Source organism: Chelmon rostratus, chromosome 22 (assembly GCF_017976325.1).
Source record: "Chelmon rostratus isolate fCheRos1 chromosome 22, fCheRos1.pri, whole genome shotgun sequence".
NCBI lineage: Eukaryota > Metazoa > Chordata > Actinopteri > Chaetodontiformes > Chaetodontidae > Chelmon > Chelmon rostratus.
The window spans coordinates 8025302-8602017 of NC_055679.1; the positions used below are offsets into that span (position 1 = coordinate 8025302).

General features: G+C 43.1%; 17 protein-coding genes across 27 annotated transcripts; 10 read left to right on the top strand and 7 right to left on the bottom strand.

The window, feature by feature from the left end:
- Positions 1-70707: 70707 nt before the first annotated feature.
- Positions 70708-81533, bottom strand: LOC121625617 (DENN domain-containing protein 2A-like). The gene is made up of 20 exons (XM_041963770.1): positions 81340-81533; positions 80285-80356; positions 78036-79136; positions 77816-77904; positions 76699-76793; positions 76395-76604; positions 76089-76182; positions 75918-75968; positions 75621-75823; positions 74895-75004; positions 74612-74681; positions 74195-74272; positions 73919-74059; positions 73204-73352; positions 72308-72485; positions 72151-72192; positions 71913-72021; positions 71573-71842; positions 71407-71493; positions 70708-71308 (listed from the first exon to the last, which is right to left on the bottom strand). The coding sequence occupies exons 2-20, from the start codon at positions 80341-80343 to the stop codon at positions 71277-71279; spliced, it is 3168 nt and encodes a 1055-aa protein (XP_041819704.1). The 5' UTR covers positions 80344-80356; positions 81340-81533; the 3' UTR covers positions 70708-71276.
- Positions 81534-82891: 1358 nt separating this feature from the next.
- slc37a3 (solute carrier family 37 member 3) lies at positions 82892-92413 on the top strand. Of its 2 annotated transcripts, none has more exons than XM_041963749.1 (14): positions 82892-82985; positions 84997-85235; positions 86327-86432; positions 86702-86794; positions 87089-87172; positions 87330-87475; positions 88013-88109; positions 88227-88311; positions 88487-88695; positions 88830-88971; positions 89319-89420; positions 89627-89826; positions 90432-90497; positions 90690-92413. In XM_041963749.1, the coding sequence occupies exons 2-14, from the start codon at positions 85159-85161 to the stop codon at positions 90780-90782; spliced, it is 1500 nt and encodes a 499-aa protein (XP_041819683.1). In that variant the 5' UTR covers positions 82892-82985; positions 84997-85158; the 3' UTR covers positions 90783-92413. The 2 variants fall into 2 exon arrangements, with proteins under 2 accessions (XP_041819683.1, XP_041819684.1); XM_041963750.1 differs by lacking the exon at positions 82892-82985 and adding an exon at positions 82997-83094.
- Positions 92414-92728: 315 nt separating this feature from the next.
- On the bottom strand, positions 92729-99774 carry cdkn1d (cyclin-dependent kinase inhibitor 1D). 2 transcript variants are annotated; one of them, XM_041963944.1, is made up of 3 exons: positions 99651-99774; positions 96140-96621; positions 92729-95862 (listed from the first exon to the last, which is right to left on the bottom strand). In XM_041963944.1, exons 2-3 carry the CDS (start codon positions 96615-96617, stop codon positions 95804-95806), a joined length of 537 nt encoding a protein of 178 aa, XP_041819878.1. In that variant the 5' UTR covers positions 96618-96621; positions 99651-99774; the 3' UTR covers positions 92729-95803. The 2 variants fall into 2 exon arrangements, with proteins under 2 accessions (XP_041819878.1, XP_041819877.1); XM_041963943.1 differs by lacking the exon at positions 99651-99774 and adding an exon at positions 99160-99338.
- An 11364-nt stretch (positions 99775-111138) lies between these two features.
- On the top strand, positions 111139-116047 carry sapcd1 (suppressor APC domain containing 1). The gene is made up of 4 exons (XM_041964289.1): positions 111139-111640; positions 114982-115152; positions 115463-115618; positions 115850-116047. The coding sequence occupies exons 1-4, from the start codon at positions 111542-111544 to the stop codon at positions 115937-115939; spliced, it is 516 nt and encodes a 171-aa protein (XP_041820223.1). The 5' UTR covers positions 111139-111541; the 3' UTR covers positions 115940-116047.
- Positions 116048-119261: 3214 nt separating this feature from the next.
- Positions 119262-120144, bottom strand: LOC121625990 (achaete-scute homolog 4). The gene is made up of 2 exons (XM_041964328.1): positions 119957-120144; positions 119262-119863 (listed from the first exon to the last, which is right to left on the bottom strand). Exon 2 carries the CDS (start codon positions 119851-119853, stop codon positions 119332-119334), a length of 522 nt encoding a protein of 173 aa, XP_041820262.1. The 5' UTR covers positions 119854-119863; positions 119957-120144; the 3' UTR covers positions 119262-119331.
- Positions 120145-128441: 8297 nt separating this feature from the next.
- Positions 128442-134489, top strand: prdm4 (PR domain containing 4). The gene is made up of 12 exons (XM_041964108.1): positions 128442-128485; positions 128817-128879; positions 129130-129245; positions 129517-129705; positions 129915-130685; positions 130945-131094; positions 131426-131544; positions 131629-131714; positions 131812-131939; positions 132049-132621; positions 133169-133337; positions 133563-134489. Exons 3-12 carry the CDS (start codon positions 129131-129133, stop codon positions 133918-133920), a joined length of 2658 nt encoding a protein of 885 aa, XP_041820042.1. The 5' UTR covers positions 128442-128485; positions 128817-128879; position 129130; the 3' UTR covers positions 133921-134489.
- A 596-nt stretch (positions 134490-135085) lies between these two features.
- tmem209 (transmembrane protein 209) lies at positions 135086-141799 on the top strand. The gene is made up of 15 exons (XM_041964110.1): positions 135086-135127; positions 135485-135646; positions 135810-135868; positions 136152-136283; positions 136449-136678; positions 137192-137396; positions 137608-137783; positions 137885-137956; positions 138061-138157; positions 138720-138845; positions 138992-139089; positions 139508-139622; positions 139797-139894; positions 140634-140707; positions 140919-141799. The coding sequence occupies exons 2-15, from the start codon at positions 135507-135509 to the stop codon at positions 140971-140973; spliced, it is 1677 nt and encodes a 558-aa protein (XP_041820044.1). The 5' UTR covers positions 135086-135127; positions 135485-135506; the 3' UTR covers positions 140974-141799.
- A 795-nt stretch (positions 141800-142594) lies between these two features.
- Positions 142595-186029, top strand: ahcyl2b (adenosylhomocysteinase like 2b). Its single transcript, XM_041963589.1, has 17 exons — positions 142595-142961; positions 168388-168496; positions 174552-174695; positions 175556-175656; positions 175780-175882; positions 176052-176146; positions 176395-176501; positions 176767-176883; positions 177038-177101; positions 177922-178010; positions 178098-178168; positions 179204-179298; positions 179997-180095; positions 181300-181368; positions 181526-181604; positions 182320-182440; positions 183042-186029. Exons 1-17 carry the CDS (start codon positions 142626-142628, stop codon positions 183046-183048), a joined length of 1806 nt encoding a protein of 601 aa, XP_041819523.1. The 5' UTR covers positions 142595-142625; the 3' UTR covers positions 183049-186029.
- A 3247-nt stretch (positions 186030-189276) lies between these two features.
- Positions 189277-215145, top strand: strip2 (striatin interacting protein 2). 2 transcript variants are annotated; one of them, XM_041963850.1, is made up of 22 exons: positions 189277-189387; positions 194985-195054; positions 197328-197402; positions 200902-201036; positions 201419-201539; positions 202642-202710; positions 203522-203628; positions 203894-204021; positions 204155-204343; positions 205062-205112; positions 207880-208112; positions 209167-209232; positions 209315-209378; positions 209888-209959; positions 210194-210268; positions 210489-210586; positions 211245-211371; positions 212474-212574; positions 213028-213094; positions 213218-213322; positions 213770-213974; positions 214895-215145. In XM_041963850.1, the coding sequence occupies exons 1-22, from the start codon at positions 189277-189279 to the stop codon at positions 215143-215145; spliced, it is 2520 nt and encodes an 839-aa protein (XP_041819784.1). The 2 variants fall into 2 exon arrangements, with proteins under 2 accessions (XP_041819784.1, XP_041819785.1); XM_041963851.1 differs by lacking the exon at positions 205062-205112 and having other exon boundaries at positions 189333-189387.
- Positions 215146-218871: 3726 nt separating this feature from the next.
- morn2 (MORN repeat containing 2) lies at positions 218872-219994 on the bottom strand. The gene is made up of 6 exons (XM_041964436.1): positions 219988-219994; positions 219853-219885; positions 219719-219769; positions 219533-219639; positions 219301-219437; positions 218872-218968 (listed from the first exon to the last, which is right to left on the bottom strand). Exons 1-6 carry the CDS (start codon positions 219992-219994, stop codon positions 218872-218874), a joined length of 432 nt encoding a protein of 143 aa, XP_041820370.1.
- A 450-nt stretch (positions 219995-220444) lies between these two features.
- On the top strand, positions 220445-230373 carry dhx57 (DEAH (Asp-Glu-Ala-Asp/His) box polypeptide 57). Of its 2 annotated transcripts, none has more exons than XM_041963721.1 (25): positions 220445-220489; positions 221120-221153; positions 221265-221444; positions 221560-221847; positions 221932-222138; positions 222254-223155; positions 223268-223452; positions 223583-223704; positions 223969-224164; positions 224343-224467; positions 224629-224762; positions 224866-224920; positions 225394-225608; positions 225703-225819; positions 225913-226009; positions 226235-226408; positions 226633-226833; positions 227054-227330; positions 227503-227598; positions 227680-227763; positions 228036-228173; positions 228273-228347; positions 228470-228604; positions 228685-228885; positions 229341-230373. In XM_041963721.1, the coding sequence occupies exons 3-25, from the start codon at positions 221269-221271 to the stop codon at positions 229482-229484; spliced, it is 4344 nt and encodes a 1447-aa protein (XP_041819655.1). In that variant the 5' UTR covers positions 220445-220489; positions 221120-221153; positions 221265-221268; the 3' UTR covers positions 229485-230373. The 2 variants fall into 2 exon arrangements, with proteins under 2 accessions (XP_041819655.1, XP_041819656.1); XM_041963722.1 differs by lacking the exon at positions 220445-220489 and adding an exon at positions 220886-221018.
- A 420-nt stretch (positions 230374-230793) lies between these two features.
- LOC121626038 (small lysine-rich protein 1) lies at positions 230794-231197 on the top strand. Its single transcript, XM_041964392.1, has 2 exons — positions 230794-230835; positions 230937-231197. The coding sequence occupies exons 1-2, from the start codon at positions 230833-230835 to the stop codon at positions 231195-231197; spliced, it is 264 nt and encodes an 87-aa protein (XP_041820326.1). The 5' UTR covers positions 230794-230832.
- A 153-nt stretch (positions 231198-231350) lies between these two features.
- stmp1 (short transmembrane mitochondrial protein 1) lies at positions 231351-232840 on the bottom strand. The gene is made up of 3 exons (XM_041963761.1): positions 232681-232840; positions 232342-232395; positions 231351-231908 (listed from the first exon to the last, which is right to left on the bottom strand). Exons 1-3 carry the CDS (start codon positions 232693-232695, stop codon positions 231837-231839), a joined length of 141 nt encoding a protein of 46 aa, XP_041819695.1. The 5' UTR covers positions 232696-232840; the 3' UTR covers positions 231351-231836.
- A 67-nt stretch (positions 232841-232907) lies between these two features.
- On the top strand, positions 232908-243991 carry LOC121625610 (dynamin-1-like protein). 2 transcript variants are annotated; one of them, XM_041963760.1, is made up of 19 exons: positions 232908-233163; positions 233668-233809; positions 234420-234466; positions 234549-234620; positions 236265-236351; positions 236728-236890; positions 237050-237170; positions 237566-237697; positions 238255-238461; positions 238675-238795; positions 238984-239139; positions 239228-239317; positions 239412-239504; positions 239998-240051; positions 240388-240468; positions 241664-241795; positions 241893-242002; positions 242781-242940; positions 243034-243991. In XM_041963760.1, the coding sequence occupies exons 1-19, from the start codon at positions 233062-233064 to the stop codon at positions 243088-243090; spliced, it is 2127 nt and encodes a 708-aa protein (XP_041819694.1). In that variant the 5' UTR covers positions 232908-233061; the 3' UTR covers positions 243091-243991. The 2 variants fall into 2 exon arrangements, with proteins under 2 accessions (XP_041819694.1, XP_041819693.1); XM_041963759.1 differs by lacking the exon at positions 240388-240468 and having other exon boundaries at positions 232955-233163.
- Positions 243992-244231: 240 nt separating this feature from the next.
- Positions 244232-256611, bottom strand: tnnt2e (troponin T2e, cardiac). The gene is made up of 15 exons (XM_041964437.1): positions 256583-256611; positions 256471-256478; positions 254241-254264; positions 253057-253071; positions 252751-252765; positions 252225-252245; positions 251291-251312; positions 251149-251209; positions 250810-250926; positions 250623-250700; positions 249211-249324; positions 248726-248838; positions 248518-248608; positions 247711-247751; positions 244232-244271 (listed from the first exon to the last, which is right to left on the bottom strand). Exons 1-15 carry the CDS (start codon positions 256609-256611, stop codon positions 244232-244234), a joined length of 789 nt encoding a protein of 262 aa, XP_041820371.1.
- A 5141-nt stretch (positions 256612-261752) lies between these two features.
- On the bottom strand, positions 261753-317393 carry cald1a (caldesmon 1a). 6 transcript variants are annotated; one of them, XR_006007916.1, is made up of 17 exons: positions 317258-317393; positions 290104-290189; positions 281526-281663; positions 278193-278622; positions 278065-278097; positions 277864-277971; positions 276359-276465; positions 274836-275103; positions 273177-273314; positions 270223-270266; positions 269902-269977; positions 269291-269434; positions 269023-269118; positions 267257-267325; positions 266907-266958; positions 265494-265530; positions 261753-263456 (listed from the first exon to the last, which is right to left on the bottom strand). XR_006007916.1 is itself a non-coding variant. In XM_041963621.1 (16 exons), the coding sequence occupies exons 2-16, from the start codon at positions 290178-290180 to the stop codon at positions 263443-263445; spliced, it is 1779 nt and encodes a 592-aa protein (XP_041819555.1). In that variant the 5' UTR covers positions 290181-290189; positions 317258-317393; the 3' UTR covers positions 261753-263442. The 6 variants fall into 6 exon arrangements, 5 of the variants coding, with proteins under 5 accessions (XP_041819555.1, XP_041819557.1, XP_041819556.1 ...); XM_041963621.1 differs by lacking the exon at positions 266907-266958; XM_041963623.1 differs by lacking the exon at positions 266907-266958 and having other exon boundaries at positions 269291-269431; positions 317258-317392.
- Positions 317394-457433: 140040 nt separating this feature from the next.
- Positions 457434-459752, top strand: LOC121625866 (leucine-rich repeat neuronal protein 3). Its single transcript, XM_041964166.1, has one exon. The coding sequence runs from the start codon at positions 457626-457628 to the stop codon at positions 459750-459752; it is 2127 nt and encodes a 708-aa protein (XP_041820100.1). The 5' UTR covers positions 457434-457625.
- Positions 459753-576716: the final 116964 nt, after the last annotated feature.

Below are 576716 nucleotides of genomic sequence, written 5' to 3' on the forward strand. Positions count from 1 at the left end.
CTTTTTCTCAGGTTTCCAGCTACAGTGTAATGAAAGTAATTCATGGGGCAGAAGCAGTTTGACAAAGTCAAAACAGCTGAGCGCTCAGAATGATCTCCACTGTAGAGGAGCAGAAAACACTGAGTTAGTGAAATTATCTCAGAAGTCTGAAAAAAAGACATTATCGGTACACTGCATGCAACCAGAGCTCCAACCGGGTCTCTTCCGAAGTGTCGGGTTATGTAGCAGTGACCTCTGTAGCATTCATACACTCTGACGCCTCATGTAAAAATCCCGTTAGCAAGGTAAGCATGAGGCAAATGTCCTCGTAGCCAATGGTCCTGATTGTGCTGAATGGCAGAATCAGAGCTTATGAGGCATTTTTGAGTCTACAGTTTACACAACCTCTGTGCACTCACGTAGGCGTTTCACCTGATAAGACCTCCTCTCAGCACGGTGTGGTTATGTACACACACGACTGACATCTCCCTGATTTGTTTTATGTACCCGTTAGGGCGTGTGTGATGAGTTTTATCACTGAGGTCTGGTGTGAGCACCTGGCTGGCTCCAACCTGAGCACACGTCTAATTATCTCAAAGTCACGTCACCTGCGTGGACGTGCAGAGGCTTTAAAAAGTGACCTTGCTTGCTGTGCTCGTTGCTGTCAGCCCATTCTAGGCCGGCTGTCACACCCCTTAGAGCCCAGGATTTTTGCCATGATGCAGGACCTAAAACACTGACATCTGGGGTGAGAGATAAGGGTTTCACCAACAGAATTAGACTGCAGTGCTTGATTTAGAAGTTTTTTGAATCCAAGGAGAAAGAGGTGAACCTTTGACCTCAAGGTGGTGCAGGAAGAGAGGCAGCAGCTCTAACAGTATGCCATGATGCAGATATGACATCAGCACTGTAAAGGATTTTAGAGAGCCGTGCCAGGCATGACCTCAAAACCACGGCCGATACAGTGTGTGTGTGTCTGTCTGTGTGTGTGTGTGTGTTACCCCAGACTGACCCTGTTCATCACTGCACTATAGCTTGGTGAGAAAAAAAAGACACCCACACACTCCTGCACACAAAGCCGCAGCCTCACGCCGACTCTTACCCGTCTCCTCTACGAGGACAAGGAGTTTAATCAGTCCCTGCGCACGCCGCTACACCGTGAGCCGCGGCGAGTTCGCTTCCAAGTAAGGAAAACACTTCCATATTTCCAGCGTTAAATCCGCAGGCCTCTAATTGTTGCTGCAGATAAACGAGAGGAGAAATGGGTCATAAAAGTCTGACATCTTGGAGCTGACGCTATGAATGGATATTCAGCAGAGGGCCTACAAAGTATGAGTTCATAACTTGGCAAACTCTGCTGGGGGGGGTCTTGTTTTTTTTTTTTTTTTTTTTTTTTTTTACAAATGTCTTGTTTTATTCTGGAAATACAACTTCCCCATCTGTTTCGTGTTGTTATTAATTTGTCAGATTTTTTTTTTACTTCATTTAAATTTTTTACAAGGGCAGGGCTGCTTTAGTTTTCCGCTCCACTCTGCCTCATGGTCATGTGCTTTTGGCAGCGGCGAGAGTGGGAGCGCTGAAGTGGAGATGGTGAGGAGGGAAGAAAGAAAAGAAGGAAGCAAGAGAGGAAAAAGAAGGGAAAGAGGCCGAGAAGGATCGAGTCAAAGGGAGGAAAGAGAGGACAGGCTTTTTGGCCGTGCCTTGAGTCGGCCTGGCCAAATCACGTCCAGTGCAGGATGTAAACAAACTAATCTGCCAATGTGAAGTTTTTACACATTTTGGTTCGCCCCGGACTGTGTGACTCATGCAGCCTGGCTGTGTGGCCTCAGATGCTGGTTGGCCTGCTGCTACAGTGCTGGAGTGTTTAGTTTGCCTTGCAGCAGGGGTCACCAAGACGATGCAGGCTGCGGTGCTATGTCAGAGCTCTGCTCTCTACTAATGCATACAAATTGGTGAAGCGCATAGAAGCAATTAATAAGCAAAAAATTTAAAGCCCCCCACCACTCAAGCATATTTAATTTTTCTCCTTGTTCCCACAGTTGAATGTTGAGCTCCACTCTGCAGAATGATGCCTGCGCAGAGTTTGACACCGGCAGACTAGAAGGCAAACACTTAGTATTGACTTTTCAGCGAAGTTGGAGACATCTCCTGTGAAGTCGTTAAACTTCTGAAGTGACACTTATTTGCATAACTATAGATTCAGTTTCAGTGTTTCATACGCATCTTAAAATATGTCTGGAGGGGATCTTTGACCTAAATTTGACATCCTGTAGCTTGTAGTGCAGGTTGATTTGGCGACACCTGTGTGGTTATTGGTGGTAATGACATAATGGCATATTGACAGTTTGACAGGTTTGTAATTGTGCTTTCACTTGAGTACAGATTTCAGTGCTCGACCCACCACTGGCTGGATTTCATGCATGTATTGTTCCCCACATTTTGAATCCAGCCTGGTAATGGCAGACTCCGCCATCAACAGTAAACACTAGTGTCATTGCTGCCTCCGGCTTCTGGCTTTCTTTATCACATATCATAATAAATTGAATATCTTTGGGTTTTGGACTCTTGGTAAGACAAAACAAGGTATTTGAAGACATCACCTTGGGTTTTGGGAATTTGTGATGGCCATTTTCACCCTTTTCTGACATTCAAAAGAATTGATTAATCAAGGTGAATCATCAGATTAATAATTAAACTAATTGCAGCCCTACACTGAAAGGCTGTTGCTGAAGAAATGCCAAGATTTTAGAAATAGAAGATAAATATCAGGTATTTTACAGAATGAATCCACGTATAAATGTGATCTCTGACCTCAAGGCCAACTGAGTTTTCTCTTGAGTTTAAGACCTGCACACACACACAAGCACACCATCTTAGCCCCCTTTCCATCCCTTTGTGGGTCACATGTCTTTGATTTCTTTCATCTGGCCCTGAGGGTTCGATGACATGTGTGTCTAAGAGGAAGGAGCAACTTGAAATAAGGCAACAATCAACTGCTGAGGTGACTCGTGCTCTAGCTAATAACCCGGGGCCATGTCCTCTCCCTGCATACGTCAAGGTTCAAGCAGCTGGGAGCTAGCACGCGAGCCTAAGCAAGACAGCCAGCCGCCAGCCAAGTGTGTGTGTTTGGATGTGTGTGTGTGCTGAGGCAGTGATAGGAGTTTTAAAAAATACTCCCTCACCTATACCTTTGCAAAATCCATCCTTGAATGCAGCAAGGGTGAGTTTTTCTCTTATCTTTACCGAGTTAATGTAATTGTATGTGTGCTTATGTGAGTGTGTGTGTGTGTGTGCATGCTGGTGCAACGATGTGGATTAGTGTACATGAGCATGCATTCATAAGTAAAAAGTGTAATTCATACTATAAATAGCTAGTTACTGATATGGATCAGTATCTCGCAGCTGTGAAGTTGTATTAATGATGCTGCCAAGACACATTTATTGGTGGCTACTGTGCAATGCATGAGTCAGTGTGTCACCTCAACTACATATTAACCCGAGTGTGTGCAACTTGTGAAGAATAAAAGCTCTTTGAAATGAAAACTGGCCATGGATGATCTCTGAACACTTGACCCCTGCGCTGGGGTTCGCGGCGGTGAGTAATGTTCGACCCGAGGACAGACGTGTGGCTACAGGAAGCGTCAGCACTCGCAGGTCAGGGTGAGGGCAAAACAAACTCCTCTAATGTGTGTGATTGGAGCTGTGATTTGGTGAGTTCGGGTCACGACCCTCTGAGGGGGCAAATGTTAAAGGCTAAATCCCTGCGTGAAGGCTGCAGCGCGATAGTTTTCTTCTAGAAGAGGGTGAGGGAGGCTCACAAATCATGTGACCGGTGTGGAATGCTTTTTTAAGTCACACTGTATCAAGACATATGAACAGTCTCTCTTTTCACAAAAAAATTTGCCTTTAGTTTTTACCTTGCTGTCAGCCTGCAGTTCATTCATTTCTTATTTCATTTTCTAGCTTTGTCTCATCACTGCTTAGTAATGCAGCTGGAAGCAGGGCCGAGCTTGAATCCTCTACATGTTGGCGTGTTCAACCACTTTCCAGCCTCCCGGACTTGACAGTCGAGTGCTGAAAACCATCTTGGTCGTAAATTATGTTATCAGAAAATTAAACCCAGAGGAGAAACAATGAGCAAACGGTCTGCAGACATGCTGGCTGCTCTGTGAGGCTGTGATTAGGCCCAGTGGTGCTTTCATGCTAAACTCAGCATGCTAGCATGCTCACAATGACTATGCTAACATGCTGATTTTTAGGAGGTGTAATGTTAACCATGTTCACCATTTTACTTTAGAGTGGTAGCAAGCTAACATTTGTTTATTAGCACTACAAAGAGCACAACTACAGCAGGGTCCCGCCCTACACCCGCCCAACTCAATCGTGGGTTAAGGTTAAGAAAGGCAGGTAAGAACTACTTGAAAATGGCTACCTAAAATTACAAAAACCATCTTTAGGAAACCACCTTTTATAGTTTGACCCAGGTCCCATCCGCTAACATGGAGGGGGGCGGGGTTTCTGACCTATACTGCAGCCAGCCAACAGGGGGCGATCAAGATGTTTTGGCTCGACTTGTGAGGAGTTGTCGCGTCATCCACAGTGAACGGTCTGTACCAAATTTCATGACAATGCACCCAATAATTGTTGAGATACTTCACTCAAAACCACAAATGTCAGCTCCTCTGGGGACCATGACTGTCTGTACATGTCTCTGTAGAGCATCAGATTCTCCAGTCTAAGATCTTACAGTGCCATGAACACACCTGTAAAAAAATGCACTCAATCACAAGTGTGTAACCTCTCAGAGTCAGGGCTACTAAAGTGTCACTGTGACTGCATTTCTCCAAGAAGATGGAAGTCTGCATGATGATCATTCTTTGCTCAAATGAATGGAAACAAATAGCTGCCATGAAGGTAGAGAATTACTGTGCTATTGTAATACTATAGTGTGCTTTGGGGGTGTGCTCATCAGCAATGAAAAATATACTGTTCTTCATTTATACTGTAGTTCATAAGATAAAACTACTGCACTTTAAAAGTTGAGCATCTTGTCCAAGGTCATTGTCAGTGACCGTGGGGCATTTTAGCTCAGAGTTAAGCCTCCCATGAAGAACTTCCTCCAACTACATACAAATTCAGTCTCCTTTGCACAGCTCAGCAGACCATAACCACAACCACGGCCTCGCATGTAACCTTTACCCCATCCCTCTTCCCGGAACATACCGCTGTTAATGGGATGAAACCTGCAGATAGGACAGGTTTTATAATTAAAACTGAAAGCTGCGTCAAATGCAGCATGTGAAGAGTGACATTTAGCATGTGGCTGTCATCACAGCTTGTGCTGAGGTGGTATAAGGGTGGTGGCAGAGGCTGGATATTAGCGCGTCTATGCTGAATGTCAAGACTCGTGTGGCTGAGAAAGTGTGAATGATTCGTCTCTCTCAAGCACGAGCAGCTCACTAAGCTTTAAAGATTTTCACATTAATCTCCCTCTCTCTATAGGTCGGACAGCTGAAAGGCTGCAGTTTCACTGTGTGGGATGTTCTGAATCTGAACTACTCTCCTTAATCCAGAGAACTGACCTCTGTCAGGGAAACCCAAGTTGGCCTGCAGTTGACACCAGTGTGTGTGTTTTGACTGTGAGTAAAAATGCATGACCCTGGCTGACCGACAAATCTGCTGAAACCCTAGCGGGAGAAGGCCATGAACTCTTAGCTAGCAGCCAGATCTGTTTCTGTCTTCATTGTAGCACTCATATCCCCCATTATATCATTTGAACATTTTAAGGCGCAACAAATATTTAATTTAATACAAGTTTGTTTGATCTTCAAGCAAGACTAAGAGATTACAGCCATGCCAGCAGCAGCTGAGAGGCTGGATTTAGGCATAATGCTGCTTTGAGCTAAATGCTAATGTCAGCATCATGCTAATATGCTCAAGGCACAATTATTTTTAAAAACCAGACCATATCTCAAACAAAATGCTGATTATAAGCTATTTAACCACTTTTTTTTGCCCTTTTTGGTTACTCCCATGAACTTCCTTGAAATCGACCAAGAATACGGTCCAACTCTCAGTTTGGAGGAGTCGTTGCACATGCACAAACACAACCCACACTCAGTCCTGGGAGCTGCCCAGTTCGACCACAACCACAGATGGGAGTCCAGTTCAGCGAGAGGCAAGCGCATCCCGTTCACCTCCACTGCCCACATTTATCCTGACTGTCTCAGTTTACCCGGAGAGATGATTTACAGATGTTGAAACCCCACATCTGCAGCTTCAGCTCCATGCTGCTGTTGATTTGTATCAGCGTTTCGCTGCGAGAAAAGATGAGCATTAGTCATTGTGGCTGGTTTGCCAAGTTGAAAATAGTTATTGCACATTATTCTCTTGATGTATAATAAACTACAGGGGAAGGTGAGATGTGGAAGTCAGAGGTGGTTTTTTTCTTGTACTTTCGTCTGATGCTTTTATAATAAGTATCATGTGATGAGTGAGTAAGCCTGGCTGAAGGATGCTTTCGAAAACTCTTGCAACATTTTAGTTGGCAGCCCAGAAATATATGCACAGTATTAGCTTATTGTTCCCTGCTGTGTGCCATGGGCTGGAGAGGCATCGCTGCATGGTGAGAGATGGACAGACACACGTGAACATGCTTTTTTGCTAAGGTTGGAGTTTGTTTTCTGGAGGTGTGAGAGAAAAAACACGGAGAAAGAAAGACGACAGACGTCTGCAGGCTGTTTTTTTTTTTAATTTCTGTGGTATCAGGGTCACTGATGGCCCACACATTTACCATGCACTTTCACACTGCACACACACATGGCCTAAAGCTACCGCTTCCCACACACTTTCACTGTTGAAGCAGCTCTTTCATCTGGTTTGTAGTTAGGGACTAACATTTTGATCCGTGCAACACATGCAAAAGGGGCATCCGACATCGATCAGATCAGACAGGGGCAAAACCTGCACCCACGCTTTGCAATGGTGAACCTGGGTGTATGTGTGTGTGTATGTGTGTGTGTGTGTGAGAGAGAGAGAGAGAAAGAGAGAGAGACAGAGAGGAGGAAACGGTAAGAAACAGAAAACAACATGTCTGTCTCCTGTGAAACCACAAGCCAAATGTCACATCCAGCACATCACCGTTGAAAGGAAAACCGCTGTATCGAGTTCTTTTTCTCACAAATAAACAAATATAATCAACTCGTTTAAAATGTTTTAAAGCAGTTAGAGAGACACTTTGGATTTGGCTGATTCCTTGAAGAAAAGTTTGAAGTTTTTTTTGAAAAAAAAAAAAAAAACCTCATATTGTATATTATATCACTAGTCAGGGGAAGCAAATCAGCATGATCAGCAGCAGCAATCCTCTCTGGACATTAACCATCTGTCCACACAATCCACAACGCAATCAGCGAGACACACCTGGGCGTGTTTGGGCCTGATCTAAAAGCATGACCTCCCTTTTTTATGATTGATGATGGTGCATTTAGCCTGTGATAAGCTGTAATGCAGGTGTATTGGTTAATTATTAACTGTAATTAAGCTCTAGGATCACACGTGAACTCTGGGTTTGCTTCAAGTACAATGGCACAAAAGGCAGTCTACTGTACACAATCAACAGACAGATGGGAGAAGAATCAAGTTCAAAGTTCAGGTATAAATGGCAGCAAACTGTTTCTCTGATGAAGTTTTCCTTTTCATGACTTCTAAATCAATAAACCCTCAAGTTTGGCTTTGGAATCGCTTTTTGGTTTGTATATGATATATTCTCAGGATTTTATTCTATATCCTCATAATAATGACGCTCTCCATATGTTCTGTCTTAATATCCCTGTACTATTCACCCATTCTGCATCACAGTATCACATCTGTGTTGTGTTGACTTATGCTGCAATTTATAACACCTCTGCTCCTCTTTCGACTTTCAGCTGCCAAGGTTTAAACAGCGTCCTTCTGCAGAGGCGAACTTGTGTCCTCACCAGTAACAATGACAATTCTTAATAGAACTGAATGAGATTATTTCACTTACAGCCACAGTATGAGAAAACAGTGCGACATCTTCAATAAAAGACATGCTTGAACCAGATAGGTTGGCTTGCATCAGTTTTTGTACAGCTGTGATAGTCGGACAGTTTAAGCTAATTTTTCCATTAAAAATGACAAACTTTTGTAATTGTAGCCTGAGTTGTGATACACAGGCCATATTAGTTGAGATCCCTGAGTCAATAAAGCAACACTTTCCAGCTGACACTGAAGCTGTTACAGTCCTTTAAATTATATTTGCTCTTCTCACTGTTCAGGAGAACTGCCTTCTCTTACCTGTATTCAGCTTGTCCAAAGTTGGCACAGAGGGCCTGTTGTCTTTTGTCTACGGCTTACTTGGCTACCTTAAGTAGGCTTATAAAACAGGTTACAGCTGTCACTTATCTAATGTTGTAGGCACATTGATTAGAGACATGTTTTCCTTTACATAAAGGATAAGGCTAGCAGTATTCTTTATTCTCTTACTGTCAACAAATACCACCAACAGGCCAAAATCAACAACATGTTTTTTGTCTGTAAATCTTTAAAATGGGTCACAAATACATTATATATCTGCATTTTCAAAGAGGGTAATTTTTTTCCTAAAGTAACTGTGCACTGCAGTTTTTAGCAAACGTAACTCAAAATATCAAAAAAGTGAATTTGTTGGTGACTTTTTTCAGCTAGAGGGTTTTTCCAGCAGCAGGACGTCATGTGTGTGATGGTGTAAAACAAATTACAGTGCCTGAGTTCGCGGCAATGAAGGAACACATCAGCTAGTGCAACAGTGTGGCTCACTGATGTTTTTTTTTTATTATTGTTTTTGGACAATAATGGAAGTCTGTGGCAGAAAAAATAGAGCAGTGCATCATCTGCAAACATGACAACACCAGACAAACAAAATCTACCCAGAGCCACAGCCACAGACATCCAAAATTACAAACTCAGGAATTGCATTGACCAATGAAGCTCATTTCCGCTGCAGTGAAGTCTTGGAAAATGAATCTCTTGACATCAGGTAAGTTTTTCTGAGCAATTAGCTCGTTTAATTAGCTTAGCTATTGAACTGTTTGCAAGAAAATCCCATAGGGTAGATTGTGTTAACTACTTGTAGTTGCAGGCTTAGTTCATTAGCTTAGCTTTTAGTTCATCTGTGTACTATTACCAGAAAACAAGAGTTGTGTTTTTGTTAGCTTGAAATGAGCTCTTTACATCTACACAGGGAGCGGGTCCTCTTCCTCAGAATCCACCATGTTGCACTGCCATGTTTCTATAGTAGCCCAGAAGGAACAAACCAAACACAGGCTCTAGAGAGCGCCTTTCACATTTTTTGTAAGTTTCGTGGCCACTGTAGGTTCTCCTACATGCTTGGAAATTGGATGAGTTGAGGGATATTCAAGATACAGTCTGCAACCTCACCACTAGATGCCACTAAATCCAACACACTGGTCCTTTAAGCGATAAGCAAACACTTTCTGTCAAAGTTCGACCAGTTTTCTTATTTCATGTACAAGATCTCTGCATCTGTGTTTTTGTCTCCTCTTGTCACTGGTTAGAGAAACGTGGGACTCAGTTGGGAAAAGATGCTGTCATGTCCACCAATCAGAATTGAGCAATATCTATATGACAGTATTCAGTTACGTTGCCAGGTCACTGTTAGTCAGCTCTGCTCAAACCACACCCACTCAGTCATTAAGAAGCAGATTAGCTGAGTTTTTAACTGTTCTCTTACCAAATAATAACAAGGCTGATTTGTTTTTTCAAAACTTTTATTTCAGATTGTTGCTTATTTAGTTATGAACATTAAATGTTTTAAAAACTAGCTTTAACTATGAACTTGCATCATGCATCTAAAATTATTTCTGGAGCCGAGCAGGCAGTGGCTGTTAATGGAGACACACTGACTGTTGGAGGCATCAGACCTCTCATGTCTAGGTTATAGGACTATCTTCTGTAAGTCTATTTCATTGAACTCCATTTAGTCATTAGTCTTGGAGACTTTAGTGAGAAACTGTTTTGTCTACAGACCACAGTGGTTGGTGTATCTTAAAGTTGTACTGCCACTTCCACAATTTTACCAGCTAACCACACAGAATAGAATAGGACCACTGACTGGTCCATTTATCTATCTGCCAGAGAGATTGGTAGACAAACTTACAGGCCACAGCAAAAATTTAACCAGAGTATGACTGGTGGCTGTTGTTAATTCCCCAACCTGTCTGTCACCCAGGCCATTTTTGCAACTGAGTGAATTCTGAGCTTCCTCTATGGCTCCAAAGAGGCCTATAAAATAGCCATAATTGTTATGTAGATGAGCGATGAGGTTATGTCCTCGGGTGTATAAATATATCTTTATATGAGAGCATGGTAGGTAATGAGCAGTCATTATGATCGGGGCTGTCTTAGATTGTAAACTGAGTCACATCCCAAGGGCTGCGCACACACGCACACACACACACACACACACACACACACACACACACACACACACACACACACAGAAAGAGAGTGCTGGCAGTTTTCTCTCTGGCCCACAAATGGATAGAGGGAAGGAAAAGGAAAGAAGGAAGGAGAGCTAACAGGGAGCAGATAGCTGCTCTCTGTTAGCTCTCCACAGCTTTTCACTGGCCTGACAGAGGACGGGAGATAAATGGAGAGAAGGAGTTAGACACAGAGACCGAGAGAAAAGGCAGTGAAAGAAATAGAAGAATCCTACCACCCAACTGCAGGAATGTCTTGGCATTCTCAGACAGCTTCTGCCATTACTAGAGAACGAGAGGGAGGACTGGCGTGCTTGGCAGCAGCAGCCTCTAAATCAAACACATGAGCTACAGTGAGGGGAAACCGCGGCAAGGAAACCATGAATTTGATTCTGACGTTATCAGTGTCAGTTCTCCTATCTTCTGTTCCACTACTGGAGTTTGTGCGCCTCACGCAGCAATCTTGCATTTACACACTGTCTGATAAAACCATGAGGCCTTCATTATCATTTTCACCACCGCAGCACACGCACACAGATTTGCACAGCAGCCACGCCCCTCCCCCCACACAAACTTACACCAAGCTGACACGACAGCGCACTCTCTGAACCCTCAACCGCATTTCTACACGAAAAGCACTTTGAGGAACAAATAATCATCTTCGTCTTGTGGTGTTTGTGTGTAATTAACCTAAGTTAACTTCCGTAAATTATGCTTTCCTGCATTTTCACGTTAAAGAGGCTCAGCATTGTAAAGGTCACTACATAATCATTGGATAACCACTGCAAAAACACAGCAACACAAGAGGCCATCTGAAAGCCACACTACTCTATATTTTCATATTAGCAAAGACAACACTTTCTTTTGACAAACCCACAGAGAAATCACCCGTTTCAGCATCTTTCAGCATACTATTTCGGCTTTATGGTCTTAGTATTTTGGTTCAGTCTCTCTTTCTAACCACAGGTAGTTGGTACAAAAGCTCTGTTAATGACCAGCTAGTGAACACAGTCGAGCATTTGCCAGCTAAAGAGCCAGATATTTCCCCAAGGAGTAGGTGGAGACCAAAATGGAGATAAAAGCAGAGTGAATATTGGACTCGTGCTCATCAGATAAACAGAAACATGACTCCAAATGGAAGCTAATGTGGATCTGTGCCTGCTTGATGTGTAAATCGGTAACTGTTATTTGATATGTTAGAAATAGCAACTTTATAAGGTATGTGTATGTTGTATTTGTGCCAAGTGGCCAAAAAATCTATTAATACCATACTATACAATGTCACTTAAAGGTATGGCACATATGTTTGGTGAGCAACTCTCTGTTTTATTTGTATCTTGTCGTCTACAAAATATGCACAAAGCCGTGCAGACGTGCCGAAAAGACAGTACACATTACTGTAGAGGATGGGAATGCAAATGAGTTTGCATGTAAGCCCTAAAAACACGAGACAAACATTGACATAAGGGCGTCTTTCCTCTAATCAGTTGCAAGTAACGTCTGTGCACCCACTGCCCAATGTACTGGTTAATATTTAACAAGCAGAGACTCACCATGTGTATTAAATTAAAAGGCCGACTTTATGACATCCTTCAGTTTCATAATATTCCCCTGATTGACAGCTGGTGGCAGAGTCAAGAAGTGCAGCGATGTGCCAGCAAAAGGAGAAGAAGAAGAAGACCGCTAGCTAACAAACATGGATGTTAACGATGCAGGTCACCCGCTTCTAAAGCAGTTTTTCTTCAGGAATATAAAATGTGTATTTGAAATACAGTTACTGAAACATGCCACAAAAACATGCACGTTCCAAGATGTAGGATGCAGAACCACGCATGCCTTTAGGCTACAGATGGTCACTCATTAAACCACCTTTTCATCATGTTATTAGCCCAGAGGGAGGCCATTTTCTCATCGAGGTCAATCTATAAAAGGAGGGAGTGGGTTTATCATTGGTCTCTCTAATGTCCAGTGTTGTTAAAAAACCTATCCACCTCTGGGCACATTGCCAGTCCTCTTCAAAGGCAGCGCAAGGTCAGCGGTCAAACTGTTTGTCTTCCTCCCATCAGGAGTGTAGTCAGTGGGCCGTAGAGAAGGTAGCTGGAGGCGGAGATACTGTAGGTGGAGATCCTATCAGGGCTGTGCATGTTTTGTTCAAGGAGAAACTCAAAGTAATCCACATGACAGCAATGATCTCATCTCTGGAAAAGAAGGAGTTCGTGTGATCGATAAACCCTCTGTGTGTGTCATGTCTGCTCACCTGTCCAGTGGGTTTTGGGAGCTTTTTGAATGAAAACCGCCCCTTATGCCCGAAAATGATGCTTTAAGAGAGAGAACAGTAAAGTTGTAGGCCGGAAAACCAAAACAATGAGCTAAAGAACGCTATAAAGCTTCATAGAGCAGAGAGGAACTGCAGGATGGTTTTCCCTCTTTGGGTTTGTCACCACAAGCCCTTTCCATTTGATCCATTGTTAGTAATAAAAAAGGAAGTATAGCTGCTTTAAATAATAACAAAAATCTAGATGGTAGATAGTAGATGTTGTCATAAATCCATAAATTTAACCTTGACCTTACCCACTAAATCCACATGTATCTTCTAGTGTGTTATGTTCCATAAGTAGTGCATATTCACCACCTTTGCATTATACAAGATCACTTTGGGGACTCAAATGAGCGACGCTCAATGCAGAAAACAGGGATCAGAACACAAACAAGGCATCTACCCTAAGCTGACAATAATATTCATCCGGGGTCAAACAGGGAAAAATGAAAAACAACAGATGGAACCTGCAGCGCGCTACACGAACAAACACTGAATAAACATGAATTTTCTTTTCTTTCATCCATTTTTTTTTTGGCCTTACTACTCAAACAAAACTAGAAGTGGATTGTTTATCAGCCCGTGATGAGATTCCCTCCAAAATCATCATGTTAATCATCATTTGAAAAAATGGTCGATGAGACCAATTTAGCACATGTTGACGATTAACGAAATGACAGTTGGATGCTCTGTGTTTCAGAGAGGCTGGAGCTGACTGATGAGCTTCAGGTAATGTTTCAACCCCAAAAACTGACACCCTAACATTTTTTGGAAGTGAACCCCTCATATGCTCCAACCGCCGTGCCATAAGTCATCTGCTGGTAGGAAATCGTGGAGAGTATTGGGGCCCGAATTCATTCCTTGTCAAAACAGGACATTCTACAGCGGCCATTAAATTGGAAGGAATGTCGGGAGCACGTCTCGTAATTTCTCTCTCTGTCTCTCTTGGCCTCCACCTCTCTCGTTGGCTTTCGGAGAGGCCAAATGAAAGACAGGCGCTGGTTCGCGTGCTCAGGGTCTCACCGCACTGAACCCTGAGGGCAAAAGTGTGTGTGTGAGTAAATGTTGGGTGATGAAGGGCATTTGGAGGGGACGAGGAGCATATTTCACAGGCGAGACAGATCAAAGAGTGACGACGCGGTTTTATTATTTAAGGCTTTCTTTCTTTACCTCTTTTTTTCTCTTTATGTTTGTCTATCTACCTTTTCTCTCTGTTTTTTGGGGGGACTATAAAGTCCACTAATGTAATTAGAGCCTGCTTAAAGAGACCAAGTGGAGCCTCATGTGGAGAGAGAGCTATGTGTTTTTTTTCTTTAGGCCTGTGGTTTGGAAAATATCCAGCTTCATTGGTGAAGCGGGGATCTTTCTTCCTGCCATTGCTTCTGCTCTCACCTCTCATCTCTGCTGTTTGACAGCTGCTCAGGCACGATGTGGCTCTGAGGCTTGCTCCTCCGAGGACACGATCTTATCACTGACAGCTGTCTAAAGCGGGAGATCTCTCCAGGTCTCCCAAAGGTGCGTCACAAAAGTCATCTGAGGTGATCGCATAAGACACTCAGAGATAGGAGGCGAGGCAACAAGTGAAAGATAAGATGCAATTGTACACTACAACAGGAAATTAAAATTGAATGGATTAAGAACACAGGAGGTTTCAGGTTTCAGTAGGCAGTGTACAGTGGATTTTACACATGGGAGACATGCGAAGCATTTGATTTCCTGCCAAAAAAACATACATGCGGCAGAATATTTTCCACACTGAGCAGCCACATATGGCTGATTAATAATGGAGACAGTGCTGGCACTCACATACCACATGTATACAATATGTTCAACATTCAGCCATACTAAAACATGCCAAGTCATCATGTCAGCTATTGAATTACTATGTGACAGAGAGTGTACAAATGGCCCAAGCTGGCTCTCAGTGGTCAACTTGTTCTTGCGTGCAACAAGATGTTAAAAGCTGATAATGCAGCACACATTGCCGTCTTGCTACAGCCGTTTTTGCAGGAGCAGTTGGCTTTTGTTTGGGTTGCGGTACGATGATGTGTGTGATTCTACTACGACGAGGGTGCGGCCGAGCTTAACTTCGCCACACACACACGTGCATGCACACATGCAAGCACGCACGCAGAAGCACGGCGCTGTTCGGCCACTCAAGTCATGAAAATCTGGAACTCGATATAGCAGATCCTGTTTTGTCCCCTTCTTCCCTTTGTGTGGCAGCTGGTGACAGAGGAAATGAAGAGTAAAAAAAAAAACAATTTCGCAATTATTGCATAATGATTGATGGGATCAAAACTAAAACAAAGGTTGCTGGTTCAAACCATTTCTTGTAATATTCTAGTTTGCTGCACCTTTTCTTATTATAAGGTCATAGTTTGCAAAATTCAAGTATCCTGACAACTGCTTTCAAAAATATATCCATTTGTCTTCTTTTTTCTGCAAATCTTGTTAAAAAAACAGCTGTTTAAGTGTATCAGCAGGTCAATTCTTTCCATTATTAAACCTGCTAATGTTAATGCACATTAAGTGTTGCTAACTTTATTTTTAGCTTTGCTTGTTGCATAAGTGGAATCAAGAGCCTCGAATTATGTGACTTAAAATGAGAGAAAACATGCACAAAAACACACAAGAGGAACTGATTTTACTACTCGCACTAACAACCAAACTGGTCCAACCAGCAACTCAACTGGAGCCAAATTATTTCCCTCCAAAACTGCTGGGCGGAGACACAGGTGCAGAGGGTGTTGGCAAGCTGCCCTGTCTGCTCTGCAGGCAGGGGACATTTCAAAACAGATAGACGTACTTTTCCAACCCGACTGCAAAGCCTGTCCGGGAGGGTAAACCACTACTGGAATCTGTGCCAGTGTTTTTCCTTTGCATTCCTGCAGAAGATGTATATTAAGATGAATGTCAAGTTGTAGCGGAGAGGCAGTAATGAAAAACAGTGCTTCAGAGCTTTTATTATAGTCTGACGTGATACAAACGAGATTAAATGAATGAATAAAAATAAGAGACACCTGCATTCACCCAACGGCCAGGAGGCAAGAGTATGTGTGGACAAGTGTGTGCAGAGTGCAAGTGCATTTCATTGTAAGTGGGTGTGTCTGAGGCTGTACCTGAGCATACAGTGTTCGTAGCTGGATGAAATCATTTGTGTATATAGGTGTGTGCCTAAAGGCTGTGACAAAGCCGTGACCCCGAGGAGTAACAAGATAAACATAAGTATATCTGTGTGTGTGCAGGCAAAGGGTATAAAGTTTACAAGTTATTAATCAAGCCATGCAGGTGGTGATTAAATGTACATTACAGTCAATAAAAGTCTGGGATGTGTTCAGCCCTCTGTGGGAATGTTCGTCTGTCAGCAGACATATCACAGATTGCCCAGTTGTTTATTTCTATATTTTATGAATTTACTGCTTGTGCTACCCTGCTAACAAAGGAGACACCTGTTTTACAATACCCTACAACTGGGTGTCATTCATATATATGGCTTCCCTTTAGAGTTCATTTAAATGTGTGTTAACCTCCTGTTACTGGAGACATGTCTTTCTATTACTGTTATAACAGAGAGACATTTTTTGAAACAGTTGAAATTCTCAGAACACTGCGTACAGTCACTGCACCATTCCACACTGTGCAGCACAACACTTAAAGCAACATGCAAAGGGCTACAATTCACTGCAAATGCCAAACTAACCAACTGAACAGAATAACTGAAAGTGTCAATGTGACATTACAATGCTATTGTGTTTCTTTATTCTTGGTTTCCTCTCACTGCACACGCTAAAATCAGGCAGCCGTTTTCAGTGAAAAAGCTTGAATAAATGCCGGTAGCTACCTACCCAGCACCAAACGGCTGATGGAAAAAATTAACAACTCAGGAGTTGGTGGAGGCCAAACCAGAGCTAAAAGGAGAGTGAATAGCGGAGGTATTGCAAGGTGACCAGAAACATGGCAACAAATGAATGAAAATGTTGCAGGATGTGTAAATAGGAAGCTGAATGCTAGCATTTTCATTTTTAGGGATTGTTGACCCCCAAAAAATCAGCTGTTGCTGTATGTGCTCTGTTCACACAAAGCACCATCAATAACCAATGTAAGCAAATACATTAAAGCCTTTATAGTAACAAACCGTAAAGAGCAATTTTCAGTTTACAACAAATCTGTACAGAAACTGTTGTAGAATTATCTCCTCACCTACATGATATGAAACACAGCACAGGAGTCAGTGCAGTGAACTCCACCTCCCCCATGTGCATGTCAGCAGGCCACTGTGATACAAGGCCAAGATAAGATAACTGCCTCACACTCTGTCTGTGCTCCCTCTCTCCTCTGCACTTTACTCTTCCTTCCTCCCCCATTCTGTGTCTACACCTCACCCAACTGCCTCCATCTGTAACACCCACCCCCAGAAATGCATAGTGCTCCACAACTCCCCACCTGTCCCGCCCGGTCATCAGGAACACCATACGTCAGGATACTTCTTGTTATCTCTTCCTTTCTGCTCTTACTCTCTCGTCACACCTCCTTTATCTCTCTCAGTCTGGTTCATACAGGGTTACTGAGTCATCATGAACACTGTGGCTCCATTTTATGAACATGTGGAATATAATGGTGTGTTTTAACATCATGATCAACTAAGTAATTTTGCCAAAGTAGCCAAGATCATAATAGAAAAAGATTGTAAGCTTATCCTAAAAGGTGTGGCATCAATAAAAACTCAAGAAGCTTTAAACCTTTATTTCAATCTGTGGGTAATACAGTAAATCAAAAATTGTTGACTGATAATAAAACTAGTGCCTTATAAATTAGATGTATCTTCGCATCTGTGTGATCGAATATCTATGACATCTAAGAGAGTAGATGGGATCTGCAATAAATGGATATTATGTCAGGAATTAACAAGGTCACCTTGATTTTGGTCGATGGTTTGTACTCAAACACGTGCCTGGTCTTATGTGATTCTGTTGCATGACAGCATGAAGGATCACTGGGCTGGAAAACTTCTAAATTAAGAGAGGCAAAAAGGGAAGAGATAATTTTTTTTTCTTTGTGTTTGTTGGCCATCTGTCAGAGTGCCATGGAAACCATGAGTACATGCACAGAAATGCAACAGTGCAACCGCAACAGTGACAATCAGACAGCAGATCTAGTGCCATAAACACCCACTGCAACTGTCCAAACTGGAAGAGGTGACAGTGACATCACGAGTTTGCCTTTAATGTTCTTGATTTTACTCATCTTTTGAAACATGCATGTACGTATATATCCAGCCTGTGGAGTTCAAACGGTTATAGTAGTTACATGTAGGTAAGGGATGAATTTTGAAAATGGTCTTGAACCAGAGGCATGTTTATAGATGAGTCAATGAAACCAGAACACTAACAATAAAAGCAAATATTCTTTAATCACCAGAGTGAGTTAATGCTGGTGGAGAACAAGAAAAGTGGAACATTTTTGACAAATCTTTGCAGATAAATAAATGCGAGTGGTTGCTCCATCTCCAACTTAAAGAAGATCAACCAATGACCCAAAGAGTGGACTGGCAAACGGGATCAAAGGGTTTAAGAACAGAGTCAGCAGCATGTAAATGAGATAATCCAAAAGAAAACAGAACATTTTTATTGAATCTATACAAAAAGGCCACGCTTTTATTACGCCCACAAGGTGTTCTGTGATATGTAACTGTAAATTAATTATTGCAACAGATGCCAAGGTACTCAGGATCTATATCGCTGCTGACATTAAAACAGTCACGATGGAGATATGCAAATTACTATATCTCTAGATCTTGTGAGCAGCATCTACTTTATTTGCATTCCCTATCTGCATTACACACTGTAGTAGTATCTCACAATGGGTTGAAGCTGAGTTGTAATTTCTAAATCGCTAGTTAAACAGAAGCAGCACTAATATTTATTTAAACATTTATTTAAACAATGAAAGCCAGCTCTCTTTTGCATTGATGTCCTGATAACAACACATACAGAAATCTGTCTGAAAATTACTATACATCTAAAACATTAAAAGACAAAATTGCAATACATATGAAGCAACAAAGGTACACATCAGTTCAAATAAAACACCTACATTCTCACCACTCCATGTCTATCGAGAAAGATTTAAATTCATTAAAAGGGATCAGCTCGTCTAGATGGAAAAGTTTCTGCAGGTTGTTCCACTTGTGTGGTGCATGCTATTTTTTTTAGAGCCAGTTTCCCAATCTCAGAACTGATATGGTGATCATGGGATTCTGGATGGTGAACACCAAACAAGTCCAACACATGAGAGATATTTCAGTAGCTGGCCAAGAAGTGCTTTACAGATGAACAGAAGCCATCCCCTGTTATAAAGCTGAGCTATGATTTGACTGCAAAATATGAAATTTAGCTGTGTGTCCTTTACTTTCAGAAAGTGCAGAGACGTAAAATGATGATTGGTCATTCAAATAACAGTGAGACTTATTGTCTATTCATCCATTACACTGTTGATGAAAAGGCACATGATCTATCTGCATTGGAATTCAATGTTTTCATAAAAAAGTCCAATACCAAGTTTGGCTCAGGAATTCTCATGGTAAACCTAATATCACTGCACTACAAAGCCCACAAAAATGCTTGTTTGAAGTTCCTTTTGACAGTGATAAGTGGCTTGGATCTTTTTAATTTCCCATCACAGATGCATGCTATTTGGCAGTGGTCACTGAAGTCAAAAGGAAAAGCATCACTAGAATTACAATGTTGCGGTCTGTTGGTTAAGGTAATATCCAAGAGTGTGGCCTTTTGTGTGTTGTTTGAATCTGGTCGAGTAGGGGAGAAGATGACCTGTGTGAGATTGAATATTTTAGTATTTTGTTTATTATCAGAAGCGTTGGTTCACTACTTCACGTTTATATCACCCAGCACAAGAAGTTCTGAACCAACACATGTGGATATCAGCTCAAATGAAACCCAGTAATCAGTGTTTTCCCAGTATTATTTTTCCCTAAACAAACACAAAGCTAAGAACTCAAACTATTTCAGCTTGAATATAAGTAACGACAGAAACACATAAAAATGGCAACACCTTCGTTAGGAGGCCCATCACATTGAAAAACACTATAGTTAAGAATTAGAATTTTTAACTTTGTTGGACAAGCATGTCTTAGAAAATACAAAAATGTTGGGATTAGTTTGTTGCACCCAAACTTTAACCTTTTTGATGTAATACTATGCAGGTTCGTATGGACTAAATAACCAAGCCTTGCAACGCAAGAAACTGTGTGCGAAGACAACTTCTGGAGCCATAGGTAGAGTTCCCAACTCTAGCAGAGTCAGGCTTAGGATGGCTAGTTTTTGAGAAACTGTGTTTGACAGTCTGAGCACACAGTGGCAGGACACACACTGCAATAATGGATGATAGTCTTGTCCTGGTGCATATCAGGTAAAAGCTATAACCTGGAAATTGGTAGTCAGCTGTTTTGTTTCCTTTCTATTAGGGCGCACACCATGTGCTCTGTACAGGCTTGACGTAATCCAAAAGTAATCAAAGTCTGAGATGAAGTCATATCCTGCTGCCGAACAGAATTTTTTTTTTAACCAGTGGTGGAAACTGAAGAGTCGACTAAAAGCTTTTGAAGAGAGTTGGGATGGGATGCCAAACATCAGACAGCGTTTTTACCAGACTCACAATTGTGTAGCACAGGGACTCAAGGTCTGCGGGTAATTTGTTGGAATTTCTAGCCATGATGTCATTCATTATCTTGTGTGTTAGAACAATTTTGACAGTGGGATGCGGGTCAGTATAAGAGTTGGAATGAGCTCAATTAGGTTGACTACCCTGCCAATGACACCAGCGAGGGGGTAAGCATCCAGGAAAAGAGAGGTGTAAAAGAATGAAAATCGATAAAAGTGCCAAAAGCTTAAAAGCCTTAACAAAAGTGATCAGCTAGTCTAGCCACCTGCTAAAAACAAGCTTAGCTAAGCTAGCCAGTCCAGTAAGCTGACATCCACCTTAAAAATATAAATAACTTTTGTCTGATGACTGAAATTATTTACCATGTAAAAAAATTGTGCAAAATAACTGAAGAAAACAGTGTCATCTGCATAAAGATTAATATGACGTATCATTTTTTAATCTATGAACAACCCAGTGCCCTGGATAGATCCTGTGGTATGCCCTCACTTACGGACAGGAATTCAGATGGTCTGTCCAATGAAAATAAATTCAGATAAGCTGTCCCTACTCTCACGCAGTTTTTGTCTCACAAACACCTCCTGAACCAGTTAGGCCATCCTGTATGTAGCTTACGGCACATAATAATTTTAAGAGTAAAGAATGATCAGCAACGACTGTCTGTGAATGAAATATACAATGTTTGTTATTGTCTAAACCAGTAGTTGAATAATTAAAAATGGCTGATGTGGTGAAATGATTGCCTCCAAAATTATACTGATGTGGACTTTAAGTGCTGTGCTCTGACAGGAATTCATTCGGTTATAATGTGGAGATGACTTGGAAATCATTAAGGTCATTTCTACATCTACCCTTATTCAGAGAAACCAAATGAGCTAATTTCCACAAATTGTAATTGCTTTTTGCAGTAAGAACATGTGGTAACAGCAGTCTCTATCCCTCTGGCTTAATGCTAAACTGCAATTAGATTATTTGGAGGTAAAGGGATGGTGGATTTATTTTCACTGAATTTGACTGCCTTCCAGAATTTGGCCAGGTCTGAGAAGGAATGTGTGAGTAAGTTCAAGTTGTATCCTGACTTGGCAGCTTTGACAGCAGTTGTGCATTTGTTCCTCAAATGCTTAAATGCTAACCAGTGGATTGGATCCCCTGTGTGGTCACCACCCAGGCTGAATTCCTTTTCTTAAAGAAGAGTGCCAAGTCAGGAGAAAACCAGACTGTCAGTCTATCTTTTATTCTAAACTTTTAGCCGCATGGTCCTGTCTGAATTGTCTCCCAACTGTCAGGGATGGACAATAATGAAGTACATTTACTTGAGTTCTGTACTTAAGTAAATCTTTGTAGTATCTGTACTTTTCTTTTCTAAAATGCAATAGGCCATATACCGTGTTTGTCACAGGAGAAAATCCAATCAGTGGAAATCACTCATCCTACACCTGTCAGTCATTTCAATGTGCCTACTGTAAGTTTTCTTAGTTTGAACTTGCCAGTGGTAGTGATAGTAGTAGTTAGTAGTGGTAGATAGATAGTGGTAGTTGCAGATTTTTTTTTGCTGTGGTTGGTCAAATCAATTTATTGATTAGGGTTAGGTGAAATCAGCGACCAGTAAATTCTACAAGCTTTTTGTTCTACACTTTCCACAAGTGAGTCACTGCATTCAGTAGGTTGTTTGAGTAATTAAGTTTTGTTAATGCATTGTGGCAACAATACAACAATGCATTGGAGAGATGTACTTTTGGATAGCTAAGTATTTTTGAAAGCAAGTACTTCACTACTTTAACTCAAGTAAAAAATTTGACTGCTCAACTTTCACTTGTATTGGAGTGATGTTTGAGTATCTATACTGTGACTCATGCAATAGAGTTGTGTGCTTTGTCCACCACTGCATGAAAAAGACTATCCAGACATTTATGGTTTCCAGAAGATTAAAGCGACTGACTTTTCATCTAGTGCCATCTTTGGGTCAATTTTTTTATTTGCACAGAGCTTTGGTTGATGACCAAATGCCTGCAAAATGAATGACACTACCATCAGCCTCAGTTGTACTGGCCAGTTGCTGCTCTGTTGTTTAATGCTATAATAATAATAGTAACAATAATACTAATAATTATTATTAGCATTGTCTTTGGGAGCATGTTTGCATGATGACATTGGTGTTTTGCTCAAAGCACCGCTGTTCCTAAGAATAGCTTCACAGAGGAACTAGCATGACCGTCGAATGTTTGTCTTTTCAAAAGACACATGCTTGTTTAGGACAGAAGGACAGGCACATGCAACAAGATAGCACATATCTGATGTCACATTTCCCTTGAACAAACCAACAAAGAAGTGTTTTAGAAGTTTTTCCTGTGACATGTATATGCATATAGTGTTCTTCACAGTGTACTGGTGTAAACTGGAAACAAAGGCAGCCTGGAAGTCTGGAAACCAACCTGAAAACATAGTGTTTGCATTGGAAAAAGGTCAGCAGAAATGTAGAGTAACGTGATTTGAAGTTAATAGGCTAAAACATGCAAAACAGTCTGCATGGTCATTAAAGCAACACACTGAGCCTCTCATTCTGTGTCAGCTAAATCTAAAAGGAGCTGTAGTTGATCTTTACTCAGCAAGATCTTTTCTGCTCTACAGGGGAAGCTGACTTTATGAGCATAAATCAGCAGGAGACCATCCATTCCTCAGACTTGATAGCTCAGCTTTGCCAAAACGGCCAAAAAAAGGGCAAACTCCAGAATAATTTTAAGTGCTCATGACTCCGGGATAAGTCAGCCGACAAATTTATCCCTCATTAATGATAATAATACCCTTCTAGGGCTATTTTCAGCCAACAGTGGTTGCCATCAGATGCATTTTTAGCCTGCTTAAATGCTCCATGCTTTTTTCCAACTCTTAGTTTCTGAGGGAAAATAGATGCTGGTGGAGAGACCTCAGACCGCAGCATGGAACTACGTCAGGCCCATTAAAACGCCAGAAGTTCACTAAGTATAGGGAGCACTCCTCACGTCGCACGCCGTCCCCCCCTGCCCCGTTTTCTCTCTCTCTTACTGTGTGCGTATGTGTGCGTGGTGTTTATGACGTCCAGGTTAATTTGTCAAGGAGGCTGAGACTTTAGTGTGATGATGTAAATTGACTGTCATTCAGATCTACTTTGTGGTCGACATTTAGCCTCGCTAGCTGTCCTGTTTCTGATTCACTGCTGTGCTGAGTGCATTTTAGACATAGGATGCCTGGAATCCCTAATAGTCCACACACTACGTGTACAGAATTGATGCGCGCGCACACACACACACACACAAACACACATTTTAACGTGTGTGTGTGTGTGTGTGTGTTTGCAGTGACATGCAAACAGGTCAAACCGGCAAAATTCATCAGGTTAAATCTGAAACATCCTCTTCAACATTTGAAGCAACATTAGAAAATTGTTTTTCTTCTGTACAGTATTAGAGTGAAAAAGTAAAGGATCACCATACAAAAGTTTGGGCCTCATAACTTTTACCAAGGTCTCTGACCTTAATCAGCTTGTCAGGGCTGTGGCTTGTTCATAATCATCGTTAGGAGAGGCCAGGTGAGGCAAGTTTCAAAGCTTTATAAGTACTCTGACTCAAACCAACAGTCAGCAGCCAGGGGCTCCTCTACGCAGCTGTCTGCACTCAAAATTGAAATAAGCTTTTCATGTAGCCGTTTCCTCAGTTCATAAAATAATTAAAAAATGAAAGTTAACAGGAACAGTGGGGATCAAGACGCCTGAAAAACCAGGAAAGCTTTCAGAGAGAACTGCTCGCAGGATTGCCAGAAAGGCAAATCAAAACCCTGTTTGACTGCAAAAGAAATTCAAAATTTAACAGACTCTTGATGGGTGGTGCACTTTTTTACTGTGCAGCCACACCTGCGCAGGTATGACCTCAATGACAGAAAAGAAAATCTTTCCTGCTTCCTCACCACAAAGTTCAGCGTCAGAAGCTTGCGAAGGAACATCTAAACAAGCCTGGTGCATTTTGGCAACAATGATGACTCATTGAAGTTAAATAGAACTTGTTGGCCACAGTGAACAAAGGCATGTTTGGAGAAAAAAAAAAGATGCAGAGTTTGATGAAAAGACCACCTCTCCATCTGTTAAGCTTTAGGGCAATCAATCGTTTGCAACTGGACCTCGTCAGTTTGTCTTCACCTGCACACAAGTGAATTGATCATGTTTTAGATTTGTGTTGCAGCCAGTGGCACAAGGAACATTTCACTGGTAGAGGGAAGAATGGATTTAATTAAATAACAGCAGATTCTGGAAGCAAAAATCACACAGTCTGTAAAAACATCTCAAGATGAAAAGAGGATGGCTTCTCCAACAGGAAAATGATCTTAAACACACCTCAAAATCTACAATGGAGTATCTCAAGAGGCATAAGCTGAGGGTTCTGCAGTGGCCCTCACAGTCCCCTGACCTGAACATTATCCAAAATCTATGACTTCAGAAGAGCAGTGCATGCAAACAAGCCAAGAATCCCACAGAACTAGAAGCCTTTTGCAAGGAAGAAAGCGAAAATCCCCCAAACAACAACTAGAAGATTATTTGCTGACTACGAAAAGCCAAAAAGTAAGCTTGCTTAAAATATTAAAGACTGTCCTGTGTGGTGTGGGATGTTGAAGACAGAACTGCGTGACACATGGCTCTCTGCTCAGTTATTCATCAGTCCCTATTGTCTCTGGCTCAGTCAGCACTGACATTGGGATCATTACTGTGGTAATACTTGACCTTAATCAACCCTTTTCTGTTATGTGACACATCATTACAATTTCTTTGTTTTGAGGTGGGTGTGGCAAACTGGTTCAAGAAACTGGGTCCAAATTTTTCCATTTTCTCAAAGAAATCTGTTTTCTCCATCATTTTCCAACACATTAGTTGACTGGAGTTTGTCAACCTACAGTATCAGCTGCTCTTTAAGGCTTAAAACTGTAAATCTCCACCCATTTGCCCTCTATGTTCAAGAAATATAATTGAAATGATTTATGAGCTACATCAAAGATGGCAGAGCATCAGGAGTTGCATTTTTTGTGCTTTACTTCTGTTCTGGGATCTTACATATTTATGCCTTGACTAACAACAGTATCACAGCATCAAATCATCGAAGAAACATTTACATTCACACATGGCCTGCAAATTTATTGTAAAAGGGTTGATACCGAAGGAAATGAAAGGAAAACTAACATTGCAAACTGACAGGTGCAGTGTGACAGACAAGAAACTACTGCTTGGCAGATTTTCCGTGTCAAAGAGGCGTGACCGCCATTTTTGTTTCAGAAGTAGGTAAAGCCATCAGCTGATGGAGCACACCCTGTGACAATCCGCTGGGTGCGTCAACAGCTCTGAACAGGTTTAATTAATACAAGTATGACATGGCCATCTTACCATCTGTTTTCACTGATGGAATTGGTGTTGAGATTATTATATTTGAACCAAGCCATAGTTTAACAAAACCCCACTTTGTCATTGTCATTAGCTCCTTTTCCCCAGTACTGCATTGCTGTCATAACATTTTGAAGAGCACACTGAGTATTTATTTGCACAGGGTTTTTGAGCTATGACTGATTGCACTCTGACAGCACAAGAAGTTGAGCGGGTTACATACTACAGCGTGCTTGTACTGTACTTGTAAACACATTCATCTCAAGATAATGGTCAAAGATTACCTCAGAGCCTGAGGCATTTGCATACTACCACAACAAGCTGGAAACAAGAGCGGGGTAAACTTTGCTCCCATTACCCTTTGGATACAGTTCTTGGCCTGGTGCAGTGTGAACAGGAATAACATAGACCTGTTTTTACAGTGAATCTGCTTGTTTGTTGTAATGCTGATGCTGTAGCTAAGGAACTTTCCTTTCAAAATTACTGATGATACTGCTTGAACTTGAGGTGTGGACGAGTTTCAACTGTGTTGTGTGAAAATATCTCTGTCTACACACATGACTGTTCAGAAAACACTTTTGTGACATGATTTAGAGGGAATATGGGTGGGTCTGAGTGACCTTAAAGGTGCTTAATTCCTGTGCAGGCAAACAGTCATGCACATCGGGATGACACAGCTATTTTAGTATGATGATTAAGAGGAGAGAGTGGTTTTCTTTTAGGGCTGGGCCCAGGGACTTTTCTTGATGAAAGCCTCTGATATCTTGAGAGGGAGGGAAAGGGATGGGTATCAAAGGAAATGAAAGAAAATCACTTGCCAAGCGACAGAGCCAACGTGACAGACAAGAACAACTGCATGGCGAGTGCAACTCATGAAGCAGTTTCTTTCGGTAGAAAAGGTGTGACAGCTATTTTTCATTTTTCGGCCATGCCCTTAATCAGCTGATGTAACACACCCACTGTCATCCACACCTCTTGATTGCCAGTAGCTATGAACGAGTTTCATTTAGAAAGAATGACCATCTTACCAGGTGTCAGTGCATAAGGTTGATTTCTGTGCTGTTTTCACCACTAAAACTTGCATATGAAGCCAATGTTCAGAAGGTAGTGTGCCCTTTATGTACCAGAAAGTCATGGTTTGATGGTAATTTTGGGAGCAGTGGGAAAAAAGCTACAACTCAGCACTGACAGATCATCACTTTTTAAGCTGATGAGGTTTAAGGTTGAACAGTTGCTTATGTACATAGCCAACAGACAGAGAATTCACTGTTATTTGAAGTTGTGCTTCTGGTCATCTGATAAAATAAAGTCCAACATTCTTTCTCCTTTTAGCTCCATTTTTGGTCCCCCACCAACTCCTGAGGTAAATATCTGGCTCTATAGATGCTAAATGCTCAACTATGTTCACCAGCTAGCAGCTAAATTTGCAGGGCTTGAGACTAATGGCGTCCTGTCATCCCGGGTACAATAGAAAAAGTGTTGGGATGAACAGAGATCATTAAAATCTGAAAGAACACAGTAAACTTACTATTGACAGTGGAATCACCTGGTTTCTCCCAGATAACACTGCATTGTAATCAAATCTGTGGGAGAGCTAATTAGCTGTTAGCAGCCAGTGGGCAGCCAGTTTGGTTAATGGAGCCAAAGGAGCTAATAGCTTCCAGGTTATGGAGCTAATAAAGCTAACAGCTAATGGAGCTAAACACAGTAGGGCTGAGAGTTTCTGTTCAGAGGAACATGAGGAAGTGAATTTTCATTTTCATTAGCCATGTGAACAGCTTAGCAGGAATATTGTCATTTTCTGAATTAAGGCAGAGTGCGGGTGAGGCCACATTTTTCTGTCTGAACTTGACCCAAACCCAAGAGAGCAGTACTCAAGCCTGACCTGAATCCAACAGGCATTCTGTTTTTTATGTCCAAACCCGACCTGAGCCCGACGCTGTTAGTATAAGCTGAAGACTGAGTTTGTGTTAACCTGTCAGCCTGCATCCTGGACGTTCTGACAATGTCACTGCAAGGCTGAATTCCCAGTCTACGTGGTTCTTACTGTCATATCATACACTGGACCAACCTGTCGGCCTTGGATTGGGTATCCACACATTCATTTTTCATGTGAACATAGTCATTATGACAAAACTTAGGAAAAGACATGTAATATAATGATTGATCTGTATACCCTATCAGGCTATTGTGTTTGACTCCAAACATATATAAAGTGATGTGCACCAGAGGTATATCTCTTTTACAGGATGTTGACACTATCTGCATGCAGTCATGGTGATAACATCAGCTTCACCTGCCATGGTTGTAACATTACTCAGCACTGTACGGTGCAATGGGTTGCAGGTGGATCTCGTTTTGCCAGACAGGGCAGTGAGATTCTTTTGCAATGCAGTTTGGCAGCTTGTTAAGTTTCATTATCAAATCCATCCCGATGAACAATTACTTTACAACAAAGGAGACAAAATAAGGCGAGGTCCTACCTTCATACATTTTTCCCCCCTCATGGGGCTCATCGCCTTAAAACTCTGGAGAGCCTGTGTAACCAGGTTGTTTTGCTCTTGTTTCACTCCAGTAACTTCCTCTGATGTCATGTGATGAGAAGAGTGTCCACAGACTGTATGTCTTCAGACTATTACAGCACAGAAGCTTCAAACAAAACTACAATTAGCACATACTCTTGTCCTGCTAACCATCATCTCATTTTTCTCTTAATTTTTTAATGTGTAAGAACGTTCATGTCCATGAATCTGGGATACTGTGAGACTAAGGCGTTCATTCATCTCATCCCATTCGTCTCACTGGGCTCTGCTTCCATGGTAATATCCTCAATATTATGCTGTATTCTGTTTATTCAAGCAACAGGAACTCAAAACCCCGGCACTGAGACGCTTAGAGGACATTAACCTTTTTTCAGTTACTTCAATCCACTGAAATCGCATATATGATCAAAGGTCAAGTCTGCTGGCCTTTGACGGCCACTTTCCACAAGAAAACTCCGTAGTTACTCCAAACGACACTTTGGTTGCACATTGCTAAAAATAAAAATGGTCTGGGGAGAAAAACACCATATACATACCTTATACGGTCCAGGCTACTGGGGCCTTTATAGTTGCATATAAAAATAAACAAGCGTGCTGTCATCACAGAGGCTGTTATATTCTAAAGCCAGGCAATTAAAAATGTGCTGATAGTAGCAGGGCAGCAGCCGAGAGCTGAGACGGTGCCAGGGCTCCATATGTGCGAGGGGAAGAATGAACTCACAGCTGAGGTCACAGGAAAGAACAGCACACGTGGGCGTGCTCGCTGGATGGCATTGTGCAGTCTGTGCACGTTGGTGCTCGTGTGCAGAGGACGCGCATGTGCACTCGAGCGTGCGTGTGTTTACTTAATTTGTCAGTATGTAAATGCTTTATATTGTTTGCTTACTGTGTGTGCTACGCATGTGTGTGTGCGTCTGTGAGTGTTAGCAGCACACCAATTACTGTAAAAAAGACTCCCATTATGGTAAAGATTATAGGGTGAGTTCAATGGTCGCACCGTGACAGCTTAACGGGGTGTGAGCGGGGCTGCATTGTTTGGTTTCTACCAGAGTTACTCAGTATGAATGGCGTCTCGCACACGTACACACACATACATGCAGGCTTGTTTGAGATGTGGCGTGTGAGCAGGAATATGCTGATGACAGGTTGCACACACACACACACACACGCAGACTCAAACTCCACCCATATGCAGCAGGAGAGCGAGTTCACACTTCACACTCTGTATTCTGTGGCCAGGGTGGCCGCCACCGCTGCCCAACACCTGCCACACTTTGCATTTAGGTAAACAGAAAGAGGAAATTCTATAAAAACGTATGCAGGCTTTGCCCTTCAGCTGCTGTGCTTCCAACTGTTTTGAAACCAAAATTACTTTGGGAAATGCTGCACATGAATTTTGGCCCAGCAGATTTGCAGCACGGGGCTTTTGGAGGGGTGGTTCATGTTGCAAAATACACAAACGAGGAGTAATTCATGTTCACGCTGTAATCAAAGCTGAGCTGAGAAAGCTGAGAAAAGCACACCGCGCACATTTCCACCACAGGGCTTTTTTTCTACCGAGTGACCCCCAAGGAGGTCTGTAGATAAACATGTACGTTTTATCTGCACATTAATTCTAAAACAAATCATTTAGGCTTTATTTTCATGTAGGTGTAAAGTGCAACTTTTCTCTGCAGGTTTTCTTTCTTAACCTGTGCCTCTTTGCTAATGCAGTGAGTCAGCGTGCATGACAGGCTCAATGTGGCTGTTTGGATAAAATATGTACAATTAGCACAATTGGGATTATGGGAATTGTCAGTCAATACAGACATGTAGAGGCTTAAAGAGACCACTTTTAGCCATGCTCACCGGCTCTGGGGATGCCAATGTCAGTCAGTCGGTCGGTCCACCACTTCGGTTCAGAGTGAAAAATACTGGATGAATTGCTATAAAAGTCAGTCCAGACATTTACGTATGTGTTGATCTCCTGACCTGATCATTTAGCACCTTCATCAGGTTCACATTTGTGCTTATCCAGTATTTTGCTTTATGACTAAATAACTCCAAAACCAAGGACATCCCCATCAGCCTCAGCTGTACTTTGTGTTTACTGCTGATAACCAAATGTTAGCATGCTAACACGGTCAATGATGTTGGCAAACATTTTACCCGCTGAACATCAGCATGTCAGCAACACCTGAAAGCACCATGGTGTTTAATAGTTTTGTTTAATTTCAAGTTTCAAAGTATAGATATTAATGTTGAGATTTGTCTCAGTCATATGTAACTGAACTATTTTGACTTTTATTTTAGTGTAGTAATGTAGTACAATGTTGCTATTCACAACTGCTGGTAGATTTGCTGTATGGATCATCCAATTGCTGCATCATTGGTTATGAAAAACGTGATGCAATTTGAATATGCTCAGAAATGTGAATTGAAAAGAAAAATAATTTGACCTTGGCAGCATATTTGCTCTGCTGTACTGTACATCTGCATATGTCACTCACACAATAGCTGCTCCATTACCACACCTTTGAGGTGAACTCTTCTGTTAAAGGGAATGAGAGGAGCCGAAACAATTGGCCATGTCACCAACCCCTTAACACACCCGCTGATAATTCAGTATGACTGCTGATTACACCGTGTTTACAGCCCCCAGGTGTCCCCTCTGGCGGTGTCCTGAGAACGTTGTCCTTGACTGAACTTTGTATCCTGCGTCATTGAATTCAAATTAGCTTACTTACAGAGCTTCAGAACATCATTCCCTGTTGTGTATATGTAGCAATCCAGAAAGTCTTGATTATGCGAAAATGTACCAAAAGAAAATGTATAAAAGTGTGATTCTTCTGCTGCGATGGTCCCTAAACCTTCTTCGCTTGACTGAAATAAACTCACATGCACAGACACACTCAGAGACACACGAGAAAGTCATAAGTCTACCGTCTGTAGCCTGCAGCACTCAGCGCGAGATGGGGAGCGAGCTCATCGTCTCTCACAAACACAGAGCAGCCGGCGAAACGCAAACCAGGCAGAGGCTCGGTGTGTCTGAGGCCTGCAGACTGAGCGAGCAAGAGTCCTGTTTGATAAATGATGTCACCGAAACTCCGCTCGGAGAAAGAAGCGGGAGCAAACACTGCTGCCGTGCTGAGTAATAAGTACACACACGAAATCGCACACACATCTGCGGCGTCTTTGCCTTCCGTGCTGCGGTGAGGTCATCGGGTAAAGCAATTCTTCCTTATCTGTTCTCATTTATCTCACTTTTTCACCATCATTTATCGTAATTTGAGGCTCCAGTCATTTCAGCTTCACCCGTTTCATTAAGATTTGAGATTGAGCTCTTAGGTCGGTCATTCCAGGAACCCGATAGTCAGGTCGCACAAGCGGTTTGTTTGGCACAATATAAGGAAGATGTGGGCAGCTAAAGCCACAAAGCTTAAACAGACAAAGAAAAGAGCCACACCTAGAGAAACTTTGTACAGTCAATAAACAATAAAGAGGATTACAACTTTTACTTAAAAATAAATATGCCACATTTGAAGTTCTTCAAAAGTTTGCATTTCTGTCCAGATAATAACAAAGAGGAGGTGAGTTGAGGAAGGCCTGTCATTTATTATTGTGACCATCCGTGGCTCCTTGACCGTATAATCTACAGGGTGGAGTGCCAGATGGCTTCACCGAGAGCCTTTGAACCGTTTGGTTATTTGATCAAAAAGTAAATAAACAGGGATGAGAAAGCGTTTTGAAGAAGGGAGGAGTTCAATGTCAGTTGTTGCCGATGTAGAGGACAATAGAACCGCCTTAGAAGACGGGAGTGTATGAAATGTACTTGTATGTGTGCATCCACTGTACTTAAAGGATTAGTCTGGTGATATTCTATAATTTTCTTGTCAACACATCCTATGAAAGAAGCGAAACCAACAATGAATTGATCCAACCATAAGGCCAAAGCCTCTTATAGCTTATTCCTCTGTGCCATAGGGCTCCATTGTTGTCCAAAAGTAATTAAAAACACATCACTCAGCCACATAGTTGCACTGGGAGACATGCTCCTTCTTTACAGCAAGCATGGGCACTGTAGTTTATTTTGAGTCTGTCCCACAAGCATTATTCTGCTGTTGTAAATGCTCACTAAGGCCCCAAATGTGTACTCATCCGCAGCTGAAGATAGACCCCAGCAAATGCTCTATTTAATCTTGTAAATTTAAACTTTAAACTTGCTACAGAGCATGCCGCTCCATCAAAACTGCAGCATTTTTTCAGATCCACGACCTAAAGCTGAATAAGGACACGCTCACGACCAGCCTACATATTTCATCCTCAAAGCGGGACATTTGCAAAACTAATTACCTCTCGCTCAGAACACACAAAGGGGACAGAGAGACGCGGAGACCTGACCGCACTTAATGTGCTTCTTTGCAGAATACATTTACCTGAAGTCATCTCAAGCTTTCCAAACGAGCCGGGAAACCGATCCTGCCAGCCAGCTGGTGCTGGCAGCCAGTGCGTTCAGACGTGATGAGAGGAGGGAAGGGCGCAGGGGATGAGTGAACGAGGATGAGGAGCATGAGGAACATATTGAGGTGGTTACATTTAATGCTGCTTAATGCTTCTGAGCTTCTGTGTTGCTGTATTTGCATTTTTAGGCAATATGCTTATGCAGTTTTGACTCACACTGAGGAGGAAGGGATGACGGGAATATTAATTTAATTGTTTTTTTTTTTAAGCATTGATGTTAAAGTCATCTCCCAGACTGACAGACTTCGTAGTCTTGTATGGTAAACAGCTTTAATTGCCAGGCAACTGATGAAAAACCTTCCTCCCAGACTCCACCTTTCATCATCCATGCTCCTGTACGCCTGCTTTTACTTCACCTCTCTCACCAGCTCACACATCCTCCCCTCCTCTCCCTCTCTGTCGTGCCTAGACTCGTCTCTGTTTTATATGCCCGGGGAGAGGGGTGTACGTCTCCCTGTCTATGTCTTTACCATGTCTGAACCACAGGCAGCACACGCGACTTCCACTCATCCATTAATGCCTCCGGATCAGGAACAGGTGGTTAATATAATTCCATTTGAAGGCTTTTCCAACGCTGGCTGCACGCTCTGTACGCAGGCCTGAAGTGGAAAAAAATACATATTCTGGGACTTATAAAGATTGCGTGAGCAAACATTTTTAGTACCTATAAGAGGCCATTATGGAATTAAACATGCCAGAGGGAGTGCTGTTCTCTTAACTTTTCACAATTTATAAAAATACACATACATACACAAAGAGATGGGTGTGTTGCACACTGACAGAGTGAATGTCACGTCTGCATACCATGAATCCATCGTTGTGACACAAGTACAACATGAATCTTGTTTGACAAGACAACGACATGCTGTGGAATCGCTTTAATGTCTCGTTTTGCAAGACATAACTCAGATAAGGAGGGCTGGATCAGCTTCATCTGCACTGCGGTGGTGTCAACGTCTGTGTTAAATTTTAAACATGAATCGGTAAACAGAGTTCTGGCTTTTTATATCTTCCACGCCCGACGATGAAACGTGTCATACGCAGTGACTGTAAATAAACAGCAGCAGGTGAGCGTGAAAACTTCACATCAATCACTGCGGAAGAATGCCGGACTCATGTGAGCGTGTCTGCAGATGGCGTTTATTTGTTTATCGCATCGTTATGGTGATGGTAAAGCTGATGCTGAAGGCTAAATGGCAGAACACCTCAGGCTATCTTTTCACACCAGATTCCTATTGTTTGAAATGTTACTGTCATGATAAAATGAGATATTAGAAAAGAATCTGCTCTCCCAGTAGTTAAAGCCACTGGATGGTCCTGTAGGACAAAGTATTCAGATCCTGTACTTTGTGCAATTTAGTAATACCACAAGGTAAAACTACTCCATTACAAGGAAAAATCGTGCATTTAAAGAGAACAGAAGTATTATCTGCTAAATGTACCAACATCAAAAGTAACAGTAATCATTATGCAGATGAATGGCTGCTGTCAGTCTTATATTACTGTATATTATACAACTAGTTTACTGTTACTGATGCATTAAAGTGTAGCATTTAAATGTAGCTACTGTAGCCCTGAGATGTAAAGAATGATTTATGGATCTCTACAACAGTGATGGAGTGGTGATTAACTGACACCAAGACGTCACCTGTGGGAGCTACTGTAAATGAAAACAGCGTGACGTTAAAGAGAAACCACTTTGCGGTCGTTTTATGTCGAGACGGAGTTTCATTATTCTCTGCCTCTCACTGTAAATGCCCTTGCCTGACTGGTCGACTGGGTGTGTCCCAGTGGGTGGGGCTATTTAGTTCCACAACAGCGAGTACAAACTGTGCCCGTACATTTTTTAAAGCCGCACATAGCAGCACCTGGAAAAATAATGGCTGAGATCCTGGCGCTTATTAGCAAAGTTGTGAAACTCCTGCGTATATCATCGCCCTTAATATGCAGGAGTAAAAATGTAGTTAATGGCCCTTTAAGATCCTGAGGATACAGTGACTGATGCAATCTCTACTGTGTCTGTAGTTACAGTACTACAGTTTGCACAAAAAAGAGAATAGGGATGAAAGAGTACTAAATCAGTAATTAAGTCTTTAAGAGTCTACTAGGTCATTACAGCGGCAAGAGAGATCAGCAGTGATGGTTAACTGAATCAGTGGAAGTCAATGGAAATGACTGTGCCATGCCTTGAGGTCTGGGTTTCTACAGGAACAATAATGAGCTGTATGTGATCTGTCCATTAAAGGCTAAAGATGGAAAAGACATCAGAACTGGGTCACCTGTGGGTGAAGAAAATTAGAGGAAAATTTCTTTCTTTCCTGTGTGAGTCCATGTTGGCTTGGGGAAACCTTCAAAGCAAGTGAAGTAATGCCAATTACAGTACAATGAAGCTGATGTAATAACCAATAGAGTTTGATCGCTTTATTAAAAAGAGGACCAACATCTTTTCTTTGTTTTACAATTCCAGCTTAAAAAAATAAAGCTCAACTGGTCAATTTGTTATCAAAAGAGGCCGCATTTCCCCTTTGTTTCTGCAATATTCAGATGATCATCTCACATTTTTTCAATTATTACCGTATGACCATGCTCTGACCTCTCGGATGGGACAGAGAGAAATGAGACCCGCAGCACATCTGAATGGTGAAGTGATAGTGATGGAAATGTGCAAGGAGCCAGTAAAAAGGGGCCTGTGCTTTAGTTGGAGGCCGACCAAGACTCGGAGCAGAGAAAACAGGGGCAGGGGAGCCGCTGCAAAGACAGTTGGGATATTATCCACGCAGGACATGTATGCTGGGGCTGATTTATAACAGCAATGTGGAGCTTGGCAAGCTTTATTTTTTAGTGAAAATCTGTTTTCTGCCTCTTGGAGTTGTTTGCTGGATTGCGCTGGCTGTTTTGACATTTTCTGGCACGAGTTTTGCAAGAAAGTCATAAGAAGGAAATTAAAAGTCATTCACAAAGGCATTTTTTCGGCATTGATAATGCGACTGTCAAAGCACGAGTTCTTCAGAAAGTGTTCCTCCTCCTTTATGTGGTTTCAAGAGGTGTCGTCTGACAGAGGTAGCCACAAGTGGAAACAAAACAGGTGCTACTGGCGCAGCACGAAGCTGCACATTAACAACAGCCAACATAAATCACCCAAACATACAGTGAATACAAAAGCTGGTTACACACATAGGTCACATGTCATGCACGCTACAGAAAACATAATAAGTATCACCATGTATCAGTGTGTCATTCATGCATCATTAGCCAGCTTACAGGATTCAAGGAGTTTAAATCATCACATGCACACTATGAGATACAAAGTGAATTGTACAGCGATAGGCATCCCTGTGCAAAATGGTGCAAAAGAAAACAACAAACAACATCAGAACACTATAAAAATCACATTTTTCCAAGGTATAGAAGGGTTTGAACAATATGCAAAGAAGAATTGGCCATTCTGTTCTGCACTGCATGATGGGAACATTCATTTACTGTTTAGCTTCATGAAATTCACTGCACTGGCAAATGGTCTTAAAGCTACTCTAATAAGGATTTCTGAGTAAAGAAACAATCAAAGAAGTACAAAAGGTGTTGCACATTTTGACAAATGCATGCAGAATATCATACGACCCTGCAGTTCCCCTCAGCCCTGTGTCTTTCAGCCTGTTGTTTTAGCTTTACAGCCCACAACTGCAATGTTGTGGTTGAGTCTCACAGTTCTGAACAGCACTAGGATAGTGTGTACGCTGCCTGGTCAGCAGTCAACAACATCAACATTTAGCAGCTAAAGAGTCAGATATTCCTTTTTAAGAACTGGTGAAGACTAATCGTCCTGGATGTGAAATGGGATGAGACTATTGTTAGAGCGCCATAATCAACTTGAGTGTATTTGAGGGAGCAGGAGAAGTAGGGTGGAGTTTGGGTTCTCTAGCTTGGGCCACCAGCAAGTCAAATATAAAACATACTGCAAGCTTGAACTTCAGCATTTTATTATTTGAAATTTAGGGAAACAAATCAGTCAGGGCAAAAAAAATTGTAGGAGGCATTTTTCTTGTTTCAAAAGTTTGTTGTTTGTTGATTATGTAGACATGTTTTTCCAGGTCTTCCTCTGTGTGGCCTCTCATGTTGATTGCCCTAATTTGTAACACCTGTCACAGCTTGTTTAAAGTGCCAGTCTGGGAACTGTTCATTGACTGTATATCATCCTGAAGACAGCAGCTTGCCACAGTGTCAGTGTTTACAGGCAGAATCTAACCAAACTCCATTCCAGTTCCTGCAGCTTTTACTCGGCTTGACCGTCTTCTGTTTCTTTTCTGTTGTTAATACCAGGTCAAGAAAAAAATCCATCCAAAAATCAGTCAGAAAATCTGACTTTAATAATATATCCCCCATCTATAAGATGCTGCTGAATCTTTGGACTGTTTCATGCTACTTCTAAAAACACATTTTCATAGGAAAGCCATTTTATAGATCTCCACTCTGGCTTTTGTTTTTTGTTGTTTTTTGTTGTCTTGTCTGTCTTATTGCGCTGTGTTTTACATTGTATTGTATTTTTACCTTATTTGTTTATTCATTTTTATATTTTCATGTGTATGAAGCACTTTGTAACTGTGTTTTTTTAAAGTGCTATATAAATAAAGCTTTATCTACTTACTAACAACTGCCTACATATACAGACAATGCTTTGTATTTTATTGAACAGTACTTTGGTTTGTTTCAAGTTTTAGTCTTGAGTCCTCTGAAGAGCTCCTGATACAGACATCATAACAGCACTTTATGCTAAGATGTTGCTGTCCTTGATCTCGTTCTCCCTCCTCCAAAAGGTACAACAACTGCTTTACCTCGGAAAACGGAATAATGTAACTGAATCACCAGACTTTCCTTAAAAGTGAGAAGGCCAAACAGTATAATCACGTAAAGCTCCTGCTTGGGTAAAGTAATTGGTCACGTAGAGTAGTAATGTGCGCCGCTTATGAGCCAAAGCAATGACTAACAGCTGATGAGTGGAAACATCTATAGCATAAATGAGGAGTCCACTGCTGTGTGTTGCTTCCCTCCTCCACCCTTTCTGCTCTGCCCCCCTCCCTGCGTCCCTCCTCCCCTCCCTTCCTGCTTTTCCCGCCAAATGAAATTCTCTCAACTTCATTTCACAGGCATGCTCTCTCTCTCTCTCTCTCTCTTCCCCTCTCTCCTGTCTCATTTTCCTTTATCTTTCACTCTCTCTATCCCCCCCCCCCCCGACAAATAAACAGGTCTCACGTGAGCGCCGCTTCCACCGCGTCTGCACAGAGGACACCGCCCTGTCTGGCCTCTGTGGCGACCTGAGGTGCGACGTGATTGGCTGAGGCCGAGAGACTGCAGCGAGAGGAACCGCGAGTGGCAGACAGGCATAGCGAGAGAAAAACACGGGGCGGCCTGCCAGCTGCCGTCCCCGAGGGGCGAGGACTGGAGATGGAGAACACGAACTGAGTGCCTGGCTGGCTGCTGGACAAGTCAGTGTGAAGGGTTTCACTGCAGCACACGCTACATCTGTTTTGCATGCACATTGTCACCACATGTTGAACACTTACAGAGTCCTTGAAAATTAAAGTATTTTACTCTTGACAGCCATCCTAATCACCATATAGTAACATTATTTCCAGCAGTCACTTTGTAAGGGAAGATGCTGCAGTTTTTAAACAGATATCAGATTCAGGAATGAAACCCTTCCCTTGTGGACTGGCTGAGTGATGAAATGACTAGACGCTTCAACGGATGACAGATGCTTGAAACAGCTCGAGGAAAAACTAACTAAATCACAGTTTTTGTCAGTTATAAAAGAAGTCTGGCAATCAGTGCTCTAAATGTGAGTTTTCAAAGCAACATGAGACAGCAGAGCTCTATTTTTGCCTCATGTTGACATCTCAAGTAATCTGTTCCCGAAGCGCAGCTGCAACCGATCGAAAAAGCTGCAAAATTATTTAATATGGCAAACAGCATAAAGCCTTCCAAGTTGAGACAAAGAGGAACAGTGGTCACAAACTGAAACCTAACCAACAGGGACATTATAAACATTAAACATTGCCTGGAAAACTGAACAGCCCACTCACTGTTGACTGATTAAGTCTCTAATTAACTGCCTAATTGCCCTGCCGAATGACTAATTGTTATGTGACTGTGGTATGACTGGTTGATGCAGTAGCTGACTTACTGAGCAGTGGCATGCTCGGTCGTGCAGGTGCATTGGGAGGGACTTGACTAATATTGTACTGGGAATACATTAGCCTTAAAGGTGCAATTTGCAACTTTCTGCATAGTCAAACTACTGCAAAAATTACAGTATCTCTGCTGCTTTTATGACTTTGCACACCAAGCTACAACATAGTTTGTGCAAATCCAAATATTATATCAGGTGCATTGGCAAGACACATTTGCATTAACACAGTAGAGACGTTCTGTTATCCAAGATGTGTTCTGGCTGTAATCTTATGTCTTTTTCTGTTTCACGTCTTGCTGCAGAAGATATAGGTCCAGAGCAAAACGAATAAAACAAAAACAAAAGGAAACGGAGCTGGGCGGGGGGGGTAGATATTTGCTCCAAGGATTTTGCAGACATCCCTGTACTGCAGCCAGACTCAGTCTGCCGCACCCGGAATCTCCCACTTCTCCCCCCTTTGACTGACAATTAGCATGTTGCTTTACGTGTCTGAACCTGCCATGGTGGAGCTGCTTCGCCTGCAGATACTCTGCATTGACTGTATCACAGTCTCCACCAATAATAGTGTTTTATTCGGTCGCACGTTGGCCAAGTGGTTAGACAAACCTCAGACCAAATGATGTGGCTTTAAAGCCTGGCTTGACGAACATCCGCCCTGGTTAATGGCTTGAAGCAGGTCGAAAAAGATGCAAATCCTTTGGATAACAGAAAGTGGTGACGTTAATTGAAAATGAAAACAAGGAAAACTTGACAAAAATAATACAAGAACAGAAATTTGGAAGTTTTGTTCTTACTTTAAATGATACCTGCAATGTTTTCTTCTTTTAACACTCACAGTACACTTCCTCCCTGTCAACCTGCTCCTGCCAAGGTGCTGACGGAGCGTTTCACCATCTCACCACTTCATCAGCTAAGACCTAGAAAAACATGCACCTTCATCACTTAAAGCACTACAGTGTTTGAGCGTGTTTGGAGTGTGTAAACCATTGACTGAAGGAGGAATTAGGGGTGAGATTATACTTCTGTGTGTGTGAGAGGTTTCTGGTTACATCACTCCATTGAAGGAGAAAGAGGAGAAAGTCCACACTTGAAGAAACACAATGTGACAGTTTTGGCATTAAAAAAAAAAGTTATTTATCGCCGTCAATCATTGTTGCCATTTCTGCACTTTGTTCAAATGTGACGTCTCAATAGCCCATTTGCTAATCTTCACCCCGCTCAGTAACCGTTGATATATCGCTAACTAAGATGTAGCTCAGATGTAGCTAATTAAGCTAACATTCGCTTTGGGAGTTGCTTGGAAATGCCTTTACTGACTTTTTAATGTTTCCTGTTGACTTGTTGTAAAATGAGAATCATGTAAAAAGGTTCTTAAGTATGCCCAGTACGGCTTTGTACATTATATCACGCTAAAGGTCTGGGGCTAAAGCTACACGGCCCAGACCAAAAGCTAACACCCTCTAGCATGGGAGTACAGAAACAGCATTGCTCTGGAGGTGAAGAGCTCATTAATTAGTCTAGAAGCTAGTATTATAAGTATGATAAAGAGAAACGTGAGTTCAGACTGTTTTAACATAGCTTCTGTTACCTTTCATACTTCTTCTTTCATGTATGTTTTCACTTTTTAAGGGAAACTGGCAAGTTGTGCGTGGCTGTAGGTGTGTAAACTTCTCCAAATTTAGTAAAGAGCAAAGAGCTGCTAGCTGCTAGCACTAGCAAATTAAGGTTAAGGAAGGTTAATAAAAACCCTCTCAGCTCTTTAAACTGTGAGTATCTTGTTACACTGAACTACAGCATGCTGCTTCAGCATGTGGAGAAAGAAAGGCCTGTGGACCCTGGTAATGGTTGCCAAGTCCACCTTGGACAGTCAGTATTTTGCAAACGATCAATATACAACAGAAGTTTTTACTTCAAAGCCAAGGTAACCTGGTTTCAGATAAGGGACCACAGAAACCATGATAGCCTACGTACATCAACAAGTTAATTCAGTGTGTTCAGGCACGATGCATCATGACAGTGACCTTTGCTCAGACACTTCCTGCATTTTTTGGACTTCAAAAAACCCCCGTGGAGGAGTCTCCAGAGCTGTTTGTCTGCCACCAGGATATGATGCATGATGATGTCACCAGATCCCCAAAAAAACAAAGAGAGAAAACTGAACATTCCTCCTGCAGGAATGTGAAGAACGCTCGCCGTCGCTGTTGACCCTGTTGGGTTATCAGGCAGCTGTAGGAATTGACCAAAGTCTTAACAGCAAAACAGAAAAACATCCATCTATCCGACAGCAGCATGTCCCCTTCAAAAGACAGGGTCAAAGGGTGTCGGGGTCAGGTGTGATGTACATGACAAATGGCAGTTACAGACAATAGGAGGATCTGTAAAGCTCCTAAGTGTAGATGGGTGAAGGCAGATGAAAGTAAGAGTTCTTGACCCAGGCCAAATATCAAGCTGCTCAGTAATCTGGTCTCATATAGCACACGGTGTGTGTAGCTTTGTTTGATGGTGTAAAAAGTCAGAGCAGAAAAGATAAGTGCATAGAAATTTCCCCAAACCTTAAGCAGCTTTGACGGTTTTTGGGTGTTGTAGGAGGAAAACAGCGTCCGAAACCGTCACTGGGGATTGAACCTGTAAATTTTCATCTGGATTTCCACAAAACAATTTTGATGTCACCAATGTTACCGAGTGAATCGAAAACAGATTAAAACACAATTTATTTATGTGGTACTTCATGGAAATGTTGTGTCATGGCCAATGCTTCTGCTGTCAACAACAAGAAAAGGCGAAGGGACTAACATGCTGTTTCCACAACTCCTCGCATGACTCACAAGCAAATATGAGCCTCACTGATGTCCCCTTCCTCCTTCTTCTTCTCTTTGTTCTAATTTTAAAAGCCTGACACTGACAAATAAATAACCTCTCCTTGGGGTTTCAAATGAGTCAGCAAAGCCTTTCATCACACGCCGATGTGTCAGTGGGTTCAGACGTCTGTAATTCGATCGCAGCTCAGAGAGAGCGCAATTCTGGCCTTTGACCCCGTGGCCAGGCTCTGCATCCTCTCATCTCTCGTGAGACGTGATGCAAAGCTACAGAGTTTAAACGCTGCCAGGCCTCCTGGACATCTGAGCACTGTCCCGGTGCGCACCCGAGGGACAGTCAGGTCACAAAATATGTGACTTGACGAACGTTAGAGATTGTTTGGCTGATTTCTGTGACTTTATTTCTTTCCTTTCTGCCTATCTGTCGTTCTCTCTGTCCGTATGTCTCTCTGTCTTTCATGGCAGAAAGAACATGTTTATGATTAAGCTGTCAGCCACAAACCTTTCTTTTCCCGCTTTCATTCCCTTTCTTCATAACCCGTCTTAGTTAAAAAGTTTTTTATACAACAGGACAATGGTGGGGCTAATCTTCACAAACATTTCCATCACTACTGCACAGTTAGCGTCAGTCTAACTAAACCTGGCATGAGAACACACTGTGACACATACTGCATATTGGTTAAAAGGGGCTATAGTAGCATTGCACTTTCATAAAAATTGTGTGAGATGGAGAAAAATGCTCAAAATGAATGCAGGAGGGGATGAGATGTCCTGCTTTTTAGTCCCTAATATGGGTCAACATCCAAAAATGCATCCTACAATTGTCATAATGCAATTAAAGTGCATATTTCGTTAGTCACAACCTGTCAGGTTAACGCCCAGATCTTGCAGAATCCACACCCAGATTTCCTGTTAAAAAATGTGACAAACCCAATCTGACAAAATAAGAAAAAACATATAATCAGGGATATTTTTTCAGGCTTTAGAAAGCTCCTTCCAGAGCCACAGAAGATTATACAACTGTTTTTGAGTTGCGGTGAGTAAACTGATCTTAATGTGTAAAACCTGTGGCGCGCCTCGTCAAGTATGGTTAAAGGTACCCTGTAGTTTTTGCCCACTTGTAGCGCTACGAAGCAGTTTTTTATAAGTGGGTCCTGTTTCACTTGTGCACACGGGTGACGTGACATACTTCCCTGCTGTGGTTTCACACGATTCCACTGATCTGCAGTTGGCTGGCAGCGTAGCAATGTGGCAACAAAGGAAGAAGAAAATTGCTCTCATGCAAACATGGATGCAAACAGCGTAGGATTTAAAATTTCCAGAAAACTGTCTTTGCAGGTTGTTTTGTGAAGGAGTGAATGAAAATAACCTTTCACTCCACAGGGCGCCTTTAATAATGTAAAGTAAATTTGCTTCATTTGCAAAAGTTCTGTTGATGGACACTATTGTTCCAGAATGCAGTGCACAACAGAAATGAAAAAAAAAAAAAAAAAAAAAAAAACCACTCGCAGCTGGAAATAATTAAAACAAATTGTGGACAGTGCTGAGACAGCTCTGCGGAGAGATCTTGGAAAACAAAAAAAATATGGTATTGCATCTCTGGAAAAAATCTTTGGTTTTGGTGCATTGATCCAAATGTGAAGTTGGCAGTAGCTCTCCGAAGCTGCAGCTTGATTGATGTCTGTCAGCATGTCTTCTATCATTTCCTAATAGTACAAAACAGTGAAGTGCATTCATTTTACTTGTGTGACTGCAAAAACATTATACCACGAAGCTTAGCACATGGTCCTAGACTTGGGGCACACTGTTTGCACACGCGAGCAAGTACAACACACGCACACACACTCAGAGTCGTGATCAAAGACAGGAATTAATCAGCCACACGCAGGACAGGGACAACGAGGAGTGGCTAAACACAGCTGTGACAGATTTATGCAGCGCATTACCTACAACCAACCGTTTTTACTTAAACTGAAACCCTGAATTTTGTTGTTCCGTGGCCTGCGCACCCTGAAAAACCATTTTAATGAAAGTTAAACCACACAAGTGCACACTTCACAACGCTTGCATTTTGAGTGGGTTGCGTTTGAATGACAGCGGGGGGTTGGTGTATGATACAGAGAGAGATAGACTGTTGATAACTGCTGTCTGGTGTAGCAAACCGCACAGGGCTGTGAAACCACTGCTGAGGCCTGAATAATGAGGAACTTTAACTGTCAAGTTCAGACCCCCGACACACACAAACACACACACACACACACACACACACACAACATCTAGAACCCTAACCAGCCTGGAACATGTGACCGATTTCGTGTGCCAGTTTTAGGTAGAATCCCTGTTCCAAAATGTAGATGAGAATGATGTGAACTACCATACAGCTGCTTTGCAACATTAACAACTGACAGAAAAGTGTCTTGAAAGTTAGCAAAAAAGCGTGCGTGTGGAGCGATTGCATCATCCAACTTTTCTACACCGACCACAGACACCTGATCGATGCTAAACGCACACACATGTGCTGCATACACACGCATCCTGCATGCACGCCAGCACACTCTAAGACATGACTCACATGCTGTGGCCTATTATTAAAACTGGTGTACATGATAGACATGTGGCGAAAGGAATGGCAGGAGCATGAATAGAAGAAGAAGGAGGAGGATGGCGAGGTCAGCGGGTTCCTCCATGCTCCACTCACTGGTCATACCACAGAATCACTTCGAGCTTCTCCTCCTCTTTCTGCCTCTTCCCAACAAGCGTGCAGCCTTACCACACACTAACGGTCTAAGTCAGAGAGTGGGCTGCTTATGAAATCCAGGTTTGCCACATCGCCCCTCTCTCAGGCAGATAAAAAGAGACATAAGTCAGCTCTGTCTTTCAGCACTCATCCCAACTGCAGCGCCGAGCCCGTTCACGGGCATTATATCAGTGCCTGCGAGATGAAAACCAGACACAGGTGATGTGCGTGTATCTGTGCGTGGGTGCAGGCCTGCGTGCTTGTGGCCTGCTTGTTGGTACACGGACCATTTAATTTACATGGTCCAGCTTGGTCACAACAGGCCGGTGGAACAACTTGAGGCGTTTGGCAGATGTTCAAAAGCAATATGGACTGACCTTTATTATAAATGTAAATGTGGCAGCACATATTGCCACTCAGATCAAATGTTAAACCAGGATTTTATGGCAGGAGAGGGCATTTTTGGCTTTGCACGAAGTTGGGAAAAAAAATACTACTATATGATCCAAATGTTTTGCACAGAGACGTGCAAGTAGTCCGTGCACAAAGTGGCGCATTGGGATATATCAGAGAACATAAGCCAAAACTTCAAGGAACATAGCGCTGCTTTATACAAATAAAATAAACTAACCACACAATTAGAGTCAAGCTTTTAGGGTTTGCTTTCAGTTAAATAAACACAGAGGAGTAACAGAGCAATGTAGCGGCTATAATGACACACAATTAGTTTCTTCAAAGTTTACATGTTGGTGTAGTAAAAGTTTCCCATCATTGTGAGCATTCAAGTTTTCCACTAGAGAAGAAAATCGAAGCCCGAGATTTGCAGCTGTGGTGTAAAGACATTGTTTGCAAATGAGCTGAACAGAGCAGCAATAACGACAACAGAAATGCTAAAGTCGCCATTAAGTCCCTAACACAGCTAAACCATAACGCCTATAATTAACATACATAAGCTCCAGTTGAACATGTACACGGCTGACGGTTAACAGATGTGGTTACACTTTCGCACTAAACACAAAGTATTCTTTACGTCTTTAATGTTCTGAAAGAGAGGAAGAAAGAGAGGATCGTGTGCATCAGAAGCTCAGGCTCACATTACTGTGCACACATCTTGGATCAAGGCCATAACCAAAGGTGAACACATCAAATACAGTTTGAACAGCACTTTTATTGAATAATGAGATAATAATACAAACATATACATGTCTTAATATCTCTCTATAAAGCCTGCATCATCCAATAATCCAGTAGTAAAAGCAGTATTGACACATCACTGCCACTGGTGAAGCATCCAGTGTCCTGTGACTCACACTGCTCAAACATCCCTGTCAACGCTACTGCTCCACTGACCTCACAGTCCAGTTACAGCTAAGTTTGTGCAGGTGTTTACATCAAACGGTGCATTTTTGCCTCCATGCACGGTGTAGAATGCGCGCAGATGTGCATGCATCTCCAGTATGTTTATCCAATTGAGAAAACAAAATTCAGCTACAGTGTGTTATTTCTTTGCCAAAGTTCTTTGTTGAGATTGAGATGTTTCACTTGCATGAGATTGTTGTATAAAATGATGCCAATGTCTGCTGTCAGATTACAACCCCAGCTGAGAGGCCTGCTGAATCAAGTTTCAGGGGGAAATGAAGACAGATAATAGCAATAAAAGTGAGAGTTGCACCCCTTACTTTTGGTTTCTTGTATTGTTCTATGATGAAGAGAGCAAAGCTTTTACTCACTGTTGCAAAGACGGTTAGTTACAGTATGGTTTCACTCTGTACAAAAACAATGTTACAACTAACTGTGAAATTAAATGACCTTTTCCTTGTATGAACTCACTGTCCTGAGAAGAAGCGCCTCTATTTTCTCTTCCAGCTGACTGAAATGATGCAGAAGAACAGGACATGGAGAGTTATTGATGCGAGGTTGCCTCGGGCTGAATGACAGACAGATGGCACAGAGCGGAGAGCCCAGTCTCACGCCAAGGCGTGTAATAGACCCGCCGTTCCACAAGAGGATGGCGTGTCAGTGTCACGCTTTGCCTAGCGCAGGCATGAAATGAAGCTGCAGCACCAGCAGGGGGCGATCAAGACAGGGGCAAAGGATAAATTTATAAAAATCGGCAAAGGAGGACGGGATGGAACACAGGATTTTCACACAGGAGAGTTCCAAGAGGCCAGACCATGATTGTTTCCTGAACATAACCAAGTAGTTTTGGTGCCTCGGCCAGCTTTATTTTGAAAGTCTAATCTGACGTTGCATGTTTATTGTTGCTAACTTCACCTTTTTCTTTTTCTGTCTTTCACCAAATGTTAAAAAAACAAATAATAATAAAAAAAAGTACTGAAGACTTGTCATATTTTAAAGTAGCATGTTGCAGCTAACAGAGCTAAAAATTATGCCAGAACACAGGGTCATCAGTCAAAAACAAAAAACTGAATACGGAAGAGGATAAGCCCAACGACCCGCTTCAATAAAAAGACACCACAGTCACAGATTAGAAATAAACAAACAGGGCTATGACAAACTTACGCATGTCACATGTGTAAGTTTTGACAAGTGCCGCTAGTTGTCATGCGGCCACCGTGGCAGTGTTTACCAAGGGGATTTAGCTACTTAAAGTCCTCTTTCATGTAGCGCCTGCAGTATTTCCTCCACCCCATATCTGACGTACCCAACGAGCAAATTAATGGGCGTTTATTTCCAGAGAAGTTTTATACAGTAAATCACGTGCTAAAGAACTCGATTCTCAGGAATCAGTTTCAGGAAAAATAGCAAAATGTGAGCTCAGGTCCTGAGGAAATATTGAATAATGGAAGAATGAATAATGGTGTTTGTCTCTTCTAAGCCCTCTCTTTTCCCCAAGAAACCACTTCCCAATCTCCCATTTCCTTATAAAGATGTAGTCACGATTGGCAGGAACAGCCTGATGTGCTTCCCTCATTCTGACAGGTTTACCGACTGAAGGATACTGTGGATAACAAGGCCTGACTAGCACCACCCAGCCACATCAAAACTACATCCAGTCCCACTGAGTACATGCACATTCTTCTTCTTTTTTTTTTTTCTTTTTTTTTACCAGAGAGGAAAGCAAGAAAACAAGGATCTTCTATCGCTGTCTCGCGGCCAGTAATTTTCCTTCAGGGCACCCGTGGGAGCCATACATTTTCACATATGGCAAACTGAGTCTGGATTTTATGGGGTGAATTGTTTTGGGATTCTGTGAGAAGAGAAGGAGTAAAAATTTAACTGTCTGTGGCAAGAGAGAGTGGGAGAGCGAGAGGGAGATGTTTTGATCCGGCAGCTTTTCTGTTGTGACATGAAAAGCAGGTCCAAGCTCAAAGTTATGGACTCGTTTTAATACACATAGCGAGCTAAAACTGTTATAAAAGATACTTTGATGTGAGTTTCCTGGAGATTCTGAGCAACACATTTCCAAGGATTGTCCCGCCCAAACATAACTCCAGTCCTCCACACACACACTCAGAGGAGGGGTGGCCCATTTAAATTCAGTGTTGCACTATGACTAAGGTTAGGTTCAGTTCAGGGCTTCTGTTTGCAGAGACAACACGTGTTGACACACATGCCTCAATCTTCACAGTTTGACGCAATCTTTGCACACTGATTCCCACGAGATAAGTAGGCCTGATCTGACGGCAGAAATCTAGATAAACCTTCCATGAAATGCAATAAACAAGACCGAAATACAGACATCCAGTCCTCATTATGGGTACAAATACATAAAGGAGAGCCAAAATTAATTTGATGCTTTGAGTTTGCGTGAGTTTGGGAGTAGATGCTTTGTCACTTTTCTTCAAATAGTAAGTGGGGGCCTTTTCACTTGACCCCAGGAATAGTGCAACAGGGAGACAGACTTGAATACACTGCCCCCTAATGGACCACCAACTAGAGGTTTAAACACTTGAAGGAGATCTGGAGTAGATAAAAAAATGTACTTCAAAGATCATCATTGCTCTATATCTTAAGAGAAATGTATATTTATATCTGTCCAGTCCGGAAGCCAAATGTCCATTTGTCTCTTTGGTAATCAATAGCTGCAAAACAAACACCAGATACAGCCACATTTGCTTGCACAACATCCTTACACACATACACAAAATGACACACTGTCTACATTTGTTTGTCTTTACCTGATATGACCTTGCAATGATGAAATCATACCTGCATGTCAAAGATAGGCACATGCTCAGTTTGGATAATGTGCAAGAAAGACAAATGAGATTTTTTTTCTCCTTCTGATTACTACTTAAGATATAAAGAAATAAGTCAAATACACTCTGGGTTAAAGGCCCTGCACATCTGTGATACACCCACACTATTTTGGCTGATTAGACCTCTTGGGTGTCTGCAGATCCTTTTTATTTTGAGCATTGTTGGAGGGAGCATGAGAACAAGACACTCCACTGGCAATGATTGTTTCACTGCAGTCACTGGGCATATGACACATACAGAACTTAAACTCGACTGTTTGCATGGTCGTACCTGTTAGACTGGGACAGTTTACGCCTTAATCCGTTTTATAAATCCGAGGAATCCAGTGACACTTGTATGTCCCAGCCCACCTTTAACTTGAGCAGTCACAAGTTTCATCAGACAGCATACGTGAAAACACCTTTTGGGGTGTGCAGGGCCTTTAATTAGTCTCCTAATTCCTAACAGGTTGCCTACTGCAATGTGAAAGAGCGAGTCATTGTGCAGTTTCGTCTGACAAGTCCCAACACATCACTGTGAAGGAGACGGATGCAGTGATGTGTGTCCTTCTACAGCTTTTAGAAATGGACCTCAGAGTTCATGATTACCCCTGCCTATGAAGTGGACCACCACCAGAGGAGTGCATGCATCGAGATGCTATGAATCTTTTTCACTACTGATGAGCTGGCATGAAAATCTGCACTGGCGGACTGGTTCTCATATGCGAAATGAAGATAGAAACTCCATGCATTTCCACCTCTATATCTGAGGTATACATGTCTGCCCAATTGCACAAGGGAAGTGAAAGTGCACAAGCTGGCAATTCAGCCATCTGGACCAGAACCACCTGTTTGAGGCACAGTGAATAGCTGGTCTGGGACAGCCTCCCTTCGTCTCTCTTAAATCTCAGTTCTGGGGTATTTGGAAGTACAAAATGAGGACATCCAGTGGGGGTGATGAGGATCAGAGTGATGAAACACCAAGGGAACCAACCTTTTATATCAAGATGTCCTCATACCTGAAAAAACTGAACAGGTCAATTACATGTGACACCCAAAACGGCATACTGTATATGACCGTTGAAGTGTAGCCATGACCTTCGGTGTATACGATCTTTGTTGTACCAGACCTTCGCCCTACCAGACCTTCGCCGTCACATGGTTAACATTATGAAATGGTCGCACTTTACACAGGTTTAGATCAAACCAGACCGTCATCGTACCAGACCTACATCGCACTGGACCTTCATCATCAAGTGGTTAAGGTTGTTAAACGGTCACAGTTTACATAGGCTTAAGCACCAGGACTACTTGGCTAGGTTCAGGAAGAGATCATGGTTTGGAATAAAGTCCTGTGAAAGGCCTGTGTTTGACCCATCCATTCACCCCACCTCCTAAATATCTGGACTTTCTTGCTGTTTTTACTACGCCTTTGCCCCTGTCATAATTACGAAGGCCACTCAAGGTCATCGCCTAACAATAAACATACCTAGGTGTCTTAAAAACCTACTTGCACCTATTTATGGCCGTTTTTTTGGTGAGGACGGGCTGTTTTATATTGTTGAGTCACTGGTATCGATCATCAGCCCTTTCAGCACCATGCAGATTATATCATGGTCATTCTTTCCAATGGAGCTGTAAAAATTGGATTTTTCCTTTAACAACCCTTGAGGAAGTTTCTTCAGAATAACCTTCTATTAAGTGTGTCATTTTTTCTTCCAATAAAACCGCACCCTCGTCTGGGAGGATAATGTCTCCCACTTCCCGCTCACACTCCTACTTCCAGACTCTGCTACATTAAAATAAAAAAAGCTAGCTGTCCTTCCTTTAACTCTGTCGTTGCTTGTGTATTGCTATATAAGATTTATGATTATGTTTTAACTGTATTATTTACTCATTGTAGTTTATTGTTACACTCCTTTGGTCTCTTTAAAAGGAAACTGCTAATCTCAATGGGATCCAGCAAGGTTAAATGAAATAAAGCTCTACTCCCACGTTCCTTCCAGTCCTCCCTCCTTCCCCTCCACCCTAAACAACCTGTAAACCTCAGATTTATTGTTATTACAGCTGAGCTGAATCAAAGAGTGGCAGGGGCATAGACAGGAAAGGCAGTGAGGGAGGGGGCTGACGTGGCCCAGGGCTATGATCCGCAGACAGTACATGGACTTTTAAACAGAGTAGGCTGATATGGCATTTATACGTGTCTGTCGCAGCAACCTCCATTTCCTCATGTGGGCCAGTTGTCGTCTGGTAGGAAATCAAACTCATCTTGAAAGGTTCAAGGACAGAGTCGGTATGTGCTGTGATGGGGATCCCTGCATGGGTTTTATTATACGAGTGATAATACGGAAGATAATCAGTTATAAGAAGGGAAAACTGAGGTGTTTTGTAGAGGATTCACCAAACTTCTGCTACATTCTGTCCCATTTCTTGTTTGTTCCAAAACTCCTTTAATTTTTTTCATTTTCTGTCCACTTATTGCCTGTCTTCTGCTATTCTACGCAGCTTTCCAAACTGTCTTCTGTAATCATAATCCTACCTACAGATACCAGAAAGCTTGGACTATTTCTGATGGATTTTGCTAGAAAATCACAAGCACTGAAACCAAGATCAGGCAGTACTGTGCTAATTATATAGTCTCAAGCACTGTACGTAGCATAATCATGTTTTTCTGTAAGTTTTTCGTCCAGATGGAAGTATGACAAGTCAGATGTCACAGACCTCTCTGTGCCAAAGTCACAATTATTGTTCAAAAGCCTGGAGAGCAGTAATTGTCCAGATGTTTCATAATTCTGACCCTCTTTCAACATGATACAGCTGTATACGGCCTTGCTGATTGACTGACTAATTCACTCAACAAAAACCTGCTGGGAATATGTTTGCAATCACAATGTATAATCTTTTCAATATGGTGAAGTACAGTTCTCAGATCAGTGATGTCTTCTGGCAACATCCCATAAGTTTTTTTGTTCTCTGATGTGAAAGTTCACGAGTCAAGAGCCGTTTAGAATGTGCGTTTTCATGTTCAAAAGGCTTGAAAAGTTTTGATTTTAGTTCTGTATGAATGGACTAATTGCTCCAACACCAGTGGAGCGAGACCGGTATCAAGAACAACTACACCCAAGCACAAATTCCGTTATTTAAATTGTTGGTGACTCCATGTAAATTGATTCATTTGAGGTTTAAGTTTTCCTAGAGAGAGGCACCGTGTCACACAAATGGCTGAAACGTGCTTCAGCCTGCAGCTACAGGTGAACATGTACAGGTGTCGTTCATGTGGTTTCCTTTACACTTGTATAATGTAAATATGGAGCCCCACAGGGGTCACGTGGTAGAAAAAATAGTTATTAAACCGTGCACTCAAGTTGGCAAACCAAGTGCACTAAGGGCCTGATCTGACAGCAGCAGGAATTGCAAAGTAAGTAGCCAACATTACTGTACATTTTGCAAAAGGCACAGTATAAAAAGATATGTATTGCAAAGGTTTTGAAACTTTTGTTGAGCTTCGGAAGGTGTGTGCAAAGGCTCTTCTGCAAGCCTGTGTCACCAGGGGTTACCTACAGGTAATACCATTCTCTGCTGAGACATTTATGCGTCCCCTTTGCAATGCTCTAAAGGGCACAGTTTTAATACGTAATGTAAATGTAAATCAGCAAATGAATGATAACACCCTAAATTAAGATGGTGAACATTGTAAATATTTTACCTGCTAAACGTTAGCATGCTGCCATCATCATCATTCACCTCATAGCACTGTTGCTGCCTCACTGAGCTGCTAGCATGGCTGTATTGATTTAAAGTGCAGTGGAACGGGAACTGGCTGGGATTTGGCTGCGATGGTGTGAAGGCTGCATGTATCAGTAGTGTGTCACCACTGATAAATAACCCATATCTCAGAGTATAGTTTGACGGCCTAATAAAGTTGTCACTGCTCTTTTTATACTTGCATTCTTCAGCTACAGCCTGTGTGTTTAATGGGTTTCAATGAGGCACGAGCTGTAAATCTTACTGACCATATAGAGAGCCATATTATCTTTTGAGTCAGTGAGAAAATTAGCAGTACAGCACATGTGCGAGGGTTTTTTCACCAGAATACCAACACTTGCGTTTGCCCCCCTCGACCTGCTGTTTCCTGCTTCCTTATGCCCACAGTTTCACAGGCTAAGTTCCCATCATCCACCCCTCTGTCTCTCCCCCGCCACCACTTTTCCTTCCCTCCATGCAACTGCCTCTGCTGCCCTATATCCACTTACAGCCTCCTTACACCTAAATCCCTCGTCTCTTCCCTCACCACTTGAACCCCCTCCTCCGTCACCTCTTAGCTAATGCCCCCTTTCATTTCCTCAGCTCTCTGCTCTTTCTCATCACACCTCTGGCCTCCTTTCTCGTCTCTTCCCTTGTTTCTCCTCGTCTTTCTCCTCTCCTTCTGGCGTTTCCCACACTGTACGCTTCTCATCTCTCTGACACCATATCTACCTTCTGCCCTCCGCCTCAACCGTGAAATCCACGTCCAGCTGAGTTCTGCTGGGAGCCAGAGCTACCAGATGGCACCAGGCAGAACCCAAACATCTGCGGTACCCAACTCAGGCCGAACCGGACTCCGGAGGATACGCAGCTGAATAAACAGCTTGTGTGTAAAAATGCAAGCTATGCAGCCCAGCACAGGGGTCCTCACCAGGTCGCTATGAAAAGAAATATTATTAATAATGATAATAACGACAGAGGAAATACCTACTGTAAGCTTGAGACGTGACTGTGTGCTTGTGTGACAGTGGGGCATGGGAACGACGACGGAGGCCTCGGGCTACTATACACACACACACACACACACACACACACACAAACATATGACTATGATGGGTTCTGTATGTTGCATTAAAAAAGGACTCTACTAGTTTTTGTTGCATATTAATAATACTTAAAGGACTGATTTCTCAGTTTTTTTTTTATTTCTGATATCTTGTCAAGAGTTGATCAATAGCACTTTCATGTCTGTACATTCAATATGAAACTACGGCCACCTGATTAGCTTAGCTAAGCATAAATGCTGGAAACGGGAGCAAACAGCAAGCCTGGTTCTTTCAAATGGTTTGTACCATTTGGAGAGACGACAAGAAGTCACTGCACCAAGAGATAGCCCAGCACACCTCGTAATACCACAAACCCAGGCTAGTTGTTTCCCTCTGCTTTCAGTCTTTATGCTAAGATAAGCTCACTGATTGCTGGCTGCAGGTACATGTTTAGCGTACAAACACGAGAGTGGTGTCAATCCTCTCATCTAATCTTTGGTAAAAGCACAAGTAACTGTGCCTTTTTAATATAATCTAAGGTGCAGCTCCTTAATGCACTCTGATCCCTTTCAGATTTCTTTAGTATTGATGAAGAGCAAGAAAAACTTGTATAAATAATAATAAAGTTGTAGAATCTAAACGGTCATCTGAGAAGTCCCCAAAGTCCAATTATGTGTAATCAGAATACACTATGTTTAGATTATTTTGCATTTAAAGCATGCAAGAGCACACAAGTACACTTGCACAGAAAAAAAAGTCTGGTACTCCCCAAACTTTCTAAATGCAACCATGGCACTTTTTTGCATTTAAAGTATGCAAAAAGTTTGCATGCACTGATAAACGTCTGGTACTTCCCGTACTTTCTAAGTACAACTATGCATGGTATGAAAGCTACCACAAACTCACACACACATACACACACACGAACACACACACACAAAGTACCCTACAAGTCCCTTCTGGTGAAAGTTGAAGCATACACAAAGGCCAGGATATAGTGCAACAATAGGGCAGCACACTGTACATGAATGACTAAGCCAAGATAGATGAGTATGGACTAAACTAGGATTACCTGCATGTAGCCCCAAACACAAGTAACTAGTCATATGCAGCCTATCAAAATTCAACAAAAGCATTATCTGTCTTCTGTCTGTTCAGTGTACATTCTGAAGGAACACAGCTTTGGGCTGTGCTGTGTTTGTGTGTTGAGTGGATTATAATAGCTTATCTCACAGGGAGCCATCGGCCTATTCTCTTTTGCCTCAAACTCCAAAACAACACTCAGGCCCACTTGAGAGTACTCTGGGCTTTGGATGAGTTTTGCCTCTGGCACAGAGTCATCGGCACAAGAATCTGGCCGCCCTCCAAACACAATATTTGTCAGAGTAGCCTTGTTTCAAACCTTTTCTGTTTATTACATTCTGCAGCCTCCACTTTTTTTTTTTTTTTGCAGAGATGGGGTTTCAGATTCAACCTTAAGATTCCAGTGAAAAGCCCTTTCATGTTTTTAATCACTCTGAAAATGTTCAAAGGGTACAGTAAGTGTTTTTAATCAGCGTGCACAGCTGCACGGAGAGTGAAAAAGCATGTATTAATTTTTTATTCGCATCATATGGTTCAAATAATTTCTTTCAGTATTCTTTGAGACGTTGACTTGAAGAGCTTCCACTTCGCATGTCAGCCCAGTGGAGAGGGAAATGTAAGCAATCTGGATTTGAGAACAATTATGGGCCACACTGAAAAAAGTGTACATGTCGCCCTGCTTTAAATTCTTACTTATCTGAAAACATGCCAGTGTCATTGGAACTCCAGGTTTAGTCCATCTTACAGTTACAGGGAGTCTAGACACGAGTCAATTAGACATTTTGGATTTTTATAGAAGAAAGGTGCAATACATATTTTGCAGTGAATTCATAGAGAAAAGAATCTGAAACAACACAATCTAAACCCTGTGGCCCTCGCTGCTGTTTGGGTACACAGACATTTGGCAGGTGGAAAGAAATTGGCTCCTGTTCAATTGAATGCTTTACAGAATGCTTAAAAAACTTCACAAGCCTTTCAAGTCAACACTTTGGGTCGAGTATCAAACGGCGACGTGTGATAGACCCAAATGTGCCCGGTGTTTAGAGCTGTCAGCTTCCTGCACCTGCAGGCTCAGCATATGGCAGAAGTCTGGACCTCCCGTGATAAGACAGTCACAATATTGCAAAAAAACAAGCTTCCCCCAAGTGTGTGTGTGTGTGTGTGTGTGTGTGTGTGTGTGAGAGAGAGAGAGAGAGAGAGAGAGAGAGAGAGAGCCAGAACAAAGGAGAGAGACTTTTTCATTTCTTTGAGCTGCACTGAAACCACTTGACTGGGTTAAATACGTCATTTCGAGAGTCTCACCACAAATTTCAATGGAAATTTTAGCTGTTAGGTTTACTTACAGTGTTTTTGTGTTACTGAGATTTCATTTAAACTAAAATTAATGATTCATTGTATACTTGCAGTGAACATCCCTGTTTTTGCATTTATTTTTTTGCTTTTGCAGCCACCTTCACTGTTAAAGTCAGCTTCTTGGCCTTCGCCTCTAATGGATAAAACACACCACAGGACCAGATTATTCTGTCTTCTCAGTAAGAACGTCAAACTGCTTTGAAGATCAAAGTGACGTGAGCGCCTGAGCGCCTGAGCGTGCGCCCTCACATTGCTGCGTTCGGTGCCAGCTCCTTCCTCTTAACTGCGGCCCGTGCACGGTGCGTGGCACGCAGCCACGACTCAGGTTCTCCATCATAAAGCAACGGAAACCCCTTCTGTCCATTGTTTGAAAGCCCTCCCGATGGCACACCGACCACAGCTCTCAACAGCACAGATTTGAAAATGTTCTGTGTAACGTTAATAGAAAATGAGTGCTGAGGTCTCCCTTGAATGACTTTCCAGCACATTAGTGCCAGGAAGCCGTTCATTTTAATGTCAGGGGTGTATTAGCGCTGCTATATAGTGTTTTGACTGTAACTATCCCAGCATTTACTCTAAATATACACACAGCATTCTTCTTCTGTCGAGCATATCTTTAAGGCATAGTTAAGTAATTACTGGAGATTTTAAAATAAACACATCCGGTGCACAGACTCGGTTTTGTTAACAGGACGACGGTTACCACCCTTTCATGGTGTACATCCAGCACTGTATAACACTTGAGTCGAAGCCCGGAGAACATGACACATGAGCTCTCTCTGGAATGAGGTGGAGTACTGCTCTGGGCTTCTGTCCTGCATCTCAGCTCCGCAGTATCCTTCATATTTCACACCGTCTCAGTTAAAAGTACTTTTCATTTTTAAAGCCCCGGTGTCCTGGTTACTCAAGCAGGCTGGCATGTACGGTATGTGACCGCAGTGCTGTGCATTTAAATCTGGCCCATGTCAAGCGCCTCTATTTTTTCCTCTTCCTTTAGTGCTTTAGTGCAGAAATACGTGAATAAAAAAATACTCTGGAAAAGGATTAGCTGACCTGACTTACAGAATAACAAAGGGGAGGAAATGCTGCACTGGGTCTTATTCGAGATGTGCTGTCTGGGAGGAAACACCTGAATCAGAACATGCCAGGGACAAGTCTTTGTAAATAAGCTGTAAAATCGGCATGTAACTAAGTTGGGTTTCATTAAGCAAAAGTGTGGAGCAGAAGAAAAATTTGTATGTTTGCAGAACAGAGGTACTATGAGCTAAATGCTAACATCAGTATGCTAACATTGTCACAATGACAATGCTTATATGCTACGTTTAGCAAATACAGTGTTGACAGTGTTCACCATCTTAGCGTAGCGTGTTAGCTTGCTTGCATTTGCTAATTAGCATATTGTAATGCTAAGACTGATGGGAATGGTGAAGTTAAGGGATCACCAAAGTGATTGCGAGTCATCCTGAGGGGAACATAACTGTGTGCTACATTTCATGGAATTTCTTGAGACATTTCACCCAAAGCCACAAATGTCAGCCTCATGGTGGTGCTAGATGAAAAGTCAAAGGATCACCAAAGTCATTAGGATCCATCCTCAGGGCACCATGAATGGACGGATCAAATTTCATGTCATTTCATGTCATCCAATAGTTATTGAACCCGGGTGGTAAACTGGCTGACCCACAATACTCAGCTGGAGGTGCTGAAAATACAGAAAAGGGCAACAAAAACCTTGTTGATTCCACACAGTCTGCCATTATTTCGCACATGCATGCATGTTTATTAAATATGCCACATGTTAGCTTATTTTGACAAGGGCAAAAATGACTGGCTGCCAGCTACAGAGGGCGTAATTACGTCTATAATTTAGTGCAGCATCTCCTTTGAAAAGGGGGTTTTTAGGTTCTACTGGTATCTGTTAGAGCCATTGTTTCCTCAGTCTGCTTAGTCTGTAAATTCACCGTCTTGGTATTCAGCCTGGCATCCCCCTGCACTCAGCTATCATCGAGGCCAATCCCTGCAGTCTGGCACCAGTCAAAGGTATTACAGTAACATCCTGTCCTCTCTTCACAAAGAATGCTTGTTTTGGCATACATTTGGATGTGCTCTCCATTAGAGGCTTTAACACTCTCAGTCACTGCATTATCTGCAGTCATTAATGACTGTCAAAACACGGGGGAAAGGTTACAGTGCCAGACGTAGAGCAGGATACTTGACACCACTTCTAATCTTTGTATGCTTGAAATACCGAGCAGAAGTAGGTGAACTCATGGTACAGACAGACAGAGATTGTTGAAATGATGATGATTAATGGCAGCGAAGTGGTTTCTGTGCAACTTGTAGAGTAGTGAAATGGAGCCTGAGTAACGCATCATTGTGAGCGACTTCTATATAACTCTAACATCTTAGAAAATTTCTTTGCTTTTTAGGTTAGGTGAGAAGATTGGCATCACTTTATGAAGGTGAAACTAGCAGTTGAGCTCTTTTTAGCCATTTCACTATCAAGGACCATTTCAGTTTTTTTTATTTATTCTTCGAGAGCCATACTCAGTGGTGCCCCCAGAAATTCTTCATGGTGGTGGTACACACGGGCAGCGGGGAGGGTGTCAGCGGTGATTGGGCAGCACCTTAGTATGGCCAGGTGGCACCCCTGAACACATGAATCACACTAACATGTGCATCTGATGTCAGATGGTAGTGATGATGATGATGATGCTACTTGCAGCTGGTTTTCCAGGTCTGGGTCACTCAGTCTTGTGCAGAACTGAGTCTTTGCATCAGTTTTGAACAGAACTGCTCACTGTAGTAGGTATTTGCTTTGCAGCTCAATGATTTTGTGTTGGCGGTTGTCAGGCTCTCAGCTCGTTCCACTTTAAAGAGCTCAGCACATATGTTCAGTTCCCTTTGTTTACTGTTCATGTCGTGAAACCTCTCACCAAATGCCTGAGGGAGTTTTCACACTCAGCAGCATATTCAGATGACATGTAAGGCTTTTGTTCTAGCAGATCAGGAAAACAAATTATTCCAGTTTGGGACAATGTTACTAGTGCTAGCAGCTCCAAAGCAGCAACAGGACACTGCTTCACACATTCTCTTTCTGAGTGAGGTTTTATCTTCTTAGCTATTAGCTCGCTCAACACAAAACTTGCCTGCAGAACACATGTCTCTGTCAGAATGTGGTCTGCAAAAGCTGCTTGTTGGGCATCCAAACTCCACCAATGAGCGCTAACTTTGTCTAGGTGCATTTGTTGTTGCAGCTCATCCAGTGTAGAATGTTTTAAGGCAGGCATCTCAAACCGGTTCCATAAAGGGCCGTGTGGCTGCACGTTTTCATTCCAACCAAGGAGGAGCACACCAGGCTGGAATCAATTAATCAGCTGATCTCAGTCTTCAGCTGATAACTAAGTGATCCCTTGATGTTGATTGGTTGGCCTGATGTGCTCCTCCTGGGTTGGAATGAAAACCTGCAGCCACGCGGCCCTTTATGGAACCGGTTTGAGATGCCTGTTTTAAGCTGTAATGACTATTTTTTTCATCACTGTGAGTTTGTCCCCACAGACTAACTTAAATACACTGGCTTGCCTTTTACTTCAACAAAAAAAAAACAACAAAGCATTTGTCCATTTCTCTTGGAAAGCGCAACACATCTACTTATGTTGTGTTGACAGTCACCATGATGTGTTGACATGATATTAGCTGCTCCATGAGTGTTGGTTCAGGGACGGCTCAGAAGAATGTGTTAGTCTGCTATTTTATGTTATTTTCTTGTATTTATGAACTGCCTCATGGGCTGAATCAAACAGTCTCGCAGGCTGTTAAGTTAAGTTAACCAGCTGTGTCCGTGTGTTTACAAGAGTGGTATTAATCTTCTCATCTATCTCTCAGCAAGAAATCATTTTTCCTAAAATGTTTAAGTATCCCTTTAAAGAGCAACAAAATGCCAAAGAAAATAACACTGAACATAATGATAGACGATCAAATTCAGCTTGTTTGGGCAAAAAGGAAAGATATACAGGAATCAAAAACCAGCACTTTGTGGTGACAGTATTTGCATAAGGTCATTTGGAAGATGATTTAACTCCTGGTAGTGCTGTTCTTGAAATCCTTACACTAGCTATTACAATAACCCCAATTCGAATGTGATAAAATCAACTTAAGCATAACATTGACCAATATAAATTGATACCTGTTTTACTTATTATGAAATTACCTTAATGAACCTGAGCACCTTGGAGTGTAATTTTCGCCAATGCGGTGATGTATCCTGATTAAAAGACTCATGTGAGAACTGGACCTCCCTGGCATTTCCTCTCAAACACCTGTGTTTCAAATCTGTTCTTGATTGGGTCAGGTTAATTTGACCAGACTCCTGCCCCACATGTGCTGCAGGTCCTACCAGATCCCTTATAATTGCCTGCGATAGGTGAGGAGGTGGAGCACGCTATTAGCTGGGAAGCAGAGTGGTTGGGAGGCCATGTGGGGTCAGCCAACTGCTAATTCTGATGGTAATAGCCTGTAGCACCCTATGGCACATTCTAGTACGGGTTCCTTTTCTTAGCTGAAGCTTTGGTTTCCTGTTCTGTACACACTACAAAAGCTCACGAGTTTGTTAAAATTTAATCTGAAATCCTTTGTTTTGAGACAAACTAGCATAGCAGATGATAGTGATTGGAGGCACACTGCATTATTACAGTTCATTCTGCGAGCTCTGTTTTCTGTTGCCTTTATAATGAGCTGGTCCTGGACCCAAACCCTTGGGAGCAGTATAATCACAGTTTAATGAGCTGTGTCAGGACCAGGGCCGAGAGCTCAGGGATTTAGAGAGTTCCTGACGAGGCTACAGGCCCTACAGTACCTGTTACCCCAAATGCTCCCATAACCGAACATCTGGATTTAATGGCAATAAAACACAATTCGTGTGACCGTTATTTACGCCTGTATTAGGTTTGGCCAATCCACCTCATATTTATCAGCAAGCTGGTTCCAAAAAATTAAGGGCTAAAGAGTTCAGTTGCTTCATTTATCTTCTGTAGTGGTTCTCCAACTGTTATACATATAAAGAACCACAGGTGGTATGAGAAGTGACCCGGGCTGTACAGTAGTATATGTAAATTTACATATACTACAATAAAGAGGGTATTTTTTCCATTATTATTTTATTGTTTTTCATCTCCATTATTTCCTTTTCCTAATGCATACATCTGTTGCACACATTGCGGCATACAAATAAGGTTATTGTCATGGTTGAAAGTGGCAGACACCAACAGAACTGGCCGATCAGATACAACCATTGAGTCACGGTCAACAGCTTTTGCTCCAGAGTGGAGGCAGATACATTGTTTCGAGCAATGGAGAAAGATTTTTTCTAATACAAATTAGACCAAACAATCTCAGGCAGGACAAGTATACCTTGAGAACATCCAGGTCCAAAGCAACAAGTTGTCAAAGTTGGCGCTCTTGACGGGAGATTTCTTAGTCATCAGTGGTTGGCGACAGTCAAAGAACAAACACTTTTACTCGGAGGAAAACAGCTGACTTGGTGCCATTTTGTGACATGTAGGATTACTGCAGAGGACGATTACACTGAAATTCTACTAAATTCCTCGGTTCTAAGACAAAATGAATATCCAGCCCTCTCATTAAGGGCCAAGGTAGGTATTGATGTCTTTACTACCTGCGTCTGCTCTCATTGAAATCTGGATGAAGTACCAAGCTGGGGTCAGCTTAGATCAAATCATGCTAACCCTCTCAACAGTTACACATTTTACCATAATTTATACGTCTCTCTCTCTTGCATACATACTGTCTGAAATGCCATGGTCTCCATTGGCAGGTCAGGATGTATTTTGGTTCCTTCTGAGTGGAAACTGCCTGGAAGGAGACCCTTCAGCTCTCTGAGCCGACGACAGCCAAGACGTATAAAAGGACAGAGTCTGTGTTTGTACAAGTGTTTCACATAGCACCAGTCCCAGACATATTTCTGAATAGGACTAAGTGACGGACGATTTTCGGAATCACAACTTTTTTTCCTCTCCGAAGGGTCCAGTCACATTCCAGGGTCTTCAGACGCCTCACTCCTCAGGAATTCATATGCCGGCATTACCGTGCTTCACCTGTGCCCTTGCATTGTTTCCTACAAAGCTCCTACATATTTCTTGCCTGGATGTTATGCGTGTATGGTCATGCGTAGTCAGTAATGGACATCTATGATGGCACCAGTCATGGTTGCTGTGACATTTTTGATGCAACCAGTGAAGCTTCGACAACTAGACCACCCGTTCCCAGGTTTATTTGAACTTTCGACATCTGATTATAAAAGCTGCTGAAATGTAAACTGCATTTTTGCAGGTCGCGCCAGGTTCTGATGTTTACTACTGTTGCTCTCACTTCATATCTTCGGTTTTGGAAGAGAGAAGACCGAAAACTATGAGCGACCGGCTCCATCACGCTGAGGATCCATATCCTAATTAATAACATGTGTATAAGGAGGTAACTTGATACGAAGCTAGTGTACGACCCAAACACAGGCCACCTGCTGCGGTTTTGGAGAGAGCCGGGTTTATCTCCCGCCACAGCGGAGACCTTTCTGGTTCAGACAGTTCAGATGAGGACACACTGGCCAGAGTCCATAAGTCAGTCAATCAGCTTGCTCAGTCTGAAGTCCAGTGCTGAAAAGGTTTGGCCAGAGCGGGAATGTTGCCTTTGCAGCAGCAGAAAATGGAGAGTCCACTTCCAAGATGCAATACATTTATTTTAGAGGGGAAACAGACTTTTGGGGAAGCTCATTAATCACTGTTCCTAAAATAAAGAGAATCCAACATGTAAAAGTGTTTTGTCAATGGAAGTTTTTTCACTATTTCATTCTGTGCTGTTTGGCAAGACAAAGTTTCACCTTCTTCCAATAATGGATATCTCATTTTGGAACAAAATGTTCAAGGGTTATTGCAGCCAAATTGACCCATATGTCATTCAGAGGATTTCATTAAATGTCTCTGGCCTGTAGGTCATTAAATGTCTTCGGTTTGCTCTTCAGCCAAATACGCGCTTATGAGCTAAGTGCAATTACACTGTACTTTCCTTTACAACATTTTTTTCTCTCTCCGGACAGTTTTGTACATATCAAGTCATAGTGCAGTGGAACATCCTGGGGAGAATGAGCTAAAACCTCCGTCTCTCAGGCTCAGTCCGTTGTATAGAGAGACAGGCCCGAGGCGGCTGCCAGCTACCGCACACACAACTGTGCTTGTCACTCCCGGGACACGGCACAGTCAGTGGCTTGGACGGTACACAGATAAGATAACACACAGCCCAGCCACTTCCCCTTTTCCCACATTTATCAAAACGAGAGCCAGCTACCTCATGTGAACTGTACATACAGCACAGAACGTCTGCCGTGACGTCTGTCACCAGCCAAAAATGGTGTTACGTGTTGCAACCACTATAGAGTCAGAGCACAGAAATAAATTCTGACGTTCTTTCCAGGCTGCTAAAGGTGATTTAAGTCCAAGGTTTACACAAGCAACTTCACAAAATGCTGCTTATGTTTACAAGAAAATTGTCTTGAATTTAAGTCTTGAATTTTATCTAAATTTTCAGAGTGGGTTGGGAGTGAACTCTGCAGTTCACATTGTTTTCAATCTTCTCTTGAGGTCTGGCACAGTATAAGTAGCTGGACTGCATAGAGACACACTTTCAGGTGCATGCATCTATATTCTTATACATATATCTATATAAACAATGGATAGTCAACATTTTCAGAGCCTAACATTGTGTTCCAAAGATTGCTTGCATCTTTCCACCTCCAGAAAGGTCTGGTGTGGACTATGGGGTTCCGGTGATGCCAGAAAGAGAGGGCAAATAATGTTTCTTAAATTCAGAAAAACGTTGTTAAAGCCACTATTATGTGGAATTTGTATGTGGTCATAATGGTCTACATGCCAATCTAACGTTTTAAAGTTTGTCGCCTAACATGTTAACCTGTTCGCCCATGCAGTCCAACAGACAGTCACCCTAGTTATGCTCGTAAAATGTAAGAAAATATACTTGAAGCGTAAAAATGTGCTTCGGGCCACGTTTGGGCACAGAAGCGTAGAGTGAAGCATTAGCTGTTGTTCTGTGACGTCGACAGCTGCGGTGATTAAAACTGAAGTGCATCTGTTCCCTCAGATGTGCAGAAAAACGTAGCTGACATGTTGATCAGAGCTGGATCAGAGGTGGTGTCTTTTTTTATTCTACCACACTGGGGCGCCAAATCTGGGAATTTTCAAATTCTTTGCATTTTGGTCTAAACATAACCAACCTGGCAAAGGGAAAACAGGTTTCACGTTGTTTTTAACGGGTTTTATAAAGAAAAGATTACTGTATTTACAATTCTCTCAACATCGAATTAATTTGATGCAGAATTACACACATGCACATGTGGGTGCGTTAGGGTGATCGGTATTACATTTCTGTGTATGAATGCCCCAATCAGCAGTAGATGAGACCTGGAATTTTAACAAAACTACACTCGAAGGAGGCACGCATACACACTCACACCTCCTCCTTATTACTGTACACGTCAATGTGTTTGCCATGTGCTTGGGAGCTCCTCGCCAAACTTTTACTGTTCCTCGCTCTCTCTTTTCTGAACTTGTCAAATGAGCTTAAGTGAATACATGTTGCATATATTTCAGCCCTTCATTTTTACAGTAATGGATTTTCAGTATTTAGCATTGCTCTGAATAACATCACGGTGGGGCAGTAAAAACCTTGTCTTTGACCTACAATAACTAATTCAACACCATCCGCAATCTGCGCCGGTGGAAAAAGTTCCCCGTAACCTTTTCCAGAACTTTCCATACTTATGCCGGTTAAAAACGTACATGAACACAAATCACTGTGAAGACTGGCTGAAGTGGAAAATGAAGAGGACCAAGATAAAGCAAAACCATGCTTTTTTTCATCACAGCATGTTTTCTATTACTGTCATCTTAAGTGGAGAGCAACAGGAGCCAAAGTATTACAGTAAAGATACAACATTTGGAGCAAAGCAATATTGCATATCTTCAGAGACTTGATAGTATCTTGGCAGGATGTCCGAGAAACCTGTGGAAAGTTCCAAGGTTGGTGGAAGCAAAAAAACAAAGGCGCTATTTACTTGTCCAAAATGCGAGTCGAATACTGATGAATTGTGGTCTCTTCCAGGATATTATCATCCGAAATCAGAGAAAGAAAAAATAAAGCATACAGAAAGGCAAGACAGGCAAATAATGAAAATCCTACACCTGAGTGGAGATGTAGATCATCCTGGACACACACAGAGACAGCGGCTAAAAGCGCTCTTGTGACAGCTCTAGAGCAAAATAAACACGGCCACCAAGAGATAAGCATTTCTAATCCAAGGGAATAAATACACAGGGTGATGAATGGCTGAGTGACATCTTAAAGACAGAGCCTATTTGTATGGGCGTACTTCCTCATGGCAACATTACTCACAGGCAGCGCGTACAGTTGTCAGGCAATTTTCTCTCTCTGCAAATAGCACCACTCTCTCAACACGCTCGGTAAGCTGTGCATGCCTGCGCATTAGTCCTGTTTTTAAAAACACCCTCAATTACTGCTGTTGACATCAGCCCAAAAAAATGAAGTTATAGTCAACATATTACCACAAGTGGCAAAATAATCCCTGATTTGTTATGCACACACACAAAAAAACACACGAAACTCACACACACACTCAAACATAAGCCTTAATGTGAAAACCACGCGTTACTGTATTATTCTCCTCTTTATACGAGCAGTAATTGTCAGTCAGGTTGTTTTATATCACGCTGGCCACTGTAAAAGTGCAAGTGTGCCGGAGTAAGCGCCCGCGCAGGTATGAGTGGATCGCGTTTCATCGACAATATCTTTTTAGCAGATGGCAGACTCACAGGAAAAGATATTATGATAGTTGTGGACTCTGATTGGCAGTCGCACTGTTGATGTTGGCGAGCGAACTGAGAGGGAAGGTGAAAGGTGAAGAAAGAGAGTGCACGAAAAGAGGCGTGCCTGTGCGCACACGCACGTATCCATGCACGCGTGTGCAAACGGAACAAAGCACGCGTGTCGTTTCGGCCATGCTAGCATTGCGGCTGACGGACCAACCAAATAGGTTACCTTCAAAACTAATGGCATTCCCATCAGACCCAGTTGTACTTGTGTTTAGGGCTAATGTTAGCAAGTGTTAGCATGCAACCTGCTAAATATCTATACCTGCTTGTTAAGGTAATGCGCTAACGCTACTTTTTTCGTCCATTTTGGGGATTTTTGAGGGCACTATTGCTTCAGCTTGCCTCTCAGAATTTGGGCACGGCCTTCGTATTGTTTCACGATGCAACAATTTTCAAACGCTGCAAACTGTCTGCTTAAATCTTTGAAATCATTTTTTAATCGGCTTGTTTGCTACATTGTTCATGATCGAATGACACACTTGAGTTCCTGGACACACACAAAGATACTCAAGACCTCACATACAAACCGCATGAAAAGAGATAAGTCTATGTACTGACACTTGCAGACCAGACCACCCTGGAAACTATTCTGACAAAGACTCCCCTGCCGACTGGTCGACATGTGCATGAATGTGCGTGTGTCTGACTGCCTGTGTGTCCACTGCTCAGGCTCCAGACTGACTCCTCTCCGTGCTAAACACAGACACGAAGTCAGACGATGTAAGGTGAGATAAGAAAATGAAAAAAATGAGGGGCGTGACCTTTTGAAAAGGTCCTCGGAGCTGAATGAGTGAGCGAGAGACAAAGCCAGAGAGAAGGGGAGAAGGATTTTTAACCCTTGTCATCAGATGCCATGACTAATGGTGGTGTAATAGTGGTGTGGATAAACTTGGACACATACAGCAGACCACATGCAGACAGGCCTGACTGATGCACCCTCAAGCCTGGAAATCTATGTGTGTGGCCTGAGGCCCCCCCGAACACACACACACACACACACACACACACACACACACACACACACACACAAACACGCACACACACACACTCTCTTGCTCTTTAATACCCTTTTCTGAGCCTCGATCACCCCTTTTTCATTCTTTCAAATTTTGAGATTAAAGAGCGAGAAACAGAGGCCAAAAAAAAAAGGGTCAAACTTAGAACCCACAAAGGTTTTGCTCTCCTCAAGCTACCCATACTTTGCATGTCCAGCACCCTCCACTGCTCTCCCTCCCTCCTCCTTTTTCCCTCCACTTCCTCCACCCTCTTTGCTAGCTCCTGGTCTGTGTCCACAGTTTTAAGGCTTTGCTGTAACATGGCTTAGCAGCAGGGAAATGGAAATCCTCCACTACTAATCCTTTTTTCTCTCCTCTATACTTTGTACCACTTCACTTCTTCCCCTGTCAGATTCACCTCTCCTTCCCTCTGCTGCCCTTCTCCTCTCCCACCTCCTCCTGCTGTTATGTTCTCCATATGCTTTGACGACTCCTCCTCTGAAAGGGGGAAATGATTCAGGCCCCTGGCATGCATGGCAGGGCTGCAGCTGGACACTGCACCTGCAGCTCTGAAAAACAAGCTGACGGGAGCATGTTCGGGAATTCAGTGCATGTGTGCGCGCGTGTGTACTGTGCATGCATTTTTAGCGTGTGCACAAGTATTTTTCTTGCTCTTTTTCTGCACCCTTCCTCTCCGTTTCCTGCCCTTTTTGCTTTCCTGCTTTTTTCTCCTGTGTCATTCCCACACTTCAGCTCTCACACAGGCAGCGTCAGGCAAATTAAAATCAGTGTGAGATGTTCAGAGGAGCTGTGGACTCCGGGCCCCTAGAGTTCCCAAGGTCCAACCAGGCACGAAAGGACTCAATGGGAACCGGCAGGTACCATATCTGTGTTGTGATGACAAAAATACCAGAGGCACGCTAGCATAATTTGTACAAAATTGCACATGGCACCTGGGAGTTACAACCACCATGACCCCAAGCTTTTTAGCAAACTCAACCGTGCCAAAACAGCCTTTTTGGTTGAGGGCTGTGGGAGAAGAGGTATAAAAAAGACTATGAAACAGAATGACGGAAAATGACATTAGACTTTTCATTCTGATTGATGGCAAGTGCAGCTTACTTGCCGCACCCCCCTGCCTCCATAAATTACACCATAAATCATGTAATTAGCAGAGGCAACCCTCAGAGAGTTTCAAATGCAAGTTTGCAAGCCTCGAAATGAGGTCAGTAAATCTCTGGAGAGACTTTATAATTGAATCGGTGGTTGGTTTTAATGGAGCGTGATGTTTGTATGATTTTATTTCTGCTGAGAACAATAGGCATAACTGCATTGCACCGCTGAGTCTTGCAGCAGGTTCTCACTTGCAGGTAGATGTTTTCAATTACCAGCATATTGTGGTATCACTGTGCAGCATCTCTTAAAGGTGGAATCCAGTCAGGTAATGGGGACCTCTGAAAGGCACTTTGCAGAGAAGATTAGAGTTTCAACAAGCTATTGTTGTTTTGAAGTGGCAGATTAGAGTGCCTGCTCTCCCTCTCCCTGACTGAAAACACATGACATTTGTGTTTGCAGTGATGAAGAGATATTCCACAGGGAGGTTTGAGTGGAAATACACCAGTGCAGGATGTAAGGCTTCGGGGGTCGACCCCCGCTGACTGGAATTAATCGAAACCATAATTACCTCCGCACTAACGAGCCAGTTGTCTTGAGCAGCGGCCAGGTGTTTAGCAGGAAACAGTATGTGACAATGTGGATTTGGTGTTCGCCCATCTGCGCACAAACACAACCGCGCTCCCAAAAAAACCCCGAGTGAAGTGAGCGAAGATTTCGGCAGCCGTCAATGCTTTTCTCTCACCACATCCTGGGACGCCTCCTGTCCTGCAGCACCGCAGCTTCCCCACCTTGGGAGCCAGATCGCTGTGGTATGATTTTCACTATAGTTACTCTGTGACAGCTTCAACCTGTGTGTTTTACTGTGATGGTCCCCACCTTTTTTATCTGATGTTACCCCCCAGCACTGTCAGATAAGCTGCTGACCCCTTCATTGACACCAACCATCATCTTCCAAACGTGTTCATTCAGGGCTGATTTTTAGCACACAGTGGCATGAGGTGGACGTTCAGCTGTGTGTACTTTTAACTATTTAACCATTATCCAATGCTTTAGCTCACTAATGTTATTTTAACTGTTCATCCAATACTTTTAGGTCACTATTTCATGCATTGCTTTTAGCTATTTAACCATTTACCATATAGTTTAAAGTATTACAGCAATTTGTGCATTAGCCTATTAGCGTTAGCCTATAGCTAATTATTTTATCCATTACTCTGAGTGATATATTTAACCATTCAGCCTATGCTATTAGCTAATGTCTATTTTTGTTGTTATCCATGGCTAACTATAATCATTTATCAACTATTAGCTAACTATTTTAACCATGTATCCTTTACTTTTAGCTATCTATTTAGCAAATGTTTTTAGCCAACTATTTCAACTGTTTATCCATTAGTTAAATGACTGATAAAGATAACAAGTAAGTAGCAAAGATAACTTTGCTACTTTTAGCTTTAAAATTCTCTGCTTGCTTGATAATTAGTTTTCATGGACTCTCAGTATATGACATGTAGCCAACTGTTCAGGTGTTAGCTAACAATATGTAGTATAATATATCTTTGTGACTCAGCTACTGTTTCCATGTCGGCCCTGAAGCTGCAGAAACGCTCCTTGAGATGCAAGTCTGGGAATCGGTGTTTCAGAGTATGTACGATGTGTGTGCGTGTGTAAGCCTGTATCTGTTTTGCACTCTGTCCTCTGTACAGTGCATCTGTGTATATGCATCAACAGCTGTGTCAGCAGGTGTGTGTGAACTCGCCACTAGCAAGGTGACAGGTTAGGTGCCGTGCGATGCCCCGGGGCCGCTGGGCTTACTCAGCATGCGCGGACCGAAGCACACCAGTCCTCAGACAATACCCTACTATGCTCTGCTCTGCACCTGTGTTGTGTTTTCATGCTGACAAAGATGTGCTTTCCTCTTCACGGGCTAAAGATCTGCTTTGTTTCCATGACTCAGAGACTGAAATAGTAAAGCTGCCACCAACTCTGAACCGAGGCTCTTTGTAGTAAAAAAGGCCAAATAACTTCGAACACACAAACACAGCAGTGAATGGTTAGCAAACGGGTGGTATGCGGATTACTCACTGTGCAAAACTGGCACACAAATGCTGAGTGAACACAATTCACTTGGCTTTGATTTTTTCTCAGGATTTTTCCAGTGTGCAACAAAACTCGTATTGTAAAATGCGCGCAGTGTCACTACGTTCATTATGGTTTTTTACCATAGAGCAATCTCATCATTCATAATCTGCAAATTGGTGGATGGCGAGGAAAGAGACTTACAAAGTTTAACATCCAAACTCTGAACGTGTAACATAGTCATTTATGAGACCTGGGCTCTGGTTTCAATGGAAAGAGCCATGACATGAACTCACCGCTTCAAAACAGCAAACAGAGCATGTTTATTTACTTGTCAAAGAGTCAAGCACTTGTGATGTTGTCACTGTTTTGACTAACAGAAAACTGAAGCATTAAAGAGCGGTGAAGCAAATCTGTGTCGTTTCTGGTCAGTCACTATCAGTATCAAGATCATGTCATCAGAGAAAATATACTACTGCCCCCTAGTGGATCCAGAACACACTATGACTGTGAACCTTTCAGTCAACTCACAGTGCACACTAAGGGTGACCACCAAACTGCGTAGCTTCTAATTCAACTAATTTTCAAACCATTCGGTGACCCCTTGAGCCATGTATAGAAGCATTCACAGTAATTACTAATTTATTTAGGTATTCCCTTTAATTTGCTTGCCATATGTAGCAGAGACCAATTTTATTTTTACACATTGTGTTATTTGTGCTCATGAATGCTGAAGAATATAATTTAAAAACAAACTAACCAGGAACCTCTTAAAAGTTTCTGTGATTCTACAGTCCTATGTTTCTTTATTTATATGAAATACAGCAGGATTTTCCTTTGGTGATCCACCACAGCCATCCAGTTACAAGTCCTTGTGCAAAACCCTCAGTCTCAAACAGACACAGATGAGGAATCCATGAATGAGCGTTTCTCATAAAGCACGCAAATGATCATTTCTTTTTGTTGGATTTCTGCATTCTTCTTTCTGTTCTTCTTCTCTTTTTGTCTCTTTTTGTCCAATTACTGTGCCATTATTTCTTGGAGAGAAATTTCATTTTGTTTCCTGGAGCAAAGGAACAGAAAGGTGAAAGTGAGCCCACGTGCTTCAAAGAACAAAAAACAAAGAACGTCTGGCTAAGAATCACTCAGGAACAACCTTACCCAAGCCTTTGAGGAACCTGTTAACCCTCCGGTGTTCATTCTCATGGATGGAGTCTAGATACTCCTGCACCCTCACTTCAAACAGTCCTGAGGAAAGAGAGAGAATCGTGAATCACTGGGTCGCCTCCCGGCAGCTGAACCTCTTCTTTTCACCGCAGCTCGTTACCTCTCAGGGCCTGCCTGTGGAGCTCTCTCTCCTGGATGAACCAGCCAAACATCTGGGTCTCCATGAAGACCTCCAGGAAGCGGCGCACAGTCTTGGATGGGATCGCTTTACGAAAGCCCTCGCGCTGGAAGGAGCAGGGGACCGGGGAGGAGGAAGAGGAGGAGTAGCCGTCTTCCCGTTCTCCGGTGATGAAGAGTTGATAGTGGCCCACCAGCTCCACAAAGAAACGGACAAAGGCCTCGGACACAACGGTGCTAAGATGGCCAGAGTCTGAAGAGAAGAGGACGAACATTGTGACATACATACAAACATACAACCACAAGGTTGTTCCTGGCCTCACCACTGGGTGTGTCTCCTCCTCTCTCATTAGCAAGCTCTCGTCTCCTCTCCAGAACGTTCTCCAGGGCTGATTGGAGCTTAGACGGCAGGATGGAGTCTTCATCGTCCAACTAAATGTGGCAAACCAGGACAGAAAATCCACTTGTGGGTATGCTGAGAATGAAATAATTTGTTCCACATCCATACAATTCATACAGACCCATAAAAAACAGTCAAACCAGACTCAACGCATGACCCACCTGTCTGAGAAACCGACTGTTTCCAAGATCCACAACCAGAACCTGTGCATAAAAAGCCTGAATTACTGTCATGTCTAACATTTTACATTGAAGTGCTGGACTTCTTTAGATGGCTCAAGTTTCACCATTAATGGCTAACAATGAGCGCCTCTCTGACCTCCTCCAGGGGCAGCTCAGTGAGCTGAGGCAGGGAACTGGACAGCAGGCCGACGATGAACGGGGTCGGCGTGCAGACGATGTCGAGCATAGCCGAGGGCAGCACAGGGATGTAAGTGTGCTGCCATACAAAGGGGTAAAGTAGCGCCACAACAGCATGGCAGCACTGGGACAGAGTACTGCAAGAAGGGACACAGAGGAAAAGAGTGGAGATATTAGTAGGTGATTTTATTAAATCATTATGAGCACATCGGGAAATGCTTTTAATTCCATATTAAGCTTGTTTAATTGATTTTTGCTTTTCTTTTCCCCCCTGGATGAGAGTTAGAGAAGAGCAGAGAAAGATGCAGGAAGTGAGGGACTTACTCATTCTCACCACATGAGGGTGCTATAATCTCAAATACCTTCTAATCCCACTGTGAATATCCCCTAAAGTAACAATGCTTCCCAGAGAGGAAAGCAAAGCCACATACTTCTTTCATTTACGTCACTCAGCTTTGCATTCCAGTCATCTACTAGTGTGACCGCGCTTTCTGACTCCCACTGGCTTTCTCCTGCAGAACAAACAAACTGGCCCCGGCACACAACAATTTAACAGATTGGCCTCAAAATATCTCTCTGGTATGTTCCCTGAATAAAACTGGGCCTGCCTTAAATTTATTTAAAACTGTGGGTCTGGACCACCCGCATTTCCTATAACTTCATAATGAAAACATCCCTGATGCTTGTACCTAATATCTGCCAGCTCCATAATTACATAAACAGTGGAAGAAGGATGTTCAGTGCAACCTCATATTTCAAGAGCCACCAAATGAGCTGTCACACAGAGGGGAGCTACAGAGTCCTGTGTGTGGAGAAAGGCTGCCGGATATATATTGCTCCACTGAAGGGACCAACCTGAGCTTGTCAGCGGTGAAGATGACCCTTCGCTCCAACAGCAGAGAGCCAAACACCCGGAGGAGCAGCCGCAGACTCAGACAGGAGAACAGACACTCGAAGTCCACGTGCTCCAGGCGGGAGTCAGAGGGTCGGCAGAGCTCCATCACCTGGGAATAAGACGGATAAAAGATAAATAACACAGCTGTAGAACACCATGAATAGAAGAGAAGTGTATGGCCTTTAAGTGGACATTAATTAAACTATGACCTTAATTGACCTTTAATTAGTTTTACAGTCTAAAGAACTAGTAGAGCTGCTAGAACTCCATCCATTTACAGTGTTTTTGCTTTTTTTAAAGTTTTTTCAGATCATGTTTTAATATTGAAGAAAACTGAGTGGCTGAACCATTACATGGAGCATATGTATTCATATAACCTGCCAAAAATGTGTCACTCACTGCAGCTAAATGAGTGTTTAGTGCATCACTAAATCTCACCACTTCCTCCCTTTACAGATTATTGCTGCCACAAAGTTGATATAAAGAATAAAGTTGTATTATTACAGTAGAGATGATAGTAGGCTACTGTAACTTCATATTCTAATGGACATACGTATCAAACATCTTTTTTACAGGTTATGTGCTTTTCTGTTACTAACTCTATTATCTGAATTTGAATATTTGTGGAAGCTCCAGTTTCAGTGTTTGCTCCAGATGGCCTCCAGTGCCTCTTACCTCGGTGCCTGAGCCGGGGAGGAAAGTTTTAATGGTGATGGTCCTGCCCGGGGCTGGAAACTGAGCCTCCATGATGGCTCTCATAAAAGGCTGCACAAGGGCCGGAGACAAAGCCCTCCGCCGCTCCACCTCATCCAGCACCTACAGTCCAAGCAAATACACACGCACACGCACACACACACACACACACACACACACGCACCTTATACATCTGCTTAATGACTTTAATATCAGTAACGTAATCGTAATCGTAGGGGACCAGAAGGACTTGTTTACCTTAGAGAACAGGTTGAAACAGCCGAGGTGACTAACAATACAGTAGACCTCTGGTAGGCGTTTGCCTTTTCCACTGGGCTGAGAAAATAACGTCAAAGAAGAGTGAAAATCTCCAAAAAACCTTTTTGGAGCTTGAGAAATTTGAACTTTCAAAAATGAAACACACTAATGCACACGTCAACAGCGCTGAAACACACACATACTGTACTACAGAAATACATAGACAGAAACATGCAAAGTCACACACATACACACTTTCCCAGTCACACACACTTCCTCCCAGACTCTGAGATGGACTGTTTTCCCACAGGCACGCCGACTATTTCGGCACGCTTATTTACTCAGCCGTCACCGTGGTATTTAGCCACTTCCTGTTCAGTAGCAGTGCACTTATTTATTCCACTCGTTTGTATTTACCAGTAATCGCCGGCAGTATCCGAACCTCCTGCTCCCATCCTCTCCAGTCAAAACAAAAGCGAACATCTCGCTATGAGGGATTACCCACGACAAATACACAAACAAACATGTCATTAGCATATTTTGATTGTACATATGAAAAATACACATAGATAATACTACATTTATTATTTTTGTGGAAAGCCTAAATGGATGTACCCATACATCGTCAGTCCGCGTCAGTAGTCAAGTGTATCAATTATCTTCAGTTTGAGTGGCATTAAGCTCATTTTTACACTCTCACCTTGGGTAGCGCTCCACTGGCGCCCAGTCCTTTGCATCGGGGAAACAGAACTGAGGAATGATCCTCAGCTGGTCCTCAGTCTCCCTCATGAACTTGAAGCTCCGCTCCAGCTGCAACGCCACAAAAGCATCAATTTTTGCTACTTTCATGCTTTTTCATTCCATGCATATGTATTCACATTCAGCAGGTAAACGTTTGTTTTTATTGCTTAACAATTTTAAGATTATTTAAGTTTGACTTTTGTCTGTCTGGAGTAAAAGATTTGGTCCAAAGGATTAAAGGGGTAATTGAGGGATTTGGTCTTGCACTTCCATAAAGTCTGTGGACTCACCAGAAACAGATGGTCAAAATGGATGCAACAGAGACTGGAGTTTACGTTTCCCATAATACAACTTGATATCTTCTTTCATTAGACTTTTCCTGCCTCCTGAATCCCCACCTCTTTTAAATCCCGCTTGCCCAATTTGTAGTTCAGGCTTTCTGTTAAAAATTTAAAGCTTAAAGCCCAAGTTGGGATAATTAAGGATGACCTCATCAGGGTTTTTCCTGACTTTAGAAAACTCCCCCTGGAGCTACAGAGGATGTTATACAACTGTTTTCACATGCTGAGAAGCACTCCACACGAAGAGTTCACTGAACATAAGGTGTAAAATCCATCGGTTGCCCCTTTAAGGCAAAATGACAACAAACAAGAAGCAAGGATTCAAGCACTCCTCTGGTCCTGACCTTTGGGGGGAACTGCTGCGTGACCTCTGGCAGATAGTGGGCACCAGCCTTCGACTTCTGCAGTGACACAACTAGAAAATACTCAAAGAGCTGACGCTGGTGGAGCTCCTGTTCCAGAGAGCTTTTGTTGCCGTTGTAGTGGACTTGAGCCTGCCTTGGCTGGCTCAGTATGGACTGGACCGACACGAGACGCTGACGATGGGCTGGAAAAGAGGAAAGTCAGATGTGCTTGAAAATTGAAGATGTCAAAAGATCTAAATACTTAAATACAAAAGGAGGTGTTCTGTGGTCAGCTACCTTTTGCTCTTTCTTCAGCTTCACTCTCAGAATCACTGTTCTCATCTGTTACTGCAAAAAAAAGTCATGTGTGTTAAGCCAAAACTCCACATTTGCATTAAAGGCATCAGAAAAAAAAACGTGAAATAAAGTTGAATTTTGTCTCGATGACTATCATTTCAATATCATCACCTCTCCCCGAGCTTGTCTCAGCGTAATGATAGATCCTCCGTAGATGTTTCTTCCCGATCCGAGCCTCAAATATGCTGTTAATTCGCAGTACAACCTGTTGGAAAAAAGCTCTGACTCAGTGTGAAGAAATATCTTTCCTCAGTGATGAGAATAAAACACTGATTAATCATATTTTGTCATCGACAGTGTGACCTGCCAGCCACACTTGATTTCGGTTGAAGGGGCTGGTAAGCATTAGTGTTGTACGATAAAACCTGCCCTAGTTCAGGGATGTTGAAGTACATATACAGCTATAAAATAACACACTGTTGGTATCCTGCGACAGGTGCGGCTGTAGGGATCCCCGGGCAGCCAAGAAGAGTGTTCAGACCCAGTGGGAGTGGAGGGCGGGCTGAGCTGGGGTGGAGATGAAACCCCGCCGCTGCCGGTGCTGTGGGTTGGCTGGTTGGTTCTCCGCAGGTCCAGCAGCTTGAAGCTCCTGGCTGAATTCTGCCTGAAGAAGCCAGGCCTTGAAGTCTGTACACAGAAACATTATTTTTTTCCATTTTCATAATCATTCATCAAAGAGGTGCTGCCATTGTCAAGTATTATGCTTGGCTTGTGCAGGAACCTTGGTACTGTCAGCGCCAGGAGAGGAGGGCAAAGACTGCTGGGAGCACTGACTCTCCAACTCTATGTCCTCATATGGGTTCTCTTTGGACGAGTCTGCAGGGACACCAAAGATGGCAACGTTCAACACAAGTTCAAGTTCATGCACTTCATAGGCAAAATTAAGAAGTCTCAGAGTTCAGATGATACTGGTTTCTGAAGGCTATGCTGACATTTTGATGTTAAAGCTGCCAGTACTAATATTCAATATTTGTAGATAACATATTGACCATTTTCTGCAACATGCATGTTCATGAAGAAGTGGAGAAACATCAGAAACAACACTCAATTCATGTGGTAGCACACTCATTTTAGAAAATATCGGTCAAGTTTGCCAATTTATAAAACAATCCTTTTCCCATTTTTGGCAATAGTTAGATTCTCATATCTGTCTGATAAATAGTTATCAGGTAATCAGAAGGAACTCCAGACAGGCACTGCCCATAGCCAGGAAACAGTCACATAACCTGCCTTTAAACTACAAGTGATCATTCTTACACTTAATTGATTAAACAAACAATTCTGTTAATGAGTGAGCTTTAGGCCTTGACCACACATATACGGATATATTTTATAGTTGTTGGTTTTTTTTTTTTCAAATATTTCCGAACACACAGGAATGCAAAAACAATTCCAAGAAAGCATGCCGGGCCAGTAGGTGGCGATAAAGTCTACATAAATTATATGTCAAAAACCAGAGAAGAACATTCTGAGCATGCATAGTAAGCTAATTTTCCTTTGGTGGTAGTAACTTAAAAACACAAACAATAGCAGCTAATTCTTTATTCATTTGTTATCAGTTAACACCTTTCCAGCACATGGCCTAGCAGAGCTAGCCAAATGTAAGCTAACCAGCTGTCTGCCATCGCTGCTTCAGACACATGCGCCTTACACAAATATCCGTATACGTGTGGTCAAGGTTTCAGAGGTGCTTCATGGGACAAGCTAAGCTAACTGGCTGCTGGATGTAGCTTCATATTTACTTAACATGAGATTGGTCGCAATGTTCTCATCAGTTAGCAAAGTTTAAGGTATTTCTTTCAGACTAAAATCGGTGGTAGATAGCAGAGGTGACTGACCGAGGATGTCCTCGTAGTGATGTTCAGACAATGCAGGAGAGAGGAGCGGACTAGTTGACCCTGTGAAGTCTTCAAACTCAAAGGATTTCCTTTCATAGTAAACAGAAGAGGTGAAATTAGTATATATGTGCTTCTAAAGTATGAATGAATCCGTTCAATATGGTCGCTCGCTCGTCCAGATAGTGTGACATCAAGTCTTAAAATTTTCTTCTCCCCATACCTGTTGATGTTGTTTCGGACTCTCTCACCCCGGGGTCTCCCGTAGACACCAGAGGGAGGTTTTGAGGAAGTTTTTGTAGAGTCGGAGGGCAGCGGGGGGAGGTTCCTCTGCCCTCTCCCCTGCCTCCCACTCTTCCCGCTGGAGACGGTAGCTGGATGTTGGAAGGTGCGTTGGGGTTTGGGGACTGGGTTGATGGGGGGCGCCCCTGGCTCTGTGTACACATTCTCCTGGTGCCGCGTTCCGTCTTTGGTCCCTCTGGATGTCACTGCACTAGTTTGACCAATGACTTCAGACTCTTTCTTCTTCACCTCCGTCCATTTGTCCTTGCTCGGTGGGCTGAAGTAGTTTCCGAGCTCTGTAGGAGTTTTCCCGTGGTTGTCCCCCATAGCCTCCAGCTTTTTGAACAGAGTGAACACAGCTCTCTTCTCCGGGTTGGTTTGTTCGCCCGTTCTCCTGTCATTGCTTTTCCTCAACGTCCCCACCTGCTGCTGTCCCGCCACCGCAGGCGAACAAGGCCTCGAAGCCTGAAGTTTTTCCACATTCTCTTTCTCATGATCCTGCTTTTCCTTGTGGACAACTCTACTGCAATCCTCTCCCTTTCGGTTCTCACTGGATTTGCTACCCCTGAGCGTCCCTCTTTGCTGTTTCCCAGCTTCAGCAGGTGAACAAGGTCTTGAATCCCCATTTGCTTTCCCAAGATTTTCTTTTTCCATATAGGCTATGGTCCTGCAGCACTCTGCATTCTGCTCTTCAGTAGTCTTACTGTTGCTTTTTGTCAGGGATTCTGTCCTTTTTACGCTGGCGCACTGGCCCAAAGGACCTGAGGTAACGGGTGAATGAGTGGGTTCCTTCCCCTCCCACAGAGAAATCTTGTCCTTGATGTTGCCTCCATTGGATCTGGGTAGTTTGCTCTCATTGCTGTGAGAGTCAAAGGTCGGCCTTCTGTGAGCCATCACGGGTGATTCTTCCCTCTTGTTGCTCAGGTTGTCTAATGGGGCAAAGGGGAGTTTTGGTGCCCCCTCTCTTCTTTGCGTAGCTCCCTTGTTTTCCAATGAAGCAATAGGGAAACCACTTATCTCACCACGACAGCCCTTCTTCAGCCTAAATTAACAAAGAAAAAACACATTCTGAGTTTTACAAAGTTACAAATTAACATAAAATCATAATATCAAACATCTCAAAACATGACCAAAATGAAAAAAGGAAATTTTAAATGTGAACTTGCTAACACGGTGACCACGTTATATACCAACGATTTCCAACCAGGGGCATTTAGCATAATAAGTAACCAAATAAGATTACAAATTAGTGTGATGCTGATCCCACCAACCTGAGTCAGTTAGCATCTGAACAACACTTGCTGCCACTGAGAGATGTATACATTGACTATATTGATGTTGTCACTACACCAGACACAATTCTGATGGTGTCAGGGACAATTGTAACACAGCATTAGAATTGCCCCCAACAGCCCCACCCATGACAAGTATCCTGCTGACTAGAAACAACAAAGGTAACGTCTGAGAAGGATATCAACTCTTATACAACTAGAACCTTTAAATTCATAAACATTAAAGGTTAATACACTATATGGAAAATAGATGGAAAAAAAAATGTTGATACTTACAAACTAAGAAAATTTCTTTGACAAGTGTGAGACATCAGTATGTCCTTCAACAGACAGACTATGTGCATAATGAGTTTCAAGGTTCTGTCTCATTTCTGATAGGTGCATTTTGAGATGTTACGATTGTCCCCAGCCTCCCCCACATCTTTCTAAATGTAACTGCATCACTGATTCCCTGACTTCAATCTAAAAAATGCAATAACATGCCGACAACAGGCTCTGACTGCGACTGCGAGTTTCCTGAACTTTCCAGTACGGTCATAGTGACGGCCAGTTCAGGGACACTTGGTCTTTTTCTGGCGACAGTGGGAAAATTCAGCCTGAGAGTAAATGCCAGATGACAACCCTATGACCGAGCATCTTCTTCTCATTGGCCTCACTAAATAAACACATACTTGGCCCGGCGCCCATTTCATCAAACCGTTATGTTTTAATAAATAAACCAGAGGAAATGGGAAGGCCTGAGTTGAAAGACCTTTTCTGACTTTTCCTTAATGGATGTGATGAGCAAAGGACAACTTGCACTGTGTGGCTTCTTTCTCAAGCTCAGGAGGAATTTGTGAGGAAAATGTCTGTTTCCTATTGGGAAAATGTTCACTGATAAAACTCTTCTGATACAAACCTGTTGACAGTGGAGTAGATGCAGTCCGGCCTGGTTGTCATTATCTTAGTGGCCTCCATGATCACTGTACCCCTAAGACAGAGAGAGGAAATCATCTTTAGCCATCATTTGATTTGTCTGAGCATTCCTGAGCTCTGAGTTTGAATACGAACATTTTTATTGATAACTAGTAGCAGGCTTTTTCCATGAGACTGAATATCTCTGCACACACTTGAAGATTTTTTTTTTTTTCATGTCATGCAGCCCATCAGTATAAAGATCCTTGGTGACGTTGACATTGTATGCAGGGTGACCATTCATTTACAGCTGGAAATTTACAGTATTCAGAGGCCAGCTGGGCAAACTCAAGGAAAAGCACGACAGCCGGGGACTCAGTGCAACTCCCAGAGCAGTTCATCACACAAACCAACATTTCAGCAGTCATTAGGGAGCTCTTGCATGATTGAATCACTCTTCTCTGCCATTACTTTCCTGCAGTGCATTGTTGCGTGCTCCTTATTCTGCCGCTCTCTCCTCACAGGAGACCGACCTTTGACCCGCAAGGCGACTAAAATGCTCCGCTGTCCTCCTCTTGATCCTCATACTTTCATCTCTAAGGCCAATGTTTCAAAGTTCAGTGGCCTCTAAGATAGTGTTTGGTCATTTCCCAGCTCTGAGGTTGTTGTCATCATTTGTTTAGTTGATGTAGTCCAAATGACAGTGTGCGTGAGCAGAGGGACTGCATTCAGCCCTTAAAGACGTAGGCTATGGCTGATTAGCTGGGAAACAAGGCATTCAGATACATAGTTACTGTGTTGTAAAGATAGCACACCACCCAGAGCTGCATAGTTAATCAAAACAGGCAGTTTGAATTATGCAAGAGGTTTCTTTTTGGAAATACATATTTCCAGATGATTTCCCAAACAAGGCATTATTATTGTTTTTTAAACAAAATAAATAAACCACATCTTTTGTACCTCGAGTCACAGACAAGCCAATGAGACATAACAGCCTGTTTTTATATCCCACTGTATGCGTCACATTTTGTATAGTAGATATGCTAAATTAAATCTTACCTCCTTCTGTCGTACAGTTTCCATGCATTCGTTAGTAAAGTGGGAGCAAAGTGCAACCGATGCTGCTATAACAGTATCCATTTTTATAACCTCCAAACCACCGTGGTGTGGTGTATGTCCAGGTTGAATAGTCTGCAGTCGTTTTCTTCTATCTTGATTTAAGCCTTGATGTGAGTTGCCAGTTGTTTCATTGAATGAGAATAGAGAGACAAGGGTCTTACATCAAACTACTGTGCACTCCTTTCCCTGTCCCTCGTCCCTGACTCTCTAACTTTCATTCACTCTTTCTCTGCCCACACACACCCTGGATATGACTTCCTCTCTCTCTCTCTCCCTCTCGCTCTCTCCCTCTCTCTCTTCATGTGCATCTCTATCTGCTGGCTGTCTCCCGCACAGCTCACAGAATTAGGAAGGTGTTATGCAGAATGAATGAACGACTCTTGCTGACTGAAACTACTTAAATGATCTTGCCCACTGGCTGCAGGGGAATTACTAACACACGGGACAGGTGGCGTTGTACGACATTATTTCCCTCCAAATCTGAAGTTTGTTGGAATTCACCTCACAGCTGCTCCTGAGCTACAGTTGTTAATGCAGCTGTAGCACGTCATCCCGCCCTCCTTGCCCTATGGTGTACCTTTACTTCCATACAGTAATGAATAAGAGAGTCCCAGTGAGATTTACAAACTGCAAGTGAAAAAATAAATGACAAGGGGCTTCTAAAACTACATGCTTTTTCACTGTTATGATACAAATGAACTCCCATGGCCTAATATGCTAATATCCTAAAATTTCAGAAGCTCTGTTCCATAAATCAGTACAGAAAGGATGCAGTGTAATACTTTGTTTAACCTTGGTTATAATGTTCATAATGTATTCAATCCATTTCAAAGGTTGCAAAATAAAAATCTTTTTTGTGCGTATATAATCCTTTTATTTCTATTTCCTAATCATTATTTTCACGCCAAACATGCATTTTCAGTGCACTTCACTGCAAATAATACTCCAGACCTTTGAATCTTTGGATTCTTTAATATATAAACTACATGGTTGTGGAAATTCTGGTCTTATATGTCTTATAGAACCATGTAGCTTACAACACCCCTTAAATGTGGACTCACAGTTTAAACAAACAAACACACACACAAATATATATATATATATATATATATATATATATATAGAGAGAGAGAGAGAGAGAGAGAGAGAGAGAGAACCATATCCATATAAAAAAACAGAGTAACTGCATATCGTTATTAAGGGCTTACCAGAATAATTCGAGTGCTGAGCGAGATCGGTGCTGGATCCCTGTCGCACTGTCCGAGTGTGAACTGCAGTGTTGAAAAGTCTTTTTGGCGGTGCAGATTTGAACTATGTAGGAATCTGCCTGCAACCAATGATAATTCGGCTCTACCCCGCAAGTGGCACAGCGACAGGTGAAAGCTGAACAGCTGTTTACTCAGCAGTGTCCCCTGTCACCGTCCACTCTGGGCCTTTGCGCCTGTCATTCCACTCCTGTCCTGCTGGTGGCAGCAGCGCGCCGCTGCGCCCGGCGGGCAGCGACGTCCGAGTCACAGGAATCCACAGTAAACACCGATTGTCGCCACACCAAGAGCTAACGAGCCACCGGTTATTCGAGCGGACAGGTAAGAACACGCACTGAGTTCTTGTTTCTTCGGCGTTTCAAACTGCTGTTTGTTGGGAGACATTTCTTCTTACTTTAAAGGTGGAACGGACCCGGAACTGGCTGTGTAGGTAAAAGCTCTGTCACCAAGTGACTGTCATACAGTATGTGCGTTGTCACTCAGTGAGGCTGAGATGGGCAGAAACTGTTGTGTAGAAGTGGCAAATTCTTCCTCTGAGAACAACAAAACGATTGCTAAAATCGATTCAACTGACTATACGTTGTGTGTGGTTAATAATAGATGAGTGGTCCGCCAACGAACAAGCTGAATCACTGCTTTAAAGTCAAAAGTCACAAAGCAGCGAGAGGCTCAAACTGGAGCCCGTCTGTTCTGTAATCGACAGAAAATTGATAGTGTCATTCGAGCTCGTCCTGCTCGCATTTTCCCTTTCAGTGTGGTGTGCTGTATACAGCCTACAGTATGAGAGTCCCACCTGTCTGTTTCTGCATCTGCAGGGGTTTGAGAACCACACAAAGACATGCTGGCACGTCGTATTTGTCAGATCATGTTTGCAGGTAGCAGTCTGCCTTCATCAGTCTGTTTTAGCTGATAAGAGGCTGAGGACAAATACTGAAGGTGACAATCAGCTTGGAGTATGAGGGCAAACTTTGTTTTTGTGATTGCAAACACTTTTAAAACCTGGTCATTTTGTCCTTGTTGGAAGGATCTGGTCTCATGGCTAATTGTCTTTGCCCGAGGTATGAATCAATGTTTTATATTGCATTTAACTTGGACCCAACCAGGGCAGACAGTGTGCACAAGCAGATGCAGAAAATGTTGCGTGGCAGGTAGCCTGGACTTTCTGGGTGGAGTATCAATCATGTGAAAAACCATGAGCTGCTTAATAAGAGATTTATAGAGGAAATGAAAGTGAGGCGTTTCCTGAAAGAATTGTTGTCAGAATAAAGCCTCCTCAACGAGTGCAACACCTTTTTTTTTTCAAAGAATCCAACACCCTGTCTTTGCAAGAATACACATCAGGATTATACCATTGATTATTATTGTTATTTATTATTACCAGCACTGTAGAGATACAGGAACAGTGAAAAATATTTTTACCACATCATAAGAAAAAGAAGAAAGAGGAAGTGTTGGTACAGATACTGACCTTTTTAAGCAGACTGGGTATCTATCAGCCATGACGTTAGTGATTCGAATTAAATACAGTTTCTTTTTTAATGTCAAAAATGCTTATTAGTATGTATGTATTATTATCTATATAATCAGTTCATCCATTCAGCCACTGTGTCAGATTTCTGCACCACAGGAATTTCTTCTTTCATGTTTTCCTTTCAAAAGCATGAGAAGAATCAGCACTGGTTTCAGTTTGGTACTCAGTATCAGGACTGAAAGAGTTGGACTGGCTCATCCCTAGTTCTTAGATGGTAAAGTCCTATGTAAACAACATGAGGCGACGCATGGTTACAGCTGAAGGTGGGGGAGGTGTAATGGTTTCAGAGGCAGTCAGTACACACTGGGCCCATTGACACCTGCAGGTACCAGAGCACACCCCAGCATTCATCCCAGATGCATATATTCATACTCGTCTCTTACACAGAGGAGATGGATACTGTCAACAAGATAGTATTGCCTGTCACAGCACAGGAATCATCCAGGCCTGGTAAAATCAGGTAAAATGATATTCACCTGGTCATCACAATCTTGGGTGAACTCAAACAGTGTTTCCTTTGAAAGCAGCATTCACCCTTAAACCTTTGGACATCACACGGACACTGCTTGGTTGGCTGTAAAGCCGGGATGTGTGGTGGTAGCCGAGGCCACGTGGGTTTCTATTTATGTGATCTCTGCATGTTTGCACACTTTGTGGAAAACCTTTCAATTTTCTCTTGTTCATGAACAATACCATTTGTGTTCTCACTTAGTAAGTCAAGGACTGATATTCTATTTCTGCTGTTACTATGTCGTAAGCTGTTTTCCTCCAATCAATACTAAACATTAGTTTACTTTTCAGGCTTCTTTGTTGTTCCCCTTGTGATGTGCTTGCCCCGCCTGGCATAGTGGGAGACTATAGCTGAGCCCCCTCCCTGTCCTGTTGCTGTCCCCCCTGAAGACCTCCACCACCACATCCTTCCTCATTCTCCACCTCCTCTTCCTCCCTCCGGCTGCCCCTGTGATGCCTCCCTCGTGCTGTGGCTGCCTGTCACAGTACACGCATCATCATCTGGTTGCCTTCCTTCTCACCTTCTTTAGGTAATCTCGACCCATCCCACCTTAAAAGACCTCCTCAAACCTGATAGCATTGTAAATATACTGCTGGGTTAGTTTCTACATGAGCCTCAGAGTAACTGGAAACCAGTGAGGGTGAGACTGGTGTGTGAACTGTGTAGTATGACTTTTGTGTTGATTTTTAATGGCTTTTGTTTTCAACATTTGCTTTGAGAAAGAAGATCTATAAGAAAATAGTGGAGTGTAGCTACGGCAGAAACACATGTGAAGGGTTTATGGGGCAAGGTTAACCCAGGTCAGACGTGGTCAAGATAACATGGACAGTAAGTACTGATTTCCAATAGACAGGGTTGCTACACAGATTGAAAAAGTCTTGAAAGTAGTGAACATGAATTGTAATATTTTCTTGTTGTGATGGTTTAAAGAAAAAGGAAAATATTTCATTTCTACATGCATCAAACCCTGCAAATAAATTCAGGTAACTTGAACAGGAAATAGAGAATGTCCAGCAGTGTTTCACAACAGGATATAAATCATAGTTAAGGCCACCTGGAACATGTAATGCCGTATGTTTGCTCTAGGGCTCTTAATCCTGTAAATACGTGTGACGTGGTATCACACGTCTGCAGCCGTGTCACAACACTCCTATCAGGATCAAAACAAAGTGCCGCCTGCAGCAGGTAGTGGCACACAGTGAATACTGCTGCTCAACAGAAGATTTGGGCCTGTGCTTCCTGTTTCTTTGATAAAGGTGTTGCGTTCCAGTGTTTCCTGTAAATTCTTTCAGCAGAATTGAACTGCTGCTACTTTGGAATTTGACCTTCTGCATGTCGTATATGACGTTATGTCGCCCAGGATACCTAACAAGAACTTTTCAAGGACTATTGATAGCCCATATCTTCTGGTATTATTATGTAATTTGTTGCCATTTTTTAAACAATTAGCACCGAAACTGACATCGAACAACATAAGAATATTTTTTCCAGCACATTAAACAAGTGTTCAGCTAAAGTATGAACTTTGACCTTTTCTTTCTTCATTGATAGTTGAAATATATCTCTGTGAAGTTTCTGCTGCCTTTGCTTGCTGAGTAAACCCGTTTTCTGTCTCCTCAGCTATGTGTTGCTGCATGCGTCCAGGAAGACATTCAGTAATGTGAAAGTGAGCATCTCAGCCCAGTGGACACCATTGGTCCAGAATGACACTCTCTCCCCTCGCAAGGTACTGAACACCAGCGGGACAGAGCAGAATGTGATGGAGTACAGTGGAATCTGTCTGCCACACAGATGCTGACATGTTTCTGTAAAACCAGTGTCAGCTTTGCAAGTGGAGCAGGGTGATCCAGTGAAAGCTCCCATAATGATTTTTTCCAACAAAACTGTTCAGGACCCTGAGAAAGTCATATAAGTTGGCTGTTAGAAATCGAATGCGTCTGTGACATTTAAATCCCAGTTGCACATGATTAACTGCGTTCTCTCCGACTGTCCCAGACATGGGAGGACAATCATCTGTTCGCAGACGAAAAGCAGGCCACTCTGTTCCTGGGAGCCCTGGACTCCATCTTCCTCTTCTCGTACGCGGTGGTGAGTGGAGAACACGATTTTCTGTGTTTAACAAGCTTCCCAGAGAAGCGACGGCCGCCACAGAAATTGGCAGAACCGGCTGACGGTGGCATGCATTCACAGTGCGCCAAGTAGGACCGGGGAGAGAAGCTCACTGCCGTTGCTTCCGTTCATTCAGGGATGGCGGCCTCTGGCAGCAGCAACATTGAGAATATAGCGGTCTAAATTTCATGATAGAATGATGCAAATTAAACAGAAGTCATGTAACGGGCTGGCTGACTGGATGATTAATTAAGATTTGTTGTGTCCACACAGGGCCTGTATCTCAGCGGCGTCATTGGGGACAGAGTGAACCTCCGCTACGTGCTCTGCTTCGGCCTGTGTGGCTCTGCTGCAGTGGTGAGTGACTTGAGTTGTAATTACTGGAGTCATCGATGGCATTAATGTATTTTATTTCCACATCAAGCAATAGTAAATATCAGGTAACGTTTGTTTTCAATGCACTGTATTCATATGATGTGTTGGAATACAACTGCGGCTGTCTTTGTGTTGGCAGGAGTTTGTGTTTGGCACCGTCACCGAATGGCTCCACTTCTACAACATCTATCTGTACTGCGGCCTGTGGGTGCTGAACGGCCTCCTGCAGTCGGCCGTCTGGCCCTGCGTGGTGGCCGTCATGGGCAACTGGTTCGGCAAGACGGGGTGCGTGCGCCACTCCTCCGTTTACAAAACCCGCATTCGTCCAATTTGAACTTTATGTCCGGGACCACGGCTGCAACATCTTTTCAGCCTAGAAATATTTAGTCAAATTCGTGTCTGTCAGGCCGAGCTTTATGATACACGCCCACACACGGAAACACTCACACCGGCACAATGACGGCCATTCATTGGTGCTGCTGCCGAAACATAGACGCCATTTACAGTTTCTCTCACTGGCAGGTCTTGTAAACATAATGTGCTGAATGTAGAAATAGCAAGTCACTGGGCTGTCTGCGAGGTTGCGTTTAATGAAATGTAGTCGGTTTTGTTACATTAAGCAAAGCGTTATCTTAAAATCTTTATATTTTTAAAGGTTGGCAGAATTTTAGTTTGAAATGTTTAAAGCGAAGTGAGCAGCAGTTAGCGGTCACACGTTGTTCCTTTAGGAGACACATTATCTGGAAATGGAGCTGAAGGAATTTTTAAAAATACTGCTGTATTTCTATCTTTTAATAATTGAACTTCATGCTTGTTTTCCAGCCGGGGCTTTGTGTTTGGCCTGTGGAGTGCTTGTGCCTCTGTAGGCAACATCCTGGGCGCCTTCCTGGCTTCTAGTGTGCTCAAGTATGGATATGAGGTGAGACACACACACACACACACACACACACACACACACATACATTATTGATAGCTTGTGTTAATAATTCTCAGCTCCTGAATGCTAACATGGTGTACCGTATGTCCCCATGTGCAGTATGCCTTTCTGGTGACCTCAGTGGTGCAGTTTGCTGGTGGGGTGGTGGTGTTCTTCGGCCTACTTACCTCCCCAAAGGAAGTCGGTAAGGACTCAAGGAACATGTTAGAAAAGCTTGTTCTTGTATTTGAAATGCATCAAGGTGCATCCCAAACAAACAATGTGATGAAATCTTAGCCATTTTAAACCTGTGTCACACTTAGGATGAGAATCTGAAATGGAAACAGTGACGTGTCTGATTGCTTGAATGTGCGCGTCAGGTTTGAGCTTGGAGTCCGAGACTGGACTCAGCCCGGTGGAGACGGACACAGACAGCCACCGGCCTCTGATGAGCGACGAGGAGGATGAGGCGGAGGTGGAGGGGTATGGCAGGCGGTACCAGTCAGTTCAGCGGCCGGACGAACCTCCGGCCGAACCTCCTCGAGCCATCGGCTTCTGCCAGGCCTTCTGTCTGCCTGGAGTGCTGCCCGTGAGTCCACGTCTCCAACGAGTCGAGACAGATTTATTCACAACATTTCACCGAGCGCTCCACCACAAATGGAGATGAAACAATACAAACACAGTTTCCGCACCATGTTGACTCTGTCCCTGTTTGTGCTGCAGTATTCTCTGGCTTATGCGTGTCTGAAGCTGGTCAACTACTCCTTCTTCTTCTGGCTTCCCTTCTACCTGAGCAACAACTACAGGTGGAAGGAGGCCGAGGCCGACCGGCTGTCTGTGTGGTATGATGTCGGAGGAATCATCGGTGAGTAGCAGGCAGATTTAAGCATCGTGGGTTTGATTTCATGTTTTGAGTTGTTAAAATGATCCCTTTTTTCAAGGGACACTGGTTCTGGTACAGTTAATAACTAAGACGGAATGAACACATCACCTTTCTTTGGATGTTAGACCAGAGCATGTCTGTGTCAAGACTTTTTTTTTTCCAAATGCATTTAAACTCACTTGAAATTATGAATTTTGTCATGTAAAATAATATAAATGAGTTTGTCCAGCGAGCTTCTCTCCTCCTCTCTCCCCTTTATACATGAACGTCTGTAGAGTTTGGATGTCGGCTTATTCTTCTCATTGTGTCCTTTTCTTTCTGTGCATCAGGAGGGACAGTTCAGGGTTTGATATCCGACTTCATGGGAAAGAGATCCCCGGTGCTGGCCGCCAGTCTGGCGCTGGCGATGGCAGCCCTGGTGGGATACAGCCGTGAGTAAAGCATTGACACGTTTAGTTGCTTAATCGATCAACAGAAAACCAATCGGAATTAAATCCTTGTTTCAGTCATTAATCAAGGTGTTCTTCGATGTGATCAGTCAATGTCAACCTCTGTACTCTGACACATAAAGCTTCTGCATTCTGACTTTTTAGTAATTAAATCAACCAAAACCTGATTTTCTTTCTCCATCCTTCAGACTCACCTAACGACCAGGTGATAAACGCAGTGCTGTTGGCTGTCACTGGCTTCTTCATTGGCGGTCCGTGTAACATGATCAGCTCCGCCATATCTGCTGACCTGGGCAGACAGGAGGCTCTGAGGGGGAGTCAGGAGGCTCTGGCTACTGTCACTGGCATCGTGGACGGAACTGGGAGCATAGGAGCTGCTGGGGGACAGGTGAACAAGAAGTCGCTGCACAAAAAACGCATGAAACACATCAACAGCAGGAATAGACGGGATTAAATTACAGAATAAAGGACATAAAAGTTTGTTTTTCATTTGCTCTGCCGGGATAAGGTTGACACATGTGGTTATGTGGGCATGTGCTTTACCACAGTCAGAGCTCAGCTAGTAAAAAGCACTGATCATTTTGTCATGCCATGTCTGTTTTTATGTCATCGCTAGCTTTCAGTTACAGGTTTTCCAAAGCACATAACGTCCACACAGCAACAGCTGCTCCATGTTAACTGTAAACCTGAAAGCTATGAGACGCAAATCAACTTATTTTTACTGTAAGTCGTGGCAGACGAGTCGTCAGTGACCTAAATATGTAAACAAAACTGTTTTTAGCTATGATTGCATTTTGAAATAGTGACATTTTCTCAAATGCAGTCGTACAAATTTGACAACAAGTGTGCATCTGAGTGTCAACATAAGCCTGTTGTTCGCCAGCTAAAAACATTTTAACACTTCCTATAGTGTCAGGCAGCCGGTTTTAGCTTTGCATTGCCGCTGTCATAGTGCATATATTAGACTCAGTTTGTGTCTCCGTCTTCCTCTAGTACTTGGTGTCCCTGATCGAGAGCAAGTTGGGCTGGATGTCTGTGTTCTACTTCTTCGTCGTCATGGTAAGATGACATCCTGAATCACAAGAGGACTTTTTTAATGTAGACATTCTGACATGTCACAGTAGGAAAAGCGCAGGTGTAAATAATGAGCGGGTGTATCCTCACCCACAGAAACCACAGCATCTAATTATATGTAACTTTCCATGAACGAAACCCTTGTGTGACTTTGCTTCTTGTGTCTTCACTTCGCAGACAGGGGGCAGCATTGTGTTCATCGCTCCCTTGCTCATCAGAGAGGTGCGCGCCATGTGGAGGGACAGGCGAGCGCTGCGCCGGCAGCTGTGAAGGCATCAACGCCTGACGGCAGCACCGTTTCGACTCCTGTCAGCGACAGCACAGCAGGGCCGCTCAGACACTCTGCTTTTCGGGAGGTGGAAGGATTTGGTGGATGCTGTTTCTCACAGCCACGATGGTTAAGGTGACCTTAAGTTAGAGAACCACCAGTTTAAAATTCCCATAATGACCAGTTTTTGTCTGTTCACACACCTGTAAGCAGGCAGAGATCGGGCACAACACCGCAGTACACTAAACGTGTAATTTGTGCTCAAGTGCCTGATTGAAACAGGCTTTTAAAGGGACCTGGCTGTCAGGCACAACCAGTCTGTGACTTGAGGCCTTGCAGGGCCATCACAGAATGTTTTCGTGTATATATTTTAGGATTGAAATGGATGTAAAAACCTTTTAACACGTACATGCTCTGGAGCCAAGTTGAATGATTTCTGGCCTTTTAATCAGGAGTTCTTAACTTACTGTGAGGCCCCCTCAGACGTTTTGGGGGTCGGGATTGCCTAAAGAATGTGAATAGTAATTGTAATGTAGAAACTTATTGTCAGCTTTTGTAGATATGTATGATATTTTTGTTGGTTTTGGTTGAGATAGGGAATATTGTACTGTAGTATTCTTACAGTCATTTTTATGTCTTGAAGATTTTAGTGAACCACTTTGGTCTTAGCTGGGTTTCGGGAAACATTCACCCTGCAGCCACTTGATTTTTCTTGTGTACAGTGTTGTGTAATCAGGGTTAGAAACTCTACTCTACAGCCTTTTCATTATGGGGAGGGGTCTTCTCGGTTCTGTATACTGTATACATCAACCACTGACTTCATATTTGCTCATTATTCCTTTTTCTCTTCCTGTTGGAATGTTTACGCCTCAACTTTTAGTGTCTTAAGTCACAGGAAGACCCTCACAAACACTGACAGAAATAATTCGAAGAATCTCCCATTGTCTTCTCACACGTCTAGTTTACAGTGTAGCGAGCACATCTGACACACATTGAAGTGTAAGCTGCACACTGACATTGTAGAGGAAAAAAGTTTATGCCTGTTTGTAGCAGAAGCTGCACAATTGTTTGTTTGTGACTGTGAATCTGTGTCTAAAAGTTGCCAGTAATTACGTTTTAAAAGCCAGTAAAGGTAAAATATGCGTCCTTTTACACTAGCTGCTCATGATCAGGGTTAAAAAATTATCATTCACTAGCCATATTGTAGGTAATGTGCGCATACCTAGCATATGGCTAGTACAGTACAGGTTGTCTACTTCAACCGACCATCATTTTGGGGAAGATAATTTTGCTTAAAATCTGTAAAAACAGACTAGAATTTGTGTTTTTCTGACCGCTGTGGCCAGTAGACACAATGCTCCAGTGCACGCAGATACATGAACCACCATGTATAGTGCTTTTGAGACAGGTTCCTCATGCTAAACCCAAAGCAGTGGAGCTTAACGTGAGACTTGCACCTCTGGTGTCTCTGAACACACCAAGTAAAATGTAATAGAATGTAAATTGAAGCGTATGTGGAATGTTAACACTATCTGTGTTGTATATGCTTTTATTTTATCTTTATTTATGTGTACCTTTAACCAATGTAAATGCAAATTTTCATTTTCAATAAATGCTAATTACATTTTGCAAATTGTGAGATATCTTATGAAACACCTACAGAATATTTCAGGTAATGGTGGAGGTGGAAAAACAATTGAAGCTATGTTCTTGTAACTACTGTTTCTTTTCTGATCTATTTTACAACCTCTAATTAAAAATCGAATTATTTATTAAGTCATATTATTTCCAAATGCAGTTCATTATAAGTCTTATTGACTGTGTGCAATGTTACTTGAAAACCGCCAGGGGGTGCTATTAATTCAATAAGACACCTTTCTCTCCATGTTCGGGGACACTTAGAAACACGAGTGGAAACAAGAACTTGAGACCAGCGATTTGTGGTTTATCAGTTTCATTCATTAACATTTTATTATTTTGAGCACGCTATGAAATCAACAATATGAAAGGCAACAGTGCACCAACAACCCAGCAATATATTTTCTACACAGATATCAAAAAGGATATGATTCTGATCCCATACAAATACTTCTTACATGTTGCAAGGATACATAAACCAGTATTAAATTACACTAAAATTATTACAAATGGTGTACAAAGATTATCATACATTCATGCATATACAAACAAAAAAAAACGCTACACTTTGATATAGCTGCGACAGGTGAATTAGGAAAGCAAAGTTTGCTTGAGCACACTGAGACACCAACAGATCAATCTTGACATTTATCATTTTAGTTTTACTTCCTCCTGACAGACATGAGGAAGACTAATAAAGCTACAATAAACAAATGTGAGAAACTGTCTAACAGTGAGACAATTCTGATTGAAAAACATGTATTTAATAATAATTCTTAATGTCAAGAAATTCCTGTCTGTGCCTCAGTTTCTCTGAATATTTGTACTGTTTTTCTTTTAACGATTACCGTAAAAAAATAGCTCTCTTGTCAACTATGTTTTAAGTAGTGCAAAGATAATAGTTTCAGAAATAACACAATTAGTCATAGCAAAAAATAGGGAATTTAGAATTATTTCCCTACTTTTCAAATGATACAAACTCAAAATAAGTTAATAGACTTTGAAAGTTTCCTCTTAAATGCACTGAGAAGATGCACACAAACACTTTCTGTCTCTCTCTCTCTCACACACACACACACAAACATAGATAAGTTGACAAACAAAACAAGTAATCCTCACAAACTCAAAACAACTTAAAATAGCCATGTTTGCTAGTTTTCTGTCTGTGAAATACGGCCTTGTTGAGCCATGAAAGAATAGCATGATTATAGACAACTGCTTTCATGCTGATTTTTCACAGAGACTGAGGCGGCTGGTTCATGAAAGAGACTGAGAGACTTTTAAAGGGAGGGCGGACAAAGGGGGGTGTCTGAATCGCAGACCACTTCTCTGGCCACAGAAATCCTTTGATTCAGAAGGGGCCTGAGACGTTTTCTCATTTACTATTAAAGTAAGTCCCTCTCCACGTCCTTCCCCCCACTGCTATTCCTCTGCTCTGTCTATCTCTGGGAGAGCTGTCAAAGCAAAGTGAAGCAGAGAGAGACAGGACAACGAAAGCCCCCCTCCCTCGAGGGAGTGGAGTTTCCCCTGCGTGGAGCTGGGCCCCCGCTCTGACACACTGACTCTTTTACCTGATGTGAAACTCTACACGAGCGCTGAACCTCAACAGCTTTTACCACAACAGAATTATAAGCCCCCGCCCCCCCTCGTCTCTCCATCTCTCATTCGCCTGTAGACGCAAACAACCTGAGCTACACTGGTTTAGTTTTTTACATCTTGCGTGTATTTAACTGGTTTGTTTTACTGAATCACTTGCTGAGGTAGTGAGAGTGGATTAATCCAAGTTATGGCTTTTTATCCACGTACAAATTCGAATGACTGTAGGTCGGGAAAAACAAGTCGACGCGTCCTCTCTGAGTCGCCAGAACTGTTAGTTGAGCATTCATGGTGTGTTTACACTATGTATTTGAAGATCTGGTCATGCCTGAGGCCTTTTGTGAGCCATTGCTGATAAACAGTGAGCGACTTGTATAAATGATGTGTTCCTTATTTAATGGCACAGCAATTTCTTTGGTTCAACTGCCTCAGCTGCCACAACTTTATCTCCCGAATAACCTCACGATAAACACCGAACCAACACATTCATACACAAACACTTATATGCATATGTACACAATGCTAACGCGTAGAGGATAGCGCGGCGACAGAAAATGCGAAGCAGCTCGTCTCTTCATATAAAAAAAAATATATATCAAAAGCGGAACCAAAAGTTTTGACCCCTCTGAGCTGCGACACAGTGATTAAACACAACATTCCCTTCATGGAGAAAAGAGGCGTCTTTAAAACCTACAAGGTGGGAATCGCATGAAGACACAGAGTGGAAAATGCTACATTGTTACAAGCATAAAGTTAACAAAAACATACGACTAAATAAGGTATGTTCTGGTCTGTTGCCAAAAGAAATATAGATTTTTACAACCCCATTATGCAAATAATACAAAGCAAAAAGGGAATATACTGTAGTTGGTATATTTTTTGCTATGTTCTGATGGTGTAAAATATTTATGGCCGGTATTTTCTAGCGGCAACGGTGGAGAGTATGAGCCATAATGACTTCTAGTCAAACGCATAATTTGGGGGCAATGGCACAGGTTTCCACAAACACCTCATCTTACCTCGTTCTACACATTGCATGTCTGTTTTTATTTTATTTTATTTTATTTTGACGACGACCTAGCATCGTGAACAATAAATAAATAGTCACATATGAAACATTATTATTAATACTCAGAATTTAGGTCACTATCGTACGTACACGTGCGGCTGCATTACCTCATTGCTGAACCTCCACCGTTGACCTTTTAACCTGGAGCTAATCACAGTCGCGCTGCCAAATTTTGAGCCCCGGGTGAGGGTTTGACCCCTGGCTCGACTCGTGCTTTGGGAGCCGTGGGGTGAGACTAAAGGCAGAGTGTGTCAAGGCCAGGAATAGTAACTCATCTAATCAAAAACTCTTACGACTTTTAGCAAAAGGGGGAAAAAAGGTCGAGGACTGAGGTCAAATACTATTCGAGGCCCGTTCAGAAGATAATTAAGCTCTTAAAACTAGAGCCTGTTTTCTGTAGTTAAGAGTGCATTCAAAATCATTTCACAGTATAGTCAAAAGCTAAGGAAACAGTATATAGAATATATATATAATATCTGTAATTATAAACTAAAACCATTTGTGGGGTCTGAGCTTGATTAAGTAGGAAAATGTTAGCTTCCTTGTGCTGACAATTAAAGGTATGTGGTGTCAAAAGAGTTTTTAAGCCCATGCTGTATGAGCTTATGGACAGTCCATTACAAATTGCTACATATATACATATGATATGACACATATCTATGTGAGGTGAGAGGGATGTTGAGCACTAAATGATCCTCCGTAGGGTCTTGTTGTGCTTTTCTACTGCCGAGAAGATGCTTTGTAATGCTGCAGCTTCCTCTTCTTCACCATGAAGAAGTCTGGAGATTGAAAAAGCAAAATACAGAGTCAGGAAAAATACCTCCAGAGAGTCACCAAACTAAATCTGTGTTAAACAAAAACTTTGACAGTTTGGGAAACATGTTTGTTCACTTTATTGCTGAGAGAGTTAGATAAGAAGATTGATACCACCCTCGTGTCTGTGTGATAAAGGTGAAGCTACCATCAGCAGCCAATGAGCATAGCTTAGCACAAAGACTGGAAATAGGGGGAAACATCTAACCTTGCTGTTTTACTCGTGATATTTGGTGGACTGACCTGTAATGGCAGATTGTCTCCGCTTTGTTTGCCATTTGAGCCGGTAGCACCCCCTTGTGGTCACCTCCAGGTACTCATCCCCAGACCCAGACGAGCTGCTGGACCCTGGGGATCCCTCGCCTGACGAAGATGATGTCCTCCTGTCGCCCTGTGGCAGCGCCACCGGTCTAACCGTACAGCTGCGGTAAAACACCGGCACATCCTGGCACCTGAGCTCCTCCCACTCGATGTTGGAGCCCTCTCCCGGCCTCTCCCTGTTGAAATCGAAGTTCCAGCGCTTGTTGGCCACCTCCACACTCATCCGGAGCAGCCGCTCGAAGTCCTGCTGCAGCTGCTGGTGGTCCACGGGCCCGAACAGGTTCCTCCGCACCGGCCCCACCTTCAATTTCAAGGCCTCGATGCCCCCCGGGCATGAGAGCTCTGAGTCAGATGCCATTGCTGGTCCTGCTGTTGACGTTGATGGAGAGACCATTGCCATTTCCCTGTCAGAGAACAAACACATGCAGGCGCACAAAGTGTTAAAGGAAGGGCAGAGGTGAATGTTGGCTCTGTTAGGCCTGCAGAGCTTCAATGAGGTGTGATATGGTTTTTTACTGGCACAGAATACAAACATACGAGCTATAAAGTGCCCCCCCCCCCCACACACACACACACACACACACACACACACACACACACACACACACCTGCAGTGTCTGCCCTCTTTGGCGCCTTTATGTTTTATGTGATCAAACACACATGTGCCCAAAACCGCTGAGTAATTACTGCAGCAACAGGTAACTGAACCATCACCAAATAAATCTCCGACCAAATTCGCTGCCCTGCCGTGTCAAAGTAAACCCGACTTTCCACCTGCTCTGGTGTCTGCCAGTCAAAGGTCGACTGTAGAGGTCAGCAGGTCACGTGGAGAAAAGGCCCGTGTAGGCTCCTTGTGAGGAATGTTTTCCACATACCCCAGCTGCTAGCTGCCACGTTTAATTAGAGCAGCGCTGTTGAATTCTGACACTGACTTCGAACTCGCGCTTCCAGTTTTACCGTGTCACAACCTGCACTATCTCTGCATGAAGTGAGATTCAATTCCACATGTTGGTGGATAATGACCACATCATCTGCAGATTCCCACTGAACTCACTGCTTTATCAGCTGTGTGTCAGCAGTAAAAGCAGAGAACGTGTGTTTTCTGGGATGGGCAGTAACTACTTTTGAGCTAAGATTCTGCTGCTGATATGAACGCTGTATGTAGAAGATCTACACTGTTGCACTTTCCTGCTCTTAAAAGCTGCAAACCGGTTCTGACTTAACCTCTTTTTGATCTGTTTTGCACAGAACCTCTGCATATATATAATGCATATATACCTTAGGGTTACAACGAACGATTATTTTCATTGATTGATTAATCGTGAAGTCTCCAAAATATATAATTAAAAAAAAAACTGGGAGATTGTGACAGGCACTTTTCACAGCTCAAAGTGTCATCTGGTTGCATCTTTTGTCCAACCAGCAGTCCAAAACCCAAAGACTCTTCATTTCCCATCATAAATGACAAAGAAAAGCAGCTAATCCTCACATTTAAGAAGCTGGAGCCAGAAAATCTTTGACATTTTTGCTTGAAAAATAACTGAAATGATTAATCGACTATCAGAGTAGTGCTAATTAATTTTCTTTGAACTGATTGCTGGACACAAAGTAACTTTGGGACAAGGGGTGTGGGGGAGCTGGAAAGGGGCCCCACAGAGGGTTAATCCGGCCCTACATCCAGTTTAGAAAGCAAATGCAATTTCAATGGTTACACCCAAAATGTCACGTTCTGGGTTTCAATGTAGGCCCCAAAATAAAATAAAGCCAAGTTAGATTTTCGGCTCAGGATGAACTTCTTCCCGAGAAAAAAAAATGTTTTTTTCTGCAGAAATGTTCAGTTTCAGCAGGTGGAATAACCCGTTAATGGTCAAAGTTCTCACAGTTAAAACGCAATAAGGAGAAATGGGACTTTGACAAATACCAATATGCAATTTTATCAGCCTGCAAACAGAAATAAGAGGCCGAGCTCTCCGAGCCCAGAGGAGGGCGGGGGGGCGCTGGGCGTTGCGCAACTGTTTGACACCTACAGAATAAATAGTTTGTAAAAGCACTTTCACCAGTCAAATAGCCTGTAATTTTACGATGTCTGACAACTCATATAAACTAGTAAAAACCATGTGTTGGAAACCACAGCAGGCGACATTCTTCGACATTTTCCTAAGTGCGCACTTTGCTCTAATCGCCATCAATGACACATTTCACTGGCACAACTTCGCCCTCCTCGCTCGTGCTCCCTCCAGGGCTGGATTAATAAGAAAACACCCGATGCAGCAACAGAAAACCTCAAACCAAAGCTGCTCTCTTTCACCGGCAGGGCTGCCCGCCGCGAGTGAAAGTTGTTTGTGTCGAAATTGAAGTGGGCGCGGCATGGAGATCGGGTTTCCACTTCAGTCGGTGTCCCCGCTTGCAGAAAAACACCGATCTGAAAAAGCCCTTCGCTCCTGACCCCAAATCTCCACAAAGTCACAACACCGAGGAATGCAACCACTAACACTGCACCCGCAACAACCCGCCGTGCTGCGTGGGGGCAGGCGGCGGCATGAAGGTCGCTCACAGGCTTCAGAAACGGCGAAAGTCCGCAGCAGAACTTCGTGACGCAGTCCGCTCCGGCGCGGATGTGGGTCAATGAGATGCGACACACAAACAGCCCGCATCTTGTCAAAGCACTTCACACACACTGCACGCACACACAACAGCCGCTAGGTATTCCTTAATATAGCACGAACAACAACAGAAAAGTAATACTTGACGTTGAAGCGAGCATTAACTCTTTTAAATGCGCTTCAACGGCTAGCAAAGCGTCTAAAACAGCGTCAACGTTAGCTTGCGCGTTTAAACTGACGCTAAAATAAACCCAAACATTCGACTTCATGAGAATGCGTTAAGAAATACTGAACCAAAACGTGAAGAAACACGAAAAATAAACGCAATTTCTCTCTTACCATCAGCGTCAGTATCTCCAAAGTGTTCAAAAGCGGAGTTTTAACAGAAACAAAGTGCGCACCGTTCACTCAGGCAGAGGGGCGAGATGTGTTCCTGACAGCTCCGTGGAAATAAACACTGTCACGTTGAACACTTCTGTTAGGCACTACCCACGGGAGGGTCGGACTCGTCCCCCTTATCTGGGACTTGTTTGTAAAGGACTCAGGATACAGGAGAGGAGGGGTGAGTGCCCTATTAGAGGAGCCAGTCACGTGGGCTCCATCAAAACAGTCACAGTTGGAGCTCAGCCAACGGGTAAACATCGCTTTCATATATTCTTACGACAACTGAACGCAACACTAGTCAACAGTGTTGCGTTCGCTTTTGCTGCAGAAGTGCAAAGAAAAACATGCAAATTGCACGAAAGGGTAAAAAGTGATGAAAATACATTTAATGCTGTTTTATTGTATATTCATAAAAGTGTTGCAAATAATAATAAATCGTTTCTTACCCTGTTATCACGATGCAAAAAACTCCTGATTCTGTGCTTGCGCTCCTGCTCCGAACCTGTTGCTGCTGCGCTGTTCTGCTCTCTTGTGCTTCGCTTCCCCTTCTGAGCGACCAGAAGTAGGTCAAATATCTTGGCAATGGCGGCCATTTCCCCCTTCTCCAGCAAATGTGACACACATTCTCGTGTAGTGCTTGCATCACGTTTTGTTTTGGCTCTTAGCCCACAGGCTCGAGTCACGTTGAGCTGCAACGTGACTCTAAATGGGGCGGACAGTCCCTTTTTGATTTCTGCTACAGATTTACCACATCCACATGTGGATATATATATACACACACTCATGTGTGTGGAGAAGAAGCACTGAAACACGCCCAAATGCGATGATCATGTGCATTTACTTACTAATAAAGAGAACCGAAGAGGAAACGCTGCTATTACTCTCTGTATAACTGAAAAAAAGTTTGACTTCTTTTAAATGACTTATCATATAGTCATGTAACGATTAATCACAATCAAATGAAGCTAAATGGGTACTTAATAGTTTTAATGGTCAAACTCAAAGACTAATCTGCGTGGTTTCTAAGCCAAAGACAAATTAGATTTCATGTCATGAAAAAAATGACAAATTTTTATTTTTTCTTGTTTAATATACCTCGGTGTTGTGAATGAAAGTCCACAGATAAGAGCAGCAGTCAGATGCTGAACCAAATTGTTGAAAAAGTTGAAATCATTAATCAACTGACTGCCAGAAAATTAATCAACAACAATTAACATAATCGGTTTATCGTCATTTTTGAGCAAATAGCCAGTGTAAATATTTGTTGTTTTTCGCTGTCTTTTTTAAGAATTAATCAAATATGTTTGGGTTTTGGCCTCTTAGTCGGACCAAATAATGCAATTGAACAAGCCAATGTGGGCTCTTGGAACTTGTGATAGACATTTTTCCACTCATTTGTCCATAATTAATCAACTGAAGAAGTTTAAAGTAACAAGGGGGTGTTCATTGCATTTGTGAAAAGCAAATTATTAAAAACTTTAGTCACTGTGAGTTACATTTCTCTCCTTCCTTTCTTGCTTCATCACACTTTGTTGCTTTCTTTCTTTCTTTCTTTCTTTCTCTTCTTTCGTAATATCTTTATTTCCAGTTCTTGAATGCCTGCTGGGTAGCCTTTCCTTATTACACCATGTTTGCTTCCCATAACACTTCCTATTTTGACACACATCCTTCTTTCCTTAACTATTATGAAGTACTGTAGGTTCTTATTTCCTATTGTAATGGACAAATACTGTAGATTCTCCTCTTTCTTATTATTACATTGGCTCTTTGTTAAAAGTGTGTTACATGGGCAGCAGCCTTATTGTTGCATTGCTTTTCAGTGACACATTATAGGAGTCATCTGAGAGGCCTGCAAGCCAACCGCTGCCCGACAAAGGTTATTCCAGGTTTCACACACACACTTACTATTTTTACACATTAGTCAGTGCCTAGACTCCCTCATACGAGCAATGTTTTCCACGCTCAGATGCTGCAAATGCAGCCAGCGTTTCAAAGTCAAAGCAGGGTGCAGCGATCGTGGGATGGTCATTGTTTGTGGGCACTGTGTATGACAGCGGCGACTTCTTGAAGTGGTTTCGTCACCACTGAGGAATGTTTCTTGGTTAAAAAAAAAAGCCATTTTCACATGGGGCGGGGGGCTCAGAGCAAGGGACTGGATAAGGTTTGGTGAGGTTAGGCCCAAAAGTGACTTGGTTAGGGAAACATGATTGGGTTAAAATGATTTCACTAAGATTCGGGGAGTGTTGTCATTTTTCGTCATAGTGACAACAATAATCATTTGACTGACTGTCAGCAGGATACTGAATACAAGGTGCAGCCACTCTTTTCTCTTTTTGTCGACCCATCCATCAACCTCCTCTCTATGTAGACTTTATCGCTCTATAACAACAACATCTTTCCTCTCTGACCCCCGTGATAATTTTCACACAGTCCCTAAATTGAAAAGATGACCTCCTCTTCCACTGACATCATGCTTTCAGCACAAACTCTTATTGTTTTTTTTACATGCTGAGTTATTTTGGGTCCTTCCCATCATGATATATAATAGTCAATTAGGGTTGTGGCCCAGTTCCCTAATGCCCTACTAATCTGTGTGCAAGTGGGCTTTATACTCTGTCATATTTGAGGGTTCACCAGCAGACAATGAGGCCTCAGCAGCATGATCCCTTACTGTTTTGTCAGCTCCCTGACCTGTATTTACAGTCAGCTTATTCCTCCACATTAAATTCCTAATCCCCTCTGGTTGTCTACAGTGCTGTGTGAGTTTTGGTGTGCCTGCCCCCTGCAACCCTTAATCCTGAGCTGTGTGTTACAGTTGGTAATGCAGTCATTAAGCCCTTTGTCTTCCTCTCCACGGTCAGTGCCCTTTGAATACATTAGCATGCTCATAAAATAACAGTCACACTGAACAATGTGACTCGAGTTAGAAGACTATGTGCTGAGGAACTGTCACGGTGGGTCTTGTGCAAGCAAAAAAGATCAATTCACCTCTTTTCATTCAAATGCTACTGATTCACTGGGCCATAAAACACACAAAGGACACAACAGAGACATTATTAGGAAGCTGACCGTGCTTATATCCTACCACTGCAGGCAGTGTTTTACGAATCTACGTAGTTTGAGTGTTAATCAGTGGGAACGATCTATAACGTGATGGTTTTAGGAGGATATTTGTCAGATAAGGGAGAGAATAATACAAATATAGCTTGACAAAGACTTATTGAAGGATGCTGCTCAGAAAATAAGTTGCCAAGTTAGAATAATATGTATAATTATTATCATGTTTTCCTGCGAGGACAGCTAAAGAGGAATTCAGCTCACAACAAAGCAACCCCAACACTGACAAAGGCTAACTAAAGCTGACTGATTTACAACCACATACCCTCATTTAAAGGTAGAATGCGTAAGATTTTCCTAAAAAGACAATATATAGACTCATGCAAAAATCATCCCTCTCAGTCATCACTGTACACAGGATGTTCAGGGCGTCAGCCGTTGGGCAGTGGGTGTGTTGCCCCCAGCCAATAACAGCCCCAGTGCCGTTCGGCGTCGCTGAGTTTCAACAAACGTTGAACATTGTGTTAACAAACCGCAACTGACAAATCCTACGTGTTCTGCCTTTAAACACCCACACCAGGTTGTCTTATTAAAGGGGTAGTGTGACATTTTTGTACATAACGTAAGGAGTTTGGAAGATGGACACCACTCTCGTGTCTGTACACTAAATATGACGCAAGAGCCAGCAGGTGGTTAGCTTAGCTTAGCATAAAGACTGGAACCAGAGGGAAACAGCTAGCCTCACTCTCTCCAAAGGCAATAAAATCTGGCTGGCAGTGGTATTGATCATCTCAATTAATGTGTTGACACAATACTACAGCTACGGACAAGGATAGCATTTTTATTTTTGACTGTATAACCGTAACGACATAATATCATTAGAAATACTACTTACTGCAGCGCTGTTGTTTTGGATTCACTCTGGATGACACAGAGCTTTCACAAAGCTGCAGGTCATTGGCTGCACCTTGAAACTTAAGAGTTTGGTGCAGATGAGTGCAACATTGAGAGGATGTACAGTGTGCACCACGTAGCAGTCTCATTTCAGCAGGAAGTCGGTGATGGAGAGAACAGGACAAAGACAGAGGAGAGGAAGTTGTTGGTTCACAGGTGCAGTATGGGGCTTTCCACATCCTTCTACACTTTAGCTGAGGAAGCGAATACTGAGCGAATACAAAGAGGCCCACCGCAGACACTGGATTGTTTACGTCAATCATATTTTACTGACGTGGAACAACAACTTCCGAGCAAGCAGAAGAAGCGAGGCTTGATTGTAGAAAAAATAAATAAATAACATAATTAAAGAAGTAATAGAGAAAGAAAGAACACTTTGTGTGCATCATTCAGGCAAGCTTTCAGCTGTCTACTAAATGTTGATTTAAGGGATGAATGGCCTCACATTCGCTGATTTACTTATACGCACTGGATGTATGACTTCTCACCTTCAAGCAGCATACACATATGCACATGCATGTATACATGCAAACATTCATACAGTAGATAGAGATCTGACCAAAAACAAGCTGTGCAGGACAGCAGGAAAGAATCCATTTAACCTCCAGGCATCCCATAAAAATAAGGCCAATAAGGTAAATAAGTCTTTAAAACTGTCCTGAATCGGCCTGACAGTCAGTCCACCAGTTTTATCTGGACCAGTCTCAACAGCTATTGGATGGATTGCCATGATACACTTATTTCCCAAGAGTACGATTCCTAATGATCTAAATGATCGATAGTGATAAAGCATGACCATTATTGGATGGATTACCATGAAAGTTGTGTCATATGTTCACGTTATCCTCAGCATGAATTGTAATAGCTTTGATTTTTCATGTAGCACCATGATCAGGTCAAAATTTGTCCTGCAAAACGTATCAAATTACCGTCAGCTTCAGCTGTACTTTGTGTTTAGTCTAGAGAGGAAATATTAGCACGCTAGCAGGCTAATCTAAGATGGCAAATATGGTCAACATTATACTTGCTAAACAACAGTATGTTGGCATTGCCATTGTGAGCATGTTAGCATGGTGATGTTAGCATTAGGTTCAAAGCACTGCTGAGTACAGCGTCACAGAGCTAGCATGGCTGTATACTGCAGTTCAGTGACTATTTAATGTGTAGCAGGAGCAGCTGACTTATTGTTTGACTATGAAAACTGAGTGGAGGCAACTCATCATCCAGGCTTGGATACACAACGCAGCTTCTTCTGCTTTCTCTTATCTCCAGATGCAGGTGACCTGTGGGTCATGAACTAAATTTGGAACTTTGTACAGTGTGAGAGGTGGTGGGGGGGCATGGAGATAAACAGAGGAATAAAAGTAAACTCCAAAATAAGCTCACACACACAGAGTCGTGTTTCCAACATTTTTGGGGATATTGCATACACTTCAAATCATTTCCTGGAGGCTTACCCTAACCGTTAAAATAACCACTATACAACACAACACCAACCTAAACCTAAACCCAAACCTAACCTTACTCTAGCCTTAACCCAAGTCTACACTCTAAAATCTAATGATTTATGTTATGGGGACTGGCATTTTGTCCCCAGAAGAAAGGCGAGTCCCCATAATGTGACTGTGTAAACAGATTTATGTCCCCATAACATGGGAAATACACACACACACACACGCACACACACACACACACACACACACACAGTACAAGTACTCCATATGAAAGTGGGAGGAGTTTCCATGGGAGTATTCACCCAGCTGTAGAGGCCACAGGTGGGGTTGTGAGGGAGGGAGGGGTGAGCCATACTCTGATTTCTTGTGTGTGTGCGCGTGTGAGTGTGTGTTTTCCCGGTTAGGACCTGCAGAAATTCGGGGTGCAGGGAGAGCGAGGCAGCTTGCTGGCAGCTGGATATTGTCAGGGGTTCACCAGGGGGGCTTGCATGTCAGGGTGAACGAGTTTAAGATGAAATGTGCACAAGGAGACCCTGACTCACAGTGTTTGTTTTGGGGGGTCCTCGGGGGCAAGCCTGGGGGGTTGACGGTGTGACATACAGATTGGGGTCTCAGATTTATTTTCTTTGAGCAGTGGTGGCCTGTGTGAGTGTCCTGAGTCCACGTATGTCACCGCGTGCAGTTATGTGTGAAGGCATGTCTTGTTCTTTTAAGAGCAGCCTGTGCATTGAGGCGATAACATCTCTCTGAAATATTGTTTTTGCAGAGTGTGTTTGTGGGCGTGGGGAGGAGGAGGAGGAGGAGGAGAAGGAGGAGGAGGAGGGGTTGAGGGGTGGTGCAAGGCGGGTGTAAATCGATGCTTTGTTTTTGTCCCTGCATATGCGTCTGAGAGGGTCTTGTTTTGGTCTTGCTGAGGTGACTTTGAGACTAGTTCAATGTCAAAACTGAGAAGTGAGAGAAAGTCACAGCAAGACAAAGAAATGTCTGACACATGAAACATTATGTCCAAATCTAAATGCACAAAATGCTGCTGCTCATCTCATTATATAATATTATTTTCAGTGCTGTGTAATGTAAGCGACAACAGGAACATACTGTATCTGCCATTCATAACTCCAGGAGGGTTGTGTCCCGCATCTGTTTCTGCTCCGCGCAGCTGAGGTGAAACGGCGGTGTGCTTCAGCTGATGTGTTTTTCGCCCTTATCTACATCTGGGGAACATCTGGTTTGCATCTGGCCCTGGCCTTGCAGTATTGGGCTGTGCATGAGCGTGACAATATGTGTGTGTCTGCGAGAGAGAGGAATGTATTCTGCGTGTGTGATGTGTGTGCGCGCCTGGCTGGATGAGAGGATAAATGAACGAGGTGAATGACTCTGCTGAAAAGAGAGAGATGTGTGTGTGTGTTGTTGTTGTGTTACCTGGCCTGTGACATATGATCTTAACGTTGCTGAATGTTCAGCAGAAATCAAAATATAAATGATTTTTTACAAAGAAAATCTGACATTTCATGCTGTTCATGATGTTGTTCATCTGTTCAACACCTGCAGCCTGTGACTATCAGTTGGGAAATCTGCTTGCATGATTGAACAGACAGCCTCATGTGTTTAGTCCTGAGTTTGCTGGTTTTGTGATTCAATTTAAGGCAGAGACATGATACCCTTTTCAAAAGTGAAAAAAGTATAGAAGACATCATTAAGAGTTGAGGTGCCAGTGTGACCACAGAGATACCAGGTTTTCACCCAGTGAAGCCTGCCTGATGATGAGATATTTCTTTGAAAACAGCAGGAGGAGGTTCATTACTTCAGTAAAAGCATCAGTACCACACTGTAAACACACTCCTTTATAAGTTAAAGCAAAGTGAAAGTATCACTTAAGTAAAAGTGCAAATGTATTAGCAGGAAAATGTGCTCAAAGTATCAAAAGTAAAAGTGTTAAATGCAGGAAATGTCCGCTGTATGTAGTATATCACATATATATGAAGCTTATTTAACTACACTGAGCTGCAAATGATCCAGTTTGCAGCAGTTTAAGACAAGAAAAGTAGCAAATCGAGTACAGTACTTAGGGATGGGGTTGAGGAGATGGAACAGAAGGGGGGCCTCCATGTTTCAGGGGGAGGTGATGTTTGGAGTCCCTGCGTTGGGGGCCCATGGTCAGACTGGTAACAGGGCCAGCTGGGCTGAGGTATAATTTCCAGGGTATGCAGCCGTGTGCTTTGTCTGACTGCAGGAGACTGTCAAAACGATCGGAGAGAATGGTCGAGGCAGAGAGTGGAGGGAGATTAGGGAAACATAAAATATGGGTCGTTATGTTCCTCATTGGCACATACTGACATGCTGAAACCGGCACGCCGGTGGCTCTAACTGAGCAGCAAACCAGAAAGTACGAGCTGCGGGGCCCAGAGGTCACGTGACGCCAGTGAGCTCGCACTCGCTCATGTTTTCCAGCCCCGCTGGTATGAGATGTGACGGATGCCGCAGAGATGACTGAGTTTCCAGGCTGAACACCGGTGAGCTCAGCTGTCTCTGGATGGAGTCCTCACATGATCCTGTCTGAGGACACTCCACCAAGACAGTGGGTCAGAGTTTAATTTGATTTTTATATCAGCAGAAAAGTGCCTATACCACAGCTTTTATGTGTGTGCTTAAACTGAAGCCACTAGAAACACCCTGTCCCAAGTTGCTTATGCCTGCGAGCTGTGAGAAGTTTGAGGAATTTTCCCTTTTATTGTCTGATTTTTCATCTCTCACAGGCCTTAAACTATCCCGGATTCCTAAGAAAAGATTAGAGAAAAGTCAGAAAAGTGGTTTTCTGCAGACAGTCAGCTGCTCTGCTACGTTGTCCACATCTAAACAGAATTCTATGTGGGAAGAGACGGCAAATCTATGAGGTCTCAGCTCAGCATCTTAGTTTTCTGCTCCTGTATTTTACACAAAAACCTTGCCTGATGTATCTTAAAATCCAGAATATCTTCGGCAGGAAGATTTGTTCTCCCTCAGTCTCTTGCTCGGATTCGGTTCTCAGGACAAGGAGGCGAGTGTCACTCTGAAACGAGGCCACAAAGAAATGCCGTCCTTCCCTTCCTGACTGAAATGAGTGTGTGTAGGGGTGGGGTGGGGGGGGTTACATATTTGGATTAGATTCCTTGGAGCTATGATCTGGAACAGAGAGCCCTGAGTGGCCGGTGCTGGCGTGGGCTGGAGAGGCGAAGGGAGTGCCCGACTTCCATGGCCTGCAGTAATGTCTCACTCCGTCCTGGCTGAGCCTCCTCGCGTCTTACTTACTTACTGTGCTTCATGAAGAGATGTATGGGGACCATTTACATGTACACCCCCCCAGACGCTTGTGTAGGTGCGTGTCATTCTCCCTCTGAGTGGTTTTAAAAGTGTGTATGAAAGTCAGAGTGTGAGAGCAAATATATACGTGTGTGTGCCTACAAGGAGTGAGACAGGAAGCACCTCGGGGCCCACTCTCGGCCGCAAAGTAGTAATAGTGACTAAGAAGAGTCAGTATAGACAGAAAGTGTGTTACTGCAGTGTGTGTGTGTGTAATATTTAGGATCACACCTTGCCCACCAGTCTGACTGCATGTGTGAAGTGTGGTTTGTGTGAATATATTTACACTGTAGGCGTGACAGTGTGTGCTTCCTCCTCGGGGGGCCCATAGTTGAAACTCATCATGATCTCGCTCTTTGCATCTGTGTGATAACAAGAAAAACCGGCGCTGGCATGAGTTTCCACTTTGAAGCGGCCTCTGTAGAGCTTTTTTTTTCTTCTTGTCTTCATTTTAATCTCAACGTCACTCTTTGCCTCTGTGTTTACTCCTAGAAAAGACGGAGCCCAGAGAGGCCACGGTGAGCTAAAGATGAGGAATCGTGGGTGGAGAACGCAGCATTTGTTAATGACGGCGTTATCGTGAGCTCATGGAGCGCTTTAGGCTTCATTCTGGTGCTGATCATGTGTCTCATGATGTAACACGGGGTCATGGGTTCCCTGCAGGCTCCATCTCAGAGACGCTGGAGCACAGGGTCGTGCCTCTGTAGCAGCTTAATCACATGTTTTGATCCAGCTGCTGAAGCTTCAGGGCTGATTGGCCTCAGCTTGTGACCTGACAGGAAAATACGACTGAAATGCAGGCTTTTAATGCAGGGAATACATGTGTAGTGTGTTTTATCATGTAAAAGACTTCTCGTGGATCTTGACCTGGTCATCTTTTGTGATTGAGATGAATTTTTCCATGAACTGCAGGCTCTAGCAACAACAAGTCTATAAGCATAATTGGAAGCAAACACAATAAAAGCCCACCACCTCATGGGCTGCAGATTAAAAATAGTGGTCACACTTCTGAGGAAGTCTCAGTGCTGTGCATCTTCACCATGCTGCACCATCTAGTGTTTCATAAAAGCTATGGCTTCTTGCTTTATGTCAGGAAAAGCAACAAAATGTCAGCTGAATGGGAGTCCCACCTCCAGCAGGCCTTGTGCACTTGTAGCGCTCTCTGCTGGCGATCAAGCAGCACCGCAGCTTTAAAATGCCACACCAGAGAGCGGGAAAGGCAGTCACAGTGAGTATTCAGTAAGTTTCAGTGGCTCATTCATGAAATCACGTGATTGCATGTAAGAATGAAAAATCCCCTAAACTTCTTAGGGTTTCTTGGGTTTTCCTGTACAGCATTTGTCTGTCGGTTTTGTCCTTGTCGGTCATGATCAAACGGCTTTATAATTCTGGGAATTCTAATTTCCAGAATTAAGTTACCCACAACCAGTGACAAGATCCCAGAATGTTATATTATATTATTAAGATAATTAAGGACCAAAGAAGCTTGAAACAAGTGAAAAGGTCAACATAAAAGCTGCCTGGTTTATCTCGTCAGGCAAAAAACAAGTATATATTCTTTTAAGATAATTCATCTTTTTGCAGTGTGGGATCAGTGGAAGGGCCCCGTGATGACAGCATGGGACAGGGAGGTGTGTTAAGATGTCTGTTGTCAGCCACACCCTGAGTACCCAGATCACCACATGTACTGTATGTACAGCTTCCCTACCAGCAGCGCAGGGAGAGCTCCTGCTCAGTCAGAGGACTCGCAAAGAGACAGAAGAACAGTCAAAACTGATGCTAAAAATGACAACTGAAAGTTTGGACTTTTATTTTAATTTAGTCCCCAGTATGGGTCAGTTTGATATATTTGCGCATGAGATGTGGACTTGACGAAATTGTGAAAGAGAGCTTAGACAATGTGAATTGTACCCTATAAAAGATGTTGATATTGGTATATAATTCAGATATCAGCTGCAAAATCAAGATCTCCCAGTACAGCTAAACATCTAACGAGAATCTTGTTGATGGGAAGCAGAAATGATCTTGTTGGCGAGGAAATGTCTCCATCTGGAGGTACCAGGAATTGAAGAGCGGTTCAGCACGCCACATGAAAAGACTGACCGTGGCTTCAGAATTACAAAAACGTCAGTTTACAGACCAGTGGTGTGACACTGTATCAGCCACTCGAGTTATTGCAAATAGTTATTAAAATAAGTGATTTGGAGAATCTGAAAACAAAACCCTCTAAACTTATCAGATGGTTTCATTTAAATAAATGCTTGAGGTCTGAAAAATGTAAAATCATTTCATAGATAACAGAAAATGAGTACAAAAATGGCTCAAAACGAGTGTTGCAGGACTTCTTTCATTCCGCGTAAATCACTTCTTGACCCCTCAGATTTATGTTGTGACCCTTCACGGGGGGCCCGACCCCTGGCTGGAAACCACCAGACTGCACCACTTAAATATATATAAATAGTTCATTTAGCTCTGCCTCACCACTGTTAACTTGCACTCTTGCACTATTCTGCCAGAGAAGCTGCCAATTAAAAAAAAAAAATGCTGCTAATAAAATTTGGGAGCTGAACCTTCATATTCCTCCCTCATTAATCACAGTATGCTAAACATACTTCCAGTAGTGCTGCTGTGGATTTCCATCCATCCAGTGGGTCTGACAGCCAGTTTGGCCTGCGGCAGTAATAGAAAACACGTGTCACTGATTTTCTGTGCTGGCACTGACCAGCTGAACAGCTGAGCGCTGATCAGTCACTGTCAGCTCACCGTGGCTGAAATCCACGAGTTCTCGCTCCAACTGTACCTGACAGCTTGTTTGTCTCAACAGTCGTCCACACCTCTGTGCTCGCACACCTCGTCCCCAGGTTGTGTCACATTCCTGGGAACGTGTTGGGACAGAGTGCTCGCCTGAAACCAAAAGGAGAAGATGATCACATGCGCTCCTTTCGTTCAGCAGCCAGAGGAATGTCATGTTTCCTCGCCGGCTGCACGATGACGCGATCCCGCGTCCCACGTTCCTCCGACACTTAGAGCCAAGCTGAGATTTAGGATGAGCGAGGTTTTCACCCAACACTGTTCAACACACAGCAGCTGATCACACCTGCATCCTCTTGTCAAATCTCCCATCCACAGCTCCTGTTTCGTATTTCCTGCCATCTGCCTTTTCACTGTTATCTTTTCTCTTTTATTTGATCCTGTACAGCTTGTTTCACCCTCTTTCCACCCCAACTCTCTCTCTCTCTCTCTCTCTCTCTCTCCCACAGTGTCACTGTATGTCGATTAACCAGTCATGGCAGTGACATGTGGAATTTTTCATTACCTCGCCCCAGGGGCACCATGCTGTCTGTGCCTGTGTATCATGCTGCTTTTTTTCCACTCCTGCCTTCTCTCTCTCTCACACACACACACACACACTCATTCTCTTTCTCTCGCTCTCTCTCTCTGTGGTATTATTCTGAGTCAGCCGCTGGAGAGCTGTGGTTTGTTGTTTGTTGTCCAGCCAGCTGTATGGGGCAGCAGTAGTGACTGATCTCCTCTCCATGGCCTGTCGTCCCTCCGGCTCTGGCTCCTACACCGTGGTCATCATCCCCCTCAGGACCAGCCTCTGCAGCCTGGACGCACTTCGCTTCTACCTATGGGTGAGGAGGGAGGCAGTGTGTGTGTAGGGGGCTGTAGAGGGTGATATGAGAGTGTGTTTTGAAGAATGGTTTTGATCCTAATCGGCTCCATCTCACTGTGTCTATGTTGTGTGTGAATGTAAGTGTGTTTCTCGTGAGTTGGTGATTCTTATCTGTGTTGTGTCCGTCCCAGATTTCAGCACAGCCTGCCTTCAGTATAACTGTACATTTCCTGACTTCCAAAGTGTGACTTATTACTCAAGGTTAAGCATTTAGTGCTTCATGAGTCTGTGCAAGTGTCACCAGTTTGGCGCATTTGGCCGTGGTACATTATTGAACACTGTTTTGAGTTATTTTGTCAAAGAAGGTGCACCATTTTTCAAAAATGTTAGATTTCAGTTTAATATTCTCAGTTTACACCTATATAACACATATAATATAACTAAAACATATATATGGTTGTAAATGCGTAAATTCACTTACATGGTCAGTATTGAGCTCATAGTTATATGTGTTATTGTGCTGGACTACTTTGTATTAACAGGTGTTTCTATTTTTTTGTCCTTCACACTTGCAGCCATGAGAGAGCTGAATATTAGATATATAGATATATAATATAATGCAGTGCACTACCACCATCACTAACTATGACCTCAGCAATAAACACATAACAAAAGTGCAAAAAAAAAAAAAAAAAACCTTATAGGTGTCATTTGTATTGGACTGTACAGGTGTACCTAATAAAGTGGCTACTAAGCGTATTGAGAGTGAGTATTTTAAAAATGTTTTCTAGAATTTATTGTTATTATTATTTGGAAGATGTGTCAAAGTTCATTGACAGAAGGACTGCACAGGCATGTCCATGAATTCTGGAAATACTGGAATCCATAATGATTCCCTTGAACGCGCCGCTTCCCTCAAAGCTCATCCTCACCGGATAAACAGCCGTCCAGGTCGACTTTGCAGGCAGGTTATTACCATTACCACCCTTGTTTCCATTCAGTGCTAGGCGGCGACCTGTCTCTGCTGCGGTAATTATGACGGGAGTGAAGGAGGAAGTCGGGTGACGCAGTGTAAAGTGCAAGAAAGTCCACCTTTCAAGGAAGGTGTGATGCCTTAATCTGAGCAGGTAGCACAAGGATTAAGATCTGCTCCACCTTCCTCCTACCGGCTAGCCCCGTCATCATAATAGTACAGCACGGACTATTTTACTGCATGGTTAGTACTTGTACTTGTGATACTTTAAGTACATTGCTGATAATACTTTTACTTAAGCAAATAAGGTTTTTCAAAGTGTGCTATTAGTACTTTTTCTTCAGTAAAGATTCTAATAATAATAATGATAATAATAATAAAAACAATAATAGAAGACCTTTAGGATGTGCTGGTGATGTTTTTTAAGGACACCTAGAGGACTTTCCCCATCGTCCTTCTAACATCCTGCAGTATAGCGGGAAGCCCACACGATGACGGTTAGCAGACGTTCAGAGGCCGTGCTGGTGGTATGCTCCAGTGGTGATATATGTCGTTTAAGAGTCACTGGCAATTAACCTCTTCAGTCTCTGGATGTGTTGAAAGAAAATCTAAACTTCGGTTTAATTACCGGGACTTTTAATCCTCAGGTCAAACTTTCGGTGCATTTTGTTTCCCAGGCTGGTTCCCACACTGGTTGCTGAAACTGCAAATTCCCAAAAAAACAAAGAAAACTGAGCTTAGCTGGCTAAATTACAGCATCGCTGTGTGTTTTTGAGACAACTGAATTATTATTATTATTAACTCTACGAGAGTGTGCTTTTCATTCTGGACGTTTAACTTAAATACATGTAGAGTCACTGTGTTTCCAGCCAGTTTTTCTGTCTTCGCCCCATGCCTGGGAGTTGTTTTGGAGGTAGCGAGGCTGCAGTCATCCCACTGACACATTCCCACATGTCAAGTCTGACCTTCACAGCTTCCTGTTGAAGGCTCAATTTAACCAGTTTTCCACTGACCGTGAACCATACTGTTAACTGTAAATCGTCAGAAAATGATTTGTCAGACAAAAAAACGAGCTGTAGGAGATTTTGCGTAAAACACAGTTAACTTCTTTATGCATATTTGTTTGCATAGCTAGAAATTCTGATCAATCAAACACAGCTCATGAGCCATTAGTGCTACGTTAGCATCACGTGCGTCCCTCCCAATCCATCTTAGCGTTGAAAGTTACTGATTTCCTGACCTCATGATGCCAAAGGTGGATCACCACCATCGTGTATAATGATTTCCTGGTTGTTCTAGCACTGTTAGGCCTGTTTGAGGCCATTTAAAGTGCATGTTATCCAGCTGAGCGTAGACAATAGGACTAAAGGCCTCCTGCTGCTCTGTAGATTGGCTCCGCTCACATAAACAAAGCCTTGGGGCCTCTGGAAGACAACAGGCAGCGCTGTGCCGATCACGCTGCTTTACATCAGGCTGCAGGCGGCGGTCAAGCCTGTTAGCCAGCCCCCTGGTAAACACACATACACAACAAAACTGCCCAAATCATTAAACTCAGTATTCAAGTATGAGTGGCAGAGGTGGGAGTCAAGTCCAGGGTCTCAAGCAAGCCTCAGGTGAGAAACAAGCAAGTCAGTTCCCAGCTGTGAGTGAAATTATTGGTCAGGTCAAGTCACAAGTCAAGTTGCCCCCAGTCTCTGCATTTCTATCAGTTAAACGGGGGCGACTGTGGCTCAGAAGGCCTCTCCTCTGATTGTCTTTGCCAAATCAAATGTAGCTTTCCAGCTGGCCAGTAATCGGGCACCTTTCTCTGTAGGTTTTGTAGTGACGGATGAAGTTGGGTGTTGTGGTGGTCACATCACTGATTCTTCTGAGCCGCCGACCGAGCACGCTGCTGTTTTCTTCCTGCTACCGTCATCAATGACATAATCCTTCAAGCCAAGCTTTATTACTTTTGGACTAGCCCCCTCCATGACAGCTGCCTCTTGGTGTTGGCCTCTGCTGGTCTGCTGTAGGTTGCCAGGTTTCATTGCATTGCACTAAAAATCACCCAATCAAGTTTCAAAAACACAACGTACACTCTTAATATCTTGAAAAATAAAATGTTTCATTCAAAAAAGTCCTTCCAAGTCATGTGTCGCAAGTCTCAAGTCATGACAATAGTGTTAGCAAGTTTCAAATCCTCAAATTCGGTGACTTCACTTCCCCACTTTACTACAAAGTAGCAGGAACCCCTCAGCCTTTACATTTCTGAGTTTTGTTGTTATTTTGTCACAGACCTGTTCCTAGATGACGTCCACCGAGGAAAATTTCAGTTTAAGCCACAAGACAAACTTCAGTGTTTCTGTGCTTCATGTGAACCTGATCGAGCCGTGCTCTTCCCATCTCAGATTAAGCGTCTGAAGGATCTCGAGAAGGAGAAGGACGCTCTGTGCTCTGGTCTGGAGATCCTGGAGAAGACTCGCCTCTGGTACCTCCAGCGGCTGGAGGAGAACAGGGTCAGGCAGGACCGCATCGAGGCTAAAAGCGGGGTCGGCTGCAGCTCGGAAGGTGCAGCAGAGGTACGAGGCCGGGCCTTGGCGTCTTAACTGACCGTAATTGAATGCATGTTGCATAGAACACAAACTAATGGTCTCAATATATATAAAAACATATATATGGGTTTGTATACCCTCCTTTGAGAGGAGCTTCCCTCTAAGGGTCCCTTAGAGTAATTTTGAAAATTAACCTCTAAATGGATGCAGGTGAGACAGGCTGAGAGATACATGCAGCACAAGGAGATGATTCAGATTTAACAGAATCCTTCAACAATCTTTAACAAACCCCACCAGATAAAAGGCTGTAAACAGGCACCTGTCTGCATCTCTGCAGGCTCGTTCTTGCCTCCTCAGGTCTCGTATCCAGCGGGTGAACGGCTCTCTGGGCTCAGTGATGAGCGAGCCCAACGTCACCGGCAGCAACATCCCCTCTCTGCCTGAGGCTGTGGCAGACAGCGACCTCCGGTGGCACAACACAGTACTGACGCAGGTAAGATTTTTTTCATGTTTTTAGTTGTTTTTCTCAGGTCACTCCTTCAAACACTATTTTATATTAATTTCTGTGGACATGCATATGTTGAAATGAACATTTTTTTCTTTTAACTGATCTTTTCAATCAGAGGATGATTTGTTGAAATTCCCATAACTCTTGATTGATTCGTCCGTTTGTATCTACATGACTCGGTAAAGGTCGTTTTGTCTTATTGTTCTCCTTCGGCAGGAGGTGAGTGACAAGAATCGACAGATCTCCATGCTGGAGCTGGAAAAAGACGCGCTCCTCGAACAGCTTGTCGAGCTGCAGGCCCACTGACTGCACAAACACACACTGTGCTGCAAACTTACATTTAATGTGACACACTTGCTTCCTTCTACCAACTTGTAAATATATATTTAAATAAATAAATTACATTCAGCGATGCATCATTTGCTTCCTGGTGTTCCTTTCAAAACAAACCGGTTTTTCTGAATAGTCTGACTCACATGTTACAATAATCAGTCAGTAACTGATTTTATTATGACCAAGCCCTGCTGTCATGCCCCATCAAATAACTTCCCATCAGCAACAAGTACATTTCCCCAACATTTTTAAGGTATTTGTACTTTCTTGAGTATTTCAATTTTATGCTACTTTATAATTGTTTTCTTTCTCTTCTTTTAAATTAAAAGTTTACAGACAAAAAACATGATCAGTTTTTAATAAGATACAAAGGATTTCTACACATTACCTTAACAAAAATCACATAAAGCATTAAAATTGTTTCCCCTTGAACACTTAAGGGCTGCTTGCATGTTAATGCTTCAACACTTTAACACTGATGGGGTTCATTCTGCATTCTCCTACACACTGGCCCTTTTAATACATTTTTTAAATTTAACACAGGAGTATTATTATAGTGTGGTATTTCTGCTTTTAATTAAGTAAATTCTCTAAATACTTCTTCTACCGCTGTACAATACAATAGATGCCTTATCTGGCATCGCTCATAATTTGGATTTTTCCCACAAATGTCAGTGTAAATAGCCTTACGCAACACTTTAATCAGCATGCTACAGGTTGCATGGTGCTGCATCTACTGGCAATGCTGGGTTGCAAAATTGACTGTTTATTGATTATTAATTGTCAGTGACAGTTCCATTGAATCCCAAACAGCGGATAAGCTGATGAACTTTTCTTTATTTTATTTTTTTAAACTGAAGTGCATCAGTGTTTTTTCTGCGGTGTGCAGGGGACAATCATGCATCATTGTGCGCCCTCTTACCCACAGTTGTTCCGTTTCCGTCTCTGATGGGGGCTCTCTGTCTGAACACGTCGCAGCAAGCTCTCCCGGTGGTCCCGCACTGATCTTACCTCAGCTGATAAACTTTATCTGGCCAAGTCATCGCAAGTCATTGCAGGAATTTTTCTCTCCAGCGCTGCATGAATCTGTAGCTTTTCAGATGGAAGACAACAGCCGGCTCAATATAGATCTGAGATCTGATGCACATACAAAATATCTGTCTGACACCCACTCAGGGGTTGTTTCATATTAGTTTGTTTTTTCTTTCTCCATTTCAGCAAAGGAAGGGAAACTTTGTAGTCCATACTAACTTCAAAAACAGCCTCCACTCCACCTTGTTTCATTATTCTACCTTTTCCTTTTGACTTGTTTTCATTTTTATGCTTCATATCCTTAATCAGAATCTTGTTTTGTACGCTCGTCCCCACATGGTGAATGATGATGATTTATTGTCTACAACTGTGTGTTTACTCTAAGACTCATGGTGGCCCTGTGTCTCTCACGTTCAGGTTTGATAGAAGACAGCGTGCAGTGTAAGGGCATTTTGTTGTATTTACTCGTTTGAGAAAACAAGTTTTTGTGCAGTTCTTTGTGGCACAAAAATGATAATATAGGAGGTTACCACGTGTTGTAATTCCAGAAAAACACTGAAATCATCCACTTAAGGTTAAAACCTTTTCTTCTGTCTTCAGTATTAAATCACATTCATGCATCAGCAATAACTTTTCCAGTAAAATCGAGCAATGCCTGCAAGGAATCTGTGCTGGGATCAGATTAGAATCAGCCTGTGTGCATCAGGAAAGAAAACATCCATCAGGAGCGGAGGCTTTCATTTAAGTAGCTTCATGTTCTCTATCTTCACAGTGCCACTGAACCATCAAGCCCAGGGTACCAGCACTTGGCTAATTATTGGGTATAATTCACATACTGCACAGCCAAACACCTTTTGTTATGGGTACGTCATGCCTTCGTGGCTGTCAGTGCCACTCATCCATACCGACACAGTTCACTTGAGCCACACTCTGCTGGTCTCTCCAAATCCATTTTGCTTGTATACAATATCATGTTTGCTTTTTTTCCCCTCCAGTTTGTGGTTTTGGTATTGCTGAATATCAGAAATTGCGAGCTGTTTCCGTGCAGGTCAGCGGAGGTGGGAAGTATAAACACACAAATAGGGTGGAGAGGAGGAGGTGCGTTTGGAGGTTCCTCTTGCGGGGCTGAGGGCTCCCTGATAAATGCATTCCTTAAGCTATTAGGACGGTAAAACTTCCTGAGGACCCTGAGATAGTTCAGTAAGTAGGTGGTCTTTGAGGAGCACTCAGGTAACTAAAAACTCTGAATAGACACTTAGACACTGACATTTGTGTGCTTTAGGGAGCAGTTAAGCCTGCATTACTGTAAAATAATGTTCACTTCCACTGGCCATGACTTAAATAAAACACAGGGATGCATAGCAGAAAGTCTTGTTCACAGAACACATCTTGATATGCAGAGGTGGAAGAAGTAGCCAGAATTTTTTCCTCAAGTAAAAGCAGCAATACTGCAGTTTAAAAGTACTTAATAACAAGTAAAAGTCCTGCAGTCAAAAACTTAAGTAAAAGTACATGAGTATTAGCATTAAAATATTCTCAAAGTACCAAAAGTGAAAGCTCAGTCAGGAACTGGGCTGCTAATTAATGTTATGACCTCCACCTGTGCTTCTCCTGCTACAAGTCACAGAGAAAACATGCTTAGAAAAGGGTCCATCAAGGTGGCATCACCTTATTCTCTTGATGACAGTAAGTTTTCTGATTTTACAGCCATAGGACGACATTATAGTGTGTGTGTGCGTGTGTAAGAGAAAAGTTTAAACAATGAACTCATTTTGTGTCAACGAAGCACATGCATGTGATCCTACATGTCATATTAGCAACAAGCACAGTTTCTGTTTTAGTCTAATGTTTTTCAGAATGAGCTGCAGCTCTCAGCGCTGCACTAAAATCAACTTTTAATGTAGAGATGAGGAGCTCAGCTTGTCAATTGTTTAAAAAAAAAAATCTGAATTCTTACCAAGATGAATATAAGTATCACTTAGTCAGAAGTTAATCAGACTTTGTTGGCTGATTTTTATTTCCAGTAATTAATTGTTTTCAATGTCACATCTGGCAATAAAACTGCCTGGTTGTTAATGTCAGGGGACACACAATCATTACAGCAACAAAATGATGAAATGCAATAAAAAACAATCGAGTTCAAAAATTAATTCAATCTTCTTTCAAATGATTTTACTGTAGTTTTTTTCCAAGTCCCTACATGTAAAAGATGTTTGCCCTCAATGTGCTGACCCTGGAATAAAATCAGACAGTGGATACAGTGTCAGTAAGGTATTTTTTACTTCTTCTACAAATGAATAAATGTACAGCGGATCATAGAGAGAAAGTGAGAGCTAGTAAACAGTTTCCCCACTGTCGCTGAGGCCAGTTTTGGATTCTCCATCACTGTTGCACTCTGTCCTCTGCGGCAGCGGCGCACGTTTACGCGCGTCCCCCAGTGTCACCTCCATCGCGGACATGTTTAAGTCCAGCAGGCTCTGCAGGTGCTTGATATAGTCAATGGCCGCCCGCAGGGTCTCCACCTTGCTGAGCCGTTTGTCTTCAAGCTCCTGCGGCAGATGCTCTCTGAGCCGCGCGTAGCCTTCGTTTACGCAGCGCACTCGATGGCGCTCCCTTTCGTTCCTTTTCCGGATGAACGCAGGCTCGAAGGAGTATTCGCACACGCCGAGGGGTCCGTGAAGGGGGAAATAGGAGAACCGTCTGTAGGGTAGGGTCTGGCCGTGCACAGGGTCGAGGTATGCAGCGTCCAGGTGGAAGGGCAGTCCCAGTCGGAGCGCATCTTTGTAGTGTGCTCCACTGTTATCCATGGAGAAGCCGTGGAGGGCCAGTGAGGGGACATATGAAATGTGCTCCATTAACGCCTTTCTATGAAACAAAAAGGACACGATCTTGTAAACACGAGTTAAATCTATGCAATTAATCTGGCATCATTTATGATCTATAATCGATGCAACTCACCTTGGCACGGTCTCCGCGCGATCATCTCTTGTTTGGAGCAACAGTTTCCTCAAAAATCTCGCCACTGCGCGATCAAATATCGAGATTATGTGATCAGTTGTAAGTTGACCCTTCTTGTTCGGGACTTTGTCAGTCTGTGTGACAGCTTGTTTGAAGGGATTTTTGAGGTTGTAAGCGCGGTGGGTGTGATCCGGGGCGGAGATGCAGCCGTAGCGTTCACATCAAGATAACACTGTTTACAAAACGTTTTCTTCCTTCCGTCGACACATTATTAATACTGAGCCAAACTTTCAGGATAACTGACTGTATTGAGCCTAATAAATAATTTATTCCGTTTATATATCCAGTGGCGGACTCAGGCAGTCTGAGGGCAGGGGCAAAAAAAATAAAATAAATAAAAACTAAGAAAGGCACGAGCACACAGGAAGTTGTGAAACAGTTCCAAACCCTGCTTAAGATTTTTTTTCTTTATTACATGACTTAGATGTAAAGGTTTTATTGATAACATCTTATGCAAATTTATGTATTTTAAAACAACAATAGACCCACAGAGCTTTAAGTTAGGAAGGTGTGGAATAAAAGTAGTGCTTTTTCATACAAAATATTTATTTATGTAATAACTTTACGACAGGCCAGTACCAGAGATCAGGGGAAAAGCTGCAATGGCAATAGCATCCAAAAACAAGTGCATGTTCACCTGCTGCAATAGCGTGACCCAGAGCCCACAGAGCTATAATGTTCTACCTGCAGTTCAGAGCGTAGTGCATCACAGAAAGACTAAAAGGTTAGGGCATTTTGTGTTTGTATACATCATCACAGTGAGGCATGTTGTTAGGATTTTAAAAGTCATGTAGGCTTATCATGATGATAATCTTAGGTATGATCAAAGTAATGGCCCATCGACCTCCACAGCACTCAAGCCCTCGACTTTGCAGTGTTTCAGGTTCAGTTTCACCACATCGGTAGGTATTAGACAGCTAGAATGCTGTTTATATCAGAAGCATATCTCAATGTCCAAGCCCTGAATGTACACCGGTGTAGTCTGTTAGTCTTGCTGGTGTTGATGTACAGGTGGTCAACAAAGTTCATGACAACTTTCCTGTATTCCAAATCTGTTCCCCTGTGATAAACATCTAAAGATGGCCGTATGGTCCAAGAACTTCTGGAGGTGGCAGCTGTCTGTGTTGTGTCTGAAGTCCGATGTGTAGAGGGTGAAGAGGAAAAGAGAGCACAGTACCCCGCCTAAATTTGTTCATAGTATTTTGTTTATTGAAACAATGACTTTTTTAAAAAATGAGGCAAGTGTTTTAATTTAACACCTTTATGTTTCTTAACTGAAAAAATATTTTTTTTTCAATAAAACAGTGTCCAACAGGGTTTGCATTGCAAAACAACAAGGTATAATTCACCCTGAAAAAAAAACAAACACATTTGACATGCTTCAGGAATCTTCAGTGCATCTTGAAAGACATGCTTATTAGAACATTTCATTATAAAGAATAGTGTTTTTCCCTGAAACGTCTGTTTCTGTATCATAACTTACAAACAGCAGAGCATCTTGACACTAAAAAGTGTGACATTTCGCTCCTCCTTCTTTTCATGCCCACACTCACATCCGTGACCCATTAAAAATGGTTCCACGATCAGTTGAGAACCTCTGGTTTAACATTAAAAAAGGCTGATCTAACTTCCCCTCCTTCTTTTCTCCTTTCCTTCCTTCCTTCGTCCTTCCCTCCTTGACCCAAAGACAGCACAAGGGTTAATGCAGTGGAACAAGCTGAAATACAAATGACATCTTTAAAACAGGAGAAAAAGAAGAACATAGACAGAAAGCCCCATGAACAACTGTGGTCTTTTCTCAAACATGTGCACTCAACTATAAGTTTATTTCCCAGAGACAGAATTTTTGGGGACAGCTTCAGGACATTAAGCTCTAGAAGAAGCTTTTGAAACACGTGAAAAGTGTACTTCATTTTTGGTGGCTAATTCAAGTTCATGGCATAAATGATGCCCATCAGCAGGAGACAGGCCTTTCCAACACTTCCACAGTTGTCAAGTACCTCAGTCCCCTCAACGACAATCGACACTTCAGCGTTGGATGCACCTTCATATTCTTCACATGTGAGGAAGACACAGATCCTCAGGCCTGGTCCTCTTGAGCTGCCTCTCTGCTGATATCCTGTAAAATGTATGTGAATCCATGTTCAGGTGCATAGTACGGCTTAGAACAACGATAGTCCACAGCAGACAACTACAGTCCACAACAGGCAGTACAATGGCCCAAAGAAACAGCCCAACCAGTAGGGGTCAACTTGATCCTCAGGATCAATTTGAATCCTATCAGGTTGCAAACCACTCACTTAATAATAGTGATGTGATTCACCCTGGGAAGGAAACAAATGAATGGAATGATTCCAGAGTTTTTGCGCATCCATAAACTCAAAATGAGCAAACTCTCCTTCGGTCTGCTTCCAGGGGGCAGGGAGAGGGAGTTCAGAGCTGAACACATGAGGACCAATGAGACCATCACAGAGCATAAGTCTCAGATCTCCTTCCTCTAATCAAAGATGGAGCAGACAGAGGACGCCAAAGACCAAAGCACTGAGATCTTCAGGATGAAGCCGGAGAACCAGAAGAGTGCCGTGCTGCAGAGTGAAGTGCAGATGAAATGAGGGGGCAGGTCCTTGGGTTGGCCTTCAAGTTCAAGCTGCTGGGCGGCGGTCTGCAACAGAATCGTCCTTTCTGAACCATCGTTTAAGACAGTGTATGACTCCAAGGTTCGGTCTCCATTGCAGAGTATAACTTTGCTGATCTTCAGCATTATGTTCTGTCCTCCAGGTGGTCCATCAAAGTATAGGGCCTCCTCTGCTGTACTCAGAAGACAGGAGTCTGGACGTGGAGCTCTATTATGGCTCTTGTCTGCATTCTCAGGAGCCCTACTATTAGTGTCGTGGAGGACGAGCAAGTGCCGGTTGTTGCAGCTCCTGCAGAGCATCTTCAGATTGCACTCCAACAAACAACAATTTTGGAAACAACATTTCAGGAAATAAAACATTTCAGAAAACAAGACAACATGTGAAAAAACTAAACACATTTCAGAAAATCAAACATTTGAGAAGACAAAACAACAATTTGGGAAACAAAACAACATTTCAGAAAAACCAGCATTTCACAAAAGACATTGACCAGAGCTGGACCCGATGGTCCCTCCATGCCAGGTTTTCCCTCAACTCTGGCTCCACATGGATGAAGGGTGTGGCCGTCTGAATTTGCAGGTATTGCCAGAATTCACTCCTATCTGTCAAACCAGGCATGTCCAAACTGTTCCGCAAGGAGCCGTGTGGCTGCAGGTTTTTGTTCCAACCAATGAAGAAGTCACCTCATTATCAGCTGAAGACTAAGATCAGTCCAGCCTGGTGTGCTCCTCCTTGGTTGGAATGAAAACCTGCAGCCGCACGGCCCTTTATGGAATAGTTTGTACATGCCTGTGCCAAACCAAAATGGGTGCACAAAACTCATTAATTTGGGGAACAAAACAACATTTCAGGAAACACAATCACATTTCAGGAAATAAAACATTTCTGAAAGCAAGACAACATGTTAAAAAACAAAAAACATTTCAGAAAACCAAACATTTCAGAAGACAAAACAACATTTCGGAAAGAAACAACATTTCATACAACACGTTAACCAGAGCTGGACCCGATGGTCCCTCCATGTCAGGGTTTCCCTCAAGTCTGGCTCCACATGGGTGAAAGGTGTGGCCTGAATTTGCAGGTATTGCCAAAATTCACTCCTGTCTGTTAAACCAAAATGGGGGCACTGAACTCATCCGCCAACTGTGTCCATTCAGGTTGATTATCATTTCAAGTATCCCAATGTTTAGCTTAAACATGTCACAGGAAAATTCATACAATTTAACATTTGATAGTGCTCACCTCATAAATTCCTATATTTGTATAGTTTGTCTTCATTTTTCCCAATCCACAGAAACACGCTGATTAATTGGTTAAACTGTTCCCTGGTAGAATATTGAGTGGAACCATCATTGAAATATAATTAAACTGAGGCTACTACCATTTTAATTGTGGTTCTCTTTCCCCATAAACTTAGATGAATACATTTCCATTTATCTGAATTTGTTTTGATCTTTTGCAGTAAGGATAACATATTCATTTGCATTACACTAGTGAGATTTGAGCTTAGTTTAACCCCAAACTATAACATTCCTGTATGCCTCTCTCTCTCTCTCTCTCTAGCTTCAACATGTGGGACACACAGGCAGCTCCAAAGAAAAAAGAAAGGTGCAACATGCAACCAAATGATTGACTTGTGTGCTGCAAACAAACTATAGAAAAAAGTACGTTTTCTCAGAATTCAACCATGTTTCAAGGTTCAACATAGGCCCCGGTGAAAGAAGCTGCCAGGGCATGCATTGACGCACAGGTTGGCCTTGAGGAGTAAAAACGAAAACTGCTGGCATCCTGCCACCATCAGCATTCAACTAAAGCAAGAACAGCCACATATTCTGCTTCCGTATTCCAATTAAAACACACGATCCATATTTCACGTCATTAATGATAAGATGAAGAAGAAATCTCATGACCCACACAAGCCTTATTATCAACTGCAAGGCGAGAAAAAAACGTGCGATCCTCAATGAGTCTGTACACTTAAAAGTTGTGAAGGTTAATGCTTTATGCTAATTTCTAAAACCTAACGCTAACTCTGACTTGAGCACCGCGCTCCTGCCTGTTCCTCTCAGACTAAATGAAAATCCAGCAGTTTCACTTGTCAGTGAAACGAAGCACTTCCACCATCATCATCATCACCATGACAGCTCGTGCACACCACTGATTTCTACTTTGGAAAAGAATACATTATTATTTTTGGCATTATTATTAATAGTATTATTATTATTAAATCAGGCCTACAGGCCTTCAAGGCTGCAACTAAAACTTTTTTTTTTTTCATATGATCATCGGTTTGACACGGTTTAGATCCAGGCTCTAATTAGTAAAATAATATAGGCTTATTAATCATTTTTAATCCTAAAATAATAATGATGATAGTAACAATAATAAAGATTTCGTTTTGTTTTAGGTTTACAATCTTGAATCCTAATTATAGGTGAGACGATGAGTCAATAAATGATCTGTTATTGGATCTATCAGCATCTATTCCAGTCCCGTTTGTAGCCTATTTATTATTATTATTACTGTAGTAATAGTAGCAGTAATTTTAGGCCAAGAATTATTAGTATCCAAGTTCTGCTAATGTTGACATGCTGTAAGTGCACAGAGAAAACACTAAAACGCGTTTTCATAATTTTGTGTTTATTTTCTGATTCCGATTGTATGCATTTTTTCTTGATACAATTTATCCAATTACACATTTATTTCGTTTTTACTTTGGTCATTGTTTGATTCATTGATTTCTGCATTTATCTCGGAATTTATGTATCTACGCTTAAATAAAAGGATGTCCTGCGCGCTTTTATCTTCATACATTTCCGTCTGTCTGATCATCTGGAAAAGGCAGCTTTTATTGATTGTCGGCTGAGGCGCACAGTCACTTTTTTTTCTTTATGCAGCGCTGATTTTGATACACGACAAAATAAACGATGACTGCAAATCCATTTTGAGTGAAATGCGTGTATTCCTGCAATCAGCAGCAGGAATATGCGCGCAGTTTCTGATAAGATTAGATAAGAGCAGTCGACATATAATTTTATACACAGCGCGAGTATTCATTCATTGTTTCAATCATCCTATTTAAACGACACGACAACAGCTGAACTACTGAGCTTTTACTTTAAGCAAATATACAAACTTCATTTCCTGGCAGGATTACTACAGGGAGCTCTCAGTGCTTTAGTGTAGTTTGGTGCCGTTGTTGTGCATATAGTGTATGTGACTAAGTAAATGCATACTTTTTAAACAACTAATACTATAAATATATCGCCAACAGACAGACAATAGGCCTAAATCTCTCAATTAATTCTTCATTATAACATAGCGAAGTTGTCTGTAATTCCATATTTCTTCGTGTATGTCTGTGTTTCTGTGTCTGAATGTTAGTTGAGTGTTTATAGTTTAGAAATATTATAGAAGACTATATATAGAAGATGAAGTTGATTGAACAAAATGAGAAAAAAACATAATTACAAATCCATCTCCAACTTCAGCACCATGGAGAGCACCATGAATTTGTAAACACACAGCACAGTTGGTCTTCTGATGATGGATTGATAGATGGATACTAGAGGATGGAGAGGGGAGATGGCAGGTTAACATGGGGGAAGCATGTTGATCCTTTTGCTAACAACGGGGATGGCATCCCACCTCAGACAGCCTACTGTCCATCACTTTAATCACATGGCCACACCAGCTCAGAGTCACCACTTTCCTGCAGAATAACAATACTGTATAAACTCAGTATCAGCCGGTGTCCATGCAGTTTCCCACACAGCCACAGTCCTGCTTCAAATAACAAGAAATAGTTCACGATCATTAAAACGCATCCACTGAGAAGGTCAAGTCGTCAGTGTTTTAGAGCTGCACCAAAAGGATGAGTGTTGAAGAAAAACACTGTTGAAATGAATTAACACAATTCTCAGTTGTTTCTTGAAACAGAGTCCTATTGAAATGACTCATCCACTGTGAGGCCACACAGAGTTGTGATCACTGACTTGCTGCAGTGGGGTCTTGAACAGAATGTATCCGCACCTTTAAATGCGGAGATGTCTGGGATTGAATCTGAGGCCTACAAAGCATGGCCCCTCCCACAGATCCTACATCCCCCTACAAACATGACACATGACATGGCACATCTTCCCAATATCAAATACAGAAACCACGTCTTTGTTGAGAATTTAACAGGTGGAAGTCTATTGTCCTGATTATAAATTGGAAAGGCTGAGTGATTTTTGCTTCAAACAAGCACAACTGTAGTTGTTTTTGCCCACATTTAGAGATTTCCACTTCTAAAAATTTCTGCCTTCACCCCAAAACAAAGGAGATTTTGTTTGTGACCATTTCTCAATGGAGCTACTTTTTACCAAAGAAAAAACATTGTGGGTGAAAACTGTGAAGTCGTTAAGTAAAAGGTGGCCGCTGATTTGTCCCTAATAGAGTTCAAATCAGACAGTGTGACAGACACAGCAGGTCAGAGTTCAGTAACACTGAAGGTTTCCTCCATGGAGCTGCTTAAACAGGCAGCACACATTCTTTAGAGAAGCATGGTTCATACCAGCGAAAATGTCACCACGTTGTCAACAGGATTCAAACCTGCGCAGCGAGACCCCCAGTGGACGTGTAGCCAATTTTCTTAAACAATGGACCACAGCAACCTCTTGGAATCTTGAATGGATTTAGAAGCCATTCAGACGAAAGTCCAAACATCTTCAACTCTACAATAACAAGTGAACATCTCCAGTTTTATTTGATGATTAGAATTAAAGAACTATAGAGAAAATAAAGTGTCACTACTACGTATAACACTAGTTCATGAAGGATTGTTTTGATTTTGTTGAAACTGTAAGTTGATGTGTTGATTGAACTGTATTGCATTATACACACTGTGTGGAGAATCGCCTCAATCCGCTCCATCACTGGGTGCTCTGTCTGTGGGAGCAGAGCAGCGGAGGCCAGCCACATGGACGCTGTTCATGGAGCATCCTGGAGCCAGGACGCATTGCTGACCTTATACACCTGTGGCAGGTGGCACTGCGTCAAACACAGACACGGCCACTGTAATCTGTGAGTGTCGCAGCTACACCAGGACTGTCCGTAGGTGACGTCACTCCATCACACCTGTCTTTGAGGTGGGAGCCTCCACCACTTCTGTCTACACTGGTGTCACACACAGCAGGCCTGTTGAGTGTCCTCTTCAGGTTTAGATGCAGACACATGCAGCACAAACAAGCAAAAATACAGATCAGTCCTCTAAAACTTAAAAACCACTTTGAAAAGAAAATGCTGCTCTTTAAACCTGCATTAAGCAACATTTTATTCGTAACAATAAACAATTCAGTATTCAGCTGAAGATACAGGAAACTCTTGCACCCCAGTGTTGTTATTCACTATGGGGAGGTTGTTTTGTGCCATTTATATTAGATCTAATAAAACTAGATCAACTGTAATTAACCTGAACTTCATCTTAAAAGACATTGATTGTATACACCAGTTTGGGATTGGAGACTTCAGTGAATGAATCATTCAATCAATCAAGGATCAGTAATAGTAATGTCAAAAACAAGACACAAGATTAGACACATCATTGAAATATTTTAAAGCCATTCATAATATGACTGACCTACATTTAAAGAAGTTTAGATTTGCAGATCTTTTAAAACTGCACATTCCTTGCGTGATAGTAATTATTTTTCATTTGGGCCTCTTCTGAAGAGTACAGCACAAAAAAACCGACCTGTGATCAGCCAAACAAGCGCCCATCCCACAACGCAAAAGCGCATGCGCAGGAAGGGTAGTATACTGTCATGGCCCCGTTCGCGGAGGCATTGTGTTGGTACGTTGTTTTTTTTCAGGTACCGTCCTCTTTAAATCAGCAGCATTTCTTTAATGAAGCAACACAGAATTGACGCAGTGTATCTGTACTTTTAGCTAGCTGAAACACCTGAGAACCCTCTTTTTTTAACGGTTTACGAAGGTTAATTTAGCAAGGCTAACGTTAGCAGTGTGACAAAAGTGGTTGATGTTTTGCTAACTAGTTGCAAACAAGTCTTTTTAAATGACACGTTTTGTGTCGTTTTAGCACTTTAGGGTAAAGTTGTATCGGAATTGTTATTCTCAGGCTGATGCATTTAGTTGTTGTTCATACTAGGTCTATTATTTCACAGGGAGAGAAATGTAAACCCCTCAGCGGTATACGGTTACTGATGGACATCGGTTGTTAAATTCAGGTAAGCTAACATCGCTTAGACTGGATACGCGCATCGCCTGTGTGTCTGTATAAGCTGAGACTTAGACACGTGTAAAAAAAAGTAAAAAGATGTGCACCAGTCACAAGATACAAGAGCCTAAATCCATGGTTTTATATTGCTAACTGTGTCTAAACAGCAGCCAAAATCCCAAACAGCTAATTGTTTGGATGTTAGTTGCTTTGCTGGCTCTTTGCTCAGTGCCGGTTTAACTCTGATGTTGTGTTTCCAGGATGAACGACATGAACCTGAGTCCTGTGGGCATGGACCAGCTCAGTGTGCCCTCAGTGAGTGCCAGCCACCTGGGTCTGCCCACCTCCCCTACACACAACCCCATTCCCACCCCAGGTATGATAGACACGACCAGCCAGGCCTGTTTGCTCAAGCTGGGAAACACTAGACCAGCTATTAAAAGACTCACATATTCAGTGACAGTTGTAGCATAGCACCATGTGTTATTTCTCTCAAACTAACTGATCATGTTCATATTGGTGCAGAACCCATTTGTTTACTTAAATGATTTGTGCTGCCTTGAATTCTGTGCTGTGGTCTCAGGCTTCAGCCGTTTTCTCTCTGCTCTTGGTTTATTACCTGCTCTTGACTCTTCATTGTGGTTCAGGCATGCCAGTGGCCATCCCCAGCCTGGGTCCATCCCTGGGCTCCCTGCCTTCTGCCCTCTCGCTGATGCTCCCCATGGGTCCACTGAGTGACAGAGGAGTGATGTGCGGCCTGCCAGAGAGGAACTACTCCTTGCCGCCGCCTCCCTACCCCCACCTGGAGAGCAGCTACTTCCGGCACATATTGCCAGGTGGGGTACTGTTTGTGTGGGCCATATTATTGTGGTGTCGATGCTTGTTTAAGTAAATATCCTAAATGCTTTTATTTGAAGGGCAGTCTTCCTTCCATTGCTTTATTAACTTAAATCAATTAAGTTAATTCATCAGTGCTTTCTGCTCGGGATGTTCACTTTAGAATTTTGTTTCTCTAATCAAGTTTTCTCTTTCTTCACTGCTGTAGGTATCCTGTCCTATCTGGCAGACCGTCCACCACCTCAGTACATGCATCCCAGCAGCCTTAACATGGATGGGACCCTGTCTGTGGCCAGCAACAATCCGTCAGGTCTGGACCCCTACAGTGGCCCTGGAGGCCCGCTGGAACAGGGCCTGGTGCCCATGGACTCCAGACAGGTCAGTGGCCAGGGAGACCTCCACCAGACTGGTGCCCATGAACTGGACTCTACAGGGCTGGCCATGGAGTCACGTGTCAGCAGCCCCATGTCCCCTGACCGGATGGGAGAGGAGCTGGCCACCATGGACGGAGTCGGGGTGGTGGCAGTGTCCGACACCCAGCAGCAGCTCGGGGGCGGAAGGCAGCCTCAGCCGCATGAGGGCCTGACCGGGGTGGACTCATCTGGTGGGGTGATGCCCCTCCATGGGCCACCTGTGCTCGAACTACCTGTGGTGATGGAGCCGGGCCATATGGGGGGCCGAGTGGGGAATGCTGGGGGAGGAGGAGCGGGAGGACTCGGGGAGCAACTCCACTCAAACGGGGAGCTGAACTCGGGTGTTGTCAGTGTGGTGCTCACTGGCTCAATGGCCAGCCAGGGCCAGCTGGAGCCAGTGTCGCTCCATGGACACTCTGGGATGGGGCTGGAGGCAGTAAATGTGTCTCCCATTACTGCAGAGGTGTCGCTTGGGCCTGAAAACAACCTGGTGCTGGTCAACTCCACCCTGCAGCTAGAGGATTCTACCTCCAATAAGGAGAACATGGTCACTGCCTACACCATCTGTGAGTGTGTATTTATAATATGTTCTTCAGACATTAAAAAACATACAAATGGATTTTAAAATCAGTCGTTTTGGAACTGGAAATCATATGAAGTATTCTATGTAGAAATTCTATGTAGCTATAAAGCTTTGGAACAAACTATTATTCTGAAAAAATATTTCATTTAAATAAGTAGTTGTTGTAAAAAGCAGCCATAGAATTGAAATGAAATGCACATGGTACACAACAAGCAAGCTTTTGTGCTGTTATTGTCTTCCAGGGTGCACACTGTGTGAGCGCTCATATACCTCAGACTGCCCAGAGCACGGCCCAGTCACCTTCATCTCTGATTCGCCCATCCAAAGCCGGGCTCGCCTCTCTCTGCCACGTCCACTCTGCCTGCGCATCTCTGTGGCTGACGAGCCACTCGGTAAGAGAATAAGCCACCTCAAACAGGGGTCTCTGAGCTTTAGAAAAGGACAGACCTAGGAGGACAGAACTTGAATGACATATCTGGCCATTAGTCTATTTTTTGACTTCTCTGATTTGATGTTGAACCAACCTCCTTGTTGATCAAATTTTTTCATCTGCTCGTTTCATTCATGTGTTATTTGTGGAATTGTGGCATTGTTGGGACACTTTCTGAAAGTCACAGAATCATTAAAATTTGTGCCTTGTGCGAATATTTTAAAAAGATAACATAATTGTTTTGGTTAACCATCGCTTAGATTACTAACAAATTGAGTTTATGCCTGTTTTAGGAGTTTTTGCACGGGATGTCATTCCTCCAAGGACCTGCTTTGGACCAATGGTGGGCCAGCATTGTAGTAATGTGGATCTCTCTGATTGGCCAGAAAAGGACACGCCACAAATATGGAAGGTTAGTGCCGCTTTGGTTTGGCCGTGGGTTGTCACAGTCCGTGCGAAACCATGATAGGTAAATGAGGCTGTTCTTCTATTTCAGATGTACCACAACAACGTGCTGGAATTCTACATTGTGACGACAGACGAGAACGAGTGCAACTGGATGATGTTTGTCCGCAAATCTAGGTGTGATGCTGTTCTAAAACATTGAGTTCTATGTTGCTTCAGTCTAGCCAATATGTTAATAAACAACTCCTCTTTGCTGTGTGTGTTGTGTGTTTAGGACCCGTGAGGAGCAGAACCTGGTGGCTTACCCTGCCAACGGGAAACTGTTCTTTTGTACAACTACAGAGATCCACCCGGACCAGGAGCTGCTCTTCTACTACAGCAGAGACTACTGCAGGCTGATGGGTGAGATGACAGATGATGAAAGATGTTGTTTTGATTTCAAAGATCCATTGCTGACTTGTTTATCGACTACGTGATGTTGAGCATTCCACCATCCTCTGTGTGTCCACAGGTGTTCCTCAGGTGCCTGAGGACCAGATCTGCCATTGTGGCAAAGAGTGCTCCTCTTTCTCTGAGCTCAAGTCTCATCTTAGCAGCCATAACAGTAACCACAGCCATAACCAACCTCCACATAGCCACAGCCCATCACAGCAGGACCACTCTCAGCAGCAACAGCAACAGCAGCAGCCACAGCAGCAGCCACAGCAGCAACAACAGGATACACAACCACAGCAACAGCAACACACTCACCAGGAAGAGAAGCTGACCAATGGGACCTCAAGCTCCTCCTCTTCCCCATGGCCCTGTCACGCCCACAATGCAGGACAAACAAACAGTGATACCAACAGCAGCAGGGGCAGCAGCAATAGAAACTCTAATAATGTTACCTCCAGAGCGAAAGGTCAGGGTCATGTACGGGAGAAGAAATTCAAATGCAGCATGTGTTCCCGGGCTTTTATCACATCCACTAAGCTCAATGTGCACTTCATGGGGCACGTGGGGATGAAACCTCACAAGTGTGAATACTGCAGTAAGGCCTTCAGTGATCCCAGCAACCTCAGGATGCACCTCAAGATTCATACAGGTTTGTGTCCTTTCAGCTTTCATACTAACCACCCAGTTGTTCCTGTGTTTACCCAACAAATCACATACAGCCACATATAAAAACTCATAACTGTAAAAACCCAACTTTGCATGTAGAAAGTTTTTTTTTTCCTAGAAAGACATTATGGACAAATTGCAACAGAGTGTATGCACCTGTAAAGAACATTCAATTTAAAAGCAATGTCACAGCATCGGTGAACACTTTACCCCAAGCTTTTAAAAGGCATAAGTTAAAAATTTTTAGAAATATATTTATTGGCTTTCTAGCAGAGAGTTTAGATGAGAAGTTTGATAACTTCATACCTACATCTGTCCATCAAATATGAAGCTACTACTAGCAGGTGGATTTTGTGACCATTGGGCATAGCCAGGCTAGCAGTTTCCCCGTTTCCAGTCTTTGTGCTAAACTAAGCTAACTGGCAACTGCCTGTAGCTTCACAATGACAGGACTGAAAGGACTCGCATTGAAAAATTTCAAACTTTTTTGCTGTTGAACCTCTGAAACTCATTTTTTCCCCCACTAACAGGTCAGAAGAACTACAGATGCACGGTTTGTGAGAAGTCGTTTACCCAGAAATCTCACGTGGCGTCACACATGCTCATCCACACTGGTGCAGAGAAGCTGAAGTGTGACCTCTGTGACCGGGCATTCATCAGGAAACATGACCTGAAACAACACATGTTCTCTCACACACAGTATGTTACTTATTTATTGTCTTTTAGATCAGTCTACAAAAGAAAACAGTTATTTTATCAGTCAGCAGACTAATGGATTGAGGTCTGTTTTGGACTAATTTTAATGATTTATGTTTCTTTTTCTATCTGCTATAGCGAAAAGAGATCTTGATCTAAATAAGATTATGTGGCTAAATAAAGGTTATATACTGTGTCTCCTCATATTCTTTCCCATTCCCACAACAGTGAACGGCGAATACAGTGCCCAAAATGCAACAAACACTTCCTCAAGACCAACCACCTGAAGAAGCACATGAACTCTCATGAGGGCCGAAGAGACTTTGTCTGCGAGAAATGCCACAAAGCTTTCCTCACCAAATACCACCTCACCCGTCACCTCAAGATATGCAAAGGGCCCAAGACTGAAAGAGCATCCCGTAAGGAGCAGGATGTGGATGAGGAAGAAGACGAAGAGGAGGAAGAAGAGGAGGATGGTAGGGGAAGGGGAGGAGGAGAGAGACTTGTTGACTCAGCCAGCAATGACGACTGTGGTTTAGATGTTGGAGGATATAATTCTGAAAAGTCCCTGTCACCCCCTCATTGACAACACTGTTCCTCTTGAGATGTCTTGGTTATTTATGTTCTACAATACTGACGTTTACCTCTAGTTTTTGCCAAATATCAGTAACTTTGTCAAATTTTCATTGCAACATTTTACATAATCCCAATTTTACAATCTGTATATGTTTAGTCTCACAAGCATATCAGTGCTGCTAAAATAATCTTTGTCAGATTATAAAACAACTGATAAAGATCTGACTGTATTTCTATAAAGCTACTCTGTGTTTTCATTGAACTCAGGCCTGTGTAATATTGGTTGGTGGGATTCATACATAAGCTATCTTTCATTCACTATTCCTTATGTTTTTTCTTTGACTCACTAACACGAGGAGGTACACATTTGTAGTTGCACAGTAAAATTTTCTGATGCCATATTCTTGCATTTTAGTCTTTACAGTATGAAATTGTGCTTCTGTTCTTTATTTATTAAAAGAAAGATTTTGTATTCTTTTTTTTAATTTAAAGTGATTTCTTTGTGAATGGAAGCAAGCCTCTTGAAAACAAGAATGTGAGTGTTGACTTAATGTTAAAGTGTTACTGCTCCATCCTATCTGTTGCATAATGTTTGAATAAATGAACATTTACAGTTTAATGTGCTATGTTAATGTTCAGTTAAAAGCATCAATTACAACTACACTGACTGTGTCATTTCCTTTAACCCATATTGTTTTTTAACTATAATAATCATGGGCTACATCTTACCCACCTGCAGTGCATTCAACACATGATCGCAAAGTGCAAAACCAAATGGAAAAAATAGAGAAAAAGCGCCCCCAGCTGGTCTTGTGAAAATCTCACTACCCCGATACAATTTGCGACTAAAAGTACTGATGACTATGATCATCAAAAAGATTCAAATTATTAAATAATGTGGTCTCATACTGCATTATTAGAACAGTTTTCAGTGGGAAATTCACTAACCCCTTATGCTTTTTATACACAAGACCAACTAACTACCCGGAATAAGAATCTATGCAGGAAAATAATGTTTGTAACACTCCTGCTGTACGGAGCTGTGTGTAGACTTGTTTTTTCTTTTCTTTTTTCTTTTATTTTGATTAAAATTAGAATTAGCAGCTTTGCTCGGGAGGCAATATAGCCCAACGTCTTCTGTGACCGGAAGTACGCGCTATAGTTTCCGGTTAAAATACAAAATATGCAGCGCCGTGGTTGTCATTCACTCTGGCGTGGTATGAATTATCTGTTTTTCTACGCTTTGTATTTGTATGTTGTATCACTTTCGATGTAAATGCTGTATTACTGACTGTACATCAAAATAGAAAAGTGAAGCAATCTTTTACTTGCTAATTCTTCATTGTTTTAAGTGTAAGCTAGCTAACTTTAGCTAACGGTTTAGCTAATAGGTCGGCTAGCCGTAAGTCAGGTACACATGACATGCCTCACAGTCTTATTTGATATCTCGTTAAAGGATAGTGGTGTTCTGTGTGCCACGTGTTAGTAGAGACCGTGAAGGTGTTTTAATCTCGCCTTGAGTGTGAACACGTTGCATGCTTTATCTCACGGTATTTTTCTGTGCTTCTCATCAGCCTGAAGAGTCTTATAAGAATCATGTTGACCCCACCGAAGGAGGGGATGCCCAGTATGATAGACAGGGCGCTGAGGATGAGGAGGGAGGAGCAGGCTCGTCAGGTGGTCCTGGCCTGGGCTGTTCTCAACGTCTCTCTAGCTGGCATGATTTACACTGAGATGTAAGGTTTTGCTGACTTCTGTATTGTCCTGTCTTGCAATAAAAAAAACCAATCATCTGTAATGTAACACTGGTTTACTGTTCCTCCATCTCCCAACTTCCAACTCTCTTCTTCCAGTGTTCAGTGTAATGATATCTGTGTGATTTTTTTACTTTTCTGCTAGGTCAGGGAATTTGCTGAGCCGATACTACAACATCACCTACTGGCCTATCTGGTACATCGGTAAGGTCCCACTGCTCTCTCATTTATCTAAGGATGCCTGCTGGTGTTAAAAAGTTTTTATTACTAGTACAGAAGCACTAGTCAGCATCACATTCAGTGCCTGAGTTGTATTTGCAGTCAGTCTGTTTAGTGGAAATTAATAGTTCATTCATATACAGTCACACTTCCAAATATTTTCACATTAATTGCTTAAAACATCAGAATTGACCGAGTGCCATGGATGTAATATGAAAATATGACAGTCTCCCATGTGTGTCTCCCTCTCTTCTGTCCTCATTTACAGAACTGGTGCTAGCTTCTCTATTTAGCCTCAATGCTCTTTTTGACTTCTGGAAATATTTCAAATACACTATGGCTCCCTCCACCATTGCTGTGTCACCAGAGCAGCATCTCCTCCTCGGTCTGAGAAACACAAGTGAGGCCATGAGAGTGTTTTTGTTTTGTTTTGGTTTTTTTTCCTGCAAATTTGTATTTTTCATTCATTTTGTTTAATCATTAGTACATTTAAGTAAATATACTTAGGTCCTTAATATTGAGTATGAGGCTCACAAGTGTGCTCGTCATTGTCTGCCCCATGTAGGTATTCAGGCTTCTCCGCCCCAAAAGCCAGAAAAAAAGGAGACCCCAGCTCCAGCCCAGTTGTCTCCACTGCAGGGTCAAAGTGTGCTGAGTTTCAGCCCATCACGGCCAGCCACCACCAGCCCCAAGTTCTCCCCCAGCTGTGTACCCGGGTACAGCCCTCCTCTCAGCAACCCATCCACCCCAAACAGTGCGGGTGGGCACTTTTCACCTTCAGTGGCCTTTGGAAAGGTGTGTCCATTATTACGGTTACTATTATCAGGGTCATAGAAAATTAAGGTTTAAGGTTCCAAATAAGAACAACAGAGATGCAATAGAGGTACATTATCGCCACCAACTGTCGCTCTCACAGCACATGAGAATGCCGGTAAGCGGCCCTGCTGGCCAAATCACGTGACCTAGCGAGGCAGCTGGATTGCTACATCACGCTGCCCACCCCTAATATTTAGCAGAGACACTACATCTGTTTTCTCATATGAATTCAGACCACAGAATCACACGTAACACATTTGTCTGTGTCAGACGTGTTCTCACTGACTGGAAATACTGGTGTGTTGCCTGGGTTGGCGTTTATTGTGGAAACAATATTGCCAAATCTCTAACGCTGGACACATTTCTACCATCGCATTGTATATACTGTCATACTGTCCAACCCTACCTCCAAAGATAAAAATAGTTAAGAATGATCAAATGTAATGCACATTTTTACCTCCACAAATCCACATTAAGTTCTTCCATTCTCAGGTGCTGAACTACAGTGCCTCCCCTGGCTCCTCTCCCTACCCCAGCAGCATTGGACCAGCAGAAGGCTCCAGCTTGAGAGCGCGATATCGCACGTCCCCCTCAGTGTTTAACTCCCCTGGAAGCAAGGAGGACTACATGGAGGATCTGAAAAGCCTGGAGAGGTTCCTCCACACAGAGGAGGAGAAGAGTCACCGCAGCCAGTTAGGTAGGAGATGCTAGTGTTTTAGGAACTCCATTGTTAGTATAAAAAAAGCAGGACGTAGACCAAGAGTTTGTTCCGAGAAGTTTTTCTTTAGATGATTTTGTAATTTTCATCTCTATCTGGGTTAATATAGAAAACCCTTTATAAGTGTATAAGTAAGAAGATCGAATTAAACTCTTTAGATGCCATGATAATGAACTGATGCTTTCTACAGGGAGTCCAGAGGCTGTGTCTCCAAACCACAGCCCAACATTTTGGAACTACAACCGCTCAGTGGGAGATTACACCCAGAGCTTGAGGAAGTTCCTGTATCAGCCAGCCTGCCGCTCTCAGGCCCCGTCTGCCCACAAGGATGAGACAGACCTGGGCTCCAAACAGGCTGCAGAGGAGGTCGGTAAATTACCACTGTGTGATTTGTTGTTGTGACCTGATAAAAAATAATGTTTCAATGTGTGATTGGCATGAAACTATATCTCTTTCCTGTGATGAAGGTATGGGCCAGAATCACAACCAGCCGTCCTGTAGTGGACCGCATTGATAGCTGGACGGCCAAGCTTAGAAATGTAAGTGTTCAGACATATTTACAGAACTACATACTCAAAGAAACAATCACCTGATTTTAGTCAGAAAATACATCACAAATCCAATCTATTTTTGTCTTTTTTAGTGGATCAGTGACACCATCTTGGTCCCGCTGGTGAAGGAAATAGACTCTGTCAACAGCCAGCTCAGGAGGATGGGCTGCCCTGAGCTCCAGATCGGAGGTGAACCATTTGCAGAGGGCATGAATTATGGGGAATATGCCTTGTTCTCAAAATGCTGTTGGGTTCAGTGGAAATGCTATAAAGTGCACGTCATACAGGACCAAAGACACTAGAATATTAAGTTATTTCATTTCTTAGAAATACTATGTTTTTCTAAGTACCGTAATACTAAATTAAAGCAATTTGAGGAAAATGTTACATGTGCAAAAAATCTGAAATTCAGAAAAGCTGACTCTTATGGCTTTGATATGTTTTATTTGACAAAAAGTAATGAACTATAACACTTGAACGTCTTAACGAACTTTCATAGTTAAGTTAAAGATAAATATTTTCATGTTAGAGCAGATTTTTTTTGTGTGTTTTGTAATTTTCTCAGAAATGAAAATACCAGATAAATACAATGCACAGCAAGACAGCAGTTTCAGTAGCCAAGTGAATAACAACCATTTCCAGTTCAATGAAAAAACTTACTCTGAAAAATTTAAATTACTGTATTCGTTACTGTAATTTCAATGTACTCTCCTAAATTTGGGGTCTTAATTTTCTCTCCGTCATCCGCCAGAGGCCAGCATAAGCAGTCTGAAACAGGCAGCGGTGATGAAAGCCTCATCTATCCCCACTATGAACTCCATTGTTCAGTATCTGGACATCACTCCCAACCAGGAATATCTGGTAGACCGCATAAAGGGTAGGTTCATCAGTACAGTACGTGTATGCCTGATGTGATGGTGTGCAACTATAGACTATCTGTGTGAGGGTGGGGAAAAAAAAACACATTCGTAATCTCTTATACATGTATATTTATCATGTGCTTTATCATGTGCATTCTGTCAGAGCTGGCCCACAGCGGCTGCATGAGCTCCTTTCGCTGGAATAGTGGTGGTGATCTGAAGAACAGGAAGTGGGACACGGACCTCCCCACTGACTGTGCTGTGAGTCTACACATATGCACACTAAACTATTGGTCAACCAGTTACCATCACTGAACAGGTTTAAATCAATGTTTGATCCATAATTTAGTTAGGGCTGCATTGATCCCAAACTGATGTTGTAAGATACCTTGATTTACCCCACGTAAAAAAATTTAACATTTAATCTAGTTAATTTTTGATATTTTTTCTTAACGACTAAATAATTAGTCGAGCGACTGAACCATTCCATTAATTTGATGTTTTCATGAATTTTCATAGAGGTCTCAGTACTTCTGTCTTGAATATGCAGAATTATGTTTTATTTAAGTGTTGCTGCTTCTTTGAGTCTTTCAACTGCAGAATCTTTGCTGCAAGCATAACATAGTAAGAGTCTCCTCATCAGAACATCAAATACTTGATACTTTTCCTGTCTTTCTAGGTCCTCATGCATGTGTTTTGTACATACTTGGACTCCAGACTGCCCCCACACCCAAAGTACCCCGACGGGAAGACTTTCACTTCTCAGCACTTCAGCCACACCCCAGACAAACCTGGTATACACACACACATGCACGCATAGAGAGGAAGAATAATAAAATGCTAGTTATTTCCACTGTATGCATCTCATTCTTGAAACACAGCACATACTTTCGTCATATATTACGTGATACTTCACTTCTTCATGGTGTTTCAGTTCCTGTGTGCCTTTTTTGTATTAACTCTCATAGATGTTACCAAGGAGAGCCTTTTCTGTGTCCACCAAAGCAGCACCACTCCCCCTCACTACCAACTCATCTACCAGGGACATATCTACAGTCTACCCAAGGTGACAGCAAAAGGCAGTTTTTCAGGCTCTCACAAAACAGCTTGTGCTCATATTTTGCCCCTACCAGCTTGAAATCAAATCTTAAGAGAAGCCTGTCTTTTGGTTTTCTTATTTTGTTCCCTCCAAGATGTGCCATTTGTACTACAGGACTCCCTGAGGTGGCACTGTTAATCAAACAAATGATAAACTAATTTTTAATATCTCCTTTTAAAGATTGAACTTGCTTATGAAATGCAGAACCTTGTATAAATCTACATCTGCACAGTACAGATTTTTCAACAAAACTAACAAAACATTTGAGAAATAAATCTTTTTCATCATCCTATAAGCTTGTTAATGTTTTTGTTCTTGAGGTAGAGATCCTTGACTAAGATTTTATGCTTTTTGGCCAGAGATAAAATTGAATGAATTTATTTATTTCTTTGCTCCTAAGGCTGGGTCCAACCTATCCTTTGATTGCTCCCCTCGATTAAGAGTTCATTTTAAATGAGAAAATCTCACTTTTTTAGCGGATTCACTGTACCTGGTCTTGTTATACCCGTATGAAGCATAGAGAGCTTTGTAACTAGTAGTCTTCTTTGTACAAGTCATCCCCACGTATGTGACAAACATCCCAGAGAAAAGCCAGTAAACTCGGGGCATCAGAACAGACGCCTCATTCATAAACAGTTCAGAACGTCTCCCTCCACTGTAACATATTCATTGCAATAACATGAACCCATCTTGATTTCTGTTACAGGGCAGGAACAACCTGTTCCACACAATCCTCATGTTCCTCTATGTCATTAAGACCAAGGAGTCAGGGATGCTGGGGTAAGTACTTCCACCTAAAACCCTATCAAAACCTTGCTAGGTCCAATAATTGACTCAAGTATGTGCCGTTTCAAGGCATAATGAAATATTGATTCATTTTCAGCAAAAAGGTCATACAGCAAAGTGTAGATTGCATTTTGATTGAAAATGATTGGTTTGACCTTGCTTGCCTTCTGTAGGATAATTAAATTGCTTTTCATACTTTCTTCAGGAGAGTAAATCTTGGCCTCTCTGGAGTGAACATCTTGTGGATATTTGAAGACTGATGTATCGTCTTTAATAACCAACAAGAAGCTACAAGTGGATTTTTTTTTCCTCCCACAATACTGTGTGGCTACACTGGTAGGCATACCACCTCAGCTTAAAGACTGCTCTTTCAGGGGCACAGCGGAAAATCAGCACTTCACTTCGACAGACAACAAATGAATATTTTTGGACAGTTTTGACATACAAATTGGCAACACCCTGTTAGAAATCGTCATTTAAGTATGTGACACCACAGTGTGCTTATGATACAATGCAGAGTTGTATTTTTTAACATTGTTGCGTTTTCTGATTTTGTATTTTTAGAATGTACCAGCATGGCAGCCTTGTAAATAATATACCTCAGATTTGTCTGGTGGATGGTTAAGTGCTCAGACCCATTTTGCTTGAATGCAAATATAGTATGTGTGGACTTGACTTTTGTTTCCTTTTCTGGTATGCTGTTTTTTCGTTGTTCCTGTAGTTAAATGAATGTCTGCTGCAGTAGGGATGCTCCTGACATGCTTGAAGTCAACCACAGAAGTTGGACATATGAAAACGGAAGCAATATACAATTCAGACCTGAAGTATTCTGCAGTTACAAAGCTTCCCAGCAGGCTGCAATGCAAAACATAACTATGTAAACTGTAAATTCTTTTGATATGTGATGGAGAACAAACTGTTTATTCTGAAGGTAGTGTCTTTTTACAAATATGACCTAAATGCCAATTAGCCTGATTGCTTGCGCCAGCCTTTAGTTACATTTCAGACTTTCTACGTTTGCTTGTTTTTGAGTAATGCCATTTTACAAATGACTCATGAGAGTGGAAAATAAAATTGAGATATGAAAAACAATACAGTTGAAGCTTGTTAATTTCCCTCCACTTGCTGGCACTTGGTAATTTTTTGACTGTTGTAGGCATCCACTTGGTGGCAATGTCGTTCATTTTTATGATTTGACCTTACTCTTGGTCCCATTATCTCATGACACACTGCATATCCACCGCATGAGCACTGTAATGTGATGCAACGTCTTGTGCAGTAACGTCACTAGTGAATGACTTGATTCTGACTGATAATTTCAAGTATCATTAAAATAGTTTGTGTCAGCATGGGTTGAGTACAAACTGTTCTGTGTTGCAGCAGCATGCCCTTCGTAATGTAATATAAGTGATTAAGTGCATCCTGGTACTATTAATCTTTGTACATGAGACTGAGAATTAATCAATCTTCAGAAAATGACTGTCAAGGTTTAAAAAACCATGTAGAAATGTTGTACGTGATTGAACAAGCAGCATTATCTGGCATAAATCGCCTTTGTTTTGTAGTTTAGTGTCGTCCTCTTTTGTTGCAAACTTCATTTCCCATAATACATTTCACTAGTTAGCTTTTCCTGTTGGGAAATGTAGTCTATTAGTGGATTAGGCCTGGTTTCTCCCTAAATGAAAGGCATATGTCTGCGGTTTTATTGTTTTCCCCATGTCGACTAACGTTTTGTAAAATGTCAGTCATGTGCACATCATTGTTATTGAAGGTGTCCTGTGGAGGAAATTCCTGAGATACTTAGAGGAACTACAAGAACCATAATGCACTTGGCCACCATTGCTCCTCCGCTCACATCCGCTTGACTCGCTCGCTATTTGTGTTGGAAAAAGGACTTTGTGAAACTGCAGCGATGTCAGTCCAGGTTGTGGCAGCGAAAATGGCAGAGGTCGAGCTCAAAGACGTCCCCGCCGGCAAAGACTTGCCGGCTGGTTCCCCGATGACACCGACCTCGGAGGGCAAGAACCTCACCAGAAACGACCCGCACGAGGCCGGGTCCTCAGCTGCTGCTTCCCCCACAGCAGAGCCCTCCGCGAAAGCCGGGGAAGGCAGCCTGGGTTTGCTCACCGCGAACCCCGCAAAGATGCCCCAGGCGTCGGCTATGAAGCGGTCGGACCCGCAGCAGAACGGCGGAGAGGCTTTTGTCAATCGTGACGGTACCGTTGCCGAAGCACCGCGGATGAAAAAGGTAAGCGAGGCACCGCTTTTCCTCCGCAGCTGCTATATCCTCGATGTTATTGGACCACCGCTAAGCACCTCGCCGCAATGAAAGCTCGTTGGGAAAGCTCGCATTGTGTGGCGATGCTAACAGGCTAGCTCTTCCCAACGCTCATTCAGCCGTGTCAGTTGACGCTTTTAATAATAGTCTCGTGTGCTAATAGCACTGTAGAGGGTGTAATAAGGGTTAAACGCTTTGTAAAAATAAGTGTTAGTTACACGTTTTATTTCGGCTGACACGGCTAAATCTTCAGGACCTGAACTCAGCAGCAGGATAAAAGTATCCCACTGTCCACATAAGTTTGGTTGAGATTGGGTGCTTAAGAAGGGAAATACTTTGCTAGCTATTCACTTTGTAGAGTTATGAAGCGCAGCAAAATAATGCTCGGCCTTGGACTAAAAACAGAATATTTTGCTGTTAAAATAAGCGCAGACAGTCAATTAAATGAACGCTTCGAGTCCTATCGTGGCTACTTTGCTTTAATAGTTCCAATTTTTGCTTGGTCAATAAGAAGAAGAATGTATATTCGATAGTCTCTTAGAGTTTTAGGACACGTGGGTTCCCATTACAGCAGAAAATGATATATGTATGGCTGTTTTTAGTAAGAGCATGGCTGCTTTATGTGGCAATCATGATTCAGATACAGCAAAGTAAAAGAAACGTTGTAGTTCAAATGATCTCTGCCGCTTACTCGACCTCACGTTGGTCTATTAAGTACAGTCACAGTTCATTGCTTAAAATAAATACCCTGGTAAGTTAAGGTTGACTGATGCTGCGTCACCCAAGGTGTGCGATCTGCTCAGACATAACAGTTGCTGGTAATCCATGACCCCAGGGCACTCCTGTCACCTAGTTTTCTCAAGCCTGATTTAGCCAGGAGCACCTATACCTCAGTGGAGGGAATTCCTGCCCTTGTGGCTTAATTTAGAGGTCACACTGACTTAGCATGTCGTTTTCTTGGCGAGCAAGAATCCAAAAAAACTGCTTGACTGTGGTTTGTGCCCTAAATGCATCTAATCTCTCTGCGCCTCACAAATCCTTGATTAGGACGGAAGTGCACATGAAGGGCAATGTTCAAGGAAAGAACCCTTTTTTGATAAGGACTTCTTTGAGGAAGCTTCCAGCTCTATTCCTTTGATCAGAGTTATTATTAACAGTTGACAGTGATTTATAGCCCGTGGTCACTGTAGTGCACTTCATCAGTAGTGGTCAGATTCAGGAATTGATTTTAGATACAGTATGTGCGTGCGGAGACTCTGATTTATTGACTTCCTGTAGGTGGTCCTAACAAGTTCAATGCTAAAATCTGGGATGGAAAACCAAAAACGTGGGGTGATTGTCAGTGTGAAACTGAGGTACAGAATATGTTGGGTGGGATACACTCACTGCCCACACCCACCAATACTCCCAGACAATGATCTAAATCCTGGTAGACAACCCCTAAGGAAACCCCAATAGAAGCCCTATAGTAGGAGAGCAGGATAGTACAGTATGAGAATGGACTGCACACTGACAGCAGCTTCGAGCAGATGGCTTTACGTGCCTCAGACTGTGACAGCAAGAAGGCATATGGAGGTGAACCAGCAGTCGGGAGCACTGGGCCCGCAGGCTGAGCCCTATTTGGGGGGCTGGCCGAAAACGGACGTACCGGACAGCAACAGCCACATCTGGATTATTCAGGAGACAAAATTTGTGCACAGGACCATGGTACAGAGAGTTAATTTCCAAAATGTTATATGCTCATTTTATTTAGTAAAAATATCGTGGGTCAGAAGTTTATCATTTAGTATCTCTTGAAATAAAGAAAGCGGTCTCTTGGTAGTCTGCCATTGAGAAAATTTGTTGTGAAATATTGCTTAAAGTAACCTCAGAGTTTATTAAATCTGTACTTTTTATGATTCTCTAAGGCTAGCTCTTAAACAAATACAAGATATTTTATGTTGGAAAAAAGTTGAGGTTATGGTAGAAACTGTAGGTTCTCTCTGTATATTTAAATGTATTTGGACCCAGTATAGTAGTGTTTTTATGTCTAATCAGAGCAGTCATCGTTTTATGAGGTTTCTGTTCTTTCATCAGTGCATTTAAATTAATAATAGTGATGCGTAGGATAGTCTATATGTCAACAAATGCTTGTGTAATCCATTGTAATTTAAAGAGATCATGTTGATGTAGAGAGAAACTGCACTAATTTCATTCCAAGAGGGGTCATCTCTGAATATTTGGGGTCAATGTTTTTTTAATTCATATAATGCAGAGCCCAAGTAATGGATAATAGACACTCTAAATACACTGGGACAGGAATCTGTCCATTATATTAATTCAGATACTCATTACACAATGCATTGCCACTGCATTTGTCTGATCAACCACTTTAGTTTATATCCACTGGGACAAAAGGTTGACTTCAGCCTATTTATAGATCATGAGACATAGTGGGTCTTATGGCGCACTGCATTATAGATATATACGATCACAGCCTGGCTTTGCACATCTGCTGAATTCTGCTTGTCCAGTGCAGTAAAGGGTAAGTGAAGCTGTGGGACTGATAATACAAGTATGCAGGCAGGCAGCAGCAATGACTGAATGACTGAATGACTGGATGACTAGCTATCTTTTAATCCATGCCTTTATCATGTCACCACATGAGGGGATTAAAAGGGCCAGCTTTCTGTTGTACCGTAGGTGGGCTCACATGTAAGCTTCTGGGGTCAGTGATGAGTTTCATTGTAACCAGCATTGCTTTCGCAAGAATATGTCTAGCTTCTGGGAAGTCCAGGATGATACCTCCAGCTAGGAAGAGAAGGAAATGCAAACAGCTCTGCAGGCAGCAGAGTTGTGTACCGTCCTCAGTTTTTAATAATGAAACTAGGGCTGTCAAAATAGAGCAAAAATTATTTATGTTTAATTATTCCTTCTGAGAAAAAAAACATTGACATGTCTATTTTTGTGTTATTATGTCCATAAGAGGGAAAACCAATACAACAAGCGACATACTACTTGTATGTTATTTTAACATAAATCTTTAATATAAACAAAAATTAATGTCCTATGCCATGTTGTTGAATTCTCTTGCTTCATCTTGAACTTAATTTCATTTTCAATCAGTGAAAGTGACTTTGTGTGCAGAGTTTTCAGTTGTTGTTGGTCTACATACCCTGGAAAATTTGGAAAAAAAACGTCACAGACAAATGGAACGACTCCCTGTCACTTATGTGATTATGGACCCTATTTTCCCATGTTTTTGTGTTGAAGTGGCTAATGAAGACAACAATTTTTCACGTTTTTTTTCCAGTATTTAGCGAGATCTCACTGCAACCGGCAGCCACAGATTTACAGTATTTGCTTATCAGCCTGTCAGCTACTGTAACTTGATACTGACCTAAACAATTCCCCCCTGACCACTGATATTTGGCAATGACTGGTCTTCATAACACTGCTTTAGGAAAGCATGCACAGTTTTTGAATGACTGCAGAGAGCAGTGTCTTAGTGAGCTCATCCCTCCCTGATGTAATGTTATGTCACCCACTAAGCTGGTGTTCCTGGTAGTGCTCACTGGTAAACAGGTTTACAGTGGCATGTGGCTGCTCTACTTGGGAAGCGAACTGTGTGGAAGAAGAGGTTATGTATTCAGAAAGATGTCTGGGCTTTAACGCAGTGCTCCGCTTTCTCCCGTCTAATTTTGTGTTTGCATCAATTGCACTTACTCTGCTTTAGTGGCCCATTGAAAACCTTTTTGGGAACCCATTATGTATTGCATTTCATGTTTCCCAAATGTGATTCAATAGCATTTGTATTGATGGCATTTTGTTTTAACTGTCTGTGTCTATGCTCGCTAGCGAAGTTGCTCCACTGCAGTGGTCTCAGTGTGTTTGGATAGGTGGGTGTGCTAGCAAATATAACGTGTTGAGTGCATTGGAGCTGGAGGTATATTTTTGATGATTAAGCTAACAGAAGGCCTCAGTTTAGTCTAGGTTCTGTACCACTTTGCTCATTAGTTCCACTGACATTGGCATGACTGCACAAAGTTATCTAGTAAATCATAAGAAGTCAGTGCTCTGTGGATTATCCTCAGCGTCATCTTCACGCCATTGAGCGTCTTCATCTGCCCACGACTGTCCTGGGCTGCAAAGGAGGACATATCACTTCTCTTGCCCTATATGCCCTCTCATTTGTGAGTCACCTCTGAGACCGAGCTATTCTGTATGTGTCTGTGAGTGAGCACACAGTGGTAATCACATGCACTTCCCCAGGGGATCCTGTCCTCTTTCATTGGAGTCAAAATTCTGTCATATTTTAATCTACTTTTGTCTTAGACAAATTACTTTGGGAATAGCTACTTCACTTATGGCCATAAATCACCCCTCTTGGACTGTGCACAGACTTTTGTAAACAAAGCTTTGACTGTACACAGTTGTAATTAACAGTTTGATTGGCTGTATTTGTTCATATCATAATAGAGACCCACAGTAAGTTGCAGGCTTTTTAAAATTGCTTCTAGAAAATATGTAATTAGGTCATGTTCATGAGAGGTTGACAAATGTCAGTTTTTGAAAAAATCTCTTTGCCCTAATCATGCCACAGTACATCTATTGGAAGGCCAATAGATACAGACAAACACATCTGGAGTCTCAGTGAGTGTACTAGGATTTGCCAGCTCTACTGTCTTTGATGAACACATGAAAAAACACCAAATGTGATTTTATTTGGAGTGAACAGCCTTAGACACTTAACCACATTAGACAGGGGGTCTTTTAAGACATACAAACACACATTCCCTTGCTGCGTGTTGACACAGGGAGTGTGGAACCATGGTGTGAAGTCTGAGAAATGCCCAGAGGGAGCGAGAGGGAGCATTGGATCCAAATCCAGTCATCCCTTAGTCTTCAACCCCTTTTTTTAAATAGATGGTGATCTCAAAGGAAAAATGTTGACTGTCCCAATCCAATCACAATCTCTGACCCCTCATTTGTGGAGGTCGCAGAGGGTTTTGTTGAAAGCTTGGCAGTTGCCACACCATGTGTCCTCTTGCAGAGGACATCTAGTAGTTGGATCGGATCGAGGTCGGATTGCGTTCTCACCACAAACAAACCACTCCAGTGGTCATTTGGGTCCGGATGAAAGCTGCCAACTCTCAAGGGTCTCAGTCCGGTTGTTTGGTCTGCACCAGGGTTCGATTGACAGCTTTCACACCAGCCCAAAAGAACCGCGCTAAGCTGACAAACACACCAGGGTTTGTTTTAACCAAACCAAACAGCTTAGCTATGAAAGCACCCTGAAACACTTTTTTAATGTCACTTTTTGCAGACCAGCCTCCGTTCATAACAGTCCCACCATAAATTACAAAATTTCTGCGCATTAATATCTTTAAAACTACATGGCCAACTTGAAGAGGGCCTGTCTTCTTTAAGAGTAGCTTAAATATTGTTTTGGAAACTGAGTGACAGGAGTTAAAGCCCATGCAATCTCTGTGCAGCCTTTTATTAAATTAAACGCTGCCGTGCTGCTTGTTGTGCTGACAAGAGTTTTCAATGGCTATTGAGTCATCGTGCCGTAAGTAAGTTTGACCATTGTCAGGGGTTACTGGCAGGGTCACTGGGGAAAGGATGACAAAGATGGACAGACTGGAGGTGTGAAGGACACAAAAAATGTGTCAATATTTCAAGCAAGACTAGTGTATAACTTTTGTTTTGTACAATTTTAGAGTTAAAAAAATCACACTGTCTGTAAAAATATGATGATGGCTTCTACAACAGGATAATGATTCTAAACACTCCTTAAAATCCACAATGGAGTATCTAAAGAAGCACAAGATGAAGGTTTTGCAGTGACCCTCACAGTCCCCTCATCCAAAATCTATGGATAGACTTCAGAAGAGCAGTGCATGCAAGACCAGCCAAGAATCCCACAGAACTAGAGGCCTTTTGCAAGGAAGAATGGGCAAAGCTGTCCCAAACAAGACCTGAAAGACTCTTTGCTGGCTGCAAAAAGTCTTTACAAACTGTGATCCTTGCCAAAGGGGATGTTTCTGAGTACTGACCATGTAGGGTGCCTGAACTTTTGTTTTGGACCTGTTTACATTTTTGTTATATTAAAGCAGTAACAGATGGAAATAAAGTAGTCTCACTTCAAATTTTAAAGAAATGTGTCATCTCTAACTTCACACTGTTTGGAAAACAGGCCAACTTGTACTTGCTTTGGTATTCACAAGAACAGAAATATTGTGCAGGAGTATCCAAACTTTTGCAAGCCACTGTATCTTCACGATGGATGTTTTCTTGTTGCTTTTACTGCTGTGACACTTACATTTCTTTCTAAATATGTTATGTTATTCATCATTATATGGACTGAGATTGTTTTTGTTGTACTCCACCTTTGTGCACTTGATAGTGGCTGTTTCTCAATATATGGGCTTTAGCACCTGAATACCTGCAAATTAGTCACAGTGTCAAGCAGTTTGAAAGGGTCTGTATAATGTGTGGTTAGACAGCATTTTTTTGAGTATGTAGAAAAAAGCACCTGTAAACTTTATTTCATTTCCAGCTGTATTTCTGGACTAATGTGAAACTTGTGAAAGACTAGGCAGCAGAACGAGAAATGCGTCTCAAAATGACTAGTTATGGGAAGTCAGTGTTGCTGTTGTGTAAGCTGGCATGTCTTTGCTGCCTCTGCCACTCATTGAAGAGGGAGTGTGTTTGGCCAGATTTGACCTCGGTGCACTTAGCCAAGGTTTAACGCAGTTTTTAATGACCTTTGAGTGAAAGCATTATTTACTTGATCTTTCTCTGGTGCTGTCAGTCTCCTCTTTTTTTAAATTACCATGTCACAACACTTTCCCTTTTGCTTCCTCTCCTCTCTGTTCCTGCTGGTTCTGTTTGCCTCATGTCACACTACTCAGTAAAACTTTCTACGTGTCACAAAGTGGAGTGACAGACTGCCTAAAATGAACCAAAGCTCAGCACTTACTACTCTGTCTGAGTTACAAATTACACCCGCCCCAGAACACCACTTCCTCTGTTGTTTTTATTGTTTTGTTTTTGAGCCTCTGTCTAGCTTTGTGTTCATGCGCAGTGCATTCTCTGTCTGCCTTCTCGCTGTGTAAATCTCAGCACCACACAGCAAAGGCGCTGTGAGATCACACCTCCCTAACCATCTTCATCCGCGCCTCAGAGGCCGACTCAGGAAACCGACTGTCGGTACTTTACACCAGTTTGAGTTTCTCTCACCCCTGGGTTGCCAGATAGTGATGTCTTCATCGCTGTCCAGACGGGATGTTCTGGTTGCTTACATCGCTGAAGGGTTGAATTATTGGATAGACAAAAATGAGAACCACAATTTTCTGACACAAGATTTGCGGTCATGGTTTTCTCTTGATCTCACAGTTCTTACTTGTTCAGTAAGAAACATTTATTGCAATCACATCTGTCCACAAACACATCAACATATTTGACACAGTATCCACATGAGTATGAGCCATTGTGATAAAATCATCCAGATGCATATGGTTAAAGGCAAGCTAAGTGCCACATATTTTAAATAGGGATACATAAAACAAAACTGACCTACCCTCAGATGTATTCTGTGCTCAGAGTTCTGTCTAGTTATTATATGTGCCCGCATTTATCATGTAGTTCAGGGTGTGTATGCTAGTATTAGTAGTAGTATCTGTTTGTTTGTCAATGTTGATGTACATGCATGAACACACATACACACACACAGACAGCTAATGTGTGTTGGTGTACCACTGAGCGTGTTCAGCTGTACTCTTGCTGAGATGTCAAGTCAATATCAAGCAAAACTATTATATTAGCTGTAATTAATTCTATTGAAATAAACCCATGCTCAAATGTTAATGGAATTTCCTGAATGTCAGTGAAATTTGTCTTTTGGCCAGTAGCTCTCGTGATTATGATACCAGACCTTTTATGACATTTGAAAAGAATAGGTAATTAGGGTTACCTTGACATTAAGGTGGTGTAGTTGTCCTCTGTGCTGTTGGAAAAATCAAGAAACAGCTGTACTTGACCTACCAGCTCCTGTGTGTGAATTCTGTGTCTGCGCTTCCCAGTTCCTGAGTGTACCACCCTGACATTTCCTGCCTCGTCATTGCACGTTGCTGTTACTGAGCATGTACGGCTCATTGAGTTACACATCTTTCCAATTAAAAGGCTTTTTACCAGGCTCAGCTTCTTGGAACAGTAAAGTGAGCAGAATGAAGGGAAAGGGAGAGCCTTCCTGGAACCTGTGTCTTCACAAGAAGCCAGCATAGTGTGAAATTTTAAACCCCCTTCATTTAGTTACTGTTCAACAACTGAATGAGCACCAACCCAATAGATGTGTGTGCCCACTAGCTGACTGTCGAGTTTATATGAAGATCAGTAGTGGACATTAACACTGAACTGGCTATGCAGCATGACGAGGAATGCTGCTCCATACTCAAGCACTGCATGCGAACAAAGGGCCAGCATTGTGTTCAAAAAGTGCTGCCTCACAAAAGGGCCCTCACAAAGCCTGAAATGAAGCCCCACACACCCATCTGTCTGCCCTGCTTCCTATTAGTCAGGCCAAACCACCAACCCCTGGCAGACAGAGGCGATAGCTGTTGAGGCCTGAAACACTGCAGAGCTGGGGTAACCCTGACTTAAATGGATAGTATATTCTTATTCAGGTGAAAAAAAAAAATCCATGATTTGAAACTGAGAATCTTTGGCATACTGTTGGGTAGGGTACATTGCATTAATACCCGAACACATCATGAAACAGTACTGTTAACCAGTTGTACAGGAGCCCTGTAGGAACAATGGCTCTCTTTATGGTAGAGTTCCCTGAATGCATCACATGCAAAAGAAGATCAGTGTTCCTTCAGTAAAGCCTCAAGTGTCCGTAAAAGCATCAGTTCAACAGCCACGAAAACCTTAATGTTAAGAATTGCTGTAGATAAACAAGGTGTTGCGCTAATACTTTGGCTACTTCGCATTTTCTTTTCTTTTTTTTTTTTCGAAACACCTGAGGCAACAGAAATAAGCTTTCACCACCCCACTGACATGTTATCACCTTTAAAGCTGGTAAATTTGTTTTTGTGAACCTGTTAGCAAACAGTTGCTTGTTTACACTTGCAGCAAAGAAGATTATCAGTCATTTGGAGTCATTTTCTGACAACCTGATGAATACATGTATAATAATCACTCTCCTTTGGCTTATTTTGTTCTCTACCATCTAATGAGGGATATGCAGTAGCTGGATTTCCCATTATTTTGTCTAGGTGGTTGCTAACAGTAAAACCAAAACAGTGAGCTGAAAGAGGCTAAAATGTTCAGTGCAGCTGCGAGGAAACTGCAGACTTGGGTGATAATTTTCTGTGGGTTCATCACTAAAAAAGACACCTTTCACACGCTAGCATCCAATGATTTAGATCTTTTTTCAAGAGGATAAAAAAAAAACAAACAAATATAGCTTAATTACTAATGAAGAATTGCTTCACACTCCTAATTAAACATAGATCATTGACCCCATAATGGGCTTATTCAGAAATAGACCAGCACCACCCCCATCTGTGTGCCTTTGATGTAATTATACCTTCCCCACAGGGGGAGACGGCTATTTCTGGCAATTCAAGAGGAGGGGAGAAAAAAACGCAAACATGCGATTCCAGAAATGGACCGCTTAGTTTTTGAGACTTAGGGTTTTTTGGGTCTTGCTTTCAAGCTTATGGAGGGATTCATGGTTTCATTTAGCTTAATGAATGACATCAACAGTCCATTTGTTTTTCAATCGAGTGGAAGGATTTATTGACTCAGAGCTGGAGTGGTTGAAAAATATGAGGAAAAGCATGTGCTGATGGAGACGGACGATTGCATGAGTAAATAGATGAGCATGGATGCATACAGTGGATGTGGTTGTTTAATTTTTGTAAAAGCCTTCCATCACTGGATCAGCAACGCAGCATTGACATAATTTGCTTTCTCTGAGATTTGAGAGCCTTATGGTGTCGGAAACAATGGATTTTTTTAACGATGGGATCAATAGTAATGCCAATCACTTTCCTGCCAGTGTGAATGGAGGTCGCTTGACCGCCATCATTGGATGTGATCACTGAGCCTTTTGGCTTCAAACTGTGCCCTGGTTTGGTCTACATGGGCAGCAAGACCTTGTTACACAACTCCAGTGTGCTTGTGTGTGTGTGCGTGTACACGAGAGAGATAAACCATTGCAGTTAGATTAGTTGAGGATAATATAATAATTAATATGAATTTTAATTTGGGGCAAGCCACAAACTGTCGCCGACCTTGTCGCAGAGAATCCTCAAATATATTTAAAAGACTAATTGAAAGCTTTAACTTGTCCTCGAATGACATGCAAAGCCTGCAGTGTTGGCACTTTTCCTTCATTCAGTGGCAGACGGGGGGAAAGGCATGTGAACGAGAAGGAAAAAGTTGAGAAAGCCCAGAGAGTCTGTTCTCTTCTGTCCCTTCTCTGTTAAGAAGCAGGTAGGGTTTAATCTGTCACTAAGCCACATCATTCATTGCCCGTTCTCTGCTAGTATCAGTGTCCCTGGCTTTTACAGTGACCATTAGACCATATCAGAAGGACAAGGATTGTTCTAGTAGGCAGTGTTCAGTGTAGATGTCCCGGCATACTTTCCATAGTTTTACAGCAGCACTTGGATTATTCAGGGCTGCAGCAGTCAGTCAGACCCATTCAAATGAAGCTAGATCAATTGAAAAATCACAATATATTTTTTGGGTTTCACGTTATGATTCGCCTCTACAGTTCTAAGACACATTAGAGAAAATCTTTGCAATAGTATTTAGGGTGCTTATTTGTGTGGAATTAAAATTTCGTAGTTTGTGGCAGTATTTCAACAACTATTAGATGGATTGCAATGACGTTATTGGATGAATCCCTCGCACTTTGTTGATCCCCCTTAGCGCCACCATTAGGTTGACATTTTTGTTTTTTAATGAGTTTGGTAGAGATATTCATGTTCCCCTCTGGACTCTGGTGATCCTTTAGCTTTTCATATGTTGCCATTGTTGGGTCAAACTATGACTGCAAAACTAACAAGTCCCATTGGTTGCACTTAAGTGCTAATTACACATAGCATAGTGAACATGTCAAACATTATACCTGCTACATATCAGCATATTAGTTACCAATATCGCTGTGAGCATGTTAGCATGACATTAGCATTTAGTTTCAAACACAGCTGTGCTTTAAAACAGCCTGAGAGAGCCACATGTGTCGAGTAGTCTTGTTTGCTGCTTGTTCGTGTTGCTTGGGTTTATTGCACTCAATAAGGGGACACATTTTAAATATGGGTCATCTGACTGCAGCTGGTGCAGAATTTATTTGGTTTATGACTCAAATTGATTTAAGCAATACATCAAGATCGTAGATTTAACTCGTGCAGCAGCGGCACTCTCCCTATAACATTTGTTTAACGTGTTTAAACCAGTTTGTCGAGCAGCAGGTAGACGCCCCTGTCGTGTTAGCCCTTCATCCGTATAATTTGTGTGTGTGTGTTCTTTCATGGCGTTATATGCTGACGCTGTATGTAGGGTGCAGAGTGAAAGAGCAGTGGAAGACTTCCTCTGGTGCTGCTGGTGACGTGGCTTCACTGAGTGCAGTGAAGCCCCGTGTTGGCACAAAGCCTCTGGTGATGTATACGTATGTGCTGTGTGTGTGTGTGGGCACGTGTTAGGCCAGTGGTAATTGCGTGTGGGCTCAGTAACTGCCAAGTGTATGTATGGTAGTGGGTGTGTGTGAGCGCATTTGACTCGTGACTGTGTATGTGCATGTGTGCCATTATTTACAGTCTGAGCACTTGTCTGAGTATATAAATCAGCAGGACCCATTCTTACATCACAGCCACCCTCAGGGTGACATGCTGTGGTCTAATGCGCACACACCACCTCCCGCTAGCTGCTTCCTCGCTCCTTTTCTCCTTTTTTTTGGTTACCATTGGATGAAAGGAGGGTAATTGAGCCATGGTCGGAGCAGCCCCTTTCCCTCTTGGGATTTTTTATGTGTAAAGTGGGATTTCTACCTTTTTTTATTTCCTGTACCTCTTTCAGTCTCACTGTGCACACAAACTTGCTACAAGACTGTTGTGTCTCACTTGTTGCATAAAAACGCGTTGACTTATAGATAATTGCAAGCACGAGCAGTCCAGTAGTGGGACACACCGCCATGTTGACCTGGCTAGTATGGAAGTGGCATGTCAAGGTCGCTCCAGCTGGCTCGCACATCCCGTCTGTACTCATGAACATCACACAGAGACATACATTGACAGGCATGCATTAGGTAATCTGTTCATGCGTGTGTGCGTCTGTGGTCTGTGTTCACTGCTGCTCTCTGCTAGCCTGCTTTTGCTTGCCTGTCCATTGCCTCGCCTGCGTGGCTGCCAGAGCTGAGCCGCGACACAGCCTTTTCACTGAAAGCCAGGCCTCTCTGCTAGAGTTTCACGCCTGTTTTTGTGCCTGTCCAGCAAAGTGTCTGGTGTTTCCTGTGGTTTGACTTGAGGACATGGTTCTCTGCCGCTGGCTTTTTCCAGGAGTAGTCGCTGGCACCCAGATAGCTAAATAGCAGCTTTGTAGTTCAAATGGAAGCTAGTATATGCTATATGTTTTTATCTTTATCTTATTTTATTTTTTTCTGCATATTACAGGATATTCTTTTTAATCTGTGTCTGTGCAGGGGAAACTAATATTTCTTGCTGCTGTTGTTTCTAATTTCAGTCTCAATTTCAGATCAGCTTCTCATTATGAAAACAAAGATGGCTCTGCTACGTGCATGTGTTTATAATGTGTTAGTCATTAACTCTACTTGTGACTCAGAGAGTGCCATTGACGTGCAAAATTGCTCATTACTCAGACAAAAGGTGGCCACTCTTAAACATGCACATTGCCCCCCTGCTGGCCAGTGTGAGTGGACTGTGCTGAAACTGTCAACAGCTGTTAAATGATAACCTACTGCGCAACAGTAGAAGTATATTGAGACTGTTATTATCATCATGATTCCCTGCCTGTCTAGTATGTGGATAAATGCAATGAATGAATTCAGGCCACAGTGCATGCAAATGCTCTTACAAGGCTTGTGTCACGACTATCACTGTATTAGTGGAGTGGACAGTGCTTTCACCCCACTGTTTCTTTCGGTAACACATCATAGAGTTTGAAACTACAAATCATGCAACACACACAAGATGTCAAAATGCTGCCGAAGCCAGCAGTCGTCCAGGGGCAGAGCGGGCCGCTCTGTGACAGACTGTCCTATACTTGACAGTAATGGCAACAACGATTGTCAGCCGATGTGCCAATCAGCAGCAGCGTGCTCTTTCGAGACCAGGATGCCTGTCAGCTCTGTCATGGCGAGCTGCGCGGGATAACAGTGTCATAGAGATGTATGCATTGTGAAGGTATAACATGAATGCGTGGAGGCCGACCTGTATTTTGACCCTGCTGTGAAAGGTGACAATCAGAAAGAATAAAATATATAAAGAAAACTGTTTTTTTCCTTGTTGCCACCCGTCTGTGGCAGAGACACTGACATTGACTCCATGCGAGTTGAATCTCTGTATCCCCGGCTAGCTGGTGACTTTGATCTAGCTTCAATTAGGGTGGCATGGAAAGTTGTGAAAAGGGCAAGACTGTGTGCATGTGTGGATTGGTGGTAGAAAGGCGCAGAGGCAAGATGAGAGGAGAAAAACATGGGCAGCTCTGTGTCTGCTACGCTCTATTTTTGTTTTTCATGAATAGAAGCACAATAGTAAACCAGGAATAGCAGTTGAAAGCATAGAGAAGCACGTTTGATGCACCATCCAAGGGCTTCCTAAAAACATGCACATAATGAACCGTGGTCTGCTCTCCAGTTTGTCAAGTTGTATAAGGAAGAGTGTTGTGGCAGTAGGAGAGGAGGAGGCAAAAGAGAGTGAAGTTACTAAAATGAAAGAAGAAAGCATGAACGAGTGCGTGCCCTCCACAGAGCGCTGCGCGTGGGAGAGCTGAAAAACAAGACATCCGTTGCTTTGTCCTGTAGCCTCTCATGTGGACCTAAAAGACGGCTAAACAAAAAGACATCCGCTGCTTCAGGAGCCAAGACCACATGTGTTAATGAGAGATGTCGCAAGAATGCACTTTTCCATCAAGGTGTCTGCATTGCTACCGGCTTTCTGATAATGGAATGACACATTGCTGGTATTTATTTGTGCCCCAGGAGTAATTTGATGGACTAAGTTGGACGGAGACACTTTGTTGTGACTGCCAACAAGTCTGTGTGTGTGTGTGGGGGCGTGTGGATGTGGGTGTGTGTGTGTGCATGCGTGCAAATCCATGCATGTGTGAATAAGAGTTTCATTCTAATACAGTATATTGATCATTAAGGGAGTTGGTGTTTTTGGAACTTTACGCATACCAGGAACTAAAAGTCAGGGTATTTCATGCTCGTCTCATTTAGACTTCTATTGAAATAAGTCGCTTTTTGATTGATTTAAATACTTGATGTACAGTATTTTCTGTGCATGATCATTTTGTTCTTATAGTTCTTCTTTTCAGAAGATTTTGTAGAGATGTAGGCTTGTATTTTTGTTCCCCAAATTACTCCCACAGTCAGCAGGAGCACTTTTAGGATTTAGCTTTGAGGATATTTGCAGACATTTGTTAATAGCGTTAAGCCGTTAACAGGACATGTTCCTCCACTCCTTTCCCCGCAGTCTTTTTTCTTGCAGTCACTCACTTTTCCAGGCCTTTTTGGCAGTCATCATCCAAACATAAAGCTATTAAAAGCCCACTGGCACTTTTGATTTGAGACGACTCATCCTTGCACTTAGCTTTGCTGATCGTCTCTGCCTGTGTGTTCTCCTTTTAATGTTATTTCATCTTTTACGCTGTTGTTATTACGTGAACACTTGGCCTGATACCCAGCCAGGCACCATGGGAGGAAAAAAAGATGCATCATTAAAGCCAACCACTGGCCATATGCTGGTGAAAGTTGGCTGCGGCTGCAAAGTTAAGCCAGAAACTCTGACAGATGTCATCTATTACTGCTTATGCCATCTTCTAAAAAAAACACATTGACCTGAAGACTCCTCTACAAAGTACCCACTCTAACTATTACACTTTGTTTCTGGATGAAAAGCATATCACAAGCCTGACTGAGCAACTCGGTGCCAGCACAATCACCCTCCCATCAGCGATGTGTCTGTCTGGTAATATGAGATTTCCTGACTGGTGCAAGCTTCCCAGAACGGAGAAGGTGTTGACACAACACCAATAACACTGTAATAGCAATTCATGTTTTCAGTTAACATTCAGATAGGTCACTGGTGCATTGTTTTTGGTTTTGGCTCAATGCACCTGACTGAGTTTGGTCTGATTCAGTCTTGATAAAGGGATTGTGTGTCTTTTTCTGCACTTTTCTTGCCAATATCTGATTTAACAAAAATTCGACAATCTTGTGTATTTATATGACCAAATCATACTTGAATGTTAATGTTATTCCAAAAATGTTGTCCCCCTTGAAATTAATATAGAAGGCAAAATATTTTTTCACACCATTTGTAACGCCAAGAAAATATTTATAATAGGCACCCAAATACATTGGCCATTCTCTGCTACCATCTGCTCTGTAGTCATCAGGTTTAATTTGCTGAAACATCAGGCTGAGATTTCTGCCTTGATTAATAACAACAAATGCACAAACAGAGTGATGAATATGGGTTTTGTTTAATGCCTAATACTGGTACATACACTGTATCCATTCAGTATGCGCTCTTGGGCTGGAGCTCAGGTTGGGTTGCCAGAGACAGAGGCATGGTTCCCCCAGAGGAGAGCAGTGTTGAGGAGGTGTAAACAGCCAGCTTCCCAGTGGTCCTGAAGGAGAACACTTCCTTCCCTCCTTTCCCTTTGTGGCTTCCTCACAAAGGACCTTGGCACAGGTCTCTGCTGGTCTGGCCTAGTTTGCCTCTAGTGTTAAGTCACAATGATGGACTGCAATTTAACCAAAATTTAGCCTCAGTTAACAGAACCACTCCATGCCAAGATATCACTCTGCACTTAGCAAGATATATGTCTGGATTTTTAAAATTGAAAACAAGTTAATTAAATCAAATCTAAAATGTCTTTGGGGAACAGCTGTCCTGCGAATAATTCAAAACTCATTTCTGGAACCATGAGGCCAGGAAACATAAATCCTTAGTGTGTGGTTGTAGCCCCCCTTGGTCCTGTAATTTCTTCTCATTGTTGAATGTTGATAGCGTTAATGCACCATGGTGATTAACCGACTCCTCAAAATGTATTTGTGCTGTGATTAGTTGTGCTATTAATGTCAGCATCCCAGCAACTTGTCTTTACATAACATTGCCTCATGACCTTGCAGAAAGCTTGTTCAATTGAGATAAGTGGAACATTTTCGGTTGGATGTCTTTGTTTGTGCACTTTTTAATGGAAAAAGGCTTCCTTTCCATAATGCATCAGAAACCACAGCTGTTAGCAGCACTTTCTCTATCAGGGAAACACGTACACACTATCAGATGTCAGACGAGGCTCCATTTCACTGCACATGGGGTCTCAGTATCTCTGACACAAAGACAAACACAGAATTTCTCACATTCACTTGTGTCACTGTGGACAATGGCTCTTTGGTTCGGCTGCGGATGGTCTGTGGCAGCTCTTTGAGGTGGAGGTCGAGAAACAGTAAACAGCTGTCTTAAGTTGGATGGGTCAGCATTTTGTCACTTTAGTGCAATAATTATGGATGTTCTGCAGCTTGAGGGGCTCAAATCTTGGTTTTCCTCATTTTACCGACACTTCACTTCCCCACTCACTCTACTCTGTTGTCCTCAGTTCACCTACCTCATTAGTTAAATGCTCAAATATTCAAACTGCTGCAGAACATGACACTGCATACAAATGTCTGTATATCAGTGCAGTTTCGGGGTCTGTTTATATATATAACATTTCACCAGATGGAAGAGCTGACAAATGAGCCTCCTGTGAGACAGGAAGGAGTCACTATCTTTTCAGCTTGTATATTCATGCAGAAGCACACAACTTGAGCCTCGAGCTTGGAATTGAAGAGAAATGAGCGCGTGAGTGTGATGTAAACAAAGAAATTAATCAGAAACATGAAACCCACAGGAAACATGCAGGAGAACATAACCAAGCACACGACCTTGCTGAGTGGTTCAAGGTGATGGTGAATTATAGGGAGCTGAACAAGGCCAGGCTCTGTAAAAGCTGCTTTATTCAAATGAAGCCAAAGCATTCCGGCCTTTTTGCTTTAATTAACAACATCGCATTTCAGTTCTCTTTCTAGTACATGACCGCCTCGCAAGAGCTAGTCAGAAGCATCATCCTCTGAGTGATTCTTACTGTCTGCCCCAAGCCTGTAGGCCTGTAGAATATTCATGTAGGGAGGGATATGGAGAAGGGGTTTTCAGCTAGATGCCACTAAATCCGACACACTGGACCTTTAAGTCACACATTTTCCAACTGAATGTGTAGTAGTATAGTAGTGTGTAGTACAACATAAAGTGTTGTCACTCATGATCATGCACAGCTCAAGAGGCCCAGCGTTGGGTTGCTTCAGTGGTCTCTGCTTCACCCCACGACCCCATTGTGTTTGATTAGGATCAGGTTCCTTCCCACACAGGTGTGGAAACATACAGAAGATGAATCTCTTCGAAACGTTCAGGTCCTCCGCAGAAACTCGAAGGAGAGAATTTTCACATGGAACATGTGTGGAAACGCTGCAAGACAGCACAGCTGTGGAGACATCGCATCACATACCAGCTTGTGTCCCTATAGTTACAGCTGAGTACACACAGATGTCACACGAACAGTCTAAAGGCGCAAGACAGTTCAGCATCACGATGAAGCCTTATTTATTTGTAAAATGTTTGGCCTTTGGGATTTTTTCTTCTTGCTGGAAAAAGACAGGCTCCTACCCCTGCAATACATGCCAACAGGAGAGAAAACAAAGGATAGAATAATGATTAATGCATGTTAATTAGTTACTCATTCCCTCAAATTATTAACGTATTAGTTATAATTTATGGTTTTTGCATCTAAATGTCCCATTGCCCCTGAGTCCAAGGTAGCATTTTCAGATAACTTGTTTTGCCTGACCAACAGTCCAAAACCATCAGAGACTACGAAGTAAAACAGGCAGGCCAGAAGAATATTTGAAATTTTGGCCTGAAAAATTACTTGAATGAACAATGAATAATTATTATTAAATAAATTTAAGAGATGTCAAAGATAACACAACATTGTGTTCAGCAGCCAAAACCCCACACCTCCAAGTGTGTCACTCAAAAGTCAAATTAAATGCTGTTATTAATCACCAGATTTTGCACAGAAATGTCCAACAGCTTGACCCTCAATACCTGCTGGGCTCCAATGGCCAATAGAAAAAAAAAATTGTGGGCTTTATGGCAGATTATGACGGCAAAGAGAACGGGCATGCTGATTCAACCTGGTTAAACACAAGCCAGAGAAACGTGCGTGTCACATCAAATGTGTTTGTTACAGCAACCTCTCCTGTAGGCTCGATCAGCGGCATCACAGATGTTGTGAAACCACCGCACTCGAGGTCCTGTTAGCTTAAAAGCGTGATATAAGTGTACTGTTTGACTATTTCAAGCTGTGCACGAAGACCCATTCACTGCCGATGTTTGGCCAACAAACTAATCGTCCAAACATTTTAGACAGCCTCTGGATTTCATCTCGCTTGCAAAGACTTGGAAACATTTTAGCTAAACATTAATTTTTAGGGGACGAAATCTCTTTTCCCCTTGAAGTCCTGCCAAAGGCTAATTGAGTGCAGCTGCACACAGAGGAGCACGGCGTGTTGCACTTAATGTGTGCATTGTTCTTGTGTCTTGCTGCTTTGTGGCATAGAAAGGGACTGGTGATTTACACTGACTTACATTCAGAACAGACGTTGTAGTAACTTCACCTGAAGTTGGCTTGCTGCTGTTTTTTGTTGTTGATTTCTCGCCTTGGCACTTACCATCATGCTGTTTTTCAGGTAGCTCTGAAGTAATCTTACAAAAGGCTGCGTGCCACCTCTGCCACACGAGATTCAAGTTTCATACACAAACACAACCCTACCTGTAACCAAATCCACCCTCCTTGCATTGTTTTTGCTACAGCGTCTGCAGTTAATATTTGGTTCTGCCTGCCTCTTAGTGAGGGTGCAGTCGGTACAAGGAGAGAAAAACTTTTTGGGTGTTTAAGGATGTGTTTGTCACTGACGTGTTGACATCCCTGTGAATTTTGAATCGGAGGTTGTGATTGCATTTGGGCTGGAGAGGAAATGAGGAGGGTGTGTAACCTGGTGGGTCTCAAGAAGATGGAGAGGAGCAGAGAATCTAAGAACACCAAGGTAATGCTGTTCATGGTCTGTTCATGCTGGTGGTGTTTACCTATTTTAGCATCTATTAAAATGTTTCTAACACACTGTTTTCAGGTTTTCCGAAAAAAATGTCGACCCACGTGTCCACGAAGGTTTTAAAGATGGGAGAATTTCGAGTCAAATATTATGTGTATGGAGCCTAAAAACGATTGATAGACAGGCTGTCACTGCACTGACTGTGCTCAGTGAGAGCCAAGATTCTCATATTTGTAGCTTCTCAGTTGAATTTTATTCTTCCTCCCCAATTTCTGACAGTGCGAGCAGAACTTTTTTTTTCTTACCCCCCTCTGTAATGTCACACCTCAGCCATTGTTTGATGTGTCTCGCTCGTCACTGTTTAATGTTATGGTGGTTAGGCAGGCTATGGCAGTCAATCCTGAGTATGCACTCCATTTTCTAAATAGAACTATATAGTGCAATGGAAATCGTGCTTAGAGGGAATTATTTTAACTGGACTTTATAATTAAACATGTTTGATGTCAACAGATTTTCCTGGTAAAAAAAAATTAATATAATAGTCATTATCGGATATTGGAAATTCTGACTATAATGTAAGCAGAAGTAGGTGTTTATTAATTAATTTGTCAACAATTATAACTCCTCCTGTGGATACGGATAAGTCGAGGCTAGTGTAGAAACAGATAAAGCTAAAAATATATATGGCTTCATAGGAGGATATTTGTTTATTTATTCTAAATATTGACAAGCTGTTTATTAAAAATGTCCTTATGTCTGCATACAAACTCATTTTGTGTAATGAACCATTTATTCGATGTTTAAGCTTATAATTGCTAAATATGCTAATGCTAAAGTCCTTAAAAGTCCCTAAGGTTTAATGTAATACAACTTTATTAATTTCTGATGACTTTAGTAGAGGAAGTTGCCAGTACACCAGAATGAGCTGCCTCTGCTCTAAATGGCTGCAGGGGAAACCACACAGCGTCGCGTCTCATCACATTTGCAGCTACAGTACATCTGTGCCTGTTTGTTTTCCTATGCTGTTGTCCAGAGGGGGTTTGTGTTGTTTCACCAGGCCGGCCCGGGCGTTCTGCCTGCCCTGTGCCGCAGATCCCATGGCGTTCAACTAGCTTGTTGACTGTGTTCAGCTAGAGAGCCTCTGCCCTGTCCTGAAACATTACTGTTTACCACGAAGTCGGAACAAACCGTGACCTTCTGGGGGAGGGCGGAAGAGCCCATGCTGATTATGGGAGCGGCCTCGATTTACATTTGATGGTGTTTATGGTGGTGTTAGATTGTGCTATTTAGTATCACTGAGTTAAATAAGGAGGTGGATCACAAAGCCTTTGTGTGTTTGATCTCTGAGGTCAGATATGCATTTGATGCAAAAGGATGGAAGTTATTTGGGGTCAAGCCAAAGCCTCCACCCCACCCCAACACACAACTGGAAAAGTTGTTTTCATTTTCTACTCTAGCTTGTACCATCAATATTGCCATTGAAATAAACAAAAACAGGTCTTACTTGCTAACCACCACAGTCCACATCAGTGGGACTGTCTACACCTGGCTTCATTCCCAGTATCCCACAGCCCCTCTACTATGTGGCAAGTGGACCCTGGCCACGATCAGTAGAAAACCAAGTTTTAACTGCTTGAGCTCTTGGTTCCCTGCAATCCAGTTTAATGGTGGAACACACATACACACACACACACACACACACACACACAGCTGAATTGGAAGGTGGCAGTCTTGGGTGAGCTCCCATGTGTCCCAGTATTGAGTTTACATTCATTATTCACATGTCATTATCCTCCCAATCAGTCACTATCCATAATGTAAAGGAGTGCATGGCAAGGTTAGAGACAGAGGGAAGGTGGAAGATCATTAATGTCACAGAAGTTGAAAGGAGAGACTGATGTGGGAAAGAGACTGACAGAGAACAAAAGTCTACTTTATACTTGATTTGAGACAAAAAATGAATGGATTGATTGTTCAGCTCAATATATTTCTTGTCTCTTTGAGTATTTGCCTCAGTGCTTTCGGTTTAGAATGGCAGATGAAAAAAAGTGAATCAAACCCAGTTATGCTGTAAAAAATTAGGAGGTTTTTGGTTGGCATAATGACATCTCTGCCTCCAGCTGCTCTCTGAATTTTGATTGAAAGAACCCCACATAATGATTTTTCCAAAAGAGTAGCCAGTGTTTTGGAAAATAAGCTTTTTTTTACATGTTGCAGAGTCATGCAGACCACTGTAATGTCCTAGTGAAGGAACAGAGTGTTGCTGTCTCTCTGTGAGGTTCATGCCAGGTTACTATAAAGTCATGTTTTTAATGATAGCTCAGGTTCCCCAGGTTTGATTAATGCATGCCAAGTAATTGGTTTTTTTTTTTCGTTTTTTTTTTTGTTGTTACAGCTGCACATGGTCGCTCATGCACATGCTTCATTCATAAATGCAGAAAAGTGCAGGGTAGTAAGCTCCAGGAACAGCTGACCAGCATTTGGTTGCCAGGTTATTGTAGGTGGCTGAGGATAAAAGCATCAGCTCATTCAATGCCTTGAAATAAATCGAAAGTTGCATTGCATTGAATTAAGATAGAGACTTATTGCATTTTTTGGGCTGTTTCAGTTGCCATGAATATGTGAAAAGTCAAGATTGTAGAGTCTGTTCAAGTAAAGGTTAATATCAGAAATCTGCACCTTCTGGTTTGTACTTACTTTTCTTGATATATGCTATCATAACTACTATTAATAATCCTGGCACTTAAAGTATATATAGATGTAGCCAACATGGTAAGAACAGAATGGGTCACCTTCCTGTCCTTCGCTCACCTGCTCTCATTCTGCGCAGCGATAAACAAACCACTGTGTCATTTTCGCTGGCAGTACTTGCTGTTCTGAGGCCTGAGCTAACCTGTGGTAATCGCGTCCCAAAAACATGTCATAAGCCCCTGTATCCCCTCCTCCTGAGCTCCCCAAAATGACCCTCGATCCTTCACTGCAACCCTGAGCTCCTAAAGCTCCTCATCCAACCTCCATCCGATAAACCTGAAGAGACCAATAGCCCTATTATAGCTGGTAACAGGGTCTTGGATTATTAGCACCATTAGCTGCCCTCTTAAATGATACACAGCAATAGTTTTGTCTTGCAGTAGTATGGGAACTGCTGTTCCATGGTCCATACATTCATTCTGCATAATTTTCTTGTATAGTCAAATCTGTTTCAGTCCAGAAAAACTATTTGTTACATCGCCATATTTTTGTGCAGACACTCATGTTCCCCAAAGATATATCCTGATGACTTTGGCGGTCCTCTGACTGCACCACCACCAGTAGGTCAAAGTTTTCACTTATCCTGTTCAATATGTCCATCTACCACATGCACTGGCACACACTTTGATGCTTTCATGGTCCACAGAGTATCTTTTAGACTTTGTTGACCCCTTGATTTTTCCTGTAGTGCCACCATGAGGTTGACATTTGTGGTTTTAAGTAACTATTGGGTGGATTGCCATGATTTTTGGTACAATTGTTCATGTACCCCTTAGGATGAATTGTCATCACCTGAGCGATCCCTTAAATTTTAATGCAATGCCATCCTGAGGTCATATATTTCCCTTTGTCCAAATACTTTGGTTTAAATCTGCAAAACTGCCACAACATTCCCATCAGACTCTACTCAACTTTGTGCTTACTGCTAATTAGCAAATGTGATAATGCTAACACACTAAACTAAGATGGTATACATGGTAAACAGCTGGTACATCAGCATATTAGCAGTCATTGTGTGCGTGTTAGCATGGTGACATTAGCATTTAGCTCTTACATGTTACAAGTACAACCTACGTAGATGATATACATAAGTACAAAAGTAATATACATAAGTACATAGACTCTTACTCTTGTTGAGGGGTTGTTTACAGTTCCCTTTTATCTATTATAGTAGTGTTTTTGTGTATGTTTCTATCATTGGCAAGGACTTGGGAAGCTTTTGGATACAAAGTCATTCAGATAAAGTTTTTCTTTTGTGCTCCAATCTAGGATACATTTCAATAATTCCATCGAGTCCCTCCCTACATGTTGAGCAATAAATTCAGTATTCAGTATTTTTCCATCACCTTTCCGACACTCATTCCTAATGATACACATCCTAAGCATTTTGATTCAGCAGGGGCAAAGTTTAGTTGTGGTTTTGATACCAGCAACTCAGGGAACCCAATCTCTTGAACAATCAACAATTAAACAAGAATACAGAGGTAGAGGGAGAGAGAGAGAGGGAGGGAAAAAATGAAAGGAAGGGGAAACAATTCATCGCATTGTGTTTGCCGGCACATGGTCGGACCAGTTTGGGCTGGATTGCAGGAAAGTGGAGGCTAAAAGGAGGCAGAGGGACAAGTGGCAGCCTGTGAGATGATCAGACCTTGACAGACGAGGTCACCTCAATGCACAAGGCCTTGAATCACACCCCCACACACATGTGGCCATGCTGAAGAAGAAAAAGGATGGGGAAAGCAGTGAGCCCTGTGTGAAAAAGGTAAGAATACGAGGAAGAGGATGGATAAGTCTAACTTCACAGTGGTTTGTTGGAAGGTGGTGATCTGTTTCCCCAGCAAAAGAAGCAAATGGCACATTATTCTGTTTTGGATTTGAACAATTTCCGCATGAGGAAATGGTGTCTTTGCTTGTCTCTGTGACATTCAGTTGATTGTCTTGCTCTCTGAGAGCTGTAATGTCCGTGCCTGCTCTGATAGATGTTGATGCTCCAGTCTGTATTATAGCCTCTGTGCGTGACTTAAGAAATGGCCAGGAGATTACTGGACTGAGAGACAAGGCAGGATACAGAAATGTGGGAAAAGGTTTATATTGTTCATGACTTCATCTGTTGATGTAAGCCCTCTAGATATGATGACTCAAATGCCCTTTGTGATTGGACAGCAGCTCGTCCCTGTGTTATGCACCGAGCGTCTCACACGCTGTGAGAATGAATGAGTGATTGAAGACACACACACACACACACACAGTTTCCCGGTATCTGACGTGCACACACACCACACACACACACACAGAATGTGTCTAAATGTCAGGTTTTTTCTCTGATAAAAACCTGAAAATATTTGCTTGCATTGTACTCAAGGACGGTCTTTTTGTTCAACAAGGAGAACGATAAAGAATGGAAATGAATGGAGAACGACATGTGTTCTGCTCCTTTTATCAAATCTTTAAAGCCTTCCACCTCCTCTATCAGAGGACTGTGGCATTGGAAAAATCTCTCACTTTCAAAAGCATATCTTAGCAAAAAGTTTTTGTGGCCATTGTTCAGCAACTTCGCTCAGTCAGAGATGGAAACACACAAAATGTCATGTTTTCATTCTTCACAGCGCACCACCCTTGTTAGCATGTTGCTGTTCTTCTTGTGTGGCTTTATGGTTGTAATAAGTCAGCTATTCACACTCTGTAATATTATCAGTGCATGAATTATGTTGCACCAAGCTATTGTCATAGTGGAAAGATCAATAAAGCAATAGTCATGGTCAGTGTGTGGCCTGACTGCGGTGTCCCCCCACTTCACAGAACCAGGCTGAACTGTTGTACCTTGAGTCAGCTGTGTGGCCTTGTCGCCTGATAATAGCCTCATTGTCTCCATTATCTTTTAAAGTCAAAGCTGCTCTCCTTTCTTGAAGATGGCAGTTAACTTGTTCTCTCTCTCTTTTTTTTATTATCAGCCTTTTTTAGTCTGTATTTTATGTGTTCTTTCTTATCTCTAAAAACAGTTTGTGGTTGTTCTGTTTTTTTTACATTAACCCAACATGACCTGACCTAAAATGAAATGGAATCATGAAAGATGCTCTCATAAGAGCTGTATGTGTCTATGTATCTATCTACAAAGCCTGGTGGTCACGAGATTCCTTATACGTGCCCTCACTAAAATGTCATTATCACAAAAAGAAGCTGTTAAAATCATCAGGTCCACATTAACGCAGTCCAAAACCAGCTCTGATCTCAGTCCACCTCTCTGTCCACTTGCAGATCCAGTTTGCGGACCAGAAACAGGAGTTCAACAAGCGTCCCTCCAAGATCGGCCGGCGCTCTCTGTCCCGCTCCATCTCTCAGTCCTCCACAGACAGCTACAGCTCAGGTGAACGCACACAAACATACTCCTGTTGCTCAGTCTCAGTAGTCCACGACTGAGCAGACATGCCAGTGGACGTGACGTGTTTCCATTACATTTTCACTGAAGACCCAGAACGTAGTTGGCTGTTTGCTTCATTGTACTTTTCCCTCTAGCTCACCTCTGTCCTTGTCTCTGTGGCTCTCATTCTCACACTCTGACAGTGTGGTTCATGGGAAACTGTCAGGGCTGTGTTAGAGGATTAGCTGCTGGTGGTGTGCTGGAAAGGGGGGAGAGGTGGGAAAGTATTGGGTGTGGATGAAACTGAACTGAATCCCCAGTCCCATTCATGATTGTAGTGGTGAGAAAAAAAGTTGTAGAGACCACCACCGTATGTGAACGTCCAGCAAACTGCTCTACATGCTACGGCAGGTTCGCAAATAGGAGTTAAGTGAGAATCCCAACTGTACATCTGGTCATGCTTGTAATTGTTTTTTTTTTTTATTTGTGCAAAACCTGATGTGTAAAAATCATAAGTTGTGTTTTTTACGGCTTGTTCAGTGCTGGACTTCTTGGCTGGGTGCAGGGACTGTTTGGGTTTGTTGTCTTGTCGTCAACCAGAGGTTTCAGCTGAGTTTCTGAGGACTATAGTGTGCATAAGGCAAAAAACAGAAAAAATTCCAGCTTGAGTCTAATGTGAAGAAACCCATTCTCCTGTTCTGCCCTTCCTTGCTTTCTCTCTTGTTCACATACAAGCTGCTTCGGCTGTGGAGGCTCTTTTTGTTCCTGCCGCGTGTCACGGTCATTCAAAGGGCATGAATCTTCCTATGACACCATTAACATGATGAATTAATCTGTGTGTGATCCTGCTTGGACAATGTTGTTTCTATTGGCAGAATATGATGGACACACAGCTGGATGGCAGACAGGCAAATGGACTGTCAGTATTAGTGGATTGCCATAATGTGCCCCTCAGGTCAGGGGTGTTAAAGAAGAGGGAAAAGAGAGTATTCAGTCCTCTCACTGAGAAAAGATGAAACATTTTGCTTCTGTGACTTCCCACCAGCACATTTACCAGCTGCTACATGTTTTTGCAGGCAAGCATCGCCGATTGGGGTCAGCTGCGAATCTGACTTGATGTTTCTTTCTCCCAGGAAAGAGAAAAATCAGCCTAAAAATGTGTAAAGTAGGGCTTTTCCACAGAACGGGAGGCACTCACGCCGAGCCGTGCCCTGAACGGAGTGTTTTTCCACTGCACAGCACAGCAAGGTAAAGCCAGGCAACCGCAGGAAGACTTTCAAAAGCAGAACTTTCTCTCTCGTCTCTCACTGAGGGCACAGCTGAGGGGAGGAGGCTGCTGCCGAACAGGACCACAGCAGCGTGGTGTGGCTTGGCATGGCCATTCCCTGCTGAGGCAGTGGCACGCCATGCCTAAGCAGACCGACCCGGGCACATAGGGGAAAAAAAAAACCCTTATATTGTTTTTTAGAAAAAGAGCTTTGGATATTGCAGAAAATATAATGTACATGAAGTACAAGGGAAAGTATTTGTTAGTGTTCATGGTCATCCCTGAGGTCAGAGATGGTTTCTTTACCGCAAGGCAACAGTCTTACCTGCTTGAATCTTCCATATTCCATATTTATATTATGAAATTAAGTTCTGGTGTGTGCCACTGTAAGATTAAAACTGGCACATTCAGTGTAGAGTCACTTCAAACACACATCTTGTGCTCTCTCTTCTTCTGTCTTTCTCTTCCCTTTTCTTTGCTTGTCTCCTCTCTCCTCAACTCTTATTCACCTCCCCGCTGGAACCAGATGAGGGCTCATTAAATCACTCTACCACCCAAGAACCTTCCTCTCCAGCCTGGGGCTGTCAGATCATGACTAAAATAATGATCTGATTTTTTTTTTCTCTCGATATCGAGAGTGATAATAAGCAGTCTGCGTTTATTTCACTCAGAGATTTGACAAGCTCATTTTGTCCGTCCTGTTAACATCTTAACTATTACTGGCAGCAATTGCAGATTAAGTGAAATGTGTCAGTGCTGCTTTCAGAAACTTGTGCGGCCCTTTTGTTATCCCCTTTGAACCCTCTGTTTTATGCTCTTTTTTCTCACTCTCTCTGCTGATTCCCTGTCTCCTCCCATAATTCCCTCACCAGACTGCTTCTTATTTCTCTGATGGTTCCCACAGTGCAGAGGACACACTGATCACACTAGTAGTACTTTTGCCAAGATTTTGTTTCATGAAGGTTCCTCTTATACAGGTGATGCAAATCTATAAAAGTATTGCAGATATATTTCTGAATTTCCTTGTGATAAATTTTAAGAGGTCCAAGTGTTAATGTTTATTGTTGAGGTCAAGCCACCAATTTTACACATGCAAGTGTGATCACAGGTCTTGGGCAGTACTGCTGTCGAAAAAAGAGGTCTGAAGTATTTTTTTGAGTCCAGAGGGAGCTACACAAAGTCCGATACATTGCCCCAAGTGATGTCACTTGAGTCAGCGTTGGGTGGTGCTGAACACAACAAGTTTGACAATGAAGTGTGGAGTTAGGAAGAAAGAAGTGAGTTTACCAGACATCTCTGCTCGAGGCTAGCAGCTGGAAGCTACACTGGCTACTAGCATTACACGCCTCAATCTTAAATCGGACTGTCGGCAGTTGAATCGCATCGTGGGTAATGTTGGCATGAGTTTTGAGGCAGAAGAATGAATGGGATAAAAGATGACGGTATTTCTGGTTCTGCTGCATAACTCCTGATCCTGTCCCAGTATCCCTTGCAAGTATCAGCACATCTACCGTCATGACCCCCTAAGACCTCCTTAGTTCACACTCTCACCCACCCTTTGCTCCTGTCAGTACGGATGGGAGATTTGAAAAGAAAATGGTACACTGATGGATTACCTCTTTTTTTTTTTTTTTTTTTAAGCCTTTCCTTCCCTGGAACAGTACAGCATGTTCTTTAGCTTCAGTATTGTGACGGTGCTGGCACGGTACCCAGTCTTATCTGGTACTGGTAATTTTGAAAGTTTGGTAGGAGTGTTATTGGCATCATGTACCTGCTGTACACAAGAAGGGCCGCACCTGTCTGGTGAGTCAGCCTGAAGCACAGGAACCACACAGTGCTGGTGCCAGACATGGAGGCATCTCCTTACTGAGCACGGTGGCGTATGCTGTAGGCACTACTGTTTATGTCTAACAGAGGTGATGTCTCATAGATACTGATACCTCTCTATGACATGTTTCTTTTTTTTCTATGCAAGTGTTAAAACACATTTGTGCTGTGTTTACATTCAACTGCAGTCTTATATTGGACAGACGCTGAAGCTGCTCTGTTGGTGGAAAAGGTTTTGCAGGCAGCTTTATAATCAATTAAACTCGGTGCCTGCAGAATCCGTGGCCTTTCCAAAGTCAAATTGTGGGTTGGGAAAAGTACAGGCTTTATTCACAGTGAAGAAACCAAAGGCACATTGTGTTTGTTCTGCACTTTGAAACCTTAAAGCTCTGGCTAAAGCACGGCAAAGCAAATTTATTTGTACTGCACCTTTCAACAACAAGGCAATTCAAAGTACTTAACGTAAGACATAAAGGCATTAAGGCAAGATATAAAAGACACACAAGGCAATATAAAAAGATACACATAAATGGGATTTAAAACATTTACTAAAACAGTAAAATAGAAGATTAAAAGAAACTAAAACAGAATAAAACAGATTGAATAGGAGAATAGAAATTAAAGTACAGTTGATATGAATAAATAAATCTCTAATTGAATTTAATAGAATTGGAATCTTAAGCCTTGATTTGAACTGAGAGTTGGAGCAGATCTTAAGTGTTCTGGGAGTTTGTTCCAAATATTTGGTGCATGAAGACTGAATGCTGCTGCTCCATGTTTAGCTTTGACTCTGGGGACAGTAAGCAAACCTGTACCAGACCATCAGATGTCTGGGCGATTCATAACAGAGCAGTAGAAATGTATTTTGGCCCTAAACCATTCACTGCTTTATGAATCCAAAGTAAAGTTTTAAAATCAATTATTTGGCACATGAATTTAAGTTGTGTTTAGGTTGCAAAGGTAGTTAATTCTGTTCTTTGTTTTTTTTTAACTGGAGGATGTTTGACACATCCAATCACTGATGTGTGTTGACATGAAACCATAGTTACCTGTTGATGTTGTTATATAAATCCGTGTCAGGCCTGCACAACTATGGTAGACGATTTTTGGGGAACTCCTCTTGTAATTTTTGTACACTCAAATGTGTAATTATTGATCATCGCAAAGTCGTCCTCGTCCTTCAAAACAGGATTCAAATCTGATTTTGGAATTGGTTTGCTTTTCGCACATAAGGATAAACTTCACAGGCGGCCTTCTCTCTTATCTCAAACATGCACATACTACAAGATTTGAAAATAATGGCGCATCACATACTGCAGGATATTATTAAGAGGGAGCAACGCACCACCTACTCTGCATGAGAAAATGATTGGGGAGATGCAGCCGACACAGGTTGTCTATTCTTCAGCGAGAACTGGAGGTGAGATTTCAACTGTCATCTTCATTAGCTGTCAACAGTAGTATGCTAACTAAAGTTAGCTGCAATGTTTGCTGTCGCTTGGCAACACCATCAGATGCTCTAGGACTAATAACTCTTTATTGTGGCTTTTGTGGTCTCACGTTGAAAGTACTGAGGCAATCATCCAGATTTTAACTCCTAAATATCAAACATGTTTGAAATGATCAGTTTGGCCTCAATGAGTCTGTGAGCAGTTTGGGGGGGTTTAAGACTAAATCTTTAAACCCCTCTCTTTACCAGATAATCTGGGGCGAACATCCGTACCGCCGAGGTCCCAGGCCAGATTTCTCCTCCGATTGTCAGGAGGGGTGAATCCGGGATAAATCGTCCCAAAACTCTGGTAGTCTGAGCCCTGCTCTAGTGGGGGCAGTGGCATTAGTGGCATTTGTGATTTTTATGGTGAATTTAATGCCAGCGTTTCCCTTTTATCAGCGAACCCAAAAGGGGTGAGACAGTGGAGAAGGGAGAGTGAAGGGAGGAGGGATTATGAGACTGATCCATGAGTTGACTGTCAGCACGCTGACATTGAGGCTGGGATGTTCTGTCTTTGTGGAGCTGAGGCTGCTGTTTGTCAGGGTGCAGCATCTTAGGCCTGTCTTATGGATGTCGCAGACCGAACCAAATCCGTTGGTGCTTTACCTCCAGGTCTGCTTGGCTAGAGGCCATCTTCACTGAAAAGATGGCTGAAGGTTTTGCTGAGCTGTGTCCTCAGAGTGTGCTGACCCCGTTGATCCCTGTTTTGACTGTTAGAAAATTTCCAATAATAAAAAAAAATGACCGTCCGGTTTGTCCAGACAGTAAAACGTTGAGGAATTTTCTCCTTTATGTCACAGACCATAGCATCTGGGAAGCAATATGTATCTTCGTCTTACTGCTCATGTTTCTGATAGCAGCTTCTCCCACAACCAGAGTTACAGATTAAATAGTCTCTTTAAATTAGTTTTCCCCCTTTCACCTCCACATGAAACCTTTTGGCCGTCTCCACTTCTGTCTCATGGAGATTTAATAATGGTTCATGCCCACCTTTGGCTGTCCAGCATTCGAAGTTACTGAATCCGTAAATTCTGCCCACTCTGGGAGTACTGTCTTGCACTTACCTTTAGGTTTAGCACCCAGATTATCCCGTCAGGTAGGAATCCCATTCACAGCACATTAATTCTCTGGTTTTCTCTCACTTTCTCTCTTGTGTCATTTAAAAATGGCTGCATTGAAATCATGTCTGGTTGATTTTTCATGAGCTAACTCAGCTAACCCAGCTGAAGACACTGGCAAAGTGTTGTGGAGTTCAGAAGACTCCTCCAGCATGAATACCCCTGAGCCAGGCAATCAAGTTACTGTTTGGTTACATTAAAACTGTGGCAACAGACGGCCCTTCAAAGAACATCGGCACGACCCAGAGCTGTCATAAATATTTCTCTTTTTTGTTGGCAGTTTTGTATCTTGTATGTGTGTTTGACATACTGATGATACCATTATCAATGTATGTGTCTTTTTTTTTTTTTTTTTAGCGGCATCTTACACGGACAGCTCTGACGATGAGACATCTCCTCGGGACAAGCAGCAGAAGAACTCCAAGGGCAACGGAGACTTCTGCATCAAAAACATCAAACAGGCCGACTTCGGACGCAGAGAGATCGAGATTGCCGAGCAAGGTAAATCACTGCTCACTTTAGGAAGGGAAAACTTGAGGGTTGGTTGTTTAGAGGATTGAATGTAAATCAGATGTAGCCTAAATTATAACCAAATTTCCAGAAAACCAGCAAAAGAAAATAATATGCAATTTCCATCCACTTTTGTTATGCAGATATTCAGATGTGGATGTCATTAAGTTGTAATTGAGAGTGCCAGTTTAACCTTAAATGATGGAAAAACCGTAGAAATATGACATTCACACTTGCTTCATGTATTAATTCTTTCAGTGCACCAACTTTTCCACCTTAGCCAAACATAAAAACTTTGTAACACACACACACACACACACACACACACACCTAGTCCTAACCTTCTGCCGTATTTTGACTTTTTTTCCCCCCAAATTTCTTCCCTCATGTTTTTGTTATGCACAAATAGAAAATGTGCATGAAAACAGTTGGAGGGGAACGCACTCAGGGGAAGGTGACATCGCAGTGCAGTACAGTAATACAAACATGACAACGTGCTACATGCAAAGAAAGTTTTTTTTGTGTGTGTTGTTTGGTTTGTGTGTGGTGCTGGGTGGCCATATGTCCCCTGTCACTGCAATTGAGAACAACATTTAAGAACCAACACATGGACGCACATTTTCACATCATTCCCTAATTACTTCAAAGAACACACAAAGAGCCTTCGCTGAACCCTGCAGGCTGCATTCACACATACACCGTCACACCGCTTAGCGTCAGTAACTCCTTCAGCTGGATGAGTCGATGGATTAGTGATGAAGTATCAGAAGGATTAAATGATGGGAATTCCTTAGCCATCTAGCTGATTCCTCTCTCCACTCTTGTGTTGGTGTGTTTTCCTCCCCTTTCAGAGATGCCAGCCCTGATGGCTCTGAGGAAGCGAGCCCAGGGGGAGAAACCCCTCGCCGGTGCCAAAGTGGTGGGATGCACCCACATCACTGCTCAGACTGCCGTGAGTCAGAATGCAAAACACACACACACACACACACACACACACTCACAGTCCAAACATTACACAGTTTTTCTCCAGCAGCTCCAGGAAGAAGTCAAACCTGACCCTCTGTTCTCTCCTCAGGTGCTGATGGAGACTCTGTCAGCTCTGGGGGCTCAGTGCAGATGGGCAGCCTGCAACATCTACTCCACCCAGAATGAAGTGGCAGCTGCCCTGGCAGAGGGAGGTGAGACTTTGTGTGTGTTTTCTGCGCGTGACATCTGCCCTTTTCTTCTCTCCGTCCTGTCCTAAAATACTCAGATGCTGTCTCTTTCACATCATCCTTCAGATTTGTTATTGTTCTGTTTCACACTTCCTGTCTGCTGTGCATTAAATGCATCCTGCATCTTTCCAAGGGTTCAGTGTATTTGCATGGAAGGGTGAGTCCGAGGACGACTTCTGGTGGTGCATCGATCGCTGTGTCAACGTGGAAGGCTGGCAACCCAACATGGTAGCACACCTACATTCTAAATAAAGCCTGTTAAAGCATAACGATAATACCTTTTCTGTTCTTTTCTCTTGTTGTTTCTGTTTGTTAAACAGATTTATTATTTTGAATGTTAGTAAAGAATGCTTGACTTGAATTGTATCGTGTTCACCTACTCTGCTCTTTCTTACTTATTAATTTTTTCCTCTCTCAATCGTTCTCCCTGTCTCCCTCCTTCACTCTGCTCGTCTTCGCCTCCGGTTGTCCTTCAGATCTTGGATGACGGTGGAGACCTGACTCATTGGATCTACAAAAAATACCCCAACATGTTCAAGAAGATCAAGGGTATCGTTGAGGAGAGTGTTACTGGTGTGCACAGGTGGGACTTTGTTGTACAGGATGAAAATATTTAACCAGTTCTCTGTATTTTAAGTGAATGTTTACACTACCTTACAGAATTATACGTAGACACTCTTGCAGCTTCTGGTGTGGTAACATCGCCATCTAGTGGTGAAAATATTACTACCATTGACTGATTACACCATTGCAGCATTGCTGTTTATATAAGAGAAGAACGATAACTAGAGCATTTAAATACTTAGCATAGATCAGTTTTGCATCTTTTTTGATTTATGTGTGTGTAGGTTGTACCAGCTGTCTAAGGCGGGAAAGCTGTGTGTTCCCGCCATGAACGTCAACGACTCTGTGACTAAGCAGAAGTTTGACAACCTCTACTGCTGCAGGGAGTCCATCTTAGATGGGTACGGCACACTCTTCTGTTTGACCTCATTAGGGATTATACTGAACATGTTAATTGTTGGAGTGTTTTCAGGGTAATTACACCCACCTCCGCTCCGCTCTGAACAGTCAGGAAATATTAGGCTGCTAATGAAATCGTTGTGTTTCCGTCCTTAGCCTGAAAAGGACCACCGACGTCATGTTTGGAGGCAAACAGGTGGTGGTGTGTGGGTACGGCGAGGTAAGCCAGACATTTTTTTCTGTCTCATACAGGCTCATGCACAATGCTTGTTTACTGAGAGACCAAAATGTTGGGCCTCCTTAGATCTCTCCTGAAATATGTCAGTTGAAGCTACATTCAAACTATAATTAATCCAGCTGGGAAAAAGGGCAGATTCAGATGTCAGTTAAAAGACAAGTAAGATGAGGCATCAAAGTGAGCCAGGACAGGGTTTTTTCAAATGTTTTCCCACAATTTAGTCAACAGGTAGTTTTGAAACAACTGTATTAGTTCAGAACAGGTCACTGTGTGTATAGGAAATCCTCATGACTGAATGTCATGCTATTGGCAGCTTCTGTTACAAATGATTTTTACCCAATTTTGATCAAATGTTGATTATTACCGTATACCAGGGCACATGGTTTGATATCTAATTCCTAGAATTAATAATGACCAGAATACTTAATGAAAACAAGATTGAATGTACTCAATGTAAGTGTTTGACTTGAAACATCAACAGTTATAGAATTACTATGTCTTCTCTGTGTGAAGTAATATCCAGTTTAAAATCAGTCAAATGAACACATTTGGAACACGACGGTTGGTTGAAAGGGTCGTTGAGGTCATCCAACAGTGCTTTGGAGGTACTTCACACCAAAAAAAGTTTGGAAACTACTGCTGTGAAGCCCCTCCCTTTATATTCAATGCATATTGATTAGATTGGGGTGCTCTAATTTGAATAAAACCCCAAAACAGTGGCAGTGTCTCCATCTCCTGACCTCCTCAACACTGTAGTTTGTCGTCTCTTTGGATACCATGTTTGCCTTCATGCCTTCCTCAGGTGGGAAAAGGCTGCTGCGCTGCCCTCAAAGCAATGGGCTCCATCGTCTACGTCACAGAGATCGACCCCATCTGTGCCTTGCAGGCGTGGTAAGATTCTGTGTATTGAGTTTCTCATTGCTCACTGCTGGACTTGACTTTGCATTAGTCTCATGCTCTTTATTGTCTTGATCACAGCATGGATGGCTTCAGGCTGGTGAAACTGAATGAAGTCATCAGACAAGTGGACATAGTCATCACCTGCACAGGTACCGACCAGCCGCCATTTCTCTCCATTAAGATATTCTACATAGAAGCTTTTTACTATAAATATTATATTCAGGTCAAACCCCTTCGTAATCCTATATAACAGATTACAGTTAAATTTATTTTGTGATTTAAATCACATCATTGCATTAAATAGTTACAAACACTGTTCGCTCCCAAGGTGCAAGACATAGAGTCACACTGTCCTGTCACTGTTGCTTCAGGATGACTCGACAGATATTCAGTCAGTGTGTGACAGTTACTAATCAAGTTCTCAGCTCCGCGGCCAGGGAGTTGTCCTGCACACTTAATTGGAGCAGAGGAATTACTTGTCTGTCTGCTTCATTACCTAATGCTGCTGGCAGGCCGAACGCAGAGGGCTCTCTTAAGGGCGACTGCAATTGAACAGAAAAGATAATGAGAGGATAATAAGGTAGAAGAAGACGCATGGCATTTGTGCAAGATTTCCCTAATGAAGTTACAAAGTGCGTGAAATAAATAAAACAGGACAAGCATTAGCACTAATAAGGTCATGTACGGGTGGGTATGCTAAGGTCGCTCCACTAGAGCCCTTGCAGCAAAATTCAGAAAGCTTCTTGGATTCTTAGTGAATTGATAATGCGGCTGTAATGAAATAAGGAAATCAGCCTTCCTCCCTGCCGTACAAGAAATTATTAGCCTCCTTATTTGTATGGAAACGCTCACTGTTGGTTCTATTGATCATTAAACATGCACAACACAGACAGGTGGATATTCACATTTTCAGATTTGATTAACTATGCTGCATGGTGAGATAAGAAGTAATTAAATGAATGGAGTACATTAAAAACCCAGTTTTATTGAAATGGATGCAGTCTCAGTCCCAAGGTTTCCCACACTGAGTCCCCTTTCAACGTGCCATTTGACAAACTTCAAGTACATTCTGTTCTCTTTCCCTGTCTGTCATTTTCTTCTTTCTTTTCACATTTTTGCTTTCTCGCTGCTCTTTGTGAATTTGTCCTCATCTTTTTCCCCTCAACTCTGTTTCCCTCCATCAGGCAACAAGAACGTGGTGGTGAGAGAGTACCTCGACCGCATGAAGAATGGCTGCATTGTCTGCAACATGGGACACTCCAACACCGAGATCGATGTGGTCAGTTACCGACTTGCACGAACGTGTGAAGTGACAGAGATGATGTGAACACAATACAGGGTTACAGGCCTGGCTCAGAGCCAACAGGTTAGCCAGCAAATTCCTTCTGAAGAGGTCGACATACAGTAGAACAAACCAAGAGACAAGATGGAAGAGGAAAGCACGATCAAGAGTCTGCGACACAGAAACAAAAGCATGGCAGTTCTCTATAACATGTGACAGCATGTTGAATGCAATGTTGACCTTGGGCAGTGATTGTTCAATGTTGTCATGGTAACTGACAGCTTAGCTTGATTTAGTGGGGTTGCAGTGAAGCCATCGACAATGAGTCTGAAACCAAATGAAGCTGTTTTTAATACGAGCTCTGACCTTTCACTGCTTAAATCCCACAAGTTAATAGCAGCCATTCAAGCCGTTTTTTTATTCTCCTGACCATAAAACAGTGAGACAGGAAAAAAAAAAAATTGAAAGAAAAAGACAGCAATCTGAATGAGTGGTAGAGGGAGGAAGTGGTTTCAGACACTCAAGGACGTTGTGACTCACTTCTTTAAGAACAGCAGTCCTAGAAAAGACCAAGCAGCCTGAGTCAGTGGTGCCCGTGATGATAGACGAGTGACGGCTCAGCCCAACTCAAATGATCAGTGGAAGAATGCCACCAATAACAAATGACCGCTGACGATGTCGTGCTCACCCTGCAGGCAAGCCTGAGGACTCCCGAGCTGACATGGGAGAGAGTGCGCTCTCAGGTGGACCACGTCATCTGGCCTGACGGCAAGAGGATAGTGCTGCTGGCTGAGGTAAACACACATACTGGATCACACTCGCTCTTACCCAGAGGACTCGGATAAAAGAATATCACTGGACATCGATATCCACTACTGATGAATAAATATCAGATTGAACACTTCTTAAAAAAAGCCTCAAGTTTGTCACCCAAAGAAGCAGTAGAAACACGCACACACACACAACCCTGCATATGCACATTGCAGGTTAGGACTAGGTGTGTGTGTGTGTGTGTGTGTGTGTGTTACAAGCCGTGACAGAATGAGAGCAGCCTGACAGGGCCAGACAGACAACCTGCCAGCCCATCGATGCCTGTGTCTCTGCTGCTGTTTGATCTTCAGCAGGTTCCCACCACCATCCTCACCTCTCCCGCCTCCGTTATCACGCTCTTTTCCAACAGCTCTGAACCAAAATAGAGCCGCCTTCCAAAAAATGGTATTTATTTAAAGAAAAGATACGTCATCTGAACATCCGCATTCAATATCTCTGAAATAAGGAGAATTTAGATGGCTGGCTTCAAAAAGAGGAGCTATTTTTTCCATTCTTCTTCATTGTACAATGTAAGACTATACAGTTGTGCATTTGTTTATACTAATTCATGATCTGTATTTAGCTCCGTTGCTAAACTAGAGAGAGAGACGGGGACAAGTTTTGGCAGAGGAGACGATCTGAGCTGTGGAGGCTGTCTGTGTACAGACTGAGAGGTCAAAACAGCACAGTAAAAAGTAAAGAAACTAAAGCTTCTTCCACAATTACAACCACACATCATCTTTTAAAGACTATGGGAGTGATGGGGCTAATTGAAGGTTTGTGTTTTGATGAGCCGTGTGTTTTTTTTTTTAGTGTGCGCTGGACAGCCAAACCTCATCGACAGTTTTAATTCTGCTTATTTTCTTAAAACGACAATAGAGCCTCTCTCTGTTCCCCCTCATCCCAGCCGCAGAGTCCTTCAGTTATACATACTAACTACCTCATTTTCTGCAACACTTGGATCCAAAAATCACTCGCTGCAGTGCAGCATCTCAGACAGCAGCAGCAAGTTAGTGTCAGGATGAAGACGTGGGACAACAAACACATGCAGTTACAAAAAGCAGGGCTTAAATGTTTGAATTTGACTGCCTGGAACTTCAGATTTCTCTTTTCTAACACGCGTCCTCAACATCCTTTGTCCTCTCATGTACAAAGCTTAACCTTGTGTCGCTTCTTCTTCCTCTGCAGGGTCGCCTGCTGAATCTCAGCTGTTCCACTGTTCCCACTTTCGTGCTCTCCATTACCGCCACGACCCAGGTAGGACAGTGGATCAGTTTCTGTCTCATTTACTTTGCTGTACAGGATATGTCTTGTTCTATGCTGCATGTTTTTGGTGCATTGCTCTACCTTCTGTTTATGTCTAAAACTAAAGTTGTTGTGTGCGTGTGAGTAACACTGGTGTGTCTCTGCACAGGCTCTGGCTCTGATAGAGCTGTACAACGCCCCAGAGGGACGCTACAAACAGGATGTTTACCTGCTGCCCAAGAAGATGGGTAAGATTTTTGTCAGTTTGGAATTTGTTAATGGAATAAAACGAGCAAAGACTACAAAAAATACTGAGGTATAATGAGGTAAAATTGAGGTATAAATGTTATTGGATAACACAAAGCAAAGGTATCAGGTGAGGGAGATTATAAAAAACACTTGTTTGGTATTTAAGTAGCCACCAAACAGGAAGTGTTTACGCAGAGTTTGTTTTTGCAGCAGCAGAGAGCCTGCAGGCGCTTTGCATTTATCTCCACAGACAACACAGTCGGTCTCATCTGTTCAGTCTGTTCGTCTCCCTGGATAGACCATCATTCGCAGTAGAATAAGTCATGTGTGTCTGCGCACATATGTGTGCGTGCGCCCAGCCTGTCAAATGCCTTAGCTCCCCCCTCGGTGCGTGAGAGCAGAGCACATATGTAGTAAAGAAAAACAGGGAGCCAAATGTAGGTCACCAGCGGCCGCTGCTACCACGGCACACGCTGACAGAAAGACGATGAAGAGGAATGAAAGGAAGGGCTGAGATGAGGAAAGACGGAAGTGGGAAGAGGAGAAGAGAGGAAAGCGGAGAAAGAGAAGATAGAAGACAGTGCAGTGGAAACAAAGAGAGCTAAATAAACCCTACAGCCTCAGCTACTCCTCATCCTTTTCTCATTTCAGTGATTAATCCACCACAGATGCCCGGTGAATGCTAACATGCTCTTCCTCTCTCTTGCCCTCCAGATGAGTATGTGGCCAGCCTTCATCTCCCTACCTTTGACGCACATCTCACAGAGCTGACCGATGAGCAGGCCAAGTATCTGGGCTTGAACAAGAACGGGCCCTTTAAGCCAAACTACTATAGGTATGAAAACAGTTCAAGGCAGCATTGTCATTGCAGGATCACATGCGACTTTCTTGATCTTGTTGGACTGTAAAAACACAGTCTAATGGGGACTGGAGAGTGGTGCTTCTCTCTCTCTAACAAACCACCTTTGGCTGAATACAGGCAATGTTTTGACGTTCATGAGCCCTAGACAGTATGTCTGAATGACTTTGGTGATCCTTTAGCTTTTTCCTCCAGCACCACCGTGAGGATCACTTTTGTGTTTTTGAGTGAAATGACATCACTTTGGTGATCTTTTTATTTCAGTTGATCCAGTGTTTTCTTTTTTTATGACCAAATACCTGCAAACCTCTACTTCGTGTTGAGTGTTAACGAACAAGTGTTAGCATGCTAATAGGCTAAACTAAGATGGTGAACATTGCCTGCTAAATATCAGCCTGTTAGCATGCTGATGTTAGCATTTAGCGACGAGGCTCCTCTCACAGAGCTGCTGGTATGGCTGCAGAGTCTCTTTTTCCATGAAGTCATAAAGAGTTGAGTGTCTTGTTGTTGCCTCACCTTCATATTTACGGCAACTGTCATCCTAATTTGTGTTTGTGTCCCTCTTTTTCTCCTTAAGGTATTAAACCAGTGCTGGGGTTGTACTGAAGAAATGCAAATACTCCATGAATGGCACAGACTCATAGAGGGAGAGGAGACGGACAGAAGGAAGGATGGACAGAATAGTCAACACACCTGCTTTATATTTGGGGGGGAAGGGGGAGGAGCTCTGACCGAGCCTGAGGGGAAGGGGGCGGGCAGATAGGCGTGGCTTTCCCCACGCTTATGGCAGTCGTTTTATTTATTCACGCTTGACAACCATAATGATAGCATTAACTCTAACTCTGCCATTAGCTAGCTCCCAGACGTCTTCCTCTCGAAGACGTTTTACTTCCCTGCCACTCGTCATTTCACCACCATTATCAATTTAGACACTCATTTGTGTGTCGAGTTGTATGTAAGTCCTCCATCCTCCCTTCCCATTGCCAGATCTTTTATTGTTTAACTATTAAAGATGAAATTATTGATGCTAAAAAGATATATACTATATTAAAAAAAAACTTAATTAAAAAAATCTGTGTGAATGAAGACGACGAAGATTTAGTGACAGACATTTTTTCCTATCCTTTTTTTGTTGTTGTTGTCTTTTCTTTTCTACTTGTGATTATGTTTTCATTTTTCTCTTGTGTAATATTGCGAGGGCGGGGTTAGACCTAGTGGGAGGGGGTTAGGCGGGATCTCAGGGTCCAATCATATCATGTCTTTTATTTGATCGTTTCGAGATTCATCGTCGTGTCTGTTTTTAAACATTTTTTATGGGTTCTGTCCATTCAGATCAGCCTGTAGTTTGTCATAATTTGATTTTTTTTTTTTTTTTTTTTAATATGACTGGATGGTGACCTGTTCTTCCCACCTGTCACTCGAAGCCACAGTGAAACCATCTCATTGGCTGCTTCTTTGTTCCAGCTGCTCACATGGCGCCAGTGTTGAAGTAATGAGAAGTATTTCAGACTAGTGAGAGCTAACCTTTTCATTTTGCCTTTCCCTTTACCAAGAATGACTATACTGTATTAGAAGCATGGCAGGTTGTCAGATCATTACAAGGGGTATACTGTATATTTAGATATTTATATTGAAATTAAGATTTTTCTATCTTTTTCTCTCCTGCGCCATCTAATATCATCACTTTTTGAAAAAAATCAACATGTCATAAAGATAAGCAATTAAATGTTCTAATGATAAGTGTAATAAATGTACTTAAACCCACATTTTGAATACTGTGACAGAGAAATATTTACATACCAAATGTGCAGCAAGTCGCTGCCTGGCCGGTACTTAAGCGGATATCTTCAATCAGGTCCTCACTGAAAAGTATGGTGCTGTTAAGATTTACTGTACTTACCATACACACCACAACACTTTGGTACTCACTGATAGTTCATCTTAAAAAATAAAATCTGGGATCTGAATTCCGCCTTGCATCCAAGTAAAACATTCAACTTTTCTGCAAATTCATGGGATTGTTTTGAAAGAACTCCAAAATATCTCTGACATATTTTAGTTTCTTCTTCTCCACCTGAAAGGCTTAGATTCTACCGGTATAATGAGCTGCACAGTCGTCAACCTCTGCAGCTCATCCCCAGCTGACCTGACGGTGGAAATTAGAAAGTCCCGACACTTACCTGACAGCCAAATGCACCCCGCCGCTATACTGGCTCTGCACCTGATCCAATCAGATTCTCTGCTAACCTGCTGTGACACGCTGCCAGCGCTGCTCTCACAGTGAGGGATCAAATGCTTAAACACACATACAGTTGCTCATTATCCAGGTCTGGAAATTGACTGATCTTTATATGGAAGATAAAAGTGTTTTGTTTTTGTTTTTGTTTTTTTACAGCTTTGAAGCAGGAGGAAATAGCACAAACAGCTTTGTTTACTAGTTGAATAAATTAATTTGCTTACTCAAAATACAAATATGCCTACACATTTCATGCAATTCTGTTTGTGTGTGACATGAGTTATATCACTGTGTGTAATATTACAAACCAACCAAAATCTATAAAAGAATAGTTCAGCAGCTTTGGAAATAAGCTTATTTGCTTTCTTGCCCAGAATTGAGAAAATATATCACTCTTGAGTTTATACAATAAATGTGTTTTTGGAGCAAGCAGCCAGTTAGTTTAAGTTAGCATAAAGCTAAAAAGGTTAACAAAATCTAACCACCAGCACCTCTAAACCTCAATTTTTGTACAACTTAAATAAAACAGATGCAACATGTTAGTTTGTGAGCTTTAAAGGTGTTGGTAGGGCGATTTGTATCATCTTTGGAGAGAGCCAGGCTAGCTGTTTCCCCCTGCTTCCAGTCTTTATGCTAAGCTAAGCTAACTGTCGCCTGACCCCAGCTGCATATTTGGTGGCTTTAATCTTCTCGCCTAACTCTCACAAACAATTTCAAACTGCTGCTGTTAACTCTGGTAACAAATTCAAGTCAATTGAAATTTTCAAGGTGTGTAGGGACCTCTCCGACAAGATCCTGCACTGTGTCACAGCCCATACGACCTCAATGTCACATTGTTCCCTGCCAATGTGTGCATTTCTCTGTCTCCTTGTGCTGTTGAGAATCCCCTCTCAAAGTAGCGTGACCCGTTGTCAGTGTAGTTCTCAAACCTGTTGTCTTGCGTCTTATTTTTCCCCCTTTTTTTTGTAAGTGTGAATGTGTGTTAAAGTGTATGTGACCTCTTGAGAGCGAGCCGGTTATAGATAGGTGTGTGTGTGTGTGTGTCTAAATATCTTTCTGTGTCTGCACCCATCTTTGGTTTTTGTAGGCAATGGTTGCTTCGTTAACAGCTGCCTCAGGATCCTAGCCTGTGTGTTAGGGGGAGAAACCATTTTTTTGTTTTGTCAGCCGCAAGCTGGCCAACACATGGGTGGGCGGGGGACGACACCAGCATCATATATGTATATACCTACTATATACAGATATGACAACCTTTAAAAGTATAGGAAGGTTAAAAAAAAAAAAACTCAACTCCTGTATTTATTGTTGTAAATCCTCATACAGTGCAAACTGGCAAAATTCTCAAACATGTTTTAAGTTGTCTAATAATTAAAAAAAACCCTATGTTTAAATATTGCAAGTGATAATGGTAGATGATAAGCAATAATTTAAAAAATTCTGTAATCTTAATGAATAAAGATGTAAAAATTGTAACCATTTTGTGTGCATTTTTTTATTTCTGCAAACACATTTTTAAAAAAGACATTATCTCCCACTTTGTCCTAATGTAGCTGTTTGATGTGTTGTTCCGTAGTGGATTGATTTCTGACTGTTGACGAGTGCTGGGGGAAGGGGAGCCCATGCGTCAGACCTCAGCTGCTGAGGTCTGTCAGAGCCACGGTGATCTCATCCGAGTTAGCAGCGATCAGACGGGGACGTCTCTGACATCAGCAGCTGGCTGTGAGCCTTTATTTATTCGAGACGCACATCACGGGGTTAAATCAGGAGCCTGACACATGGAATAAGATGTCACTGATATAAACAACAATCCAAGCCATGATTCAAAGATTTGACAAGACAAGGTTTGACACAAGAAACACTTGACAGAAACACATTTTGAGGTAAAAGCAAGATCCAACTGAACTACTTTTATTTGTAGGTTGATTTAAAGGAAACGGAGTTCCCGCTAAAGCTTCAGAAGCATCATTACAGCATAATCTTTGAAGGGGCACGCCACCAATGATACACAAGGTCGATTTCCTTGCCTGTGTCACAAACAGGGGGCTTTCAGTTTTAAAGATGTAGGCGTTTACAAGTTCTGTTGGGTCTAAAACAAACAGCTAGCATGTAGCATTATGGGAACTATAGGATCCAGCAATTTAGCGGCTCCACTCATTCTGGGATTAAAGGTCAGGATGTCTCTTTGATGCTGCTTTGATTTTGACCGACTTTAAGGAGGTGCGCCACTAAATCACTGAAGTGCTCCTTTAAAGTAAAAAGAAACCTATTTGATAGTTTAATAGTAGCTATTCCTTCAAAATCCCTTCATCTTGAAACACTATATTGTTGATGCTTTCCTTGTGGTGTACCTTAAAATAAGCCAGACTGGAGAAATAACATTTTGAACAACACAAACTTCCTGTTTGATGTCCTGCTGTTTAATTTATAGCATAGCTGCTAGTTCAAGAGTTTAAACCCCTTCAATGCTACAATTCATCCACAGCACGTCAGCGCTGTTTCACTGGATTTATAATTTTGTCAGACTTGAATCTAAATCGTTTCAACAGCAGTGAATAATTACTTCGTTGTGAACTTGTCCCCTCACAACCCCTGCTGCCCCGCCATGTGGTCACCTTCCACCAGAAGCTCATGCCCGCATCCGACTGTACAATCCAATCATGTCATCTTAAGTGGTTTTCACAGTCGGGGGTGTGTGTGAGTGTGAATGTGTGTGTGTGCTGTCGGTAGGAGTGTTTGGCAACCTACACACCAACCCCCACCTCCGCATGTCAATAATTCATTCAGTCTCTTGAAGGGAGGGTGACAGGAGGTGAAGGGGCTGCAGGGGGGCACCTCCACCCTCATGTAACATTTAAACTAGGGGAGAATTAAGATGCAGACACATGAAGTGATCTGGACCCCTGACAGCAGATTGTGTTACCAGACATTTTATTACGAAGGAGAAAACTGCTTTACGCTTGTTCGTTTTGACACAGCCGTTTGGAAACATCATCCATCAGCCAACGCTGGTAGATATTGGTGGTTGGTCTGTGTCTACCAGCACCTGGAGCAGGTATGCTGCCCAACAAAGCCAAAATATTTGGTCAAAACTGTGTTAAAAACTAGCATAGCACTCTTTTAGCATATAAAAGTAGCATGTTAAAAGAAAAGGGTTATTTGGAGGGAAAACAACATGTAAAATCAGCTCTAGTCTGGCTAGTTAAGGCTAGCTTGTAAAATAGCGCTAAAGCTAATTTACTCTCTTTTTCCTGTCCGTTTCCTGTGATTGAAATATAAATTTTGATGCGTCAACATGTTTGTAAAACAGTATAAGTAAGTTAATAGCTAAATCTAATCTTAAAGGAGAAAAAATAAGACACCAGAGAAGCTAGTCCTGCTAAAAGGTAGCTAGCGCAGCTTAGCAGAACAGTAATAACTAAATGGTGGAATTCACAGGTAATTAAGCTACTTTTTAATCACATATTCAAATGTGTTAAATTATTGATGTGTTTTTTAAGCTAGGTCATATGTTTAAGCAGACAAGAAAGCACAAAATGTCGATACTCTAAAGGGAAACAGGAAAACAGTATCTACATTTTTTAACTTTTAAAATGGACTCAATCTAAAAATGCATAAAATAACCAATTAACAACTTATTTGTCACGGTTTAAACTTCTTACTTTTTTAATAGTTGGTTGTTTTTTTTATACTTTCATTATGCATACCAGCTTGCTCAATAACTATTTTTATTCCACTGCTAGTTTAGCTTTAGCTTGTTAGAACACTAACTCTCTAACACTATTCTCTCTGGTTTGTTAATTGGTTGAGGTTGGTGGGTTTTCACACAGCAGACTAAATTGAGGAGGAGTTGAAGATGTTGTGGTGTTTTTATACAGTTACTTTCAATGTCAAATCAGGTCAAAATCATCGAGATACCCTTTTTTCAAACAGGGTCATACAGAGAGCAGTCTGACAGCTTTTTCATGACACAAACTCCTGTCTTCTGCAGTCTTTTCTGCAAAAGACATTTAATATATTTGCCTTCTGTAATTAACGCTGTGGTTTACAGCATTAGTGGCGGGGTCCGCCATTCAAATTGCCTTCACACACTGGAGGGATTTGCAGGAAATGATGCATGCATGTAATCTGTTGCTGTTCATAATTTCATCTCACTGATAGCAGGACTGTTCTGCCATTAGCCAGTAACATTAGCATTAGCCTAATTTACAGACCTTGACTGCACCTCAGGTAACAAGTCAGGGATTACAAATGTTTCTACTTATTTTGATGTGAGGTGTGTTTGTCCTTTAGCTCATTAACCATAAACCTTCAGTGCACCCCCCGCTGCTTTGCTCTGATGTCCTCTCTGCTGTCACGATGACTCTCTAACCCCGCCTTCTCGGGGCGCACAGGGACAACGAACCAAACAGATTGGGGGGGAGTAGCGGCAGCAGCAGCAGCAGGAGGAGGAGGAGGAGGAGATCTTCAACTTGGGCTCCGGAGCCGGTGCTCCTCCTGGTGCGGTGCAGTCTCAGCTCTCCACCGGACCGGTATGCGCTACCCGCGGAGGAGGAAGTGAGCCGACCGAGACAGAAAGATGCAGGCGGAGGACATGGAGGTACCTATCATTAATAACCTTAACGATAACGGCGACAGACAGAGGCCGAAAGGAAAAGATGTGTTCAAGGATCAGCAGAAGGAGTCGGAGGTAAATCGGAGAGGTGTTTGTGTACAGTCGGCTACTACAGCTCGTCTTGTAGGGGCGCACTGGAGGTGTGTGTCTGTGTGTGTGTGTGCGTGTGTGTGTTTTGTTGCCGGGGAGCTTTCAGATCAGCTCAGTGTCCTCTCCGTGCAGTCAGTCGCTGTCTTGGCTGGAAAGCGTGCATGCATGCAGACGGGCAGGCAGGCAGACACCGAGGGGTTATTTTGGCAACCGGCTCCTATAAATAACCCAGCAGTAATCCTACAGTGGTGCTCAACGTGGAGAATGCAGGTGGTGAAATGTGACTGCTGCTGTCAGGACCACACCACCAACACCAAACACGTCTCTGTATTATGTTCATCTTACACTGTGCTTATGGATTCATTCTGTCAGCCCATTAATTCTACCACCCTGACCCTCATAGTTGACATTGGCCCGTGCCCTTCAGTTATTTGACTAAAATCACATTTAAATTTTGATAGTCTGCAGATTTTAAAAGTAATTCATTTAGTAGCTTATCAGTAGCAGAAAGGCTGATTGTGATTTCACATCATTATAAAAGGGTTTATTTAGACCTTCTTTCCCTGGTAACATGTGAGGGACCTTTGTCATTATTTTAAGCATTTTATTGTTTACACAGTAAGTGAATTCCTCCAGAAAATGTAACATGAGGTGATACCGACAAGCTACACTTAAGTTTATATTGTTTACAGCATGATTTGTTGCTCAAAAAAAACATTTACTGTGCTTGAATTAAGGGCAGCAGCTAACTATTCTTTTCATTATCGATTCGTCTGCAGGTCTCCAGATCCATCAGTTGATTGTTTTGTCTGTAGCATGATGGAAAATAGTGAAAAACGTCCTTTATAATTTCTCAGAGCTCAGACCAGCAGTCCAAACCCAAAGCATCCAATTTAATATCATATATGTGATATAAGTGAAGCAGCAGATCGTCACGTTTGAGAGCCTGGAACCTTCAGCTGTTTGCTGGTTTTAGCTTCTCAGATGGATTTGCTGCGTTTCATTTGGGCCATTTTGGACTTCTAGACAATTTATTGAGAAAATGCTCCATTCATTGATTTCCTTTCGTCCAAGTCAAAGCAGCTGAGATCCAGAGATCCAGTTGAAGCAGTGAGTCTCCTCTGCTTTTCTGCTCGTGTTCAGTCTGATGACGCTTCTTTTAGTGCCGTGCAGTTATAATTCATACCCTCATGAAAAAATTAGAAGAAGGTGGGTCTTCATTCTTGGCTTGCTCAGCCCCAGATACAGTAGAGAAGTGAAACAGTCAATGCTGACCTCCAGGACAAAACCCGGTCAGTAGCATCCTGTGTTTTCTGTATGGGCACATTGAATGCTTTTGAGGGAATTAGAGCATGTTCATCCCACAGCCGTTGGATTCTGGGTTGTTTATGGTCGTAGGGGGGGTTGAATGAGATGATAGCACTTAACGTCAGCGCCATGTGTTGATGTTGACGCTCCCTGGCCACTGCTCTGAAACTGGTCTGTCTGTCGAGTTAACCTCAAATGTGATTCATTCATGTATGTGAATTGCCCGTCATTTGTGCTGGGCAGAGCAGCCATCTCTTGTCTATGTGGCATATGCTGGTAGGAGCGGGGGTGGCCTGCCTTGACACCGTGCCCGGTGTTTGCACACCGATGTGCTGCAGAGTGTGGGAGCACAGAGGCGGCGCTGGCTCGGAGCGAGGACGGCTTTCGTTATCAGCTGGCGGCAGAGAGGGGAGACTGGAGGGAGAGACGGTGAGGGAGGCTGGGCGAGGGAATGAAGGAGGAGAGGGAGACGCAGCAGAGGGGGAGAGGCACGGTTGTCTGTGGTGATGCTCACAGAATTAAAGAAACATCTGAGTGGGGTTTGGAAGAAGCGGCCACTTCAGTTTCACCCCCTGTGCGACGGCGGGCTCTCACACCAGATGGATGGCGGTTGAGGCTGCTTGATCGATTAATCAATTAACCTTAAAGTAATTAACTTTAATAACTGTGTTATCATCTTTAAGTCATTTATTAAGCAAAATGTTTCCTGGGTCCAGCTTCTCAAATGTGAGGATTTGCCGCTTTTCTCTGTTTTATGTACAGAAGTTGCAAATTGAATGTCATCGGGTTGTGATCTGATAAAATAAGCAATCTGAAGGCAATTTACCGGGTTCTCCGGCTTCCTCCCACAGTCCAAAAACATGCTTAGGTTAATTGATAACTCTAAATTGTCCATAGGTGTGAATGAGCGTGTGGTTGTTTGTCTGTATATGTAGCCCTGTGGTAGGCTGGCGACCTGCCCAGGGTGTCCCCTGCCTTCGCCCGAGAGACGGCTGGGATAGGCTCCAGCCCCCCCGTGACCCTGCAAAGGATTCAGCGGTGTATAGATAATGGATGGATGGATGGATGGAAGGCAATTTGATTAATTGATAGAATAAATGGCTAATCAATTATTAGAAAAAGTTGCAGCCTCATATATAATTTTTTCTTTTTTTTAGAATAATATAATTTTTTAATGAATTTCTTTCATGACTTTTAGTCGGAAATGCTTGATCCTACATTTCCCATAATGTAACAATTTTGATTAAACCTTCCATGTATTTTAAACTTCACGCACACAGCACACAGTACACAGTACACACAGTTTGCAAAGTAGACTTCCTGTTATTTATATTTAAAGTCTCCAAATTGAAGCATGTTTATGTACTCAGACTTTAGAGAGTGAAGAGGTACACTGTGTGTTTAGGTCAACATTAGATCTACTTAGAAATGATTTAGGGTGGTCCATGTTGAAATGCTGGTAAAAGATGTGAAAAGTTGGGTTGAAATTGACTGAAGAAGAGTGGTATAATTGATGAGAGCTGTATGCAACGTCACAATGCAATGATACAATACTGATGTTGTATGTTTGTCCAACATTGGCTCAAATAGCTGGTTGGTGTTGGTGGTGATGTCCCTTTGGGCTCTGGGAAGTTGAGATGAACATTGTTCACAATTATCAACTCTTATTTTATAGACTAAACAAATAATAAATGAATAACAGACTGAACGCACTGAGCCATCAGACAGCAGGGTGAATGGGAAGCGACTGTGTGGTGGCAGCAGTGGATGGATGCTGCTGCCGGAGTGGCCGCCTGCAGCACAGATGATATCACACAACAAGCCTGGAACAGCTACTGTTTATCTCAGGTCGCTCCACAAGGCACAAGCAGTTCACTTGGTGAAAGTGGGCGTTTTAATGGAGCATGCTCTTAAAGCTCCACATTACTGACCCCAACCTGGCCTTGATTGTATGGTATGAAAAGATTTGACATTTAACAGCGAGTTTAATCTCATGATGATTCTCAGAGCTTCTTGCGGATTGTAAAAGTGAAAGTGATGCAGCAACTGGTCGCACGGACCCGTCGGCCTTCCTCGCTCACACTGCGGAGTTGTGGGTAATTTTGTTGAATCATCCGCCTCCCAAGTGGTTCTCATTTCCTGGTTTACCAGTGCAGCAATGACATTAAATCTTATTTCCCTGGCTCCCTGTCATAAACAAACTGGCTGGCCGACGTCCTGTATATTCCAGTTGATGCCGACGTGGTTGCAGCAGGTATTTAGCAGGTATTTATAGGAGACGGTTACATGACGGCACACAGCAAACCAGGATGGCTGACTCAGAGCACATCCTTATTTACAGTCCTGGCCCTAGGGCAGTTTTCACAGGGTTAAACACATCTAACGCTCGCAGCTCGGAGACTTCCAGTGCTGCCAGGAGCGTTTTTTGATTCTCATTAACTTAAAATGAAGCTTTAATCATTGCTTTAGGGAAATTTCATTGGTTCACATCCCCCACCCGAAAGATAGAGATAAAAAACAACAAAGCTCCATATCATGAAAGCGTATGTTATGTCAGCCTGAACCTTTCACCACTCTGTTTACCTGTGTCTTCCTGGAACTGTTGAATGGCCTTATCTTACCTTATTCTGTACTGCCTGTTTGACAGCACCGACAATGTCTCAAAGCCGGCTGGTCTACAGTGCTTTCAGCTAAATGCTAATGTCAGCACGCTCACAGTGACAATGCTAACATGCTGATGTTTACAGGTATAATGTTCACCGTATTCGCCATCTTTGTTTAGCGTGTTAGCATTTGCTAATTAGCAAGGAACTCACAGTACAGCTGGGGTTGATGGGAATGCCATTAGCTTTTCAGGTCTTTGGTCGTAAACCAAAGTGTCGGACAAGCAGGGAGTTGAAATTTATGGTGACATTAGATGAAAAGTTAAGGGATCACAGGTATTTACGGTTCATCCCGAGGAGGACATGAATGTCTACCAAATGTCATGGCAATTCATCCAATAAATCGCAAGACCACCAGTGTTAACCTCATGGTGGTGCTTGAGGAAAAGTCAGTACGTCAATATCTGCAAAATTTCATGGCAGTCCATCCAAAGTGCTGGACATTGTTATGCCTAAAAACCAAGAATCTCTCATACTGCTGCCAGGCTTCCTTTCATCCCATGATTGTAGCCAGGTTTAACTTTATATAGGTTCCCGATATCAAGATAATGTAATCACACATAAACCAGTTGTCACTGAGCTGAGCAGTAATTGAAAGCTGCTCCACTGTATATTTCCCAGACTGTCTGTCCAGAAATAAAGACCATCACCAAGATGCTTTTCTCACCTTAAGGCCTTTTCACTGTGCAGTTTTAGTGAGGTTGTGATCATATGCACTGTATGTGCTGTGCTCCTCTAAGGAATTTGTTTCACTGACAATCTGAGCTGCTGTGTGAGCATGTCTTGTATGTCTTCGTGTCTTCAGGTGTATATGGATCACATACTTTTCACTGAGTTGAGAAAAGTCCATCAATTACCACTTTTATCATCAAGCTAGAAACAGCTCGCTGTCTTTTTTTCATGATGAGTTGATATTTTGGGCGTAGAAGGTTGCAGCAAAGGTTTGTAGGATTTCATGTAGGCAGTGAGTGCGTTCATAGAAACTTAATGTGTGCAGTCTGTACCGCAGCACGTGCTAATCACAGGGTGAGGCTAAAGTCAGGGCCAGGAGAGACCCTCGGATTTATGAGGACGTGGATACAGCAGCTAATCTGCTGTGAACCAGAGGCCATGTAGATTCCCCTCGCTCTCTCCTCACTTCTTAATCACCGCAGTTTATTGCTCTACCCAAGGATCTGGATGGGCTGCTTTGTTACCTGTTAACTGTTCAATCAGATTGATCAAAGCAGTAGCTGTGTGTGTGTGTGTGTGTGTGTGTGTGTGTGTGTGCCCACAGAGAACATCTGTAATTGTGACCAGCTCTGGATTCGAGGATCTGAGACAAAAAATGTAAATGATTAATCAACGCTGCCTGGAGATTCAGCAGCCAATCAAATCTCTAAAATGCACATGATGAGGAAGAACTGTGAACGAGCCTGAGGTGTGTGTGTGGGTGGTGTGTGGAGTTCAAGTGTGCACGTGTGTGACCATAAATGGAGCGCAGAGTAGTGGTAGGTGTTGCAAAAAATGTGAATAGCCTTCAGTATGTTTGAGTGTCTGTTTGCATGTGGGCGTCAGGCTGTGTTGAGTGTCATGTTATAATGTATATGCTCATGTCCTGGTTCTTCACAGAGCTCCATGGAGTCTCCCAACCTGGAGTTTGAGTATGGAGACACAGACACACTGACTGCTGAGCTTTCAGGTGAGACTGACTAGCAGCTAAACTCGCAAGAACACCACAGTTTACTGCAAAATGATGAGAAAATGCACCTTTACGTCCCTGATAAGTACAGTAGTGCTGCATTCAGTGTCTTTGTTAGACTGACATGTGATTTTACTAAATGAGTTGATGCACAGAAGCTTTAATATGGTATACTAGCACATTTATGTAGGTACATTTTGTAATTCTTCTACCATGTCGGATACATATTGTTAAGTAAAATCTGCTTTTCCCTTGATGGGTGGATGTTGGTCGGTCCACCACTTTGGTCCAGACTGATATATCTCAACAACTTCTGAAATTTGTGCAAATATTTACAGCCCCCAGACAATGAATCATACTGACTTTGGAGATCCCCTGGTTTTTCCTCTAGCCCCAACATGAGGTTGCAATTTTTTAGCAAATATCTTGAAAACAACTGTATAGATTGGCATGAAATTTTTCAGATATTCATGGTACTCAGAGGATGAACTTCAATCACTTTGATGATCCCCTGATTTTTCCAATACCACCGACCATCAGGTCACAAATTGTAAATTAGTCCATTATTTCAATTTATGACCAAATACCTGCAAAACTAATGGCTAATGACTAATGAAACTGCATGCTAACATGCTAAATTAAAGTTGAACATAAAACAGCTTCTAGCATTGTAGCATCAGCATGTTAGCACTGTTTTTTTAAACATGTTAGGATGCTGATCTTAGCATGTCGCTTAAAGCACCGCTATGCTTCTGTACTGGCTCACAGAGAGGTTAGCATCACCGTCTAGCCTTGCTGTAGCACAAACTTCCACTGGTAAGCCTGGTTTGTCGTTTGCGCACACGTCTGGCCTGGTTCCTTGCTCCACTCTGTCCTCTTTGTGCTCTCGGTAGCTTTTATCCAACTCTCTCATGTCAAACTGATTCAAACTTGCAGCTAAAATTATGAATGGTCGTTATGTGCGACACAAGATTTCACCCTCAGAATCCCGACAGCCGTACCTCTGGTTCTGCTTAGCATACAGACAACAATGTGCTATTGATTGGGAAAGTAATTCTGCATCTGCATTCCTCGGGTTCAGCTGTTTCATGTTACAGTGTTATTCATTAAAACAAGAGAATAAGCTGACACACTGCTGAAGGCACTGAACAAAATCTTGTGGTCCTGACATGTTTTCCAGGCATAGGACGCGTTGTGTGACTAATGTTATGAGTAATCATAAACCCTGTGATTATACATTCAAAACTGTCGAATTGTTCCAGGGTCTGTGTATCTGGTAACAGCTCATGTGTGACCTGCAGCTTGGTTTATGAATGCCAGAAGATGCATAAATGACAGAATTCAACAATGCGATTAGATTTTTCTGATCGTACTTTTAGTTTATTTCAAGCGTGTAATTTAGATTCCTCTCCAATGCCAACTTTTGTTCCCGGAGCCAGGTGACGTGCAGAGAGAAACGCTGAATAAGAACATTGATTGAAAGTCAAAGCGATTGTCCTCTGGGTAGATGGCGAGCCGATTTGCCAGGATCGTTAGTCACATTGGCAAACAAGCACAAACAGACAGTCACAGCGACAGCTCAATGGGGTCGAGGAATGACAACTGCTGTCAGAACAGGAGGAGACGCACGGCAACGTGACCAATCGTGAGACTGTGCATGAAACAGATGAGATCACCTCTGAGGAGGCTGAAGCTCGAAGTGTGCCTGCTTTGTTTTTGCAGGGTCACGCACTTTACCTGCCTCCTGTCTCTATTGTGTTCTGTTTGAACCGTTCTGTTCAATTCGAACTGTTCGATTATATTCCCGCTGTTCTATCTTTTCTGTTCTATTCTAACTGTTCTGTTCTATCCCAGCTCTTCTATTCTGTTCTATTCTATTTAGACTGTTCTAGTCTATTCAAACTGTCCTGTTCTATTCCAGCTATTCTAGTCTAACTAAACTAAATTTTGACTGTTTTAACTGTTTTGCTCTCTTCTAACTATTCGTTTTATGGCTGCAACTAACCAATGTTTTCATTATCCGCTCATTTGTTAAACTTTTATTTGATTAATTAATTTGTTTGGCGTATAAAACAACACAAGATTGTGAAAATACCAAGAAACCAACAAATCCTCATTCTGAGGAAGCTGCAAACCAGAGAGCAAGTTCTTGCTTTACAAATGTCTTCATTGATTAATAAATTAGCATCATAGTTTCTGATTAATTTTTTGTCAACTAACTGATTGATTGACTTGTTATTTCAGCTCTAACTCTATTGTGCCTCTGTCCACAGAGCTCTACAGTTACACAGAGGAGCCAGAGTTTGCCCTCAACAGAGACTACTTTGAGGAGGACTTCAGGAGCCATGGTACTGTCTGTGTGTTTCTGTGTGTGTGTGTGTGTGAGAGAGAGTGAAATTGTAGGGTCTATTAAATGGCTGTGGATAAGCTTTCTGCACACCCCTCAGTGTGTTTAGCTTACCTGCAGGACACCAGGTGTGTCGTTCGAGGAGAAACTGAGCTGTTTGTAGAGTGTGTGAGACACAACACAGGGTCACAAGAAAACACAAAGGCGTCTACAGGAGCTGGAGCTGCTGTCTCGTGTTGCTGCTGCTTATCACAGAGACCTTGATGGCTCCTTCAGTGGTGCAACTGCTGTTGACTGACAGATCTTTTCGTGCAGCTCTGAATGTCCCTGTTGGCTCCAGTTTAGTGCTTGATAACAGCATCCAGTGAGACGCTGAAGGTTAACTAAACAAAATGTTCACGACGCAGTGCAAACACGCATTCACTTTACAGCAGTCAGTGTTGGCATGCACAGTATTTGCTACTCAGAAATTTTAAACTACATGACGCCGCCTGAGCTACAATGCTGATGTTGCTAACAGTATAGCACTACATTGCAGAGACTCGACTCCCATAAAGTCATATTGTTTTCCCACGATAGCAAAATTGTTATTTCACAGATTTGACATTGATGGTTTAACCATTTTATCTCTCCAGCCTGCATTTCTTAACTTCACACTGAAAGCTGTAAAAGGGATGTGTTGTCTCACCTGCTGTGGTTCTTTTAATCCGACCTGTGTGAGGTGAGGCTGACCGGGCACATCAAAGCTCTGCTCTTTTAAGCTGTTCAAAGAATGAATATCCCCAGGGATACAGACGAGAGGGCCTGATCCTGATCATCTGATTAATGTTTGGTTACCAAGAACAAAGTGGCTTTTCCAACATGAATTATCATCAGTCTGACGAGAGATCATGTTTGTACACCTGATGTTTTTAATCACACTATCTTGTCTTATGTGGAAAAGATCATGTTTCAAGCTTTTGCCTGAATTTGCTGACTTGTAGTTCCAACAAAGAGAAACTATAAAATCAGAATTTGGTGTGATTTTCCACTATTTACTGCATTTGGTTGCAAGAAGCCATGAAGGTCTCAACTGACAGTGGCACACATGATAGAGAGATGAGGGCGGCGAGCTTCGTCCTCTTTATCTGTCACCTCCTCTTCAAGATGAGTGGTAATGAATAGCAGGATTAGATGAGAGCCTCTCTGGCTGCTGTTTTACAGAGATAGAGCACAGAGCTGCCTCTTTGCAGCACAGTCTTTTCGTTAGCGTGTGTGTTTTTGTGTTTGTGTGTGTTCAGTAAGCAGTTGTCAGAAGATGGTTTCCTCTTTGACTTGTGCTCTTTGTCTGTGTGTGTGTCAGGGCCACTGACAGTTTGCTCATCAGCGTTTTCTGCCATTACCCATAAATTCCCAATCCTGATCACTGTGATTTTCACAACATATGTAATTTAAGCTCTTCTATGAAGAAAAGGACATTTTTTGAGGACAGTGCTGAAATTAGAAGGCATTTTTGATTTTCTGACTCGAGTAGACAGCGCAAGTCACAGACTCTTAAGTAGAAGAGGATCTGAGCTCTGCTTATCATTATGATCTTCTGCTTCTTAATGCCTATTACTGTCTGCATAATCAAGTGAAGAGTCTAAGAATAGAGGACTTACACTGTGGAAAAAATAGGCTTGAGTCCTTGCCAAAAAAGGCATGCGTTTCTTTTAATGCTATGTTTTTCACGGTAGTTTGAGATCTGCTTTAGGTCACACTCAGTTTATGCTAGTCCTAATAATCTTGCTTTTTTGTACATACAGAGCTGTATGTACTTCTGGTTTCTCCCTGACACCAGTGACCCTGTTACAGCTCTGTATGCTTTAACATGCTCTAGCTAGCTTCAGCTATTTCCAGGGCTGATGCAGTGGGCCTGAATGTAATTCTAAAATCTAATGACAGATCAAAGCAGTAGTCAGTCTCTATATTTAAACACACTCTATAACATGATTACTGTGAAAAAATGTAGCATAAAAGCACTTCTCAGAAATGAGGCTATCCCACAAATGACTTAATCTAATGGATCCTTAAATTGCAGAACATGCAGACGTGAAGTTAGCTTGGAAAGTTTACTTTATATATTGAGGTGTTACTCTCTCAGTGACATTACAGTTCATGATACACTTTGGCATAAATAAAGTATTTAACAAGACGATACCAAGTTTAGTGACTAATAGAAAAGATAATGAGTATGATAATTACAATAAGCTAATGAGTATGAGCATACAGTGAGCTAACAAGCACGATAACTACATTAAGCTAACAGTATAATTACAATAAGCTAATGAGTATGATCATACAGTGAGCTAACAAGCATGATAATAACAGTAAGATAACAGTATAATTACAATAAGCTAATGAGTATGAGCATACAGTGAGCTAACAAGCATGATAATAACAGTAAGATAACAGTATAATTACAATAAGCTAATGAATATGATCATACAGTGAGCTAAATAGCATGATAATAGCAGTAAGATAACAGTATAATTACAATAAGCTAACGAGTATGAGCATACAGTGAGCTAACAAGCATGATAAGTACAGTAAGCTAGCAGTATAATAACAGTAAGATAACAGTATAATTACAATAAGCTAATGAGTATGAGCATACAGTGAGCTAACAAGCATGGCATCTACAGAAAGCTAAAGGTATAATTACAGTAAGATAATGAGTATGAGCATACAGTAAGCGAACAGTATACAGGAAACAAGTATAAGCATAATAGTTACAGTTTGCTAATGAGTATGGCAACTACAATTAGCCTCTGAGTAGACAGTAAGCTAATTATTTGCGGATGTAACTGATAGAAATGACACGTGGCCAGACTAGCTTTAAATTACACAATTCAGCTAAGGGTACGATTACCAAGCTAATGAGTATGATACAGTAAACTAACAAGTATGATGATTGCAGTAAGCTAACAGTAGTTTTTAGAGATGTAATAGGACATACTTAATTTTAACACTGAAAAGTCGAACTCACTAGCAGTAAAATACACCATTGCTCAGTTAAATACACTCAGGCATTTTGTTGCTACTGCCGTGCTTCTGGTATTACCAGCTCAGGGTGGCTTATGTCAGCAAACTTTAGGTTTCTGAGGCAGTCCGCTGACTTTACAACTCTTATAACTCATAACTCTCACTTGCGCTACTGTTAAGCTTAGCATTTCAGCTAAATGGTAAACATCTGTTTAGAATTTAGCAACATAGCCGAACAGAAGTTGAGTATATAGCATTATCTCCATAACTGTCACTGTTCATTCGTTTTAACTAAATCATATGAGCATTTAAACCTTTCTCTCTCTTTTGTCTGTTTCTACACAGTCATATTATAATAATGAAAAATGGCAAAAGAAAAAAAAAATCTTAATGTGGACACATATTATCGAGGCCTACACTGAAAAGGCAGAGGAAAAAGATACAGAAAGAAGTGCTTCCTTCGACCTTGCACGCTGTGTTTTGTGTCCGTCCCGCAGCTCGAGGCAGGAGGTGGATCGAGCTGACGGTGGAGGAGCAGAGGGCGTATGTGATGAGGCTGCTGGATGCACTGGAGGTGACGGACAGGGACAAGAGGCTGAAGGTGGCCCGGGCCATCCTCTACCTAGCTCAGGGTGCGTAGGCCTGGTACATCACAACCAGCTGTAGGCCTTTTTCAGTGCAGAAAAAGGACTTATTTTATAGTATTCACGTTTCTAAGCTGTGACAGTGAGCCAGCATGCACAATACCGGAACTAGCCAGCCATCATTAATTTTATTATTTGTGCCTGCGCTTTCTACAGTGACATTCGTTTGTGAACTGTAGCAGTTCATTTATATCTGTAACAACGCTTTTTATTTACCTCTGAAGGTCATCAGATACACACATGGTAATAGGCCCCAAACCCTATTCTGTGACAGAGATAATATAATGCATGTTATTTAAAACACATTGGAAACACTAAAAATAGCACAGGAAGCAATGTAAGAAAACACCTGCTGTGCCTTTTTCTGCAGGAGTGTTCGATGAGTGTGACACCGAGGTGGACGTGCTCCACTGGTCCAGACACAATGTCTTTCTGCTCTACGACATGGGCATCTTCACGGCACTGCTGGAGCTGCTAAGCATGGAGATAGAGTGAGTAGGGTGCTCCGGGTGCGCTGGGGATGTCGCACTCATTAAAACGTTCATTCACTGCTTCAGCGGATAAAAACCTGCCAGGTAAAATGAAATGCCAGACATCACCTGATGAGAATATCAAAATGGCATCTTCTTTGATATAAACAACGCAACAATGTCACTTTCACCTTGGGTTTGCGTGATGAGATTACAGACCTGCCGCTGTTCGTGTTTACAATAGATGGTAAAAGAAAGGGACATGAAGGGCAAGCAGAGCCATTGAAGCAGACTGTGCAGTTAAGCCTTCAGAGATGGCAAAACAGTCCTCACATCTTTTCAGAATTTACTTCCCCCTTGAGCGAGGGCCTGCGGCAATACAGGAAGGGAGGGGGCTGTGTTTGTCAGATAAAGGAAATCTTTATCTTTGAAATCTGGAGGTCTTTCATAGGCCACAGGGTGGGCTAATGGTTGCTGTATTAGCTGAAAAGTCAGAGTCCTCAATGAGTCGATATTTCTGTCTCACTTACAAGCTCAGAATTCTCTCAGAATCCTGCCGTGTTTGAAGCTCTGGTCCCTCAGCACGTCCATTTGTTTGTTCCCTCCTAAATCCTCCATCCCCTCTTCACGGTTCGGGGCGCTCGCTGGAGTGAGAGGAGGTTTGTGGGGATAGAAAGACATTAAGAGAGAGACGAAAATGCACCGCCTGTGATCCGCGCCTCAAACCCCCCTCGACGAGGACACGGTGCGGCAGCGGCTCCTTCAGCTCATGTTTGTTGCTGCTGGTCCTGGCCTCAGTTGGGAACCAGCGCTTCTTTGTTGTTACATAAGCTGCTCTGAGGCATCATGGCACAATCTGGCCTATCACCATGCCGCACAGCAAAGCAGTGTAAGCGAGCCAATCATGCAAACACACACATGGTGTTTTGGAAGGCATGGCTGGTTGTACAAAAAACATGAAGGCTGATGAGAGTCTGGTGGAGTGAGATTAAAACTCTGCATCATTATGATCATTTACACTCTCAGCCATTGGATATCTGGTTGTGTATATGCACAGACTGGCTCTTCACTTTCACAAACACTCAAATGCTGCAATGATTTACTTGTGTTTTTGTGTCTGCAGTAACAACCAGGCGTGCAGCAGTGCAGTGAGGAAGCCTGCCATCTCTCTTGCAGACAGCACAGAGCTCAGGTAGTAAGCAATATAACCACATCACTCACAGCCTGCTCTGCATTCGCCTCACTTCACAGCAGCAGGAATACATGCAAAAATATTTCCCAAGTCTTCAGTTTTAAGTCTCCTGCCTTGCTCTTTTTCAATTCGCCTCAGTACTATTTGTGCTTCCCTTTCTGCCGTCTGGCCACAAGCACACACACCTAATCTGCAAAATTTAACTGTACCCTATGTCCCTTTCTCCCACGTTTATTTTCAATCTGCTTCTGCATAATGGAATTGATTTTTGGACAAAACACCCCTCTGCACAAACACACACACACACACACACATACACACTCCTATGTTCACAGCTCTGCGCATGCATTCCCCAGTTGAACACTTACAGATAATTACAGGCTAGAGGAGTGGATGTGCACCTAATTGCTGCTCCAAAATTGAAAACCATTATAGTCATTTTAAACAGAGTGCAAGGCTTTGTTGAGTGAACAAAGCATTTAATGCACAAAACACCGCCTGATTTACATCAGGTAATTATGAATAGATGATGCATTATCCTGGCAGAGCACAGAAATCATTTCCTTTCATACTTCTATTCACGAGCAGGTTGCATAAAATCATCCTATGCTTCTTGCACTTGCCCTTGATTGTTACTCATCATTTTCTCCATTGTATTATTATGTCTTGTACTTGCAGACCTTTAAGGCCCATCATTAGTGTTTTAGGTACATGTTAAATGCCTACTACAGGCACACACACACACACACACACACACACAGACACACACACACGATCAAGCTAAGTCCAGTGTGTTTTCTTTTCCTTGCAGAGTGCTGCTGAGCATCATGTACCTGATGGTGGAGACCATTAGAGTTCAAACAGAGGACGACAGACCTGAGTGGAGAGCAGCCAGAGAGGCCTTCAAGAATGAGCTCGGTGTGTGTGTGTGTGTGTGTGTGTGTGGTACAAGGCACCTTTGCTGAAATATGTCTGGTTCCAGTGGTACAAGTACTATATTTTTATAAATGTATATTCCTTCGATCTAACCACCTTTTTGTTTAATTTTATTTGCGCAATTGGAGAAAGCACTGCTTCCCGGCCATCATTTAGTATCTTGAAAGCACATGTGTGTCTTAACAGGTGCTTTCATATATCCATACATCCAATCCAAAAACACTGGCTTTCACCTTTGACCCCTCAGGTTCACCTCTGTACAATGGAGAACCCTTCGCCCTGCTCCTCTTCACCATGGTGACTAAGTTCTGCAGCATGAACGCCCCTCACTTCCCCATGAAGAAAGTGCTGCTGCTGCTCTGGAAGACAATACTGGTGAGCCCCACTGACACGTAAATCTATTCCTGCATCATCATTTTTTAATTGACTTGCCGTAATGAGAGCTTTACACGTTTGTGCCCACAGCCTGTGAATGTCTGTATTTCCATCCCCAACCCTTATCTTGCAGTTCACCTTGGGGGGTTTCGAGGAGCTCCAGGAGATGAAGGTGCGGGGCCGGGAGCGTCTGAACCTGCCCCCGCTGCCGGAGGACAGCATCAAGGTGGTCAGGGCCATGAGGGCGGCCTCGCCTCCAGCCTCTGCCATGGAGCTCATTGAGCAACAGCAGCAGCAGAAGAGAGGCCGCCGCAGCCGCAGGGTACAGAACCCCCAACCCCCCAACCACACACACTCAGAGATTATTAGTAGTATTCTTGCCACACTATTATTAGTGTGGCATGGATAAAACATGTATGACTTTACAGTCGCGCATTATTTTTGACCCGCTATTTCTCACACAGAATTGCCTCTCTTCAAATACACACTCATTTAACTTTAACACATTTAAACAAGGGGACAAATGCAACATTTTTAATATGAGTTAATTGAAAACTACAAGTAGCCAAAAGCAAGGAGTGCACATGTCTTCATTGTATTTTTGTAAAAAGAACACACACTGACCAATCCACATTCACACATAGTGCCAGGGTTCTGTGAGCTCTTTATCTTCCTCAGTAACACAGAGGGAAAAAGTGTGTCTGGTACCTTTAACCCTACAGTATAAATGCTACCTCAGACTAATTCTTCCATTATTTGCCTTTCTACTGTTGAACAGCTTCACCTGTTTATAGTGAATTGATCCTGTGGCTCACTCGCTAACTCTTTGCTGGGTCAGGTTTTCCCAAAAGTTCTTCAGTGCCAACATCACTGGTTGTGTGTTGTACGCCAGCGATGCTACAGATGATATTGGCGCTGGGACGGCTTTGAGAATTCCAGCCCGTTGTTTTTAGTAGAGCTTTGACTGGACAGGCTCTCTCTCTCTCTCTCTCTAATTGCCCTCTGGTGTCTCATTGCCCCTCTTCCTTGTGTTCCCACAGAGTGCCTTTGTTGATAGCTTGGAAGGAGACAGTCCCTTTCCCAAGAAGCAGGTCTTTACGCACCAATTCCCTGTTTTTTTCCTTCTGCATTTTCTCTCTGCATTGAGCTGGACTTTTAGCACTCCTCTCCCAGATCCCTACCACCTTCTTTTCTCTCACTTCTTCTTGTCTCTTCTTTTCTCTCCCTCCTCTCCTCCAATCATTTAACCACATCCAATCATATAGAGATGCACCAAAACGGATAAAGCAATATTTGATGTGTAAGAATTCTACCCACATTGAACATTTTTTAACTATTTTGGCAAAGAAAGTTTAATTACACTCTAAATAAAGCACTCCAATCTGTTAAACTAAAACTTTAATATTTCAAGTAGTTTTGGTGCATTTGTACTCTCTGCCTCATTTCCAATACTTAGGAAGGAATAATAGGAATAATCTGACAGTTGGGAAATACACTTATTTAAATTTTTCCTGAGCGTTAGATGAGGAGATGGATACTACTTTTGTTTCGGAACGCTAAAGATGAGGCTACAGCAAGCAGCTGGTTAGCTTAGCTTAGCATAAAGGCTGAAAACAGAGGGAAACAGCTAGCCTGGCCTTGTCCAAGGGTGGAAAAACCTGCCTGCTAACACCCCTAAAGCTAGTTATGTGATGGAACTAGTTCTTGTCCAGTTACTTTCTTGAAGTCTTCGCTGGTTGCCTCTCAATGTCAGGACTTAAGTGTACACACACAGGATTGGTGCTGATCTTCTCATCAAACTCTCTTGAGGAAAGCGAATAACCCAAAATCCCAAAACGCTGAACTATTCCTTAATTTATTTATTAATGCATGTTTTCTTCCATTTAGTTTTTTCACCTTTCCTTTTGTCTCCTATTGTTCTCTTCCTTTTACTCCTGCTTGTCCTCCTTATATGCATATCTTATAATTTCTCATCCATACATGCCTATTTCCTCTACCCCCTTAGCACTTTCTTCCATCCTAATTATGCCCTTAATTCTTCCTACATTCCTTTTCCTCCTTATATTTCTCCCCTTTCTCTTGCTTTCATCTTCCTCCCCATCCTCCCAATCTCCTCTCCTTGCTTCATCCACCATTTTCATCACCTTCCTCACCATTCACCCCCAACACCCCCTACCGTCCCTCCTCTCTTCTCCTCAACCTAATTCTCTCTCCTCTTCCTCCTCTCTCCTCCTCCACTGTTGCCTGCTCAGTCTGGGGGGGCGGGGTTCGAGGGACAGGGCTGACTTGCTGGCTGTTGTCATTGGTGCTGCAGCAGTCACTATCCACTGTCACATGAAGACAGTCACAACAGACATCTACTGTAGTAGCATCCCCCCTGTAGTTTCCATCACATTGCTACCAGGTTTGGCCTCAAATATCACCGTGCACTGTAGACTCTGGACTAGGGGTCAATGTCATGAAAATGCATTCATTGAGGAGGTGACTTGAGACCGTCATGAGCATATTTCTTCTGTAGGTGCTGTATTTCGGGTTTCATCTGATCTCTCTCTTAAATGGATGTCATTGAAAGCAGTTGTCCCCTAACCCCGACAGCAGAACACTAGCTTTACCTCTGACATAGCAGTGAATGGCTTCTCCATAGAGAATGGCTCAAAACACGGTTTCACCTCTTCCTCCCTCCCTCCCTCCTTCCCACCATACACTCACCGTACCCCTCACTTAGTCTGGCGTTGGTACTAGCACTGGCGCGCCATACATCCACTGCACTGGCTCAACTAATGTCTAGAACGCTGACTCATGCCTGATGCTTGCACTGTTACCACGGTCATTCATTGGAGAAACTGTTTGAAGTGTGATGTGTGTGTATGAATGTGTGTTTCGCTCTTGAACTGAAATGAGTTTGTCTGAAGTTAAGAGCTCAATATAAAGTCTTAGCCTTATTGGGCCTTGCTTGCATTTTCCCGTATCTTTTGAAGTGCAGATGTTTGGTAAGTTAAAACAGAAATGTTGCCTGCGGTTGCTGTGGAAAGCCGTTCTTTTCCTGCCCCTTTGAGAAAATGTTCATTTCAGTCTCCCTCTCAGTAAGGTTTTCAACATGACATGACGAAAAAAGTTCAAAGAAGAGTTTTGGGAATTATGTTTATTCTTCTCCTTGCCAAGAGTTGGATGAAATTGTGTGTTAAATTTATTTGTTAGGATGTTCAGAGTATATTTTCAATGTGCCCAATATCTATCAGAAAAAGCTCTGTCAGCAGATTGTAATGCTTTGTCTGCAACAAACTCAACTTATCTGTTCCCCTGAGACTATAGCTGCAGTCAGAATGCCTGTTGCGCCCATGTACTGTGCAATTGGGAGGTATCAAATACTATATATATATATAATGAAACTGCAAAATGAATGGGAACAATGCAGAGTAGATGTAGACACCGGTCCTCTATATTGGCCATAAATCAGGATGTTGATACCTAAGGGTTTTAGCTTGTCCCAACAAGTGAAGAGCGACTAAAATATTTAATCTCAAGACTATTAATAGAAGTTTAGTTAGAAGTTTATTATGGCTAGTACCTTTCCATCAGATGGAAATCTCTTGTGCATCATTTTATGCACATTTTCTGAACCTTTGTGACATATTTGGTAGTTTTTCGACACTAAAAAGGGTTGGAACAATGAACAGCATGGGTTTGCTTGTTAAGGACTTAAACCTAGTATAGAAACACTATCAGGTAACATCAATGTGGTGGATTTGGGTCATTTCTATGTTTTAATTACACCTCACTCTGTGTTTATAGGTCATGTGACTCTTGACCTTTGTCCACCCACTCCAGCTGACCGCCTGTCCCCTCTCTCCCTCTCAGCCCCTGGTCAAACAGGACAGCCTGGACACGTACAACGAGCGGGACCCCTTCAAGAACGACGATGCCCGGGACGAGGAGGAGGACCCCGAGGACACAGACAGCGGCATCGAGGGCGAGGTGGACCCTTTGGATCGCGATGTCATCATCCAGCCACCGCCTCCGCCACCTCCCCTCCGACCTCCCACAGAAAGGGTCAACTTCCCCAAGGGCCTGCCCTGGGCCCCTAAAGTCAGGTTAGTTGCCCGGTTTTATTCTTTTAACATCTCTCAACTGTCTGAAATAAATACCCATCAACTGTTAAAAGCATTTGCACTTTTTAGAGTGTTAACACTTAAAAGCTGCACTTATATGGCTGTTCTCAAAGTTTGAAAAAAGCTTTAAAGTGCCCTCTCACACTTTTGTTTCTGCCATACTTCAGGAGAAATCACATTGATTATATCCACACACAATCCCAGAAGTCAGGGAGGAAGTGTTAACACCAATCATGTGCACGGAATGGCATTAAAAACAGCGAGACCTTTCTATGAAAAATAACGCTGCTCAAAATGTCTGATTAGTTTTAAAGCACTTAGCGCTCATCCCACAGAATAAAACCTCCAAATGATGGTTGGCCACCTGCCATTTTGACCACTAGAGCAGAGAAAACGTCCCACCCACAGCCAGGACTTTACACCATTTGGCTGGCAGCTGGTGTCAGTTTCCCACCCTGGGTCTGTGCCGCCGTTTGAGGAGTTAAAAAACAAAATTAGAAAACTCTCGCTCAGTTTTCTCTCCTCACTATCATCTAGCAATACGCTCTCCATCTGTGTATTCCAGGCGGCAGCATGTGTGTCTTCCCAGGGTGCTGCCTCTGCTTTGGAGACATAAATAATGCATCCGAGAGAGGACACAAACACTTCATAGCACTTAATTTATCATGCTTTCATCATCAGAAAGCCTATGTTCTGTCTATCCTTTAGTGAGCCTTATCATTAAGTGTGTGAACTTATGTGTTTTTGGATGAAGTGCTGCAACACACACGGCTGATAAAGCACCGATCAGTGGGAGGCTGTGAACCTTTCACACACACACACACACACACACACAGAGCAGCAGTGTGACTGATGAGACCTGAGAAAGCTAATGCAGTGTGCTGTGCTCTTGTACTTGTTTGTGTGGGCGTGCGCACACACGTGAGTGCTTCTCAGAAAAATGGCTGCTTAGCTGCTCGTCCGCGTGCAGGATTGTGGCAGCGGGTGTCTTCTCGAGAATCCAAAATCTAACTCGAGTGTCTGTGTGTACGTACAGGGAGAAAGACATAGAGCACTTCCTCGAGACCAGTAGGAACAAGTTCATCGGTTTTACTCTGGGGAAGTGAGTATTTCCCCTGAGACAGAAAAATATTCTAAACGTTGTCTTTGTTCAGTCTGGTGTAATGATGTTTATTGTTTTGTAGTGATATAGAGACCCTGGTGGGCTTGCCCAGACCCATCCATGAGAGTGTGAAGACTCTTAAACAGGTAAGAAGGAATATTATGGAGCATCTCAGGCTTCAACATGTCCACATTTTCTTTCCCCTTTGATTTGGCTCATCGTGGCCAGAGTGTTCCCTAATCAATACTCCCTTGCTGACATTGACATCCCACTTAAAAATCCATACTTCCTGTTTAAACAAGCTGCGCAGTGTACTTACACAGAGGAATATCCCTCTGGGTGTCAGTTAGCAATGTTAATTAACTCTTCTTTAAACACCTTAATATACATTTAGTTATACAGTTTATTGTCTATTTTACACCAAGCCCAAAAACGTTGGGATGCTGTAAAGAATAAATGAAACAGAATGTGATAACCTGCCCATCCTTTTTAACATGTAATCATTTAAAAACACCAATTTGTTCACCACTTTGTGAACACGTGATTGTATGAAGGACATGGGCTCAGGAACCCTTTGTCAAACCGTTTTACACCGCCTCCCATCTTTTCTTTAATCTGTGTTGTCTATAATCTGTTATGTTGTTTTCTTCTCCAGCACAAATATGTGTCCATCGCTGAGGTCCAGATCAAAAAGGAAGAGGAGCTGCAACAGTGTCCTCTGACTCTGGTCAGAAAACGTTCCCTTGACATTTCTATACTAATTATTTTTTAGATATATTTTTAGCGATTTTCCCAATCAGGACACTGTAATGTGACAGTCTGGTTAATCAGGTTTCAGTGTTTTATGTTTTAAAGTTCCATGGATAAAAAAAATGAATATTTAATGTGGTTAATATTAAGGCAAGCTGTGTTCTTGGTTCCTGAAAGTGTTGTGTGTGTACCGTGGTTTTATGTGTTGTAGGGTGAGGAGGAGGTGGAGGAGACACCGACGGAGATGCTGTACCTGGGAATGCTTCCTAACCTCTCCCAGTATGTGGTGAGTGGCTTGTCATGTACTTCTCATTGGCATTATTGGCCCACATTATTTTCATCCAAAATGTGTTTTTGTTTGTCTTTTCGTAGCCAGCCAATTATGCGAGCATGCAGTCATTATCTAGCATTCTGAGCAGCAGCAGAAGCACATTTTATCTGTTCCACAACAAAACACAGATCTCAAACAGGGCCAAGGCTTAATATTTAGTTGTTTCCCGGGACAGATTGCCCTCCTGAAGCTGCTGCTGGCTGCAGCTCCAACCTCCAAAGCCAAAACTGACTCCATTAACATCCTGGCTGATGTGCTGCCCGAGGAGATGCCGTAAGTAGAAAGACTGCTGCAGTTTGACTGTTTGATTCTGTTTCTAATGGTGCTGTTTTTATGCATCTGCAGACATCTAGAGGCACATTTAGGTCAGGCAGTTGAGGATAAAATATACGTGTATGTTGTCAAATGTCAACACTGTTTACAGCTGTTTATTGAGCTTCAATGAAAGGATGCAACACGATCGATAAACCACCATCTTCTCACGTAGCTTTATCTTTTTCTATTTATCAGCAAGGGCTTTTCCTGTCATGCTTAGGTTGATGTAATACTGCTGAAAATATACTTAGTCTGTGTTGTCTGTGGTCTGCAGTATGGCCCAGTTTTAGACTGAGCTGACTCTCAACCAGAGCTGACAGGCTGCTCCCCTGCTGAGAACAGAATAAAAAACATCCAACTTAAAAAATCCCCAACCCTTTCTGACATTTTCATGGCTGAAATCTGTACTTTTTAAGCTTTGTTTGATGCTGTAGTCAGCCGCTTCTCTCTGGAAAATCTTCAGATGCATCATCAACAGATTAGTCAGACTGTTTGTTTTCAGAGCAGAGTGAACAGTTTGTCTCTTAATGGTTATGTTTTTCTTATATTGAGACGAAGCTGCTTTATTATTATTACTGGACCCGAAGGCCTGACAGTTTGTGCGTGTGCCCTCCAGTATCACAGTCCTTCAGAGCATGAAGCTGGGAATTGACGTGAACCGTCACAAGGAAATCATCGTCAAGGCCATCTCTGCTCTGCTGCTGCTGCTCCTCAAGCACTTCAAACTCAACCATGTTTATCAGGTTGCACAAACACACACACCTCCAGTTCTTCCCTCTACAGGCACCTCACATCACCATTTTTCTCTCCTCTGACATTACTTTCCTCTTTCTTCATCTCGCCGTCCCCCAGCACACACGGACACTAGTGCCCATGCACCTCCCCTTCGTGCTTACCTCCACTACCCTCCACCTGATTATCCAGTCAAGCGTGCGATTACTTTCCTCCTTTCGTCTTCCTCGACACCCCCATCTTTGGACCTCCACCGCCCCCTCACACCACACAACCTCATGCATCAGCCTGACACTCTCGCAGTTGGTCAATTCATCTCAGTGAAGACTGAAAAAGGGGGCATCTGGTCTAAAACCTGCTCTTTTTTAAACCAGTTTTAAGTGCTTATATGTTGTTGTGTTTCCACAATCAGCTGTACTTTGCTTCACTGACACAGGCACATTTTCTGTTGCTGGGAAGAAACATTCCTTCACACTCTTTGAACTGGCGGCTCTGTGTAGTTGTAGTGGTAGCGCCCTCTGCTGCAACAAAAGCAGATTACACGCAGTCAGATTAACATCTGCAGTGGGACATCATATCAATTAGACTTGTACATTATTTGACAACCACACAAGCTGTATTATAAGAACTGTTTTTAAGGATAAAATGATTAGATAAATCCTTCATTGAGAAGATATTACATACAGAAAACAGGGCAAAATATAGCACATTTTTATCAATCATCTATCTATCTATCATGATTCAGCAGGGGAATTGCTTCTGTTTTTAATCTTAGTAAAGCTTTGTGCAGTTGCTGCATGAGAATAAAAATCCCCTGAACCCTGGCCTTATCCCCACACAGGAAACTCATCAATGATACAGGATTATTTTTTTCCCTTTTATTCTTTTCTGAGATATGGGTTTTTCCCAATTTCCCTCCCAGGGTTTCATCACTGTCATAATTAGAAATGTCCTTTATCTCATCCACAAAGCACCACAAAAGAAGGAGAGAGAAAACGCACGACTGTGGTTAATATTTCTTTATTCATAAGAATTAGATTTCAAGTTGATGCTGTTTTCCAGACTGTCAGACTCTCTAACTATTCAACACTGCCGCCTCCTCTTTCCCTGCAGTTCGAGATAGTCTCCCAGCACCTGGTGTTTGCCAACTGTATCCCACTCATCCTCAAGTTCTTCAATCAGAACATCATGTCCTACATCAGTGCCAAAAACAGGTAGGATCATTTTTCCCTTACTCTGTGCTCTCACAAAAAAACACTGCAATCGTGGTGAGCTTGATTTGGTGCAGGAGACACATGTCTGTGTGTCCAGTCTCAGTTTTCACGGTTCCGACATTTCCACTGACTCGTGCCACTACTGTACCTTTAAGAATGTGCTCGCTGTTTGAGGACCCGCTGGTAAGACAGGTAACCAAGTATTATGAGCAGGTGGTGCAGATGGCATCACAGCAGCATTGCAATAACAGCAGATTCAGGTGTGAAAGATAAAAAACAAAATATTAAGCCTCAAATTAGGTGACAGGAGTCTAACCCAGCAGGTGAGAGGACCAGGCCAGCCTTGTTTAGCTCATGCTGCAGCTCTGTGGAAAATGAGACGTGACCGATCAAACTATGAGTACCAGTCTTTCCTTGTGTGTTATCGTATGTCCGTGTGTGTTGTCATTGCAGTATATGTGTGCTGGACTTTCCTCACTGCGTGGTCCATGAGATGCCTGAGCTCACAGCCGAGAGCCTGGTGAGTGGGAACACTGTCAACGTGACGTCTGATTGATCCTCGCTGGATGAAGGTCAGCGAGTAAAGTAGCCTCCCAGGTGTCATAGTGACCTTTGTGTGGTCTGTATGTGTGTGCTGATGCAGGAAGCAGGAGACAGCAACCAGTTCTGCTGGAGAAACCTGTTTTCTTGTATCAATCTGCTGAGAATATTGAACAAGCTGACCAAGTGGAAACACTCCAGGACAATGGTGAGTAAAACAGTAAAACAAAGCCTCATACTGAAGCCTCTGGCTCGACTATAACACCTACCCATCCTAATGCATCTGACAAATCATAGCATCGAGTTTAAAAGTCCTGTGTTTTTTAAACAAAAATCTGTCAGTTTGTAACATAATTATATGTGTCCATTGCACATTAGCAAGATTTAAAATTAGCTTTTTGCATTTGTATTAAGAAATTCAAGAATATGATACTGAATATTAGACTAAATGTATTAATGAACTGACTACATGACTACCATCTGTGTGTCCCATCAGCATCTAAGTGCACTCTGGAAAGTAAATAAAAGTAAAAGGGCTCCCTTTGTTTTTTATTCCAGCCATGTATCGATGTTTTCGTCTGCAGTGCACCTCTGGTAGAAGGCATGCACAGCATACTCAAACATGCTCCTCTGGTCAATTTCATCCCCTTTTCAGATGCTGGTGGTGTTCAAGTCTGCCCCCATCCTGAAGAGAGCTCTGAAGGTGAAGCAGGCCATGATGCAGCTCTACGTTCTCAAGCTGCTCAAGATCCAGACCAAGTACTTGGGCCGCCAGTGGAGGAAGAGCAACATGAAGACCATGTCGGCCATCTATCAGAAGGTCCGCCACAGGCTCAATGACGACTGGGCTTACGGAAATGGTAACTTAAACTCTTCATTAAAAGTTTCATTTTTGCTTTTTTAGTTTTCATTTGGGACTTTCTGTGTACTAAGAATTTTAATTTATGAATTATATGCAGCAAGTTTTTTTATCATTTATTTTCTGAATCCCCCAACAGACTTTTTAGCTGTTAAACTCATTGTAGAAGGTTCACAATGTAAACGCAGGCTGTGTTTTTCTTATTATCCATCAATCAATTTCTACATTTTTTCAAACAGCATTCCCGTTCAGATGAGATGCTGTTCTTTGGTGCGGCCATAATTCATGATTTATGGCGATAAAACAAGTGTATTCTATCATTGAATGTTGCTTTAATAAAAAAGGGTGTCGAGGACACACACTTAAACAGCATTCTCCAGGGCTCATTTGACCTCTTAGATCTTCATAAATGAAGTGGTCTTGGAGATAATTAGTCCCAGCAGTCCTCCTCTGCCCTCACACAGAGCTGATTCATAGACTGCAGTATAAAGAAGCATTTACCCAACATGACATTCCAGGTTAATAAATACTAATTATATAATTAATGGTAGAAGCGTACGTGTGTCTGTGTATGTAATACAATGCTCCACCAGTCACCGACGAACAGTCTGGATTGTGCTGCCATGGCAACAGTGAAAGGGGGACTTTTCAGGGTCACCGTCCCTCGCAGGAGAGCAAGTGATCTGTCACCATGAGCATTAGAGAGAGATAGAAGGAAAAAGAGGGGGAGAATAAGGTGGAGAAATGGTAGCAAATGGAAACAAAGGTCAATAATCAATACAGGCACTGGTGTGTTGTGTATTCTAATGACAATAAGAAAAGGGAGAATGAATACAAGGAATGTGTGAACATTCACACATATATTAAAAGAAGGGTCCTTGAGATCGATTAAGCACCCTCTCCTCTGTCTGCTCATCCCAGATATTGATGCACGGCCCTGGGACTTCCAGGCGGAGGAGTGTGCCCTGCGGGAGAGCATCGAGAAGTTCAACAGCCGCCGCTACGACAAGAACAAGAACGGGGACTTCACGCCTGTGGACAACTGCCTGCAGAGCGTGCTGGGCCAGCGCGTGGAGCTGCCCGAGGACTTCCACTACAGCTACGAGATGTGGCTGGAGAGAGAGGTCTTCTCCCAGCCCATCCAGTGGGAGGGGCTGCTGCAGAATCCATGACGGAGGGGGAGGGAGAAGGTTGGCGGGGGGCGTGGCGGTGGAGAAGTCACATACGAGCCTGTCGGAGTAGTTGTAGGGTGTGTCGTTAGTGCAAATAATGAACCTGGGGAGAGGAGGGGGCAGTGCATTAGTGATGGAGGGATGGGGGAGGGTGAAGATGAAGATGAAGAAGCTGGAGATGGAGGAGCCACCATCCAGGCTGTGCAGTGATAGAAGAAGATGGAAGATGAAGGCAAATTTGACGTATAAATGGAGCTTCCTAACGTGAGCTTGCCAAGAATAGATGCCCACACACACACACACACTTGACGCTGAGATGTGCCTATGACTACTGTGAACACACATGGACGTGACAGGAAGGACCAGAGGTAGCAGTTTATAAGAAACCGCTGTAGCAGGACACTGTTTCGGCTAGTTATACTGCCCCCCTCCCTTGTTACGTGACAAGATATCCTCACAACTTTGTCGATTTATATGTCCTCCTTTTTAAAATGTTGGTGCTTTTTCGAGTCCTTAGTGATATTTTCCTATTTATTTGTATCAATGTACGTGGGTTTAAGGTTTTTTTGAATGAAGATGTAAATTTCAATGATTTCTAACAAGTCTTTTTTTTAATTATTTTAACACAAAGCCTACTGTAGGTATCGGGTTGTAGTTTGTCGGTGATGGATTTGAAAGTTTTTCTTATGTATTTCCTAGAAAAAAGGCCTTCTGGATGCAAACCACAGGGTCATTTTTGATAGTCCAAATGTAGAAGTGGGAGCCATCGACACAAATGGCCTCCTGATCTCAATTAACATCTCACCAAAAAAGAAATATACCAGCTATAAGGGTATAGGTTTGTTTGTGAACGTAAAAAGTATCTGTGTGCAGAAAGGAAAAAAAAAAAGTATATGAAAATAAGCAAATGTGAAATGAGGATGGTTTGGGTTAAGAAACAACAAGAATCTGGAAGAAACGGTATCCTATTTGTTCAGTATAAATAAATAGAATGTGATTCTTTGCTATTCTAGGTATCTTAGGAACTTCTGTATCTTTGAATTTCAAATCCAGAAATCAGAGAACCAAATCTGTAAATCACTGATGTCATCCAGGATTTGCTCATGTTCACTTATGGAGCCTTTAAGTCCCATTATGGTTCCATAGAAAAGCTCAGGGAAGCAGCCGTGTGCTGCGTTTTAATGGAGCTGAGGTGGTTAACCAGATGTACAGTTGTCAAAGCAACCAGATAAGTTTTACTTTAAGTCTTTTTTCTTTTATTACTTAAAATACTGTTTGAAAATCCTTCCTAGAAAGCATAAATCTCACTTTTTGTGTCTCTAGTGTGTGTAGTATGGAATGGCTCGTTGTTGCCCCGTGTGGCCGTTTGGGGGAAAACACCTACAATATTATCTGCGGTTTCCACCGACCATCAAGCACCAGTGGGTGTTTTCTGCCCTCTGGCCTCAGGGGGCAGTAATGAGCACATTATGGTTTTTCACACCACAATAAGACAGAGAAGAGGCCACACCAGAAAATTTACTTTGACAAGCAACCTAAAGGTTTTATGCCTTTTCAGAAGTGTTTTTAAAACATATTTTTGGTGGTACAATAGAAAAGATGATTGAAGCTAACTGTTAACCACCCCGTCTGCTTTTCTGCGGAACCATCTGGGGCTCATAGACCCTCAGCAGTGATCAGAATGGCGGGGATTCTGTTAAAGGTTAAGCCAGATAATTATGACCCCCTGCTTCAACCTGCTGACTCCCTCTGTCTGCCCAACAAACAGCACAATACATAAACCGCTGAGCTCCTCGGCGGTGGCCTTGGTGAGCACTTTGTCGTCCTTGCTTGGAAGAACACCGCTGTCACAAAAATGGTGCTGTTTTTTTCTAGTTTTTCTTCATTGTACCTTATTTGGGCCTTCTTGTCCAACTACCTGAGCGGAACGCCAGAGTTGCGAGCTCTGAAGTGTTTCCTGGAAATGTCTGAAGCACAGAAAACAAAAAGCATGGCCACCTTTTTAAATTTCATATCACTTATGCTCAGTTCAGATAATCTACTTGCCTCTAGGGGTCAAGGGTAGTCATGTATCTTTGTATAGAACAATGATTTTGACAGTCTCTGTGCAAATGTGCATGGCTGCTGTTTGGTTTGGAGTACCTGTTCACATTTAAATATGATATGTGGAATGGCTATTTTGTCTAATGATGTTTCTAGCACAATTAGAAGTGTAGTTTTTTCTTTCAAAGTCACAGTGTTCTGCATTACAAGGAATTTATTTTTCTTCTGCAAAATCTAAAAAATATAATATTGTATACTAGATTCTCAGGTTAATGGAGACAATATATTACAAAGGTTTTAAAAGCTTCCTTGCCATCATCTGGCTCACTACCTGTAGTGATTAATACACATTTATGGTCACAGTCTTGTACTAACATAACACCTAAAGCACTAAGCACTGTATAGGCTGTACATTTTCACTAAACACAACAACTCATGCGTTACATTTCAAGTTCATATGGGTTTTTTGTATCTTGTGCCAAATTTCAGTGCCATTTTCTATTTTTATTTCATTGTTGCCTTCATGATCATATGTTCATTCAAGTCACAGCTGAAGGTTTGCAATACAAAAATGTTATTTTCTACCTGAAAATTGTACAATCGATGAAAATAGCTGTTCCTTGTATCTGGTACAGTATTTTATTGTAAGTGTTTAGCGTTATATCGATGTTACTACAGTATATATGTGTTTTTGTTACACACATTTCCATATCTGTATTGTCCAGAAGAGAAATACTCAATACTGAATTTGTTCAGGGGTATGTGCAATTACAGATCCATAGAGGCATTATTCAATAGAATGACAAATTACAATATCAGAGTTGCTTATTAAACAATGTTGAACGGTCGTGATTGTTTGTGAAGTCATTATTCATTAGCTGAAGGGGTCATGCAGGGTGGAAAACTGTGTATACACACACCAGCACTGAAGGTCAAACTGACCACACACTCTCCTGACACCGCTCCTCAGGCCAATGTTCCAACAGTTCGGGTACAGCTGTTGTGGATGGGGACGTGAGCATGTGCCCCTCAGTGATTGGCTGGCGGTGCAATGATGTAAAACTGCCCTGTACTTGTCCTTCACCCTGATAGTTAAGAGACGGTATAATCAGGGATAAATGAAAAAGGTTGAGGTTTTGTTTTGATTTTTTTAAATAAATAATGCTTTGTTTTATAGATGGGACACAGGTTGTCTAAATTTAAGTGAAAGCAAGTAACAAAAAGAGTGCAGTGAAATAACTGCAGAAAACCTGCCACTAGTCTTCCTGGATTTATTTGAGTGTAGCATGTAATGCACCTCTCCTCTCGCAGCTAAATAAAAGCAGAGTGACAAAGGGTCAGGAAAAATAACCCCAGTGTGATACGGTCTGAGTGAAGTGAAGCTTATACAAAGAGACACATGCTGTGTCGAAGCTCCGTGACAAGTAAAGCAGGAGATGCAGCTGAGAGAGTGACTCCGGGCAGAAGACATGACTCACTGATTGCATGGACACTTAACCACCAATACAAAGAAACACATGGGAGTGGACTTAGTGCAGAAAATATATTTATAACATGTACAAAGACAGCATACATGAAACATTTTAGATTATAATATACAGTCGACAACAGTTTAATGTTAGCGTAGAATATATCACACAGTGTTTTTTTTTTTTTTTACAGTGCAGTACAATAATGCTTGTTTTAATGCTGCATTTTCAGGCCCAGGGCTGCTTTGCCATGGAACTCCCCCGTCCAAACCAGTCCCTGTGTGTTAGTGAACGCACCTTCCCCTTCCAACCTACAACACACCAGTTAAGACATAAAAAAGCTTAACATTTGATATAATTGTAAGGCCATAATAATAAAATAAAAACTTGGGTCTGAATATTTCCCCTAGACTAATCAATGGTTTAGTGCTCTGAACCACTGAACCATGTTTTACTTGGAAATGTAAAACATGAGCCGTGCTGCTTTATTCTGGTAATAAAAGAGGGCTAACCTGAACCACTGCACATTAATTAGACCGCAGTCCAACAGTTTGATTATTTGGAAGCTCATAAAGGACACGTCCTCTTTTAGGGAACATTAAAGGAATGGCACAGCAAGTGCCAAAAATGGCCTGCTTTTTACCTGTTCTCATGAAAGTGACCTTTGTAAGTAGAGCAGTCTGGGAAGGTGTATGTTCCTGCGCCGTGGTACATGTTGTCTTTGAATTCTCCTTCATATAGTGCTCCAGAGGGATGCTGCAGGGTCCCTCTGCCATGCATCTGTGAGGGACAGAGCACACACATGAGGAACCACGGAGGAAATATCACCTTACAGACATCAGAGGAAGTGAGGTACACACACAGAAAATACATACCTTGTCTTCAAGCCACTCTCCAGTATATATGACACCACCTGCTGAGGTGTGTTTACCAGCCCCACTCCTCATCATCACCCCTGAGGCACACCTGCTGCACTCCCCCTCTGTGGAGGACAGAAGTTGACACAGACCTATGGAACTGTAATGTAAATATGTGAAGCTGTATCATCAGTTATCGCTCACCATATCTGTCCCCATTTGGGAAAATGTAGGACACCTTTATAGGCCCTTCCCCTGCAAACAAATAAACATATTTACCTCAAGCATCTAAGTTGTCAGATGGATATACACAGTTTGCAGGTGTGACACTTACTCACCTTGAGGCGTTAAATCATCCCTTTCCTTGTTGTCTAAAAGTGAAAATCATGAAAATCAGACAGCAGATAAAAAACAGAGGAGGTTGTGTGTGTATGTGTGTGCTGAGTGTTAAAATCTTCACAATCACACTCTACCAGACATCCGTGACAGCTTCCCCCAGCCGGCAGATGGCTGTCAGAACCGACAGGAAACGCTGCGTGCCGGCCAATTAATGGAACGTGAAAAGTCAAACAGCTGAATAGAAAAGTTGTGAAGATGACAAAAGCAAACTTCATGCCATATTTGTTCGCTAAAACACCCTAAAAATAAGCAATCCTGACTACTCTAAGATAAACAGTCTGCGTTGTCCTGCTCGACGCAAACTGCAGTTACCATGGTTACAGGTTTGGTGCAGACCCAGCTTTCAGAAAAGTGTTTTTTTTTTTTTTTTGGCTTACAGTTTTTAGAAAAATGTAGTTTAGCGCAACATATTCACGCCAACAACCTGCAGATATTACTTAAAAAATACATTTACACAGTATTATAGTTACATTTCCCAGCTCAAACGTTACCGGACACCGGAAAAGAAACTTTGAACTCTGTGTTTCGACCAATGAAAGAGACGCAGGCTGCCGGTGGTCGGAACAGCTGTCTGAGGTTTGTGAACACTTGTTATGAAAGTTAAGTTTTTCGAGTACTTTTAAATTTCAACGCTTGAGATATATTTTCATATTTTTTGACACTCTCAAGCATTTAAACCTCTCGACTTGACATGGGAGAAAGCTTCCCTCAGCTAGCTTGTTAAACAAGAGTTGAGGAGTTAGCTTGCTAGCTGTTAGCTTGCTAGCTAGCCGAAGGCTGGTGTAGCCACTTTCCTAACTGACGTGCCAGACTGCGTGACACAATGCCACGTTATTTATCTGATACGAGCTACATCCTGGACTTTTATAACTCGCTAACTAAACACATTGTCGGCCAGCCATGCGTGGAGTGAAGTGGGCATCGCCCTCGTTGGGTTGTTAGTCTGCATGCCCGGTTTGATTGCATAATTGTAGCCACCAGCGCTGTGTGTCAGCCACCATCTCATTGCTCGCACTTGAACTGGAGTGCCACAACAAGCCACCCCACAGCTATGTGCGACTCTGTGCGCTGCAGTGGATGTACAGGAGCTGCCTGCTCTGCTCAGGTCCGCACCGAGCAGCTCTCTCTGGTGCATCCAGGATTACTGGGTACTCTCAGGGCTCAGGAGATTTATTCAAGCTATGTATTTTATGTCTCTCTTTACAGAGTGTTTGTTGCAATGAAAGGACACTGATTGAAGGTGAGTGTACTTTGGTGTGACTATAGTGTGTTTCAGGCATTACACAATGTGTTAATTTGAAGCAAGGCTGCTTAAAAATGTATTACCTGTGATGTAAAACTGTTTTATCAGGGACATGAATGCAAGGAGAAGGGGTGGGAAGCCAAACAGAGGAGGAGGGAGATTTAACAAGCCCAAAGGAGCTGGTGGTAGAGGTGGTGGAGGTGGCGGTGGAAGTAAGAAAGCAGGAGCTGGTCGTTGGGATGACGATGACGATTTCAGCCTTGATTTTGGACCACCTCATTCCAGCAGGTATATATTTATAGTGAAGGAATTATCAGATGTAAACTTTGCCACTGTGTGCTCATTTCCTGCTGCTTTTCCTCTTCCACCCTGTTCCCTTCTGTTTACTTGGCTTTGCATCCAGACCTGGCAAAGGACGAGGCGGCGGCCGTGGAGGTGGCAGGGATGGAGGTCGAGGAAGGGGAGGAGTTAGAGATCGAGACAGGGACGGCAGAGGCAATGGGAGAAGCAGCGCTAAGGCTCTCCCAAGGTCCCTGGCGAGGACCAGTGCGTGCCCAAAATCAGGTGACGGCATCAGGCCGGAGGTGAGCACCATGCCCTTGCAGAGGATATTCATGACTAATGAGAACCAAGAACAACTCAAGGAGCTGCTGCGGGATCTGCAGTCCCAGGATTTTGATGAGCCATATGAGTAAGCACGCTCTACTAAGAGACTAATTGGTGATGTTTTTCCACTTCAAATCTATGTGAACTCATATCATCCTCTCTGCCTCAGTGAATCTGGCTCAGATTATTCGGGGGGAGAAGAGAATGAGGAGGAAGTAGATGAGTTGGACCACCGTGAGGAAGGACAGTTTTGGAACACTAATGACGAGCCCGTGGAGAGAGCAGAGAGCCCAGACTATGAACCATATGAGTCTGATGATGAACGGCCCACCCCTGAACCCATCATCTCCTTATTTGCTATAGGAAAACTCTGCAGGTGATTAAATTGTTTATTTCTTTATATGAAGATTTTGGAGTTTGATGTAAAGTCAGCTTGGTGAATATTTAGCTTGTCTCCTAACCATTTGTTTTCTCATCTTTTCTCTGTGTAGGTATGGGTTTGACAGGGAGCGTAGCAAGCAGGCATTGGAAACTGGTGGAGGGGAATTTGGGGCCACTTTGGAACAGCTCCTCCACCAGGTTTTCAGCGAGCGATATGGCCAGAAAGCAGTGACCCCTGATGGCCTTGAAGGGGTGCCAATGGATGAGTGTTTAAGCCAGAGGGAGGAGGAAGCTCTGGCTCTAGCTGCCATTTACGGCGAGCGCTTCAGTGAGCGCATTGCAAATGCAGTCTGGACAGTAACCCTTGACCTTTCATTCCTCTCAGACAATGCTGCCAGAAATGGTGGGCAAGTCAGGAGTCGAGGTGGTGGAGGAGCTGTTAACATCCGCGATGTCTGCCGATACTACCTGAAAGGGCAAGGCTGCCGGTTTGGGGACAAATGCAAGTTCAAGCACCAGCTCCCCACTAAAGGCAGATCCGGGGCTGGTTCCCCAGACCTGACAGGCCCGAGCCAACCTGGCATCAGCAGCTATTCTCCTCCTGAGTATGAACTAGAGATCCGCTTCCCCAAAGGAAACCGTTACCCATTTCAGGCACCAATAGTCGCCTTCAGCACCACAGACAACTCTGTCGGGGCTGCAGGGAGGCTCAGCATGACTGAAAGGTTGTTTGGAGAAGCGCTGGCTGCAGCAAAGAGCAATGAGCCTGTTGTTTACACTCTGATCACCTTATGTGAGGATGAAACTACCATGAACGAGCTGCTGGCGGTCAGTCATCACAAATACAGCACGCCGCCGCCTGTTGTGGTGATTCCTCCACCCTCTTCCATAGCAAAGAGCAAGAGTGTGAGGAGCAATGCCTCTGAGGAAAGCAGGAGTAGTAGCACCAGTAGCAGTAATCATACCACCAGCAGAAGGACCGCTCCACCTAACAACCAGAAATTCATAGATTGTGAGTCAACAAGATTATTTATTGTATAGTATTTACTTTCCCTGTTTTCACTAAAGCTGAGCACTGTGTTTATGTGTGTATGGTTGAAATTTCATCACCCCTGTCTTAAAAGTGAAAGAGACGGCAGAGGCAGAGGAGCTGGATGAGAAGGATGAGGAAGATGTGGGCGAAGCCGTTCCAGTTGAGAGTGAGAGTTATGTCAATCTGAGGAAGAAGATGGTGAATAAGCACAACCTCAAGATAGCCAACCTGCTGCAAGAAAATGGCAAGCTCTGCCGAGAGTTTCAGAAGAAGCAGGTAAAAGAAGACTAGAAAATTGACTAAAAGTGACAACTTGTCATTACATTTGATCTTGCTCTACATCCCCTCCAACATCATGTATGTATTTTTAATGCAGCACTGTTCTTTCATCCTTCTGTTTACCCAGTCATCCAGGCGTTACGGGTCCATGTTGGGGCAAAGGAGGAAACTGCCGGCTTGGCAGGAAAAAGAAAACATCCTCGACCTGTTAGACCGTTGCCAGGTGCTGGTGGTCAGCGGGATGACTGGGTGGGTCACACAGGACAGCATTAAGTGTTTGTATTCTCAAAGACTCAAATGGGGGAAAATGCTAAACTTGCTTTCATACTCTTGGATTGACACTTTCCTGACATGTGCAATTTCATTCTCTTCTTTCCTTTTTTTTTTTTTTTACACCAATAAAGACAAAAACATATGTGAAAAAAACATCATTAAAAGTCCTATAAGGGTCCTGGAAGGTTGTAAATAAATATATAAATAAAAGATGTTCTTTTTGCTTTTACTTCTCTGCAGGTGTGGTAAGACCACTCAGATCCCTCAGTTCATTCTGGACGCCTCGTTAAGTGGTCGAGCCGAGCAGGTGGCCAACATCATCTGTACTCAGCCACGTCGCATCTCTGCCATCTCTGTGGCCCAGAGAGTGGCACAGGAGCGTGCAGAGTGTCTGGGCAACTCAGTGGGCTACCAGATCCGCCTGGAGAGTGTTAGGGTAGGGGCATATTTGACATGTAGATCTAGTATGCAGGATATGAAGCCATCAGCTTTTAGTCACTGAATCATTTGCACCATATTCTGTGTGATTAATTCTGAGCATGGCCATGCTTTATATTATAAAATAACCTCTGCCTCGACTACTTCTCTTTTCTCTGACTGCTCTCGTCTGTCAGACGTCTGCCACCAGACTGCTGTACTGCACCACAGGCGTGTTACTGAGGAGACTGGAGGGCGAAGCAGACCTCAAAGGCGTCACACACGTCATTGTGGATGAGGTGCACGAGCGAACGGAGGAGAGGTGAGATTATGCCGATCATGACATACGGTACAGAAAGTGCGCGTTCAAGCTCTTCATGCATTTTGAGTTGTCACTTAATAGTTTTGTCATGTAATCAATCTCAGATGTTAGCTGCTTTTTTGGTCACAGTGTATCTCTTTATTTCATCTTTTCCTTGTCAGTGACTTCCTGCTGTTGGTATTAAAAGACCTGATTGTGCAGAGGCCAGACTTGAAGATCATTCTAATGAGCGCCACACTGAATGCCAACCTCTTCTCTGAGTATTTTTTCAACTGTCCCACTGTCCACATACCAGGTAATAAGCCACATCTGTTGCCATGGTATGTTCATTACATGTTTAACCTCCTTCCATGGATTGTTTGTTTTTCCTCCCACTCAGTAAATCTCTCTTATTTCAGGACGTACTTTTCCTGTCGACCAGTTTTTTCTTGAAGATGCCATCGCTAAAGCCCGGTAAGTACATCATCCTTCACTCCAACAATTGTTTAGCTCAATATTTTTAAAATTGGTCTTAAATATGAATGTGTAAGGATATTGTTAACTGTTTGTTTCTTGCACTGCCTGAGTAGTCTAGTCAATTTTATGACACCCTTTATCCTTAGAACCTAGATTCAGATAAGGGAAAACTTATAAATAAACTCAGGATGGACAAACATGCAATAGATTGTGTGTGCAGAATAGACCAACAAAGTACAATTACAATATGGACAGTTGGGATGACAATGTTATAGATATATAGATTGTAAACATATCTGAATAATACGGATCTGTTAGGACGTCGAGCAACTTCCAGGTGCCATCAAACCGAACCTGAGCCACATGACCTCCTCTCCACTGTGGACATGTGGAAAGAGGACAGACGACACAAACACACGAGAGAGTGTGAGGGAGGTCCAGATCCAAATAATCACAATTTATTTTCCCAGCTATGTCATTGAGGATGGAAGTCCTTACATGCGCTCAGGGAAACAGAATTCGTCTTCCACAAGCGGACGAGGAAGCAAAGGAGATCCAAGGGACATGGTGGACGACTTGGGTGATGACATGTGGAACTTCATGTCTTTCTGTAAGAAGGACTTTGTCAAAGACTCTATTCCAGACCAGCAGCTCAGCCTGCAGGAGCTCACGGTCAGATACAAAGGCGAGTCAAGAGCAAATATCATACAAACTAAATGGTAGATTTTTAAACTGTACCTCTAAATTAAAGTTTTGGCTTTGTTTTGCTGATGATGCAGATACTAAAAAGTCTGTGCTGAAGACCATTGCTGCAATGGACCTAGACAAGATCAACATGGACCTGGTGGAGAACCTGCTGGAGTGGATTGTAGATGGAAAACACGACTACCCCCCAGGTAAGAATCTAGTCGAGGCACATTCAAAACTCTTTGGAAGTTTTAGTGTGGGCTTTGGTCATGTTGGTGTGACCTTTTGGTGTCTGTATCCAGGTGCAGTGCTCGTGTTTCTGCCAGGCCTGGCTGAGATCAAGATGCTTTACGAGCAGCTCAAATCCAACAGAATGTTCAACAACAGGGGCGCAACCAGGTCTGTGTCTAAAGATGTGTGTGCTTGCAGCAGCTTCAATTCCTGGTTTTGTTAGTGCTCATGAGGATAAAATTCATGCTCTGTGGTGCTTTCTTTCCAACAGGAATTTCTTGATGTCTTTTAAACCAAAACATGTGGACATACAATCCCTAGCTGTCTACAGGATTTAGAACACTGGCTACTGGTCACATGTTAACTAATATGTCTGTGCTTTCCCCTTGCAAGGTGTGTGGTGTACCCCCTTCACTCAACCTTGTCCAATGAGGAGCAGCAGGCGGTTTTCAGCCAGCCCCCAGAGGGTGTCACAAAGATTATCATCTCCACCAACATCGCAGAGACCTCCGTAACCATTGACGACGTGGTGTATGTCATTGACTCTGGCAAGATGAAGGAGAAAAGGTAAACCTGCGTGTAGGGAAAGTGAACAGATCCTGTATGCTGATTCCTTAGCTGTACCCACTTTATGAATATTTGTGCATTTTAATGAACAATAGTTGTGAATTGTGCCACATTATTGTCGCCACACGTGAAGTAGCCTTATTATCTGCTTGTGTTCCAATTTGACATGAATTGAGTGTTGCACAGCTTGTTTTAAAATTTTCATTTGCCATTTTTTTCTTCAGATATGATGCATCTAAAAGCATGGAGAGCCTGGAGGACTCGTGGGTTTCTCGAGCCAACGCACTGCAGAGGAAGGGTCGTGCGGGTCGCGTGGCCTCGGGGGTCTGCTTCCACCTCTTCACCAGCCACTGCTTCCAACACCAGCTGGCTGAGCAACAGCTGCCTGAGATCCAGAGAGTGCCTCTGGAGCAGCTCTGCCTCCGGTAGATCCATCTGTTTGCTCTTTACACAGCGCCAACCCGCTTTGTTGTCTCTGTAAATGCAAATAATAGAGCTCCATGTATGACATGGCTGTTGGGATTTATTCTTGAAATGAAGGGGAAACTGAGTCAATAGAGGGTGTTCTCTCCAGACAGGCCTCACCTGTAGCACTACAGCAGATTTTAGGAAATGAAAAACACCATTTCCACCTTTCTCTGACAGAATCAAGATCCTGGACGTGTTTGCCGAGCAGACGCTGGAGTCGGTCTTCTCTCGGCTCATCGAGCCCCCGGTTATTGGAAGCTTGGACGCAGCCAGGCAGCGCCTGCAGGACCTGGGAGCTCTAACTGCGGTTGAGAAGCTGACCCCTCTGGGCTACCACCTGGCCTGCCTGCCCGTCGACGTGCGCATTGGGAAACTCATGCTGTTCGGTGCCATCTTTCGCTGCCTCGACCCAGCACTCACCATCGCTGCCAGTCTGGCCTTCAAATCGCCATTTGTAAGAAACCACGTGCCACGTGTTGGCATCACAATGCTGATTTTAGAATCTGTTAGCAGTGACTTGTTATTTGTGTTTATTATTTAACAGAGGAGAACCCACATAATCATTATTAGTCATCAAAAAGTGTCTCATTCTACATACTTTCTATATTTGTTCTGTCTGTTTCCAGGTGTCTCCATGGGATAAGCGGGAAGAAGCCAATGAGAAGAAGCTGGCCTTTGCTGTTGCCAGTAGTGACCATCTAGCTTTGTTACAGGCATACAAGGTAGTAACGCACAAACAGTGTTTGTATGTAGAAATGTTGACGGTGCTTTTAAAATGATGGATGTGATCGATTCTTTTGCAGGGATGGTGCTGTGCTGCAAAGAATGGCAACCAGGCCGGCTTCCTTTACTGCAGGGAGAACTTTCTGTCTTGGCGAGGCTTACAGGTCAGGCTGTACTCTCTGAAGGGCTTAATGCGTTCTCTTCTGCGATTCGTGTAATGCTGTACATGCAGAGGCCTTTAGTCTTCTTTTCAATGTGCCACTTCTTCACGCATTGAAACCTGCAGTTATTTTATTTTTTTAAGCTTTGCTTCATATTGAAACAACTGACATGAATCCTGTAATTCAGGCTAAATGTGTTCTTCTTTTTGTGTTCTCTTATTTTGAAATAATTGAGTCGTACATTGCTTCAACAATGTCTGTTGTGATGTGTGCAGGAGATCGCCAGTCTGAAGAGACAGTTTGCTGAGCTGCTGTCTGACATTGGCTTCATCAAAGAGGGACTGAGGGCCAGAATTATAGAGCGCATGTGCTCTAAAGGCACCGATGGCGTTCTGGAGGCTACCGGACCTGAGGTAACACACACACATGCATAATAGTGCTGGAAGTGTTTTATTTGCCGTTCCAATACATGTTGATATATCATTTGCACAATATTGCTTTGTCCCTTCCAGGCTAACTTGAACTCTGAAAACATCCGGTTGATGTCCGCCATGCTTTGCGCTGCCCTCTATCCCAATGTAGTCCAGGTGTATATTCATTCTTTCTGTCCTTGGAATAAGAAGCTGAAACCAATGATAAGTGCGGAAGCGTCTCATGCCTACTGTCTCTACTTGGCTTCACTCTCCTGTGTTTGATCCTTTTGTTCCAGGTACGAGCTCCTCAGGGGAGTTACAAGATGACCAGCAAAGGAGCGATGAAGATGCAGCCCAAAGCCAACGAGCTCCGCTTCATGACCAAGAGCGATGGCTGCGTCCACGTGCACCCCTCGTCTGTCAACTACACAGTGAGATACGAGAGAAAAGACGCCTTGAGGTCAGTGGCTAGTTAGAGCGACAGGCCTTGTGACTCCTCTTTGTGCTGCAGGTTCGCCACTACAACAGCCCCTACCTGGTTTACCACGAGAAAGTGAAAACGAGCCGCGTCTTCATCAGGGACTGCAGCATGGTGTCTGTCTACCCGCTGGTGCTGTTTGGAGGCGGGCAGGTCAACATGGAGCTGCACAAGGGAGAGTTTGTCATCTCCCTCGACGATGGATGGATCCGGTTTGTTGCTGCTTCTCATCAGGTCAGATATAAGAGATAACAGCAATAAGTGTCTGTCCAAATCCTTTTTTAGTTTGAACTTTAGTTACACAGTGATGTTTTGATGATGAATAAGTGTGGCCCAAGCCTCAGTGATTAATGTTGTAAAAACTTTACAAGCTGTTTGTAAAGCTGTGTAATATGCTTAAAAGACTGAACAGGCTTTTTACAAGGACTCCTAAGAAAACAGTGCACTCAAGTCACGTATATTGCCACATAAAAATCATCGTAAAAGGCCTAACAATAATCAAAATGGCATTATACATTTTTTGTCTTTATTCATGTCATAAACAGACAGGAAAAGTTGACAAACAAAACCCCATTAACATGAGTTAGATTGTGAAAAATAGTTATTTATGGTGGTATGGTGGCTAAAAAATGCACAAAATCACTGTCTATGGAAATGAACTTGTGTGTGTGTGTGTTACTGTTACCCAGGTGGCTGAGCTGGTGAAGGAGCTACGATGGGAGCTGGACCAGCTGCTGGAGGACAAAATCAGGAACCCGAGCATGGACCTGTGCAGCTGCCCCCGCGGCTCCCGCATCATCCACATGATCGTCCACCTCATCTCTACTCAGTAGCTCTGCTACTTAACGCCCCCTTTTCACCCTTTTAAGTCACCCTCAAGGGCTTAAATCCATGGAGCTCTGCAGTAAAAATGTCTTTCGGCTCCTGCGCCACTGCCACATGTTGCTCCATTAATTAGTGAAGTTTCAGCAACCCTGAAACTAGTTAAAATTTGTATTGTATCTATAACAGGCAGATGAGCAGGGCAGATGCTGGACTTGAAAGCTAGGGCCTCTGGTGGAAGTACAGTCACCACACCATCCTGCTGCCACCTGACACTTCAGTATCAGTTTACACAAAAAAACTATTGCTGTGCTGCTGCACTAAAGGCTTTTTAAAGCAAATTTTGCCTTCAAAGAAAAAAATATGGCTCTATGCAGGTGATCCACAAACCTCCATCATTATTGCTGGAATATAGCATGTTTTGCTATTGTCACAAGTCTTATTTTGACCGTTCTGAAATGCAACAATAGATTTTTTTTGGATGCCACAGTACTGCTGTTTGTGCAGTAAATTGGCATACGGTTGTTGAATTTGATGTCAGATGTCGTTTATATACAGTGCATTTTTGTTTTGGTTGTGCGCCTTGCTCACAACTGTGAAGTTTCATGGGTCCATATTGGATTTCTTACTCTCACAGTGGCTGCACACTTGTTATGGTTGTGAATATTTATTCTTGTATTGCATGACTGAGAGATGCAAGAGCTTCTGCATGGTATTCGGCTGTTTAACATTTACTGAATGTATTTAAATGTTACAGTGATGTCAAAACTACATTTTCACGATGTGAATGCAAGGGCTTTTTAAATTAGGAGAATTTGGGGACAATTGCCAAAGAATTTGAAAGCTTATTGTCTTAATAAGTGATGAATTCCACTGCAACACTGCACTGAAAATAAAAAAGCAAAGATTTCAGGCTGTTGGCTTTTATTGAAATTACAGCAGTTTCATTTCTTCCCTTTCAGCTCTCGCCTTTCATTCTCATCTTTTGTTGAGGTTTGTGTTGTATTTGAAGCGGCGTCATGGATGCAGCAAAGAATTTACAGGCTTGTGGGTGAGGCTGGCCCCTCCATTCATGAGTCTGTCCTGTCTCTACGACAACAGGGCATAAACAAATGGGGTATCACTGTCCCAGTTGAAGCCATTCAGTTGCCACTTACAACAGTGCCAAGTCCAGAACTGGTAAGAGAAACACGTATAAATTTCTTATCTGTGTAAAAGTGCAGAGGCTGTTTTGAGAACTTGCTGTATGTACTGCTTAGCTGTTAAATATTCCAAACCCGATATTTTTTTCTTCTTATCATTTTACAGATGGGTAAATAATCTTGGATCATACTGGAAGCGACCTTGACATCCTTTACTATGGTAAAGTATACATAACACTATAGACTATCCAAACTATTCAATATAGTCAATGCAGAGGAACCAAACCTAAATGGTGTAAACCACATGTATTTACTTGAAAGCCCACCAAATCCAGGAAGTCAAGGTCCCACAGTTCAAGGCCTACCAAGAAGACTGGGAGTCCAAAAACACCCAAAAAGAGGTCCTCCAGTGCCAAATCCAGCAAGACAGAGGTGGACATCCTCAGCCCAGCAGCCATGGAGAATGTCTACTACATTTCCCACAATGCAGTGGACTGTCTGGAGTTTAGAGGCTTTGGGTGGCCACATTCAAAGAAAAAAAAGAAAAAGAAGAAGGGAACAAAACGGAAGAAGAAGAAGTAGATCATAATCTTTGCCAAACCTAAACGGTTCTTCCTCCTTTTTGGCTAAAGCGATGCTTATATATTTCGATGCCCTCCTAATGGCACCATCTGGTGGACGCAAAATGACACAGCCAGACCAGTAAACATGAACTTCACGAGGCAAGACTTCAAAACTCATTATCAACAACTTTATTGTAATATGAATGCTTCAGAATCGTATTTCACACTGTTATAAAATATTTGGCGGTTACTGATGAGTTGGAAGCTTGTGAAGGAAAACAGAAGAGCAACTGCATGTTCTGTGAATGCTAAATTGAGAACATTATATACACCTGATGTGGAAATAATGATGGTCATGTGCAATTTAAAACACCACAGTGCATCCCCAAAAAGGCCATCCAACAGTGCCATGAGACTGGCCTTAAAGTGATCCCACCAGTTAGTTGTAATGTTCTTTAAAACCCAGTCTTTGCACAAAATATCTTAGAAAAACAGGCTATATGCCTATAAAACTAAGAAATCTGGTTCCAGGCACTGTTAATATTCTCACACATATTATCACACTTCAAATGTATGCTTTTTGTACTATAACCCTGTACAATAAATAGTTTCCCTCCAGAGTCCATCCGTTCTTGCTTGCAACATGGTCCCACTTTGCTCACTCTGGGGGCTTCTTCTTGGCCTCCACGTCTTTTTTAAAGGCATCGATTTTCTTGGCTATGTTGGGCACCTAGAAATGAAAATATCATACAGTTAATACAATCTGGTACGCACGTGCATTTGCCAATTATTAGGTTCACCATGCAAAAAGTAATACAGCCTAACACACCAGTCCTGCTGTAAATTGAGGTCTATAGTGTTCAGTTTTTGCTGCTGTTGATGGTTGCGATGTTGGTTAAATTTTAAACTGTATTGCGTTATACTGAGAGGTGTTTGGAATATTATGTCCACCCTACTTGTACCAATAATGACGGCCTTATTATTGATAATAAAGTTGATGTACGCCAACTAGGTGGGGGGTGAGTAGCTCCTGCAGCAGCTGAACAGTCTGTTTCTCCGCGAAGGGTGTGGTAGAGATGGGTCCTTGTGACAAGCAGATAACTTCACCAACTCGTTTATTTTTAATCATCAACGCTTAAATGACAAAATTGAAACAAACTTACGTCATAATTTTGAGCCAGGTACATCCCCACAACATTTCCCAAGGTAAAGCCAGCCTGGAAGACAAACAATCAAATGTCATTCAAGCCCAAAATTTCTGACTCACTGATAAAGAAACATCACCGAAGTTCCATGTTAACCTTCATTCAAGTGACTTTTATGACATGTTATGATTAACTGTTAGCTGGATAGCGGGTGACACCTTTTTTCAGCGACTTTCAACTAACACAGGTCCTTTCACACCAAGTTATCATTATGCTAACATTAGCTTGGCTAGTTTCGTATCTCTCAGCATCTTGTCAAACGTCGATGTCATGGACGATAACATTAGCTAAACTCACCAGAAACTGCAGCATGGTGGAATAGCTAAGGACTGGTAGCAGAAGACTAACTTACTGACTTAAACTCAGGCAGTAAGGTAAAGGTTACAAGGAGGTAATCAGCCAATATACTTTGCTAAGCAAGCTAGCCCGTTAACAACAACACGCATGCGCGAAAAGATGGAGTATCGCGTTATTTTCGAAGCACACTTACTGTGTAGTCTTTTCCTCAGTCCGAGTGGTAGGTGTTTCCCATTGAAGAACTACAACTCCCAACACCGCACAAAATCTCTCGTTCATTCAGTGGGTGTTGTTGCAATGGTGGTGTCGGTGAGACATTGAATGACTTTGGCTCCATCCCGAATATTGCTGGCTTATTAATTTTATTCATAAATCGCAAGCATGGAGGCTCTTATCCCGGTTATAAACAAGCTCCAAGATGTATTCAACACAGTGGGTGCGGATATCATACAGCTGCCACAGATAGCAGTGGTGGGGACTCAGGTAAAATGCTCTGTGCATTTTGTGATATAGCGGCTGTAATGCTAGCTAGGTAACCTTGCTGTACCGTAATGCATGCCCAGATAAAGATCACATTATTTGAAGAAATGTACCTCGATTTAGAGCAATAATAAATATTCACATGCCAAAAGGAACCGAGGCTACAGAGGCCAGAGGAAGCAGCTTCGCTAAAACCCTGCTGCATATTAAGCAGCACTGCTGCACATCTCATTTGCAAAGTCTGCACTGGCAGTGGCAGTGAAATCTATTTTCATCTTCAATCAGTGCTATTTTAAGAGCCTCATTCACACACTAACCTCTGATAGCACGAACCAGGTCATTGCTTGAAGAAAAGACAGGTGCAATTAGCTATACTGGCTGCAGCCCTTGATCCAGCATGGCTCAGTAAGAGGGCTGTGCTGGATCTGGTATGTTATGTGAGAAAGTAGATGTAGATGGTTTATCCCTCGTCTAACTCGTGTCTCTATCTGCATTTTGTGTCTCCAGAGCAGTGGCAAGAGCTCAGTGCTGGAGAGCCTGGTGGGCAGGGACCTGCTGCCCCGTGGGACCGGCATCGTAACCAGGCGACCTCTCATCCTCCAACTGGTCCACGTAGATCCTGGAGATGCAAGGAAAAATGATGAAAGTGGTAAGAACCAGAATCCCTCTAATCTCTACAATCGTTTGGACCAATGACTCCGCTAATTAGTCCAGTGCGGAGTTGCTTCAATTCACTGTGATTTGTGTCGAGATCATTGCACATAAACAACCACACTTTTTTAGTTGAATAAAAACACATGGAGGGAACAGGCTTGTTATTTATTGTGTGTGTATGTGTGTGTGTTCATCCATCCATCCATCCATCCATCCATCCAGTATAAAAAGCATCACATAATTTGCTGGTGGTCAGAATACCTACACTAGTTTTAAACTTCTGTCACTGTCTCTCTAATCACTTGCAGATACCAGGGTGTGAGAAAGCACTGTGCTTCGCAAAGGTGCATTGTACAGGTGTCTCCACATTCAGTTACCTGGATTAGCTTCTTAGCTGTGCTCCCTCCTCCTCCTCAGAGTCACACCTGTAAATACAGCTGCTTTAGTTACCAAACCAGAAACTGTCGTCGGGCGTTAGCTGCACTTGCTTAGCCTCCTGCACAGAGTAGTTGTCCTTCAAGTTGTGATAGTTAACACCTGTGTTTGCCCGCTTTGAGAAGTCTAAGCTTAAGCTGTGACCTGTACTGTTTTATTATGTTTCACAGGCAGAGAAGGTGAAGAGTGGGGCAAGTTTCTGCACACGAAAAATAAGGTATGAATTTTATAATACAAAATATTTAACTGATATTCCTGACTGTTGCTTGTATTTATATTTTTTCCTGTTCTTGTTGCAGATCTACACAGATTTTGATGAAATCAGGCAAGAAATTGAAAATGAAACAGAGCGAATATCAGGGAACAATAAGGTGAGAAACGGATGGAGGTTGGAGGGATTGTCTGCATGTTTTCTAATACAGGCAGTTTATGTCTGTACTGCAAGTCAGCTACTAATAAAGCACATTATTAAGAGAAGTCCTGTATATTTTCAAACAGCACAAGAAATTGTGTTTAAGACAAAACATAAAAAAAGCGCATATGATACTCAAGGAAGCTGTGCATCACAAGCTGCAGAGCGTAGATAATATGTCAGGTCTCAGTAGTAGATACTGACCTGATTTTCAACAAAGGTGCCGTTACCTTTGATTTTCAGATGAGAGCGTGGGATGGACGGGAGGATTTAGTTTGAAGGCCTATTGATGGAAGCGGGCTGGAAATCAGAAGTAATTAAAAAGCCAATTAAAAATACTCTAATATGGAACAGCAGCACTTTAAGAGCAGCTCATTACCTTCCACTGTAGCTGAAAATGATGTGAGCTCAGTACATGAGAAATGTCTTCCTTCCTTCTTTGCCGGTTAGAAAACTAGGTGCACATTCTGGGCTAGCTGCAGGCAAACCGAGGATTAGTGACTAACACATAATATGTAGAGAGAATAAAAATAATCCAGACGCAATGAGATGAAAGCACCCCCCCCCCCCCCCCCCCCCCCCCAAAAAAAAAAAAAAAAAAAAAAAAAAAATCTGAGACAGCGGGTAAAGGCTTGACTGTGGATATAGCCCTGAGCTGAGGAAACTGGATTTCACAGCACAGCTTATATAGTATATTTATCAAATTTGAGACCACAGTAGAAAACCACACCAACATTTCTTGGCACGTAGCTTTGGGCTACTGGGCCCCGAAGGGTTTGGAGATGCTTCTAGGAAGCTGAAAGACTTGCTCTCATTTAGCTTTGTTAAATCGGAAATGGACCGCATTTATATTGCGCTTTTCTAGTCTAGCGAAGATTTTTACAACATGTGACACATTCACGCTGATAGCAGAATCATCAGAGTCAACTTGGGGCTCAGTATCTCTCCTCAAAGACCCTTTGACATGCAGACTGGAGGAGCCGGGAATCAAACCATCAACCTTCTGATTAGTGGATGACCCAAATTTGATGTAGCAACACATTTTAAACAAGTTGGGACAGGAGCAACTAAAGACTGGGGAGGGTGTGGGATGCTCCAACAACACCTGTTTGGATCATTCCACAGGTAAACAGGTTGATTGGTAACAGGTGATAGCATCATGATTGGGTATGAAAGGAGCATCCTGGAAAGGCTCAGTCGTTCACAAGCGAGGATGAGGTGAGGTTCATTACTTTGTGAACACATGATTGGATAAAGGATGTTACCGAATGGACTCAGGAACGCTTTGTAAAGCTCTCGTCAGTAAACACAGTTGATTTGTAAATTACTGTATTCTGTTTTTATTTACGTTTTACTCAGCCTCGCAGCTTTTCTAGAACCTGGGTTGTACCTGTGAGAGGCACAAACGGAGGGTATAGCGAACACCCATCATTGCCAAAAACAGCACCATGACAGTTAAAGTATTGTCATCATCAGGAAAGTTGACAGCTTGTAGGAAAAAAAACAACATTTTTCGCAGCTAAAAAGCTTATTTTTAACTGTCAAACTGTGCTCTGCTGTTAAAAACACAGTACATGTCTGTTCTTGTCTTGTCCCTCTGCAGGGGATCAGTGATGAACCCATTCATCTGAAGATATTTTCTCCTCACGTTGTCAACCTCACACTGGTGGATCTGCCAGGAATTACGAAGGTAACGCATACTTTGCTTCCTACTTCCTATTCCCTGAGGCAAGGCTTTGATCGTGTCGTACCTCTGGGGAAATTTGTTATACAGACCCTAAAAATCAAGATTTACCAGATGTGCCTGGTCACCGGTGTTAATTTTCCTGTCTGGTCGACGCTTTTGTGTATTTGATATTGGTAGACTGCAGGGAATTAGTGCTTATTCTTGATGCTACTGAACCTGCTGTCAAAGCCCAGGAGTCTGCAGGCTTTGATTCCAGCCTCATTAGTTCCTCCCCTCTGGTTGAACATGTATTAATCTGAGAAATCCCTGGCTGTAGATTCTAATGAATCAAATTGGCATGTGGCGCATCTTTGCTTTTAATTGGTATTGTTCCCTTTAGGTGCCCGTGGGTGATCAGCCTAAGGACATTGAGGTTCAGATAAGAGATCTAATCCTGAAGCACATCTCTAACCCCAACTGCATCATCCTGGCTGTCACTGCGGCGAACACTGACATGGCCACCTCAGAGGCCCTCAAGGTGGCCCGGGAGGTCGACCCCGACGGTAAGAAGAACTGAAAGGAAGATCCACAGCCAATATGATAATCAGATTTTTAAAAAAGTGTAAATTAACCTTTACCAGCTGGCTTTTCACACTTAACTGTGATGAAAAGTAAATCGTAAGATGACTAATAGAAGGTGTGTGGTGGTATCGACTCGACAGGCAGGAGGACGCTGGCTGTGGTGACCAAGCTGGACCTGATGGACGCTGGCACTGACGCTATGGACGTACTGATGGGCAGAGTCATTCCTGTCAAACTGGGTCTCATTGGAGTAGTCAACAGGTGTGGAAAACCATATTTAATGGACTGAATCCACTGTGACACAATCCATCACTCATAATGGAGATGAGAGGCTCAATAGAGATGTAGAGAACGGAGATGAGTGTACGATAATCCACTTTTAATACTGGTATTTCTGTATTTATTGATTAAAAATTGCCAGCTGTGAATCCATTATCATTAAGGTCACTTAAATGAGCATCAATAACCATTATCATCCATACAAAAGCACATAGTATATTATCAGACACAGTAAATTGGCAGCATAACAGGAGCAAGCCATTATTATTTCATATAGATAGATATAAGACTGTTTTCAATATGTGCTGACATTTATTCCTATTTTCCTCTATTGTCTAGGACTAATTTTTAGTGTCTTATTGCGTTTAAACTTTTAGGAGCCAGCTGGACATCAATAATAAAAAGTCTGTGGCTGATGCCATTCGAGACGAACATGCTTTCCTGCAGAAGAAATATCCATCTCTCGCCAACAGAAACGGAACCAAATACCTGGCCAGAACCCTGAACAGGTGCACGTGACTATTATTATATTACCTTGACAAACTCTGCGTCGTTTAAGGACAAAGCCCTGTGCTTCTATTGGTGGGAGGATCCCAGGGGTGTTTAAGGTGTTTAAGATCCCAATATCACTGAGATGACAGGCGCTTATTCTGCGGCAGGGCTGCAGACAGACGGAAAGCGAAACACAAGAAAAAAGAATTTCACCATGTTTGTGCTTCTGTAAATAATTTGTGACTTTTTCATTGTAAACTCCAAAAAGCTACCTTTTAGAACAGACCAGGGCCGGGGCTGCAATCAAAAAGGTTCAAGAATAGTTTCATTTTGGGTAATTTACAGGCAAAAAAAGGGCAAAACAGGGTTGAATTATATTGACATGACATGCTACCAGGACACATAAAGTTATGTCAGCATCAGCAGCCCTGTTATTAATGACAGCCATCAGAGACATTGCTCTTGTCTTTCATTTAAACAATAGACATGTAGCTTGAATAATCACAGCTCAGGATATGATTTCACATATTTGTATAAAAGCTGAACCGTCTGCCCTTTGCCGCCGTAATGTCAGGTTACTGATGCATCACATCCGAGACTGTCTCCCCGAGCTGAAGACACGGATCAACGTCCTGGCAGCCCAGTACCAGTCCCTGCTCAGCAGCTACGGCGAGCCCGTCGAAGACCAGAGCGCCACCTTGCTCCAGCTCATCACTAAGTTCGCCACAGAGTACTGCAACACCATAGAGGGCACGGCCAAGTACATCGAGACGGCAGAGCTGTGAGTACAGGCGCCCCTCCTGCGCTCGGCCACACGGTGACGCTGTTGCTCCAGCGCAGCGGAAATGTGCAAAACAACTGCATTGGTTTCATCATTTAATATGATACAACTTGTGAGTTGAGGCACGCGCGGCCTCTGTGAAGGAAGAGCTGACAGGAGAGCAGGCCACGGGGTTCACATCACAGCTAATATCCCCCCGCTGCTATTTTTCAGGTGCGGTGGAGCCAGGATTTGTTACATATTCCACGAGACTTTTGGCAGAACATTGGAGTCTGTGGATCCTCTGGGAGGACTCAGCACCATAGACATCCTGACAGCCATAAGGAACGCAACCGTGAGTGACTGCTGCATTATCTCATGAATGCGACATCATTAGAGCCACTGGAGGTCGTCCTGTCGTCGTTAGTTCAACGAGCTATCGGAAAACAACAGAAACATGACTTCTTTTTCTAACAGTCTGTTTAATGTCTTGCTTTGGGTAATAACTGCTAACCCGCAGCTCCCTCCTCCCCCCTCCGCCAGGGCCCGCGTCCCTCCCTGTTTGTGCCTGAGGTTTCCTTCGAGCTGCTGGTGAAGAAGCAGGTGAAACGCCTGGAGGAGCCCAGTTTGCGTTGCGTGGAGCTGGTCCACGAGGAGATGCAGAGGATCATCCAGCACTGCAGCAACTACAGCACACAGGTAATCAGCGCCGTCGAAAGCGCCGGTGGCGCTCGTCCCGCTTTCCCTCGCGCGCGGGCATTCACCCTCGCAACGTTCTGTCCCGCAGGAGCTGCAGAGGTTCCCAAAGCTCCACGAGGCCATCGTGGAAGTCGTCACCTCCCTGCTGAGGAAGAGGCTGCCCATCACCAATGAGATGGTACCGTTGCACTTGCCGTGCCGTCACCGCCTGCAGTCGTTATCTTTTGGTTTGCGGTGTTTGATGACAGCTGAAGCTTTTTTTCTCGTCCTAGGTGCATAACTTGGTTGCGATAGAGCTGGCCTACATCAACACCAAACATCCAGACTTTGCAGATGCCTGCGGGGTCTTGAATAACAATATAGAGGTCTGTACTCACAGCTCATACATTTTACTGAATAAAGAGAGAGGAGGTGAATAGCTGATTATCTGTAGGCCTTGGATTATATATTAATATTGTTAGGTATATAAAAAGTATTAAAGTATTGTTTTTTGCTTAACTTGAATGTTTAGATCAGAAACTTTTCCACTTCTCTAAGTTTTTCAAATAGTAAAATATTTAATACTTGAAATTAAAATTTCTACAACTATTCAGTAGTAATAAAATTTCACAATTATGTATTCAGTTTCTTCTAAGATTTAATTTGTTACAGCCTTTCTTTTCTTCCACAGGAATGTTTTATTATTAAGGAATTCATTAGTTTTTTTATCAGAATATGTTGGAGGATAGCTGTAGGATACCTTCTTTTATTATGTCTTTTTTTTAATACGTTATCTCACACACTTTTTTAGGATGTTTTGAAGTTTTTGTAATTTTACTGAACTGTCATTAATGCCATTATCTGTTGTTGTGTTTGCAGGAGCAAAGGAGAAACAGGATGAGAGAGCTGCCCACTGCAGTGCCCAGGGATAAGGTGAACAAAACATTTTAAATATAATAACAGGAGCTCATCTCTTCTAATGTTTGGTTTGCAGTCTGCAGCGTCCCCAGCATAAAGGGGACTTGTGCAGTGTTAATCATTCATAGCGCTGCGGGATGAGGGTCTGTGAACCAAATGCCTCGGATAGTTTCCATCCAGGAATTTTATCCCACATCTCCTCTCTCCTTCTCAGAGAGCCCTCTCTCCTCCCCCCGAATAACTCTCCACTGCCAGGCTCCCTTTCCTCGTCTTTCCACATTTCTTCTCAGTGCTTTTTTTTCCTCTCTCTCTCTCTCTCTCTCTCCGCTCCTGCTCTCATATTCCTGCTAGTCTGTTGGCAAAGGCCCGGCTGGCCCAGCTGTGGTTTCTGGCGAGCCCCTTGCGTCTGGAGCAGACATGGACGGTGCCAAGGTGGGCACGTACGCAGCTCGCTGGCTCTGTGCGGGGCTGGCTGCGGTGGAGCATGGATGGATGGATGGATGAGTGGATGGGCGGATGGGCGGATGGGCATGGGCTGCTGGCATGCACTCTGATCTTTGTCTGCTGATGCCATGCTCCTGTTTCGCTCCCCCTCAGCCTGTGTGGACTTGCACTAACATCCGTTGTGTTTTCTGCAGAGTCTGTTTCCCCAAAGTTGATCCACCTGTCTCACAGAAAACGCCTTCCTCCCCCTCTATTCCCTTCTCCAAACTCTCAGCAATCTGCCTGCCATGTTGGTTTTTTTCTACTTAGTTTATAGGAATTGTGTGATACCATCAACTCAAGCCTGTGCAGTGCATATTTTAGGAGAATGGTGATAGTTTGTTCAGCCATGCTAGCAGCGTGACTCTAGAATGGAGCTGTCAGGCGGTTAGCTGGTTGGTCCACCGCTTTGTTCCAGACTGAAATATTTCTTAACAACTACTGAATGGATTGCCATGATGTTTTGCACAGACATTCATTGGCCCCAGACGATGAATCCTAGTACTTCAGGTGACTCACACTCATGTCTCAACAGCAATTGGACGGATTGGGATAGAATCTGGTACAGATATTCACGTTCCCCCCGTTAGGCTCAGCTGCACTCTGTCTATAATGCTAATTAGCAAATGTTAGCTCCCTGACATGCCAAACCAAGACTGTTAACGTGGCAAACATTATACCTGCTGAACATCAGCATGCTAGCATGGTCATTGTGGGCATGTTAGCATGCTGATGTGAGCATGTAGCACAGAGCATCGTCTCACAGAGCTGCTAGCATGGCTTTTTTTATTTACTGCATTGCATCTCAAGTTTTCTCATGAATTAATTCCTTTCTCTGAGAGCAGTGCAGGTGTCTTCCTAGTGTCACATTCATAACTGAGGCATTTGATTCTGTCAGTGGCTGTATGTACTATGCTCAATTTAATTTTTTCTACTTTCTATAATCCCTTTTTGTGTACATGCCTGTTTGACTTGTGTTTGCACTGTTGCATATGAACTGGTGGAAGTTACTATGCTACATACCCTAACCCTCCTTTCCCTGTGAACCCTATTGACAAGCCAAGGTTGCTGTTCTAATAATTTAGCGGCCTGGGTGGTGTGGTGGCAGTTAATCATCATTTTTCTTGTGTTCGTGGTTCCTCAGGCCCCAGCAGCAGGGCCGCCAGGCGAGCAGGACGGCACGGGGAACTGGAGGGGGATGCTGAAGAAAGGGGAGGAAGCCCCCGGCTCTGGACCTGGAAGCCCTCTTAAAGGAGCTGTCAACCTACTGGATGTGGTAACTAAACATATTCCTATCAGCATGCCCCGTTAAGGAGACAACAGTATTTTTCAGTGAACGATTGATTAAAACACCGCCCCCTCTTTTTCTCAAGCCTGTGCCGGTTGCCAGGAAGCTGTCATCACGTGAGCAGCGGGACTGTGAGGTCATCGAACGCCTCATCAAGTCTTACTTTCTCATCGTTCGCAAGAATATCCAGGACAGGTAAGCCAGCCAGCTCCTTTTTTAGAGGATAGGTCTGCTGATTTTCCATATTTTGTACTGTCAACAAACCCATGAAAAGCAAATGTTAGCTTGGCAACAAGCTAAGCTAAGATTGTTAACTGGGGTAACATTATACCTGCTGAACATCAGTATGTTAGCATTGTTATTGTGAGCATGTTAGCATACTGACGCGAGCATTTAGCTCAAAGCGCCATTGATGGCTGTAGCATCAGTGAGCCACACTATTGCGCTGAGTGACTTCATTAACAGGAACACATACACACACACACAGTTTATATCCACCTGCTGCTGTAAATACACCTCAGTGCACCAAATGTGTATTAATCCGCGGCTGAAAATAGTCCCCCACCAATGCAGTATTTAGTCCTGTTTGAGTTACGCTTGCTAAAAACCCAGACCCAACCACGTCATAAGAAAATATTCATCAAAACCAACGACTGAAAACCATGGCAGGCATCTGTGAGGGCTACATGCTGTGATATAATCAGCTGTGTTCCATTTGTTTCATTTTCCATCTACCGAAGTCAATTTTTTTGCCATGTTGTTGGAGTGCAGGGCCCCTAAGGATAAATATATTACACTGAACTCATACATGGCTCGCACTTCAGCAGCTCCAGACCTCGACAGACACGGCCACCTGGTGGGTGGGACTCGAGCCCCTCCGTCTGGGGGACGACACAGCCACCAGGCCATCTTGCGTCCTTGTTCTAAACCATCTGTTCGGTCTGTTTCCTCCCTCTCCCTCCCTCCGCCGCAGTGTGCCGAAGGCAGTGATGCACTTCCTGGTCAACCATGTGAAGGACAGCCTCCAGAGCGAGCTTGTTGGCCAGCTGTATAAATCTGGCCTCCTCAACGATCTGCTGACTGAGTCGGAGGACATGGCCCAGCGGCGCAAGGAGTCCGCCGACATGCTGCAGGTAACAGACTCCCACCTTGTAGCGTCTAGTTTTCCCTGATGAATTAAGGTTTATTTTATTAATTTCTTTATTTATCTTTAATCTTGTCCACAGGCGTTGCAAAAAGCCAGCCAGGTGATCGCAGAGATCAGGGAAACACATCTGTGGTGAAAAATCAACAAAGGGAGCTGAACCTGATCCGTTATCTCCTCATCATGCCTGAAGGGCCGACGCTCCACGCACTCATCATGTCTGAACATGAGGTTTTGGATTAGCGACCATGAAAATGCACTGTTCTGATCCCTGCTCAAGTGTAAAGTAGCTAGCACATTAGCTCACAAGCTACCTGAAAGAAGTTTACGTTAATTGAATTTGTTCATTTAAAACGCTTGGTGTTGTTGAGTATATGAAACTGCACTGCCTCCGTTAGCTAATATTCAAGGTAAGATTTTAGAAACTGTAGTCGCCCCCCCCACGGCTCCCGGAGGAGTCGAGAGTGCAGCCAAAGGCGAAGCACTTCTCATCTTTGACAGACGGTGGTTAACCAGACTGGAAATGGACTTTTGTGTGAAGTGGAAATGGAAGTTTTGATGCTACTCTGGCAGCTGCACAAAGCGTTCTGCAAATGTTTTGGCTCCAGGTTCTGAAAGAAGTTAAAGAAAAACGTTATTCGTCTCCTCATCTGCAGCCTTTTCATTTAGGAGTAACTGTCATGTGTCAGAAGCCACAGAACCTCAGAAGTCATAGCAGGGATCGGTTCGCTGATTTCAAATACTTAAGTTGCTCCTGCCTTGCAGCAAATGTTAGTCCTCCTACCTGTGTACATACTCACACACATTATTTTTTGCACTGTTGTCACCACACTGTATAGAAAGTCCATCATCCTGACACTGTATCACCATCAGAATCTTTATTTATTAATGTGTTATTTAAGTGTGTGGATAATGTAACGAGCACTATTGCAGCTTGCAGTCATTTAATTATGTTTACATATCGCTGCCTACATGTGAAAGTTATGGTGCACTGTGGTTCTCTGTGTATGGTTCCCAAAAGAATAAATAGAGCTATTTTATTGCCAGTTGAACGATTTGGATTCCTTTGTTTTTAAGCTGTTAAGCTGGTGAAGGCACAGTGGGGATTGGTAGAAGGTAGCACTGTTGAACTTAAACCACATGAACACAGCTCAAAATCACAAATCTTTTTATTGTTTATGTCTAAAACCAGCTGCTGCACTGCTGTTTAATTGTTTATATTAATGTCATAGAAGTCATTTTCAGACGCTTCCTTGAAGAGCTCCTGCCGGTGTGTGCGTCTATCTCAGCCTGCCCTTGGCCTTGCCTCTTCCTTTGGCGCTGTGGAAACAAAAATCATGTAAGTGCTTACTGTGTGCATGCATAAATTAATATTTTTTAAGTCCATTGTTGCTCAGGTGTGTTCCTAGCAATCAGTAGTGCCATGTGGTTCAGAGGCACACAGTGTTCAAAATGAACTAAATACAGAACAGAAATAATCACATTTCAAAAAGCAATGACCACAAAAATGTGAAATGCTTCAATACATTTTCAAAACTCAGCTCATCATTATGAACTGTTATTTCATCCATCTGCTCTTACGTGATTGGCTGTCTGCTCATTCAGACCAAAGCAACAGCCAATCAGAGCCAGACAGAACTGGCTCTGCTCAGCTCGTCTTAATTGACGGACGGAGACATTGTGGTGAAGAAGTAGCATTAAGAAATAAAGCAGTCACCGGAAACAAATGGTGTGAAACAAAAACTAGACTTTAGAAAAAAGGACATTTTGAAATAAAAAGTGTCATTGTGAGAAGAAGCTGCATAAAATACCATTTCATAATAATGAGCTGATTTAAAACAAATACTGAATTTTTTCACAGTGGTTATATTGGACATTTACTTGTACTTTATTTTAAATGCTTTGGGTCTTCCTAATCTGAATTTAAATGTTTGTATTTTTACACTATTTAACTTTGACCAAATTCTTGTATTTTTTCTAAAATTAACATTGAAAAACACTATTCAAATTGTTGAATAAAAGAAGGTTCGTAGAAAAACATGCCATCATTCCTCAAAATGAGACATACATTTTTCTTTTTTTTTTTTTATCAGGAGCGAAACTCTCTTGGTGATGCCTTGTTTTCAGGAATATAAGCATGTTATATGACAAAATATGTTTTTCATTGAACATAAAAGGTCAAAGTCCTCAAATGTTAAATGTAAACGGGCTGCAAGAACAAGAACGTGGCCAAAATAGTCTAAAATTGGGAAATTGTGATTTTAAATGGAAACAAGCTGATCAAAGAGTAACATTATGATTCCAGTTGACACCACCTTTTGGTACTTCACTACCAAAGAGGTAATACTCAGCCCTATGTACATATTTTTTCAAAATTTTTATATAGACAGACTTTTCTTCAAGTGTAACATAATGTCAGTTCTCACGCTCTGTGGTTCCCCGTGTGCTGCAGTATTCATTAAGATAATGAAATTAGGAATAGAAGAGGGTGAACTGGAGTGGAGTGATGAGAAGGACTGAAGTGGGCGAACATCAAATCATGCTATTAGAAGAGTGGAACGCACACATTGTCACACAGCTGGCGAACGATGATTGTGTCCTCTGAGCAGCAGCCTTACCTTTGATTCACTGCCTTTGTTCTCTTTTTGCACCTTCGCCCATTAGACGTGACACATCCACAGTTTACCAGATATTTGACTTGAAAAGTAGGCTGCAGACACTTACCAGCTGATTCAACACAGGCCTCTCACTTTCTGCCGTAAAACGTTGACACACGTAACTTCTTAAGAGACTTTTTTTTTCGAGAGGTTTGGTTGGGAATTGGTTCATATTTCGAAATTTGTGACTGATAGTGTTACACAAATTAAGTTAAGAATGTGTGGCGCTGTGGTACACTCACAGCAAGACTTGCTGCATCAGTTAAAGGAGAATAAAGGATATTAGGCAGGGTAAGAAACCAATACAGTGTGGTTAAAAAAAAAGTAATCAAATACTACATGCATGCCTTAAAAATGGCTGACTTTCTAGTACTGATTCCATTTTCCATGGCTGTCTGAAACAGGTAAAAGTCAATATTTTACTTGTTTAAGCCATAGGAAGGTGAGATCTGCGCTGCACAAAGTTAGAACTACCTCTATGCTCAAAACTCACACAGTAAAGACTACGTCACATGTCCCCACTTCATATCATGTAGGATGATGTGAGTTTAAAAGGCCTTGGGCTGCATGAGATTATATATTGAAGATCTGCATATGGGGGTAGTATGCGTGTACAGCTGTATTTACATAAAAAAGGAATTGGGCAACTAAAGATAGTGTTTCAGCTACGTATCAAATGCCAAATTTTGCTTTAAAGGAAACACTTTTTCAACATTTGTCAGATATACTGTAAATGATTTGCAACATTTCCCGAGGCTCTTTAAATGAGGACCACCTCAATACTACTGTATGTCCGTAGCTTTTGAGAGCAATGAATGATACTCTAAGCACCGGTCTGAGCCACACCTCAAAAGGTCGGTTCAAAAGGTGGCTACTACTTACCTCTGGTGGTCCTTAACGCGAGCCAGAAGCACATTGATCTGTGGGGGACAAACATGGAGGACTGGCTGAGCACAGGGACAACAGCAGACACAGGCGGACACCTGCCGAGCCGAAGAGCGGACCGCGTGGTCCTAAAGAAGAGCTCAGCAGGAAGAGATACATTCACCTGACGTCCGGAGAATCTCGCCTGCAGATCGGGACTCACCTCCAGTCTTTGTGACTGCGCCGATCGTTTCACTAAACCCTGAAGGAAAGGTCACAGGACCTCACAACTGAACAACTTTAGCATTTTTCTGGTGTGTTTGCATCATTAAAAGCGAAACTGTCCCAAACAGATTTTAAATGCCGCTCAGTTAAATAAAAGATTGATACCGCTCTCATATTGGTCTGATAAGTGTGGAGCTGCAGGCAGTTAGCTTAGCTTAGCATAATAACTGGAAACAATGGGAAACAGCTAGCCTAACTCTATCCAAACGTAACAAAAACAATGCCATGATTCAGACTGGAAATACGAGCAAGGGAGTTGGATAAAACAAGTTCCGAGTCTAAGATATTTTCTGACAGCAACGAAATCTCAAACATGGTGAAAAAAACTACAGCAAGTGTCAACAGAACCTTGCTAAAATGGCTGCAAAGCTACAATAGCTGGGAGCTACAGCCAAGTAAATCCAAAATTCACACTCATACAGCTGATTTAGCTAATGCAGCTATTGAAGGCTATTTAAAAGCTATGACTACAACAGTGATAACCATGTTGGATAATGTCTGAAAGTTGGACAGAGTGAGTTTAGCTGTTTCTGTGTGTCTTTATGCTAAATTAAGCTAACCGTAGCTGCTGGCAAAAGCCTTACATTTACCAGACAAGTAGGACAGTGCATGGTATTGATCTTTTCATCTAACAATTGGCAAGAAAGTGAAAAACTTCCCAAAATATGAAGCATTTCCGTCATGTGTCTCTGGTTTCTTTAAATGACACACAATGGTAAATACAGACGTTAGCTGTAGCATTAAAATACCTGACATGTGGACTTGTTTTATGATTAAACACAACCATGTGGCAGCTTCTGCAGACTTCTTCATCAACACACACCGCGAGTTTCACCTTGTGTTCGAGGCTGTCGCCCAGCTTTCTCCCCACAGCTCGGCCTGTGACCCAACACACGGACTGCAAAACTACACAACATCCAAGAGGCTCACACTGCTCGTTAACAGTTACTCACAACTTCTGCTGCTCATTGATTCGGGTCTGCAGTACATTGATCTGGAAGTCAAGCCACATTCATTTTAGATAGGCACCCTCAGGACAGCCTCGCACTGAAGAGCACAGTACATACTGTTTCGTATTCTGAGGCTCTATCATGGCCGAAGGCTGTGTACTATCAATTTGCAGAGGCTTTTCAGGTACCTCATTGTATTAAATTTTATTTAAAAAAAAAAACTAAATTACAACATAAAATCTCCTTATTTTACCTCTGAGCACTAGTAAGATATTTTGGGAAGCACATCTTGTTGCGTTAGAAACGAAGATTGGTACCACTCTCATGTCTGTTCATGTAAACATAGCTGGAGCTGGAGCATAGCAAGCAGCGGGTTAGCTTAGCTTAGCATAAAAACTGGAAACAGTGGGAAACAGCTAGCTCAGCTCTGTTAAAAGGTAACAAAAAACTGCCAGCACGTCTAAAGCTCACTAGCTATCATTTTGGTGGACGGAGCGAAGCTGGCCGCACCTCCTTTTCCAGTCTCTGCTGAGCTATGCTAATTGGCTGCTATCACACACACATGAGAGTGGTATCAGTCTTCTCGCCTAAAAAAGGTGAATAAGTGTATTTCCCAAAATATCAAAATATCCCCTTAAAAACTTTCCTTTTCCTTTTCCAATACTGATGTAATGTTTGCACTGTTGTTGTAAAGGTAGGTTATCTCTCTAAAGGTGCATATAAAAGCATGGACAAAAAAAAAAGGCTTTTATTTGGTGTGTCATTTCACAGAGCTATTGGCGAATGAGCGCCCCGGGGCAAAGTACTTACATCATATTTCTGTCTCTTCAGTTTCTCGGTGAGGTCAAACTTCTCGGCCTCCAGTGTCATCAGCCACTGCCACAGCTCGCCAGCCTTCTCCCTGTCGAGCGAAATGCAGGAGTATTTCAGAGACCGGAGACTAAAAGGCCATGTCAAAACTGTAGGAGTCCATGATACATGGGATGGACAGTAGGTTGGAGTTTGGGAGCATCCTTACTTCACTTTGTCCTCGCTGAGATGGTCGATGTTGAGAGGCTTCCTCCTGTCCGCCAGGATCTTCTTCTTCTTCTCTCTCTCTGTCTGCTTCTTCGCTCCCCTCTTTCCATCTTGCTGGATGTGGAAACCAATCCAAGGGGACGTGTTGAAAGAACACAGAACAAAGAAATAATAAAAGAAACACGATATCAAAGAGGCCAGGAAGTCTGAAACTCTGGTCCCATTTCCTGTCAATTCAAGCCCAAACACACGTGCTGCGTTTACGACCGTGGTAACAGCCTCCGTCTGCTGCCGCTCATCTCGCTGATGCTTGTGTGTTTCTCAGAATGAATGTGGAAATTATTTCACAACACTAGAATGCTGAAAACCACAAGCGATTCAGGATTTTTGTTATTGTGGGTCCCTGCCAGTTCTTCACATTTGTATGACACTGGATGAAATCGTTCAGAAATCAGTTTTCACGTGTATCGCTGTGCGATGACTGACCCTCTGTTGGACGCCGCCATATTGCTGAGTCATGTTTGTCAGAGCCTTCTTCTTCTTGGCGTCCTCATCGTGCTTCTTTCGTGCCTCCTCCTGCTCCCTCCTCTCCTTCTCTTCCTGCAGTACAGATTGTACAACACAGTCACTGGAGAAAGAAACACACCACCTGCCCACTTTGTCTCTCCAACTGCTGAACCAACACTCAAACCAAAATCTGTTGCCTAATTACACCTCGAGCAACATTATCATTCATTTGAAGTTGTGTTTCTGGCCATCTGGCAAATGTAAATCCAGTATTCACTCTCCTTTAAGCTCTGTTTTTGGTCTCCACCAACTCCTGGGGGAAATATCAGGCTCTTCACCTGCTAAATGCTGCAATATGTTCATTAACTAGTTGCTATTTTTGGTGCAATTTGGTGGGTGGTGAATAAGCTCACTATCGACGGGGGGCGGGCTCTATGCTTTCCCTGATGATGCTATTGAGAACAACATATCTGAGGTGAAATGTGGGAGGAGAGCTAGCTAGCTGTTAGCAGCCAGTGGGCAGCAGACTCCTGCGGTGGGTTTGGCTAATGCAGCTAAAAACTAAGGGAGCTAATAGAGCCAACAGAGCTAACTTCAAATGAGTACTTCGAAAGTTAATACTTTTAAAAAACAGCAAACAATAAAATGATAGAACAACACATTGAAAAATAAATGATAGCAGGAGCAATATTTGATTTTGGGATGGTTTGCTTTTACTTTGGGATGGTTAAATTGTCTATGTAGACTACTTTCTAAAGACATCCAGGTTGTAAACTGTTAATACGCCTTTTTGATGGCTAAAATTGTTTTTCAGGATGGTTCTGGGACAGTAGGGAGAAAAGTTAGCCTTTAGCTCAGCAACAAAGGTTTGAAAAACTGATGGCAGCTGCAGAGCTGAGTGATATTTCTGCGTAGGTTCTCGACTCCCTTCACGTTACACATCGTCATTTGATCCATTGCTATTATAAAAATATTGATTGTAGCTGCTTTAAAGGAAAATCAAATACTGAATTATTTGAAACAGACTACACAGAGAAATGAGCCCCCCAAATAGAGGAACCTCAGGCTGATCCAAGTCTCCTGTATGTCATCTGAAGTGAAATTAAAGCTGCACAAGGCTATTTTTTAATGTGACATCACTAAGTACACTCATTTAAAAGACTGGCCTGTGGCGCTTTATATATCAAAGCAAAAGATCAAGGATGGAGTCTTTCCTTTGTGTTGTTTACAAGTTTATATTTGTCACTTCCTCCAGCCAGAGAAGATTCCCCGCCAGGATACATCCTAATTGTATTTGGGAAGCAAGGTAATTTGTTCTACAACGCTATTTATCTATTGCATGTGGGGGTCATGTTGTGAAAGAGATGAGCTGATGATTCGATGGAACTCACAGCGAGACGAGCCTGCCTCTCCTTCTCCTGCTCAGTACGAACCCTCAGCTGTTCAGCCCTCTCAGCACGCCGCTTCTCCTGCACATCCAGGCCCGCAAACACACACACACACACACACACACACACGGCGTGACTGTTTGCTGGGTGGTGCAATGCTCCGGTGATCTGGCTCTCCTGGACGACTTACGATCCTGTTAACGAGAGCGATGAGCTCCTCCTCATCCTTCTTCCTCTGGATGAAGTGGGCCTCGATCAGAGACTGCAGCTCAGTCAGATCCTTCTCTTGACGCTTCCTGTGGATGTCCTGCAGTCACAGACACACATCTGTACTCATGACAAACTTATGAGAGCCTTCAGTGAGCCGAACTCTGATCAAGTCCTGAACAAAGTCTTGACCCTTAACTACTGTGGCAGACATTTGATCCTGATAATAAAGACATTAACATTTATGCACACAGACACACTTGCAGACAAAAGCACAAACACCTCCACATACAAATTATTAGAATTATTATCAATCACTTACATCAAAGTCGACTTTTTCTCCCTCTGGTATCTTTGGCACAGCTATAGGTGCAGCAAATGCCCTAAAATTACATTTCTCGGTTACAATAAGAAGACCATTAAATGACCAGTTCCTTGATGTATACAGATTAAAATTCACTTACTTTGGTTTGGGTTTGGAGTCATCTATCATAGTAAAAAAAAAAAAAAAAAAAAAGGATAATTGCAGTTACTACAGTTATATTTGGATTATAAAATCCACATCTACTGTGTCAAACAGTATAGTAGATAAAATGCCAGTGCTCATTCATCCTGACTCTCCTGTAGGCCAAGAACATTGAAGTGATACATTATTAATTCATTAATGACCCTCACTCATGCAACAATAGAAGACAAACACACTCAATACACACTCTGACAAATGTACTGTGCAAGTGGGTACGTATTGGAACAATAGATCTTGCAGGACAGTGGAGGACTCAAAATTAAAATAGTTTTATCATGTGGCTAAAACACTTCTGTCATAAAAACGCAGAGGGAACTAACTATTTAACCATTTAGAGGCACATAAAAGCCAACAGATTTTCTAGCAGGTAGGATAGGCCAGCATTTTCTCCACTGGAGGGGCATCCTGCAGGGCACTTCATCATGTTTGCTTGCACAGTGGGCCAACAAAGAGGGCACTTTATCATGTTTTATCTACCACGGGGCATCCAAGAGGGCACTTTTGCAACATTTTTAGAGCACATGGGGCCACACAGTATTTTCTGCCATAAGATAACACTATTACTCATTGTGGCCATTTTATGCATGACGTCCAGTACGCTTAATTGTCATAAAATGAGCAGCCTGTGAAACAGAATGTGCACCAGCATTCTGAAACTGAGTCTGCTCCATATGAAAGGGGTTTCTTCAGCGTCTCCCAAAAGCTTGTTTAAAAAACAACATATGCTTTACTTTGGCAGGCAAGCGTGTCTGCGAGCATGTGTTGCACAGTGCGGTTCTCCAGTGGATGAGTGAAGACACCAGACAGCCATGCTCAACTACACCAGTGGTCACAAAATGCCCTCACAAGGCCTCATCAGCAGGTTACGGTACCTTCATCTGCAGCTGGAGACTCTACGGCAAAGGACATAAGGACATGTTAGTGCATCAGCTGGCAGAATACAAATGGATTTACTTTATTATCTGCAAACAGCAATAATATCTACTTTACATATTTTGATGTGAAACACTTTCTTGCCTGTCAGAAAGAGAAATAGAAAGTCTAAACAGCTTCTGTATGCCTTGTCAGAGCGGGTTGGTGGCTCGAGGGGGTATCAAGCCATGAAAGCTTACTTTCAGACAGCGGAGGCAGTTCTTTTATATGAATTGTTATCAGAATAAATATAAAGGCATGAAGAAAAAAATAAAATAGGAAGATATTTACACCATATATAAATTCATCCGTAACAGGGAATTGAAAAGACTGAGAGTCACTATTACTATTTCCCACAAATGTCTCAGCACTAAAGTCTTCTTACCCCGACTAAATGACTGTAAAACATGGTGGGATGCACAAACTAGAGAGATATAGTGTTATTCAGCAAAGTCACACCATGCGTAAAGACACACTGTGCGTTACCTTCCTCTGCAGGCTCTTTGTGACGGAAATGTTGAACACGCCGTTGATCAGCGACAGCAATCGCAATCAGTGCAAGAAATGAATGAGAGCATGGTTAATGTTCATAGTGTAGCTATAATGTGTCAACGTTAGCAAGGAGTATGGTTTAGAAAAAATATACTTAAGATAAAAAGCATGTGGCGTACAAGAGATGTCAAAGCAAAAGGATGTCTTATTCACATATGCATACAATTTATTTTTGAAAGCTGGACCATCATGCACACATTATCATAACAACAGACTAAAACAGTAGAAAAAGCTCATTACCTTCCTCTGCAGGCTCTTTGTGAAGGAAATGTTGACCAGGCCATTGATCAGCGACAGCAATCGCAATCAGTGCAAGAAATGAATGAAAACATGGTTAACGTCAGTGGTGTAGCTATAATGTGTGAATGTTAGCAAGGAGTAAGGTTTAGACAAAATATACTTAAGATAAAAAGCATGTGGCGTACAAGAGATGTCAAAGCAAAAGGATGTTGTATTCACATATGCATACAATATATTTGTGAAAGCTGGACCATCAGATACTCTTATATATTATATTAGAGTGGAATCAAACAGTAGAAAAAGCTTGTTACCTTCTTCTGCAGGCTCTTTGTAAAGGTAACGTTGAGCAGGCCGTTGATCAGTAATCAGTGCAAGAAATGGAGAATAGCTCACCAGTAAATGTACATTTTTATTCACACATGTACACAATATATCTGTTAAAGCTGGACCATCAAACACTTAATATATATTAGAATAGAAATAAAAACAGGAGCAAAAAGTCCTTACCTTCTTCTGCAGCAGGAGGTTCTGTGTGAAATAATGAAAAGATGATTATGTGTCAGAAAATGCTACTATATGTTCACAATCGTCCAGGGAAAAGACATAAGGTCATAGCGTTTCTTTGCACCATGAAATATGCGAGACAACCAGCATATATGATGAATGAGATGTTTTAACATTTTAGAAAAACTGTCAAATTAAATGAAATGATTAAACCTCTGAAATCAATATTCTGTCAGGAAATAGATGGAAGGAGCGACCATCTCAGCAATAAGCGGGGGAGTTTTACTTGCGTGCAAACAGTAATTTTGTCAGAGTAGATGTCACAATTTTCACAAAGTGGATGTCTCATTTTGGAACGAATTCATCAAACACTAACTCAGCAGGCGGCTCCTTGGCAGCCAAACACGGCAGTGATGAGTGAACGCTGAGCATAGAAGAGCTAATATTGATACAGGTAAATGAAGGGTGCTGAAGTAAAATGAGAAAACACTATTTAATTGCACTGTACTGTGCAGGCGGAGTGGATAGTTCTCTGTTATTCAGTTATATAGTTATGATGGCACACGCAATACTATGTGAGCAGTTTCACACATATCAAGTAATAATAAACAATAAATACATAAAATAATCAACATTATTCTGCTCCATAAAAAAACAGATGGAACTATAATGGAACATACCTTCTATTGCAGGTGGAGCTTCTTCTATACAACAAAAACATAACCAGAATTAATGACACAAAAAGAGCACACGGTACCACCCACTCACTCACTGCACTGCACCAGAGGTGTGTACATAAAGATAAGTATGAATGGAAAAGCATTATTTACTGACAAAAACAAGTCATGCAAACTTTCTTCTCTCTGTGTCTCCACATCTGAGCGAACAACATAAGGATTAGTGGATCAATGAGACTGTGGCAAGCAGCTTGAGGCTTGGATTTGGTCAAACTCTGAGCGCTGTGATATTGTCTCTGGGGACGCGCTGAAACCAATGCTGGTGCCTGACATTCTGAACAAAGCTAAAAACAGGGAACGATCTGGGATCACAAACCGAGCCCGCGAGCTGTTTGTAATAAGTCAGAAATCAAAGCGGCATCTCAACGCATGAACAGAACAACAAGAAAAGCGTCATCATCGTTTCTGTTCTTTCATCTTTTCACTTAATCCGACAAAATGCAGAAGTATAACCAGCTAAAAGTGCATGAAGTGTCAGAATTAAATTACTCGTTCTGCATAAAAATAATGATGCATCAATGATTAAGCAGCGTTTTACTGTTGTAGCTGTTCGAGGTGCAGCAGTTTTAACTACTTATTTTCAGTTCGTTCGTTTAATTCAGTGGTTTTCAGCCCAGGAGCTGGGTCCTTCCAAAGGGTCACAGGATAGATATGAACCTTTCTTTTGCGAAATAATGGATAATTCTACCTGTTTGGACCTTGAACAGCTGTTTAAATGAGCAGTTTGGAGAGGAAATATGTCTTTTGTGGAGCTCCGAGCAACTCATACACACAAGCCAGCGTGAGCCTGCCATCTTTAAAGGAACTGTTTGACATCCTGAGAAACACATTTAATTCGCTTTCTTGTGAAGAGTTAGATGACAAGATCGATACCACTCTCATGTGTGCGGTGAGTCTGAAGCTACAGCCAGCAGCCGGTTAGCTTAGCTTAGCACAATGACAGAAAACAAGGGGAAAATGATAAAAGCCAAAGTGGCGCTTAAAGACTTTGTTTTTTGTGCAGATCAAGCAAGCAAGCAAATGAGGCTAGCTGTTTCCCTCTGCTTCCAGTCTTTGCGCTGAGCTAAGCTAACCATCAACTAGCATGATTTAATTAATGATGAGTATAACACATATTAATATGAGTATACATAAAAATACTAGGCCTAATAATGTAAGTCATTCTTACTATTATGCATACAACTCGACAATGTATGCATCTGATTAACTTGATAAAAAAAGATAAGATAAAACAAGATGTTGATGCCTAGAGGGGGAATTCAGGTGTTGCAGCAGCACAAGGACAGAAATGAGTTTATTCAAATAGAGAAAAGTAAGAGATAAATGATTAGAAGTATATAAAATAAAAATAAGAATAGAAGTAACAAAACAAATATAATTATAATGAGTAGAATGAATATAACAAGCCCACGACTTCTGTTCTACTTAAACAGGTACAGTCAGCAGAGTGTACCATGGTACACGTCAGACTATAATAAGTAGATTAAGTGATTAGACTTAGTGTCTGTATTAATATAGAAACATGACAGTAACAAAAAGTATAACATATTAATATAGAATAATATAGAAACAAAGGTGACAGGTATGGTAGATTATAATATATAGGAATATAAAATGTAATGAAGTATTGTTTGAGTGTAGTGCAGTATAATAGCTAAGATATAATAACTATTGTATGTATTGGCTGTGCAGTATTTGCACATCAGTCCAACAAAGCAGAAAAAGCTGTCTGGTCAGAGTGATTGGCATAAACTCCCCACACTCCTTCTCCTACACCATCGCTGTCAGTTACTCAACGCCACAAACTGCTTTCCTGCCCCGTCTGTGCGTTCTGACACGTCCGCCATTGTTCAACTCTGCCTCGTGTCTTCTGTTTTGATGCATTTCACCGATGAGACAGAAATGAAAGAAGACAAACCGAACACACTGGGCTAGCTTGCTATGGCTTTTATCACTGGCAGCAGACACATCGGAAACAAGATGACACACACACACACACACACACACACACACACACACACACACGTGAAGCCGTGCAGAAGCCTTTACCTTCCTCATGCTGGGTTTCTACCTCTGAGAAGACATAATCAGGTCAGCTACGTCTAGCAACAGAAGCTCGGAAGTGACATTTGGCATTGAAAAAGACAATGGATGCTCTGGAACTCTTACTTACCCTCCTCCCTGAAAAGAAAAGACGTGAGCAGTGAGTCGAAATCAGCTCAGCTTGTCTGTTGATTTAACTGAAAACACTACAAATGCTACGAGAACATAATGAAGGTACTCACAGCATCTCCTCGACTACTTCTTCAGACATCTTCGATTCTAATTACCTGCATCAGACAGAAAAGCAGGCAATTCATCAAAACACGGAGAATCACCACTTTAATTCACCTTATAGAATAGACAAGATGCATTTTCAATGAATTTCCTTGTTTTGAGGTAAAAGAGGCGCTTTAATGCAGCTGTTTCTCTGACACACATACACACATAATCAGACTCTCAGTTCTCTCAGGATTAGTATAATTAGGGTTGGTTATATTCATTGTTGTATTTTAATGCTTTTCTTGCTGCAATTTGTACTTTTGTTTGTCTTCTTGATATTTCCCTCTTTATCTTATCGACTGTAATGCCCTTGAGATTTCTTTCCCTTGGACAGATGGTTTGTATCTCTTTTCTTTTCTTCTCCTTTCAGTGCTTTTATCATTTGTGCAAACAACAAAACCAAAAGCCACAAGAAAAAAAAAAAAAAACCTTGGCTACACGCTGTGAGTTTGGAGCTGTTGTAGAATTTGAAATGATTCCACCATGGGCACTGCAAGCAGAGGCCCAGGGCTTTAAACAGCTCCAGGCCTAATCCTCAGCCATTTCCTCTTGGCACTGATCAAGGCTGCAGGCAGCCGACTGGAGTCTGAACAGCACTGAAACAACCAGGACTGCACGAGTCCTTCATGGACGAACTGACACATGTGAAGCTACGCATATAATATTGGCTCAGACGTGCACAATCGGAATAAAAAACATTTCTGAAGCTCAAAAGGCTTTGAAGTGGTGCAATGCAAGAAACGTCCATAATAACCAGTGTGATTTAGTCGGATATTCATGCCTAACAGCCTTATTTCAAAAACAAAAACATCTAATCTGATTTCAGTGCAGTTTCCAAAATCCTCTAGAAACACACACAAGTCATTCAAGGCTACTTCGCCAATTTTACACCACTCAGCCCGTGAAGGCGGTTGCATAATGTCTTCTGTGGCTCTGGAGGAGCTTTCTAACGTCTGTAAAAATAATGAGGTCAGAATGATGTCATCAGGGTTGTCTTGTATTGAGATTAAGATTTCACATTTTCAACAGAAATCCTGCGTTGCAAACCCGAGACGTGGAGTTTGAAAGACGTGGGTGCTTACCGTGTATGTCTAATGAAAGAATGTACTGCGTTGCATTATGGGAAATGCACGCACCAGTGTTTTTAAAACTTGATCCATCTAAAGACTACGAGTCAGGGTGTCTGCCTGCTGCTCTGTTTTTGCCCGTTCAAGATATTGGGGGAAATTTTCTTATATCTTGCCAAGAGGTACATGAGAAGATGCCACTTTCACAGACGGGGTCTTGTCTACATGAGGTTGCTAGGCAACCAGTGGAGACTCCAGGAAGTCACTTCTCTCAGCAAATAAATAGTTGGGCGCATAAACTTCCCAAAAAGCCACCAGAGGATATAAGATTTTCACAAGTGAGCTTCAGAGATGCTGATAAGTGGATTTTTGTACCTTTAGCTGGGACGTGCCCGAACTTGCTCTTCTCCCTGCTTCAAGTCTTTATGCTAAGCTAAGCTAACCTCAAATTCCTGGCTAAACCTTTTTAACGGGAGAGGGTGGTAATCAATATTCTCATCAAACTCTGGAAGAAATGCAAATAAGGCCAAAATGTCAAACTGCAATGCTAAATAGCTGGACAACACTGTTAAAACAATATCAGAAACTTTACATACTGTGTGTATCTTGAGAATTTCATTTCTTCTTTTCAAAAAGTGACCCAACCGTGGATTCATCAAGGTTACGTATATATACATATATACATGTATATATATATATATATATCAGTTGTATGTCAGACTATGATTGTGCATGACAGACCCTTGAAGCACGTTTTTTTCCAAGGGCTTATAAATCACCAGATCGTAAAAACCGTTGTAAGTAGAGAACAGCGGGGGAGGGCGAGGGTCTATTTTTAAGAATAATAGAGCATGCTTTTGAACAGGTGTGGAGCTGCTCCTCCAGACAATGGGTTTGGCTCACCTCACCGTACTCACAGTAAATCAATGAGCTGGGACCCACATTCAGACAGGCTATTTTTGCTGTTGCGGCTTGGTCAGCTGCTGGTGCTGCAGGGAACATTTTTATAGCAACACCTCTCAGGAGTTTGTCTTGCTTCTGTTGCTCCTCATAAAATCAGGTTTATTGCAGGTTTTTGGTAATAATAGTGAGTTATTCGATATACATGTTGAGTGGGTGGTGTTGGGACAAAGACAATTAGCTCCACATCCCCAGTCCCCCCCTCCCTCGTCCTTCTGCCTGGCTACAGCCCTGTTCTTTCTTTCCAAGTGGTTTCAAAGGCCCAGCTACACATTCAATCCCTGATGCCATATTTACACTTTCCCTGCATATGGTTACTGTCCAGAGTCATGCTTCAGTTTAAATTCTGTTACATATCTGCTCAAATTCAAACATTGTGGAGTCTGGAGTTCCTGTGTGGTTGATACTTGTGTCATCAGTTTGAGTAGCTGACGTCAAAGCACATAAGAGAAAAGTGAAGAGGAGAAAGTGAGCGAGACTGAGAAAGATAGAGAAGGAGAAACATAAGAAAACCATCTGGTTGATGAAAAGCACTGACTGGAAACCCAGAAAGAATTCACAGTGCTTGAGGGCTGTCATGGCTGGGGTATTAAATGTGTATTTGCTTTAACGCGTGCGGTCAGTCGCCGTTTGGCTGAAACTGTGAAATAACACACAGTCTGACAGTGGCAGGAATGTTGCGGGCGCTGGTTTCGGCATTAGGCAGCATTAAGGCAAAGCCCAAAGCATGCAACCAACACGGCAGTCTCAGGGGCGAGCTTAGCACCTTCTTCACCGGTCTATGCACTGTTCAGATCAGAACACATCAAAGAAAAGCCATCGTAAAATCTTTAAGAGCCTACTTAGGCAGTGTCTGAGCCAGTTTAATTCTGCATTCATGACTTCGAATGAAACAGCTAATTTTTAGATCATGCAGAGGCGGTTTACACATTTTAGCAGAAGTCACTTATGTTTTTGTTTAATTAGAAATGAAAAATATAAACTGCACTTCGGTTATTGATGTTGTTATTGATCAGTTTGCTGTCATGCACCCAGAGGTCATGGTCATGCTCAGATCTTACCTCCTGTATATCCCTAAGGAAGAAATGGGATTAGCAGCAAGCACAGGTCTTATTCTTTCACATCCAGGCGGAGTTCAATCATCGTCGCAACCAAAAAGCACACTTAATACAGCCCTGTCCATCATGTGACCACATGTCTTTTTTATGAGTGGTTAGGATTGTCTGTTCTATTGTTGGAGGCAGGAGATGAGTTATACCTGGAGAGGAATGCTGCCTTCAAGTGCTCTTCGCAATCTGCTTTGTTCAACGCCAGAAATTGGAAATACAACTTGTTCCACCTCAAAGTGTTATTTGGCTGGAGATAAAACAGTACTTGTAAAGTTTTTTTGTTTTGTTGTTGCTGTTTTCTTTGAGAACTGATGCAGCACAGAGCTGCTTCGTGCTGAAGTCAGTGAATGTAAAGTGGAAAAGGCTCGAAATACAGCTTTTAAATCAGTAACTAATGCCCAACTTTTACCACCAACCTCCTACCACATCTTGATCACTTGATTATGATCAAATCCTTCATTCAAGTTGGCGCAGCTCATTCTTACAATTTTTCTGACAGTACTTGAAAGCAGCAGAGGACTTGCCAATGACTGGGTCTTTCATGTGCCCTTTCACACATACGCTTTATACCATATGACATGTTATATACGACTAGGGCAGCTGGCTATTAAAACTACAGTCTACAATACAGTAAAACAGCAAATCCTCACAGAAACTGAAAGGAATTAAATGTTTTGAATGTGTACTCAAAAAATGACTTAAATAATTATCACTTATCAAAATTGTCATAGTAGTAATCAAGCTTTTTTTTCTGTCAGGAGCCCCAAAATTCTCAAAAATGTACTAAAAGGTTATCAAAACAGTCCAAAAATTTACCTTTGTGTGTGTGTGTGTGTGTACTTTTAACTGTTAAGTAAATAAAATCATGTGTAAATAGGAATCCAAATCTTTCCCTTTAACCTCCAATTACATTGGTAAAAAAACAAACAAAAACTTCTCTTTCCTTTACCACCAATCACTAAGCAAACTTAGCCAACAAGCTAACGCTAACAAAGTCAGCTAACTAATGCTATCTGGACAACAGATGTCATGTGGCACCGCCTATCCTAATAACAAATCTTCATTCTTCTTCGCCATCTTGCACGAGGCTAGCCAGATATATTGCTAAAGCTATAGCGAGCTGACATTAGTCTCACAAGAAAGGCAGAGAAAGTGTAGCCAAAATTCCACCTAACTGCTCTAACTGCAACAGCTCGCATTGCTTAACAAAGCAAGAAAATAAAGACAGGAGTAGAAAAGGCGACAAAGACAGGTTGGATAAAGCAAGAGTTCAAACCTGAGTCAACACTGGTAGGGAGTCGAAGGGACTGAAAAGTGACACCACGGTTGGTTTGTTCTGTTTCTGGTTTGTTTTGTTTTTTGGGGGAATTTTCATGTTCGTTGTTTATGTTCATTATTCTAATGCTACGTGTTTTCTTACATGTGAATGAGACATGAGGCAGTTGGATATAGTTAACGATGACAACAATAAGGTAAGCTAGCTACACTAGCTAGTGCTTGTTTGCTGCCTAAAATAGCTTAGCTAGTTTATACAGTGACGTTAGAGCAGAATTTAGTTCAGTAATGATTATCGTTACACAATTTGTACAGCGAACGTTAGCTTCAGATGGTAGCTAGCTGAAAAGGCTGAAGATCAGTTTATTTGTTTTCAGTTCAGCGGAAACAGATCAATGATTGTGGCAAAAAACACCAAAATGGCAAAATGACTTGATTGTTGAGTTGAAAACTAAAATGAGCTAATGAAAGATAGATAGAAGAGTAAAAGAAACTGTAATTTATTCCGTGAACGATGATTATGATGACACTATGATGATATGACTATCAAGTGATTGGTGGTGAAGAAAGTATTTTGCTTTTTTTTTTCACGCTCAGTTTTAGTTTTTCAGGTAACATTATTGTTGTTATATATTGATGCGTTCAGGTATTTTGACTTGTCTGATTGCCTTTTACTACATTTGTGGAGTGGAGGAGTTATGGAAGTAAATTAACAACGTGGAATACCTCAATGTCTTTATTGCTGTTGTTGAGTCAAGTGTACAATGTTTAAAACATTCATCCAGTTGGAAACTGCCCACTTGTATGACATTGGGAGTGTTAGAGAGACTACAGATAGTGTGTTTTGCATAGGCTTAGCGCTACACAAACAACAAGTGTCTGGTTAAACATGGAAATAAAAGAACTTAAAAAAACATAAAATGGACACAAGGTTGTAAAAAAACAATACAGCATTATGAAATCACTGTATTAAAAAAAAAACCCAAAACATAAATGTCACATTAAATCAAGCTTAAAAGTATTTTGGTCAAGCTCCCCTGCTCTTTTCAGGAGCCATGGAATGTGATTGTCAGACTTTTGAGCAGTAACATTGATCAATTTAATGCCCCGGCAAATCGTTAATATTATCAAAGCTTGCGTCGCGCAAAAACTACAAAAGGGAATGTGCTACTTAAGACCACGTCAGTGAAAAAGAAACATGAAAATCACAAGTCTTAATATCATACTGAGTTGCTTTGAGGCTATCATGTACTGTACCTCAGCTGTCATAAATGTTTTCATTGCAATCATAAGGCCAGAAGAATTACATAGTGGTAAATATCCTTGTACTAGTATCTTGCTATATGCTTAGGCACCCTGGTTTTACTTTGTATGCCCTCAATTAGGAAATTATTGCTGAGCATAAGAGTGTGCATAGAGGCCATAAAGAAGTTAAAGGTAGATTCAAAAAAGAAGGTTGGTTTGCCGACTTTCTACATTATAAAACCTACAGCTCTGAAGCAGCGAAGGCACCTTGTGCACCTGCTTTTTTAGGAGGAATGTCTGAAGATTTTAAAGTGATCAAACAGGTACAAAAGCTACAAAAACAGCTAGAAATAGAAAAGGACAAAACACATTAAAACATAAATAAAATGACATGAAGGATAATAAAAGTCAAAATGACCTTCTGAATATTCAACACTCCTATCACCACCGAAATTAACTGCCTGTTGGTGAATAGTTTCTGGATACAAAAGAAGCAAAAATACCTTTTGTTATGAGTATAAAGATGTTATATAAGATACAGTATGATAGGTCATATTCAAAACATCACGTGTGCTAACATATATTACTCAGACCATTGCTGCACTATTGGTAAGACATAATAAAAGTGAAATCAGCTAAATTCTAGAAGTGCTTATATTTCTATCCTGAACTGGTGAACGTTGAATAAAATAGCAATGTGTGAAGCTTTTGCTTTAAATATAAATAAAAAAAGAGATGGTAAATGTACTGTATGAGGGAGATTGATGACTTCACCCATCTCTTTGGAATGTGGAAACTTTTAACCCATCTACTCTGTCTCTATCTAAACTGTCGGCATGAAGTACAACAGATGAATCTAAATTTAATTTGTTTTTTTCTTCCTGGCAGGATTGTAGAAAGTAATTAGTAATAGTAATTACAAATGTCCAAATTTCACAGCATTTTGTTTCTTTTAGAAAGCAAAAATCATTGTGCAAAGGCACCATCCATGCAACCGTACAAAAATGTGATGCTGTTTCGGTACAGTGCTTGGACAGTGTCTCTCCTGTCCCTCCGTTTTCGTGGGGTCCCTCTTGGGAGTGTGATCATTATTTGGTTCTTAAGACAAAGTCAAAGGAAGAGTCTTGGATTGTCGTGGGCCCCAGCTTTCCTGGCTCCTTCAAGACATTAGTGTCCCATACCTGGCGAAAGACACAAAACAAGTCCATCAGTGGCTTTATAAGCCTGCAGACAGGTGTGGGTTCACGACTATGACCTTGTGACACAGAGGGTCAAAGCAAGCAACAAACACCACCGTGACGGGTTGAAGTCTTGCAGTTAACATGCAGTTTAAAGGCAACCTGATGTGTGCTGCATGAAACTGCATGGAAAAGCCCCCTGCTCTTTTTTACATGAAGAATCAAAATCATTTTACTGCTTTAAATGTGTTTCTGGAACAATTAAAAAAAAAAAAAAAAAAAATCCATAACAACACTGCCTTTGGGAGCGATATTTTTGGGGGTGTTTGCTTGATTAACAGGCCTACTAGACTGTCTCGTTTGGTTCTTGCTTGCCCTACTTTAGCTTCACCCCAGAGTCCACTCAAAACTCTCTAAAATTAAGATTTGCTGGCTGACAATGGTGGCAAACATAATCAGACTTGTAAACATCCCATCTGAAAACTGTGTGGGACGACACAGATACTAAATCTACATGTGTTTTAGCCATGCTAGCGGCTTGGCAATTGGCTCAGACATTCACATCGTCCCTTGGGATGAATATGATAATCATGTTGGTGATACCTTAACTTTCAATGTAGCTCCATCATCAGGTCAAAATTTTTATTTGGCCAATCCTTTGGTTTATGATCACATTCCTACAGAACAAATGGGAAATTGGAAATGTTGCATACTCTAATGAGCACAAATTTAATCAATTTTGAATTCTTACTTGGTTACTACTCTAAATTCTAAATAAATAAAGTTCTCTGTTAGAGTCAAGCATGTGGACCGTGTGAGGCTGCTAACTTGTACGTGTTCCAGTGTGGTGTCAAATATCTGTAAGGTCCTGCAGCCAACGACTTATGAGAAATACAAAATCTATACAAAGCCCCTGTCATCCTCCGTCAGACTCTGATGGTGTGCTAATCTCCAGCATAGCAGCTATTAATCTGACAAACCGGGCTGGCAGCACTCCGAGAAGCAGGATTGTGGTCTGAGCAGCACAAGTGGCCGTGCACATGAGTGGAAAAGCTGAAAGGTTTGAGTGGCGTCGAGATGGCTGTTAAGTGGGTTTATAGAGGTGAAATTGGTGTGTGTGTGTGTGTGTGTGTCATCATGTGCGGTGAACAAGCAATGCATTACGCAGACATGTACGGAATCCCTCAAGGCCAAAACCCTTCTTCTGCCCACTGGGGGAACAAAACTAGGTGGAGGCTGCGCTCATATCTGATTTTAAAATAGCCAGCAATGTTTAAATGGCATCCTAAAATGCTGCGGAGCAAAAGGCCAAACGGCAAACTGAAAGGGACTGCAGGGTGGGCTATGACAGGGTCAGTTTCTGGTTCTGAGACACATGTTGTTGTGTAAATCAAAGAGCCAGAGACAAGAAGACTCACTTAACGAGAAGGCCGCACCTCAATTCTCAATAATTACTGTCCCGCCCAAGTGCTACAACATCAGCCCTAATGAACACGACTGGAAGAGCTTGCTGGTGGGAAGCCAGTGAGGGATTGTGTGTTTCGCTGCACTGGCTGCTTCTGGCGGCGTTTTGAGATGCCTGAATTGATGCGTGTTATGCTCTAACAGTGCAGCTGTTAGCGGGCCACAAGAAACAATTGGCTGGTGACACTAGACAATGAGTGTCAAGCTGCCCTTTCATCTTTACGGCCGTACTGTTGGCAAGCCAGTGCTGCCTACATGCTTTTAAAAACACACTGTCACTGCTGGGCGAAAACCTCACAACTCATTTTGGTCATTTCCATGTTTTTCCTTCAACTAAAGGATTAAGCGCTCCTTTATGGGTTGAGAAAATCCCGTCTTTCGGTTTCTAAAAGCAATTAGAAACCCCCCCCCCCCCTACTGTGGCCAGGCTAAGAACAAGGCTGTGTTTAGGTTTTGGAGCCACAAGTTCACCCGACAGCTGCAGTATGAGTGCCCACTTGCCCACTCATTTGTGTGTTTTCTTGCACACGCATTCAAAAGCTCTGCTGGCACTTGCGCCGCCTTGTAAAAACTCACCGTTGGCGACTGATTTGGTCTCCCCTCTGCCTGCCACCTGCAAGACATGAACACATGGAGGTGATAAGGCGGCAATGATGCAGTTAGCATGTTAGCAAAACAAACCAGCAAAGCTTCCGGTCAAAGCAGCGGGTGCTGACAGCCACTTCTGATCTTACTCTTGCACCTATACAGACCCTTGAACCTATCCAGATTTCCCTCATCAGTCGTTATCCTGCTCATCTTGCCTTCCCTGACATCACAGCATAGCATGGTTAGCTAATGACAAGGCCGCTAACCGCCACCTTTCCTGTCCAGGGCCTTTCTTACGTCAGTGCAGACCACCGCCTGGTGCCCTCCAGCTCCACTACTCAATGTGGCGGACCACAGCCTCCGGCCTGCACTGCAGCTGTTGGCTGCAGAAACACACTACTGCCAGTGTAGGAAAGAAGGAAGGAAGGAAGGAAGGAAAGTTTATACTAAAGCAAGTTTGGTACGTGGTACATCCTTGTTGGACTCTTTTTTATGTGTGGGGTTTCACTTCTACTAAGTAGCTCTACAAACACGGCTTATCTATGTATAGAAATAAAGATAAGACAATTTATTCATGTCAGGTTTAGTCAGACTTGTTTGAAAATGCGAGGCGATAACAGTGATTCAATACTGCCAAACTTCCACTGCGCAACTCAGCAAGGCGTCTTACTTGTAAAGAACGCTGTAAACAGTTTCTCCATTAGGGCAACATAAAGTCAAGAGAAGTTGGACTGAGAGTAATGATTTGTGGTTGTCAGAAGAAGGAGCGGTGATGTGATACAGCCATTTGTGAAAAGCATTCAGCCCGCAGTTGGACAACAGGCGCACTGTTAAAGGTTTTTTACGACGCAGAATTTACACTAAACTGTAATCTTCTGGATTTTGTTGAGTCGGCTTTAACGAGTTATGGGTGTTAATGGAGTCAACGGCGTAATCCTTGAAAATTGGCTTTACTATGGCTTTGTTGATGTGTTCACTTTGTTCCTTTTATTTTACAGCACTTACAACATCTGGCAGACATGCTTTACAAGTTAGGAGTTTCATTTCTTAATGCCCTCTGTGCATTTGGGAAAGCAACCGATGTTTATTGCTCGATGTTTTTAAAATGCGGGTAATTACATCCTCTAAAATGCTGTGACTGTGTGCGTGTGAAGGGACATGAATAATAAATGCCAGCCTATGCCAAAAATCACTTAAATCATGTGACCCGAAGACACATTTGTCAAATCACAAATGTCCAATTAGTTATTATCGCTATGATTAGCCGTGTCCAACAACAGCAGAACAGAGCGCAGCTTTGCCAACAACACAGCAAAAAGTCAGTCAGACAGCGTGACAGCAGAGTGTGAGGTCATTCTGTGATAAGTGCTTTGAAGAAACGTGGAACAGTCACTCCTTTACCTCTCCAGGCTTATTCCAGATTTAACGGTGAGGTCAACTAGCTATGAGAGTTCTTTAAAGCAAAAACAAACAGAAGTGATTGTTACTTCCGTTGCTGAGACACCAGGGTCATAATATCGTGAGATTAATATTCCTACACCATCTCTTTAACATCAAGTTCTGTTGATTGGCAACTGGAAAACCATGAGAAACCACAGGGAATCCTTCCAAGACCACAAACCAATTTGGCATAGTTAAAACTTCGTCTGGACGAGCTCCAGGATGTGGATTGGACTTTCCCCGATGGGTGAGACTGGCACTCTTTCTTCGTGGTGCTAGACAGTGAGCACTTTGAAATGAATAAAAGCTACCTTGGTTGGAGAGGCGCCTTTGTTTTCCCATAGACTCCTCTTGTTGGTGACATCAACAGGCTTCAGGTCCTGTCAGAGGGAGACAGAAAACAAGGGAGGAAGAACAAAGCATCATATCAGCGGTGCTCAGAGCGGTCGGCGTTTGCGGGTCAATTTGAAAATAGTCGTCATATTGTGGCAAATGGCAGAGTAGCGGAGATGTAGAGGAGAGGAGTGACAGAGGAGGACAGAGAGCTTGAGGAAGGGGAGCAAAGGCTGACAGGCACTATCAAGCAGAGAGGTGCTTGTCTGGAGGAAGGGTAAAAAAGCACTTACTTTCACTATAAGATTGAGGCAATCCTCTTTCAAGACACCCCTTCACAATGCAAAGTGTGGGAGACGCTATTAATGTTGTAATACTGAATAGCAGCATTACACTGCAAGAGAGATCCAGATTTTGATTTTTTTTTTTGTACGTACTCTCTTTTGGAAATGCTTGTATATAAAGCTTCCTTTCATATCCTCAGTCCCTCCTGCCGTATGTTAAATATTTGAGCCATAATCCGCGACACAGAAAGCTCGAATATAAATATTTGGCTAAAATATAGGTAGGAGTGAAGAGAGGCGGACACGCATGAGCAGGACTGAAGGAAACAAACAAGCACTCAAGCTTGCTGCGCGTCTGCTCGGAAAGCTTATGATGAGCTTAAGATAAAATGCTTAAGTGACACTGTATAACAAATGGATGCCAAGACCATAATATCCGCACGCACTGTGTCTGCATGTCATCACAGTTGTAAGAGTGGACTGTGGCAAGCTCAGATCCTTCACGAAATAGCTTTCTGTATGGCCACCAGGTGGCGCCAGACAGTCTAGACCTGACCTGCTCCACTGCATCATTTTAAATGATTATAAAACATGTACTGTCCAGAACATGACCAGCAGTGACTGTGACATTGTCACAGTGATATCATACTGCAGGGCTGATGTGAGACTGAGAGAACTGCCGTTTATTAGGAGAATTAATGCAGCTCAGATGTTTTGGGACCTGACTACTAGATCCTTAAGACAAATATCTGTTCAGGTGAGATTCTGAAGTGGATGTTAGAATAATGTGTCAAGTTCTGTCTTTACTCACAATACGAGCGGGCAAATGACTTAAAGCCTCTTCAAACCATAAGTATTTCTTGATAACATTTAACATTCATGGCTGAATCACTGAAGCATAAAGTAAAAAAAACATCTTGACGTATTATTAACAAAGAATTTATCAGAGAAAAATACAGCTGAAGTGGATCTTAAGGGCTGCGTGGGTGTGGTTTGATCAGATTTGACCGAATGACCCACAAATTGTCATCAGATTCTGATTCAAAAGTTGCTGAATCCTGATTGGTGCATGGAAATACGTGACATCACAGTTTTCTCCCGCCCACTTCAAACCAGTGAGATGAGCACAGAAAAAAAAAGTCTCATGTGAAAGAATCAAAACTGTCCTAACTTGGGCAGAAAATTGTGAGACCAGATCACGAATAGAAAGATGACTAAAACAACGTTTTTCCAGGTCTCTAAAGTCGATGTGTGGAGCCTGAGATTTAAAGAAGAACATCTCTGACGAGTTAAACCATATTCATATAAATCTACAAGATCACTCTGAGCAGACTGCAGGTCAGCCAGCACAGCTGCATCTGCTCCGCTGTTGTGTTCTGTGAGCATTTCTCTACAGGGCTCAGAGCTGTGCAGTCCATGGACTGCACTTCCTGGCAGCAGCAGCAGCAGCGACGACCTACCGCTGGCCTTCCTCCTGACGTTTTGCCGCTCTCCGGAGTTTTATTCAGCCAGTCGTTGATGCGGCCCGCCACGCCTGTCTTCATCACAGCTGCTTCCTGTTTGGATAGGGTCAAAGGTCAGCTAAGCCTGGTCGTCATCGGCAACAGGGCCAAGCAGGAAGTGGCAGTGAATTGTGCTCTTTCCTCCCTCTCCCTGCTCTTCTCTCTCTCTCTCACACACACAAAGTTTCATGAAGCTTCTCACATCTTCCACCGCCTCGTCTTTTACCTTGAACGTGCTGCCGCCGCTTCCGGGCGAGGCGAACACATTGCCTTTCTCCCACATGCTCTTGATGCTTCGTATGCTGTCGGTGACCATGGGCAGATCCACCGCCCCAGAGCGAGGGGATCGGGACTCCTTGTTCTCTCTCTGCTGAGACAAAGTGGTGATGGTTTAAACCGGAGAACAGCAGCGATGGCTGCTCAGATCAAAAGGAGACACATTTGGAGGTGATGGCAAATTCTCTGCTGTAACGTTAATGTGTGAACTCTGCAGTGATGACACACGACTCTCTCTCCAGCACTTAATGTCGTCATGACAATGATGTCAACAACAGGGCAATAAGCCACATAAAAAAAACAAATTCATCTGAGGACAGGATCGCTGTGAATAATCAGTGTTTTTATATTCTGCTATTTGGCATACAATATATGTGAAATTTGCATATTAATATATGACATTTTAAAGTGTGTAGTTGGTTTTGTATATGTGTTGCTGCAATTAAGTCTTTCCATGTTTGATATATAGACATGTCAACCTCATGTGTCACAAATGTTGATGCCACACCGCTGCCTTTTGTCCAACATTTTTTTCAGTTTTACAGCCGAAGGCAGGCTAACCTGAGCGGCCGAGGTGTACTGCTCCAGCCTGTTGTCTATCTTGGACACCACAGGAGAGTGGGACGCCTTCACTGCGCTGCTGGGCAGAAGCAAACGGTTAGCATACGCAGCATGGGACCACTTTGAATATCATGCACAGTGTGGTCAAACATTTCATCTGTAGTGCCTCGACAGAAGAAACTTGCAACCCCAAGTGGGGATTAAAACCTCATCTCCGGGTTACATTTTTCCTATTCGACAAAACACGACTGCAAGGCTTACGTGCTCAACTGAAAGCTTTGTTGCTGCAACAAAAACCCCAAAATGTTTGCATGTTTTTACCTTTTCTGTGCCGATTTGTTCAGGAACTCTGCCCTCTCTCCAATCTGTCGAGAAAGGTCATTGGAGCTTTAGTTTAATAAATACTGCAGTGATGTTCCACACATGCATACGTCACTGCAGCAGTTTCCTTCACCCTTCAGCAGCCTTAAAACAGATGTTAACCTCCCCTTTAATTCCATGCTTCTGTCGCTTCTTTATTGTTTGTATGTGTGAGTTTTATTGTAAAACCTGTCTTAACTATTGTCCATATATTAACATGTAGACACACAGGACTCTGTATTAAGTAATTACTGATTTTTATATGACTCATAACTTAAATATTATTATGTGTTTAACTTTCTTGCCAACGAAAACCAGACTACAACAGTATTTTAATGTTTTTAACGGTGGATGTCTCATTTCTTGACATGCTTAATAAGCTGGATTCCTCCTGACCAGTATCACACAATGCAACTGATTGTTCCGTCTGTGTGCAAAATGCTCTGAAAGACATGCACACACATGCACACGCACACAGGAAAAAACACAGCAAGCTTTTTCTCGATCTCTGCCGTCGGACTGTGGGAATCTCAGAGGATTGTTTATGGTATATGAAAAAAAAAAAGTCTAAAAGAGAGGGGGCAACACATGCGTTCTCTGGACGCTCAAAAAAAGCCTTTAAACGGACAAAAGAAGAATGCGCAGAAAAAGCTCTCTCCCCCTCTCCCTGTGAAAAAGGACCTTGCACTCGGCTGCTACCGAATGTGGGAGTTCCCAAAATACTCCCGACAGGAAATTCCCCATTCTCAGATGCGTTTTAAAGAGCCGTGGCCATCCGAACGCAGTTACAGTAATCCTGTTAAACCTAATCGCTTCCCTGCATCCCCATTCCGTCCCTCTGTCCTTCTCTTCCAGAGAACACTGCACTTTATCTACAGAGCGGAGCAGGGTAATGCTGCTTTACTGCTGATAACATGTCGGCGAGCTCATGGGACTGTGTGTTCCACTGGGAGGCGATTGCTGATAGCGAGGCATGTTTCTCTATGTTTAGTGTAACAGGAGCCACAATATGGCAGTTGTTGGGCAGGAAACACTGAACTGCAAAAGGCAAGAAAACAATGTATATTCTCAGTGACAAGCATGCAATTTTTGAAACAGGAGACAGCTGTTTTCCCTCTGATGAATCTTCTCTAAGCCAACTGCCGAGCATCAAACAGCAGACAAAGGTAGCGACTAGCTAGCTGGTGAAAACAGAAGCTAGTGGATCAAAACTAAAGGCTAAAAGGAGATTTAATATTGGATTTGCATTCACCAATTGACCAGAAACACGACTTAAAATTAATGCTAATGTTGCTCTGTATTTGCTTGATGTACACATGAGCAACTGTTCCCTAACATGTTAGCAATATCGCCAATATACGGTCAACGTGTTTATGTTTAGAGCTTGTTCTGCTACCTCTAAGTGACCACAAAAAATGAATAATGCTGGCATTCACCTAAAAGCAATTATCCATACATGAAAAAGTAAACAGGAACATCCAAAGCTGGAAGATTAAACATATAATGCAGCTGTATTATGATATGGTAATACAGTGTCACATAAAGAGAATGATAACACTGCACAGCAGCAACACAGTGTGTAGTGGATGAAATATAGAGCCAGATGCCCATGGACACACACACACAAACACAAATGTACCTACAGTGAACATGACCACAAAGTACAGCTGTGTCTTGAGAGCAGCAGGGTGGAGAATTACAGATGAACAACATTATTTAAAAAACTGACCACAAAGACATAAAGTGCTTGATTCCGGTTCGATCAGAGCTCACACACCACTACAGTCTAGCCCGGAGTCTGGAGTCTCACTGGGACAGGCCAGATGGATATTACTGCTAACTGTCACTAATTAGATTTTCTCCACTGGCTGAAAATCCCCCTCGATTTTCAGAGTGTGGGAGTCGGCTTTTGGCAACACTGGGAACATTTATTCACATTTGAGTTGATTAAACGTTCCTTCGCTGTGACAACCATTTATCTTTGGACGAGGCGGGGAGGGGCGCGCGCCGGGCTGATTCGGGTTGTGACGAACAGGTTAGCATGTCAGCAGAATTTCAAAGTGAACGGTGGAGTAAAATACAGAGGAATTTGTCACTTTTTTCACATTTCTCTCCTAGTTCATGGAGGCTCTCTCTACTTATGAACGCCTTCATCTCAGTCAGATAACACTTCATGCAGAGAGCTAAAAGAGGTGAGAGGGGCAGATGTGGGTCAGCTGGCACTTAATCTCTCCAAATATTTAGAATATTTATCTTGAGCAGTGCTGAACTGCTGGGTAAGTGGGATTTGCAGGTTTTGGAGAACTATTATACTGACTCCATTATGCTGATGTGCGTACAGGGGGAGATGCACGTACAGACAAAAAAGACAACACAGGTAAAGTGTTCTAGAGTTCTACAGTTGTGTAAAGCATTGAATTAAATTATCTGTATATGAAGAACTGGCTGATTAATCGACCAATCGCTGAACCCCTCCTTCGAGCAGCGTAGCAGCTGTCAAGCTCTATGGATCATCAGCTGGTGCGGATGCTGACTTCTTTGCATGCAGCTTTGGCCTCATGTCTTTTAGCATGATGCATATGCTGTATGTAGCTGCCAAGTACACATTAAGTGATGTTTTACAAGATCTACAGTTTAAAGAAGCTTAGCTGGAAACAACTAAAAGTCAGCTGCAGTCAGCTTTTTCAACCAATTCACGGAGCTAACCGAGCTGATAAAATCTGCCAGGGACAGGTGTCATTTTCAGCTCTCAAAACCAACTGAGTCACCAGAAATCAAGGACCTGTTGTTTGAATACTGAGTAGTAAATCTACAGTAATAACTGCAAAGCATGGGGCTCAGCGAACAGTCACTTGGCAAATAAAGCTGGACTGAGACACAGGGAAGAAACGGGAGGTTACAAATGGCAGACTGACCTTCAGAGAGGAGCCTCGAGGGCTGACACATTTGAAGGGTCTGTCCTCCCCGTCCGGAGCGTCTTCCACCTTCTGCCTCTTCTCAGCTGCCTCTGCTCTCCTCCTTTCAATCTCCTCCTTCATCTTCCTCTTCTCCTCCTGCGAAAGATGCGTTTAGACAGTTGACCAGGTAGCAATCCTTGACATCCTTGCCATTTTTCATTGTGCGGCATCTCCGGATGCTGACTTTCTGTCAGTTCAGCCGGAACACACGTAGGTGGCGCTCTGATCTTTTAGCTCAGCCGTGCCGGATATCGTCGCTCATGCTAACTGCCCAGTTCTCTTGTGTTTACTCTAAACAAACGGCTGTTGCTGCTGGAAACCTAAAACACGCTTCCTGTGCACCGGTGGATTTTGCCTGGGAACAAACTCACAGACCCAAAGTGTTCGGAGCTGCAAACGCATAATCTTTCAGGAACTCGGTCTAAGTTGAATGACTTTCAGATTACAGAGAAAATGGAAATGTATTTACACTATTACGGGTGATTATATTGAATAGAATAAGTCACCGACATGACAGACAACGAACAATCATGAATGCAGCCGACCCAGACAATAGATATGTGCCACTTTCTAATTGATTTACTTACTTTATCTAATGAAGCAGATCAGGAACTAATTAAATTACTCAGAGCAAATTCTTATTTACAGCAATTGTCTGCCTTTGAAAAAAAAAAAAACCTTTTGGAAAGCTTGAGACATGTAGACTATGAACAGTTTTTTTTTTTTGTACAATTAAAGTATGAACCATTTGTACTGTATTCAGAAGAGGGCTGGTGCTTGGCAGTATATCAGCCCTCTCCAGCAGCCTTGTCTTGGTTAATTAGTCTCTCTGTATCTCTGGGCCATCTTTTAATTACAAACCAAAAGGCCTCATTAACATCACACAAGAGGAGAAGAACAGGGGCAGATAGCACGAGACGGGCCGCCACATTTGGAGCCAAGATCAACAAAGAAGACCAGTCAGGGTAGCGCAGGGCCTCAGAGCGAGCGGGGGGGAAGAATGAAAGGCGTCGCGTGGTTGAATACAGACGTGAACACACGGCAAGGAGGAGGCTGTCACGTTTGAGATACACAAGGATGAGGTCGTCATCAGAGGAGGAAGAACAGAATGACATACAGGAGTTATGAACGGGGACCGGATCAGGCTGAGTCATGATAACAGTGAACTATGGAGAGATAACGTCACCGCGGCAACGGGATGAGTGTGATGCATTGGCTTCGGCTCACACAGGTGTGAAGGCCACATCAACATGAAAAACATGGAAAGAGGCTGCTGTTAAAGTCAAATAAGTATTTTGTAAGTAAGTAAACAGCCACAAAGGCAGCCAACAGCTGCCGTGGGATACACCCACTCAGGTGTTCACAAACGTTCAGAAACAGTTTCATCCTCTTTCATAAAATGTAAAACTGAGTACAATACCTGCGGGATCATTAACGTTTCCTTACATAAAACTGTGAGGAGAGTCAAAGTTTCAGTTCGACCTTAACAAATCATCAAGAAGAAACTAAAGGGAGAGCGGGGATAGAGAATGGAGAGAACAGGAAGACAGAGAACTGATCAAACAGCATCCACAAAGTCACTGACATCATCAAAACACCTCTCTCTCTCTCCTCTACCTCCTCTCTGGCTTTTCTCTCCGCCTCCTCCTGCTTCTTCTGCCTCTCCTCCTCCTCCAGCACCTTCCTCCTCTCCTCCCTCTTCCTCTTCAGCTCCTCCAGCTCGACTTCGGCCTCCTGCTGCTTCTGCCTCATCCTCTCGAACTCCTCGCTCTCCGCGTCGTCGCGGCGGCGCTTCAGCTCCTCCAGCTTGCGCTCCGCCTCCAGGCGGGCGGTGTCGTCCTGTTCGTCGCCCGTGGACCCCCCGGGGGAACGCACGCTGCCGCGGCTGCACAGGCCAGAGCGCCACAGGCAGGTCACAACAAAAGCAAAGACTGTGTAAGTAGGACGCAAAGCCGGGCGACACACAGGTGAACGCTTGACATTTGATACAGGCTGAATATTTAAACACACACTTCAAGGATTTATCTCTTTCAGAACAAGCACACACAAAAAAGCACATGTACACACACACACAAATACCAACAATCACCTCTGCAAAGATAATGTTACAGCACATCTTCAGTTTCATGCCGGGGATTAACTGCTGGTGACCCGTGTTCAAAACGCTGCTGCTCTGCTACTGAACGCTACACGTTCGTTTCGAAATCTGATTCAGAAATGCTTTATCATCTACTTTACAGACGCCTTAAGCAACAATTTCTCTTTTTTACCAGCCTGAGTGACAAGCAATAAACGTCAAACGGCAGCATCAGTAAGATCCTGTCTGGTTCAACAGGCCCTGATCAGAATACTGTGAACACTGTCACAACAGATATGAAGATTTCTCCTGCATGGTTTTCTAAATAAGTACCAGTAAATCCAGGACTCCTTTAAAATGCACTGCATTTTGTTTTAATTCTGTGCTGTCAGTGATTTAACATCGGAATATGTGTCTTTTCCTCTCACCTATTGATATCTTTGCAAAGTAACAGCGAGCTTTGGTCGTTAGGTAGCTTGATCTTCTCAACAGGCCATTGTGTCAAGCATATTAAGTTACTGCAGTACTTTTCCACAACTGGTCCATTATGGACAGGCACTGATATATCAGCACACTGTTGTAATTGCCCAGTATCAGCTTCATAAAGAAGTACTGCTATTTCTCTGCTGTAGTCTTTTACTGCCAGTGTTGATGCAACTGGGGAATGTTATATTATATTACTGTCAAATTAGCATCAAACCTTTTTGAAAGCAGACTACTAACTGTAATTATTTTAACCATGTCTGATATTGAAAATATTGTATATTGGCTGAAAACATTCATATTGGTGCATCCCTGGTAAAAAAGAGAAAATATGTGGAAACAGATGAGTGATGCTCTTTGGTTTCTTAATGTATTAGCAATACTGCACAGGCTAATCACATTCAGGTAATTATTTTGATTTTTCAGGCACGTAGTCTGAGCCGAGAACAAACTGGGACATGTTTTTTGATGAGTTTTGTCGAAAACAGAGTTTCTTGAATAATTCAACAGGCCTTGCTATGCTCAATTTGGCCTCAGCGGAAATCACGAGTTCACTTGCTGTGTGTTGTTGTCTGTGTACCTGAGGGTCCTCTCCGGTTTCCTGTGCTGTTTTGGAGCAGCCTCCTCTTCATAGAGCCCTCCGTTCTGCCTCCCCTGCTCCTCCCTGGCCCTGCCTCTCTCGTCCACCTGGACAGAAACAACCGCAGGGACAGTCAACAACCATGTGATTGGCGGGTAGGCCGAGAGGGCGGGCTCTGCCGTGTGACATCGAGGCAAACGTCAAATGAGCAACGGGACGAGTGCAAACCAAAAACAAAATAACACAGAGCATCACATCACACAGCGTCCACTCCAGAATTACTACTGAGACAGGATTAACTAACATGTGATCAACATGGGAGTGACTGCTCACCATCTTCAAAAACATGATTCAACTTTTATAAATTATAATCATTATATGATTCAGCTCAATATGTACACTGCCAGTTAAAGCACTATATATTATCAACCTGTAGCCTTTGCATTTTTAGTATAATGTGATTGACAGATCTTTTCTGCACACCTGCCTTTAATAAAGCACTTACAGCAGGAAAGCGTTGCCATTAATGTGCGTTTAACTTTAATTTGGTCTTTGCAACAACCTGAGGTTCAGCGGGCACGTGTGAACAGAAAACAGCTCACAGTGAAAGGACTGAAGCGTCTTTGAGCACCGTTTTGTTTGCACTATCAAAGGCACCTAGAAACGGAGAGGAGCTCCGGTCAAAAGAGGACAAACCTAGACCGACTACAAAATGAGATGCTTCATTTATGAGGCTGTTTGTGTAACAGAGGGCTACGCAAGATAAAAAATATGTATTAATAGAAATGAGTTGGGGATTTGTAGTTCCTCAGGCCACTGACTGTTGGTAATAATAAAACAATCCCCATTTCACTTGGGGATTAGCCGTGTGTAAAACATTTGACTGGAAGTACACTCATGATATGCTCATCAGTGATGTCATCATGACGTCCCCTTCCAGTGAAAACACTTATTGTTGCACATTGCATGATGTCCCTCTGCCACAGCGAACTTCTGGAGTGGAGTTCAGTGTAATTAGTGCTGCTGCTCTTACAGCTGAGGTGGAAGACATGCAGGAAAACACTGTGACCACTCTGTGACGCATGGCATTAAACTTATCAAAAATGTGACAGCATGGCTGCAGCCACGCCTCGCGACACGCAGGCTCAGCTACCACCAGTCCGCAAATGGTGCACACCACACTGTGACGACACAGGGAGTCTGGGCAATTTCAGCGTCTGGCTCCGACATTAATCACAACGTCAACACGCCAGCCTTATTAAAAGAATTTTGTGTGGTTTATTCTCGAAAGATTTCTGTTGACATGTCTCCTCATAAACCCATCGAGACACTGAAGTTACCCAGAGAGACGCTCTGTGCCGTGCATCACACCTCTACTGAAAATCTTACCACATGTATGATACCTCATTATCCCCTGAGTGCAGTATCTCAGCTACCTCATTGTCCTCTTCTGTGCCATTTCTGACTGTCATAGTCTTGTAATCTACATAACCATCCTCAGGTACCTCTTCAGCCTCCTCTGATGCTACTACATCCTCCTCCTCTGAATGTGTTGGCTTGGCTTGGTCGGAACGCTCACTGACTACTGAACGTGTTTCATCTTCAGCGAGTTCCTATGACAAAAGGTTTATAGCAGTTCTTTGAAAGAAAGGCCGGCGAGCGACTCAAGGCTGTGCATTAAGAAGTCAATAAATCAATGACCATACCTTGTTTTGAATTTTAGGTTCTTCAGTTGATTCCTACAGAAACAAGCATCACATTTGTAGGGACCGTCAGCGACAAAACATGTATAAAATGGCTCAAGTAAAAGGACAGGAATGATCAGGTGGCTCACCTGTTCTCTCAAGTAAGACCTTCTCGGTTTGTCCTCCACCACTTCCACTTTCTGCTCCTCCTCCTCTTCTGCAGCCTCCTCTGCTTCGTCTCCCCCCTCAGGAGCAGCCTCTTCTTCCACCCTGGGCTCCTCTCGCTCCTTCTCCTCTCTCCTTGAGCTGTACGTCTCTGTCTTCTCCTCTTCTTCCTCATTGTCACGGTAACGGCCCCTACGCCAGGAGGAGGGCCTCTCCTCCTCTGCGTTGTTTTTCTTCGTGGCGACGCTGTCGTTGTCCTCAGTCACGGGGGCGTCCAGCTGCCTCTGTCTCTCCAGCGCCTCCTTCATGCGTCTCTGCCGTCTCTCCTCGCGTTTGGCCATGCGCTCCTGCAGGGCTTGGTCATCGTCGTCTCCGCCGCCTCCACCGTAAGAGCTGCTCACAGTCTCTGTCACGCTGGGAGGAGAGAGAGGAGACAAAAATGTCACTGCATGATCTTTTGTTAACGACGAAGGAGGCTTGAGGTCAGAGCAACAGACGTCAGCTGTTAAGAAAAACGTGGGCACGGAAGCTGAATGCATATTGTGTCCTGTTATCATTGAGATGACCTTTATCAAGGCCTGTTGTTTAGTGGTGAGGGACTTGTGTTCATTTCAAGCAGTTGTCAGGCTCGGACGTGAGTAAATAATGTACAGAAGGGTGGTGCTGAATGAGCTTATGTTTTGACAAAGATTCAGTTGGGACTGGATCTCTGAAATGGAACAGAAGAAAACCACAGAAAATACTAAATTCCCAAAACACTACAAAAGAATATGCCCTGTAAAGTTTCTTGAACTATTTGGGACCTGATCAACTGACTGACTGTGATTTACACTGGCCACTGATGGCAAAAGAAATGTGCTAAAAGAGCATGAATGCTCAAGCTTTCTGAGTTGCCAGAAAGCCTAAATGAAATTCCGTGAGAGGAAATCAGAGTTTACAGAATGGATGCCACTTTATTGCCAGCTCTTGAGCCTGTATGTGGAGAAGGCTGACTATTGGCTGTATTGACAGGTCTTCACCACAGATATTCTTTTAAAATAAACTATTGGTCGGGCCTTAAAATAAACAGATAAAAGTATCTTGGATTTCAGGTCTGGAGTTCATTTTTTATGCTTGACTCAATAGTTCTTTTGTCTGCACTCACTCAGATATTAGCTTTCTCTACCTACTACAATACAAAGAAGACTGGGAGTCTTCAGCCGAGGTAGCACCTCTGTCAGGTTGTATTTAGGCACAGTGGTGCATTGAGATGAATGCTAGTGTCAGCATGCGAACATGCTCGCAATGGAAATGTCAACATGCTGATGTTTAGGAGTTATAATGTTTACTTTGTTCACCACCATGTAAATGTTGGCATGCAAACATCTGTTAATTAAGTGGACTATCATTGTTTTGCAGGTACGTCATAAAACAAAGTCTTGGACAGAAACAAAAATTTAGCTCATAACTAGGGGATATCTCTTCATGGCAATCTATCCATCCAGCTGTGGAGACATTTCACCTTGAACCACAAATGTGAACCTCATGATAAAGAAGAAGTCAGAGGTTGAGGGATTCATCCTCTGCAGAACATGAATGTCTGTACAATGCCAATGACAATCCATCCAATACTTGTTGTATATCTCTTTCATTCAACCAAATACCAACTGTACATCCATCCACCTCGCTCCAAACAGCATGACTCATAATATTCTGACCTAAAAGTCTGGCTAACATTATCATTGCATCTACACAATCAACAATGGCTGATCAACACTAGGTCCTGTCTCAGCATCCCCCTGCACAATCCCCTTGTTGTTTGCCGGGCCCAGGATGTATCTCTGAGCTCACAGAGAGGAAACATTCACCACCACAAAGCAGTGTCTGTGTTGCTGGATGTCAGAGCAGCCCACCACTTCCACTGCGGCCAAGACACGATTGATCTCATAGCCTTAAAATGCATAGAAATTGATATTTAGCCCCCTTTGTTCCGATGGCAGTCTTTCTGATGGCGAGGTATGAGATCATGACTTGGTTTTCATTTTGATAGCTGGGGCTGGGTAGAATGTGTAAGTTCAATTCTTGCATAGGTTGAAAAGAAATCTGGTATGAAAAAGCCACTTCACTGAATTTCATCATTCGACACCTCACAGTATTACAATATTGTGTCAGCTTAGCCACCATAACCAGGCACGGCAGGCCTGTCAAGCTTTGTATTTCTCCACATGTTGAAGTGGTGTGCATGGGGCTGTAGTAAGAGATATACTCACCATTTAAAGAGTTTGCAGGGTAGTGACTTCTTTTTTCTTTCTTTCCAAAACCAAAAACACAAGGGCAAAAGTGCAAGGAATCTGATGTGACAGTGTGTTTTTCTGCTCTAACTTAAGTACCAAATGCTAGCATGTGCTGCTACCTAGCTTGCTACCTTCAGGAGTAACTGAGTGTTACTTCCATTCCCAATGAGCACATCATTAACTTATAGCTTATAGCTTCTGGGGTTAAGAAAAAGCCCAGTTAATGATTACTAGATCCACTTCGTTGTATTTCCCCACTTTATGGAGGCCGGTCCTGGATGCTATCAGATTTTAGGGGTATTAATGTTAGCATCTATTTTGCTCTTTGTTAGATTTGAGAAAGTTTACGCTCCAGTTAGCCTGTAAAAAGTTACCTGAGATGTTACATTTGCCATTTTAAAACATGCAAAACATTAAAAAGAGCTTTCAACCAACTTATGGAGCTAACTCTAGCTAGCTAGCTACATCTAGTAATATTTGACAGAAACTGTTCCTTCAAACCAGCTAGCAAACGCGACAGTTGCCAGGTAGAAATTCGAAAACTGCTTTTGTCCTCTTCTGCCTGAACGCAAGGACCCACAGTTTGAAACGTTACCATTCATTTTGAGCTAAAGTGCATCTGTACGGTGCACGAACGAAAAGCTGGACACGCACTGCAGCGGTAACCGAGAGTGGCTAACGGTCAATTGTTTCATGAAAGAATAAAACCACTGAACGCTTCCCAGCAGCCTTCAGCTCACTCTCCAACCCCACAATATACTGTATTCTGTTTCACAGCAGAGGTTGTGAAAGAATTTTTGGTGGCATTCTTCTGAGTTGTCCTGACATTTTTATCCACACAGCGGAAGGACTCACTTTGATTATTTATTGATGAAGTACAACCCCTTTAACTGGGCAGGATGATATGACGGTGACAGTTTTTTCTGCCTCTACCTGGTTGCTCTTTGAGCTGGACTAAAAATTGAGAGCAAAGCCGTCGGCTGCTGACTATATATTTGTCACAGACAGAACCTGTGCTGCTATATATATATGTGTGTGTGTCACCTGTGGCTGTTGGTCATGACCAGACTGTCTGGCTGTCCGCTGGGCTCCTCACTCTCCCTGCTCATCAGCCTCTCCTGGCGTGCCCTGCGCCTCCTCTCGCGGGCCGCCTCCTCCTCATCATCATCATTCCTCGCCAACCTGAGGGAGACAAAAGAAGAGAGGAAGAAAGGGTGAGGAAACAAAGAGAGGCATTTTCTTTTCTTTTTTTTTTTTTTTTACCGACATCCAACCCTTCATCTCCCTCACCCCTTCCTCAATTTAGCTTCACGGTTAGAGACTTCAAAGGGAACGATCCTTTAAATTGGACTGTAATCATCACGGTGACCTAACCCGGAGGATTTGGAGGAGTTTTTTTTTTTTCTTCTTCTCTCCTATCAAGCCGACCTGTCAGCTGTGCAACAACCAATACTTCTTATCATGGCTGCAGTTTTCACGAGCTGATAAAAACTCAGTCTGGAGACACGGCTTGGCCGCGGATAAGAGAGAGCCAGAGAAACTGTGCTTGTGCAGCTCTGGTCAGTGTTGGAGCAGAGCAGGAACAACCAAGTTTATATCAAGTTTATATTTCTACAAGGAATTTAATACCACATTAAATGTAGAAATCACATTGTTCTTGAGTTAACAAACTGAAGTACAAATAAAAACCTCTTTTTGTCAAAACTACTTAGCAGTACTTTGTTCTGACGGAGTTGGAGTGAGCTTTGTTTTTTAAAAAAACTGCTTATCTCGTTCCAATAACACTGCAGACGTGAGCTTTGTTTCGCTGAGACGCCCGTTTCAACACAAACATCACTTTCCCAGTTTGACATTTCTGGAAATGCACTTCTTCACTTTCTTTGCAGAGAGTTAGAAGATTGATATCACGCTCATACCTCTACGCTAAATATGATGCTACACAGGGTTAGCTTAGCACTAAGACTGGAGGCAGGGGGAACCAGCTAGCTGAAGGCTAGAAATACATCCGCCTACTAGCACTTCCAAAACTCAAGCATTAATACGTCACATCATGTGTGTTTACTTTTTGACAGAGCCAAGCTAACTATTTTCTCATTGCTGGTCTTTGCGCCAAATTAAGCTAGCTGACTGTACATGTAGCTGTATATTTAACAGACTGATATGAGAGTGGTATTAATCTTTTTGTGTAATTCTCAGCAAAAAAAGCATATTTTCTAAATGTTTTCAAAAATGTTTAAATATTCCCTCAAAGAGAAGCAAACTGCTAACGCTAACAGGCGGAAAAGCTCTCAATTCTTGCACACTGCTTCTTGTTTTAGGAAAATTTTTGACACAAGCTCTGTTTTGCTGATATACCCATGAAAACACAAATATTACTTTCCTTGTTTGTTTTCTTTCACAAACTAAGAATGCAAGTATATAATTAGAGGAAATTTAACAGTGTGGAACACACACTAGGTGGTGTATTTTTCTTACTACTATGCATAACTGATCAAGCATACAGGAGATGAAGCAAGGTCACATGAGGTCATGTCAGACACTGAGAATTTGTGATTCTTTCTTTCTTGCCCTGCCCTGCCATTAACATGGATAAATCCATTGCTAAAAACAAAAAAACAACACAAGGCTAAGATCTACAAACGACCCATATCCAAAGCAGACATGCAGTGGCTTATGCATATCTTTATTAAATGCAGTGGTTTAGGTAAAGGGAGCGGCTACATGTAATCATCAACACAACTCCATTGTTCACATTGTCGTTGGCTAGTGAGCCACTGTATATTTATGTGCTTAAATTTGACTGAAAGCAACATGTTGAGGCCTTTCTCTGGGGCCGGTCCAAAGTCGCTCTGGGAATTTCAGGAAATCCAACTGAAACAGAAGTAGACAGGTTTAGGAAAAGAGGCTACACCCAAAAAGTAAAGTATATTTGATACTGTATAACAAATGAAAGCATCATAAACTGAAGATCAGTAACAGAGACCGAATTTTACCAAGTCAATTCCCAAACCGCTGTGTTTCTGGCCACCTGACATCTATGAACTCAGCTCCATGCTTGATTTGTGCTGCGCCGACTGACCTTTACACTCCCACTGCTTACCACATGCCCAGCTACCTAACATCACAGTGCAGCCTTTGAGGTCAGCCAGCGAAGCGTGCTATTGCATGTTAATTGCAACATGTGTGGTGAGCCGAGCTAAAGCTGCTTGGGTTTGTGCTCGGTTTTACAGCTTGTGAGCAGCAGTTTCCTTCTCCCTTTCCTTCCCCACTGCTGTTCCCCACGCCCCCCGTTTCTGTCTCTCAGATGAGGAATGTTGTCATAACAGAACAGATGAATCTGTTAACGCCCAAGCTGAACCTATGGGAGGGTGACATCAGTGACGTCAGGCAGTGCTTTACGCTTTTGCATGTGTGCGTGCTTAGTTCAGACAATTCAGCATCTTAAAGTATCCGGATTCAGCCTGAAAGTGTAACTTTTGCTTGAGACTAGCCACTGTGGTCATGTTGTAAATGTTAAATTTGCGGAGAAGAGTCATAAAGTCAGCAAATTGACTCGGTAACAATATCTGTCTTAAGTTTGCAAACATTGGCTAACATTAGCAAGAATGAGCTGCCCAAGTAAAGCTGCAGCATAAAAACTGAAGTGTGTTTTATGGCTTAAGAATCCAACTTTTTATTTGTAAGAGGAAGAATGTGTTATTTCGTCTTTCAAAAGTCAAATAGTCTCCTTTGAATAAATAGTTTTTTCTACAAATCTCAGTTTTTTTTCATTTCCACTCATATCCTGTCAACTTCAATTGAGTTCCCCTGCGGTAGAAAGTATATTAACTCTTTTTTTAAAATGCCAGAGTGATATGTTGTTTCTGTGAAAAAAAAAAAAAAAAGCGACACAACTGCCTTAACTCCCAAAGGGCTGCGCCATCCCTGAAACAGCACCAAATGTCATGAGAAAGAGAAAACAGCTAAAAATGGAACAGAAGAGTCCTTGGTGGCAGTGACGACGACAATCTCAGGGATAAAGATTCCTCAGTAGGAGAGAAGAACAAACTCCTAAAAGCTGAATTAGCATTCCTGTCAATCACAGCCTTGGCTGGAGACGCGTACACACAACCAAAGCCCTGATTTAATATCCCCTTCCTTACCTAGGCCCCAAACTCTATCAGCATACTGACACAGAAATATGGGGAGAGGTGGAAGAGGAGATAGGGAAAGAAAAGAAAAAAAAAAAGAAAGCGAGCGAAATGGAGAGTGTGCATGAAGAGAAGTGGGAAGTGAAAAATGGTAGAGGAAAGGGTGTGTGCGATAATGGGAAAAGGAGTAATCTGCAGATTTGATCACAGACGACACCTTTTCCTGCACAGGACGGCAGCGGTAAACTTCAGGTGTGGGTGTCAACAGATGCCTTTTCTTGGGTGGCCGAGTTCAGCGTGCAGGGAAAGCACACTATTGACTGACGGCTAATACGGACCCCTTCACACATGTGGCAGCTATAACGCAGCTGAAAAGGAAATTAAAAGTCTCGTTACACGCCGGCACACATTCCTAATTTTCTTGACTTTCCCTCACATGCTGCATAGTACAGTAAAGCTGATTTAAGCAGGATTCGACCGTCGGCGTGGACAGCACAGGCCCACAAAACATCGCTGTCAGCGAGCCTATTAGGGAGAAATATGTCCAAATATTTTCTTTACAGCGAAATATCTCAGAAATGTCAGTGAAAACAATTTGGGAGAAGCCCATGAGAAAAGACTTCTTCACCCCTCCTCGAGAGGAGAGGGACGGAGGGAGAAGAGGAGAGAGGAAGATAGAGGGAAAAGTTGCTGTGAACAGAGGGGAGGGGAGAGGAGGAAGGGATGGAGAGGGAGAGGGAAAGAGGGTGGGGGTTCTGCTTATGCTGTCAGAAATGCTGACCCATTCCCACGCTGGCCTCTCTGGACTACTTCCCTTCCTACTGCCGGCCCAAAGAACCACAACGTACCCCGTCTGTCTCCCTTCCCCACCCTGCTCTCTGCTGGGCCGGCTCCAAGAACACACAATGCTAGCTGTGATAGAATTCCCCTAGACTGCATTTATTCTTACTCACAGATAAATGAGGCTGTGAAGCATGCATATGAAACTGAAATTTAAAAAAATTGCACTCGCTTAAAAAAACACCGCAACAATAGCTTCGCTCTTTTCCAAGCTGATGTGGTGAGTTAGAAGCAAGCGTACGTGGCTCTATATCGCTTTATCTCCCTCTCTCTTCCTGTCAGAACCGAGGTTTACGATGCAGGACCGGGCCATGTTTGGAGCGGTCCATTCACCCAGGGCGGGGATCGTTTGGCGCGGCTCATTCACGGAGGATGGGTGTTATTTCCTCGGCCCTTCCTGGTCTCCCCGGGGGGGAGGGGCCAGCGCACATGTCAAGAATGAAGAGGAGGAAGAGGAGGACGGCGGCGAGAGAGAGAGAGAAGGAGAAGAATGCGGATTTGAAAATGTGAGAAGAAGAAGTGGAAGACCGAGATCAAAAGAGAGACGCGCGGGAAAGATGAGAGGAAGGAAGATGTGAGGAGGAGGAGGAGGAGGAGGTTTGGAGAGAGTGAGAAGAAAGAGGAGAAGAATGAGCAAGGAGGGTGGAAAATGAAAGTGGAAGAAGATGAGAAGGATGAGGCAGGGGGAGGATGAGAGGGAGGAAGCTGAGAAAGACAGAAAGAAGGGAAAGAAAGACAGTGACACTCAGGGGAAAAGAAGGAAGAGGAGGAGATGGAGTATGACAGCGAGGAGGAGGAGGAGGAGGAGGAGGAGGAGGAGGAGACAGAGGGAAATGGCACAAATAAACACTTCCCAAAAAGGACATCAAAGAATGAGAAATGCAAAGTCTTTTCCAAAATCAACACTGTACATCTAATAAAATGAAATTACATCCATTACTTTCAACACACAGGAACACAAATATTCACGTTCTTAAGAGTTACATGAGAAGACTGATACCACAAGAAGCTGCAGCTACACAGACGATTAGCTTAGCTTAGCATCAAGACCGAAAGAAGTACAAAAACAACAAGTTGTACTTTTACTGGAGCTTATGTGAGACTTTTTCTTGACCACACGCAGCGACTAAAGCTTTATTCACCTTCTTATCTGCAGCAAGACAGTGAGCAAACACTATCCCCAAAATGTCCAAATATTCCTTTATTGTCTAACATACGACAACGATGACTCACCATTGTGGCCTTGCAGAATAGATATCTATGGCAAGTGTGTAATCTTGGGACAACAACGGCTTTTTTAGTGAAATACGTTACCATCACTGTTACAAAAGACGACTATTTTTAGCCGAGATACCCTCTGGTCACTGAATTGACTGGGAAAATTCCACATCCATGAGCTCTCTTTGCAGAAAAAAAGAGAAAGAAATCGAGACATTCCTACGTGACTGAGCGTTTCATTGAACAGACACGTACAGAAACATTGATGAGCAGAGTGTGAGAAACGTCAGCAGAGCAGAAAACTATGTGTGTGTGTGTGTGTGTGTGTGTGGCGCTTTACTGAACAGAACCAGAAGTGAATTGAAGCCCAATGCGCACCTCTGTGTCAACAATCATTCTCTTACAACTATAACTGAGGCTGATGTAAGACAGAACAGGGAAGGCTTGGCTGTTCTCCCTGCATGCACACACACACACACACTCACACACACACACAAACACAGACACACACAAAGTCATGTTTCCATCACTTCTGGGGACATTACATTCATTTCCTACCCTACCCCTAACCCTACCTCTAACCATAACCATGACCACAACTTGCCTAACCCTAACCCTTACCATAACCTTAACTAAAGTCTTCACCACAGAATTTGATGATTTACACTATGGAAACTTGTGTTTTGTCCCCTTGAGGAAGACGAGTCCCCTACAATGTGACTGTGTAACACAGTGTGAGTAATACATGCTCACACACACACACCGGCTCACTTTCCATAATTGTCCTCAGTCTGCCGGTTAAAAACACGCTCCTGTCCTCACGATGTGGCGAGCAGAAGCAGACGCACACACGCTTGCACACACGCACTCAGCTGTAGTTCCGAAAAGTGAATGGAGCTCGTCAAGCCTTCATCACCTGATGCTGATCCAAACACATGCGCACTAAAGCAAACACCCGCACGGCTAACTGAATTCATGCACTCGTCCTAACCCCGATGCAGATAACATGCACATGTGCATCACACACACACACACACATCGGGGCAGTTACAGACGATTGGGCACAGATCCACAGCAAAAGAAATCTCACAAACACACACAGACAATCTCACTGTCCCAGCATGTAGGAAACAGCTCATGGAGACCTGGCCAGTAAACACATAATAGCCAGGAATTTGGCGTTTCTACAGCAGTTATTATATGGCCCCACACTCTCCCTGCGCTCTCCGTCTTCTCACAGCGTGCACAGTGATGGTTGAATGGAAGAAGGCCAATGAGACAACATGTGGTTTTTACTAGTCCAACTAAGAGGGGCATGTAAATATTGATTGTTTCAATATATTGGCAGAAATGGAAACAATGTGGAGATGTAATCTTTCATCAATAACAGGAACGGCGTGTCGCCTGCCAGCTGAAATTATTGCCGCTCGGACCAAATAAACAGTCGTGAACAAACTCCCGCCGAGCTGAAAATGTAAATGTCGAAGGCGCTTACAACTCGTACTCTCTCTCGCTCTCGGTTCATTTCTCCCTCAGTCAGTCAGCCCTCATCTCTTTTTAGTCAACGCTTTCTGCCAAATTCCGTCTCCTCAATGTAACATAAACATGCAAAAACTGCATAAATAATTCTAGCAGCAGGGGGTTTATGGGGGGGTTTTAAGCCATGAAACATAATAACAGCATTAACCTTCACTTCAATCAGCTACTTAGAGTGTATCTGGGGAAATGAGGCATAAAAGCTTAAAAGAGGTAAGAATGAAAAGATGCCAACACAGAGACTGTTATACAAAATGAAAATGTACGGGATATTTAGATGCTGTAGATAAAGTAGCTACAGCATGGAAATAGAGACAAGGTGTGAGTAATTTGGTCACACTTCATCTATTTACCAAACTTTACAGCCTACTGGACATTTCAGGCCAACAGCAATAATAATATGAGAGTTAAAGAATCTCATTAATGACAATTTGTTAAAGTAGAGATACAACGTTTAAGGTAAAAATTAGCTAACATGCTGCCTCGTCAGCGTTGTAATATGATACTGCTGTATGCTGATGTTGCGTTTTTAGCTTGTTCCACTGCCCCCAAGTGGCAGGAAAACCAAACATCGCAGCTTTAACAAACTGCGGCTGAGATATGCACCGCTATGCAATGGTGACACTTTTTAAAACACCACAAACATTCAGTGTATTTGGCATTTCTGCATTGCAATTTACTGTTTTTTATCAGCTGGCCTGTGGTGATACATCATCTCTGATAAGCTATTGAGTGATTATATTGCCTGTGGAGATGTGTTGGTCAGGCTTGCATAATAACAAGTTCAGTTAAAATAAACCTAGCACGATCCGTACAACACGCACAAGCTGGCAGGCACTTTATTTCCAATGTATGGGTGAATGAGTTCACCCTGAATTTTATTACCGTCCATGTCCTTCACTATTGTGGATTATTTGCACTGCTTTGCAGGCTGCATTTTCCTTCATACTAGAAACGCTATTTTACCTTGAGCAAAGGGCCTTGCTCACAGCTTAAGGTAAATGCTACTCACGTTGTCTTTGTGTCATAAAAAAGGATTATCAGAGAGAAACATCTATGTATTCAGCAGTGGTCAGACCGGTGTCAGCCTGTTTTTCATCAGTGATGGAGTAACTGGCGCTAATAAAACTCTTCTCACAGACACATCAAACAGGCGAGTGACCTTGGCCGGTATCTGCATCCACATCAGCCCCATCCTTAATTGGAAGGGCTGCAGAACAGATGAAGAGACTTTTGTGAAAAGGACCAATAAAATACCTCCTGGCGCACTATGCATCGAGTTCTCACAATAAAACCCTCTTTTTACTATTTTTGATTACTGCACTTGGCGTGTTACCACTCAATGAATTTGCTGAAATGAACTTTAGTTTGATCAATTTTTTATCCATTGAATCAAAGAGAGTTCACAAGGCCACTGTATCTGAGAGAGAAAATTGGAAAGAGGGAGGGAGGGAATGATTGAAATTCCAACTTAAAGGTCATCACATTGCTTATCAGATTTCTTATCAACCTTTTTCTTGCAGCCTGGGTCGGGGGAAGCCAATATTTGCTGAGCCATGTTTTTAAAGACCTAGAGGTGGTTCTAAGCTATTAAAGCTGCCTCCCGCCTGTTCCAACTTGGCACGAACATCAGAGGAAGTGCACTGCGCATTGACAACCAGAGCTTCGTTACACAACACAGGCTGCTCTCTAAGCTTCACAAAACCTAAGCACTAAGATCTTCAGTGACAGCCACGCAGCCCCCTCTGGACTGCCGGCGTCCTCCGACTGCAGCTGTAAATGAAGCCATTGTGGAGGATTGACTTTTTAAACACTTTCTTCTTTGCAGGAGAATTAGTTAGAAAATCCTCGGGTACTAATCTGGCGACGTGAATGAAAGACGACCGAATGGAACTTACCGTTCCGCCTCCAGGCGCATCTCCTCCCGCTTCTGCCTCCTCAGCTCCCGGCGCCGCTCAAAGTCCATTTCCTCCATGATTGTGCCCTGAGGGATGACATCATCAAATAGTGACATGTTAATTTACATGCTCTCAGGAAGGTAGACAGGAAAGCTTTCTGATGGTGACTGGTTACAATCCTTAAAGGTTTCATGAAAAAAACTAAACTGGATTCAGATCTATTCATTAACATGCACAGGAGACTCAGAGGACTTGAATTTGTTGTTTTTTTTCATTTATCCCATCAATATCAACAATACTGTTAATGCAAACAGAACACGTGACAAAACATCTGCTGTTTCACATTAAAAGCATTTAAGCGGTGAAACACTGGTGGCTTTTATTGTGAAGCAGCCACAGGAAACACAATGCATCTCTCACCGCGGCTCGACAAATCACTCAACAAAACTGCGCCCATAGAACAAGATGATCATTCCGAGCCTGATTTCATCGGTTTCAGCATTTTTATTTTAATTTTTGCAAGGAACAAGAACACTTGAGTCGCTGCTCAGTGAACGTTAGCCGTCGAATTTAAACTCCCCACCTGTTCTCGCCAAATCAACCCAGACTGATATCTTGAGGGTTGCATCTGAAAGTGCAATTCATCCCTCTACACACAGCAATGACCAGAAGTGTGTAGTCATATCTTTGTGTACACAACCCTCAGCCGTTGGTGATAGATCAATGCCCACAAAGTTTGGTGGGAAAGCAGAAGAATGGGGCTGAAATGAAAGAAAGAGGAGCAGAGACAGAAAGCCAACACAGGATGTTAACTCAATCAGTTAAGAGCAAGGCTCACTAAAAATACCCCACTAGGGTACGTGACTGGCTGTGCAGTGAGGACCGAGACCACCCAGGAGCTGCTGAGCCTCCCATCAAACATCTACATATCCCCGCTAAACCACCAGCAACATCTACTGTACACCGGGACAGAGTAAACAGACACTAGCGAGCACCGGAGGGGGAAAAGAGAAAGGTGCATGGCAGCAACAACAACACAGCACTGACTGAAATCACATGTTAATACTTTATCCTTGTGGTGATACGACATGAGCAGGAAACTGTGGCAGAAAGTAAGATGCTTTAAAGTGCAGCAGGACAAAGGAAGAACTGTGACTGTCATACCTCGATTTAGCCTTCAAACAGTGTGTTTTCCTTCACACCATACCAGCTTTTCACAGTGCTCTCTAAGCAGGGACACAATGCAACGTCTGGTAGTAGTCTCCTGCAGTCCGGCCTCAGCTGACAGAGAAGGCAAATGCCTGTTCCTTCCCCTCCCTGCTAGTTGTCCCTCCCTCCATCCCTCTGTGACCTCCTTCCTTCTTTCCCTCAGCCCCCCCCCCCCCCCCCCCCCCCCCCCCCCCCTACTCCCTCCCTCCTCCCTCCCTCCTCCTTCCCCCTCCCTATCTCTACTGCTGGCTTTTCCCGTGTTGTTTACCTACATGTCAGAGCTCGGCTAAACTCTGTTCTAGGACATGACTCTGCACTTGAGCCCAGCTTCCTGTGCGCTCTAAACGTTCCTTAAGCCTGCGTTATCTGCATGAGGGGTCAAAGGGGGCCTCTTTCTATATGGACATCTGCATGTAACTATGCATGCACACGAGCATGTGGAGGCATTTTTGTGCATGTTTTAACACTAATAAGCACACGAATGAGCGCACGCAGTTGTTCACAGGGACAGGAAACACAAAGACAGGAGAGAAATGCTAAAAGGAACCATGACTGCGAGGGATCCCCCTAACCTTCACCCTCCCCACTGCATCTTCTCACCCAGTCTCCTCCCCCCTCTGAGCCCGTACAGTAAACACAGCCTCGTCTCTTCGCTTTAAAAGCCTCGGCGAGAGGGAGAGCTCTTTTCAATACCGCAAAAATTCACTCTCTATGTTTAGATGCATGCTTAGTATCACTTGTGAAATGGGGGGGGGCAATTGGCACTTAGATGCGGGGCTATTCGTACAACGGTAATTAAGACAAAATGAGAGCAATAACTAAAACCGACAAGGCCTCCAAACATCACCAGTCTAATGACATACTTCCTTGAACCAGCGACGCCAAGGGAGACAAAGTTATTAACACAAGCATGGCGGCATATAAATTCGGTGCTATTGTTGCAAATAATGGCATGATTTATGCAGCTGTTTCCATTTAGTGTTCAGTTTTGTATAAAAGTGAGTTATAGATCATTTAAAAACCTGCCGTTAAAATAAAAGGTTTGTCAACAAAATGAGCACAGAGTGGATGATATATGCAAGATTGCACGTGAATAATGTACCTGAGATAATTACATTTTTTCAAGCTGATATATGACGTATGAACGGGGGCTGCTCAATGAGTGCGAGACAGAATGCGGTGCAGTCACATTATCTTGTCTCCGCATGGGAGAATACCAGGTGTAGGACAGAAGAGGAAGCCTGTGGCTTGCAGAAGAGGCCCTCAGCGCGACGTAGAAATGTAACTGCTGTGTATATCACTGCAGGGACCACCCACACTTTGCAAGAGCGAACACAGGCAGAATGGGAGTAAGGCAGCATTCCATAAAGTTGAGCAACCTGGAGTCACCAGTTTGTGACATTTTCAGACTTTTCAGAAGTTCAGCCCCTTCTTAGCCTGTCCACTGAAAAACCTTGTCTTCCTTCACTGCATTTGTCCTTTATTCCACCATTTATCCATCCATCCCGCCCTCCTTTCTTACTCTGTCTCTCTCTTTTCTCTCCTCCTCCCCCTCTCTCTTTCCCTGTCTGCCCCAACCATCTACAATGGCTATAATGACACATTTACCAGTCAAATTACTACCTGTCGAGACTGCCAGACCCTGGCACAGAACCCAGTGTCTAAGTGCCAGCCTTTTAAAAAGCCTTAAAAGCCAAGTTGATATTATCCTGACAGCCACTGGGATTACACCACCTTATAATGCCTCTATCTTCTCACGAAGTCTTGAGTTAAAAGCACCAAAACAACAGGCCCCTATCGGCCAGCTGAGGCACAAAGTAGATCAAGCAGCAGTCTGGGAGCAAGGCTGAAGAATAAGTACGGGCCGGCAGCACATCTATTTTTGGATTTGGTGAAATGTTCCTAACGCTGGCTTAGCATTCTGTGAGACAACAAGACTGCAGCTTTTTGGTCAGATTCGTTCCTGCGATACTCAGAGCAGCTATCCCCATCGCAACCTTTAGACAAACACATTAATCTCCACATTATGGTTATGGAGCTATGCGAGGAATGCTATTTAACCTCTGATTTTAACAGAGGGGACTTGAAAGAACCCCCAAATTACTCATTCACATGCCAGTCCAGAAAAACCCTCCGCCTTTCCATCTTTCATGTGTGCAGCGACTGATCTGGTTGTTGGATAAAGGGAATTAATGTGAAGATAAACATGGCAAAACTATCTAAGTGCAACTTATGTGCTTGCCAGCTGTGAGGTTGGCAAATAAAAAAACAATGGTGGCTTGATACAGCTGGTGGTTACTGTTATGAAACAGTCCCATACAGCTTCAGGTTTATTAAAAAATGATCTTGCGACTGTAAAAAAACACACAAGTGAGTAAATTAATGTCAGTTGTTGAAGTGCTAACAGCTCTGCGAGGCCAGGCACAGCAGGGTTTTAAGCTAAACGTCAACATCATCATGATAACATGCTCACAACGATACTGCTAACATGCTAATGTTTAGCTGGTATAATGTTTGCCATGTTTACCTTCTTATTTGAGCATGCTAGCGTGCTACAATCTGCTAATTAGCACACAAAAAAGTCCAACTGAAGCTGATGAAGCTGTACCCTTTCATTTTCATACAACACAAACCTCAGTCTCAAGTCACCATATCTACCAAGATAGCCTAAAAAAGCAAGAGCCAGAGTTTACAGAGTCACGCCACATTGCTCTCCTCCTGGCCTACAGAGGACCACATCGTTCTCCGGAGAGAGCGGAGGGGCGGCCACTGCATCCGTCAAAGGGGTCTCAGCTGTGCAGGTGTCCAGGTAAAGAGAGGCATTCCAGTAATCTGGTATGTGAGCGCGACACTGGCACAAGCCTGGCCTTTCTAGTCTTTGCATCAATGGAAGAAAATATTTTGCCCGCCTGCTACAGTGGTTGCTCATGGGGCAATTGTTGGATCTCTGTAGATTAAAGCGTGTTGTCCTGACCTCTACTTCTGTTTGATGCTATATAAATAAAACTGAATTGTAAAATTAGATCCAAAAAAATATAAATTTTTGACATAATGATCAGGTTATATATGATAGGATATCATGGAGGACATGGCCCCTTAACTTTGAAGAAAAGTTTTCACAAGCAGCAGGACGGCAGCTGACTAGGCTGTCGTCACCTATCAATGCATAAGTCGGCCAGGCGAAAAATGTAGAGCTTCTGCTCAAAAGTTTAAGAGGATGAAAACACGACTGTCTCCACAGTCCGACAAATTTGCGACAGCAGGATTGCCTCTCTTCAAATGCTGTCATGGGTCTGCCGGACGAGCTTGACAGATGCGGATCACCTCTATGTCACAACGAAAATGGCTGCCACACAACCTCCCTGTCCGTCTTGGCTAATAGTCACCTGAGCTAAAAAGGTATGCTGTGGAGCTTTCTTGTAAACAATGTTTTCATTCTATGTTTAGAGACATTGACAAATGTGTTGAACGTATTTCCTGCCTCATAATTATTTGCGAGAGCTATTATTTGTATTACTGATGTTCATGTTTGCTAGCGAGCAGTTTTACTAGCTAATCAGTCAGACTTGCTGCTAATTAGCTCAGTGGCTAACCGTGTTTATAGGTAGACAGGACGTCAAACTTCTGACAAGGTTAATTTTTACTCTGTTACATGAATTTTGGAATTTAAAAAACTTGAACATTTTATATCTAGAAAGCTTACTCAGAAAAAAAAGAAGCATTTTTGAGTGTTATTCCCTTCAGTGGGACTATAGGCACCAGGGCCAGGGAAAGACATGCTAATGCTAATTGTGCAATGGCCAAATGAGCAACTTTCACTGGAACTGCACATTTTCCATCCCATTGAACCGTATGGTATTGAACTAAAGCATTAAGACTCCCAACTTTTCAAGTTTTAAGTTTCAAGTCTGCAGGAGTTAACTGACACTTTGGGAATTCAACCACTAACGCTGACGTGCTCCTCCATCTGCATGGAGCTATAGGACATTCTGCTTTAAACTGCCCATTTATGGAAGCGTTGGAAACGAGACAGACAGAGGTCTGTTGGTTCGGCCTGAGCTTTGATATACTCTGAGCATTTTGGCAAAGTAAGAATGATCATTTTATGATTATTTTATCACACAGATAAAGCTTCTGCAGTAAAACAGGGAGGACGAGAGAAATAAAGAGAGGGAGATGCTGCATGCCTGTAGGTAGCGCACACTAACAGCTGTTTTGGCTGAGGCTCTGGGGACAGTTTGAGTTGGGTAAACCTAACGTTTTCTGCAGGGGTAAGGAGTCTCCTGAGAGAGGTATGACAGGGCGGTTAAAATATGTTCAGCCTGTGTGTGAGGGTGTGTGCATCACAATAAACAGCATTAAACAAACAAGATTTCTGTGAGTCTTCATGGAAACATACGTGAGAAAAGCGTCTGCAGATATGTACATATAAATTATTGCATGCTCTTTCGTGCACACTTTAAATTAATGTTAGCGCACGATTTTACTAGTGCAATAGTGAAAATGCATCAGGCCACTTTCAGTGCAGCATGTGTGTGTTTATGGTGCAGTGTGTACATGTGTGATATCCATCACCACCTACAGTGCTGTGTTTGGAAAGCTGGCCTTGCGGTTGTGGTTCCCTGTGTTATGTGTCTCCTCTCACACGTCCAGGCCTCGGCAGCATTAACACGTTTACAGTCGCAGGATGCGGAGCGGCCGCGGATGAGCATTCATAAATTCACTGGAGGGTTTCGGCACACCGGGGCCAAGAATTTCTCTTTCTTTCCATCTCCGCTTGTTCCTCTCTCAGCTCCATCTGTCTTTTCCTCTGCCTGGCTCATACATTGGTGATCTGGTATTGTTGACCGATACTGCACATAACAGGGCTATCATGAATCAATTAAATATTCAATCTGGAATTATCTTTTCAAATACAATATGATGACATAAGTCGAGTAATGTGAGGGACCATTCTGGATTGATGGAAAAAACGTGGATAAAGGCAGCTGTCTAATGCAAACGTTAGGTCATCATGTTAGCTTGTTGCTCGAGAGGCACTGGAGGCCCTGTGAATGAACAGAAGCGAATAAGTAGTTCAGGTTTAGGCTATGGGGGTTGTATTTAATTAATTTAAGCAAATTACTTAATTCCAAAAACTGCAGTACATTAATTTAAGTTAAAGTAATGTTTATTATCACTGTATTGCTTGTTATAGATCAGAAGTTCATTATATATTATATAACCAAATTTAAAGAGTTCTTGACAACAGTGTTTGTTTGTGTTATGTAAACTGAAATATTAATATTGATATCAGCCTCAAAAATCCAGTATCCCGTCTGTCCTTGCTGTTTCTATGTCCTCAATGGACCACAATGCTGCAGCTTGGCCAACAGCTGCAGACTGTGTGTTCAGCTACAGCGCGAGGAGCCTCAGGGCTGGTTGGCTATGAATTAAGTTTAGTACTTGCTTTAATTATATAGGACTTACTCATGTCCACGCAGCCAAGCTCCTTTCTGTATTTGTCTGTCTGCATCTGCATGCCACAGTGTGACTATCAACCACAATGTCTGTTGTCAAAGTCGAGGTCCTCAGCTGCGACTATATATTCGAGGCAACATATGAGGTGGCCAACTGCATCAGACCTCAGCTCAATCTCAATACCATCTGCTTTCCACTCACACTCTATCTCCTCCAAAACAAATTTTTGCAAGTGTGGCTTCGGCTCGAATGAGGGAAAATTTCACTGAGCATGAGCTAAAGGTATTCATAGGCAAACCTGAGAGGCTGATGCCACTGTGGCAAGTGAATGCGGTGGAATAACGTGCTGATGGTTTGAGGGTTAGGGCTAGAGTCCTTGAATACCTCAGATGCATTGTCATTAGTGACTTCAGATCTGGCGATCAGACACAATCCTCCATCAAATCGCCTTACAATCTCCTCTGTGCTGACTTTAGCTTTTGGATAAAAGGCGAATCAGCGAGGGGAAAATTTCACATGGGTGTAAGGAAAAGACCTGAAGGTTAAAGATGTTAAGTTTCCATTTGGTGGAGAAAAAGGAGACTCCTGCATTCCCAGACAATGGTTCACATTCCATAACACCTCTCTGTGCCCTGTGAATCATACACAATGAGACAGATTGACTGAGGTTATCTGTTCACACACACACAGAGAGCCAAGAAAATCTCAATGGAATACCTCAAATGCATTATATTTCACAGGGTGCTGGCAGGCTACACTAAGTACTGCTGAATATAATCAACCACTGATTTATTCACAGAGTCGGGGATCCGAAACATTAAGTAGTCATAGCTAAATAAGCAACGAAGTACTAACTTTCCTTACTATCTTACTTTATATTTTAGTTTAACATCCAAAACCCTTGCTAAACCGCTTCAGCAGGTATTGATTAAAATATTGTGAAACTCTCGCCGGTTCAAACAAATAATGGCCGCGGCCTCCACAGACAAGTGGGGTTGGGCAGTGGGAATGGTGGTGGTGGTGGTGGTGGGGGGGGGGGGGGTTACGTCACAGCAAGCCAGTGAAATACCAACATAGATGACTCAGGGCCAATATTTTTTTCAATTGTTCACAATTAGGAGAGAATGTATGTGGCAGCATGCAGCCACTGAGAGAAAAAGCACTTTGCTCTGACTGCTCTGTGCTGCTACTCGGAGCGCTTCTGGTTGAAAATCTCCAGCTTTTCTCAAGCCACAAAATCAGGACAGCTCAAATTTCAGGGACGAGAGACAGCAGGCAGATTGCAGACTCCTAGCTTCCCTCCATGTCTCCATCATTTTAATATGACAGAGGTGATGCTCATCACTTCAGCGAGGGAGATACACTGTGATGTGATGGGGTTTGTTTACATAATGACAGTCACTGACTGCTTAGTAATTCATCTCCAAACTTAGACATAACACCACCCTGCTCTGTTTATGCACCACCGGCTGAGATACCCACTCCACCTGCTGCATCGCAGAGGGAGGCCAGTGGGAAAAAAATGAAGGTCTAGCAGTTTCTAAACAATGTAGAATGTCGTTTCTTTTGTAGCTATCAACCCCCCACACTCCTGTGCATTCACACAAAAATGTAATGATGAGATCAACTGCTTCAGCATATTAAAATTCATTAAATAAATGACTGCACTGAAGCCCAGTCAAGTCATTTGTTTGTATTCGCTGAAACGTTTTCTGTTAATAGCTCATAAGTCCTGAGTTGTTACTTTAAGTGAGAAGAGGAATAAGAAAATGACTGATTTACTTTTGCATATTACCACTCACTACAACTACTGCTGCTGCCAATTTTGCAGTGGTCATTGATCTGTGAAGAGTTGGTGGTTGGAGGAGGATAGATGGTTGGGTGCTCCTCAGATGAGTCTGTTCTGCAGTGGCACCAGACAAGTAGCCAGTAAATGTTTCCCCGACAGCGGCGGCCTCTCTGCTGGCATCGTTGCTTCCAACCTGAGGAGGGGCTCTGTTGCTCTGGCACGGATCCACCATCTTCCCACCTCATGAAGTTGTGCAGCATACAGATTGCTTTCACAATTCTCTCTGCAACCTCTTCAGACAGCGGCACCCTCTGATCCAGCCTCCACTGAGCGGGTCATGATGCCGAAGGAGCACTCAACCATCTTCTTGCCGTGGGAAAGCCTGAAGTTGGGGCCATAGCAGGTCTCCTCTAAGAGGGAAGGCCTCATCTTTCTACAAGGACATGGGGGACCAGGCCCAGTTCCTCTGTGCCAGGGAGAGGGGTGTCTTCAGGTAGGTCTGGTGTACCTTGGCACTGAGCCTGAAAGTGGAGGGATGCAGCGTTCCTCCATTGCCATTTCTCCCATATACTTGCATGTCTTGGAAACAATAGCGGGCATCCACCACAACAAGGAGAAGAGTTGAGAAGGTTCCCTTATAGCTAAAGAAAAGGGAACTACTGATGGGGGGGCTTGGATGATAACATGCTTCTCATCAGCTTCACCCAAACAGTTGGGAAAGGCCCAGAAGGCACTGAAATCTGCAGAGGGCAGCTCCAGATTGCCTCACACACATCAGTGACTGCATGTGTCACTGTGCAGGACCCCACCTGATAGCTGAACACTACTGCTCTGCTGGAGTCCCGTGTTGCAAGGAGCCAATAATGTGACACATACGTTATTGTAATTATTTTGTCAGAATACTTTTCAGCACACATCATCTAATTTTTCAAAAAGAACTCTAATCACTTCAGTTTTTACTGCCAGGGTTTGGATCAATTCGGTGAATGCCAACATTCTCCCAGAAACTGCTGTTTGTCATGATGGAAAAATCATTTTCGTTTACTTCTCAGTAGGCCTGATAATACAACTTCTAAATGGCAAAATGTTTTCAGTATTGGTGAATATTGATCCCAACCCTGCTCAATGCTAGGGATGACTAAAGCAAGTAGTTATTAAACTTATACTTACACTTACATACTGATACTTCAGTACATCTAAGGCAACCATCCTCTAGTTGGTGCTCATTGTGAAAAAGCAATGTTAAACAAACAAATAGTAATAAATAAAAGGCAAAGGGATGATGCTAGACTCTCAAACAGCAGTGGTTTGAGTGGTGATATGCTGTCAGTGTACAAAAGTGCTTCATTCCAGTGCTTACCACTGCCTTGCCAGCACTTTCCAGACAGAAAAAATGCTATTACACAACCTTTCTGCAAGCACAGTATTATCTTATCTTTGATATCGCAATCCAAATCACATCCGTAACGTTAACTACTCTTATGGAGAGCAAAGATTTGGTGAGCCTGCATGTACTCATCACTCGGGGCTCAGGAACATCTCTAAAAGCACAGCAGGGCACAGATTCTGGAGATTATTTTGATAACATTTTAGTTCTGATGGCTGTTGGTTAAAACTGCCTTAGGTGAAACCAATCATTGATCATCTCTTCAACTATTGATATGCCATCTGATCGCCAATTGGCACAATTCCAGTGCATGTCCTCACTTGAAAGACCAACTTCCTGGTTCAACTTTGAGCCACTGTACTTGGCATAGTTGCGCATGCACGATTTTTCTGTGCTAGAGGGATTATTAGGAACATATTGGGTGTGCTTTCAGTCCTCCAGATCAAGTGGATCTGGCTTGACTCTTGGCTTGCTTACAATCAGCCTGATTGTCAAAGTGCTCGTCTTTCTTCACTTATCAGACCCATTAAAACGAAGGCCGAACTCAGAAACATCTGTAAATGATCCTTTAAAGTTCAGTGTAACTCAACTACACCCGACATGACACTGTCTCACTTTCTCAAACAGCATGTTTTGATACGCTCATGATAATAAACAGAATTAGTTTCAATTATCTTTCAAACTGACGATCCCTTTTGGAAAGGAAGCTGTAGTTTGATACTTTCTAAACTCTCATGTCGTCCTGATAAAAACAAATTGCTCTCTATGTTGCACTCTTGAATCCTGTGTTTTATTTTCCACCGTCGGCGATAAACGTTGAGCACACTGTCATCTGCCGTATATTTAGACTGTGACTCACTGTTCTTTTAATATTTTCTCCTCTCCTGAACCCACACATGGATGGGAGTTCTTGTGCTGCTCATCACACTTCAGGCTGCGTTGCATCTGAAGCTGTTATGGCCTTTCCCTTCGCTGGAGAGACAGCTGAAAACACCTGCACTTCACCAGCCGGCGTTCTCCTCCGGGCTCAGGGTGTGTTTATGTGTCCTTAAACCTCACGCCTGAAGCTAAATCACACTGAAATTGCAAAAAAAACATTACCCCAACATGCCATATCCATCATCTGGATCTCACAGCTCTTCGACAGCAGGTTTCAGCACACAGGTGCTCCATTTAAGATGCAAACATTACATCTTTATCCTCATTCTTCAGGAGATCTTATTAAATCCTGCTCCAGCAGGTTTCAAAATCTCACTTGAAGCTCTTCAGTTAACCACTGAAATCAGATGATAAATTCTTATTTTTAAGCTGCTGATCCAATTTACCAAATTAAATAACTGCCCAAGAGGACTTGATGCAGCAGTTGGCTGAAAAAGACGGCTTATAAAAACACTGTCTTACTTTTAAATGTTGGTTTTAAGAGGGGCATTAGCAATAGAAGTTGCATTCTTGCTGGTCGAATCATAAATAATACTGTAAAAAGGCAACTTCTTTGTGAAGCAGCAGCGAGAGCCAATGCAATTCCTTTCCAGTCTTTGACTTTTAAAAGGCTTGTGTCCCTTTTAAAAGTGCACTTTCAGATGCTACACCCACAATCAGGCAGAATTGAGAGAAAAAGCATTCCAAAAAGTACATATCCCACACAAAATAGGGATGTTTGTACGGCATCAAAAGGCTACTGCTCACTGGCGGTGCTCCATATGACCAAATATGGAAAGAAAAAATGCTGCCTTTTCCCGTAACCAAACTGGGAAAAAGAAAAAAAAAAAAGGGGGAAGGTTTTCTTGCATGCTGTGTGCACAGCGAGATAGAGCTCTCACACTCACTACACAGTGGCCACAGAGTTGGCTCCCCCTCAAAACAGCATGACTGATGGCGATGTCGGACCCGCCGCGACATCACGGTGAACACACACACACACACACATACGCGCACACCTGCACGACTCGGGAGTCATGAAAGAGAGGCACGCCGATCCTTTCACTGCGCTGACATTTCATCTTTAAACACACACAAAAGCTTTCTCCACTTTCACATATGAGCTCTGTGGCGGAGTCTCAGCAGTGCACGCTGACTCGGAGCCCCCTGGAAGGGAACATTCCTCTTGGTGAAAAAGCAGCCGTCTCGAGCGCCACAGTCCTCTGCCGAAGTTAGAAACGGTTTATTTATCTGCCCCCCCCTCCACCTCGCTATACGGAGCGGCTCTGACATTCCCCTGCCACAGCCACACTGCAAAAAATGCCTATGCGGGGATGTCATTTCACAAGAAACTTATCAAATTATCTGGGACATTTTATGGAGCGTGTGTGAACTGCCAACAACGGAGCAAAACAGCAGGGAGATGTAAAAAACAAAAAAAGAAAAAAAAGGTCTGAACTCAGTGCAGAACAAAGCAATAAATTAAGGGACGCGTGCTTCTGTTTGTACAAAACTGCCCAGCTCGACAAGTCTGAGACTTTCTATTCCAACTTTAAGGAATAGTTCCACATTTTGAGAAATCTGAGATCAATATCTCATTATTGCAGACGCTACGGCTAGCTGGTGGTTAGCGTAGCTAGCATAAAGCGTGAAAATGGCTAGCACGGCCCAGCCTGAAATGGAAAAAAAGAATAAGTTGCTTTCTGTGGGTTCATTCTGGATTACCTCTTAACTGATGTCCACACACACAAAACGCAGAGTAAAATAGATGTAAAAATTAAGCTCCGTCTTAAATATTTTTTTCATGTGCATTGATGATAATGTCATGATACACACATTGGGCTATCCTTTAAAACATCTTTTTACGATCTTTGAGTCGAGATGAAATGATAAATGCGCTTTCAATCCTTTTAGACCGCATAATGTGCATTTCTTTGTATTCTTAAATCAAAGCACTGAGCTAAGATTTATTCGTTACGCGTTAGCTGGCTAGCAACAGCACATGATGTTCTTCATCTCTCTCTCCGACAGATGCTACTATCCTGTTTCACTTGGAAATATGTCACGATCCGGAGGCTACATTCTCTCAAAATGCTGTTTCATCTGGACTCTAAATGAAGATTTTGATAAATACATTTATTTGCATTCTGGCTGAGAGTTTGATGTCAAGATCCCCCTCTCATATGAGTACATTAGAGATGAAGCTGAAGCAAAAGCCATTAGCTTATCTTAGCTTAGCTTAAAGACTGGGAGCAGGGGGAAACAGCAAGCTTGGCTCTGTCCAAAGGTCAGAAAAAAATCACATAGCTTAACTTATTATTTAATCAAACAGTAAGCTGTGGTTTACACATGTGGGTGCAGTTTCTCACCACTAATTACCTTTGATTAGCATAAAATTCTCCCTAACGTGAAATAACCTGTTGATAGGTTGTTTTAATGATGGTACCAGAGTTCCACTAGCAACCTAATAATTTTGTTGAGTTAAATTTAATAAACTACTGAAATATCTCCCTTTTGGACAATATTAACTTTTTACTTTCACATGCTTTGCGTTGCTGCTCAGCCATGAACAGCTGAGAACAAAGTGATAAATAAGCCATTCTCTTTCTTCTCCTGTTTGCACAGGATCCAGGCGGTTTTATTTTTCGTCACCACAGCCCTCTTATATAAGAACCTCCTTGAAAAAAAAATGCTTCAGATATTCTGGTGCAAATATCCAGAATGTCAGATAATCCTAATAAATATGCACCCCTGCACTTGACATGCGATATCAACAGTCTGTTGTGTAATTCCACAAGGACGTTACAGTCAAGCCTTCATCTTTTTGTCACTCGGGACCAAATGCAATGTCAGAACATGCATGCCATAAAGGGCCGAGACTGCAAACTACACTATAATCATGCCAAACAAACCAGGACTAATGAATAAATAAATGCGATTTTTCCACATCATTTTCCTGTCATAACAAACCAGTTATCATGAACACACAAGGACAACATCATTGAGTCTCTCAGGAGCTTAAGGTGCACTGTGACAACTTCTAACCCTATTAAATAGGATCGTAAATAAATAATGAAAGACAGATGCTGAATGAAGCCAAAGACAAAGGAGGTGATTCTAATCTCAATGCACTGAAAAAACCCAGTCATGGAAACCTCTTGCACCATTGGTAATTAAAATTTTGCTCATTTCAAGGAAGAACTAGCATTTCTAGACTGAACACAAGAACATGTGAGTTGTCAGGTATCCCTTCCTCATCCTTCTCTCATGTCCATCTCCACGGGAAAAGCAGCCTCCTCCTCTTCCTTTAGGACAGCCTGCCTTGACACCTGCCTTCTGTCAGAGTAAATGAGGCCCGGGCTGGAGTCTGTGTCTCCTCAACAGGGCATTAATCTGCTACTAGTGAGCTGACCAGGGGAACTAGTGGAACCAGAGTGCTGATATATGGTGGGTTTTAGTCACTGCTACTGCCGAGACCGCAGCTAAAGAACAGTTTATCCAGCTGATGGCAATAAAGCAGAATCGAACGGAAAAGGCTAAAAACAGAACAGAGCAGAAATTACCTCTGCTATGCTTAAAACCCTTATGTTCTTTCAGACCTGTGAGGAAAAGTTCAGCTTATGACCAGAAGCTGAAAGATCACAGTTTCAATCACTGCAAAGGGCCTGTGTGTCTGGCTGAAAGGCTCCCGGGCAAGATCCTGAACTCTAGATGTGCCCCAAAGCTCAACAATTAAAATGTAAAAGTATACGTGATTAGCATGATCCACAGCAGCCCACAGCGTCTGGTACAAGGGCAATGACATGACATGCTGGAAACATTAAGTGGAACATAAAAATGTATTTCTCATAAAGCTTGAGAGGTTCCTGATGTGTTTCTCTAAGGTGAAAAAAAGGAAAGAAAATGGATCTGCTGAACGCTGGTGACATGCTCCCTGTAAAAGCCACGTTTCAGTCGTGGTGGACGTGTGGCTCTCCAGGCCGGAGAGAAATTACACTTTGGTGACAGAAAGGGAGAAAAGCGGAAGCACAAAAAAAAAAAAAGAATATAAACGGCGGAGTGATTTATGTGGCTGGTCCGAACCACACTAAGAGGGAATGTCTTCCCATCATACCTTACATGGACACATACATGAGGTTAGAGTGAGGCTAAAAAGCATGATGCAATGCCCCTACATACTGAGAGCCTGTTGAAAGCATGACAGCTGAGCGCAAACCCGGACACAAGTTTGCCTTTTATGCGCATGCATCACAGCCCTACCAGCAAAACGCAAAGAAAATCACTTTCACAGAGGACATATTTATTTAAATCACTCCAAAATGTCATAAATCTTTATCTTTCTTGCCTTGTTTTAGCACACAAGTCAGTAAATCACAGAGCGGAATGCCAATTTTTTGAAGTGTGCTCCGAGGCTTTTCAAGGGTATTACATGACAAGGTATTTTTCAAAATAAGGGGCTGCATTCCTGGAGAGAGATAGGAGGAGATTAAGGAGCGGGTAGGTTGTGGGTGGGGTGGCGGGCGAGCAAGATGACCTGACCGAGAGGGTCTATTACTCACAGTGCATGCGGAGAGGTGGAGTGATCCCCTGACGGTGCTTTCAGTTCAGTCTTACTGGAGGAAATCTGAGGATTTCTTCAGGGAGCGCACAGACAAGACACTCACTGCATACACACAAAAAGGAATGATAATAGAGAGCCGCAGACAGCCAGAGATGTTTTCTTTTAGTGCTATGACTCTCTCTCTCTCTGGGTATTCATGCGGCCCTGACATGCTCGCAGTGAGCTGATTCAGGGCCAAGCCATTTAATGGTGGATGTGCTGGGACTCCTCAGCCAGGTGTGGAGACCAAAAGACGTCTCTAGTCAGTACTCAGCAGACAGTTGATAAATGAGCTTCAGTGGGCATGACAGTGACCAAGAGAAGGCAATTGGTATTTTTAAGGTAAGAGGGAACAGGTTCAAGTTACACTCCTGTCTGTCACAGTTGGATTGCCTTAAAGGTGCTTTAAACTGTTGAGTTTGCATTCAGTGTGTGTGTGTGAAGTAAAGCTTTATGAGCATTAATCGATTTTTTGGCCACTGGACAGCAGCACTAAGATGTTATCACACTATAAAGTCATGATGATTATTGTGTTAGCAAGCTGGGGATCTGGACATGCAGCACCTATAAAGCAACATCTGCATTAATTTGGAGTTATGTCTCTCTCCTTTAAGCTCTGTTTTGGTCTCCAACAACTCTTGAGGGTAGTATGTGGCTCTTTAGCTGCTAAATGCCAACTGTCTTTTTGCTGTTTGGCACAGGGCAGGTAGCAAATCTGAGCTTTTTCACTGAAAACAGCTGCCAGCTCTGGCCGGAAGCAAATCTAATGAGAATCAAAACAGCGAACCTGCGGGGCATAAAGCCAAAACAATAAGCTGAAAGATGCTAAAAAAGTCCGCAGCAGTGAGGTGAACTGTGGAGCCCGGTGATAGTTATCTGTGGGTTTGTCACTCTGAGCAGCACCTTTCACACAGTAATTTCATCCATTTTTCATATAAAAATACAGAAAACTGCAGCTTGAAGGCCTAACAAACATCTTGAAAGCATTTCCTTCCTGAAAAACATGTTTCAGATAATTTATGGAATACATTGAAATCTGAATTCTGGCGAGCAGTCATCTTATTTCTTGCCTTTTATGCATTCATACTTTTTTTTTTGGCACATTACCATCATCAACTCTTGATCTGTTAAAAATGTGAAACCTTTGAATCTCGTTTTGTCCGTTTGTCTTCTTCTTCGGGCGTTATGTCTTGCATTTGCTGCAAATTTGCATGAATCTACCGCCCTCTACCACCAGCGAGAATTGCTTTTGCATCGCCTTAGTAACAGAAAGTTCGATGCTGCCTGTAGGTCTTTGTAAGAGATTACATTTAAGACTGAACTTCATGAATTTTACAGTAATACCTCTCTCCAAGTGTAAGATGGAAAACAGAGTGTGCAGCCAGCACTGGGAAGAAAATACTGTAGTTTTAGGAAGAAGAAGTACAGTATAGCTCTAGACAAAGGACTGCAGAAATCAGCAGAAAATTCAGTGGAGTAAACCAGTCCTAATCCCAGTCCACCTCCACTGGATGATAGATATGATGCCAGGAACTACAAATGTGGAGCTCCTTCATTCAGACAAAGCTAAAACCCCAGCAAATATCACAGCCCTGTAGAAATCATGGCATATTTCTCTATATTTCAGTGGTTTGTAGTACCAAATTTAAAGATATTAAAGTATTAGCATTGCTTTTGAATCAGCGGATGCACATTCTCCAAGTGACAGAGAGCTCACCTCTCCTTCCAAAGAATACATTCCACTCTTCTCATACCTCAAATCCTTTCAGGGCTCTGCAGGGCTAAAGTTCACTAGCTTTACCAGATCTCATTTTCGTGCATGGCTGTGCTGGCTGTTATTATTAGTGTGGCAGCCAGCCAGCTCGGACGGGTACACGTCTGCTGTCCAGCCTCGAGGTGAAAGGCCCCCGATCCAGGGTCTTTTATCTGCAGGTATACAGGAGGTAATGTATGTCACCTTATACTCTACACTCTGTGCAGGTCTGTTCGTCCTGCGCTCATTGTTTCTGTCAGTCGAGAGGCAAAAATGACCACCAGTGCAAACACTAGAGACACAATGGCAGGGCAGCCATTGTCAGTAGAACGTCTTGAACTGTGTCCTTCAGGAGAGTTACCCCCTGTCTGTCTCTATTTCTTCTGCCTTTCTGTGGTTATGTGACTTTGGAATCCATTGCCAGAAATTCCAGGAAACCCTAGAGCTTCATGAGACATAACAAAGCTCGCTCTCTTCCTCTGCCTTTGTCTCTTTCATTGAAGATTACACTATGTTTCTCTGTCAGACTTTTGCAGGCCTGGGAGCTCTGCAGCTCTCTCTCTCTGAGAGCTGAAAGTAATTTCATTCAGTGGCTGATTGACTCGTATCATAGCATTTTAAATGCTGGCGTTTCTTATTTTAAATACCTACGCTAATTCCAGACCAGTATTTAGAGCATGTAAGACGCAATCATCATTGAATGCCATTAGCATGATGTGGCATTTACCACTAAATTGAGGATAAAATTCAGCTTTAGAGGTTAATACATGTGTGGTACTTAAGCCTCCTAATTCCTAAATTTATTAGAATAACACATATCTTAGACAGCCATGAAATTGTAAATAATTGAGCAGTGCTCTTAGGAGGCTTCTCTGGTTGCTCCGTTGAAGTTGCTGCAAGCTTTTTTTAGCTGATGGCAAAACTGGAAATGAGATTTGGTTCACAAAGCAGCAGAGCTAAACGGGAATAAATCCAAAACCACAGCCGTCCCCCGCCCCCGGCACTAATCTGTCCGTGGGGGTTCACCCATCTCCTTGCGCTCGAAAAGTGTCTCCTCCATCTGGGTCAGCGCTGCTCTTGAACACATAGATGCATGTCTGAAGGCCCTCATACACACAAACAGGCACCTACAGACATACCTATTCACCACCACCCACCACCCACCTTGTGTTTATGTTCAGAGCTTGAGTGACTGGTATTTCATTTCGGCCAGCCCGGAGCCCTTTTGCACAGTTTGGCTTGGCCGGTGTACCATTACTGGTCATTAAGTCTAACCTGAACTAATAGGGGCCCATTTTCCAAGGTGGTCTCCCAGGTGGCTGTCACAGACGTGACTGGCACTGCGGGGCTCAGGGCTCGACTCAGGCACACTGAGCCTCATGAAAAATCTGCCGGGACGCGAGCCAGACTGCATCATACATGGGATGCAGACTCTTTGATAACAAGAACCCATTGTTCTAGGGGGGGCGTCTGGGTGTTTTGTTTCTCATTACGGCAGGTTTAATGAGGCCAGCCAGAATGGGCACCCCCCATCCCAACCCTCCTATGCACTTGAGTGCATTTGTACCTTCTTCAACATGTGATCCAGTGAACCATCAACAATCCACCTCAAACTGTTTGCCCAAAGCATATCCTTCCAAAATCACACACCTAATTATGACTTCTGCTTTAACGCATGTACACCCCTAATAAATAAAGCCAAGTCAGGCCAAAAAACACGCAAATACACCAACATAGCTAACCAGCCCAGCAGAAAGCAGAACTTGATCGCTAAATCGAATACTAATAAAATAAAAATAATTTAAAAAGAGTGCTGCCGTTACATAGTTCGTCCACCAGAGAGCACTGATGAGTTTAATACTGTACCATCAAAACGTTCAGGGGTCATTATGAAAAATATTTACGTGAATCTCGTATGAAAATCAGAGAACATTTCTCAGAGAACTTATCTGCTGATGCAGATTATTAAAATCCTTGATTTTGATGTTGGTATTAGCCTCAAAAGCTGTTTCACTTTTGCTTTTGAATTAGGGTTAGTGGGCTACAAGTTTGATTTCATTGTGCAACCTTGCAAAATGAACCTTGATACCTTACTGCTAAAAACTAAAGCTGCGATGACTTAACCCTACTTTTTATTTTAATCAGTTTTGTAACCAGGCAATATTGCTATAGTTTAGTTTCACTTATTTTCATTTTAGTTCCAGTTGAAGTTTGAGGCACATCGACCTCTCTTACTTACAAATCATCACACACCACCAAATGATTCCTACCAGCCATATAACTTTACACCAATTTGTCTCTATTTTACTTTTTATTTGAATGTAGTAGAAGGATGGTTACGGCTACGTTAACTTTAATGTCATGCCATTTTTTCAGTAACAGGCAACGACTGGCTTACGATGCTAACAATATTTAAAACAAAGTGTTTTCATATCATCAGAGTTTGTCTGGGTAAACACCATAACATCAAAATGACGGCTATCACATTTTAACATAAACCTGTTCCGATGATTTAGCTTTGCCCTCCTCCGTGTGACATGTGTCATCATTAATCAGAAGAGAAGGAGCCATTAGTCTAAATGCGGGGGTAATTAATCCATGCTCACACCCCATTAGACGTCATGCTCGATTTGTGCAGAGAGCTGTGTACTGGGTAAATAAGCGGAGACGACGGGACCCACAGCTATTATTCCTGTCGAGGTGCTAACGTGCATGTCCAAGAAAGCTTTGATCTAAACCACTTAGCACACGCGCAGTTCAAGTGGAAATTACAACTTAAATTGAAGGGGAGAGAAATGCATATGAAATAACTGTTTTCATACGAAGAAATCTGTGAACTCTGCTGTCTGATCAGAGGATAATTGCACACATGTGTATCTCAGTCATAAAAAGTGTGACTGGGCTCGGGTATTGAAGCCAAACAGTAAGCCTCCAACAAGGTTAAACTGCAGCAGGGCACATAGTATGAATCATCCCTTAGTTTAATAAGTACCATTTGGCTGTCACCTCGGCGGCCGCGGTGCTGCTCTATTACAGTAAAGCCCCTCCGGTACAGAGCTGGGGTTATTCAATAAAAACCTGACTGAGTGTTTCTCCCAATCACCACTGGCAGAGCTCTGATGAGGTAAAGAGCTCTCCTATGCCAGCCTTTGTCCCCGCGGAGCACCGTCTGATTAAAATGGTTTTCTGAATCCATATTTTTGTTCTCCTTGTCCCCTCGCCAGACCCGAGTTAAGAGCACAGCGAGAAAAATTGACAAATTACCTAATGCAGACTGAAATGAATCCCCGAAAACAGATCTAATTGAGGAAAGGTCTCCGATAGGTAGACGGATGAGAGGGTCGGGTTTCTGCTTTTTTTTTTTTTTTGAGAAATCGTTGGTGTCCATGTCTCAAAAACAAAAAAGACATAATAGTGGACATGTACCCTACATTTGTTACCGGCGGTAGGAAGGAAGACGGCTTTGCATTTTCAGCCAATCACTTTAACTCCACCTACGTACACACACACAAACACACACACACACACACACTTATCCAACCCCCTCCCAACAGGGCAGCGACATGTGAAGTGGAAAGCGATGGCAACAGCGGAGCGGCCCACTGCAGCCGACTCCCTCGCTCTCCCGTCCTCTTGCCTTGCTCGTAATGCATTCCTGAGCAATCCTCGGAGGCTCGTATGTAAATGCCTGAGTATGCTTCTGATTAGGAGGCACAAAGAGTACACTCTATAAATGCACTCTTAAACAATTACCGTTGCTCCCGACTGCAGGCCCGACACAGACCTCAGACTGTGCTGCTGCCTGACTGGCTTACCCGGGTGGGAAAGATGGATGCGGACCATTTCAAACAATGCGCCTCGCTATGAGCCACATGTGCAGAGTCTGACTTCCAATACCAGGCCGAGAAAAGGTTTCGAGAAACACGATGAATGAATTAAATTTTATTTGGTGATGAAACAAGTCAATTAAACGATTGGCCCAACAAAAGAAAATTAGTCACCCACACTTTTGATTGTCGCTGAAGGATTTAAAGCTGCTATAATCTATATGTTTACATCAACAATGTGTTTCGTGAAATGTGTTGCTAATAATGACGAACTCACAGATTACTGAAACCCAATTCTGCAGCTTTATAGCACATTTTAGCATCTCTTAGCTAATTTTTGGGGGTTTCTGGGCTGCAACTTTACTGTTTTAGTTCCCTGTCATTACATTGTGGTTTTCAGACGTAGCAGGTGGCTTTAACCAATTAAATAAGCTTTGATAAATGTGCACTACTTGCCCAGCACCAAACAGTACACAGGCAGCTAGCTACTGAACATAGTGGAGTGTTTAACTGATATTTTCCTCAGGGAGCTGATGGAGACCAAAACAGAGCTCAAATTGGGTGAAGACTGGACTTAAGGTCATTAGGTGATGCAGTTAGTTAGTATTAAGTAGTTAATGCAAGTTCAAGTCACTTACAAAGCTGTTTTTTTACTACTGTAAGGTGAATTTCTTTGGGTTTGGACTGGTTGGGCTGGTTGGTTGGACAAAAAAAAACAACTAGAACACTTGCGACATTGCACAAATTTAACGAATAAGTGATTAATCAAGAAAATAATTAGCTGAATGGACGGAAAAAATAATCATTAGTCGCATAAATTCCTAAGTCGTGAGACCATCTGACAGCACTGCATCCTCACACCAAGACTTTAATTATTCAAATACTACACAACAGAATACAACAGAACTCGGCAATAAAAAATACTCTCAACTTTGAAGCTCTTCCAGGGATTGAAACAGAATTACAGTAGACTGACTCATGTGAATAACCATGTAAGGACACAGTGATTGTTTTATGTGTATGAGGTAAGTCCTCACTTCCATCATTACCACATATACAAGCCGGATCTCGCTCTCGCCAGTTCTCACTCCCAGGATGGCAGGCGTCCAACATGGACTCTCCAAGCCGTCCTTCACATTCGCCATACACACTTCAGCACACACAGCACCTCCATAGCCACAAGCATAAATCCAGCAGGCCTATAACTGACCTACACACTGCCCTGTCTGTTTTCCCCTGTGCAATTCATAGAGCGGTTAACCTCGCTAACTGTGTAAACACATGACCTCACCGGTCATGTGTTTACACTCAGTGGTATTTTTCACACACGCCGCTGGGATTTACATCACCATGTTACCTCCACGTTCCCTTAATTCCCCATTACCCAAAAATATGGGACTTTTAAAAGGCGATCTGACAGGCTCTTGATTAGCCATATTTGTTTAGCTTTGGGACGCTAAGGGAGGAAGACGAGAGGCTGAGAGGAGAAGAGAGGAGGAGGGGCAGGTGAAGAGAGGACAGCGGGGAAAGAATGGAAATCTGGCGATGAGGAGGAGCAGGGTGAAGTGAGAATGAACGTTATAGTAATCATTTCTTTTTGGGAGAAAGGGGCTGAGGCAGAATAGATTGGTGTTAAAGGAAAGGACAGAGGCGAAGAGAAAGTTAATGTAGCTGTTAGAACAGAGACAAGTGAGGTGGTTCCTCCGCCACAGGGACACACTGTGCATGTCTGAGGTCCCAGCGGGAGGACGCCGAAGGAAAACACAAGGCCAATCAGCTAACAGAGACATTTCCTGTGCTTGTTTTATCAGATGAGAAGAAGCCTAAAGGCTAAACGTCCCTCTTAGCAATGTTGTGCGCCTCTCCGAATAACCCGCTTTGGGGAACGAAGGGGAGAACATGCATCTTTGCAGGATGACATCAGAAGCGCTGCTTAGGAGCACTGACCTCACTCTCGCACCATCAATCATCCACAAAAACCTCGTGAAATGTAGATCACGTGAGCCAGAGAGGAGGTTTACCTTTTAAGATAGAAAGCAAGGCTGCCTCATGAATTAAATCATCACCTACTGAAAAAAAAGATATGGTTAGAGGGAAAAGAATAGTTTTCTTCATAGCTATGAAAACCTCTGGGGGAGCTTGGCATCTGGCAACAAGCAGATGGTGGGCCAATATGCCAATTACCAACACCGACATGCCACGCTGCCCATTAGGCAATCTGGCCTTGAGTGATGGCACTTTAAAGTCGGAAAACGACACGAGTGAGAGGCTGATCTAACAAACCCTCTTCATCAGAGTGTGACTAAAGCCCAGAGGAATTCAAACACAGGTCTTTCATGCCCACATGACTGCTTCAGTCAGGAGAATCCAAGTTCGGAAAGAAAGGAAGTAAAGATACAGATCCTGGGAGGACGGATCATCGTGTATAGCGGATTGGATCTGTGGCTTGAAAACAGCTATGTAAATGTGGTTTGATTATAAACACTTAATTTGGTGGTGAATCTGTTACAGGCCGGGGTATGGGCCGACTAGAAGAGGGGGGAAAAAATGAGAGTAAGCATTCTCCATCACCCAAGAGACAACCGGAGTCTAATTGTGCAGCGAACAAACGCCAGAACATCCAAGAGCACCGTGGATATTCCCCGACAGAACTTTTCCGTCAGCTTGGCTCCGTAATGAGGAACAACAACTGGGCTCTTCTTTTTTGAAATGGCAAATAGCGCAGGAATTCAGATTATAACACAAACATCTGCGAAACTCTTACTGCATATTTTCCGGGACCTAAACAAACATCATCTTAGGTTTCGTGCCCTCGTGTGACTTCACAAGCAATTAAACAGCACTACCAGTTTTTGGCTACCACTTGTTGACCCAGTGAAAGAGTTAAGAATTCTTTTCCAGCTCCAGATCAGCCCGTCCATCCAAGCTCACCATATTATACAACTTTAGTGTGCGGTTCTGGATGCAGCACATTCAAATTACATGCTATCAAATTCAAAGGCGAGGGGGAGCAGAGCGAGTACGCAGTGGGGCTCCGGGCCAGGGCCTAAGTCCCATGAGCGCTAGCTGCACGTCAATTACAATCACTTCAAATGAGCTGAACCCTGTCCTACTCCTGCTGTTGTCCAGAAGAAACAGAACGAAAACCTAAACTGACTTCACACATGATGACAAGGACGCCATTGATAAAACAGAAAGCGCTCGTCTTGCTTGTGGTCGGCGGGGCAGCGTCTCTATCTCAAAGCATATTCTCGGGGTAAACAAATCTGCATAAAATTAAGCCGCGGGGCAAAGAGACTAGAACACAGGAAGCATGGTTGACATAGTTTCACTGGTCCGTTATGAGGAGAAACCAGAAAATAGCTCTGGCACCTGCTGAGCAGAAACAATGTATGTTTGGATGGACGTGTCGGCATGCCTTCGCTGGAAACCGAACCACATTTGGAAAACCTTAACACCAAACACAGTATAGGTAAACAACTGTTAAAAAAAGAACAGAACAGTCCGATCATTTGTGTTAGAAAATCGTCTCTGCCAGTTTTCCATTCTATTCAAATTCAGCTTGCCACTTGGTTGGCCGCCTTTGCTCAGTGGTGGTAAGAAACTATTGCCTTGCAAGGAAACTCTGGATTCTTGCTTTGGAACTCGATACTGTGGTGGATTGTGAGCATCTAGGATCAAACTGTAACAAACCACCCAGATATACTGCTTGCATGTTAACTCATAAGTGTACACAGACAGAGAGGTGAACGCACATGTTGATTAAGATGAGATTGAGGCACAATAATTACCTGGTTTAACTTTGATCAAGTGTATGAGAGACGGGAGGGGGAAGGAGAGGGAGCCAGCGTACAGTAACTAGAAGCCTTCACCGCACTGCGCAGTCCAGAGCCAGACTCCGGAAATGCATGGCAGTGTTCCCTACATCCTGCCCGCCCCGCCCTAACCCTGGCTCTCGCCCCACACTGCCAAACCCCTGTTATCACTCCGTGCAATTACCTCCAGATTCTTCTGCACCCATATCATATCGTGCCAATTATAAAATCCCCTCCTAGGCACACTACAAAGCACTACATGCCTTTTAGTGTAAAGCCTGCACTTTTCTGTGTTTCAGCTCAAAAATAGCTGTGAGAGTGTATATGTGTGTGTGGACATGCAGGCAGTCGCTGAAAAAAACACTTCTACAGTTGCAATGGGATAGATAGAGTAGCTCAACTTATTTGACTGAACAGAAATTAGGATCTGATTGAAATCGGTATGTATGCACATGCATACAGGCCGATTAAACATAAAAATGTCTGCAGACATGTCAGAGACAAATCACATTTCTTACTTTCAAATATTTTTCTGTGTGCAAGTGAATAATTTATTAGCGTCACTAGACATAAATGCTCATCGGGACCAAAAACAAAGAGATGCTGCTGGGTGATGCTGTGTGCACTAACCTTGTTGCATGTATTTTTTATTTACTTGCGCAAGTTTACGAATATGCATTCTCTCTCAGAAACAAGGAGATGCTGCTATCTGCTGATAAAAATTACAGAAGCGATCAACAGATAGCAGCATCTCCTTGTTTCTGAGAGTTAGACTTCATTTGACTTCATGAGTTGTTTTTTTTTAAAGTGCAGTTTTTTGATTGCAAGTGGACATTTATCTAGTTGATTTTCTTTGTATTCATTATTTTAAATGAGTGCACTGCAGAGAGAGTGCAGAGCTACTTAAGCAGACGGCAACAATTCAGCCAATAACACTGGTGTTAAAGTAACGTTCATTTAAGTTCAGCAATCGTGTCTCATTTGTTGCTATTATTAAATTGTTGTATTTTATCACATGCAAATATATTGACCACTAGTTGAAGTGGTTAGCTAAAAGTATTGGTAAAATGGTGATAATGGTTGAATCACAACCAGTTTGGAATCAGCCCAGATGAACACATTCTGAACAGCACCGCGTGGTGCAACGGTGCAGCTCATCAGAAGGGGCGGTGCGGGTACATCAGACAAAAACTGCTCGGGACCACTGCTGTAGAAGACTGCTACGCGTTGCATTCCAAGGACTATTCCAATCACCTGTCACCAGGTAGGGACTGCTCCTTATAAGGAGTGGAGGCCACTCTCCATGTGTTTTCCAAACACTGCACAACTTATCAGATACAGTTTCATGGTCAATTGCTGCGCTGTCTCTGGCCTGCGAGCGCTCAAAGAAGGAGAGAACCTACAGATCTACCCTCTGCGGCTCCCTCCCTCCACCCTCTCCCATTTTCCATGCTTCCATTTCACAGATACTACTATGTAATAAAGCTGAGATCAAAAGACTCGCTGGCACAACTCAGGCACAATGAGAGCTGAGGAGAGCCTTTTGCCTCAGGGGTGGTGGGATTGCAAAGAATGTGATACCTTGATACGATGAGAAGCGGATTCGTGGCGAGGGAGCTGGGCGCCTTTTGCGAGGCTGCCCCGTGGCTTTGTCTGTGGGAGATGCTGGGTCATTTTCATGCACCCAAAGACAATTCCCTTCTGTGTGTCTGCATGATCTTGCAGTCAGATCTGATCTTTGAGGGCCATGTGGTGTGCAGCCATATGGGGCCCATTCTTGCCTATAGCCAACTCTGTACACCTACCACATGTCAAATTTCAACAGGTTTACCCACATGGTGCAGCTATGGAGCAAGAACACAGCTTTCCTTCAGGGTTGTGGGGATGCTATGAACTTAATTAGCAGCCACAAATATGTGGTGTCAACGTTAAACATATCTTGAGTTTTGAAAGCCGTAAAAAGTTGGAGTTAGAGCCATGAGAAACTTTGCTGGCCGGGGGTTTGGAGACATCCCCACGCCGCCCTGGAGGCCTGAGCGCGCACTGCAGGAGCGGACAGACGCTTTTCTTTGTGTTGTCCCGCGGTTAACAAAACATTTACATGACAGCGACGCACACAAAAGTTCACTACAGCTCGCAATCATGAGTTGACTTCGCCGTCGGTGAGCCGAAAGCGCACAAAGAGGGAGCGGCGCGCAGCCAAGAGATCCTGAAAAGTACCCGCAGCAGCCCATGCGCACGGCGGAGACCCATAATGTGATCATCTCCCATCGTCAAGTCATGCATCGCGTTTTTCATGCGCCTCAGCGTCGGTGCGTCATGGACTTTCTTCCTAAGGACGTCAGCGAGGCCGCGAGAGCCGAGTGTGCGGGAGGATCGGAGTTTTTTGCGCTTACCTGTGGAGCTTCACGGGACGAAGTAGAGCTGTCGAGTCGAGTGTGAGGAGAGGAGAGGGAGCCAGTCTGCAGTCGGTCCTCCACTGCACTCAGCGATAAAAAGCAAACCGAATACCCGCTCAAGCCCCTCCCTTTAAGACATAATCACACATCCACTCTGAGTTCAGCTCCACACTGCTCTGAAAACACCGAGCCGCCGCTCACACTGCGCCCACAAAGCCTGCAGAAAAGCCTGCAGGAGTCCAAATGAAGCAACTCTGCCAACAACTTGTGCAAAACTCCTAACAGCGAAGGTGACCGTAAGCAGAAAGTGGTCCCTCTCTGGTTCTCTGGTCGGGGGGCTCTGAGAGAAAATCATCTGTCAGGAGCGATCAGATGAAGAGTTAATCCTGCGCAGAGAGGAGGGCTGTTTGCCCTCAGCCAGGCCCACAAGCCTCCATGATAATGCAACTCAATAAAAGAGGTTAAAAGTGACCATCGTAGGAAAATAAACATCAATAACTGTAAGTGACAGTCTCCACATTCCCAGAGATTCCCCCCAACGCGTGATGTGAGCAGACTTCACTGTGGATGGTTTCTCTGGTTCCTTCGGCGCTTCATTGTGTGGATCATCTGTTCAGCTCTGTCGTATCGGCTCCTAGTTCTGCAGAATTTGAATTTGAATTTCACCAGTGAAATTCTATTCACCTAGAAAGTCCTGTTAGAGACTGTCTCAACGTGCTCACAGTGACAACGTGACCATGCTGGTGTTCAAATGCTCAGCCATGTTCACCGTTGGCGTGTTAGTGTACTAACGTTTACTGATTAGAATCCAAAGACACAGCAGAGCTGAGGCTGATGGGATACCATCGGCTTTGCAGGAATGAGGTCATAAACCAAAGAGCTCGACAAAACTTTGACCTTGTGGTGACACTAGATGAAAAGTCAGTGGTCAGCGTCATGATTCATGAACGGGAAGAAAATGTGTGCACAAAGTTTAATGGCCAACTATTAAAAGATTGTCGAGACTGCTAACATGCTAACGGCTAAAAAGAAGACAGAAATATCAAACTTCCACCTATTTAGATAGGACATAAAGCTGCAACATTAAAAACAGGCTAACAATCATTGTGGAGCAGACTATTCGAGGTCCAGCGTGTAGGAATTAGTGGTATCTGGCAGTGAACACCCCAGAACACCCCTCGCCTCACCCTTCCCTACAGTGGCCGCTAAATTTGCAAACGGTGCCAGTGTTTGGTTTGTCCATCCTGGGCTACTGCAGAAACATGGATTAATTCAGGAATAGTAATATTTGTTGTCAAAATAAAATCTAAAAAAACTGGAATCAGCCTTCAAAGTCATCGACATTGCAGGTTTTTCATTGTACAGCTGGTTGCTGAAAACCTCAAATTCCAAGTTGAAATGACAAAGAGCCCTGTTTCCTCAGTAGCAGCTGAAGCCGTGACTTCAAGCATCGGTCCTGTCACCTGAGGATGCTGATGAAACTGCGGCATCATGTTTGGTTGTGTCCACCAAATGCATCCCCGCTATCAGCGACGTCAGCGAGGATGCAGGAGGTTAGGAGGTGACGAACACAATAGTCGCAGTGCTCCACTTTCTGCTACAAAACAGCGACGTGTGGACACTGCCCCGCTTTGTCTTCCCCTTTAAAACAACGATGCTCAGAACAAAGAGGGAACTTAAGAGCATTAGGCCACTGGTGCAGAAATGAGCACCATATGCGCCGCTGCTCTTTTGCGTGTGTTTTTTAAAGATAAAGCCAAATACAAGCGGTCTGTTGATTGTGTGCATGTGCCCGCTGTCTGTGTCTGTGTCTGTGTGTGTGTGTGTGTGACGGAGTGAGAGACAAAGACGGAGTGGAGGGGCCGTTCGAGGGCCCGTCCCTCTCAACAAATCTGAAAATGCGTTTATCTTCATTCCTTTGAAAAATGATGTATCTTAAGATAAACCCGTCATCCTCTGTCTCGCAGGTTTTTTTCAGATTTACAAAATCTTGGCCCCAAAACCTGCTTCACCCCGTTGCAAAATCACTTCATGGCATCGTCAAAAATGATGCACTGGTTGGGGCATGTTTACAGTTAGTACAATGCCCTTATATTCAGTGCTGATGCTCAGGTGTTTACCCTCAGCCTCCTCAGAGCTGTGGTCTTGCGTGATTGTTTTTATTGGAAAAAAACTTTAAACAACTGCAACAGAATTGGACTCATCACCTCAAGCCTTCACCTTTTTAATGCCAGCAGAGCGAGCGCTGAGCATCAGGACAACTGTCCACGTTTAACCAGCCACAAACCGAGAAGATCACACTCATGGCTGTTTTGCTCAGTGGGATCCGTCGAGGATGCACATGTCTTTGGAGCCCCAGGCCAGATAGATCCACACTGCCAACTCTACCTGACATATATACCTTCAAAACATTGCATCAGATAAACCCCTCAGAACCAATTATAAAGGTTTTAACACCACATTGCTTTTAACAAACCTTTGACATTTTCCCATTTCATCATATTGCTTTAAATCAGATGAAAGACTATGTTGCCATCTTGCATGAAACTGACATTAGAGGTGAGGATGGGATTTGCCTTCAAAGTTGTATTCAGTTGTAGAAAAGTGTTAAAGTTAATGATGAAAGTCCTGCATGTTATTCTGCAACGGCATTAGCATAGCTTAATAAAACAAAAGTTTCTGTAACAACAGTGGAAAAAAAAAAAACTGGCTGCAGCTTTAAATACCAAATCTCTCAGTTTAAGGATAAAGTAATGACATCAACTGAAGACGGATGAACACATTTCTCTCACTGTGTGTGTGTGTGATGGTATCTGTCTCTTAGTGTCTCAGCTGGTGGATGTGCATACCAAATACCTGCAGCTACCTGGGTTCACTCCAGGGCTTTTATCATTCTGATCGGCCTGTTCCTTCCTGTATCTCTCTGCTGTGCACGTTCAAAGACAAAAATACTAACAAAGGACAGGCACCTGCAGTGGCAAACATCTGGATTATTTCCCTGGTGCACAGTTCATGTTTGACTTGATACCGACTGCTCTGCCACAATCCATAACCAAACAATAAGATTATCATGAGAATATCAGATTGATGTGTCCATCTGCGGCACCACCTGCCTACCAGAGATCCCGGCATGAATAAGTAAAAGATGTGAAACATAGTTACACCGGTCATAGTGACAATACAATATGATTATATGCTGTAGTTAGGCACAGCAGAGCTTTAAGTTAAGTGCTAATATCACCATGCTAACACACTCACATTAATAATGCTACTCTGCCAATGATTAGCTGGTTCCATGTTTACCATGTTTACAGTATATGTGTATTTATATATGCTAAACTGCACAGCATTGGGTACACCTGAGGCTGATGGGAATGTTTTTGTGTTGCAGGTATTCGTTCACACACCCTAGTCATTAGTATTTATCCTCTATGCACCATTATAATCCATCTGACAGTGGAGGTATTTCAGTGTGGACCTACTAAAAGACAGACTTCGCTATCCATGAAGCCATGCTGCTAGATATAAAAAAACCTTCAAGAATTGTGTAATGTACATCATTGTGTGTGACAACACCAGATCAAGATGGATTACATATACGTAAATCGCTTCAAGAGTAACTGCTTCATATGAAATTCAAGCCTCTACTGTTAATGTGCATGATGAACATGGCTTTGAATCCTTTCCCTGCACTCAGCCCTCTGACCCCTTCCCCCGGCTAATTTCCATCATATAAAATGATTTATAATGATCAGTTACACAGAGCGTGCAGGAGGCTCAGGCAGGGATTAAAAACCTTGCTGTGACCCACCTGGCTCAAGTTCTAACTCGTTCACATGTTCAGGGGCCCCGGGACGGGTCCCTGGGGGACTCCGTCGCACCAGCTATAAGTCTAACCAAAGCAAACACAGAATCCTTCGTTTGTTGACTTATAGGAAATGTTGAATGTGGTCAGGAGAACGTGAGAGTTCGTCAGAAAAACTGGCTCGATACAATTATGTAAAGAATGTGGTTCAAAGGTAAAAACGTCACAATATCAAAGTAGTGCTGACCTGAATTCCTATGAGGCGGCGTGAAGCATAAAGCTGCACACATTAAACTTTATGATGTTTTAACATTCCTCAGTCATTACTCGAGGCTAAAAAGATACAACTGGCCTCTTTTTTAAAAAAAGATACCTCACTGGAAAAGAGATTTCTAGCTTCTGGCTTTCTGCTTTTTCAAACATTCATAACCTGAGCCCAGCGTCAAGTGTTAGAGCTTTACAAACACACAAAGTGTACAAAGGAAGCACCTGTTGTCTCTTTCAATCCATCTGGTAACTCTCACCAGGCAGCAACTGTTGCCAAGTGCTCTCATGACCAAAAATCTAACACTGGCATCCACCTAATGCCACATCGTCAGATGCTATTCGCAACATTTCAAGTCATCACTCAAGGGCTCGTTTTCATCATATGAGGAATATTCATGTCTGAATGCGTTTACTTTTCAGAAAAACAGTGATGGCAACTGGCATTCTGCTGGAAAGCAGTTTTCTTATTTATTAAAACACAGGGTGTGTCCCATGTGAATGTGTAGAAACCTGGCTGTGATGCGCAGTTAAGAGAGAGGGGCGAGTAAGAGAGGATGTCACTGAGGTTGTTAAGTGGGCACCTCCCATCACAGATGTTTAACTGAATCGCTCCCATGACACCTCTGCGAGCCTCCTCTGAATCCCAGCGCCGCCACATCAACAAGCATCAAAAGATAATTGTCTGGATGTGGATGGAGCTCACCAGCAAGACTTTGGTTGACACATGAGAGGCAATTCAAAGCCAATCAAAGAGAGTTCATGCTAAGCTGTTTGACTGTACAGTAATATTAGCAGGTTATGGCAATATGTGGGTTCTTATGGCTTTTTTCCTGCTTGTTTAAGTCTAAGCTACACTGACATACACAAGAGACAGCAGCCGACAATGAAGCTTTTAAATCATTTCTGCTTTAGAGTCAAAGCCGGGGCAAATATAACATTGTGTGGGATGTTTGATATTACCACGGAAACCCCATCTGTGTCCAATCACAACAAGGCCATCTGTTCAGCATAAAAAAATGCAAAATGACATGAGGAAGAGTATGAGAGATCAGGCGACTGTATTCTTTCATAGGTGTATTTTATATATACTGTGCATGTGGACATGTAGATCTGCCACCTGCAATCACAACATGTACTTTTCAGCTCTCCACCAACACCCCACATGCTCCCTCTCACCGTCAGCAGCTCTGAAGATGAGTGCGATGTGCAAACTGGGTGCTGATCCCTCCAAAGTTGGCTTGATTATTACACACATATGCTGCATGGTGTCTTTGGGCTAGTTCGCTTTAATTACCCAGCAGGCTGAAGTGCGAGCTTCCTGCCAATGTGCTGTCGTTCCTGCAACCCTTTTTCATGCATCAGTGAAGAGTGAACGGATGAATGGAGGGCGATGCTCGGACAGCCCCTGGTGGAGATTATGATAAAGTGAACGCTGGTAAGTATGAGTCAGATCCCTAATTTGTTATGGCGCCGGCATGCTGACCTACACTGCCACCAACAGTTCAGACTGTACAGTAGATCAAATCCTATGTAAAAGGCAGTTATGTGTAATAATGATGTGCAGAGTCAAGTTAAAACTCATTTGATAGTTGAGTTTTGAAGAAGGTGACAGAAGTAATAACAAAAACATTGTCTGCATGTTTTGCATTAGAGGGAAAATGCACCCAGAGCACTCGTGTGTGTCATACAGACTGTAGTTACACTGCAGTGAACATTTCCTATGAGCTGCTACCAGGTCTCAAAGACCTTGACTGAAGCTACTGTACATACTAGATGCAGGTTAGGGTATGAAGGCATGCAAATACCACGAACGGCCGTGAGGAGTGGAGCCGCGCTGGAACAGTGTGAGTGTTTTTCCACCGCACGGCACGGCAAGGTAACTTTATTTACCTTGTTGATGTGTTGGAGGTGTGTAAGAGCCTGTCTCCTGCAGCCTCTTGCAGCTCACTGTGGCTGTTGCTGTTTGTGAAAAAACAAAACAAAAAAAAAATTAAAAATTAACACGTATATGTACAACCCTGATTATAAAAAAGCTGAGTAAAACAAATACAAACAGAATGCAATCATTTGCAGAACAAATGTGTTTACCGGCAACGGTTTGAGAAAGTGTTCCTGATGCAGTAACATCCTTTATACAATCATGTGTTCACAAAGTGTTGAACCTCGCTCCATCCTTGCTTGTGAACAACTGAGCCTTTCCAGGATGCTCCTTTCATACCCAATCATGATACTATCACTTGTTACCAATCAACCTGTTTACCTGTGGAATGATCCAAACAGGTGTTTTTGGAGCGTTCCACGACTTTCCCAGTCTTTAGTTGCTCCTGTTTGAAACGTGTTGCTGCATCAAATTCAGACTAAGCAGAGACTTACAAAAATCACTGCAGCTGTTGATGTAGATAGATAGATGTATTACAAGCTATAAGAAAAAGAGAAAAGAACTGTATAAACTTGTACCAACCTTGACCCACATACAATATAACTAATTTATTGCAGTACCTTATTTCACATTATTATTCAATTGCATTGAGACAGTCTTGGAATCTCATCAAGGTTCCTCTAATGTGCATATTTTTAAAAGCAATTTCCAAGGTCAGGGATCATTAAACCAAACAGCGCAGACTAATTTGCTGGGTGTTTTTAAAAGCTCTGTTTTTACTTACACGGACTATTTACTGTATATTTAACCACAAAATTGTTCATTTTTTTAAACCGCAAGCGTTGCTGGAGTTGTGACCTCTTCTAGCAATTTGGGTTAAGCATTTTTGAGACGATGCTTGTACATGCGCCCTGCTTATAATGACATGATAGTCGTTTCCCTGCAAAATATGCCTTACAGTTTGCTTACAGAAGACGATAACGTGCGTTTAAAAACATACTGTGCTGCATTCAATGACAGGCTTTACAAGCAGGGCAGGTTTGAAATACCTGGATGAGATGGGAACATTTTCGGTGACATTCTTGCAGCAGCGAGTGAGGAGGTAGGAGTTCACAAGGACATCTCTTCTGCACATCATGACACCCGTCAAATTATGAAGGCGACCTGGGATGAAAATGAAACACGTTGCTGAACTTGATAGAAGATAGAGCAGCCATTTTTTTTTTTTTTTTTTGTTTCCAGACAGAAGCACTTCGAGATAATGCACTTAACTGCATCTGTAAAATGCCAAGCAATGACCCTTCCCCTCACATATAAATAAAATATGCTTCTGCAAGGGAAAAAAGCACAGAGTAAACCACTGCCTCTGGCCTCACTTCCTTCGTCTTCATGGCGTGCCGATTTGGTCTCCAGACTGCTTCGCTCGCTTCAGGTTTGGCCTCTTCTAAAATCTCTGTTCGAACACCTTCCAAAGCCAGGCACCGGATCTGAGGGTCAGCCACAGAAAATAAGCGAGGTTTATTTTTCTATTCCTGCTATTTCTCTCTGCAGTCTTCGAGCCTGGTGTGGATATGTTGCAGGCAAATACATCATGAATGCAGAATGCCTTTCATTCTGTATCCTTTGTGGATTAGAGCAGATCACAAAGTCTGCAGAATACAATCTGACACGACGCATGGCTTTTCATACCAATCTCTGCAATTCCCTGTGAGTTCAGGCAGTGCATACGAGATCATAATTTCACTTTGGTGTGGTTAGAGACGTAAATAGATATAATCTTGGAAGGAGGATTAAGATGAGAGTGTAGCATTTGATCTTCAAAGGGCTGGAGGTTATCGCAGGTAAAATACAAGTGCGGTTAGCTTCCATAAAAATTCTGACACAGAGTTAAACTTGTGTTCATTTCCATTACAAAGACAAGTACCTCTTTCTCATTCTTGGCCACCTTTACCTCAATATCGTAGCGCTCATCATCCACTGTGTCAATCTTTCAGTGCAAATCCTTACAGGGCTCCTGTGAAGAGAACAGACTAAACCACTACTGAGTGCTGAAGGAAAAAGGGGAAAAAAAAATGGAAATAGAATGAAAGAAAAGGACTGATTCATCATCAAATGGCATGTAAAAGCAACATCTTTAAAATTTCACTCAGCCGTCAACTAGACAGGTGGCAGCATGTCTTTTAAAGTGGATTGTTGAAAGAAAAATATACAGGAGAGATGCTGTTTATCTGGGAAGCACGTGGGAACAGTTGGGCCAAAGCGTCTGTTTGATATTCCGACAGACTTTATCCACATATGAGCCTGTTCTAAACCACTCTGGTCATAATGAGAATGGAGTCACACAATGCATCCAGAGGCCTGCACACTCAGTGTGTCAGTGGCTCTTGGTAGTGTGAAATAATATTTGACAGGTGAGTGACAGCGATGACGAATCACAAAAACTAACAGCCGATTCTTCGGAGAACAATAGAGAAACCACAACAGGCCAACAATGACACGAGAGAGGCTTCCATGAGAGTCTAGTCTAAATGCCTGTGAGTCGACAGCATGAGCAGCACGCACACATACACTGCATGTACCGCCAGTGCTGCTGCAAGCCCAACCTTTACCCAGCATGCATATGAGTTGCTCAAAATGCCCACCTTAATGAGTTATTTCTTAGCCAAAACCAAAACAATGTCAGTATGGTGAAACAGCATTAATCTTAGTCCGTCATGGAGACATGATGTTAATACAACACTGATACTTGTATGTTGATATGCATGGCAAACATGCAAACAACCAGTTGCTTATTTCCACACCCAGCAGATGCGGAGCAGCTACGGTTGCAAAAGGGTTGGTAATTTTCTGAAAGTATTTCAGAAAATTTCCAAGGGAAGGTAAGCTTGGGAACTTGAAATATAAATAAAAATTGTGCCTTTTAAGATGTCTTTGGGGGAACACAAAAGCATGGCTATTTAATTGAATTTCAACCATGCACGACATTCAGCAGCACACTCTTCCAGCACATGCACAGATAATTTGCCAACAACCCAGCAAATAGCAATTCAGTGAAATTACAGCCCTCTGCAGTTTTTTTTTTTTTTGAAGGGAGTCACAGGAAATGTTTTTGTTTTTTTGTTGTTGTTGGTGTTCAATGCAAATTCAATACAATGTTAAATGAGTCATCTCTTTCTATTGAAGTGCAACTCAACTTAATTGATTTCTTAGAAGGGTTTACAATTATGTCTGCTTATGCGATGGTAAAAGGTTTGTTTCTTTCTGCATATGCCTGAGCAAATAACCCCTATATTTTATGAATGGTATTTTCCGTTAATTCCCATATATTCTAATGGAAAGCTTTAGCCTAGCATATTCACAGAATGTTGCAACCCTAGGAGCAACATTATCATTCATTTGGAATGTGTTTTTGGCCATTTGGCAAATCTAAGTCTAATATTTACTCGATTCTTTGCACAGTTTACTTTTTATCTAATAGATCTCCATTCTGGATTTGTTTTTTGTTGTTTTGCTGTCTGGTCTGTCTCTCATTCTGCTGTGTTTTGTGTAGCATTGTATTTTTTCCTTTATTCATTCTTTTCATGTCAGTGACGCCTTTGTTATTGTGTGTTTTAAAAAGTGCTGTATAAATGAAGCTTTACTTAATTTATTCTTTACAAACTTCTAATGAAAACCCCCAAAAATACTGGCTCCTCAGCTGCTAAATGCTCCACAATGTTCAGCAGCTAGTAGCTAACTTGGTTTGTCTGCTGTTTGCGCAGTGAGAGCAAATCAAAACTGTAATGCTGCAGGTTGTAAAACCAAAACACTGAGTTGAAAGACCCTGAAATGCAAAATGCACCATAGAACTAAGGGGATATTCAGAGTTGGGACATAATTGTCTGCAGATTCAGCCTTCCACATCCGGTGCAAGTAATTTGATTAATTGTTCATGTAAAAATACTGAATATGGCAGCTCTGAGATACTGTATTATTTAGATTTTACTTCAACCAATTAGCAAAGATCCATGATAAACACTCATACCTGCAGTGCGTGCAGAGATACTAATTTGGCACAAAGAGAAAGCCTCAAAGCAAGACTGACTTGCTTCTGAAGCATTCTCACTTATATGAAGATGGTGATCATTTCCATGACAACTCCATCCTCTGAGGAAGGCCACAACGTGTGGCTAAAGGACAAAGCATGTGAGACCTTGAGTTGAGATCTACACATTTACTGGCACTGCATGGATAATGAAGAAGAATGATGAAGAATTCCTATAAAAAGCTTCATCTCGTGCAGTCATACATGATGTTTTTGTGCCATTTGTGAAGCAGGCACTTTTATCATATGCAGAATATTAGATTTTTAACAAAAACCCTGATCTGTTTCCTGTATGTATGGTGCATCTGTGCTGTACCTGCAGCCCCTGAGCATGACGGTTAAGAGCACTCACTCTTTCCTTTGCCACTGCCTCTGCAATCTCGACTCCCAGTGAGGCTTTGACCCTTTTTAGCTGCTTGCCATGCCGATTATTGCGTTACGTTTATAGTGCATGGTGCAAACAGTGACCACTATTCACTCAACATACAGTGTTTGGGGATTTGATTCCAATGCACAAGCCTCCCTTACATTCATGACACCAGAGGCTGCACAGTGGGTTACCCTTCAGTGATAGCCTGTAGGGGTGCGGCCAAGTACAGATAGGTTATTTGGATATGAACAGATAAGGCATGTGAATTTCAGCAGCGATATATTTTGTTGTATTTTTCTCACAGCATGGAACTGTCACAACATTGCAGATAATTGCAAGCAAGAATCCCCCTGGACTAAAGTTGCTGTAAGGACCTTTTTATCCCCCAAACCTCGAAACAGCAGGCAGTGTGTCGCAGCCTACAGCCAGAACTGCTGGCGAAGGGTACACACACACACTCACACACACACACACACACATACTGGTTTTTATGGACTAGAAGGACAATTTTTTCAAACCAGTTTTTTGCATCACTAGACGGGCACCCCTTTCCACTTGTGCTACAAAGATGTAGAAAATATCAAAAAATCCTAGCAGAGCTACACAACCCAAAACTCACTTCAAATTTTGAATACACATTACAGAACTCAAAATACAATAACCTGACATAGTGCTGTATTAAGTGGACAAAAGTTAATGAGGTACTTTGCTCCGCCCATTACATAAAGGGTAATTGACAGGACTAACTTGATTTGTGAGGGCCATGGCTATACAACACACAAATATGTCATTTAGGTGAATAAAAGGGTCAAACATGAATAAATGGAACATGGCTTAACACACACAAACAAATGAGTAGACTGTGTATTACAGTGTCCTTACTGAAGTATTACTTGGATACAAAATGCTATTTGTAAAGAGAATGTATGTCTGTCCAGTGTAACCTTTATAAATCAAAATAGGACAGATTACACATCACAATTGAGTCACCAAGCTAAATTTAATCAAACACATGAACTTAATTTTCTTTGAACCAGTACAACAAGCACAATGAACTTTTTGGAGTTTATGTAATGATGACTTAAAGAATAACTTTAAGGAGACTAGCTTGTAAGTAAAAAAAAAAAAGGCTGCCATATTCATTTACAGAACCCTATGTAAACATAATATAATAAAATATTTGTTATTAATATCCTTGCAGCAACTATCATATTTGAAGTCTCAACACAACAGAACGGGCTGCAACAATTTCCCATAACACTTTACTGGTAACTGTTCAAGAATTTCCTTTTCTTTTCAAGGTTATTCCCCGATTCCTGACAAAGTCTCTAATATTCTGAACAGAGCGATCAGCCAGAGTGGGATGTTCTGCTGTCTTGCATTGTTTGCATTCAATCATAGTGGCCAGTTTTCCCTTTCTTATATGCCTTTCAAAATGTCTCATGATTGCTGAAACCTCCTTGGGAGACCACTGTCGTTTCTGTGCCCTCCTTGCATTTTCCAAAGAAACTATAAAACAGACAAAAAGATCATTAATATAAAAACATGAACGATAGTTTAACACAAAACATTCCTCATGCCTGACAACTGCAAATGAAAGGGAAACTCTTAACACTGGCATTGGAAGATACTACAGAAAGAGTAAATATACGTGTTTACTGTAATGCTTCATTTTTTACTCTTGCTTTTCTACTTTAAGTTTTTAACTGAGACCAAGGGAATTTTAAATGGTGATCCATTTATGTTTATTGTTTTAATTAATTGAGTGGCAATAATTAACTAACTGGGTTAAAAGAATACAGTCTCACACAGGAAGATGTCTACAGTCATGATCTTGCTCTCCAGTGGTGAAGCTCTTTTTTTTTTTAGACTGAGCTTCCAAGTTGCGACTCTGTACTTATAAAGTGACTTAAATGAAGAGCCTTCTGTGTATGTTTTGCAGCATTTACCCGATTGTTCATCCCCTTGTGCTTTCCCGCTGGGATCTTTATCCTTCCCTTGTGCACTTTCACTTACTGCTGCAAAACAAGCAGATAATAAAATAGAAAGGGTCACAATTGGAAGATTAAATAACAAAAACAATTGTCACTGGGACGAAGTATTTATAATGGGTAGATTTCTAAATAAGCACTCTGAAGTTCAAGATGGTCATTGATGTGGAAAAAGCGACTAGTGGATCCTCATTCATTTTATCTTTACAAGAAGGTGGTGTCGACTGGCATAAAATAATTTCAGAAGTGGCTGCTGAGTTAAAAACCTTTCTACTGTCTATTTACCTTGAGATGTGCCTGCTTGGTTGGCATCGGTAACTGTGAATGAGAAAAGTAAAAGTTGATAAGAACACAACACATATTATTCCTAAACATACGTGCTATCAAAAAAAGGTGACAGGCTGATAGATTGAGGTTGAGGGATAACCTTGTGAGGAAAGTGAAGACATGCCTGGAGGTTCATCAACTGGTTGCTTGGCTCTCTCCATGTCTGCAGAACCTATAATAAAGTTCATTATACTTCGTTAAAACGTATACATACACACACATAAAAGAAGAGGAGTAGAAGTACTACAGAGCAATTTATGACATGCCTCATGAAATTTGGGAAAAAAGTAAACTCAAGTAGGCCCACAGTGATAAGTGTAATTTAATATTTTTTTATAGGGAGAAAACAAAAAAAAAATCCACTGCACATAAGAATTTTGCTGCAAATGCAGTGAGCTGCTGAATATGATTTTCAATATATTGAATAATTTAACATTTAATTTAATCAAACAAGCAGGCTTTTACATCAGGTGATCATTACAATAATTACATCATTTAAGACAGCACTGTTGCAGTAACTTAACTAGTGCTCTAGGGCACTTTGGAACCAATAGTTACCAAAGCACGTCCCCCCATCAAAGTATTTACAGTCGGATGTCAACAATTTGGACTTCTCGTGAAACCGAGATTATTCTTTGGACTATATTCATGCAATCAAAATATATCATAAAAACCCTATTTGGACTCTGACAAAAACCTAATGTAATACTTAATAATTCTGTAGAAGAGAGCAACAGTCTCTTGCTGCTCTCCTGTGTGTAATAATGAGTGACACTCATTCATCCACGGTAATTACTTCACAGTAAAATTACAGTTGGTTTGGAGTACATCATAACAAGCAGTCACACTATTGGAGGCCTAACCTTCTGATGGCAGAAAAGATGTGCCTGGAGGTTCCTCAACAGGTTGCTTCATTGTGTTCATCCCTGCAGAATCTGTAGAAAAGTTCAACATTGGTCATGTGATTTCACAATTATTATAAATTTCATATTTAAGATTGCTGTGTACTCACCATGGCCAGTCTGTGGATGTGTGGGAGGATCTTCTTCCTCGACCTCACTCTCCTCACTTTGCTCAACATCAGTCAACTCCAGGTTATCTGACAAAATGAATTATATTACCATGATAAATTATGAAGATGAAGTACTATAGTTGCCTGCAGACACTATGTCCCATCTTACTACATAAAGAATTTGTTGAAAAGAATTTAATTTTTGTTTAAATGGCAGTACCTTCGATTGCCATCTCCTCAAGTGTTTTGCCTTGAAGATTTGCAAGAGACCCTTTCTCCATGGCGAGCAGTAGTTTTGATATTTTGGCCAGCTGGGTTGTAGCCTCTGGAAGTCTGTAGTATTCTCTGTGGACACGTATGTCATGGCCAAGGAAGTCAGCAACCTGGTCCAACTCGTGATCTCTGAGATTTAGGACTTGTGACAGTGTGGCAACATGTTTCCGTAGCTGTGTTGATCTGAGGAGTTCGGGGTTCTTAGCCCCACATTCATTTGCATGGAATCTAAGACAGTCCTGTCCTCTGTAAGGGGTGAGGCAGTGGGGTCTTGCAAAGAGGAAAGTGTTTTCCTCTGGAACACCACAGTCTTTTCTTTTACGTATTAGGTGCTCTAAGGCATTCACCATGTCTGGGGACAGCAACACCGCAACCTTTCGTCCTCTTTTACCCCTGATTTCGACACGACTGAAGTGATTACAAAGTTTGAGTTCAAATTTTGAGAGTCCAACAGCCACATCTTCATGTAGGGGACTTGTATCCCTCTCAACAAAGCCATTCAGTTGCATTTTTGAAACTTCTCCTCCACGGCGCCGGTTGAATAGTATTACGTTTGCCATTGTTGCTTTGCACAGTTCACCATATGATTTTGGTGATGACGTCTTTTCCAAGTTCTTAAATGCATCTTCTGCAGTCTTCTCAAGATGTTTGTGAAGACGCTGCACATCTTCTGTGAAAGGCAAAGTGGAAGGCTTGTTGAAGTGTCTCTCATTCAAGGTAGTTAAAGCTGTGTGTGAAACAAGTTCAGACCACTTTGCAGTATACAGAGTTTTGAAAGTCTGGGTTGACTTTACCAGCTCACTGTCTTCTGCCATTAGTGCTCTGCAGTGTACAATGTCACTTATCTTCTGCAATGAGTGACCCAATTTCAGCGCAAGGCTTGGAGTTTGGTAGCAATGCTTTTCTTCATCAAACCCAGACACTTTCTTGACAGCCTGAATAACCACTTGAAAATTTGCAGGTCTCACAGCATCCTCAAGAGTAAGGATTGAGAAGTCTTTGCGAAGTGTCAGCAGAAGTCTTCCCATTTCTCTGAGTTTCTGTCGAATGTAGTCATATTTGGTGGGATCCTGTCCATGTTTGTTAAAAAATGACTGAGCCAGCTGAAGAATGCAGAAATCACTGCGCAGTGTAGCGGTTATCTCATCATCTTTCATCGCAGTTAACAGCTTCCAAACACCTGGGGATACCTGTTGGCACAGGGCTGAGGCAGACATAGTGGCCAAAGCCAAGACCTTAGTTCTTCCAATCTCTGAATTGGCTCCAACTTGTTTTGAAGAACATTTTCGAACATGTCGCCACAGATCTCTTCTGAGATATAGTGCCTGGCAGTACATACAGTGCACGTAGTCTTTAGCATTATAATTTTTCATGGCTGTGCGTCTAAGTTTTAGCAGTCCAGTTCCACTTGATAAAACCTCTGTGTTGTGGTTGAAGTTTCCCTTGTTGCGTAGCTTAATGAGTATTCTCATGCGTTCTTTGGACTTCTTTGGAAGACTCAAAATTCGAGCAACATCAGCATGTGTCTTCTCATGAGTTTGTAAGTGACGTGTAAACTTTGTCTGTGGTTTTCCACAAATGTAGCAGTAAGTTTTATTTCTGATAGAGGAGGATGTGTTCAAGATCTTGCCCTCAGTTTCAGTGCCATCCTTGACAAACACGGCTTCGGCATCAGCATCATCATTCCCAGCTTTAGCCTGAGCTCCTGATACTTCAAGCTGATTTGTGCTGACTGTATCTTCAGGTAATAATTCTGCAGCTTCAGGAAACAATTCTCCCCCTTCGTCTACAAGATTTTCTTGGTCACGTCTTCTCTGTTTTGAAACAGACTTACTTGTGGACACCTCAAAATTTTGTACTTCCAAATGTTTGCGATTCTTTTTTGAAAGCTCTGATTTGTCTTCCCATGAGCTGTTTGAACTGCCAGTGGAATCAGGCACATATTCCTCCTCTGATGATGTCACCTGACTTGAACTTTGATCTTCAGAGGCCTAATAATAAGAAGAAAGGATTACTATTTTGTGCACAAATTACTGAGAATAATAAAACTAAAACACTTACCACTGGCAGAGGTTCAGTAATGATCTTCCCGTGTTTGATGTAGCAGGTCTTGTGCCAGGACTGATAGCAAACTAGACAGAGAAAATTAAGAAATAATGTAATAAAGTCAGTGTATGTACTTTACAACAGGGACTTCACAAACACTCTACAAAGGATGGTCATTTATTTGAGTCTATTGTTGGAAATAATGTGCAGGAAATAACAAAGTGCAGCTGCAAATGACTTAACTCTGTAACATACTGCAGAGTTATACATGAAACTGTTTTTGAGTCTGATGTTAACTTTGGAAGTAAATTGATTATCATCACGACGATCCATATTTCACAATATTTGATTCAATATTTGATTAAATTGGTTACAAGATCAAGAGAGGAGTTGTTCACCAGAGTCCAACATTTTATTAGATCGACCCTCTCAAAGTGCACTTGATTGATGCATTGAGAGGCTAAATATTCTATTGTGCTGTTTTGTAAACAAACATTGAAGGAAAAAAATATCATTTGTTTTTCAAATGTTGTAGCATCTTATTTCAGAGGCAGTCAATAGCACAAAAAGAAATAGGTGCCCTCTGTAATAATTTGCAGTAAAGTGCTTGCATGAACACAGTTCTTTTTCTATTCTGTGTTCAAGGGATATAGCAAACTATAATTACTCCCTTCTGGTTGTATGTCACCACCAACCAGACAAATTGCAGTCAGCAAACCATATGTATCTAGACAAGTATGAAGCCATGATGGCAGACAATGTCTTAAACATGGATGCTGCTGTGACACTCATAACAAATTCTAAAATTTGGATGTTGCACTGACATCTTCAACCTAGCAGAACAGAATCACCACAGATTCAAGGTGGCAACCCAAGATTAGTGTCATAAACTCCATACCAAATTAAATGTTTCCAAAATAGTCAGATTACAAGTTCTTGGATTCCCTTAAGATATTCCTGTGATTTCATGTTGAAAAGATTGGGACAGACACCTGAAATCAAACTCACCTTTACATCTCTCGCCAATCCATTTCAAAGGTGCAAATGGTCCTCCACATACAGCACATTTTTCTAAACTTGACATCTCTTCTGAGACCAAGTCATGTTCACAGCTCTGTTGACCAAAAAAGTGCAATTAGATGATCACATTATTTTATCCTGGCACATGAAATTCAAAACCCCTTTTATTTATCAGGTGTAGAATATCAAAATGTATGTATGTATTTGGTATTTATTGTGCTACTATTTGAAAACAAGTAAAAGATGAAAACATATTTTAAAAAGTTTGCCAAATCCCTCATATGTTGGAAAAAATATAATTGTTTAGATGTTTAAAAACTGTTCCAAAAAAAACAATCTTTTGTCAACACAGACTGTTCTCCAACAGTACACAGTATGATAAAAGTACTTAGTATAAAACTAAAAGGTATGGTGATTGTTGACATACTGGTGCATCTAAAAAAATTAAAATAACATAGGAAAAATCCCCCCCCCCCCTTAGTCCAATTTCAACTGTGAAACTTCAATACATTTTAAATTTTTTACACACAAACTAAATATTTGAAGCCGTTTTGGCTTTAATTTTGATACAGCTCATGAAAATCAAAAAGCCAGTATCTTAACATATGAAAAAACGTTAAAGAACATTAAAAAAAAAGGATTTATAATAGAGAAAAGTCAAACTTTTGATAAGTATGTTCATTTGTCTACTCAATACTTTGTCAGGGCTCCTTTTGCATGAATGACTGCATCAATACTACATGGCCTGGCAGAGATCAGCCTGCGGACCTGCTGAGGTGCTATGAAGTCCAGGTTGCTCCAGCTCATCTGGATTGTTGGTCTGATGTCTCATCTTCCTCTGGATAATCCACATAGATTCTCTACAGGGTTCAGGTCAGACCAGTTGGCTGGCCAATCAAGCCCAGTAATACCATGGCCCAATTCCCAGTAGTTTTGGCTCTGTGTTGCAATGACTTTGGCCTTGACAAAACACAGTGGACCAACAGCAGCAGATGACATGACACCCCAGACCATCACTGTCTGGACACTTCATACTGGATTTGAAGCAGTTTGGATCCTAGTTATCTCCACTCTTCCTCCAGACTCTGGGACCTGGATTTCCAAGTGAAACTCAAAATGTACTTTCATCTAAAAAGAGGACTTTGGACAGTGGTCCAGGTCTTCTTCTCCTCTTCAGCCCAGGTAAGACTCTCCTGACGTAGTGTGTGGTTCAGAAGTGACTTGGCATTTGTAGTCCACTTCCTGTACCTGTCTGTGTGTGGTGGCTCTTGATGCTCTGACTCCAGCCTCAGTCCACTCCCTGTGAAGATCCTCCAACTTCTTGAATCTGCTTTTCTTTGTGCACCTTTTCCTAAATCTATCTACCTCAATCTACTTTGATCCAGCTCTCTGTGAACAGCCAGCCTTTTCACCAAGGATCTTCTGTTGCTGAGCCTCCTCGCAGAGGGAGTCACTAAGTGTCTTCTGGACAACTGCAGAGTCAGCATCTTCACCATGATTGTGGCAGTGTGTACTGAACTCGACTGAGAGATTCATGGTACTTATACTACAGAAATTGTGATTTATTCAAACTTGAAATGAAATATTGGAATATTTTGAGATTTGTTTTGAGCTGTAGGCCACAATTATATAAATCAAAATAAAAAAATGCTTGAAACATTTGAACATTTTAAACAATCATGGATTGATAAAATGACAGATGATATAATATTGTGAGTTAACAACTAGAACATAAAAATTCAGCTGAGCATATAGATCTTCAGAAGACTAAACTAAATTTTACACAGTCCTCCTAATGTCTGTACCTGTCCAGTTGAGGATTACACAGGGACACTTCTGAAAATATCTCATGTGAGTTTCTGACTCAGTCAACGGAGATAAATTTACCTCATCAATAATGTCCAGGATTGAATAACAAATGGTAAAATCAACATTCTCCTTGTACATCGAGCAGAGAAAGGACAGTCACTGAATGGGAGTTTATGCTTCGAAATACAAAACTCACAGTCCTCCTAATGTAGGTACCTGTTCAGTCAGGAATTACACAGGACTGGTGTATCTACAAACTGCTGAATACAACTTATATATACACATTACACTTCTAAATGGGAAGGCATATAGAGATCAATTTACCTCATTAGTGTTGTCCAGGTCTAAACTGCACGTGGCCACATCAGCAGGATGGACATGCAGCTCCGTGAAGATCTATCAGAGAAATCACTGATTGTGACTTTGGTTTAATGTACAAAATTCACAGTCCTCCTAGTGTCTGCACCTGTTCAGTTGGCTGTTACACAGGACCTGTGTTTCTGCATGCTTATGAAAATATCTCAATTGAGCTTTTGACTCTAAAATGCAAAAGTTCATGGAGATTAATTTACCTCATTAGTGTTGTCCAGGTCTAAACTGCACGTGGCCACATCAGCAGGATGGACATGCAGCTCCGTGAAGATCTATCAGAGAATTCACTGAGTGTGACTTTGGTTTAATGTGCAAAATTCACAGTCCTCCTAGTGTCTGCACCTGTTCAGTTGGCTGTTACACAGGACCTGTGTTTCTGCATACTACTGAATATATATTATGTCAGTTTTTGACTCTAAAATACAAAAGTCACTGGAGATCAATTTACCTGGTCATTGTTGTCCCTGGGGGAACTGCAGAGGGTCACTTCAGCAGGATGGACATGCATCTCTTTAGACATCTAAAGGAGAAAGGACAGTCAATGAATGTGAGCCTGTTTCAATGTATGAGGTTCTCAGTCCTTCTAATCTCTGCACCTGTTCAGTTGGCTGTTACACAGGACCTGTGTTTCTGCATACTACTGAATATATATGTCAGTTTTTGACTCTAAAATGCAAAAGTTCATGGAGATCCATTACCGCATTAGTGTTGTCCAGGTCTAAACTGCACATGGCCACATCAGCAGGATGGACATGCAGCTCCGTGAAGATCTATCAGAGAAATCACTGATTGTGACTTTGGTTTAATGTACAAAATTCACAGTCCTCCTAGTGTCTGCACCTGTTCAGTTGGCTGTTACACAGGACCTGTATTTCTGCATACTACTGAATATATATTATGTCAGTTTTTGACTCTAAAATACAAAAGTTCATGGAGATTAATTTACCGCATTAGCGTTGTCCAGGTCTAAACTGCACGTGGCCACATCAGCAGGATGGACATGCAGCTCCGTGAAGATCTATCAGAGAAATCACTGAGTGTGACTTTGGTTTAATGTACAAAATTCACAGTCCTCCTAGTGTCTGCACCTGTTCAGTTGGCTGTTACACAGGACCTGTGTGTCTGCATACTACTGAATATATATTATGTCAGTTTTTGACTCTAAAATACAAAAGTCACTGGAGATCAATTTACCTCATCAGTGTTGTCACAGAGAGAACTGCACATAGCCTCATCAACAGGCTGGACATGCAGCTCCTTAGAAATCTAGCAGGGAAAGGACAATCACTGAATGTGAGCTGATAATTAAGTAATTGATAATTAGAACAAAAAAGTCCATGGAGATCAATTTACCTGGTCATTGTTGTCCCTGGGGGAACTGCAGAGGGTCACTTCAGCAGGATGGACATGCATCTCTTTAGACATCTAAAGGAGAAAGGACAGTCAATGAATGTGAGCCTGTTTCAATGTATGAGGTTCTCAGTCCTTCTAATCTCTGCACCTGTTCAGTTGGCTGTTACACAGGACCTGTGTTTCTGCATGCTTATGAAAATATCTCAATTGAGCTTTTGACTCTAAAATGCAAAAGTTCATGGAGATTAATTTACCTCATTAGTGTTGTCCAGGTCTAAACTGCACGTGGCCACATCAGCAGGATGGACATGCAGCTCCGTGAAGATCTATCAGAGAAATCACTGAGTGTGACTTTGGTTTAATGTGCAAAATTCACAGTCCTCCTAGTGTCTGCACCTGTTCAGTTGGCTGTTACACAGGACCTGTGTTTCTGCATACTACTGAATATATATTATGTCAGTTTTTGACTCTAAAATACAAAAGTCACTGGAGATCAATTTACCTGGTCATTGTTGTCCCTGGGGGAACTGCAGAGGGTCACTTCAGCAGGATGGACATGCATCTCTTTAGACATCTAAAGGAGAAAGGACAGTCAATGAATGTGAGCCTGTTTCAATGTATGAGGTTCTCAGTCCTTCTAATCTCTGCACCTGTTCAGTTGGCTGTTACACAGGACCTGTGTGTCTACAAACTGCTAAATACAATTTTAATGACTTGATCATTTCAAAATAAAAAAGTCCTGGGAGATCAATTTACCTGTTCAGTGTTGTCCTTGACGGAACTGCACACGGGCATGTCAGGAGACTGGCAAGGCATCTCTTTGGAAATCTAGCAGGGAAAGGACAATTATTTAATGCAAGTCTATGCTTCAAAATACAGAATTCAAAGTCCTCCTAATGTCTGTACTTGTCCAACAGTATGTCTAGATACTTCTGAATATAACTCATCCAAATTTGTATTTCTGAATATAAGGTTAACCCAGATCAATTTACCTGTGCAATGTTGTCCACGAGGGAAGGGCAAGTGACCATGTCAGCAGGCCGGCTTTGCTCCTCCTCAGAAATCTAGTGGGGAGAAACAATCACTAATTAATATTTCCCATTTAATGCATGGCTGTATTACCAGATGTTGTGAGTCAAAAATACAACCACATATACAGGCAATGAAAGGAAATTTGTCCTCATTGCCTTTCACATATAGATGTGAAAGGAAAACAAATGTTTTCTCTTTTCACTGATCGCTAATTACAAAGCAACTGATGGCTCGATTGCCATGAAGGTACTGGATTTCAGTGAGTTTGAATCTTGCTCCTAGGATTAGAAATGTCAGGAAGGCGCAAATTACTCACTTTTTTCCCATTAGGCCACTAATAAAAACAATTCACTTAAATGCTGAGTTTCACTGCAGAGTGTTGAGTTGCAGTTTGGCAGAGAATGCTACTGGGTCCACTGATTTGTGTTAACATCAGCATGGGCAAATACCTTGCTTCTCCATGGCCAATCAGAATCACCGTAGTTATATGTGATCTCTTCCCCTGGACTAATGTCCTTGAGTGCAAATAAACACAAATGGGGTCTTCCATCCACTCGTATAATTTTCATTTTGCTGTTTGGATTCAGATGATCATCATTTACCAGTCTCCCTAGAGAACCATCCTCTCTGGAAGCATCAACACTGAAATATCAAGAATACAAAAATAATCATACTGTGTAAGGGCATAGGATCGAGCACAAGTAATATTAGCATGTTTGAAGAATATTCATCTATAATTTAAAGTATTCATCTAACAGTAAAAACGTCAATGCTCTTCTGCAACTATATTTCACAATTACAACTACTTTTGCTAACAATGAGGTAGGAGAGTTATTATTTACAGGTATAGATACAAATTTAGAGAGACACCTTACATGAGTTACATACCAGAACTGATGTCCATTAAAATGGAAATCAAACATGAAAACCTTGAGGGCATCATGATACACTTTCGACCTGTTTTCTTGTTCCTTTTTAGTGATGACTTCCCCTCTGTACTCAATAAGGAAATCTCCTTTTTGAAAGGCCCGGCAGCTGAACACACCTCGACCTAAAGACACACAGGATGAGTGAGCAAAAGTGATTAAGTTTGAACAATAATTTTAAGGTAGAGCTGTGTCAAACAGAGAGATGCTGAGCTTCACTTGATGCTGCTGAAGAGTAAGTAGCTTATTGCTTTATTTATGTTGTGAGCTGCTGCTCTTCTTGATTGCCTAACAAAAAACTGGTTAGCTCACCAGTTTAACCTAACTCAGTCTATTCTGACAGTGTTTTTTTCCTGCTAGCCTGTTGTAAGAGGGTGTGAATCCCTCTGACAACCTGAGTGAATCAGGTTGTTATTTTTTTAATGTGAATACAGTTTAAAGTTGTGTGTGTGGCTTGATACACACTTTGATGCGCTGCGAAAATAGCTTTAAATCTGCAGTGACACTAGAGAACACAAACATGCATTCCTGCATAGTGGGGCTTTTTAAGTTTTGCTGTATGATTATTCTGAGATGATGTTTATCTCTTTTGGGATCGGTAAAAGTATGTATGTATAAATACTTTTTCATAGTACTGTAAAAAGGAAACTTCAACAGAAAAAGTACTATGGCAACTCACCTTTAAATGAATCAATGTATCTGACATCAAACCCATCCTTGTCTTTACCAGACGAGGAAAAATAGGTAGCCTCTTGTTTTGGATTTCTTTTAGCTCTCTGTGGCCTTGTTGCCGCCATCTCCTGCAAAGACCAGATGTTAATGACTTAAGCAACTACATATGATGTGGCTTCAGATTTTCTAAAATGGTTCAGGATGACTTCTGCATTTTGTGAGATGTAAGCCACGCCAGGAAACCTGTACAGTTTTTTTTTAATCATTGATAACTTTGTGGATTTGCATCTAGGAATAAAGTCTGAGTGATTTAGATTTTATAAAAGCCGATTATGTGCTTCTTGAGGGTGAAAAATGTAGATGCATTTACCAATTCAATGCTGCATATATTTTTATTCTGTACTTGTGCATGTAGAAAGTAAGCCACAAGAGAAGAAATATAAAATAGGCCAAGCTGAAGGTTCTTTCAACTCTGACCTTTAAACATGACTTCATAGTTGCAGCTTTTTTAAAAAAATCAGTGATAATATTTGACTTTGTTTCGATTCATCGGTGATAAAAAGAACCACGGAGAAAAGTCTCTGCACAGCCAAACGAGAGGTGCAATGGAGGAGAAATGTGCGTCAAGACAGAAACGAAACTGCTGCTCGTTAAACAGCTTGCTAGCTAGCTATTAACAAACTAAACTAACGCTAAATAAGACGCTTCTGTGTTTCTGGCCTTCACCAGCTAATCTGTAACATTTTGCCTAGCTGCTATAGGGACAAAATATACTTAATATAGTTATTTATAAGTTGCTTACCTGCTTCACCACACCTCAGGAAACACCGATGAGACAGGCAATTAGCGCAGCTTGGTTGGCACATGGCATGCCTGGGGACTGTACCAAGTTGTTGGAAGAGGAGGGGTTATCAGAAAAGGAGGAGAGGTTCTCTTTTTCTAAAGAGAACAAATTTGGATTCATTCATGAAACCAAGAAAATAATTTACTATGATATTTTGCTATCTTTGATTTCAGCCCATTACAGTAAATAGTTTATCAAAATGTTAGCTTTTATTTGAGGCACAAGTCAAATGGTATCTCCCACTTAAGTCTAATTAAGTCACATTCATTTCTAAAGCACATTTCATACACATGGGTAGACTCACCATTCATTAAACACCATTCATAAGAAGGTCATTTGGGATTTTTTATTAAGAAACTATATTGAGTTGACTCGGTTAAATGTAAACAATAATAGTAAAGGGTCATAATAAGCTTCTTTTAAAAAAATATGACAGTGATGAGAGACAGTCTAACAATGTTAACTATATGTTTATGAAGGTATAGATCCACATCTAAAGTAAAACCTAAGTTTTTGGCATGCTCACATGGTTTTACAGACAAAGGAGTTAAGAAGAGATAATATGTTGCCTCAGAGCCATTGGACTCACCAAAAGAATCTATGCTTTGCTCTGATTCATGTAAAGGGTTTGTTGCCATTCAATATTTAATATCAGCAGCACACTGAATGAGATCAATAACTGGGCTAAGATGATTGACAGTGGCAGATATATATAAATGTGTTTCACCAGCATAAGAGTGATAGAGAATATTATACTGTTGAATGATATGATGCTAAAATTAGTATCTGATATGTAGCTTCTGATTCTGCAGTTGAGGATAAGGAAAACGCAACTTACATTACTGAGAGACTGACCCATTGGTTTTAACTCTCCATCTTTTACAAAAGCAGGTTGATGTCAAGCAGCAATCAGTTTTGGGCCATGTGTTGGCCAGGGATATGATTGCAAGGAAGCACTTGAAGCAACTGCTCAACTCACTCAGCTATATTCTAGCATGTAATCTAATACTTAAGTATTCTTTAAAGCTGTAACTCAGCATATAAAGTGAATACTGGATTACAGTACTTTATTTTCATTACCAATCTCTGCATCATGAAATAAGGTATGTGACCCTTTTGACTTTGTTGCCCGAAGTGTCCAATCTTAGCGGTTTTAATAGTTCTGGAGTGTTTAGAGTTCCCATGTGCCTTCAGACAGTAGAAATACTCAAGTTATTTACTTTCCATTTTTTCACTGTGCAAACACATCTACTGATGTTACTGGATACATCTTCAGTGATGTTCCTGGAGTCATTAGGTGTTTGATTTCTTTTCCCATCATACAGCCTCATCCAGGTGACCCAGCTGTGGCTGATCAAACCCTAGCTTGTGTCCAGTTGGCAAATCCAGCTGCACTGCCCCATGGATCTCCTCTCTTGAGCCATAGCCATTGTGAGGCTTTCTCTGTCGCTTCACTGGTATTGCAGATGGCTCTTCTCCTCCTCACTCCATAAAGGCCTAACAGGCATCCTACCTCTACTGGTAGACACCTTGGCTAGCTTGCCGACACTCACTAACCAGTCCCTCATACTTGGGGAGCTTCCTCTTAAAGGTCACGATGTGGCTTGGGAACTGATGTTTTTGCAGCTGGTCTGGCTGCTCTCCAGCTCTGATGATGGTGATGGTTTGCCTGGATGGGTGGGAATGCTTGGCCCACTCAGCTCCTGAAGCAATGGCTTCAGGGATGGCCTTCAGCACCTGGTCATGCCTCCACCTGTACCTTCCCTCTCCCAGTGCGTTTGAGCAACAACTTAGAATGTGCTCTAGTGTTCCATGCTTAGAGCACAGTGGACATGCTGGTGACCCCACTTTGCCCCATATGTGAAGGTCTGATGGGCTGGGAAGCACATCGTATACCGCCTGGATGAGGAACTTGAAGTTCTGCTTGTAGATGTCTGCTGTGGCTCAGCCTATGTCACCTTTCTCTCGATTGTGTTCTCCCATCGTGTCCAGGCACCCTGTTACCTCATTCCTACTGACCTGAGGGTTCTCTCCTCCTCAACCACTACTCTCACCTCCTCCTGGACTAGGTAGTGCTTGCCCTTCACTTTGGTGGTGTCAATGCGGTGAGCTGAAAAGGACTCAATTTTTTCACTTTACACAGTTTTGTTGCATGTCCAACTGTATTAGAGATCTCAAAGCACCTTTTTTAAATTAATGTCAGTGATGCTCAAAGGTTTCTGCAATTGTTCTTGACACAATCAAATCAATATCTATGATGAAAACAACTGAAGTATGGAAGATCTCCATGACTGTTCAACGCACTTTACTTCTTTCCCTGCCTCAGAATGTCTGTACAATGAACGAATGACCTTAGTGCGCATGTGATTTTGTTAACAAATTATGGCTCACTTGCAAAAGGGGCAGTGGAAAAGAAAACACAAGAAAAAAAATCAACATTCTTAAAAATATTTTAAGTTCATACACATTGTAAATGTCTGTGACAAGAAACTAGTGTTGGTACACCAAATATGTTATATTTTGTACAGTGAGTTATTGTCAGCTGTCTTTCAGTGTGTGGAGCAGCTGAGGAACCTGTCTTTACCACTGACAGACAGACACTGACAGATTTTTAATGAATCTAAACAGTATCAATATCAGCCCCAAAAGAGGACATCCCATTGTGATAAAAATACATGTGTACTGATAACTAGAAGCACATAGCTTGAGATCTAAGATCTGTGTTAAAATCAATGTTACACACGTATTTACAGAACGTGAATTACAAGAACATTGTAAGAATTATCAGGACCTTCCGGCAGGCAGCCAATCAGAAGCTCAGAATCATACACAAGTGTGAATTATTCATGAGGTCCTGCTATGACACCACCTGGCTGTAGGGGGCACTGTGATGATACACAGATTATACACAAGAATCAGGTTTATGTGTATTAACTGGTCAACTCGAGTTTTTTTTATATTTGGGGTCTATAGACCAATAGAAACACTTCTACACTTTTAGAATTTTTTCCAAATTAGCAGGACACCGACCCTGTCCTGCTAATTCTAAATGTTCTCTTAGTGTGGTGTGTATTCTGACAAAATGTCCTTTTAATACACATTTACCAACACACACACACACACACACACACACACACACACACACACACACACACACACACACACATGTGTTGCCATAATTTCTGGGGACATTACATAGACTTACATTCATTTCCTGGAGACTTACCCTAACCATTACCACAACCACTACTTGCCTAACCCTAGCACACATTTGTTTCATCACCAAGTCTTCACCCTAAAACTGAGTTATCTACCTTATGAGAACTCGTGTTTTGTCCCCATAAGGCAGGCGAATCCCCCACAGAGTGACTGTGTAAACAGATTTATGTCCCCACAACGTGAGTAATACATGGACACACACACACAAAGCATGTTCATCACACTTTCATTGCTACTGACTTGTCTCATCAGGTCTTTAAACTGGAAATGCTCCGGTACATCAGACAGATGGTTCAGAAGGGTCAAGTGAAAACAAAGCACAGCTTAATTGGTGGCATGAGTGGTTGTGTTGGCAAATGTCATCACTTCACTTCTCAGGCCGTCATTACTTCTGCTTTATAAGCTATTCAACAGAATCTCAGACCCTCTTTATTAGCACTTTAATATTGCTTTGACACAAATATTAAAAGTGGAGGATGAGACTGTATATGTGCATGCTTTACCCTTTGTTAAGTGAAGCTACCAAACTGGTATAAAAACACAATTTTAACTCAAGGTTCACTTACTGTCCTATTCTGGAGCTTTCAGCCACTTCCAAGCACTGGAAAAAGTGAGTAGGGGAACAATGAGATGACATTATTTTGTAAAAACTACGATTTTCAAGGTCAAGAATTAATTTTCAAACTCAACCTATTTTAAAAGATTAAAAATGAAATATATCATATATTGTATGAACTGTCATCATTATCATGTGTCAGTATCATAAAGCTCAATGGAAACATGCAAACATGGTGAAATTCAAAACACTGGCATACACCGGCTGTTTGATGTGCACGTCATGTCGGTTAGCGTCTCGGGAGAGCTGCGGTGATTATATGTGCATCTGTTTGTTTGATCTGTCCTACATGGGCAATCTCTGCCTGCGTTAGACCTCGATTGAAGTACAGTTTAATGCGCTGATCAATAATGGGCTGCCTTGATCTGACATTTTCATCTTAAATCAGTTGTTACAGTTGTCAAGACGCCGTCTGTGCATGCTGGCACGGCACTCCTGGTCGCTGATGAACATTATAAGGAATCAAAGGAATCAACCTTTCCTTATCTTGAGATAACAAAGCTTGTTTGCACGAAATAATGGCATTTAAAAAAACCTGCAAGCACAGCTGTTCTTGGCTTTAGTATCTATGGTTATTTTTATTTATCTTAGGTTTGGTGGAAAAAACACCTCTTGCAGTTGTGTGCGTCACTGTCAAGCTTTTGGGTGGTGGGTAACTGGCAGGAATTAGCTTTCAGTAATTGGAAGCTTTGTACTGCTAAAAATGAACATTTTAGCATTGTGAGCATGTTAGCATGCTGCCATTAGCATTTAGTTCAAAGTACCGACGTGCCTTAGCTCAGCCTCACAAAGCTCTTGTCTTTGCTTGTTTGCCCACAACCCATTTCACTTCATTTCTTGTTGAACTTACTTGTACTGCTTCCTCTGGAGGATAGAGAAAGTTTCATCAGATTTTTTAAAACTGAGAAATAACTTCAGGATATTATTAGCAACGGACTGTAAGAATACCAATTAAAAAGAAAATGAAGACGAAACCACAGACAGACACACAAAATCATTAAAACGAGTCTCTTAATTCCAGGTGCTTGGGGATTAAATAGCCTGGACGACCGGGCCGACAAAAGAAGCATCACCAGGAGCAAAAATAACAAATCAAGACCAATAATTGCTCTTACATGGCCCGTGTCAAGGCGGGGGACAACAAACACACACGTCGGGAGCAAGCGGATCATTTCCCTACTGCGATCAATAACAGCGACATTATTAAGGAGATGACTGATTGAGATGCACAGCAGTGTGGCAGCCAGACAATCACCCCTCAGACCGGTTGCCCTTGTTCAGATTTCCTGATGGAGAGAGCCGACACAGTGTGATAAGCAATTGCCTGGCCTACATTCACAGCTGTGGCACGTCATACCATATGGCAGTTATTAGAAGATCATGAGATTTAATTATGTGTAATTACATTGTGTGTTGGAAGATATTTGCATCTTGATAAATGGTAAAAGTTGTGGGAACACAAAGGCTCTAATAGGCTGCATATTAGCTGCATATTAGCTTTATTGTATATTATGATGTAAGATGAACAGTCAGATGTGTCAACATAATGTTACTATGCGATGCAATGATCTTTTTTTCCAATAGCATAACATAGCATTGATCTTTACACATGTTCAGAGAAGGCAGCCAATATCATTCCGTGCCGGTAACCAGCAGCTCTGATTTAACATGCATCACATTGATGGAGGGAGCCGTTGGCTGAGGCAGCACTGACTGTCAGGATGTAATTATGTTAGAGTCCCATGGCCATACTGGTGTCCTCTCCAGCACGCTGACCCCGGCCCTGGCTGTATCTTGTCCTATGATTTCTACAGAAAATGCTATTACAGCCACCTCTCCGGGGACCAGATCGACAAGGTCCTCGCGGTCTCAGCTCGGGATAAAAACAGCTGACCCCGTCTCCCCCCTCACACGCTGAGATGAGGGCACCTGAGAGGGGGGCGAGAGTTCATCCTGCGGGTTAATAGGGTCCTTGGATGAAATCACGTGTATGATACCAAAAAAAGTTTCAAAAAAGATCCTTTGATTTTCCTACTTCTTTGATTTCCTCGCCATCTTTCCTACACGTGTGTGTCCGATTGGCCTTCAGATGTTTTGAAGGAGAACATTAACTTGTACAAGATAAGATTTCATGCTATAATTGAAGCTTAGGGGACATAATAGTGTCTCAGCTGCGGTGTCCGCTGCACCAAAGACCAGCACGAGGCAGCTGAGTAAAGAGGCCGTCCGCCTTAATGTCACCAGTGTGACATTACACGCAGGGATTGAACTTGTGACCTTCGTTGTGACACATCGTTCTGTTGGTTCTAGTGGCCTTATTAGCTCCCCTGAGCTGAAACACATAGTCACAACCACACACACACACAAAAGCTGTGGACTGTATGTCACAATGTCACGGACCAGGATGTGGCCATCTTGTTAGAAGGTTACAATACATTACACAGAGCCATTTGACAGGAGCTCATTTTTCTCTTTTTCACACAACACACACACACACACACAGAGACAGAGAGAGCGGAGCATCTCAGGTTGAAAATGAGTAAGAATCAGAAGGAGGGGAGGGGAATGAAGTCAATGCACCATTATACAGGCAAACGATCTGACACCAATAAAATGCAGCTTTACTGGGAGAATTTCTCCCTTAAAATATGAGGGAGGATACGAGCCGTGACCTCCAGGAAGACTGAGAGAGGTGCTGCGAACACCAGCCACACACACACACACGCACACACACACACACACACACACACACACACACACACACACACACACACACACACACACACACAAAGCAATCAGGCAAGTACGAAGAAGACTTGACCTATTTGTATTCATCATCACTCATACACTCTCGTTTGCGAGCGATACCCACTAGACAATTAACTCTGAACAATAACAACCAAATTATATTCATCTTTGATTATTATAAAACCTCTTGAAACATGAAAACAAAACTCTCCGAGAATAATTGTATCTTGTTTAATAACACTTCATTACCCCATAAGTTACTTTTGAGAGGCAGTTCTGTTCGTAAGTGCTAAACTGTGAAATCAGCTACAGGGGAAACAGGGAATTACATGTTTGTGTGACTGATTTATGGGCAGATGCTGACTTGTACCTGTGATACAGCAAATCAGTTATTTGTACTAAGTTCTTAGCTAGAGGCTAGTTTAAAACTTTAAAATGAAAGGGATGTCTTAGCTATAATGTAGTAATGTCTAATTCAGCTTTAATGTAACGTTTTAACTTTAAATCCTTTGATAATGTAGGTGTTTTTTTGTTTAACGCGGTTTCAGAACAAGTGGCAAATATCCAATCATGCTAACCTAAGTTGCTATTATTTTAAGCTAACATGTGATACACAGAATTAACCCTGTGGATCAATGACATGATCGATGAACGTCTTCATAAAGCCAGCACCATTTTATTTCTGTGGCTCTGTTGGTCTTGCGGAAAATATCTCTCAGCCTGACCCACAGAAGCGTTAGAGCTCCATCTATTGGTGGGATGGAATAACTTCACACTAGTCAAGTAAGTTTAGTTAGTTAGTTCTCAATGTGATATCTTAAAAATAAAAACAGGGGGTGACAGTTTTATGTTAAAACCCAATAAATCACAACATTTTCTATCTGTTTTATATTAAAACATTTGCTCACCCTGTTGTGTCTGTTAAAACGTTTGTATTCAAACAAAATTTTCCCAGTCCCTTACAATTACATGCAAAGCACTTTATAATCCAACGTGACTTTATTATATTTGTAAGACGTAAACTAAAATCTTTTCAGTTCACTATTTAGCAACATCACGTGGTAAATAAGACGTTTTGAACATATTCCATGTTATCTCTTTAGTCTAGCTGTCATATGGTAGCAAGCTACGTTAGCTATGTCAGCTAGTTCGGTTATCTATCAGATCTAACAGATGCTGGGTGTAAATATTAAGAAACAACTAATAAGCTAAACTTTACTGGTCCCATGCAGGAAAATTCAAGAACAGACTCAAATACCATTTTATTGGAGGCTGAAAACCAGTCAACTTGGTAAATACTAAATAAAAGAGCTTCTGCAACCGGCTATGCTAATTACCTGATGACCCAACTTTTGCTACTGGCTACAGTGCTAGCATTGCTAACAGCAGTCCAGTTGTTAGAGAGAAAAACCTGGAAGTTGCACAGTTAAGGCTGATATTTCACCTGCCACATCTTGTTCAGTTTGCTTTGAGTATAATGACGATTCACAGTCATAGTTATTTTTAGAAGCACGCCATTTTCATTTATCGCAGCACGTCTGTAATTGCAGCTAAAGCAATAGCTTTCAGGCAGTGACCCAGACTCACAAATGTCAGCCCACCTCTGGGTCAGCGTTCAAAACAAATGAACTTTCGGCGCAGCGTCGCTCCACGTGGCAAACTGCACACATCAGCGAGGGATCATTGCCAGAGAGAGAGGGGGAAAAAAATCCATTTACAAAATAACAAAAGAGATGTGCAAACCATGCTGTTCCACAATAATGTGAATGCCACTCAGCCTTGGCGGCGCCGCTCATATTTGTCACCTATATAACCGCTGCAATGGCTACGGTGCCATTTTCTTCATTGAACGTCTTTCAACCCTGCACAGAGTTTTAAAATTACACCTGTTCCTTTGTGTATGACTCATTATGACATAGAGCACTTACTATGCAAGCTCCTCTTATTTCTACAACATCCAGTTCCTTCAGTGTCTCACTGTTACCACTTAAAAACATTTCTGGGAACCAGAGAGATTTAAGGTTAATAATTTTGTTGCGGTATCAGCCTAAGCCACATCCCCAATGAAACACACCCCCTAACCCCCCCCACCGCCCGCCTCCAAAGACAACACTGGCCGTGGATGTGCTTATGGTCAGGTGGTGCAGTCGTAAAGCCTCATAATCGTTTAATGGTGCGTTTTATGAGGCTACACTGTGAGTCAGAGCAGCCTAAAGGCTCTGGACTCCAGACGATAACACGTTGGGCTCGGTAATGCGAGGTTAATCGCAGGTGGATATTAGTTCACTGCGGGTTGCGGGCAGCTGCTGAAGGTGTGTGCAGCCTTGGGTGGAGGAAAAAGGTGCATCAAGAGCTTTCTGCCCGTCTGTCTGAGTCAGGCTGACCTTGCCGTCTGAGCACAAACAGACATCAGAGGGGACGGGGACACGCTGTTCCCCTGCAAACACGAAACAACTGCAGATGAGTCTCAGAAGACGCTCACGCTTGTGCGCACATGTACAGATGTACACACACACACACACACACACACACACACTCGCAGATAGCCTACATATTGTGTGTGTGTGTGTGTGCATGCACAGATTTGCTGAGGTAGGACTCTACACAAAGCTTTGTTCCATGATCAAAAATAACTGTTCCGCAGCTGTCTGCGCGCAGTGATGCAAGGTAACCTGATACTGTCCCACGGCGCTGTTCTGCATGAGCTGAACAGGCCCCTGTAGGCAGTCCCTAAACACATGCCAAGTCTCTCTCACACACACAAGCACAGAGTTACACACACACAGTCACACACAAAGTCACAGGCACACCGGAGCAGTCGCAGAAAAAGAAATAAAAGAAGCCGTGAGCTCTTGTATACATTGACGGACTCAGACACACTCACGGCATCTAAATATAGACACTATAGAGTCTTTGAATTAGACCTCTTTGAAGAACCAGCATTTTTATTTGTTAGATCAAAAGTAAAGTCTTACATTTTGAAAGTTATTTTGTTTCTAATTCTTGCTAGTAACCTGCTACTTACTGATGACCCTGAAGAGGATTTTCAGGTTCAGCTGAAATGTGGCTAATTATTGATGGAAATAAAAGCCTTTGGTCCACTTGGAGAAAATGATTATTATTGGTTTAAAGGTAATTTAAGCACACTGGCTTGGCTTTGGGCTGATTCAGACGTGGTTCTGCTCTCATCTCTCTCAGAGCTCAGCCTGTAAAGATGTGGAATACCACATGTACACACTATATAGGTGTACAAATAGCCTGGAACCAACGCTTCAGATCACTTACGCTGCAGGTGTTCGGGAGTTCAAAGAAAACTGAAATGGTCCTGCTCTTCAGAAGCCGAGAAAACCACTTAATGGATTTAGAGCAACCAGACTTTCTTCACTTCAAGGACTCTAAAAATGCAGTTAAACTGATTCTTTTCCGTCGTGTTTTCGGTGACTTTTGCCAAAATAGATCTGGGTGTGGCGTACAGCAAACTATTTCAATACACTCATGAAAGAGCCAAGGTCAGTACGATAAATAACGGTCCAGGCTGACCCAGCAAACACAACGACGGCAGTGACAGCGGCTACAGCGAGATTCAGTTATAAAACAGCAGATGGCTGGTCTATTTAGAGGAAAAATGTTTTATTAGCCTGTTAAAGATCTGAAGCCAAATATGTGTAACAAACATAATGTGTAAGTCCTTGGTTGGGTAGATTATGAGTAACCGTACAGTCCTTCACGTCCTCGGCAGAATTAGCTCAACAGACAAATCTGGTCTAACAGTCGGTGTTTCGACACTTTTTCTGTCATGCCCTCGTTTGGAAGCAAAACCTCCGTCCCTGCCGTATGAGTTGATTGAGTTTTTATCACCTGCTAATGGAATTGCATGATTTGAATTAGCTTCTCATCAAATTCTGGTATGCAAATGAAAAATGCAGGTAAAACTATACCACCAGAAGCCTTAGACACAAAACAACAGTGAACGACAGCGACGGTGAACCTGAGAGCAGGATTTTATTTTTGAGTGATACGTTTGCTCCATGAGCAGCACAGGTTTTCCTTTTCTCCCCTTTCAGAGATTTGAGCATCCTGTCCTTCACTTGTGCTTTTATTTCCTTAATAAATCTGGCCAACCGTCGTGGCAGCCTTGCCTTGTCTCTCTCTCTCTGTCCACCAAAGGTGAAAATGCCAAACTGACGTTTCATTAGAGAAATTATTCAAATTAGAAACACATTCATGGTTACAGTACAAACTGCAGGATAATATGTGCATACATCTGCTAATCCCGTGTGGGCTGCAGAAGCACGAATGCATGACATTGAAATAGATTAAATTAAAAAGTCTCCCTGTCTGTCATCTCCACACATACACATACTGTACATTACACCCACACAGGCTAAGCGTTGCCATGTATCAGAGTGAAGGAGTTAAGCCTCCTAATCAGATGACAGGGACTCAGCAATCACGGCGTCAAGACTAAAGGCCTGCAGCTTGGCTCTCGTGCAAACGAGCTATTAGGCTAATCCTGACAATGAGGTAAATTTGAGGGGAGATTTGGCACGCTATCGGGTGCGATGGCAGCGACTAAGACCTCGCTCCAGTGCCACGCGTTATCAGGGGTTACTCTGGATCTCGGATGAAGGCGCAAAGAGAGGGGGAAAAAAGCGTTTACTTTGGAAACTCCAAATGGTGACGGGTCTCCAAGTAGCAACTCGCCGCTATATTCGAGCCCAGTAACACAGCTTGGTTATTTGTTTGGATTTATTCAGAGATGCGAGCAGATATGAGTGTGAAAAGAAAAGCTGCATGACGGTGAATTAGGTTATGCAAATGAGGCACAGTAATAATATGATTTAGCATCACTTCTCCCCATCCATACCTTAGTCTTAACAAGTGAGGGTCTAATTTTAATTAGATTGGATTTACATAACGATTTCCCATTAACTGCGTCCCCGGTGACCCCTCACTGATGGAGCCAACTGGTTCCCCAGTCCCCATAAACACAAACACGCACACACACAGATACACACGCTCCCTCTCTCGCCATTAGTTTGAAGTCTGTGGGTGGTGTGACTACTTAGCGACGCCAGGAGCGTGCCATTAACACGCGGAACGAGTCTGATGATATCGCTGTATAAAAACGCTGTCAACAAGTGTTAAGTCATCAAGTGGGGACGACTGTTTCCAGCAAACGCTGCATGTATGAATTCTAATGTACGAATTTTTGCTCCTTCAAAGTAAAAATGCTGCCTGATTTAAAGCTGCAATCAGCAATTTATTTGGCTAAATGTGCATTTGCATAACCTCGAAATGCAGGTAAATATCAGTGTGCAGCCCATTTATTAACATAGGGGTGAATTAACAGACTTGACACACAGGGTGCAGCACCACAGCCTTGGACAGCATTTTCATATGTGTCTTCTTCAAAATCCAAACCAACAAACACCGCTTCTCGAGTTGTCTCAGGGTTATCTCCACTTCCCTGCTCCCTCGCAGAAAGTGGCACATTGTTTAACATGGATCAAAGCTCTGAATCGGTTGTGTACCCTGTGGGAGGAAGGCAGGAGGTACGGGGCCTCCTCCGTTATCTCTTGACACACTTACACACACATGCTTGATGCCTTTTTCCTCTGAACTGGGGCGAATTTCAAACAAATCTCCTCCGCCTATCACATCCTGTCCTCTGCAGTTTACACCGGGAGCGAGCGAGGAGGAGGGAGCAGAAGACGAAGAGGAAGAAGTAGAAGAAGAACAGCGGTCTTGCAGATGACCTAAAAACAACTCCTCGCGGACGTTCTCCATGTCTCAAAGACACAGGGCCGTACCATCAAATATTTACCAAAAAGCTGTACCCGATCAGTGTGCAGAGGGGGGCGTTTGGTAAGAAAAGGTCTTTGAAAATGACTCAAAAGCATCTGTGCAGCAGTACATGGGAGCTCTCTCTCTTTCTCTCTCTGGTCTTTGAATGGTGATGTGGCGAGAAAGAAAAACACTTCCTTTCTTTCCCACTTGCCCTCAATTCAACTGAGTGATTATATGGGCCAGTATAGAGTCTTTCAGTGTGACGGATGCTAGCTGTAATTCTCTCAATGCTCTGGGATCATGAGAGAGCATTTGCATATGTATGATCAGGCTGCACAATAAGTAATCTTGCGAGCACATGCATGGATTCACTACACACCAGTGACTTAAGCCCTCAAACCCAATTTCACATGGTCCTTGCAATTAAGGTGCTTTTTTTTTTGGGATGTGTTGCTATTTCGGATTACCATTACTCAGCATGTGTTCGATAAAGCTGAAAAGAGAAGTCCGGAAACCGTATCATTCATTTGAGTATGAGTCAAAGGACTCAGTGGTGCGCAACCGCGCTTTCTCCTGCCGTTGAAGAAACTACTGTTACAGTAACATCAAAGTTGCATTACTCATCCTGGCCACCAGGGGGTAGAGGTCCTCTGCTCTGCGACGGTGCAGGGAGAGGAGGACAACTGACGCCATGATTTCAAATGAGCGGCCTTGTAAACATGCCACAGACAGTTGTTAAAGATGATAATGAAAACGGAGGGTGCCAGAGTGCATGGCACAATGAATCCATTTTCCAGTATGCATGAAGGGGAGGGGAAAGGAAGCTGAGGGAGTTCTAGGAACCACGGTAGAGGTGAAAAATTTGATTTTACATCGTCAAGCAGGAGCCTTTACAACGCCGCCCTCCTAAATCCTTCAACCCCCCTGACAGCATAACAGCCTCACTCACTTCTTATAGGCAATTATTGTAGCTTTTAATTGCATTGTTGTGCAAAGCGACATCTCTGTCACTCAGTTCTGTCTGCTGTGTTCACACAGTGCATGCTGCTGTCACTCAGACCTGCCAGGTGTTCGCTCGGCACGATGCGCGTGTTTTCTTGCCTCTGTGTGCCTGCGTTTGTGTGCGGCTGAGCGGCAGTGACACATTTGATCAACTTGTATGCGGGGGTGACGGCGTTTAGGAGGTGACAGAGGGGTGGTGATAAAGGCTGATTTGCCTTCCTGCAGGTGACATTGTGTTGTCAGCCATAAAGTCTGCATCATCTGCAGAGGGACTGTTCAAAAAAAAAAAAAGAGTCTTCTCTTCTCTTCTGTTCTCTTGCCACCCTGATAAGATCCTGTGCACTGTCACGGGAACTGATGGGAGGCGATCAGGGCTAGAGGCCACCGCTGGCTGCCTCGAAGCCCTGTGGATCACTGTCAGGATCGGCCCGGCGTGTCCATCACAGGCCTGACCTCAGGAAGGGAGGCTTGGGCTGGAGGCTAGGGAGCAGAACATAGAGCTGCAGGAAGGAACAGAAGAAGATGACGGCTACAGATGGAGCACAGATAGGCAGCCGGAGAGAAAGATGTATTGGATCAAGGAAGATAATTGTATATGACATGATAAGGAGGAGGAAGCTCATGGACGGAGGACGATGGACTGGACTGGCAGCAAGAGGATTCATGAACGAGGATGAAATAGTAATATAGATTCAGAAAATTCATTGTGGAAGATGAAGCACACAAACAGGCACACAACGACTAACACATGCAATAAAAATGTGATAGAAACAGAGCAACATTATCATTCATTTGTGTTTCAGGCCACTTGATGAATGTAAGTCCAAAGGGGAACTCTTTCAGCTCTTTTGGTCTCTACCAGCTCCTGAGGGAAATATCTGGCTCTTTAGCTGCTAAATGCTCCGCTATAACAGCGTCTGGGCTGTTTGGTGTTGAGCAGGTAATGCGCTTTCCGCTTCTTTCTGCTGAAAACAGCTGTTGCTGCTGAAAACGACACCATGAGAGCAATGAGAGCGAGCCCAGACAGCTAAACAATGAGCTGAAACTCACTATAAAGCCCCATGAAGTCAAGGGGAGCTGCACATTCGGGTGATTATTCTCTGCAGGTTCACTTTGTAATCTGTTGTTCGAAAAAAAGCAGAAACAGAAAGAAGAAAAGCTGTTTTGTTGAGAGTTAGATGAGAAGATTGATTTCGCTCTCATGTCTGTACACTAAATATAAAGCTAGTGCCAGCAGCTCGTTAGCTTAGCTTAGCATAAATACAGGAGGAAACAGCAAGCTTGGTTTGTTCAAAGGGGACAAAAACCAGCTACGAGCACCTCTACAGCTCACTAATGAACATGTTTCATTACTGATCTGTAAAAATTTGTTGTTTTATGAGCAAACCAGTTGCTAGGCAACCAGCAGAGACTCTAGGAAATAGTCCAGCACATAACCCCCATAATACTGTAAACTGTCCCTTTTACAGTTCGTTCTTTTGGAATTAGGTGCTAATGCGTCACAGTCGCCTCGAGATGTAAAGCGAAATGCACATTTGAAATGACCAAAAAGTTTCACTCGGGAACAAAGCGCAAGGTGCAAGCTAATTAACTTGTAACCCCGAACAAATTGCTTTCTGCCTGCTCCAGATCTGCCTGATTAAAAGAATACAGCTTTTGTTGAAATATAATGATGATGGAGGTACATGGGCATCAACACCAACGATGAGCCTTATCAATCCAAGCACACATAGTCCATTAGCAGGCGCCAAGACTTTGAGCTGATTAATTGATTTTTAATTGGCTTAGGCGACGTGGTGGCCACAGGCACAGCGTGATGGCTTTATGGGGGGAGGGGGGAGGGATCCGTTTGACAACTGCTGGCCATTGTTCTCCCCTACACACACACACACGCCACATACCACACACTAGTACACACTGTGCAAACCCCCTTGAGTGTGGCTGTGATGATGTTAATTGAGAGGTAGGAACTCCATGCCCCTCATGCCATGCAGCTTGCCGGGAACAGGATAATCATTGGGACTATGCTCTGGCTCTCACTCCCTGGCCCACAATCCTTTGCTGCCGCGAGTTCTCAGGGGCTTAGCTGGTGTCAGGAACCCTTTTCATCCCTCAGCTCCAGTCTGACAGAGCAGCCTATTAAACTTGCCTTTATCATACAGGGACCCAATCCAACCTAAAATAAAGACGCAGTCGGTTTTATTTCCACGTTTATTAAGTATCACACGTCTGCAAAAGCAAGCCCGCGTGCCTGCACGCAAACAATACGACCAAACGCTTTTTCTGCAGCGGCGCTTAATCTTCCGAGTCCGTAAGCTGAATCTGGATATGTGAAACCTTCCTGACTGCAAGCTGCCGTGTTCGGGTGGGGAGGGCTGGGATGACCCCAACCTTCTCCAGCAGGGTGGAGCGGCGTCACAGCTTTGAGGAGGGGCAGCGGCGATTCATTGCGGAGACACGGGAGGTACTGTAAATGCAATTATCAGCATACATAGCAGACGCTGTCCACACGCGAGCTGAGGTGCACTCCAGGAGTTTATTAGCAGTAGTCATTGCTCCTAAAGCGACACCACAAATTGGGCTGCTCATATACAGGAAGTTGGTTTGTAATGGAGAGGGAAAAAAGTCTTTTGTTGAGGAAACCTTTGTCGTTGATGCAAGCGATTGCATTCATTACCGAGTAAACATATTAGAATATCGCATATTCTGCAACCATATTGCAGTTTGAGTGTCTTCATATAGTGAGGCCTGTTTACACTGTACTTCTAGCAGTATTACATATTATCCGTGGCCAGTCTTATCTGTTTTGGTATTTTTCGGAGATTGAAATATTGCCTGAACAATGCTTCCACTCAGCCGCTCAGCCGGACGGCCGCTGTGAAGCAGCAGCAGAGCGAGGGGCCGGATGCCTCTCAGCATCAACTATCTCTGTGAAATTCTGAAAATGAAGAGGATTTCAGCGTTGCCAGAAACTAAACGGGCTGAAGTAAATCACCGTGGTCAATAATCCCGACCTAATGCAGTGACTAAACTCTGCTGACATACCTGCTCACACCCACTGACTTTGCCTCTGATTCCAGCTGCTGCAGATTCAGCATTAGATCCTGTACGGTTTTAAAGATGAAGCTTCATCTGGGCGAACATCACGTTGGCAGGAAATGATTTTTCTCTGTGGATATATATATATTTTTTTGCCGTCACTGGGAACCTTTTTCTTCCTCCAGATTGTAGCAGAAGTAGCTTTCTAATCCCCAAGGAGAGATGAATTTAGGACACATTCTCATTTGCTGCATTTCTTATCATCCCAATTGGAACATAATGTGAAAGTTACATTGAAGCATAACGCCGCCGATCAGGAATACCAATAAAGTGTTATCTCGAGCTCCTCGTGCCTCTTTGTATATGTAATTGTTGTTAGCACCCAACTCATAACACAACTGAAGAATTACACCAGTGGATGTGTGTGAGAAAAGCTTCAGTTTCAGCCTTTCTCTCTTTCCCCCCCTCTCTGCAATCAGTATCTTTAGAACTGCCCTGATTCTCATCTTTTCTCCCTCGGTGGGTTCAACATTAATTTTGTTTTTGGTGGTGAATATGTATTGGCATTAATCACAGATGATAGAAATTTGCAAGTTTAATTCTGCCCTCTGAAATCTCAGCTGTGCACTGGCTGCTGATGAATGGCGTTTTTTCCCCCCACAAACATTTGCAATAAAAAATAATTACAGCCAGATAAAAAGCCTTGATGATAACTCAGTGATTTCAAGTGCACTTAATGGTCTATTGTCTAAATTTGTCAAGCGCTAAGAGTTGTTTTGTTGTCTTTCAGAGCAGTAATTAGCCAAGTGCAGTCTGTCCTCAAACACCATATCTACATGACTCAGCTATTTCAGCCAATTTATCACCAGACTGTCACAACAATGGAAGCTAATGAAGAAAATGGGCATCTCATTCTCTTTTCAAAAAGCTCACAATGCCGCGCCCTCTGTCGCAGCAGTACAAACTGTACTTTATGACAGCTTCCCTCAACTTCACCATTACTCCACTTGTTTATGTTCGATGAGTTATATGAAATGTGGAGTCCTCTACTGATTTTGAGGTGGATATTCACACACACACACACACACAAACACTCGCATGCTAATGCCAGAGAGCTGCCACGCAGGGGGAACATTAGGAGCAACTCGGGGTTCAGTGTCTTGCCCAAGGACTTGGACATGTGGACAGGAGGAGGTGGGCATCATGACCCTCTCCGACTCATCTCAAAGCCACAGCTGCTTCATTTTAGCCAGCTCATTTAGCTAACAATTTCAAGCGTTCACCCATTACCTTTAGCTATTTCACCTATTTCTACATCAGTTTGAACCATCCAAGCTCTGCCTCCTGTTTTCCCCGGGGATTCTCCTGTATTTTATTTTCTCTCTCACCGTCCTCTCATTTCAGTCCTTTCCTATAAATCTCCCATATTTTTTAACCTTTCCAAAAAAAAAAAAAAAAAAAAAAGTTGACAGAAGGCATTACCGCCTATTTGAGGCTTATCTGTTCTTCCCACATCCTCATGATTAATGTTGCTCCAGGACAATCATTACAGCTCAGCAAAGAAGCAACAGGTCCCTCAGAGGGAGCGGTGGATGAACAGGTGAAGCACAGGACTTCCATCCTGGAGCCTGGGGCTCATGTCCTGTGTGGAGCCAAATATTAGATTATTGACTTGTTATTTTTAGGCTTAGTTCACTTATTATTACCTACGATTGTATTTTATTTTATTTCTTTTACCTAGTACAGTAGTTTTATGCACATATTTTTTAAAATAGTGTTTTTTATTTCTAACCTACCTCATGTCACCTTAGTGTTGTGTGATTAACCTCAGTTAAGTGTGAATTGCTGCTGCAACACTACAATTTCCCTAAGGGGATCGACACAGTACCACAGTACAACAGAATACATAAATAGACTAAGTGCTGAACTCATATGTCATTCATATGATACAGGGATGTTGACAGCATTTCACTTTCAGCCATGTTTCTGACCAGCTACCTGCAGTCGCTTCATGTAGGAACTAATTAACCCAGTCGGGATCAACTGTGTGTATTCTTGTCTCAATGTAAGGTGCATGTTGACAGGTATGCTTTATGCATAACTTTTAGCTCACTATTTCAACTATCTATCCACTGTTCTGGATATCTTGCTCATTAATTTTATAAATTGGAAGTAATATGCATGTTGTGTATTTTTGTCAAATTATTTGAACCACTAAATGCCCCGTCAGGTATAAGTACATCTGGTTGGGAATGTCTCGCCTGTGTCATCTCTGGTTTATCCTGGGATGAAAACAAAACTAGAATGAATGACCCAAGTAAAAATGGTCTAATGCCACAGATTTTGATTCATGGTAAAAACAGCTGTGAAAAAAATGAAAGCAACATTAAGGCTCAGTTTAAACGTACTACACATGTACCTCCTAAATTGTACTCTGGGTGAATGTCATGCTTTACTGTTGTAAGAAGTGCACTTACATGTTGCCATAAAGCTACAGCATTTACATCAGTATTTTGATTTAGAGTGACGATTATAAATTCATTATTAATTAATTTAGAATGTTTCAGAATTTTCTACTCTGTTTTTAGATTCATCCAGAGGCTGAGGCCCCTTCTGGGCTGCCATGCTCTCATAAACAGGAGCAAACAAGCATAAAATGATGCTTAATATGGATTGTGGACAGTCAGTGAACCTCTTCATGAGTCAAAATGCAGAAAATGCTTATATTTTTAAATAACAGCTGTCATATTAGAAAACACAATGGCTGCAGATCTTCGTGGAACGTCCACATCACCTGCTGTTTGACACACGACTCACAGAGGACTTTGAACAGTATGAACTGTGCGTTGACTAAAACCATACGCTTCACACACAGCGAGGCATCTCAGACTCTCAGGCTTGTCTGTCAGCTACTGGACACGCGTCACGCCACAGCAACTGCTTCACACCCCAGCAGCTCATACCGCAGCCACTTCTCAAACTAATTAAAGCTACGGCAAATTATTGTCAGAGTAAGCTGCTCTCCTTTGCCTTTACAGTGGAAAACCAGACTCTGTGACAACTTTATCGCAAGATATAATGGATGCAGCTTCAAAAGTAGTAAAGTACACCACTTGAAATTGAAAAAAATACTTTGTTACAGTAAAGAGAGTAAAAATAATTCATTGTTTCCACCCCTCGGTGCAGCTGAGATGTGTGGATAATGACATAATAACATAAAGGTGAGTTATTTACTTTTTAGAAATATTATGTAGACGAACGGAGTTCCCGTCTCCTCGAAGCAGCTCAAAAAGTGAGCAGCACAGCAGGTTTGCCATCTCGCCTACTGTCTTCATTCTCCTCGTTAGATGATTTTCCTCTTGTTCACTGGTGTATGTGCCATGGAATGATAATAGAGTCCCATCATTGTAAGGAGATTGTGTCCTGAAATGGGAAGCAGCGGCAGCTGAGTCCTTTGGATCATCTCTCCACAGATTAAAAGCTTATTCAAATTATATTTCTCCCTCTCTTATTAACAAGGCGAGCTTTGCATTCCCTGCAGAGAAGTGCTGGTAAGTAGCTTTGCAAACATTTGGGTCTAGAAGCGCACAAATTGAAGCTTGAATGAGCTACTTCTTGTTTGTGAAATGAATGCCCAAAGACGTAAATGGATTATGAGTCATTGAACAATATTGTGGAAAACAAATGTGGTAATTGTTTTTGTAATCTGATATTGACTGAAGTAAATTGTTTCGTCATTGTTAGAGAAAGGAGAAAACTCCTCCTGCATCTGTGCGGCAACATAAAATTAATTTTGTAAACAAATCTGCCCCGGGCAGTTCGAAACTTCGTTAAAAAATCAATGTGTTAAAGCATTTTTGATGAAAACAAAATATGATCTTTCAGAATGACATTTCTCAGGCGCAGTCGAGCCCCCACGGAGCCCTATTAGCAAATGGGTTTGTCATTAAGTTAAAAAAGCAATGGACACAGCAGTATTGGAGCAAGAGTACAGCAAGAAGCAGAATTTCTTTGATAGCTCCATCTGTAGGATACTGAGCACTCGCCTTGGTATAAAAAATAAATCACGTGTACTTTCAGTGGCAGGAGCTCAGATCTCCACAATAGCGACGGGCTGCGCTGTAGCAGCTCTGCTCCACTTCAGCTTTCGGAAACTTGGCAGCCCCCACGCTTTGCATATTCATGTGAAACTATGCCTGATGATGAAACTGCGAAGTCCTGACACCTTGTTGCAAACACAGTTGATATTACGGGGACGCAGGCCCTCAGTATAGGGGTGCAGATATTTCCACTGTCAGCACGGCCGTCTACGTTTCACCGCGGCGCTCCGTCGACTCGAAAGCATTTAGGGGACGGGGGGAAATTCTGGGCTGGTGATGGGAATGAAACAACACATCGCTTCCGCATGCTGAATTGTTTTAATGAAGGGGAGGCATCCTCTTTCTTTTAACACGCATGGAATATTGATGCTGCAGAGAAATCACCACAATTTGTGGGGGATGTCTGCTGGTTTTCAAACACGAAGATTTATGACTGAATTATTACAAGAGTGTCCACAGATGCTGATCCCCGCAATGTTTCAGACAACGCTCCGTGCACCCTTGACTGCTTATTACATGCTGCATCCTGACAAATACGATCCTTATAGAATAAACTCATTCAGCCACATGACGGCTCACTCAAGCCCAAACTACGCTGCTGTTGCGTTTTGGCCTTCAGAAAGTCTCAGCACATTTACACTCATAATATGGTGCTAGCTTCCCAGAAAGCATCCGCATTACACAGTCAGGCCGTATTCAGATCTGTCTGAGTGAATGATGTGCAATTACTGTCCCCGCTCGCCTCCCAACCCCGTGCTATGTGCACGCACGAGCGCCGCCGCGGCACGCTGCCTCGACGATTCAAGCTGCGATGTCATATCGCATTATGAAGAATGACCTTTGTCTTTGCTGTATCACGAGCCCGGAGTCTGTACTTAATCAAAGATGATTAGTTCAATTTACTAAGTCTGCTCGGTAATGGGCGCACAGAGGACCACTGGCACGAGGGAGAGGTCAGGCCTAGTGGGAATCAACCCCTCTGTCATCTGAATGACGTGTGTGGGTAAACATTCACAGTGGCTCAGCTGGTGAGGATGCCCTTCATCCGCACCATTCTTGGTTTACACATTTTGGGTCTAGTGTTGTTTTATATGCATTATATATTTTCGCTTGTACAATTAATACAAATTTGTCTAACAATCTGTTCTCTAGAATGGACACCAGTACCAATATGGTGTCATCTGCCCGGTTAAATCTATCCAATGTGTCCTTTATGAGACTTTGAGCTCGTCACTAAATCCTTACTGTACCTAGTCTAGTTATCAACAAACCAAAAATAGCAAAAACACACGGGTTTGATGCTAATGTGCTTTCTGCAGAGGTCATAGTATATCATTCCTGGTATTTTCTAAATATGCATAATAGTGAAATACCTAAGAAATGTCTTTAAAAACAACAAACAGTCTGATGGATAGCCATCAGATAGTTGGTGACAGCTCTCCATTAAACAACGTAGGCCGCACTCAACCAAATGCAGGGACCAAGTGAAAATATAAAGTATAAAATTGTTCATAAAGATCTATTAAATATATCGATTTTGTCTCATCTCCTGTAATCTTGGCAAGAATGGAAGCTGAGATTAAACAGGATTGGTTTGTGTGTGTGTGTGTGTGTGTGTGTGCAGAAAGTATGTGCAGTATGTATGTGCATGTTTAGTATTTTACATGCAGGACTGTGTGCCTCTGTGCTCCATTCAGACATGTAGGTCCTGCTTTGGCCTTTGAGAGCCCCCCCCCCCGTCACACTTAGGCGCTCTCTCTTTGTGATATGTGACTGCATGCAGATAAACTGTACCATGCGCCACATGTGACAGCTGCTGATAAAATGCTCATAAATGACTTGTTTTCACTGGACTGGCAAGAGTGAAAATCTATCTACTACTACCCTCTGCTTACTCTCCTGTGTTGGACATGCGCTGGGCACATTAGCATTTCTGTTATGTTTTAATAAATGCAACAGCTTCTGCGGGCTCCTGATGTGCAGATTGTAAAAAGTCCTTCATCACAGCCATGCCTCAGTCTAATTTAGCGAGGTATTCAAGTCTAGGATGCGAGAGCCTTGCCCTGGGCATCTACTCCCTCTGCCAATTAAATGAAACCTAATTAAAGCCATTTAAGCAAAATGAAACAATTCAATGCAGGTTGCTCGCCACAGGTTATGAAAGTCAGTGTAAAGGCATGTTTATCCAGGAGGGAGGGTGCTACAGCATGACATCTGTGTGGCAACAGCTTGAAAGAAAAACTTCACACTTTTAAACGCATTTGTCATTTATGATGACTGACCCAACACAAACATTTGATATTATTTAGGGCAGGCAATTTCTCTGCAATAGCCATTTAACATGCTTACATTCAGTAAATACCTATTATGTCGCAGTTTTTATTCTTAGTGGCGGAGTCCGCCACTCCCGTGCTGAATTCAAATTGCCTTCTACACTTGTGAGACGGCCCTCGTCAGAGCTATGCCTCAGTCTAATTTGTTAACTGATAGAAAGTTGCTCACCCCTGGGATGCAGGAGCATTGCCCTGGGCATCCGCTCCCTCTACCAATTAAGTGAAAGCTAATTAAAGCCATATAAGCCAAATGGAACAATTCAACACAAGTTGCTTGTACAGCAAATCCATAACCCACCCAATGCAACGCGCACCTTGACATTTTACCGCCAAAGCAAGGGGGCATATCTTTGTGGAATGGTTGACGCTTCTAATTTGCTGTTTTAGGCTCACATTGGCTAATTACAAGAGAAGCAGGGCCTGCAAACAAAGGTTACCTGTCGTCACTTGAAGCAGCCTTAATTGGGACCATTTTAAAGATTTTAGTGGCTGTGGTGTTGGTGGTGAAATATACTTGATTCTAGAGCCAGTACGTTCAGATTACTACGATGGAAGTGTTCCAGATCAGAACCACCGGCAACACTTTCAGGTCTCACTTTGGTTATCTGGCGAGTTCAAATACCATTTGTCAAACAAATCAACCCGAGGGAGTAAATGCACCAGCCTGTGAGTAAACTGCTCTAACCACGCCTTGAGAAAAGAATCTGCAGTTATGAATCAGGCCGGTCTACCTCGCCTACTGTGTCCCGCAATGCAAAGGGCCGACAACGGAAAGTTTTTTTTTATCATCATTTCATCATTTAATTCACTCCTGAAAACCTTTGAGGCGAGAAATCAACCGTGTAGATTTTGAATGTTGGCAGTTTTACGAAAATCGATGACGAATCGAAAAAGCGCTCCGAGGTTTCCAAGGAGTTGAGACGCTCCACAGGCGCCCGTGGGGGGCGGGGGCGGAGGGGGGTGACTAATTAGCAAGTCGACCAGTCGCGCTCAAAGACCCCACTTACCCCACAGTCAAAGAGGCCGCTGCAGCCGACACCGCAGACCTCAGCAACGATGGCAGAGGAAAGCCAGACGCGCAACTGAAAGACATCTTTAATTTTTGTACCGCTGTTTTTCTGCCATTCCCTTTTTCATGTATTTTATTGAAATTATGTTCACAACAAGACCAAACCAGCATGAGCATTAATATGAACAAAAATACCAACAAAAAACAAGTTGCATGAAAAGGCACCAAGTTTGACTGAAGCATGATAACAATGCTTCAAATGCAACAGAAATACAACTGGCTACAACTTGCAGTGAGGTAATTCTGGTTTCTGGTAATTCTGGTGAATCTGGTACCTTCCAGTCATCAGCCACCTCTCTGGTAAATGTTCATCTTTTGGAAAACAAGCAAAATAAATCGACACTTCAATATTCATTCTGCTTTGAAAAACGGGATTCAGTATGGAGCACATGCTGCATGGCATTATACAATATGTAGGGAGGGACTGAATAATGCAGCTCCACTGTGTCAATGTACGCTAAAAATACATGAAACCATGGTCCTATTTGCTGCTTGATAACACACGTCTGCTCTGTTGTTCATGTAGTTAGCCTTCTAAATGCAGCATATGGCTATGGAAAGACTACAAAACGTGGGGCATTACAGTTGCATCTCCGTCTTTATGTCAAATTTTGCTTTTCATGACGTTGTGACACTTGGTATAAACGACACAGTGTCTGAATGTGCAGTTTCAAAGAGCCATAACAGTGAACGGCAGGTAACATACCCACTCAAGTCACTGTAACTGTAACCTTTCTATTACCAACAGCAAATATCTCGGAGGAGCTGAGAGTAGGTTCATTCCTGATGGGATTAGTATGTGGTCTGTGTGAAAATGGCTGTTTCAAAAAGAGGGAAGAACAAATGATACATGGCAGAAGGAGAAGAAAAGGGAAAGACAGTCTGCTCGTTGCAGCACAGTGGATCAAATCTGAGCGGAATAAGGCTGCAAAACGCATTAATGCCTATTGAAAATATCCTGGCTGCCTGATGGAATCCCACAGGAGATATGAACAGCCTTACCTCAATATCAGCTTCTGATCTAATTTGACAAATGGATACCTATTATACAATTTCCTATGATGCGTGCGCTCGGCAGTGGAGTGTGGGGTGCCGCCACTTTGAATTTAGAAATAAAACATCCACCCTCTAAATTCCTCCTCTCCTGTACCTGATCCTTTAGATCTGCCTGGATTTGTATGTTATCTGTAGGATGTATTCTGATTGAGTTCGCAGGAAAGTCGGCAAATTCATCATCCTGCGCTAAAGCGGCAAAATGAAAGTTGGCATTTGACACGTGCTTCACTTTCCCCTTTGAACACAGTGTTTGACCTTTTCCTGTGCTCAGTGTAATTAGCATTGTGCAAACACAGACCTCATACAGTATGGACGGACATGACTCACATTAATCACCTCACACACCCACACACTTTTTGTCTCATATCCTCACACGTATCTCTCTCCAAAACATAATTATTAACTCAGAGTGTGGAGTGGTGTCGTGCGTGTGACGGGGTCTAACTGCGGTGTTTTCTCTTTGCTTTCTTTCTCGCTCTTCAGATGTGAATTTACCTAAAGATAACAAAGCTGCTGCGCTCAGGTGCTTAATTAGGCCGACCCTCTCAGCGAGTCGATGACATCACTGGAGAGCGGCAGAGTGATTTCGTTATCTCATCACACTGATGATCTCATTTCCTAAAACCGATGAAAACAGCGACATGAACAACACAAGCTCATCAGTACATGACAGAATACGTTGTTTGCCAGCGACTCTCAAAATGACATTTGTAACCACTGAAGAGTACAACGTTAGCTTTAGGCAACAAAACTACTTGGTTTGGGTTCAAATAAGTCTGTTCCTGTAACGAACATCTGCAAGTTAACTTAAAATGCGAACTATGGACTACTACAGACCACTCTGCACCGACTGTCAGATACACAGTATGTGCATTAAAAATATTATATGAAAGCGTCACCTTTGCAATTACAAGATAACTAACCCACCATACTCAAACACCAAATAGCAAAGAGACAGCTTTAGCAATTAGCTCAACACAATGGAGCATTTAGTGGCTAAAGAAGCAGACATTTACCTCAGGAACCAGTGCTAAACAGAGCTAACCAGAGACCTTCACCAGAACGTGACTGGATGATGACTTTGCATCACAGCTTGCTTGTGTTGCTTTTCTTCTTCTTTTAAAACTTACACAGTCTCATTTCAGAGCAAACATGAGATTAAATGACTTCTCTGTGCCTTCATCGCTGCAGACATTTTGACTTTCAGCAGGAAAAAGCAGAGGTGTCGGTAATATCGTTAACAATAGCCCCCGCTCTATTCAGTCAGCCGCGAGAGTGTGACAGCGGGCCATTACGCACAATACCAGGACTCTGAAACTGAAGCAGCAATCATTCATTATTACATAATTATCATGATCTACACCTGCTTTTCCATCTGTGTCTTATGTGGAACGGTCCTGTAGCTGCAGGCAGCAGCACACGAGTGGCATCATGAAAATATTTGCCACATGATGAGAACAAGGAGGAAACCCGCATCTTATAACAAGATGCGTACCTGGCTGTGCGCATCTCCTTATGCACGTGCAGGGTACGCGGACCTCGTGAGAACGAGAGCGGTTAAAAGCTGCCGCCACATGTGCCGCCACGCCGGATGAGCAGGGGCCATCTGAATGGACCGGCTGCACATCTGAAGCTGTTTTTTAAAGCACACAAAAATGGCTCGGAGGCTCCACTTGTCTCTCCAGTCGAGCCTCTGGTTAACTACTGAGACGCTCTCATCATTTTGCATTCTTATATCTCGTTCTGTCAATTATTGTTCGCAGCGTTCAGCTGTCAGTGTAGTTTGTGGGTTTTTCGTAAGTCTCATGAGTCAAGAATCAAAGGATCTTGTTTTGTCACAATGAGCAAAGATACTTTGACAATGTTTGCTTCTTATGTTGCAACAGAAAAAAACTTGTCCTGTCATAACAAGATGCAGAGTGAACTGGAAACTTTGCTTTGCTGCACTTAATATTCTAGATACTAATAATGAAGCTAAAAGAAATTGATGCTTTATATACACAAGATCTCCTCGAACGCAGCTTTGTTGTGAATCAGAGTAAATAATGAAAACCACGTAATAGTGAACCAAACATAAAAGACTGTAGATGAAAAAAAAGGTGATAAAATAATGATGAGCCTGCTGGCCTCAGCTATTAACACAGGTTGTTTCAAAGCTTTGAGTCCCTGATGACGAAAGTCTTAAACACAGATTTTGGCCAATCCAAAAGTGTTCTGGCTGCAGATCTGAGGCTGGCACTGACTCGCAAGAGGTTAAAAAGCAATACAGCTTTGGGCCAGACCCAATCACGCTTAAAAGCTCGTCATTCTCACAAGCAATTTTAAATTTACATTACACCCGTGAACACGTGCATTGGAGGCACTTTTTCTGTCTACACCACTGGGAATCATCGATGCAGCACGAGACATGATACTGCAGAGCAGCTGAAACTTGGAGGGATATAAGCCCGAATGACTCCCCCCGGATCAGTAAATGGTAAAAACGGCCACGCCGCACTCTGGTTATGTCACATTCTTCCTCGCTCAAAGGAACTAATCAGGATCGTCCGCACTTAAACTGAAAAATGTCTCGCGTGTCCCGAAACTGATTGGCGGCCCGCTCATTCATCAGCATGATCAGGGATTAGGTGAGAGAATGGCATGAGTCTGGCTGATGGATTCGCACTGTTCGCCGATGTCCTGGCGACGGCCCCTCTGCAGGGCGTTCTGCAGAGTGTTTCCGTGCCAGACGCTCTGACTAATGCAGGAATTGTCAGAAAGATTATCATTATTTAAATGTATGGAGATGAACCAACACTAAATCTTGATAAATAAAAGTTTTTGCCCTTCCCCTGCTGTTAACTGTGATGTATCACAGTGCAGAAAGGTGATATTTGCTCTTTTATTTTTTATTTTTACACAGCTACATTCACAACTTCACACCTAATCAACACAGGTAACGTGGACTGTTTATTTGTTTGGTACTCATGGTCTTTTGATTTTTAATCTGGAATTCAATCAGCTCTCTTTTCTCATCAGCACAGAGGAAATTGCCAATGCTAATGAGAGGCAGAGGAGAATTATTCAATTAGCGGCGAAGCCAAAATAAACAGTGTTTAATTTCTCTGATAAAGTAAGAGGAGGCGTCTGCTGCTTCATCTCCTCTGGGTAAATGACATGTGACCTGTGGCAGGTGAGTGGAACTAAAGAACGGGGTCAATAATAAGTTAACTATTCCCTTCTCTGAACCACTGCAGGTGTAGTGTCTGTAATATGACACCTGTGTAACTTAGTGCCTCACTGCAACACGCTGAGCATTACACAGACTCTGTAATGTCAACACAATCCATAATATAGCCTACGTTGTATTGATTTCTATTGATAATTAAGGTGCACATGTTCACCATTAACTAGCTGCTCATCAGCATGCAAATTAGTAGCATATTAGCTCCTTTTTGTCGTTATAAAGCACTTATTAAAGCCTTATTCTGCGTTTTTAAATTCTACAACTACTAGACCATTAACTTTGTACTAAAGTACAATCTTAATAATTTAACCCTTAATAACCCTTCCCCCCTGGAATAAAGCATGATCAAGGGTCACTTACACTTTTCTGGATTGGAAAGCAAATTTAAAGTTAAAGGGCGCTTTTTTTTATTTTAAAGTGGGTATTTAAATAAAAGTAAGTAATAGATTTGGAGTCTGAATTATACTGTTAATATATAGATGTTAAAATAGTCAATATAGTAAAGAAGGAAAACAAAAAACAAAAAACAGGTGATTCCAAACTTTTACAGTGTAGTGTAGGCGGTTTTTGGAAGGCAATGAAATTCAGCCTGTCTTTTAGTTTGGAGGACTTTTCCATTTGACTTGTTGAGAAAGATAAATTTATCGGTAGAACAATTGGTCCATTGGCTGATGTCAAAAGCCTGCAGGGCGTGAAGTGGCTGTAGCATTTAACTGCCCATTCAGCCAGAGCGTCTAAATGAAATGCTTGATCCCTGATTCCCTCCCTTTCGCTCGCACAGTGACGAGGTGACAGCGGGCAGCCGGCGGAGCACGATGTGACGACGCTCACTTTTCGCTTTAGGCCGGCCTGATCAGCGAATTAGCTTTCAATAGAGACGTTAGCTCATCCACGGGACGACGCGATGATCGGCTTGATGGCATTTTTGACAGATCTTCCCAGATGGCTGAACGCCACCGGAGTCCCGCTGCGATCGTGCTCTGATGCACACCGATCAGAAGCAGGCATCTTTTACATAATGCTTTTACTCCTACGCCACTGTCTGGCGCCAACATCTGCACACACAGCCGACAGATAATGTGGCCACTGGCTTGTTGTCCATGTGATGATGCGGGTTCGAGCCTTGCATCTGTTCTTAGGAATAACTCATCACTGCAATCTCTCCAGCATCCAAACACTCCAGCTCCAGCAAGTCGGAACTCAAAGTGTCTCACGGCATCCTCAAATATTTTACTGAGAAGTTTGGTAGGTTAAAAGTGTAAACACTTTCAAAGTATAAACTCAGCTTAATCTACCCTTGGGTGCCTCCTTCTGTGGCAATGTCATTGCCAAGGTTTTAAATATTTATCAGAGGTATCGGTTAATTAAAACAGAGAGGGGCTGCAGATATCCTGCACTCTAATCCATTTTAACGAACATCTGCCAGCATTGCATATGAGAACATGTCATTAAATGTAGCTGTAAAAGTGAGGCACTTTATAATCTCCTCCCAGTGAAGTCCTCCTGAATTATTGAATTCATTATAACAAACATGTGCTTGTGCTTTAAAGAAAATCTACTGAATAATCTTTGCCCGTGGCGTCAAATCATTTTGTACTAATTAACTAAGCAAGTGTTTCCAGAAAACACATCACGGCGGGGCGCGTTGTTTCCAAAAGTTGTGTTGCTCTTAAAGTTCAGCCGTGATTTCGAGAAGAAAAGAGCACAGAATCCTTCTACAATCGCCGGAAATTTGTTAAAACGTCCACAGTTCTACAGTAAATCCAGAGCTTCTTTTTTCCTTTTCGGTTCAGCTGATAATCTAGTATAGAGCCAAGCGACTGTAAGATTTACCAGCCTAACCTTTCCCCACAAAATTCATGAAAAGAAGCAATTATAGATTGGAACAATACATGAAAAAGAGCCATCGCCACATTGCAAGACTCCCTTCTTTCTCAATAATGGGGGAGATAATCCCATCAAAAGTGAAATGCACTAACATTTCTGAGGTCGAGGCCTCGGACTGGCAACAAGCAAAAAGGCCTTTTCTCTGCTGAATTCACAAGTTACAGACGAGGCGTGTTGAGACAAGTGCCGGCTCTGCTTTTTCATTATCTCTTCAATGAATTCGGCCAAAATTCTTGAGCCGGCGCGGTCGCTTTTGCAGGAGCTGTTGAATTTCGGAAATTCTCGAGACCTGAAAGCCGAACACAAAAAGTACGCTTCAGCACAATGCTCAGCCTCGAACCTTTGAATATACTCGCAATTTATTTCCAGTATTCTATCAGCGCTGTAATACTGAAACAATAAAATATCAACTAATGGTGCAGTACGCGAGCGCTGTGTGTTTTCCCCGTAATTTATGAGGCTGCGGGATGTGCTGCCCCGGCTGACGATAAGAGAAGCAAGGTTTAACAAACGCGAGGGAGAGAGGAAGATATGAAGGCGGGAAAAAAATCCACTAACTTTGATTTACAACTGGAATGGAGAGCAAAATGAATGTGAGGCTGCGAGGCTGAGACCTCCCATCTGCTGTGCTGCAGAACAGAGGCAGAGCTGCCATCTGTGCCTGAATCTGTTTTAACATTTACATTTAGCAGTGAAAAATAGGCAATCTCGATAACAGGCCCGAGATTATACAATCTGCTATCAGAGACGCACTATATCTTAATATACAGCGCACAGTACATGCACTGCAGCATGTGTGTGGGAAAATCTGTCAGTGGGAAGAGGTAATTTGATTTTTCATTTCCACTGCTCATCCTGTTCTAATAACTCTCCGAGACATTGGTTCACAATAATACGGGCGGGGCATTTCACGATCTCGGTCCTGATGATGACCCCGGCCTATTTATTTCAAATATTAGCATTATTAGCAAATCTGGACCTTTCAATTGCAATATCCAGCTCTGTTTTAGATTTGCAATAATCACTTCCTGGGAATCAAATGCCAGCACTCTAATTTGAAAATCAAATCACATCTTTTCTGCCTCCTCCACTGGACCTTGGGTCTTTGACAAATGTCTCATATTTGAACACCTGCCAGACATCACTCTCAGCTTCTGTCTCGGGTTTCATAGATTGCAAGGACGAAAGAGGAATTGGGGCAGATAGATAGATAGATGGATAGATGGATAGATGGATGGATGGATATTGTCACTTCATATTATCTTCTAGACATTTATTTGCTTTTTATCCATTGTAGGCATGCACTGTGTACGCCTTTAAAGCCTTTTGTTTTAAAGTATAAGACACTAGAAAATGCACAAACTTTAGAGAATAATTATAGACAAACGGCTAAAAAGCTAGCTACAATAGATAGCAAACTGCGATGATTCCTCACAAATGTTTCACGTGAAAGCCACGTGATTTGAAGCTCCGGTAATACCATGTATGTTGTTTTCAGAGTGGTTGGTAATCCACCCATTTAGCCATCTAGGTATGAGGACAAACGGACAGACAGATACTTCATTGACATATTTAAGCCAAGAGGAAGTTTGGACGTTTAAAGAACGTTAGCAATAGGAAGTTAAACAACCAATAACTTCAAAGAGGCAGCAGGAGAGAGTGCATGAGAAGGACAGGGAGCGGCGGAGAGGCGGTGAGACTTCAATGGCACATGTCGCCCTGTGCTTGGATTCAGTGCGAGCCACCCCGTGCAGATGATTCACATTGTGAGATGCAATTACCAGCGTGACATTTTCTTTTAATTGGGTTACCAATGACTCCTTTCTGAGGCAAAGGTCATTTTCCGGCGCAGGCCAAAGTCTTCTCCCTCCTATATTTCAATGGGGGACTGAAGAGTGATGGCTCCACTGAACGGCAGAATCACACCGGCGCTGAAAGTGATATTTACACGTAATTTACAATCTCTTTGGTGAGGGGAAAAGACAAGGAGGTATATTTGAGGAGGGCGTTTTTTGAATAAAGCACTGTGACTCTTGGTTGGTTTTAGACAACAAAGAACAAAGAAAACAAAAAGAGGTTTTACTCAATTTAATCTTTTAACTAATGAAAATGCTAGTTCCAGTCGTACTATTGTCTTGGCAAATTGCTCCGCTGTAATAGTTGTGATGTTGGACCGGGGAACTCGAGGGGAGCAAGCAGACAAACAGGCTAGTTTATTCAGTTTAGCTTATTTAGTAAAGAATATACAGAAAGAAAAACAAGACAAAAGCTTGTAAGCAGATCAGTGTTTTCTAGTTCAAGGTCCTGGTAGGTGGATTTTTTTTATAGCACATTTGAACCGGTGCCAAAAGAACATGAAATATTTATCAGGGATTTTTGACTTTAAGCCCTTCAAAGGAGCAGAATACTTCAATTTTAAAGTTGTCCTTTGAGTTAACAGGAAACTTTCTGTGAATTCTTTTTACCTTTTTCTTTTACCTGCTCTACAATAAGCTACAAATGTTAGCACGTCTGGCTAACGATTATAGTATTCCTTTATCTTTAATAGCATGCTATGGGGTTAACTAGCGCTAACCCTCAGTCTTTTACTGAAATCTTACAGTACATATTTAAGACCTTTCCAGATCAGCTGGAGACAAATTTCTCAGCATTAGCATTAGCATTAGCTTCAAGCTGGGTGCTGACACCTCCTTTGCTTCCATGACTATACTGACTAAATGGACCCGGCCTCAAAGGTTTAAAATGTAAAATGAAAAGTACTGGAAGCATTTCACAGTGTTTAATTTGCATCTGTAAATATAGTTTCATAAAGATCCTCAGGTACATTTACTCATTTTGTTATTAAACATTATGTAAATTTAAATTGACTCCATTGCCATTTACTGTTTGGGAATGTTTATGAGTTCGCTTTTCTTTGAATGAAAGTTTTCCTGAGCTTGAGAATAACACCATGTTGTACAAATGCTGTCCAAATGATGAAAAATGTCACGACAAGGTCTGGTGTCTTGTAGCTAATTAGTGCAACATTGTGTCAGTGCATCAAAATGAACGACTGTTCAATCCAAGGCATCCTTTCAGATAACGGGTGAGCCGGTGTTGATTCGTCTGACGTTTGTTCAAGATAACGAGTGCTTCAGTGTGGTTTCAATGTCAGGCATCAGTGTAGACTCAGTGCTCCTGCCTGACGATATATCACTGTGGCATCAATCATATTTTGCTATCTGGAAAGTGTTTTTTTGGGCACTGTTGGACACACGCAGGGCAGTTCATTCACATTTTTGGGAAATACACCCGTTCACATGTGACGATTGAGGTTGCTGTCAGCAGCTGGTTAGCTTAGCTTAGCATTAAAGACTGGAAAGTCAAATTGTCTTGTTTACACTTTCGCTTGGAATACATATACATAATGTGTTAATTAGTGCGCTCTGAGTCTTTGTGCTGTGCTACTGTTGGCTAACCTGCTAGCCTTTGCTTCACATTGCCAAAGCCTGTTTCCTATTGTGTCAGACTGTTCCTTTAATGAATTCAAAAGCATTTTCATTTTAGCATGACCGGTTGCAGCTTGGTGCATTCAGGCAGAAGGTTAGATTTGACTGAAGTGCAGCACACACTTTCCTACCCCCGTGTGATCAAACATGCTAACTAGGGAGGCGGTTTTAAACAGCCGTCACCTGCTAAATACTGCAGTGTTGCAACCTGGCTGAGACGATGACAGTCAGGGCAATTTTGCCACTTGCTCACTTTGTGCAATTAACTAATCAGGTCAGATACTAAGGGAGCTGGCCCCAAGGTGTTTCCTAGCAACCATGCCGCCGTGGTCGGGCCGCAGTGTTGGTGTGTGTTTCTGTGAGGAGGGAGAGTTACTGCTGCAGTAAAACTGTCTCTCAGCCATAAGTGATTTGTGACTTCCCTCTCTTTGCTATGCCAGTGCAGTGGAAGGCACGCACCGTCTTTTGTTTGAGCAGGCACGCTTTTATTACAAGGAAGAGATTGGCAGGTGGTGCAGGATTTTACTTACAGTACAGCCACACGTTATCCAGAGGACAGTGCTGCATAAAGAAGTTTGATGCATTTCAAGTAGGCCTGCACAGTATGTTGTATTTTTATTGTCTCTGCCAAACGAACATATGTGGTTAACACATTGCAGGGGTGCAGTATCACAAAAGGTCAGACCAGAATGGTGTTAAACAGAATTTCCAGGTGGCAAACAAAACAGCAGATGTGCAGATTCAGATTCAGGTACCATTATCTTTTTTATCTAAGATCCAAATCGTGGTCTTATCGGCTTTGATGGGTAAGTTTTCAGCTCAGCTGTCGCAAGCTGATATCTAATGTGGAATCATCTGCAGAACTCTGATGGGCAAAATAAGATTAACTTTGCTCTAGACTGAAATATCTCAGCTTTTGAGTGTCCTGCCATGAAATTTTGAACAGACATTCATGGTCCCCAGAGGATGAATCCTAATGACTTTGATACCCGGAATTTTCCTCTAGAGTTGACTTTCGTGGTTTTGAGTGAAATGATTTGGCAACTAGTCAATGGAAAGCAATAGAAACGCAGGACGAATTGTAAAAACTTCCTCTGACTTCTCATCTGGCGTCATCGTCAGGTCAGAATTTGAATTTGTCCAACACATACCGGCCAATGTCAGCACCATCAAAATATACCTGCAGCACTTCACCACGTTCACACTGACATTGTCAGTATATTGCCGTGGCATTGTTAGCATTTAGCTCAGCCATTATGTAGAGTAAAAATAAAACAATTGATACCCTAACTAATGCAAAATAATCTGACTTCATTTACATTATAGGCATTATAGGCTTTTAATTTTCAGGGTCTAAATGTACAGCACTTCTAATTAACGCCACACAGTTGAACAGTTAATTATTGAATTGGATTTCATATCATTATTGCATAATGTAACAACTTAATCACACATTGCACTTTTTCTCCATATCTCATAGCTATTTTATGTATAGGCTGGAGGATCATTTACTCTCCGCATAAGAATTATACCAACATTGTAAATGTAGCCTTCTTGTAAACTAAGCCATCAAGCCACTGTGTAAAATTATGTAATACAAGGCATGCAGTGTTTCAGTGGCCTCCCTGCATGCACCATAATGAATGCTGATCAACCTTAGATTAATGGACAATTACAGCTGCATTTTATTGCACATCAACAATATGGGCAAGCGGACTGCTGGGGGTGGCGGGTTGGCAGCTTCGAGGCATAGCTATAGTACAGAGAGACTCTACATGTGACCAATCTCATCACTGAGAGAGGACGGTAGGAATTAAACGATCCAAAAATACCTGAACACAGATCATCCTTGACATGCTTGTTCTCGTGGCGGGACGGGAGGCAGACTGAAACCCTCCTCCTCTTTCTCACTTCTGGCTGCTGTTCCGTTTTCTACGGCAAACACTATAACAATGTTATTCTTAGAATGTGCTGCGAACAACACAAAAACACTGTCAACCTCATTAGCCGCTGACGACTTCATTAGCCAGTATAAACTGTTCATTATCTTAAGAAGTTGAAAAGTGATACTGACTTGGAACAAAGCTTTGCTTTGATCAAATTCAGTCATCCCGAGAGGAGGCTGGCTCTTTGTTTTTATGATATCTTGACAACAAACCCCACTAGTCTGTCCTCTGTAGTTTGCCTGTGTGCATGAATGTACTTTCAGGCACACATTTGTGTCTGAAAGTGAAGGTGTCTTTGGGGGGAATGTGTGTGTGTGTGTGTGTGTGTGTGTGTGTGTGTCTGCCTGTTAGTGAGTGTGTTTCTTAGGAGAGCTGAGAGTCTATGAGTGTGAGCGAGTGCCTGTTTGCGTGCGTGTGAACTGACAAATCTGAAGTTGCCTTGGATCTCCCTCCGGCACCGGCTCCCACTAGCAACTCTCTGTCTCTGTTGTGTTTGTAGATTACAGCGACTGTTGATTTTTGGGATGTTTCTTTTTCCAACTTCAAAGTTTAACTGATCACGCTTGGAGTAAGGGACTGAGCCACTTAAAACTTTCACTATTTCTTTCCTCCCATACTCCCTTATTCTCCTCCTTTTCGGTCCACACTCACACTGTATATACTGCGACGGCCGTGACAACGCGGTTTGACACGTGACTCCACACCAAACCATAAGCTGCGCTCATCAGATTTACCCATGCGGGCGTGAACTAAGCCTGCAAGACGTTGAAGAAACTGCAGCTGGACAGACTGCTCAATCAGGCTCACAACAGCTTTACAGCAAGCTTTCACGCGAGGCAACAAAGGCGGAGGCATTTGCATGTTGCCGCTGCAGAGTAGGCGCATTAAAAAATCCTGCTGAAATCAAATACAACGACTTGAAAGCCTTTTAAAGCCCCAGAGAGTTTGCGAGTTAGAGTGCATTACAGCTGCGCGCACATTAGTAAGTAAGGGTGGTTAGCTGTAAATGACATTAATCATGCACCCACTCAGTGTGTTGTGTGAAGTTTTTGAAGTGTTGCCAAGTAAATGCTTTGGAGACATGGAAAGACCAGGAATAAGACATCATGTCAATCACAGACTTGGTCCATATATATACATATTGAGTGAACTTGCTCATATTCAGCATCAAGTATTCTGTACAGTACTGGTGATCTAATGCTCTAACGTTCAGTCTTGCTTTGTGCTGATGCTTTGATAAACGCTTTTGTCAATTCACAGATGGAAATTCATTCATTTCAAATAAGAGGATCCATTTGCACTGTGTCCTTTATCTGCAGGCGTATTATGTTTCTGTGCCTGAGCCGCATGTGCTTGATTCATCTTCACCAATGCTCAGACTGCACATAAATGATGCCCATCTGAACACTTACGTAACTCCGGTGTTAATTAAGTAGTGTGAAACAACAAAAAGGTAAAGCTATTAATTAAGCATCCAAGCTACATTTCAGTGGCAAAATGCATCATAGGAGAATTTATTTTCTCGATTTAAAGCCATTACTGAGGGTACATGTGTCAGGTTTTACATGCAGTGATTGAATTAGCAGCACAAGTTCAGCCTTGTGTTGTTGTGTAATCATGCTCATTATTTAAGTAATCCTATTGGACCTCTAGATTAGAATCATGTTCCTCTGATCAGTCAGAAAATCAAAGTGGGATTACTCCGGCCGTATCACAGATTTCTAAGGCGATTAAGAGCTGAAACACTCATTATAATCTAAGAATATCGTTAACTTCCTGATCGATTGTTGATAAAGATGAACTTATTTTACTGGGTGAAAAATATCCGGGAGTCAAGAGTCAGAGCAATTATGTGAGATCAAAATGTGCGTCTGTCGTGAGAGCTGATTCATGTCACTGGTGTTCCTCAGACCAGCCGTGTCCATAGCAACAAAACCCCGCGTGTGATGTACTTGAAATGTGACAGTTGATAGGTGCGAACAGTTTGATTTCACAAGCGGAGTACGTCTGTCCATTATCCTTCACTGGAGAACAATCAGCTTTGAGACGACGAGATTTAAAGCTATCGTGTCAATTTGGTCGAGAGGGCTGCAGGAAGCAGAGAGGAGAAACAGCGACTGCGCCGCGATACGCGGTATGAATGAATGAAGCAGATCTGTGTTTGCATTTGTCTGAGAATTACATATGTACATCTCATTTCCTCCGCCCTCAGAACCACACTCCCAGCGTGGCTTAATCAAATTAGCTTGAGAAATCAGTGTAGAACATCCTACAGAACTTGTAAAACACACTTCCCAACCAACTCCGGGTGTGTAATTAATCATGTGGAAATTAAAGTAAAGGGAGAGGGTTTGACCTTGTCCTCAGAGAGTTAACCCATGTCCGCAGCACACGACTATTTTTACATTATTTTCAATTATCGTCTGAAACGGACAGGGACCCTTGAGGAAGGTAGCCTCATTTTTTGCCAAGTGCCTGTCATTGAGTCACATTACCACATTCTTTATATAGCTGGGCTGTGGAAACACGGTCAGCTGGCGCACACAATGTCCTTCACTCCCATCCCATTTTAGATTAGAGGCTTGATTTGACAGGGACGCTGGATTTGACTCGCCTCCTCTTTGAAAAGCACAGCTAGTTTTTCGACACCGTAGACAAAGACGACGTTGAAGTGATGAATTAACTCTTAAAAAAAAAATCCCGCTTTTTCATTTCATCTCAGCCCATTACATACACAGCCGTGGAAAGGCTCGCGTTGACAGGTGCGTTCACAGTGCATTATTTCATAAAACCACCCTGCATAAAAATGTCACAAAAAAAACGCTGTAAAAAATGTCACCTGAGTAATAACATAAAAGCATTCTGCTGCCCACGTAGTGTCCAGGATAATGACTTTAGAGATACTGTCTTGTTATGCACCAAATACTTCTTCGTTTAGTGTGACAGCATCTTAATTAATACACACTCTGGGGGTGCTGGAGTGGACTGGGTGCCCGGGGTGATTGGCAGATAGATTAATATTGTCAGACCCTGGAGACATGTGTCACATTCCACTTGAAGCCATTGTTACTTGTTCAAGGACAATTTCCCCACCTCGACTCTTTCTCTATTCCACTGTCGCTGCACTGACAAAGGGGCTGCGGGGGTCAGTATCATTGAAAACAAAGTCTTACAAGACAAACGCAGGAGCGGAGCCCATGGGAGAAGGAGCACTTTGTACGAACATACTGGCATCTCTCTTTCCTGTGAATATTGCTTCTACAAGTCAGGAGGAAGAAGAAGAACCCTCACCAGCTGTTCAGCTAACTGCCCTCGACAACAGGGGTTCTCAAATTACTGAAGGTCTGAACTTGATTTTTATTCAAGGTTAGAGGTCCGGAATGATTGGCAAGAACAAAATAGCATTTAATCTGCTAATTAACGTCGCATCTCTTCTGATTGGGCAAGCTTGAAACTGAGGCAGACAGTCCATATTTACCTCAGACGCATTCTTACGACCACATTTGTATGAGTTGTGGAAATTATTCCCGAGAGAAAACGAGACACATTCTGCATCTGAGATTTAGGAGCCGATCGCAAACTCTCTGGTGCGACGTGAATGTGTGAACTCGCGACGCACAACACTCTCTGCAGCAGTTGCCATGACAACAGTGTCAACAACAGGGGAATAAGCCACGTAAAAAAGCAAATTCAGACAGGAGACAGGATCGCTGTGAGGGATCTCCAGCTGCACTATGTATTCAATGTCACTAACAATTGATGGGCCAATAGAAAATGTATTTAAAAATAGAAAGTGTCACACTTCATAATGTATTGTAGCCCGCTCATAACACAATCTATGGTGGGGGTCCTCAACTACAGAATTTTTCCAAGCAGACTCATGGGGGCCAGACTTTCAAATAAAAATTACATTTATTTAGGCCTAATTAAGCTTTATGTTGAATATTTTCCCATTTTTTTTAACAAAATAATGCTATTTATTATGAACCAGTACACCAGGAAGCAACAACAAACTTCATTTGTTAATACATACATACTACATACGTTACTGTTTGCCAGTAACGGCATATTTACTCATACATATTTAACAGTTTTACATCGTTATCTGTAACGTTAACATATGACTCAACTCAACGAATAGGCTAAGCGTGTCTGCTTGTCTAACGTAACGTTGAAGCTAAAACCGTCATCATTGTAAACTGAATACACTGGAAGTCACCACGATTGGAGGTCAGAGCATTTCTTCAGTATTGTACACACTGTAAATACTTGGGCCGACTGAATTTTATTGCTTGCCGGGCTTTAATTTCCGATCTGTATTTAATAATTTTTATTTTGCTGCAGCAGTGAGACGAAGTACGTCTCCTCTTTCTTGAGGCGGTCCTCGTGTTTTCATTTGTTCCGACTGTGTTTTTAAGGTCATCAAATAAATCAAATCAAAGACGCGTCTGAAAGCCGGAGGTATTTTACACACAGCTTTAACACCACCAGGAGCTATCTTTCACTTCCCGGACTCTACATTTATATTTCATTTTTTTTTTCCCTCTTCACCTCGTTCCTTTTCCCATATGGGCTCTCCTTCATGTTTGTACTCTGCTTCAACTCTGCCTTGGGCTCAACTTTGGAATGAGTCTGTCTCTGCGAAATGATTGGCGGTTGGGTTGCAGGCAGGGACAGCTGGGCTCTGAGAAACTGTCATGGTGTTTGGAATACATTAATGGCCATCGCTCTCAAGGTGCCTTGATGTAGTTGAAGAAGTCAGGCTGCCTTTGACACTCCATCTTCCTTCAAAATCTTGTTTGACATTTGGATGTAGATTTATTTCTTTCAACATTTCCCAAAATGAATTCCATACAGTTATTATTTTTTCCCCCATGCCTCTGTGCTGCATCAGAATCATATTAACACATGGATCTGTCACTCACAGGCATTGGCATTTCTCCTGTTGAAATTGCCTGCTTATGCTTTTGTTGAACGAGCAGTTACCGAGCATCCCCCACAGTCAATCTAAACATTTTATTTATCAGGGACTGACAGAATATGCCCCACAGTTTTAATGCTGCGTTTGTTATCATCCCTTAATTGCAGACTACATGTTTAACACTCTGCTGGGCCGTGGATGATTCAAAATTGCTTCATTTAAAATGACTGCAGCCCCAGTCAATAAGGGAAGACGCTCTCATCTGAAGCTGCATTGTCAGAATTCAAAATGACAAGACAGAGTGAAGGGAGGAGATCGTTGGCAAAGCCTTTCTTCTTGAATATCGCTGCGTCTCCCTGAGTACTTTAGGCAGTTAACATACCCACATGAAATAATGCAAATTCTGTCTAGATGTATTTACAATTGATCTGAACCTGCTGTGCTACAATAATGTAAGACATTTTTTCAGTGATAAACAGTGTAAGAAATAACAATTTAAAATTAGTAACTACTTTACAGCCACTTTTCTCTGTTACTTGTTCACTATCTTACTGGAAGTTTCTATGTTAAATAAACTTCACCTTTATGGATCATGTTGATGCCAAATTGGCACGAAGACTGCCGTCACATGATGCCTTTTATCTTGTGTTTGTAGAGGAATGTGTTTTTGCAGATGCATAAGGAATTGTTAATATGTCATATTTCTTAAAGGGAGTTTGGCTTAACAGTGAGATTCAAGCACTCTACGCACATTTTTGAACGTTTTGTAGTCTGAGAAGGTTGTCTAACATTCACTGACAGAATGAATGAACAAACTGAGTAGTTATTGGTTTGATTAATGGTTCACAGCCTAACAATGCATGTTGGTATTGATCACTGACGGTGGCTGATCAGGCTAATTATCAGCTAATTGCACTAAGTTTCTAAGGGTAGTCTGCAGTAAATGGTTGTCTTTTGTGAGCATGTTTTTAAACTACTTTCCTAAACATGATGCGCTTTACGGTGTTATCAATGAATCCTGATGAAAGTTCAACATTCTCATTGTTTGTTTTAGCTTCCCTTTTACAAGTAACTTTAACATTTATTCACCCAGAAACAGCCTGTCTTTCTCTGGTACACCATCAAGGAGAGAGCTAGTTAAATGTCAGAGTGGTGGTCAGCTGGCACAGTCTGGTGCGACTATGTGAGCACATCTGCTTGATCTTACATTGTAAGCTTGTTTTAGAGCGAACAGGTTTTGCCAATGCGAATGGCAATTCACAACTGTGGTCAGAGCTATGGGTATCTGTCTGCTGTGGTGATGACATTGTTGAATGCACAGCAGCCAAGGACAGCCCTCCTCTTGCCTTTTGTAGCCATGTGTTGCCCGGCTATTGAAGTTGCCTTTGCTGCTTGGCAGGTGAGAGTGTATGTGTGGCCAAGTCCCACTGTGAGTGACCTCCATGTCCTCGACCTGGCCGAAGCTGCCATCTCTGTAATGGCTATCATATCTCAGCGACGCATGCTCTCCAGCTGTGGCTTACTTTTTCTCTCGGCCCCTCTCCCGTTTTTCACTCTCTCTGCCTCAAGTTATTGTATAATTGGTGTTATTAAACGTCAGCCGGTTGAGGAAGATATATGAATTTAAAGGTTTTTTTTTTCTTCCCCACAACGAACATGTCCAATTTACGCAGTAATCTCAGTGAAATATATGTGGTTTAAGAAGTGGACTCACTTAAAGAAATTTGATGGTAACAAATAGTCAAAATTACCATTGATCTTTTTCTTCCCTGTAAAATAACCACTTATTATTTGCTCAGAGTCGCTGCAGTGATAATGGACTTAGCGTGCTGAAAAACAGCCGCGGCTCGGCCAAACAGCGGAGGTACACACCCGTCCAAGCAGTCTCATCGAGCTAAATAATACATTTATGGAACATTTTGTTCTCTACAGTACATTAGGCAATTCACTTTTCCTTCCCGCTATGTGAATATCCCAAAACAATATCAGTCACAGCGACCTACTGGAGCAAGAGCAAACGCATGCACATTAATGCAAATCAGGTTAAGTGACCACTGTGTTTAGAAAAGAAAGCGAGCTGTAACTGTGGGCTGCAGTCGGATATTTTGTCAGAGCAGAAATCCCTTTCCCCTCAAGAAAATAACCTTCTGTTTTCCATGGCTGGGCAAAAGGTTTCACCATGCTATGATCTCAAAAAGTCTTAATTTGGGATGACTGGCCCTGCAACCGATTCATGCTGGTTTTGGGCACGACTCAATGCAAAAACAACATTATGTTATTGTCCTTTTTTAAAACACCCTCACTTTCCTGCAGTCTAGGTGTTCCTTCATATTAAAATGGCATGTACTGGAAGGATACAGGAAGGCTATAAAAGGGCCAAAAGTCTGCTAGTACATTTCCAGTAACAGATGTTTACAGCAGCCCTCCCTTGACTTTTTTTGACACACAGGAGAATTTGAATGTGAAAGCTTGATTGGGCTCCTTTCCCAAAGAAAAAAAAAAAAACAACAGCAAAAAACTGAGAGGCGCTGGAACTCAGAATGTGGCTGACCTCTCGAAACAACATGTTCAATTCACTGCTTGTGTCTGTTTTTTGAGTGATTCGACTACACTCGTGTCGACGTGGCCAGATGGTATTATTAGTTTGCTGGCTCTGAGCATCATCGAGACAGCTCTTGCATTGTAAGAAGCTCGGCGAATCGTGCTGCAGCGTGCTGTCCGCGAGCTCAGGAAGACTGTGGAGACTGGAGTTTTGTGGTGCAATGAGTTACTTACTCTTAAATATGTTTACAAATGATCCAAAGTGAGATGTATTTCAAAGTGGCAGATTCCATTGTCACAACATCTGAATGTAATTCAAAAATCCAAATAAATATATCATAAATATTACCAGAAGTGCCAACTGGCTGCAGCACAGAGTGGCTCGGGACAGCAGTGGGGGTGCAGGATTATGATTATGATGCTGAGATTTTGTGGCAGCCAATATAATAATACCACAGAATGTATACAAATAGGATATATGTAGTAATCATGGTGCAGTCAAAGTCGCTAACCAGTGTTGTTTCAGACTGGCGGACCACTTAAGCACAAATGGGTGAAAACTTGAGGCAAGATTACAGTTAATTATAAACAAGAATACGCTGCCAAGGCTCAGCGGTATAACTACAGTTTGCCATTATTCCTTCTGTCAAGGAGTGAGAACTGCTTGTGTTATGACTCAATATATTGTATGGTACATTGTTAGGTCAGTTTGCTCTCTGCCTGCTTCTTTATTTGAGCAAAACCAGCTTGTGTACTATTATATTACCAGGACTGACCAGCCCCACACTGCGATACAAGAACTCTTTAACTCATGTTTTCTACACAAATCGTCAACAAGTGAGAACTTTTTCCCCGGAACATGTTTGGTCGATGGATGATGGACCTTTATGTATTCAGGGAAGCTTCACTCAGTGGAAGCCTCTCTTTTGCAGGAACACCCTGATTACATTTGCACAGTTGCACACACTCACACCTGGCAGCTGTACAAGCACAGTCTCACCTGCTGGCCGCTGAGCAGCTCCACTGGAGCAGTTAGGTTTAAGGGCCTTGCTCAAGGGCCCCTCAGCGGTGGTAATGAGGGAGGGCCAAATCCTGCCTTTTCAATTTGCACACCCAGATCAATCCTGCTGGGTCGGGGGATCGAACCGGCGACCTCCCAGTCACAAGATTGCATCTCATGTAGCTTTAGCCTCAGTCTTTTGGCATGATATGATGTATGTAGCCATCAAGAGCTTATTTCAGACCCCCTTTACTGAGATCCCTTCTTTAAATGCGCCCTGCAAGAGCGGTTGTTTTGTATGAGCCACCATGAATCTCCTCATAGCTCGGACACTGTACTCATTTTGTGCTCTGTGAAGCGTTAAACATATTAATACAGTAAAGCCTGTGGAGGTGTGGAACACCTCAGCAACACTACCACCACACTTCCTATTGAACATCCACAAACTCTGACCAGTCAACAAAGTGCATCAGGATCCAGCGGACTCTGAAACGCACAAATTATTCCCTCTCCCTAAAGGGGTCTAAATGATATGCTTTTAGGAATAATTATTCTCAAAGGCGCACAGAAGAAGAAGAGCAAAGAAGAAAGGCAGAGTGCCTGTATGTCCCCGACCTCAGCCGCGATTAGCATAATTGAATTTCAAACGATCAGGGGAGTATTGAGGAAGAGGGAAGCCATTGAAAGTGTGTAAATGGTCCACAGTCGGCACACCTCGGTAATATCATCTCAGAGAGCGTGGATGTGGTTGACTGGAGGGTTGATGTGTCAGGCTAAATAAAGTACATTAAGTGAAGACATGAGAGAGGGTCAGAGGGTCATGTAGGTATTCTGTCTAAATCAGCCTCTAATGTTAAAATGGAATTATCACCACGGAAACTTATGAAGTCACATCACATCCTTCCTGATTTATACTCTATACTACGTTATACTATCAGGTGACAAATACATTGAGCAATGTGTTTGTCTTGTATGCATCTGCATCCCTGAAATCTGTTTTTTTGAGAGCGTCCTCCCAAGAAAATCAACAAAATTTCAGCAAGTGCCCCAAAACGGCATATTCCTACATTTCAGTGATGAAGCGCTCTAGCTGCCATAGTAATTATGGAGGAAATTTGGCGATGGTATTAAAAAGTGACAAACTAGTCAATTCAACAAAAACCAAAATGTTTCCCTAAACCTGACCAAGTTGTTTTTGTGCTTAATCTCACCAAGCCTTTTCCAAAGAGTGGTCAGCACTGATTTGTAACACCTTTGAAAGCCCCAGAAAAATCATGTCGTCCTGCTGATAGGAGCGTCATTAGAAAACACCCCATGTGCCTTTGTAAAGGGCCGGTACGAGTGACATTTTGATATCAATTTGGAAAGTTGTTGGGTATTTTGTTTGTCCCTTCAAAGCACTTTTTAAATGTCAGCTCATCTCCCTTTTCACTGTCACTTCATGTACCCCTCAGAGCTCGACCAGCCTGCGCTCTCTTTAATTCTTCCCACCTGTCAGTGGTCTGCCGACATGATGTCCCCTCCGTGAGAGCAGAGAGGATGTAGTGATATGGAGATACTCTCCCCTCGCCGTGTCACTGTGATAAATGGCTCGAGAGGTGTGGCCGTGGGTAGAGCAGGTTTCTCCTTGTGGAGCGGTGAGCTATCGCTCAAGCGGGGGTCTCTGGAGCCGAGATGTCCATAAACATGCACATAAAATCAGATCTCTCAGCAGGTGGTATTCTGTCCTTGGCAGAGGAATGAAAAGTCAAATTGGCATACATTAGAATGATGGTAGCTGTCCCCGAGGACAGACTGTTTTTAGTTATCTGTCACTAGTCGGAAGTCAGAGTCCTCCTAAGAGCCCTCTGATAGGATTTGATTTCTGCCTCAGAGGAGACTAAATGTAATCTTGGCACTCAAAACAGCTGCTTGCACATCTCACAATGCAGAGCAAATAAATCACACGCCACCCATCAAGCAACAAAACGTTCCAATTATACAGGTAAGACAACCGAAATCAAAATTTTGCCAAAAGCGAGCTACTGAACTCTGTTCTTCATTTTCTATAGTTTGATAAAAAAGCCACGTGCATCACGAATACAAAAAGGCAATTAGTCTTACTGATTAACCGTTTCTTAAAATGTACCACTGTGAATTCTGGACAATCTTTATTTCCAGGAGAAGCTGGTCATCTTCTTTAAAGCTCCAGCACAGCTCATAAACAACATATGCTCACAACAATAATGGTTACCCTGGAGGCAAATTTAACCTTGAGTCTTCATCGCAGCTGTTGGCAGAAATAACAGAGATTGTAGCAGCTTTGGATGCATGATTCATCTGCACTGATGAGCTCGTATATTGGTCACCAGTGTCTGCCGCTGTGCGACTTAAAAAAAAAGACCTACACGATATGAAAGATGCTAGCCGTTGCCCACCCACAGCTTACATTTGAAAGATGCAGATGTGCAGGTTTGGCAGTCTCGAACGAGCGCATCGATCGAGCTCCGGCCTGTCGGAGGATGCCGGGGCGGGGGTGGCGACTCTCACGTTTATGGCACGAGACTGCTGGGAAAGTGGGCTACTTTATTCTGGTCTGTCTCACACTGTGAAACATGAATAATAACAACAAAGTAGTCACTGCCAGAGAAAACATTTTACCTTCAGAGTTTGTAGCTTTGTTAGATTTTTTTTTTTTTGGAAGAAAGCGATTTGTGTTCTGCACAACAAAAGGCAGGAGATCAGGGGCTCGATGTTGAAGGGAACAAAACTCCTCTCTTTTAATTTGTAATGACATGTATTATGTAGCGTATTTTGCAATTAATTGGGAATAGAACTTTGTTTGCTCTATTTCAGGCTTGGCTTCTCTCAACTCCCTTTAGACGCGTTTTTGTCTAAAACTCAACTGGGCATGGTCCTAATTGACTTGGATATGATTTGGTCTGGGCTACAGCTCTGTTGTGGGGTTGCATCTTCGTCAGGGGCTTAAAGTGCAAATGCATGCTTAATTAGGCTATAAACCCTTCTAATTCTTAGAGGGTTTAACCAATAAAATGACTGTGTGTTACCAGCATGTCCAGATAAAACATCTCTCCATGCATATACCGACCTGTTTGCCATCTCAGGTCTAATGCTGCGGGGGATCCTAGCTTAGCATGTTAGCGTGCTAACATTTGCTTATTTGCATTAAACACAACGGACACCTGAGACTTATTGGAATTACTTTAGTTTTGAAAGTATTTGGCCAGAAATCAAAGCACTGGATCAATAAAAAATCTGAGAGATTCCCAAAAGTTATACATTTTTCTGAATCAACTTTCATGCCAGCCTGTATAATAATGATTAAATATCACTAAAACCAGTTTAGGAAAATCCAAACACAAATGTAAACCTAACAGTGGAGCAGGAGGAAATTTCACGGATCACTGAAGCGATATCTACACAATTTTTTGCCAAACCACCCAGTGGAAGTTGAGACACTCACAGGATTGGTACAGTAATAGCAGAGCGAATTATCCTCTGGGAGCCATGAATGTCCATACAAATCATCATGGCAGCTAATAGTCGATCTAATTGTTGTGTTGTAACATAATGCTGGAACAATTTTACTTTACATTTGATGTTCAAGAAGAAAAAACAATAAGTCAGTTCTTATTTTATTGAAGTGGGTTCATCAGAAGACTCTTTTAACAGAACTTAACATTGAGCAAAATGCCTGTGTGCCAGTTTTCATCAAAAGTGTTCAGTAAGCGCTATCCTTCATTGTTCCAGCAGTCACATCAGAACACTTCATTATAAATGCATGTGAGCTTTCCTTGTACTCAGCAGAGTCAGATCAATGCCAAAAGAGGGTATAAAATGGTAATCACCTCTCATTCTATTTTCACGAGTGCGTTAATTTAAGAACACATGTTGCACCAGGTTTTCAGCTGACTGATTCTTGACTCTTTGGAGTCACGCTATGATTCTTATCTATTATTCTCTGTAATCACTACGGAATCAGCTACACGCTATTTAAAAATGCATCATGAATTTTTGATCAAGGATAAATGACTGAATGCTGGGAAAATGTCTGAATAGGCTGAACCTGAGATCAGCCTGTACGGTGAAGTAGGATGACATGTTGCTTCCACAGCGTAGTGTCGTACCTGGCCTGAACTGAGGGCCATCACATGCCAGAGGTGTTTGTCGTTTGTGTTATATCTCAAATGTCAGTTTCTTTCAGTGTCAGTTTTAGGAGGAAACTCGGCAGGATGACACACAGTAAGAACTTGCTGGCTGTAAGCCACGTTGGAACTTTTAGTCCCAGGAGCTACTTTTCAAGGCACTAAAAGGTTCCCATTGTCGTCTGTGTGTGCACCATGGTCTAAAGACCCATGAAGTAAATTGTCCAAAAAGTCCTGAACTTTGTTGTCGGTTCACCTGTCGTATGTTTTGTTCTGTAACTCTGTGTTGATGTTTAAAAGCACAATGAATGGAAAACATATTAGTTTGGGTCTGATTTTTAAAAATGGTGGCTGAGATAAAATGGTGAGAGTATTCAACCAATCAGAAATGTTCAGGACTGCAAGCCTCACCCCCAAAGTTTGTATATTTTCGGAAAGAACTTCCCCTGCGGCTCTAATTATGGCAGCGTTTGCCTGTTAGCTGATCAACCACTTTAATCCAGACTGAAATATCCCAACAACTATGTGACGGACTGGCATTATGTTTGGACATTCATGGTCCCCTGAGGATGAATCCTAGTTATGTTGGTGATCCCCTGACATTTCCTGTGGCACAACTTGCTGGTCAAAGTTTTATTTTGAAAATATCTCAACATTTACTGGGTCAGTTAGCACAGTATGTATGCTAATGACTTTGGTGAACCTCTGTTTTCAATGAAATGTCTCAGCATTTATCAGATGGATTGACAGTTTACTTTTCCTCTTGCACCATCAGCAGGTCAAAATTTCAAATTCATATACCTGCAAAACTGACAGCATTTCTATCAGCCTCCGTTGTACTATGAGTTAATAAGGAAATGTCAGCACGCCAACATGCTAAGCTAAGATGGTGAACATGCCAAATATTATAACAGCTAAACATCATCATGTTAGCATTGTCACTGCCCCCATGTCAACACGCTGATGTTAGCATTAGCATTTCTGAGTACAGCCTCAAAGAGCTGCTGGTGTGGCTGCAGACTGTTAGTCTTGCTTTAAATATTTACAAAGATGATTGACAGCACAGAATATAAATCAGTGTTTTCAATATGTTCATGCCACTTAATTCATACTATTTGCTCTGCCATGGTGGTTCTGTTGACAGTCTCCATGAGATCTCTCTCAAGGACACGTATTAATGTGTCATCATACTGATATGAGGGGCAGCTAGAAGGGGAAGAACACATGGATAGAGGCGAGGTTGAAGGGCTCTTCACTACAACGATCATTATTATCACATTCTGCTTTAAAAGTGTTACAGAGTTTCAGCAGTGGACTAGAGATCTCACAGGTTTACGCTGTGTGGTCTTGGTAAACAACCACAAGTCCCAGCGCAAAGCAAGTTATTTGAATTCTCTCCCTGCCAAATGGTGGAGGCTTAAGACTCCAGATATGAAACCATGACCCGAACACAGCGACGATCCAAAGCAAGAGGTGCGCACATGCTCGAGTACATACACTCCTAAACAGGCAGCTGACAGGCAGGCGCAGACACACACATACAGGCACCTGTCCATCTGTCTGCCAACGCACTCAGACATCCACACAAAAACCTCTCTTTGCGTGCACCCTTCCCACGGCGGCTCAGATAGTGCTTTAAGATATTTTTCTCGCAGCACGCTGTCAGCTAATTAACATGTTCTGAGAGCTTTCAGAGCTCTCCTGACGCAGCAGTGCCACACTGAGCCACCCTTTCTTGTCGCAAATCTTTCATAGTATGATACGTTTCAGCCTCAGGAATTATACATTATTGAGCGTAAATACTTAATGCTTCACTTGTCACGGTACCTGCTGTACAGCTGCAAGCACACTCCGCAACATGCTAGCTGGATGCTGTGTTTATCCTGTATGTTATATCAACAATTCATTATCTACAATGTTCTGTATGGCTGATGCTGTCTTGCTGCACTGGATGTTTGTACTGGTACTTTGTTCTGTGCAATCACGCTGCTGTTAATGACACGCTCTACTCCAACATGGGCTGTATATTCATAGCTTAGACATCACTCCTCATCTGCTGAGATCTGGAACATGGGAGAAATCGCTACAAAGCTTCCAGGGTGTGGAGCGAATGCACCAGGCGCCAACAGACATTTGTGATAAAATAAGCTGATTGCATGTCGCACCGTATGTGATGGTCTAATGAAGTCTTGGTTGGAAACAGTCATGCATTGAGGCTAGCAGCTCTGTGAGGCTGAGGCATTGTTTTGAGCAAAAAAGTCCAAACTCTTTGTGCTAATAACCAAATGCTAGCGGCATGCTAACATTGGGCCACCAAAATTACTACAAATCACACTGCGGTAATCCATACAGTTGTTATTGGGGTATTTCAATCCGGACCAAAGCAGTGGCCAGACTGACCGACCCACATCTGCATCCACAGAAACACATGACTAGCATGGCTCAAAAAAATGTAGCAGAGCAACAAACTTTTGTCATAGTGTTGGCACTTTAATACGTTGAAAAAACTGAAAGCAGCAAAAGGAGGGGAGAGTATTGGACAGCCCAAAATCACACACTGAAATGGGGCATTTCCTGGTTCAACTTTGACCTACTGTACTTGATTACGTGCATTAAAATATCAGTAAGTATCACCACCATAGCCAATGCTACCAAAAAACATCTTTGCACATTGACAGTATCTACTCAGACTCTTTGAGAAACCAACCTCAAGTCATTTGTCTTCACTAGAGTGGAGCTGTGACACACATACATAAGTGTGGATTAGTGTTTCTTTTAAAGCCGAAACTGGAATGCATATCAGTGCAATGATGGCCGTAGCCCCTTACAGGAATCAAAGGCATTCGTGCACATCTACAATGCTGTTTCCCATCTCTCGATCGCGAGAGGGGTGCTGTGCTTTTGTAATCACACCGTGTGTGCTCTAACACAATTGCCCATGCGTAAGTAAAGGCTTTCCTGCTTCTCTATGTTCCAAGTACAGTTTGATGGATGGAGGCTGGTTTGAACCCCCGCTGCACCACAATGCCAAATTGCAGCTATCTGCTGATGTGTCTGAGAAATAACATTCTCCATCTCGCCCTGTCGAGATGCCAGGCTGTTTGGTCTGGCGGCGATGTATTAAATGGTGTATTGATAATTGAAATCTTTGCGGCCATGCGATGCCTTTCTGCTGACTGTGATCTTTTAGGCAGATGGTCTCTATTACTCATGTGCAATTGGAGAACAGAAAGGAGGGGTGGGGGGGGGGCTCAGACAGGGCTCATGTAAAAATCAGATTTTATTATCCGGCCATGTGTCGAGATCAAACAAGATGTACAGAATGCATCAGCACCTAATTCTCTCAGCGAATCTGACAGCACATTATCTGTATGAATACAGTATGTTTTATGCTTGTATTTCATTTCATCATTTGGTAAAGCATTTAATATTCCAGACATACTTAACAACTGATAAATGTGGACCTCACAGGTTCTCTCCGACTATGTGCATCAGAGCTATAACCAGATCACTGCAGCACAAATGAGAGACCTCGTTTCATTTCCATCGCCTCAGAAATATCACATTGAAGGGTAATAGCCCATTTCGTTTCGATTCCAATGGACCTCATGAGTGTATTTTCACCCATGGCGCTCAGCTAAAATAGAAATAGAACAGACTGTTGACAGTAACCAATGTCACATAATCTCCCCCTGAAGGACAAGCATCAAAGATCAATTTATTTTCCTAAATGCTATTCATATATCCATCTCTGCCGAGCGCCCAGGGACATTGCATATCAGAGTTTAAATCTAATGCTGCATGAATGGATTCTACGGAGGGGCAGAAGACAATGCAGTGACATCGGTGGCGGACATGAGAGAGAGGGAGCGGGAGAGAGAGAGAGAGGTGACAAACAAGCTCATGGAAAACAATTGAAAGACTTGAATAGGGGAAATAGGGAAAATGTTTGTTTTCTTGAAAAGCTATTTGCGCCGCGTCTGGAGAGAACATTGCCCCTGACAGCGACATAGCCGACCCACCTGTGCGACAATATGTAAATATCAAGGACACGTATCGAAAAAGATCAAAAACAGAGTGGAAAGCGCTTATTAGATGTAACTGCAACGCATTATTCAAGCTAATTGTAAGTGTTTCTTTGCCTGCACCTTTTTGGCTCCGACTGTTTTTAGTCTTTTTATAGCTCATGCAAAACCTGCTACTTCTTGCACTTCATAATTGCTCAGCACACATGGGACAGGGAGGCTTTGTTTACTGTACCGCGAGCCGGCAGATCAATTCCTCTCCCACTCTGCCCCCTTTGATAATTGCTGAGCAGAAGATGCGTGTTTGCAGTTACAATTCTGCCAGCTCCGAAACACTTTGGACAGGAATAAAAGCGAAAGGCTGCGAGGTGGATGGGAGTGGCGGAGAATAAAAAGCTGGGAGCGTCTTTTTGAAAATGCGAGGCCCGATATGATCGGTGAAAAATCAATACTATTAAAAATGAGGGATGGGCCAACAGAAAGCCCTTCAAAGTGTCAGATTCAATAAAAGATGGTGCTGGGATAATTAGGCGGCGCGAAGAAGCCACAGATCTCCTACGTGACCTTGTGAAGAATTAACATTCAAAAGATATACTAACAGAGTGAAAGGCATTGACGGATTTGCAGTCGATCTTGGTCTTGATCTTGGTTTCTAGTTAAAATAGTTCACATGAGCTGTGTGTGGGGTGACACTATATTAAGGTTTACATATTACTAGCATGCATATTAGTAACATATTGGTATTTCATTATAAAGTCTTTATAAAGCACATGTTAATCCCTTTTCTGGGTGTCAGGGTTACACAGGGGTTGTTTTAGATAAGGTACAACTTAATTTCTTACTACTATTACTGGAAAAGGGTGGAAATAATGTCTGTTTTATGGCAACTTTTATTGTATCTATGGTTTGCTAGTATCAGCAAACATTAGCCACCATATGCTAATGCTATTACCCAACCAAGCCAAGTCAGGCTCTAGCAGGAAAACCCATAGTCTTGCTGAAATTAGCTGCTGCTTGACAGAGAACAATGTATGTATGTGTTTTCCTTGACTGTGTGTCCAGTGCTATGTGTGTTTTGCATATGTATTCTATTAGATACACTGTATGTGCTGTATATATTTTTTTATTCTGGGCGACCTTGAAAAAGAGAGCTTCCTCTCAATGGCCTTCCCTGGTTTCAAATAAAAATGAATATATAAATAAAGGAATTGGCATTAGGTCAGTGGTTCCCAGCCTGGGGGTCGGGGCCCCTACAGTGGATGGCGAGATGAATCTGAATGCTCATGATATCAATGGGAGAGGCAACGAAAAACAAAATATTTCTGTTCCAGAAGTTGAACTGTTCACAATCAGCTGCTGACTGGTGGCAAGCAGGTCGTTGACGTTGCTTTAATCACAAGCCGCAAAGGTTTGGAACCGCTGTGTTAGACGATGTCGCGCCTCATCTCTAAACATGTTCCACCGAAGCGTTAAGCTCTCATTTAGCAGTTGAGAAGCTAATGGTGGTACACAGCTTTGTTTCAGTCAGCTGGATGTGACTTTTTGCTGCACTGCTAAATGAAAAAAGAAAGACAGTTAAATTAACAAGTGTTTTTAGACACTTGCTCTTTCTTATCGTTCTTCAAACAGCACAAATTTTTCACGGCACAGGCCACAGAATGCAGTTGCACATGATCACCCGGTCCGCTTGGGCTGAAAGTTTTGCACTTTTGCACTCCAACATACTGCGAACTGCGATAGGAAAACAAATCAAAGTTATCGCCTGACTGCAGATACGTTATCAGAGAGCAAAACGCTCTCTCACGTACAGATTCAATGTTTCTAAAAGTTGGAGAGTTTGAGTAGCGTGCAGCTTTCATGTCGCCGCTGAAAGCCCGACGTCCCCAGCCGTGACGAGCGGAGAAAGGTCCCGGTAGGGAAAATATTATTACCCTTTATATCTTTGAGGAGGCAGGCGGCCAATCCAGGCTCCTACCCTTGAGATATTGTAGAGGCTGGTTGTTTATGGGGCCCCCGACTGTCACCGGCAAAGTGACAGTGCAAAGGGATCCACGGGCGTGGCAATGAACTGTGTACTCCTCCAGAGAGAGGGGTAAAGAGAGGCAATTTCTGGCATGATGGGTGCCGGAGATGATGCCCAATATGCTTCAGCTCTTTAGAATTTACAGCCTCTGCAGCACTGTGTAAACAGCTGGGGAGCAAAACAGGGTGCTCTGCAATTTCCTCCTCCCCATTCCATTTTTTTTTTTCTCCTCCATTTTTTTTTTTTTATGCTCGGTCGGCAATGTCCTTGAGAGAACATAATTTTAGATTTCTCTGGAGAAATACTTAACGATAGTGCCTTGCCTATTGTTTGGATGCCAATATTGCAGTTTTTACCTGTGCATCTATCACCGGTGACAGGGCAGAATTGTCGTGCTAAATGTTTACAGGAGTGCATTCTTGCCTGTATAAGCATGCAGGGGTTAAGAATGCTGTTATGAGCAGGTGTTTAATGGATAGTTGTGGATATGACAACAAGAATTCACTGCTATCTTGATGGAAGGCCATTATTGTGAATCTTTTTTACGATGCCTGTCGGCTGAAGGAGTTCTTTCGAAGATGGAGACGCTTTGCTTTTCAAACTATACAGTACATCATATGTATAAAATATTAGGACCAACTTCATAATACTGAGCTGTTTAATCCATATCTCATGCTCACTGTCCCGAGGCTTTCCCCCCCCTTTGTCGTTTTTGTCTTTACCTCACGCTCAAAACCGATGTAGGCTCATGTGAGGGCTTCACGCTAAATCCCAAGTTTGTTGTCGCCACTTCACATCAGATCTTTACTGTCAATTTTTGCGTCAACTGCTTATTTTTCATCAATGTTAAACGCTTGGAAGGGATTGCAAAGCAGGTGCATATTAGATATTTTCCCTCCTCTTCTACTCAGGGTTTTTCTATAATTTGGATTAATGCACAGCCTGGCTTTTTCAAGTTTTTATCCTCCGCTGTATGTGGAACAGTTCCCTAAGTGGAAAAGTGGAGTGTGTCAAATCTGAACACACAGACATGACACACACATGTGCACGCGCACACACATATATATTTTTGCCATTTCTGCTTTATTAATAGTGACAGCTGGAGAGAGACAGGGAGGGGAGGAGAGGGGATGACATGCAGCAGAGGGCCCGGGCTGGAATGGAAGCCGGGCCATTGCCGTATGGATTTGGCCTTGATAGGTAATAACGTGCTCCGCCAGGCGAGCTGCCTGGCCGCCCCAACACGCACATATTTCGACATTCAGTGAATCTTACATTTTTAACCTTTTATCCCATGTCCATCATGAATACATCCATAAATCAAAAGAAAAAAGGAAAAAAGACACTCATTTTAACTCCAGAATCTGCCGGAGAATCATGTTTTTAAAGGGTAACTTAGGTATTTTTTGACCCCTTTTCTTTAAAAACTGAATTGACCGCTTTGTCAAAAATTATTTACGTTTCCAGTCCTTATAACCTGAACCCTAATCCTGGCCCTAAAACCGTCATATCGCTCTCCTAAAAGCCACCAGACTCCATTTACAAAAAAGGTTGGCATATAGGGACACTTTAAGGACCTGAGTCATCGTTAACAAAACTGATTTCACTTGTGCGTTTGACAAATTGAAATGTCTGCCATGGGAAAGGTGTATTGTCAATCCTATTGTGCAAACGGATCACACCCTGGATGACTGGCCACAAATAGAGCGAAACAGGCAGCCTGATGCAGCAATTTGTGGGCGTCAATTATGCAAATGATCAAATCTCCTCCCGAACAGGTGGCATTCATCAAACTGAGAGGAGCAATTTACGGCAAGTTTGTGCGGCAAAGAGAATTCGGTGATCCGATATGAAACACTTGCACGAGCAAAAGTCACGGAGGAAAGCAAGAGAAGTTTAAGATGCATGAAGTGCAGATAGAATTTATGTGTCATGCCCAACCAGACCTCTGCAGCTATTCAACTTATTCAGAACTTCAGATTTTAAGGCGATCTGGAATAAATTTACTTTATTTTAGAATTGTAATTTAAATCAACTGTATAAATCGTGGTGAAAACAACATCTGCATACCAATGCACAGCTTCCAGGGGTTGTTTATTTCGGAAAGTTTGACTTTTGTGAATATCTATTTCCCTCTCTATTTATCAGTGCTGTAGATTTTACTTTCCTCAGGGGTTTGCACACATTGCAGAGGCCGCGAAAGTTCATACAGTCTGAAGACTTGTAGGTCAACACCCAGCTGGCGGCGGCTAGAGAGCTTGTTTCAAACATCTTGAGCTCTGACCTCGAGAGAAATCTATCGCTCACTCTGGCCCGCTCGTCTGACTGGAAACTTTTTCAGACCCCGATGCAGATCTATAGCGGTAGCTGCAGGGGTCCTCGCCTGCTGGTACTAGCTCTTAGGTCTTAGGGCCAAACAAGTCAACACAGACGCTGCGAGCAGACTTTTGTGATTGGGAGAGCGAGCTGCGGGTCTGCCCCGGAGAAGCCCTGCGAGTTTGTAGCGGCGGCTGCTGCGCTGGTTGTACCCTACTCAGTGCAGAGAGGCGTTATGCAAGGTGGTGGGGATAAGGAAGTGGTTTCTGTCCACCCACAGAGACAGATCTCAAGATTGTGTGCGTGCACGTGTGTGTACGCGGGCAAGTTGTGTGTCCAGGGACGGGATGAAATGCGACGGTATATCTTGATGTTTTCCCTGCTGCCATGAAGGCTCTTGCTCATTCCTGCCCGGTGCACAGCAAACGTCCACTCAACGACCCCGACCTTTCATGTAATGCACAATAAAATGTTTAAGTGGCGTACCAGCGCCGTTGAACTCTGGATGAATTGCCTCATATTTTCTGCTGAGCTCCACATTGTTCAAGATAACACGACAGCCCGGACTCCGGCACAAAGGAGAAACTGCATTACGAAACATATTAAGACAAAAAGTGTGTTGCTATGCTGTAAACTAAGCTTCAGCAACCTGAACGTATCGTCACCGCTTTATCTCCAGACTACGACTGCTGCTGTGCGCTCATCTCATGCTTCCCAGTATAGGATCCCTATTCAGAGATGAATCCTACACAGATAAATATCCATATCTCACCCTTGCTTCCTCACTTCACTGTGTGCTTACTTTTGCGAACTTCAAGCATTTTCACGAGGGAGAGGAGGAAAAAAAAATAATGGAAAACATAATGCATATTTCAGCCTGTGAAGCGAATGTGATGGAACTGCACGATGATGATGATTCATGCATATAATGGATCTGACATCTCAAATGAGTGGCTCTTGTTGCGTAACCCTTCAAGCTCACATCGAGATACGGCATCAAACTTGTCACCCGTGGCTTTTAATTTCACATATAGCCCCAAGGCGCGTCAGGGGATTGTTTGCATGCAACACACCTCGAAAACATAAAAAGTGAACTTGTGACCTCGCTTTCTTTCTGCCTCACTTTTTCTGTTATCGCACATTAAAGTGCAGGGCAAAAGCTATCTTTACCCAACAGGCCGCTTTGTACAACCCCTGCATGCATGGACATGCTTGCAAATGAGCTGTGGTCATTCCATTTTAAACTTCTGTGGTTTGCTCATTAAAAAAAATATTTTAAAAGTGCTGTAAGTAAGATAATTTTTTAATTACAGCTTTGAACATACTTATTTATAATTTACCTGGGCTGAATAAATCTGAGGGAGCACTAAAAGCAAACTGCCCATAGTCCTAAATGCTTGTTCAAAGGTGGTGTGGGGAAATGAAACACAGCATTTTCTGGTGAGCCTGAATTATACATTTATAGAAAACAGGAGGGTGGAGGGATTGGAAGGTGCAGCGCTGTTTAAAAGAAAACCATTATTCACTGTAGTGAAATAAACAAGGCTTGGAACAAGGTGGAGCCATGCAGTTTGCATGAATCTGCGTACGTCTTGGGAGTTCCTGCAGGGAAACGCCGAATCCCCTCACATGCACACTCTCAGTCTACTCACCGAAAGATTACTATGATAAACATGTCTCCCGGGGACGGGTAAGTAACAGGGTAAGATGGACACACAGTATTGGATGCTTCCCAGGTCTGCAGAGTATATACTTCAGCGTCATTTTATATTCATGTCACACATAGCGGCAACGAGCGCCGCGATTGGCAGCCACTGCGACTTTAATTTGATTTAAAAATGCATGCATCCTGACGGATTTTCAATGAAGGAAGATGAATTTGTCTGAAACAAATACAAACATGTGACGCATATATAATAAACTATCCACACACGTCCTAACTAAGGGTGATGCAAACAGCTTGAATTATTGAAAACAGTAGCAGGAGGAAATGTGTGATTACCCTGACACAACAGGACAAAAGGAGACTATTTTTGTGAGCTGTTTATGTATTTACAACGCCGGTTGTGGCTGCATTTGGCAGAACTGCTGGGGTAAATGATGCACAAGTGAAAGTGCAAGATTAATAAGCAGTTTATCCCGGAAGGGGCAACATCTCCTGCATCTTAATGTGCTCCCTCTCTCCCGTTTGTGAGAGCATATGCACGCACGCGCGCGCCCAAACAAACCTCCACCAAAACAAAAGCATATACAGGCATATTAAGTTACATACACACACGCTTAGATGATAATTTTTTTTTCATTATTAATTTTAGATGAATTTCCACTGAATAAGTTTTTTTTTTGTGGAAAGGAGTGGATTGTTTCAAACTCATTTTAACATGGATTTAATGTTTGTTCTCCCTGCTTCAACAAGACACCGTTCACCGCAGTTTACACTAAATTAGGTCCTTTGCAAGTAGCACAGCTGAGAAAATGCTTCCGGTAACAGAAAGTGAGGAGAAAAATTGAGAGAAAATGCAAATTAGCTGCTGATTATGCAGTCCCTCAAAGTAATTGAAAAAGAAAAGAAAAGAGGGAGAAAAAGAACAATTACCAGAAACAATGCCCGGTTACTCAGGATAATCCACAGACCTCAGCATCAATAGTTTTCATATAGGGGCTATTTCCTCAGTGAGGAAGAGGCTCCAGTGAAAACTGCAGGTCTGTAGATTAACAGGGAGCATTTTTCTGGAAGGATGCACCGCTGAGTCTTTCAAATGTCATTTTTCAGCGCTTTAAGCTCCAAGAACAACATCACTTTCGCCACCATTGTGTTGTGGGGGCAGCAGAGTTGGAGAAGCCGAGCAGATAACCAAGACTATCTGCATGGCTCGACACCACCACTGGTAAGTGAGAAAAATATGTCTTAATATGTTTTTTTTTTGTGTGATCTGGGTGAGATCAATTCTGAATTTTTTTTAAATTCTAAAGATAAAAATATGAGTCATATAATGTGTCTGGAGCTTGTTTTTCAAGGATAGGAAATAAAACTCCTCCTGCCTCAGAGAAAAGTAAAATAAAAAAATCAGCACAATTATTTAAAACAAACCATCAAGGCAAAATGAATATTTTTTGTTCGATGCAAAGCATTTAACTGGATTTTATCTCACAAATTCACTCATTCACGCTAAGCTGGCCCAACATCCTCCACAAGAGTGAGCTGCTCGCTCTATATGTGCCAGACTGCAGCAGCTATACGAAGGGGAAGCAGCAAGAGCAGAGGTTTAGACCTGTAGGTGCTGATGTGGCAACATAGACCCAACAGCTGCTTAAATCCTTCTGCCACCTGCTTGATATGAATGTTACATCTGCCCGTGACTTTATGAACATCCACGAAAAAAAAGTCAAGTTTAGCTCACCGAACTTTGAAAAAGTCACATGTTGTCTACCCCCCTTCTTTTCCCCTCCGTCGCTCATCTCCTACCACGCCTTGAAGAAAAAACTGCAGCTGTAACGCTTGTTGCCTCCAGGTGGCACAGATGGAATAGTCACGCGATTTCAAAAAAAGCTAAAGGTAAATGCATCCGGAAAGTTGGATTGAAATCCACTTCCTCGAGCAGCCTCGGGAGGCGGTTTGAGACGCATCCTCGCCAGATGCTGAAAAGGTAAATGCATCCGCGTCCCTAAGACACATAAGTAATCTTTGCTGTGTGGCCACGTCGATATATTTTGTGAACATGGATGTTGTTTTCTAGCTAATGCTGGCTAAACTGTTATAGTTGCTTCTTCTAGCACAGCCTAATGGTCTTATGTGCATTCCCACCACCCTCTGGATGGAGGAGGGCCAACCTTGACGTCTAAGTAGCCTGGGACAATCATGATGGATGGCATGTTTTTTATCTGGCCAATGGAGACACATATATAGGGATTTTATCCAGATATGAGAAAGTTGAAATGACAAGTGTAAATGGGGCCTTTGCTCGCCTGTAGATATCAGCAGGTCTATCTCTGCAGCTGTAATGCGGTGCTGCTGTTCTTTTTCTTGCCAATAGGTGGCGCTTGTGTGATTGCAACTGCAGGCCCGATATTGTTCATGGCAGGGCCTGGTTTTGGGAGCTCCGCATCACTGACACTGTGTCTTCTTGTTATTTTGTGATCATGCCGAACATTCTAGGGGCCGTCCTCCACCTAATTTGTATTTTCGGCATCTAAAATTATCCACTGCGATTGCTCGGATTTCTGTGATCCTTGTCCAAGAAAACTGTTTGATGTCGAGAGTGGGTTTTGTTGGAAATTTGCAACAGGCTCTGAATGAATATTTCCGCCATATTTTGGAAGGGGCAACACTGGGTGGCGGTGCCAGCAGCCACCAACTGTCTCCTCTTTGAAAATGTCCTGGAAAAGAAGTCCCTTAGTGGCGCCTTTTCCTCCCTACAGAAGAACAGGAGCAAAGAGAGAATACTCGTCTATGTTATTTCCCAGCCCGAAAAAACCAGACCTCCTCTGTGACTCATACCACACACGGTGAGTGCACCCAGAGGCGTGTGTGTGTGTGTTAGTGTGTGTCGCTGATTTGTTCATCACCAGTGACTATTCCTGTTTGAAGATAATTCAACATGCTTCCACTACACCTGACTTGTTCTGCCTCAGCATCGAAATCAATTTTCCCTCTCTCCCCGCCGTAGATTCCACTCCAAGCCTCAGATCCTCTGCTGCCAGACTGCTCAGCTGTCCATCATGTGCAGCCTTTAGCATCCGAGACAGTAATTGGACGGGTGCTGCACACAGGCAGTCTTTCATTTACATTATGCTGCGAATATCTAAACAGACGATACCTGAACATTGTGTGATGCTGTTGCATATGCATATATCTACTGCCATAGGTGGATTTTTTAAAATAAATTTCTATAGAGATCAATCTTAATAGAAGCACCTGTCTCTGCAGAAAGATGAGTCACGGAAAGGGAAGGGGAAGAGAAGAACGCTGTTTACCCACTTTCTCTGCTCATCAGCTAAAGAGACCATAATCAGAGGAAGGAAAAGAGAGAGAAACTCAACCCGGCAGCTCACATTAAATTAGGAAATCGTACAGAAATGAATCATGCTCTAAATCATCTCTGGTGATTGGCCCAGAGCTTCCATCTCAAGCTGTCAGGTGGCGCTCAGGTCCAAAAGAGCTCGGCGGCACTTCCACCGGGGATGCGGTTGAGTGCAGCCACATGAGGAGTTTTATACCCGCGCTTACATGCATCAAATGTTCCATTTGTTTCACACATCTGTCGTTCATGCTTCGTATGAGAGCCAGTGCCGGAGTGAGACATCAACCGGCATGCCCACCCAATTACATTTAGAGCACGCTACAATATTGCTCATGATACGGAAATACTTCCCGTCGCAGTCTGGCACGAGGGACCAGTTTGGAGGATTTAGTGGCATCTAGTGATGAGGTTGCAGATTGCAACCAACTGAATACCCTTCTCCTCATACACCCCTAAGGAGACTGCTAAGGTGCTCTTTAGAGCCACTGAGTGGTTTGTCCATTCTGGGCTACTGCAGAAACATGGCTGACCTGTTCCCTGTGCAGATATAAAGAGCGTGCTCTGAGGTAGCCAGCACAGAATGATTTTCCTTCTCAGGTACACACTAATGAAAACGTAATTATGAAGATTATATTCCATTTCTGCCAATAGATCCCCCTAAATGCTACACACTGGACCTTTAATGTGTAAACACACCATTTTGACAATAACACCTCTGGCGCCACTTTTTTTACTGTAAGATATAATTATTTATTGCCCACAAAGCAGTCACTTCATTATTTTGGCATTATTTATAAAGCTGACAAAGATTTTAGGACCATTAAAATCACTCTATCATGAAATATTTACCACTGTCTAATTATTTGAGGCTTGGCAGACATTTTCAAAAGCACCTCAGTGGACGAGCCAATTTCCAAATGAAAAAAATCCTGTGAAGTTAGCCATGGCCCCTATTAATATTCCTCTATGCAAATGCCAAACCATCTTCCCACACATTTAACAGTCTGGCCTTTCTGCAATTCACTGACTGACTTAGAGTCCAAAACGAAGTGTCTTTATTGAACCCGAGAACCTCAGTTTAAGAACAACTTCTTCTGAATCCTTTGCAGTTTAAAAGAAGAGGGCTGAGGCATGGAGGAATGCGGTGGGAACATGGGAACATTAATTGAAAGTTAAGCTGTATTGCTGAGAGAGAGTGTGATTTAACTGCAAAGAATGATTTCAAAGTTCAATCTCAGTTTAAAATTGTTGTTTTGAAGTGGCATATTCCTTTGCTAAACACATTGGCTGCAGTGGGAAAACTGCTGTTTCTCCACTCATAATGTTGCTTTGACGTGTGAGTGACAGGTAGATTGTCGAGTTGGTGCACCAAATCATCAAAAGTAAATCCAATGGCCAAAAAGCAGAAAAACCTGTGATAGTTAAGTGACAATTGTTGAGTTTGACTCAAATTGTTGGTTTTCAAGTGAGCCATTAAATACTTTTCAGTGTCAAGTTTTGAAGTAGTCACTTCACGAATAGTCTTGAGCTGACAAACGACTGAAAAAAGGAGCACTCGAGTTCGAAATGAGCGTGTCCATCGACTTTCTCCTTTAATTCCAGCTTCCTTTTGTAGAGACAATTGATCAGCTTTAAACTTTGCACATTTGATTCGAACAAGAGCATCAGCCAGCTGATCGCACCAAGACAAGACATCTGCAATGCCAACAACGGCTGCACAAACTGCATGTGCTGATGAAGAGCTCTGGGTCAGCTGCACTTGCATCAGCTCTTTCATTCATGCTTCAGACTACGCTCATTCAGAGCTGTGTGGCTGCAAGCCGACAAGTCACGTCCAGTCATAGTCACGGCGTGGCCATTATTACCTGAGATATCTCGCGATTATTCTGCGAAGACGCCCAAGCTATTTGATGCCGCTGCTCCTCCACTACACCAACCTCCTCGTGTGGTCCTCATTTTGGTATTGCTGAATTAATGTTTAATGTTTATTAAGGGGATGAAGTATTCCTGTTAAATCCCTGTTGTTTCTTGAAATCTTTGAAGAACATTTTAAACCTGTGGAACCCATGACGCCATCGGTGGCTCATGGGTGTTGATCAAAAACAAACAAGCGGACTTCCATCGACAGATTTGTGTCTTATCAAAAACATTTGTCATAGAACTGATGGATTAGTTACAATATTCAACATTTATTTTTGATGCATGCTGAGTGGGCCGTCTACCTTGAGGCTGAAGAAACTGGCATTCACAAGGATACTACAGTCATCAAAGAAGCAGATGGCAAGCACAGGCAAGTTTCCATCAAAAAGCAGCACTGATGCTCACCCATATCTCTGAGCCCGTCTTGTCAGTCAATTGAATGCTCACTTATTTCCTACTAGACTCGGCAATTTCATTCCTGTTTCTATGTCTGTTTTTCCAAAACCCTACACTTAAGTTTTCATAAGTCATAGAATATGCACCATCTTATCTGCTCAATCACACTTATAGTCAAGTGACTCAGGGTGAGCTAAAAGGGGACCGATACAAGACTGAAGGACACATTTAAAAGGACAGAATGGTTCCAGTAATTAAACTTGTGGCCTTGCAGGATAAACTCCCCAATGACATGGCAATCATGACTCTATGATCTATCGTGAGTATTTCAGGTTAGCAGTCGTGCCACATATTGCAGGCGATGAAAGCATGATAAAAACGTCTGCACACCCTTCCCAAGAACACTGTGCAGTTTTAATGGCACTTCCACCAGCGGCCTGTTGACACTGTCTATAAACAAAAAATTCTTACCCAGGCTACCTTTCCAGGCAGCTGCATTTGCGAGATCACACGCAGAGAGCCGAGAATCAGTCTTTCCAGGCTTTAAGCCTGTTGCCAAACCACAGTCGTTTGGATCAATCAGCGTCCTATGAGGAACCACTGGCAGCTACGGGTGTGCGAGAGAAGCGACTGTTCATTTCGCCATAGCAATGGTGGCTCCTAAAGGTGTCGGTGTTAGGTGCTGCTATAGCTCCATGTCCCGTGGACGACTTCCGAGATGCTTCTGTGCAACAAACAATCTGGTGCTTTGGGTTGATTCAATTATACACCAAATCTAAATCTTAAACTCGATTCTTAACCTCACTTTGGAGGATTTCTCACAGCTTTCTGTGCTTGTGAAGATATTTGATCGTCGTGAATATAGAAATGCCAGAAAGGAAAATAGACAGCTGGTTGGTCAAACACTTTGGTTCAAAACTACTGGACGGATTGCCACAAAACTTGGTACAGATGTTCATGGTGCTCAGAGGATGGATCTTGAAGACCTTGGTGACATTATGACTTTTTCTGTAGCACTATGGTTAGCATGCTAGCAGTATACCTGCCAACCATCAGCATGTTAGCATTTATCTCAAAGCACTGCTTGGCCAAAGTAGAGCGTCACAGAGCCTTTAGCATGGCTGTACACTCTTGTTCTTTTGTCTTTTCATTTTTATGTTTGTTTCTCTGTTGAAGGCAATGAATCAAAGTGGCCTGACAAGAACAAAAGGGAGGTACACCCCTTTCACAGCATCCACACACAAAGCCCCTAAATGCTGATTGGAACAATGACACTGGCAATAACTGAAAAACGTCCACACAAATCCAATGGTAAGCACCCAAAAGTTGCATGCAGACAGGAACACAGAGGAGAAACACATGCCTCTTTTGTCTATCCTCCCCCGCCAAGAGCCTCCTGAGAACCTCCGAGGCCTTGTTCCCGTGACGACAGGATTCGGCAGCCAGCTGCGGTGTCACGCCTGTGATACAACGCTGGGGGTCGTTTGCCAGCCAGCCGTAGCCCAGTTCCACATTGTTCCATACTTTGTGATGTCTCGCTCCACAGCTCAGGGAGGGGATGAAGGTCTCCCTGGCAACTGGACAGATGCTGCGCAGGAGACACTACTGTTCTTCTCCCACTGCACACACACATAGACACACATACATCCTGCTATTTGCGATGTTCACCATTCATTTTAACCCTGGGGAGGACCAGTGGACCAAGGAGGCTCCTGTGTTTCATGCACTGTTAAGTTGGCCAGGGGCTCCTTATAGCTGACTCCTGCCAGTCCTGCCCAGAGTCCATGAGTGGATAACCCTGCGGTCCACGGAGATCCCAAAGCTTCCCCTGGGAGCATGATGGAAAACGATGTCCGAGCTTACTGATGCATTATCACAGAAGAGAGCTGCCTTATTAGTCTCAGTGCAAATTTAACGTGATTGCATATAAGCGAGGTTCCGGAGAGAAAAAACGAAGCATTTGTGTTAATTCTCTGCTGCACCCTTTGTATTTGACACACCTCTGCGGGAACCGGGTTGATGGAGCAGAAAAACAAACAAGCAAGTTTTTTGTGTGTGTCACTATGCTGACAGCTTGCCTCGCAGCCCAAGAGAGCAGAAAGGGTTTTGGAAACGAACAGGTCCAGATTGAGATTTCCATTATCTTATGCTTGATCACCTCTCAAATTGCAATATTTCGCCAAGACAAATCTGTTCCTTCATGCCTTGCGAGTTCGAGGTTGGATTGTTTCATTCCGTGCTTTACCGAAAAAGTCATTTTATGGGTTGTTTTAGTAAATCGTGTTATTCAGAAATGAGCCATTACTTACACTAATATGACACAAAGCTCATTCTGACCAAAGGCCCCATTTTTCCCAGCCCCACTGAAGCAAGTCGTATTTACATGATAAAGACTTCTTCATCTAGCAGATCTACTTATATCTAGAGTCCCCTTCAAGCCTTTTATCAGTCGAATGTAATATTGTGCTGCTGCGCCCCCTGCTCTGTGCAACGTTCCTCAGATCCAAGACACTACTGGCAGGGCACGATCATCTCATTACGCCAAATACTGAATTTTTAATGGGTCATTACAGTCTGCCATTTTCCAGCAGCGGTTCTGTCAGTGCAAACAGGTGGAATAGGGTTCTGTCAGGTCACCGTCTGCACAGGCAAAATATCTCCACTGATCCCCCGTCTATATCCTGTCTGCCAAATGAAAAAAACGCCGGGGAATAAAAGCTGGCTGCTGCCATATCAGAGCCAGATCTTGACCCCTAATGTCCTTGTGGAGCGGCTGCGAGACGGACGGTACCTTTCAAAAGCCATCAATTTATTTCAGGGTGAGGCTAAAGCTAATTTCAACAGCCCTCAAAGGATTTGCTGATATAATAGATTAGGCAGAGAAGCATTATAACCCCACTGTGCTCCTATATGCCATTAGACTTGTTTGTACTGCATTACTGATTCAATCTTATTTAAATGTACTCTGGTAATTACGCCCTACAGTAATTATAGGGGATGACTGTATTAATGCAAACTTGAAAATTGAGAATTGACAAATGCAAGCTCATCAACTGAATTCACCTCATATTTATTCATGTTTTTTCATGGTGGTTTGCTGTACATCAGGGGGACAAGCACCAGCATCCCACACCGAGCGCCAAGAGCGAGAGACCATTAAGTCTTAAGAGACTTGCAGTAGATGTCGGTAAAGAGAGAGAGAGAGAGATTGAGAGAGTGTGTGTGTGTGTGTGTGTGGGGGGGGGGGGGGGGCGAAAGAAAGAGGGAGTGCAGAGTCCGATCAATATTCAAACTGCAAAATGAATTTGACTGGAGCGAGAACTTCTCATCAAATGGGAAAAGAAATTGGATATGAAAGATGACCTGCCATAAAATCCGATATCCCACAATGCCATCTGTCAGACAGCGGCTGGGGAATAATGACAACGGCTAATGAAAGTTGAGCCCTGGTTCGGCGGTGGTTTAAATCAGCTCCTTGCTGCGGCCGCCTCGCTGTGCTGACTCAGTGCCCTGTCCTCTATCTGGCCCAGCTGGATGCCACGGAACAAAAGAGCGGGAAACCCTTGACGTTGCCCGAAACTGTGTCCAACGCGATCAGGAAACGGATTTGGTACTTTGTGTTATTACTCAGGTCCTGGAGGAGGTCTACGGTCGCCCCAAGGGAGGGAGGTCAGAGATCAGGATCGCGCAGGACAGCACCAGTGGAGCTGATGGAGATGTCGGACTCTTCAGCACGGCAGAGGCTTTCTGACATGAATGCTTCACTTTGGGCCTTCCAGCTGATGGCCACCCTGCTCCCAAGAACACCTGAGGTCCAGGTGTCCAGAAACATGGTGCCTGACTGATGTTGGAGTCCTTTTTCATTGCATCTAGTGGTCTAGGTTTAGAGCACATTAAAGGATAAATCTGGTTGCGTAATATATTTCCTTATCGGCAACAAATCCCATGAAAAGACCAAAACCAACAATGAATTGATCCTACCAACAAAGCACTGTTTGTGCAACAAAAGCCTGGTGTATCTTATTTCTGTTTGTCACAGAGCTCAAAATGTTCCTTCATTACAGTAAACACGAGCACAGTAGTTTATTCTGAGTCAACATAAACCGCTGCTGTAAATACTCACTCGAGCACCTGTGTGTATTCATCTATGGCTGAAAATAGTCCCCAACAAACACACTACTGTTTTAGTAGTGTTTGATACTACAGTACCCTGCTGTTTCAGGAAACCGCTGGGCCTTTTCAGAACAGAAACTACACATTTGTGATGCATTTTTAGAGATTTACATCTTTAATATGAACAAATAGACCAGGGGCTGTGTGCCACAGGGGAGGGAAGTTGTAAAATATTGATAGATGGACGAACACGTTGCTGGTTTTTGTCTTTGTAGAATAACACCGGCCTTATCTTTGCAGGCCACAATTTCCCATAAGCCTTATTGCTTCCTGTCTCAAAGAGGATCTCTATGACTCTGAACAACAGGAAGGATAAGCCATTAAAATCTGTGATAAGAGTAAAAATGCATGAATGAGAATAAGAAAAGTTACGTGCTTTAAGTGCGCAAATAACCATATTTACACTTTAATAATTCTTCTCGGAAGCTTTGTGGTTGCACAATGTATAATGCATAGAAATAAAGTTACACAGCGGTATCAAAGTAAAGGCTTCCTTAAATGTGAGATGTCGATGTGGACAAATTCTGAAGTTAAAAGGGCAAGAGAGAAATAATTCCAAAGAGCATCTATCTGTGTCATGTATATTTTATGTGGGGTCTTTTCTTTCCCACTCCTCAAATATTTTCCCACACACATCTAGGCAAACAAAGCGCAATTACTAAGATGCCGGACTGATCTTTTTCCTCTGCTTTAACCCCTCCATCTTCATAATTTGCTCCATTCTTCAAATATGACGCTTCATGGCACAAAACAACACACAGAGTGATTAATGTGCATTTCTTTACAGTCTGAAGTGCTGCTGTAAGACCGACATGATGTTCGAAAAGTCAAGCTGTCATGTGCTCCGACTTTCTCCTGGTTCTTCGCCGAGCGATGTGAGATATAAAGAGGATCGCTCGGCTCCCGTTCTTGAGACGCCAATAAATGTTTTCATTAGAGGAGCGTTTGCCTTAATCTGGCATGTTTTTTGGCATCATGGAGGCTAGGAAACTCACAGCCTTGGGGCCTTAAACTGCAACTCAAGTGTGTGTCTTTTCAAAGCAACGTATGTAAAGTTAATGGCCTCTTAAATAAACTGTCAATCGTGCCGCCGCCTGGCTTGTTTTTCTTACCCACCCGAGTGCACAAATCTTCAATTTTTTTTCCCGGCCATGAAAGATATTACTCCACGCCGGGAAAGCCTCCCTTTCTTACCCTCTCGTCCTTTGCTCACCCACCTCCACTCCATCCTCTGTCAAACACCGGATTTAAAAATAGATCCCATTTGATCCTGTCGATTTCCATTTAAATCTACACCTACAAGCCGCAGACGGAAGCGGGGTGGGGGGGGAGCAGCTGTGGCCGGGAAATCACAGGAGGCGATGACGCCCCGTTGCGATAGATTGTGGGGGCGCAAGGTGACTAATGCCAGGAGAAGGGGGTCTTATATCTTACTGTCTCATTCAAATATACACTCTGCTGTTGGGCTGTCAGCCTAAATCATGGCGCACTGTTTTCTCCGGGCCAGAATGGGAATTAGCAATATTGAATCCGCAGCTGAATATTGAACAGCACGTAGAGTTTCTCTTGCCCGACCTAACGGCAACTTCAGAGCGGCAATTAAAGCCAGGCCCCCAAAAAAAGCACGGCAAAGAGAAAAAAGAGAGGGAAGAGGCTGCAGCTTCTCCATTAGGAGTATGAGGAGTGTATGGAAGATTTATGGCAGGAAAGTGTATGAAGTTCTCTAATGCAAGATAAACCTTGGTGACATAATGCTATTTTGTGGGCTTCTGTCGCTGAATTTCAAAGGGAAGAACACCTCCAGCCCCGCACTCAGTGCCCTGACATACAATTTATCCCGTCAGGGCCGATGAATATCCTGAACACAGCTTTGAGGTGACTGGAGGGCAGCGGGATGCTTATTCTGTGTCTCAGCCTCATCAGCGAAAGACATTTAAACCGGCCGTGCCCCCTTTTTCGCCTGCGAGTATCTAAAAGCAGTTTCCTTTTTAAATATTCATGCTGCCCTTCTCTTTCAGGCGGGCTAAGATTTTTTTGAAGTGCATAAGTGCTGTATTGGTGTTTCGACGGCGGGGCGTAAATGAAGCGTGAGGACTTTGGCAGATGTGCAGCCCAGGATTCGGCTGATAAGAGCCGCGTCTGTCGCGCGCAGGAAGAACGCCGAGGCGGGCATCTGACGACGGCAGCGAGACGTCTGCTGCTGTTTGTATGGAGGTCAGCGTAAGAGACGGGAAGAGAGGAAGAGGGAGGCGGAGAGGGACAGAAGGAGGGAAAACAACAAGGTGCGAGAGACTCATGGGGGACCGAGCCCTCAATAGAAGAGTTGTATAATGCAGATGCACGAAGTCGTATTCATTTCATGAGTTCCTCTTTTGTGTCCTTGCACTAACCCGCCCAGCAGCTCCTTACTTGAAAGCCAGAACTTGCATGTCCTTGAGAATAACCTGCTTGTAATGACTGCTATGTAATCTGCTGTAGGACTTACTTTAAATTGACAAAAGAACCATCAAAGGCAACTTCATAGCTGGGACTAAGCGTAAATCATGTTTTAATTAAGGAGGATATAAGGATTCCTTTCTTCCCTCAGCGAGAAAGACTTTCCCAACGGACTGCCTTCAAATTCCACAGTAACATTACTCCAAATAGCTTAACTAGATGCTAATTGGAGGCTGTGCTAGCCAAGGCGAGGCTACATTCTTTTTTAATCAATCTTTTAGGCAAAAGGGCTACGGTGGAGCTTTCTTCTTTTAAAGGAGCCAAGTCGACTGCCCCAAAACAGCACTTTTTATTAGGCAGCGGATTCTGCAAACATGACAGAACAAGAAAGGTATGGAGAATAGTGTCAGCAAAATTGTTTGTGGCTTTGCCCTTTGATTCCTCTCTAAGAACTTTTATTCGAATAACAACCCAGAAAATGAATTAAACTGCTGTGCAATGAGAACGAAACGTGAGGAAGACATGAAACTCTCTCACCGCGAAAAGCAGTTAACGTTGCAGCATGTTGGGTCGCCTTGCTGCACTTTTCCCAGCGTGGAGACGGACACATGCTGATGGCAAAATGAACATTGATCAGGTTCCTTCTAAAGTCTCAAGGCAAAGCAAAATCCTGTTTTTCTGTTTTGTGACAAAGGGAGAACATAAAGCAACTCAAAAGAGCAGCTTGGTTTTTGTTGAGCAGTCACAGCTCACAGTCACGAGTATGATTCACAGATAACCTTGAGGATTGAATGGACGCAACAAATCACCGCCCACAGAAGCCATTATCAGCGTACGAGTCATTAACATGTCATTTATGTATATTGTGGCGTGGGGAGGGGGGACAATAGGCCATCAGAGGGCCAGGTGGAGGAATTAAACTCACAAATCACTTAGGATCTGCCATTTGTACTGGCAACACGTTAGCAATAAACACAAACTCATTATTGCACTGCACTCCTTGGCCTATAAACGTCTCCAAAGCTGAGACAGGTAATAGTGATGAGTAAAGCCTTACATCACTGTTTGGTCTGATAGGCCAGAAGGGAACCCACTCGGCATCTGTGTGTATTCCACCGAAATGGCTGAAATGGCAGCTGCAATGGCCTGCGAGTTATTTGATTAGGGCTCCCTGCGGACCAATCGTACTGCTACAGAAAGAGAGAGAGAGATAGAGAGAGAGGTGGAGGAATGTGCTGTCGATGCGCATGAACCACCGATAACGAATCACATTTGTTTAAGGAATTGTTCGACATTTTTGGAAAATGCACTCATTCACTTTTTGTTGAGCGCTAGATGAGCGGATCAATACCGCTCTCATGTATGCGCATTCGACGTGAAGATGGAAGCAGGGGGGTGATTAGCTTAGCTTTGCACGAAGACTGGACACAACCGGGAACAGAGATATGATACAATAAGATAAGATAAGACTTTCTTAATCCCCAGCAGGGGAAATTCAGGTATTACAGGCAGCAGGTAATAGCTGTTGGAAAAAAATAGCAACAGGATAGAGAAATACAAAACACAAAATAAAAGCTGACTATGTATATGTACATTTTATACAAAGGACTATATAAAAGAAAAAATATATATATATTGCCACAAGGACTTAAAATATACTGCAAAAAAAATTCTATATATACAGCAAGCCTGGCTGGTCTCCGAGCAGCTCTAAAGATCACCAGTTAACATTTTATATCGTGTTTGTTCCATCTGTGCAAAAATCGGGGTAAATAGGACAATTTTTGTTTTTTGGGGGGCTTCCCTGTGACCTGCTGCACCAGCTATATGTCAGTTCTGTCTTGCCTGAGGGTTCAAAGTCCACTCTAAATGGTACGTTGAAACGAATTGGATTGACACCAAAGCTTTGCTGTTTGATTGCACCACAGAGACGAAAGGTGCACTGTATCTACTCTGGTGTAAAGTCCAAACAAGCCAAAATACTGTGAAGTATTACACAGTATACTTGGAAGTGTCCAGGAAGTGTCCTGGGGTCAATCAGTTAAAACTGTATCCTGCAAAGACCCACCCCCTTCTCTGTCTCTGATTGGCTCTGACCCTGACCTTTTTTTCCAACCCTGGCCAACAAACCAACCATCTAACCCTAACCAAGCAACAGACCCTGGCCAATCAGAGGCAGATTAGGGCTAATTTAAGGTAAGCTACTAGCTGCTGGCCAGCATTGATGTTAAACGCACAGACTGAGTGGCATCAATCTGCTCATCTGAATCAGATCAGCTAGAAAGCATTAAACCATATTTTATGTTAAATTATTCCTCTAATCGCTGACAGTAAGTGTTATGGCTCATTCATGTAAAATGCAGACATGCATCTGACAGCGATACTACTACAAACCCACCTTTCCATGCAGTCATTATGATTAAGGGGATAAAAAGTTAATTTTTTTGCCCTATGAGGCTGCAAATGTAAAGTGTCCCATCAATTGGCAAGCAGTCTCATCTAGCCAGGCCTTTAACCTTGAATTCTGGCATCAAACGCAAAGGCAAGATTTATGATTCAAGGCTGGACACTGGAAGAAAACAGTGAGTCACTGTTCATTTACATCTGCAGCAGCGTGCCCTCTGGTGATATCTAGGCAAATGACTGCCCCTAATTCTTGACTCTTACAGCTTTGCAAGTCAACTGAGAGGCCCAACGCAGATATGCAGCAACTGCACCTGAGCTCAGACACACAAGGCTTACATGCACTCAGGCTGACTTAAAGTAGGACGCGTTGGGCTGCATTGCCTGTCCAAATGAGGTTTTCTCAATATTCTTCATCATACTTCCAAACCTAATTTGATGGCGCTGCCTGACTGGTTATACACAACACGTCATCATCATCACTGACTGGTGACGAGTGTTTCACTTTCCATGAGGCTAGCTTGCAAAGTTGAGGAGATGGCTCTAAACCCCATCTGGACCACCCACACCAGAATCTAGAGCAGGATCTTCTTCTTCAAACTCAGAACCACCATCAGTTTCCAGAATACTAGTTGTCTTCTCAACAAGCAAATCAACAATGTTTCTCCAGCTAACGTTAGTGCTAACTGCACCGCAGTCGCATACTAGCAGCTCAGCATTTGGACAGGAGCCTCCATCTCCACAAACCGCTCCACCTGAGGATCTCAGCTGTGAAAAGCCAGATCACGTGAAGCAGGACCAGTATCCAAGCCGCATTTATAAAAATGGTGTCGTGGGAGGGAATGATCGGCGTGCTCTGCAAAGGCAGATGCAGCTTCCTGTTTCCCTGCAGGCCTTTTTCTTTCTCACGCTGAATATACAGACTCCATATCTGTTTTTGCCGCTTAACCTCCAGCCAAACAGCTCGCTCTTCATGCCGCTTTAGACCCACAGTGCAGGTGGAGATTGATAGTCCATTTGATTGTGGTCAATAGGCATCACTGTGTTTATTGGTTATGTGATACATTGGCACAAGTGTGTGTGTGTGTGTGTGTGTGTGTGTGTGTGTTGTAAGAGGATTATGCAATACAACGACTTGGCTGAATACTCAATTCTGATTGGTCCAAGAGTGGGCATTAAATCTCAGTAAAGCGACACCTCCTCGCTCTGGCCAAACTCAAATGCAATAATGTCGCGCTACCAAAAGAAACCTCCAATCTAGGACCACGGAAAGTGCACACCTGGGACAACCCTGTGCACCCCACTGATGACTGTCTGGCCCCCGGTGCTGCTTAAAGCACGCATCAGAACAACACTCGCGTTTCAGCAGCCCACCCAAGCACACATCACACGCAGCCGCTAATGAATGGCACCGCTAATTAGCCTCCTTTCTTTCTTGTGCCTCCCACTCCCTTTCCACAGGATCACAGAGTGTGGGTCGGTCGTTCTCAGTGTGGAGGGCACGCTATTCACCAGAGAGCCCTTTACTGCCGAAATCACCAAGATGCCGGTGAGCAGCTTGTCTGATTAGCACTGATTACTCTCTAATTGGAGTTCTCCAAAACACGATGACCTCTGCTTTGTTTACTGATGGGATTAATCACAGTCTGGCAGAATTAGAAATCCCAACTGAATTCGTTCCTGCTTCATTATTTGGAGGCTGCATAGCCCGGCCCCCTGCCCCCCCGCCACCCCGCCTCCTTTCTTGTTGGACGCCGAGCTGCCGGCGAAGGATTTCAAATGCGTTTTCTGCATGAGGGGTTTGACCCAATAGTTAGCCTGAGTCAAAGAGGCTGGATTTGATCCCGCATTTGTGCTGTTGTGAAGGTGCAGTGGGTCTATTGAGGCCATTTCACATGATAAGACACTTCGAATGACTGCTCGGATGACCAGTTAATGCTGGTGTCAATGATTGCTATGCACGTACCGTGTTAAATATTGCATATTCTATTACTTAGAATGGTAGCTGTAACACCATTTCTGACAGCTATGAAATTTAATTTACACTTCACGAGCGGTATCCTCAGACGCTTCTGTGGTTCGGGTCCTGCCGCACAATCATTTTGATAGAATCTTGCAAATGACTTGACCTTGTAATTAACATTGCTTGTTGACATATCTTAGTGAAAAGGCACGTAATAAGCAGGATAATGAACAATAAGCCAGTAATTATTACAAAATTGGGCCTCTCTGTGGTGAACAAGACGTCATGTCAGGGTCTGCCTGGGCTCCTTTGGCAGTAACCACAGCTCACTTTACAAAACGAGTGGTTTATTTTCTGCTGCAAACCGATAATTAGGGAGACTTTGGCTGTTTTCTTGAATTACTACTTTACTGATTTTCAATCTTATCTTAATGTTCTTGTTTATATACACCTCCATAACAGTCACAAACTGAGAAAGAATATCTACGGTTTTTCAGGGTTTTTTTTTTTTTTGCAGACTCTCTGTTGTATCTGGTGAAAAGGATCATTAGAGCTGTTTGGGATGAAACTTTCTTGCTGCTACTCATCCCATGCTTGCATCACCAGGTGAAGGATTTGGGGATGAGCCTTTTACAACATTCACACACCGACATAAAAAAGTCGAGTATAGGTGTGTAAGACTATGACAGAGGTTACAGGATACGTTTAAGTGGTTGTTCAAGGTATCAGCAGTATAGCTGATGACAAAGAGCAGCAGTGAGAGGGACAAAGTGTTGAAACCAACAACCTTTGTGTCTGAGTGACCACTGCAGACGAGGACGCTAATTGACGACATAACAGGAATCCTCAGACGTGGAGCGAGGCGTTCACAGATACAGACAGCAGGAGAGACGCTGACGGAGAGAGCAAAAGACGGGAGCGGTTACATATGTAGACAGGTACAAAGACAGACACACAGATGCATGTAGATGGGTCTGCTGTGACAGTCAGAAACCAGTCAGAAAGTGAGAGGACAGAACAGATGCTCGGGGACGGGCCTGGGCTCACAGCCGTCACAACCACAGAGCCCGCTGCCAGTGAAGAGAGGTTGATGGCAACATCGCAGATCCCACTTAAGAGCCTGCTCAGGAGCGCCGGCCGATCCGCGGGGACAGAGTCGAGCAGCCGGCGCTGCCGCGTGGCTGGCACCGGCAGGAAGTGACCAGGTTTCCAATGATCCCACTGACATCTGCCACCCTCTGAATCTGCAAGGCCACACCACTCAGCCTACACTCCAAACATGTTCATCCTGCAGTTGTGACTCATTAAGTCCCACATTGTTGAAATGCTCTTTTCCTGGAATAGTGGGCCACGGAATAGTTTGACATTTTGGAAAATAGGCTTAATGACTTTCTTATTGAGAGCTGGATGAGAGGATTGATAGCACTCTCGTCTTTGTCCATTAAATGTGAAGCTGGAGCCAGGGGGTACTTAGCCTTGCTTAGCATACAGCCTGAAAGCGGGGGGAAACAGCTAGCCTGGCCGTCTTTTTAAAGTTAAAAATGCACCTACTAACAGCTCTAAAGCTCAATAACTTTGCGGCTTTTTGTCAAGCTTTATGCGTTTGACGAAAAGTGGCTAGACGCAGTGATTTTAATGGAGGCCTGTTGACACTGTGATTGAACATGCACCTTCACGCTGTTTGTTAAGGTATACAGTACCTACAGCGCATGAGCACAACTTGTCATATTTTACATTTCTGCTCAGGAATTGGTGAAACAAACGATGCAGCATGCTAATCAGTGAGCTGGGAGGTGATGGCGCAGCCTAGGTGTATTTTGAACTTGGAACAGAGAAAGACCAGCTGTGGCCCCCTGCCTCCACTCTTTGTGCTAAGCTCGCTAATTGTCTCCTGGCTCCAGCTTAACACTTGACACACAGACATGAGAGTGGTATCGATCCTCTTACCTAACGCTCGGCAAGACAGCCAATGAGTGATTCTCTCAAAATAACAACATATTCCTTTAACGTTTCCCCGCATCTTGTGATTAGAGCATTTTATATTGAGGCATTTCAGCCGTTTTAAGTAGCATTATTAGTCAGGATGAAATACATCAGTATCATATAAAATAGAGTGTCCATCCATTTCATGTGTTTCAGTAGCACCAAGCACTCCATTAACATGGACACATTTAACCATGTGAGACAGCCTGCATGCCACAACCAACTGATATAAATGCATTATGGAGAGCCTAATGGAACATGTTTTTCCTGTTTCCTAATCTGAGGACATCTTCCATTAGGCTAATTGCAACATAGCAAATTTTAAAATGCCGCAGAATAGTTAATGGTCATGGGTCTGTGCCAGTGAAACTTAGAGTCCCGCCACCTGAAAAGTGTCGCCCTGTCTTGACACTCTTTCATGCAACGCAAAACACTTTCAGGGTCCATTAAGGTTGCTGAGCACATAACCCTACAGGTGCAACCAAGGCCGACGATGCCGATGTACATCCACTCAAATAGATTGAAGTTAGAAGAAAAAAGAAGTTTGACATGCAGGAATAATGAGCTGTACTGAGTGGAACATGCGGAACAAAAGGTTTTTTTTACGGGACATGGTGTGCAAACCATTCTTCATCTCTCTCCACGCTGTGAGCGATCCTGAGGTCGAATAGATCTCCCATCAAAAAAAGTGAGCCTGACACTGTCTGATGAGCGAACAGCGCGCTGTCGTTCGAACATTATCAAAGATGCATCCGCTCTGAATGGTTAAAGAGAGGACGACTCCCCTCACATCACACAAGGCTCTGCTGAGCACAGTTTTTAGGCCCTTGTAGCCTGAACCGAATTGCATTATCTTGTGGAGAAATCAACACAGCTGCTATTGCTAACAGGGATAGTAAAACATTTAACCGGCAGCTTCTGGTTACACACCTATTGATTTCGGTAGATTTCACCCTCTCCCATACTGTACCTGTCATGGGTTCATTTCTTTACCCTTCATCAGATGACAAGATAGCGAGGCTGAACTTCCCCACAGATCAAAACTGCATGTCTTGTTTTTTGGGGAGGAGATAAAAAAAAGACACTTTGTGTGTGGACAGCAGAGCAGAGAGTACTACCCAAAGAGCCTGGTTGACAATAATTGCAGCAAAGAGCGGTAATGGCTCACAATTGCACTTGTACACTTTGTACCATGTGATCAAAGAGGCTGTGAAAGCTGTGGACGTTTTTATACGCGCGTTTAACTGCGGAGCGGCACACACACAAGCCTTTTCACGGCTTTTCGGAGGTTCACAAAATGCATGTCAAGCTGTTCAGGCGACTGTCCGAAACCCACCTCTGATGAGCTAGCTCAATTCTCTCTAATTTTCGTCGTCACAAAAATTAGGGATGAGAGTAAAGCAAGAGCAACAAAGAAATAATTATTCACTCCGGCATGCTCTGTCCAAATGGCCCTGATATTTTACTACTGCAAACATAACACAGCTGACTGGGCTCCCCCTGACAGAACTGTGCTTACAAGCGGAATGCAAACGACATAATTGGCTATGTAAAACTCTTGCTCTATTAGACGAGGGGAGCGTGGTGCCTGATAGCCTTCATCGCCACTAAAGCTCTTCATTAATCTCCATCCACAAGGTCAAGGAGTTGCCCGGTACAAGGCAAATGAATTAAAGCTCTGCCATCAAGAAATGAACCTCCTGTGACCGAACGACAGGGGTGGCTCGCGGATTTGGTGGGAGACTTTGTTATCGCAGTAAGCTGCAATGTACTTGCTTTTTTTTCACAAATGATTATTTTGTTGGAAAAGTGATGATAATGAAATCAGCGTTCTTTGAAAATCTCCATGCATGCCTCCTATGCCCTCATGTCGCGTGCAGACTCAGACGACCGCTAAAGCTCTGAACCTGCAAGAAAACTCAACCGCTTCTCCCCCATGCAGCCAATAACAACTCTGGGCACCGCCAGAGCTTTCATGTGCACGGAGCCTGACCCTGAAATAATTCCCCCTCCCACCAAAACCAGGCTTCCACTCAGAGGTAAAGGTTAGCCTCCGAGCCAGCGTTTAACGCAGAGGAAAAAATATTGCACGCCTACACGAATAAATCAAAATGCATTTAGGGCTGGCCTGCACTCATTCATAACCCCACGGGAGCACACTGCACACACTCGCACTATCTCCCTCCTATAAGTAGCTAACACAAAGGCTGCATTGATCATACCAGACGTTTGCGCTTTCATTACCTTTCATATCCTCCGAGGTCCCCTTCGCTCCCTGGACGTTCATGTGGGTGTGGAACTGCAGGTGTGTGGCCTTTTCCTTCCAGTTTTTAATTAAGGTTGGCTAACGGCAGGTGAAATGAACACATCCCGATGGCCGGCTCTTCTAGTTTATCAATAGGTCCAGGTCAGCTGCAGGGCGCTCACCCTTCTGAAAGACACTCACTTATTAAGGCTTGTAATCAAAAGTGCTTTGGCTGATGATAAGATGAGGTTGTATTCATGAAATACGCCCCTTTAATAAATCCAATCCCATCTGCCTAAATAGATGTTTTTGAGCTATTACATCTTGTCCTCGGAGGACAAGGGGAATAGAAATCTTAATGGGGCTGGATTACAGCCGTCGCTGTCGGGCGGTTTTAATGACGGACATTTTCCCGGAGAAATGACCAGAGAAAAGCTGGTGAGACTTGACTGGAGAACAAGGCTGAGAAGCAAGTGGTCTGACCTCAATTACATGTGCGCCCCTCGAGCGGTGGCTGTGCTCGAGTTCGCACCGCACCTGCAGATATGCATTTGCATAGGCCCTTATTCTCTCTCCCACGCACATATGCACACACACACACACACACACACACACACAGAGGTCTCACTCCATCAAAGCATGCCTTTTCACATGCACTTGCCAGTCACTTGCACATGCACACGCTCGCAAAATGAATATTATTACACAGAGGAATATCAGAGCAGCTTTGTTGGCTTTGTGTTGAGGTTAGCCGATTTATTTCTTAATCAAATCTTACCTAATTATTTTTCCTTAAAGGGAAATAAAGCTGATTTTGCACATCAACATCAGTTTACTACTCAGGTGAAATATTTTTTATGCATGCTTCATTTCATTTTTAAGTGTAATATTCAGTGCAAACTGTTTCCTTTACCAGTCCTGTGGTTAGTTGAAGTTTGGTTCAAACCTATATGATAACGATATTGTCTATGTAGAACAACCACAGTGCAGACACAGAATCAAAAACCATTATGTGCACAGTTCCATTCAGGTACATTAGCATTAGCCTTAGCCATAGAAACAGGCAGGTTTGATGGTTTGCCTGAAGAAAAAGAGACTTCTGTAATTTCAGTATGTTATGTGATTTATGCTGAGTTGTTTTGTAGTATTATGTCTGAACCTTATCTCCACTATGCTTTTGACTGGGGCCACTGAACATCAGAAACAAAAAACAAATATTTTATAAATAGAAAGATTCTGTTTTGCATTGGAAATAGAAACTATTCACATTAAAGATGAAATACCTTTCAGTTAAGGGGAGTAATCTTAAATTGCAATAATGCTGCATTCGACTGATTATCAGTTATGAATATACAATGGCCTTCCTCTGTATAGCCCCAATAGAATTAACTGGAAAGGAGGACAAAACTCAGACTATTAAACACAAATGAGCAACAATAAATAACAAGAGCTATGGATGCGGCAGTGGGTACAACAAGCAATATTAGGCTCCAGAAATGAAACAGTGGAATAAAACATCGCCAGAGCAGACAACACAGAGATGGATGAACAATATAAACTCCACAGCAGCTGCTGCCCCAAACGCACGTAAAGCAAAGGGAGCTGCAGTTTTTACACACTGTGCAGCGCACACACAACGCTACACTGCTCTGCAGGCCAGTGGCTGAGCTCACCTGTCTGAACGGTGTCTGTGAGCCCTACTATAACCAGTCCTCTCAGTCTCTCTGTTCCACTGTAACCAGTCCAATCTATCTGAGTATTTCAGCATTTAGCCAAAGCCAGCGTGCACCTGTTGGTCACCCAGCATCTTGGGTGTGTTTGATTTGAGTCACTAAGCTTGTTGGGTGGGTGGTGCATTAAATCAGCTAATAATTAAGGTATATGCAACCTTCTTTTTTACATTTTGTCTACATTGTTTACATTCATGTTTACTAGCTGGCATGCTCATGTTGTGTGTGTCTGATACGAAAACACATAAAAACATCGCTCCATAAAGCTGGTAAAGATCAAAATCAAAACGTTCCTCTGAGTTAGGGGAATTTAAAGACTTGGGAACCATTGTTATGGCAGACTCTACCTGCAGATCTGGAGAGAGGAGACAAAGTCTTTGTTTGGCATGTAATGTTCTATAGAAGCTGTGTTCTTGTCTATTTTTAGTTGGAAAACGGTGTTTTAGTGTCTTATAAGTGCTCAGCCAGTGAAAACAGTTGTATAATGGCTTCTGTGGGTGCGGAGGAGCTTTGTCAAGTCTGAGAAAATAATCCCTGACGGTGTCATCAGGATTATCTTGATTTGGTCTCGAAGACTGCAGGTTTTTAACAGAAGCTTTTGTGTTACAAAGCTTGCAGTTTGAAATCTGTGAGATCAGGCGGGGAGGGTCTCACAGAGAGCTGAACAAGGGAAGCGAAGGATTCGGCCTTTGTTGGAGCGTGGGCCGTTTTAGGGACAAAAAGTCGGGAAATCTCAGCATCATCAGCTCCATTTTTGACCATTCTTTTAATACTAAATAGCTTGATTGCACATTTAACAGACCTGCCTGGATAATTTAAACTAAAATGGGTGCAAACGTAGCTGTAAAGGGGCCAGTGTGTGTGGTGGGGGCCTGATGAGCAAAAGCTATTCCACCTTACATGCAGTGCATTCCCTCGGGTCACACAGGTATGAGCATATACTTCATACTGTACTCATTCATGCTCACATATATGAAAGGCAGGAGCAATAAGAGAGGTGAAAAACTGGTCAAGGTCACACGGGCAACTTCTCTCCCTCGTAGACATGGATGGAGGGGTCGTGCTGTTCTGTTCACTAGTCGATATCTGCAAGATCACACCAGGCAATTACACATATATTGACGAGCACGCACGTAAACAGCCCTGAAGCACTTACACACATTTTCCTATAATAATTCAAGGTCTGCGGAGCATACGCTGTATCAATTTGATGCATCCCGTGCTCGATAAATGAGCAACATCATTTGTTCTTGCACAACTGCTGGTGGTGCACGTGAAGCTCGGCTCCCCATAGCTAAAATCATTATGCGTCTACATGTGTGTGTGCGTGTGTTACTGCCCAGTGGGAAGGACAAGGATGCATGTTTGCCCCAAGCACTTATAAGACTAGTGACTGTAGTGTGTGCACATCAAAGATGGAGTACTGTGTTGCAGCATGTGTGCAAAATAACAAAGCTACTTTGATTTTTATCCCCCCCGCATAATGTCATGTAGACCAGACATTCACTCGTGAAAATCACGTTAAATTCACTTATTTTTGCTTATGATATAAACACTGTATACATCGGTCTTGATTTGTTCCCTTATATGACCTACTGCTGTATAATACAGATTTTTTAAACACATTACTTCCTTGAGCCACAGAACAATAACTCACCTACACATTATTTGATTAAATGAGTTCCATGCGAAACAAAAAACATATTGAAAAATTCATCATTTTGACTGCAAAGTTGCTAAATATTGACTCACAACTCAAACTGAATAATTCTCTGCCCCTATTTTTTTTATTTTTTTTTATTACCTTTTGAATTACGACTCAGCCTCTTGGCTGCTGCTGCTGCACGAGATGCGAAGCTTGGCCGCAACCAAGCACCGCTTAACGGCCGCAGCCCGGGACAGACATTTGAGATAACTTGAGCTCAGTGGGCGAACGCTCCCGTAGAGCACCCGGAGACCCCGGTTTATTGTGCCAGCGACCGGCGGTAATGTCACACCTCCATGTGTAACTTAGCCTTGACACCTCACACACTGGCTTGATGCCCTGCGGCGGTATAAGAGCACCACCGGGCCTAGTTAGCGTGTCCTGGCGAATGACACTCACTGGCTAGGGGACTAATGGCCCTGCTGTAAATGGCACTGCTTCACGTCAGATTGATAGTAGAGGTGTTTCTGTATTTGTGTGTGTGTGTGTGTGTGCTCATGTCCTTACCTGCAACTGGCTCTCACTCTCGCTCCCTCTCTGGTTAATCGGTTAATGGGATGCATGCCAGTCGCCTGTGGAAGACAGCGGTGACAACAGTAAGGCGGCGGCACTTCGTCACAGCGACGAGAGCTTTGGTGAAGTCGAGCTCACGAGAAACATCTCAACGTTCTCAACCTCACAAAGGCGCTATCTTTATTTGCGTGAAAATGACAGCAGTGGACCGCATTAACATGTTGTGTTTTATTTGCATGGCACTTAAAAACCAGTGAAAACAACAAGGCCGGATTTCACTCAGCTGAAGTGCGGCTTCCACGCCGTGAAGCATGCGAGCTGCTTCAGACGCCTCGAGTCAGCGGCGGCACTCTCCTCCCACTGCAACACATATCCAACGCGCCCTTTAACCCACGCCGGTGCACTGAAGACCTCCGTGCTCTGCTCGCTCTTTTGCTCCAACACCCTTCAGCTGAAAGCCACCCCGTTGCTCGCTGCTTCTGTTCACATAGCATAAAGCCCCACCTCCACCCCAGCATCCACCTGAAGGCTCAGTCCAAATCCACAGGACATACTGATCTCAGCAGGTTTATTGTACAAGTGCGTCCACACTGGAAATAATGTCAATTTTTCAATTTCAAGTGCTTATAATTTAAACTCTTCTCCCATGATGCACTGCACAGCTCCAAAAAGGTCACATCTAAAGGAAGACTTTTTGCTTCCTGTTTGTGAAGTTTAACCAGCAGTGACACTCAAAACTCTCAATCTAATGGACGTCTGACATCGCACACTATCATTTCTACAAACCGTTATCATTATTATCTATCCGTTTGTAGGGTAAAGCAGTAAAGTGTGTCTTGTTTTTGTTATTTTTCTGGAATATGGAATATCCCTGTGGGGTCCGCGATCCCGCTGGCGCCATAAAACAGAAATGTAGCCAAGCTGCTTTGAAAACTCTGTGGGTTTTTGTCATAGAAGCATAAAAAAAAAACATCCTCCAAAACCTTCAACAGCCTACTTTAAAATGTATGTCGTTACAAAGTGAATTCATCTTGCACAACCATGTGAAGGGAATAACAAGTATGCACAACAATGAAATTCCTGAATGATTTAATCACCTATGGAATGCCAACATCTATTTTTACAAGGTTTAGAGCTCGAAAGTCTCGGCCAGAAACGTTTAGAATGTGTTTTCTATTGTGTGTTTTCTAACAATATCTCAGCACAATAGTTTTTCTAAAAGTGTGTGTTTGATGAAAAAGGCGAGCAGGTGTTGGTTTGTAACGGCCTCAGACTGTTTGACAGAAGGGCTGCGGCAGTCTCTCGTCTGTCCACTGGCACAAGTTTACTACAACTTGCCATAATAGACGCGGCTAATATCAAAGTCTGCTCAAATTCCCCAAAACATACAGATCACACAGTCTGACCTTCATCTTGTCCTTTTTTGTTGTGCAAAACCTCATCAAGAATGCAGCTTTCAACTCCTGGTGAGGTGACATTCCCTATATTTGAGCATTTTATGACATTAACATGGCTGCTATTGTTTTTCTTTATGTGTGCTCAGACCGTTTTTTTTTTTTTTTTTTTTCCGTTTTGAGGAAGACTAGCGGGTTTCATAATTATTCATAATCATAATTACTCTTGCACAGATTCTGTTTGTGCCAAATGAGTAGATGCTTTTCTACCCGAAGCGCTGATTTCAACATCAAATCCAACCACATTTTAATTAGAGCTGACAAAACGTACTCTATTCTTCTCTTTGTCAAGGACGGTGAGCAGTAAGCAGTAAATGACTGTGCACCTTGCGAATAGTGATGCTGTAAATGTGGGCGTGCCTTGCAGAGCGTCACACACACCCAAACACACATGCATTCAAATGCGCATACGCATACAAAGGAACACAGCCTTTATCTAGTAGATAGAGACAACTCTATTTGGGCATTGGCTCCGAGCACTGGAAGATAACACTGGAAATTAGAGCGCATAAAAGCTTCCCCACTGGGAGCGCCGTCAATGGGCTTACTGGCAAATTTTACGCAGTGTGTGTGCACTCATGTGTGTCCACGTGTGATTATACTGTACGCATGTGTTGCGCATAGCATGCGCACCTGTGATGTGCGAGTATGTGTGTGGAGAGTGGAAGCACGGCGAGATTTTATCCCGAACCCCTATTTCTCTCTTCCTCTCACTCCTGGTCGCTCTCTGTCGCTCTTTCTCATAGTTTGATTCGAGGCAGAACTCAATTCCTCAATTCCACACCCTGAGCGCTGTTGATAAGGGCCTCGCCCACTGCAGTCGGGCCCCAGAGAGGGACACAGCGTGCACGCAGAATGGCAGAAAATCGAATTCCTCAAGACAATGAGGTCCATTTGTAGAGTTAAGCCGGATGAAAGGCCCATATTTAGCCAGCCACTGTTTCAGCCACCATCTCCCTGTTTCCCATTGTCGGCCAGAGAAAATAAAAGCTTATTTAAGAGAAAGAAAAGTTGTGAAAAAGTGTTTTGGCCCCAATAATTAGCAGAGGCGCCAGCTGGACTGCTGATGTTTTATTCAACGTGCTTTCTCTTCCTATTTTCATATACTTGTGCATTTTATTCTATGGATGATTGACACATCCTTTTAGTGCTTTTTCTTCACTTGACAGAAAATGACAAAAACCTAATTATATACCACAGAGTGGATGATATTAGGATTAGTGTTTTTTAAGAGGCTGGATGCACTGGGTGAATGGAAGACAAATTGTTTAAAAAAAATAATGAGGAATGATGAATTCTTTTCAAATTAATGATGCTGGAATATTTTGTTCTGCGCTGGTGTCAATCAACGTATTGATTTAAAGTTACGTAATAACATAATAATATTCTGCACAAAATATTCGCGCCATCTCTAAAAAGCATCGTAATCAAATTCTACAAAAAATACTATGAATACCATAAACGTAGAAAGTTGCTAATTGACAACATGAGCAGCTTAATGCAAGATGATGAGCGTAAATGGCAACGGCGCTGGCCCATGAGTGTTCACTGAAGCAGACAGCCATTAGTTCCAGTTATTCCTCATTAACTATATGTCCCATTGATTCCTCCAATGGTGCGGTAAATGGAACAGACCTCAGTCAATGAGCTGCCTGCAAACAATGTCTTTGATTGAGAAGTGACATCATGCACAGATACCTTCTCTTGCATGCGGCTCTGCCTCACACAGGCTTTACCATCTGGAGCGACACAGCCCTTTACGAGCGTCTTACGGTTCTGCGGGTATCCCGTTTTTCACTCCACGAAAGCTGTTATGCTTGTCCTTCTTGCCAAAATGCGCCTCCTAGTTAACTTCTGCCCCGAAATCTTTGTGAATGCATGCCTGTGTCGAAAGATTCACCCATTTTCGTAAGCAGTTGTTTTGGACGATCGATTCAGCTACAGGAGTTTCATGTGCAAGTGCTTCAACTGCGAGTCATGTGACATTGTCTATAGGAACTCTACTGTATGCAGCAGAGCTGTAGATCTGGGTATCATCAGTATCACCCATGGCTAGCTTCTAATCTAATCCCTTTTATTTCTTGGAGGCTCTGCTTATAGCAGTCCAGAGGAGCAAAGGGAAAGGCAAAATGAGGTTTGGGTATAGCGTTGATTTGTCTTTGTAGTAAAATGTCTGTGGATATGATGAAGAGAGAGAAGAGAAATGAGGCAGGAAACAGCAGGAATTCCCTCACATTTCCTTGTCAATGTGTAAAAGGCTTCCTGCAGTGGGAAGACCAGGCGAGGCAGGGTGAACACCCAACGCCTGACTCTTTACCCCCTTCCAATCGACTCCTCTTCTTCCTCCTTCCCCTCCTCCCTCTCCGTTTCCTCCCATATGAACTGCAGCTGAGGCAATCCTGCGATGATGAGTATTAATGGCCCTCGGACCTGCTGAGATCCACGCAGGCGTCTACATGCACTGCTGCCATTTCCCTCTGATGCACGCTCGCTGCCTTTCTGACAGCTTCCCACAGCGCGATGGGAGGAGAGGAAGAAAGACCCCGACGTGGAAAGAAAGACCGACAGAGGCGATACCGCCTGCCTTTACATGAAAGCAGAGTCAATAGAGGAAAGCTCTTGTTTTATATTTGATGTGAAGCGTGGCGTCACTTCCCCTCTTCTTCTTCCTTGCGTCTTTGTTGTTTATTCGTTGTGGCGGAAGGCTTTGAGATGAAACGAGGGAGGTGAGGAGGAGCAAACGCAGACTTGATGACTTGTGTGTTTTTGCCACGGCCAATGGGAGGAAGGGTTGCAGTTTTATTGCCATTGATTGGCGCATTATACTGTGCATTGTTGCAAGATTATTACTTTAACTGGTCTGACCCAATCACATTAGGAATGCGAGAGAAGTGAATGGAGTATGTCATATCTTTGCAGATACACACATCATAACCTCGGCCTTTCTGCTCACTTAGTTTATTTGGCGGAGTTCCAGGCAGCTACGAGAACTGTGGGAAGTTTGCTGACTTCACTGACAAATGGACTTGAAAGGGGAAGGCAACTTTTCGGGGTGATGATTTATGTTGTGTTTCTGTCCTCGATGAGTGTGGCGATCTAACCTACCGGAGTCCCCTGGATTTTGGATTCAGCCTATTGTTCGGATCGCTCGGAGATGACATGCCTTTGTTCTCCAAAACAATGAGAATGGATCAACTGAAAATGCAATTTCTGCGGTAAACGCTTAACTTTTTTTGCCGCTGGAAGTGAAGTTTCCTCAAAAGTTCGCCGAGCAGCTGACCCCGCTAGAGGAAGTGCTCCTGAGAGGAAGTGACATGCTGGGCCAAAGTATGGACCGTTTTTAGTCGGTATGCCTTCTACGCCTCATTGCCCCGTGACCCGCTTTATGCAAGCGCCCTCGCAGTTCGAGGAGACGAATTGTGCCTCGTCAGTATCTATAAAAACTACTGTTCCTTAGAGCCCGGCTTGGGCTGCTCTAGAGGTTAATTGACCCCAGGCAGTCTTCCTTCCTTCACCCAGTCAGGGGGCCACTCAGCCTGGGTACTGAAGCTCTCAAAGCTGGGCTCTCTGTGGGAGTCTGTGCCTTCCACATTTCCTCCCGAACCACAGGCTTTTAACCTGAGCCAGGCTTGTTGTCTCACTTTCTATCTTTCCCATCTAACTCTATTTGTCTGTCTCAATCTATCTTCATGTGTCTCCCAGTTTTACTCTGTAGACCTCTCCACCCATAATGAGACATTTCACACCTCTGAGACACGTGCTGAGGTCTGCTGCCAGGACCCCACCTGTTCACCACGGCCCCGGCACCTCCGAGCTGCCCTCATTAGTTTCTGAGTGAATGCTGATGTTCTGCATGTGTCTGCCTCATAGACAGTATAATAAGTGGATGGAGCTTCCGGGTCTTAAACGTGAAGCCAATACAGAAGTGCCCTAAATTCATTCTTTCCAATGGCCAGCAGGGGGCGACCCCCACTGGTTGCAAAAAGAAGTCAAATTGTAGGTAAGTTTATGAGAAAATTACCTGACTTCCAATTTGATTTATTGCCTCGGTAAGCAGTTTACTAATGAGTTTATGGTCTCAAGATAGTTTCAAGTCCTCTTCAATACAGCATCAAGTTTATTTCTAAATTATTGTCACATTTAGAGCAAAATATATGATAAACCAGGATATGCTTTAGGGCGTTGATACCTTGTGAGTGACAAGTTGCTACCGCAGTGTGTCCCCAGCCCACCCTTATTTCTGGCTCCAAAAAAGAAGATGCTGATGGCCATAATGCCAAAGCCCGAGGCTTTAAAATGGAAGATTGTATCTAGAGTACATCAGGTGTCAGTAACAGTTGCATGCAGGTAATAAAAATCAGCACCAACCTGCAGATAAGTGATGAGAAATCCCTGCAACAAGCTCTAATGTATCCAAACAGAGATGAAACAGCTGGATAAAAATGGGTTTTGCAGAATAAAATAAATAACTTTGCCACACAGAAGTAAAAGCCCTAAAATTCACTAAATTTCCAATTCAACTTCCTGTGCAGATGGAGTAATTCTACAAAGGATAACAACCTCACAATGCATAAACCTTGCAAAACCCTCCACAGGTTTGGTAAGCATCACCATGGCCACAATCTCAAAGCCCCTAACTTGTCCAAACTGATAAATATACACTCTCAGTCACACTGAAGACCCATGGTTTTCCCTTCAGCAGTCAGAGAATTTCAAAAAGCCTCATTCTCTGCTGTGATAATTACCCATGCTGCTCTCCGATGGAGCATTTGCATAATCATCATCAGCCATTCACAGAGGACACACAAAGGATTATAATGAGGCAACAGAGAAACAAGAAGCATTTCAGGGAGCCACTGAAGACTCGCACTGAGAGGCCAGTCATTGTCGCCTGATATTGTGCACAGAACACCACCAAACAGGAAGAGAGATGCAGTGATCATCTGTTTAGGGGAAAAGAAATCACAAAAATGCTTCGGCCAATGTGTCCCCAAGTATTCATGTTGCATAACGCCGTGTAGCCTACTTAGGTTGCTGAGATGCTGTGTTTGTAGAGAGTTGGTGGAGAGGTGAGCCAGAGAGTGGGAAGTGAAAAAAACCCTCTTATCCTTAACAAACTTGCTGTTGCAACAATCACAGTAGGTGGAAGCAGCAGGCGCTGTCAGATATACCTGCCTTTAAAGCCACAGATATTTCTTCAAACTTTGTTCTCCTTGCAAAGGCTTGAGTTCTTGCGCAAAGCAGCTGGTAAACTTTATTTTACTGCACAATGTATATAGCATAAACTCTGCATAAGATGATGTTTACTCACACATCTTTCCACAGGCATAGTTACGTTTTATAGGCCGACCTAAATGCCTGGGGGTGTTGTGTTTTCGCTGGACTTTTGCAGCAAAACAGTCATCTCTTGTGAATGATCTTTCCCTATGCGAAGGAAATGAAAGCACTTCAATAACAAAATGCTCTAAATGAGCCAATTTCAGGTTGTAGGAGACATGTGGGCATCTTTTTTAAAGATGATTTCCTTCCATCTTAAACAGCTGTGTGCCGGGGCTCAGCTGTGTTTTGATGTCTCTGGAGGCTACTGGATCTCATACAGCCTTTTCACGAAAGGTCCAACAATGCAGCTTTACAGTCCAGCCAGTTTAACGACGAGGGGGGAACACGTGCAAGAGCGACATTAACAACACGAGGAACTCAGTTTCTGTCCAGAACATCATTTAGACATCAGGCTTTCTGATCAGTTTTGGAAGATTTTAAGAGGACCCATGGAGAGCTCAGCTCAGTCTGTTCATCCGGCATCAGCCCTTTTGATGCTGGGATCAGGATAAGCGTTTTTTGTCTTTTGAGGGTTACTGTGTTATATAAGGCAACCATAAATTCACAAATTCTTGCTGTGACTTGGTGAGACAGCACGGTGGACTGCATGTCGGATGCTGGCCAATCGTGGCTTGCTGCGTCTCACGGCAGGCGTGAGGTAGCCGATGTTCACCTGGAAGCACAGGCGTCCTTTCTCTATCACTTCGCCGTGTGCACTGTACTGGAAAGATAGCTAATAAAACACAAACGTGAAAAACTGTCGTCTTTGATGGGAGGTGATCTCCGGTCTCCTGCATGAAAGTCAAACATGCTACACGCCCCACTTCAACCTCTACACCCTTACTTTCCGCCTCAGTATGCTGTATGTAGGGCACAGTAATTCCCTGGCACTGAACGTCGGTATTGGACATAAATCACAAGCTGCAGAATCATCAAATGTGGACGTAGTTCATAGGGATTCTTGGCTGACCAACGACATAATTCCTCTTTCGCTTCGCCGTGTTTAAAGCTGTGCGTGGAGGAGTCCTTTGTGCTCCTGTGGCTCGACGTCAAGGAACACGGCACAGAAGTTGTCCTCAAAGTCTTTTGGTTGGGATGTCGTGAGGCTTCCCATGCTGTGACTTTTAATCCTCTATGACAAAAAATAGGAGCTTTTAATGCTCATTTCTGCTACTGAAACCAAGCGTCCGTCAGGTCAGGCCACCCTCGGGCAGATATTGTGCAGCCTGATCGCGACTAACAGCGGGACCCACATTACCTGCTTGAATCTGACCCTGTTCTCGAGATACGTTCTGTTTCCTGGTAGCTGGACACAGGACGACACAGCCCCTTTTTACACTGACCTGTTTTTTGCCCAGCGGGTCCTAGCAGCGTCACTCAGACAAGTATTATTGTTGCAACTCCCCAAATCTCCAGGCCAAAGTGTCTCATCAAAGGAGCGGTGGTATAACTATTTTTGATCGTCTCAATAGGGAAAAGAGCCACTGATCTTTTTCCACAGCTTCTCAGGGACAAGCACAAATCTCCTGTAGTGTTTTTTTTTTTTTTTTTTTTCTGGATAACCCAACCATGTGTGCACATCAAAGAGAATGGCATGAGCAGTGATCAACAGGCCTGTTCAGAATAAATGCATCTGCCCTTTGAAGTGAAAGAGCTTCATTTATTGGGTGTTGAGACAGGGAACTGAAAAGTAGGCAGCAATGGGTAAGAAATCAAGAAGGGCAAAATGTTGTAGCATCCAATCCTGCAAATGACAAATCAAGGCTCCATACTGTGCTGGCTTAAACATTAATGTTAAACTAACGACTGTGAATCAATAATTCAGGGAAAGATGATCATGTGTGCTCGCTGGGTTAGATTTATCAAAACATTAGCTTTACATGGCTATACCACAGAGGAGCTCACCCATGAACGAAGTAGGTTACATCACGAGTTGGTCTCCCTGACTCTGCAAATTTGTGTTGTACAAAGCACCGCGCCCTTCAACTGACGGGTAAGATTTGTTTTATGTAAACAACAAGTGAATTATGCATGCAGCCGTCGAGGTGGATGCATCTGCCCGCATCTGCGGCTAGCTGATTCGAGGAACGCTCGCAGAAGAGCCAACCTGTGGGGAGAGGTGCACCGATGCCATCCCTGAGCTGCCTCTCCTCAAAAAACACCCTTCATGCCAGCCTGGGCTCCCCCCGCCCCCCGCTGCTGCTCGCTCTTTCTCCTTTTCTGCTGCTCCCTCACTTCACAAAACTCCCCAATGAAGGGACTTGTCATCTGTACACCTCCTCCGTGTCATGTTTTCCCATCCCCTCCTCGCCCCCCTCCCTTCCTCTTGCGCTGCCTCATCTTCCCCGGAGCCAGTCCACAGTGACAGGGCTGCCTCTTCCCCTGGATGCTGCTGGGTTGACAGCGAGCGAGGAGGCCCAGAAAGCACAGAGAGACCTGCTCGCACTCTCTCCAAGATAGGCAAGGACAGGAAAAAACAGAAAAACATATGCATAGTGAAGGAGACGGAAGGGCGTGCGCAGAGACAGAAAGTAGGAAGGGGAGGGAAGTTAAAAGAATCAGAGGTGGGGGCGGGAGGAAGGAGACAGGTGAGTCTCAGAGAGACAAAGTGGGAGAAAAAAGGGAGAGATATAGTACGATACAGGGAAAAGACGAGTGATTAAGAAAAAGAGATAAAAGAAGGAAGCAGAGTGTGCAGTCAGGGCTGTGGGGATATGAAACATCCTCAGGCGATATTCCTGAGCCTCAGCTCTCTCACGGTGAAAAGACGAAAAATTAGCTTTTATGCCGTAAACTTTGCAGCGTTGTAGACGGGGCTCAGGACTAAGTGCAGCGCAGTGAGGATGACGAGGAATACAAATGTTAACTCGCTTTTGACTGCAATGCACGGAGACTATGGTAGGGCATTAAGCGGTTACTTGCGAGGTGTGATCTTTCTGACAAGGGCATAGGAGCAACCACCACGGGCTGCCGGAGAGGCTGAGCAGAATGAACTCGTGGCCGAGCTGACCTGCTGATGCAGACTCCATCATTTAATACATCCTGTTTCTTTCTTTCTTTCTTTTTGCTTTTTGGATGGTACAGCTCAAGAGAGATATGACTGGGGAAGAGAGAGGGGATGACATGGAGCAAAGGGCCCCTTGTTGGGATCGGACCCTCAGATCCAGGTGAGCTATCAGAAAGGGCGAACAGCTATTGTCCAATCGAAGCTTAGCATCTATGACCAGGAACAACAGGCCTGTCGAGCTTAGGAGTTCCTCACATGTCGAAGCAGTTTGCATGAGGCTGCACAGTGAGAGTGATGCTATTCAAAGTTTCTAAAACCAAAATCGTGAGAGCAAAAGTATGTTTATCTGCTCTGACAGAGGCTGTAATCATTAGCATGTCTGGCTAGCTAGCTTAGAAATAAGCGTATCATTAACAAACTCACACTGAAGTCCCTGTTCTCAGCTAGCACTTCAGGATGCTACTTTATCAGATTTTGGCTAGCATTAGCAGCTCCTGTATGTTATTAGATTTTGGGAAGTTTACAGTCCTGCGGTTACTCGGGATAATGTTAGCTTCACATTTGCTAAGGACATCAGCTAGTCCTCATCTCAGAAGCCATTTGTGAAGCTATGCAGATAAACTTGGCTATGTTAGAAAGAAATAACAGTCAGAGCTTATAGTTTTCCTCATCATATTATGGCTAACCATGCAATTTAAGACCAATGCTCCATGTCTTGTCTATCGTGTGTGGTGAGGATGTTGACTTTCTGCCTGAGACATGTAGCTTTAGCCGAGCATGACATCCTGTATGATAAGATAAATAATACGATTTTGTTTTAATAACTGAAAACATAAAAAAGCCATCATTTTCAACCAGCTCGTGGCGTTAACATTAGCTTAATTAGCTTGCTAGCCAGCAATAGCCATCAAAATCCATGGACTCCGGGAGGCAGGCATAGCAACGGTAACCAAGGAGGGCGGGGTTTAGGCAAGGGTCCATTAGCCAAAAACTGGACTCAATAAATTAGTTTTTGAAGACGTTCACTTCAGTTTTAAAATCTCCTGCATATTGATTACCACTTGAAGTGCTCTTTTTTATTCTAACCACACTTGGAGATCATGCTTTAGGCTATGAAGTGTGTGTGTGTGTGTGTGTGTGTGTGTGTGTGTGTAGGAGGTTTAGAGAGGTGTGTGGGCGCAACTGAGGCATTTTGACTGCTTTAGAAGAACAAAGTCTGCAGAGCTAACATGACACGTCTCTCCCTCTCTCCCTCATTCTCCTGCTCCCTGTCACTCTCTCTTCTTCTGTCATCATTATGAAGTAAATTGGTCTGCCGCACAACAGCCAGATAGTCTTTTAATGTGAAGTAGGTCATCACATACTGTGGCATAATGACTCACTCAGGATCCTGCATGCTGACTCCAAGCATTTGTCCATTTTATCATTAGAGATGTCTATTTGCATGTACTACGAACACGATGCAAATTAACAGAAGAATAAGTGATGTTTTCCTGTCTCATCGCTACGGGAGGTAAAGTTAATAGGCCTATTTTCTAGCCTATAAATCTGATTATGTAACGTATTACATAGGATAAGATATTTTTATAAATTCAAACATGAAACAGATTATGCACAACCTCATACATAGCATGCTGTTTTTAACCCATTCAGGGTCATTGTTTTATATTCATGTATAATCATCAGGAAGAAAATACCCTCAGTTGTTGTTGAAGGGCACTACAGTAGGTGTAATTCAATCAGCTGCAGCACAGAAAGGAGAAGAAGAAAGAAAGAAAAAGAACAACAAAAGAGGGTCGAGATATATTTCCTTTTCCTTTTATTCTTGGCACAGAGCAAATATCAAGAGAGTAAAAAGTATAATTAGAATTTTGAGACCTGAGTTTTGGAGTCTGCTGACGTCCAGGTTTGTCATTTCTTCGGGGCTTTAACCGAAGCACGGACTGCCTGCTCTGTCTTAGGCAGATAGATGCTGTGAGCCCAAACCTGCAGTGTGAGTCTCAACTATTATTTAAAGAAGCACCCATGAGGGCCAATGTTTGACGTCACCCCTATTGTTGTGGGTGTGATTAGCTGGAAATAGATTTGGAATCAGAGCTAAGAATGGCATCTTCAAGGTAATATGATTGGTGATCCAGGCCTCCAGCGCTGGAGAACATTGATAGATTACAACTGAGTGTTGCGATATTACCATTTAGATTTCCATTTTTCCTGCAGTACTTTCCGCCGCTGATTGAAATAAGTCAGTAGATTTTACATTTGCCCTCCTTAACAACCATTTTTCTAAGGGAGGGGAAGAAAAGGAAATGGTTTGCTTAAAATACAAAAGAAAAGCGGGGTAGAGAGCATGAGCAGAAATAGTCACAATGATTAAACAGATAAAGGAAGTGCTGTCACTGACAAGATGTCGAACCTCAAAATACAAGCTGTCACACAGGTGATCTCTGTCAGGTTCAGTGCAAATGCGACCGAACGCTGCCTGCTTATAGCACTAAAAATTTGAAGAGCATTTGAATAGACTCGTCAAGCATTCACTCATCACACAATGCTGCAAAAATGTTCTCAACACTCCGCTTTCTTGTTTCTCCCGATGGTGGAAAGTTACTCAGCACAAATGAAGTCTTTAAGACAATTTTAAAGTACTTGAGAGTTTCTTCTTAATGCCACTTCATACCTCTGCTCCGCCGTATTTCAGCAGCATTCTGCAGTTTACTCTCTTAATTTCATCTGCTGCTGCATGTGCTAGTTACTTTTCAGATTAAGCTGTTACGTCAGCGAGACTAAAAGCCCTACGAGGCTGCACATCAGCATGCTAACACCGTCGCATTGACACGCTGATGTTAAGGAGGCATAATCTTTACCATCTTATTTGCTAATTGGCACTTAATGCAAAGTACAGCTGAGGCTGATGGGAATGACATCCGTTCTGTATTGTTTTGTTTTCATGAAAAGTTTACCTTTATGGTGGCACCAGAGGAAAATTTAACGGATCACCAGAGTTAATGTGATTCATCCTCTGGGCAACATGGATAACTTTAATAAATTTCATGGCAATCCATCAATTAGAGTAACTGTTGAGATCTTTCAGTCTGAACCAAAGTAGTAGACTTGGATTAAGACCCCCTTTATGCCTTGAATTATTCTTGTATGTAGATTATATTCAGATATGATTTAAGAGATATGATTCCTGTCTCTCAAAGATGCGCATGCTCTGGCAAACCTTTGATTTTATTTGCAGAAGACTGTGACCGGCACTCGGCCAGCTGCAGAAGAGGTGAGACCAAGCAGCAGGTTTTATTTCCACCCACAGAGCTGCTGTTTGTGGATTGAAAACGCAGTTGCAGCTACACTTGTGTTCAGCGTGGTCACAGTACAATATAATGCAAGGTGTAAAGAGGTCTGAGATACCGAAAAACATATGATAATCTTATAAAATACCATTAAAGATTGACCTGTTACAGTAAAGGAGTTTCTAGTTGAGGTCCCTTGTGATTTTTCAGATGGTAGTAGCATTTCCTGTTGAAACCTTTTGCAAAACTCTCCATTTTCTTATTTTCAGTCACAGTAATTACTACCGTACCACATACAAAGTAGTTAAAATTAGCACTGCTTTAACCAACAGCAACATGCCACTTCCACACTGATGCATCAGTATTGTCAAACTAATAATGCAAAGATATATCAGTCACAAGGTCTATTTTACTGCTGAGTGCACATTTGATACTGCAGGCATGTTTAGCTGAGAATATTCTTGTACTTTTACTGAAAAGAAGTGAATTTTCCTTGTAATGGATCATTTTCGCCATGTGGTCTTACTACTTTTACTTAAGTTGAAGATCTGAGTACTTCCTGCACCACTGTTTCAGGGAGACGGAGCCAGAATCTCTTGCTTCCTGTGAGAAGCGATGTGCTCCTTGAATCCTCTGCCAGTCATTTGACTTTAAAGGAAAAAATGAGTGCTGTGTCTCTCGAGCCTGGTCTCACTCCCAGAGAGTCTCATACAGATGCACAACGTAGCCTTTAGCATCTGTGTAGGACGTGCCAAGCTTTCAACTAACTCCACTGTAAACCCGTGCACAGCAGTATTAGACGCTGAGAGCGCTGTAATGCTGTATAAAGAGCAAGAAAGTCTGCAGACAGAGGAGGACGGGATGGATGGATGGGTCAAACAAACACACGGCAGAGTTGAACAATCTTTTCCTAAACCTAAGGGGGCATGGCAAAGGGGGGGGTATTTGATTTCTGGGAATGAGAACAGGTTGGTCTCATCACTTCAGGCTGTCTCCCCTCTGCACTGTTTATGAGCTGTTTATCCGCTGAAATCAGTTTCCAGAAAACTAAAATTTGAGGACTTCATTTTAGATGAAATTGCTTGATTTATAAACAGTTCATTTTTTGCAGCGTGCAGTACAGCAGCAGCAGACTGGGAAGAGACATTAAAGCCTTGGGGTGGTTTTGTGAGGGATATGGATTGTTTGAATAACAGTGTGCAGCATAGACAGTGGTCTCTTTGTATACAGCTTTTCTCTAGAGACGATTATTCCTCTGGAGATCTCCCCATAGACCGTCTTCACTGCTGTATGGAAGTCTGAGGCTTTAACAAAACATATAAAACAAAGATAGTGAACATAGCTGGAACTACGTACAAAAATGCAAATGCGTGCTGTTCATATAATGCCTGAGGAGAATGAGCATAATGCTTGGAGACAGAATATATGGTTTCCTGTGCAAGAAACGATCTGCGCTATAAATACTTTGCCTTTATCTTCGATTTGATGCACAATATTTATCAAAAGCAAAGTCTATTGAATGAAACTTTATTCAATACAAGTGCCATGACTGCTGGTAGTATACAGAACGAGTTTACAGATCTCCAGCGCCTCAGCGCAGACCAGATCATTTTCTTTATGTCACTTGTAAAAGACCCATTTATAACTGTGAAATTCAGTCAATAAATTCTACTGCCCTCTGTGGCCTTCTCTCCCTCTGCGGAACACATCACAAAATGTCACCATGAAACGCCTTCAGAATATTCCTCAAGCCCCGCAATAAACAAGAATGAGCGGGAGCATAACTCATAGCGTAAACACCTCAGGCTTTTTCACAGGAAGCCCCCCCCCTCACCAAAAATAATGTTTCATTGCATTAAATTTGATGCAGATTTTTCACGGAGGGGTCATGTCCTGTTTCTTGTTTTTTTTTTTTGCTCTAAAAAAAATCTGACTCCTCCTTGACTCCGTCGAGCTGTGCTGGAGGGGTTTTACGATGCACTGAGTGCACCCTTGACTGGCTTCACGAGGTGTGAAGTCACCGCGGTCAACTTATACAGCAAAGGTTCGACGGTATAGAGGTCTGAAGGCAAAAATGCAAAATCAGCTCCGGGTAAAGTGCCATCATCGCCCCATTCGTCCAAAGAAAAAAAAAAAAAAGCTGGCTGCGTTAGAGGTCTTGTTCTTTGTAAGCACGGAAAAGTAGGTGTTTTTTGCACTTTTCATATATTGTTATAATATACAGTGCATGCATGAGGGCTAAACCCTAGTTTTCAGGAACAACAAGCAAGATACTTAGACACTTTGAATATTCACAGCCTGTTTTTCAAGCTTTGCAGAACCTGGTGTTTGACAGGATTCACCATGTAGAAGGTTAAACACACAGACAGCCCACCTACTGAAGTGTTTTTCCATGTCTCTGTCAGTAATTATATTCCACACTTGAATAAAATGAAGCAGGTGTGCATAAGGTGCACAAATGTAAGGTAAGTGCCGATTTACCACCTTTGGCTGAACGAAAAAAGGAACACAAGAGTTGAGTTCGATGCGGTGAAATGAGGGCAGGTTTATGATACAACACAAGCTAAAATAAATTATCTAAGTACAGAAATCAAATCTCTTTGATAAGGGGTCAAGTTCTCCGGGGCAGGAGCCCGCTGCATGCAAAGTATTTGTAGCGTGAAATCGTTGGCTGTACAGTTGCTGTTAATGGATTCTCTGTTTGTAGTCTTTTCACCTAATAATGAATCAAAGAATCAGCTGATGCAACAAAGGCAAAGTTAGAGAAATCTCACGTGCTACCGGGGGTGAACATCTCTCACCTCTCACCCCGTATATGTCAATCTAAAAGCTATAAAAACAAATCTATATTCATTGGGCTCTTTTTAAGAGCTAATTCACTAATAAGAGGTGCTTCAGTCTGTGTACTCAGTAGTGTCACTTGGTGAAAGCTTCCCCACCGCGGCTTGAAAATCACTGTGGAGATGAGATTGTACTCGTGCCCACTGAAATGTTCAATTACTGTGGCAAATACAAAAACACACACACACACACACACATACATGCAAGTATGTATTAATGCATGTTATGAATGGAAATGAACCAAGCAAGAGCTGTGTGTGTGTCACTCCTCAGTCTCCTCCACCCAGTTCTGACGGCAGAAAGATGTGGGAGGGCGCGAATTCGGATGCTTTTTCAGCGGTTCGGTCAGAGCATAGCTCGCCTGCGCTGACATAACAATAGAAGGGTGAAGGAACAACTGGCTTTCACTTGATTACGTGTTCGCCAGGCGAGGTACAAGACACGGCTTCTCTCTGGGATCACCATTGTTACCGTGCAGCCCAGCCAGCAGGATAAATGTTGGCATTTCCATTCCTTTCCATTCTTTATGATCAAATGTTTCAGTTTGATGTCGTGGCAACACTGTGATTAAGGTCTGGCTTGGTTTAGGCACAAAACCCACTTTGCATCATTTTGACTAAAAAAAAAAACCCAAACACCAGAAACACGGCTGGAAAACGTCCCGACGCCTTGTTAAACATACCCCCGATTTGTCGTAAACACAGCTTGAACAGGAGTCTGCAGCCTCGCTGTCACAGCACCACCTTCCCCTCCTCTTCCTGATGAGAAAAAATCAGTTTGTATACATGTATGTGTAACCTGAATTATGCATCTCTGATATGCATTGTATGCAATGCCAACATTTTATTCTGGTACTGGGCTGTACTGTACCTGCGCTGATATGATCAGCCTGCTGGTTTTCCTGCAATGGTTAAACAAAGCTGGGGTGTCCTGAAAGGGCATTCGTCCCCTATCACAGGTGGAGGGTGGTTTGCAAGTTCACAGACACACAAATCTTAAGTAGCATTGTGAAAAAATGCAGAATAAGCAAAGGAAAGAGAAAATATGGAAAGTGTTGCATAATTACTGAAGTTGAGGGTGAGCAGCACCTGGGGCATAGCAACCGCCTCTGCATCCAATTAAAGAAAACAGTCTTAATAATCTAATGGCATGCTATTTATTCATAAAGGTCATCCATTTTTGAGTAAACTTAGAAAGTATTTTTCACAATTTACATGAAATTTGAATAATTTCCGCTGGAGAGTCAAAAGGGAACAAATGGGGGATACTGACCAACCAAAATCTCTGAGGCTTTACAGAAGCGTGAAAGACACCAACCAGATGAGAGATCCCCTTCATGTACGGCGAGGCTGTATGCATTAACTTGGACCCTGTGTAATCAGACACAGGTGGAGTTAAAACCTCCTCCAGTCGTACAGTGTCTGGATCAGAACCCTCTGGGCTGACAGATGAGGTACGTCTCTGTCTCCGAGGCTGCGGATAACCCTGCCCGACCTCCAGGAACATCAGTTTGTAGAACATTGTGTTAGAAATCCTCCCGGGATCTGAGTCGGGAGCTCTGGAGCTAATAGGTACAGATATCCATTTTCTTCCCAGCCTGCGCCTTCCTCCTCATTCCCCTGCACTGCAAAAAATGTCCATCTTGAACGCACTCGCACACAGACGGTGGCAGCTGCTGGCCACGCAGGCAGAGACGCAGCAGCGGTGCACTTAGTGCTGACGCGATTAGTGCATGTGCCAGGAAGTGGTGGCAAATCAAAATTTTATTGAACATTTCTTGTTCAACTGGTAAAACACCCAGCCCATCCTCACCCGAAACACACCAGTATTTGTAATCTGTGCATGGAAGTTATTACGACCTCTTACATTTGTTGTTCCGCTGTGAGCTCCGGTTGCCTCAGTCATTATGACGCGAGCAAAGGAGGAAGTCAGGTGATGTAGTATAAAAAGCAAAAAAGTCCGAATGAAGGTCCAGTACGCTGGTACTCTCCCACAGTGATATATGTTGCGTTGGGGGTCACTGACAATCAACCTGTTCATGTTCATATCTGAGATAATATGGCTGCAGTGTAGCTGCCACTTTAACGTGTTTACAAGCGTGCATCAGTCACTCTCCCTCTGTCACTTCATGCAGATGGTTGAGCTTCGCTGCGCACAGTGATGCAGGTGCAGTTTGACACTGGAAAGCTGTTTTCACCTTCAGCTGCTGAAGGCGGAGAGATTCTCGCTTTAAGTTGGAGTTTAGCACTCGGCGGTACGCGGAGGATTTCAGGACATCGCGACTAGTTCAATGTGTAATTTACACAGGCGAGGACAGACGTAGGAGGCATCCTGCGTCCTGCGGTTCAACTTTGGAACAAAAGTCATTTGCATATTCATCGTTTCTGGATGTTTCAGTGAGAGAGAAGGAGTAGATGTAATTGTTCAGAATTTTTAATGAGCTCTTGTGTGGACAAACATATCACGTTAGTCTCCTAAAACATATCTGGAGGGGGATCTTAAAGTGCCACATTTTGCCATCATCAATTCTGTTTTTGTTTTATTTTTAACTATTAAGTAATTGAGGAGATGTTGTTGCTGCTGAGAAATCAACACATTGAGCTCTTGGGGCTGCAGAAGACGCCATGTTTGAATCCTGTACGGCAGCAGTGTGTGCGGCTGTCATTTTATGCCTCCACCACACATGTTTGAAATCATGCACACAAAAGACTCAGTGGTGTCTGTCAAGCAGCAAAATCAAATGATTTCTATCGCTTTCACACTAAACTCCAGGAATACTTATATAAATTAGACGTTTTTTTTTTCCTTTGTGTTTGTGCTCCAGGAATATATTGTGCATTTGACCGCATTTATCTGGAACTTACAGTCACCACTTTGAACACATTGTAAGAGTTTTTAAAATACTTCACAGTATATAGAATAGTTCAAATTAGCACCTTGACCAGCTACAACATTAAAATGCTACTTGCACATGGATGCGTCCATATTAAGGAAAATCTCATATATAATGTGCTATTCATATATCAGGATAAAGCACTTTCACTGGCATGCAATTACTTTCCCAGTGTGGTCTTTCTCCTTCCACTGAAGTGAAGGATCTAAGCACTTTCTCCCACAGCTGGTCCTCGGCCTCTTGATAAGATCTCTCTCTCTCTGGATGTTTTCTTGCAGCTCTGTGCGCCTCCCAGAGCAACACCAATCAATATCAAACACGCCTGACGTTCCTGTTGGCAGGCCTGCAGTGTGAGCAGCGGACGAGTCACCTGGCCGTTGGAAGCGACACGTCTTTACAGTGCAGATAAACTTGATCCAACTATTATCATCAGCATCACTTTGATGCAAGTGGAGTGCTGGGAATTTGCAAGGAGGCAATTTTTTTTTTTCAAATAAACGATTAAATAGCCACTTTTATATGTGTTTTTCTTTTTCAACACTTTTTATAACTCATGACTTGGTAATACGGCTATTTTTTGCAGCGTGCTTCACCTCCAACAGAAGGCACAGATGAGAACAGGCTTCTGGGATATGACTGACGGCCGCTCTCAGCCAACCAGAGCGGGGATGCTGCGCGCACCTCGCCCGCTTCTCTGACGCTATTGGCTGTCCTCTGGAGAGCCGGGGTTTGTTCTGATATTAATGACTGCTGAGGAGACGGCGGCGCATCTATGTGGTCCGCCTGACACTTGATCGAGGGGAGAGATGCGCCCTCAACAGACGCTGTGAAGACGGGAAGGGAAGGGCACAGGGAACGCGTGAATCTCTCGCCGCACCGCTGTCCGACCTGCTTTTGGACTTCGCTTCGTATCATTTTTTCCTCGCTCTCCCTCACGCAGAGCTTTGCTTTGCCGTGGAAGAGAGGCGAGAGCTGATTTCTCTTCAGCTGCGTAAAAAGAAGAAGACCACACATTGTTGGCTGGCTTTATGTTGCGCGCTGGGGCTGTCTCGTCATTGGAGCGGCGCACTTGATGGGAATATAGAAAACACGTACTGCTTCGAGGGCTATCATGGTGAAATCGGGTAAGTTTCCTCTGTTTACTCCTGAAATTTATCCCCGTCATTTCATACATGTCGCACGGCTGCGTCTGTGCAACGCATTTTCCAAGTTGATGAGAAACGCCTGAACTCAGTGATTCGGGGATGTTTTACCGGACACGTAGTCTTACAATTGAAATAGCGCATCCTTTCGCCTCCCAGATACCAATCACTCATGCGCGATTGCAGAAATGAGGGGAAATATTGCAGGATAATTATGCTTATGACTGGCCTCGAACCCTCGCTTGACGCGGAGACGCGCTTTTGCGCAACTATGCAGGATGCGCCTCGACCAGACCGGATTTATGACGGACTCAGCTCGGGCTGAAAAGCCAAATTAGTTCGGGAAATTCAAGGCGGACTTGCGCGCGCGTGTGTGCGCGCGTCTGTCTGCGTGTGTTAGTGTGTTTGGAGTGATGGATTGGCAGTTCCATGTCCCCGGGTCTTGCTTAGTGAGCGCACACCAGACACGTCTCGAAGAAATCCACAGAATGGTGGCCATACCCCCTCCCCTCCTCCCCCTCCTCCTCCTCACTCTCTCCTTCAAACCTTCCTGTTGCAAACAGACAAGTCGTCACCGACACATGCCACGAAAGTATGTTACACGGCTTCTTTCTTTCTTAAACACATAACACACACTCTCTCACACACACACGCTCACACACTCTCTCCAGCGGCGACCAGAAAGAATTCTTAGCTCTCAGAGGCATCTCTGCGCGTTGCACCGAGGGGCTTTTGCGGAATTAACACAGCCGCTGAGAGTCATCCTGGAGCGCATTCGCCATCATCACTTCACCTGCTTGTGCCCGTACACCCACACATCCAGAGAGAGAGAGAGAGAGAGAGAGGGGGGAGAGAGAGGGAATCACTAATCCCTTAACTGCATTGGGGCGTCTCTCTACCCCCTCTCTCTCTCTAACCCCCCCTCCCATTTTATCTCCCTCTCCTCTGTCCAAAATGTGTGTCATCCAGCAGATGTATCGCTCATGAATATTTCAAAGGCAGATAAACAGATAATGGCCGATAATGACAAATGTGATTTTCACCAAGGGGGCTGCAGAGTGTGATTGCTGTAATCTTCTGTGCGGACGTGTGCTGTGGATGCACGAGTGTGTGCGTCCGCTGTGCTTGTTCCCCGTGATGGATACAATAGATTTTGGCCTCCACAGTGCGAATGACTCACCCGAAGCAGCTGCTCACTATGGAACACGCAGTCAAATGCCACATGAGAGCTGCCGTGCCCTCACATCAGATACCACGCCACGCTGAGAAAACCTCGGCCCACACACCGTGCATTGTTCCCCACTTCGAGTTATTTGACTACCTGCCGATCGAGCCAAGGCCGCTTGTCGCCTACATTACAATATTCAGGCAGCGGCTTTCCACCAGCGAGAACATATTAATAGAGGTCTTTCCCGCTAAACATCGAACGGTGGCAGTTGTGATTGCCAAGTCGAGCAAAATGCAGTCCCAGACTGTTTGTGAGGTTCACTGTTAAGTGCATGCTGTATCATAACATTGTTGCAACATTGCAGTTCCTCCCCCATGCTGATAAAACCAGTAAAGCAACGCAATAATGGGTCGCCTTATTAATTTTGGCACATTTGTTCAAAACAAATCGATATTACATGTCCACACTAAGTCATACGCTTAAAGTGAGTGGCTTTGCGAATTGCCTATTGATCTGCGTGTGAAACAGTGTGTGTGTGTGTGTGTGTGTGTGTGTGTGGAGGGGGGTGGGCTAGGGGATGGAGGAGGTATTGTGCCTGCAGTGGCCTTGTGGAGGCTTGGAGCGCATGATCGGCAGCAGCGTGTGGGTGTTCCATATTAATTTCTCTATAGGCAGAGGGCAGCAGGTTCCTGCGAGGTGAGAGGATGTGTGGGTGCCAAATGCTACTACTGGTTCAGAGTCAAAGTGGAGTTCGGGAAGCCGCTGCTATAACGCCATCAAAAAAATCACATGTATTTCGAGATTTCTTTCCCCCATAATGGTGGTAACAAGATGCCCCAGGATCTACCGGGGCTCCTGAGTGGAATGCATGTAAACATGTTCACAAGACGGCTGCAGGGGATCAGCCTGTGCAGCCGAGCATAGGCTCTCTGATAGCTTCGTGTTCCCAAACAAACACAGGCACCCATTAAAATGGAATAAGCACAGTCAGGGGGCAAAGGCGGGGGGGTTAAGAGTGATGTGCCCATTTGTCTTGGATCTGGTGGAAGGGCTGTCGCAGACTCAGATTATATGAAAAGCCACAAAAGAAAGGAAACAAAAGGATCAAAGCGTGGCTTGACGACAGCATCCATGACATTTTGCCATTTTCAGTCCATATCAAAGGTCAGAATGGGATGCGACACTTCCTTTGTACCCAATGACATTTACTTTTGCATCAGCACTATTTAGGTATTTAGTAAGCACACATTTCTAGAGCGTGTGGGTACAGTGTTTCAGGAGTGCTGGACCCACACCGCTTTAACAGAAGGGCTACTAAAAAATGATCACGTATAATAGATAAATGTCAGGTAGACTGATGCTGATACTCACACACACACACAAAAAAAAAAATCAAAAGCTATTAAGCACTAATTAGTCTGCTGTTGTGCGGATTCATATCAGAGCTGGACATGATAGGGACATATGCCCATATTGCAGTTTCAAACATGAGCAGAGAAGAAGGAGGACATCTAAGGACCACTGCTGTGCCGTCCATCTGTTCTGCATTCAGATTGATACGTATAGGCCCTTGGTGCACTAATGAAAAGCTTGGTTGATGTTGTCAATGACACCAAACCAAGTGCTCATGTGCGGGTGAAGCTGCAGAGCGTCTGCATAGACACACGTTTTGCAGAGATATGCACCTAATTGCACAGACACACAAAGCACTCGGGCTCCAAATCAGCCAGCCAGTGTGCTGCTAAACCTTTGAATGGACACAAAGCCATCGCGCCTTTTGAAAGCGCCATATCTTTCATCTGTTTCAGCTGAGGAAGAGTAGCTGAGAATGAAAACAGAGCGAGAAAGCCCATATCAAACCCCATGAAATCATAATAAAGAGGTCCAAGCCAGCGATAAATGCATTTCAGTGGCATATAATGATTGATTCCGTCTGCCGTAGGAACTTATTCCCTGCAGGCTTGTGGCCCCTTGACCAGCCATATATTATTCATATAAATATAGATAGCTGCGCATCTTAGAGGCAGCACACATGCCACATTTGCACCTGCAGATTCAATTTGGCTCTGACTTTGAGGGATATGCCGCTGGCTCCATCCCCCCTCCCCTCCTCACACCTCCCTCTTTCATTTTGGCTAGCAGCAATACATGGAACATTATGCAGATTTTTTTTTGTCCAGAGTGAGTGCGATTATGTTGGGGGAGAAATGAGTGTTGGAATGTTCGCTACGCCTTTGACCTTATCAGCGGCAACCTTAAGCTGGATACCTTGGTGTAATTTTAATAGATGCAGCACAATGCGAATTAGACAAGGGGACCTAGCTGTGCTCTTTCCCTGTGTGCTGCCTCATGCATGCATTATGCGAATGAGCTTGAGCACGTTTGTTTTTAGCGTTCTCTGTGAGGACACTATCGGGCCGAGTGTGCATGCTCACGTCTGCAAATAAATGCGTCTTTCTGTGTATTTGTGTGTTCCTGTCGGCTGTGTGTGTGTGTGTGTGTGTGTGTGTGAGTGCATGAGTGCAGGTGGGCGTGAGACAGCGTTCAATAGTGCAGCATGTGTGTTCTCCCTCACTCGGCCTTAGGGCCAGGGTCCAGACCAGGGCTTAAAAACCAGAGCTGGGGGTCCTGTGGTTAATTTGGGGCATTGATTTTCTATTAACAGCTGACTTGCTGCTGATTTATGGCCATTCTTAGTTTCCACCCGCTCCCACACGCACATACATACGAACATGCAGGCAGCTTCATTATGCATACACACGGGATAGAGGGTTCCCTTTAATGGACTCTCCCTTACCTTAGAGAAAGTATAATAGTAAATCAATGAGGTGAAGGGCAGAGGGAGGGACAGTAAAGCCTTCTAGAGGCACCCACCCACCGAGGGGCTCACCCAGAATATCCATCAGAGGTGGATTGGTTGCGTCATGGCTGCCCTACGTTTCAAGCATCCTCTCTCAATTTCTTTCCTTTGCTTTCACATTTTTTAAGAAACAGATTAATCCCAGGAAGAGAAACATTCGCTCCAAAACACATTATATTTTCATCTAGAGTTACTGTCCAATGAAAAGCCAAGATGTCTTCTCATAAGCTAAAAATGCCCTATTTTTGATTTTGTGACTGCAATTATTATTTTTTTTTTTTTCAGATTAATTTTAATGGTCGGATTTAATTCATGCATTTCTACAACTCAGATGATTTTGTTTGGACAGCAATGATAGGTCACACCTGTAATTTAATAATTATAAAGTGACAGCCTGCAATATAAAGGAATACAATAAAACTAGTATATGAGAAGTGATAAATGACTCTACAGTCGTTATCTTAACACATGAAATGTTTGAATTTACTTCAGCTGTAACTGAAATTGGATTTACAGCATTTACATTCACACATGATGACAGAGATGCAAACTGGTCAGGCAGGAAATAGACCAGGCAGGTAAAGATGGCGGAGTGGAGAGAAGAACTGCAAGTGAGGATCACTGCACGTGTCAGGTGGACACTGACGCACCGGGTGGAATGCAATTGGCTCTGGCAGCGCCGATGCAACCGGAACGCGGGCCAAACCGCATCCTTAAGGGGTTACCTAAAAGCCAAGCATGGGCCAAAAGAAACCCATGCAGGCATGGACATGGGTAATTAGAAAATAGCAACTACTGAGAGAGACAGTCAGACGATATGCAGATAGACTAGATTTGGCACAGCAGGGGTGACAAGTATTGAGAAGGCAATTAGGCTGACAGCAAACGAGAAAGAAAGACGGGCGCCTGAACACGCAGGGAGACCAAATTAAAAGCCTGCTTTCTCTGTAGTCCATCGCATGGGTGGATCGTGATGCAAAGGGGGAATATGAGGACAAATGCTGGCTTAAAGGTAGGGCTGGGCAGTGAATCGAATTGTATTTCCAATTACGCTCCCAACGATTATGAAAACAAGATAATCCAGATGAGGCGATTATTGTGCCGCGTTCTGTTTTGCAATAATGCTCTCGTTTTGTCTTGTGCTCTAAATCCAGTGCGACCCTTTAGCCGAAGCCCAAACTCACCATCAGGGAGGCTGCGGCGCATTTAGTTCAGCTCACTGTGGATGCTGCATGGATTTTGACGCACGTCTATCTGTGCTGTTATGGTACCGGTGCTTGGAGGAGCCAAAAAAGACGAGAGAGTTGCATTTCAGCAATCCAACAATATGGATATAGATTAGATACCTCTTTGTATTTATTATAAATATATGATTGTTATTAATGGACCTTATTTTATATTTGTTTGTCAACTGAATTATTACGATGTTTCCAAAGTCAATGAACAATCGCGTTAAACGATCGGGAACCTCAACGTTGACCAAAAATAATTGTGATTCTGAGATTTTAGCCAGAATCAGGCAGCCCCACTGTAAGGTTTTGAAGAGTGGAGACAAATGTGAGATGAAAAGCGTAAGGTTTATAACGAGATGTGGGGTTTTTCAATATCTGGAGAAAAAATGATTGAGAGTAGAGGGAGTCTGAGAGAGGGGGTGACTTGAAGAAGAAAGCCTTGCGAGGCTTATTACCAGTGGATCAGAATTCCCAGTGAACCATTTCCACAACACACGGGCTATTCTCCTGAAAGAGGAGGCAATTCGACTGCGCCCTACTTTCCACTTACGTCTGACCTTTATGTCTTCCACCCAGTTTTACCACAGCGAGTGTAATGTCTACCTCTCAGCAGATGCAATACTACCTTGTTTCTACTTAAACCGTGCGGGCCTCATAATCATCTCCCCGAGGGCCAATATGCTCCCCACAAAAACCCACATGGAGACTTATTCCGCAGCTCAGACCTCACAAGTGCTCTCCTTTATGCCCGTCATAATCCTCCCAGAAGTTGTGTTTTGTATAATAAATGATATTATTTTTGCACAAACTGGAGGTCAAGCTTTCGCCACACAGAGCATCACCGAGTACCCAACCTGCGACACAGCAATCATCTCTCCGCCCCCGCTCCGCTCAACCCCATCCAAGCCCTGCGGAGCGAGGAGGAGGATTTATAACTCATTTCAATAAACAGCATAAAACAAACAGTTCTGCCCGGCTGTTTGGCCGCCCGGCCGACTTGAGTCAGGCTTGCCTGAATTAGCGCCGCAGAGCCACCAGGACCAGTGCTTCCTGCCCCTGCTATGCACACTCATTAATTTAAAGTGGTCATATCTCACTGGTCTCTAATCAAACTGTATTTGTGCCATTACTGTCCGGAGCAGCCGCAGTGTTAGTATAATGGAGGTTGCCCGGTGGGAAAGAAAGTGTGAGGCGTTGCCAAGATCTGAATGGAAAAGCTTTTCACCTTGACAGCGGCTGAACCTTTTAAAACGTATCCCCGTCCCAGTTCGGGTGCATCACGATTAGTTTGCACACGACTGCAAACGATGTCCAAATAGCACTTTTTAGACAAATAAGTCGTGAAATCCTCTCAGCACATGAATTATTTGCCTGTGGAAAATTAATATTATTGAAACAAAAAAAAAAAAGAGAGAGAATGCCAATTTTTACCTGACAACAAGCACAAGCCAACCTAAATGTGCGGCATTTTAATGAGGAGAGATTTCAGGTTTTTCAGCAATGTCAAATGTCACGCTAATTAAGACTGAATCTGTGACTAACGAGGACTAGGTGTGGTGTTTGTGATGATGATACAATGACACTGTCATCTCTCAACGGCTTCTCAGTCAGAATATGTCAATAAATTTACAGATATAGTAGCTCCAAACCTTAATGTGATGCAGCAACACCTCCTTAAAAGTAATGATAAAAATGATTTTAAAAATGCCAGATTGGACCGACATGACAATTTGCATGACCTGTCTTACAGATATATTTTTTATAGTGGCTATGATTAATATTTTTATCATAAAAATTGATCAATATTATGGATAAGTTGAAGATAATTATTGGAGCAAGGCCGAGACGGGGGCCAGATGCAGTTTATCCACCAGAAAGCCCTGACTTGTTAATTTTTTAACTGTAAAAGCTGCCACTTGTATGTATCTTGGATGGGAAAAACGTAATCCAAGCAATCCGTATCAACATAATTTGTTATGTGTTTATCTAAAAAATAAAAATTACTCCACGCAGATATATCCGATTTTTTAACCTCCCCAGTATTGGCATCAGAGAGAGAGAAAGTGAATATTAGACTGGGTGACCAGAAGCACGACTCCAAATTCATGCTAATGTTTCTCTGTATCTGCTGGATGCGTAGAAAGGCGCATGCTGTATGCTAGCACGTCGGTGTTGTGATCGCACTCTGTTCCCGCAGCCCCCAGAGTCGCCAAACAAAGCTAGCTGGATCTCACACAGTTCAGGCGGCCCTGAAACAAACCAGATACCAGCGGCTTGTTTGCTGTAATGTTCCCAGTCAGGATTAACACTGGTGAAAGTGAAAAGCCCACAGGCTAGACTGTCAGCCTGCCACTTTAATGGAGGGACTTTGGAGACCGTGGCTTGAATGATTGCCCCCCACCCCCAACCTTCCTGTGACACCTGGGAACTCGTGTTAGCTCCATGAGTGAACACCTTAGCCTGACCTACAAAAGGCTTCCCTCGGCTCCCCGAGCAAATGCGAAAGCTTAGGCGTAATGCATTCTTGTACTTAGACATGAGGTTACAGGAGATCCCATTTCAAGCCCTCTTGGTTAAATTACCAGCTGTTGATTATGTATCTCTCTACTCAAGATTTCCAAAGGCCTTTCCAGGCACAGATTACAAGCATCCGTCTTTGAATTCTATTAGCCACAGCCATATTAACCACATCTCTCTTTGTCCAACAGCTGCGAGTTATTACCACTTAACGCCAAACACACCACGCCATTCTTTCTGCTTGGAAGTCCTTGTTTTCTCCCAAACTTTGGCTGGATTTTGGGCAAATTCTTCTGCTTCATGGTCTCGCTACGGTTAATATTTCCTGCAATGACAGCATTCCCGGGGTCACCAGAGGTTAATGCGCCACCACTGATACGACGACAAGTTCCTCCCCTGGCAAGTCATTGTGTCCTCCAGATCTCGTCTCTCCTCTTTCCCTCCCCTCTCGCTTCCACCTCAATTACTGGCAACTGAGCAGCGGATTGTGGGAAATTAGCTCTACATCGTAGCAGTAGGTGTGTGGGGGGGCTGCGGCCGGGTAGCTTGACTGGACCTCTTACTAATAGGTTAGTACAAGCGGTGTGTGGACTCCATAGTCTCAGCAGTCACGGTGCAAGGCCCCAACAATATAGACTTCTTCACTTAATGTGGTCGCACAATACCAATTTACCTGTTCAACTGCCTGTGAATGATTAGGAGAGCTCACTTCAGATGATGCAGTCTGGTACAGTGCTTCAACTTTCGAGCAAAGAGTAATGAAATGCAGGATCTGCGGCCCAATATCTGCCGCCAAACAAGCATTCTTAATGGAGGCTGTGTTGTTGAAAGCTTTTCGGCTCTGCTGATGTGTTAACACATCTTGATTAAGCACAAAGAGCTCTGAGGATGTTCCATCATCTTGTCATTTGCATCCAGCTAATCTGAAAGCGTGCATTGTCAAAACATTTCCTTAGTTTCATTACACAGCCATCTTGCCTCGATTGTCTTTCGAACGAGCTGCTTTATGATGCAACTAACTCACTGACTCAACGCTGTTCTGCTCCGGCGGCGAGCATGCCCGGAGACTCCCGTACGCTCGCCACATCAGACACGCTGCCACACAAGATGTCACCTCCCGTCCGGTCAGCTTCTTCTTACAAATGACTCCGAATGTTTTTCCCTTCAGCAGCCCCTCACAGGGACGTCAGCTGACATCCAGGAGACAATGTAAATCAAACCTGATTTCCATACATTTGTCTGCATTTAAAACTTGGTTCCTGGGACAATGGAAGGCATGCAATATTCAATCTGGCGTTGCTCCCAGAGTCAAATATATACAGTGACAAGGGGCATGAATTAGGAAGCAGAATTAATCATAATTCTAATTTAAAAATTTCCAATGGATCGGCTGAGTTTTACTCATTGTCACCGCACAGAGCTTAATGGTCAAGTGTAATGATCAGTCTGCCCTTGACTGGAGTACACATCCATTAAACAACCACATTATTTGGACCCAATGGAAGACAAATGCATCATAAAAAGTGAGCCACTTTGATATTCATTCAGTGTTTTATTATTTAATTAAACCATTATACTGAACACATGAACATTTCACCCAATAGGTTTGCTGAAGCAAAGTTTTAACTCAGTATGCAACGTGAGATTGTATTCCAGTGGTATTAATAGAGTAAAGAGTGATATCCTGGTAGCAGCTAATGTAGCCTTAAGCGGTATGCTTCAGAAGAGGTCATTAGCTCCAGCCGATGTTGACTCAAGTGACATCACATGAGTCAATTTACCAGCTCCCTCTGGAAACACTTTGGGACTTTGTGTAACTTTTTTTTCACACATGCAGCAGGACTTAAGATGAAAAATTGCCAGTTCCAGCTTTTTAAGGTGGATGGATGATGATGATGATGATGTAAATAATCTGCCCCAGTGCTAACATACCAAAACACTGGCAGCGACTGCAATTCCGCTGCCACAGTGAAGTGACAGCATTTTGAATATGATGCACACACTAGTGGCCACGACCAAGCCTAAAATCAAGATTTTCACGAACCAAGTGTTGGATTACCATTAACATAATTTTATCCTCATTAATTAGCAGGAAAATATGTTGCGGTGCAGGCCACATCTTGCAGATTGTCCAGTAAAGCCCTCCTAATCCCATCCTAGATTTTCACCAATGTGGGACAACAGACGTTAACATTGAAGTAAAGGCAGTGATGAATTCTCTGTCTCTACCCTTCCCCACCAACAGCAATGTCTTCCTCAATGAAGCAATGCCCGCTTTAATGCGTCGTGAAAATAGGGCAGCACTATTTCTTCTTCCACGCCAACGTGCCATTCACAGACCCTTCTTTTGAGCGTTTAGAGAAAATGTCGATCATGGGATGGAAGCCGTAGCCTAAAAATGTCCCTGCTGACAATATTAACATCATTAGTGAAACAAATAACAACAATAAAGCGATGCAGTAGCAGTTAACCTGACCACATTACACTGCTGGCAGTTGTGATCACTAAAGAGAAAAGCCAGAGCAAGCAGAGGTGAGACCCGAGCGCTTTAGGCTGAATCAGAGTCTGGCCTGTGCTTCCAGGCCACGGATCAACTGCAGAGCCCACAATGAAGAGCCAGCGCTGAGGGAGAGACTAAACCCTGTTTATCAGAATGCTCTGGATGTTGCAGCTTATTAAAGTGCCAGGTGCTTTTGAAAAATAATACCCCCCCGTCTCTCTCTTTCTCTCTCACTTGCTCCATGTCTGCCTTCCCGCTTCCCTCCCCCGTCCGAGCCAGACTCCAGCCAGTGCTGGAGCAGAGGTTGAGGAATGAACCCCTTGGCTTGGCTTCACCAGTGGGGCAAACTGCAGCATTTCTGCTGCCTTCAGAAGTTTTTATTTATTTATTATTTATATTCCCCCTCCCCTCCTCGCACACGCACGCACAGACGCACACACACACCTCCCCTGTGGCCACTGAGGTCGAAACAGCGAGGGTGATGAAATGAAACAATTTCTCTCTTTCCTTGTTCTCACTCTCCAGCTGCCGTCACACTTCTTCTCTTGATTCTTTCCATTTCATCCCCCCCGTCTCTCTTGACTTTTCCCATGATGTGGTGCGTGCTCTTATAGGCCCAAACTATCGCAACCGCCATCAAACCCATCTGTCCAATAAGAGGAAGTGACACACGACAAATTACATGGTACTGTACACTTCAACTGTGGAGTTTCATCCATAGCAGCAGACAATGGGGGACACTGACAACATGATGGTGAAAGAGGATGGGCTGTAGTTCTATTTGAAACCTGCAGTCTGTGATTTTGTTCCTGAATAATTTCATGCTTGTATGAAGACATTTAAAGACAATCCAATCAATATTTGTTACTGTAAGGACTGAAAGAAGCGTATCACAGCTCAAAATCTGGTCGCTGTCAATCGTGTAATGTTCGTTTAAGCTTTTGCCTCTTTTCATAACAGGACTGATCTATAAAATGTGCCTAAAATTCCCAGAAAATCACACCAAGCACCATTGCATAACAGTGAAACAAGCCTAGACACTTAAAAATACGACTTATTAAACATTACCTGCATCTTAAATATGTAGTTTTGTTTCTATATATACTAAAACCTTGAGCTGTACTCCATTTAGTCAAGGATCGTGCACAGAATCACCCCCTTTTTGCTTTTTGTGCGCTGTATTAACCCTCCACCCTCCAAATTCTGAGTGGGAAACGTTTACACTAATATGAAAGCCTCAGAAATTACCTCAATAGAATGGAAAAGTCAATGGCACACACACTACTTCCTGATAACAATCCTGTTAATTTCTGCAATTACAGCTGCGATTACCAGAGCACACCTGTGAGTGATGATTCAAAATTATCATAAGATGATGATTCATAAGCATCTATTCTCTGCGCAACAGTGGTACAAACGTTTAAGATCAGTTTATCAGACTGTGTATCTGTTACACTCGACTCTGCACAGCCCTGCTAATACACTGGATATGCTGTATATTTTTTTTACATAATGTGTGGCTTTTATATATGAGCAAACTGTGAATATTTCACGATTAAAGTAATTAAAAACAGAATTGTGAAGCCTGTTGGAACTTTACTCAATCTTTTAACTTTAGAGTTTGTTGTAATGATGTCTTTTTTCATTAATTAAGCCTTTCCAAAATTATAAACGTGAGCATGAGAGAGACAGAGAGAGAGAGAGAGAAGGAGGGCCTGAGTGAATCAATGTGCTCTGCTCAGCTGTACAATCAAAGAAGATTTTGCCCATTTTAAATAGTTAAAAATACAAAATCAATATGTGGTGGTCAGTGTTGATATTGTGGCGGGCTGCCACAAATAAATCAATGTATGGGAAACAGTGCATTTCACAAAACCATAGATAAGACCTGTGGTAATCTCTTGCGGAGCTTTCATTGTTATTATTTGTAAGCGTGTGTGTCCGAGACCGTAGAATCATAATTATGTAGTTTTTCCCTTTAGGCGCCCGAGTGTTTGTACTGTACACCTCAAAGCAGCTGTTTGCAGCGTGTGGCCGCTGATGAACTGCATGGCCTGTGTTTTCTAGTAATGTTAAGTCCGATTAGTGTGCAGATTTGTTGATTGCAGATTAAAGATGAATTATGTCAACACATTAATGCAGTTTAGTTTTGATGGTCTGTCAGTTGCTGCATATTCGAACAAACTGGTGCAAACGGGATCCGTGTCTAATGCTTGGTTTACATGTGCGGCCTGACTGTCTCACTGTGGTGTGTGTTGTTGTAGTGACTGTAATATTCCAGTGTCTTTAAGCAGCTTGCCCTAAAGGCTAATGCTTAAGCCCTAGGATGTCTGTCATTTAGGATCTTAATAAAGCCTTCTCTTTAACCAATAATAGACTCACATTGCTAACATCAGGATTGAATGCCATATTGTGGGGGCATGTTGGTAAGTCCCCAGAATGAAGTCTAGAAGGTCAAGCCGATGTAAATCCATGGTTCTATGTCTTGAAGGGAGCATGTATAAATGTCAACATGCATCAGCGTGCCTATAACAAATGTCAATATGATCAAATCCTTTTCTTATGACATTCCCTGACCGCCTCCATTATCATGTAATACTCACAGTGCTTCTCTCCGTCTTGTTTGTCTTACACAGGTAGGAATGGACTGGGCCGTGGACTCTGGAAGCTAGTCACGATCACCAATGAGGACATCCCTTTTTAAACAGCAGACTTTTCACGGATACCTATAAATGCGCTCAACATAAGTCCTTTGAGGTATACTATCAGTCCATCGTTTTTTTTCTTCTCTTCCCTCCCTCCCCCCTCCCACCTTCTCGGGTCTGCCTGACAGCAGCCTCGGCCCCGAACCCTGACACCAGCAGGCAACGTTGAGTGATTGGTCGTTACATCCAAGGGCGTCTACACAGCAAGACAAAAAAACCCTAGGGAGCCCTGCTGCAGTTGGTGGTGCCGGTGGTGGCAGGGGCGGTGAGTCAATTGCCTCAGCAGCTGCAGCAAATGATTCATTATTTGTGAAGTTAACAGCTCAGACCGCTTAATCTACAAGGACCAATTTCTTACTGGAGGGAATCGGTCCAATATGAAGGACGTGTCATTCGTGGATCTTTTTGTTGGCTTGGCCATGGCCTCTTTTGTTGTGGCTACAGAGGAGAGGCCTGATTGCCCAAAGCTCTGTGTATGTGAGATTAGACCCTGGTTTTCTCCCAGTTCGGTGTACATGGAGGCGCAGACAGTTGACTGTAATGACTTGGGACTCTTTAGCCTGCCGGAGAAATTACCAGTGGGCACACAAGTACTATTACTGCAAACTAACAATGTTGCAAAGATCGACCAACCCTTGGATTACCTGGCCAACATCACAGAGATTGATTTATCGCAAAACAACTTATCCTCTATCAGCGACGTCCACCTGGGGAATCTTCCTCAGCTGCTGTCCCTTCATATGGAGGAAAACTGGATACGAGACTTGCCTGAACGATGTCTTGCCGAGGTGGCTACCCTTCAGGAGCTCTACATGAATCACAACCTCATCTCCTTCATTTCCCCAATGGCTTTCCAGGGTCTCAGCAACCTTTTGCGGCTCCACCTCAATTCTAACAAGCTGAAGGTCATTAAAAGGGAGTGGTTCGAACCCATGCCAAATCTGGAGATCCTGATGATTGGTGAGAACCCTATTCTTTCTATTGATGACATGAACTTTAAACCGCTCAGTAACCTCCGCAGTCTTGTTCTCACCAGAATGAACATATCTCAGCTTCCTGATGATGCACTGGCTGGTCTTGATAACTTAGAGAGCATCTCTTTCTATGATAACATTTTCCCTGAGGTGCCTCATTCTGCCCTGAGAAATGCAAAAAATCTTAAGTTTTTGGATCTAAATAAAAACCCAATCGCGAGGATACAGAGAGGGGACTTTGTGGATATGCTCCATCTGAAAGAACTGGGGATTAATAGCATGCCAGAGCTAGTTTCCATCGACAGCTTTGCCCTCAACAATCTCCCTGAGCTGACCAAAATAGAAGCCACCAACAATCCTAAACTCTCCTACATCCATCCTAATGCTTTCTACAAACTACCGCGCCTGGAAACCCTAATGCTAAATGGCAATGCGCTCAGTGCCCTCCACAGGATCACTGTCGAGTCCCTCCCAAATCTCAGAGAGGTTAGCATGCACAGCAACCCCATCCGCTGTGACTGCGTAGTGCGCTGGATGAACATGAACAAGACCAACATTCGCTTCATGGAGCCTGATTCACTGTACTGTGTGGAGCCTCCCGAGTATGAGGGCCAGCATGTCCGACAGGTGCACTTCAGGGAGATGATGGAGATTTGCCTGCCACTCATCTCTCCCGAAAGCATGCCTGGGCATATTAAAGCGCGGAATGGGAGCACGGTGTCACTCCATTGTCGGGCCTTTGCTGAGCCAGAGCCGGACATCTACTGGATCACACCGTCTGGTACCAGGGTCCTGCCTAACACCGTGTCCGACAAGTTCTACATGCACCCAGAGGGAACTTTTGACATCTATGACGTAACAGAAAATGAAGCTGGTCTTTACACTTGTGTTGCCCATAATCTGGTTGGAGCTGATCTTAAATCTGTTTCGGTAGAGGTGAATGGATATTTTCCCCAACCTGTAAATGGGTCTCTGAATGTCAGAATCAAATCAGTGGAGACAAACTCCATCATGGTTTCATGGAAGGCCGGCCCTGGTGCCCTGGCTCCCAACATTAAATGGTACACAGCGTCAGGTGTTAACCATCCCACCACGGCGTTCACCACCAGGGTTCCCTCTGACGTCCAGGTCTACAACCTCACCCATCTCAGCCCCGCCACTCACTACAAAGTATGTGTGGATGTGCGCAGCATCCACCACAACCATGACACCAAATGTGTCAATGTCACCACTAAGGGATTAGAGCTGGCAGCCAAGGACACAGAAAAATGGGACACAGCAGTAATCACCGTCTTTGGTGTGCTCTTGGCTGTGATTTCAGTGGCATGCCTGTTTATTTATGTGTCTCTGAGGAACCACCACCTTTATGGGGATATAAGGAAATGCGACTCCAAAGCTTCGCTGACACCAGTGGAAGCTACCGGTATGCACTCTCCTTTCTTTACAAAGCTGTGGGTTTCGGGTAAGGGACTGCCAAGTGGAGTGGAAGTCAAAGCCACAGTCATAAATGTATCTGACAATGCCTTTTAAGAAGCGCGGCTTTGTTGAACACCACACACCAACTACACTGAACGGACAAGGCCATGGGCAGGGGTGGACGAATCTGTAGTACTGTTTCAAAGGCATACCCATTGCTGGTCCCCCGGCTCAGCTACACTGGCAAAATTATTATTGGACTGGGATGGAACAGTTTATAATAGACTACATGCTCTCCCAGTTTCAACCCTAGCTGAAGTGGTGGCTTTGTAACCGTTACATCAAATCAAGCTAACATCAACAGGAAGGGGCATTTACTGCAAAAAGATATATTTCAGTACCATTCATACAAAAACGCAGGCAGAGAAAAGGAAGTGAAGAGGATGATGGTCAACTCTCTTGTAATTGACTGTTAAATGTGTTCAGAGTCGTGGAACTGTCCGTGTGGTCCCAAGCAATACCGTCTGTGCTTTGTAAAACCTCCATAGACGAGTTAGAGATACAGTAATAACACCTGTCTATATTGGGAAGGGAGATTTAGTAGAGTAGACAAATAACAGTGACTATGGTGTAAGCCTTTTGATGAAATATACCCCCCTTTTTCTATTTAAAAATGGATTCTTGATTTTTCATGGAAATATTGTTATATATTCTGTTCTGTTGATGTAATGACAAATCCTCTGTATCTGACCAGTTTAAATGGGTTTTAAATTAAGGCAAGGAGCAGACAACTTTTGATTACAACGCCACATTAAGCTTAATGAAATTCAGCTTCAAAATGAGTATCTAGAGAGGACATTTTGCCAAATGGCTGTTTATGCTGTGTAGTTCTCATTGCAACGGTGACTGGGAAACAAATGCGTTGGACTAAAACAAATAGAGCAGGTTGATTAAAGCCGAGGCGATCGATGTGTTGTCTCCTCACGAAGCGGTCTGTCATGCCCTGGTAAGTGCCTACAACAAGAACTACATGAGGTGAACAGAGAGAAGAAACTGAAGGAACGCGTCAGCAAATCACGGCCATGTCATCATTGCAGAATCACAAGCTATTCTCCAGTACTTTTAGTGGAAATACTTTCTCAGTATTTTTAGCATACATATTTTAAGAAAACATTTCGTTGTTGCTTTGGGTGTAAAGTTAAAAAGCCATTTTTATATTAACTGTACTATATGTGATCAATGGGCACAACAGACTAATTAAGAAAAGTGCTAAGAAAAAAATAAATGTCATTGTTTCTTTTACAACAACCGCCTAGTTTTCTCCTCTGCTTTCTTCTCATGTCTGTCACAACACACCTGCCTCATTTCAAACCAAAACTCATTCACAATCCCTTACTTACTTATAATTACTTTGGCATTATCAGGCCCCGGGGTACGTGTGAAATGTGCAATGGCTTCTTTTTTTTTATGTGTGACATTTCAACTGCAGGCATGTAAAACAAAATATCAATAATGACCAAGTGCTACAAGAACAAAAAAACTGCCTTTTGAGTCAGACCACAGGGGGAAAAAGTCTGGAGACTTCATCCGAATGGTTGAATGGTCGTCCTGACCCTGGGAAGAAGAAAAAAAAACAGCAACAAAAGAGCAGAACTCATTAGCCGCCTCATTAAGAACATGTTCGTCCTTCAGCTGGTCTGAATATGGTCACTGTGCTACAGCTACAGCTGCTGCTTAGACAGGGACACAGCGTCCCTCCGACAGAGAGATAAAGTACAGTGCTGGAAAGGCGACGCAGGGCGGGACAGAGCCGAGTCTGAGCTTCAGGACTCACATTGTATTTGTCTTACTGAATTATCCAGCACACAGAACATTTCACATGAGAAAGCAAAGCATGATGAATGGCTGTCAGAGGCGGAGTGACATGGTGGATTTATCAAAAGGGGCCTCACGCTCATACATCAGGCCAGCCTTCAGCACCACGGACAGAGGCTTTTAGAGCCGAGCTATCTGTCAAAGACAAAGGGAGTTAAAATATGACGCGGCGTGCTCCTCAGGTAATGCTCGGGTCACACCGAGTCTGTCACTTTGCAAATACTGGAGCCGGCAAGCCTGGCGGAGCTGAAAACCCACATAAGCTTATACAGAAAAACATACATGGCGACATGCGCAGAGAAATTCAAGGTCACTCACTCACCGACGCAAAGAGACTCATTTACCAAGGAAGACAAAGATATTTGAACACAGAGGAGCGCACATACAAACACACACGCACTCAATCAAGCGGCCCGTCGCACCCAGAGGCGCCGCGGCTCGGAGAAACCCAACACGACAGCCAAAGAGGACGCCGCTAAACGAGTTCACCCACCAAACGTGTTCTCTGAGATTAAAGCAGCTCTTGGATATTAGCCGTATTGTTCCTCATTTTTTTTTCACAACTCGTGATTTGATTACATACTCGAGTGAATAAGCCGAGTGTTATCTGGAAACTCATCTCTCCTGCTGTCTGTCCCAATCTCATGCATTTCCACGATCTCTTTCTTGTCTCTCTCCTGCCTCACCGGCAGCACTCCCCCTCTCTGGCAGGCATTGGAGTTTAGGAAATAGAGGTTTTTTTTTTTTTTTTTGGTCTAAATCTATACATTCAAAGCAACCTATATTAGAAAAAAAAACCCTCTGGATTTAACTTAAATCCCACATGAAAAGAGCCAGGGAGCTGTCACCATTTAATCCGCAGTGAGGAAGGAAAAATTATGTTTCTCGCTGAATCTTCAAATATTTCAAATATTAAAAAGCACCTTGTTCTATTCAAAAAAAGCCATCTGCTCTGAGGCAGATATTAAAGCGTGCTCTGTGAAGGCTTACAGACGGGTGTTCCTACCGGTTACATATTCATTTTAATTTCGCGAGGATCATTGTCAGCCGGCCCGAGATTCCGATGGTGCCATCCACCAGTGGGAGGTGCAAGTTCAAGAGTGTATTTATTTATTTCTTTTTTAATGAAAGGCAATCACCGAGCCAGCTTCTGGCAGGTTATTTTCCTTTTACGTCATTAGGTGAAAAACATTTTTAAAAAGTATGACAGGAAATGTAAATGTGTGAGCCTTTTTTTTATGTTGTGCTATTACTCAGTTGATGTAGACCTACTATTATAACAGTGTACAAATGGGCACACTCAACAATGACTCATTTCCTTGAGCATGTAGGAAGGTGCCATTTAACCACTTTGTATTTCATAGTTCTCCAACAATGATGAGTCTTATTCAGACAACAGGCTGATTTTATAACAAATGTTTGTTTTTTTTTTTCCCTTTTTTTAAAAGCTGCAATTAAATATTTAATTTTGGCTCTGTCTGAGATAAGATTTAAAAAAAAGTCATACCGCACTGCAAGGGCTGCAGAAAGCTAACAATGTTCAAGCTGCCACAGGCACTTTTATGTGTTTGAATTATCAGCTTATTAAAGTTACAAACTTCCACGCAGGTCAGCCAGAGTAGCTACAGGCAGCCGCATTCCAATGAAAAGTGAAATGTCAACACGCATTTACAATCCTGCTGCTAGCACTGTGTTTAATGCCTTTGCCTGCTTTTAAGAGGCCCGTGTATCCAGCTAGCAGAGGATCAGCCGGCTGACCTATGGATTGCAATTACAAAACACTGACTGCTTTCATGACAGAACAAAAATGGGCTCGCCTCTTGGAGTCGCATGAAGCACTTCAGAATAAATGTTACACATTATCACCGCGGCGAACCTTTAGTCATTAAACCCTTTTGCTGCGGCGGTGTGGGTTGTTTTGTGTCTCATCACCTTTTGATGTGTTTACACCGGAGCTGATGTTACTCCAGATGACGGGTGAATTTTTCATACGCAACGCGTGTCGTCAGCGAGCCAGAATTTGCCCGCCGCATCGCTATTCTGAACATGCATTGCTGTGTATTTCCTGAAAAGTAGAGACAGAGTGTCACAGCGGATTTGATGCGGCTCGTCAAAGAGCAACCAGTCAAAAGCCATTTGTGTGTGCGCATTTCTGCTCGGTCTGGCCTCTTCCTGTCTCCATTTCCATAACTGTCACTCCCAAGGCGTCTCCAACGTGCAGCTACAGAAAAAGCTTTTTCCCCAGTCTCCGCAGCGCACAGTCATAATCACATGCACACGCGTCCACATGCGGGCAGATCCATTAACATACAGGGAAAGTGCCAAAAACACAGCTGCTGTCAGCCACTTCCATTTTGAGTTAACCCCATCCGCAGCCAATAGAGTGTTGGAGGTGAGAGTTGCGTTCGAATTGAAATGCTTGCACTGATTCACAGCCTGCATGACGTCACTGAATGATTCACATATAAAACGGGAAGCGAGCGAGCAAAGCTTTGCTTGTGCAGCACGTTTCAATCAGGATGGAAGCACAATGTGCTGCACAGAGCTTGAGCTACCGAGGAAGCTGCAGCCACAGAAACTATGTGGGTAGTAAAGCTTTAAGTAAACACAGAAATAATACATGTGAGCTAAAACCATTACAAAAAGTGAGAATAAAATGAGATTCAGTAAATATAATAATCAAGACCAATAGTTGACTAATAAAAAATAACAAGACACACGAAAAGAAGTAAAAATAAGAATATAATTCAGATGAGCAAATCAGACCACTGAAAGGTGCAGCTAAAAGGGAATGCTATTTGCTTAGCGTTGAAGCACACCTAACACGATGTGGTGGGATGTTCCGGCATCTTGGTGCATAAAAGCAAAAGGCAGTTCCACCAGTTTCCGTGGAGATCGGGGGGTAATATCCAGACGGCCTGTTCTAGAGGAACCGAGAAGCCTGGCAAGCAGGTCAGCAGATATGCATGAAGGGCCTTAAAGGCAGCACATTGATTCAGACAGCCACGCAAATTAGAGGTTTCTCATTGTAAGTAACCCTGGATATTGATAAGTACGGGGTCTTGTGTGGGCCACAGTGAAAACCACACCACAGAGGGCTCTCCCACTAATTGGAAGGCCCATACTCAAATAGATGATTGGTTTCCTGTGCTGCTGATTGATCGCTGCCTCCCTTCGCCTCACTGCCGTTTCCTCCAGTGCAGCCTGCGCCTGGGTCAGATCAATGCACGGACTAATGAGTTACTCACATGCATGTGCTCACATTAATGGCGGATCGGGGCTGGGGAGGAAGCGTGCGCCTAACAAGGATACATGGACGGAACACCCTTTTCTCAGTAGGCTTTTTAAGGCACTGCCGACCTCATGGCGCTGATGCACCATCAGAATCATTAGCGCCACACAGGCCGTCGATATTCACGGCAGCCCGCGTTAATCATCGCTGAATGTTTAAGGTGTCGTTGTGAAGCGGCGGAGGAGCCAGCAGACCCCATCAGGCAGATGGAGGGTCTGAAGAAGAGCTACAACTGAGCTCTGAGCTGAAGCAGACCAGGCTTCAGGACTTTTTGGATTGAGATTATGAATGCCTATATGCACGCATGAAGGTTTAATTTACTCACTGGTAATTAGATGGAGCATCTGTGCCAACTGTCACAATTTCCATACAGCCAGGGGAGCGTTTGAGAGGAGGAGATGGAAGATGATGGGGAATTATTATATAACTTTCACCTCAGTTAGTTGAAGGTTTGTGTGAAAGGGTGAAGAAATGTGCAGTTTTGTGCCACTTCAGTCGAATTTTCCTTTTTTTGTTTGTTTGTTTCTTACCAAAACTTTACTCTTTGCAGCAATTACAGTGCCATAAAGAGTAGATTTTCGGGAGCAGAGAACGAAATGGAGCAATTTGGTTGCAATAACGATAACAGGCAACAGCGGCGTGACAGGAAAAAACATCAGTGATGCTCAGACGCAGTAAAAAAAAACATAAAAACGCAGTTTTGTTTTTAGATTGCTGGCACGTTAAAATGAGTTTGTGTTTCTGTTGACTAGTCAGCGAGGTGACAGCAATGAATACAAGGAAGGAGAGAAATTAAGTTCAGATTGGGAAAGAAAATTGTTCTTGTGCTCCACTCATCCAAACGAACACTGTCAGCTAAAAGGATCCTGCTCATTCTCATCCAGCTAACCTGGTTCTTCTTAAAGGTTTTATGTGTTAATCCAGTGTAAACGTGTACATTGTGCTTTTATTTTGAAATAAAAACACCATTCACAACACCCATGCTATCATGGCTGGCGTGGCACTTTGGGTTACAAACAGCAGGTTTTCATAGCCGCCGAATCGTGGTTCATTCCAAGCTGAGGAACCACTTTAAATATATTCTAATTATGAAATGAAACCTGACAAAACCTCTCATAAAGCAGATTTAATGCTCTCTGAAGCCAGAGATGAAATTATATGACCGGTTTCCAGCAAAGTGCGCCCTGGAATCAATCTGTTCAGTTCAATTTGGATAATTTGCCTATAATCTATATATTAACCTCAGTGACTGACTGGAAATGATTGTTTCAGGATGCTGTAAATGTGCACAGTTCATACTTTTATGATAGACTGCAGTGTTTCAATGATTCCCACGATAGCTTCAGAATTCCACGTCGTGTTTTCTGGTTTCATTTGTCTGAGACTCAGAAACTTCTGGTTGAATGAAACTTTTGGCTTTTTCTTGTTTTCCAGAACACATTTGGTTTGGTTTGTGTATTATCTCCTGGGTGTAACACTCAGAGATGATGACAAAATCATGCAACCTGATAATAAATTCAACCAGAAGGACATTTTTATAAACGTTTACTTATCGCTTTCACTCCTCCTTAACGTATAACTCTACTTCTTCTTGATCTCAGCAAATGTTGTCAGTCATCTGAAGTGCGTTGGAGCGCCACACTTCTCTGTATACTATAGTAGTGCATCAGCACGGAGGCCTCTGGCCGGGTGTCCTCTATCGCACCGAGCAGCCTTCTTCTTTGATGTAATGATGGCAGCGCTGGGCGGAGAGACGGATGGGGTTTATTAGATGGGGGTCGAGGCTCGCGAGGGCCATTCAGGGGAGGAGCACACGAGTGCAGATAAAGCGCCGTCCGTCTCTCGCCCTCGTATGTTGACAATTACTGCTCATAAAGGGCTGCAACGCAAGCACATTTAGGCTCGCGCGACACTCATCAGTTTTGTCCCTCGCCCAGGCAAAGATGTCTTTGTGTGCGTCTCTCTGCTGTCTGTCAGAGTTGTTTACACAAATATTTTAAACTTGCTCCCAAAATGAACACGCAAATGGCTGCGGCGGACCATCAATCATCCTCCCAGACCCCCCCCCCCCCCCCCCCGAAGCGTTCGGATGGCGGCTCCGCACACTGTGGAGCAGCATGTGGCTCGCAGTGAGGTTACACAAAAACAACCATATTCCTTCAGTTCATTACACGCTTCCCTGGAAAGAAGAATAACAATCACAGCAGCCCCGTGTTTGATCTTCATTATCTCTTTTAAAGATTCCTCCTCCTCTTCCTCTGTCTGTCTGGATGTTTGTGCTCCCGCTCCCTCTCGTCCCCAGATAAGATGAATCCAGCCGTTCAGATTAGATCACGGCGAAACTGAATGACCGTTTCATATTGATGATAATTGTGTTTTACATAAATTATCTATCCAGATTATTTGCAATTGAAATGAAGGGAGCGGGGTAGTTAACAGCCTGGCAATCTGCTCTCCTCCATAATGTACGCATCCAGAATGATGTTTCTACTGACTGAAAGCTGTTCATCTATGAAATAAAAGAAACTGAGAGACCTATTAAATTGTATTATGTTAATGCTGGAATTAGCGCCAGACTGTGGAATACCATCACATTCATTATTGTCCCAATAACAAATCATTCCCTCTTGAGGCCACGTTGGAGCATTTTTCTCTCGCTGGGGAACGAGAGGCTACCGGATAGCTTCGCGAGGGCCGACTGGTGAGTGTGCAGAGGTTGGCGACGAAAGGATGTGTCAAGAAAAAGGCTGAAAACGAAACGAATGTGGCTAAAAGCCCTCTGTTTGTGTGCTCTCTGCGGGCATTTGTGGCATTCGTCATCGCTCTCTCAATTCCGTCAAAAGAGACGGATTTCCTCAGTCGTCTGAAGTGCGTCCAACAGAACATGGGTGATAACGAGGGCCCGGCTCCTCTCTCTCTTGCTCCTGCGAGCCATTAGCGGGAGAGGCTCATCGCTGGATCTCGACTCTTAAGAAACGGCTATTTCTGTCTTTCTCTTGGCTTTTCCCGCGGAGCCCTGGAGGCGCCGAGTCCTGGACTTGGACCCGAGCGGAGGGCGTGAAGATTGAGCAAGTGCCAGTCGGCCTTCGTGACTCTGGCGAAGGATTAGCAAGGTGAGAAAATGTGAGAGGGGTTGCCGAGCCTGATCGGAATCAAAAGGGAACTGAGGTAATGAGGGGGATTCAATCAAAGGAATGAGACCGCTCTGAGAACAAAGAGGTCTTAAGCCCCCAGCAGTCAGGAGGCAGATGGAGATACTCCGATATAACTCAGCCAAAGCCACATTAGAATGTGATTCAGGTTTGCAGCCAAACGAACGGACAGCAACCACTCGCCGATTCCACCCAGACGTCTATTTTCTTTAGATTAAACCATCATGTTGTTTCTTCCTCACTTAAGAGAGGAGAAAAAAAAAAATCCTATCCAAACATAAATGTGTATTGTTTCACTCCCAACCAGCGCTTTTACTCATTACTCATTCAGCTGGCTGATTTCTTGTCATCCCCCTCCTACGCTCGCGCGGCGTATTTTCATAGTTCAGCAGTCCAAATTGGATATTGTTTATGATGCATGATATTGAAAACAGACAGACTCCTGAGGGACCGGCGTCACTTTCGTCAAGCGACTGAACAAGCTAACAAACAGATCCAAGTGATTTTTGTTGATGCTCGGAGACGCGCGGCTCCCCGAGCACAACAAAGGGACATTCATTCTATATTTATGCCACCACTGAAGTGTCAGAAATATTGATGACCCTGGGCAGAAATTAGACTGCTTGTCAAAATAGAATAGTGCAAGCGCGGGGTTTTCTTTTCATCCCGCGCGGCACTCGCAGTCTTTGCAGCGCTCATCAAGTAACCAGAAATTGCGACTGAACAAGCACAAAGCCCGAACACACTGTATCACTGTCAGTCTAAATTTAAACTAAGCATATCTGTCACTTTGTGTCACTGATGCACAAAAATGCTCCAAGGTTACGGAAGTTACTTGCTTAATTGAAGTGAGACGACTTGTTTCCTGTTGTTGCCATTAGCGAAATCTCAGCATCAGCGTGCGTCTGTCACTAAACGGGAATAAGCGACGTTTTTTTAGCTGTGATCCGACCAAATTGTTCGGGGAGGGGGGGGGGGGCGCCGCGCCCTCTCCTCCTCTGTTTGCGTTCGCTAACCGAGTTAGAGAACTCTAATCCGAGATCACTTTTAACAGGCCTGCGCTTGTAAGTAACAGATGAAAGCATCAATTCCCGTCCCAGATCGATTGCTTTATTTCCTCGACTCAAAGTTCACCATCAAACTCTTAACCGCAGCACAGCCAGGCCGGGCGGAGAAAACAATCAAAAAATAACAACGGAAAAACATCGGCGCCCAAGATAGACAATGGCAATTGATCAGGCATTCGGCGAGAGAGGTGGCATCTCTGCTATCAGATTCATTAGTTTTCCGGCCGCTCTGACATTTCCATTTGCACACTCCAATTGACAAAATAAAATACCCGTTCGGCTCTCATCCTTCAGCTCCACGCCGGGTAATCACTCCTCCACTGCGCCATACACTCTCGCCCTCCCTCCCCCCCGCTGCTCCTCCACCCCCGAGAGTGCAGCCTCATCATGACGGGGTGGGAAACATAAACAGAGCGCGCGCCTTGTTTTGCGGGGGAGTCGGAGGAGCGCGCACGCCGCCGAGCATCCCTTCAATCTGGGGTCACTTGTACAAATCACCTCAGGGAAGGGCACGCTTCATCTTTTCATTTTCTTCCCATCGCCACCTCTCTCCGTCCCTCCCCCCCGCCCTCTCTCTCTCGCTCTTCCTGCATACCTAAACAACTCCTCTGAAGTGCAGCCATCTCCTAGAATCATCATCAGCATCTCCCTGCCAGGCTATTGACCGGCCACACACTCGCAGGGAGTCTCTCAGCCATCCATTTCATTTAGACGCAACTTTTTGACTCCTCCACATTAGGGGTCAAACGGGCTCTTTTCAAAAGAGACTCAGAACGGAGGTAAATTATACAAATTGAGTGGCAGGAGGGAAGGGAGCGCGGCTCAGCCTCGGCGGCGCCGTGAACCCGGACGACCTCGGGCTTCCTTAATGATGTCTTCGCCAAGCCAGACGGAGACACATCGGATGATTATGCTGCAGATTGGGCAGAAATCTCTCACAGTCTCGCTTTTTCTTTCCACACGCCTCCATCGCAACAGCCGCCACCCCCCCCACCATCCATCACCCTGCTGCTGCGCTCTTTCTCCTCCATTCTCCTCTGCCTCCTCCTTTCCATCTTTCTCCACTCCACTATACATTCATCCTCCTCTCCCTCTCCGTGCATTCATCCTGCCGGGCCCAGACTTTCTCAGAACTCCACCCATTTGGAGCAGTGGCAACACGCTGAGAGACTTTGGTCAAATCTGATGACGCTCCCTTCCAACAGTGGCATTTAATCAATCGAAATCTTATTTTCGGGACGAGCAGAGAGGAAGTTGTTTTTTTCATGAGCTGCTCTATAATAGAATAACACAGCCAGAAGGCCAGGTCCCTCATCACCGGGGACTCCATAGATTGAGGTGATCGAGTTGTTTGAAGATGAGTTTTGAATACTGCCTTCGCCGGCTGGCAGGCTGTGCTCTCAAGCAACTCACTTGGAATTTAGCAGCAACATAGAAAAATGTCAATTTAAAATGGAAATTAGCAGAAAAAAGCGAATACAGCTTTGAAGCTGGGTTGATTTGCATTAGCCGTGTTGAGAGAAATCGTCCTTTTTTAGTGTCAGTAAAATACTGTTTCCTACACCTTTAGTTTTATTTGTCATTTTGAAGCAATAACTATCTTTTCAAATTCTCTAGCAAAGATAAATCCAACGTACGACAGTTTTTCATTTACATGTTTTTACCCAGGTCTTGTAGCGATTAAAATCTCTTTTTTAGAGGTCAAGAGGGCAGCATAAAGACAAACAACACAGACTAACACAAGAGTCACAAGTCCCAGACAACAGACTAGTTCAGGTGCATGAACAGGTGTGATTCCATAACTATCTAAAATGAAGTAAAAACAGTCAAATATGTGGTTTGTGATTTCCTATCTATAATGTCTTGCTATTTCCTCCTTCACTCCCATCAGCCATATCTGCTATCGCTGTCACTTTAATGTAAACAAATGTGGGTTTTGTTTTTTTTTTTGGACAATTTGCTGAAAAAAATTATGCTGTTGGGGTTTTTCTGGGTTCTTAATGAAACTCAGAGTCGGCAACTTCATAACTTCACATCGGTGGCATTTTCACATACAGAAAGATCTGTCTGGAGCACTAATTTGGCCATTGATATTACACAATATTGATTCAACCCACAACCGTCTCATTAAAGCTTGACATTTGCTGTCTTAAACACGCAGAGTCGGATCGGTGTGCCTCAGGCCTACAAGATGTACAAACAATGTAAAACTAAATTTTATCTGATTTTGATTACACATTATGATGATATGATAACTGCAGGCATTTCTGAGAAAATGATATAGTTCTTTTTATTTCAAATATGTAGTTGATAAGTTTTCATAAACAGACGTGCCCTTCAGCATTATGTGCCGTTTGATTCCTTCATAGTGTAATGTAATCGTGCATTCAGAAGTGGGTAGTGAAGAAAATCCCAAGTGTCCGGTGTTTTCCGCTCAGAGGTAGGAGAACAGAACGTGCTGGAGCTGGAAGGCTGCAGGATATGAGCTCTGCATCAGATCCGCCATCTGACAGAAGACGCAGCCCGAGTCTGCCGCAGAGCCTCCACAACAGATGGACAGATGAATGGTGGTCAGGTGTCTCTCGCTCTCTCTCATACACACAAACACACACACACACACAAACGCATACGCATGCGCATGCCCCCCCAACTTCAAAACACACACACAAAAATAAAAATACTCTGTCACAAGCACTGCGTTCAAATTCCACTTCAGTAATCGTGAGAAGTGAGTATGAAAAGCAAAAGTGCTCATGCAGAAAAATTGCCCCAGTGTGTTATTATTATTATAATATTATACAGTTACATATATTATACTACTGGATTATTCTTATTATTACTGATGCTTTAAAACTATGTTTAAGAGCATTTCATTGTTGTAGTTGGTCCTGGTGGATCCAGTAGTAGCTTTTTGATGTTGCTGGGTAATTAAATTAAAAAAAAGCACCATATTTCATCATTTTACAGGTTTTATGTGTAAAATATTCTGCAAAGTCACTAGTTACCATAGCTGCAAATGAATGCATTGAGCCAAATGTTTTAATATCAATATTTGCCGCTGAAGTAGAAGCATAAAACACCAGTGAGATTAACATTGACTAAAGTACTTTGTACCAAAATACAGTGCTGCACTTGAATAAATGTACTTTTTCCACCCCGGCCGTACTGCATACATGCACAAGCACTGTGCAAACTTGCAGGCAGGCTTGAATACATGTTAAACTAATGTACACTTTTATTTTTAGGAAAAGCCGACTGACTTTGTTTAAAAATGTACTACTACACTTACCACTACTAATACTGAACTAAAGATGCATGAGACAGTACACATTGACTTTCTCAGCATTATTCCAAAATCACAATCTTTCTTTTGGAGCCAAAGTCCAACCACAACTGGGACACAGAACAAAAACTTCCCTCTCCAGCATGGAAGGTATAAGGTAACGCTCCTGCCTTTGCCCTTGACCGATGCACCGGCCTCAGAGAAAGAGCCGGTCCCCGGGCACCGCCACGGCTCCTAAATAATGAGGATGGGTCAAAAAGCGGAGGACGGATTTCCTCGCGGGGAATTAATAAAGAATAACTCGACAAAAGAAGTGCAATCATGCATGTAAGCCTTGCATTCAGAAGCTGTGCCCCATTATCAGGCGCAAACAAATCCACGCAGAGCTTGATGCGGCCCTGACTGATGGTGATGATGATGACATGGCAGTTGGCAGGTCACGCGCACAGATGGTGGACACCCAGCGATTTCACTGGCTCGCTGCGGCGTGTTAGATTTGGAGCCTGACATTCGTGCTGCGTCCTCAGGAATCGCAAGTTCAGAGGGAAAGGGAGAAAAAAAAAAGAAGAAGAGGAGAAGCTCTGGCCCCGCAGATTAACGGAACAGATGTTCTCACCTCCTCCATCACCAACAGCCAAACACGTGACGGGCCGACCGCAGAGAAAAGTTAGTTTAAGTTCGGACTTGACTGACAGCCGCGCGGTGACTACAGCTGGCCTGTGATTGCACGAATTAGACGGAGCCTTGATCTAGATAGAGCTCCTTTGAATTCCGGGTCTCAACTTAGCAGCGCTCCCTCTCAGCAGGGATCCTTCAGACTGGCAGGAACCCACGTAACAAACACCAAACCACTATTATACGGCTCTCACGCTCGCTCTATCGTTTAATTCATCGAAGTAAGATAAATAAAGATGTGCGCGACAACAGCCCCGAGAGCACTGTGCCCTCGTCTCATTGATATAATGCCACGGAGGGAGTGTCTATCATTTTCCCCAGACGCGGGACAGTAAACAGAGAGAATGGGCCTCGCTATGATTGGAATAGCAATGACCTTTGCGGTATTGATTTTGGCTGGGGTTGCTCCAGGACAGGTTCAGGCACAGGCTCGGTGTGCGGTCTACGTGTGGCGCTGAAATTTGTAGCTTGGCCTTTTCTTGAAATACAAACGTTCCCTCGACAGAAATAGCCATAATGCCCCAATTAGGGTGTGCGGTAACAGACGAGAGCTGCTCAGGAGGTATTCTCTCCCCATGTTCCCACCAGCTGTAAACGGTGACAGAGGGAGACACAGTGTGCCTATATATACCTGATATATACAGTACATGTTGTGCAGTGCATTACAGCACAGCCACCAGTCCAAGCCGCTGACAGTTTTGTTTTACTAAGAAAACGCCACCTAATACTTAATACATGCAGCTTTCCCTCTCATCTAAATGTCCATCCAGCTAGCCAACCCCTTCAAGTATCCATCCATCAATCCTTCAATCTATCATCCATCCAAATATCCATCCATTCATCCAACAACCCTCCAAATATCCACCTATTCATGCAACAACCCTCCAAGTATCTAAACATCCACCAATCCAACGATCCATTTGTCCAAGAATCCATCCGTCCAAGTACTCATTCATCCATCCATCCAAATATCCATCTACATGTATCCATCCAAGTATTCATCCATCCAATAATCCATTTAAGTACACATTCATCCATTCATTATCTTTGCATCTATGCAACAGCAATCCACCTATCTACCCATCCAAGTATCCATCCATCCAGATATTCATCCATCCATCCATCCAAGTATTCAACTATGCATCCACCCATCTGCCTCTCTGTCTACCCATCTCTGGGATCTACTCATCTCCCCACCCACCCGCGTTTCACACCAACGAAAACCCAATGCAATGAGACACACAAGCCATTATGAGAATTTAAAGAAAATGAAAGAGCCCCACGAGACGACCGAGAAACATCTGAGCGCAAATCAAGAGTCAATAAAGCCCATTACGCCGCTACTTCACTGTTCTGTGATTACGCCGTTAGTTTTCACGGTCAGCTACGGTGCTAAAGAGGACATTACCATTAAACGGCGAGACATACTGTACAAGTGTGATTCAACATCCCGCGACCCAAATAGAGGATCTGTGAAAACAGGGAGGGCCAGAAATTAGCCTAAATGTGTGAGGATATAATGTTCAAAGAGGTGTCCTCTGAAACATTGTGGGAGCAAGAAAGCAGGAGAGTAATGGGAGAGGAGGTGAGGGGGGCCTTTAATGGGCTTCTCAGATGACTAACTAAAGGTCCCAGGCGCTTTGCTGCTAATTAGTTTGATTCAGCAGCCATGCTTAAAGCATTGGGGTTTGTTGTTTTGCTATTATTATTTCCTATCTTGTGTCGGCGTCCACTCTTTTGAGGCTCTGCTTAGTGTGCCATCTGAGGCCCTATGGAGAGGAAAATCGGGGAGGGGCCCCCACCCCCAAGTCACAGGAAAACATTGTTTTCTTTTCTCCTTGGTGTAAAAAGATTTCAGAAACCAGAGCCGCTTGAAATTAACTTTACTGTAAGAAGTTAACTGAGATAAAGGGAGTAAACACGGCGCAGGAATTGCCAGCGGAGGCTTTCCGAGGAGCAGGATGCTGCAGAACAATCTCCTCTTAAAGGACGCTTTCAAAGCGGAGACGCGTTGTCCTCAAGGCGCGGCGCGATGGCAGCGGTCAAACGGCAAAAAACAGGCGTGGGGGATATGAAGAGGGTGGCGGAGAGTGAAGCGAAACATCCAAACTATCATCTCCTTAAAAGCTGGAAACTTTGAAGTTCAGTCATGTGAACGAGTTCAGCAGGATTCATCACCTTTGTCTAAAAGGAGCCTGGAAAATCAATGACGTTTGGGCTGTAGGGGACTGGTAGTGGTTAAATAACCTGCTGATCAATAATGTAATAACTCTTACAGGGGTGTGTAACCACAATGAATCCTGAGCCCTTCCTTTACATTCATTGGCATGCAACACTGAAGCTTTTGGACAAGGTGTCAGAAATAGATTTGGAAGGAATTCACAAAACAATAAATGTGAGAATATGTAACTCAAGCGTTTTACATGCAAAAAGATGAAGAGATGTGTGTGTTTTCTATTTATGATGCAGCTAAGCACCTCTGAATTACTGTAGATGGATAAAAGCTGCAGTTTAAGTAGAGCAGCAACTGAACATATGCTGAGAATGTCCCTTTTCACAGAACTTATACTGCAAATATCATGTAAAACCTGCATCGCTGACACATTATCACCTCATAAGTTGCTGTGGCGAATGCGTTCGCTAATCGTCGCCTATTTACACATCCAGGACATGCCGAGCAACATTTGCATTCATTAGAGTCGTGTTTCCGGCCACCTGGCGAATTAAGTCCAAAATTTCCTCTCCTTTTAGCTTCGTTTGGGACAACTCCTGAGGGGAATATCTGGCTCTTTAGCTGCTAAGTGGTTTATCTGTGTGTCGTTTGGTGCTGATCAAGGCAGCGCTCGGCGGGCGCCTTCCAGCTGCAGCTGACGGCGAGGCAGAACCAAAACAATGAGCTGAAAGATGCTACAAAGCTCCGTACAGCTAGAAGCTGGAAAGTTGAGTGAAAATTGTAATTTTAGCCATTGTTAATATAAAAATATTACAGCAGCTTTGATAAAAAAAAATAGATGATGCTATAATCGCCATGTATGTGTCTTTTTGGAGCGTTTTCATGCTTGCAGTAAACAATAGCATACATGCACCTTTGGAACAGCTAAAGCACAAGTGCACAAGTGTAAGATAGCTTCTCCAAGTCTGCTTGTTTTGTTTGCATTTATTGATTCGATGATGAGTCACTTGACTGATGACCTGAAGAGTGTGTGTGTGTGTTTGTGCCCAAGTTTCATTTTGTTTAATGTAGTTTCTTTTGAATCACAGTGGACCGGGGGTTTTGAGCTGTGCTGTTACAGCTGTTCAGTAAACAGACCATTTTCTAAACATTTTTTACTCTTCTGCTGACTTTGGAGTTTAACTTCCATTAGCAACTTGCAGAGAGAGAGAGGGAGGGAGAAAAAAAATGCTGGGTTAGCTTCCCAGCACAATGACAACACCCGAACTGATGTCAGCGCCCGTGTTAGCCCCGAGCCCGCCTTTACCAACAAGAAAAAATATTAGAAATTGAATTCTGACGATTTGACAATCAGATAAAGAAAACGCCGCGCACGTCTCTGCCGATGATGAGCGCCTTGCAAAATATGCGGCGCGTGGGGCCTCGCAGGTGATGCGCTGACGGCTGTGGTGCGTCGAGCAGCACACTGAGGAAATAGCTGCTGCCTCTGCATATGTTCTCAGTATTCTGCAGGAGTGGAGTTGGGTTAAAAACAGATATGCCGCCTGCCTGTGAAAGAGAAGTTGCAGTCAGTCAAAGTGGTGGGGGAGAGAGGGCGTGTGTGTGTTCTGCGTGCACAATCGTTTCATTGAACGCTGAACTCCAAGAGTCTGGAGGGGGAAAAGCACAGTAATTCAAAGCCTACAGTTTGGCGCCGTCGCTGCAGAACAGCTTGTATGCATTAATTATGTGCAAAATTAAAGATTGGCGCCTTTCTCGCCATCATCAGTCGTGATGAGAAGACTATTACTGAGCGACAAGATGAGGAGTTAGAGATGAAGTGGGTTTTGTTGGGTGTTGTTTGCTTTCCTGTGCATTTTTGACACAAAATCCGTCATCATAACGAAACGTGCGGCGCAGCCTCTTCAGATATTGCACAGATCAGCAGGTGACGGCACCGCTCGGACGGTTTCTGATGGTGCAAATGAGGAAGGATAAGATCGGCACACCGTGAGCAGTTTGAGCGATTGAGGAGTGGAGCTACCGCAATTAGCGTTGCAGATATTTTTTACAAGTTCTAATTTGCGGCATCGGAAAAAGCTGCGCTCAAGCTAGCAAACAAATCAGCTGCTGGCTGATGAAACCACCTCTGTTTTCTTCTGTGAGTTTCCTTTCAAGCCTCCCCGCTCGCCCACCTTCCTCAGCCTCCCAGGCAGCCATTAATGAATGATATTTTCTCCTTGCTCCCGCCTTTTACCCTCTCCCCTCCTCAAGACCCGCTGCTCATCAGCACGCTGGTAGAGGGGAAGCTCATCTGTCTCTCGCTTATCTTCCCTAACCACTCTGCAGTCATATCACCCTGACTTGACCATCCATCTTCCGCCATCTCCCTCCATCAGTGTGTTTGTTTGTGTGTGTGTTGGACCTTGAGCAGCCTGGCCGCGCTGCACTTTCCAGCCTGAAACCGTCCACGTTTCCCCTCCAACGGGCCCCGAAAACGCCTCCGCTCGCCGTCCGCGGCAACTGAGATCCCTCGCTCGAGAGAACGCCTGCTTGGCCTTGCGCGGAGGAGAAACGGAGCGAGCGAGAGAGCGGCAAGAGGTCTGCCTCGCGCTCAGCTCAGAGTTTATTGCGGGTGATGCATCTGAAGACAACCGCTGACAGCTCTGCAGCCCTTTGAACCGCACATCAAAGGATGACAAAATGGTGGGCACTGCGCGGCGGTTTGATCGGTTGAAATGAGCCGCCGCCATCAGACGTGGACTATCGTTGATCTGAATTTCAAAAAAGTTTGTGGAAAGCCTGTTTACCCGTTGCTATTGAACACTGAACTATTTCAAATAAACCACTCTATGACTCAGCACTCTGAACATTCCCATCCTATGGCCGGTGACCTGTCCTGATTTAAAGTAGAAGTTTTCTCAACTGGCACAAACTCGACACCACATTTGCATGATGCTAAGCTGTCCCACTTATCAGCTGCTGCACAAACTGCTGGATCTTAACTTTAATAGTTTTAAGCCCACCGCACACACGCGATAAAATCCTTTTGGATCCCGCTATGAAATTGTGTGCCTAAATACTGCAGGGTAAATAAACAGGTGCCAGAGATATGTCTTTCCGGCATTTGTCAGTCGCACAGCAATCTATCTCAAACATTTGCAGAGCATAGTAGAGGTGGCTCTCGAGCTGCAGCTATAAATCATTTGCTTCAACACACTCAGAAGGAAAGAAAGAATTAAGATGAAATCACATTGGTAAAAAGTACTGTATCTTTTGTTGCAATGCAGTACAGCCTGTTGTGGACATGGGCTGTAATCAGTCAATGCCAATTTCATATGATGAAACAATTAGTCCAGTCCATTAGACAATCAACAGGATATTAACTGCTGCAAATGTTGATGATCAATTAACTGTATAATCATCACTTAATAAGGAGAAATGACACACATGTTCAGGTTCTGACTTCTCAAATTTGAGCATTTGCTTCATTTCTCTGTTTTGTCTCATTGTAAAACAAACATCTGTGGTTTCTGGACCTTCGCTTGGACACATCAAGCAACCTGAAGGTGTCACCTTGGGCTTCTGTCAACAGTTTTGTGACATATTTTAACATTTCATAGATAATCCTTATTATATTAAATACAGTTTATAGTTGGAGGCTTGTGTTAGTGCTGTGCAGTATGTATGTAGCATATTGTGTTAGTTAGTAGCATTCCAGTGAGATATTTTACCTGGTTTAAGTGTGAAAAAGGCGCTCACATTACCATTAAAGGCCAGAGTACAAAGTTCTAAAGTTTGACATTTTTGCTTATCTGATGAAAACTAACTATGAGAGGCTAGGAAGTGACGCTAAAAGTGGTGTATTTTGGTTCTGAAGAATGACCTTTGCAAGCTACAGAGGCGGCACTACCTTTAAAAATGGCTTGGAATTTGTTCAAAACTGAAATTAATGAAGTGTTTACTCCTCTGCAGATAAGACCAGACAATTATGGATTCACAACATCAGCATCTCAACACTGGCTGCTACAGAGTGTTGCATTATGGGTTATTTGTAGCACTAATGTTGCTCTTTAAGAGTGTTAGAGTTAGTCATTCAGGCTAGCGCGGTGTATGTACCATCCTGCAGGGCCTGCAATAGTGTTGCGTGCCACTTCTGTAACGCTGGTGCAGTACCCGTCATAATCCTGCCAAAGCCAGCGTGGAAGCTCTCCGTAACAGACACCTATTGTACGTGTGGAAGCCAACAAGCTATCACTTTAACAGATGACTTGTCTCTTTCTTTCTTCCTGCCTGTGAACAACATCTCATTAATTGCATACGTTACGTCGACGACAGCCCAGAAAGTGGTTTGAGATTCAATTAATGCAAATTGCGATCGAAAATTCTGCCCCGCATCGCGGCTGCTGAGCATGCTAGCGTACTCAGGCGCCGGCATGCCACATCATATATCACTTCTTTGATGATGGATTTAAGATAAGCATACCAACCACTAAACCAAGTGGTAACGCCCGCAATGGGATGGCTTGCCAGCTATATCAATTTGTGTTTTCCTACAGTACATAGGATGCATCTAAAGAGAAGGCAATTAAGAGGATACGCTATCTGCATGTTCATGACTCCTCTCTTTGTTATTTTGTTTGTGTGCTGTATGTGTGAGTGCGTCTCTCCCAGGGGATATGTGCTGTCTCTTTCTTGTGGGTAATTATGGGTAATGTAGGATGACAGAGGAACACAATCACACAAACAGTAAAGGGACTACACTGACTTACAGCACCCTGATAAATACAGATGTGCAAATATGGTCTCGAGGTAGGCGCGCACTCTCACAGCGTAAATACCGGTGCAGACAGACACACACCAGTCACATGAAGGTAAACACTCAGCAGGTAATGGAGGTGTGTGTTCCAGCAGCTCATTGTGGCCCCTCAGTGAACACACATTCTGCTAGTCGAGCCTGTCCTATAGCATAACTGTATCAGCTGTGATCTGCGTGAGACCATTAGACTGTGTTAGTCAAAAGAAATTAGCAGGGAAGTGTGAAATTAGACACTGCACAGCATGTATGCTTACTCCTCTGTGTCTGTATGTACGTTTGCATGCATGCGTGCGTCGCCTCTCTGCATGGAGCGCCAGTGCCTCCTCAGCGCGACCATGTGTTTGTATTTCTATCCAGCTAAGCGAGGCTATTTAGCCAGCTTGATGCATAAATGCATCAAGCGCAGAGAAAACAACGATGGAACAGCGACGGTTATCATCTTTACTTTGCCGAATGGATCGCCAGGGATGTTTTTCATTCTAACAAGGAAAATAGACCTCTATCCGTCCACGGCGGGAGGCATCGCAACAACAAAAATATGTTGCTGCCTTCAAATGGGGTCGTGTTTACTGTGTTCATGAGGGGAGTCCACATGATCGCCCTCCCTGTCTTGGTATTCATGACATTTTTCTTTGTAATTTTAGAATGTGTATGAGGGAAATGCTGATATTACCAATGGCCTCCGTCATTATGCCCTTGCACTTTCTGCATTCTACACACTCACTAGCTTGCTAAATTGCTATCTTCTGTGACCTCTGGTGTTATCACAACTTACTCACTTCAAATCCAAGCATACCTCACAAACGATTTCCCACGTTTTGACCATGTGCTCACAAGTTGCATTTAAAGGCATATCTGTCTCATAACTGGCTGTTAAATATGCATGCACGCATCAGCCAGCAGCTGGTTAGCTTAGCTTAGCTTAGCAGCTAGCCTGGCCCTGTGGGGAGGAACTAGTTTTTGAACTGCGCAAACAAATGAGATACGACATGTTAAATAAGGAGCTTCAGAGCTGCTGGCAGGCAGATTTCTTTTTCACTTTCAGACAGGAGTTATTAGCTTAGCACCACAACTGGAGCAAGGGGATACAGCTAACCTGGCTGTGGTTTGTGTACATATTAAAATGGTAAAATACAACCTGATCATTAATAAGTTTTAGAGTTGCCGGTAGGTTACATTTTGAACTCTGACAAAAGCCAGGCTTGCTGTTTTCCCATGTCTCCAGTCTTTATGCTAATCTAAGATAACTGGCTGCTGGCTGTAGCTTCATCTGTACCGCACAGATGTGAGAGTGGTATCAATCTTCTCATTAAACCCCCAGAAAATAGGACAAATTAGCATATTTCCCAAAATGTTGACCTATTTCTTTCAGTAAATTCTGAATGTTCGATGAAAGACAAAATCTAATAATAGTTAATTGTCTATGAGCTACAAAGTAAATGCCATTAAGAGGTAAAGATGGGTCAATAAAGCTAAATTTATAGGGATAAATAAAAGGAAATTAAGTTGAGACCATGTTATTTCCCAGATGGACGTCATTTATACTTCATAATATTTCACAGGAACAGCAGTGGGTTCAGTACCAACATGAGGTCGGTTCATCTGGCCACATTATGGCTGAAGCAACGCTGCTGTGGGGTTTGTGGGCACCTTTCAATGCAATAACAGCTTCCTGGATGTATGTTTTTAAATTCTAAGATTTCCTGCCTGACAATCGTCAAGTCCAGCTGATGTTCCAAAAACCCATCATTGTTTGTTGGACCAAAATCACGTCAAACTGTTATCTTTTATTTGTGGAAAAATGTCAAACGTGGATTTATGCTGAAAAAAGGGGAAACTATTTCACTCCTCCAGCACATTTTCACTCGTATTACCTGGATTTCAACACTTTTTCCCCCCAGTCTCTAAGCCCCATACAGCCACAGTACAGGATGATGATAATCCCCCCCCCCCCCTGCCTCTCAGGTTAGGGAATCAGTAGGCAGCCTCTCCGGGAGACACAGAGCTCCCCAGGCATAAATCACACACCCACACTATTTTCCATCCTGTCTCCCCCTTCTTTATCCTTTTTTCTACATTCCCCGTTTTCCTCCCACTGTCCACCCCTTCCCCCACTGCTGCTCTTCTGGCTTTGCTTCTCTATTCCCGTCTTCAGCGCGTTGCCACAACTCTCTCGTTATTGCTCATCCTGCCTCTTTCTCCTGCTTAACGTTACTCTATTTTCCTCTGCCGCCTTCTCCCACTGTCTCTCCTCCTCCCTTTGTCTCCCGCCTCCTCCTCCAAATTTACATCACACCATCCTTTGTCTCAAACTGCGAGAGGACGAGTAGCCACCTGCCGAGTGCAGCATGGGTGTTGAAATTACACTCAAATTATTATTCACTGTTAATAAGAGTTAGAGGCAGAGCGGTCAAGAGGTGAGACAGAAGGAGAGAGACGAGCGTGGAAAGGATGAATAACTGGAAGGCGCTTTTTATTGCAGCTTCTCATCATAGTCGGAGATACTGGAATTATTTAGACCACAAAATGACCACAAATTGTGTGTGTGTGTGTGTGTGTGTCTGTGCCTACTTACAGGTGTGTGTGTTTGCACGCCATGTGTGGGTGTTAGTGTGCGCGAGTGTACACTTGCGTGCACACGTGGGGCCTTAATTCCAGCTTCACTATCTAATTACTTAAATTGTGCTTACAGGTCTTATTGTACTTGCACACTTTCCCTTGGAGAGCTATACCCTGTCTTCCTGCTTGCCTGCTGCATTAGCAGTAGAAATAAGCACATTAGGCAATTTTGTGCTCCATAATAAGTACTGCACCTGAGGGATGTTTTTCAGTAAAAAAGTCTGGACAGAAAGAAAAACAGCTATAGCCCAACCGCACTCTGTCCTTCTTTCCCTCTCCTCCTGTTTGTTCCCCCCTCCCCGCCTTCTCCTCTTCTGTCCCTCGTCGCTCGCACCAGGAGAGATGAGTTTCTCGATAGAGAGGGGCCTTGTTTTCGTGCCAGGCCGCCCCTCAACCGCTGATTGCTCTGTGATTTTACAATTATTAGTAGATAGCACAGTTCGCCTCTCCAGGAAATCGTTTCTCTCAGCTTTCTCGCCAATCAACAGGTCAGATTGCTTCATGTCACCCTAAAAGAACAGCACTTTAAAGGATACTATGGAATTTGGGAAGCCCGGCTCTGTTTTATACTCGCCACTCATGCAGTCGGGTAAAGACAGGCTTTAGTTTCAGCCGTCCAGCCTTTACTTCACACTGGACCCGCAGCTCCAGCTTTCCATCCACACTTCAAAATCAGTTAAAGCACGACGAACTCCCGAGAGACGTTTCAGCCAAAGCTACCATGATGGCTGCCACAGTTCCTTATCACAGTCAGATGCTTACAGCCCTAAGCCTTTAGGAATTATCCGAGTTTGCTTCATCACATCAATAAAAGTTTCCAACAACTTCAAAACAATTTCAAAAATAACCACTAGGACCTCTTGTGAAACAGCAGACAGCTGCAGAAAATGACAAAATGAGGCTACACACTGTATATTACAGGACTGAGGCTCAATAACTTTTTACTCGATCAAGGTCCAGAATAGAATCTGCTTATCGAAACCAAACCCTTTCAAATCCACGACCAAATCTGATTAGGTTTAGCTTTTACCGCTTGCAAGTGGCTAACGCTACGTAAACTAAAAGACTCAACGAAACACCTTTTGTTGCCTTTGGAGGCAGAAACGCTGCTTCTTAATGTCCACAACCTGTCGCTGCACCCTGAAAACCAGACAAGCAGCTCAAAATATGAGACGCTGATTTAAAGCATCAGACACACTGAAATAAGAGGCTATTCCATATTGTTTCTGTCAAGCTGCTTGACCCAAATACTGGAGATGATAAAACGACAAGCCCTCTAAGATAAGTGATAAACTACATCCTCTATAAATGTCCTTTAGGATGACACAATTTCTGATTGTTTCCTCTGCTCCCGATGGATAAGAGTCATAAACACTCCAGCTGCTGGAGGGTTTTGGTACTTGAATACAAACATGTCATCTTGGGGCATTAACTTAGGAGGACAGTCTCGCTGAAAATAATGTGATTTGCCTCAATTTAGAGATAGGTAAAATTTGATTTGGAGAAGTCACCACTCTGTTAAAATCACACGGTGCGTTCACGGTCACACGGCGCTGTTACAGATTGATGTTCCCTGTCATTCGCAGAAAATCTTTGGCCGAGCGCAGACTCTGGGTTGCAGAGAGCACACGAACCAGCAAACTGCCAAAAGTTTAATTATGGCCGTCAGAGAATTAACGTTAATTAGTTACAACTGGGATAATCTACTGCCAGCGTCGTGTGTCATTTTACCCTGCGGGAGTGAAGGTCAGCGCCTGCAAAGAATGAGTCGCCGGGATGTTTTCTGCGTTGCTTTTTGCGTCTGTGACAAAACAGCAAAGGGGATTGACAAAATATTTGGTAGTAGGTGACAGGAAACCAGATCCAGAGTGGCACCAGCTAACGAAACCCAACCCTAGACTGGACTGACAAAAAATTCTGACCAAATCTTTGAACTGGTTGAAAAGAACATAATGCCGCTGGTCGATGCTAAGGAGAAATCAAAGAAAAACACACTCACACACAAAAACAATGCACATGTGCACACTTCCCAGGCTTCATTTTCCTGCATAATCACTGCCAATAAGCTACGTTACACATGCAGAAAGGAAGGAAATAAAGAAAACAGCTGATGAAAGCAGCACACAGGGCAGGGACCGTAGCTTTGTTGCTGACAGGCAGTATCTCAAGTCATTTAGAGGAGAAATTCCTTTACCGATTACTTATAAATTAGATGTTGTCGGCAGTTTTCCACTTTTATTTTTTTTAATAAAGAAGCGCTGTTTTCAGTTGCATTGCCATTAAGTAAAATGAATATTGTCCTGGTAGCCAGAGCCAAATAGGAGCATTACGATGTGAAATACCGCATTCACACCTCATGTAATTACCAGGAGCACAGCAAGTTATACAAAACGCTGGAACAAACACACCCGGAGCCCGAGATGCATGCAATATGTCGAAACATGTTCAAGGGCCACGCATTACAGGGGGACTTCCACTTCATTAGCTTTGGTGAGGGCCTCTGTTTGGGTGGGCTGCCGGAGGAGGAGGTGTTCCAACACGTGCACGTATCTAATGAGGCGAGGCAGCAGGATTGAGAAAGTGTGAAGAGCGCGTGTTTTTCTTTGCAACATAATTACCGGTCCCCGGGTAACGACGAAAAACACACGACAGACAGAGAAGAAGAGGAAGAGGCTGGTGGAGATGAAGCTGGTTTGTTTTTGCATGTGTGTTCAGACTGCCTCACGTGTCCTCACTGATCTGTCTCTCGACATGAGTGCGGTGTAGCTTCAGTGGATTGCGGGAGCGGGGAGATAGGGAATATAAGTGTGATCCTGTCAAGTGTTTTATCTATCTTCAAAGCTACTTAAGGGGAAATTTAAGGGGGAACAGTGGCGGCATTGCGGCTCAACTAACCTTCGGCTTTCATTTTCAAAGTTACACTATTTCAGAATAATATCATTCTCCTGAATATGAGCACGTGTGGTAGCGGCAAGGCTGATATATAGGGCAAAGATGCCTCTTTCATAAAAACTGCATTTTGTATGTGCGCGTCCGGGTGTGAGCGGAGTACGAAATTTGGCGTCGCCTGAATAAAATATCTCCCAGGGGCCTCTCCACTTGGCGCTTCGCTGAGGGAAGGCCTGGAGCATCGCTTCAATTATCACCCCGAGAGAGAAGAAGAGCATTCATGAGGGGATTACATGAATTGTCACCCTTCTTCTCCTCTCCGTCTTTGCCAACAATAAGAAGGGGCTCACGGGGGCTTTGTGGGTGCAACGCGGTGGAGAGGCTGGGTCGAAGGTTTGGACAGGATCATGTGATCAGATGTGTGCAAGTGTGCGAGATTTCACCAAAACACACTACAGCAAGTACAGTGCTTTGATCAGACTGTGCACAGCCATGATTCTATAGTAGTCAGAAATATCTTTAAGTTGCCAGCATTTGAGCAGTACTGCTTTATTAGCTCAGCAGAAAAGATGCGATGGAAAAAGCAAACAGGCTGCCCTCACGCTTGTTTCTTCCAATCTAAAATCTGTATGTAAATAACAGAAGAAACATTTCATAATTGCGCTTGAAATTATTTTTTTTCTCGGCTTCATTCCTCATTGAATCATCGTCTCCCAGCTGATCACATCAGAAACTTCAAAGGTATGATTCAGTAGAAGAATGTCAAAAATCAAAAGGGAGAAGTACAGCATTTCCTGCAGGCATTTAAAGCTCATTTCCTCCCTTGATCTTCCAACTTGTTTTGTGCTAAAATACCATAAAATCAACATGAAGAAAAGTGCAGAGGAACTGCTGCACCATCCAGCTTAGCATGCATGACGCTACCTCATTTTCTGTCTTTCTAAAAAATCAATAAAACAAAATGCAAGTTGGATTCCTCACCGCATAAAGCAGGAAGCAGTGTCGACAGCCATGCTCACAGCGGTCCTTTGAGCTAACTGCTAATGCTAGCATGGCAACAAGCTCACAAAGAAATGTAAACCTGTTGCTTTTCAGCAGTTATAATATAATGACCACGTTCACCATCGTAGCTTAGCATGTCAGCATGCTAGCATTTGCAAAGGAGCACTGAACACAAAGTAGAGTTGACCTGATCGCGGCTGCAGGAAGGAGAAGAAGATAAAATGAATGATACAAAACAAGCGAAATATGCAATGTGCATCCACTGTTACCTCAGTTGGTAAGTGTCAAACTGAAGAGCACCCGGAGCAGTTCCAACAAAGTAAGAGTTAACGTTATGTTTCACATGAGATGTAGTTTCTCTGAAATTTAATAAAAAAAAAAAAAAAAAAAAAAAAAAAGAGGAGCAGATGGTTTTGGCTTGAAGCTGGAGGCCCGCTCTTTCGAGTCAGAGCTGAAAGTTGGATGCTGCGCCGCTCCCTGTTGCGTGGTTAATTACACCACGATACAAAAGACTGAGACCTGCTGATGACACGAGCAGGAGGAGGAGGAGGAAGAGGGGGAGGAGGAGGAAGGCTGTAATAACATAGGCTGTAAAGCCATCAAAGCTCCAGTAAATGTTGACTGAGTGTCCTTGAGATCACGGTGGAAGGAAGGGGAGTGTTTGCATCTATAAGTCAACATGTGCCTATGTGCATTTGGAGTGCATGAGAGGCTCATTGGGCGGATGGATGTGTGAATGCTGGTGAGCGTGCATATTAATTCAAGTGTGAAAATGACAGGTCAAAGACGGGATAAAGTGCCCGAACACAGGAGAAGCCGTGCGTGATTTCAGTAATGAGGCTTTGTAGCTTTACAGATGATACATTTTTGTTTTCTACTGTCATCATAAAACAAAGGATCAAGTCCACACGAGTGGCCCGGTGATCAGCGTGAGGCCTTTCTTGCCTTCTCTTCAAATGCCCTGTGAGTTAATTAATCAAGCTTTGACGTGTGCACACAGAACAGTCTTTTTGGATTGAAGGTGTTTTCTCTTTCAGTTCAACATCACACAATCAATTAATTATGTGAGTGGAAACACAAACACAGACACTTCACCTCACTGTGAGCACTGTAGAAGCAAATAATTAGTGTTTGTATAGAAAACAATAAAGTTCAAATGTGAATAAAACAGCAAATAGGGGGATGCCTTCTCACACGCGCCACAACAAGCCTGCAGGGTGTGAATACTGTAAGCAACGAACTAATCAGGCAGTCAGCACATGTGCAAATGCAGATAAATGAGCACCAGTGTATGTGCGCAACTTCCAGGGCTGCCTCTCAGCTGATCACCACCTTGCATCTGTCCTATGCTACCCGGCAGGAGTACCTTCAATGTGTGTGTGGTGACAGGAGCCCGCCACTCTCTTTATCCCATAATCCGTCCTCTAAGGGCAAGTGTGCTAAACACAGATTGCGCTCCCCATGTAATCTACAAGGGCATCGTCGCCAGCATACGTGCAGGCACATATGCAAACACGAACGCACACATTGACTTGGGTGGCCTTCAGCTACATCCGACAGCAAACAAATCGACTGTATGTTCACGTGCACAAGCGCCTTGGTGAATTTGGTGCAAAAAAGACAAAAAAGTAAAATAAAAAAGAACAAAACAAAACAGAAACACCTGTCTCTTTGCAGCGAGGGTGCTGGGTGGCCTTCAGCAGCATCTGATAATTTCTTTCAGCCAATCAATGCTCATCAGCCCTCCAGCTGGGCGTATGTAGTTGGAGGCTCTTTGAGAACATGTGCTCCTGACAAGGAGCACACACACTCACACACACACACCCCAAAACTCTTATGCACTCGCTAATTGCATTTCTCAGTTGCACCCATGCATGCACGCACACACAAACACACACACACACACACACACACACACACACACACACACACACGCCTCACCTCAAAGAACAGGAGTAATGAGGGATTTATATGCAACTTCCTCTCAATGCAAAATTTTGCTCAGAGTGATACAGAGACAAACAAAAACACAAGGACACTCAGGGAGCTTGTCTGTAAGCCTCCTTTTGCCTCATTTTCAGCTCAATTTCAGCCGCTAAGACATTTTTTTTCCTCTCACTCGTGTTACTCTCAGCGCTAAGAAGTCTGTCACGTGCCGGAACTTAAAACAACCGTAGCAGATCAGCGTAAATGGCGAGGAGCGTAACCGCCGCACAGCGAAAGCGCGGGGCGTTCTCGCCAAAGCGAAGCTGCGTCACGGGAGCGGTGCTATGCGGGACATGCACATGGCAAGTGCGACATCCTGCCAGACTAATGAAAGAACTTAACGTTCCGGCCGCTCACAGTATGAGCTGGATTCACACACACACATACACACACACACACTCTTGCTCATTAGAGCATCACTATCCTCAGGTTCTGCGGCCACAGGACAAATGAGGGTGAAAGGAAGTCTCTTTGCCATCTCCCTTCATCTTTTTGACTCCATCTTTGCTCTCTCGGGGCCTTAAAAGCTAAGCCTCTGTCCATCGTTCCCACACCGCCTTTTCCCTGCTATGTCGCCAACTCTTCCTCCTTTGTTTGTTTCTCTCTCTGCCTCATCATCCTTCCTTCTGCCTTGATCCATTAACCCTGTGTTGCACAATGTGCCACTAAAGCTGCTTTCTTTTTCTTTGTTGGAAGCCTTTCATCCCCATCCTCACCTGCGGGCCTTCCCACAAATGACTCAAGCATTTACAGACCCCAGTGGTCCTAATTAGGCTAAACAGAATATTGAGAGAACACAGAGGGAATGCTTTTGCGTCCACTATTCACAAAGATGTTTTATGGGACGCTTGGAACGTCACAGGCAATTTACCAGAAGGCTGGTCTCTTCCACAAAAAGCCCTTTTCAGCAGAGCAGGTCTACAGCGCTCGGGGTGAGCCATGCATCATCCCACGCCGCGGAGCACTGCAGAGCTGCACAGCGCTCCTGATGCCAGGAGGCCGATGTACCACGTCTTTGAGTTTGTATTATTTAAGTCGGTGCTTCACATTCAGCCCTTGAAAGGCCTCGCAGTGACGAACACGTTTGCTAATGAGAGCTGCCAAACATCAGTGCTGTCCTTTTCACCCGTGAGCTCGTCGAGGGATCCCACATCTGCTTTTGCTGTGCTAGCTGGTTGCACTGTACACAGTTGAGGGAACGATATGACATTTTGGGAAATAAGCTTATTTTCTTTCTTGCCAAAAGTGGGACGAGAAGATTGATGCCACTCTTGTATGTGTCCATTAAATATGAAACATCAGCAGGCAGCTGGTTAGCTTAGTTTAGCAGCTGGCCTAGCTCTGTGGGGAGGAACTGGTTTTGAACTCTGTAAACAAATGAGGTATAACATGTTATATAGTGAGCTTTGGAGGTGCTGGTCGACAGATTTTTCTTCACCTTCAGACAGAGGCTATTAGCTTAGCTTAGCATAAAGACTGGGGCAAGGAAAAGAGCTAGCCTGACTGTTGTTTGTGTACATATTAAACAGATAGAGATATAACATGTTTATGTTCAAGCAGGATATGGTTAGCTTAGCTTAGCACATAGCCTGGAAATAGGGGGAAACAGCTAGCCTGACTCGTCCAAAGGTCTTCAATGACAGGTAATTCACATGTAATATCTAATTTCTTTAGCTTTTTTCACTTTCTCAACTAAGATAATTCACTTTGCTAGCTTTGTCACTGCTACTAGCTAAGACAGACACACAAAACCACATTTGATTTTACACTTTGGTTGGATTTTACAGGTTTTCAAAGCGTGAGGGAGATTTGTACTGATCCAGGCTTGCTGTTCCTTGCTTGCTAAGCTACGCTAACCATATCCCGGCTGTAGCTTCATATTTAATGTGCAGTTGCGCAACTGGTATCGATCTTTTCACACTGCTTTCCCACAACTTTTGAACATTCATCAGCAATTTCAGCACATCCTGAACAATTTAAACATTAGTGTTTGTCAGAAAAAGAACAAAAACTGGACAAAGAAATAAATCTTCAAACACTGCAGCTCCAAACACCTCAGCAATACTAACAGCAACTACATATCTTTTCCACACGTCACAGGATGTGAAGACAGGTAATCTTGCTCTGAAACTCTCAGCTGAATACTTCCTTAGTGCCCGTGTTGTATTTTCCTCTGATTCTATTATCCATCCCTCGCTCTCAGCGGGGGAAGAGAGTGCCCTGCGTATTCCTTCAGAGGACAAGACAAGCTTTGAAGAGGGCCCCTTCTCTCTCCCCAATAGCTGTCCCAAGGATGAAAATATTAAATATGAGGGAGTGAAATGGCCCGGTGAAGCAACCCCGTCCCGGCACTGTTACATCCTGTTCCACAGAACATAAAAGTCAACGTGTCCCTGTGCATAAAACCTGAGGCCTTCAGCAATGCGCTGTATGGCACTTGATGGGGTACAAGAGGGTTAGTAAATTACTAGACTGCAAAAGTAGACATGTTTCTGGGATGTGACAGTGTCTTTTTCCTGTCACTTGGATGGTGAAGTGGCAGCGATGTGGTTTCTGCAAAATAAAGAGCTCTAACGTGATGCATTGTTTCAAGCACGTGTCTCTGCGCGCTACAGATGTTTAACTGATAATGAGTCTTAGTCTGAAGCCTCCATGACAAAGTCAGTAATTTGGCATGTGTAATTACCTCATGACAACAAGCACCGCTTCAGCGATCAAATTAGGCTGATACACCTGCACGGTTGCAACCGCACCTGCTTCTTTCCCAAAATGAGTCAACTATATGTGCCTCTGTTTAAGGTACTGAAGTAAAGACAAATGAAAAATACCCAAATAAAAAGATAAGGACATGTGAGAATTTGGATACCAACTATCTAATCGTGCAGCAAATCTTTTTTTTCCTGTACAGTAGGTGCATGTCCTTGTGTACAGTGTGTTCAGATGTGTATGATTTATTTAGAGCAAATCATATAGCGCTGACCGATGCCAAAGCCAGAATCCAAAGGGGGGAAAGTGAACTCAGCTGCACCTCTACGTGGGAGGTTATACAAGAACCTTATCGTACTTCCATTTCTATTATCCGGTGGAGAACGCAAGCAAGCCGGCAGCAGCACCCACTCTTGTTTATTTGCCTTTATAGATTTTTTTTTCTTTCTCTCCCCCTTTTTTTTTTTTTGTTCTAATGGAACCCGGCACCGTGCCACCTGCCAAATTGTGGCGGTAGGAAGAGAAGAGCAAAATAAATACAGCCTCTGTCTGTGTGTGTGTGTGTGTGTGTGTGTGCAGGTGTGTTGGGGCTTGTGGGACCAAAAGACAATGTGTGTGTGTGTGTGTGTGTGTGTGTGTGAATGAGGGAGAATGTTGTGGACTTTCGCAGCCTGTTATTTGTGTGCTGCTGTCAAATGAGCTCACTGTACAAAACAAAAGAAAGGGGAAAAAAAGGAGCAATCAGCAGGCCGTGGCATCGGACGCCGTCTGGCAAATGAAAACACAAACCAGAGTCTTATTGAATTGTCTTGTCTTGTCGTGTCGCGTCGCCCCGGCCCAGTGTTTTAAAAAGCGGCCCGGTGTGGCTGAAACGAGGCCAAATGGGCCATCACAATCAATTAAGTGCTTTCGGGTCTGTTTGCCTGTTTGCTAAGCCAAACGGGGACGACCGTTCGCCGCGGTCAATACAGAGAAAACAGAGATGATATTTGCACACGCACACACAAAAAAAGGGGGAAAGGGAATACAAATGGAAAGAGATGTGCAGATTACTGTTTTGGAGAGCTGAGAGGCTCAAGGCCCGACATGCAGAAAATCACAAGCCTGCAAAGCAAATCTCTTCAGTGTGCCGTTCCGGCTTGCTCTCATGGTCTGCCATTATAATGAGTGCTTCTAGAGCCATCACCTTTCAAAAGTGACTCACATCCTGATGACCACTGCAAACTGGATTGCCACTTTACTGAAGCAGGATAAATAGAGGGATGAGCTATTTTATTTATTTATTCTTTTTTAGCATCAGCAGCTACTGAATAAAGCCCATCACTGCGGTAGTGACCTGAATTTAAATACGTCGTCTGTTTATTGGCTGACAAAATACTGTCACTAGTAGTTCAGTTTTCATGCCATATTTTTCATTTCAGGGGCTCTGAGAGGGTTTTGTTTTTGTTTTTTTGACAATGCGTTCAGTTGCACATATGAGCATTATTAAGCCAAAACTTCAGAGTTTTCTGTCAAGCCCATGCAGAAATCTCTCAATGGCAAAATGTGTGCGGTTTTAACTAGAATAAATAGTAGAATCTAATTACTGTGGGTTCCTCGTCTTACTTATTGTCACTTAATATCAGCATGAGAAGTCAGTCTATCAGAGGCCTTCAGAGGAGAAAGCAGTGATTGTGTTGACTGTTGAATGCTTGTTGAATGTTGTCACATTCAAAGCAGAGACATAGCGCAGGCTCATTATAGCACAACTGGGGCAAAGGAGACGTGAATACATAGTCATTTGCTGCGTCTATATGTGTGTGTTTTATTCTGAGCGTGTTTGTGTGTGTGAGAGAGAGAGCTTGAAGTGATGTGCGTGGGATGATGCATTAGCAGCAGTGTCCTTTTGCTTTATATTTTCCTGCAAACATCTGTGTGAAGTGAAATACAAGGTTACATTTTGGACTACAAGTCAGGCTCCTGCACACAGCAACGAGCGAAAACTGTGATCAGACATTTTTTTGGGTTATTTGGTACAACATATGCACACTTTTTGACAACTGACATAATGCAATCCCTTAGTAATTTTTCTGCGCTATTTTTTGTGTCTTGATGCATTCATTTAATGTCTTACAGACTTTTATCAGTTGTGAGGTTACGCTTTATGTTTTTTTTTTCAGAACACCAATCTCCCATTGGGTATAATTTACAGCAAGTATCTGCTTTGAAAGGCTGAAATAACTGCATAGCCTTGGGTACATCTAATTGCTTTATTTTATGATGATGTATGAACAAGAAAACATCTACAAATGAGTGCAGACTTCGTCATACTAACGGCGCAAACCAAGTGTGAAGTAACAGTTCACAACCAAGAATAACCGGCACATAGCCCCCCCCTAAAACTGCTCTATAAACCCTTTCCATTCTTATATGGCACGTGCTTTACAGAATAACAGTTGCAGATTGAACACTGGAAATTCATGGTGTTAAACAAAGGGCTCTTTCTTTCAGACTGTTCATTCGCCACTGTCTCCAGTAGATTCTATCAGCTGCGGCTAACTGGCTAATAAAGCTTGCGTTTGCTCCATGGTTAAAAATGCAGCCTAGAGCCGACTTATTTTAAAGTGAGAACCCTGAAGAAGGGGTCTTAAATATGCTCTCGATGGCTACATTCGCGATGTTGTGCTAAAAGCCTGAGAGCAGAGCTGCACGCCCCCTGGCAAAAACCTTACCAGCTGATGATCCATGTGGAGGAGCAAAAAGAAAGTATTGTTTATGTATTGCAGTGCAGAGGTAGTTAGCGTCACAAACAAGTCCGATCATACATTTCTCCTTGTTTTACTCTTAAATAACCCTGTTTGCCTGATCAGTTTAGGCTACATACTTGGACAAGCAAAACAGAGGTTGGATTTATGCTTTGCCGCTCGCTACAAACAGTCTGTTTCACTTTTAACGGGACAGGAAATAAAGCTTTGTGTGCGTGGCGAACTGAACGCTACTTCGGACAATGAGTTCAGCTCGGGTTGCTGGAGTGTAAGCTTCCCCAAATCCAATAAAGAGCAGGACAAAGCCCCCTAGCGTTTTCCTACGCTCTGCTATAGCAGGGATTGGCCTCCTATTCAGCGAGGCCTGACGTAGCCTGTAACCCCACAAAATCAAAGTCTGATCCAACTACCGTTGAGGAAGACAATCAACTTATTTCCCTGAGTCTTAAACTGTTCCTCTAAGCGTGAATCCATTTGTTTATCATGCACATTGACCTGCAAATCCACACATTTAAAACGAGACATTTAGACATGTAAAGTAGCACAAACTAAAACACAGAGATGAAAGACGCAGGCGGAGCATTAAGTTTCCCTTAAGCCAGCACAGGTGTTGATGGAGGGGAGGAAAAAAAAAAAGGTGGAGGGAGGGGAGTGGCATCTCCTTTACCAGCCAGACAGATCGTATCGGAGTGTTTGCTTGCTTCGGGCCCTGCGGTGCCATCAGATAGCATTTGATAAGGGTGTGACAAGCTAAGGCAGCGAAGGTCAGGACATGATGGCAATGAGGGAAACAACAGCCCCAGTCACTGCGCTGGGGATGGAGACTGTTGGAGGTCGGGGTCAAAGATGGAGCGATCGACCAAGGCAAGAGATGGGAGATTTACTACTTCTGAGGCAAACTGTACAAATGTGCAGGGGATGGAAAAGTGAATGTGCCTTTCAGAGACAGGTTTCCTGATGCAAACGGACAGTTGTTATCATTTAAGAATTGTGGAAGCTGTTTAAGTGCTGGCACAGGATTTATGGAGGACCGGTGCTCCTACGGCGACATCTGAGGACAAGCGCTTACAATTAAAGGCCGCGTTTGATTTGTCTTCAGCTGCCCTTTCCGCGCAATCTTGATGTCACGCATTGCTGCAAGGTCATGGGAGTTGCACTTTTAAAGCCAACCCAAACAGAGCCCGCATCTCTGCCAAGCCGATTCTAGCAATCCCCATTACCCACACATTGTCATGCGTCGGCGCTCAGCTCAAATGAGTTACAAAGGAAGCAGGGTGAGGAAACATTAGCAGCAGTTGGATGGACTGGATGCATAAAAATATTAGAGAGTGATTTATGGGCCGTGTCGATTGCCAGTTTCAGGCAAACAGCACTGTGTAAGCAAAGGCCTTTTTCAGGCATCTCTATCCACCATTCTGGTACGGAGGGTGACAGGGAAAGACTGTGAAGCTTTCAGCATCAATCAAAGAGAAGGTCTACCTGTGAGATACCGCCGCTATTGCGCCTACTTCCAAACTGTCTTAAATCTAGTCCTGTCTAGATCCTGACCCCGAGGTAGCAAAGCAGGTCAAACAACCTCGATCAGGTTAGAGAACCACAAGAGTAATTGTGACTTCAAATAAAGATAATCAGGTGTGAACGATGTGTATTCTGGTTCACATGTGATGCACATTGCAGTGTAGTAGAAAAGTGTTCACCGTGAAACTGGAAACTGGAGGTTTGTGTACCGCACATCCACATTTCAGGGCGAAGCTGACTGATTTTCTGCAGCCGTGGATGAATTATATATTTGGATGTGTGACATTCATTGCGCTGCCAGAGCACTTCGATGGCAACGGGTGGACTTTTTAAAAAGTCAGCGTAGCTTCCTTCAGATGGATGTCCACGACCTTACGCTGTCAAATGAGCACCTGGACAGAACAGAGTAAGATTGAAGGTGTGAAGTTTGAAGATGTTGGCAGACAAGGTCTATGAAAAGATGCTGCTGAGCTGCATTTATGGGAGGTGTAGGATCCAGTGTTTTTGGAGTTTCGCCCGAACAAGACAGTAAAAGTCCAGACATCTCAGCCAACGCTGAGTTTTGAACATCATTTTGAAATCTGTTTCTTGGGAGTGCGATATTAAATTATCCCTTTAATAAGATGCTTAAAATTTGCAGCAGCACCATCTGTAGCAGTAGCAGAGTTGGAAAACATGATTATGCACAAGGCTGTGCTGCCATTTCTATCAACAGCTCTATATGAGCTCTCTAGCCCAGGCAAAATGAAGCCGCTTCAGAGCATAAGTGTTCCAGGTTAGTTTGTACAGTAAGTAGAGGTGCTGTGTGTCAGCACCACCCTCGGTAGCTGTGAGTGGGGCTATTCACACAACAGGTATTGTGCAGTCTGATGGCTGTTGGCACAACAGAGTGCCTAAAGCACTTCATGCTGCACCTTCGGGGTAAAAGCCAGAGGCTGGAGGTGCTCTTTCAGTGGCATCAGCTCACCAGAGTGGGGGTGGATGGTTTTGTGTTGGACAGATTTCAGTTTGGTCTGTGCCCTCCACCCTGCTATTGCCTTCAGGCTGTAGCAGCCAGCCTTTTTTTAAAGAACCAGTTTGTTTTTTCTTGCTCGCCTCCCCCATCTCGGCGCTGCCTCTTCAGCACACCACAGCAAAGAGCAGCACACCGGCCACCGCCAATGAGATTTCAGGCCGGCTCGGATTGTTGCGGAAGGGGGCATGTCTTCCCCTTCACCTCAACGCCGAGAGGCGTCTGTAGCTTCGGCTTTGTGAAGTCATCCACCAGTTCGCTCACCTTGCTGACACCGAGCAGCAGACGGTAGCATCAAAAGACAAAGTGCATCGAGTGGGATGTGAGAGCTCAAAGTCAGACATAGATCCATAGAACCATGCTCAAGTACAGCATTGTCTTCAGGTAAAGACTTGTCTTGTAACTTTTGTAAAGGTGCGTCTTCACAGCTTCAGCATCACAAACCTTGCGCTGAACAAACATGACATGAACATATGTCCGATGCATTTAAGGCTCACCGTACATTAGCTGTACATTCACTTGAAATCCACAGTGAGCATAAACTGTATGTCGCTTATCACACCTTGTCATCACCTCTGCGTTACTACAGCAACAATCTGCAGTCATCCCTCACATACAGCACTGCATCTCCTGGCAGATCCGGCCACGTAATTGTCCATCCCCAGCAGCCCAGGGTGAATCTTTCAGAGGATTTTGCTGCAGGATCGCCAGCCACTCACAAAAATTGTCATTCATTTTATTCAGCAGCCTTGGGCTTCGATATTTGTGCAAATGTTCACACACGCCTACATCACGCTATTGAACATACAAACAAACACACACACTTACTCATTGGTGGATATCTAGTCAAGAATAGAACTTGGATGTTCCAGGAAAGCGGCGAGTGTAGAGGAGACACTTCAAGCTCAGTCTCAGCACAAGGTCACTGCCTGCAGGCAGCAGCAGCAATAACGGCTCTCCATCTCCCAGCCCCATTTAACTGACTGATGCTTTTTGACATGTCGGCGCAATCGAGCCAGTTAGCCTCTGGGAGGCTTCAATTAGGACCGGGACTTAATGCAGCAGAGAACTTTGCAAGGCCCTGATACGATGTTACAGCCAAACTCAAATCAATAAGGAGAACATGGTTAAAGGCGACTGTACTGAACCCCGTGCTCACAGAGCTGCTCAAGGAACTCAGAGATGGGCGAATGTAGATGTGAGATGAGAGGTAATGCAGCAGACTTTTCTGTTGGTAGCAGATGTGCATTCCAGTTAAGCTGCATATTCCCTGGGTTGTCTTCTGAGAAAGAGCTCGAACCCTCCCAGGCAATTAGATAATTCTCAGTGAAGTGGCTGTCAGAGGCGAGCAGGTGCATGCGAATGCTGGAACATGTGTTAGAATCTTAAAAACTCGCAAATTGGATATTGTTTTGGCCGCACCTGTTGCCGGCATTGGCGCACTGCACACATACAAGCATAGGCACATCTCGCCCCAGTATGATAATGAAATAAAGAAGCAGAGCTGTGAGTGACGCGGCTGCCGCACTATTTCACAGCCCTTCCGACAGGTCCATTTCCTCGCAGGAGGCATGCGATTCAGCTGAGGCTCCTATATAACTGCCACTGCCACCTTGCATCGGAGCTACATACCTGATTTATGATAAGATGCGTGCAGTTATACACTCCCTCAGGGACCAAGCCTATTTGATTTTGTCAAGGGCAATTAAACAATCCAAGATGGGACTTGCAAACGGTAATATGATGAACTGTGAGGATATAGCGATGATGATTTTTATTTTTTTAGGCGATGTGATTCTTGATCTGGCAACAAAAAGAAACTCCAACCGGGAATTATGTTTTGTAGGAAATGCAAGTATTGCACTTATTCCTCATATTTGCATCAGCTTCTGAGAATAGCAAATATCAAACGCTGAAGTTTTGTCTGACTTCTCAATTCTTGAGTACATATTGCATCGCTACAAACTCGCTTTTTCTTGTTTGTTTTCATCACAGCAGCGAGTGGGATTCTGTGCCAGCGAAAGCCGGTTTGATGGAACAGTGGAAAAACAACTTTGAGCCAGGCGGACCTTGAGGTTGGCTGTATATCATTTTCCCCCCACAGTGCGAGTGCATCATTGTCTGGGCTGTACCAGTCAGAAATGACAACAGAGGGTGACACTGAAAGGTCCCGGAGTTCAGCTGCCTGAAAATGTCACTGGGCTGGCTCAGACAGAATGCCACACAGGGAGAGGGGAGGGGATATGACAAAACAACAACCTTAAAGTGCGACAGATCTCTCTCAAACACACCTGCACATACACAAATGTGCATATTCTTCTCTTCCTCCATCCATCGAACACACACACACACACACTCACAGTCTCCCTTTTGGTGTCATTTCATCTAAAGCATCCAGACAGGAGGGTTCTTATGAGTGCATTATTGTTTCATTGATTGAGTTTTTGGAATGTCATTATTCATTGAATATTTGGGGGCTTGGACTAAACAACAACAAGGAAAAAAAGCAACCAATTTCCAGATGTCACACTGGGTTTGAATGAGCATTTTTCACTATGTAACTTACATAATAAACAATTAACTGATTGATCAGGGAAGCAGTTTGCAAATGAATCAGCAATGAAAACAATTAGCTAATGCCCTAGTTCCGTGTGGTGTTCACTGATGTTACGTTACAGAGAGAACTGAACCGACCCAATCGTCCGTGGAAGAAAGAAGGTCTTTGAATGCCTCACCATCAGTGTCAGTCCATCTAGTCCTCAAAGAAATGTAAATGACTATTGTCTAATGACATTTATCTAGCAAATACACATACAAACCACATTAAATATCATCACAGGTATCCTGGTGGAAGAGTAAAGCATGAACCAAGGAAGATCCGTTTGGAGGGGATCCAAATTACGGGGTGGCGACACTCTTAAAATCCAGTAGCTAGTAGTAAAATTTATTGTGACAAAATAGCCAACTGTAGCAGTAATCCTCAGGGGTAGCTGACATGTAGCTGCTCAAACTTCACGCAGAAAGCAGGTGTTACGGAGAGAAATTCTTTCCGCAAGTGTAAATAAACACAAATCATGCAAATAATTGTAGTCTTACTCACATCCAAATGCAAACTGTCTGCAACAACCTCTACTAAAGATATTAAGGAAGAATGTGTAAACTGTACGACTCACAAGAACAAGCAGTAAGACTGACTGTGAAGTTTGCAGTTGTGGATTTGCATATAATTGAAGAGTGAACTATTGGTCTTGGGGGCCCAAGTGCCCTTTTGGTTATAAACACGGTAATACTGGTAAACTACATACTTATCTTAAGAGAAGAAAAACATCAGTTTTTATTTTCCGTGACACAAAGGGATTTACAGGAAAAGATGTATACATGTTGCCGTTTATAAAATTACTGCCAATGCATAAAGAACAATGCTTTCTGCTGCTGCTTCACGTTACCAATGAAACACGGGGGTGACTTTTATTGTGACGCAGCGACAGGAAATGCAGTGAATGTGACCACAAACACTGACGACAGCTGTCAGCAAGATAAAGGCAATTTTTCCTTTGTTTTTTGTCAGCGGATTAGTTTAAAATATTGCGTGGTAGCTGATCAGCTGTCGCATTAAACTGCACGTGCTGTTGCCATGGTAGCCACGTATCAACCTGGATTGAAATGTGAGGCATTAGGACTTAAATCTGTTTGATTTGCAGTCACCTAGTCATCCAACATACTGTACAAGAAAAATCAGGATGCTGAACATGCACTCTAAAAGCAGACGGCACGTTTCTGCGAGTGTGTGCGCAGTAGTGTGTGCACCGGAAGTATGTAAGGTGTGGATTTATCAGAGTGTTCAGCCCTTTGATATGTGACTGAGGGGAGGATAGGGTAAAGCAGAAATGTCTCTCCTCATTAGAACCGACTCCCCCTCTCCTCTGCTGCTGACAGAGAGACTCATATCCTACCTCCACCAGTCAGCTCCCTCAGTGTGGCATCAGTCCATCCGCATGAGGAACTGTAGCTCTTCCCTCAAGTCAAAATCAGTGCATCCGCTTGATCCGATTGGCCACGCACGTCAGCATCACCTTGTGTGAACAGAGGAGATAAAGAAAAAGGGTTTGCCGTCTGAAGTCGGGCCAAGTGCTGCAGCATCAGCGTCGCAAAATGAATGCAAAGTACATTTCCTCTGGGTGTCAACTTATTGTTTCAGCTCCTGATCTTTCCATGCTGTCAACCTGGTTTGTCTCGTCCTTGTAGTCCCTCCGAATTTGCTATACCAGTATCACTGTAAGGGCATGGTGGATAAGATAGACCTGTTGAAAACATGGGAACACGGCACAAAATCTTCCTGGGAGGTATTGGATATTTACAGACTTTGCAAGCCAATCCCAGTTCATTCCCATTTGGCTCGGATCTTCATCATTTTGACAGCTGTTACATGCGTTTTTTCATTTCTCAGACATTTTTCTAGCAATGTCATCAAGTTCTAAAATGTTAGTAATTAACTTTGCGAGTACATTATCATCCTAATTGAGAAAAAGTCCCTTTATTATCTTTAACCAGACACCAATATATACTCAGACTTAAAGATTTTGGCACCTGCCATCACTTCACCTTTTCCTACACTTTCAACAAGTGAATTCTTTATTTGGACTGTTTTTATGTGGATTTTTAGTCACAGAGGACAGTAATCACAAAATACACAATATAGACGTGGTGGCATGGGAGGAGGCTTATCAGCTACATTTGGGTGGTGTTGCTACAGGTAAATTCGTTCTCAAAGTAACAAAGATGTGGTTACTGTATCTATCGCATTTATGAGTGAAGCCACATGTGGCATACTTTAACTTATCCAGCTTGAGTTGAGACATGGCGCCCATAACCCACAGTGTGTGAGATGGGGTTGCTGCTGATTTCCATTTAAGGCGGATGAGGCGTCGGGTAGGAGAGATGAGAGGGCTAAAGCTTCAGGAAATGACACACTTTCCGGGGCAGTCCCGAAAACGCTGGTAATAAGTTCTAGAGTGATATCTTTTCCACTCACATGGGAGAATGTCCTTCCAAAATGACCCCTGTGCCGGACACGACCAAAACATATGGAAAGGGAATTCGCCGAACTCTTAGCCAAAGCTCTTACTCCGCAGCGAGGCCGACACACTGAAGAAGCTCCTCGATAATAATGAGGAGTGGTGCGTCACACAGGGAGCCTTTTTTTTTCCTTCGAATGTCGTGAGATTTCTAATTGAAACAGCGCAGCAAAGGAGTAAAAAGAAAGCCCATCGTGGGACCAGCAGAAGATGACTCAACCCTGGAAGGACAGGAGGCATCTGAGCATTTCGGCCTAATTGCTGACAGACAATGCAACGCCTTGTCCTGTTTTTGCCCGTTTCGAATAACAAGCCATTTAAATGTTGTCCTGGCCCGTGCCCCCGTCGCAGCAGGCGCTTTGACTTCTCATTGCGGGAAAAGCACGGGTGCCTGCTAATATCATTATGTGTTCAAAACCTGCACAATGCCAAAGCAGATAAATGGATTTCAGCCGTTCGTTTTATTGTTCGCACCTGTGCTTTTCCTGCTCTGACATGTCAAAATGTCCTCTATGGAAAAGGCCTATACTTAATCCTGATACTTCCACACTCCGCGCATTTTTTTATTTGCTTACACAGACATGGGATCATAGATGGTTTCCGTCTACTAGACCCCCATTCTAATCACCCCCATCCCGACCCTCACTCTGCTTTAACAAAATTGGATAGCAGGTGCATTAATCCAGCAGTCACAGCCATACATCCTAGGCTGCATGAAATAAAAACAAACCCATCATACAGATGCTGCCCGCTACATGTGTGTAATTACACAAGCACAAACAGGCAAACGCATTCAAACAGAACACACGCACACACACAGAGACACAAGGATACACAGCTGAGCGGTTTCCCTGGTAACCAGAGGCCAGGAAAGGACTTGTATGAGCGACAGTGTTTTAGTGCATATGACCGTTTGACCACATATTGAATCACCCTGCTCTCTGTGGAATCGATCCCTGCACCCAAAACGCTGTCATTGAACTAAAACGCAAAGCAGATATTCTAAACACTCGTGAGAGGATTCAAAAAAGTGGACGATTCCAAAAAAGAAACTCTGACGCATCTCTTAAAATACTGTGCTCAGTCCTAACAGCTTGAGTAGTTTCTTTAATGGATTACTGAGTCTATGATAAGAGCGCTCTCGCAGATGTTATCTTCGCGCTGCACGGCCACGCGGATGACTTCTACAGCATGTGCAGGGTTTTCAGGTATCCGTTTCCATGAAGGCACATTATGGCAAAGTGATGAACAATCATTTGCGCACAAAAGCACCGCAGTGTTAAATGGAAGAGCCGTTGTTATCTTCTAGTCACAACTTCTGCAGCAAGAGAGAAAATGGGTCAATACCATTTCAGAAACGGCATATGATCATGTGATAAATTATTAGCTGCGAGGCAGAGCTGGCGTCGAGGCGAGCGAGTGTGTGATTGCGAGAGAGGGAGTGAGGTTACAGTGAATGAAAGCAAGTGTGGCTTGAATCTGGCACAGGTTAATTTAAGATTATCAAGTTTGCTAATAGGTTTTAAATGAAGCCCTCTCTCCTCTGCATGCCTGTCCAATTAGTGGAGCGTTAACTTAGAGCATCTCTTCCCCTCGTCGTCTGCAAAATGCAGCAGCGGAGAACGAGTCATGAGCCGTCAATTCGATCAGAAAGTCAGTCTGTCTCGCTCTCGCAGCGAGGCAGGAGAAACGGCCTCCCGGGGGATCTTATACCTTTCGGTGGTTGGTAGTTTTAGGCTGGTTGGCAGGAAAGAAGGCTTAGGAAATGTAGAACGGAGGTATACAGAATAACTTCAGATCAAGTTCAGATCCAGTCAGTATGAACATGTAAAGACAGCTTCACCCCAGAGGGCTGCATCCTCTTCAAAAACGAAAAATACATGAGCAACAAACAGCCTTAAGAATTGAAATCAGAAAAATGTCATGCCCGTCTCCTGTAAAAGCCGCTCGCGCACAGCGCATTCGGTATTTTCTGAGCGCCGTCTCGTTCTGCAGCTCATAAGAGATGCTCTTTCATGCGGCTACCCTTCGCAAACAAACGGGGCATTCTATCGCCTCTGCGTTTCAGCATCGAGCGCCCCGGTTGCATGTCAGCTCTGACATGCCTTCATCAAAGAGCAGCCATAAACAAAGCAAAAATGTTGAACATTTGATTGCGTCATCTCTTCTGAAGTTTTTTTTTTTGATGTGAATAGCTGTTAAAAAAAAAAAAAAAGGCCAGGAGACCCTTAGAGAGAATTATGGCCAGTTTTTTTTTTTCAGAACTTTGGAAGTGGTGAGCATAAAAATCAAAGCATATAGCCTTGATAAAGCTTATCATGTCTGCAGACTTGAGGCACACTGATATCGTCATCATGTGAGGGTGTTGGAAAAGTGAGCTCTGTACTGTATCAGAAGATTATAAGTCCATGAGAGGGGAAAACCGGCGAGGAGGGGCTCGTGACAGTGCGTGAGTGTGGCGCTGGGAGACGCAGTCGCTCCAGTAAGTGTGCCCCTCTTTGGGATGAATGTCTTGATCAGTGAGAGGGGAGGAACAGGAGGCTGGGAAAAACAGCTTGTACAGCCGCCATAATCAGCCCCAGCTCTGGCAGAGAGTGGCAGCGCTTTATTACTCGTCTAAGTAAATGTATAATTGAGCGAGTCACGTCATCCACTGGTGCACTAGGCTGTACTGACAACACACAGGCGAGGCATAGATGAATTTATTTGAGCTGAAATCTCGGAAAACGGAGAGGGAGCTGGCTGACGTGCACCAGGAAGGGCTCAGTACACTGGGATTCTTACAACCTTAAAACATGCAGGCAGCAAAGCAGCCCCAGTTAAATTTAAACTGCATTTTCCAAAAAGCCTGGAATTGGTGGAGAATATTGCGCTCGGCCTCCCTGGGGATAGTATTAAATGAAAACACTGAGATCAAACATTCCCTGCACTTTCAATTAGATGCCATTCCACTTGAGCCCACTTGATCTCTCATGTAAAAAGCCACGTGTTGCAATTAGTTTTGATTTAGTTTGTTTTATTAAAACACAGCCTGGAGGTTGTAAGGAAAGTCCACACATTGATGTTCATTCTATCTGGAAGTCAAATGTTAAACTCATTAATCTGAACCCTTGAGCTACGATTTGGTATAAAGGAAGATACCTCCAGCTCATTACAACTCCAAAGTGCGAAAGTGGTGGCTAACTTGTGGCGAATACTTCGAGAGCTGACATCAGTGTGGCACAGTTTCCCGCTGATGAATGAAGAAAAAGAGCCAGCACAACAAGACGTCTTACTCTGCAGTGCCACGGTCTTCATCGCAACAGCTCGAACCACGGAGCTATAACCTCAGCGTTACAGAAAGGGGAACAGAAGGGGTTTAATTTCCACAGCGCTTTCTGCATCATTAACGATGGCTTTGATTAATGGTTTACATCCACCCAAAGGCCCACCTGTGAGAATCTCAATAAAGATGATCATTTGTCGGGCCGCAGACGCCTTCAATTCCCACACGGAGACATAAAGAAAGACCAGAGCGGTGAAGGCACGGGGGGTTTATTTTCACTTCCACCTATACTGAAGTCACCATTTTTGTAAATATTGTGACTTCATAATCAGCGATTTTGGCGCCAGTGCAGAGAGGGCGCCCAGTAGGCGTGTTCGATAGGGAAAATAGCCTCGCATCAATTGTCCCATTTTCTGCCGACCTCTTCCCTGTTTGCAACCCACCCGTGTAATCCATCACGGAGACATTAATTATGTACCAGGCTCTTCCAGGACAAAGACTCTAATGAAGGGCCTGTCAACACAGGCCTTTACTGAAAAACAGTGCAGTCACGGAGGTGGGGGGAGTTGCTCGCGCTGAGCCCCCCACTTGGATCCGATTTTGAAGAGGAAAGCGAAAAACAGTTCAACTGCATTCCCAACACCTGCGCTGTGATAATGCTTGCTCGGTGCACACCTGGAAGCGCAGACTCTAATAGATACACATGGGCCACTGGGCGGTGGCGCTAACTCGCTAGCAATGCTACCACACTTGATTCATGGTGATTATTAAAGGAGGGGAGGCTATTTTTTGCTTACAGAGTTGTTATTTCTGTTGTTTTTGACTTATCTCAAGCGACATTGAATTCATCCACACTTACTTCCATTTTACATGATGAGCTAGCAACTAAAAACAAGAAAAACAACAATAGCCGTTCTTTCCTGTTGTGACATCAAGCGAGAGGCGGTTCAACGCGGCTCCTTCAAATGGTGCGATTCTCCTGCGTCAGGAGTTGGTGAGGCACGGAAGAGCACCAGCTTTGTGCTTTAACGGTACTTAAATATCACCCCCAACTGCAAAATCCTCCTCAAGACGAGGCAGTCGTTGTTTACCATAATACCCCTCCTTTAAATGTAATTACCTCTCACTATTTTGCTGTCTGCTGCCTCCAGTCAAAGCACAAAAATCCCCAAAGTACTTCTCAGACATACTGGATCTTCAGAATACAAGAAAAAAATATAGATTTCCACCTTGCTAGTTCACTCTCCACATCCTTGTATGCAACGATTACACAAAGAGGAATCCTGAACTGAGGTTTCCATCTCTGTTCGGGACAACCAAAACTGACTCTTGCAAAAGACTCGTTCCTGCTCTCGACCCCAACCTGGAGATCCAGCTGTGAGGAGCACCATCGTCACTGCCGCGTGATGTCAGACGCCTCGCCAAAGAGAATCTGTTTCAGCCACTGAAGCCATGTTTAGGATAACGTGCCCTCCGACAACCACGTGGGTTGCAATGGCAGAGCGGCGGTGACGTGAAAGTGAAGCAGCTGCAGAAGGTGCATTTCAAAGGTTATGACTGCGAGTACCTTTACTGAAAACTCAAATAGCCAAAATATGGGATGGCCTTTTCTTTCTTCCAGCTGATATTCATCTGCTGGCCTTCAGTAAGTTTGTTTTCTATAATTTGTGTTGAATAATTTAGCATGGCCCTCGACGGACGTTATAAAAAATGAAATGGCCCATGATAGTGAAAAGGTTCCCCACCCCTGCTCTGGTGGGATCCATAATCATGTGCCCCAGACGGACGTGCAGCAGACGAAGCTCCTCCCTGCCAGCCGGCCAGAAGGAGACAGAAGTGTGGAGGCGGCGTGATGGATTGAAGACAGAGCCAGGACAGGGCTGCTGCGGGTTTGCTCTGTGTTTCAGCCGGACGCCTCGCAGCAGTGATGGCTCAAGGTGTGAAACCCAAGCCATGACTGAGCCGAGTGGGCTTTTGTTTCATGGCTAATTACCGCTGACTCCTGGTTCTCATCCTCTCCCCCACATCCCCCTTGCTTTCTCTTCCCTCCATAACCCCTCTGCCTCCTCCGTCTTGCTGCTCACCAGTGGAAAAGGTATTACTAATGACAGAAGAAGGTTACCCAATTCATCTTCGGGCGAAAGCTCTCTTTGCGTCAGGGCAGAGTGCCGATTGCCAGAGGAAGAAAAAAAAGAAACAGACACACATAACAAACAGTAACAGCTGCAGCCGGGGACAGAGATGATCCCAATCTGACTCCAGTTTAAGTGACTAAATTCATTTCAGTTTTATGCTAAATTCTCCTTTTTTTTCCTTCTACGGCTGCAACCTTAAGACCATCTGGGACCGTCTGTATGTTATTTTTAAACTCCATGGCACGATTTTAGATGCTGTGGGCAAAAAAAAAGAAAAAAAAATCATTTTCTGGAGAACCTTAAAGAATTCTTCTTCAAGGTGTGCTTTTGATGCAGATGGTGTGATTTATCACAGAGGATGAGTCGAAAGACTTGGGGGGAGGGCGGTGGCAGCTTGAAGAGAGCTTTGGTGGTTTTGACCCTGCGATGCAGTTTGATTTGAGAAAGTCCTTTTGGCATTGTGGGTAATCTGCAGTTGGATTCCATTGAAGAAAATCTTGCTTGCAGCTTTGGATGACATCTGACTCTCTTGGAGTCACAGCACATCATGGCAGCAGCACAAGTGAACACTGTTAAAGTGGCTGTCCCCTTTTCTCAGGAGGTGCTGTTGAAGAGCCCTTGAGTACGTTGCTTAACGCCACCTAAGCTGTTTAATGGCCATTAGTGAAATACTGGCTGTAAAGGCACAGATGTGACTGTATTTAAGCCAAATGTTTGACAGATTAGGGACAAATCCTGTGTTTACACACTACTCCTGAGGTAAAAGCCATTTTTCCTTCTTGTTTTCACTGACAGTCACAAAGGAGATGTAGATAAAACCGAGGCAGTTTGAGGCGTGGAGGGACTCTGAGACAGTTGAGGTGGAGATGTTTTTAGAAATAATTGTTGCAGCTCAGTTTTGGAGGATGTTCCCCATATTTTGCATGTTATTGCAAGGCTGCAGCGTGTAGGCCTTCCTCGAGAAGTGCTATCTTTAGAGAAAGCCACGGCTAGCTGTTTTTACCCTGCTTCCTTTATGCTAAGCTAGGCAAGCTCTACCTCCATACTTAATGTACAGATGTGGTCTCAATCTACTCATTAAAATCTCTGCAAGAAAATAATGACAAACTATGTCTTTGATACTTTGAACATGTATGCCCACAAGGCAGGGTGTTGCTAGAAAACAGTGTGTGCATTTAGCTAATTTTCCAGTATAAAACAAGGGAGAAGTGATAGCTTAAAGCTAGAGAAAGTTCAAAAAAAGAGCATGAGTGGGGATGAAAGAGACTGTAACAGGGCCATAAAATGAGGGTGAGATGCAAGGAGAAAGTGACTGACGTGTCTGTGCTAAATAAATGAGGAGCGGGATGTCCACAGCTGTTACCGACTAAACCCTGATTAAACACTTATTAATCAGCTGAGGCTGAAAGAGTCGCTCCAACATTCATCAGGTTTTATCTGCTCTGCAAAGGCCAAAGATGTAGAACTCCAGCCAGATTAGAAAAGATGGAGCAAGAGGTAATGGCATTAGAGGTTCTTTCAACACGGGCAACTTTAAGATGAACACGATCAAGCCGGAGAGCCGCACTGTAACAAGAAGGTGCATTTCTATTATATCAGGTGGGTCGGCTGAGGGAGATTTTACTGCTGTCATCACCTCCTCCATCATCCCTGGGCTGTCCTGCCTCATGTCTGCCAGAAATGCCAAACTATTCAGCAACGCCATTTATCACGACACTCTCCATGTTCTCTGTGGCGACTGCGCCTCCTCTGTCACTGCACCGGGGCGAGCTGTCAGTTTGAATCCCACCCCCTGTTTTGACCTTTGCGATATTCATCTTATTAATTTTTCCACCCTTTCCCTCTGAAGGTACACAAAAGCCCGCCAATTACATCTGTGGAGCGCACGGCGACATAAAGAAAAATATGGCGTGAGATTTATGGCGACGAGGCCGGTTTAGCTGAAAACACAGATTGACTGGCGTGGCTGGCAGCAGAGCCTGCAAACTGCACGGCTTGTAGTGATGTCACCGTAAAAAGCATGAAAAAAAAGACGACATATGGGAATAAATATCCACCGCTCAGTGCTGCTGGTTTTACAAGGATTTCAGTCTTGTGTGAAAGATCTATGAAATGTGACGGGGCCAGTATGGATCTGTTCATAAAAAATATACAGAGTGAAATTAATTTATGTAAATGACGGATGAAGGTAGGGTTTAGGGTCCCTTGAGACGTGGCATTTCATTAATTTTTTTTCCATCACTTTGACATAATTGCGAGCTCTAAATCTATGATCGGTTTGGGCGCAAAACCCACAGTGGCGCTTGACATTTATGGAGGTCTACCTCCTGTGGTATGGCGTACGGAGTGGATAAGAGGGGGGAAAAATGAAATCTAATTTTGACCTGCCGAAGAAAGCAGACAAGGATTAGCCTGGGCGCGTGAAATGTACAGAAAATTGCAGGTTGAAGTGTATGGGCATATGAAACTGAAGGAGCGTTTAATTAGAGGCTCTGCTATTGATTAAGCTGGGCAGAGGTGGGTTTTTCATGAGCTGCTTGGGCTTTTGTGGAGCAATTTATTTTTCAGCCGGCAGCAGATAGAGAGGATCCATCCTGCGGAGAAATGAAGCTGTTGGATGAAGGAATTTAAAGTGAGAGAGGAGACAGCAAAGACCAGGTGGAGCGAGATGGAAGGGAGTCAGACGGAATTTTTTTTAATTTTTACTCTTTAAACCCTACACATAATTAAATCTTTAAACTTTGCACAAGCAAGGGGTCTATTCTGATTTAAATTGTCAGACTGCAGAAGGGTTAAACACATGCAACAGAGCTCAACGGAGATGTAAACGGTACGAAGCTGAGGGAACAGAGAGCAGGATAACAAACTGAAAACAATGGATGATGCAAAGGATCAGCATAGCAGACTATAAGATGATGATGATGGTGTGTGTGTGTGTGTGTGTGATGAGCGGGGGGTATGATCATCTTGGCAGAGCACTCTCAGCAGCTGTAGCGTCTGTGAGCAGAAGCAGCCGCATCAGCAGCAGCGGCAGCAGCATCTGTCTCTGCTGCTGTGCCCTTTAGTCTGCTGCAGATTCGCTAACCCTCCACCACAAGTGTCCCTCTGATAAGCTCGAATCTGAGCTGTATTAAAAAAGCAACCAGTGTAATTTAAATGAGAGCAGTGTAGCGTAATGGGCCGACGCTGCGGCGAATTAGAGAGGAGAATTAGTGATTTGTGAAGGAGGGTTTGAATAGATCACTGGAAGTGTGCCGGATTAAGAAATGGACGTTGATCAAGAAGGTGCGTCGTAGAAGAGAAATGTGGCTCGTTTCATTGTCGCTGAAGATAGACGAGATTCAAAGACAAGAACACACAAGGGAGAATCGTGATAATCTGCTCATCAATGCCGTGACTCGTGTGAAAGCACTGTGCGGCCGAACGTCGTGAGAAAGTGCAAAGATGAAGTATAACCCAGCATCCTGCAAAAAGGAGGAGCTCAGCGGGAGGAAAACAACCTATGAAGAGGCACATTATAGAGGCCTCACAGAAGAGACAAAGGTGTGCCACGCTTTGAGAGCTTGGTGTTTCGGGGCTTTTGTTCACTCACAAACACTTGGCGGCTTTTTGACGGCAGGTTGCTAAATGCAAAATGTTGATGCGAGTGGAAAAGAACAGATAACAGCACACGCACACACACACACTGCCAGAATGATATACAACACATTACTGTCACATTATGAAAGCGGCTCTTGAGAAGGTCACAGGAGCTTGTCAACCTCCTAGACTATTAACTAAGTCTCAAATGCTAATAACAGCAATGCCGTTTTTTTTTTACAGTGGTAACATCTATTTTTAGCAATGATACATAAGGAACTAGTCATTCTGTTAGATGGGCTCTCACTGGCACTGCTTGGCCTTGGCCCTTGCCTGCTTTCTCAATTTGCATAAATATGAGGAGTGTGAAATGAAGCCACCTGATGAACTCATCCCGGGTTAGCCACGAGTCCATTAAGTTTATTAGGCTGGCAGCGAGCACAGGCCACCACTCGAGGTTAGGCATGTGAGGCGCGTCGCCTTGCATCTGGCAGATCGCTGGACTTGTGATTCACCCAGATATTTGGATATTCACGTGGAGCATCACATGGATGCATACAAACGTGTAAGCCTGTTTGCAGACATAAATAGAGCTGATTGCACACATGTTAGTGTAAATACACAAACGGATTTATCACATTAATAAACAGAGATGGATTTTTTTTAAATACCCTGAATCCATCACGTTAAACCTGGATGTTCATAATTAGCACATCTGGCAAAATGGTTCATCTGTGCATTCATGGATGCTCAGTGCTAGAAACTGCAACATCGTACGTGCCAATAGATGGAAATAATTTATTACTTGAAGCATCTGGAAGTAGCATCATTAAACTGCTTAACTTCCTTTCATTATGGTACAGTTCTGCCATACGAGCAGCCATGTGTGTTCATCCCCGTCTAAAGCACAGGATGTGGACTGTGAGTCTGAGCCACCCAATGGGAAAATATAGTATTTTCCTTCTTCCTGCTGTCTTTTTCCGCTCTCCGTGCTTCCAAGTCTCCACAAGCAGGGGCGGAAATGGGTCGGGACTCACCCTGAAGGAATTCCGGTGGTAAAATTTGAGCAGGAACAGAGCCCTGTTCAGGGACTGGCGCAATAAAGGGATTTGAGCCTCTCAGGCAGCGCTTACTCACAGGTTAGGATTATGGCCATTGTTGGGGCCTTTGGGTCTGCCAATCTTGGTGGGAGGCTGGGAAGAAGCACTGTCTGGGAGGCTCAGCTCATGTCAGCAAGTCTCCTTTTATGGAGTTTCACCTACCTTTAATACCATTGGTAACAAAGCTGGGCTTGCCTGCATGACAGCATGAGGCAATGTGACTTGAATGTACCACCTAGCAACATAGTCTCTGTCAGTGTATACTTTGTCACTGTTGAAATCTGACTTGACAGCTAACTAGCACATCGCTATAACAATAAATACTAGCTTATCACATGTGTCTCAGCTCTAAAGTTTTAAGTTTCAGCATTGCTGTAAAGTCTTCAAGTAGTGACATGTTTAAGGACACAGAGTATGCAGCTATGCGAGCAGCTCTGTGAGGCTGTACTTAAGTGCAGTGGTGCTTTGAGCTACATGCTAGCATCAAAATTCTAACATCACAGGCTGATGGTAAGCATGTTTCAGCGGGTTTAATGTTTGCCTGGTTCGCCACCCGAGTTTAGCATATTAGCATGCTAATACTTGCTAATTCGCACTAAACCCAAAGTTAATGCTGAGGCTATTTGTTCTGCAAGTATTTAGCACAAAACCAAAACACTGGACAAATTGAAATTTTGACTTCACCGTCCCGACAGACGTGAGGTAGCACGGCTAAACACAGCGCAACTTCATAGCGATCTAATTGTAGGTGTATAGATGTATGAAGAGTTCATTTTGACGGAGAAAATGGACTATCGTGTGTTAGACAATACATGTACAAAACATACACATACAAAAGCCCATAAGGGAAAAAAAAACTACGACAAAAATCATTGCAATTCATCTCAGGGGCGACTGCCTCTAATGTACTCAACATGAAGGATATTGCTTATGCTAAAATGAATCCTGGCTGATTCATTCTGTAGATAGTTTTTAATGTATACACTTTCTGCATTAAAAATTTTTTTATTAAAATGACCTAAACCAGAAAAATATCTTCCCCCCAAGCAATAATTTGCATGCACGGGTTAGCTTAGCAGAGTCTTGCCCCCTATCCTTGATAATTCTCACTGGATTAATAAATACATGCACCCATGATATTACTGCTCGGAATGCGGCTCCAGCTAGACTTTCCTGTGCTGGCACTGTGTGCAGCCCGGGCTCTGCCAAAAACATCCTGTTTTATCTCCAAATATGTCCAATTACAGAAGCGAGACACCTTCAAACTGTCATTTCCGCGCGACTTCAACCAACTCCAAAAATCATCTTAGTGACTCCAGCTGGAGCTGAGTCCACCGTGTGATCTGGATCACAGCATCGCCGTTACAGGTGTCACGCAGACAGACTATCAGCGGCTATAACTTCCTCACAGGAGTGGGGTTTTTTTTACAGTCTCACAGTCCTGAGCTCGCTGCCATGAGAGACAGCTGTGCTGCAGACAGAATCCAATCGAAAGTGTGGTGTTGACTTGGATGAAGGGTAGTATTTCTTCAAGAGTGAGTCGACCATTTTTCAAAAGTTGCTCTGCGGTTTCAAACAGAAGAATTCCAGTTGCCCAGTGATCCACAGGCACACACACACACACACGCACACACACACACACACAATCAGTGGTTTGATGTGTATGATGCAGTGCTGGAGGTAGTGCTGGAGTGAGTAAACATCACCGCCATGAAACCTCAAAAACCATCAAGACTGAGATACAGCCTGGTCAATGAAGGCAAGGCACTCAGAGATGGTGAAAGCTCCTGTGACAGAGTGAGAGTGCAGTGTGCGGGGGGTGGTGCAGCATCCACCAGCAAGATGCAGTCAGAAGAAAAATAACAAGACAAGGAAACACAAACAGCGGGGAGGGGGGAAAGGGGGTGTAGAAAGTAAGAAATGCTCGGCTGCTTTATGATGCCTGCTCGCCGCTCCGGGGGACGGGGCGTTACGTTTTTTTGATCTCCTGAGGAGCTTCGCACGGGAAAGATGACCTCACAACACGTCCCAGTAGGGCTCCTCAGTCCTCCACAACCACCGTGCAGCCTGCCCTCCTCTCAGCTGAGAGCGAGAGGGCCTGATACAAACAAAAGGGGAGGAGGGGGCGTAGACGGCGAGCGGATGAACAAACGGCAAAGTATGATTTATGAACACTCTCTCTGGCTCCTGTTTCAGCTTCCCTGTTGGGGGGTAAACAATGCTGATTCCTCTGAGGGGAATGTGTGTACAGTGCCCCTTTCATTCCGCCTATCTCTCTCATGCACACAAGCACAGCGGGAGGCGAGAACCCTCCTCTGTCTATATCTCGCCCCTCCCTTGTCTTTTAGCCCAGAGATCTATTTGGGCTGACTTCTTAAAAGGCCTTCGGGGTGTCGCTTGGACACAGTGGAAGGGCCTGATTGCATTTAGCAAAGTGGAAGCAGATCTGTACAAGCGTAAATGGATTGAATGTTTTTTCCTCTCGCTTCATTCAATCGTTCCTGTAATCCACCTCCGTCACTTTGTAAAACTCAACATCAACAGCTTTCAACATTTCCTCCCGTTTAAGCGAGTTAAACATGTATCACACTGACACTTAAACCATCTTCGGGGGCCATTTAGGGAGCGCGGGAAACTCTCTGAACCCCGGCGATATAGCAGTTTCACATTTTCTATTTCTATGTCTCTATATTCTGTTTCTACTCCATTCATTTCCCAGCAAGTGGTAAATCATTACGCCTCCCTGATGTCTTTACTTTCACCGCCGCAGTGTGGGATTGTATGCAGAGCAGCGGACGGCCAGTCACGCGAGTCTTGTTTAGCGCTTTTCATAACGGAAATCGATGGGCTTGATGGTCATAAACTGTATTTGATGATCATATAATTTCATCTCGATAGTGACTCAAATCTAATCAACTCTCGAACAGAGGCTCTTTGTTCTAATAGTTCAATATCACATGTATGGCTTGTGGCAGTTGTCGGGGGCGGTCCAGCTTCTCTATCAGCTACTTACACAAAATTGAAAGGTTGTGTGTTGAATATGCGCTTTGTATTTCCTCACTACACTCTTAATTTGTGGGATAAGGCTGTAATATTAAGCCACTATCCATATCTGTCCTTACCAATCGGATCTATATGGAACCTATACAATAAATTATTTCTATTTCTACTCCTTATACATTGTGCGTATGTTTAAGTTTAGCTGCCTACAAAACATAACAACAACTTTATATTGAGCTGCACTGAGCCATATTGCATGAATTTCCTTTAAAAAGTGGAGTTTCTTTATATAATAGGAGGAGGCCCAGATGAATGTAAGGTTGGTCTGAGATGTCACAAAAACACAAAAAAAGCGGGCCATAGTGAAATGAAACAATGCAACAATAAAATTAAATTCCATCAGTGAAGATTTTTTTGTGTGTGTAATACTGGATTTAGTTTTAAACTGGGGGTTGTGCATGCAGTGGGGAGGCCTAGATGAGATAAAGCTGATGTGAAGTGCTTATGATGGAAATATTAGAAAGCTATTGACGAAACTCTGAAAAGCTCGAATGATATCGGACAGAATTGTCAGCTCATCACACTCTGTTTCCATCTTCAGTCTGACATTGCATCCACTCTAACCGATTTCTGTGGGGGAGGGCGGACTCAATTCACCCTAATCAATCGCTGGACACCAATGTATCCCCCTGACTTTAAGGTAATTTTAAGTCGACACTGATGCGTAGCCATGCCAACATACTCAAGATGATATTCATTGTGTTCAAATCCAATTTGTATTTGTTCACATCCCTGCTGTGGTGCGTATTAAGCTCTCCTGCCATTCCTCACCTGTCCATTGCCATCACTTATTAAGTTTTCCGCCTCAGCCCATTGCTCCTGATGTGCAGTCAGGCTCAGTATATACAGAGGACATGTTTTGAGGACCATCTGCCGCCCTCGGCCCTCTGGACTCATCCCCTGCTCCGGCTGCTTTCTCATCTGCAACTGCAATCGTACCTTTTGACCTATAAAGACTGCTTCCACCTCACCCGCTTCGCCTCCCGAGTCCGCTTTTTTTAGGGCACCAGCTCTGTGATTCAGCGTTGCACTTCCTCGTCCTGTCTGCCTCCCTCTATCTCCCCTCCTGCGTGACCTTTCAATAGTGTGCCTTGGCAGTCTCCATCTTGGGGGGTGCCATGCCTCCTTGTGAGGGTGATAATGACTGTTATCATGAATGTGAGAAGGCAGAGGCAGACGGTGGGCATATATTACAGAGCGATGCGAATAAGGGGAGGGACAGGAGAAGAGAGGAACAGCATGCTCTGACAGCACAAATACAAGCACACAGAAAAGGAATGCTGGTTAAATATAACTGCCAGCGTGTGGTATTTTAAAGGCTTCCTCCCGCCTAGTCCAGCTTTACCAGCTATCGACACAGTTCTTCATACAATGGCTAACAGTGTGTGACAGGAAAGGTTTTACCCAATATCTGGGATTTAATGGAACTGTCCTTTTAAAGTAGCTTTTTAAGTCTGATGTGCCCTCTAAAAAAACTTTGCATCCATTTAAGTATGACGTATCAGTAGCAACAAGATGAACTCCGGAGGGAAGCTCTTTCAAACACGTGTGATGATAGTCTGAACAAAGTCTTCAATGAGGCTGTAATGCCCTCATAGAAAGTCGCTGCAGATAGTCCATTATTCCGCTCAATTCATTCCATGTAAACTGTCTAAATCTGCCCGTCTCTCCTGCGACGTCTTCAATGTCACATCCATTCATTTCTCTTAAATCATTAGAGTGCACCTGCAAGCTCATGTGACTGACAGTCTTGTAAGTATAATTATAACACAGAATTACTGCTCGCTCAACCTTGAATCAATACCCGTCCTTCTCGAAACACATTCATCTCTGTAAAACGCAATTAAGCACTGACAAATCAAAGAGTACATTCTATGATACAGCCTGCCTGCGAAGCCTGCAGTGAGAGGTCAAACACTGAGCGACATGAAAGATTGAATGTATCAATAATACATTGAGGCAGAATGATTCAGTGGGGGCGCATAAATGAGGCGTCACTTCCTTGTCACATTGGGGAACAGGTGTGCCGCCGCAGAAGCTCCTGTACCACCACATAAGGCACGTATATTTGGCATGTCAAATGAGCAGGTGTTGTGTATAATTCATCTTTGTTCCATATTTCATGTAGAGGAGCAGGCGAGTGGGTTTTGGAGTCTGCTGGGGGCGCTTTTGGAAAAAAAGGCTGCCAGCCTTCTGGCTCAGTGTGGTGCACCTCTTCAGGAGGTCTGTCAGCGGGATCCGGTCTCGAGGAATGTGTGTGTTTCTGGGCATGATCTGTGTGAATATGAGCATGCATGTGTAATCTCATGCCTGCTAACAATGGGCTAGTCCAGCAGCTTTGACCAGGACGCTTTTTTAGAAGGTGATCCGCAAACCCCAAGATGGAATCCGCTCGTAAATAAAAGACACGCGCTCCTCTATTAATCAACTCTCAAATGTATTTTTCATCCCATCTCAAAGGAACTGCAAAAGCCAAAAAGGATGAACATGAAGCAGAATACTGGATTAATCCACAGAGGCGAGGGAATGTACATGAACCCACTGCCTAATCCAGCTTTCGATTTTCTCTTTCCATCAAAACATTTTACTGTCAAACTGTTAGAAACCTGCACTTTCCAAAATAAAAAAAAAGCCATCGCGAAATGAGAACAACACTGTGTTAAAATATGAATCTGCTTGAGTGAGACAAAAGGCTCCTTTTATTCGAATTACAGCAGATTCTATTACAACTTAGTCAGCAAAGAGCGATCCGACGTGCGCCACTTGAGAGAGTACAGATTCCCTTTTTCACGTAATGGGCAATGTCTCCTTTAACAGCAATAAAGTGAGTCGTTGATCTGTCACTTAGATGCCTTGAAGGAATTCTGAGCCGTGATTGTTTCAACTTAGGCTGCAATTCATGTTCTGTAAAGCTCACATTGGGTTTCCTCCGTGGCTGTCAGCGGGTTTTGAGTAGAAGTCTGGCTTTGCGACAGACAGAATTCAGTAATGGACTGGTAAAATGTATTTTTCATTCACGTGTCAGAGCAGTGCTGAGGAAGAATTTCAATGTTATGTTCAATATGGCGGAATTAAATAGAACATTTGACGACATAAAAATTGGCGTGGTTGAAAGGAACATTTATTCTTCAGAATAATAATTCTTTAAAGCAGCTATAATTGTCATTAACATAATAACAATGTATTAAATGATAATATGACAGCTTTACTAGTAGTAGGCAGCTGGTTTCAGCATGAAAGCTCAAATAACTGTAAGTTACCTGCTCAGCACCAAACGACAGACAAAATTAGCAGCTAGCTGGCAAAGTGGGGGATTTAGCAGCTAAAGTGCCAGATACTGTATTACCCTCACATGTCGGTGGAGACCAAAAACAGAGCTTAAAGGAGAGTGAATATTGGACTCTCATTCACCAAGTGGACAAAAACTCGACTCCAGATGAATTCTGCTGTTGTGCCGCGTCTACTGGATGTGTGAATGAGCAACGTGCTCATCTTATCGACTCTATAGGGTCACATCATGTCGTGTTTGCAGCTTGATGCACTGCCAACTGACCCCAAGATCTCATGGTGTGGTAGATTTCAGTCAAATTAATTTACGCATATGTACAGTGAACCATTATCTCTTAATGCAAGATTTTTGTGATAAGATTATATGGTGAGGCAGCAGGTTGCTTGTCAAGGGCTGAGGGTACACATAATGGCCAGTGGCTGTGGTAATTGGCTGAAATACTTGAAATACAGGCTTGTTTGTGTGTATTTCCTGGTGTTAAACAAGTTGACAATAGGCCACAAGGGAACAAATTGATAGCATAACAAGCATAACAAGGGGAACTGGCATTTCTTGACACTGGTTGAGTACTGACTGTCATCATTACCCCCACTGCATTGTCCAAAAACTGCACTGTTATTCTTAACAACTCCAGTCAGGAACACATGGAGCGGGTTATGTGAGTTGCACAGGGTCACCTCATTCGTGGCTTTTGAGGAAAGGAAGAACAAATGTGGATCTGCTCGGCAAAACTTATTGCTGGCTCAACACCCCAAATTTACAGAGTTTATAATGATTATGTCTTAATTGCTTTGTTAACTCTATTCTTACAGAAACCTCCAATTCCATTTTGAGAGGATTTACTGTGAAATCCCTTATTATGCCACTTCTACGCCTTTATGTTGTGCAGATCCCGCAGCGTGATTTAAATGGGATCAGACAGTTACACAAACAACAATTAAAAGCTTGGTTAAGTTTGTTCTTCCTGATTACCAGTGAAGTTGTATCCTGCATACAAAGCAGTGCCTCCACAATAAATTCTGTTGATATGCATTTGTGACGATCAAGGCCTCACTCAAAAGCTGCCTCCGTCCCTCCCACAACAGTAGACACTCTCATCCAAGGCCTTTATGAATGAAACCAGTCACTTTACAAAGACAGATTGCAATAGACTAGTCTGTCAGGGACCGGCAGAGCCATGGGTTTGTAGTTCTCCTTTGCTCAGTCATAACAATATACAGTCAAATGAGGTGATACATTTTGAGTGGTAGACATAAGAAGCATCAAAGGCCTGCCAGCAATGTAGCACATCATCTGTATGGGAAGACAAACATGAGGCCTGTGACAGTCACAGCCATCCTTCATGGTTCTGGGTGAGATGGGGAGCTGTTATTGCCTTGCAAGGCTGTGGCGATGAAGACAAATGGAAAACCGCAATATGTTACGGTTAGCACAGAGCAGCACACTGACTGTAACAGGCAGAAGTCAGTATAAATGTCAGAGAAGATGGAAGGTCTGAACGAGACATTTCCCTACGGCCGCTGTTGTACGGTAAAACTATGCACACAACTTTGATAAGCGGGAAGGTGTTTGAGGGACATGAGATTTTACTGTTAAATGATATATTTCTAATGGAATTTTAGCAGAAAGGCCGTTTTTCAGACACGTAAGCAAGAGAAATATAATTTGGCACCCAATGTGTCATGTATGCAGCAGAAAACATTACTGCCATGTTGCATGTGTTAAGTACAGAGCTGCAGCCTCGAAGCTATAAAGCAAGGGGAGACAGCTAGCAGGATTATGTCCTGGACTATTCATCCAGAGTTTCCACTGGACAAAATCAAACTAGCTGTTTCATAAGTTTTTGCTAAGAGAAGCTAACTGGCTCATGGAACACAGACTCTCTCTCCAAAGTTCAGAGTGTTGCCTTTTAAAAGAGACCTAAACCACCCATTTCCTCCAAATGGTTCAAAAACAGCTGTTGACTATGGGTGTGCCTTTGATGGGGGTTTTAAGCTCATTTTTACTGGACTGGAATGCTAGAATATAATGAGATTTATATCTGAATCCTTAAACCTTGAAAATGGTAATTTCTGTTTCTTGTGTCCATATAACTAGATGTCACCTATTGTTCATGTTTATGATATAATTTATGGTGAGCTGATTAGGTCATCATTCATGACTGAAACAGCCCATTTACACTTGGTATTAAAATGGGATTTGTATCCGGATATGTTATCTGGAAAATGAACGATCCAATCTTGCCCTTGCGTTTACTCCTTGTATTTTAATGCATTCTTATTATCCTCATTGAGTCGGGTCAAAGGGGCAAAGTCACGTGGCGTGATATCAGAACCTTGATTTGTTGTTTCCAGACCCTACATCCTCGCTGCTGAGCTGTAAATCTGTCAAACTGGAAAGTTACACAACTGGTCCTCACCATATGTGTGTGTTTACAATCATGTATTCTGTCTCTTTGACTCGTCATGGAGCAAGACACCGAACTCCTACCTGCTTACTCATTATAAGCAACACTGGATAAAAATGTCAGCTTACTGTCTAAAATGTAAATGTGCAGTGGGAGGGAAAAACGGCGCAATAATCCAATAAAGGCAATATCAATGGTTGTCATAACAACCTACACGCTACCTTTAATGTTGGTGCCAAAAACAGAAGCACAAAAAGCATAAAATCCAGTTCAGCTAATATTAAGTATGTAGCGTTTTGTTATTTTCGAATATATGATGTTTTGCATTGATTTGTTTGAAACAACGAGGTGTAGTCTTTTACTCTGTGGCTGGTGTTGTTGCCTGTAAACTGTTCATTAGCTCAGGCAGTGACCCTGGCCCTGGCTTGCCTGTGACTCATCTGTCTGAAGTCATAAACAGTACACAGCACAATTCCCTTGATTCACCACGGGAAGAAAACTTGTGAATCGTAATAAATGCTTCTTCGCCAAGCTTTATGGTCCTCCTCAAATACTGTCCTGAATGTGCACTGTTCTGCTGTTATGTGGAAATATTGCTGACATATCACTGGAAGGCCCGGGATACTATATTAAACAAACAATGCAATCCAATTTCCTGCAATGGTACACTGATCACTTTGTGCGTGGTCAGAATTGAATTTTTTTGAAATGTGATATTTGAACTGACTGTGTCTCAGTGAAGGGAGAGTGAAGGAAAGAGCCGTTCATAAATCATTCCTTGACATTGCTGCTTCATTACCCCAAACTCACTTTCTCCCAGCCGCTCTCTGTCTCTCATCAAAACTCCATAATCCCTGTCAAAGCTGTTTGGATTGTAGGTTAAAAGTGATTCACAAACAGGGGGAGAGAGAATGAGAGAGGATGGAAGGGAGAGGGAGGGATGGAGAGGACTATAATCTCCTCTACATGAACCTCTGTTCCACACACTCTTATGATGATTACCTCTTGCTAGCTTTCACCGGCTCCATACATTTTTTTATAGGTGCTGAGAGTGTGCAAATGGAACTAGCTTGTAATTATAGTGCTCCAAGTGCAGAGAATCATGCCCTCTGCGAGCACATGGGAGAGCTGATCGCTGGGTTTTTGAGGCTGCCATCGGGCCTCTGTTTTCACCAGAAATGTCAGCTTGATGGATTTAAGTCAAGGTCAAATTCGAAAGCTCTGATTAAAAACTGAGCGGTGTTATGGATCAAATGTTGGGAAAAACAGGGTGCAGCAGAGAAGGGTACAGCACTGCAACCAAAGACCATGTAAAATAGCTATTGGTCAGCAATAAACTATGTCAAGCTCGGGGTTTTGGAGCCAGTGGGCGGAGGGGAGGACGGGGACAGATATCACCTGAAGCTGATCAACCCTCGCTGCACCACAAGAGCATAATACCAAGCTAGTGGAGTAAAGTAGAGCAAAGCTTTAATGTTCCAGAAGGGCATTAAAACATGTGACACAAATCAGAAGTCAGAATGTAAAAAGAAGGAGCCTCAGTAAGTCCACTGACTTGCCTACATGACTATTATTCAGGGCTGGATTAACGCACTCGAGGGCCCTGGCCCCTGGGGCAAAAATGAGCCCGAGTGGAGCCTCCCCCACACACATATGTTGCGCTAACCCATTTTGCCCAGAGTACTTCACTACAACCAGCATTTCTATGCATGCTGGAATATTATCTTGACCCTGGCTTGGTGCATGTTTGTGATAATTTGATTTAACGCAAAGAATCTGAACCATAAAAGCAGAAATATTCATGAAGTAGTTCCACATTTTTGGAAATATGCTTAATCGCTTTTTTTAAACGAGAAGATGGACCACTCTCATGTCTGTACACCAAATACCAAGCAAGGGCAAAGAGATGATTAGCTTAGCTTAGCATAGCACTTAGACTGGATGCAGCTAGCCTGGCTCAAACAAACAAGGCATGACTTGTTAACGTGGGTGCCGTAGAGGTGCCGGCAGGCTGGTTTTGCATCCTTCCACAGAACCGGGCTAGCTGCTATCTGTTTGCCTTTCTTCCAGTCTTTGTGCTAACCTTCCTCCACCTGGCTCCAGCCTCATATTTAATGCACATATGAGAGTGGTATCGATCTTCTCATCTAATTCTCGCCAAGAAAGCAAACACGCTTATTTCCTAGAATGTCAAAGGGATTAAAGCCAGGCACACGCTTTCAGGCAAGGGAAAATGTGATCCTAAATGCCATTTCAGGTTCTTACCCTGTCAGTGTTTACCTAATCAAAATATCACAAGTGAGCCTAATTATTGGAACATGGGTAAAGACCGTTCACAGTTATCTGAAGACTGGTGGCCACTTAGACAGCTTTGTTGCTGTACTTATGCACTTCAGACTACCACTCCTGCTGATTTAGACTACTAATATCATCTGAGCTATACTGGTCACAGTGACAGAATTGTGGAGGAGTGCTAGCAATGAAGTGGTACTGGGAAGTTTTTAATCATTTCCTAATTCAGCACAGACTGAGCTCCAGCTTTCAAGTTTCTCCAATCTTGAGTTGATGTAATCACCTGGCACTAAATCGCAGACCTGAGATATATCTGCAGTGTTACCGTGGCGTGAGTCAAGTGCAATCCACTGTAGGGGTTTGATAGTAGTGATGAGAAATCTCAGAGCAGCGGACTGAGTTTTTAAGGCCGTGGTAAGCTCCGAGGGGCAAACACGGAGCACCTCCTACACTATTAAAAGCCAGGCTACATTTTCTCACAGTATAGAGTGATTTTGTAACAACTGAAATTGTAGTGTTTCCACTGTAACATAGAAGATACCGTAAGTAGGCAGAAGGAGGCAGGTTGTTGGACTCAGGCTGAGTGTCAATCAAAACAATACCAGTGCAGGTCTGCTAAAAGAGAGCTCTGATTAACGGGGAAGCAGAGAAACGTTTCAGAAAAATCAAAAGGTTAAAGTAAGGGGCCGACACGGAAAGGCGAACTTGTGAAAGCATTCCTGTTATAGTAACATTTGGAACCAGTGCGCTTATCCAGCACTGGCTTTGCCGGCTGTAAGTGATTCATCTCCTGGAGATAAAAGCAAACAAATGCTGCCTGGAGAGACGTCTGATGGTAGCTGTCCATGGTGCTGAATTTACCCTTGGCTGCTTTCTCTCTCTCTCTCCCTGTCTCTTTTCCCTCTGTCGCTCTGTCACTCTGTCTTTGTCCATCTGCCCTGGGTCTGTGTGTAAGCACACATTGCCAGTGTCACTCAAAACTGTCAAAGCAAGGCTGCCTCGACCACCTCTGCCGCACAGCGACTATAATGTCTCAGACAGGTGAAATATAGGCAATCACTGTGTACATAGTGTCAGTGCTTGCAGTCAATATGTCCATTTTACTGTTTCAATATAAGCCTTAAAATCTCCTGGCAGAAGACATACAACAGCATGGCCCTGACCTATTCAGAGCGGTGTCAACTCCATTCACGCTAACATTGGTCTTTCCTATCAAAGGCATACATCAAGCCTTTGACTATCTTCATAGCAGTGCAGCCGCTGATGTAATTGGGTGTGCGGGATGCAGCAGACTTTGCTGTTGTGCATTTTAAGACAGCAGCTGATTGACAGACCGGCAGCGAGGAAATCTGGGAGATATACTGCTTCCAGAAAGACTCCCAACCCTTTCGATGGGGAACGTCTTCCCTTCTGGGAAACGAAGACAAGAGCCAGAGACCTTTGAAACAGACGCGGAGACGAACAAAAGAAATGCCACACATACTCATCGTGCATGCACACTTGTAGTCAAATGCAGTACATGTCTACAAACATGCTAGCAGCTCAGTGTTGCTGTACTTAGGCACAGCCGTGCCTTAAGCTAAATGCCCACGTGCTCCAAATGATAATGTTCTGATGTTTAGCAGGTATAACATTTCATCTTAGTTTAGCATGTAGCATGTAACATTTGCTAATTAGCACTGAACACAAAGTACAGATGAGGCTGACTATGCCATTAATTTTGACTATAAAACCACCGACATTACCACCCCTGGAGCCATGGTGCTAGCATGCTAAGCCAGAAGTTAAAAGTGTAAAAATGATATATTATCATTTAAATGAACCAAAAGTAGTTCATGCTTTGCTTTTCTGAGTGCCTTAAAATGAAATGTCAAAGCACTCACAACAGCTGACCTGAAACCTAAATTGACGGAATATTGGCCTTTAAAAAATCTCTTGCATACTATAATGTGTTTTTCCATGATTGCATACTGTTTTTTTTCCCCCATAATTGAATTTTACGTACTCGGCGGGTACAAATCCACTGTTGATTTTATCCATACTAATTCATTAATTCGTCAAAGGCTTTACTCTTTCATCTTCCGTGGTTCTGAGGCAAAAGAGGTCCTTTGTTATTTCTCAGAAAATAATCCTTTGTATTCATGGCATGGATGGACATTCATAACTAATGAAGTATTACTTCTCAAGCAAGAATAGAGAGGGATGATTTTAATTTAGAATGTGTCAACAGTTTTTGAGAAGCATGTCAAAATGCTGCGGTGGTTTAGAAATGAACAATAAGCCGGCTTCTTCTAGAGCTTCTTTGACTTTTTGTCAAGTTGTCACCTCACTATTACTGTAACTACTTCCGCTCTATGTTCTAGTGCATTTCACACATCACAGAAAAACATGGATCTCACTTGAAATATGGTGTCTCTTTAAATCTATTACCGTTTCTATTAGTAATTCAATTTCATATTGCTCTAATAAGGACATTTTATGCCATTATATAATATTCATTTCACACATTTAAGAGAGGCCCAAGGCTCATGGCTGTTTCGCTGATTCTTACAGTGAGTTTCACAGTTTAGAATTCTAATTCCAGTTTTCAGTGGGGTAATTTAATCCTAAAAAGTCCCTCTGGTACATCAACATCAATTAAAGATGGCTGAAAGTTTAGCACACTCCCAGACACCCCATAGTGTGGGAGGGGGTCAAATGGAACATACAGCACTTTTCTAGGGGGTCACCGCTCTATACAAGGGGAGCAATGAAAAATACTGTGTAAAGTGTGCACATTGTTAGGATGATGATGATGATACACAAGAAATTGAAATTAAGGAACTGAGAAGATATAGGATAGGATGTGGAAGAAATCCCCTTTCATCCTAATTTAACTAATTTCCCATGGTCACCTTTAATGTTTAATCAGTCAGCTTCAAAATTCATTTGTATCGAGAAAGCCAGCAAAATAGAGTAGCAAAGTTAATGAGTGCATTACCGAGATACCTATTTTTTTTTCTAATCATTACCGTCAAAAGTGGCATTACATTCAGTGATTAGCGCTATGTTGTTTTCCACTTGTAAGGAATAATGACAAACATCTAGTAAATCAGATTTCATCTAAATTTATCCTGCTGACAGCTCTCAGTCTCTCTATTTGCTATTGAGCTAATGTTATCTAACATTGTTGTTTTCATAGGCTGACAGCACAGGCTGCTGCTCAGCTCTGAATGCCTAGAGATCGCCATTATTTGATTCATATACGAAAGTGATGTACTAAAAGTAGAACTGAGTAATTACGACTACTATTTAGGCTGCTGTCTGCCAGCTTCAACTGTCAGTTAGCATTTGATTGCTGGCTAGCTAGCGGTAAACAATTTGAGGATCCTCGCTAACGTCTTAAATATCATTTCACTCACTCAAAAACACCTTACATTTACAAGAAACGTAGCATGGTTCATGGACGAAAGACAACACTAGGAAAATACTTACTAGAAACGTGACGTGGCTAACGATTACGACAACACACAAGAAACTCTTACATGGAGGATGGCATGGCGTGGAAACAGACAACACCGGAGGACGCAGGACGACATTTACATGATTTGTGGGAATGCTAGAAAATACAGACAAGACCAGAAAACACGCACAAGGAACGTGGCTTGGCTAGAGACGTAGACAATACTAAAGACACAATCACATGGAACTTGGGAAGGCTTGGGAACAAGGCCAATACTAACAAACATGTAGAAGGGGCATGGCATGGCTTACAAATGAGGAAAAACACTCACTAGTGGCATGGGGCAATGGCAAGGATTCTTAGACAACAGGTAAAACAAATCACAAAGGCAGGAAAACACAGGAAGTAAAGCAAAAGAAGAAACATAACATGAACCTTCAAAATAAAACAGGACGTGACAAAAAGACTATGACAACACATAAGAGAATCATGACAACGGTTCTCGTTTAGGGTTGAAAATATGGTCGCCTTGTTTAGCTAGCTAAGCTGTTGATAGAGCCAATAAAATCCTAAAGACAGAAACTTGCTAGCAGTTTGCTAGCCTGCTAGCTTGGATTCTAAGCTTGAATTTTGTGGAGAAACATGTGGTGCTGGAAGGTCACTCACGCTATTTTCTATATCACATTCTCTTAAGGTAGCATTTTCTCATGGAATCATTTAAATGCTTGTATTGTGAGGTAAGATCCGTCTTGGGAGAAGCGGCATGAAATTCATGAACAGCAGTCTCATACTACAAATCTCTCACAAACAATAAGCTCGGAGTGGCATCTTCCTCTCTCTTCCCTCTCATACGACTTTCTTATTCTTTTTCATGAATAGCCCGTGCAATAAATTGAAAAAAGGCCTTTTTCTGAGAATGCTATTCCTCCCCGAGTCCCTTTAGGTAACATGAGAAATCAGCAAGAAGAATGAGCTCAATTCAATTATCTTCCTCCATACTCGGGGGTGCCGAAGAGCCTTTAACAAATTGAAGATGGCGACAGTTGATTCAGGTAAATGGACTGAATCTCACTCAAGTATTTAGAGGGTGGGAAATAGCAGGAGGAAGACCATATCTTGCTGTTGAAAAAGCTGAAGATATAATTTACCGCCGAATGGATTAAAGCTTGAGCGACCACAGCAGCTTTGCAGCGGCGGCCGTCCTCGGATCCGGGGAGCAGGGGCGAGCCCGGCGTCGAATTTGTTCCACTCGCCGCACGTTACTTCCTTTGTTCGCGATGCAAGATGACAGCTTTGATGTCGGGCCTTGTCTCCTTCCAGTATGCTACCTCTGACTTTAATGTAGAACCAATGCCTCTGTCACGCCGAATCACAAACATTTTGTAATGGTCGGCTCTCCTGCTCAAAAACTGTTGCCTCCGAACCTAAAGGAAAGGGAGCCGGTGATTTTTCATGCGAAACCCTGAAGACATATTTCCCCCCACTAGTTGGGCTGTATCATTTAGCATGTGCCTGGGACTCCATTCTACTCAGCGTAGTGACCTCAATAAAATGAGTGGGCGCTGTGCTGCAGTGCATTTTGTGGGTGACAATATATCTTTTTGTGTTGTATTCCACCGGCAGATTTATTTTTCCTTTCAAGGATGCACGTATGTATACACAGACCTATGCATGTGAGCGTGGATGGACGGGAACAATAGATGGGTAAAAGGAGCAGAAGCTGAAATTAATGTTCCACATGTGCAGAGATATATATAAAAAGAGCAGAAAGGCGGTAAGGTGGATAACGCTCTATATCACGTTGGATCCAGTTTATTGTCAGTGTTCCTGTGGGGAGCAATTTGCTTGCTCCTCCAGGTTCCAGCAGCAGTGGCAACGCCGACACCTCCTCTACCTCCAAAATGAAGAGGCCTCTGCTGGGGAAATCACCTCTCAGTTTGGCCTCTCCACTCCTAGATCCCTCATCTCCCATGCCACAACCTCTGAAAGCACCCGCCGCGCGGCCATTACCCGGGCGCTGGGGTTTTAAGCAGGGGAAGATGGATCTGGAGGGCGTCCCCAGCCATAGCTCCACACACCCCTCCTCTGTATTCCACACCATTACTTGTCGAGCCGCCTGCCCAGCTTTCCTGCCTCCTCTTTCTCCCTCTCTGCTTTTTTTTTTTGTTGTTGTTTTGTTAGCCACCACAGTACATGGCTGTAAAAAGATATAAATATCTGGAGGCGTGAGCCACATCCAATAAAACAAACTGATGTGAAGAGCTGTGACAGGCGATCACACCATTTGAGGAGTGTGACAGCGATTTATTCGCTCAGTGAAGTCTGGTATGGCCTTCAAGCAGTCCACTGGAACCAGAAGACAAATGGACATAGATCTTGGTAAACCATTGTACTGGAGGTTAGTTTTGCAGTGGTTACAGATTGTCCCTTGACCATTTCAATTTAATATTTTAGGACAACAATCAGTAGAATGTAAGACAAATCACATCAGAGAAGGGCTTGAGGTTTGTTTACTTCCACGCCGACAGTCAGTGCTAAATAAATACCCAGGTGTCTCATACAGGATGACTTCTGTCACTGGCTCAAGTCAGTTAGCTGCTAATACTGTCAGATCCGTCCCCTGCACACAGCTAAACTGCTAATTATATGAAACCTGAGCAAAACAAAGCGCTGATGGCGTGCTTTGATCTGCCATGTGGGGCTCTGTTTGCAGGACCCAGCAGGTGGCCTGAAACAAACCTGAAAGGGAATCGCCGCCCTACCCGGCTATCACACATCCAAACCTCTCTGCCTCTTATCTCCTGGACCTCACAAAACAGCCGCTCGGTGCGCGCTCAAAGTGCGACACATCAAAACGCCACGTTTAAAGGCGAGACCTCAACGGCGCCGTTTTCAGGAATCTTTCAAGAGCGCAAATGACGAATCATTTCATGCTGCGAGTGTGCTCTTCACATATTTGTGAGTCAGTGCACACTGTAAGATGCTGCAAGTTGAGGATAACAAGAGTTGAATGTCAACATGTGCATTATTAAGGCTCGACAGCAGGATTACTCATTCCTGTAGTGATGGATACACTGTTTTCTAGTGTAATCACTTATGCCAAGCCCATAATTGGCTCAGACTGGCAACTGTTTCAAATGCATCATGTATTTCAGTGCATATTGGGGTCTTTCCCATGTCACATGACAAGTCAGTGCTAGAATTTGAATGGTGCATAAGTGGACCTTTGGGACTGATAATACCTCCTGCAATCACGGGTCACTGAAGAAAGAATCAATAAAACCACAGAATATGAGTGAACAAACACAGAGAGCTGCTATTGATTCTTTTGATTTCTATTGAGTTTTTTCAGTGATACAGTATTCCTGTAGTATAGATCTTTACCTCACGAGCTGCTGTTTATCAGTGATTATAACAATGTCACTATTGTTCCATCTCTTTCCTTTGCTCTTCCTTTTCTGCTGCTGAATGTATAAACATAAATGTGCTTTTGGGGCTCCGAGCGCCCACAACAACAATCCAGTGGAACTAAGAAGCCTAAAACAAAGAGGTGGAAATGACTAAGTAGCTAAGTGTTCCTCGCATGGCTCAAACAAATTAGAGGAATTGATTCAATAATTCGATTTCCACCACACACAAGTAATCAAAAAAAAAGGCATCCTTCAGGATGAGCGGGCTAACGCACAGGCTATCACATTAGCATTTATCAGCTTTCATTTGTCGGGTCCAGCAAAAGATATTTGAGGCACTGTTCGTCACCCCAGGAGCCTAACTATGTCCTGTGTCTGACAGCTCAATGGCCTCCTAATATGACACATTAAGGAGACTTTTCAAAGGGTTTTATGCTCTCAGCAATGTTTTTTCCCTTGGTCAGGTTTTTAATGTGTGTTGAAATCACCCACCTACAGTTTATAGCCTACTGATATTATAATCTTTAATATCTCCACAGTGACTGAGTGGATTCTTACCATTCAAACTGCGTTTGAAACACCCGTTTCCCTTCTTTTGCTATTTGAACTTCAATGACAGCATTAACCAATCTCTCCACAATGTTAGTTTATATGAAGACAAACACATGGCTGAGAACACAGGACCCTGGAAACACAGGAATAAGCCCCTTAACCCCAACTCTGGTATGATAATAAGTCTAATATGATGAAAACAGATGGATAAAATGAAAACAAAAGAGAAAAACACTACAACCAAAGTAGTAGTATAACATTAGAAACTATAAAGTCACAGCATTTGTCTTTGGACACATCTGACAATCTTAAATAACAGGACTAAGAGTGTGCAGCCATGCTAGCAGCTCTGAGGCTGTACGACAGTGCTTTAAGCTAATTGCTCCTTATGTTTAGCAGGTACAGTTTGCCATGGTCACCATCGTAGTTTAGTGTGTTTCTGTTAAGACTGCCCCAAACTTTAAGACAGACTGTCCGCATTGTTTTTTTTTTTTTTCAAGTGATCAGGTTGGTGTTGTCTGGACACACAAATCCAATCTATCTGCACGGGCTGCTGTGTATGCTGGCGAGGCGGAAGCTTGAGAAATGGGGATCCATCATGTTGTCAAGTGGCGGCGCAGAAGACTCGATGTTCTCCGTGTTGTCCTCTGCACCCCTATTCTAACTGCAGCATGGGTTGCACTGTCGCATTGGGAGTGATGCAAAAGACACTTTGAAATCTGATTTGAGCATCCTGACATCCAGACTGAGACAAACCTGTCGAAATCCGACGTCGTATTCCAATCCACCTCCAAATGCTGCTTGGATCCGGTTCAGAAAGATCACATTTTATGTGTTTTCTCGCTGTCCAGACATTCCAAAATCAATCTGGATATGGCAAAAAATGGATTTGGGCTGGCAGTCTGAACAAGGCCATTAGGATGCATCGCCTGAGGAACATGAACGCCTGTATCAAAATTTATGGCAATCCATTAAATATTATTATTTAATGGAGATATTTCAGTCTGGATCAAAGCGGTGGACCAGCCGACCATCCCGAGTACTAAGCAGCCAGATCGGATAAAAGCCCACAATGTGAGAGCTGCGACCTCCTCTGGGTCAGGTGCTTGGCAAACCTACAGCACTTCATAAGACGCACTTCACAAGGAGAGTGTGTGGGAAAGGCTTGGAGTATGACTGAACAGGCAGATACGTTGAGGAGCCTCAAAGCTGCAGAAAAAAAACACTAATGAAGGAAGTCAGGTGGAAAATATAAGCGCAGTAGTACTAATTGTTCTGACAGACACCTCCAGTGTGTCTCAGTGGAGAGAACTGGTGGCATGGCCCTCTGCTCAGCTAAAGTATGTGTGGCGCTCCTCTTTATAATTTTAAGGCCTGAAGACCCCCACCTATTTTATTTTAATTCCCTCTCTTTGTTTCGCACCCTCGCACTCTCTGAACGTCGCCTCTCCCTCTGTGTCCTCTGCTTGTCCATTCATCTGTCATTCACCGCAGCCCCACTTTCTTTTTTAAACATACTCCGCAACAACGCGCGCACACACACACACACACACACACTCCTACATCGTTCCATTTCAGAGGTTACCACTCAGACCCAATCCCAGTAGTGCTGTCCCCAAAAAGCCTCCTCCATCAGCGTAACACAGTGCATCTAAGTGCTGGAGCGGATATCACAGTGTGTTGGCTGACCCTCTAAAGTGACAAAAAGCACCAGCAGCAGCACATAAAAACAACATCAGCACTCTGGGCCACACTGGAGCAATTCCTCAGCACACCACGGCAAACCCAAGAGCAAAAAGCACCGACAGGCTGTGACAGAGGAGCTGCAGCAGCGCCTGTTCAAGATATCTTAATTGAAAGAGATTTATGTTTAAGTTTGTGTCACGTCCATGCATTTTGAAATCAACATCTGTCCCCGCCATTTTTCACTTTGCATATTCTAAGATTTCTTTCCCCTCGACACGGGAACACTGAGGGATTGCGTACTTCGGCGCTTGCATCACACACCTCTCGGGGCACGGGGGCAACGAGCTGGCAGTAATTGGGTTTGATTTAATACAGTAATGTATCCAACACAGCTGTCATGCTAAACAAGCTTGCGCATACCATCTATTTACCTCTGGCGTGAATGCATTATCACAAATGCACTGCCTCGTGCTCTCAATTAAAAGCCCCGGAGTGCAGGAGTCGTTTGTTTTATTTAGCTCTGTATCATTAGCCTCCAATATATCCATCAATTAAGTTTCTCGCAAGTGCGGCTACTTCATAAACGCAGGAGGAAACACGTGATTTTGTCGAGCAAAAAAATCACGTGAATGTGGATTTTCGTTTGGATAAGCTGAAGTGTGACAAGACACTAAAAGAGTCTTAATACCACACAGATCACAGGGGAAGACGTGGTAAATAAAACACTTCTCGTATTTTATTCAAGTTTTCAAATGTACTCATCGACTGTTGTTGTAAGTTTCAGGAGGAAGCGCAAACTCATTTGGGAATCCCGCCAACGCCTTCCCTTCTCTGAATGTAGGCCACCACGACATTAATTGTTTAATTAATCATTGACAAGAAAATTCTAATTTCTCTGGAAAAAGAGATTACGCAGGTGGTGTGCGATTACAGCAGATATGGAGCAGCTTGTCAACTAGAATAACATCATCCATGGCTATCCACAACCATTAGGAAGTCAAGCCCCATCTGTGTCTCTCCCCTGTGAGCTGCCATGTTAAAGAATACATGTCTCCAACACAGTGCACTGCCATGTCAGGGCAGATGCTGGCATCAGACGGAGAAATGGAGTAAAGTGTGAGTACGCAGCCGCAAACATGCGTGTACATGATGTTTTTTTTTTTTAATGTCTTTATCTTGAAGCGTCCACAAATCATGGTCTGCATGCAAATGATCTGATCTTCCCTAACATGATGGGACACCGCAACCTCAAGCAGCTTCAGCAGCATGCAACACACATGCCACAAGCAGATGGGATGCGTGTTTTGTTTTGCTTTTTTTAATGCAAAGCTCCCGGCGCATGCGATTTCTTTTTCTGTCATGCATTTCTCGTTTGAAAGGTGCAAGACGAATAAAGTTTTAAATTATTAGTGCCATTATTGCACACATATACACTTACGGGGCGGCTGAATGCCCGCTCAACCTTGTGAATCAACTCATGGCGAGCATTTCGTTTTCATATTTCACGTTCCGATCGGTCAGGCGCCCCAAAGCACAAACAGTTCCCATCTAACTCACAAAACAGGTGCATAAATCATGCAGTGACCTTTTTGTGGTGGAACGAGCAGAGGACAGGCAGTAGCTCTAGTTGTCCCAGGGCGTACCTTCTCACTGTGTATGTGCATGTTAACCGGACCACACACTGGGGTTTTGTAGACGGGGGGGGTTCTGACAGTTTTTGTGGGAGGTTTCATTGATGAAAATGTGTGTGTTTTTAATGTGGATGCTGCAAAATTTACAGCCAGGGATGTGCAAAATGCGGCATTACTTCAGGCTTACAGAAACAGCCCATTTTTGCTTCAGATCTCTGCGTGAACATTCCAGAGTTCACTAACTTGCCTTAATTGACAAAGAATCCAGATCCACTGGTGGCCGGGGTGACTGGAGGCGATATGCATGCTGTAATGGCACGACACAAATAGTAAGCCATAGCTACAATTTGCCCTTTAAAGCCAGACTGACATTTTAAGAGAAGAAATTGCACACATTTCCTCTGACACATGGACAGTTGACTTCATTAGAAATAAAGCACACATTTGCTCACACACATACACTCATGGCTTTTGCTGCTACAGCCTCACTTGGTTTGCTGTGACCAGGAGCTTATGGTGGCTACTATTAGCAAACTGTAGAGATATATGACAATACTACTCTAGCCATAGTGAGTGCTGTCAAGGTAAATACGCTGGCTTTACGTTTCGAACTGTTTCATTGTTTTTTTCTTGATCTACATGCATCTTTTTAACTGTGTATTTTGTTTTGCAGGGCCAGTCCTGCAAAGAAACATGAGAGCATCGTCGTTTCAGAAAACAGCCCAGAACAACGCCTGGTTTCATTTAAGTGGCAAAGCCCTCTAGCGGTTGTGTAATGATGACTCCTGTCTGCCGAGAGCAAAGGAGGAAGTGCTGTGATGTTACCACAAAGTGATAAAGTCATTGGAAAAGTCTGCGGAGGGAGGACATTGGGGCGGATGGATGGGTCAACAAATTATCTGGCTCCGGGATCGCTGTTCGTTTTCCATTTCCTTCCACCAGTGGATGTCGGTTCGCCTCTAATATCCTTCCATTTCCTGCCGTCTTTAATCATTTCATTATTTGTTTTTTTTCTGTATGTTTTTAACCTGAAAAAACCTCGACACTCTAATTTTGACAACACGGTGAAATCACCGTGCAGCAGCAGTCTTTAACTTTGTTTAACCATCCGAGATGTGCAGGGCAATTAATCTCATCCAGGCCTGACAATTACAAATCCCACTTTCATCACTACATTCAATTAGGAACAGTTTTAAGGCCCATTAGGAAATGCAGGAACTCTCTACAGTTTGTGACTCAACACAACTTTGACTCTATTTTGGTGTGCAGTAACAAGTCACAAGCAAATATCAAAAGAGCGAGCGCATAAGATTTTTTAAAGATTCTAATAATGATAACCTTGAGCATTCGAGGCAATGGAAGCTGTTTTTATAGTGAGCCTCTTACTATGAGCAATGAACACAAAGCCAGAACAGTTTCACATATTTTAAATGGGATTTCTGTATTGATCCTTGCTTATTTAGTCATGAATGTTTAATGGTTTAAAGAAAAACTTTCAGGAATTTTATGCCAAATAAGATTCAAAACCTAAATATTATCATCTTTTATTGAATTTTGTTCATTTATTTAATAGCATTGCTGCAAGGATGCATATTTGCCTTTGTTGTGCAGCAGAAACTGTGAAACTTCCCCTCTGTGTTCTATGGAAGTGTACGGTTAAGATTGCATCTATTGATATTAATTGCGGGTATTCATAATATTTTCCCCAAGTCATTTTCGCAACTCTCATCATTATCTGTCCAATCATCATCCCTCATCATCATCAAAGCCTCTGAGAAATCAAGAGTTCAAGACAACGCAACACAATCAGGCTGACGCAAGTGCAGGGCCGCCGCTCGCACACAACACGCCAGTGGAAATATCTCATTCTCCCCTGCTGATTATGTAAATACCACTAGATCCCAATCTCAAAACACCATTAATCATGTCCGTATGGTTTGACTGTGTTTTAGTTCAATTTCCTTGTGAAGGACTCATTTGAGAAGCAAAGCTAATCAATTGTGTCTCATTATCGCTGCATAGATCTATGTCTGTGGCAGTGTACACTCAACGCTGGTATCGACAAAAGACTGATACTTACACAACTCAGCGTTAAGGGGGAAACGGCGGCGGCTCGGAACGCGACTGTGCAAATGTGACTTTTGATCCCCAAGCCGCAGCTAATTATTCATGCAAATCTTTGAGCTAAATGCTAACATGAGCGTGTTTAGCCGGTTATGTTTACCACATTTCCCACCTTATTTAAGTGGGCTAGCATGCTAAAAGCTGCTAATGAGCACCTCCAGCTCAGGCTGATGGGAATGGCAGGAGGTTCAAAGGGATGTGGACATAAATCAATGTATTGGAGCCTCAAAAAAAAAAAAAAGGTTAAACACTGCCACATTAACATACAATTAAGTGACAAAAGGATGATAAAACATGCAGCCTTCATGCTTTTACACACATTTTATTGACCATGATGTTACCTGCTATTATTTATATCTAAAGAAACCCATTTGTCAGCATTGTGTCTAAACTCTTAACCTTGAACACACACATATATATAAATACAGCACATAAGTACATAAATCATCATAGCAGTGGCTAAACGTGGCTGTTCAAATTAGTCAAGGAAATAAACTGCACGAGGCACCAATACTAATGAGACGTTCACCTCTCACTTGTGCTTGTATTTTAATTAGAAATTGCAGTGCGGCGTGCTTTTAATAGAAAGCGCAAATTAATTGTGTACATCATGATGCCGTGCCAGTGAAATAGTCCCGGGAAATGGAATAATGAAGAATCAATGGAGCAACATATTGGATGTAGATGTTCATCAATACGGCTGTAACGAAGGAACAGCCTTCCTGCTTGTGGATTCACGTCATGGCTAAGGAGTTAGGGGCCAGTGTGTGTATATGTGTGTACTCCTCTTTAGATGTGTGCGCATGCAAGCCCTTTCCGAATTAATCACATCTTTAATCAGAAGTTTTTTACTTTCTCCGATGCATAATAAATAAGACCCTTTCTGAAGTTACTGACCTATGGACATGAGGAAAAAAAATCAGAGGCTTTTCAAATAAGTACTCTGCACAAATATATTGTTATTAAAAAGTGTACTGCAGTTTAAAAGTAAAGAAGAGTGCAGTGTCTGCACACTGGCTAAGTGAGACTCGGAAATTATTTGCATTTTCTGTCACTCGGCCGGCAGGAGACACATTTGGGGCTTTCACCAGACGTGTCTGCCCTGTTGCTGGGCTCCAATTGCTTCCCGTCCACTGTGTCTTGTGAGGGACAGTGATCCCGCATTTGAATTAACATGCATTCCACTTTGGATTGCCTTCTATGAAAATAACATGAGAGGCGAAGATGGGGAGACGGACTAATTTAAAAGCAGGCTGGAAAAAAAGCAATTGGTGACACTGATGGTCGAAGCAGGAGTTGGAGTGGAGGGCGGAGAAGAGAAGAAAGGAGAAGGGGGCCCTTTGAAAAAGATGCAGCGGGTGGGAGGGGATACATCTTTGTAGTGTATCCACATTTGAATCATGTAAAAGCAGGAAAGGCTCCTCTGCTTATCAAGGTGAGCCATCCTCCTGCTCCATATTTCTCCTTTGCAACAGACTGTGAAAGATCATATTAGTGGACGTCTGCCGCCTCTCATTTCACACCACAACCTGTGCGGCGATTGGATTTTGTGCCATTTAGAGTGAGGAAGTGGTCAGACGGCGAGGCAGTGGGGAAGTGTGCAATAGTGCAGTTGGTGCTGTCTGGATATGTGATCTGACAGGCGTAAAGGAAAAAGCGTGCTTGTGTTTTCTGCATGTGAGTCAAGGTGCATGTGTTTTGGACGCAGCGGCCTGTGTGCTTAACTCACGGGCATATTATCATGCCCCTGCTGGTGACAAGGTGTGTGTCGCCCAGGGCTACGCAGCTGCAGGGGCATGTGGCGTGATGGGAGCTGGCTGACGAGCGGTGGGTGACCAAGCGGCAGGCGAGAAACTGCAGCTCATATCGGCGCGCAGGCAACGGCAAAGGTCCAATCGCATCCCTCTGAGCAGGGGAGGAACATTTACTGACACAGCACCCCCACCCTGCTGAAACCCGCCGGTACGGTTCTCAGCGGAGCACGTGCTGAAAGCGGAAAGCTGTCAGTCACGATGAAGAGCCGCGCTCACGCGTGTGACAAGCTGGGTTGCATATAGCATCCTCATGATAAAATGTATTGGCGGCACCAGGAAATGGGTGACATCACACACATCATACAGTGTGAAAATGCAACACTTGAGGTGTAAGTGTGACACACTATTTTTATCTTTAAACAATAAGTAATACTGAACCTTTATCATTTATACTTTTTTTTGGGGGGGGGGTCCTCCATATTAGAGGAAGTGCTACAGAAAGCAAATGAAGTGTAGCAAAATAGCGTTTATGTAGCACCTAGCATTTTAGGTGCAGGGAGAGGTGCAGGGAGGTGGCTGTACTTTATACACAAACCGATTTGTTTTTAATAATTTTGAGTGAACATTTTTGTGTGTGTGTGAAAACTGCATTGAAAGTCCAGTGTGTAGACTCTTACATACAGTATATAGATCTTTACCTCACGAGCTGCTGTTTATCAGTGATTATAACGATGTCACTATTGTACCATTTCTTTCCTTTGCTCTTCCTTTCCTGCTGCTGAATGTATAAACATAAATGTGCTTTTGGGGCTCCGAGCGCCCACAACAACAATCCAGTGGAACTAAGAAGCCTAAAACAAAGAGGTGGAAATGACTAAGTAGCTAAGTGTTCCTCGCATGGCTCAAACAAATTAGAGGAATTGATTCAATAATTCGATTTCCACCACACACAAGTAATCAAAAAAAAAAGGCATCCTTCAGGATGAGCGGGCTAACGCACAGGCTATCACATTAGCATTTATTAGCTTTCATTTGTCGGGTCCAGCAAAAGATATTTGATGCAATGTTCGTCACCACAGGAGCCTAACTATGTCCTGTGTCTGACAGCTCAATGGCCTCCTAATATGACACATTAAGGAGACTTTTCAAAGGGTTTTATGCTCTCAGCAATGTTTTTTTCCCTTGGTCAGGTTTTTAATGTATGTTGAAATCACCCACCTATAGCCTACTGATATTATAATCTTTGAAACATGTCAAATTTGCAGGCAAGAAGAGAACACATGACCCTGGAAACACAGGACTAAGCCCCTTAACCCCAACTCTGGTCTGATAATAAGTCTAAAATAGGGAAAAACAGATGGATAAAATGAAAATTTAAAAAACACAACTTTAGCATTAAGTATAACAACATAAATGATAAAGTCACAGCATTTGTCTTCCGACAAATCTAAATAACTTAAATAGCAAGACTAAGAGTGTGCAGCCATGCTAGCAGCTCTCTAGGAGTTTAGTGGATCTATTGGCAGAAATGGACTATGATAAACATATTTTTGTGTATAATCACCTGAAAAAATAGAAACGTTGCATTTTTTGCCACCTTAGAGTGATCGCTTTATATCTACAGAGGGAGCGGGTCCTCTTCCACAGAGTCCGCCATGTTGCACCGCCATGTTTCTACAGTAGCCTAGAACAGACAAACCAAAGAGCGGCTCTAGAAAGCGCCTGTCACATTTCTCGTGGCTGCTGCAGGGGAGGGGTGAGGCAAGGTGTGTTTGGTTGGTTGCAATTTGCAACTTGACTCCTATGCCATATGCCACTAAAATAGCGGTAATTATTTCTCACAACTCAGAACAAGCATTCAATTGTCAGATAACAACAACAGGAGAATAATTTGACTTGTTTCAATGCGATTCATTTTTTTGGATCTTGTAGAGAGTGCTGTGCATGTCTGCAGCCTGACCGTTTTCCAGCAGGGGGTGCTGGAGTACCCCTTCCTCCCACAGCCCTCCATAAAATTCTAAAGTCAGCAACCGCACTATTTTGACGAGTAGCTGTCCCTAAATAAAGGCTGTGGTTTGCATGTTAGCTGATGTGCTCGTAATCCTGTTTCATGCTCTCCTGGAGAGGAGTCGTAGCATCATCCCCAGGCATGACAATCCCACCTACAGAAGTACATCAGCAACCTCCGCAAACACCAGTATGACTGATGTGTTCACGCATTCTCTTATCACATTCACCCCTCGGTATCCTCACTACAGACTCGACATTTACAGGGACTGATTCAAAAACCATCAAGAACAGTGGTGCATTATCCGAAAATGTGGGGGCAGCTCTGCTGCTGCCGCAACATTTTTCTTCATATACTGTAGCAGCATATCGACTGTAAACCTCCATCCAGGACGTGAGGAAATAACAATAATCTAGTTTGAGGAATGCACGGCGCAGTTTTGGAGAGTCAACTTACTTCTCCCACAGTGCCTAAATGCCCAAGAGGAGGCAGAGGGGGGGAATTCAATCACACCTACACACTCCCATCACAGCGAAATCGAGAAATAAATGGCCGTCTGGTAGTCATCCCTTACCCCGTGATAAGTGTGACTTTCAGTCCCACTTGATAGCCCAAAAATGTACAGCGGAGAGGTCAGCCTTCAGAAAGAGACAAAATGATTTAGGAGATATCAGTGACAGTTGAGGTGATGCTCGCTCTCTCTCTCTCTCTCTGCTGATATATGCTGTTGCTTTGAAAGAGAGGAAGACAGAAAGAAGAGGAGATGGAGGTAGGGTGAGATAAGGGGGGGGGGGGGGGGGGGGGATACTGCTGCAAATTTTCTCCTGGCCAGCTCTGACAAAAATGGATGATTTTTATTAAGAGCCTTGGCTTTGTATCTTCCATCTCATATATCTCTCTGAACAGAGGAAGGCCATTTTTGCACCGGTCACAGAAAGGGAGTGTGGCATTGCTCTTATTTCCAGGGGGGGTTATCTGTGGCTTTAAATGCGGGGAACTGAACTCAACTGAAATTTGACTTCATCTCTCTTTTTTTTAAGCGTAGAAATAAACACTCTAATGATGCTGCAGCTATTGTGCACGATTTTCAAAAGAGGGTAAAACAATTTGCTCAGATTTTAGCAGAAACATTTAAGCTTCAGGCCTTTGAGTGGGTTATTCCAACAGCAGTGACTCACTGGCCACTGACGGCCAAACATGCTGTCCACTTTCATAGCTTGCTATGGAACTGATCATCTCTTCAAGCTAATTACCCTAGCTTGCTAAAGCTAGTGCCACTGTTTGCCTTTTTTTTTTTTGCTGCACTCTCCAGTGTTGCATGTGACCCTCATTACACGGAGGAGCGCGTCTCGCTAGTAGCTAGCGTTTGCTGTGATCCGCACGATACATCCAATCACGATGCAGATAAACCAACGTACAGTCACGGATGGGAATAGTAACGGCTAACAACTTGCGTCTTTGTGAGTGTCCATCCACACAAATCTCATACTGATCAAATGACAGAACAGACATTATCAGTTGGCAGCACAATTCCATGTAGGGGGCACTGTCACTAAATAAACAAAAGGCATAAAATTATATGTATTACTTTTCAGCAAAGATAATTTGGTCAAAACAAGCAACAAAAATATACATAGTGATTTTTCAAACAAACATTTCCATTCATTTCGGATTTTAAGAATAAGGCCACGGCTACTCTGTATTTTTCTTATTATCGACAAATCCCATGAAGAAACCAAAAGCAGCACCGTGTCCTCCCTCCCTCGCCTGTGGCACTGTGGCTCATTTGTTCTTACTGAAGATGTAGATCTTTAAAAACGGTTCACAAGCAAATTGCTCCATCTCTTTAAAAAGGAAAAGTAATTTCCTGAGACAGCGGGGCACTGTAGTTTGAGCAGAGTAAAGCCCATTGAGGCAAATTGTGATTTGAGATATTTGGACTGTATGAATAAAACTGACTTGACTTTTGAATGTGCTACTGAGTATTTTTGAAAGCAGGACAGTTTATATAGGATTGACTCCAGTGCTCACGCTCGTGGTAATGTGGGAACATGGATAACGATGAAGGCTTCCTGCACGGATGAACACTTTTTCTTCTCTGCTCCAAGCATTAGTACGTGGAAGTCTTGTATCGACCGTTACACCCACTCCAAACAGCACAACTTGCACAAACTCTCTCTTGAATCTATACTCACAGCCTGCGACCTCTGACCCCCCCTAGCCACCACATCTCCTCCCTCTGCGGGGAGTCTCTTGGCTCTGCTCCTCTTTGTGGTACATGCTCCTCCACATCCCCGTGACAGGCCCCATAAACCACCGTCGAACAAGATAGCCCGCCGCTCTGCTCACTGTAAGGCCTGGGGGACTGCCATCAGACAACGTACAAGGGGACAAGTCGGGTCTTGTGTTGATCAATAATGTATCTGTCACCTCCATTTCTGAGGAAACAACAGAATAAATAGCAGAGCCTAGATTTGCTGCTTCCAGTGATGGATAATGGGTGATAACGTCGCCTTGGCAACTGCATCTGCGGCGTACACACACACCATAAGGGTTCCCAGCACTAGCTATTCTTACTCTAAGCCTGACTGTCTATTCCCTTATTGGCAGGCTGTCACTGTAAACATCCTCCTATAGCTCAAACTGACAATGGAGTGAATGAAATGCTTTATTTCTCCCTCTCAACCTTTTTAAGTTTGTGCACAAACATGACAAAAGCCGTGTGAGCAGTACTTTCCTGTGCTGCCACTGTCAACACTGGAGATCATCTGCAAATAGACGAGGCAAAATGAAAATCTGAGGCTTTGCCTGGATGAATGTAATAAGTGCTCTTCCTACATTCAGGCTGACTCGTGTAGCCGTTCTCTGCATGAATCATTGTGTCCCTCTGTCCGCCATCTGCTAAACAGGTGACACCTGCCTACACATGGATAAACATTTCATGTACTTTTTTAGAGCACAGTAGGCCTTGGCTCGCAAAAAAACACATCACATCTGTATTTTAAAAGCCTTGAATGACTGAATGCATGTGATGTTTTTTTTTAAGGTACAACATTCTGTGGGAGTATTATCCATGTTTACAATAGAGAAAATGTACTTGACTACAGTGAAAGGCCAGGAGAAAGGTCATCTAAAAGCACACATCTAAAAATAATCTCCGAGCTGCATCCCAGTCACCACTGTTCAGTGCTGTCCCGGCTTCCTCCGTCCTTCAGTGGTGTTTATTGAGTGTAAACAACAGCGTGAATACAAAGACAGCGCGTCCGAAAAGACAAAATGTCAAGAAGCCGTACATCTAGAGCAAATCAAAACGGACGAGCCAAAGCAGAACATTTAGCCTCCTGTGGCTCTGCCTGCCTCCGAGAAATCAGTCACGGCCAACTACGGTAATGCTTGAGGGACCGCCTGCTGTCAGCCTGAGATGAGCACTCGGAGAGTTTCTACCACAGGTTCCATGTGTTCTGAGCTGCTGTACCTAAAATGAGCTTTAACCACCTGCCTGTCGGACAGAACAGGGCAGACCAGAACACCCTGTTTAGAGCTGGGGGCCTCTCTGAGAGTGCTGGAATAGGAATAAGGACGTTAATAATGCTGATACGGGTGAATCCTTCAAAGGAACTGGAAGGAACACAGTGGAGGTTTTTTCTTACTTTTGTTACTTTCCTGACGCTGAAGGGAAAAAAGAGATTAAAGATGAGGGTCTGCAGCCATGCTAGCTCTGAGCTGCTAATGCTAATGTCTGTATACTAGTGCTCACAACGACAACACGAGCATGCTGATGTTTTGGAGGTGCGCAGCAATGTTCACCGCGTTCGCGATCAAGTTTAGCATGTTGGCTAATATTTGCTAATTAGCACTACACGCAGGAATGTCACTAGCTTTGCTGGTGTTTGGTGAAAAAAACGATGATGGCACTATATGGTAAATGAAGGGATGCCAGCAGCATTGATCCTTTAGGGACCAATAATGCCTGCACAAAATCTGATAGCAAACTACCCCATAGCTGTTGAGGTGCTTCAGCAACAACACGCTGTATTTCGCCTTTGCTTCTGAAAGATGTCATTACTCTCATGATATTATTCTCAGCACATCTTTTGATTTCTTTATCTGTTGTTGCACAGAATCTGAAGCCTTCCCGAAGATGCCTTTGTTGTTTTTTTTTCCCCACAACATCTGGCCTGTCAGCACAGGTGCAACGTAATGTTATCATGGCGACAGCAAGCTCGCGTGGCTCTGCTGTCACCGCTGCCGTACCTACACAGCCCCCAGAGAGAAGGTGAATTCACGAGAGCTCTGTGGCATGTATCAGTGATACAAAGGTAAACGTCCAGCCCTTTCAGCCATACAGTAAATTTAATCAAATCTATCTCATTAAAGCTTAACTGCGAGGATAATTCGAAACATGATTGTAGATCACAAGTCAACGCATAACATTGAGCGGAAGATTAGACAACAGAGACAGTATATTTACTCAACCCTCTGGTGTAAAAACATTGTAATGAGCAGTCATGTGCACAGAATTATTTACTGTCCTAATATTTACCTCGAGTGTGATCAATAGCCTGACACCACTAGTCAACTTGAGAACAGTATTCCACATCATCCACAGAGCGAAGAGTAAATATAAAGCAGGTAAAACCAACAGATTTTGTTCATGTCCAAACTAACCCAACCCTACACAAGAAAACTCAGAAACACTAAAGAGGATTCGACTCCACTGAAGAGTTTAAAAAACATACATATGCTTGGAACAAGACATTCTCCGAGTGACTCATAAAAGTATTTAATTATTGAGTAACCCTCATATGTGCTGTTCAAACAGCTGCGCTGCATTCATATAAGCTTAAGACAATGTCTTCCCCGACAATTCCATTATTTTAATCAGGACCTCTTCAAATTAATTAGCAAAGATTAAAAACAATGGAGGCAGAAGCGGGGACTGGAACCCCTGTTGTTTTTAATAAAAGCCAAGTTGTACAGAATTCATTCTAATGAAGGCAAAACGAACAAGCGTCTGCTCTCTTTGTGATGTGCATGAAAATAGCTCGCACACTTCCACTCACAAAAGTCTGCCGTTTAATTAATGACGAAAAAAAGTACTCCCCCTGTTTTTCCCTTTCATGACAGTTGAAATGGTTTATAAAAGTATTGGTAATGAGCTCTAAATGGCCAATGAGGCCATTTGGAGATGGGGGAAAGAAGGAAAAAAAAAGAAAAGTCACTGACATGGCCAGTCAACGCCGCCAGGTAAAAGCCTCTAGGACCAATTACTGAGCCGGTCACCTCACAGCAAGACAGGCACGCACACACACACACCCACACAAAGGAATGGGTATGAGCATAGCCTGCTTGTCGCTTAAGGGGCCTTTAGTTTTTCTTTTTTTTCAAAGCTGCTGTGTGGCCAAAGTGCCAGAAGCATTATTTCTGCAGGCAGTAATGTGCTGCGCTCAGATCTGGTTTGAACAGGCATTATGGAGCCAAATGGCCACCCGAAATATCTTCAAAACTGCGCACATGATAAGGAGGCTTTGGGTTGCAGTGCAGAGAGAATATTTATGCTCCCTAATTGGGCTGCTGTGGTTGAATTCACATTGTGCGGATTGCCTTTAATTTAATCTCTCCCTGCATTACAGTTTGAGCGGTGTTTTCGCAAACAACTCTTTCTTAATGGCGTATTTCTTTCGAGGCTTTTATAACCCCCTCACCCCCCCTCCACTTCCCTCCTTCTGCTCAAGGACAGCGGGGAATAAGATAAAGGGGGGGACACAAAAAGGGACAGAAACAATGATGGCATGAAAAGCAAAGGGTAGAAGGGGGCTCAGAGGAAGGAATGAAAAATGTAGAGAGTTAATAGAGGTTGAGAGGAGGGATTAGGCAAGAACAGAGGAGAACAAATGAATTCCACACTGTCCATTATACCAGCCGCTATGTGGTGTAGTGCCACAAGCCAAGTGCCCTATTTATTCCAGGCATAATTACACGGCAATGAGGCCCTGCTGATGCCCAATGCGAGGTTAAGTCGATAGGTGACCCAGATTTAAAGCAGCCGTGTCCTGTAATGGCATCTGCACTCAAAGAGCCTTGCCTGGATTCCAATAACCCATCTCATCTGTCATAATAAAAATTTAGCTCGCAATTTGCGCTGCCCACTCTGTCCCTCGCTTCCCGCCTCCCATGTTCCCTCTCCTCACCCCTCTCCCTCTCTCACTTTGTCCCCTGCACACTTGCATGGACGCTCATACGCAGAGCGGATTCGGCGGTAATACTTTATGTCGCTGGGCTCATATTGATTCCAGAACAGTAGCCGCCGATTTAATTACCCATGCTGCATATAAAATACCGCACCAACCAATCATTATGCTCAAAGCAACATGAGCCCGGGAGGCTTGAGGTTTCTTGCCTAACAATCCTGTTCAAGCATAAAGCTTTTAGTGCTTTTGACCACACTCCAGAACGACTGAAACCTTGACCTCTTGTCCTTTTTTTTTCCCCCTCTGCTCTGCGCCCATTTCTTCTTTTCTCCACCTGGCCTTCTGCCCTCGAGCCCAACTTTTTCTCTCTCAAGTTTTTTTTCTAATGTCAGTGTAACATTTCAGGACTCCTATAGTATAAAAATAAAAATGATTTTTTTTTTTTTTTTGGAAATCTTAAAGGGGCTGAGTCTGAGAAAATGTCACCAGGGTTATTTCCCCTAATGATGTCATCAGGGTCATCTCAGATTGGTGTTGAGACTGTGTTGGAACTTGGAGAGTGGAGGTTGAAAGACATGGGCATTCAAAAGGTAGAGAAGGTCCGACTAAAGGCGGAATTGAGTTGCATTGTGGGAATTGTAGGATCCAGCATTCTCCAGCCTCCAGCCTCTGCTGCTTCCACTTTAGCCATTCCTTTTCCAGCCTGTCTCTTGTGAGTCCCACAAGTCAATAAAGTGCAATGCTAAATAACTGGTGCAGCCCTTTAAACTTCATGTTTTAGTGCACAAAAGTTTGCAAAAAGCCGAAACAATGCAGACAGAAATGATCAAAACAACTGTAGAAATTTCCTCCAGTAAATCCACTCTTGTTCATCTGTATGTTCCTTTTGATGTTTTTGATTCCTTTATACTCCAAAAAATTGAATTTTGGGTGGACTATCACTTGAAGTTCTGACAAACAGAATAAATAGCAGAGCTTTGAAATCAGATTTTCATGAGATCAAATTGGATTAGCTCGGACATTCTCTCCTGCCGTCACTCTCCGTTGTGGCCGGACGGGCAGAAAAGAGCTTTCGACGCTGAAAGAATCATTTTGTGTGCGAGCATCACAAACATAACCTGAATTGCAGGAAACAAGCCATTTGATTTTTTTTTTCCGCCGGATTTTCCTGACACCATGACGGCATCCCTGAGGTGATGGCTGTGCAGTCTGGCAGCGTGTCTGCGATGAAAGACAAAGCAAAGTGACATTTGCGCTGGTGATTTCCCCTCTCTGTGTAATGAGTTGACCCCTCTGTCTCCATTTGAATATTATGTGAAGGCTGTCTCTCCAGAGCCGGGGACAGTGGAAGTAAGCAATGTGCATTCAAATTTATTTATGTCATTCTCCATCAGCTTGAACCCATCACACTTTCTGTGATATGAAACTACGTATCATTTGAGTTGGTTTTGATACTGTCACACTGATTCACCATTAAACATATACAAATTAGGTCTCTGGAAGGGTCGAGACTCATTTTAGAGACTTTCCACCTGACTCGCTTTATATGAAGTAATTATATTCCCTGAGATGTTGCTGCCAAGTGAATGACATTAAGAGTAATCACTCAGCTTCCACTTTTTAATCCAGATTTTGTTCAGGTAGCTATGATCATTTGCAGATGCTGATTGCTCAGGTTTGTAAAGAGACGTTTGTAATGATAGTCTATTTAATGCTGTTAAAGTTAAGCTTAGTTAATGTTGAATGTTCATGCTTGATTTTTCAAATTGAGATAACTTATTTTTCGCTGTTATTTTATGCCGGTGAAGGCAGCCTCTTGGGGCTTCACTGTTTTTGGTTCAGCCTCACTATGCTCTGCAGCATTGTTCCCAAAACCAGGCAGCTGTTTTCAGCCAAACCCACAGCACGCTATCTGCTCAGCACCAAATGTCACACAGACAAGTTAGCAACTAGCTGGTGAACACAGCGGCGCAGCTGAAGAGCCAGATAGTTCTCGCAGGAGATAGCAGAGACCACACCAGAGCTAAGAGTGAAAATGAGACTTGCATCCATCTGGTGGCCGGACAGGCATCTCCAGATGAACGCTGCTCTGTGCCTGCCGGATATGTAAATAGCCAACTATTTGCTAGCAAGTTCCCCATTTTGAATTAAAATGTGATAATGTCATTGTTATGTTTATGGCTTGTTTCCACTGCTCTCGAGTGGCCAACAAAAATCAGCTAACGGAGGCTTAATGCTGCTGCTAAACAGTCAGGATCAAAGCGTGTTTTTCTGAATGCAGACCAGCTGCTTCAGAGTTATTGTTTGACCCTTTGAAGCAGGATTAGATCACGCTGGTCTTGTAACGTGCAGTCAATGTTCAAACAGGTATCCTGTCCAGGAACTCTTAGCTTGACTTCTGGCAACCTTGTTCATCTCAGTCAGGGTAAGACGCAAAGTCATCACTGGCTAATGGTGCAAATACTGCAAATTGTTAAGAAGCCCACTGATCTGTTGAGGAATGTGGACAGTGAGTCTCCGCAGAGTTAGCCAAGCTGCGTTTGCGAAATCATTCTCATCCATCTCATTTACATATATTTGCATTCAAATGTTCGTTAACAGCCCTAATGCCCAACATGGCTTTGCAGCCTGTAAGCAGAACTGGAATCTGTATCTGAATTTACTGTACAACAGGTATATTTTCCTCTACTTCCAGCAAACAATAGGTAAGTCCTGCTGCATGCAAGCTGAGGTGCAACCCAGACTGAAGAACAAACATCAACAACACACAGAGACGCTAACCCGACAATCAAAAGCGAGGAATAATTTCTCTGCCTCTGTCTGCGTCTCAGCGGTGAGCCGTCTCTGCCGGTGCTCGTGCACCGCGGGGAGGGGGGGTCGTTGTTTGTGCCCATTTTAAAAGTTCAGGACCCCACTAGAGGAGTCAGAGAAAAAAAGGCTCCTCGAGCTTGACAGCAAATCTTTACTAAAAGCTTATAATAGGAAACTTTTTTTTTTCCACCCCTGCACAAATGCCAACATTATGCCACACGCATGAGTAATGAAGGCAGGTTGCGGGGCCCATGCCACTCGACGCTTTGATCAAATAAATATTAAAAACGCTTGCCAAAGTAACAGAAAGCTTAATTGTGGCATGTTGAATGATAAATAGGGCAGTGTGCTCTCTTAGAAACATGGGTTAATTGGCCTGTCAGAGCCCGGTGTTGACTTCGCTCCAAAGCCAGGCTAAACACGGAACATTTACTTCAACCCCGATGAAATCTTTCAGCTGTAACTACAATTATGAATTGACATCATAGTTATGATTCTTCTTTTTCAATTCAAATCTAAAACAAACACTCCAGTTGCTCTTGAGAAAGCAAGCCGTTTCACCTCGCGCATCCTTCTCTGCCTATTCAGCACGAGGAGGGGGGACGACGATAAATCAAATTCCCCCATTCCTGCCGGAGTGCTCCACAGGTCCAGGACAGTGCCCACTTCCTTACATTAATCTTTTAATGGACTCTCCTCCCTTCACTTTGGCAGCTGCACTTCCCCCCGACAGGTCAGCAACGATTGCCGGGGTCATTAGTCCTCCGATAGGCCGAACGATAAGATCAGCAACAATGGGGACAAGGTGTGGGAGAGACAGCGCTGAGTTAGCTACACAGCTCCGGGTTAAAGAGGAGAGCCGTCTTTGCAAGGTCGTTCTGAGAGAGAGGCAGCTGGAGTCAATTTAGCGCTGAAGAGCAGCGGTTGGGGTTGTGTTGCAGTGCTGATACTTCACTGTCGAGAGACTGCACTGTGAATACTATCTGCTTATAATAGCAGAGCAGCTGCAGCAGTTGTGTCTTCAGTAATAAATGCATTAAATTAGACAGATTGTGTGTTTCTTCTTCTTCTTCAGAGAACCTAAAGCCTTGTTTCAATGTTCTGACTTTTGCTCTCTATAAATATTAAAATTCCTAAAAATAACCGAGTGGAATTGAAGCCTTTCAGCGTGCCGCAGAGCGCTTGATTTGTGGCCGAACTTCTCGAATGTGTCTCAGCTAGCCCGCAGATCAAGGTTGACTTTGAATTGTGCGACTGAGCTCTCTGGTTCAGATCACAGCGGATAAGGCTGGAAAAAGCCAGATTCTCTCTTAATGAGCCCAGAGGAGAGCATTTCGTAAGACAAAAGGACGAGATAAGAGGGAGGATGTTTGTTCTCCAGGAAAAGCTTTCGGCCTGCCCTCTCATGCAGTTTTCACAGCCGTCCGCATCCCGGTTAAAATTAACTACAGACAGAAACTGTTCAATCTGTGTCGTCCAAGGGGAACAAATGGGCTGGAGTTGATGGGTTGATAGTAGGTAAATGTATTTCTTAATCTACACTGGGGTGTAAGGGTAACTGGGTAAATGTGGCCTACTACTCACAACAAGTCCCCTGAGAGATTACACCAATTGCCATTTCAGAAATGAATTCAGTGACCTACAGTAATGTGAATTTCATTTGCACACTATTTGCCGCCAGACAATTGTGTGTGTGTGTGTTTTGTATTTCCTCATATCGCCACAATAGCAGCTGAAATGTAAGTGCGAAAAACATCCAAAGTGGACACATGACAGCCAGGCAGAGGGCCCGCATCATGTGTGGCTCTGACGTCCCTGAAGTTAGGGACCGTCACAGAATTGTAGCTTTTTTTTTCTTTTTTTTTTGACCACGGGCACTTAGAGTACATTTATTGAAATATTGCACTAAAAGGTCAAGTGTGTAAGATTAAAGGGGATCCGTTGGCAGACATGTGATAAAATATTCATAAGTATATTTTCATATGTGTATAAATAGGAAATGTAAATAAATAAGATTCCACCATGTTGCACCGCCATGTTTGTACAGCAGCCAAGCGGCTCTAGAGAGCGCCTTTTGTGTTTTTCATAAGTTTTGTAGCCAGTGAAAGTTCAACAACATGCTTGGTAAGGGAGGGGTGAGGTGAGGGGTCTTCTGCTGGTTGCATCCTGCAACCTCAATGTTAGCTGCCACTGAAGCCTACATACTGCAAAGTTCATGCAACCTCCTGAATCTAAAACCAATCAAGGCTTCTTAGTTGATTAATTTAAACACATGGGCAAACAATGATATTTTGTGTATTTAGTAAACAGCTCAATAAAAATAAACTATTCAACACAGAAAATGAAGTAATCTCACTAAAGGCTCCACATACTTCTAACATATGAATACCAACATTTTTGTAACCTGAACAGGTAGAGATAGTAGCCCTGTGTTCCACTCTACTCACAACATGAACAAGTAGTTCAGATTGATTAGTTAACACTGATTAAAACACTAAATTCTGAAATCAGTTTGCTTGCCTCTAACTCCTGCCTGAATCAAATCAAGGCTGTTTTTGTGCCGAATTAACTACATTAAGTTATTTCTCACTCCCAGACTGGGAGAGAAGCACCACGCAACCTAAACAATCTGTGTCTTTTTACACAAGACAACATTTATGAAGATGGATCATCAGAGGAATCCTACGATGTGCCTCCTTTCGCGATGTAATTATATTCCAGCCTCTAATCAAATTAGGCTACGGTTTACATGACAACAACCCCACCAACACGCGCACACAAAACGCAACACGCAAGTCAAATTTAGTAAGCGGCGTGGGTTGTTGAACCCTCACTTAGTGCAACAGCCTTCTCTCATGTTATTATTTTAGAAGACACAAAAACACTTGGACTGATTAGTTCTGGGAATAAATGATCTCTAATTAGGCTAAGTGCTTCAGAGGGAATATTTCAGAAGAGGAGCCCTGAATGGCTACACAAAAAAAAAAAAAAAAAAACAGGCGCAAAAACACGTAAGTATGTTCTGTTTCCTCTGATAGCGAGAGGCAGAGAGACACAGAGAGGCTGAGTGTGTGATGTGGGCTGTGTAGCGCCCAAATTAGCAGTATTGCTCCCTCTTGTAGTTTAATTAATAAAGCATGAACTGCCATACTTGAAAACTAATTTTAAAAGTCTGGGATCAGTCGGGGGAAAATGTTTGAAAATGTGAACATCAGAAATGATGTAATCTGACGTCAGTAAACTCAGCATCCCGCTCACATGTTTACTAGAGTATTAAAAGGGATACGAGGCCAGTGAAATCCCACCAGGGACACCAGCTTTCTGTGGACAGAGCGATTACTCATGTCTGTTTATGAGACAGATTGTATTGCATTCATAGATTTAGTATCTCTGATGTAATCACAGAAATCAATGTCTGGGATTAATATAACGCTCGAGTGATTTAACGTATATCCACTTCATTAGAGCTATTACATTGACTGCTGTCTTGGTTAAAAAAAAAACGTCTGGTATACTGGAAGCGATGCGCTTTACAAGCAAGAACACTGTTGAAGATGTACTGCTTGTGGCTTGTGATGGTAATGAAGGAACAGACATGGCGTGGTTTGTGCTATTTTTGCCTCTTTTAGCTTGTTTTGGTCTGACTTTCGCACACTTCCTTTCATCGACCCTGGTTAAGAGGCTGTTTCCTGCAAACAAGCTTTGATAGATCCACCGCCTGCCTAGCAACAAACGGCCGACAACCAACAAATATCTGTAAAACACTAAAATGTCCCGATTTTTAACATTCACTACCAAATACATAACATTTTACCACAATTAAGGTAAAAATTCTTAAACTTACACTTGTTTTCAGGGCATACATCAACATCTTTTTACGTCCATTCTGTCTTTTCGATGTAAAGCACTCACTCGGTGCATGTGATTTGTGAGCTGCAATTCCTGGATGAAAGGTTCTATTCAAATAAAGTTTTAATATTACTATAATTATCATTATTCTTATTATTATGTAAAGAGCTCGAGGAGGCTGCTCCTTCCTTTGTGGAGACTAAAATGCTCCACTGATGTCGTCCACGGTGTTGAGTGGTGCGCTCAGTAGGTGAGTGTTGGAATAATTGTCCCCCAGCCTGATGGAAACGCTCATGCTGTGTTCATAAGCGCAGACATGTCCGTGTGTGGGACACCTGAGGGTCCTGGTTTGTGGGTATAGCTGGTCCAATAGCTGAAGATTAATACAATAAGTCATTGTTTTAGTTATTGGCTAATGTTGGTTGGTCAAATAACTACCCCAAAGGCCTTGATTAGAATAATGGATAATGAATAATAACTCACTTTGTGATTGAGGCTGATGAGACGGCCGCATTTTTACACAACTGTCCTGTCTGATGGCTGCTTTGACACGGGGAAGAATGAGACTAATACAAGGTTGATATTATCATAATTATAATCTCCAGCTCAAGATGTGCTTAATAAACCCTCGCTGTATCATCACTTATCTAAATGACTCCACTGACGGGTCGTGTGCAATAGCTGAAAAATTTATTCCCACAATATGCTTTTATCATACACACCTGTACAAACTCCCACCAATGCATCCACCGTGCTTGACCTCCCTGAGGGATTTAATGCAGAGCCGCAAGGACAAAAGTACAACTGCCGACGACTCAAGGAAGATGAGTCCAGTCTGATTTTAATGTTCACGCTATTCATTTAAGTTATTTGAGCGGGTTTATTAACTAAGCTGAATTATTGTTGCGTTTGGAAGTAATGCAGACTAGGTGCTGAATAGAAAAGCAGCTGTTAAAGACTTGAATGTCTTAGCAAACAGCTTTCCTTTTAAGTGCAATGATTGCCTCTCTCAAGGACTAAACTGTTCGAGGCTGCTCTGACACAAAAGGACTTGTCATATAATCATATAGGTGATTCTGAGCAGAAGGAGCAGGGTCTGCCACTGAACCAGACCTGGACATTTTAGCATTTTAGTTCCCTGCTCAAGGATACTGCAGACTGAGTGACAGACTTCAAACCCAGGGATCTCTGTAGAGGCGAAGGCCCTCTAATCACAACAGCAGCATACTGCAGTTAAGTGCCAAACACATCTCCAAACCTCGCTCGAATGCTGCAAGAGTCCATAAATGATCTCCAGTGTTTTTGTCAGTAAGAAAAACCTGAAATTCTGCTCAAATCTTACACTGCAAGATACTTACTGACAAGACTCCTTTTGCACTGATTCGATCATGCAACAGTCTAAGAAATTGATACAATTGCATCCGTGGGACCGACACTAAAAGCTTTTCCCGCTGGGCTCCTATAGGTCTTGTTGTAAACAGCTGTCTCAGCGAGCCCAGCCTTTGCCAGCCTGTGATTTCTAAGGACGGTTCCATTACACATCAAAGCAAGTGAGGGCGGTTTATTTATCTTGTAAACACATGTGCATTACTAATTACGCCGCATATCACCTTAAAAGAATTCCACCTCCATCAAAGTCACGACTGTTCGATAGAGAACGATTTCCCCTCTTTTCTTCTATTCTCTCGCCAGGACCGGATTAAAAGCTGGTTATCGTTCAATTCCTTTAATGTCGCCTCTCTCCCCGCCGCCGTTTCAAGCTAATTAAATTTCTTCCGGGGCGATGCTGTATTGGCTGGCTGACAGGTAACATTATAAAGCGTGACCTTCCTGGCGTTGTTATCCCTCTGACAGCTCAGAAATACTGCTGGTGGGGAGCTGTGGGATGAAGGCAGGACAGTCCCCAACTTTTCATGCAGCAGACACACTTGTCAAGTCGCGTCACTTGCAAACCTATTTGTGAAGCAAATTTCATAGAAACCAACTAATTTTGCTCCACGTGAAATTGGCAAAAAGCTGGACAAGCGTTCCTATTTTTGCATGCATTCTCTTTGCATAAATATCATATAAAAGCGCCAGTGTAGAGTATAAAATCCCATCAGCGATGAGGTATTTCTAGACTGCAGAACAATGACAGAAATCTAAGGCTGACTCATCTCTTTGAGTAGGAGGAGAGAGGAGCTGCTGTAGCAGCTCCTGCAACCAGCCAGGTGTGTGTGTGTTTGTGTGCGTTCTGTTGGTTCGATTATGAATATAACAAAGGCGAACGCGCTTTTAACACCGAGGAACACACTTTGGGTAATTGTTATCCACACACAGATGAAAAGGCATTCAGAATTAAACCTTCCGCGCGTCCGCACCATCTATCTGCTTGTCTGTGGGTTTGCACGGCGATCCCTCCCCTGCCTCGTCTCTGACTGTGCGTGTGTTTATGTGTGAGTACAATGTGCGAGGACAAGCAAGCACTATGTTCAATTGTCCGTTCACTGAGCTCAGCAGGGTGTGAGGGCCCTGTGGCCAAACAGCCCAACACTCTGACTGGTTGTCAGGCTTCATTTCAGATCCTCAAATAACGTCTTCTTGTGCCGCCGTGGCCAAAAAAAAGACCAGCATTTAAACTCCTCGTTTCTAGGTGCAATAGTCGAAAAATGAGACAAATACGAAGAAGCCTGCTGATGTGAACTTATCTTTCATCCCAATATACCAAGAAATCCTAGATTTTGATGTAAATAAGAAAGAATTATGTATAAAAGCATCTGAATGTGTCTGAATTTCGGTGCACCTGGGAAAGGATTCTGCAGTTCTTGCCATTTTAAATATAATGATGCACAACATTTAAAAGAAATAAATGTCAGTTTCTCCACTTTAAAGGTGGGGTGAGTCATTCTGGAGAAACACTGTTCATTTGAAATTCAGCGAATATTTCCTCACGGTCCGCTAGCTGTGTGTTCTGTGTGTGCGCTGGGAAAAAAGTGAGGGGGGGGGGTGACGGTGAATCTGGCATGCTCAGGTGTAATCGCATTGTGAAGAAGGAGAGGTGGCAGTATTAACGATCTTTCTCCTGAATGAGTCACCCCACCTTTAATGTGAAAATGACAGCACTGACTGAGCACAGACGGCATGAAACGTGGATGCAGTCTCCATGGTGTCACCCATGTGTCTGCCTCCACCAAACCCCCAGCTAATCCAAACATGGGAGAAGAGGTGGAGCATGGGTGGAAGCTGCTGTCACTCAAAGCAGCCACACCCCTAATTAAGCATAACTTGAAGCCTTCAGATAATGTAAACGGGTGAATTATAGCAGCATTATAAGCTCCAGTATGAAAGAGCTCAGTGTTTAGATGTGTGGATTTTCAGTGTGATAAAACAGGTCTTTTAAAAGATTAAACATCACTGAGAACTGCGGGTGTACCGGTCAAACAAATTCAGAGTTATTTGATATATCAAAAGGAAATAAAGTCGACCTCCCATCCACATAACATCTCCGGCAGCAGCAACAGCATTTTATTTGTAATAAATATTTGGAAGAGGAGATGGGGAGTTGGCACGAGCACCAACAGGCACCACTATGACTGAACAAAGTAAAGGCACACAGACACAAATCCAAATTCCTCAAAAAGAAAAAGATGGCTTGATACAGGCCACGCGGTTTGATTGCTTGATTGATCTCTGGGAAATGCAATTATCACAGATGCCAGCGACATTTAAGAGCTCTTAGAACTAACTGGGTTATCCATGCTGTGTGTTGCCTCTTTGGAAGAAGGTTCTAGATATATTTTGGAGGTGTTCATAGATGTCCAGGAAGTGGAACCGCAGGCCAAAAGGAATCTGTGTGCGCTGCCCTCAATAAGGAGTTCCTGCTGAGGGTTTTGAACTCAGACAAACTCTAACAGGCTCCACCGAAGCGTTCACATCATTTTAAAGGCGCTCGCGTACCTGATAACTCAATGTGACTGCAGGATGGAGGAACGTGAGAGGAGGGAGGAACGGCGAAGACAGAGGAACATGCACAATGATGCAAAGACATGGTGGAAAAATAGAAAAAAAAAGGAGGATGACAAATATTCTGACAGATAACTTTGCCAGGATTGTTTTCCCACTAACCATTTGTGCCTGTGAACACATTAGAAACAGAATGTGCCAGGAGCTTTTCAGCCAGCCTCTCCAGGCTGGCAGGGAGAAATGTAGCTGGAAGTATGAAATTGTCTTCATGCTAAATTGCACATGGTTTCTCAAACCTCACAACCCAAACTGCCTTTGAAAATGACATTCTCAGGGCTTAGCCAGGCATATTTTAATCTTTCTCAGCTGTTGCGAGTTCATATTTGAAGACTTTCGGCCCATAATGAGATTTAGAGGAGATGATACGATGATCAACGGACCAAAATTAAAACAAATCAGGATCTCCAGAAGAATGGGAAGCAATTTGAACCCTTGGGCGATAACACAATAATACAGTGAATAATGGCTTTTATAGACATTCACCTCGTCTCTGTGCTCCATGACAAAAGGAAATGTTGCAAATATTTTGTTCACTTTGGTGTATATGAGCGGTGTTAAAGCAGCTCCACTTCTGCAGCAGCCAATAAAGCACTCAACCGATTTATGGGATCATTCTCCGTGACCTCTGGAGGCAAAATACAAAACATGGAATAACTGACCTTGACACTGACCTTTTTGAGCTGCTGATTTTCAGATGCACCCATAACATTTCAGTGCTACACACCAACGGTGTTACGTTATTGGCTGCTGATAAAGACTCCCCAGCCAACTTTACTAAATCAAAAAAGAAACAAGGTGACTTTGGCCCGCAGCAACACATATTTCTGCAGATGCAGAAAATTAGCCACTCAAAAAACTAATAGTTTTGGGGTTGGTGGCGCTCCTTAAAGCTAATCAATATTTACTTTTTTCCATTAACGATGGGAAAATCTGCTACGTGTAATGGGAAAGGCGTCGCTCGCTGTGATGAATCGCCTGACTCTGCAGCTCCTCTCGGCTCTATTCAAAAATGCTTCAGCATCTTTCAGCTCATTGTTTTGGTTTTATACCCCCCTCAGAACTTCACCGTTCTAGTTCAATATCACTGCTCTAATAGATCACGAATCCACTCACAGGCGATTATTTCCAGCAAAAAAAAGCTCCAATAAACCCACTATTACCTCCCCGTCGCTAAACAGCAAATAGACAACGTTAGCATCTAGCTGGTGACCACGATGGAGCAGCTGGTGAGGCAGATATTGAGCTCGGGAGTCGGTGCAGACAAAAACACAGAAACACAACTCAAAGCAAATGCTAATTTCACAGCGTCCCATAACCCTGACCCAAATTTAAAGACACAGTGACATAAAAAAAAATGCAATTATACTGTATTATACTGTTATTGGTAACTGCCTAATATGACATATTCTTGCATTAAAATCATTTAGATTCATCCTCGTTGGGGGGCGTATACATGCATACGTCCAATCAAATGTGAACTGAGGCGACTAGCTAACCATCATATAAAACCAGACTTGAGCATTGTCTCGTCGGACATCAAAATTTTCCAAAAGAACATGGTTGAGATCTCTTTTTTTTTGCCAGCGCTGACGAAGGAGGTGTCAGCGGCGTCAAACTGTCCTCCAGCTCCAATTTGTTTTGTCCATAAGTAACACCCCAGCAACATATTCCATTTCACTCACAAACACATCACATTAAAGAAGCTAAGGTTGCTTTAACTGCTGTTTCACTGGTATTAAACCTTTATTTAACCAGGCTGGCCCCTCTCTCTTTTTAAAGGGAGCCTTGGCCAAGATAGCAGCATTGCAGTGCTTCAAGCAAGATACACACAAACATTAGAAACACAAAAACAAATCATGACGTAGAGGAGGAAGAGGATCTAGCTAAGGAAGCGCTTAGTTCTTAGTTTTGAGTGAATTTGCCACGTCGACCAAATTTGCATCTCCACACACCTCATTTCAGGATTATAGATTCCGAACGCTGTCGGATATCGTGCATTGGACCGCACCACGCCAAATTTCCTTTTGCATTTTTTGGCTAAATCTTTCTGTATTGCTGTGCACCAAACCCTTCACTGCATTTTTAGCCCATCTTGCTGCAGATCTGTGTGGAAGTGGTTCCAGGCTACAGGGGCGGAGAGCATAAATGCCCTTTTCAGTGTGAAGCTTCATTTGAGTGCAAGCAATAGTTACAAGTTTCAATGGAGACGCATCAGCCGGCTTTCAACGTGAGGTTTAACCGATCATCAATTAAAAGACATGAACACTTGTAATTCAATCTGACTGCGTGCAAAGTTACGATGTCAGGAAGAGAGGCTTATGCCTTCCTGGCACATGATGACATACTACCAAATTGCATTACACCTGAGCCACATCATAGCTGCTGTTAAACTGAAACATCATTGTGTTACATGTGGCAGACTAAAATATGAATAATCCCCCCTTGTAGTGCGAGAACTGCAAGTGGAAATACTTAAATCTTATTTGCCATAGTCCTGCTTTCTCTCGGCATAATATGACTACTTGGCTAAATATCAGCATGGGTGGGAAGAACATATTGTAATGCTGTGCGCTCGCAGCTCACCCACTCCGGAGATTTCTGCATTTAAAAGGAGCAGCGGGCAGAGGCTGTGTTTTTGTTGTCGTTTTTGATCTTGCCCGCTGTGATGCCTGGTACACCGCCCCCCCCAACAGACTCGGCTTTCACTTGTACTCCTCTGTAAACTTCTCAACTTGCCATGATTTCCATGATGTTTTCTAATTAATCAGATAGGTAACAGCGGTTTGAAAGCTGATGCTAAAAGGAGTCCTCGGCACAGGGGCGCCCTCCCCCCGATGCTCGCTGCAGTCCGTCCTCAGAGAGTTGCACGAGGAAGCAATAACAGCTAAGTAAACAATGTTTGGATGGAGGAAAAAAGACGCCGGAGATGGAGTTTGTAAGTGTGTGTGCGTGAGAGACGGAGTGATGTGGCTCATACTGCATCCCCTAACCTTCGAGATAAGGCTCCTGTGTCTGCTGCTTTGAAATCGGAGCCTGGATGAGATTTTCAACACCATTACCGGCATCCCAGCACACGCAGAAACGCGTCCAGCAGTACATGGTTTGCTGCAGATGACACAAATAATGCCAGAGACACCGTGCTGTGCTTGTTTCTCTTTTATTTGACCATCGTATTCAGAGGCACTTCAGCTGACCTCACACACACACAAACTCACACACACACACACACACACCGCCTCCCTGTTTCGCACATAACGCTGTGCACTAAACCCACAGAAAATCATCACCTTAGGGGTTTTGCTATTTATAGTTGACTCTCTAGCCCTTCACTAACCCCCCTGCAATTCCTGCAATACATAGCTCCATGTTGCTGGCCTCTCTCCCCCCTGCTCTTTCTCCTCTCAAACTATCTGCATGATGGAAACATATTTCTGGCAGCAAGCTCCTGAAACACAATTCCTCCCCTGTCGATATCCTGCCGCCTCCCTCACACCTCGATCCATCTGTCTCACTCCTTCTCCCAGTCGCTCTCCCTGCCTGCATCTTTTACCCACCCCCCTCCTCCTCCCCCAGTGCTCCCTTCTCGTGTCCTGTCCAACACCGGTCCTCCTGGCTGACTGATCTGTGGCCAAGACTCCCTGCGTTGTGCAGCCACCATCACCGCCTTACCCCCGCTCCCTCCATCCCTCCTCGCAGTCCATCTTCATTCTGGGCAATTTCCTTCGCTCTCTGCGGGGAGGGTCTCTAACGTCGTTTGTGGTGTGAATTGTTCTCACCTTGCGCCCCCTCCCTCCCGTCCTCCTTCCCTCCTTACCCATGTCACCGCGCCGCCACCCTGTCCCTCCTTGCTGCTCCCCTCTGTTTTTCACACCATCTTGTTCTGTCAGGTGGGGTACGGTGCCTTCAGATCTCTTACAGGGATGTTGTTTTCGTCAGGTGTTAACACGGAAGGCTAAACACACTGACTCACTCGCTCACACACACTGTACACTCTTGGGCGACACCACACAACACGCTCCCGAAAAGCTATTGACTGGCGACAATGGCAATAATCACCTACACTAATCCATTTAGAGCCTTTGTCATTGGTGCTAGCATGGAAGGGGGGATTGAGTGGGATTGCGCTGGCTCTCCTCAGTGTGATAAATTCTCGGCGGAGCAGGCGAGACGTGTCAAAGTCAGCCTCAGAAACCTTGTTAAACAAAGCTAATCTGGCTACGGATTGATCTGAAGCAAGCCAACACAAACCATGACGTTAACACAAACACCACCTAAAACACCGGCGTGACCTGACCTTCCACTGCTGAACCAGGGTGACAGAAATCATGTCGGGAAGTACAATAGATGTTGTACCATTAGTGTGAACAGTGTGACTTCAACGTGCATATACAATAAAAAGAAGGAATCCAATAAAACATGACTGCTCTAATGCTCACCTGCTGCTCTGTCACTGTTAGAATAAGCCTTTCTCCCAGATAATTTTTAATGAGGTGGTTTCCAAACAAGCCGACAATCTTTGCTAGATTCAGGCAATCTGAGCAGAACTGAGTTTCCTTTGTTAAATATTGGTTGAGCTGGTCAAATTTTGAAAAACACAATCTAATTGCTTGTGCACACCGAGCAAAAATCAATAGTTTCGAATAAGCAGGTGTTTTATACCTGCATGTTCGCAAACGTGAGCATGCATTTTCATGCTTTTTAGGGACTGGAATCAGCAGAGGTGCTGACTCAATATGCTTTGAAATTCTGTTCTGTTTTGTGATTCTGAAGTGTTGAGAATCAATACGCTCTTTTGTGGTTTTTGGGTGTTTTTTAAAACTGGCTGAAGAACAGTGGATTGATTCTTTTTAATTTCCCATTCTTTTTCAGAAAGATTTTTAATAAGAGAGGCACTTTTGAAAGTTTGAAGCGCTACAACTGTAGCGTGCCTGTTGTTTGAGGCTGTTTGAAATACAAAAAAAAAAAGAACAACTGCATGCATCAACTCAAAGAAATCATTAATGAATGCAAACAGATCTCTCATTTGATAGCACTTCTCTAGCATGCGCTCACAGCGACTCAAAGTCTCACGCGTAAACAAACCTAAAACATAAAAGCTACTTTCATAAGCCCGCTAATGTCTCCGTAAACATATCCCTCTGCAGCTGCTAACAAAAGCTAACTCAGGGGGCCAATTTTCCTGTTTACTGTGGTCATTTGAAATGATCACAGTCACAGATTGTCATGTGTCATTTCTGATTGGTTGCCAATTTTTAAAGAAGGCGGGTGTTATCTAATATGAGCCTAGGTGGAAATTAACCCCCTATACCAAACAACAAATCATTTTACCAGGACTGCCTGTGTGATAGCAAAATGATTATATATATAATATTTATATATATAAATGTATAAAGTATGTGTGACCAGATCATTTTTTCACCAACCTCCATACCTTTATGCTGCATTCATGTAAAATTAGTATGCATCTTCAACAGCCACTGACAATAAACAGGCCACAGAAACTGATTTGAGTCTGATTGGCTGTCATATCAAAGACCCCCGTATCTTCTGGTATCACTGAGCTTTTTTCTTCTCCTCTTCTTCCTCTTTCATTCAGAACAACACACTCTTAACAAGTAAGCATGCAAACCCTCAACTCAGTAACATGAAACGTGAAAGCAGTATGAATGCAACAAAATCACACTCGGCCTCTCTAGGAGTACTACAATATTGGTCGACAATTTCTAATTTAAAGACTCATCCCTTCGTCTTTTTGCCTCTGCCTGGTCTCTTCTCAATGCCGCTTCTGTGAGCTTGATCAATAGGCTGCCAGTGGGTTTGTATCCATCAACAAATAACTATGCAAATAAAAATCAATGGCCCAACAACAGAAGATCACTGGCTCACCAATTAAAGCCTGGCACCTTTCCGAAAGCGCCTGTGGGCCATACGGGGGCTTTCGGAAAGGTGCCATGGACGACAATAAAAATGATGACATGTCTCAGTGCTGGCAAATGGTGGGTTGTGCCTTATTGTCAGGCATATATAAACCCTGATCCCAACATAATGATTACTTCAAAGAAAAGGAGAGCATGCTCGAAGGCGTCGCAGCACAAAAACATGCATGATTGTCCTGCTGCAGGTAAAATGGGAGGCAGGACTCTGTGCAGACAGGCTATTCTTAGCTGCTTTTAGGAAGCCCTTGTCTGTCAGCATGATCACTATCCTCATAATCCAAACACACTCAGTCATTGACCTTCTTATTCAATTGGTTTACTGTTTGAATAAATTATACAACTCATACCCTTTCAAGAGGTTTTGAGCCACTGGGAAACCCTCAAATAATCATGTAGTTGCAGTCACGCAGACAAGTGGTGGACAGCACGCGCGCACACACACACACACACACACACACACACACACACACGCACACGCACACGCACACACGCACACACGCATATACGCATATACGCAGTCTTTGATTCAACCTGTTGCCCTAGCAACCACATGAAAAATGGCCACCAAGGCCTGTCATTTACAAAGCCCTGTGAAAGGTATTATGAGTGAAAGACTGCGGTGATGAGCAGTCGCTCAGATCTGCAGGATGCCATGGACAAAATCTAACTCTGGACATGAGATTGAGGCTGTGCTCACATGATTCAAAAGCACAGAGAATGTCTTTTTTTAGGAGATGTTAAAATGTGTTTCATATATATAGGCCACTTGATTCCAGTGACAAATAGCAGTAAAAAAGTCCTGTACAAGCAAAATTAGGTAAATGGAGCACCGAACAAAGTAGAAGACTTTCTAAATGTGATATACTGAGAGACAATTTACACCCAGCAATTTATTCACATTCCCCACGATTCTTTTATCACCGCTGAAAACACACCAAAGACGCGACGCTGCGTAAGCTGTTTTCCCATATTTCACTGAGCTGATTGTGACACGCTTTCAGCTGTAGATTACAGCAACACAGATGCAAAAACAGCAATAAAAGAGACTAAAATAGCAGCGCTTCCCGTCAGCCTGTGCCCCCAGCAGGCTGGAGATTTGAGATGGGTCTCAGAGATGGGCCGGCAGCAGGGTCTCCACCTCCCTCTTGCATTAATCACTGTAAAGATCATCTCAGATAGGAGACTGCAGGTCGAGGCTGGGGAATGGGGGGGATGAAAGGTGAGGGCTATAGGGCCGAGATGATGGACGTTAGGGGAATGATGCTAAAAGGAAAGAGAAAAGGAGCGAGGGGTGGGCTTCGCCGCAGAATTACCTGGTGATGTTAATGAGGATCGGACAGCAAGATGGTTTAGAGGGTTGGAGCCCTTGTTGCTCAGGGGCATGACCTATTTTTAATAAACCGTGGGGGCAGGTCAGAGGCGTGGACGGAAGAAAGGGGGAATGAAGTATAGATTTCTCCACTTTCCACTTAATGAAACCTTTTCCCTGTGACCTACACACTGGATTGTTATAATGTAAAACACATGGAGGGCTCGGCACATTGTGCTGGGAGTGCGCAATTAACTTTTTCTAATCACAAAGAAATGAGAAAGGAAATGTACCCGCTGCTTAAAAAAAGAGGTCATGACCAGCTTTTGGAAGAAACAGGAAACCGAAGTGCTGCAACTGTTTGCTTACAAGTTCACCACATCAGCTTAAAGGTGATGATATATCAAAGTCCTGCCTTGCCCTGAGTGGGCGAGAAGTGACACAGGTGATGATTGAAATGCAACTATTATTGTGTGCAAACTTAAAGCTGCTATAATCAATATTTTTATATGAACGACTGATCACATAAATACTTGTACGTGAGAGGGGTCGTTCATACTGACAAACCTGCAGGCAGTTGCGCCGATTTTTCGGCTTCCCTCAGCTCTACGGAGATTAACAGCGTCTTTCAGCTCATTTTTTCTGGTCTGGTTAAAATTTTGGTTCACCCTCAGAGCTCTCAGCTTCGTTTTCATCCATAGCAAGCAACTTTTAGCAACATCAAAACTCCAAATTCGGACTATATGGCCACTTGTCCGGCGCCAAACAAAAGACAGACAAAGGTAGCTGGTTGGTGGAGACCAAAGCAGAGCCACGAGACGAGTACTGCACTTAGGTTCTTCAGGTGGCCAGAAACACCTCCAAGTGTCTGCTGGATGTGTAAGGAGGCAACTGTTTGCTTACAAGTTCACCAAATCAACTTAGTGGTGATTATATATTAGTGTTGTGTGCACGGGCTTGTTTCTGTTGCCCCCTACTGGTCAAAAACAGTAATTGTAGGTTTGATGAATTTAGTTGCAGACAAGCCAATTAAACAGTTGGTAACTCTTAACTTTCATTAAATTGTGACTGTGCCTTCACGTCCACTGATAATTGTGTTGTTTGGGATAATGAGTATTTAATGCAACAATGCATTACAGTGACCATGGGGGTATATATCTTCTTGTAGTTTATTTAATGCTTCCCAAAAATGATGTGTTCAGGGAAAGTCTTCTACTTCAGTTAGTCCATTATGACCATTAAAAAGTAATAACTGCATTGTGAATTTAACGGTTTCTTGAGCTCTTTCTTTTCATGTGTCTGACAATAAGCAAGAAAAACGGCAACGCCGACAAGCAGTGCAAAGAACTAAAAGTAAATATGTCCGGCAAGTCTTAAAAGTGAATATGAGTTCTAGTTTCTGCAAAAGCTCCAGAGCAGATCTGTTGGCTTGGCCCCCAGGCAAACACGTGCATGTGCACACACACACACACACCGAAGGCTGGGTCATATTTCACAGCTTTAATGAATAGCTGCGGCCGCTACTGACAATCCCCCCAGTGCTGAGAGAGAATAATATGCTCTGCATAATAACTGTCCCTCATCAGCGTTCACTCATCGCAGCGCCGTATAGCACACTCACTCCCTTCTCCTCATCTCCCCCGTTCACACTTCTGTGAAGGAGGGGGTTAGCAAAGCAGAGCGAGGCGAGCGACGAGGCTCCCACGGGAGCTGGCTACACGATAGAGCCATTATGGGGAAATGGGCTCGCGCATTTCAGGGGCCAAAAGGGGGCATGCTTAAGTAAAGAATCCCCACTATTCACTTTCATAACAGAGACGCAGCCACGGAGCGCCGTGAAGTCATTAACTATGTCTCGCGCACACGAAAACACACGTAAACACACACTGGAACCACTGGTATTGTACCCCGCACAAACATGCAAATTCATGTGACCGTTTGCGCACACACACACAGCCGAGCAGGACAAACCGACCACGCCCAAGTGTTTTACAGCTGCTAGCTGCCTTTATTCGGTGGTAAATTCAAATTACCATCAGGTATTCTACTTCCTATGCACATTTCCCCGCTGTTTAAGGAGTGAATGGATCTGTCGGGGAAAGGCGTTTTCATTATTCAATGCTGTTGCGAAATCAGAAAATGCTCCTGCGAGAATATCATAATGGCATCACTGCCCCATTCTCGCTCTCAAACTGCATCACTCTCAAGACCTATTGCCAACACGGAAGGTTTGTTGTATTTCAAAATGAGGATTAAGTTTGAATAATTTATACAAATGCCTCAGCGGCTCTTTCCAACAGCACAAACCCGTACACAACTCGCTAAAGCGCGGCCTCTCTTCCCCGCTTTGCCGTTCCGCTCGCTGGCTGCAATCTCTGACACAAAATGAACCAAATTATTGCTACTATACAGTTCTCTATGTTATACTGGAACCACATATATCATGCATTTACTCTGACATGATAGGCAATAATAAAGTTGTGATCTGCCGGGAGTAATGAGGCTCTCTGAGGGTAGCCACAGTTGGCTGAGTTCATTACTAAATAACCTGATGATATGCAGGCTACGTTCTAGATGAAAACATATGGCGTATTTACTGTGACTCTGTACCCAGACACAGTCAATATACTGGTGCTTCTGACCACTTGAACAGCAGAGTATGAGATGTGCCTGACAACACGTAAAGTCAAAATCGTGCTTATAAAGCATCCAAATACAGGTGACTATTTAACAGCCTGAAATGTGACCTCTTGGTCAACTTTAACCTGTTGCTATGTGTCATAAAAAGCAAAAGCATGCAGAAAAAAACAGGGACTTATCTGTAATGCACAATGTGTTACTGCTGCAAGACCAGCAAGAACAAATAAACAGCCAAGAGAAACCCACCCTGATCTGCCCAACCTGCTGGCAGCAACATGTTCCACGCTGAAATTCATCAGCGCACACATATCACAGCGCATGTTATATATAAAACATCACATAAAACCACTGAAGGAAAGCTGTGATACAGAATTCTGTTGCATGAGTGCAAAGCTCTTCGCTGTTTTCAGCAATTTGAGCAGTTTGTCCTCTACTTTTCAAAGTTGCCGGCAAACAGTCGCCTATTTACACGTCCAGCAGCAACAACATGAGTGTTCGTTTGGACAAATCCAAGTCCAATATTCGCTCAAGTCTTTCTTCTGTTTTGGTGGTTGAAGATAAATGCTAACTGCTCCAATAGGTTTTTTAAGTAGCAGCTAACTTTGCTGTTTGCTGCTGAGCAGGTAGCGCACAGTCAGAGAAAACGAGGTTCATATGAACAGTGAGACTGAACCAGATAGTAAAGTTAAACCAAAACAACGAGCTGAAAGATGCTACAATGCTACAGAGAGCTGACAGCTTTCAGACTGCAGCTTTATTGCTTTGGAAAATATATATTTGACTGGATCAGATTCAAAGAATCACAGTGAGATTGGAGGGGGAACATATAATTTATATGGTTTGCTGTTTATATTGTGCTATATACAGGCATCAAATGACCCAAAGGGAACTTTTTTCCAAGAAAGATGGAGTTGGAAAGAAGATCCAAAGAGTCAAGGACGCAGTTTTTATCCTGGAAGTTTTCCCACCACATCTCAAACAAGTTCGCCTGGAGCCAGGACTTCTCAGTGGAGGTTCATTTGAACCCAGGACATTTTTCCTTGTCAGAAGAAAGGAAGCCTATTTTTATCTTTCCTTCTTGTTCTATGAACCCACAGGGAGCTTAGCTGTTCTTCCTTGATCCAGGCGGGGTGGTGGGTTTAAAGGGATTCCTGTCCTTTTCCACAGAAGCCTTCGACCAACTTCAGGGTAATGTTGTCGCTGCGCTCCATGTGTTCTCTAAATACCGCTCTCTTAGATGTTTTCTCCAGCGCTTTCTTCTAGCTCTGTCTCTTTAAGCACATGTCTCTTTTGTCTTTCTCTATCTCTGGTCTCTTTTTATTGTGCTCTCAAAGAACAATTTTTTTGAAATACCCTTAACAGGCGAATTGTACAATATTTCCACACTGCAAAAGAGCAGACGATGGTGCTTATTGACATGATCCTCAGATTTGCTGGAAGAAAAGATCCTGAGGCAACTCAACATCAATAGAATTAAAAAAAAAAAAAACACTTCTATACAAGTATTAAAATAGAAAAATACCACTTCTGGGCCAAAAGGCCCATCCACTGAACCTTAATATGCCATCTCTCAACCCTGTATTCTTTATTCACAAAGGATTTAGTTCACTTTCTCAACTCCCTGCTGTAGTTCTCGATTCCCATTCCTCTCGTCCCCAGTCACTCTATATTTCTCTCAGTTCTCCCTAAGCTCCAGGGTGTATTGTTCTTCAAGACTGGAATCATACTGGAGATTTAGAACTTGGTGGATTAGAGGAGGCAGCGGTGTCCCTGGTGGCTATTCCCTTTTGTAGAGCAGACCCAAAAATAAAGGTCCAAAACCGCCCGAGGATAAAAGAAACAATCCATCATACAGGTTGAAAAACTGCACTTGCGGTCAGTTAGAATGATAGTGTATCTGTGCGCCGGCGTTCACATGTGCAAGCATGCACCGGCCGACACAAACTCTTTGCATTTTGCGCAATACTATATATGCATCTCGGAGGATTTACTGGAACACAGTCCTGGATCCTCTGAGAGTGAAACTCTGCCTTATGATTCAGTAAGATCCACACTGCTGGGATCATGCTAACAAAAACTGCTTTTTTTTTTTTCTTGCTATGATCTCCATGCAGCTTTAGGTGTCGAGCAGAACGCACTTTCACAGTAAAACCAAAGCGACACAGTTCAGACTCACGAGAATGCCCACTCGGAACCACTTTTCAATATTTCAACAACAACTTTATCAGGTTGTCATTCTGTACACATACTTTAAAAAACACATTATCCTAAAATCTAGATGTGAACGATTCATCACACTTTATTCTGAGCTACCGAGGCATTTACAGATAACGCCCACTTTTTAAAGCAAAGGCACATCATGATTTTCCTCTTTTCCAAAAAAAATAATGTGATATTCAAAAGGCTATAAAACAGGGTGTCATAAAAAGCTTTATTAAGACAAGCGAGGGCTAGAGTTTGTAAACACGGCTTATTTTCAGGTGTAAAATACTGAGGTCACCAGCTCACCTGCAGGGATTCATGCCTGTATATCACAGTATAGAAATGTTATGCTGCAGGGATTTGAAGTGTGTGCCAAGGAGCACGTTTGTCTCCATTTTTATGGACTCAAGCCTCCGGCAAGACGAGGTCAGGTGGACAATGATGCTTAGCTGCTGCTGTTTACATTCCCTCAGACAAAAAACCCGAAAAGTGCACTGCAGAATTAATGCTTTCTGGCTGTATTAATGTCTAAGTATTTGTGTGTACATAAAAAAAAATGTATATAATGGTTTATTTCATTTTACTTTTTTGTATTTTGAATTTAAATTATTGTATATATGTGTGTGTAATATGAGGGGGATGCAACTACATTTAATTGTGCTACACTGGGCTATAAAATGGCAAATTAATTACCTTGATTCCTTGCGATTCTAGCATGTGACACATATAACGTATACAGTCTAAAAAAAGCTACCCACCGTTCCATCTGCCCACCCAGCACAACATCACACATGGAGAATATCACAACACCCACATGCACCTATTGGGCCAATTTGTTTGTCTTCAAAGGTACAACGTTATATAAGACCTATACTTTATGTAACATCACTGCAAGAGAAAACAACCAACAGTCCTCTTCAATATATCATTTAACGTTATTTTCTCTGTTTTGATCAGGGATTTCTGCCTCCCCGGCCTCCCGCAACTATTTAAACAGTTCACACACATCACACCCAAAGGCTGCTTAGAGTAACCAGAGTCATCTCCTGTCTCCTGCAACTAAGCAGCTTTTCTATAGCAGTCAGGGATTAAGCACCTTGCTTAAGGCCACTTCAACATATGATTTTTATGCTTGTTACTCAGAGAGCAGCGAGCATTGCTCATTTACTTTTCTGACTGGTCTGAGGATTCAAACTGGCAAGCGTCCAGCATCCAGCCAACTTCTCCGGGCTACTACCATTCAACAGTCAGCGGTGTGAAAAGTCAACGTTTTTTTAGCCACGCTGGCGGAGTGGCTCCGGGGAAGCCCAGTGTCAGACTGTCAGTCAAACACCTTTGACGACGGTTTGGTTTTCTTTACAGTGAGAATTGCTCCCTTATAGAGGATGGCTGTAGACGCTTTGGTAGATATTTACAAAAGTCAGACGGCATTTACTGAAGGACCGCATCAAGATTTTGTGCCAGTAAAATGAAGAAAAACAGCACCTCCACAAGCTGCTTGTTTGGTTTCATGCAATATGTATTTTAAGATGTTCCTGTGTAGAGGCGCGAAACTGTAGGAGGGAATGGAAATATATATAAATATATTCATATATATGATGGTATACCATAAGCACAGCAGACCTACCACTGCAGAGGAAACAACGGCTGAAATTTAACATTTGGGAAAAGCAGGTGGAAAATGTGCAATGCCGTTCCAGCAGACACACGCAGAGGGAGAGAGATTACAGCAGGGAGAAACGTGCGGTTCACAGATAGACAGGCTGCAAAGTCAAATATGCATCATGAAGTTACTTTACTGGAGCTCACAGCTCAGCAACCTAACACGAGACAAAAGAGTGAAACAGCTATTTTTCACACTACCTCTATCATTCTGTTTCCCCCAGGTTGCTTCCTGCTTATCGTCCAATGAAATGGCAAGTAATAATATAGGCCGTTATATTATTTTTCACCTGTCGAGCCATTTAATATTTATCATGATACACAAAGCCTTCTTCTTGCAGGATGAATGCACACTTGCAGTCCCAAAAGTGTCCTCTGCACTTCAGACATGCACAACAAACAACATCAGGTCTTACTTAGCAGTGCTTTATGCAAAGGGCCACACAGAGGCCTGCTGACCCACTTAGAATGCTCCATTTCCTATTTTCAGTATTTGATTTGTTCCAAAAAAAACCAAACAAACATCAAAATATCTTTGATATTCAATATGTATGTTCCTGTTTCCGTACAGTGAATCCAGCTTGGACACAGATCTCTTAAAGATGATTTTTCTCCAATACCCCGCACAACCAAGCGCTCTCAGAGACCCCCACACTGAGAGGCGGACACAAATATGCAAACAAACACAGGCGAAACCAACTCGAGGTGGCAGACAGCGCACCGCAGGAAATGTAAGCACCGTACGCAGGGGGACGGCGCCATTCAAAGCGGCACGAGGGGAAGCACGAATTCAAACAGAACGAAGCTGCACCTCTGAAGACGCACGCAGCTCTGCAGACGCCACCACACCCTCGCTTCCCGCTGACGCACACCCACGGCGCGGGACGATGAACCAATGGAAAGCGGCTGAAAATTTGGTTTGCAGCAGCATGGGAATGAGTAATGCGTGCCGAAGTCTGTCTTTGGAAGCCCTTGGAAGGATGGATGTGTGACAGCTTGAGGCCTGGTGATCTGTCTTCCACTGTCGAGACTTATAAATACCTGAGATCTGACAGGGAGGACAGCTCCCGGATACAGACAATGCGCGTGTACGGCGAGGCACGCGCGGGCACGCGACGCGAAAAGAACACACCTGAGCTCACACGCGCAAGACACGCGCCGACCACAGGAAGCGTAAATACATACAAGAAACACCTGCGCTCAAAGCCGCAGAGACACTCTGCTCAGAGGCATTTTTTATTTTAAGACCACATGTTTTGAGACAATTTTTCAGTGGAGATGGGGTTCAGTCATTGCAAATTGACCGATCAATCTTCATAACTGCCCTTGGTACAAAAACAGATGTTTTTCCCTCCTCTCCTTAGCTAAAATGAGTCCATCCTTATTCTGCTCCAGCTGCACTCCGACGTAGATCCAGAGTCATTTGTTCTGTTTTTTTTTAAATAAGCGTTTGGGTCAAAACAGTCAAAGTCAACGGTCTCTTGTAATGGTGCTAATCATCAGTCGATCTAAGCTAATGATGTGGCACAAATTAAGAGAAATAATTACGTGCCCCCCTCCCCCCTTTTTTTGCTCTCAATGTGTCAAAGCGGTGGCCTAGTTGTCTCGTCAGCGTCGCTGGCGATGTCGGCGTGATGGAGGTTGTCTTCAAGTGTGTTCGTACGAGGGGATTTGGAGAGGGACAAAGAGAGAGCTTTCAGACATTTTTTCAAGTCAGCCGCTGACCAAACTGTGGTGCTCAAACGTCCGTAGCGTACCATCACACTGCTCTCAGGCTCCAGCCACGCAGGGACTGATCCACATTACTGGCAGCAACAACATACTGGCGGCTGACAGGTTGAGAGTGGTCGAATGAATACGTTTGAAAGCAGATTACACCGGTCTGTTTTTTGTAGACTTAAATAACCCTTGATCCTCTGTGATCGAACAAATATCTGTACGAAAGAAGATTAAAAATGTAGAGAAGAAGAAATTAGAGGCAGCACAAAAGGCACCGACAGTTCAGAGATCCTCTTTCTTAGTTTTGTCTCAGCATGCCTCCACATTAAGTTAGTTATATACGACCAAAAGCTGCTGAACTTCAAGACGTTGTGCAAACCCTGCTGTGTTTGCACCTGTGCCTGAAAATGCCCCATATTTGTACTAAAGGACAGTTTAATAGGAAAACAAAAACAGGTCTGGCTGAGCTGACTCAACAACAAATGACCTTTTCATGCAATTAAAAGTACAGCCACGAAATACATCAAGGACAAGCTTGATGTTTTCCAAAAGAGAGGCAGGACTTCGTCTCTAAGGTGATCATCGAAAGGAGCGACCACAGACAGCAGAGGCAGAACATGGCACTCGTATGACCGCAGGATAGTCGGCGCATATATACATTTTACTGCACTGACTGAAATAAAAGGTTCGTCTCCATTCAACGAGGTGGAGTAATCAAAAGAAGGCCTAAATGCAGGCTATAATATAAGCAGGGTGGAGCAAGCTGTACGGTTGATGCATAAATCAAAACAATAAACGAGCAAACCGAGAAGAACAATGCCAGGTTAGACTGCACTATCAGTGAGGTTAGTGCGCGGTTACGCATCAAAAGAAAATTAAAAAGAGATTATCACATCAAAACTGTTTAACATCAATCAAATTTACTGACTCACGACAAGCTAAAGTGACTCAAAGCACGGAGTGAAGCACACAGTGCCCCCTTCGACACAGCAGAGGGATCTTCATAGACTGAGCACAGTCCCCTCCCTCAGTCAGAGACGTGCAGGTGTCTGGAATCTATATTTATAAAGAACCTCGTTATTATTGCATTAAAAGGACTATAAACCTATTTCAAACATCTCCGTTCTGCTGGAGCATACCTTGCTTCTTGGCTGATGTGCCTTAGTAATCACTTCTAGTCCCTCACAAAACAGGAAGAATCGAACAAATTGAAATCATGAGCTGAAAGAAATATTTAATGGTTCTACCGTTACATCATTAATCATGTTTTTTGTTAGGAGCCTACCAAGTCAAACACCAAACAAAGGCTGGCCTCGGCTGCTCTCTCAGGTGCGGGAAGAAAGGCGCGGGTGAGCAAACCCTTGACGCTTTAGTGAGGCTGGTACCCTCAGGCGGACCAGACTAGCGGTTTTACCCTGTTTCCAGTCCTTATGCTAAGCTAAGCTAACCATCTGCCGGCTTTTGCATCGTGTATATCTATATCTAGAATGGTATCAATCTTCTCGTCTCAAGCTCAGACTGCAAATACGCTTTTGTCCCATAATGCTGATCCAGCTCCACATTTAACTAACAGACAATTCACAGCAAACGCGAGTACGTGTATTTCCCAGGAAGGTGAACTACTGAGCTCAATACATAGAGCTTATGGCTCATTTCACTGATGCACACACTCTTCATTTTCCTGCAGCCGCGGTCACGAGAGTCATGTTCAAATATTGTTCGACACGCAGACAAGAGAGCCAGGGTTCAAACCACCAACCCTGCATTTAACTGACATCTCCATATTTGTTCTAAACTCACTAAAAGCATATAATTAGCTGTGTTTTTGTGCTGTGTGTTAACCTGAAATTGCAAAGAACTAGAAAAGAATATTCCTCTTTATTTTGTCTTGCAAGCCAGCGCACGTGGTCCAAATTCGAGGAAGTTTTTCCCAGTTATCCTGCAAACGCGGTGTGTCTTTTTTCAGCACCGACCTGCCGGAGGTCTGCGTTTTACAGCGAGCATACAGAGGCCTTCCGGGTGGGGGAGACGTGGGCAGTTTGAGAGCCATTAGAGGGTGTGTGGGTGGCAGTAGGTGAGGTGCCGTTCGGGCAGTCTACTGAGCTGTACAGTGAGTAGATGGCCCGGGGCCCTTGTGTCAAACCTGTTTAAAAACAGTTTGGCTTATTCACCCAGTGCCGCCCCCCCCCACCCCCCCGCCATTTTGCCCGGCTGCTTATAGCAAAGTGATCTTCCTCCTCCCTCTCCGCCTCTCTCCGTATCACACTGTCCCCTGCAGTTTATTTTCAATTTCAGCCCAGTAGGTGTTCTTTGTGTCCATTATCGTCTTCTCTGGCTCTTCTTTTTAGACAGACTCTACTTCCTGCGTCACCGGCTATGAATGCCCTATTTTCTGTTAAGAAAGCATTATGTACGCTTTGTTATCCAAAACTTTTTGTTTGGAGAGTTGAAGAGTTTATGGAAAAATTGCACTGTCCCAACTCCAAGTTTATATTGAATTACTGCTTTGCAGCTGTATGCCTCTGCCAGGTTACAGTCATGTTTGTCCAGGCTCATATAGTACAGGCAGTGAAGACTGTGTATGATTCCAGTGAATAATTTCCAGTGAGAAAAATGCTGTCTTCACTTAGAGGCTATTTTTACAGAGGAGTGCAGAGGAGGGATAGAGAGCTTCATCACAATCACGATCACCTGAAGCAAACCAATGAGCCTGTGGTGGACTGCAATGTTTCAAATATGGATGCTGCTGCAAAGAAGCTAATAAATCTAAAACATGGATGCTTCACACACATCTTCAACCCGGCAGCACAGAAGATCTATTTTTTTTTTTTATTTCCAATCGTTCTGGACGTCTGACCTTCACTAAAGGTAAGATGTGTACCATGGAGTAATGAGTTTGAGAACCCCTGGTCTGGACAATCACAGTTTCAAGGTGAGCACCCAAGATTCATTTCATCAATTCAGGTTCTGACCAAATGTGAAATATGGTCACGATCTCCTGCTCTGTTCCTTATGTCAGTCGTGGTGTTGGCCAGAAAAGTGTTTTTGCTGAACACTATGATGTCACAGTGAAGTTGACCTTTGACCTTTTGGATGTAAAATGTCGTCGTTTCATCCAATTGGACGTTATTGTGACAATTAGTCATAATTAGCATGTGAATTATTGTGTTATGGCCAAAAAAGTGTTTTGTGACCATTGACCACCAAAATTTAATCAGCTCATACTTGAATCCAAGCGGACATTGGTGCCAAATTGAAAGAAATTCCCTCATGAGAGCGGGACAGACGTACAGACAATACAATAAAAATGCATGACTTTAACAGGGCTGGTCCCACTGCCAGACTCCTGAGGCAAAACTGCTGAAATAAACAATGTCATCTAAAACCTAACAAGGCACTTCATGCAGATCCAAACCAGCAGCCAGCAGATTCATATACAGACAACAAAAAATTGCATTCACTGACTTTTAAAGATGGAAAAAACCCTTTCTTTTCATCTTTCTGAGCACTCCTGTGCACCAGCACCACATGTGGCTGTGCTGAAGGATGTGTCAGTACTATAAACTACAAATCTACAAAATTTTAAGTTGCACCAAGTCAAATTTATACTTTGTCATAACACAAAACAGCTGTAATTTTTGTATTATCCGAGAATGGCTGCTGAGGTTGTTTTGGGTGGATGATTTCTGGCTTTTAGTTTTTCATTTTCTGGGCCACACTGTGTTTTCGGAAGAACCACTGAATTATCTGTAACACCATCAACCAGCTCCATTCAGTCATAATTCTGTTCAGTCAACAATTTCCTATCTGAATTGTAGCCAGCTTTTCTGGCATCCGTCACATGTTCTTTTATCTCCGTTTGCTGACGCTGGCGTAAAATATATACATACAAGTCGCAGGTTTTATCTGTGACACATATGCGCGCACACACACTAATTGTAGCCATTGCTTATCTGCATCTGATTCACAGAGCTCCGTCCTCGCCGCGGCTTTACTTTGCCTCTTTAACTTCGTGCGGTGCAATGCATCCGCAGCAGCACTTTAATTAAACTTGGCTACTAAATTGCTCGCTGTCTCCCGAGCCATGTGTTCTCGTTACCACTTGAATACGCTCCAATTTTTAATATGAGGCCTCGGTTCCTCCCAAAATATCAAATGCTGACTTTAAAATGCATGCCCAAGGTTTCCTGTCAAAACTTATACGATCCAGTATTGAGTATATACTTTATGTATGCGTGCCAGAAACTGAGCATACAGTATAGAGGGATAATTAACCTTCAAAAGGCACCTATTTAACCCCCTCATTTAGCATTCATAAGCACTATATAAACAATTCATAAATGGTTTTATGACTGTATTTCACTAAAATGTAGTTGCAAGATACAAAGTCATTTTAAGTGTTTATTGTTGTGTTGGTCAACAAGATAATTTCTCTTATGAAACATCAATAACTGGTGTATAAAATAATTTCTGCTGTCATTGTTGACAAATGCATTAATAAAACACTTATAAATTGTATGTAACAAAATAGAATCTAGCTCTACCATTTCATTATAGTGTGTTATAAACCCGTTATTAAGGTTTGTACAGTGCTTGAATGAATGAATGTGAAGTAGGGAGGTTAATTTAAACACAAGATACTTGTGCTCAAAAAGAGGATTCATTCTCAGTGAAGAACCTTGGAGCTCTAATCTGCCTCTATACCTGCCAAAGAGCAGTGATTCCTAACACGTCTCTGGGGGTCATCAGGTGGAAACCTCCCTTCAACAGTGTTTCGCCTACTTAGTCCCACTACACCTCCAGGAGGTTAGGCAGTGAACTCCGGCGTCCCAGAGTCACCCCCCCTAGTGCCAGTTCACACTGCTCCTACACAATCCAAACAGCACCGCCACGTTCAACTGACCCAGAGATGCTCCAGGTAGTGGCCAGTACCGATGCTACCATTTAACTATTGCTAATGCTACTGCTAACCGCTAGGAAGAACAGAAGAAGACAATACAGTTCCGATGCTACCATTTAGCTAATGTTATGTGCTAACCGCTACCTGCTAAGAGGAACAGAAGAAGACAATAACGCTAGATTCACCTATACTGTTAATGTTAATTGCTAGCTACCAATACTAACTGCTAAGATACTATCATACTCTCACCGCTTTAG

Bases quoted from the DNA above. Each gene is read 5' to 3' on its own strand.
- strip2 (XM_041963850.1), top strand. From the start codon at position 189,277: ATGCAGGCGGAGGACATGGAGGTACCTATCATTAATAACCTTAACGAT. The intron at 202,711-203,521 runs GTAGTAAGCAAT...TTTTCCTTGCAG, and splicing joins GCAGACAGCACAGAGCTCAG to AGTGCTGCTGAGCATCATGT. The intron at 212,575-213,027 runs GTAGGATCATTT...TTGTCATTGCAG, and splicing joins TACATCAGTGCCAAAAACAG to TATATGTGTGCTGGACTTTC.
- dhx57 (XM_041963721.1), top strand. From the start codon at position 221,269: ATGAATGCAAGGAGAAGGGGTGGGAAGCCAAACAGAGGAGGAGGGAGA. The intron at 225,609-225,702 runs GCGAGTCAAGAG...CTGATGATGCAG, and splicing joins GCTCACGGTCAGATACAAAG to ATACTAAAAAGTCTGTGCTG. The intron at 226,010-226,234 runs GTCTGTGTCTAA...TCCCCTTGCAAG, and splicing joins AACAACAGGGGCGCAACCAG to GTGTGTGGTGTACCCCCTTC.
- stmp1 (XM_041963761.1), bottom strand. The intron at 231,909-232,341 runs GTAAGTTTGTTT...TTTCATTTCTAG, and splicing joins ACCTGGCTCAAAATTATGAC to GTGCCCAACATAGCCAAGAA.
- ahcyl2b (XM_041963589.1), top strand. From the start codon at position 142,626: ATGTCAGTCCAGGTTGTGGCAGCGAAAATGGCAGAGGTCGAGCTCAAA. The intron at 175,657-175,779 runs GTGAGTCAGAAT...TTCTCTCCTCAG, and splicing joins ACATCACTGCTCAGACTGCC to GTGCTGATGGAGACTCTGTC. The intron at 177,102-177,921 runs GTAAGCCAGACA...TGCCTTCCTCAG, and splicing joins TGGTGTGTGGGTACGGCGAG to GTGGGAAAAGGCTGCTGCGC.
- LOC121625617 (XM_041963770.1), bottom strand. From the start codon at position 80,343: ATGGAGGCCACTAAGATAATGACAACCAGGCCGGACTGCATCTACTCC. The intron at 79,137-80,284 runs GTTTGTATCAGA...TTGTTAATTTAG, and splicing joins ATCTACTCCACTGTCAACAG to GCTGAAGAAGGGCTGTCGTG. The intron at 76,794-77,815 runs GTCAGTCACCTC...GTGTCCCTGCAG, and splicing joins TCACTACGAGGACATCCTCG to ACTCGTCCAAAGAGAACCCA.
- sapcd1 (XM_041964289.1), top strand. From the start codon at position 111,542: ATGGCCTGTCGTCCCTCCGGCTCTGGCTCCTACACCGTGGTCATCATC. The intron at 111,641-114,981 runs GTGAGGAGGGAG...TTCCCATCTCAG, and splicing joins CACTTCGCTTCTACCTATGG to ATTAAGCGTCTGAAGGATCT. The intron at 115,153-115,462 runs GTACGAGGCCGG...GCATCTCTGCAG, and splicing joins GCTCGGAAGGTGCAGCAGAG to GCTCGTTCTTGCCTCCTCAG.
- tmem209 (XM_041964110.1), top strand. From the start codon at position 135,507: ATGTTGACCCCACCGAAGGAGGGGATGCCCAGTATGATAGACAGGGCG. The intron at 138,158-138,719 runs GTGAACCATTTG...GTCATCCGCCAG, and splicing joins CCCTGAGCTCCAGATCGGAG to AGGCCAGCATAAGCAGTCTG. The intron at 138,846-138,991 runs GTAGGTTCATCA...GCATTCTGTCAG, and splicing joins TCTGGTAGACCGCATAAAGG to AGCTGGCCCACAGCGGCTGC.
- LOC121625990 (XM_041964328.1), bottom strand. From the start codon at position 119,853: ATGGAGCACATTTCATATGTCCCCTCACTGGCCCTCCACGGCTTCTCC.
- cdkn1d (XM_041963944.1), bottom strand. From the start codon at position 96,617: ATGGCAATGGTCTCTCCATCAACGTCAACAGCAGGACCAGCAATGGCA. The intron at 95,863-96,139 runs GTCAGTCCACCA...TTCAATCTCCAG, and splicing joins GAGACAATCTGCCATTACAG to ACTTCTTCATGGTGAAGAAG.
- tnnt2e (XM_041964437.1), bottom strand. From the start codon at position 256,611: ATGTCTGAAGAAGTAGTCGAGGAGATGCT. The intron at 250,927-251,148 runs GTAAGTGATTGA...CTGTGACTGCAG, and splicing joins GAGAAAAAGTCGACTTTGAT to GACATCCACAGGAAGCGTCA. The intron at 249,325-250,622 runs GTGAGTTCCATC...TCTGTACTGCAG, and splicing joins AGAGGCAGGCTCGTCTCGCT to GAAGAGAAGGAGAGGAGGGA.
- LOC121625610 (XM_041963760.1), top strand. From the start codon at position 233,062: ATGGAGGCTCTTATCCCGGTTATAAACAAGCTCCAAGATGTATTCAAC. The intron at 237,698-238,254 runs GTGCACGTGACT...CCGTAATGTCAG, and splicing joins CTGGCCAGAACCCTGAACAG to GTTACTGATGCATCACATCC. The intron at 239,505-239,997 runs GTCTGTACTCAC...TTGTGTTTGCAG, and splicing joins TCTTGAATAACAATATAGAG to GAGCAAAGGAGAAACAGGAT.
- prdm4 (XM_041964108.1), top strand. From the start codon at position 129,131: ATGAACGACATGAACCTGAGTCCTGTGGGCATGGACCAGCTCAGTGTG. The intron at 131,545-131,628 runs GTTAGTGCCGCT...CTTCTATTTCAG, and splicing joins ACACGCCACAAATATGGAAG to ATGTACCACAACAACGTGCT. The intron at 131,940-132,048 runs GTGAGATGACAG...GTGTGTCCACAG, and splicing joins AGACTACTGCAGGCTGATGG to GTGTTCCTCAGGTGCCTGAG.
- morn2 (XM_041964436.1), bottom strand. The intron at 219,770-219,852 runs GTGAGTAAGTGT...ATTTGTTTGCAG, and splicing joins GGATGATTTAACGCCTCAAG to GGGAAGGGCCTATAAAGGTG. The intron at 219,438-219,532 runs GTATGTATTTTC...TGTCCCTCACAG, and splicing joins GAGAGTGGCTTGAAGACAAG to ATGCATGGCAGAGGGACCCT.
- slc37a3 (XM_041963749.1), top strand. From the start codon at position 85,159: ATGCCTCCCTCGTGCTGTGGCTGCCTGTCACAGTACACGCATCATCAT. The intron at 86,433-86,701 runs GTACTGAACACC...CGACTGTCCCAG, and splicing joins ACACTCTCTCCCCTCGCAAG to ACATGGGAGGACAATCATCT. The intron at 88,972-89,318 runs GTGAGTAGCAGG...TCTGTGCATCAG, and splicing joins TGATGTCGGAGGAATCATCG to GAGGGACAGTTCAGGGTTTG.
- LOC121625866 (XM_041964166.1), top strand. From the start codon at position 457,626: ATGAAGGACGTGTCATTCGTGGATCTTTTTGTTGGCTTGGCCATGGCC.
- cald1a (XM_041963621.1), bottom strand. From the start codon at position 290,180: ATGGAGGAAATGGACTTTGAGCGGCGCCGGGAGCTGAGGAGGCAGAAG. The intron at 277,972-278,064 runs GTATGGTCATTG...CTTTTGTCATAG, and splicing joins AACCTAAAATTCAAAACAAG to GAACTCGCTGAAGATGAAAC. The intron at 269,978-270,222 runs GTAAAAACATGC...TCTGCCCAGCAG, and splicing joins AACAAATCGGCACAGAAAAG to CGCAGTGAAGGCGTCCCACT.